The sequence below is a fragment of the Prionailurus viverrinus genome, chromosome D1, assembly GCF_022837055.1.
Source record: "Prionailurus viverrinus isolate Anna chromosome D1, UM_Priviv_1.0, whole genome shotgun sequence".
Lineage (NCBI taxonomy): Eukaryota > Metazoa > Chordata > Mammalia > Carnivora > Felidae > Prionailurus > Prionailurus viverrinus.
In genome coordinates this window covers 13,273,031-13,849,746 of record NC_062570.1, presented here as the reverse complement: position 1 = coordinate 13,849,746, position 576,716 = coordinate 13,273,031, and the positions used below count along the sequence as shown (strand labels likewise).

Here is a 576,716-nt window from a genome sequence, read left to right as displayed (position 1 = left end):
AGAGCATCCCCTAGCATGGACAGGGCAGATCAAGAGCTGAATTAGGAGTCTCTCCTGCTCTCTCACCAGAACCCACAGGAGGCTCAGAAAGCGGGCATGATTACTCCAGGCATCTCGCCACCCTTGTGCCCCTCACCCTGCTTGTGTGACCCAGCATCTCCCTATGCCAAAGTCTTGCAGAAATAACGATAGCTTTGCAAACGCAACCACAAGTCTACCAACCCGCAGAATTTGTATCTCTACCTGTAATATGAGTCTCGCCTCTTCCCACACCTTGAGAGGCTCAGAAGCCATGAGAACAGCAGGACGAGAGGGACTGAGGTTGTAGAAGGGGAACTTGTCATTTAATTGAAGTTTCTTTTCCTTTTCTTTCTTTTTTTTTTTTTTGACTTAGACTTGATTTTTTTTTTCTTTTCCCTGAAGGCTTGGGCCCTTTAAGGCCCAGCCTAAGCTTCCTAAATTTTTGTCTCTAAGTAAACTCCCCAGCTTCCAGAGTCCCAACCTATCTGAGCCTCAGATTCTTCTTCAGAAAAACAGGGACAATAACAGCCCGCTATTCAATAAGGGGCTATAATTAAATGCATTGAACACAGTGCTTTGCACATAGGAGGGGCTCAATAAACACATATCAGTTATATCTCTTTCGGTTACATGTTACAAGTGATCAAATCCCCAGCGCAAGTGCCTAAATAAAGAGGGAATTTATTCGATTATGTAACTGACAAATCCAGAGCTAAGCCAGGCTTTAGATATCTAGAGCGTGACTCAGGGAACTGTCCCCAGGACAGAGTTTCTCTCTCATCATCCTTTGGCAAGCCTTCCTCTGCCTCTGCTCCAACTCATCCAGGACCTGGTGGCAGCAAATGGCAGCAGCTGCTTCAGGACCACATTCTCACTATCCCCTGCCCAACAGAGAAGGAGCTACTTTTCCTCTGCACAAAATTCACCTAAGTCCTGAGCTGGACACTCACTGGATGACCTGGGTCATCCTGGCACCAATCACCATGCCTCTGGTTGGAAATGTGATCAATCAATGGTTTAACCCTGAGTCTCAAACACCACCTGGAGGGAGAAAATAAGCGGGGAAGGAGGGATGCATGACTTAACTCGAGGCACTGACAATTGCAGGAAAGATGTTTCCCCAAAAGGAATTTATAGTACCATCCCCACCCCCCAAAAAAGGTGGGCATAGAGGATGCTAGGTGCCTAAACTTAGAACCATCCACTGCAGATAATTTCCCATCCTACCCCATATGCAATGATCATTTGATAGTAATGTGTACTATGGGAAGTCTCCCCCAAAACTCAGCAAAATGCCCTCCTTTCCATATATTAGTAACATACTGATTGTGCCCGCTATAGCACCTTTTCTTCCTCCACCTCCTGTTAGAATTCTTTCCTCTAGGTCTCTGTCACCTCCCTATGCCACATAGGACCAAGTACATGAAGGGAAGTCCATTGACCCTGGAGGTGCTTTCAGACCCACACTGGCTCCCTGTGTCCAGCTCAGTTCTGCTCTTCACTTCTCTGCCCCTGACCATCCCTCTGCTTGGGGGTAGACTGGCAGAGACCAGCACACCTGGTGAGCTCTAAGGCAGGATATTCCCAGAAGCTCCCTCTTCTGCTAGAATCTGCCTCTGTGATCACTTCTCTTATGGTGTATCTCCGATGGTTTTCCTGGTTTCCCACCACCAAGAAAATCTCTGGGAGCAGACAGAACCCTATCTTTTCATCTTTGTTATCCTTGGTACTTAGAACAATATCTGGCTCAAAGAAAGCACCCATCAGGTGGTGTAGCTACCCTCAATCTAACTCACAGTCACCCTCAGGTCCTCAAAAAAGAGCCTCATCTGTCAGGGCTGCGGGAAGGGCAGGTACTCACCCAGGAGAGGGGTAGAAAGCTAGAGGGTCATATGCAAACCACATGAGTAGAGAAAGAAAGGTAGAACTCACTGTGGTTCCTGGTTCTCTATCAAGCTGGAGCAGACATAGAAATGGCACAGGGCACCTGACAGAGTATAGGAGGTAGATTGAGCTAGTGAGCATGGGGGCAGGGAGACTTCGGCTTGATTTCAGGGTGTGGTTGGTACCCATGAAGAAGGGGGGCGGGAATTAGTGGGAAGCTGGCAGCAGAGACCCTCAAACGTCGATAGACAGTACAGCTGTGGTTCTGGATGGTCAGCCCGGTCAGAGCATGATCCCAGTGGCATTGGGCATCCAAGAGGAACTGATTCAGCTCCCTGGGATGGGGGTGGGGAGGGGCCGGAGAGGAGGTAGGTACCAACAGGGTAGCCAGGTGTGACAGGGGCTCTGGGGCAGGCAACTAAGCAGAACCCCAGGGGTGTGATTAAAGGAGGGGAGTTTGCCCCCAGCATGCTGGATGCTGAATGTATGGGCAGACACCCGAGCACAGCACGGCCCCTACCAGCAAGATGGAGGAACTGGTGCCCACCTAGCTTGGTCAAGGCAGGCTCTGAAACTGGGTGGGGCTGAGCCTGTAGGAAAAGGCCCTGGTGGCTGTGCCCTGCAGGGCTGGGGAAGGCAGGACTGCCAGGCTGGGCGTCCGAGAGAGGCTTCCTGGCAGACTCTCAGACTGAGTGTGTGTCTGGGGCCAGGGGCTGAGGAACTGCCAGCACCGTCTGACCTCACGGATCCCCTAGTCAACAAGCAGCAAGAACAGGAGACTCCTGGGGCTCCCTCAGCTTTGGAGAGAGCTCTGCAAACAAAACTCAGCTTTTAGGGGTTAATCTCAAGCCCCAGGAGGGCCCAGAGGGCCTCCTCCGAAGGGCAGAGCCAGCGAATGGGCTGAGACTAAAAGGAAAGGCATGGACTGCCGGCCTGGGATTAGTCTGGCAGCAGCTGCAAAGAGCCGCCCTTCAATCGCCTGTCTTGTGTGAGCCCTCAAAAGCACTGGCTGTCTGCCACCAGCCAGCTAATGGGGATGGGCTGCCAGGGCCACGACCTCTGTCTTCCCGGCCCCCTGCAGCTCTGAATCTCACCTCCCCAGCAACCATGGGGACCAAGGACTCCGCTTGGTTTGTGTTTTCTCATCACCTACTAAGTGCTCGGCCTCACACCGCCTGGCACCTGCCTCCTGCTACTCCCAGCGGCCTGCGGGGGGCATAAGCGATCAGCCCTTTGGCCAGGCGGTGATTTGGGCTACACTTCTTTGCCTGGTGGGGGTGTCCGGGAGTAGGTGTCCAATGAGAGGAGACAGCAGGAGGGAGGGACTAGGCCTGCCCTTTCTTCAAAGTCCTGAGTCCCGAGTCCGTGTCTCTGCAACCGAGGGAGCATGGAATCGGAGCCATGCCCATCTGGGAGATCACACACTCAGAGCCGACTCCCGGGGAGGAAACTCGGATTGAAATGCACGACTTGCTCATGAGCGGGGCTGGGCCCTGGTTTCTCTGCGTTCTGAATTTCTAGAACGCTAAGCGTCTCCACGGCCAGGCGGCGTCCCAGTGCCCTCCATCTGGGTCACGCCAGCCTCTCCCCATCGCCCCCCGGGGAGGGCCTCTGCGAGTCTCCGCAAGGCCCGGGAGCCGGGCCGGGTGGTGTGGACCGGAGGCTTGCAGGCTGCGCGGGCGGCGGCCGGCGCGGGGGCGCGAGGGTCAGCAGGGAGTGCTGGCGGGGGCCGTCTCTGCGGACCTCGCCCGGGGAGGGAAAGATGCGCTGGGAAAAGGAAGGGGAGAAGGAGCGGGAGCGAGGAGCGGAGCTTGGGGCTCCTCTGTCCCCCTCGGCTGGCGCTTCCGATCACTGGGCCTCCGCTGCGGAAGGCGGTCCCCGCAGCCACTCTCCGGGACCCGTCAGCCGGCCCCGCCGCCGCGCCCATTGGCTGCTTCCCGCAGGAGGGAGCACTCCCCCCGCGCCGCCTCCAGCGCTCGTGCCTGCGGTGGAAGGTGAAGGGCGGGGGAGCCCCCTGACCCGCCTGCTCCCTCCTCCCGCCTGCTGGACCCGCCTTCAGCCCCGAGAGGGGGCCTGTGCGCCCTCTGGCCTTCCCTCGGGGTCTGCGCCCCCCTCCACACGCGTGCGCGCGCGCGCGCGCACACAAACACACACACACACACACACACGCGCGCGCGCGCACACACACACACACATATACACACACACACACACCTGCTCCCCGGATGAGCACCTAGGGGCAGGGAGCGGTGCAGCAGGAGCCCTGGAGCGCAGGCAGGAGGCCAGCTGGAGAAAGGGACTCCCAGAATACCCAGGGAGTGGGCAGGAGCTGAACCCCAGCCCCCCCCCCCCACTTCCCGACAACTGCACAGGTGTCCTCGCCTGTTTCTGGTCCCCAAAGAGACAGCAGATCATCGCCCCAGAATGGAAGGCCCCGCTGACCTCGCCTCGCCTCCCCATTCCAGGCTCCACCGGCTTGCGTAGGTGGGCCCCCAAGACGCTGGGAACCCCTGCCTCCGCGGCCTCTTTTGCCTTCACCAATGAGAACCACCTCTGAAATTCCTAAGACTTGTTTTCTCAGTGCTCGCAGCTCCCTGGAGAGAGAGAGAGAGATCCGTGATACGCGGCCAGGGTGCTCAGCTACCCCTCAGGATAAGGATAGGCAGATGTTTTCTCAAGCTTGTGCAGAGCACAGCTTCTAAGTCAACATACTCTGACTGTCTTCTCACCAGACTGTCTGGCCTCAGCTCCACTGAGGAAATACAAATAGCACTGGGACCACCATTAACCCAATCTCCTGTGCCCTTGAGAAAGGACCCTGGGCACCCCCACCATTAACCCCACTACCTTATGTTTGGGGTCAGTTACCCCACCTCAGCAACTACAGCACCTGGAGGATTTACCTGGTGGCTCCAGCCCACACTGACTCTCCTCCACACAGAATCTGTGCACTTAAAATCTGCTAGACGCAATCCCATGCTTGCTAAGAGTCTGGCTTTGTTCTCCAGTAGTTTCAAGGGCCTCTGTTTGACTCTCCAAGGAAGGTAAAGTCATCACAAGCAGTATCTATTGCTTTTCTTGTTTTGATTCCCACAGAGCTGAGCTGAGATTGATGTAGCAGAAGCACTCAATAAATGCCCATGGACTTGGCTAATGAATGGACAGACTTGCAGGGGACACCGCCCCATCAGGAAAGAAAGGCGGCCTTACTCGCCTCCTCCCCAGCAAGAGAAACCCAAGGTCCTGTGTCCTGGAGCAGCAGAAGCCAGCTCTCCTCCCCATCCCTGCTTGCCTCCAGCCCCCTTGGCCTTCTGGATCCCTGTGGGTTTGGAGAGGCCAATGCTGTGGCTCTTACCAACATCAATTTGCAGCCACCAGGATGCAACTTCACCCTATGCTGCGTTCATAAATTAATCTCCTGGGATTAGATTCCGTGTTTTAGTAACACTCCCGAGGCATTGTATTTACACATTACTAATAAAAGAAAAAAGTGAGACAAGTTCTGACAACTTTCAATAACATTCAGAAGTAAAGTGTGAGGTGCAGAAGTGTCCAAAGTTAATTAAGACCATTTGGTGCTGACGGGGGTGGGGAGTGGTGCCTGCCGTTCCCCGACAGGTGCTATTTCTGAAACCCAATTTCCCTGCCTGTGATGTACCTGATGCCTGCAGAACAGGAGATACTGAAATAAACTGAACTAGCAGCATGAGCTCAAACTTTCTTCCTCTTCTTTTGTTTTACAACACCATGGACCCTTGGCCAGAATGTGTGGAGGGTCCATAAGGGGGAAAAAAACCCAAAACCCTTTGGCCCTTCCCTATGGATAGCAGATGATGTGTCCAGGCTATTCACACCTGCTCTGTGCAAGGGGGGTCCTGGGGGAAGTTAAAGGGTCCCCTATTCCTTGGGGAGGGGCCGGGAGCTCACCTTTTCACTTACAGCTGTAAGAGCCTCCTAGACATTTACCAGACAAGAACTTTATCCCAGAACGTGAAGGAAAACAGCTCTGGAACCAAAAAAGGGGGACACTGGGCATACTCCTAGGACAGGGGATGGAATGAAGCTGGGCTCCCTCGCCCAATAACTAGTATGATTTATTGCACAAATTCCTATTTTTTAAGCTTACGCATGTGTATGCATTTTTGTATTTTCTTCACTTCCATTTTGGTTTCTCTCAATTTTAGAATTGTCGGGTTTTATTTTATTTTTAATGCAAAGCCTTTCTGGAAGGAATAAGAAAAAGAGAAATAAGGGATTCTCATTTGTTGTTTTCTTGAGTTCCTGTGGACCACTGGGTTTGGGGCAGTCCTGCCCCACACGGTATCTTCTAGATGCGGTGTTTTGTGTTTTGTTCATTTAAGGAACAAATGAATCCCTTCCTGGGGAAATCCATGGGATTTCCCTTGATTTTCACACTGAGAGTAGACATGAAGCCAGCAGTGCCAGCCTCCTCTGCCACTCCCCGTCCCCCCCCCCACACCCTGGACCTAATCCCAGCTCATCACTCTCAATCCTTGATGGAGCCTGTGTTCATCCTAAAGAGAGAAGACATAAGGGTGAATGCAAATGGGGGTTTGGAAGGAGAATGACCATCCGTGTTGCCAACACAGCCTGGGATTTCCAACCCGATTAAGATTTTCAGTGGGTGACCCTAGGTCTTGTCTTCTGCTTTGGACCTCTTGCCCTTGGCTCCAGAAAGGGTTTCTCGGTAGCCAGTAGATTTTTGCCCCACTTGTGAAACATGAAAAGTCATGTTTTGTCATGGAAAATTATATTTCCTTTAAAAAAGTAAGGATTGGACCTAGCCAGATATTTTCGCTGCAGCCATCATCCCAACCCTCTAAACAGGAAGAAAATTCAAAATAAAAAGAATAGGCAAAACCTCTCAGGATCCATGAGGTCCCTCCACATGGCCTCATAGGGAATGACCTGTCTCTCAAGTCTTATGTTTGCCCTCATTGCATGGCCGTTTGCTCTAGATCAAAGGAAAGTCATCTGACCTTCATCTGAAGGTCAGACTGGGAGATGCTGGTACTCCATGGCTGTATTGCTGGAGAAAGGATAAGCAATTGGGAAATGCAGGATGGGGGTGCAAAGAAAGATCCTTCAGCTGAGCTACACCAGGAGTGTGTCTGCCCAGGGGGCTGGCCTGGAGAAAAACCTGATGGGAAGGAACTTTGTTTCTCTCTGCACCCAAGTAGAAACGATGACCACCTTGCATGCCTGGAATGAACCCTGGTGGAATTGAGAAGGCAGACCTGGGTATTAAGCCAGACAAAGTCCTATGTTATGACTAAGCGGTGCACCTATAAACTGACTCATAGTTGAAACTGGACCAAGTAGTTTGTTTGTTCACTCCAAACAGCTCACAGTAAGCGTCAATATTCTGTGATCCACTATGGAGTGAGGTTTCTGGAAAGAATAGAGGCAGTGCTACAGGCCCAAGGTTGTTGTTTAAAGAGTTTGCTGCAACACGCACTTTCTTTTACCTCTTGAGCCGTGAATGCAGATACCATGGCTCCATCTGTTTCTTGGGGACCGGGAAGGCTGATGGTGGAGATTCAGAAGTAGAAGCTGCCATGTAGCCAAGAACTACTGCGCGATGGGACCCGGGGAGCCCTGTTTCGTGGCCAGGCTCGCCTGCCGTCCTGCCACCTTCCGCCAATGTGGCTAGCCCCTCCGAGGCTCACTTCTTAGACATCAGAATAATCATCCCCACAATATCTCCACCTTCGGTGACCCCTCACGGGGCCTGTACGTTTGCCTAGCAGGACGGGAAGACAGAGTCGATCCCACTGAGTTCTAGAAGCCAGAATTTAGAGGATTTTTAAACCACTTCTATAAGACAGCCCTTCAGAACCTGTAGGTTTTCTCATTGTGTTCAGTATGATACAGACATTAAGCATGAAGGCCTGGAGTAGACTGTCTGGATTTGACTCTTGGTTCGAACACTTACTGGTTATGTGACCTTGGGCAAGTGGCTTAACCTCCAAGCTCTGCGTCAGTTTCCTTATCTGTAAAGTGTGGTTAATAATAACTGACCTCCCAGGGGTATGGCGAGGTTATTGTGGTAATTAAATTAGTTGATTCATATAAAATATTTAGAAGAGTGCCTGGCATTATTATTAATAGTAATAAGTATAGTTTAAGTCCTGCCAGCTGATAAGGACCTGGACCGAATGAATGACTACTTAAGATTCCACTTCTTGACCTTGTCTTTTCTGAACTAGGTGATGCTTAGTCTTTCTTTACCCCTGCAAAATTTATCCCAGCCTGGCAAGGAGCAGAAAGTGTATGCATGCATGCACATGTGTATACACACACACACACACACACACACACACACACACACACACCCTTTCCCCTCCACGCAGAACTGACAGAACTACTAGGCCATCTAGCACATGACCTACAAGAGAGAGGAAATGGTGTCACCACACTTTATGGGTATATATTCACAAAGCTCCTGATCCTATCACTGTGAGCCCCTGCCACTCCCAGCCCACGCACCTGTAGGTACTGAAAACCTTCACCTGCAGACTCCAACCTGCCCTGTCCCTCAGCCTGTCCTGACTGAGCCCAGACGTTTATTAGGGGTCCAGTCCCACCTGCAGTTGAGGGTCTGTAATGAATGGGTCTTGCTTCCTCAAGCTGGGCACCCAGTGGGCGCACAACTAAACCCCATGAAGCTTTACAAGGCCCGCTGAGATGAATCTTCTCCACCGCTGCTCACCCTGTCTTCCTGGTGAGCATGGCTGGATTCTGTCCAATTCTAAATCTGCACTCTGGTCCCCTTCTGGAACTATCACCCTGCCCTAAATCTCTATTTTCGAATTTTTCAGCTTATCTGTCCTACACCAGTCCTTTTTTCAAATAAACTGAATTTTACCTTAACACCCACCCTCCCCCTAGTCCTTGGCCCAGATGGTAGCTGCAATGTCCAGAGTGCTATTGCCACCTGCACCAGGAGAAACAATGTGTCACCACTAATCTTACTATGACCATCACCTTGTCTGGAGTCTCCCCGTGCTGAGCTGAATCGACCAGCTTATCCTTATCCTCTGGGATGCTGATTTGGACCATGGGACATCATCACTTGAGAGCCAGCCTTACCACTGGTGTGGGCTCCACTGGTATAGTCCCCACCCTGCCTGTAGTTAGCTTTCTTCTCTTTCCCTATTGACCCATGGCTTGAGTTACTACATGCCCAGTGGCTAACTCCTGGGGGTCATGACAACTACCAAGCAAGTATTCCACATGCAGTCTGTCTGAGGCCACTGCCCACTGGATATCTCCACTATGATGCTTGGAAGACACATCGAATTCAGTAGTACAAGACCAAACTCATGATCTTCTTCCCAAAATCATACCCCACTTCCACGCTAGTGCCCCTCTAATTGGTTTTCCACACTGCAACCAAAGTGATCTTTTCAAAATGCAAATCTGCTCATCACACACATACACACTCAAAACCCTTCATTAGCTTCTCATTGTTCTGAGGACGAAGGCCCGTATCCTTAACAGGTGCTACCAGGCCTGCAGGTCTGGCCCTGGCTGCCTTTCTAGCCTTACCCGGTCGCACTTTTCCCCTCCCTTGCTGTGGTCCAGCCACCATGGTCGTATTAGCGTTCGGGGTGCCTTGCAGGGAATTAGATAAAGGTGCCCCTTCTGGGCAGCCCAGTTGGGAAAAGGGGCCCTTACCTCTGTGCTGATGCAGCTTCTCATCCGGGTTCTAGCATGGCAAATGCAGCAGGGCTGGATTTCTGCTCCTGACTCACACATTGTTGGCCCAACTGTATACGTTCTTCCACACCACGGCCTGCACGGTGGCCACACCAATCGTCCTTGCCTTCTTGGAGCTCCCCAAGGTACGCCATGCTGCCTCCCACCACTAGGCTTGTTCATACCACTCGCTCTACTTGGGATTCCTTTGCCTCTCTCTTTACCCAACGATCTCCTGCTTTATCCTATCACATCCTCAGGGAAGCCCCCCTGAGCTCTCCACCTCTCCACCTGCTTAGGACAAGTGTTGAAGGGTATGAGCTTTCATCAGAGAGCACTCCCATTTCTCCTGATACTATTATCTTGTAAGCATGCAATCATTTGAATAACTAATATCTGACACTCGCATTGTATTGTGAGCACCATGATAGTAGGAACCATGTCTTTTCCCCCTCTCTCCTTTGTATCTCCAGACCTTAACACAGTGTCAGCCATATAATAGCTGATCATTAAATATTTAGTGAGGACCTACTGAGTGCAGGCTACTACATTGTAGATAGTAGTGTCTGGACTTTATAATTGGAACAACTTAAGCTTCCCAGAGGCGTGATTAAGCACATCAAAGAAGAAAATATTCTGTCCCGCTTAATTATGCATTTTTATTTAAAAATAGAAGTCTTTATTAAAACAACAAAGCATAAATATTAAAGAATGTATTTAAATAACTTGTGCAATTTAGTGCAAACTTTAAAGGTGCATAAACACTGAAATGCAATCTGATGCCTTTTAAAACCATTTTTCAGCATTATCTCCACTATATCTCACCTTGTGTCTTACTTAACCTGGGTTGGAAAAGAAGCAATTCATTCTGACTTTCCTCATTTTGTCTTGAAGCCTGCTAAGGCTTGTCCACAAGTCAGGCATGTTTCTGGCCTCCCGGGCTTTAGATCAGATTGTAGCAAAGCCTTTACAAAGTTTGCCTCTTTGCTGCACTGTGGGAGAGCTCCTACAGTTTTTCAGGGAAAGAGTCCTTCTTCTATGAGTATTTGGGATATATATACACATGATCTTTGCCTGGTTAGCTCATCCTGGTTCCACAGAGAAGATCAGCTGACTCAGCAATACAAGGGCATGGCTTCCACCCAAGACCCAGGGGTGGTCGCCTATCCCAGGAGGGCTTTCCCCAGACCCGGCTTCTGAACTTGCCTTTTCTTCGGGAGGAGAAATGCTTTGTGTGCAACTCTGCTTCTCCACGGCCAGGATTTCATCAATAGCCTGATCAGATACCAGTTAGACACCTTCCTCACAGTGACAGCCCCCTCAGAACTTAATGTTGCAAACAGAACTGAGCTGAGACCGGGAGGGTCATAAAGGAGCTCCAGCGGTGCCCCACACAAGATGCAGCCATCGGGGACAAATGGCTCGCATGCCACCCAGCTCGCTCTGTTTCCGGGCTTCCACTTCTCTGCCATGTTTTCCCACGGCCGTGTGTTTCCAGGTGCACGGAGAGGGAAGCCTCCATGGTGGTAAGAGCTGCGAAATAAGTCCACCCATTGACAGAGCTGCAAAGAGGCCATTAATGCTAAGCTTCGGCAGTGGAACACAGAAAACGGCATTAAAGGATTTACTTTTCATGACCATAATTCACAGTTAATGTACATTTGATGTTTAATGTATGAACCAGAGGTGACTTCAAACTTGTGGGCCTTTTCTAAATAGTGTTTTAATCTAGTTTTTTTTTTTTTTTTTTTTAAATAGAGGTTCATACACTCAGTCTGTCAGACGAGAGGGAGGGAGGGGCAAAGGCAAAGCTAGGTGTGAGAATCCGATGTGGGAGCAGGCTTTTGTTCAGTCTTTTATTGAGGTTTTACCTCTAATCTCTCCCTTTTTGATGCAATTTAAGATTAAGGAAATGAAAGGCAAAGGCTGACTGTGAATGGTTTTACAAACAGGACAGCCAAGGGGCCCTCAGAAGACAGTTTTGTAAGAGGCTTTGGGCTTCAATCCCTCGGAAGGACGGAAGGACGGGGTCCCAAGGATCGGCAGTGCCTCTGTGTGCCCGGGAGTGTGGCACCAGGAAAGGCCCGTCTGCCGCCAGGGATACTGGTCTTCTGGGTTCCCAACAGGAGGCGACCATGGTCACAGCTCAGGTCGCCATGAGCCAGAGTCGGGCTAGGGAGGCCACAAAGCATAATCATGAGAGCAGGACTCTCATGCTCTGGCAGGAAGAGCAGAGTCAACATTCCGGACCCGGGTCTGTTGCGTGACCTCAGGCAAACCATCTGACCTCTCTGGACCTCTGTCCCCTCACCTCGACAACAAGTGTCTTAGGCTAACTCAGTGATTTCAAAAGGACTCTGCTGGAGCCCTAAGGCATGAGAGCAGCTTCGGAGGTAGTGGAGGTAGCCGTGCAGGGCCCCCGAGGGAGTATCCTGGCCCTCAGCACCTTTTCAGCAAGGGTGGCTCCATCTCATCTGTTATAAGTAGTGGTTCTATGGAAAAGGAAGGTTTCACACTGAAGGGTAAAAACATCAGCCAGTCCCTAAGATGCTACCCAGCCCAAGTCTAGAGAGTGGCTGGGCAGAAAAGTCACCCACGTGGATGTCCGCAAGAAAATAACCCTCCAAAGTAGGCACCAGAAATAAAGCAGCCCCTGACAGGACCTAGGGATCCCCAAACCCACACTGCGGGAGATCAATGCTGGGCGGGATCAGGGGTGACTCCCTTGGAGGCCCATTGATCTATTTCAAGGGGAGGCAGATTTTCTCAGGCAACGCTGAGCTGCTTCCGAGAAGGTGTACAGCAAGCAAACTGTTGGGGTTTTCCAGGTGAGCGCGGTGGAGGGAGATAGGAACAGGGAGTTAAGGATGCGAGAGAATTGCTTTGTAGAGCTGGGTTACAGAAGGAAAGGAAGAGTGAGGGAATTTGATGCGTGAGGATGAAGGAAGAAAGCCTTCTTTCTTCAATAAACCATGGGTGATCTCTAAAGTTCTCTTGAGCCCTAACTCTTTTATGTTTTTATGATTTTTTTTCCTGTTGCATTTTTGTGAAATGCCCCTTCCGCTTCCTCCTCCGTACTAGGCACTGTGGACAAAGGATCGTGAGAAACACATGTGTGGACTCGGCCCCCAAAGCCTAGGGGGAAGTCAGAAGCTGAACAAGTGGTTGTCCGTGTGATGCATGTTATAGGGGGCGGGGATCCAGGTCACTCTGGGGGATGCGAACAAGGGGAACCAGCTCAGTCGGAAAGTACAGAGCCTTCTCCTCCTGATGACCTGCCCAGGTCCCAGGTCAGCATGAGAAGGTTCAGAATGACTCCCAGAGTCCTCTCCCCGAAGCTGCCCTCCCACTCACCCCTGCGGCCCCACCCCAGCTCTGGTCTCCCTGCTCATCCAAGAGGAAGAAGTGCTCCTACCGCCCGCACAGCCTGCTTCCTCCCCGTGCAACCAAAAGAGGGCTTCAGCTACTGCCATTTGACGTTGGCCCGTACTTTCTAATTGATTAGATTCTTCTTTCCACTTCATCTCTTAAGGGCAAAGCCTCCTCTGATGGGAACTGAAACTACCCCTCGAGCCGCAAAGACCACCCTGACGCCAGCAAGACCTCGCCCGACCGACCCCAAGACAATGACCTACTTGACCTTCACTGCCCACCTGCATGTACCCACCAACCTTGTCCCACATTTTCCTTCTCTGAACCTGGAAGTATTTTCAGCACTTTTAGACGGTCTTCGAGACCCTAGTCTTCTGCCTTCCCGGCGTTGGACTCGCTGAGATAAATCCCTTTCTTGTTTCACCATTGCTGGTTTCTCTGCCTGTGGATGTTGTCAGCGGCAAGTGGCCGAACCTACGTGGGACCCCCGGAGCCACCTGCTCTTGCACCCCTGCTCCCCGGCCACGAAATGCTCACCAGCCTCGTGGGACATCGTGTTTCTCTGTGGGCTTTTCAGTCTACTCTTCAGGAGGGATGGCAAAGTCTTCTACCAACTGTACTCTCTTTTAAAAAAATTCCCTTTCTGAGGTTGCATCAATAAAACAATATTTTTTGGAAGAAAGGAGATAGACCTGCTCCACCCTGTGGTGGTCAAACGAGACAAGTATCCTCTGCAATTCTCAGGTTCAGAATTATGTGAAACAAACCTTGATCAAAGGGGGTGACTAGGGTGGCAAGGGGACATGGAAGGGTCTTGGAGCTCAGGAAGAACATGAAGAAACTGGATGCTTATCCAAGAAGGCACAGTGGGGGGCAAGGTTTTTCCAAAGCCTGAAGGACAGTCCTAAGGAAGAAAAACCACCCAAATCAGTACCCAAAAATGGGAACAAAGGTCAACAGGCAAAAGTCATAGAATGCATTTTTTTTTATTAAAGTTTATTTATTTTGAGAGGAAGAGAAAGAATCTCAAGCAGGCTCCATGCTGTCAGCTCAGAGCCCAACGTGGGGCTCCATCGAATGAACCGTGAGATCATGACCTGAGCCCAAATCAAGAGGTGGATGCTTAACGGACTGAGCCACGCAGATGCCTGCATATTTTAATCTCAATTAAATATATATATGTATATATATATGTATATGTATATGTATATATGTATATATATGTATGCCCGCACATATACATACACACATATACATATATATGGTTGAAAATGGAGTGGAAGCCTTAGGAGATTGAGTGAGGTCCCCATGGAGAAGTGTAAGCAGGGGCGAGGTGACCATTTAGCAAGGATATTTTTAAAGGAATAGAGAAATGAGGTGAAGGGCTAGACACTATCTAGACTTGATAGGGTCTTTCTGTGCTGGTCATACTAATCTGTCTACCTTCCCCAGTCTTCAGCCCTTGTCATTCCTCTTTCTGTGGTGGCCCCAACCCAGCCCTCCGGAGGCCCCTCAAGACTCAGGAGGAGAGGAAATCCTCCCTGGGAGGACTCTGAACCTCCCTGTTCCTTTCTCCACAGAACATGCTTCATGAAGGTGTTGGGTTCTCCACGCTGGAGCCACCCACCACACCTCTCCCTGGCACAGGGGCCATCTCCCCCATTGGGCGGTATGAGATTGTGATTCATAATAAGAAAGGGTCTTTCTAGCACAGAGCTCCTAAACCCCTTGGGGGTTTTGTTAAGTTAATGAGGTGACTTTTGCTCAGCCCCAGAGTCACCTAAGGATGGGGGCTGGTTCCCAGGGGAAAGAGCCAGAAGATCAGAGGGTTGGAACTTTCAGTTTCTCTTCCCCCCATACACCCACCCACATACCTCCAGGGAGGGGGGAGGGCTGGAGATTGAGTTCAGTTGCCAATAGCCAGTGATTTCATCGATCAAGCCTATGAAATGAAGCCTTCATAGAAACCCCAAAGGCTGGGTTCAGAGAGCTTACAAGTTTGTGAACACGTGAAATCTGGGGAGAGGAGGTGCTCAGAGTGACTGGAAGCTTCATGGCCTTTCCCCATGCCTTGTCCTAGGTATCTCTTCCATCTGGCTGTTCCTGAATTATATTCTTCTATAATAAACCAGTTTCTCGGAGCTCTGTGAGTCACTCTAGCAAATTAATCAAACCCAAGGAGGGGGTCATTGGAATCTCCAATCTGTGGCTGGTCTGTCAGAGTCACAGGTGACAACCTGGACTTGGAATTGGCATCTGAAGGGGTGGGGGAGGGGGGACATCTTGTGGGACAGAGCCCCAAACCTGTGGGATCTGATGCTCCCTCCAGGTAGGTAGGTCAGGACTGAGTTAACTTCTTGGAGGTGTGGGAAGACACCTCCCTGCCTCCCCCTCCCCACCACACACACACACACACACACACACACACACACACACACACTGGAATTGGGCATGAGAACTCCTCCACTCTAAGTGCAGAAAGGAAAAAGGGCCTGGTCTCTCCATACCTCCTCTCACTAGTTTGCATGGGGATCTGCATTTCATGTCCTCTCAAACTTCTGCTTTCCAAGGCTTTTGCCTCCAGAAACCACTGACCTACCTCATCCACGCACAGGTCTGTCAGCCCCGGGAGCTCGTCATTCACCCCATCGCCTCAACCACTGCCCCCTCACGAGTTGTAGCATGTGCTACCTTTCTACACAGCAAACTTTTTCAGAAAGGCAGAGAGCAAAATGGATCCCATCCAGGAGAACTAATCCCGAAAAATCAAAATCCTCCACGTGGGGGTGATGATAAACAGATGCCTGTCATCCCGACGAATGAAAGGTCACTCACGGACAGTACAGAGTAATTATTAAATAACTTCCCCCATTTGTTCAGGATCAGTAGCGGCCTCATTACCTGGATCCGAAGACAATATCTCTAAGTCCTGGGCATGGATCCAAAAAGGTCATTAATAACAGGAGAGTCCCCAAATTTGCAGGAAAAGAAAGGCCAGCTCTAATTAAGGAAGCAAGACATTCCAGACCAGCCCCTTTATATCAACTGTTTGCAGGGTAATAACAATTTGCATTTTCAGGTGCCGACTTTCACAGCCTCTCAACAAACAGCAGCCTGGTTAATGGAGCCTTTTCCCCAGCAAACTGGACCGGCCTGTATGTTACAGGTGGTGTACTGAGCCGACTGGAGGGTGATTTTCTTACTGTCGCTTCTCGTGACTTCAGATCAGAGTTCAAGGACTGGACCCAGAGGCTCAGATTCCTGGCTCTTTGCCCAGACAGCCGAACTTGAAGAAGAGCCAGGTGTCTATGGGTCACCTCGTGGCAAAGATCTGCACTGAGTCCCGACCCGGGTTCCCCAGGCCTCTGCATTGAGAACAAGGCTACCCTGGGGCTGGGAGTTAAAAGGGCAGCCCCTCTTCTTCGACGGCCCTGCGTTAACCAGGCGTCTTTGAACTGCTTCCTCAAGCTGGGTGCCCCTGACCCACCACGAGGAGCCCCTCAGCCCCTAAAGACAAATTAGATTGTACTATCAGAGGAGAGCCAGCGTCCCCACAATCTCCCCTCCCACCTCGTTTCCCTGCCTTTCCTCTTCTCCACCAGCCCTGAGTCTGAGAAGCCAGTACAAAACGCCATCGGCCACTTAGTGGCTGCAAGGACTCAGGCAAAGCTCTGAGGCCTCAGCACCTCACCTACAAAACCTGGGGAGTACTTGCTGTCCCTATGAGGAAGGGCCCTCCCGAGAGTGAAAAAAGGAGCACCCTTCACAACTACTCGGGGACAACAGGCATAAATCAGAATGCTCCTGGACAAACCATGATGCATGGTTACCCCGCTGAGTAGGGTAATTGTGCAGATCAAACAAAAGGAGACGCGAAACATGCTTATCGCGATGTTTGATGCATTGCAACTATCAGAAACCAGCATTGCCTTATTATCACTCCCCGACCTTCCCAAACTCCCAGACTGCCAAAAGGTAAAGAGTGGTAAAAACACAGGGAGTCGTCCGTGTCCTCGGCCCCACCGGGCCTCCCGAGGGCCTGTCACCACCCTCACTCGGAACCCAGCGGCGCCGGCCCGTGTGAGTTGCTGCGGGATCCATGAGCGCGCACCCCAAGTCTCATCAAACACAACTGTTTGGAGTCATGGACTGTCCTTGGGAAGTGGGCCGGCGTCCCCCATGGTAAGCCTGAAGGATCATCACACAGCCCATCTCAGGGTTATTATGGCAAATGGATTCGACTAATCGAATTAAGCGCCGAACATCCCGTTTCCTCCTCACTCCGGCCAGTGCTGGGGGGCACACCGGGGCTAGATCCAGGGTGGCCCCCAAATGTGCCCGATAATTAAAACAGTTTCTGCCCTGGCTGATTGCTTTGCCCATTACTCTCTCCCATTACTGGAGATGCAAACAATAAATAATGGAATAACCCAGGTTGAGTAGAATCGGGTTCCAAAACAAAGTGTTTTAATTCTCCAGCGTGCCTGCTTTCAGCATTACTGTAATTCCATTTCCCTTCACTTGACTGGGCCTTTTGCTGCTTTTTAGGCTTCTCGTATTTCTCCCCAAGTTTTCCCCATGGGGCCCTGACAGCTGCATTATAGCAGGGCCGGGCAGCCGGCATGACATCACTCACTCCTCAAGTCCGAGCAAGGCAGTGTGCATCACGGTCTCATTAACCCTAGCAATCTGCCCTCTTCTTGAGGTGCAAATCTGTGTGTGTGCGTGGCTGCAGGCAGGGCACCTGGCACCCCCTTTTCCTACTACCCTCTCGTTCTGTTGCCCTGCCTCCCCACGATCTTGGTCCCGCCCTGGCTAAGAGGAAAAGACTGGGAGTGGGGGGTCAGCACTGGAGGGGGTGATAGGGCCCTAGCCTCTACCCTCCCCCTGCCCTGTGGGGGGGGGGGGGGTCTGAACCTCACCAGATTCCCATCCTGGCTCTGAAGGAAAGATCTCCCGAACCCCCGGCTTTAGCCCAAGACTAGGAGACCCCCCCCCCCCCAACCTCAAAGAGAGATTCGATTTTGCTACCTGTCAAAGGAGAGGCAGAACCACAATTCCCAGTCTGGCCTAGGAAAATCTCCCTGCTCTGTTCCCCCACCCTCTGCAGCCACACGGTCCTCCCCTCCTGCCCTGCAGCAGCCAGAATATGCTGACGTGCACGCTGGGGAGTCTGGTGCCCTTGCCTGAAGCCAGGGGGCCCGGGGAGCAGCAGCTGTGGGGAGGAGCAGGGGTAAAAGAAACGCACCAATGGAGCTTTCGTTTAAATAAAGAGCAGGGAAGCATTGTGCTCCATTGATTACAATTTTTTTTTTTTTCTGAGTGTTGTGACATTTGCAGGAAGGCTAATTTATTCAAGCATGGAAATCTTTAAAAACTTAATTAAGTTATTTCTGTGATTTTCCATGCCTTATTGTTTCGGGTTCACATTTACTTTCATCTTCGTTAATAAAAAATAAAAAAGTGGGGGAGGGGGTGGGGAAAGAAGAAAAAGAGAAAAATGATCTCACGGAAAGAACCTCCCAGGACTGTTTCTAGATGCTCCGTGCGCCCCGCAAGAGGCCTCAGAGCACAGAGTGTACCGAGTGGAAGGAGAGACCCTCCCGCGTCAGGATCCAAGTCAGGGCCCCATCTCTATGGAGATGGCGTGGGATTAAAGCCTGGCCTCCTCCTCCGGGCGCTCAGGCATCTATAGCAAGCATAGGTGAGCGTAAGCTTGGCATGATCTTCATAGAAAACACTTTCGCTTGAATCAAGTTTGATGATGCTCCTCCGAGGGAAGCTTGCTACTGCCCTTTGCAGGGTGTCATGGCAGGAGGGGTAAAGATGGCAAGGTTGGAATTCAGAGAGCCAGGCCCAGTGCCAGAGCCAGATAGCTGGGCTGCTTTGCCAATACAAGTATGGGCTTCATCAAGGCCTGGGTGTTCTCCAGCAGGGGCCCCAAATCCCTAGAGGCTGTGTTCACCCATTTCTCCCGAACAGAATAGGGAGGATGCCCCCATACCGTCGCTTAGTTACACATCGGCTAACGGCCCTTCCTGAGTCACTAGTTTGTGGGTGGTTAAGATGCCAGGGCAAAGGTGGAACAGAGCCAAGAGTAGACCGAGGCAAGAAACACAGAGGCGAGTATTCCCATTAGAAAAGCCAAGCCCATGGGGTGGCTCTGTGGCTCAGTCAGTTAAGCGTCTGACTTCAGCTCAGGTCATGATCTCACGGTTTGTGAGTTGGAGCCCCACATCGGGCTCTGTGCTGACAGCTCAGAGCCTGGAGCCTGCTTCAGATTCTGTGTCACCCTCTCTCTCTGCCCCTCCCCTGCTCTCACGGTCTCTCTCTCTCTCTCTCTCTCAAAAATAAATAAACATTAAAAAAATTATTAAAAAAGAAAAATCAAGCCCATGCTGGCAGGAAGAATGTATAGACGCTATTGTGTAGTTAACCTTAATTTCTACAAAGACACAAATAGTAGGACTCTGCTGTTAAGTTGGTTCCTGCCTGGGGATGAGCACTGCAGTGGCTCGGCTGGAGGGTGAGTGGGAAGGAGGGAGGCCCTGGATGCGGTGTTAGGACAGGCAGGGGTGGGGGGCGGTGAGGGGAAGTGACTGCCTCTTGCTGCTAATATAGGGAGGCCGAGCAGGTGGCCTTTAAAGGACTGCCTGAATGATAAAGAATAGGTGATTTGATCAATGAACTTATTTATTGAGAAGGAAGAAAAAAACAGTCAAAAAAGACAGGCAGAGAAGATAGTCTTCAGAGCCTGGTCGAAGGCTTCCAAAGTAGATGAAGAGGCCACAGAGAATGAAGCTGGAGAAAGAGAAGGAGATAGATCTTCCCCCAGAAGAAGCGAAGCAGGGAAGCCAAGACTCAGCAGGTGTCCAGATGTGCTCAGTGCCTTCCTCCCTGGGTTTTGCCTGCTTGGAACCTTTCCTGCAGATGATCCCAACTCAGAGCAGATGGGAACCAGAACCCTCCCCTGGGGGGTCTCCCTGAGTTTCCCTTCCTGGTGCCTTAGCCTTAATCTCAAAACTGTCTCGCAGAGGAAATACAGTCCCTATAGGTGTCTCTGGAGTACCTGTTTTTGTTTAAAAATAGAACATTGCCATGCATACAAGACATGATGCATCCTGCCCCACCTCCTAAATGAATGCTCTGCTTTGTGCAAGACCTCAGACCGGCGTTCCCCGCTGGGGCTACCACCCAGGTCATCTGTATTCTGATGACATTTGCACATATTATTTTTAAGTCATTAGTCTCTGCCTGATACTGTGAGTCAAGAACTTTAATAGGAGAAATTTATGGCTTGTCTCCTCCAATCAACACAATAATTCATGGTTGTGTTGAGTGTGCTACGCTAATGGATATTGCTTTCAACTGGGTGTTGTGTGTGTGTGTGTGTGTGTGTGTGTGTGTGTGTGTTTCCCTCCTCAAATTCATTAGCTAGTTCCTCCTGATCTATTAACAGGAACAGCAGCCATTTCCCTCCACCCGTGCTGTCTGCTAACACAGTGGGTCTCCAAGTGTGGTCCTTAAGAGGCCTCCGGGTGGTCTGCCAGCTAATCCAAAGGGAAAGGCACATAAAAATGCCTTTTCTTACAGTAAAATCTCCAGAGCAGATTTGAATCTATATTAAAACGGCCCAATATGAACATTTTCAAAACTGTAGGTACAGTAATGATTATTTACCCAGGCAACAGTCTCCCTGGATCATTATAAGGTTTGTGTAGAAATAAGTACAAGAGACTTCGTGAAGCCTGTGCCTTCTCTGCTGCTGAGGTCTGGGATGGTGGGGGGTCCTGCCTTGTCTAGGAGTGCAGCTCAGTTGGGCACCAGCCGTAAATAAGACAACTCAAATGCCAGGGTTCAGAGAGAAATGTCTCCAGTTCTCAGCCCATCCATCTCTTTCCAATACAAGAGTGAACAAGGAAGTAAAATAAAAATAAAATAAAATCAACCCATTATGTAGAAACAGAGACCAAGACTGAGGCCACGTGGCCCACCTTCCTACCCAGCTCAGGCTTCTCCTGCCCTTGTCAGCACCTGAGCCCTGTGTTCAAGGGCACGTGACTCTGTACAGAGGAACTACAGTCACTCGGCCCCTGATTCTTAAGAGCTTCCCATCTAGGGGAGGAAGAATCAGAGCCTCCCTTGGTGAGCAAAGACGAAAAGGTCATCCAAACAAAAGGCTCTCTGGGCATGCTAGCCATTGGTTGCATTCCTGCCATGGTAACAAGGAAATGAGAGTGGGCACCACTCCCTAAGTCCACTGGAGCCCTAGTTCTCTGCAGCATCCCTTCCCCGGGTGCCTCCCGCGTGCACCCATGCTCTTCTACAAGTTGATGGAAACTTGACAGGTAGAGTTCCAACAACATTAAGACCAGTCACGGGCCCTTAACAGGCTGTTTTGTTTCTGGGTTGGCCCCCGAGCCTTCTGCTGGCTGCTCTGCCTTCCTCCATGTCCCACCTTGCTCCAGGAATGACTGACGCTAGCTCACCACACTGTCTCCCTCTCCTCTTATGACCCTCCATGATCCCCATGCGCCGTGCACTTTTCCAGTAGAATAAAACTGTTGTTTTTTGTCTTTTCTCCCATGACACTTGAATTTGAGCGAGACCTCTACATACTCCTGATCTCACCTCCTCATTCTCGCCATCCCTCTGCACCAGTGGTTCTCAACCTCCAGCATGCATCAGAATCACCTGGAGGGCTTGCTGAACACACAATGTTAGACTGGGCCACAGAATTTCTGATTCAGAGGGTCTGATGTAGGGCCTGAAGTTTGCATTACTAACCCGTTCCCAGGCAATGTAGTTGCCGCTGGCCCAGGAACCCCACCTTGGGAACCAGCGTTCTACATCCACGCGTCTTCTCTATTCCTCTCCAAGCAGCCTTGGGCATGCAGGAAGCAAAGCTTCTTTTTCTATCGGATGCATCCCACCCGTGGGTTGCCCCCAGGGGCCACGCCCCCCTCACCTGCCCACTCACAGAGACCAACGGGGCTCCCGTCTCCCTCTCTGAATTGCGGCTTCCCGGTCTCATGGCCACCCCAGAGCTTCCCTCTCCACCCATGCATGTGGCTTTTTGCCTTTTGCTTTTCTCTCACTCCCCGTGTTTCTTCACATCCGTCTCTGTCTGCCAGATTCTCACACCCAGCCTTCCTCTGGCATCTCTCCATCGCCCTCATCCATCTAACTGTGCAGATATTTACATTTCTAAAGCCCAGTGTGTTTTTATGATTCCTCCTACTTCAGCCAAACAGGGATTTTCCTCTCAAATCTACTCACAGTTAGACCGGGGGGTGGGGGGAGGGTGGACACTACTCATTCGAGGCTCTCTGGAAGCTGTTTATTCATCAAGAACACAGAGTGATGTCAGCAGGGACAGACAGCAGACAAATCAGTGCCATACCTTGGACCACCTGTCCCACTCAGGGACAGTCAAGAGAACAAATAGACTATTTGGTTGGGCCCTATTGATCCTTTTTAATCATATGGAGCTGACTTGAAAGCCCCTCCCGGAGGCCTTGTCATGAGTATTTATTTGCAATACTGAAGGACCAAGAAAAAGAAAATTATATATTCTTTCCTGGAGTAGAAACCCTTAATCCCCGGGAAGCAGAATAACAGAAGGAAGTGGTTGAGGGCATGTACTCTGGCCTTGCTTGGTTTGAATCCCAGCTCTGGCCCTGAATAAGCACAATCATGACCAAATACCATGCCTCTCTAAACCTCAGTGTCCCCATCTGCAGCACAGGTATGATACCTCGGGGCAATATGTAGAGAATTAATCGGGGTGACGTGCCTAGCACTGAATACCTCTGGCTCACACATAGAAGGGCTTAGCAAACGCTACTAATGTTATTACCCTGTAGGGCACATCATACCTTGGAGCCTCAGAATCTGGGTACAAAGACTGAGCAAAACCACCGATAGGTCACCTTGTGCCTGAGACAGATTCCACGCTAGACTAGCAAACCCGGAGTTTCTCAGTGAGATAATAGTCATTCCCCATTTTTCCCTGAACAGTCAATCCCCCAGCACTTTACTTAAAAGCTCTGTGCTTTGGTTTTTGTCTTGTTTTGTTTTTTAAATAGAAAAAAAAAAATCCTATTCTTGTCTGTCCAGTGTTTTTCCAGCAAAAGAGCAAGTCAGCAGGAAGAATTCTTCTTGGTCAGCAGAACGTACGTTGCAGTGGGACAACTGGGGGAGTCTGAGGAGGCCCTAATGAGCCGGGAAGTTAGGGGTGGATGGGCACTAGCCAGTTTTCCGGGCCTCCCAGAGAGTCCTTAGGAGTAACTCCTTCTGGTTCCTTCTACATCTACTTCATTCCCTATTTCCCATGGAATGCATGCGTAAGGCAAGCCGGAGGTCTCAAGTCAGGTGCAGATAAAGCAATTCTCCCAGCACAGCCTGGAGTCTGATGACCAGAAAGCTGTAGCCCTGCCATGGACATGGGGCCATGTCTTTGAGGGCCTGTCTTCCGGGGATTCTGTGTGTGTGGCTTTCCACAGCAGGAAAATATAGGTCATAACAACAGCCACCCACCCATCACCAAGGCGCTCTCTGGCAATGTCCTGCCCCCCAGCGGCCCTGGCTCACCAGCCACAAGAAGGACATGTTAAAGCCCGTTGGCCATATTCACCCTCAGGATGCCCATCTTCTGGTCACCACTAGCAATGTGTGGCAGACAGAATGAAAAGGCCATTGACTTCTATCAGGCGGGCCAGCGAGTCCTCAGAAGGGCTCCAAGGCCTCGTCTCCCAGGCTCCTGGACTGCCAGGGCTCCCCGCCCCATCTCCACTCCTGGAGATCAAGCCCTGCTCAGGCATAGCCATGGAAAGAACACAGGCAGGGGACCACATAGGCCCGATTTAAGATCCAGGCTCTGCCACTCTGATGCATTAGGCAAGTCACTTCATCTCGTGGTGCATCCATTTTCTCACCTGGGACACAGGCATGGCTTCTCCTCCACAGAGCTGTTCCGGTGACGAAATGAGTCGCACAAAAGCGAGTAGCTTGAGTGTAGAGTAGGCACTGGGCTTGCCCAATAAATTACGGCTCTTGTGATTATTTAAAATACGTTGCAGTACCGATAAGTTTATCTGTTCCTGGAGTCAGGAAAATGGTCCAATTCGGCACCCCCCAAGTACCTTCAGCTAACACTGACCTAAGGTGCTGGAAAGCAAGTCCAAAGTTATCTGCTGCTGCCCTTGCTCTCCCCAGCTAATCTCCAAGTGCATTTGTATTCCTTTGCCGCCAGCCGGCCTGTACATATGGAATACATTTTCTTTGGATGTCTCACCATTAACGTTTTCATTTCTGCTTAGCGTCAGGGGCTTTGCACATCGCTGGCCTTCCAGAGCACTAAGCCCGCCTTTGTGTTGGCGTGCTTTGTTCTCTCATTTCCTCATCAGCCAGGGAGCGTTCCTGGGCAGGAGCTCTGGGAGGAAGGGTTTTGCACGGCAGTTCAATACACTTCATGTTTTGGAGAAGGATGGAGCAAGTCTCACCCCATCCACGGGTCCCCCCTCTCCCTCCCTAGCACCCATGGCTGCCTGAGGATCAGCTTCAGCCTCTGTCTTCTTAGGTTTTCTGACTCTCCCCACTCGTGGGTTGACTGAGCTCTGCCCACAAACACAAAGAAGTTAGCTTCCATGCTTGGGGTTCGTGCTGTCAGTAAGCTGAGCATGCTTCTGGAAAGATGACCTTCCACTTAAAAGAATATAATAACTCATACTTATTGGCAAATGGGCAGTAAAACGGGCACTGTCATAGCCACTGATGAATGGGAATGCAAATTGGTATAGCATTCCAGGTGGGGGGTGTTAGCCAATGTGTAACAAGAGCCCTTGAAGCACGGATTCCACTTCTGGGAAAGTGACCTAAGGAAATCATCAGGATCGTGGCCAAGTATCATGACGATGAAAAGATATTCGTTTGTAGTAGTGTTCACAGTGGTACAAATTACCAAACAATTTGAACATCCAACCGTAATTGATTAACTATATGTACGCACACACACAGAATTAAATACGCTATGAAAGTTTTTCAGAACATATTATGGAAAAATGTTTAACAGCATGGGAATAGGCTCTTGATATAATCTTACATGACAAAGGATTATAAGAATGTAAATATAACTCCAATTGCATTTTAAACTGTGTGTACATGGGGGGGAAAAAGCCTGGAAGGAAATTCCCTGATATATTAATAGTAACAATCTTTGGTGGTGTGCCCGTGAATGACATCCTACTTTCTTCTATAGATTTTCTGTATTTCTGATAACAGACGTGTATTGTAAGTCATAAAAGAATGACATCCATGGAAACAAAAGCATTGTTTTCCTCTCTAGTGTCCGTGACTGCAGAATAGGCAGGCTTGCTCCCTGGAACCATCTTCCACCCTGAACTTGAGGATAGGATGCGGCACAGGGGAGACGCTGCCTGGTCCCAGGTGGCCTGGTTCTACCCTGACAACCACGTGACCAAAGCTGCCCAGGCCTGGTTGTCTGAGTGGACAGAGCTGCCTGGTCATGATCTCCCGCGGCCCTGTACATCCTGGGAGCCTTTTCTAAGCCTCCTGTTAGCAGGCTTTCCTCCTGTCTATTAGGTCACTGCAGATTGATTCATCTCACTTCACTGTGGTTTACAATTTGCAGTTCTTGACCCTTACATTCTCCCCTGGTGCTGGAGCCATGTTTCTGCAATACCAACAGACCAATGGCAGCAAGCAGGGGATCAGCTGCGAGCCTTGCATCCTGTTGGACTCCTCCGCAGGCTCCTTGCCCTCTCCCTTCCGCTCTGTCCCCATCCAGCATCCACATACACAAGGCTGCTTCTTTAAGGAGCCCTATGGGGTCCTCCCTGAGATACGTGGGGAAAGCTGAGACCTGGCCAACAGGAATTCAATTCTGTGCAGCCAAAGTCCTTATGCCTGGCTGAGCTGCAAAACAAGGGGACTCCAGGGACCCCTGGGTGGCTCAGTCAGTTAAGCGTCCGGCTCTTGATTTCGGCTCAGGTCATGACCTCATGGTTGGTGAGATGGCGTCCCCACATCGGGTTCTGTGCTGACAGCAGAGCCTGCTTGGGATTCTCTCTCTCCCTCTCTCTCCTCTCACTCACACATGTGCATGCTCTCTCTCTCAAAATAAATAAACATTAAAAAATATTTAAAAAAACAAACAAACAAGAGACTCCATGTGCAGAGCACTCAAGGTCTCGGATTCGATGCCTTACCTTCCAGTGTGGAACATGGAGTACAAAATTTCTGACCCAGATTAACATCCTGGGTGAACTCTAAAAGCCAACAGTTTTTGATTTAAGGTGGAGTCTTTGCAGAATAATCCATTTTACAAATAATATCAGCAGAAGAAAGCCCTGGAAGATAGCTAGAGGGAGTCTATCCTCCAGGTCCTTATTGCCAATCATGGCGGGGGGAGGGGGCTGGAACATCCAGATTTAGTCCACTCAGCCTTCAAGGTCTTGGGTCACATGACCCCCATCACCTTATTCTCCAATTTCTCGCTTCTGCTCAATATGAATGCTGGTCTGTAAAATCCTCTCTCCCTGCTCCGTCCCTCTGACACCTTTTTCAGTTGGTTCTTCCCCCAATTATAAGAGTAACTAGACACAGAATGGGGGCACCTGGATTCTGATCCTGACTCTCTTGTTCATTGTCTTAGATCCTCAAGCCAATCATTAGCCTTCCCGAGTCTCAGCTTTTTGTCTGAAAATATGTGGGTTGGACTGAATATCTAGACACCTTTCCAGTCCTCACATCCCGTAGGGTTTCTTGTGGCCAGCTCAGAAGCCTCATCTGAGTGAACCTGCCCCAACTCTGATGACCAGACGCAGTTACATTCTCAGAGGAGAGGAATTTACATGGACTTGTACATTTCCTTTGTCAACGTGTGCAAGGCTTGTGTGTGTTTGTCTTCTCCTGTCCACGTACAAAGTACCTTTGGAGCAATGGCCGTGTTTCCTCGTGAGCTCCTACTCCGGGGTGCAGAACACAGGAAACAGTCAGGCGAGGTTGTTAGTTCTCTGACTAATGCCTACCCCTCAGGCGGACTTGGAAAGGGACTCATTTAAATTTGGTTTCCCTGCCAGAATTGTCAGGCCTCAGTAGCCTTGGGAAATCACCAAGGAGGAAAATCACCATTTATCCTAAAATCTCTGCAATCTGCACTGGCTGTCACCAACTCCAAACCTCTGCCTGGCCCTCACAAAGCAGCATGAGCTGCCCCATCCCAGCCTTTTCCAGGGTCATGGTCACTCCTGGAGAAGAGCAAGCCTATGCTCCCTGCCAAGGTGTATCATTCAGCGATTGCCAGACTCATCAAAACCCCGGGCCTATATTCTCCAGCAGAGATGAGCTGGAGAGGTGCCGACCCACACATCGGATGCAGATGTGAGAAGCGTTACACTCTTGAAATCTGCAACTGTCTCTGCTGTGTGACCCTGAAGGGTTCACTTGACGTCTCTGGGCCCCATACTCCATTGCCTTAGAACAGACTTCATAACCCTTACATTACAAGGTTACTATGCTATGAGGTGGAATGTGATCAATTATGTGTGCATGCTTTTAAAAATGTGAATATTTTGCACTCTTGATATGTTGCTTTAGTGGCATCCAGAAGTATCTGGCCCAATATCACCCTTCTTTCCCTCCCCTAAAAGTCCCCTTCCCACAGGGCCACTGTCGGAAAAGCTGTATGAATAAGGTAGAAGCATTCATACGGATACACGGAATTGGAACTCACAGTGTATTTTCCCAGTGAATTGCTGGTGAATGTGGCATTTAGGTGCTGGGGACAGAAATGGTCATATTTAGTACTTGAGTTATGTGTGAGTTAATAGATTTTCACGGAGTTCCCTGAAAACCTCCCCCTACATTTAACACTTTTTCTGTGAGACAAAAAACATTCCCACCTCATGGTAACCAACTTCCAAGCAAATCTTTGGAACCCTGCCCACCCGTAAGTAGGGTTCTACCTGTGTTAAATCACCTTCAGATGCAGCTGTTCCGTGCCAACCCGGTGGGCTAATGACACATTTGCGGATCCCAGCATGTCTGTGATATTACAAACACAGGTGTGGTCTCCTGCCTTCCCCTGCAGAGGAAAGAAGGGGTAAAAGGAAAGAAAGCACAGTAAATTCCTCGGCCCTCTGATCTCACAGAAGGGGAACTTTCTGCATGGGATCTTCAGCAGCTTAGAGCTCTTTTCTGCTAAAGGGACTTCTGCAAAAGACAAATGCATGTTGACAATCCCAGGTGAAGAGTCATCTCAGAAAAGACCCCTATTTCTCAGCCAGACACAGAACGCAGCTCCATCCCAAAGGCAGGCTTGAGGAGGCAAGAGGTAGGGGTTCAGGAACCCCAACACCAGCGGAGGATTACCCAGTGGCTCAGGGGAAAGAAAGCCAAGAGTCTTCAGAAAGGGATTTGCACCTGCTTCCAAAAGCCACCAGGTTCTCAGTTCCACTCCTCTCCAAGAGAGGAGGCCCAGTAGGCCAACCCACCCACTTTTCTTCTCTCCCAAGGAGCTAAGACCAAAGGGGTAACTTGCCTAGTTGTATGTTCTAGACTGAACTGGGTTTCCTCCCCTCCCCCAATTTCATATGTTGAAGTCTTAACCCTCCAGTAGCTCAGAATGTGACTGTATTTAGAGATTTGGGTCTTTAAAGAGGTAATTGAAGGTTAAATGAGGTCGCTGGGGTGGACGGTAATCCAATATGGCTGGTGTCCTTATCAAAAGAGATTAGGACACAGACGTGCACAGAGAGGAGGCCGCCTGCAGACACAGGGAGAAGACAGCCATCTGCAAGCCAAGGAGAGAAGCCTCAGAAGAAATAACCCTACTGACACCTTGATCTCAGACTCCAGCCTCCAAGATGAGGCAAAAATAAATTTCTGCAACTGAAGCCGCCCAGCCTCTGGTAGTTTGTTATGGCAGCCCCAGCAGATAAATCACAGAACAACGGCGGAGGCAAAGCAGAAAGGAAATGAGACGCAGACCCTAGGAGTCTGGCCACCCAGTCAAGATACCAGCCAGATTTGCATGGAGATGGTTGACGTGTTCTCAGCTACCTCGCCCTCACGCACAGGCCCGGGGCTCCTGCGTTCAACCCAGCTGGCCCGCCCTGTCCCGGGTCTCGGGCCTTGGGACAGTGTCGCCTCTCTCAGGAGCCACCATCTCCCCCACAGAGGGAGTTCTGTGAAAACCAGAGGGATGAGGAAGAGCTGGGAAAAAGATGAAGCCCAGGAAGTTCCTGTTCAGGCCTCACTGTCTGATCTCCCAGGCAGCCACTGTCCTGTCCTGGCTTTGGAGGACACCTTGGGTTTTCGGAATCTGCTCCGTGAGAAGCCTCTCCCCCCACTCTTTGCCTGCCAGGCAAGCAGATTCTGGTGCTTAAGGGCCATGAAGGGTCTAACTGAAAAGGGTGTTTGTGTTTGTTTTGTCTGTGAATTCTATTAAGAATTTATTTCTTTTTAAGTTTACTTATTTATTTTGAGAGAGAGAGAGAGCACAAGCAGGGGAGAGGCAGACAGAGAGGGAGAGAGAATCCCACACAGACTCCGAGCTATCAGTGTGGAGCCTGACTCAGGGCTCGAATCCATGAACTGTGAGATCATGACCTGAGCCGATACCAAAAGTCAGCGCTCAACTGACTGAGGCACCCAGGGGCCCCGAGACTTTATTTTTTAGGGTGGTTTTAGGTTCACGGCAAAATTGAGGGGAAAGTATAGAGAGTTCCCTTATACCTCTTGCCCTTACACAGGCACAGCCCTGCTCCGGCGTTATTTAGATCCCCGCGAGAGAGGGACGTATGTTACAATTGAGGTGTTTGTTTTTCAACCCAATTTCCTTCTAGTGGCTGAAGCTCCATGGGCCTTTTCCCTTCTTTCCGTTGTCCACTCTGCCCGCAGTTTCCTGTGTTTTCAATCAAATGCATTTCTCCACCAGGCACAGCACCTTTTCTTAATCATACGCTCAGAAAATCTAGAACAGTACCGCTTTTAGGATGCCCACCGTGTGCATCCTAGGACGTCATTACTCACATGACTTCTAATTCTCCCAAACCCCCTTGGAAGCAGGAAAGACCATCCCCTTCTTAAAGAGGAGGAAGCCGAGACCAGCCTGGTGAAGGAGCCTGCGTATAATCGGGCCGCTGGATTGAGGCGAGAGCAAGGTCGGAGAGCAGACTCCCTTGTTTTGCCTTTCTACTGCACCTGCTCCCTCCCCACCCCCCATGAGAAATACATCCATGAGCCTCATTTGCAGTGTGGGATGCTATATGATGAAAAGTGGGTTTTTTTTCAATTTTTTATTGTTAATAACTGGAAGAGAAAAAAATACAGAGAGAGAGAGGGATATCTCAACACGAGAAATCCCATGACTTCCGAAACAGAGATCTCCACCTTAAAAACTTTCTATGTCTTCGTGTTGCCTGAGCAAAGTCCAGATTCCTCTGGAGGCTGCTGTCAGGGCACCTGCACGTGGCATTCACACCACCCAGCACAATCTGGAGTTCTAGATCTGTCTGCTTTCTGCGCTAGGCTGAAGCTCTCTAGACAGAATGACCACACAATGTGTGTTTCTGAAAGTAAAGGGAGGCTTTAGTAGTAATTATTCCAGGACAAGAAGGAAATGGGGACATATGGCCATCCTATGTAGGAGACAGAGATCGACTCTGGTATGCTTGCCATTATAGTCCCAGTGACAGATTCCGTACTTGGCACATAGCAGATGTTCAATAAATAAATCTGTTGATTGATTCAACAACATGTCTTTCAAAGCTTTCTCACAATTTTGTCCCACCGTATCTTTCAGACCTTATCTGTTGCAACTGCTCATATATCCCGCCCCTAGACACACTGGGCTCTCCATTAGGCCCATCATGGATACACCATACGCTCTCATGCCCCCCAAACGTCTATGAAACCATGGCCTCTGCTCAGTGTCCCCACCACATCCCACCTACCCGAATCCTCCCATCCTTAAAAGTCTCCGCAGCCCCAATACTGCCTCCTCCCTACACCTTCCTCCCATTTCCCAGAACACTTGAATATACGGGATTATATTACCGTATTGTAATCATTTGTACATGAATATTTTGGGGTTGTGGAACGAATCGTCTGAGTTTCCATTATTTCTTATGGGGAAATTCGCTTTGATATGCAAGTGCTTTGGATTACAAGCATGTTTCCGGAAGGAATTATGCTCTCAAACCAGGGTTTTACTGTACTCTCTAATGACCCACATCCCACTGCATCAGAGTCAATACGTGCCCTGTTCCTCACTAGACTGTGGATTCCTCCAGGAGTCCCAAGTTCCATGTGTCTCTGCAGGGCCCATCCTTCTAGCAAACCTGGAGCAGGCATGGAATAAATGCTCATTGAAGGAATCAGAGGGGGTTGGGGGTCCTCTTGGGTATTGGCAGTCTAGAAAGATAGAGAGGAGTGAGACTGCATTCTGAAACAACCTTTCCCACTAGGAAAAGCACGTTTACGCCGCTGAGGCGAGGCTGCTTGATCCCTTCCTGCATCACACGGTGTTGGGCACCCCGTCAATCAATATCATCACCACCATCAGCAGCAAAATCAGTCTTTCCTGCTGACGTGTCCATTCATCTCTGTCCTTCCTGTCTTCCGTAGCTCCCCTGCCAGGCACCCACTGTTCCCTCTGTCTCTGTTCCCCACTTATTTTCTGTTGGAACCAACCTTCTCCCCTGCCTTCTGTCAGCCTGGACCTATTTGAGGAGTCCTTCCTTGACAAGACGTCCCGGCACTTCATCACACCATATCCCGCAAAGTGCCTCCAACACGGTGGCTGCCGTGGGACTCCTTGGATCCTCCACCTTCCCCTCGGCCAGGCTGTTTGTATTCTTTAAAGACCTTTCACGTAATGCCTGTGCTAATATTTACATCCCTGCTTAACTAGGCTGGCCTCTGCTGCCCTGGGCATTTCTTAGACTCAAGCAGGATGGAGTTGCAATCTTTCCAAGCTATTCGATAGCTGTTTCCCCTCACAGCACGAAGCACGCTAAGAGCTGGAAGCTGCTTAGTGTGCAGGCTGCCTGGGGGGTTGGGATACCTCCAGGGAAAGCTGTGCTCGGTCTGCCTAGTCCTGTATAACTATGGGCTCCACCTGGAGCCGGGCTTAGCCGCACATCAGCTGTGTGACCACTCAGTGATTTCATCTGTCCAGAGCCTTACTTTCCACATCTATACAATGGAAGTAGTAATATTTTGTAGGGTTGCTATGACGATCCATCGTGATCATGAAAAGAGGCAGGCACGTAGTAATTGCTCACTAAATGGCACCTAGTATTATAAAAAACCAACCAAGATGTATTGCACCTACATATATCAGGTGTGTTTGGTGTGGAGCTCTGGGCTTGAAGCAGGGGAGATGTAAAGACGAGGTAAGCCATAGCCCCTGCCCTCCTCAATTTCAAACTCAGAACTCAAAGCTGGCCGCGGGGATAGCCCTACCAGGTACAGACATCCACGGTGGGAGCGAAAGGGTGGTGCCCAGGATGGGGCAAAGTTGGAGTCTGGGCCGGGCCCAGAAGACTGAGAAGAGCCTTGGCTTGCAGGTGTGATGGGAGAAAATTCTACACAAGCAATTATTCCTGCAAAATGCCAGAGAGTGGGTGGAGCATCACAATAGCAATAACGGGGATTTTCATTGGGTGCTTCTGACCAGGCAGGTGCTGTACCAAATGTTTTACATCTCTTCATTTGCCCTTCTCAACAACCAGGCAAGATGGCGTCCTTGTGCCATGATCCCCATTCTGCAGATAACTCCGCCACCCCAGAAGGTAAAGGGACTTGCTCAGGATTGCAGGCCTTGAGTTCAGGTTCGTCTGACCCCAAAGACCCTCAAGAGCCAGAGCTCTTGATCCCACACGGGGCATGCTGGGTGTGGACATGTGGACACTGTGCAGGGAAGACTTGCGTTGATAGTGTAGGTGGGCGTGGACAAACACGTGTGTGGGTGTGTGGCGTGGGCGGGTGCGTGTGCACGCACGTGCAGGGGTTTACTACAGGGGACATCGACAGAGAAGGCTTGCAGCAGAGAAAGAAAGAAAACTACTAAAGACGATTCTGGAGTCCAGGCTGAGGGCTTACTCTCTTTTTGAGGCCAGCTTCAGTTCCTGATGCCACTTAACCCCAAGGAGCCCCAAGGGTCATGAATAACAGCGATGGTCTTGCGGATATTGACGGTGGGGACAGCTCCGGGGAGGGAGGGAGGCACACCTGGGCATGCGCACTACTTTCTACAGGAGGAAAAGGTCTCCGACTCCCATTCTGGGGACTTCGGGGCCAGGCCCAGGCCTCCAAATTGACTTTAACTTCACAGAGGAGCTCAGCAAATGCTGCAAAAGCAAAATACCTGGGGGAATATCTCTCCTTCTCTGGAGTTTTGGCAAACTTATTATCCCAATCAATATCCGAGTAATTACAATCCCCTGTGATCAAAGGGGGGTGGTTTTCCCTTTCTTTGGCCTCTTTACAGGCCTCTCTTATCTGGAAAAAGATTTCTTAATCTACTTTCCCTAAATGCCCTGAAGGTGTGCGCGCCACTGAGGCCCAAGAACTCCCAGATTGCTTTTCATTCCCTCCCTGCCCCCTGACCCAGCTCCCAGGCAGTGCAGGTAAGGATCTGCTTTTAGCCCAGCCACCCACAGAGCGCCCCCAGGGGAAGGGGTGGGGGGCTGAGCCCAGGAGAAGGAAGGAGGGTCCCTCTTCTCTCTGCACCTAAGAGGAGCTGGGGAAGGGTTGTAGGGCAGGGCCGGAGGACCTACTGGGAAAAGCAGGCAGGCCAGCCTGGCCTGATCCCTCCTCCTGTCCACACTCTGCACCCCGCTGTAGCCCGCCAGGCTCTCAACCACTCTCGAGACCCACATGCCCGCGGGGGTGGGGAAAGGGACTTTGGGGAACTGGAAGGAAGTAGGTGGGAAGTTCTCTTTTCCATCCTTGACAAAAGAAATTGTTCAGACATCCCAGCCCTCCGTCTGGGACCATGAACCCCTCACCAGTGTGCCCTCCAGACAAAAATCCATCCATCTGGTCTGTGGGGCCCCACCCTGGGCACGAGACCAACACTCTGCCTCAGCCTCCCTGTGCCTCTCCTCTCGGCAACAGCTGTTTTCTCATGCGGGTCAGGGTGGGTCCCCACAGGGATACCCGTAGCACACCTACAGGAAAGCGGGGCTCCTGGTGGCCAATAGCCCACTGACGAGGGGGAAGGCAGGGGCAGTGGGGGGAGCGCCGGGGCCCAGCCTGGCCCAATGTAGGATTTACAGACCAAATCCTCTCTGACTCTTGATGACTTCAGAGGTTTGTGCACTCCAGAAACCTAATTACCCCCAAAGATTTCTGTTAAGTCTTCTCGGCTTTGCTTCTGAAGAGCCCTTTCCAAGAATGCCACTGGGTTACAGTCATTATTCTGCGGACCCCTGGCAGGGCTGTTTGTTGTATTTTTATGAGGGGAATGCTGTGTAGCCCTAATGCATTTCCCAGGAAAGACTCTGCAGAGGGGGCTCCCTGCACCATGGCTGCTAGCTGGGGAGGGTCGGATCAACACTGATGGGCGTGCATGCGAGTGTCTCCACACGAGGAGGGAGTGTGTGCCCAGAGAACACAAATAACTGAAGCCAGGGCGTGCACACTTAGGAGACAGATAAGCCAGCTGAATACTCACCACCTGGGACATTTTGATAAGCATTCCAGAGGCCATCCTGTCCAGCCCCCTGCCTCCAGGCAGATCTGTTCCAATTTACCCCAGACAGCATGGGTTTCTGCCTCTCTGAGGCAGGCAATTTCACCGCTCCTGTGGTAGAATTTTCTAGTGTTTAACAGCCCTCCTCCCATGAAGCATTTTCCTTCTGGAATTATAAATGTTTCTACTGTCAGGGGACTTGGAAATCATATAGACCACGCTTCTTGTTTTAGGCATTTGATGGTGGAATCCGAAGGTCTCCATTCTCGGAGAAATCTCTCTGCCCTATGGCACAGACACTTCTGGTCTAGGAGGGGATCTAAACACCCTGCAGACTCCTTCAGCTTAGCTCAGAACCAAGGGGGTGGCCCTCTGATCAAGTCCAGGTCCCGGGTAGGCGCATCGATTTTCATAAGAGAATGACAACCCTCCCCTAGGGCTGGCAGATTCCAACTGCTCGTGTGTTTGTAAGGCATATGGGGCCGTATTTAATTGGCAGCCCGAGAGCTGCACTTCAGGTATTTGGCAGGGAATATAGTCTCGAACTCACTGCCGTGCAGTGTCCATCAGAAACCCAGCTGAGAGAAGGAAAGCGTACGCACAGTTGCCTGAAGGGTATGCAGTCCATCCGTCCCTCCAGAAATATTAACAGTCACGGGATTAAGGCAGAGCCCCCAGAGAGCCGGCTACTGGACCAAGTCCTTCTGGTTCCATTTTCCTGAGTTGAAGTGTGGTCTGTGTTGAGGGACATTGCTACTGGGGGCGGCCTAAAGACGTGAGGAGTTGCGGCTACCGGAAAGGTACTGTTGAGCATGTTGCCCCTCCCCGGTTACATACAGTAAGGTGCCCAGGAAAGCCCCGTGCCCACAGGGCACTGGGAGAGTTGGGTTTCTCCTAAAACAATATTCTTTCCTGGGACGTCTGGGTGGCTCCGTCGGTTAAGCATCCGATTCCTGATTTTGGTTCAGGTCATGGTGTCACAGTTCATGAGTTCAAACCCCAAGTCGACCTCTACCCTGACAATGCAGAGCCTGCTTGGGATTCTCTCTCTCTCTCTGCCCCTCCCCTACTCTCCCTCTCTCTGTCTCTCTCTCTCTCTCTCTCTCCCTCAAAATAAATAAACTTAAAAGAAACTTCTTTCTTTCCCCTCCCATCCTTCCTACTATCCCTCCTTTTCTCCTTCCCTCTCTCCCTCCTTTTTTTCCTCCTTCCTTCCTTCCTTCCTTCCTTCCTTCCTTCCTTTTTTATCCCATCGTGCAGGCACTATGAATTGTGAGACTGATCTATTTACTTTGCTCACATTGGCTTCCAGATACCCTAGATTTGAAGCCAGCCGTACGTGTTTAGGGCTGGGAGCTCTGCGTCCGTCTACTAGCCTCATTCCTGATCCCCAGGGATATTCCTTTGTTTTTTTTTATCTCCCGTTCCCACTGGCTTCTCCTGTATATCATCTCATTCCATTTTTCATATCCGTGTAAGCCACCACAAGTCCGCTCTGGCACAAGGCAGATATAAGTAAGTACATTAATAAATTAATTAATACGTCTCAAACTGTGCAGCACACACAGATTATATTTACAAAAGAGTGCGTTTACCAAGCTGGTACTGGAAGGCCTCCCAGGCCACATGGGCCTTGAGCTGAGTGTTGAAAGATGTATAAGATCCAGAGGAGCAGGAAGAAATGGGGAAGTCGTCCTTTTAAATTCTGTCCCTCGCGCTGAAATCTTCTGCTTCTTCTCTCAGGACCAGTGTGGAGCCTGTCTCCAGGAACTTGGCCCCGGTCTAACATCCCTTCATGAATCTGAAGGTGCAGAATAAGAAAATAAATAAATAAGAATCATAAAATCATAAAGGTAAGCACCTGACGGGACCTGAGAAATCATCTCCTCGGAGCCCTCCTGTTAGCATAAAGGAAATGAAGGGCCAGAGCGGGTGGGTCTAGTTGCTGGATCAGGTGGCCACTTTGAGCAAATTCCAGATGGAGAACCCGGTGCCCCTAACTCCCTGTGAATCTGTGCCCTTTGCGGAACCCCATGAGGTTAAGTAACTGGAGTGCCTGTTCGCCAGCCTGAGCTCCATACTTGCATGGTGCGCACCGATCGCCTGCAAAACAGAGAAGCGGTGGATGGGACCTTGGCTTATATAATCTAACCGTTTCAGGGGGGATTCTGTACAAGTAGGACTTTGGGCACGACTTAACCTCACTGTGCCTTTGTTTCCGCATCTGTAAAATGGGATGATAAGAATATTTCCCTCAGGCTGTTGTGAGAATTGAAGCAGAAAATGCATATAAAGGGGAGCCGGGGTGGCTCAGTCGGTTGAGTGTCTGACTCTTAATTTTGGCTCAGGTCATGATCTCAGAATCGTGGGATTGAGCCCCGCGCCGGGCTCTGTACTGAGCGTGCAGCCTGCTTGAGATTCTCTCTCTCTCTCTTTCTCTCTCTCCCTCTCTCTCTCTCTCTCTCAAATAATAATAATAATAATAATAATAATAATTAATAAAATGCATACAAAGAACCTTACAAACAGTAGGCACTCACAAAAATTAGTTATGGTGGCAGTGGTTTACTTCCCCTGTTTTACAAAGAAGCAGCAGCAGCCCAGGACAATGCTAGCATTTGACCAAGGAAACAGCAGAACCCCTGAGCTGCCCCAGAGCGTGTACTTGAACTATTTCAGATCGCTGGGGTGTTAAAGAGCGGAAGCACTTGGATTTCCCATTTCTCATTCGCACCATGCCCATCAGGTCTCTTCCTGATTCCACAGCCTGCCTCTGCTGACCAGCTAGCACCCTCCTTTATAGATACCGTCTGCCCAGAGACCAGAACCAATACCAAAGTGCCTAAGTCAAGGTTAATGCTGGAGATAATAACCAAGGGAGATTGCACTATCTCTTTTGGGCTCTCCTACCCTGGACCACTTATGTGAGTTTCTGGTCAGAGGCAGGAGGCTGGGGACAAAGTGATTTTCTAGGAATCTCTTCAGGCTGAGGGCTCCCATGATTCTATTTTCTTCCATCCCAAGTTTAGGCATCTAAACTTGGTGTCTTGAGTAGAAACATGAACATATGGGGCCCTTGCTGAGTTCACACTTCAAGGCCTTGGAGCTTTGTCTCGCACACCAGCCTGAACTACTTTGTTCATTTCCTCTGTTCCCCTGCTTGAGATACTGGCACACAGGAATGGAAAGGGGCAAGCTGGTGAGATAGGTGGACAGAACCGAGGGGATAGTGGACCACACCCATTTTCTCGGGTGCCCTAGGACTGGCTTTTGTCTTTATGATCAGCAAAGGGGAGAGTGAAAACTGGCGACTGCCAAGAGGCTCTTGTGTTTGCTCCCATTGGCCCACATTTTGTCAGAGATCTGATTACATTCAACTCCCCTACCCTACCATCCACCTCGCAGAACCTCAGTGTTGGTTGATCAGCAGCTCTCTACAGATGGGTTTTAACCAGGGGCCCAGGGCCCAAGGACAGCTGAATTGTCCTGCTTCTTGCCAGTATATACCATGACCAACCATCAGTCAAGGCTCTAATCCATGAGTTATATAGGACTAGGAAGGCCCAGAACATCTTTCACTGGACGTATCCCAACCCCCAGGCAGCCTGCACACTAAGCAGCTTCCAGCTCTTAGCGTGCTTTATGCTGTGAGGGGAAAACAGCTATCGAATAGCTTGGAAAGATTGTAACTCCATCCTGCTTGAGTCTAAGAAATGCCCAGGGCAGCAGAGGCCAGCCTAGTTAAGCAGGGATGTAAATATTAGCACAGGCATTACGTGAAAGGTCTTTAAAGAATACAAACACCCTGGCCGAGGGGAAGGTGAAGGATCCAAGAAGTCCAAGAGGCCTTGGAAGTGTGAGAGGCCTTGACCTTACCTCACACCATATACAAAATGCAACCCAAAAAGGAACGTAGACCTATATGCAAAACCTACATCTATGAAACCTTTAGAAGAAATTATGAGAGAAAACTATTTTGACTCTAGGTAACACCAAAGTCATTATGCATAGAAGAAAAATTGGCAAACTGGATTTTATCCACGCTAAAAGCTTCTCTTTCGAAGACACTATCAAGAAACTTAAAAGACAAGTCACAGACTAGGAGAAAATATTTCCAAAACGCATATCTGACACAGGACTTCAATCTAGAATACATAAAGAACGTTTAAAACTCAACAATAAGAAAACAAATCACCCATTAAAAAAATGAGCAACAGACATTTCACCGAAAAAGATACACAGATGGCAGACGATCACATGAAAAAAATATTCAATATTTTTAGTCATTGGAGAAACACGAATTAAAATACAATGAGATACCACTTAAGACCTATTAGAATGGCTGAAATTAGAACTAAATAAATAAACACCTGGCAATACCAAGCCCTGTGGAGGATGTGGGACCCCCAGAACTCTCTTTTTTGTGGGTGGGAATGTGACACGATATGGCCATTTTGGAAAACAGCACGGCTGTTTCCTATCAAGTTAAATATGTACTTGTCATATGACCTAGCAATTCCAGTGTAAGTATTTACCATATGAAAAGAACTTATGTGCACACAAAACCTGTATGTGAATGTTATAGAAACGTTTTTCATAATCACCCAAAACCAGAAACAATGCCAGTGTTCTTCCTCTAGTGAACAGATATACAAACTGTAGTTTATATGCAATGGAATCCTACTCAGCAATAAAAAAGAATGAATTACGTGAACAACACGGATGAATCTCAAATATATTATGCTAAGTGAAGAAGCCAGACTCAAAAGGCTATATGTGATATAATTATATTTATAAGTTATTCCAGGAAGGCAAATTGTCAGAACAAAAAACAGATCAGCAGTTCCCGGGGGCTGCAGGTGGGGAGTGGTTAAATGACAAGGGACATGGGAATTTGGGGGGTGGGGGTGGGGTTGATGGAATTGTTCAATATCTTTACTGTGGGAGTGGTTACATGGCTTTATGCATTTGTCAAAGCTCATAAATCTATACTGGAAAGGGTTCATTGCACTGATGTAAATTATACCTCAATCAAAAAAAAAAAATCAAAGGACTCATTATTCTTGACAAACATAACCTAAAAGATATGTACTAAAAATTAGTATTCCTATTTTACAGTTGAGGAAATAAAGGAATAAAGAGACTGACCGACTTGTCCAAGGTCACAGAGCAAGTAATGGCTACCACCCTGATTGGCATCCAGGTTCTGGAGCTCTAGGTGGCCATGCTCGTGGCCACCAGTCCACGCCATCTCTCACATTTGGGACTTTTCTTTATTCTTAAGTATATTTTAACTCACCCATTGGATTGTATCCAACTTGAAGCTACCATCTAAATCATAAGCATTTTATTTGTATTTCACATACATGAGAATTACTTAGGTATGTTGTATCCTTAAGGACATTCAAACAACAGAAGAATCCAGAGAGCAGAGTAAAAGGCCCCTTCCATTACTCCTGCCCCTGTCCACAGCCCTACTCTAGGGGTAGTCTGTTGACAGATGTTGGTTAGCCTTACACCATGGAAATACAGACTCATGTGTGCACATCACATGCATTTCCAGCACCCTGCTCAGTCTCCAGTTATGGAAGCCTGGTTGACGTTCAACCAAACAAAAGCCATAATAGATTCGTACCCTTGCTTTGTCATAGACCAGCTGTATGACCCAACAGAAGCTAGGTCATCTCTGTGTACCGGTTTTCTCATTTCTAAAATATAAATATCCATTTTTAATAAAGGCAGATCCCTCATCACATAGTTACAGTTCAGTAAATGCCATTTAATCCAAATGTGTAGACAACTGAATGGCAGCAGACAACAGCTAAGACGGGGGGACTTCACTGAACAAAGGTGACTCAGTCTCGAGTGTATCTGAATTCACCTATTTTTTTTTTTTTTTTTTTAACAATCCACTACCCAATCCAAACAAGCCATCTGGGTCCTATGTCACTCCAGGTATGACTGTAGGAATTGAAGGGACAGGAAATACTTAGCCAAGAGAAGCAGAGGCTCTTCGGGGATGTGAGCCTTGGTTTAAAATATTTGAAGAGCTGTCATACAGGAAGAGAAGGCATATTTGTTCTCGGCTGCTCCAGGGCAGAGCTGGAATTAATCTGGATGCAGATTTTGTATTACGGAATAAAACTGTCCGGCAAAAGAGGAGCTGCCCACGAGGCAGTGGGCTTCCTACCACTTTCAGGTAATCAAGCTGACGCCGTGCGATCATCTGCCAGAAAAGCGAAAGAAAAGCTCCAGCAAGCAGATTTGGGGATCTCGTGCTTCTCAGTCCAGAGGTGCCCGCCCTCAGAACATATGGAGGTGTTGGTGAATGCTGGGAGAGGCCAGCGCGCGCCCTGCCCGTCTTCTCATCCTCCCTATTAGCCGAGAGGCAATAATGGGGGTGAGGAAAATGCTCGCACACGGGAACCGAGGCAATACGTAGAGAGATGGTTTCATCAGCTGGTCTTGCATTTACTAAGGGGAGCAGAGGAGAGCATGTCCTGCCCTCCAAAAATGCAGACCTATTTGGATCCTATCTGAGGTCCCTTGGCAGCTGACAACACGCCCATCTGCCATGCTGGCATGGTGCCCCCAGCAAGGGGAGCAAGGGAGCTCTGCTTCCTGCTGGTGGGCATAGGTTCCAGGTGGTTGCATATGCCTGCGGAGGGGGGACCTTTGTCCCAAACAGCACAGGGTACTTGCAACTCCCATGCTCACCCTCTGCCCTGCTTACCCCCTCCCAGCCCCACCAGGGGCACGGAGGTACCCAGGAGTTGCGGAGAGTGGGAAGAGAGGACCCAGGCACTGGAGGGTTGGGGGCTGCCAACTGAACAGGCCTTGCCGCATTGAGCACATCGTGAAGCCAAGACCACCCAAGGAACAACCAAATGGACGCTTGGAAGGCAAGGCCAAGGCGCAAAGGATACCAACGCAAAGGGCATCACGAGGGGCATGGGCCCTTGAGAGGGAGACGAGCTGCTATACGATGGCTTTGGCTCTGTCATTCTCCAAGAGCGAGGAGGAAGAGCTCTGGAGGGAGGATATTCATGGTTTTCTACATCTGGCCCAGGTAGAGGAGTTCATCCTCCTCTGCTGTGGGATGGCAGCATCTGAGCCCAGGGTCATGCCTGCCTAGCCGCATGGGAGTGTGTCCACCCCACATTGGCGTGTGTGTGTGTGTGCGTGTGTGTGTGTGTGTGTGTGCGCGTGCATGCATGCCCACGTCTGTCTGAGGGTTGCAGCAATTGCATATTGCTGATGCTGCAAAAGCACATAAAGGCTGGACAGCTAATCCAATCATTCATGCTTCCCTTGTTCCGACTCTGGGATCTGATAGATAAAAATACCCAGGCAAATGACCAGTTTCATGGACTGTTTCCTCTTTTGTCAATACAAGGAATTGTGAGCTGTCATCTTGTCCCTCCTCTCCAGAGAGAGAACTCAAATATTTATGACCAGCTTTTATAACATTAATTGTATTTCTAATTGTTTTTCCCTCTCAGCAGGCATTGCTTGCCTCACCCTGGTGACGATGGGCAGTTCTGGGGTTTATGAAGAGTGGTTTGCCACAAATGAAATTCAGGAGAGGTTGTGAACGAGGCGGCCACATTTCCTGCTTAGTGGCCCTCCTCGGTTCTGAAGCATGGGCTCTGGCTGGGTGCCAAACACGACGTGTCCACCGGGCCCTGCAGAAAGGATGGGATTGGTGCAGGCCGCTTCCTCCCCGGGGATCAGGAAGTCAGGGAAGCATCAAGGGCACCTCCTCTGCTGGGCGTCCTTCCACCACAGCACCAAGCGAGGCCCCTGCCTTGGTTTCTTCACCTGGAAAGTCTCTCCTCGTCCCCCTCCCACACGGCTTCTCATGTTTGCTCCCGACGGAGGGGGCCCACCCGTGTTTTTTTCTTAAGGCTGAAAACTGCTTTTTAGATTTTCCAATCAATGAACGTGCAGGGATGAGATAGGTATATGGGAAGGCATGTTTGACTAGGAATCAGGAAAGCTGAGATCTGGTTGTTCAATTATTCATTCATTCATTTATACATCAAACATTTATGGGAGCCTCCTGCGTGAGAAGCCTGGCCCTACATCCTGGGAGTAGAACCCAATGCCTCCTGCAGTCCCAAGACCCTTCACCTCACAGGCCACAGCCGGTTCTTTCATGAAATAGAGGTGGACCACCAGGACACCACGGTCCCCAAGAATGTTGCATTCCAAGAGTCACCTTTATAGAATGTCTCAAAGGACAGCTTGACGAATCAAGGAAAGCTCCAGACCAAGAGTTGGGAAGGCTCTGCTCCACTTTGTTCTAATTCATGACCTCGGACGAGTCACTTGGACTTTCTAAGTTCTGACTTCTCCAACTGTAGTGTAGGAATCAAGGTAATCTCACACCCCTGATTGCAAGGAGTAGACGAGGTGGCGTGGGGGAACGCTATCTCTAAACTGTGCAACAATCTACAGAAGTAAGAAATCACTCTTAATAGTAATCAGAGAAGAGCACCTAGGTGGCTCAGTCCAACTCTTGATTTCCGCTCAGGTCATGATCCCAGGGTCTTGGGCTGGAGCCCTGTGTCAGGTTCCATGCTGAGTGTGGAGCCTGCTTAAGATTCCCTCTTTCTCCCTCTGCCCCTCTCACCTGCGCGCACGCTCTCTCTCTTTCTCTCTCTATAAAATAAGAAAATTACACATATTTAAATAATAATCAGAGAGCCCTAGCTAACTCTTCTGGTGTCCCTGAGCAAGGCACAAAATGGACAGAAAAAAAATGGTGTTGGAGAAGGAGCTATGTATTGACCGCCCCTCTTTCCAAAGGAGGGAGAGAAATCTTCTCTCCTAAATCGTGGAGTCCGTCTCCCCTGAGACTTGGATCGAACTAGTCACCACTCCACAGGTAACTCAAGGGACTCAAGCTCAGGAGTAGCTAAAATAGAAATAGTCAGAGTTTAACTCTATGGTGAACTCACCCCGGGAAGCGGTCTTTGGCTGCTGGTGAAATATGTAACCCCAGCCTTGGGGGGGGGGGGGGGCTAATAAAGGTCACACAGCCCTGGGATCTGATGGCCAGCAAAGGCTCCAGGGAGCTGGTAGTTGAGCTCTATGACCATCTCTGCAGGTGGTCCCCTAAAGGGACTGCTGTGGGAATGGCTGCTCCTGAAGGACCGTCCCCAGACCAGGAAAGAATATTCCTCAGCTGGGGATGGTGGGAGGGGGGCAGCAGAAAAGCATGATGGAGAGAATGTGACCACTCTCAGGGCCACCCCAAGCCCAGCCTCTCCATGTCTGCTCCCCACGTCTCTTTGGTCTGGCACTGGACTTTGATCTAGGACGATGGTGGTATGGAAGAAAGGAATTCTCTAAGAGGGTGGGATGGGGAAAGAACACTCAAGTATGACAGCATGGTTCACCTGGAAAAGACATTAGATGCCAGCTCTTCCAAATTCCTCCCCTGAACAAGCCGTGGTTGGGACTGGGACAATCTATGGGCCTTGGACCAGTCTCTTACTTCTTGAACCTTGGGATTTTACTTCTTAATTGGTGAATAGGTAGTAACAATAGCAACTATCTCACGCAGTTATGCGGATCATAGGAAGCAATAGAAGGTCCTTCAACAAAAGTGGTGGGGCCTAGAGGAAAGTGTATGGGGCTAGAAGTCACAGGACTTGAAATGAAGACCCCAGTGTGCTACCTGCATCATTTAATTTCTTTTTTTTTATTATTATTTTTTAATGTTTATTTGTTTTTGAGAGAGAGACAGAGACAGAGCACAAGCAGCGGTCTGGGTGGCTCAGTCAATTGAGCATCCGACTTCGGCTCGGGTCATGATCTCATGATTCGTCAAGTGTTTTAATTTCTTTTTTTTTTTTAATGTTTATTTATATTTGAGAGAGAGAGACAGAGTGTGAGTGGGGGAAGGGCCGAGAAAGAGGGGCACACAGAATCCGAAGCAGGTGGCAGGCTCTGAGCTGTCAGCACAGAGCCCTACGCGTGGCTCGAACTCACAAGCGGTGAGGTCATGACCTGAGCTGAAGGCAGCCACTTAACCGACTGAGCCACCCAGGGGCCCCAGAAGTCTTTGAATTTCTGAGTCGCATTTTCTTTTTCTGTGAAATGGAAATAATGATAAGGATCCCCACCTCAAAAGGTGATGAGTATCAAGTAAGAAAATAAAAGCCTTTGATGAGCTATTAAGTGCATCTCGGTATTAGTGATTGCCCTTCTGAAGAAGAGACTGAGGGCCAGAGAGGCCAACTGATTTGCCCAAGGCCCACAGCTACTGTGGAACTTAGACCCGTTCACAAGGCAGCCAGACCCTGAGGTCCTGGAGGCCCTCTGTTCACTCCTGTCCTCCAGAGAGGAGTCTGCCTCCCCTTCACAGCCCAAGCCTGCCACACAGGCCTGCAGGCAGCCACCCTAACCAAATGCAGTGGGGTTGGGGGTGGGGTGGGGGGGCGTTACATCGATTTGAATGCTGCTGTTTATATTTTGCCTTCCCTCAGGAGTTAACTAGAGTCCTTCTAACATTGATTAGCTCTATCTGGTTTCCTAATGGAGTAAACACAGGGCCCCTTGGATATCGACTAGAATTTAACAAATATACCCCTTACAACACCAAAATCGGCCACAGGAAACAGCACTTACACGCACAGGCCACTTCTGCCTGAACCCCCAGATGGGAATGCCCTGTCACTTCCCCTTGGGCAGCTGCTGAGCTGCCCAGGGCGGGACTCATGAATCAGTGGGACCGCTGGCAGTTTTTCCCTTTAAATTTTGAGGCACGGCTGATTAATTTGAGTCTCGTTGAGTCTGGAGGCCAATATGTGTTGATAACGGCAAGACAAAAGAGGGGCTGAGTTCCTGCCAGCTCTGGGCCTCCCAGCGCTTCTCTGAACCTGTTGGCCTCCGTCTGGGGGCCTCTCCCCACCCCCATGCCAAGGGTCACTCTGAGCAGAGGTCTTGAAGCTGCACCGCAAGCCGACCCCTGGGGCTAGGACTGAGCCTTCTATCCCTCCCTACACCTAAACTTGACTCTCCCCCTCTGCAGGACAGTCTCGGGCCTTGTCTCCAGCAGACCTCCTTCCCCTGTGCCTCCCGCCCAACCTCCCCTAGCTCAGCCCTGGCCTAGCTTACAGCTACTTTGCTCCAGGCGGTGCCTGCCGGCTCCAGCCCTGCTCTCAGAAGGATAGGAGCCAGGACGAGGAGGGCTGAAGGCCGTGCATCAGTCAGGTGAGCTGGAGTGGTCTCCGCTCTGGGCTTCCTGGCTTTCCTTCGCCCTGCCGAGAAATTCCAGATTAGGTTTGGGGCCTATGCTCTGATCTCCCCAGCTTTCTGAAACTAATCATTTTTTCATTAGGCTTTTGAGTTGCTGGTGTGCATGTGCGTGCGTGCGTGCGTGTGTGTGTGTGTGTGTGTGTCAAGATAGCAGCAACATAAAGTGGGGGGAGGGGGAAGCCTCAGCATCAGTGGGTTGGGAAGAGCCTCTGGCTTGACCTCTGGGTGAAGGGGGGCTGATGTGGGAGAAAGTACCCCTTAGCAGGCCGCTGCACCCATCCGTTCTAAGCAAACACTCCCTTCCAGGGGCCTCCCCACCTCACTGGAGCCCAGCTTCTCAGCCTGTGCTGGTAACCCGGCCTCCTGAAAAGTCACACAGCCAGGAAGCTGGTGGGGGGGCGGCAGGTGGTGGGGGAGGGAGAGGCACCGACCTCTCTGCCTGTGCCTCCCGCAGTAGGGGCCTCCTGCCTTGCATGGTTCTTGGTCCCCAGGATCCCCAGGCCGAATCCACCCCCATGGCTTCCCTCAGAGCCGCACAATGGCTGTATTGAGCTGAGCTGTAAATTTCAGCAAGGCCAACCCTGGGAGGAGGCAATTCCCTGCTAAGGAGGCTCCCTCTGGACTGTCTCCAGCACAAGGGGCCCTTCATACCTGCTCCTTGCTGGGCCATGGGTTACAGGGTGGTCCGGGCAGTGGAGGGTGCTGAGCACGCCCCGGCCCCCCCATCTCCCCGCTAGCAACCCCCGCCCCCAAGAGGGCAGTGGTCACACGAACAAACACTTATGCTTGGAAAGAGACTCTCCGGATGGCTGCTTCTTTGTTTCCCCCAAGTTTTGGCCTCAGCCCAAGATCGAGTTGAGGGAAGGATGGACAGGAATAAATAACTGTATCATGCAGGCCTGTTTTAAGTTATGACCCACCAGGAGAAGTGGAGAGGGAAGAGGTGGAGAAGAGGGGAGGGAGGAGAGGCCCTTTTCCTCCTTACTGGGGGGGAAATTGCAACATTGTCTAATAACAAGTAACTAAAAAAACAGCTGAACCTGAAAACTTCAAACTTCAATCAAAGTCACTCTTAGGAGGAGGTGGTTTGCAAAGGCTAGGAAATAAGGTGAAAAAAGAGAACAATTGGTCTGGAATTAATCAAGATATTAATATTAGAAAAGGTAGCAGGACAGGCTGTCCCCAGGCTGCTGTGATGTAAAGGACCTCCCCCCCCCCCCCCCCCCCCCCCCCCCCCCCCCCCGTCTGTTCTGAGGCACCAGCCCCTCCCCTTCCCTTTGGAAAGGCACCAGCATCAAGGACAAGACCTTGAATGGCCAGAGGTCGAAACCGTGTTCAACACTCCCCTCCCAACAGCCAGCCACTTTAGCCTTCTTCCCACACACGCCTCTTCTCCACAGTGACAGGCCAGCAGTGTGGGTGGGGACATCTGTCCCCAGGGCCAGGTACCCATGGGGCAGTGTTGACTGACAGCTCTGACTTATAGAGGGACTTGTTTGCTGGGGAACAGACGCTTGGGCTCCCCACGGCTGTCAAGCCATTTCCTAGCTCTCAACTCATTTAAACTAAAAACCCAAGTATATTTATTCCCTGGTAGACCTGATACACTCCAGCGCTCCTGCCAACTTGCTTTGCAACTTTGTACACATCAGATCAATGTGTGCAATTTAGCAACAGAGAAATGAAGACTTTGGTGAGTTTCAGGGGGTAAGGTGGGGGCAGCCAGGCAGGGGGCGCGTTCCTACTCAGGGCCCCCCACCATTCCCTCCTGCGAAAACTCACTCGCCCCCACCCACCCCTCCGTGATGCCTGAGCCTTTAGAAGGGGAAGAAAGTTTTTCAGCCGTGGACATGAAGGACAGCTCTTGCACGTTAACCTTGGCAAGGCAAGTAACTGGCACCTCTTTTTTCATGTGCCTCGCGTATAGAACGTGACCGTGACCATACGTTCCTATAAAATCCCATCTGCATGTCCTGCCCTGAAGGGCATCACCTAAACTCAGGTCCCCACCCCCTCTTACCCCAAAGCTCCCAATTCCTCAGCAGACACAGGAAACCTGGGGACAGGTGACATCATGTTGAACAAATACAGATGCTATTTACTTTCCATCCATTTTCCTGACTATTCTTAGAGGAGTATTTAAAAAAAAAAAAAAAAGTTGAACTCAGTTCTGTTGTAAAGGAGATTGTAGGACCCGCTGTGTTTGAGGGAGTGATTCCAACATGTGCGGGGGGCTCCTTCTTCACATTCCCACCCTCTCCTTCAAGGAGAGAAAATGGACTCCGCTCAGCCAGCTGGTGTCAGAGCAGTAAATGGAAAACGTATTTACCTAAGTTCTGCCTATAAACTCCCCCAACACCAGAGCAGGGCCTGTTGCCCACTTCCGCACACACCCTTGGGCTGCACATTGCTCCTTTCCCCCCACCAAACCCGCCCTTGATGATCATTTTCATCAGACTTCACTAGAATGGCAACACCAGGGAGAGGGGCATGGTGAATTTTGCTTTGAGCTCCACACCCCTGCTGGGAAGGGCACACATGCCTTGCAAGGTCTAGAAGAAGCAGTAAATATCCTGCAGGTGCTGAATCCAGGGCTCTGTTAGTGCTTTTATGTTCACTACCCCAGCCCTGCCCCAGCACCACCTTCTCCACCCCTGCACCGGCCCCCTGCAACTCCCCAAACTACAGATGAAAACATCAGGAACTGGCTAGATTCGGTGATTCACTCAAGGTCATACACTGGGGGAGTGACTGCTAGGATTCAAAACCAGGTTCCCAGACTCCAACATGAGAGCTCATTCCTTGAAAGCACCAGGATGCCGAGGAAAGGAGATGGAGCTCTGGGCATAGACATACCTGGATTCGAACCCTAGGTTAAATCTGGTTCCAGCACTTATTGATGACATGACCTTGGGCAATTACCCTTCCTGTATCTCAGGCTTCTCATTGGCAAAACAGAGGACATAACACCCAAGGGCTAGGATGATTGGGAGGTTACCCGAGTTAGTGCCAGTGAAATCTGGCATGATGGCGGGCCTGAAAGAGGTACAGACAGTTGTTACTTACTTTCTCCTCACCTCTCTTCATTTTGTAAGAGAACAATTGACGATGGTTTATTGTAATTGAACATAAACGTACAAGTCAATGAATCTTCACTGAATGTACACATCTACGTGCTCAGACGCTGGACCGAAAAACAGAATGCTTCCCTCCCCCCACACACTTCCCCGGCGGGTCCCCTTCACCCCTTTCCAGTCACTATCCCCCTTCAAGGGTAACCACTATCCTGCATTGTCACACTGTAGATGAGTTTTACCTGCTTCTGGCTCTTATATAAATGGAATCGTACAATACGTTCCCTGTGGTGTCTGGTTTCTTTCATTCGCCGTTGTGTTTGTGAGATTCATCCGTGCTGTGCACTGACTACCCTTCATTCTCTCCCTTCTGTGTAGGATCCCAGAGTGTGCAGATACTGGATTTATTCATCCATTCCATTGTTCATAAATACTTGGATTGTTTTCAGCACTTAGACGCCCTGCTCTAAACCGTTTGTGTGTGTCTTTGGGGAAACGCACATAAGTCTTCCAGCTAGCCAGAAGATAACGTAACTTCTGTGTTAGTAGGTCCTACCAAACTGTTTTCCAAAGTGATTCCTGTTCACTCGCCTGCCAGTAGTGTTTGAGAGTTCTGACGGTTCCACATCCTCCCCAATACTTGCTATTGTCTGTCTTTTTTGTTTGGTTGTTTGTTATAAGCATTCTGCTGAAAGTGTAGTGCTGTTTCCCTGTGGTTTGAACTCACATGCCCCGATGACCAAAAGAGTTGAACACCTTTCCTTTTTTTAAATTTTTATTTATTTGATTTTTTTGTTCATTTTATTTTTTTAATTTACATCCAAATTAGTTAGCATATAGTGCAACAGTGATTTCAGGAGTAGATTCCTTAATGCCCTTTACCCATTTAGCCCATCTCCCCTCCCACAACCCCTCCCATAATCCTCTGTTTGTTCTCCATATTTAAGAGTCTCTTATGTTTTGTCCCCATCCCTGTTTTTATATTATTTTTGCTTCCCTTCTCATGTGTTCATTTGTTCTGTGTCTTAAAGTCCTCCTATGAATGAAGTCATATGATATTTGTCTTTCTCTGAATGACTAATTTCACTTAACATAATAGTCTCTAATCCCATCCACATAGTTGCAAATGGCAAGATTTCATTCTTTTTGATTGCCGAGTAACACTCCATTGTATCTATATACCACATCTTCTTTATCCATTCATCCGTCAATGGGCATTTGGGCCCTTTCCATACTTTGGCTATTGCTGATAGCGCTGCTATAAACACTGGGGTGCATGTGCCCCTTCAATGGATGCTGTATCCCTTGGATAAATACCTAGCAGTGCCATTGCTGGGTCGTAGGGTAGTTCTATTTTTGATTTTTTGAGGAACCTCCATACTGCTTTCCAGAGTGGCTGTACCAGCTTGCATTCCCAGCAACAATTCAAAAGAGATCCTCTTTGTCCACATCCTCACCCACATCTGTTGTTGCCTGAGTTGTTCATGTTAGCCATTCTGACAGGTGTAAGGTGGTATCTCAGTGTGGTTTTGGTTTGTATTTCCCCGATGATGAGTGATATGGAGCATGTTTTCATGTGTCGGCCATCTGGATGTCTTCTTTGGAGAAGTGTCTATTCATGTCTTTTGCCCATTTCTTCACTGGATGATTTGTTTTTTGGGTGTTGAGTTTGATAAGTTCTTTACAGATTCTGGATACTAACCCTTTATCTGATATGTCATTTGCAAATATCATCTCCCATTCTGTCGGTTGCCTTTTAGTTTTGCTGATTGTTTCCTTCACTGTGCAGAAGCTTTTTATTTTGATGAGTTCATTAGTTCAATTTTGCTTTTGTTTCCCTTGCCTCCAGAGACATGTTGAGTAAGAAGTCGCTGAGGCCAAGACCAAAGAAGTTTTTTCCTGCTTTCTCCTTGAGGATTTTGAAGGCTTCCCATCTAACAGTTAGGTCTTTCATCCATTTCGAGTTTCTTTTTGTGTATGGTGTAAGAAAGTGGTCTGGGTTCATTCTTCTGTATGTCGCTGTCCAGTTTTCCCAGCACCACTTGCTGAAGAGACTGTCTTTATTCCATTGGATATTCTTTCTTGCTTTGTCAAAGATTAGGTGACCGTATGTTTGTGGGTCCATTTCTGGGTTCTCTATTCTGTTCCACTGATCTGAGTGTCTGTTTTTGTGCCAGTACCATACTGTCTTGATGATTACAGCTTTGTAGTATAGCTTGATGTCCGGGATTGTGATGCCTCCTGCTTTTGTTTTCTTTTTCAAGATTGCTTTGGCTATCTTTGGACTTTTTTAGTTCCATACAAATTTTAGGATTGTATGTTCTAGCTCTGTGAAGAATGCTGGTGTTACTTTGATAGGGATTGCATTGAATATGTAGATTGCTTTGGGTAATATTGACATTTTAACAATATTTGTTCTTCCTATCCAGGAGCATGGAATCTTTTTCCATTTTTTTGTGTCTTCTTCAATTTCTTTCATAAGCTTTCTATAGTTTTCAGTGTATAGATTTTTCACCCGTTTGATTAGATTTATTCCTCCATATTTTATGGGTTTTGGTGCAATTGTCAATGGCATTGATTCCTTGATTTCTCTTTCTGTTGCTTCATTGTTGGTGTATAGGAATGCAACTGATTTCTGTGCGTTGATTTTATATCCTGCCACTTTGCTGAATTCATGAATCAGTTCTAGCAGTTTTTTGGTGGAATCTTTTGGGTTTTCCATATAGAGAATCATGTGAAGAGTGAGAGTTTGAACTCCTCCTGGACGATTTGGATGCCTTTTGTTTCTTTGTGTTGTCTGATTGCTGAGACTAAGACTTCCAATACTATGTTGAATAACAGTGGCAATAGTGGACATTCCTGTCTTGTTCCTGACCTTAGGGGGAAAGCTCTCAGTTTTTCCCCACTGAGGATGATATTAGTGTTGGGTTGTTCATATATGGCTTTTATGATCTTGAGGTATGATCCTTCTATCCCTACTTTCTTGAAGGTTTTTATAAAGAAAGCATGCTGTATTTTGCTCAATGCTTTCTCTGCATCTATTGAGAGGATCATATGGTTCTTGTCCTTTCTTTTATTGATGTGATGAATCACATTGATTGTTTCATGGATATTTAATAGCCCTGCATCCCAGGTATAAATCCAACTTGGTGAATAATTTTTTTACTGTATTGTTGGATCTGGTTGGCTAATATCTCGTTGAGGATTTTCACATCTATGTTCATCAGGGAAATTGGTCTATGGTTCTCCTTTTTAGTGGGTCTCTGTCTGGTTTTGGAATGAAGGTAATGCTGGCTTCATAGAAAGAGTTTGGAAGTTTTCCTTCCATTTCTAATTTTTGGGACAGCTTCAAGAGAATCGGTGTTAACTCTTCCTTAAATGTTTGGAAGAATTTCCCTGGAAAGTCATCTGGCCCTGGACTCTTGTTTATTGGGAGATTTTTGATTACTAATTTGATTTCCTTACTGGCTATGGGTCTGTTCAAATTTTCTATTTCTTCCTGTTTCAGTTTTGGTAGTGTATATGTTTCTAGCAATTTGTCCATTTCTTCCAGATTGCCCATTTTATTGGCATATAATTGCTGATAATGTTCTCTTATTATTGTTTTTATTTCTGCTGTGTTGGTTGTGATCTCTCCTCTTTCATTCTTGATTTTATTTCTTTGGGTCCTTTCCTTTTTCATTTTGATCCAACTGGCTAGTGGTTTATCTGTTTTGTTAATTCTTTCAAAGACCCGGCTTCTGGTTTCATTGATCTGTTCTACTGGGGTTTTTTTTTGTTTCGTTTTTTTTCGATAGCATTAATTTCTGGTCTAATCTTTATTATTTCCTGTCTTCTGCTGGTTTTGGGTTTATTTGATGTTCTTTTTCCAGCTCTTTAAGGCATAAGGTTCGGTTGTGTATCTAAGATCTTTCTTCCTTCTTTAAGAAGACCTGGATTGCTATATACATTCCTCTTATGACCGCCTTTCCTGCATCCCAGAGGTTTTGGGTTGTGGTGTTATCATTTTCATTGGCTTCCATGAACTTTTAAATTTCCTCTTTAACTTCTTGGCTAGCCCATTCATTCTGTCATAAGATGTTCTTTAGTCTCCAGGTATTTGTTACCTTTCCAAATTGTTCCTTGTAGTTTCATAGTGTTGTGGTCTAAAACTTTGCACGATATGATCTCAATTTTTTTGTACTTGTTGACGGATGATTTGTGTCCCAGTATGTAGTCTATTCTAGAGAACATTCCATGTGCACTGGAGAAGAATGTATATTCCGCTGCTTTAGGATGAAATGTTCTGAATATATCTGTTAAGTCCATCTGATCCTGTGTGTCATTCAAAGCCATTGTTTCCTTGTTGATTTCTTGATTAGTTGATCTGTCCATTGCTTTAAGTGGGGTGTTGAAATCTCCTACTATTATGGTATTACTATCAATGAGTTTCTTTATGATTAACTGATTTATATATTTGGGTGCTATCACATTTGGCACATAAATGTTTACAATTGTTAGGTCTTCTTGGTGGATAGACCCTTTAATTATGATATAATGCCCTTCTTCATCCTTGCTATAGTCTTTATTTTAAAGTCTAGATTGTTTGATATTAGTATGGCTACTCTGGCTTTATTTGTTGACCATTAACATGATCGATGGTTCTCCATCACCTACTTTCAATCTGAAGGTGTCTTTACGTTTAAAGTGGGTCTCTTGTAAACAGCATATAGATGGATCTTGTTTTCTTATCCATTATGTTATCCTATGTCTTTTGATTGGAGCATTGAGTCCATTGACGTTTAGAGTGAGTACTGAAAGATATGAATTTATTGCCATTATGTTGCTTGTAGAGTTGGAGTTTCTGGTGGTGTTCTCTGGTCCTTTCTAGTCTTTGTTGCCTTTGGTATTTATTTATTTATTTATTTATTTATTTATTTATTTATTTATTTCATCTTTTCTCCCCCCAGAGCGTCTCCTTAAAATTTCTTGTAGGGCTGGTTTAGTGGTCACAAGATCCTTTAATTTTTGTTTGTCTGGGAAACTTTTTATCCCTCCATTTTGAATGGCAGCATTGCTGGATAAAGAATTCTTGGCCCATATTTTTGTGACTCAGCACATTGAATATATCCTGCCACTCCTTTCTGGCCTGTCAAATTTCTGTGGATATAGGTCTGCTGCAAACCTGGCCTTGTAGGTAAAGCACTTTTTTTGCTTGCTACTTTCATGACTCTCCCCTTGCCTGAGTATTTTGTGAATTTGACTATGATGTGCCTTGTTGATGGTTGGTTTTTGTTGAATCTAATGGGAGTTCCTCTGTGCTTCCTGGATTTTGATGTCTGTGTCTTTCCCCAGGTTAGGACAGTTTTCTGCTATGATTTGCTGACATAATACTTCTACCTCTATTTCTCTCTCTTCTTCTTCTGGGACCCCTATGATTCTGATGTTGTTCCTTTTTAATGAGTCACTGATTTCTCTAATTCTTAAATCGTGCTCTTTTGCCTTAACCTCCCTCTTTTTTTCCTGCTTCATTATTCTCCATAAGTTTGTCCGCCATATTACTGATTCTCTGTTCTGCCTCATCCATCCTTGTAGCCATAGCCTCCATTCAAGATTGCAGCTCAGTTATATCATTTTTTATTTCATCTTGACTAACTTTTACTTCTTTTATCTTTGAAGAAAGGGATTCTAATCTGTTTTTGACTCCAGCTAGTATTCTTATTTTCATGATTTTAAATTCTGGTTCAGACATCTTGCTTGTATCTGCGTTGGTTAAGTCCCTGGCTGTCGTTTCTTCCTGCTCTTTCTTTTGGGGTGAATTCCTTCATTTTGTCATTTTGAAGGAAGAAAAGGAATTAATGAGGTAGAAAAAATTAAAATTAAAAATTGAAATAAAAAAAATATCAAAATTAAAAACAAGCACACACCAGGAAATCAAATAAATGATGCTAGATCCTAGGTGTGTTTTGGTCTGGGTGTTGAAAGGGGCTTGATAGATTAGAGAAGAAAGAGGAGAGAAAAAAAAGGAAATCGTTTGAAAATTTCAAAATATGGATATACTAAAGTAGACTAACATGAAATGATGGAAGTAAAATAGAATTTGAAAAAAATTGACAGTAGAGTAAAAACTATAGTAGAAAAAAATAAATAAAAATAGTTTTAATAAAAATTGAAGATAAAAATGATTTTTTTTCTTTCTGTATTCAAGAAAAAGAAAAGAAACAAAAAAGAGGAAAAAAGAAAAAAGGAAAAAGAAAGAAAGAAAACTGAATAGGTGGACTGGTGAACAGACTGAAATATGAAATTACTTCGTTTTCCCCTGAAGTCAAAGTATGAATCGCTTTATAGTCCATAAACTAAGCACGCGGAGGGATTTGTGTTCCTGAAGAAGGAGGTTGGCCCAGTTGGGCGGGGCTTAGTGTAACGACTCCATTCTCCACTAGATGGCGCTGGTGAGTTTACTGGGGTGGATTGTTGTGGCGCTTATAGGTGCTTATGCGCATGCGTGGGAGCAGTGAAGATGGCATCACCCAGCTACCCAGTCTCTAGTATCAGAACTCTATTCTCCCCCACCAGCAATTGCCCACCTGTCCTTCGGCTTCCGTCCGCTCCCCACTTCCACACTGTCCATGACTGAGCCCCAGGCAGCATCTCTCTCCCAAGTTCCTTCTCAGATGCGGCTGTTTTCCCCAACCCCTTACTTCTGAGGGACTGCGGCTTTGACCTGTTCTGCCCTTCTAATGGACGATCTCACTGAGCACTGACCGGGTGCCGGCCACATTCAGGAATGTTTGCAGGACCGGGCTGCTGCCGATGCCCAGAGACTGCGGCCAGGTGCCAGCCTGCCCCAGAAAAAGTTGACACTATTGTGTAGCAGCAGTGTTTCCGGAATTATGGAAAATCACAACACACACCTGGCACCAGGCTTCACCCTTAACGACCTTGTTCCAGCACCAGCGAATGTGGTTCTCCCTGGTCCACTGGGGCCTTGCCTTTGGAGGACCCACACAGCCTCTACCTGATGTCCTCCCAGTGGGGGAACTGCCTCTCTCCGTGTGGCCTGAAGAACCCTGGACTCCGCTCTGCTCCTGGGGATTCGCCCTTCCCACCAGAGCACCACCAGGTATCGAGCTGCGCCGTTTCAGCCTCTGCGCTCCCTGTTTTTAGTCCTAATGGAATTTAAACCCTCTCCTTTCTCCCTTTTTGGTTCAGTCCCTGCGGCTGTTTCCACTTTTCCACTTTGTCTCCAGCTGCTTTTGTGGGGGTGCTTTTCCCGTATACCGCGCCCCCCCCCCCCAGTCTCCGTCCTCTCTCTGCAAACAGAAACAGCTTCCTGCCCTCTGCGGCTTCTGTTCTCCCTCAGTTCATCTCTCCGTGCCACATACCTGCTGAGTTCTGTGGTTCAGGTTGTGCAGATTGTTGTGTTAATCCTCAGATCAGTTTTCTAGATGTGCAGGATGGTTTAGTTTTGGTGTGGCTGTATTTCATGGACACGAGACATAGAAAAAAACTTCCATGCTGTTCCCAAACACCTTTTCTTATGTTTATTGGTCCCTTGGAAAGCTTCTTTTCAGAAAGTCCATTTCAAGTCTTTTGCCCATTTTTTTAAATTGAGTTGTCTGCCTTTTTTTATTGATTGGCAGGGTTCTTCACATATTCCAGATATGAGTCCTTTGATAGATATATGTTTTGCAAATATCTTTTCCAATTCTGTGGCTTGCCTTTTTGCTTTCTTGACTTGTGTTTTGATTAATTGAAGTAATTAATTTTAATGCAGTTCAATTAATCAATCCCTCCCCCCCCCCCCCCCCCCGCTTATGCTTAGGGTTTTTATGTCCTGTCTAAGAAATCTTTATCAAGCCTGCCTCCTGAAGATGCCCTCCTATGGCTTTTTTTCCAAAAGCTTTTATCACTTTACCTTTTTCATTTGGAACTAAAATGTGTCTGTTTCACATAAGTTAGGAATTAAAATTCCTTCCCCCTCTTATCCCCCCAAGTAAGAATATCCTGTTGACTTAGCACCACTTAATGAGGAAGGCCATCCTTTCCCCTATGACATTGCAAGATTATCTTTATCATAAATAGGTGATTGGATATGTGTGGGGGGTGATTGAATATGTGATTCTAGCCTGTACTATGTTTAGTTGGTGGATCTGTAAAACACTATCTTCATTATTGTACTTTTATGTAAATCTCGAAGATACATTTTTTTTAAACTAACACCAATATCTCCCCATTCTAGGAGTTGAGAAAATGCACACCCCCTTCCTGGCCTCAGGTAGATTGTGCTGGTGCGAAACCATCTGTCCAGTTAGCTGGGTGCGAGGAAGGGACAGAGGAGGAAGAGAGTAGAAAAATATATTGTGAAAGTTTCACCTTCCGACTAAGATTAGGGTGAGTTGTGTCCTTCATGGTGGGAAGAACCCAAAGATATAAGTTCACAAAGCAATGGGAAGGGCTTGGGCTAAGAGTCAGTACTGCACAATTCTAGGTAGGCTCCATCATGTCTTTCCCTAGCTGTGTGACCCATGAACAGCCTGGTTCCTCTGTGTAAGCCTCTTTTCTTTCTTCTGTAGATAGAGGGGATGAAATTAGATGTTCTCCAGCATCCTTTCTATCTCTGAGAGTCTACAGTAACTTTTCACCAAGGAAAAGAGCCATCGATTTAGGACATGATCCTCCAAAACTGTAAAAGTGTTTTCCATTAGAGCAATGAAACCATTGCTATTCTTACGTATCCCCCCATGCAATCTCTCTCAGAGGGTGTGGACTCAGCAGGTCTGGATGTCTCCTTTGCATTCAAGACAGAGTTGTTGATGCTTCCCCCCCCCCCCCACCACCACCACCACAGCCTCCCCTAACCCTAGGCTAGGATTTGGTCTAGCAGGAGACATGTGTGGTTATGGAGCCAGACAGACCCAGGTTCAAATCTTGACTCTACAACTCAACTTGCTATGTGACTTTGGGTCCATCACTCCACCTCTCTTAACCTCAGTTGCTTCACACGTAAAATGGAGGCTAAGAATATTTACCTCCCTTATGTCCTTCTGCCACCTTGGAAAAAAAAAAACCTTATAAGGACAAACCAGTGTTGATGAACTACATAGTGTCGCTATGGTTTCGAAAGTCCTTGTCAGGTATCTCCTCACCTTTCACCCTGTTTGGTTGCTTTACTGCTTTTCATCTGCACCTGCCCTGAACCAACCAGTATCAGCAGCAATAAAGTGGTCATTCACCTGGAGCCAACCCACGGTAAGACACCTGCTCAGAGATTGCCTGGGTTTCTTTTTGGTAAGAAAGAGGTCCCAGATACTTCATTCCGGGGGAATGTGGTTATGAGTATATGTGAGGTCAGAGGAGGCCTGTGTCAACACTAGGAGCTCCTGGAGGAGGAGGGGGTGTGATCGCGTTCACCAAGTATTTAGCACAGTGCCTGGTGCGTGGCAGACATAATCTGCTGGTGTTTCTATGATTCTTATTACACTTGTTCTGCAAAAGGTTTCCATAGTATTCCAGCCCTACCCCACCCCCACCATGAAGCCAATTGGTGTTTGGTTTAAACAAAACTGCTGTAGGTTATTTTCTTGGCAGGAGGTAGAGAAAAGAAAGAACAGATGGACTGGTTGGGAAGCTATCTTCTTCCCTCTGTGCTCTTGGGAGCTCTTCTTTGCCCCATAGAAAGCAGGGGTCTCTTGTAGCCCGGCTCTCCACTCCTAGACTGTCAAAGGCCCTGTGGCCAGAGAGCAGGCCTCTGGCCACCAGCCCCTTTGTTTCCACTGGTCAAGAAAGGGCCTTTTTTTTATCTTCCTCACCCGGTCAGTGTAGGCTGCAAAGAGGACTGCCTACCACTCCATGATGTGTCTGTGCTGGAATTGTCCCCGAGACCCAGGCCAGCTGCAGTGGGGGCCCTATCAGAGATTTAAGACAGGTCCTCCCTGCTCTGACTCTGTCTTCCTGGGTGGCTGGAGGGGAGCAGGCCAGGCACACAGGCCCTCAGCAGGGTAGAATAGCAGATCTGTGCATTGCGTGTGGTTCCCAGCACATTTGTTTGATCCGCGTCCAGGTTCTCTTAGACATTTGCTTCTAAGCCGACAGCTGAACATAAAAGCAGTCCCAAGTGGCTGTTTTCAGGTCTTCAACACTGGTTAGCCGCAGTTGGGAAAGCTTCTTCCCGGTGCCCCTAAGTGAATTATCACATGTTATCAAGTCAGAGCTTCGGGGTGGCCAAGCCGTAGCTCTGCTTCTCCTCCTCTGATGATCCATCACCCACTGAGTGGGTTATTAAGACATCCTTTGCCTGGGAGTGTGCATCAATCTGTGGCTCTTCTGTCTTTCCAAGGGGGGGTACGGTGGAGGGGCCCCTGGCGTATCTGTCCCCTGGATGTCTGAGCCACACACGCTGCACCACTCCCTCTGCGGACCGGGGATCCCGTGTCTGATCCCCAGTCTCACCTCCAGCCCACACTTCCTCCCTGCCATTGTGCCTGCACCCACGCAAGCCATTCGAGGGACGACCTCTTCCAACCCTGGCCCTCCCAGGGCGCGTGACGCCTGGTCCGACCCACGGCACTCACGCTCGGGGACCGATTCACCAGCCCCTCCTCGCCCCTGTGCAACCGGGTCATCCCTGATGCCCTCAGCCTCTGGGCCGTGTGGAGGATTAGATTGCACATGAATAAGCAATATTCACTTGGCTCTGAAAACCCAGAGTAAATCCCTTGAGCTGCTGTACGGGAGCAGTGTGATATTTCCCATCTCCTCCTCCCTCCATTGCTTCCCCCTCGGCTCCTGTTTCATTTGAAGGCCTTCCCCCCCGCCCCCCTCCCCGGTATGTTTTTGGAGGTGGGTGACTATATTAGAACAACACCGTCGAAACACAGCATTTAGAGCAGAAAAACAGATCCCTGTGAGCAGTTACTTGATTAACAGTGAGAAAAGCTACTTGAGGAGTATATCCGCCCCCGTCTTACTTCTTCTTCCACCGGAAGGAGGAGGGTCATTCCTTTGCTTCCACCCACACTTCCTGGCCTGTTGGTCACAAACCCCACCTGTGGAAGGAAAAAGCCACCCAGGGACTTCACAGGAGCCACCCATTCTGCGAAGAGCTTACCCTTTCGAAAGATCTGGAGAGGCGAGGCACCCCTGAAGCAGGACTTCTTAGCTCGGTCTACTCTAACACAATACCACAGACTGGGGGGCCCAACCAACAGACGTTAATGTCTCATAATTTTGGAGGCTGGGAGTCTAAGATCGAGGTGTAGGTAGATTTGGTTCCTAGTGAGAATCCGCTTCTTGGCTTATAAAAGGCTTCCTTCTCTCTGTGTGGTCACATGGCCTTTCTCTGGTGCATGTGGTGGACAGAGCAAGATCTCTCCATCTTTGTCTTCTCACAAAGGCAGGAATCCCATCAGGAGGGGCTCACCCTCTTGACCTCATCTCAACCTAATCACCTCCCAAAGGCCCCTTCTCTAAATAGCATCACACTTGGGGGTTAGAGCTTCAACAGGTGGATTTCTCAGGGCACACAAACACCAACCTGTAACACAGGGAAGGTGATTGCCACCTTTTATCCAACTTACAGTGGGTATTTAACACACACGGTAGGGGTGAAATCCTGCCCCTCCCCCCCACCACATCACAACTGGGTTTCCTTAGGCAGTTTACTTCATCCATCCGGGCCCCATTCTCCTCGCCTGTCATAGGGGAAAGAATGCTCTTAAGTGAGATGCTAGTCACAGATGTTTGGACGTGTGCCTGCCCCATGCTTCACGCTTAAGAAGCATGAAGGTTTACCCTCATTTCATTCTGCCTCCTATGCTCCCCACGCCATGGTTATGCCAGGTGTGGCAAAAGGGGATGTTTTCCATGAAGAAGTACCTGCCATCCCTCTCAGTGGTTCTTCCTCAGGCCTAGGAAATGCCCAGGAAGCTCATTTGCCTGCAGCACATTACAGGTGCTCAAGCTACTTCAAGAGAAGAATGGGATGGGAAAAGGAGGGGATAAAGGGAAGAAAGAGAAGAGAAAGAGAGAGAAGGAAGGATGAGGAGAAGTAAGGAGGGAGAGACAGGAGAAGAACCCACGACAGACTGGGTCGGAACAAAGCTGAGCTCACTGTCCCCCGCCCCCGCCCCCCACCAGCATGGCTCACTTCCCCTCCTCACTTCTCTGTTTCTATCAGTGCTATTATCATTTTCTATTGTCTGAGGCTAAAACCTCGGGGCCATTTCAACTCTTCCGTTCCTTTGGTTCCCTTTGTGCAGCCAACCACTGACTCATTGTAACTCTCCCTGTTTCTCAGACATATTGTTTTCCTTCCCTGGCTACTCTCGTGTCCACTAGCTTCATTCACCACCTCCTCTCCCCATAATCTTCCTGCCTCTCGTCTGTGTCCCCACAACCCATTCTGCTCAGTGTTTCCACGTTAATTTTCTTAATTCCCATGATTCCCATTCATTCCCATGATATTGTATCCAAAATTGACAATGGTTTCCCATTCCCATAGGCCCCCATGCCGGTCCAGTCTCATTCTCTAAGTTCTCTTCTGTACGGAGATCCCCCTTCACCCTGATCTGTCTTCTCTGGGTCCAGAATGCGTTAAGTGCATTTGTATCACAGAGAATTTCAGTGAGAGATGCTAGGCATGCACTGCCCAAAGCAGTAGCCACCAGTCACACGTGGCAATCGTGCACTTAAAATGTGGCCAATACTGAATTTTTAAAATATTATCTAATTTAAAATAAAAAGCAGAAGCAATGTAAAATATTTTTGCATTAGATAGGCATTTATTTATTTATTTATTTATTTATTTATTTATTTATTTGAACCACATTCACTTTAACCACCCGTAAAGTATTATTGTTGTACTGTGGTATACGTATTGGAAAAATGCATCAATTCTAAAATTAACACACCTCTGATCATGTAGGTATCAGTGGATTGATTCAGTCTGAAGGATTTTTCCTGTCTGTGTCCCTATAAACCACTGTAATGTGATTATTTAAATATTTCGTGCAAACAGCATGAATTACAGTGGTACCTCTTCCTTTTTCTTTTTTTAAACGTGCCTGCTAAAAAATGTGAAATGCATATGTGGCTCCCATGACAGTGCCATTGGATTGCTCAGTGTTAACTCTGGATGGTAACACACTTCTGGAAACTAATAGTAAGGGAGACATAAAATGGGTCTTCCAGGAGATGGTTATGGCAACCTCCAGAATGCATTGGCATCTAGAAACTCGAAGCTCTAGGCACACCGGGAACCGTTAGGAAACATTGCAGAAGCTCGTGAAAATTGTCAAGCTTGGGGAGTCAGATAGGCCTGGGAATCAAACCAAGGCTGAATTTGAATCCCAGGTCTGCCTACTTGGTGAATGACTCTGGGCCTCAGTTTTTCCATCTGCTAAACTGGACTGTTAAACATTGCTGAAGTCAGAGAGCTGTTGGGAGGGTCACATAAAATAATGCCCTTAGCGTCGCATTTGCAGATCATAAGTGCTCAATAATTGTTAGCTACTAGGCAATTGGGTTTAATGGAACAGAGGCAAGAGGTGTCTAAAATTACTTCTGGAGGCCTGTCGATTCCTCTTTCCTCTGATTCACAGCCACGTGATAGCTACGGAGGATGACCTTCTGACTCACAGAGATGAGGTTCATTGCAGCAATAAAATCAGCTCATAGAGAAGTATTTTTTACCCATCGACTCAGCACAAAATGCATTCTCAAATGTCCATCAACTAACCACAATGACCTGCCCTTGCAAATCCCGTGACCAGCTCTGAGCTCCACCTCCAGTCTCCCCGAGATAGGATGTAGCGGGTGGGGTGAGGTGGGCCCTGTTTCTAGTTAGTCACTGGCTTAAAAAATAATAATCATATTCAGGAGGCCTAGAGTCCTCCCTTAGCACACCTCCAGGCTCTTTCAAAGTCAACTGAACCCCCAGGCCACCAGAACCGTGGTATACCGTGAGTCTCCAGAGAAATGCCAACGAAAGCCTCCCCCACCGCCGCCGCCTTATTCCCACCTTGCTCTTTGCCAAACTGAGAGGGTGTGCTGAGCCCTTGCGTTACCAGGCAGACTGACGACCCAGAGGCCTCTCCTGGGCTCCTGCCAGGCAGGAGGAGAGGAAGCAGTTTATTGGTTGAGTCACTGGAGCTCAAGTTCTGTTCCAGCACTTCTGCATGGAGAAGGGAAGCAGAAGTGATTTCTGACAACACTGGAAGAAACGAGGAGGCAGAAACCAATTCCCACTTCTTTGCAATGTTCCGGGACCCAGAGCCAAGGAGAGAGCCAGAGAGTCTTGGAATTAGGACCTACAGAAGCAGAGAGTAGCTCCAAGGACAAAGGACAAAGCACCACAATGTTTGGCAAATGACCCCACACAGGAGTGCTCTAATTAAAGTAACCAATAGGCCTCCAAGGTCTGTGAGCGTCCCCCCCACCCCAGGTCTAGGGTGACACTGTGGGCACCCTGAGGGCTCAGAAAAACATCACTGAGAACCAGTCAAGTCCATTTCCCAGATCCACCGAGGCGGGGAGCTATGAAGTGGTCTTAAAGGAGAGGAATTTCAGGACCCTTACAGTTGTGACTGACACTTTTTTAATAAAAGGAAGAAAAGAAGGAATTTATTAAAAGGATCCTGAATATTTCCTATAATCAGAGCTAAGATTGAATAATCAAACCGTGAGAAATGCAGCAATGCTACAACAGACCGACTTCGTCCATGTGATGAATTACTCCAAGGGGCAGAGATTACCAGTCGCGTAGCCCGACATACATTTTCCCTTTCTTCCCTGGTGACAGAACCACAGTCTTATTGGGCAGCGTCGGATCCCAGCTAAAAGACTACCTTTCCCAGCTATGTTTGCAGCTAGGCTTTGGCCATGTGACTAAGTTCTGGCCAATGAGCCGTAAGCAGAAGAGTTAGTTCTAAAAAGGGAGGGGCAGCTTTTTTCCCCTCCCTTTAGTCTTTCCTACTGCCTGGTATGCAAATAAGATCATTAAAATCCCTGCACCTTTATTGGCATCAGAGATGATTTGGAGGAGGGACACTGTGATGAGGGCAGAGAAGCAGAAAGATGGGAGGAGCCTGACCTTGGAGATCTCTGGCTGGCCCTGTACTGCCTACCTCTGAACTTCTTTACATAAGAGGGGTATATATGTTTGTTTTAGTTACCCACTGTTTTTTGTTTAGTTTTTTTCACCGTGGCATGGATATGGGGTGGGGAGGTTCAGTTAAATGCAGCAAAGTCTAATCTCAACAGATAGACTGCAGTTAGGATGTTCCTATTTATAGCATCTTTTCTTTTTAAATGTTTATTTTAGAGAGGGAGGGATAGGGACAGAGAGAGAGAGACAATCTTAGGCGGGCTCCATGCTCAACGGTTCAATGGAGCTCCATCCCACAACCCCGGGATCATGACCTGAGCCTAAGTCAAGAGTCGGATACTTGACCAACTGAGCCATCCAGGCGCCCCTGTTTGCAGCATCTTTAAGCAGAGATGGCTGACTAGTTTCCTCAGTTCTTGCTGTTCTCAGATTGGCCCAGCCTGGGTCAAGTACTATCCCTGGACCAAGCAGCTGTGGTCACAGGAGCATGTCCTGAGAAAGGCCAGGAGCTGGTGGGGGGTGGGGCACCAGAGTGGCTCCCACACCCGCACGGCCTGTAGAGGGAGGGGTAGCAGGTCTCAGACATAAAGTAGACAATGCCCACGAATGTAGTGTAAGAAGAGATGGGTTTACATTACCTTAATGTCCCCGTTTCTGGCACATGTCATTGCCATCTATGACGATATTTCTATTTTGCCTAATGCTTTATACTTGTGTGGCAAATTACAATCTACAAATCATTTTCACAGTTATTACCTCCTTGGATCTTTCCAACCATTCTGTAAGGTAGTTATGTAGTATCCCCATTGTACAGAAGCAAAACTGAGAGTGACAGAGGGTAAGTAACTCACCCAGCAGTCATAGTTAGGGAGCATCAGAGCTGCACCTCAAGTCTGGTTTCTACCACACCAACTAACATGGTAGTGAAGCAGCTACTCAGCTTCCCTTCCAGAGAGAACCCGATCACCGACGACACCCGATCTCCTCCCCTGTCCTTACCTCAGCCCCCTAAAAAGAGCTCTGTAGCTCTATAGTCACGATGCTTAGAATCCAGCTGGCCAGGGGGATGGGGCAACAGTGGAACTATTTACAATTATAAAGGGGCACCTGGGTGGCTCAGTTGGTTGAGGGGTCATGATCCCAGGGTGGTGGGATTGAGCCCTGCATTGGGCTCTCCCTCTCCCTCTGCCCCTCCTACACACATTCTCTCTCTCTCTCTCTCTCTCTCCCTCCCTCCCTCCGTCCCTCCCTCTCTCAAAATAAATAAATTAACATTAAAAAAAATTACAAAGCAGAAGAGTGACTGTAAATTAAATAATGCCTCTAGGAAGGATGTGTAAAGACTGCCCGAGGGTGAAGTTAGGAGGGGTCAGAGCCATACTGCTGACCTCCAGGAAAGTTGGCCATGGTCCTGGGGTTAGCCCAGAAGTCTTTGAATTTGGCAGGAGAGCTGTGAGAGCAACACTATCGTTACTGGGACTTTTTTTTTTTCTTTCAATGTTTTTATTTATTTTTGGGACAGAGAGAGACAGAGCATGAACGGGGGAGGGGCAGAGAGAGAGGGAGACACAGAATCGGAAACAGTCTCCAGGCTCCGAGCCATCAGAGCCATCAGCCCAGAGCCCGACGCGGGGCTCGAACTCCCGGACCGTGAGATCGTGACCTGGCTGAAGTCGGACGCTTCACCGACTGCGCAACCCAGGCGCCCCTACTGGGACTTTTTTAAAAAAGAGCTTTTGATTAGGCTGAAACATTAGTGTGACTTATTTTCTCAGCTCCGGTAAATATTTAATTATCAAAAATAATGGTGGTTTTTTTTTTTTTTTTTTTTTGCTTTGTTTTTTTACCTTTTTGAATCTAAATCACAGTGAGAATTTTATTAAGGCTCTCTTGGCAGTGAATGACATCCTAGTGTGGCATCTTTTAACTGACATCCCTATAATTAGAAGGAATTGTCTTTTCATACTGCAAATTTGAACTGGCTAATTACTCAATGAATATTTAGCTTGTTAGGTAGGCAAATATTGTGTGAAGAGAAGAACTTTATTGAATAAGTATTCAACCCAGAAAACTTTCTGGGAGCCAGCTGTGGTCTGTTCTATTTGAGGTCTTCTCCACCCCCCATTACCCCAACTGTCACCCCTTGTCACCGTCTCAGACTCACACACATGCACTCACACGCCCCACATTCTGGCACTTCTGGGGAAAGCCCAAAGGATCCCTGGCTGTTGTTTGGATTTTCACATTTTTATTTCTTAGTAACACATTTCTTAAAATATTTCAAACGTTCAAAAATGTTAAAGAATAGTATGATAAATACCCTTGTGCCTACCTCCTAGCCTAATAAATAAAACATGATCAGTATAACTGGATACCCCTGTACCATATCCCCTTCCTCACAACCCTCGTTCTCACCCCATATTCCCACTCTCTTGAATTTGGCCATCTTGAATTTGGTGTTTGTATTCCTATGTATTATTCATAAACCGTACATAGTACGGTTTCGCATAGTTTACAGCTTTTATAAGTGGTATCACAGCGTATATTTTCCTATGCAGCTTGCTTTTTTAGCTCTGTGGTGTTTTATAGGATCATCCGTGTTGATACATGTAGCTCTCCTTCATTTACTTTTACTACTGGAAAGAATTCCATCGGATGAATATTCTACAATGTATTCATTTTCCCTTTGGTGGAAATTTAGGTTGTTTCTTTCTTTCCTTCCCCCCCCCCCATCATAAACAGTGCTGCTATGATTCCTCTGGTATATGTCTCTTTACACACTTATAGAAGTTTCTCCAGAGCACATGCCTAGAGTGGAGCTGGATTGTAGGGAAATGTATCTTCAATTTTACCAAATATTGCCAAACTTTTGCTGCTCAGGGAACAGATAAACCACTCAAGAAACACTGATGTTTTTAACTGGCCTCAGGGTCTTTGATCTGAAGGACTGTGTAGGCATTCCTTTCTAATACTGTTGCCCAGGGCTCCAGTCACTTTCCAGAAGTTTCTGTGGTGTTCTCAAAGGATGCTGGTCTGGGTGAGCTGCCAGTCCAAGGCGCTAGGCCACGGCCCCGATGAGGAGGCTGAGTGGTCTTCCCTGCTTCGTTTCCAAGCTGCTGTCTGAGCTCTCAGAGGCTTGCAGCAGCCAGAGAAGCGTGACAAGCAATCCTGCCTGGCGCCCGCTGCCGCCGTGGATCCGGAGGCTCCGTGACTTGTACCTCAGCTTCCGAGGGATTCAGCAGGAAACCACAAGGCCTCAGGAAACTCAAAACCGGCTCCAAGGGAGGAATACTGTGGTTCTACTATCCAAAGGCGGGAGCTGAGAAGTCAAGGATTTAGCCTGTCCGGGGCCTTCCGGATCAAAGGAATGGACGAACCGCTTCTGAAGGACGAGCAAGCCCTGTGCACCGTGAAGACGGAAATAGGGAAATGATGCAGGGGGGCACAGGTTGGCCTGGTTCCCCAGGAATCACCTTCTGTGAGAAGCTGCCGAGTCAGTCCTTCATCAAACTCTCAAGTGTGGGGGGTTGGGTGGGGGAATAGATTCCTGTGCTTGAGAGATGGCCCCTCGTCTTCCCAGGCCTCCGGGAGGCAGTGCGGCCGCTGAGTCCCAGGCCTGGGCAGCTCTTCTGGGACGACTGGTTCTTCCCCTCAAGCACATCACACAGGTCCACGTCTACCAAAGGACTCGCCCAGTCCGCCAGGGCTTGAGGGGCCTGAATACCAACCCTGAATCAGCCTGCACTGCCTACAACACTCCAGGCCAAGGAGGAAACACCCAGGGCCGACTGTGGCCTCTCAGATGAGGTCTCCAGGTAGCTTTGCAGCCCTGAGATGCTCCCTCCATGTCTCCCGCCACGTTACCACCCAGCACATCACAGGACCTCGTCCCTCATCCTGCGGCTGGTCTCTTTATGGACCTGGGGGCCTCACCCGAAGCTGCCTCTTTGGAAACCTAGCAAGGCCAAGGCACAGCCCTCAGTCAGTGAGAACTTAACTTCTACCCTGAGCTCTTTCCTCACCATGTTCTCCCACTGGACCTATCCCTTCTGACAGGCCCAAGGAGGCTCAAAACACAATCCAGTTCCCAAGCCACGCAGCCAGTCCCAGAGTTGGAATTTGCCATCGGAGCCCCGTCTTCAGAGAGAGGAAGGTGCCAAGGTACTGGGGACTAAACGGCAGGGGGACAAGGGGAGCCTGTCGCTGGCCCCTGGCTGTGCACCCCCACCCCCACTCAGCTCCACAACAATGCCTGAGCTCATTTCATCCAGTCCTACTTTAAAAAAGAAAACCCGGGAAATAATTACTTCAGTCAGACATTATTTACTTAAGTAATTCTTTACTCAAACGTCTTTAGGCTTTATTTTACTAATACTACATAATTACGTAATTGTGTAATTAGGAAGAAATTAAATGACAAATGTTTGCTGAGAACAAATGGAAAAAAAATAGATCCTTTATTTCCCTGAGTGTGCTTGGCTCAATACATTACATCTTCTTCCCCCCTCCTGCCAGGGCGCCCCCTGCTTTCCCCTGCCCCCCCCCCCCCATACCGCGTGGCAGCCCCAGACGGGGGTCTAGCGGGCAGAGTTCCTGGACAGGAAGCAAGGTGGGTGGGGACCCGAGTCAAGCCTCCTCCTCTGCTTCTCCCTTACTATCTCTGGGCCTGGGAGCTCAATGAGGCTCCAACACTTGGGAGCCCGAGAGAAGCCAGCCCAGCTGGCCCCGAGGATTATCCTCCTTAAGTAGAGTCCAATTCACCTCCTCCTTCAGGCCTGCTCCCTGGGAGGCCAGCTTCCCAGGCTGAAGGGGAGGAATGGCCCGCCCACTGGGAGAGGGAGGTAGGAACACATCTGCCCCGGCACCGTCACAGACACCCACTGTGTCTGCCTCAAAAATCTACCCAAGTACCCCAGGACTGCGCTGCCCACATGGGGGACCCATTCACACGGACCACCACGCCTCCTCCCTCCCTCCCTTTTCCAACCTCAGCAGCTATGGAAGCCAGTGGAGATTCCTGCAGGTAAAAAAAAAAAAAAAAATTCAATCAATCAACCACCCACCCAACACCCATGGAGCGTGTCTTTTGTTCAAATTCTGAGGGGGGCACAAAAGAGCAGGCAGGACACGGCTATACTCATTAGTACGTCACTCAGCTCCTTGGAACGTGAGCGTGTGGTGCACTGCTATTCATAGTAGAAAGTTTCCTAGGCCAGCTTGCCAAAAAAAAAAAAAAAATTGCTCCTAAATGTCCGCAGCATCCAGTACCAAGAAGGAGGAGTCTGAGCTGTGCACAAGGTTCTGGAGGCTCCTGCACCGTCTTCAGCATTACCAAGCCGTGCCCCCGGCCGAGGGGCTGATCTTGCCAGGCCTCCAGTCGCCCATCAGTAAAATGGGCACCCTGCGCGCCCTACAGATTAATGTGAGGAGTAAACGAATCGATAGCAAGAAGGCACTCAGAACAGCACCGAGTGTTCAATAAGCCATAACCAAAGCCATCAAGGGCAAGCAGAACAGGAGGGCGCTGTGGGGAAGTACCCAGCCTGATGGCCTCTCCCCGTCCTCACCAGCTCTGGGCCAACGATGACTCATGATCTCAGGGCAGGGCCAGCAGGGCAAGAGGCTGGGAGATGACAAGAGAAGTAGTAAAGGGACTTGGGTCCCAGAGGACAGGGCCTGGAGCCCCGAGAGAGAGACTCCTGAGGACTGAATTCCCAGACACTCTCCTGCCTGGGACCTCTCGCCTTGGCGGCCAATTGTAGAGAAGGACCCAGTGCTCCATTCTGATATCCGTGCAGAAGATGCTTTCTGAGATGCTGAAACCTTTTTTCCCCCAAAACAAGGGGGACCAAGGGATGAAAGTGACTCCCTCCAACGTCTGTATTCATTCGTTTCATAAGAAACAGACAAAAGCCACGTATGATCACCATTGGTGGGTCTTTGGGTACCCATTGAGGGACAGTACTTTGCACCAAGGCGAAAAACCGGGCTCTGGCCATCGCAGGCTGGAGGTGGGACTGAAGGCAGAAGTGAGGGGATAATCGATGTGGGCTGGGCCCCCTAAGACCCTTCGGACAGCAGGAGAGGGAGCCGGCACTGAGCCTTCCCTGCTCCCTAGTTCTCTCCGCAGTAGAAAGGACACGTGCTCCAGTCTCCGGCCCAGCTCAGCACCTTGCCACCTGAGTGACCTTGAGCCAGTTGTGCAAACTCTCTGAGCCTCAGTTTCCCTATTCATATCTCAGATCTTTATGAAATTATTAAATCATCCTTCATGAGATTGTTAGGATTACAAGAAATCATGCATTTTAAAGCACTTAGTTCCAGGCCCTGGCATATATTAAGAACCTAATAATTTTCGTTCATTCATTCATTCATTCATTCATTTTTATCATTATTAGTTAATGGAACTGCTACAAGTCCTGCTACCATAGAGCAGATACTGGAGATAAAGTCAGGTTCAGAAGCCAAGAGAAGAGGTGGGTTCCTGGCCACTGCAGCAGCAGTGAGGTCTGCAGAGAAGGGTGGGCTGCCCATGGAGAGGGGGGATTAAGGAAAATTCTAAGCAGTTGCAGAAGACGAGGTAGTTCAGAACCCCGTGTGTGGTTGCTGTCCCCGTGCACCGTCCAGCCATAAGAGGCAGTTAGACAAGGTGATTTCTGCAGAAGACCAGCTTCCACCCAACCCTTTTCTGCAGCATCCTCCATAAAGCTTCTTAAATTTCTAGGAGCCCCTTTGAGGTCTTTAAGCTATAATCCATGGGGGTAAGATTCACTCACTCTCTGTCAGAGGCTAGCCTCAGAGAACTGCATTTTTCAGATTTGCCTGTACCGATGTTTGGCAAGCCTACCTGCTCACACCCCACCCCCGCTGCTCAGTCTTTTGGGCTTCTGTCCACGGGGCCTGGGCTGGTCATGTTCTGTGTGAGGCTAACCAGGGCTCTTGCTCTGGCCATGATCCAGCCCTGAATTTGCGTGAAGGCTGGGTTTGGTGTCCTGTCCATGTTCTCCCGGCCCCTGGCTCCCAGCCTGGCCTATCTTTTGCCTTGGCTGCTGCCCCTCATGGTGAGCCAGCTGGCTCCCCGAGGCCTCGCCCACCCCCTAGCTGAGGTAGGCCCTCCCACGTCACCCTGTGTTCTCCTCCTTTCCAGCCAGCTACAGGCTCAAGCGTCGAGCAGCAAAGGAGCCAGGGAAGCCAGAGTGAGGACAGTCTCATCCCTTCCTTCTAGGTACAAATTCGAGTTCAATTCAGTGCAATGGATATTTATAGGGTGTCTGACACGGGAGGGCTCAGAACCAAGTGTGCGTGAGTCTGAGGGTGTGAGTGTGTGTGTTGAAGTGTGTGTATGTGTGTCGTGGTGGGGAGTCTACTGATGGAATCAATGGAGAGTCATCTTTGTTGGCTCATCTCATAGCTTTCAAAAAATGAAATTCAGCTCCACTTTGAACGTTCCGTGGAACACATGCCAGCCAGTCCATGCTGACCGACACACGAACTGAGTTTGTGAATCCGGGGTTTTCTCACCAGTTGGGTCCCCAGGGTCCAGAGGAAAGCCTACCCCACCAGCCTCGAGATGCTCCCAGTCTCCCCGCTAAGCCTTGCTTGGCTTTGCCTCCTGCGGCTTGCTGGCTGAGAGCTGGTAGTAATCAGGATAAGTCTGCAATTAACAAGGGCTCCCTCCTCGTCTAACCTTAACAAGGACAGAGACAGCCGGCACACAGCCTGCCCTCGCCTCCTCCTCCGTGCTGTTTGTTAGCCTCGCAGATTATTATTAGAGGCTCCGTGGAGCTAATCACCTCCCTGGTGGACACCCCGCCTCCCCTCGGCTCTTGCTCCTGCATCGTCTGCGTTTGACCTGACTTCCCAGGGCTCCCGGGCTGTCTGCTGGCGGCTCCCAGGGAGGAGCAGAGGTGAGCCCACCTAGGCAGGACTGGGGGGACTGTCTCCCCCAGGAGGGTGACCTGTGCCCTGAGCCCCCAAGGGCTGGGACTGGTGAGGTAGAGGAGAGGGGAGGAGAGGAAAACGGGATAGGAGAGGGAGGAGGAATTTTGGAGAAGCGCTGTAAGCTAACGCTGCTTGGCGCTTATTCATCTCTGGTTAAGCCCTTGTTAGTACATCCAGAGGGATGCACACAGGGAAAGGAAGACGAGGCGGTGGCCGAGCCTGCCTCCCACAAATCAATGCTGGGTAATGGAGGAGAGTCATTAGCATTTCTCTCCTTCCCCCAAAGACTGCAGAGGAGAAAACAAACTCAAATTCCAGCGGAAGGAATTGGAGTAGCCGAGAGGAAGAACTTACGCACGGGCAAGGAGGCTCTGCTTCCTCGGATGTTCTCCACGTGCACTTCTGCAGCCCAGCCGGTCCTCACCAGCCCTCACCTTGCTCGGCCCTGCTCAGGCCCTCTCAGTGGCCTCCACCCGGCTGGAGGAGGTGCAAACACAGGGGCCTGACATTCAGGCCATGCCTCCCACTTCTGGGAACTCTCTCAGCCTGTCAGGGCCCCCTCTTCCAGCAAAGCCAGCTTAGGGCAGCTGCAGCCGCAAGCTAAAGCTGCACTCCTCACTCTGGCCTCGCCTCACCCTGGCATCCTGGCCTGTTTCAGGCGCAGGGCCCCCACCTTCCATATCTCCAAGCCTCCTCACTCCCAAGTGCAGTATCACATACAGAAAGTGCTCGGCAGGTGTGCCTAATACAAGGGACAATGTAAGTCCTGGCGTGGCCACTTGCAGGATGCCATCATTAGAGTTTTAGAATAACAAGGAAGAAAAGCAAGAGAGGGGATCATGAGTTACTGGGACTTATTACCTCATTTCTTCCCAGTGACCACCCCATCGGGTAGGTGTTCTGAATCCCACTTTGTATATTTGCAAACTGAGGCTGAGAGAGGTAAATTGCCCCGGGGCCGTATAGCCTGGTAAGAGGCAGAGCTCTGGGATGTGAATCGAGGTCTAGCCCCCAAGCTTAAATTCCCTTCACCTTTGCCAACACTCCCTTTGGTATGAGCTCAATTTGACCTAGGCTTCTAACAAAGAACTTGCACGGGATTTACAAAAAGGTATATAGCAAGCGAGACATCACATTTCGTATCCCATCCATAGCCTCACGGCCCTTGTGGAAGAATCTTATTTCATTTAGTGATTTCTGGGAGTGAAAGGCACTCATGAATCCAACAAGTGCTCAATAAGTAAACTGAGCACATACTATGTGCCAGGTTCTGTTTTAGGTGCCAGGAGTACAGCAGTCAACAGACAGACAAAATGCCCTGCCCTCTCGACAACAACAACAAAATCATCCGATTAAAAAATGGGCAAAGAATTTGAACAGATATTTCTTCAAAGAGGATATACAAATGGCCGATAAGCACATGAAAAGATGCTCAACATCACTAATTAGGGAAACGCAAATTAAAACCATAATGAGATACCACCTCAGACGCATTTGGATGGCTATTATTCAAAACAAACAAAAAACCAGAAAATAAGAATTGGTGAGGACGTGGAAAAATTGGAACCCTTGTGCCCTGCTGGTGGGAAAGGAAAATGGTGCTACTTCTGCAGAAAATGGTATGGCTGTTCCTCACAACTTAAACATAGAAGGACCATAGGATCCAGCGACTCTATTTCTGCATATATCCCCAGAAGAATTGAACGCAGGATCTCGAAGAGATACTTGCACCTGCGTGCTCACAGCAGCATTAACACAACATCCAAGAGGTGGAAACAGCTCAAGTGTCCATTTACCTACAGATGAATGGATGACCAAGATGTGGTCTATATGTACACACAATGGAATATTATTCGGTCTTAAAAAGGAAGGAGATTCTCATCCACGTGACACTGTGGATGAGCCTTGAGGACATTACACTGAGGGGAATAAGCCGGTCACAGAAAGACAAGTACGGTACAGTTGAAGGTATGTGAGGTACCTAGAGTCGTCAACTTCATGTCAAAGAAACTAGAACAGGGCCAGCCCAGGGGCCGGGGAAAGGGGCACGGGGAGTGGTTGTTTAATGCATAAGAGTGTCAGTTTTGCACGATGAGAAGCCCTGGAGATTGGCTGCCCAACAGCGTGAGTATATCAAACACTACAAAACTATACGCTCGGAAATGGTTGCGACGGTACCTTTTCTGATATTTTCTGTGCGTCTTTAACCACGGTTAAAAATAAAAATTAAAAAATAAAGGAGATTGCCTACTCTTGTAGAGCTTACATTCCGGCACTCTGAAATGACGGTGAGTTTATGCCCTGTTGGCTTTCTCCCCCTGGGCCCCTCGGGGTTCATCCCCCTGCTTTGCACACTCAGACCTGCCACCCCTGCATCTCTCTGTGCATCTCTGCGAGCTGAGACCCTCCGGCCCGCTGCCCTTCTCCTGGTTTGCGGTAGTTTCCCTGGCTGTCAGTAGCGCCCCTTGGAGGAATGTCACCATGGCACTCAAAACACAGCCCTGCTGGAGGCTCCCTGAGGGCACAATCAGGTCTCACCCCAGGGACATCAGAGGCCCCCTCTTCTTTCGTTCCCCGGATCCTCCCGGGCAAGGACTTTGTTGGCTTGTCCCAGATCACCGTTGCAGGTGCACATGTGAGTGCGTGTACTTGTGTGTGAGCACCTGCACGGGGCTGGAGGGCTAGGAAAGTGCACACGGGAGGTGTCCTTCCCATAGGACCGCTAGATTTAGCCTGCTGCCTGCGGGCCATCACACAGCCCGGCCTCTCCCCAGAGAGCCCACCTGGCGCTAATTGTATGTTGTTTTGCTGCAGATGCAGCTTCTCCACCAAAGTCCTCTCTGTCCAGATGTTGTCATCGGCCAACCCCATCAGGCAGGGCCGGCCTGGGGTCTGGCTCTCGCCTGTCAGTCCTGACATCTTCAGTGGATAATGGAACGCGAGGATGTGAGAGGCAGAGCAGGTGCATGCTAATGAGGAGATCAATTTTAATTATGATTTTAATTAAACACCCGATCCAGTAGGAAATATGACAAGAAGTAGGCTGGGGCTGTGCGACCCGGGAGGTGGGAGGGGTACAGGGGAGGGAAGGTGCCTCCAGGCCTCCGCAGGATTTAAAAGAAGTAAAGGGCAACGCTGTTGGGAAATCCAGAAAAACCTGTGCAACCTGAAATTTGCATGTAGTAAGCTTTTTCCCCTAAAGAGCTCTCAGACATCGAGACCCCTGAAAGAGGGCATCTTAGCGACCGGGGAGGCCTCAAAGATCAACAGGCCCTGCCCCTCCATTCACATGGGGAAGCTGAGGCCCGGGAGGGTGTGACTTCCTCTCCTCTGCCCCCATCATACACTGTCCATCCCGCCAGTCGAGTACCGGTCACACTACACAAGCCTCCTACTTGCTTATATCAAGTATTTATACAGTCAGAGACTTGTTTGTGCAATGCCAGCCCTTCAAGGGCAAGGCCACCTCTGCAGAGCTCTCTTTGCACAGCTAGCATGTAGACAACAAAGGGGATCACTGATGCTCATGGTGATGGTGCCTCCTGTAACGCCAAAGGCATTGTATGTAATAAAGCATCCTCCCCAAACTCCGCACTCCACTCGTGCTCCAAACAATGCCTGGCACGTAGTGGACATTCAGGAAATGTATATACAGTGAATGACCGTATAAAGTCCGTAACATTTAACGGAAAGTCAGGAGCAAACCCCAATTAGTCAGTTTGTACTTAAGTCAGGCTATCAGATTTTTTCAACACTGCCCTGATAGAAGAGAGCGATGTGGGTGTGCATGTGTGTGCATGTGTGTTGTGTATGTGGTGGCAGATGATGGCAGCTGGTGAGAAAGGAAACTCGGGGAGGCAAAGGAGCTAATTCTGCAGGCCTCTTGATAACAGACAAGTACAGACTAACGCAATGGCAGAATAGACACCTTAGACATGAGCGCTGCCCAATAGAAACGTTTGCAATGACGGAGATGTTCTATATCTATGCTATCGGATACAGTAGCCAGTAGTGACATGGGACTTTTGAGCATTTGAAAAGTGGCTAATGTGACTGAGGCTGAATTTTTAATTTAATTTTACTTCCATTAATTTAAATCCGAATAGCCACGCGATGCTAGTGGCTGCCCTGTCAGACAGTACAGCGGTAGATCATCCAATGAAATCCTCTCTTTGTTCAGCACAGGCAACTGAGGCCCAGACAAGTAGCCTTTGGACATCACCCAAGCTTCTATGTTGGCTTTCGTAGGCAGCCCATTAAGACTCAATGCTATTACGACTTTCTGGTACATAAACAGTGTTTGTAAAAGGGTTCCACTTCCAGAAACATTAAGAGTCCCTATACAAGGCCCGAGGACAAAGGACCAAGATTCTCCCCAGTCCACCCACATAAGCTTAAATTAGGAAGAGCTGGCGGCCAGGGCAAGACCTTGGGTAATAACCCAACGACTGCTTCTGCCCGTTCCACCACCACCACCACCACCACAAATGCCCCAGCATGCAGGGCCCATCTGGTTCTTCCCACCTAGGTAATGGGAGGTCTTCCCAGCCTCTTTGCCTGCAGCTAACGTCTTGTCATTGGTGTGAACAGAGAAGCTGAGATTAAAGATGGTGGCAGAAGTTAATTGGGATTAGATATGCATGTTGCATGGTTAACAGAAGCACAGATGCTCCAGAGCCACTTCTGAAGCCAGATCCTTTTCTAAATACTCTCCCTCCTTCCTCTCCGCTTCCTCCCCACCCCACCCCCAGCAGTCCACCACCCCAGGTGCTCCAGAGAGGTATCGATTGGGCCGTTTCTTCTTGCATGTTATAACTCAATATCAGTTAAACCTTTTCCATAATGAATGAGGTCATTTGTGGGAGGAACAGAGAAAACAGGCACTCCTGGCCTCGCTCTGACACACCCATCTACCTTCCTTTCCTTCACTCTCATGTCTCCTCTGCTGTAGGCTTTATTCTTTAGGCTGCTGATGGAATAGGGGAGTCGGGGAACCCACAAAGCACCCCTGATAGTCAGAATACCAAGAATGCCCATCGTCAAAACACATTTCTAGCTCCCAGACCAGCAGGGGGAGAAAATCAAGGAAAAGCCTGGGCTGTGAATCCCCAGAGAATTTCCCCAACCCACCCCAAGGCCCCTCACCATGGAGAGGGGCAGCTGAATCCCAAGCTTCCAGTGAACTCTGGTTCTCAGACTCTGGGAGCTAGTTCACCAGGAGCACCCTCTCAGAAAAGTTGAGTTCAGAAGTCTCTGTTCCTTTCAAGTATGTGAAGGATCAGGACAGAAACATAAGCAATTTCCATCTGTGATTTAAATGCACTTTCCTCCTCATCCCAAATATGAGTGGTTCCCTACCAGCCACGCCCCGTGACTGTCCCCACTGTCCCCAGAGCTGATTCTAATTTATGCATTCCTGACCCTCTGAGGAGGACACGGCGGTCTTCCTGGGAGGCAGAGACCCTGCTTGTCCAAGGCCTGTTAGCTGAAACAGACAAAAATGTAAGAGACAGCCTGCTGACCTACTGGGGCACAGGGGGAGCCGGGAGCTTGCGGGGTGGGAAGGCGGCCTCGTGGAGAGGCAGGCTATGAAGCCATCAGCGGGGGAATGGGCCAGGAAGAGACAGGGCCGGTAACCTTGCTGAGCTGGCCCTTCTCACTCCAAGTGGGGTCTCAGCTGGAGAAAAATTCTCTTTGAATGAACTGACAGGGGAGTTTTGCAATTCCCAATCAGTAATTCCTTTGGCTCTTTTCTTAAGGAACCGCCTCCAGACAGCAAGCGTCCAGCACCACTCTCATTGGAGCCCACACCTTGTGCCCTTTCCAATTCAGTTCAGCAAAGTCACTGAGCACCTACTCTGTGCTTTCTTCCTCTTTCTCCTCACCATTGAGGACCTCTTCCCTTGCTACGGCAATTCCTATTTCTCTTTTAACAGGATTCCACCTCTGGAGAACAATGGCTCTGGGTAGCGAGGAAGGAGGAGGGTGGCAATGGCTAGGGCAGAAATTTAAGCAAAGGGGAGGTGTGATGGACATGATGTCTCTTAGTCAGTATTCAGCTTCTTGCCTGACTTGGTTGTGTCCCTAGCATTAGCCTGTCTCCCGCAGTGCTGCTTGCATCGGGTGACCTTGAGGTTCTCTCAAGGTGAGGGCTGAGCTAGGGAAGAGCCAGATAGCTCCCCCCCAGCTCACTTGCCTCTTCCTATTCAACTGGAGATGACTCCAGGCCCCAGACAAGCTCCAGGTGGACATGCTTGCTACATATTTCCAGGGCACTGCATTCAAAGTTGAACAAACCCAAGACACTGGGTGTTATTTTAAACCGCACGCCCACACAGCGCTTCTAGGGAGCATCGAGGATGGGAAACCAGCAGAGAGGAGGAGAGCTCAGCCTGACAGCTCAGGGGACCCACGTCCTGCTGCTGACTCTGCACAAACATGTTTCTTCTCTGCCTCGATCTGCCTGCCCATTACCGTTCTTTGCTGGCACTTAGCAAGCCCTGACCAACACGCTAGAACGTATTAGCACTGAGAGAACCTCTCTCATCACCCCAGGCCTTTCTGCCCAAGGTCACCATGGATCCTGGAGACAAGAGTCCTCTCCTAGCCCACTCCTCTGGGGTGGGGGAGGTGTGGATGGAGTTGCTCCTGTCTCCAGTGGATGATGCTGCAGTCCAGGCTCAGAGCTTAAGGAAAATGCTGCCATTTAGAGGACAAATCCAGGTGAAGCCTTGGCAGCCTCGCCTTTGAGTTTCTGTCACACCTGCAGACTGTAGCAGATCCGTCGAGCAGTATTTAGTGAACCACATTATGGAAGAGACATCACAGAAGACTCACAGATGTGTGAGGCAAGATTCCCGTCCTCCATACTTTTTGGAGGAGACACATCCAGGGCATGGCAGTGGCTAATGGGGTGCGAACTGAACAACTCCAGGGCATCTGTTCGTGTGGAGCAAGCACGTAGCCCTGGGGGTGATGCCCATGACTGTTACACCTGGAGGAGATAGACTCACTATAGAAATCGGGGGTGGGGAAGTGTTGCTGTGGGATGAAGGGATGGAGAGGCTTCACTAAAGTCATGGGACTTGAGTTTAGCTTAGAAGGATCTGGGTTTAGCTGAGAGGAGATGGGCACAGAAGACATTCCAAAACCCCATGAGGCACGAGGTCTGGTCAGAAAGGCCCAGAAAAGAGCTCAGGAGATGCTGAACAGAATCGCTGGGTGGGGAAGGAGAGCTGGTATGGAGCAGAAGTGGGAGACCTGTTTAAAAATGTAAACTGAGGACCAAACACCACGGAAGAGCCCCAGATCGAACAGTGTCCTATCAGAGACCATGTCTGAGTTCTTCCTACTGATGAGAGAAAGATCTCGGGTTTGAGTTCCTGGATAAGGTTCAGACCCAGATTTTTGGCAAGCACTTCCAAGTGGAAGCCCACCTTACATGGGCTGCAGAGCTCCTGTTCCACCTTCCTCCTGAGGACCACTCCCCACTTCTCATCTGGAGCCTCCCACCCACCATGCAAGCGCTGTAGGAGCAAGGATTCTCAACTAGTGAGCGTCTACTCCTTCCAGAAGAGTCCTGCCCTTCTTCCTCCCTCCAAACCCCACACCTCCCCTGCACCTGCACCCATCCTCCCCACCTCCCTCCCATCCCAGTGGAGGGAGAGGCCAGTCCTTCTACCTGTGCTATGAGCTCCCAACCCTTCGAGTGCTCACTGCATTGACTCTGTCCCCTCACTGTCAGATTTTCAACTTCCCCTTTCAACTTGCCCATCACTATTCCACTATGCTCTAGAATCTCTCATCTTAAAATCAAAACCCTCACAGGCCCTACACCCACCTCCACCCCCCATCTCTCTGCTTAGTCTCTTCCCAATCAAGATGCCCCCAAAGGCTTGTATACAGAAGCATTTTCCATTTTCTTCCATCAGCCTGCTCCACTGCGTCTTCCACAGCCCACCGCCACACACACCCTACCCATTTCTAAAGCTGCTCTTGCTAAGACCACCAATGACCTCCAGGTCAACTAAATCTCATGCACACCCTCTGGTGTCTTCATCCTTCTTGACTCTCTTTGGTAGCATCGACCAGTTGACCCCTCCCGCTCTCTGAAGGCACTCTCCTTTTCGTCTGTGTGACGTCACATTCTCCTGGTCCTGGTCTACATTTTCCCTAACCCTCTTGCTGCTCCTTTTGCAGCTTCCTCCTTCTTGAATGAACATTATTGATTCCTTATTATTTATACAATTCTAAGCGCTTTGTATCGTTAACTGCTTTAATTCTCAAAACAGTCCTACGATGCAGATGCTATTTTCCCTATATTCTAGATGAGAAGACAAAGGCCCATTGAGCAACCCTCCCCCTAGCTTACTTAGCTAGACATCTTGGCGAAAGACAAGATTCAGACTGACATTTTGGGTCGTGATCTATGCTGCTAGTCACTACATTATGCTGTGTCTTTACCTGACTGTATTAATAAGAGTAGGATAGAATAAGCTGCAATAATAAACAAGCTCAAGATCTCAGCAGCTTAGTATAACAAGCCATTATTTCCTTCTTGTACTGTGTATCCGAGACATCTCTGCAGGGAACCAGCTCCCCACCGTCACTCAGAGACCCAGACCATAAAAGGCCCCGCCATCTTGTAGCTGCAGGAAGGAAAGGGAAAGACAGAACAATCATACATGGGCGTTCCCTCATCATTTCCACAGAAATGGAAATGCGGCCCCTCCTAACTGCAAGGGGGAAGGGAGATACTGGGGAGCAAATGGCATCTTTGCTGAGATAGCTATGTATGCAATAGTGCCCTTGAAATGTTGGAGCTTCTCCAGCCTCAGTCTTAGTCTTTCATCTGGTTGCACGCCCTACCCATCCGTTCCCACGGCTTTAGTATCTGCGCACGGAGACTTCCCAAATGTATCTCTTCAGCCCAGACCTCGTCCTCATTTTTGAGCTCCAATCTTGTCTAGGTAACTGCTCACTTGACATCTTTCGAAAGGTTATCAACAGCTTCTTAAATTTAACATATTCAAAACAAAACCCTTGGAGTTCTCTTCACAACCTCTCGCCTCCCCCAACCTGTCTCATTTCAACAAGTTCTACCTCCATCCTTTTAGCCACTTCTGCCAGAAATCTGGGAATGATTCCTGCCCCCTCCCTTTACTTCCATATCCAACCTGTCACCAGGTCTAAACGAGTCTATCTTCAAAATAACGTCAGATCTACCCAGCTATCACTGGCCTGGGCCACTCTTGCCAAAGACACTGCCATCTCTTGCCTAGATGACTGCCATGGCCCCCTTCCGTTCTCCAGATTGCCTCTCTTATCGTCTTCTAGAACATTCTCCAAAATGCAAATCAGATCATGCCATTCCTCACCCCCTCCCTCAATACCCACTGCTCAGTGTTTGTCCCCCTTGCTGAGGGTTGTGTCCAAGGTCCTAAGAGGGGCCACAAAAATGCCCACTACAACCTAGCCCCTGCCTGCCTCTCCATCAACCTCCTGTTCCATGCCCCGCCCCCCTCATGTACATATTCTAGCTACACAGGTCTTCTTTGAGGTCCTTGAAGGTGCTTGCTCTTACCAGATGCAGGCCTTCAAACATACTGTGCCCATTCCCTGAAATGCCCCTTTCATACTCTTCACCCCAGAAAAGTCCTTCTTATGTGTGGCTCTCAGCCTAAATGCCACCTCCCAGGAGATCGTTCAGGAAGCCCCCAATCTAAATGAGGGCCTCTTGTGTATTGTCTCATCACGCCCTACTCTTTTGTTTTGCAGCACTCACAACAATTTATAATTATATATCTATTTTGACGTTTTGTTGAATATCTGACTCCCACAGAGCCATAAGCTCCATGACAACTATGGTGGAGTATTTGCTTGCTCACCGCTGTATCTCCTACACACAGTATCTGGTATATAACATGTCACCAGTCAATAATCATTAAAGCCAAAAAAACCCCAATAATAATTGTTAATGAAAATAATGAAAAGATGACCCTTTGCCCATATGCCTTCACTGAGCAGCAGATAAAGCCTCTGCAAAAGGACTGGTTTACCATCTCTCCATCCCCTTGCTCCTTGCCAATGTGGATAGGACCAAGTGACAATGCTCTTTTGCTTGTTCTACAAAGTTTGTTCTACATAGAATATACAATCTTGACAACCTAGAATGGGCTGACTGTGCCCACTTCTGAGGGCTCTTGGGTAGCATCTCTTAAGGCTGAACCACTCTGGGTCCCAGACAGACTCAGCAGAATTGAGGTCTCCTTATTCTTTTTTTTTTTAATTTTTTTTTTTACACTTATTTTTGAGAAACAGGGTGAGACAAAGCGTGAATGGGGGAGAGGCAGAGAGAGTAGGAGACACAGAATCTGAAGCAGGCTCCAGGCTCTGAGCAAGCGGTCAGCACAGAGCCTGATGCGGGGCTCGAACCCACGAACTGTGAGATCATGACCTGAGCCGAAGTTGGACGCTCAACCGACTGAGCCACCCAGGCGTCCCTCCTTATTCATTTTTTAAAAACGTTTATTTATTTATTTTGAGAGAGAGAGAGTCCACATGAGTAGGGAAGGAGCAGAGAGAGAGGGAAAGAGAGAATCCCAAGAAGGATCCTCACTGTCAGTACAAAACCTGACATGGGACTCGATCTCATGAATCCTGAGATCATGACCTGAGCCGAAATCAAGAGTCAGACGCTTAACCGACTGAGCCACCCAGGTGCAGCAGCCTTATTCGTTTTGGATTAATCAATTAACTGAACCCAGTGAGTCCAGTGTGCAGGGCCTTCCTAGGGCTGACCCACTCCGCTTCCCGACTCCACTGCTACTAAAACCAGTTGCCCCAAATGTCGTGGCTTAAAACAACACAAATTTATTATCTTACAGTTCGGAGTTCAGAAGTCCAAAATGAGTCTCGCTAGTCTAAAATCAAGATGTTGGAGAGCTACATTGCTCGCTGGAAGTTTTAAGGGAGAATCTATTTCCTAGCCTTTTCCAGCTTCTAGAGGACACCTGATTATTTGGTCCATGGCCCCATTTCCCCATCCTCAAAGCCAGCTACATCAGTTGAATCCTTCTCAAACTGCTTCCTCACTAGTTTTTTTCTTCTGCTTCCCCTTTGCACTTATAAGGACCCTTATAATTTCACCGGGCCCATCTAGACAAACCAAGGGCATTTCTCATCTCAGGGTCAACTGATCAGCAACCGTCATTCCACACGTAACCCTTTTGCCATGTAACCTTGTATACGCACAGGTTCCAGGGATTGGGATGAGGGTACCTTTGGAGGACCGTTATCCTGCCCACCACCAAGCTCACCTCCTTCCACCTCTCACCCCACACTTTATGTTTTAACCACAAGGAAGGCGAGGCTCCGAGGCATTGTTGTGAAGGGCCAGGCTTGTGGGCCCGAGGACCAGTAGGAAACCACAAGTTACCTCCAAAAGATTCCCCGATACATGCTGCCTCTTTTACCTCTTCACACTGCAGATCCCTAACTATCTTGCAGCCCCAATTTTCTCACCAGAAAATGAGGAGAAGGATGCCTGTTCCTCGGGGTCATGGTGAGGATTAAACTGGTGACATTTGTACAATGTGTAGGGAGTCAGGATGACGCATGAAAAAGAGCTTCTGCTCTGTCTTCAGAAGTCTGGGTTCAAAGTTGATTCCCAACACTTAAAACCTCGTGTGGTCCCAGCAGCGTATTTAATCTCTGTAAATTCCCTCAAAATCTCCATTTCCTCGGCTATAAAGTGGGGGTATCAATAACACCTATCATAGGGTTGCTGCAAGGATTAAATGAGATAAATTATACAAAGTGTTTTGGCATATAGTAATTGCTCTGTAAGATTAGGTATTATGATTATTACACTAGAATCCCTAATACATGTAGCAGTTCTTTGTTGGGATGCTTTCGTTCATTTTCTTTTTTTTTTTTTTTTTTTATCTGACAAACTCTGAAATCTCAGCTTTAGTATTACACCTTCAGAAAAGCCTTCCCCTTCTCTTCCAACCGCAGGTTGTTTGTTCTTTTCTGCCATGCCTGCCTGTTTAACACCTAGCCCACATTTCTATTACGATGGATCGAACTCAGTGTCGGTGCCTGTCCCCCACTCCCACCACCATACACACCGGACTGTCTAAGGTCCTTGAGGGCAGGTTCCATGCCCTGTACATCCAGCACCAACTTCAGGGACTAGGCAGTAGAGTGGTTAAGAAATGTCTGTTTACGTTCTAAGTTACTACTTAGAAATTGCCGTAATGTAGACAATTAACCAATTGTAACCAATGTAGACAATGGTTAATTGTCTACATGCACATAATATCACTCTGTTTTCAGTCCATATTCAGGTCAGTAAGGTACACGCTTTGTTCTCTGGGAACAACGTTCCACAACTGGTCCCCCAGGAGAGCCAGAGCCAGAAGGTAGGGTTCCTTCATGCCCAACCCCACTCTTAGAGGACACGTCTGTGGTGACCCTCGGACCACAGCTCCCCACCTGCAGCTTAGTGGCTCCTGTGCCCTGCTTCAGCAATGAGGCCCCGAAGAAAAAGTCTGCCCCAAGCAGAACCGGGCTGAAAATCATATTTTCACGGGATGTCAAACCTTCTCTCCTACCTTAAATGAAAGGTATTATTTTTGAGAAGAGAATGTCACACTCTACCACCAAAATTCTGCTTCCTCGGCAGAAACCCTGGCAGTTTCTCTGCACGGCTGGCAGCTCTCCACCCAAGGCCAATGCTGGGAAATTCACCAGGCCCAACGCAAATCACGAGAGCACAAGCTCCTCCGTGATTAAAACAAGGGAAAGCAAACTCCAGGAGCATTGAGAGGGGGTAGGCGTAGGAAGTATAGTCCACCCCGGGACCCACGGCAGGACTTTCACTCTTTTGGGGAGATTCACCCATCACTTTCCCAAATAAATAAATTATCCCCAGCTCAGCAACCTCTGGGCCCTTCCTGTATTAGATGATATCCTTTTGGCTTCATCTCTGGTCTATATAAAAATGCACCCTTCTTAGCTGCCAACAACCCATCAGTCCCTCGTCTCTAAGCAATTCATGCTTCACACCGAGACCTCTTTCTGATTCACCCACACCGAACCTGCCCTGGGATAAAAAGCTTTGTACAGAGCTGGGAGGGTGGGGAAGGTGTCAGGCAGTGAGCAGATTCACATAAATGGGAAACTGTCTGTACTTTTTAATGAGTGAGAAGGCGCTAGGGAGAACAGGTCAGGAGCCGCTTTCTGTCCCCTGAGTTTCCCGTTGTGTCAACTTCTGTGTGTGTGGCCTGGGGGCTGATCATACTCTAAGTCCCCGGGAGTCCCAGAAGCACTGGCTGCTTACCTAGCTGCCAGGTCTAAGTATGGACACGTGGCTACCGTGGCCACATTTTCCCTGATCTGGAGGATTCGGACCTCACTTATCCTCTCTGGCCACTCCCAGAGGCTCCTGCTTCCTGACAGAGGTGGGAGTCAGCCCTGAGCATAACCCGATGATTGACCCAGGGGTTCTGTGTCTTCTGTGTGCCCTGTGGCTGGACTCAGGTGCTGACCTGTTCCATTCGAGTGCCCCCCGTGTCAAGGAACCGGCTATTTGGAGTCCAGGAGGCCAGGATGGTTTTGCCAAGATGGATTCCGGTACACAGCTGCTGACCTATGTGTGGCTTGCAAGCTCTCTTGGCAAGGGACCCCCTATCCAGATGTTCCCCCGCGTAAGCACCTGAGCCAGTGAGGTGTGCCAGGCCCTGGTGGGATGCTTTCCTAGGGTGCTCATCTGTTCTGGAAACTCCCATTGACTACAAGTGTCCTCCTCACCAAGGACTCTCCACTCAGAGATTCCTGGCCTCTTCCTCCAGCACCTCACTCCACTGCGTGACCGGGGCTGTATGCAAACATTTGCTTTGATTTGTAAAATGATCCATATAATTAGGGAAAAGAGTTAAATAAAGGGACTGATTTCAGAGAGCAGGCTCTTAATGACACTAATACCTGACAAAAGGGGTCATTATGATGGGCTAATGGGCCTTGCCTGGCGTTCAGCTCTCTCAGGACACAATCCAACACACTCAATTATCTGCTAATCAGGGCCATTTTGTCAGAGGTTATTGCCCTGAAGTATCAATTATAGGAACATTATTAATACTTTATGGAGAAACCACTTGCATGAAAGTGTTAAACTCATGAGGCGAGCCCATCAACCCCTCTCCCAACTGGGACCCATAATGTACCATCCCTTTTTGTCCCCATTTAACTCCCCAAGTGGGGCTTTCCATGACCATTGGGTCTACTGGGAGGGAGCCAGGGCCATGATGATGTTCCCAATCTTGTCACCTGTGACCGAACTGGCACTCCCAACTCTTAATGCCACCAGCTGGCAACAGTGGCTTAGCCCAAAGCCAAGGCATCACTGACTCGAGATGCGGGAGGGAAGCAGGGGGCCACAGGGCTTCAGGCACAAGCCTGCATGTGTGTACGTGTGCGAGCCCACACGCATACGCACGCCCCTGTACGTGTGTGCACACTTGTGCGTGCGTGTGTTTCCCTCTCTCTCTTTTCTCTTCTTCCCCTCCTCTTTCTTCCTATCTTCTCCCTTTCCCTGTGTCCCCCTCTCTCTCTGTCTCCCTCCCTTCCTCTTCCCTCTCCTCCTCCCCCTTCTTTTCCTCTCCATCTTTCTCTCTGTGTGTCTTTCTCTTTCTCTTCCTCCCTCCCTTCCTTCTCCCCCTTCTTCCCCTCCCCTCCCCATCTCTCCTCTCTGCCCTCTCTCTCTCTTCCTCTCACTCTCTCTAATGCGATCCGTCTGAGGCAACAGGAAAGAGACGGACAAGAGATCTTACTTCAGGATATGACCTTTTCAGGATGCAATCCACACTGCTCCCTGGAGCCCACTTCTCCTCCATGCTGGACGCATGGACTTTTCACCTCTAAGGAGGCACCATCCAACCCAGAAACTGGAGGGACAACCCTTAAAAATGGTGTGAGGTAGAGGTCAAAATATGAAAAGAGCTTTAAAGTCAGAGCAATGAGAATTCAAGTCTCTGTCCATCACTCCCTGGCTGGGGTGGGGGGGTCTCAGGCAAGTCACTTAACCTCTCCCACCTGTGGTTTCCGAAGGAGATAGTGTGATTTAGAGCGCCCGCCGTGCCGCTCGCTAGTCGTGCGAACTTGAGTCAGCTATTTCACCTCCCTGAACCTCAATTTTTCACATGGAGAGTCAGGTCTGTATGCTAGAGCACAGTAAAGGCTAAATACATTAGCACTAGCACAGCGCCTGACGTATTCCATCCGCGGGGAGCATGATACCTACGTCACAGTGGGGCTACGCGTTAGAAATATTTTATCGCTAAATAACAAACGTAAGTGAGCAATAGAAGTAAGTTCTGTCCGCTCCTCCAACCCTGAATAACTAGACAAGGTGAGCAGCAGTTAGGGACCCTTTGGAACTCCTTCTGGTGTTCTGGCATCATGCATGGGGAGGTGCCAGCGTGCTCTGGAGAAGCTGCCTTTCAGGAATGCATGGAACTCTCCACTTGTATGGCCCAGCAGGCCTAGACCTGCCCCTCACAATCAGGGCTACACTTGTGTGGCACCTCGCCATCAGGGAAGAGGTTCAGCACCGCGTCGGAATCTCCTACAATTTGGCTTAGAGGCAGAGTTCAGTCTCATGAGGAAAAGGTAGGAAGAAGGGACAGGGGAGTTTGCTCTGGCACTTAATGGTCCATCTCATTGCTGCCAACCCTACTCTGTGGGTGAGAAAAGAACAATTAGAAACTTGGTTGTGTTCGTGCACCGGCCAGTCATTGTTAAGGTCCTCCCGTGGGCTGGGCAGGCGATCCCAGTCTGAGACAGGGAGGCCAAGTCCAGAACAGATCCGTTCTGTTAGAGTTTGGTCTATGTCTTGGTACAAGTTTCTATCTACATATGTCCAGAGCTTCCTGTAATTCCTGGTCAAGCTCAAGGGCCATGAGTTATTCTATCTGCGGAAGGGAGGTCCAAGGACAGGATTGCATAAAAGCGCTAGTGTTAGAAGACGTGTCAAAAATTGGTGGCCGTGCCCTGCTCGACTGAGTACCACCTTCAAAGAAATGACCTTCGCTGCTGACTGTGAGGTTCTGGATTAAGAGGGTTAACCCGGAAGTAGTTAAAAATGCAGGAACAAGCCTGCCTTCCCTGGAGACCAGAGAGGATCTGGTCTTCCCTGGAGACCAGAGAGGAGTCAAGGCATTTGGCTGACTGAGGGAGGGTCTACTCCGGTGGAGAGACACGGCCAGTGCTCCGTTCTCTGGCCGGGAGAGAGGCTGGACACTTACAAGCAAAAGGCCTCCACATCTTGCTCCGGGCAGCCTGACCTAAGGCTCAGTGGTGAGGAGGCTTGGCTGAGGGACAGAAGGTACTGAGAACCCAGCCTCCTGATCCTTGGTAAATAAATAAACAGTGTTAAATCTGCTGTTCGGTGGGCCTGGGTAATTAGCATCTGCGTTAAGCAGTTACGGGGTTAAGTGCTACCAGGGGTTTGATCTGGGCTGACAGAGTCTGAGCTACGGAGTGGGGTGGTTGCCTAGCAACAACACCTGTAGCACATTAAGCAGCCAGTCAGCTTTGTCAACTTCTAGCAGGGGAACTTGTAGAGCGGAAGATGGGGGCGGAGGCTGGATTAGGGGGCACAGAGGTGGAAAGCTGGACAGTGGGTCTCTGGATGGAAGAGGGGGGCAGTCACATGCTTCTGTGTACCCCTAGAACGGCTTGATGTCTACTTCCTCATGCAGGAAGCAGGTGGGCAGCTCCGGGTGTGAGTCCAGGCAGGGGAGGGATCCTGCCATGGTTCCTGTCTCTGCCTAAGACCCTCATGACAGCAACCAGGAGAAGTAGGAATCCCCTTAGTGGAGTCCTCTCTCAAATAAGGCATCTCAGGATGTGGGGATGGGGGAAAGCAGGGAGAGGAGGTGCTTTTGTGGTTTTGTTTTCAGGTCCAGGAGGAACACGGGGCTCTTTCCGCTGGCTTGTCTTTCAGGAAGCGACCACAGAGAACAAAAGCAAAGACCCTGAGAAGACAAAGTCCTTCTCACCACCTTCCTTTCGCATCTTCCCGCACATCACTCTGGACTTCTCTCATGCACGCCTGAGATAGAGCTAGAAAAAAGAAAAGATTGAGGAAGGCCAGAGAGCTTAATAACATTGTTGCTGCTGTCTTTGTAGAATTCATGGTCTAGCGAGCCAGCCCCTTGACTTTCTTCAGGATCCCCACACTGTCTTTGAGGGGGCGGGGTGCGGGACGAAGAGTGATGTGCCTCATTTGAAACGTAGCGCCGGCGATCAGAACACCTGGGGTCAACTCCACTTCTGTCGCTTGGAAGCCCTGTGGCCTTTGGCTCATACCTGTGCTGTGCTGAGACTCAGTTTTCTCATCTGTAAAGTGGAGGGTAATCCTATCCACCCTGCTTGCCTTATGGGGACCGAAGGAAGCAGTTACAAATGCTGTGGGTCTGCCCACACAGATGAGGCATTCGGACTACAAAGGAGATGCCCATCAATCTGCTCCCTGGGACCGGCCTGAGCTATCTGCTGTTGGGCCCGACGCAGAGCAAGGAGGAGTGGCCACGTGGCCATGTTACTGGGTAACTGCTGGTAGCACGGCCCCGAGAGGGGGGCCCGTTCGACTTTTCTATTCTAGGTTCACTGGTTCAAATCCAGCCCTGGGCCAACAATTACTGCAATCATTGGGTTTGGAATTCAGAGAGTCTGATTTTTCAGAAGGCCTTGTGCTTATCTATCCTCCCCTGAGCTCTCACCGAACACTTCTGCGTGCGGTTACGAGAGAAACCAAGGGAGGCTGGAGAACCTGGCGCCGGGTCCCAGACATACACGTGCCCCACCTCCCCTCCTTCTGGATGATCTTACGAGGCAGTCCAGCGCCGGAGGGCGGGGAGGCGCACATTGTCTCCCCTCTGGCTTAGCAGCGGCAGGCTGAGCCCCAGCTGATGCTGCCTGGGGGTCCCACTCACACCTTGGTCCTCCCTGCGTGTCTGACAAAGTTGGCAAGTCTCCCTTTCCACACGCAGCTAAGACTGGTCCTCCCCACCCTTGTCTGGTTCCTCCCCACGTCATGTCTGATTAGAAAAAAGAGAGTATGTCCAGCAACCAACAGAGCTAAGGCCCAGCCAGGCTAACGGAGCTGTTCCCCAGCCCAGAATGCACTGAGCCCCGTGCGTGCTTTTGTGGGCTGTCTGCCTGAGTGGCCATGGGTTCCGTGGACGCCCCGCCACCCCCCGGGGTGACAGAAAGTGTGACTGTGCGTGAGCCGCTCCCTCCGTGGCTTCTCCGAGCCCGGTGTTGTGCCATTATTTTCATGCTCGGGGTTATATTTAACTCAAGTCATAATATTTGGGGGGTTGGAAACCTGCTGTTTCACCAAGAAAGGCATTTGAATATTCTCAGTTGCAGAGAATTCCAAGGGCTCTGGGAAGAGAGTGAGGCGGTTGCCCCAGATTTGTCTGACACATCGTGGTCACGTGGACTCCATTAGTGGATGACTGAGGCATTGAGCAGGCAGCCTAAAGGAATGTTGTAGAAATGATGAAGAGGAGCCAGTGAGTGATGTCAGCGGGAGGCTGATGCCTCTGGGGGTCCCAGGGCACTCGCCCCACACATCCCCACAGGGAGGGAAACTCTAATTGGCAATATCGCCTGCCTTGTCACCACCCCACCTCTTATACCTAGTGTCAATCGGAGGGGGGTGCAGAACGAGAGTCCCATGTGACGTGAGGAGAGGCACAATTCAGCTCATCCCCGACTGAGGCTCTCGGTCCTGATGCCTCTGGTAAGAAAAGAAAGCATCCAAAGGGAGGACCATCCTTATACTGGGAGGCAGTGTCCCCCCCCTGCCCCCCCCCCAAAGAAGCCCCAGCAAAGTCAGCAGGGGGCAAAGTACAGGTTGTCCATAAAATGTGGAAAAACGGATGGTGCTATTTTATTCCTCAGAGTACAAAGACATCCTTGAGGACATAGATAGATTCAGCTGTTTCCAGATTTTATGGACACTCTACACGCTGCTTTCAAATGCTGAGTCTCTGAGCAGTTTTCCTGAAAGTTCTTTCTTTGTGGTATTATATACAGTCAATCTCCCTGGGAAAGTCAGACTTAGTCCTTTTGCACTACTTTACTTCCCTGAGCCACGAAGGGCAGTTTGGGCAGAATCCAAAATACACTGAGTGGGGTCCATGAGTAGGTGGAGAGTGAGGACAGGCGGGGCGGCCACATGGTTTTTATTATGGTGTCTAGACGCAGGCAGGTCTGAAAACTCCAGGAGAGAAGGAGAAGTGTCGCTCCTGGGGCAGCAAACACTCTGCAGGCTGAGCAGACTCCGCTCCCCTCGCCAGCCAGAGCGGCCGGCACGAGGCCCGCGGAGTATCCTTGAGGATAGGTCCTACCGATGCCTCCAAGGGCCTTCCCGGGCGGAGGGGGCCTGGAGCCAGTCACTCGGGCAGCGGGCACGAAGGGGACCTTGGCAATCAGGGGCTACCGTGATCCCCGTCTGTTGAGGCCACTATCTCATCTCCAGCCTGAACTAAGCACTCAAACCAGCATTTACTTCACATTCATGGGAACTGACATATGGTATAATTTTTTCTAAAATCTTCCAAGTTCCCTAGGCAGCTTTGACGTGAATATTAATACTAACATAATTTCATGATGATTAGAGAACACAATTAGGGGCTATTAATAATGACACAAATAATGACATTTAAGGCCTCATTTTAATTTGAGTAATATTCTGTCTGGTGGTATTTAAACAGCTCTGTCTAGCACAATTAGTGTGGTGCCAGGGTGCAGACACTGCTCCCAGAATCTACCAGTCCCACCTCACGACCCACCTCCAGAGCAGGGGGAGGGGTGGGGGGCACCGGCCCACACCTAAGATGCACGCCGAGGGAGCCTCCTGTGCCGGCTATGGCTCAGTCGTCAGGGGTAGCGTCCTCAGGCAGAGAGCCCTGTGAAGAGGTTGCAAGAGGAGTCCACACTGGGAAAGCTCTCTGGGGACAGGACTGGAGTCAGTCAGTCGCTTCCATCCGTAGGTACCACTGCTCCCTAAACAGCTGGAGGGACACTTAAGGTTTCCATGTCTCCTCAACTAAATCCTACTTGACGTGCACGACGTGACTTCCCGTTCAGGCCCACAAGCCCCTCCGGCCCCTCTTCTTCAGCCACATTATTCTACCTCCGTCTTAGCAGGTAGGGTGTTCTGTTGTGATTACCCGTGTGCTTCCGGACCGCTCCCTTATGGAGGGCCTGGGCTGCGTCTTTTTTGCTTTTAAACCCTCAGCTCCCAGGCACACAGTAGCCCCTCCATGTTCACTGAATGACTTAATGACCCAATGACTGAGGGCTCTGCTTTCCTGCCATTGGGCACACGTTTGAAGCTGAAATCCCATTACCACATTATACCTGCTGAGCCCTCTACTGGATCTGTTGAATGTTTCCGGCCAATAGTGAACACCTTGGAGATGATTGGGCTGATTTGGGGCGGCGGGAGGGGGGTGGTGGGGTGGGGGGGCTGGTGTGCAGAGAGGAAATGTCGTGAAATATGAAACTTTGTTGGTAAAGCGATAACCCAAAGTCCTCGACCTGTGCATTAACCAACTGGGGGAAACATGGCCTAACGCCATGATATGTTTTGGAGCTGTAGACTAAATTCTGCATGGAGATATTTGATAGATAAGGCGAGACTAGAAGCTGGGTGTTCTATCAATTCAGGTTTCTATAGCAGAAAGGAGGAACCGAACAGTCAACTTCCTAATAAGGGAGGATCTTAAATAAATAAATAGGAAAAGGAGAAGGGGGAAGCGGAGGAGGAGAGAGAAAGAGGAGAGAGGAGGGGCGGTGGGGGAGGGGGGGAAGAATATTAACTGAACATTTATCCTGTGCCGGGCACTTCAGGTACTTAATACCCAGTGTCTTCTTAGATCCCATGACAGATACGTTCTTATCAGTACTTTCATTTAACAGACGGTGACACTGAAGTCCAAATCATCATGCCAGGTCACACAGCACTATGTGGCTCATCCAGGCTCCAAACCCATGTCTAGCTGACTCCAGAGTCCGGATCGTAACCACCCACTGTACCGGGACAGGTGACCAGGGAGGATGAGGACATCTGGGAGGCTTGCAAGAGGGAGGAAAGTGGACATGGACAGGAGGCAGGCTCTCGACGTCCCTTCCACTCGCGATCCCACGTGGCCTGCAGGGCAGACATGGAAGTCCACGGGGCCAGGACCAGAACAGGCATCCCCAGAGCTGACGAGGGGCAGAGTCCGGCCCCCCGGAATTGGCGGCACCAGGCATGTCTGAGATCGGGGCTGTCAGGCGCCTGGCTCCAGCACAGGCCGATGGAGCTTCGGCCGAGGCCGGTGGGGCTGTAGAGGCCTGGGCAGGGTCTGCAAACAGCAGGGGAAGTTAAGTGGAACCTTTCCGGGTAATTGACTCTGCCTGTCCACGAGACCCCCTGCCAAGCCCAGGCCGGCCCCGGCCTGACGCACGGCAGCCTGTCTGGAGTCTGCTGTTCAGAGGCAGAGCGCCTGGTTGACAGCAGGTTGGTAATGTTGCTAGAAGACTCCCCCTTTCACTTGCAAGCCTCGTTTTGTCCGAGTGCCTGATGCGTAAGGCAGGGAACCATTCGGATCCACGGCGATCGTGGTGGCGGGAGCATGGGATCGAACGGAAGATGTGGGGCTGGCGGAGGGGCTCCGGCAGAGCCACCCGGCCTCCCTCAGCACCCTATCCAGGCAGTGAGCTGGTACCCGCCACCCCTCACGATGCCACGTGGACGTTATCAGCCAGGCGTGGCGCGGGGAAGGGGGGGGGGGCAGGGGGGACACTGGGTGCACATTGAGGGATTCTCATGGCTGCAGGAAGCCTGTAAAAGCTGGAAAGCTGGTCACTCACTGATTTCCTCGTCCCGTGGCACACTTGCTCTCTACAGCTACCTACTACCATCCCCCAATCCTTCCCTCTGCCTCCTAGCCACACACCCTGGGGATTCTGCCCGCCCATCCCTCACAGCCAGTCACCCCAAGGCAGCAGAGGAAACATGGCCTGCTCAGACAGGGACCCAGGATCCCCCTGCCCTCAGTGTCCGGGGAAGCAGCAGTAGAGGGCATGTGGGGAGCTCAGGAAGGGCTCGGAAGAGACAGGAACACAGGAGTCAAGAGCAGCACGGGGACAGGCATTCCCAGGACCCAGGGATGCACAGGGGCAGAATTGCCAGGTGGAATGGAGCCCGGGGCAAGGGCAGACTGCCCCCCCAGGCTACCACAGGATTAGGCCAAATTTCTCATCTTTCCGGCATCTGGCCGGCATCTCCTCCAGGGCCCTGCCTTGTGCCCTGGCACTGCTATTCTCCCCGCTGCCGAGAGCGCCTCAAGCAGAGTGAGGCTGACCAGCCCCCACCCCACCCTCCTGTTTCTCTCCCCGCTGCAGCTCCATTCCGTACCCTCAAGGTGAAACCCGTAGACTCTCTTACCTGGACTATTGCAATGGCCTCCTAGCTAAAATCCGACCCTACTGTCTCTCCCCTCTCCCCACCCTCCTCTACAAGTCATTATCAGAATTATATTCCCAAAGGGTGAAAATCATATCTAACATTCACAAAGAGCTTCCCGTGTGCCAGGCATTATTCCAAGCACTTGGCACAGTCTACCTCTTTGAGCCTTACAACAATTCCGTCTTTCCAGTAACTACTATGTAGCATTCCCATGTTACAGATGAGGGAACAGAGGCACAGAGAGATTAGGTAATCTGCCCAAATTACATAGCTAGGAAATGATAGCACCAGGATTTGAAATCTCCACTGTTAATCTTAAATCAAGGGTAGCAATACACAGCATACTCCCTCTCTCTTCAGAAACTTTTAGGGACTTCCCACCATCTATCCCACCAAAACTCCTAACCCCTTAGCTTCCACGCCTTCAAAGGTCTGCGCCAGCCCACCTCCCAACTCTGTCCCTCCTACTGCATTCCAGCCCAAGGTGTTAATTCTCCACCCCCCACCCCTCCGCCCCAGCACTGTCCAGCCTGAGTATCAATCAGCACATCTCTCTCAGCCATTTCTGCCTGCCTGAATCCCTCCCTGCCTGTGCCCCACCCCAGCCTAAAGCCACTCTGCCTTTTTGGACCCCCCTCTTAAGAAAAGCATCAGCCTAGGACATCCCAGGTTAAAAAAACACTCGTTGTCATCATTGGCTCTGTCACTGCAGTAAGAAAGCGAGTGCACCCCTCTGAGCATCAGTTTCCTTGTCTGTAAAAAGAGAGTGATGCGAATAGTCCTCACTTTCAAACACTGTTGTAATGATTCAAAAAAGTCACCTGGGGCAAGTGCCTGACTCCTAATGGAGTCTCAGTCAAGGTTACGGTTCTTCCCCTCTGCTTCCTGACCTCACGGCTTTTACCATGTCTCCCTGCCATTTGGGCTGTTTGGATCCTTGGGAAACTGTGTGTGGCTTTAGGGCAAGTACTACCTGTCAGTCTCAGAAACTCCCCACACGCCTTGCCAAGTGTCAGTCATTGTTGGTGTTCAATATATGTTATTTTGTGTCAGTTACTTCAAATGAGTGACTGGTATCAGGATGTCATAGAGGGGACATCCTCTATGGATGTCTACCAAAAGAAGATCCATACGGTTCCTGAGTTCCCTTCACCTTGAGATTCTAGGACTCAAGGAGCCTCTTTCTTCACGGAACTTTATGCAAAACTCAGAATTCTTTCCTATCGGATGCTTACTGTTGCCGAGGATGTCAGCTTGAGGTCCCAGGGACTCTTCAAACCCACTTCTAGCCCACTCACGTCGTTCCCCTCCAAATCATTTTTTCCAGGGGTCTGGCATTTCCAGTCCACACCAGGAAGCTGAAGTTTTCTGGCGGCCCCACAGCACAGCTACCACTGGTGGAAAAGTCAAACCAGCAAATGGAAATGTCACTCAATCATTTCTCTGTGCTTTCCTCTCATTGGCCTTCCCTGCCGCCTATAATGAGAAATTCTTTTGGCCCAAATATTGTTTGAATTTCAAATACACAATTTCCCCGGGGGGTGACCAGATGAAAAGAGAAATCTGGTTTGCAACATAAGACCTCCATGTGGAAGTTGCATTGAGCGAGCGAACACCGAAACTAAATTTTTATTGAGCTCCTTGAAATGACAGAAACACATCAAGGCAACCAGGCTCCCTTCCCACTGTGGTGTGCTTAAATTATTTTAAGTGAACACCAAGGAAGCACCCCTCAAGGGGTGAGGAAAGAAGGAAAGGATTTTAAACACAGTGGGCAAAATAATAAATCTGCTCATGGTGTATAACCCACTCCCTGTGACTGTCCCAGCGTGTGCCTTCCTATGCATCTTTCTGTACAAGCATCGACTGTCCACAGCCAGGGTTCTTAATCTGAGGAAGGGGGTCTCAGGCAATGATACTCAATCCTGGCAGCATCAGCATATCCTAGAGTGTTTTAGAAAAAAATACTAATGCCCAGACCCCACCCTGGACCACTTAAGTCAGAGTCTCTGTGTGTATGGCCCAGACCTCACAATTTTTATAAAAAAGTTTCCCGATGATTCAAATGTGTGCAGCCAGGGCGGGATGTATACGTAGATTCGGAGGATATGCACCCCCCAAAATGGCAGGCAAATTTTTGCATGCGCGAGTGTTCTATTTGTTTTGCTGGGGTGAGGGATCACCACTTTCAGACGATCCCTTAAAAGATCTGCCAGCTCCAAACAGGTCTGCCACTTGGCGGCCCAGGTTCCTTCCAGCTGGAAAATGACAGGTGCCTCAGGTGTGGTCGCCAGCGGGCAAACAAAAGTCAGGTCTCTGGTTTCTTGAGAAATAAACTTGTGGCTCTAGATCCCAAACAGCAAGAAGCTGTCACTGATCGGGGGCGGGGGGGTGGGGGGATCCACTGAAAACCAGAGGGAGGCATCTGTGGTGAGGGGTGGGGGGAGGATCCACTGGAAACCCGTGGCTGGCATCCTTGCAGGAAAAACCTGGGCGCACAGTGGAATTTACCATTAAGGCCTCCCTGCCCGTGACTCAGCTGACAGCTGTCCCCAGCGTGGCCTCTGAATCTGGACATCAGAAGCCAAGTCCATGGAGAGGGACAGGTGCCCGGGAGCTCTCATCTGGGGAGCTCCACGCTCCTGGCTGAGCAATGCACTCCATAAAACCGTCCTGAGAACCAGTTCGTTCACGTGTACTGGAGGCTGAGAGGGAGGCAGCTGGGGATCTGTCAATAAAGAGAAGGGCCCAAGCCCCTGAACGGGGCCCACAAGACTAAAGAGGCCCCCGGGAGCCCTCAGCGGCATCGGAATGTGATTTCAATAAATCCAGAAGGGAGCTTAAGGCTTGTGTGCAACTATCTAAATGGGGCTAAAAGGGCACATGAGACAAGGGGGAATGTGGGGTGTCCTCCAGGCACTGAGGCTGTTCTTTTAGGAACCTCACTTCCCATCCCCTCCTCCCACCCCAGGGCTTGGTTGGATCTCGGCGTTTGGGCTCTGCCAGGGGACAGCCAGGCCTGCCCATGGCACTCCCATTGCCAAAAGGCAAGAGGGTTAGTCCTGGGGTTTCCCAGCCCCAAGTCAGCTGCCTAAGTGCTCGGCCCTGCTCATGAAAGGGCCCCCTCTTCCTCTCCTTTCAGCCCTGAGCTCTAATTTATCCTCCCCTTTGATAACCAACTCCAAACACGTTCGGCCGAGGCCGGGCCATCAGTGCACAAAGGCCTGTGCTCTCCCGGCTGAATGAAGCACTTCACTCTTGGGGGCATTTCTATAGAAGGCAAAATCCACCAAACAAGCTATTACACTTAAATCAGACAATGCCCGAGGTGACGGCGAGGAGACCAGCGTTAATGACTCAGCTAGCAGCGGGCTTCTCTATTTGGAAGCTCTACCGCAGCATGGGAGGGCAACCTGCTGCCCTTCCCAGCTCTCAGCCCTGTCCCTCTCCTTCTGCTCCCAGACTAGAAAGTCGACCCTCTGTCTGCTGGTTCTGTGAATCCTGAGGGCTGAGTCCCCTAGGCCCGCGTAGACTGACTCTTGGCTCCCTCTTTGCCCGGGAAAAGGAACGGAGAAGTTAAGTCTGGTCTGCCCCCTTCCTCTCTCCTTTATTCCGAAGATGACAAAACCACAGTAATTGTGGAAAGTCACACGGTCGGCTGGCGGCAGAGCCCGAATTAGAACCCTTGTCTCTTGCCTCATACAATTCATACAAAAAGCGACGTAATTAGAGGATAGGCAGAAAGCCCTTAGCATAGTTTCTGGCACATGAAAGCACTCACTAGATATTAGCCGCTGTTATTTGTTATCATAGTAGTGGCATCATTTTTACAGATGTCGTTCAGCTACTCAAGAGTACCCGCCCTGAGCCAGGCCGTCTTCAGGGTGCTGGGCCTAATCCCTGACCATGGCACAGTCCCCCACGTTCTAATGGGAGATGCAAACTGCGATCCCAATACAGGGTAGTAAGTGATGGCATGGGGGGGGGGGGGAGTAAGGTGAGCTTTAGGGGCTCATAGGAAAGCACCTGCTAGAGACTGGGGGGCTCAGTGAAGAGCTCAAGCCTGAAGGATATTCTGGAGCTGGCCAGGTGAAGGGAGGTGACAATGGGGGGCTGGGGAAGTAGGGAGGTGTGTCCCTCTGGGAGGAGGGGATCATTGAATGTGCAAAGGCAAACGGGGGCTGCAAAGGTGAGGGAAGGCAGGATGCACTTAAGGAAGTGAAGACATGTCCGTGTGAGGGGACACCCGGGTGTGAGGTGCAGAGACAAGGCAGTGCAGGCGAGAAGGCGAACGTGGCGAGATGCTGCTCAAGTCAGGTCAGGAGTCCCAGGGGGAGCCGTGGGAAGGAGCCCGGACTGCAGCGAGGGGTAAGGGGACGATGCCAGCCCCACGCGTGGCGGAGATCACAGGACGTATTGTGGGGAGCAGGTGGGAGGGGAGCTGGCAGCAGGAAGACCAGTTAGCAGGCCAAGCCCCAGTTTAGCTTTGCTCCGTGTTCCATGTCAACACACTACACAGGCGTGATCTTGGGTCGCCAAATAAGCCCCCCCTAAAGAGGACTCGCGGAAGGGCAAATGATCCGAAAGAAGTGAGCTATGGCCACGGGAGCAGAGAAATTGGACAATGGCTTTCCCTGGCCACTTGGCTCATTACCCAACAAGCCTGGAGCACCACACAGTGACAGCGAGTTCTCCACCAACCAGATGTGTGACCTTGGGCAACCTCCATCTCCCCATCTGTACAGTGAGGACATTTACTAAGTAATTGGTAAACTGCCTTGCAGTTCTCCCATTCTGTGGGTCTATTATTTGAAATACATATCATATATTTTTATTCTCAGATGCCTTGCTTTGCATTTTAATGTTTATGAAAACAAGACAAAATGATTTGCATTTTATAATAGAGGTAACACAGCTCATCAAAATCAAGTGTCCTGCATAGTGATCTCAGACATTTCCTCTTCTGGGTTCTCATCACTGAGCCCAAGAAAGGCCCAGCTTTGATGCTAGCCAGGGAAAGCTGGGTGGGAGCCGTGCTCCTGAGGCATGGCCTTTCCTTGCAGCCCCAAGAACCGACCGCCTTCTTCAGAAAATCCTCTGCCCCGGGGCCCTTTGGCCTGGGGAGTGAGGTTCTGCAAAGAAGCCATAATGCTCTTTCCCTGCCCAATAGCTCTGGCAGCTGCTAAGCTAAAGGACAAAGCTCCAAGGATTTTGGGCAAGTGAACAAAAAAACAAATTCAGGCTGGGGTGGGAGAAGAAAAGGCCACCTCAGAGCTGTTTTTTGGCGGAAAAGTGTTCCCCATCCTATAGCTTCAGGACACAAACAGCATAGCATCCAGAGGTGCACAGTGGCATGGAACAATTGAAAAATTGCCTTGTTGGACTACAACGTGCCAATTTTTCAAATCTAGAGCCATTTTCACTATTACAGTCTGTGCAGCCTAAGCCAGGAGAATTTTCTTCTGGGAGGGAAAATTGATTCCGAGGTTACCATTAACCCCCATTAGCACAGCATGCCCCATTCTAAAACTATTCTTGGGATCCAAGGGGGCCAGAGGAAGCTATAGAGGCCCATGGTGAGGTTGGTGCCCAACATCACAGGTGCTAACAGCCAAAGTCCATTAGCCCCATGTCTCAGAAGGGCAAGAGAGTGAGTGAGCTGGAGAGAGGCAGGGAGAGAGGGAGCATAGAAAGATCTGGGTGTGCGTTTCCCCCGGGAATTCCTAGGCTTTGGAAGTTAGCCTGCACACCTCATTTAACTGGGGTGGATTGGGAACTTGCATGAGCTGAATAGCAGGAGCTAAGGCTCACTGCCTAGACCCTCCTGATTTTGTCCTGCAGCCCTCACCTGTCACTGCCCTTTGTGACAGGGGCCAGAGCCTGGGAAGAGGAGTGTTCTCCAGGGAGCCAGCTGGGAGGTACCCATCCCATCCCCATTCCTTGTGCCCAGCCGCTCAGGGCACGGGTCTTTGCAGACACACCACTATAAGGCAGCTGGCTCTGTCTGCCCGAGGTGCCCCATATGGAAAATCACTCCAAGCCGGTCAAGAGCCTCAGTCACGGGGTGTGCTGTGTATCCATCTTTCCAAACATAGAGCAAAACCTACCAGCCCAGCAGAGAAAGCGGTGGTGCAGAGGCTGCTGCAAAGCCAAGAGACAAAGACAACTGTGTACGGACAAAGGGGAACAGCAGGAGAGTAGCACATTCACTGATCTCGCGCGTGTCATTTGTTTCACATGCTGATGGGCAGTGGGCACTGGTGCTGGATCCAGCTCTGCCACTTGACCTTGGATAAGTTACTTGCGTGCTCTGGGTCTCTTGTTTCTTCTTCTATAGCCTGGAAGTAAAAATAACCGCCTGGCCAAGTTGTGAGTGTTGAATCCGACAATACAGGAAAGGAGTGGTTCTAGAACAGGTGCTCCACAAAAATACCTATGCATATAGATGTATGTCTAGGCAACAAATGAGTGTATACACATACATACATGTATGTGTGTATAAAGAACTAAGGAAGCCCACCATCCATTCTAAAACATCTCTGTTCTCAGAATGGCATCACTTTATTCTTCTCAGAAGAGTTTGCTTCAGAGTTTTGTGGCTACATGGCTTACCAGCTTTGTACTTCAGAAGTTTCTTTCTTTCCTCCCGCCCCCATCCCTGCCCCTCCTCCACTACTACCATTAAGCCATCCCTCCTCCCCCATCCCTCTGTACAGATGCCATCTGCTCATATCACTGTCCTCTCCTCCCTGGAGTGACCAGTCTATGGGAAGAGCCTTGCCAGGGAGGGCCTCGTTGGCGCTGGCCATACTGGAGAGAGGAAAGCGCTCCCTGACGTCATGGCTTCCTCCATTCCCCAAACACCGGGAGCATCTACCACGGGGTAGGCTCTGTGCCAGGCGCTGGGGATACCAGATGCGCGAGATCCAGTACAGTCCTGGCCCTCCAGGGTATCCGGGAAGATGAGGCACCAGACCCATAGGCAGCTCATCACCACCCTACCACAGTGAGTGCAGGACAGGTGCACAGGGAGGAGGGGTGGACGGGACAGAGAGGCATCACACACAAGGAGGACCCAGGAGGGTGTCCCCAGGGGTGGGCACCCGCCCTGTGGTTGCTTCTGTTCCCTGCAGACCCCGGGGGAGTTGACCTCTCTTGGTCATCTGGTGATTTGTGAGGGAGGGGAGGGGAGCACTCCGGGCTAAGTGCTGACGGGACGTCCCTGTCAACACAATGTTCCGCCTGGCCGGGCCTTCATATATAAAGATATTTAATGAATTAGTTAATTAATGAGAGGCGTTTGATTGATAGATCATATGGCGCTCGCAGCAGGGTGAGTCTGACCCTCGATATCGCTGCCTGGGCTGCAATCCGTCCCCCTCATTGGTCGGGAGAGCGCGGTCGCTCTGGCAATTTGCATGCATTTAATGTAGCTCTTTAATAGGATGTAATGTTAGCGAAAGCCAAAAGCGCAGCAGCTGTAACTTAAAAGACAGCCCCATTACTGCAAGCCTTATAATTAGGGTAAGAGGGAGACTCGGTCTGCCATATGTTAAACTCTTTTGAGGTTAATAGCTCTGTAAGATTTTTGCAATTTAAAAAAATTACACTTGAAGGATGATGACAAGGCTCATCAATGAGGCGCCTCTCCACCGGAGGCAAGGGACAGGAGGATCCCATGTCCCCCCAAGGCCTCTTCCTCGGGGCCGTGGCGAGGTGGCCCCTCTCCTGCCCCAAGTCGCTCCTGTCCCCACCAGCTTCTCCCAGCCGGGCCCCAGTAACGCAAAGCTGCCGTCTCGGCTCCGCGCAGCCCGAGCTCGCCGGACCTGGCCGCGCAGGGCGCCCCGCAGACACCCCCGCTCTCGCAGGCCCAGCATCCTGCCGGCCGGGGACGTTTGGGGGCCCGCGCGCGGTGCGCACCCAGGGCCGGGAGGCGCGCGCGGCGAGGGCTTACCTTGCGCAGTCCGGGGCAACTCCAGAGCAATTACGCGGCCCCGCAGGTTACCTGCGCTGGTGGCGCAGCCTGGGCCCGAATCAGGGAACGCGCAGCAGGCACTGCCGCGGGGGAGGGGAGGAGATCGCCCGGAATTTGCTTGGTAATTACCTGGCACAAGGCCTCAGGGGTGTCTGCCTCCTCTGTGCCCCGACCCTCGAGGAGGGAGGGGGGCTGGGGGGGACGGACCGCTGGGCCCTGGAGCGCTGCCGGCTGCACCCCGGCAGCAACGTGGAACGGGACGGCCTCCCTCCCGCTCAAGAGTCCCGCGTAAGCCCGGCCGCACCCTCCCAGCCTCCGGAGTCTGCCCCAGAGTCCTTTCCCAGCCGCCCGGGGGGCATCGCGTGGGGGAGGGGGGCGCGCAGGCATGGGGACTAGAGACCAGAGACGGCCTCTGCGGACCGCAGTAGCCTCCTCCCGCTGGATGCCCTCCGACAGCCTGTGCCCGGCGGGGAGCCGAGGAGAGCTGCCCCCACCGCGGAATCTCTCCCCCAGGCGGTCTGCCTCCCGCATCTCTCCCCTCTCCCTGGCTTCCTCGCTGAGCGCGTGGGTGTCTGACCAAATTCCTGATGACAGACCCTCCAGACAAAACAACACGAGGTGGGGGCGGGGAGGGGGGAGGAAGAAATCCCTTTTATTTTTTTTAGAGGGGGCTCTTGTTAAAAGGAAATTACAGGAGCGATAAAATTACTGCTAATTGCACGATTATCTGATTATCTCTGGTACCAAAAATACATGAAATCCTTTTCCTTTCCCAGCCACTTAAAGAATTCTCAGGGACATCCCTTGGGGAGGGACACAGATATCTCTGTTGCCAAAACCTGGAAAGCCCAAAGAGAAAAGGGGTCATGTGGATGGTGGGGGGAGCACAGAGAAGATTCTGGAAGGCAAAAGTCCATCCCCAGAGAGGAGGAGAAAAAGTTTAGGGCAGGATGGGGAAGAAATGGAGGGGTGGGGAGACGTCACAGAAGATAACAAGAGTGTGCCTTCCAGTGAATTATGTCAGAGCTAACAACGCTTAAGAAAGATGAGACCCATAGAGATTAGGTCCCTTGTCCAAGGTCTTGGAGCTGGCAGGTGTGGAGGGATGGCTGCGGGTGGGCACCTGCAGGGGAGTGGGGAGCTAGCTCTCCAAACCCTTGAGACCCTCATTGCCTTTTTGGGACAGAAATTACTGGCGGGTTTCAGTGACTCAGGCAGAAAATTGTTGTTTGTACTATAAATCTTGATTGGAAATGCTTCTCATTGGTACCTGCTAAAAGTGAACACAGCGGCAATAGCTAACTTTCACGAGTGCTTTATGGTTTACAAAGCGTTTCCCCATCTGCTTCCTCACATAATTCTCTCACCTACCCTGTTCTGTGGGAATCCCCATTTTCAAATGGGCTAACCAAGACTCAGACAACGTAGAGAACTCCCCAGAAGCCTCACAAGCTGTCATTGGAACACCTAAGGCCCCAGGCCACTGTCTTCACACCGAATCTTCCAGCCTTTCTTGGGGACACCAAGTCCTCCTGGGACTGAGGACATGTAAATAAGGTGTTGAAGCTAGGTTTCATTTCTTCTTTGCATTCCCTTTTTTTTTTTTTTTTTTTTTTTTTTGGTGTCAGACCAGGAACCTGTAAATCAGGAAAAGGAAACAGCCTCGCGACATTGTGGATACACACAACATAAGTAGAAGGTGTTGTAATTTTTTTCTTTTAATCTTTTTTTTTTAATTGCAGTATAGTTGACACACAATGTAACATTAGTTTCAGGTGTACGACATAGCGATTCGGATACCCTCACTGTGTTTTCAAGTCAATGGCGCAGGTACTCTCTCCACTTGGATGGCGCCCAGTCATCCGGAGCTATTTTCCCACGGGAAGGGACTAGACTTGGCACACCAGCCTGAAATATCACTGTCAGGTCACCAACAGTGTCCCCGCTCCTTGATGGGAAAAGGCACTGGCAGATCGTGGACGGAGAGCCCACTTCTTGTGACCTTCCCCGCCTCCACCTTGTCAACCAGTCCGGAGAAGGAGGGAGACCCTTCCTCTTGTTCCCCAGCCTCTCTGCTGCCCCGAGCCGGGGAAGAGGTTCGGAGGTCCCCAAGAACCCTGGGAGTGCCATGCAGAGCTGAGGGCCACTGCAAGTTCCCCGAGACTCTTTGGCAGTCACGGCCATCCCTCCGTAATCACCCCATCCTCACCACTCGCTCCCCCACGGAGCACGGATGGCTGCTTCAGAATTACCATCCACAGATCAATCTCAGGGCAATTACTAGGCCTTGCATCAGCCAGCAGGGCCTCGCTCTGGAGGCGCGTGGGGATGCATGCGGAAACGTAGGTTCCCTTTATTAGGGTGACCGGGCTCCAAGTGAGACCGGAGCAAGGCTGGGGATTCCTGGGACTGGGGGCTGGCAGGTGTTCACAGAGGCATGGCTTTGAACTGAGGAAGAGTGCGGAAGAGAAGAGATGAAGAGGGCCTCTCTGAGGCTGACCCCGGGCCACCCATGCAACCAGCTCCCAGGATCCTCTCCCCCTACGCACAGCCCATTTGAGAAAAGTGAATGAAAAGCAAACAAACTGAGTTTTTCCCATCAACTGCCTTTCGATAGAAGGGCCCGGGGGCTGAGGGGTCAGTCTGCAGTCAAGCAGGCTTGGGAGACCAGAACATGCAAAGGACTCAAGCGTCGGCTGACTCTTATAAAGCCCTGGTCTGTAAGGAAGCCCCTTTCCCCTGAGACCAAACCCTCCGTTTATTCGTCAAGCGTGGTCCCTAAGATACGGATGCTGAGGAGTAAAGATGAGTTGGACTTACCCTGCTAGCAGTTTAAGGTCTTGTGGGAGAGGCACAGAGCTGCTCCACTTGGAGAACATCAGATGTCTCCACATTCAACAGCCTCAAACCATAGCGGAGAGGACTCGGAGGCTGAGAGTGAACTGCCTTGACTGAGGTTTCACAGCTTGCTGGTGGTGGGGTCACGGCTGGAACCTGGTGTCCTGACGCCTGGTCCTGACTCCTCCTCCTCCAAGGCAGAATTAAGTGGGAGCCAGCTGTGCGCCTTAGCTCTGCCAGAGTGGCTCACCTTCCTCACTTTCGCCCAGCACCTGCCACCTCCCCTGGCCACCCTCCTCACCTGCTTCATTCTCCTAGCTTAAGATGCATGACTGAGCAACTACTTGTCCGTCCTTCCTGCCCAACCAAAGGTTGGGTGTTTCACTGCTACCCAGCCAAGAAGTTGATCGTGTCTAAGTGACTCCATTTAAAAAGAAATTTCCTCAACACCATCTGTTCTCAGGCAGGAGAGCCTTGGCCAGGACAGGACACAGAGGGACTAGGGACAGGAGGAATGGGGGACACAGGTTGGGACGAAGGGTGGTGGACCACAGCTGGAATTGTCTCCTGGTCAACTAAGGGGATGCATTTTGTATTCTTTTTCTTTTTTTTAATTTTTTTTTAATCTTTATATATTGTTGAGGGAGAGACAGAGTGTGAGCAGGGAGGAGCAGAGAGAGAGGGAGACACAGAATCTGAAGCAGGCTCCAGGCCCAGAGCTGTCAGCACAGAACCCGACACGGGGCTCGAACCCACAAACTGCGAGATCATGACCTGAGCCGAAGTCGGACGCTTAACTGACTGAGCCACCCAGGTGCCCCTGTTCTCTTTTGCAGCGAGGATGGGGCTGTTCTTCTGCCATGCCAGACAGTCTCCTGTCCCAGGGCCTTTGCACCGGCCTGGACTTTCCCAGATATGAACACAACTCACTCCTTCACTTGCTTTAAGTTTTTGCCCCAAAGGGGTCATGTCAACGGAGACCTCCCCTGACCCCCCCCCACTTGGCACTGTAATACCCCCTCCAGCATTTTCGCCATCCCCTCACCCCCCTCCTCAGTTCTCCTTAGCGCTTAATGACGTCTAGCTTATTGTATAACCTGGTTATTCATCACATTCTGTGTGGGCTTCACCTCTGCTGGCAATAGACAGCAAGTGTCAAAGGGGCAAGGATTTCCCGTGTTTTGTTCACAGTAACTAGGACGCTACTTAGCACATGGGAGACGGCTCGATACGTAATGGGCAAAGGAGGGACTTAAGGAAAACATCAAGAGTCTTCAAACAGGCAAGCTGAGAGAGGCCTTGAAGTCCAATTCATCCCAGACCATCCATTTGTGGGTGAGGAAGACGGAACCTGCAGCAGGTGAAGGGTTTCAAGCAGGTGATTTAGGCTACGCCTTTTTTCCTTTTTTCTCGTGTTCCTCTATTTCAGCGGTTCTGTTTTGTGCCTGTGCTTATTCATTCTTCACTTATCTGTTCCAAAAAGATTTATTGGACACTCACTACTTGCTAAACACTGTGCGAAAAATAATAATATTTGACACATATCGATCCCTCTGGGCCACTTATCTCAACTGAACAACCCTCAAAGCTTCTTACTGTCATTATCCCCATTGGACAGATGACAAAATTAAGGATGAGACAGGTTAAGTGACCTGCCCGGTCATACACTAGAAAATGGAGGAGGTGAGACACATACCCGTTTGACTCCAAATTTTTGTGTTGTGCCACTCTCTTTCCCACCCGTGCCCCCCCACCCCTTTTTCTTTTTTCTTCCTCTCTTGGGCTAGACTGAATGGCCCAACCAAGGTGGCAGGAGACTCCTCCAAGGTCACGCAGAGCTGGGGCCCATGTGAGGCAGCACATTCCTGCTGCTCCAAATACCCCCCGAAGCCACTTGTCCCCGCACCATCTGCACACCCTCCTCTTGCTGGCCCCACACTCTGAGCCCCACGTGCAGGCTCCGGTGTGATTCACAGCACCGAGATCGGTCCCTGGGAAGGAAAGAGGGCTCATAAAACCTTACGGCAGTTTTATAACGTATTCTTAGCTTTTACAGGCGAGCTGGGCGGCCAAGGCTGGCGAACAGCAAAGTGTCTTTGGGCAGATGGGCGGGCCCCATGGACCCAGAACTGGTGAGAACAGCTGCAAGTTTTCTGTGAAGACAGCATCATCTTTTAGCTGCCTGGATGGGGAAGGGCGGTGCAGGAAGTGGCCATTTAAGCAGCCATTTCTTCAGCTCTGTCTAGTTTTAAAGCGCACTGGGACATTTAATGCCCACCCAGTAAAGCAGGTATCACTTGAGACTCACAGATGAGGAGCCCTGGACGCAGAGGTTGCATAGACCATTTGGTGGCAGGGCTAGGACTCTTACTCCAGCTTCCCTTCCTGAATCCGGATCTGATTCTCTGCTCCTGGGATCACCTGGCATGGCAGTAAGCCTCTGTGCTACTTCTGCCCGCAGAGACAGGTCCCAGACAGTCACCTGTCATGAGGTCTGAGCCCAGCTCCATCAGCAGGATATCCGTGAGCAAACCTCCAGTAAATTTCTGCTGCCGACAGCCACGCGTTGGGGATTTCTCAGCCATGTCTGTGCCCCCGGAGCATTCCTTCGTGTCTCTCCCTCTTCTGCTCTGCAAGCCACCCCCTGCCCATCATTTCTAGCATGGTGTCAGCACCAGACCAGGGGGCTCAAAGTGTGGGAGTGCCCCCTCACACATGGAATCACCTGCACCCTCATTTATTTGGGATCGTTCCTGTATTTTTACTGCAAAATAAGCCAAGGGGATGCTGTGTCTCTTTTACAGATGGGCAAACAGGTTCCGAAAAATCAAGCAATTTTTTCCAGGCCACACAGCTGGTGATTAGAAAAACCAGGATCTGAAATCAGGTCTCCTTCCCTTCCCTTAGATGAGTTTCAGATAGTCCCAGCTTGCTCCTAATCGTTGAGTTTGGTGATGTTTGAGACTCAGTGGGGTCCCTGCTTCCCCTTAGGTAAGTGTTAGAGTTCACTTCCTTAGCTACTTTGGCCTCAAGTGTCTGGACATTTTTTTTTTAATGTTTTCATTTATTTTTTTGAGACAGAGACAGACAGAGCATGAGCAGGGGAGGGGCAGAGAGAGAGGGAGACACAGAATCTGAAAGGGGCTCCAGGCTCTGAGCTGTCAGCACAGAGCCTGATGCAGGGCTTGAACTCACGGACTGTGAGATCATGACCTGAGCCTCAGTCGGATGCTCAACCGACTGAGCCACCCAGGCGCCCCTTTTGAGCTTGTGGTTTTTGGAGCATGTGGATACTCTAGCGGTTGAGAGCCGATACCAGCCCCCACTGAATATCACTAGGACCTCTGACATCTCCTCCCGTGGACCCAAGCTGGGGACCCAGTTAATTCTCCCTGGGCCACGGATCCTGCATCTTTGAATCACCAAGTTCAAGAGGTATAATAACCTTGGCAATCATCTTGCCCGACACCCTACCTCCTGAAACAGCATGCTGTCCCATGTAGAACACCGAACACGGACTAAACTCCTCCTTTCCCGAAAGCTTCCCGGTGAGGCTTTTCCAGGCTCACCTCTTTTATAACACCCTAAAGCCCTTTGTATGGTGAACAAGACCCCATACTGCCCCCTCCTGCCCCCGAAGCCCTATCTCTGCGCCTTCTTCCCCTGCCCAGCTCCCACCCCCCAGTCACTGGCACCTCCTGCAACCGGAGGCCCCACGCTCTCCCACCCATTCACCCCATGCCGCTCCCTCGCCCATGGGCTGCCCCCCACCTGCAGTGTCCTCCCAGCCTCTCCGCCTGCCTATCACCTACTCATCCTTCAAGACACAGCTAGAAGGTTGCCTCCTCTGTGAAGCCTTTCCTGATACACAATCCTGCCTCTCCCACCAGGGAAACCAACCCCTCCTCGTCCAGGCAGCCCTCCCTGTGCCCTTCTTAAAGAGCTAGCTGCTTGCTAAATCTGTGACCATTTGGAGAGCAGGCACAGTGTTCGACTTCTCAAAATCTACAGGGCTTGTCAACGATCCTGGTGCACTGTAGATGTTCCACAAGTGCCTCTGCTGAATGCATAAACACGTGAGTGGATGGGCGATGCCTGCACGCGTGCATGTGGAAGGAGAAGAAAACTACGCTATCGTGGTGCTTAAAACCTCACCTGTCTGTCCATCAACAGATTCATGGAAAACAGAGAGAGACAGAGTGTGCGTGGGGGAGGGGCGGAAAGCGGGGAAGGCACAGAATCTGAAGCAGGCTCCAGGGTCTGACCTGCCAGCACAGAGCCCGACGCGGGGCTCCAACTCACGAACCACGAGATCATGACCTGACCCAGAGTCGGGATGCTTAACCCCTGAGCCACCCAGGTGCCCCAGCAGCCTTTGTTCTTTGGTATAGAAGAGGCTGTGGCCATGGGCTGATACCTCTCCCCAGGCAGGGAGCTGGGGCTACCCCAAACCTTGGAATGTTAAGGAAAGAGGGTATTAACGCCCCGGTCACTCTAGAAAACAAGATACAGGCTGGGAAGAAACAAAGTCAGACTTCAGGATCAGATAGGTCTGGGTCCCATCTTGGCTCTTCCACTTACTGTGTGGCCTTGGGAAAGTTACTTAACCTCTCTGAACCTTAGATTTTTCATCTGTAATATGAGGGTGACGATCAGACCTGGGGCAGAGTAAGCCCTCAGTCAATGATAGTTGGTATAATTATGAGTGTCCCTAGCTAAGATTTGCTTGGTTGCTCCTTTGGGCCACTGATTGATGTATTTGGTTTCCAGGTAGGCATATAGCCCCCGAAGTTTCCCACGCTATTGGGAGATGCCTTATTTCTGAGCTTGGAACTTTGGTAAAGATGCCCTATGGTCCCACGTTGCTACTGATAATTGGCACAAGGTTGTCGTGAGCATTAAATGAGCTTCCATAAGTAAAGAGCATCTAGCAGCGCCTGGTACAGAGTAAGTGACAGCGTGGTGTAGACGTGAACAACACAGACTCTGGGAGCAAACTTTGGGGTCTGAACCCCCGCACCACTAGCTCCTGGAGGTGTGATCCTGGCCAAGTTACCTAAGCTCTCTGCGACTTGGTTTCCTCATCTGGGAACTGAGGCTAGTAATCACAGCGCGCATCTCGTAGCGTCGTGGGGATTCAACAAGATGAGACATACGGTGCGTGTGCAGAAGTCTCTGGCACCCGCTAAGGGCTATGTGAGTGTTGGCTATCGTTGTTTTGAAGTCCCGTATGCGTCTTCGCCACCGCTGCTACTGTGGCCAGGTTCGATTCTACCCTCGACAATAAACAGCCACCTAACAGCAGGCAGGTGACTTAATCTCTGAATCTGTTGTCTTGTCTCAAAACTGGGGACGATGACGCCTATCCCACTCACTTTGATGGATTAATGTGACAATAAAGGTGCTTTGAACACTGTAAAGCAATAAAACAGAATAGACAAATGGAAAAATAAAGTTGTGCTACACTGTTAAAGTATTCTTTTTAATTTGTGGAAAAGAGGGAAATATGTAGATAAACATGCTTGTTTATCTTGCAGGGGAAATCTCTCAAAAAATAACTAGTGGGACCTAGGAGATGAAAGAGTGGGCTTGGGGACTTTTACTTTTTACTTTAAACCCTTCTGTACTATTTGAATTTTTTTTTTTTAAACCAAGCATAATTTCCTTGCATAACTTAAAGCGAAAGCAACATTTTCCTGAACGTTCTGGATTGTTAGTGGATTGCCTGGAACTTCAGAACACTTTGGGTTCTTGCCTCGGCTCTGAAGTAGAAAGGAACAGGTACCCAGCCGCTTCACTCATGGCCTCAGTTTTTCCTTCTGTAAAATGGGCTTGGCCATTAGCCTTTCACCTCCCAGCTTTGCAAAGCTACAGGGAAGATCAACAAGTGATCCCTATTAAAAATAAAAATGAAGACAAACACAAAACCTGTTTGGAAACTAACTTATTACCACAGACTTAAAATCCTGAGCTTCTGGGCCTGCTTCAGGCACAGACAAGGCTCCCCACCACAGCCTGAGGGAAGGGGAAAGTAACTACTGTTTTTGCCCCGAGGCTCTCCATTAGTGATCACAGTGCCTGTTTGACCCCTCACAGAGCCTGAGCAGGTGTAGGCCCCCACCCTCCCTTCCAGACCGCAGAAGAACCGACCTGGTAAACACAGACCCAGGAGTTGAAGGATCCAGAGCTCCTAAGGAGCAAGACTCTTCCAGAAGACCAATCGCAGCACTTTCCGCCTACACAAGACGCTGCTACTCCGCAGGGGAGGAGAGAGGAAGCCAGGCTGGGAGAGTGAGTTGAGCCCCCAGCCCTCAGCCCCCACCCCAGCCCCATTTCTTCCCTCTCCTCTCTCAGGGGCCCCCAGAAGCTGGCTGCACTCTCGGAAGGCCCGCTTCTCCCCCCCCTCCACTGGGGCGGTGGCTGCTTGGTATTCAAGCTGTGTCATCCTTTGCCCCGTCTCCATTTGGAAAAGTCTCTTTCTGACCTCTCTGTATCTCTCCCTTGCCTTTGTGGGGGGAGGGAGTGGAGGGGAAGGGAGAGAGAGATCATCTCAGCATTTACTCAATTAGTGGTAATTAGAAGGCAAGGCCCGGGCGCTCTCCTCACAGCTGCTCCGAAGGACAGGGATGGCTCCAGAGTAGCGGCTAAATGGGCATTGGACACAGTGTGTCTGAGACAGGTCTCACCAGCCGACTCCTGTCCCCCGGCTCCTCACTGCAGGCCCCGTGCAGCATACACGCTGCCCTCTCTCCCCACAGCCGCTTCTCCTATGCGCCATTTCTGGGGTTTGCCCTTGTTCTCAGCCCCCAAAACAGCAGCCTTGGGCTGTATCGGCCAAGACGCGCCCCGGCGCCTTTGCGCGGCTGTGGGCCTGCTTCCCAGGCTACCCCAAGCCCCACCCCAGAAGAGCACGGCTCTCCCAAGTGGCATGGTGCTCTTCTGGGGAACCCACTGCTTCGGTCCCCAGTTACCCTTGACGCCCCACGGTCTGGCACAGAGACCCCTCCCTGAAAGGCTGGGCAGCTGAGTCCTGACCCCAGGCTCTCAGATGGGTCACAATTCCTCTTCTACCCCCTTGAGCCCAGACAGCAGGTTTAGAGCTGTAATAGACCCTCCAACCTGAAGACATCTCAAGAGGTCAGCACATCTATCCCTCCTCAGCAGCTGATCTCAGTAGGGGGAGGGGGCAGAACTGAGAAGCCATTTTTACCAGGAGCGTGGCCTGCCCTGACCCCGACATTAGCCACCAGCTGTTTGGTACCGTCCATCCTGTCAATGCTTATTAATGATTCTGATTAACCTCTATGGAGATCCATTATCTCTATGCCAGGGAATATACTATTAATTCCCATCTGTACCGGATTACTTACAGTTAGTGGTTGGTACTTTTCCATGGTCTCACAACACATCTTAATCAGATGGTGAGTGGGTTTAATTAGCCGAAGTATAGGTTTTATTTTTTTTTTATTCATATAACTACTTAATCTAATGGAAGCCTATTATCTGTGGCTTTTTTCCCCATGCATAATTATTGCTGTTTTTAATTGATGGTGCATCAGGGGTTGCGGCTACAATATGGCAGCTGGAGCGCAAAGTTGCCTTTCCCCAGAATGAAGGTTGAGAAAATGAGTTGTCAGTGAGGCATCAGATTTCTTGTTTTCAACCGAGATGTGAGCTCCCTTGTGGAAGCTGCTGGCTCCTGCCAAAAGAAAGGAAATGTGGTTCTCAGCTGGACGACCCCTGGGCTTTACTGCTGCACAAAGCCCTTCAGGAGCCCCGGGGCTGGAGCCAAATCAGGAACAGCTGGGAAAGATAGCTATTTGTCAATCCAACCAGATCATAAGCAACCCCAGGGCAGGGACCGGGTCTTTCTCTTGTTCTGCTTCCTCCTCCATCCCACGGGCCCTGGGAATGGCTCACGCGCCCTGTGTATGCCCTCCATACGCATGCGGTGAGTTAAACTCAGCGCTCAGACGGTGTGGGGAAACCTGGACTCTCGCGGAGAGTCATTTGTCCTGGATAGAAGGTGCGCCTCCAGTCCTCTCTTCCGACGGAGAGGGATCCACATTCAAATTTGTTATCCAAGCCGTAGAAGATCCTAGCTGTTCCCACTTAGAAAGAAGACCCTCATCTTCCACGGGATGAATGGTCAAAGTTCCAGTGACCGTTCGGGACAGAGCGGGAGGGATCCCTAGGAACAAAACCGTGTTCCATTTACCCAGATTATAGGAGAGAGAAGGGTGCCATGGCCCGGTCAAACGTAGGAATCCATTTATTTTCTAATAACACTTGGGTTTTCTAGAAATAAGCTATCTCCAGGGATTGGTGGGGACCCTGACAGCCAGATTGCGAAGCTCCCAGATGACCCCAAATGAAAGGATTCCAGGGTCTTTGATCCATTTTTAAAGTACCTTGGGCTGAGAGGGACAGGGAGCCCTATGCACCACCAGAGAGGCTGAGCTAGTCACAAGGCAGAGACTAGCGTCCCTCTTGCCCTTCCTGGCATGCGTCCCCCTTCCAACCTACCCCTTGCCGTCAGCTCTCCCCAGACTGTTAGCTCCAGTCAGAGGAAATCTGCATAGCTAGGTTCAAAGACTTATTTCCCCTCCTGGTTGTCTCTTCCTGTTAACTAATGTGACGCCCAAAGGAGGCCACGGGAAGGAACGGTGCCGGAGCTTTCTGGTTGAGCTGTCTTTTCCAGGAGAGTCTGAGTTACTGGGGCAGGAGGCATGGACGTTCTCTCCCAGCCCACAGCCATGGTGGCTATTGTTGTTGGTGGCATTGGGTTTATTCCTTCCTTCCCATTTTGCAAAAATATTTGTACAGAGACTTCTGTGCCTGACCCACAGTCAGCAGCAGACAGGAGCCACGGATTTCTCTTGCAGCGTTTTACAGGGTGACGGATCAGATAATGTACACTTAGCGAGTGCACAAATAATGTGAATCAGGGTTGGCATAGTGCAGTGAGGTGTAAAAAAAGCAATTTGAATTGTTCTAGGGAAACGCCAGAGCTGCTCTGACATGCTTGCTTGCCAGAATGCTGCCCTGTGCCCCTCCAGAGGTCTGAGCTCTAGGCTCTGGCCAGAATGGCAACGAGGCTGCCCGGAGGGAAGCTCCCCCGGAGACGGGAGCGGCTCTGTGTCCACACAGAGAAGGGAGAGGGCACGAGTGGCCGAACGAAACAGAGCTCCAGTTCATACTGGAGGGGATGGTTTGACCCACTGATCTGTGGAGGCTGTCTTCGGAAGGAGGGGGGCGGAGGGAGAAACACTAAGTGTATCTGTTGGCATAAGGCCACCCGTGGGCAGGCAGGATGACGCCGTGCACTTGGGTCGATCTATCCGGAGTCTCCTTGGACTCTGAAAAGTCACCCGCTCCATCCCCCTGCCTCCAGACAGAGCTGTGCCTCCTCTCCCACACAACAAATGGGTGCGGAGTTTGTTTCGAAGGTTCTCCAAAGGAAGTGTTTTCCCATCTATCCCCGTCTTTCGTCATCTGTGCCGGTGTCTCATAACGCCCACCCTCTGGAAACTTTCACATTCAGCCTAAATCAAATCCCCCAGGCGGTCTTCAGCAGACACGTCTTCATGAGGGTCTGGCCATGCTCGGGAAGTTGATGGCACGTGGGCTGGCGTGTGCCTAAGCCAAGACCTGGCCATCATGCGCCGTCTTCGCGGTCTCAGTGAGAGCTAGGGATGTGAGCAGGGAGCCGCCCGCTTGCTCATCCCTCAGGCCACCCCTTTCCCTCCCGCCGTCCTTTCCAGTGCTGGCTGCCCGGAGCCTGCTTCCTCAGGCTCCCATTGCTCCCCGGCTGCAGAGCCAGACTACCCGCTGACGTTCTGCCCGGTTGACCAGGCTGATCCTCCTCTCGTGCTGTCCTGGCCAGCCTCTGTCCTCACAGCCCCTCCTCCCAGCACACTGCGTCCATGAGGTTTCCTGTCCCAGGCAGGAGACAGGCTGTTTATCACTGTGACACCTGCTGGACAGCCTCACCTTGCACAGCCACTGAGTCTCCCACAGCCTGCCCGACCCTCACCTCTCCTAGCCTCCACATCGGTTCCCAGCTCTCCGGGGGAACCGAAGCTGTGAGCACAGAAGATGGTCCATAAAACGGTTTGGATTTATTTTTCAATAATAACAAGCAGACATTGCCAACCTCTTCCATTAAAGTCCCTTAGCCAAGCCAGGCTCCAAACCTGAAACTCAGCATCTGGGTGTTTTATGAGACCTGGTCATAGGGGAAAGTGGTAGGAAATCTCTTGATTGTTTCAAATGAAAGCCGATTACAGGGAGTGAGGGAGTTTTCTGGTGGCTTGGGAAGCTGAGAGGTTTTGGGATAATGGCTGGCCAGGCCGCCGCCTGCCCACCTGTATTACTGACCTCAGAGTGGCCAGGCGGGGAGCCCAGCGCAGATTAAAAACCCAAACAAAAGGGAAGATAGGACAGGCCTGGGGACAGGCAGACTGCTGAGGGACTGGCTGAGGCCTCCAGATTTTTTTCCCAGGAAATCTGGGGACGCATTTCCATGTTGTCTTTGCATAAATTTGTGTGCTGATTTGCATACATTTGCATTTTTGCCTTCAAAACACCCAAACTCCCAGAATATAAAATAAAATGCAATTAATTAATTAATTAATTGGTATGATGGATGGCAAATGCAGCCAGCCATACTAAAAATACAGGGGAGGTGAGGCACCCTCACCAAGGGACAGACTTTCTAGCTCACCACCCTAAGCCAGGATGGATCTGGGAATATGCTACAACCGGTTCCGGAGTTTTCTGTCTTCCCCACTACCAGAAGGCCTTTGGGAACTGGAGCATACAGAACTCTTTGATCCTTATATCCCTGGGCCCCAGCACAGGGCTTGTCACATGTGAGATTATTAATAACTGTTTGTAGAAAATGTGAACCAATGGCTAAGTGAATGCATGACTCCCTGTAAACTTATGACCAGCCGATGGGGTCAGAAAGAACCGATAGTCAACCATCCTAGGAACGAACTGGACAGGGTTCAGAGGAGCCCTTGGAAGGAGCTTTGGGGAAGAAGTTGATCAGGGACAGGGGGCTGGGCAGACCCCCTGGGGAGGAGCTCCAGTAAGCTTGGAGTGAGTACAGAGCTTGTGGGGCGGTCCCAGCACAGGGGCGGTGCTCTTGGACCTGAGCAAATGTGGACAAAGGTCCAGACCACACGTCAGGGCAAACGAGATGACAACGCAAAAACGGTGGCCTCCATCCTGGTTGTGCAAACAATGAGTCTTTATGATCTCCTGAACCTGGAAAGGAGGTGACCTTCCAGAGAGCCTTCAACAAATACCGACCAACCCATTGATTGATTGATTGATTGATTGATTGATTCTCTGGCCACCTTTCAGCAGTCCTTCATCCTCTCTCTAGCCCAACTTCTCACTCACTAAACACCTCCATGCTGGGAGGCACACGGTTTTTGCAGACCCCGAGAGAGCCACCATTTGCTGTGAGGTGGTCCCATGCATACAATTGTGTTGGCCCTGCTGTGGATTCTTTGAAACAGGTAGTCCTGCCTGATGCCTCAGCTAACCCTGCTTAGTACAACAAAGGCCTGCTCTTTCTGATCCCAAATTTGGAAAGCATCAAGAATAATTGCTTTCCATCGTACACACATATTCCCTATGTTGAGCCGCTATGAAAAATAGCCAAGAGAATGGGCTTTGGACCTGGCTGCCCGGTTAGAATCTTGGCTCCACCCTCTGTAGCCTGAGGCCTCAGACAGGTTGTTTAACTTCTTCCCGTCATCTATAAAATGGGGATGATAATAGTAGCTAGTCCATGGGGTTGCCGTGAGGGTTGAAAGAGATCATACACGTAGAGTCCTTGGAACAGTGCTTCGCACACAGTAAGTGCCACTCGAGCGTTGGCCATTCTTAACATTTTTCAGTGCGGCCTCTCACGCTCGCTTTAGGGAAAAAGAGAAAGCAAAAATGGCTGACAAGGTGATGAGGAGGTGGGAGCAGTGTTTCACAGAAATGACTGCTCAGGATGCGGAGTGGAGATTTAACAGTTTTCTCCTCTCTGTGCCTCTCTCAAAATATAAACCCTGAAGCCAGTGCCTGGAGAGAAGCCAGGATGCTGTTTGGGCAAAGAGGCAAGGGGTTCTCAGAAGCTGACCCAGACATCTTCGGAAGGCCGGGACAGGTGGCCCAATCAGGGACACTGGTAGAGCCAGGGATTTGAGGATATGCCCCCAGGCTTTGGGGATCAGGCTGATGTGAGGCCTGGGAAAGAAGCTGCCGAGGAAGCAAGCCTGCCCGGGGATTAGTATCCAGGCCATCACCAGGCTTTGGGTGCTGGGGAAGATGAATGAGAAAAACCCAAAATCAGAAGACACTGGAAAATGCCAGAAAGGAATACTGGTGCCCATGCTGTTTCTCCTCCCCTTGTCCCAGATCTAAATGCAGCTTGGACACATGACCAAGAGAGAGGTGAATTTGAAGAAACAACTGACTTACCCATCAGTTCCAAGGAAAACAGCAAGTAGGGCCTCCAGGGGTGCAAAGTTTTCCCGAGTTGACCTGGGAGCCATCAACACAGAGCTGGACCGGCAGTCCAGTCCTCATTGAGTTCCTCCTCTCGGGCCACATGCTCTTTTGCGGACTTAATCTAGTCTCTGCAACAACTCGGTGATGTTGGTGGTACTGTTCCCATTTTACAGACGAGAGCAAGAGAGATTACAGATTTGCTGACGCTCAAACAACAGATGAATAGAGAAGAGGCTGGATTAGAGTACAGATCTACCCAACCCCAAAGCCCCTGTTCTTTTTACTACTTTGAAGGAAGAAGAGCACAAATTGGGAAGCAAAACTTGGGGGACAGAGGTATTGAGAAAACAATGAGATGAAGGAGCTTGGTTGGGGGTTGGAGAGGAGAAGAGGAAGGAGCTGGGAAGTGTGTGCATATGACATTAAATGAATAGTATGCAAATGAGATGCAAACCACACGCAAATGAGTCAGTGGAAGGTTTTTTTTTTTAAGCCAACCACTCAACTCCATTTGGCACAATTGCAGCACAAAGCGTACCTGCCCAAAGCTAGCAGTACCCACACTTCCAGCAGAAATAGCGTCTGGGTTAGGAAGGCCCCTTTCTCATTCTTACTGGGGTCTCCTTCCTCCAACCTGCGGCTCTTGTCCTTTGTCCCTCACCCCACCTCCCCATCCCGAGACTGCGGCCAATCACACATGCGTCCATCCCTCCAGACACTCCAGAAGGCAGCTGGCCTCTAAGCCTCCTAATAAGGTGACCCCTCACCCCTTGATCTATCTCCGCTTCTGTTTACTTTCACTGCGAGGTTTTCTGGCCACCTGAGATCAACAACTGCCATTTTCCTGACCCTTCTTGTCAAATGAATCTCCCAGCCCAGTGCCTTCCTTTACCAAATGGCAGCAGAAGAGAAAAGTAGTCTTTTCAGGGACCGCTTCTGACCCTGACCACATTCAGTAGCTTCTTAAGCATGACAGCTGCTTCCCAGCCTAGTTTCTAGTGGAACCTGGAAGAAGTCTTACAAGGTGATCTTATGATGCACCTGTATTCAGTAGACGGTAGTTGGTAGCCTCTTCCATTCTTGGAGATGCCTGGAAAAGAATCTAGGGCTGGCCCTGGCTAGCCATTCCAATTTTAATGCCTTCTCTTCTATTTGGAAGTTCTTGCCAACATCTACCTTAGATCCTTGCTTTCAGCCTGTTCTCTACTATTTTGTCCTTAGTGGGGATGGCAAATCTCTGCCCTCTCACCTTTTGATGTAAGAAAGGAATGGGGAATTGGAGAGAATAAGCTTAGCAATACAGAGTTGAGACACTTATTGACAAAATACTGGACTTTTATTTTCTCCCGCCTGCTTAGGAACCATAGCTCATGTCCAGGGCTCAGTACCAATGGCCCATGAGACCTCCTGGCTCTTGCTATGGGCAAATCATGGAATCTGAGGAAGGCGGGATCTCTTCACTGTGTTTTTTATGTTTCCAAAAGGGGCTCAAGATAATCATTTCATTTTTAAAGTCAACATCAAAAGATCTATTTTCAAGATGGACTGTCCATGAGGGGAATCATTGAAAGACAGCATCCTCTTGGCCAAAATATTCTGAAGAGTTTATATAGTCCAGCTTAGAGGCCACCTTCTTGGAGAAGACTTTGTTTCCTCTCTAGGGTTCAGGTTCAGATTCAAGCAACAGATACTAAGTATGTATTAGGAACCAACCACTGTGTTAGGTGACTTCATATACATTATCTCTTTCAATCCCATCATCACAAATGTCTTCAAGCTAGGTACTCTTATCCCAGGTTAACAGAAGAAACCAAGCGTCATGGCTAATTTAATGAGTCCTCAGTCTCTTTTGGGACCTTCATAATAGGAAGTCCTATCACATGTCAACCTAAATGCCTTCGTAATGCTAGTTTTCTCTCACTGTCTTCTATTCCGGTGACAGAAAGCAAATGATTAGTAAGCTGGAACTACCTTCTGTGGTCTGAGGTTGGAGATGGCTGCCAATCCCATTCCTCAACCCCACCACCACCACACCATCCAACCCACACATCCATCGATCCCTGATGGAAAGGAGGCAGCTCCTCAGAAAGTGAGTAGTGGTGAAAAGACCCTCTGGCAGGGTCACAGGCAAGTGGCAATCCCTTCCAGCCGTCCGGCTTCACTCTAGAATGACTCACGATTCCAACTTCAGGCACTCTCTCTTTTGATGTTGCTGTTCCTGGCATCTTTAGCAAAGAGGCTGGGGAAGCAGGCTAGAATATTAAGGGGACACACGTAGGCTGGTGACTACATTAAATGCTATAACTTGGCATCTCAGCGGGCTGCTGTTTTGATAAATGGCATTTTCATCATCCAAACCTTTTGGTCACTGTGATTCTGCTGATTTAGTGTTGGGCTGAACTGCATATGAAACAGACATGATCCTGCCCACTGGAGCTGAGGTCTGACCCCCTCCTCAAGGTAGGTAACTTCCATCAATTGAGCGAACCTCCCCCAAACGCCATGCAGTTTGAAAGGTTCCAAGAAATCAAAGATGTTAAACTTGGGCAAGGCAAAAATTAAAAGGCTTCCTCCAAGCCATTAGAAAATTTCCCCATTTTCCCTGAAAATTGTCCCACACTAACTCTTCTCTGTATGCAGGGGTTTCAGGAGCTACAACAGTGTGGGGCACAGAGTAGGCAATGAATATATTAGATGGCTATAAGATGAATGGATAAATAAAATTCAAACAAGAGATAGAGTGGAGAAAGACTTCTCTGATTCCCTAAAACTCACCATCCACCCTTGGGCCAAATGACCTTGTCTTATTGTCTCTCCCCCCATCCACACTCTGCCTATACCAGCCCCTAGGGAGCTTGGATGTGCCTTGTTCATCTCTCTGCAGGAAGGCACTTTAGACACCTCATTCTGCCTGGGGAAGCTTCTCGCTAAGCCCAGGGACAGCTGGGATTACGCCTGGCCCCGAGTTCTTTATAAGGAAGCTTTAGACAATGGAGGCTGGCTCTTCGGAAGCCAAGAAGCTTTGTTAAAAAGACAGCTAGTTAGAGAGTGGACAGTATTTTTAAACGCATGAGTGTGCTGAATAATTAAGCAAAAACTTTTGTTTTCATGGAAAAATTTCCTCCAAATGCTGCATCAAGCAGGGTACTGAATTTGCCACAGGCAGTTGTTGGCAAGATAGTGAGACTGTGTTTCTTCCAGTCCAGGGAAAGGGAATTCGGATCAGACCTCCAGGCTACAGCCCTCAGTTCAAACAGCGGCTGTTCTTTCTGACGCAGAACAGTCACTCTGGGCAAATCAGACAAGGTCTTCCGAAGGTCATTAAGCTTTTCCCCTGCCTTTGTACGGAAATCACCCGCGCTCTTCCCCCTGTCCAGAATTTCACGGGATCATAACACTTTGGAGCAACCAGTCCAATCCTCCATGTTACAGAGGAAAATGTGGGAGACCAGAGAGGTTAAGAGATTTGCCAGAAGTCTCACGGCAAGCGGGTGGCAGAGCTGGCTACCTAAAATTACCCTTTACGCCTCTTCTCTGCCGACCCCAGTACAGCTCATCCTTAAATACCCTGCCCAAGTCTCCCCTGCTTCTCAAACACTTCTCTGGATCCACCCCCCTACAAAGATCTCTCTCTCTCTCTCCTTCTCTGAATTCTTAAAAACCCTTACTTCTTGGAATTTTTTTTCCTCTGCATCACCCACGATATCTTTAGCTCCTGGGAGGTTGTATTGTTAGTTAACTATCATCTGTCAATTTCTTTTTGAGAAATAGATTCCAGGGGCTCCAAGGGTGGGAGCTCTCTCTTATGCCTCTTTTATATCTCCCTCAGGATGTAGCTGGATAGTCGTTGAAAATGTAGATCAATGGGTAGATGGATAGATAGACTGAGTGATGAATGATTGTGTTTAATAGGGACTTAATGAATGGGAATAAATACACTGATAAATTAATAGAATTATTCCAAGCAATTTGGTGTCAGTGTTTGCTTAAAGACGCAGCAGCAGTTTACAGCCTATATATATATTTATAGATACACAGTGCTTGAGCATAACAGTCCTCGGGCCATTGCGTTTCATATTCATTTTACAGATGATAAAACTGAGGCACAGGGAGCAAAGAGAGGCCTGGAAAAGACACGGAAGGAAATCACAAGCCCGTTTGGAGATACACAGTGTGCCGTCCACCTTGATGACTTTTTGTTCCTTTCAATGAGGGATAAATTAGAATAACCTAAAACACCTTCCAGTGGGTTCTCTCAGGAAGCTGTGAGCAAATAATTCTGCCCTTCAGAAAAAGAAAAAAAAAAACAACATAGTTAATGTTTCTTCTTCATACCCCAAATTACAGGTGTGACTTGTGGGTTATTAATTACAAAACTGTCTTATTAAGCTCTAATGGAGACATTGCGTGTTGTGTTGGGTTTTTTTTGTTTTGTTTTGTTTTAATTCTCTAAGTACTCGTAGCAAATTTTGGCATTAAAAATTACTTGAGTCAAAAGTATTTACCAGTATGGTAATTCTTTCCTAGACAACTCTGGGGCTTGAAGTCATTTTCCTTACCAATACCACCGGGTAGAGTAATTGGCCGCAATTAGCGATGACTTTGTCATCCGTCTCAGAATCTGGCTTCAGCATCCGTGAAACGCGCAGATCTTTTCTCTCTCCCAATGGGGACTCGGAGCTTCTGCGAACGTTGTTCTCCATTCATGGAGGGAAAAAAAGGAAGGTGTTCCCCTGAGGAATGCATCACAGGCTTCCGCGGAGATGGAAGGAGCCTGCCATCGCTTGGCCCAGAGCCCCTCAGAGCGAGGTGCAAAAGGCGATACGAGGTGATCCGCAGATGAGCCTCGAAGAGAATTCATAGTTAAGTCTATTGTGATGTACAGTAGGAAACAAATATGAGTTGCACGCCAAACCCACATCTTGAGCATGGTCTGTCTAGAGTGAGGGCACCTTTTTCAAGCAAGCCGATTGAAAGAAAAATACCTGAAGAGCTGACAAAACTCATGAAAATAGTACTTGAATAAAGTGGAGCGTGGGAAGCACCGATAGCCACACGCCCTCATTTTATGGGAACAGAAACAGAAGCTCAGAGAGGCAGCTCCGGGACCAGAACCCAGCTCGGGCAACCCCCCAGCCTGTGGGTCCTTTCCTCCAGACCGTGCCACATCTCCCTCCCCACAGAGCACTGTCAGGAACGGTGTGAGATTAGTCAAGCTCCTTTTGCATCCAGGAAGCCACGTTTCAAGACTGCCCCTCCCTGCCCCCAAGCCTTCTTCCATTCTTCCCCTCCTGACCCCACAGTAACACAACTTATGTTCAGAAGATGTCCACATCCACCATCTTGCCCCTCACTAGCAACTCAGAGAGAGAGAGAGAGAGAGAGAGCTCCGTTCCCTCATGGCCCCATTGCAAACCAGTCGTACAAGTGGTTTATTACGCTTGTCCTGGCTCCTTGCACATGTACATTTTTAGAAGTACTTCCTGGGGCAAGAGAATGGTTCTTTTTTTTATTTTTTTAAATTTTTTTTTCAACATTTATTTATTTTTGGGACAGAGAGAGACAGAGCATGAACGGGGGAGGGGCAGAGAGAGAGGGAGACACAGAATCGGAAACAGGCTCCAGGCTCAGAGCCATCAGCCCAGAGCCCGACGCGGGGCTCCAACTCACGGACCGCGAGATCGTGACCTGGCTGAGGTCGGACGCTTAACCGACTGCGCCACCCAGGCGCCCCCAAGAGAATGGTTCTAATGGCAGTATGGCAGGACGAGGAGAGAGGAGGGCCTCATCACCTTTCACACGTCAACTGGAAGATGTTATCTCAGCTAACTAGGTTTTGGGTTCAGGTACCCAATCCTAGGCAACAGTTGTCTGATGAACACTGCTCTGTAACCAGTCTCCAGCCAGGAGACCATCATCCTTCCTGCCCTCTGGCCCTATCTGCACAAAGACTATGCTGACAATGTTTTGTAAGGTTCCTATGCATGATACTGAGCGCAGTAACATGGGCGACCAGGTCACTGGTCCCCCAGGCCAGGACCTTCCAAGGAATCGCAAGACAGACAGCACTGGCTGGTCAGCCACTTATGGACACCCCTCTGAGGAGTCGAGGTCTCAGGGGCACTTGCCTCTGTTGGAGTTTGGGTTTCTAGGCGTGTTAATCTTGTGAGTGCTCCTTCTTTATCCAGAACCCTCTGGCCATTGCCAGCCTCCCTAAGCTCCTTCTTTACCCCCAGTTTGAGGCTTACACAAGGTTCCCCCTTCCCTGGCCTCCCTCCACTGATCCCCACATGACTTGCGTGTGTCCCTCCAGAAGGTGAAGCAGAGCGCCCTGGAGCTGTCGCTAGATCAGCACGCCTTCAGCTGCTGAGCCAAGTGAAGGCAGAGGCCAGATCTGCCCCCCTCCCAGGCCTCAGTTTTCCTTGACTACACCAAGAAGGGACCTGATTTAGAGAAAGTCTGAGCTGCCCGTCCAACGGCCCTTGATCTCTTCACACATTTTCCTCCTGCAGTTTTCTCTCTGGGCCTCATCACCTGCATTCCTCACGAACGATAAAAGAGCCCAGGGCTTGTCCGTTGGATGCCTACAAAAGAGCTCTTCAGAGTGCCTTCTTGGCCTTGACAAAGGCTTTAAAGCTGGAAGAGTAACAGAAGTTCTTCCTGGTGAAGGCCTGGGTGTTAGCGATCGCGGGGCCTGAAGGAAGACGCACATGCTGGGAGCACAGGCCGTGGAGTCTGGCGGATCTGGGTGCGGAACCCAGTTCTGCCATTGCTGCCCAAGTGACGTGAGCGAGTTCCTCAGTGTTTCTGAGCCTCAGCTGCCTCACGGGTAAAATCGAGAAGCAATGGCAGCTAGGCTCCAGGGTTGTCCTGAGCAATAAATGAGATCATGTATGTGGCTGGCACAGGGGAGGCGCTCAGTAAGTGCCAACGGTTGGGTCTGAATAATCCTTTTCTGAGAACAGAACGGATCCCCTGAAAATCAGTCGGCTTCCATTAATGACTTTCTCCTAAACCCCAGATGAAATCTATGTGTTGAGTTTTACCATCCCAAAGTAAAAGAGAGGAGAGAAGGACCGACTCGGGTACAGAACAGCCCAAAATAACAGTCACTCTTGCCCCAACCCGCATGGCGAGGGACGGAGCGGGTCCCTGAAGTCTGGGTCCCTCATTTCAGAGTCGCCACTTAAACCTGGATCCTTATGCCTACCACTGTCTCCCCATCCCCTTCCATCCCTTCTCTTTACAATCAAACACTTCAAAGAGAAGCCGGGGGAAGAGAACCGTGAATTCTCTGCTCACTGGTTTCTATGAGAGGAAACCAAAGAGTGTTTCTTTTTGAGACCGCGTCTGCTCATCCAAACCAGTTTTACTGGCGGAGGCGGGGTAGGGGTGGTGGGGGGCGGACTTGAGCTCCAAGGCAGGCTCGGGGGGCGCTGATGAAATTCAGACGGGAGGCAACCCCATGAGGAAAATGACAGGAGCCAGGCTGGGCAAGGGCCTGGCAGCGGGAGGGAGGAGACACACAGAGGGACAAGAAGGGGAAGGGCGCCAAGGAAGGCTGAAGAGAGGAGACAAAGCCCGAGAACACATTTTATTTTTCTTCCTTAAAGAACAAAAAAAACAAACAAACTGTTTGAACTGACGGGAAACGTGCGTCCGCCGAAGGCATTATTAGGACGGGAGATAAGGAAGCGAGGAGATAGGAAATAATTATTTTGTATCTGTCTTTATAAATGAAAATGAAGGGTATTAACTTAAATAGGATTTAGATTTTCGGGGGACAGAAGGGAATGAATTAGGGAATATTGTGATAACATAGGAAATGTTTATTAAAAGGTCAGGGGGCTCTTGAAACTGACAAGGCCTAGTGGGCCAGATAAAACCCCACCAAGCTGCCGAGGGGACCCACCGGGGCCAGAGCTGCGGGGTCAGCGGCCACCGCCTGTGCAAGATTACTCAAATCAGGCCAGGGGGTGGATGGAAAAGGTGACTGACCCCTTGGCCCGCCTTGGGAGCCAGTGACCTAACTCAACAGGTGCGAGTCAGGCTGCTTTGGTACCCTGGGTGCAGAGGTACCCTGGGCCAGACTCCGTCCCTGGCAAGGCTTTCTCATCCTCACTTCCCTCCCCCAGCTCAAGGGAGGGGCTGGGGCAGGAGAAACAGTGTCCAGGAGGGAGGGAGGGAGCCACATCAACGAGAGTCGCCACACTCTTTGGAGATTGGCAAACCCACAACGTCCCCACCCCCACCCCTTTGCCTCCTGGGTGCGTGTCCAGCCCCACCAGTGAGAGCCGTCTCCAGCATTTGTTAATAGGAATCAGGGGGGCGGCTGGAAAGCCCCAGAGTGCAGACTTCGGCATCAAAACACCTGGCTCTAAATTCTGGCTTTATCCCTTTCTAGCTGTGGACCTCGGATACCTGATTTAACTTACCTGAACCTCAGCTTTCTCCGCCATAAAATGGGAAACTCATGATCATACCTCTGTCATCGGGTAGTTGGCGGGATTAAATGAGATAATACAAGAACGTTCTTAAAATGGTAAGTAAAGTAAATAATAAACGTGGTTATTGTCTCACAAGTATAGAAGGCATGTGAGGATTACCTTCAGGACCAAGAAAGTTCTTTATGGCTAAGGTTACTCCCTCCTTCTGCCACTTGAGCCTCTCCCGAGCAGAAAGAACAGGCATTTCTGGCCATCTTCTGCCCCGGACCCTGAGCTCTGTCACAGAAATGGCTCTTCCTCATCTCCGTCCTGGTCAACCATTCAGTCACCCCTTCAACAGCCCCCAGCCAAGCTACAGGTGGAAACTTTTTGACAGCTGAAACCAGTATCAGACCGAAGGCGTTAATGGTTCTCATAGAAGAAAGAATCTCCCTCTCATTCCCAGGAGGGACGGAAGCCACAGATGCCCGTCACCTCATCTCTAGGAACACGGGAAGCTCAGAAGACATTTTGGCACTTCTGCCCCCACGTCCACATGGATACGGTAAGTACCGAGAAGGCTTTCCAGGGGCAGAGCTCCACGCGAGGACCCCACTGCAGGTGTCTAAGCTTAGTGTTTCCCTGAGGAAATCTGGGGGCTGGTTTTTTGGACTCGCTGAAAGCTCTCTGCTGACAGAATCAGATAATCAGCTAATACCCGACCCTGCAGCGTCCTGAGCCTTGGGACGGATACATAACAATGTCATCAGGCCTGCCTTCTAAGAGCCTTAGCCAGCTTACTGCCTCTTTGAGCGAGTCTGCCCTGGGTAATTATTCCTAACTCGTGCCCGTGAAGAGGGCTAAGTGTCGTGTCACTATAATCCTCTGGAAAGATCTCTCATTGGCTCCATCAAAGGGGTTGCACATACAGCCTCTTCTCTACACTTAGCTTTCCTGAAGTTCTGTGCTGGCTCTTAGAGACAGTGGCTTACTCCTGCCAAAAGAATAGTTCCATAGATGCGTTCCAGAGGAAAAGGGTAAAATATTGGCCCTAGCGTCCACAGGGGGCGAGGGCAGGGGAGGCACCAATAGCACCTCTGTTCCAGGAACCCCACGCTGGAGTCAACCCTTCCCGGCCCTCCTTGCAAACAGAAACTGGCCCACTCCTTCAGGTGCATGGAAAAACGGTACAAATGGAATAGCCAAGATCCCCAGGGCATCTAACTGTCTCCCATCCAGGGGCTTTCTGGGGAAGGGAGACTATTTGAGACGTGGCAAATCAACATTTAGCTTTGTGTTCAAAGCGAGGAGAGTAGCCTGCTCCTCAGTCTGGAATGGGTACCTGCAGAGAGGTCAGGAAGAGCAAGATAGTTATGAGGATGATAATAGGAATGCTAGCAGCACCTTATGATCGTAAGAGCGGGGCCTCTGGAGACGGATCTGGGTTGGAATCCCGGCTCTGCCACGCATGAGCTGTGGACTTCCCTTAACCTCCCTGAGCCCCCGTCTTGGTAAGCAAGGGGATAAAAGAGCGTTATCAGCCTCCCCGGGATGTCTGTGAAGATTAAATGAGCAAGCACACACAACATAATGGCCAGCACATCATACATACCCAGTACAATTAAAAGCCCTCCGGGGCGCCTGGGTGGCTCAGTCGGTTAAGCGTCCGACTTCAGCCAGGTCACGATCTCGCCGTCCGTGAGTTCGAGCCCCGCGTCAGGCTCTGGGCTGATGGCTCAGAGCCTGGAGCCTGTTTCCGATTCTGTGTCTCCCTCTCTCTCTGCCCCTCCCCCATTCATGCTCTGTCTCTCTCTGTCCCAAAAATAAGTAAACGTTGAAAAAGAAAAAAAATTAAAAGCCCTCCTTAACTGCTTTGATGTTGATTCAGCATTTTACAGTTTACAAAGCACTTTTACATGTAGGAGCTAGTTCAGTTCTGCCTCGTCCCCTTAAGGAAGCCACTGTGAGCTCCATGTCTTAAGTGTGAGACCCTGAAGCTCAGAGCAGTCTAATGACTTGCCCAAGGTCAACGATTCCCATTTTAAAACGATCGAATAGAAGCCAGTAGCTCGAGTAGGATTTTGAGCATTTGGTTCTGGTATCGAGCACTCGACACAGAGCGGGAATCATGACCCACTGCTTGTAGTGTCTTGTCAAAGGAATATGATTGGTGTTTCAGGCTCATCTGGCCCACAGCTGTACCTGAGCCAGACCAGAGCGCAGCCCTGCCTGGGCCATCTGCAGGCTCGGGGATAGGTCAATGTCAGAGTGCACAGCAGTTCAAAGACACTAGGATTCTGGGCTCCGGTGTAGCTCAGCGGAGAGTGTAGAGAACAGGGTGACAGTGTAGCACAATGAACATTGCACAGAGGGTGCTAAGCTTCCGTTTCAGCAAGATCCAAATGCTCATTTCATCTTGGATTTTCCCTTCCGGCAGTGCCATTCCCTACGGCCGCTGATCCTGGGGACTTTGCTGGAGCCGTATGGCCGCCCGCTAAATTGGCTGTTCTTGATGGTGAGTAGAGAGAGGAAGGGGGGGGTGCTGGGGGCAGAGGGAAAAAGAAAGATAAGTCGAGGGGAGGGGATTAGGGAAGATGAAAGAGGGAGATGAGAGAAGGAAGATCTTTCGCTGGACTGCTCTTACACAGACTGCCACGGACCCTGAGAACTTGGTGAGGTTTTGTTCCAGGAGAACTTTCCTGGTCTTCTCACTGTGTGGTTGCCACCGACTGAACTGTCTTCTCCCCAAGAAGTGGGAGTAGTGAGGGCCAGGCCCTGGGCCGAGGGGGAGACCAGAAGAAGGGGCCTGCCACGGATTGCAGGAGAATAAGAGGAGGGCACAATCCTCCCCCGTTCCTCCCCCTCCCTGTCCCCGGGATGGCAGGAGTCGCTCAGCAGGACCCCAAGTCGGGGGGGGGGGGGGGGGAGCTGAGCACAAATATAGGGACACCAGCAGCGTGGAGCTGGGGTGTTCTGTAGGCACCTTCCGTCCCAGCTGTGAATCTGGAAACAAACAGAGGTTATACGGAACCGACCCCGTTACAGGCACCAAAACGGCACGTGTCACCCTCACCACCGCCTGGGCGGTTAAAACTCCCCCTGGGTCTGGGAAAGCAGCGAGGCCTCTGTGAGGTCAGAGGGCCAGAAGGTCAGAGCCTGCAGCAGCATCGAGGGAAGGGCAGGAGGAGGGGAGGACACGGAAAGGCTTACGAGGGGGCAGGTCACAACTTTGCGGGGGAGGAAGGGGCTCTGCTTCACAGAGCTGCTCTAATTTCAAACCCGACAGAGACGGGCTGTGACAATCACAACTACAGATCCTTCCAGTTGTGCTCTCCTTAAAAACCAGCAGGTTAGACTACTCCGGGATAAATTGCCAGTGGCTTTGTTTTCTTTGGGGCAGCCAGCCGGAGCGGCTGCGGCTGATTTTAATGAGACGTAATAATATTCTCTCAGTTCCGCGAGCGGTAGACTGAGCCCACCGAGGACACCTGCTCAGCCCCCAAAATGATCAGTCTTGTCAAAATATGATCATTTTGTTCCTTATTATAAATGAAAAGAAGATATGATTTAAGTGTCATCCTCTGGGCGTGTGAGCTGGATTCCTATAAATCAATCATCCAAAATAAACTCTTTGGAGTGATTTCGCTACAAATATGCTGGAAACAATTTCTTTAAACAAAGCATAAAAGTATTCCTGTATCTCTCCAACATCAAGATGGCTTTAGACGTGCATTATAGGGTTGCTGGGGTGTTCTTTGCTTAAATACCTTATTTATGGTGTTGTGCCTGACAGGCAAAGTCAAGGCTCTATGCCTGCCGGAAAGTCGCTTGCTGTCGTGTCGGGCACCCACAGTGACACGGTGGGAAGAGGAGGGTGCTGGGGCTAGAGAGAGGTCCAAGGGCCTGGGTGGGGTCCTCAGCTTTTACGGATGTGACCCGCTCCAGAGTGCGTGCCACTGCACCCAAGAGTGGTAAGCACAGAGGTGCCCAGGCACAGCCCGCTTGGATGGGATTCCTGGACGTGTTACTTATTAGCCATGAGATTTGGGCAAATCTTTCCTTCAGTTGTGTTGCTTAAAAATGGAGGTAATGATGGGGCGCCTGGGTGGTTCTTGATTTTGTCTCAGATCATGACCTCACGGTTCACAGGATCAAGCCCCGCCATCGGGTTCCGCACTGAGTGTGCAGCCTACTTAAGATTCTTTCTTTCTCCCTCTGCCCCTCTCCTTCACTCACACTCTCTCTTCCCTTCTCTAAAACTAAAAAAAAAGGAGTAATGCTGATAACAATTTCATCTAACTCAGACAGCTGTTGTGGAAAGCCAAGACAGGTTAATGTGGGAGAGCGCTTAGACCAGCGTCTGCCATGGGGTGGCCCATGAGTGTCAGCCGTTATTTCTCTCCCCTGTTATGAGTAGGAAGCCAGCAGTCTCCTGTCCAAGCAAAGCTGGGCTTGTACTTCTCCACGGACAGTTCTGTGTCTTAACATGGATGTTTTCACTTTATTCTATCCGGAGAATCAGACTCACAGAGGATAAGTGGCCCCATGCCATATAGCTCTGAGACCCCATCTTGCCCTGAGGTGCCTACATCAGTCGGTGTTAGAAAGAAGACAGTGGGGAAGGGGGGTGATGTTCTAAGAGGTTTTCCACTAAGTACGACTTGCCCGCTGAGCCCCACGTCTCACTCCTTCCCTCCCCTCTCCGCTCACCTGGAGAGGCGTTTCTCCCATGCCACATTTTGTAGGGCTCCAATCTGTCGGCATTTTAACAACCTTGTACCTCAGTTGAGATAGAGTCTGAAAAGTTTAATATCATGTCAAATGAGAGAGCCAATAAAACTTGACATTATTAATATGATGTCAAGGGTTTTTTCCAACTGCTTAGGGAAAAAAACATTGTGTCCCATTAAGTATAGCTCCTTGCGCTGAAAAATATTAAGTGACTTTTCAATGACTACCAGCTGGAACTATTAGTTTTTCTTCATAAGCGTTGATGTCGTCAATGCTGAGAGGCCAGTTGAGGACCTTTTATGAAGATGCTGGATGAGGCCGTGCAATCAGAAAAGCTTTTAGGTTTCCCTGGGATCTCTCTTTAAGTGGGGCTGTGTATGGAAATGGGGATATGAATTATTAAAGGACTTAACTACATTTGGCCAAGTGAGCCTGAGCTTCTGGACTCCCTCTGTCCATTTATCCCCAAAGGACAGCAGGAGCCTCTCAGGACAATTTGGTGTGAACTTAAAAACAAGGCTGCAGCACCAGGAAGAGGGAAAAACAGGGCCTCGTGTGCCTGCCCTTTCCCCCAGCCCTCAGCGGCCTCTCAATGGGCACAAGAGCTGTGGCCCTGCACGTCCCAGTGTTCCTGCCCCCGTGAGGGCGTGGGTGTCAGTGTGGACAGCTGTTCCTGGCCTGCGCTCACACTGGGCTTCTGGGAAGGAGCTTGTCGGGAGCTGTAGGGGGGCTCTGTTTCCCTTGGCCTGGGTCCATGGTCGCCTTCCAGCACGTGGCTTTCCATGCCGGATTCCCTTCTCGGGAAGGGGTCAGGCCTTAAAATAAGCTGGCGTGACTCATGTCTGAGTTGGGAGATGCTTCTCCCAAGTGCTGGCTTTTCAGGAATGTGCAGCTGGAGCAACTGAAAAGAAAGCTTCAGGGGCTCAGACCTGTGCTTCCAGAGAGTCTTGTGGCTGCTCGTGCCCAAATAAGACTGCCTCCTCTGCTCCCACCTAGACTGCCTAGAAGCCGCCATTTTCCCTAAGCTTTCCTATCCCCAGAGAAGCAGATTCGGGAATATTTGCCTCCATTGTCTACCCCACCCCAACCCCACTTAGCTGCTCACACCATTGCTTCCCTGGGGGATGTCCTGTAGAGTTCCCAGCTGTGGCCCCTTTTCAGGGAATGTACCTGTGTTTTCAGTCTCAGGGATCCAGGGGGCTGGCAGAAGAGGCCTTAGAAGGCTGGAGCTTATCTACGTCAGGCTGGAGTGTTTACTGTAGGGTTGCGGTCCTTTCAGGAGATCAAAAGAAAGGCATGGACAGCCAACAGAACAGTTCATATTTATACTCTTCTGATGTTCCAGTCGACATACTTCCCCTTGCCCTTTGCCCCCACCCGCCCTGCACCATCTGGGGACACCAGACCACTGAGCTGGCAGATGGAAGACAGCTTGTGCTTCTTAAATTTCAGCCAACACTTGTGAGACCCCTGGGGAGAAAGCCCTTGGGATGATGCTCACAGCACCTTGAGCACTCACACCCCAGCAGTGGCCACCATTAGAGGTGAGGAGAAAAATCCCTCTCTGTGGATTCCTCTGCTCCCTGTGGAAGCTCTCCGGATTGGGAGCTTTGGCCAAGGGCAAAGGAGGCTGAGCGAGAAGTCTGTCTATCTCTTACAGCACAAATGACAATAGCAGCTCCTCTCTGTTGCCACTGATCTCGGGACAAAAGGGGAGAAAATGATGATTGTGGAAGAGACTTAGACCAGATGCTGGAGGGCATCTCCTGACTTACAAAATGGCGGCCTTGATGAGGCTGTGGAATCTTTTCAAGTGCAATGGGCCCCTTTGCTCTGAGCTCTTCTCTTCATCTCAGCTCATACCTGACAGTTCCTAACCAGCCCCTTTCCTTTCCTAAGACGTGATCTAAGAGGTTCAAAATAGCTGATAACACCAAGAAGAAAGGAAAGAGCTAAGGGAATCTTGGATAAGGAATTAAATATAAACAGGTCTGCAAACCTGGATTACCATGGAGGCAGTGGGGCATAGAAAGGATGGGAGACTGGAAACAAGAGCCTCGACACAATGGGTCAGGAGCAAATTCATTCTGCCCCCTAGGCTCTGGTGTCACTGTCAGTGAAATGGAGAAAATAAGACCTACATGGACTTGCATTAGAGCTGTTGTTATGATTGAGTAAGATAATGGGGGGCGGGGGGGGAGGTAAATTACTTCTAAAAATATGGAGGATTACTCTTCTTCTCAGCCTACCTTTCCACCGCGAGATGGAACTAAGATTGCCCTCCAATGCTGGGAGGTAGAGCCAGATGATATTTAAGATCCCTTCCGGCTCTGAGAGTCTGTGAAGATATTCTCATCTTCCCCCAGTGGCCTCCCTTAACCCACTCTTCCTCTGAGGCAGGACAAGGAAGCAGTGTATGAGCTGACGATGCTCAGCGTACTTACTTAGAAGACAAGTTGCCATTAGGGACATGTGCTACAGCATGGGTGAACCTTGAAGGCACTATGCGAAGTGAATTAAGCTGGTCACAAAGGAGAAATGGTCACAACGATGCCCCTGGTCTAGGTACCTAGAATAGTCAAATTCTAGAGGCAGAAAACAGAATGGTAGTTGCCAGGGGCTGGGTGGGGAGAGGTGAATGGGGAGTTAGTGTTTAACAGAGAGTTTCAGTTTGGGAACAGGAAAGAGTTCTGAAAACGGATGGTGGGGATGGTCGCACAACATTGTACAAAGAGTTGAGGCCACTGAGCCATACGCTTGAAATGGTAAATTTTATGTTATGTATATTTCACCACAATAAAAACAAAAACAAAAACCGTCATACAGCTATCAAGTAATACATTCCAGTTCAAAGCTAGGACCAGGGCTTAGCCACTAAAACGTACTGCAACAACATGACCCGCCATGGTCCCTGTGTTAGTTGAGAAACCCGTCCTATTTGCCATCCCGTCGGTGAGGGCAGGAAGGCAGGGTTCAGTACTGGCGTGCGCGTGCGTAAGTACCCCTACGTACTCAGTGCTGTGCATTCCACAGAATCTGAGGTTCTGGGAAAGCACTGAGGCTGCATCCTTGCAGCTGGGCTGGCCCAGCACCTTTTGGGGGCTGGCAGTTGGAGACTTTGTCCCAGGCGAATGGAGAATGGAAGGAATTGTTTCTCACTCCCCTTTGCTGCAGCTCAACCTTCCTTCACCTTCCTGCTTTAATGTCTTAATCAAGTGGCAGATGAGAGGAACTGATCCATGCAAAGGACAGAAGGTTCGACAAGATGTGCAGAACCCACTGCCGCTCTCATCCCCCACCCTGGAGTCACCGCCCCACCAAAGAGAAAGACAGGGGAGACAGAAAAAGAGAGAGAAAAAGGCGAGAGAGATTTTGTACCCTTAAGCCTCCACTGCCGCAGTTCAAAAGACCAATCTTTACTGAAAATAAATTTAAAGGAGAATTTTTGATGTATATTATGGTCTCTGGTGGTAGACAAGAGGGCTGCCGGCGGTATATGGAGTTATGCAAAGCCAAAGTGGGATTACTTAAAAGTGTCTGTAGTGCTTTGATTAACTGGTGTGTATTTTATTTTTTATATGACACAATCACAGGCCTACACTGATAATATCTTGCTATTATTGTTTGACACTTGAATCTCTCTTTTTTTCCAATGCCTTGGAAGTGGGCTTTGTTTGGTCTGGGGTAAGGGGCAAAGGATCAAGATAATCCTAAAAGAGATAAGATGAAGACATGCCCACCCCAGGTTTGTTGGGTTTTTTTTGTTTTTGTTTTTGTTTTTTCTAATACAATGTATAAAGTCCCTAGGACCTATCAGTGAAATCTAATAACTGGGAGATCAGACGTGGTGACTCATGGCCCATGTGCCATGGCCGTGCACATGGGCAATAGGAGAGTCCAAACTACCTTCTGCAGTTCCTTGTGTCTGTCTGGAAAATCTTCCTCCGTTAATATATCCCCTGGGAATAAGGCTCCATGCCAGTTATTAAGCTCCAAAGTCACCTCTTTATGTTTTGCTTAGTGATGCCGAGTTGGGACTCTGCGACTTGGCGTTTCTCCTAGGCCAGCCGGCTCCTGTCTGGTCCTTCCAGTAGGGGGAGCTAGACGGAGACTGGAGAGCTGGGGAAGGGGAGGGGAAGTTTGCTCCTACCCATTCACTTGCTATTTCTGTCACTGTGGCCTGATAACTCAAGCTTGTTTCTAGTCTCCAGCTTTTTTCGGCCCTCCCAGAACCAGGCTCACCACACCCCCTCCAAGACCCCAGGCCTGCTAGGCAGTGCCCCGGAGTCCCAGCTCTGTAGAGCCCCTTCTCTCAACTCCAGACACCAACAGCAGTGGGTCACAACCTTAACTCAGGGCTCTGGGCCTTGGGGCCCCTCCATCAAGCTCTATGTGTATCAGCAACACCCCCTCCTTTAAGGTCTAGATCCCAGCTCTGCAGGGCCCCTCCTGGGAACTTCTAGGTTCTGTTGGCCCTAAGCTCTTCCCTTTGTTCACCCAGACCTGGATAACCTGCTTCCATTGAACCTGTCTCCTGAGTACAACCATTTCTGTTGAAGTGCCTAGCATGGTTTCTGTCTCCCTAACTGGATCCCAACAACGGAAGCTCCTTGAAGCAAAGTCATCCTGAGCACAGAGTGCCGTTCTCCTTAGTCCCTGAGGCCAAGATGACACAGGCCAGGGCTGGGGCGTGCCGGGGCTGCATTTCCCAGGCTCACAACACCCAAGATGGAGCCACATCAGAGAATAATTCTGAGGGGGGTAGGGGCCTTGGCTCTCCCCACCCCACCTGGGAAGAAGTGAAGGAATAACAGCACCTTTAAGAGGAGGCGAGGAAAAAGTCCACTGGGTATGCTGCTTTTGGAGCCCTTTCCGACAGTGAGACGGGCCTCTGGAATGGATCTTCTCCACACGCAGAATGCGCAGAGCAGCTGTTTTCCTGGCTGGCTTTCCCCTGGCTGGCTGATGTCTCCTGCCTTTCCTGCATGGAGCTCACAGGGCCAAACTCAGAGACATTTTTCTTCCTGATTTCTAGCGATCTCTCAAGTACCAGTCTGACTCTCTCTCTCTCCCCTCATTGCTGACATCCCTGTTTTATAGCCTTGGAGCTCACATACTCACCATGGGGACTGGTCTGAAGCCTGGGCAGAGCATTTCATTGTTGGTCCCATCACCTTCATCTGCTGGTGTCTAAAAGTAGGAGCAGAGTCACCATCATCCCTGTGCTACCAGAGTAAATGTTCGAAGGCATGAGTACCACTCCATGTTCGTGGCCATGGCCTTTCCGCCTTCCCAGCTATCCTGGAATGAACTTGGGGCTCTCGGGGGTCATTTCATTTTCCCCAGCCAGATTCTTTCTAAATTTCATTCAAACTTCTTAAGGAGGCCTCTGTTCCTAAACCCGTGGTGTTCCTTTAGTGCCGAGCTGCCTAGTGTTCTCGTTCGCTCAGGTAGATCTCCTTCTGCGCAGTGAACTTGGAAGACAGGCTTCCTAACTGGCCGTGCAACTTTTGGCAAATGAATTCCTCTGAGTTCCACCCTCCTCCCTTGCAAATCCAGGTGAAGGCTGCCTATTTCGCAGGATTGTTGTGAGGGTCAAATATGATAATATATGGCAAAGCATTTTGTGCACAGTAAAGTCCTGCGCAAATGGGAGGTAATATTATTGCAACAGTTGCTGCCCAAGCCACTCACTACATTATTATTATCCTAGTCCTCCTTCTGGTACTTTAAACTCATTTCTTTTTGCTCTGTCTGGTTGGGTAATGGCTGTAGATTTCTCCCTGGGGCTCCAGCTGCACAGACAGAAGAAGGCCGAGGCAGCCATGTGTCTCCATTTCCCGATTCTCAGAACCCCCTCCAGGCCTCTGGCCCTCCCAGCTCCCTAGAGCGTGGCCCGGGCAGTCCCTGGGGGGCCATATTTTCAGGCCTATCCAGTTCCAACTGTGGAGCCTCCTCAGGCCAGGCTGGCAGGAGCCCAGCCAGCGTCTGCATGAATCATAACTGCCTATGGCCCATTATGCAGGTCAGGGTGGCCTGCCAGAGGAGGCCAGGGCCCTGACCTCACAGGTCCCTGGATTATTTATTGCCTTTGGCTTCATGGGCTCATTTGGGCCTCTGCCCAGCCCTGGGGAAATGGCTTCATCCCCCTTCGTCCCCAAGGCCTGGGTGAATTCCACTCTTCATTGTCTACCTCATAGGAATAACCGATAGAAAGAAAATAATTAAGCGCCCCAATGTGCTGTGTCCTGTAGTAAAATCTGCAAAACAACAGCCACCTATTCAAGAGGGGACTCCAGCCTTCAAGGAGCTCATAAGGAGCATGAAAATCATCGCCCAAGAGAACATGCTGGATCTTTACTGTCAACCCAGGGCAGCATACATACAGGGACACTACCAGGCAGAAGGGCCACCAGACCTGGGGCTAACTGGGGAGGTAAGAGTAATTAGCACTATTTCTCAGAGAATGCCCATTTTTCTTTCTTTTCAAACATGTGCTTTAGAGAAAATTGGAAAATGGAGAAGTCAAAAGATGAAAAAAAAAATCACCCATAACCCCCACGTGAAGATAACCACTGTCTAACAGGTTGATATATGTCCTTCTAGACATTTTTTGATGCATATATTTATACTCATACAATTTTAATAAAAATCAAATTATTCTGGGTGTACTATTTCATAACCTACTTTTTTCACTTAATTTCCTATGTCAATAGATATATATATCTTCATTACTTTTAATGACTACTAAGTATTCTCTTGTATGAATATAAAAGAGAATGTGTAATTTTTTTTTAACAGTCCTCCACTACTGGCTATTCCAGGAATTTTCAGTTTTGTGCCCCCTTAAACAATGCTGCAGTGAACATCCTGGTACTTACCTCTTTATGGACATGTGTGGCTGTTTCTTTAGGATAAATTTCTAAAAGTAAAATTCTAAAGTCAAAAGAATTAACAGATTTCATGGCATTTACAATACTCTGTCAAATCCCCCCTTAAGTTTTGCACTAAGGTTAACTCATAACCAGCAGAAGAATGTCTAGTTTTTACATTTGGCTTTGAAGGTAGGGAGACATGTGGATTGAATAGCTATGGAGACAGATTCAGTGTGGAGGAAACAGGTAAAAAGACAGAGCGACCGGGTCTAACCAAGTCACTCCCTTTATGTGACAAATATTTATTTAACCCTGACTGGGCCAGGCAATACATGCAGATGAGGAACAAAGACAAAAAGACCTTTGAGAAAGTCACAAGAATGGGAATTAGAAGGAATATGGGTTTGGTTAAGCACAACCTCTGCGTTGGGAAAATGGAAAGTGATGGAGAGGTGCTTGGCGGTGAGGGGCTTTGAAAACCCTGCTGAGCGGGAGGGTGAGGGCCTGGTTTTGAAGGTCCATGGAGGGATGTTCAGGGGCTAAGAGTGAGGCCTCAAGTCACAGATACCTGGAGTGCAATGGTGGTTCAGCCACCATCTGGCCATAAGACCCAAACAGGCAATTTAACCTTGAAGGTCTCATTTCCTCAACTATAATATGGGGACAATAATCGCTACCTCATTTGGCTGTTGTGAAGGTCAGATAAACTAAGCCTGTTAAGGGCTTCACATGAAGGAAGTGCTCGGTAACCATCAGCCATCATTCCTGTGTTGAAAGCAGTGGGGAGTAGATATGTGCAGGTCTGAGAAGTTATAATGGGTCCCGGCCAACCCACATTCTCTGTGCAGCCTGTGGGTTCCCTTCATGGGGACCTCATAAGGGTTGATGTGGGGTGTCCAGCCAGTCTCTGAGAAGGCAAAAGAGCAAAAAGAAATGAAGCTGAAGAAAAAAAATAAGGACGTCCCCACCCTAAACAACCCATGAGGTCCCGAGGTAAGGTCACTGTGTTGTGAAACGCTGCTCGTGCCCACCTGCCACCACGGGCCTGCTGGCCAAGCCCTACAGAGGCATCTCCAGGGTCTTGCCTCAAGTTTTTCATGCAACAGGGGCTGCCAGGCATTCCTGTGAGCCTGTGATCTGCCTATTTGTCCAGTGACTACCTGTCAATCTCCCTCAGTGTCACTTTCGATAAACAACTTGGAGAGAGTGACACCTTGATGCATCAATTCCATCCAAGGTTCCACTGACAGGCCTCCTGGCTCCTGAATCAGTGGGGGTGATTCATGGCCAAACGTAAGCACTGATGGGCCCTTCCTACCTGGCTGGGCTCCCTGTCAGCCTCACACTGTCAAAGTCAACTCCAGGCTTCTCCTCAGACCAGGCTAGTTTTAACATCTCTTGGTACTTCCCAGCAGTGGGTGAGTGTATTTGTTCATCCATCCATCCATCCATCCATCCATACACTCAGCAAATGCATGTAGGTCAAATCCAGTGTCAGTGGGAGGCACAGAGAGGAGGGAAAGTGTCTGAAGTCAGTGTCACAAGACTTAGCTTCCAGAACTGGCTCTCCACAGGTTTTCCTGTGGCTCTTAGAAAGTCACTTAAACTATTCTATATATATATATTTTAAAGCTACTCTTTTTTTTAATGTTTATTTACTTTTGAGAGAGAGACAGACAGAGCGTGAGTGGAAGAGGGGCAGAGAGAGAGGGTGACACAGAATCTGAACCAGGCTCCAAGCTCCGAGCTGTCAGCACAGAGCCCAATGCGGGGCTCAAACCCATGAACCGTGAGATCATGACCTGAGCTGAAGTTGGATGCTTAACTGACTGAGCCACTCAGGTGCCCCCACTTAACCTCTTCTAGATGGTATTATTTCAAACTTCTCTGCTCCACGGGTAAGGCAGTACATTAAACACTCCGAGAACATTAACCTAAAGGGAGAGATCTAGAGTGTCAAGTTTACCTGTATTTATATTCATCCATTGAACAAATATTTATTGAGTATTCATTATGCACCAAGTGCTATTCTAGTGTTGGGAACCTGTCAGTGAACCAGCAGAAAGAATGCCCTGCACTCATGGGGCTTACAGTCTAATGGAAAGAGACAGAGAGTAAACGAAATAAATAGACACAACAGCATATATTTGGTAGTGGTAAGTGTGAGGGAGAAAAATAGAACACAGAAAAAGGAATGGGGGGTATTCGGGTTTAATTCTAAATGGAGTAGTCAGGCTGACTCCAAGGAGGAGGTGTCTGAACACTGAGGAGGTAGCATTTGTGTTTTGTTGGGTTTTTTAATGTTTATTTACTATTTTGAGAGAGAGAGAGACAGAGACAGAGAGAGACAGAGCACAAGCTGGGTAAGAGCAGAGACAAGGAGACACAGAATCTGAGGAGGCTCCGGGCTCTGAGCTGTCAGCACAGAGCCCGATGCGGGGCTCCCACACAGGGACCGCGAGATCGTGATCTGAGCCGAAGTCAGATGAGGAATGAACTCACGTGTGCTGGAAATCGCAGGTTCCATGTGGCGGGCGTGGAACACCAACAGGAGAGGAGAAGGAGGTCAGCTCACACGGGGCCTCATATGAAGGGACTTTGGATTTTCTCCTGAAGGAGATAACTGGAAAGGTTTGACCAGAGGACTGAAGCCGCCTGATGTACACCGTGATCCTTCTGTTGCTGTGTTAAGAACAACGGAAACAGTAATAGCCAATACTTACGTGGCACTTTTCTTCTTAGTAGTCCCGTGTCAAGTTCTTTGTGCCTCTTAACTCAGCCAGGCTTCACAGCAACCCTAGGAGGTAGAGCCTAGTGCTGCTCCCATTTGGCAGACAGGGAGCAAAAGGTAGAGAGCGTTCTAGGTAACTTGCTGGGCCCCCGGAGCCCGGCTTTGGCTCCAGAGTCTGTGTTTCTGCCCCCGTTCTGCCACTGACCCCGGCAAGGGTGAAAGCAGAGTACTGCCTGCAGTGGTGGAGAGAACAGATCCCGGTCCGGCTGTAGGTGAAGGTGAAGCCAACAGGTGTCCGCTCAGACGCGGGGTGGAAGCGAAAGCGAGGAGTCACATTTGTGTTTTCTTCAACCTGAGCAACTGGACGGATAGCACTGCTTTTCACTGAGGTGGAGGAAAGGGAGGAAGGGGAGGAGCGGGAGCCGGGATGTCTAAGCGGTAGGAGATGTGAGCCTGGAGAAAACCCGGGACCAGAGGGTCTCAAGTATGTGCTCAGTGCCATAGAGCTGGTTCAAGCCTTCAAGTCTGAGCCTCCCCCGTTCTTTGTGCTTCTAAACAGCTTTCCATTCGCAAGGGGGAAGCAAATCTACCATGACACATCATTAGTCGATCAAAGTGGAGATCAGGTGCTGGAGGAACCGTGTCCATAGCTCCTCTCCCCGCGCTTGGGTGCGGTCTGGAGCGGGATGGGATGCAGAGGGGACAGGTGACCCAGGTAACTCTCTCCCCAACAGGTGAGGGAGAGATGGCTCTGGATGCTTACGGAATTCTGCGAGTTCTCCCTCCTCAGAGGGAGGGAGCCCCAAGACCTACTGCAGTGGAGCGGGGAGGGGGATCTGGGCTCCACAGCAACACACCCCCAGGGGCCCGGGAGAGGGGTGAGCCCGCCGTCGCGTGGCAGCCGCGGGAGCTGGAGAGAGCTGCGGTGTTTATTTGGGTGGTGAGCTGCTATTTAAAATCAGGCTTTGTTTCTGAAAATGAGACAGCTGGGGCTACATTTGGTGGATAAAGACATTTTGTTGAACTTTCAAAATGGGGTATTATTTTCCATTTACACTTATTTCACGGAGAATTGTGAGAAAATGAGATTGTAGACGTGTCTGTGATATGCAGTAATGAGTGATGGATCTTTGAAGGTAAAAATATCTCTAGGATATTCTTTTTCTTTTTCTTTTTTCTTTTTTTTTTTTTTTCCTCTCTCCTCTCTCTTTCCTCCGGGCCTCAGGTTGGATGGGTTTAGGTTTTGTTTTGTTTTGTTTTTTTTTAATATCGAAATGGTGAGTGTCTCTTGTGGGAGTATAGAGTGTTCTCTGCCCAATGTTTGTCTTAATAAAGGTTAAAAGAAATGAAATAATATTAAAAAGGCTCTCAGGAGACAGGAGCACCAGCTGCCTCTAACTCCCTGGATTGTTGGGGAAGGAGACAGGATGGCGGGTCTGAGGGACCCACAGGGCACACTCATCCCACCAGGCCACCCACCCCAAGGCCGAAAACCTTGGGGAACAAAGGATCGAGGGAAGAGCAAGAGGGCTAGAAAAGACGAAGACTAAGGGAAGGAGAGGAAGCCAGCTCCCGAGAAGACTCTGCAGTCTCTCTCCTTGGTCAAGGCCCCCTCTGTCCCTAGGGACCGGCGTTGTAAAGGGTGTGTGTCCTAGAGGAGTCCAATTCGACATCTTTCCCCCTCGATGCTCTCGACCTCCTCTTAATTGCTCTGGAAGGAAACCAAGAAAAGAGAAACTAGGAAGAAGAAAAACATTCGGCTTGATTTTCTTGGATAAGAACTTAGATAAGGAAATCCATTGGTGTTTATTGAATAAATAAATGAATTAATCATTAGCCTATCAGCCACTATATCAAAGAACCAATACTTGAATCAGGAAATGAATTAGGAAATCAGTGAATTTAGCATGAACTCAGATTTCTTAACCTCCTGCTCCTGAACACAAACCTCTTTATCTTTGTCTATTGACAAGGTATCCTTAAAAAAAGGTGGGGGGGAGGGGTTTTTGTTGTTTTTTTGTTTTGTTTTGTTTTTTTTACTATCAAGGGCCTGACTCACGAAAGGTCTGCATTGAGCTAGGCCCTCATAAAAATACTGGAAAGACCCCTACCCTTTGTGCATGAATACTATGTAGCAGAAACAAAAATTTTAAACAAGGGAAAGAAATATTTTCCAATATATTGAGTTCAAAGCCGACACTGCATAACCCAGCCACAGGGCAGGGTTAAATTTTAGAGCATTGCAACTTTTGAAGGTTCTTTCAACTGTGCTTTCCTCCTCAGTGTGTTTCAGATAAAACTACCTTCCAGCACATCACTTCTGACAGATGTCACGGGGTGTGCCCTTCTATGAGGTTGAGCTCCCCTGGGGACTTGTCTATGTCTTCTTCCTCTTGGTATTTCCCACCATCTCCAGTATCCAGGACCTTGGTGGCAACATGGTGGCCATCAGTATACATTTCTTGAATTGAATTCAACCTAGTTATGTCCAGAGCTCTCGCTTTTCTCCCAAAGACCGTGCTTCATTAAGCTACAGCAAATGTCAATCGATGGTCATTTGTAAATAGCAACTTTGTTGTTTAAGGCCAAATACCCTGGAGTCATCCTAGACTTCTCCCTGGGATATGATTCATAAATTCCACTGGCACTGGTAAACCAGCCTAAAAGACACGGCTACTTGCCAATTAACTGTTCCTAATAACTTGAGGGAGCTGAGAACTCGATACCTAAGATCCCATTAAGAGACAGTGTCCTGCATTTTGATACGAGGGCAGTAAGAATATAAAGAACAAGAAAGGAAGAAATATTTGTCTCTGAGAGCATAATTTATATTCAACAAATTGAGAAGGGCCACCTGGGGGTCAAATATGAGTAGGAAGCCAAAAGATATTCCCTGGCCTGGGAAGAAAGGACGCGTGAAAGCAGAAAATGAGCCAGAGGTCCTGAATGGCCCAGAGCGAGTTTTATTGGGCAGAGGATAGGGTAACATCCTTCAAGACTCCATTTGTGTCTAACAGGGAGACAGGGAGACAGGGAGGGGGAAGAGCGGGAGACCAAGGTGGGAGAGAGAGCAACAGGCTACGTGTGAGTGACACCTAGGGTGCCCGCACTCTTTTCCCTGCCTGGAAGCAGACGACTTCCTTCCGTGACATCACACCATGTGGGGGCAGAGGGAAGAAGTTTGGCCTGAAGACTAGAGAAAATCGAGTGTCAGAGAGGGAAAGGGTCTGAGCGACCATCTTGCCCCGCCCCCCCCACCTTACAGATGAGGAGACTCATCCCAGGGAAGGGAGAGGAGCGGCCCTGCCTGACGTCACCCCGTCTTCTGCCCACCCCCACCCCCACCCAGAGGAGCGGACGGATGTTCCAACAAAGCACACTGCATCTCCGTTCGTGTTTTCATTCTCTTTCCTACTGCCTTTCAAACAAGTCCTGGATTTTGAAAATACAGTCTCCCACTCTGACAAGTCTGAACTGGAAGAATGAGGGGAGGGGCCAGGGATGAAGAGCCCTCCCCGACGACGTAAGGGGTCGGCCCCACCCTACGTAGAAAGGAAGCCGGAAGGCAAGCCCCGTGCAGGGTTCCCAGATACCAGCCACCTAAGGAGCGCCTGGAGAGCGTGTTCATAAGACCCATAGCCTTGCCGCACTCCGGAAGACTCCAACTCCAAACATCCAGTGTGCAAATCCGTGTTTTTTAACCCGCACCTGATGTGGTCCCTATCCACTGTGTTTGGGAGCCCTGCCTTAGAAGAGAGCACCCAGGTAAACCCGGGGAACCTTGGCCTCTCACCTGGTATCCGGATGCGAGCGGCTGGCTTCTTTTGCCCATCCGTGGGTCCCCACTCACCGCTCCTGACCTCCCCAGTTGAGTCAGTGAAGACAAAAGACGAAACCAATGGATCAGGAGAGATACTGGACTCCTCTGAAGATGCTCTGTCTATCTGAGGTATGCTTGGTTCCAATTTTAATTATTATCGGTTCTGCCCTTCAGTCCCTGAGGGAAGGCCGACCTGAAACAGCGCCATGCATGCCCCAGAGTGACTCGTCAGCCCCCGGTTCCACCTTTTGCCAGCCTGTGCAGGACATGTACCTCAGCAACTGACCCCCATTCTGGACCAGCCCTTGATTTAAGGCCACAGGGGAAGTAATTAAAGATAATTGAGGCTGCAGCTTCTAAATGAAGACATACTGCCACCCCGGTGGTAATTAATCACCTCCTCCCCCCTTCCCATCATCCCCTCTGCCTCAACCAGCATTTGGTTCAGACCAAACTGGGCCTTATATCCACACGCCCAGGCAGCCTTCCGATCGCCCCGCAAACCTCGTCATGGCTGCCATGCTTTAATTACCACCGCAGCTCGTCCACAACGTTTCCCACTGAACTTTTTTTTTGTATGTGCACTGAATGCAACAGAAGGCACCCATGGTTTCTGACCATCTCACTTCCCCAAGTCTACCGTGGAACATTCCAAAAAAAAGATAAAAAGCAACGCTCCCCAGTTGGTAAATGTCAACCATCTAGGTTTTCGGCACCAGCCTTGGGTTTTACGTGCCCCACGCTATTCTAAGCTGATAACATAGATAACCCATCTGGTCATGGCCTGCCTTCCCTCCCAGGGTGGGCAAGGGATTACAGCTGTTTTAACGCCGGGAGGCTCAAAGTCTGTAAAGAGCCTTGTGCTCTGAACAGGGGGACAGTTATGTAAGTCCACTGAGCTCTGGCACTGCGGGGCATTGGGCTCCAAGTGGCATCTAATTACAGGGAGGCTGATGGCCACAGTTGAAGATACTGTCACAGGACCCAAGCCTCGGCCTGCTGATGTCCCGCCAGCAGTTGCACTAAAACGGAAATTAAGTGCGGTGTCATGGCCATTTAGGGCATTAGGAACGGAAGGCGCCCGGGAGCTACTTCCTGGCCCCTTGCCCACCTTATTAACAAGGTGCAAACAAGGACCAGTGCTGGGAGAGGGAAACAGCTGGAGAAAAGAGACCTTCTCTGCAGGCAGAGATATGAGGAGAGGAAGGGGGTGCACGGAGGCTGTGTCCCAAATCACCTTGGCTGAGAAGGCAATTGGCTTGATAAATGAGGAAAAATGCTCAACCTCTGGATGAAGCTGTTTAAGGAATATTTGCTAGGTTGCAAGCACTCTCCGGGTCTTGGATTTCCACTTGAAACACCCCGTCCCCCAACACATGCACAGACACACCCCAGGGGGCAGGGGGCGGGGTGCTGGGGAAAGGCATGGGAACCCTTGAGCATTCTTCGACACCCCCTTCTCGTCAGTTGTCACTTGCTTGACACCTTCAGGCTAGTGGGTCCCTGCAAGGCTTCGCCAGCCTGCCAAGTTAAGTTCTCTCCCTCTGAACCTGGGGAAATCCTGGCCTTGGCCACCAGCCAGCCCTGGATAGAGGGCTATTTGCTAAATAAAGACCACAGGTCCCAGCGCTGGAGGATCCACTGAGAGCTTACCTGCCACCCCCCTCCCCCCCCACACACACACCCTGCTTTCCTCTCCTCGGTCATCCTGACCTTTGTTTCTGGGCATTATCCCTGCCAAATGACCGAAAGTCTCCTCCTAGAAAATGTAAAGCCAAGACCAGGTCTGAGCAAGGCAGCAAAGAGAATGAATACCATGGCCTCTTCTTCATGTCAACACCACTGAAACACCCCCATGTACTTCAGGGGGGCTTTAACTCACCTCCAGCCAAACCAAGCTGGGGGTGGCAGGATCCCAGGAATCCCGAAACAGCCAGCCCACACCTTCCATTCACTGCCCTGCTTTCTTTTTTCTTTGCCAACAGCTGTAGCAGAGGTGAACTGGGACATGGGAAACACCAGCTCCCTTTGGATAGGGGGGAAAAAATTAAAAAGCCCGTTTTTCTGTCCTGTCAGGTCTGTTTAAGTATTTAATGAGGTGAGATAGTACCAATAAATTTAACATGGCACAATAACTCTGATGATGTGGGCCACAGACTAATAAGCTTCTATCCCAGGGACAGAAGAGTGATCTTGCCTTCGCTAGATCTTATCGGGTTTGATTGCTTTGTTCAGATATTAAAAAGGTTGAGCAAGGACTTTCGGGCACTGCCACAAATCTATGCGCAGCCTACCGGCCAAGATAGATTGAAGCCAGGCCTCGGAATACAAGGCTGTTTATTTTAATTGACAATTGAGAGGGTGGAATAGGTGGAGGGTGGGTGGGAGCCACCGGGCGGGGGGCAGGGGGGGCGGGGACCAGGTGGCTGGATTGTGTGTGGGTTTTCTCTTTCTCTTCAAAGCCTGTGGCAAATCTTCAAACCTGAGGGTCTATCCAATTGAGTGTCTGCTGCTGAGGCTTCAAAGGGTCTCTTCCCCACTTGTCTTGAGCAAGGAGACAGGCCATTGACCCGTGTGTCACCAGTGATTTTTGTCCTTGCCTTCCATGGGGTGAGGGTCGCCGCAGACTATTTGTGTCCAGCCCAGGATGTTGCTCCCATCTGCACTGAGTCTGTCCTCTCCTCCTGCAGATTTATGGGGCTCGTCGCTCAAGCTCTCTGAGGTCAGAGACCACATGCTCCACTTCTAATTCCCCCAAAGCATGCAGCCAGGATCAGAACTCCTAAAGTGTGGTATGCACACTTGGGGGGTAAGCGCGATAATTTTACACTTGGCATGTGAGCAAACATTTCTCGGTTAACATTTACACGTTAATATGAATGTGCATTGTGTGTCTTATGAAAGATAGAACGGATACGTCACACATCTTTCACAGATATTACTTGGGATGAGGCGAATGTAGACTATACGTTTTAAAAGTGGGTCATGTTCAGGTAAATTAAATAAATAATAGTGCAGGGAGTATCCAAATGAATAAAGTTGGGGACGCACTGCATCATGAGCTGACATCAGTTAATTGAGTAGTTGGTTGGCGGGGGGGGGGGAGGGGGTCTTTGCGATTGATAGATTTTTCTTCCCTCTAAGATTTTATTATGAAAATTTTCAAACCTAGCAGAAGAGCTGACAGAATTACATCGTGAACACCCATATACCCACCACTTAGACACTACAATTAACATTTTGCTGTTTTTTCGTCATGTACCTGTCTGTCTAGCCACCTCTTGTATCTTCCATCAATCTAGCGGATGTTTCTGGATGCATTTCAAAGTAAATTGCAGACATCAGTGCACTTCACCCTTAAACACCTCAGCATGTATATCGTTAGAGTTCAATATTTGTTTATGGTTCTTTTCTGACGAAGTAAAATTTACCTACCACGAAATGCACAAATCTTAAGTGCATAATTCCATGAGTTTTGGTAAATGCATACACCTGTCTAGCCCCAAACCCTATCTGAACAGAACATAACCATCACCCCAGAAAGTTTCCTCATGCCCCTCCCAATGAAGCCCCCCACCCATCCTACCACTGTTATGCTCTTTTCATTGTCTTTTTAAATTAATTAATAAATTTATTTATTTATTTTTAATTTAAATCCCAGTTAGTTAGCATACAGTGCAACAATGATTTCAGGAGTAGATTCCTTAATGCCCCTTACCCTTTTAGCCCAACCCCCTCCCACAATCCCTCCAGTAGCCCTCTGTTTGTTCTCCATAGTTAAGAGTCTCTTCTGTTTTGTCCCCCTTCCTGTTTTTATATTATTTTTGCTTCCCTTCCCATGTGTTCATCTGTTCTGTGTCTTAAAGTCCTCATATGAGTGAAATCATATGATATTTGTCTTTCTCTGACTGACTAATTTAGCTTAGCATAATACCCTCTCGTTCTATCCATGTAGTTGCAAATGGCAAGATTTCATTCTTCTTGATTGCTGAGTAATACCCCATTGTGTATATATACCACACCTTGTTTATCCATTCATCCATAGAAGGACATTTGGGCCTTTTCCATACTTTGGCTATTGTTGATAGTGTTGCTATAAAACATGGGGGTGCACGTGTCCCTTCAAAACAGCATACCTGTATCCCTTAGGATAAATACCTAGTAGTGCAATTGCTGGGTCATAGGGTAGTTCTATTTTTGATTTTTTGAGGAACCTCCATACTGTTTTCCAGAGTGGCTGCACCAGTTTGCATTCCCACCACCAGTGCAAAAGAGATTCTCTTTCTCTGCATCCTTGCCAACATCTGCTGTTGCCTGAGTTGTTAATGTTAGCCATTCTGAGAGGTGTGAGGTTGTATCTCATTATGGTTTTGATTTGTATAACCCTGATGATGAGTGATGTTGAGCATGTTTTCATGTGTCAGTTGGCCATCTGGATGTCTTCTTTGGAAAAGCATCTATTCATGTCTTTTGCCCATTTCTTCACTGGATTATTTGGGTTTTTTTGGGGTGTTGGGTTTGATGAGTTCTTTATAGATTCTGGATACTAACCCTTTATCTGATATGTCATTTGCAAATATCATCTCCCATTCTGTCAGTTTTCTTTTAGCTTTGCTGATTGTTTCCTTCGCTGTGCAGAAGCTTTTTATTTTGATGAGTTCATTAATTCAGTTTTGCTTTTGTTTCCCTTGCCTCCAGAGACATGTTGAGTAAGAAGTTGCTGTGGCCAAGGTCAAAGAGGTTGTAGCCTGCTTTCTCCTCTAGGATTTTGATGGCTTCCTGTCTTACATTTAGGTCTTTCATCCATATTGAGTTTATTTTTGTGTATGGTGAAAGAAAGTGGTCCAGGTTCATTCTTCTGCATATCACTGTCCAGTTTTCCCAGCACCACTTGCTGAAGAGACTGTCTTTATTCCATTGGATATTCTTTTCTGCTTTGTTAAAGATTAATTGGCCATAGGTTTGTGGGTCCATTTCTGGGTTCTCTGTTCTGTTCCATTGATCTGAGTGTCTGTTTTTGTGCCAGTACCATACTGTCTTGATGATTACAGCTTTGTAGTATAGCTTGAAGTCTGGGATTGTGATGCCTCCTGCTTTTATTTTCTTTTTCAAGATTGCTTTGGCTATTTTGGGTCTTTTCTGGTTCCATACAAATTTTAGGATTGTTTGTTCTAGCTCTGTGAAGAATGCTGGTGTTATCCCTATCAAAATAACATAGGGATTGCATTGAATATGTAGATTGCTTTGCGTTGAATATGTAGTATTGACATTTTAACAATATTTGTTCTTCCTATCCATGAACATGGAATATTTTTCCATGTTTTTGTGTCTTCTTCATTTTCTTTCATAAGCTTTCTATAATTTTCAGTATATAGATTTTTCACCTCTTTGGTTAGACTTATTCCTAGGTATTTTATGTTTTTTGATGCAATTGTCAATGATATCAATTCCTTGATTGCTCTTTCTGTTACTTCACTGTTGGTGTATAGGAATGCAACGGATTTCTGTGTGTTGATTTAATATCCTGCCACTTTGCTGAACTCATGGAACAGTTCTAGCAGTTTTTGGTAGAATACTTTGGGTTTTCCATAAAGAGTATCATGTCATCTGCGAAGAGGGAAAGTTTGACCTCCTCCTGGCTGATTTGGATGCCTTTTATTTCTTTGTTTTGCCTGATTGCTCAGGCTAAGATTTCCAATTCTGTGTTGAATAACAGTGGCGAGAGTGGACATCCCTGTCTTGTTCCTGACCTTAGGAGGAAAGCTCTCAGTTTTTCCCCATTGAGGATGATATTAGCGTTGGGTCGTTCATATATGGCTTTTATGATCTCGAGGTATGATCCTTCTATCCCTACTTTCTTGAGGGTTTTTATCAAGAAAGGATGCTATATTGTGTCCAGTGCTTTCTCTGCATCTATCGAGAGGTTCATGTGGTTATTGTCCTTTCTTTTATTGATGTGATGAATCACATTGATTGTTTTGCGGATATTGAACCAGCCCTGCATCCCAGGTATAGATCTGACTGACTTGGTTGTGGTGAATAATTTTTTTAATGTATTGTTGGATCCGGTTGGCTAGTATCTTGTTGAGGTTTTTGCATCTGTGTTCATCAGGGAAATTGGTCTATGGTTCTCCTTTTTAGTGGGGTCTCTGTCTGGTTTTGGAATCAAGGTAATGCTGGCTTCATAGAAAGAGTTTGGGACTTTTCCTTCCATTTCTATTTTTTGGAACAGCCTCAAGAGAATTGGTGTTAACTCTTCCTTAAATATTTGGTAGAATTCCCCTGGAAAGCCATCTGGCCCTGGACTCGGTTTTTGGGAGATTTTTGATTACTAATTCGATTTCCTTACAGTTTATGGGTCTGTTCAAGTTTTCTATTTCTTCCTGTTTCAGTTATGGTAGTATATATGTTTCTAGGAATTTTTCCATTTCTTCCAGATTGCCCATTTATTGGTGTATAATTGCTCATAATATTCTCTTATTACTGTTTTTATTTCTTCAGTGTTGGTTGTGATCTGTCCTCTTTAATTCTTGATTTTATTTCTTTGGGTCCTTTCCCTTTTCTTTTTGATCCAACTGGCTAGGGGTTTATCAATTTTGTTAATTCTTGCAAAGAACTGGCTTCTGGTTTCATTGATCTGTTCTACTTTTGTTTGTTTGTTTGTTTTGATAGCATTGATTTCTGATCGAATCTTTATTATTTCCTGTATTCTGCTGGTTTGGGTTTTATTTTTTATTCTTTTCCAGCTCTTTAAGGTGTAAGGTTAGGTTGTGTATCTGAGCCCTTTCTTCCTTCTTTAGGAAAGCCTGGAATGCTATATACTTTCATGACTGCCTTTCTGTGTCCCAGAAGTTTTGGGTTGTGGTGTTATCATTTTCATTGGCTTCCATGTACTCTTTAATTTCTTCTTTTTTTTTTTTAATTTTTTTTCTAACGTTTATTTATTTTTGAGACAGAGACAGAGCATGAACGGGGGAGGGTCAGAGAGAGGGAGACACAGAATCTGAAACAGGCTCCAGGCTCTGAGCTGTCAGCACAGAGCAGGATGCGGGGCTCGAACTCACAGACCGCGAGATCATGACCTGAGCCGAAGTCGGCCGCCTAACCAACTGAGCCACCCAGGCGCCCCTTTAATTTCTTCTTTAACTTCTTGGTTAGCCCATTCATTCTTTAGTAGGATGTTCTTAGTCTTCAAGTATTTGTTACCTTTCCAAAATTTTTCTTGTGGTTGCTTTCAAGTTTCATAGCATTGTGGTCTGAAAATATGCACTGTATGGTCTTGATCTTTTTGTATTTGTTGAGGGCTGATTTGTGTCCCAGTATGTGATCTGTTCTGGAGAACATTCCATGTGCACTGGAAAAGAATGTATATTCCACTGCTTTAGGATGAAGTGTTATGACTCTATCTGTTAAGTCCTTCTGGTCCAGTGTGTCACTTAAAGCCAGTTTCCTTATTGATTTTCCATTTAGTTGATGTGCCCATTGCTGTGAGTGGGATGTTGAAGTCCCCTACTCTTATGGTATTATTATCAATGAGTTTCTTTATGTTTGTGATTAATTGATTTATATATTTGGGTACGATCACATTTGGAGCATAAATGTTTACAATTGTTAGGTCTTCTTGGTGGATAGACCCTTTAATTATGATATAATGCCCTTCTTCATCTCTTGATATAGTCTTTTTTTTAAAGTCTAGATTGTCTGATATAAGTATGGCTACTCCAGCTTTCTTTTATCGACCATTAGCACGATAGATGGTTCTCCATTGCCTTACTTTCAATCTGAAGCTGTCTTTAGGTCTAAAGTGGGTCTCTTGTAAACAGCATATAGATGGATCTTGTTTTCTTTTTTAAAAAAAAATTTTTTTTTAACGTTTATTTATTTTTGGGACAGAGAGAGACAGAGCATGAACGGGGGAGGGGCAGAGAGAGAGGGAGACACAGAATCGGAAACAGGCTCCAGGCTCTGAGCCATCAGCCCAGAGCCCGATGCGGGGCTCGAACTCACGGACCGCGAGATCGTGACCTGGCTGAAGTCGGACACTTAACCGACTGCGCCACCCAGGCGCCCCATAGATGGATCTTGTTTTCTAATCCATTCTGTTACCCTATGTCTTTTGATTGGAGCATTGAGTCCATTGATGTTTAGAGTGAGTACTGAAAGATATGAATTTATTGCCATTATGTTGCTTGTAGAGTTGGAGTTTCTGGTGATGTTGCCTGGTCTTTTCTAGTCTTTGTTGCTTTGGTCTTTACTTATTTATTTATTTCGTCTTTTCTCTCCCTCAGAGAGTCCCCCTTAAAATGTCTTGCAGGGCTGGTTTAGTGATCACAAACTCCTTTAATTTTTGTTTGTCTGGGAAACTTTTAATCTCTCCTTCTATTTTGAATGACTGCCTTGCTGTATAAAGAATTCTTGGCCCATATTTTTGTGATTCAGCACATTGAATATATCCTGCCACTCCTTTCTGGCCTGCCAAGTTTCTGTGGATAGGTCTGCTGCAAACCTGATCTGTCTTCCCTTATAGGTAAAGGACTTTTTTTTCCCCTTGCTGCTTTCATGACTCTCTCCTTGCCTGAGTATTTTGTGAATTTGACCATGATATGCCTTGTTGATGGTCGATCTTTGTTGAATGTAATGGGAGTCCTCTGTGCTTCCTGGATTTTGATGTCTGTGTCTTTCCCCAGGTTAAGAAGGTTTTCTGCTATGATTTGCTGACATAACCCTTCTACCCCTATTTCTCTCTCTTCCTCTTCTGGGACCCCTATGATTCTGATGGTGTTCCTTTTTAATGAGTCACTGATTTCTCTAATTCTTAAATCGTGCTCTTTTGCCTTAACCTCCCTCTTTTTTTCCTGCTTCATTATTCTCCATAAGTTTGTCCTCTATACTGCTGATTCTGTGTTCTGCCTCATCCATCCTTGCAGCCATGGAATCCATTTGAGATTGCAGCTCAGTTATATCACTTTTTATTTCATCTTGACTAGCTTTTACTTCTTTTGTCTCCGCAGGAAAGGATTCCAATCTATTTTCAGCTCCAGCTAGTATTCTTATTATCCTGATTCTAAATTCTGGTTCAGACATCTTGCTTATATCTGTGTTGGTTAAGTCCTTGGCTGTCATTTCTTCCTGCTCTTTCTTTCGGGGTGAATTACTTTGTTTCATCATTTTGAAGGGAGAAAAGGAATTAATGATGTAAAAAGTTAAAATTAAAAAAACTAAAATTAAAAAATTAAAAGCAAACACACACGCACAAATCCACACAAATCGAATAAATGATGCTAGATCCTAGGTGTGTTTTAGTATGGGTGTTGAAAGGGGCTTCATAGGTTAGAGAAAAAAGGGGGAAAAGGAAAAAAAAGGAAAACTTTTGAAAATTTGAAAAAATGAATACAATGAAATAGAATAAAATGAAATGATGGAGGTCAAATAGAATTTGAAAATTTTACAAAACAGTAAAAAATGTAGTAGAAAAAAATTAAAGAAAAATGTTTTAATAAAAATCAAAAATAATAATGAATTTTTCTCTTTCTGTAATCAAGAAAAAGAAAAGAAAAAGAAAAAAAAGAAAATTGAATAAATGGACCAGCAAGCAGACTGAAATATGATTGAAATTATATCGTTTTCCCCTAGCAGTCAACCTATGAAGCAGTTTATAGTCTGTCAACTAACCAGGCAGAGAGACTTGTGCTCCTGAAGATCGAGGTTGGCCCGTTTGGGCGGGGCTTATTGTCATGGTTCCGTCCTCCACTAGATGGCGCTACTCAGCTTACAGGGGTACATTGTTGTGCTGGTAGGTGCGTATGCGCATGCGCAGGAATGTTGAAAATGGTGTCACCCAGCTACCCGGTCTCTGGTATCTGAATTCTGTTCCCTCCGATCAGCAGTTGCACACCCGTCCTTTGTCTCCAGCTTCCATCCACTCCCCGCTTTTATACTGTCCGCGACCAAGCCGTCAGGTTGCCAGGCGGCTCCTGCCTCCTGAGTTTTATTTCAGATGCGGCTGTGTTTCCGACCCCTCGCTTCTGAGGGACTACGGCTTTGACCCGTTATGCCCCTCTGCTGGAGGGTCTCATCGAGCTCTGGCCGGGTGCCGGCCGCACCCGGGATCGTTTGCAGGCCTGCACTGCTGCTGCTGCCGCCCAGAGACTGCGGCCGGGTGCCAGCCCCCCCCCCCCCCCCCAGAAAAAGTTGACGCGATCGTGTAGCAGCATCATTTCAGGGTTTCTGGAAAATCACAACACCCATCCGGCACAAGGCTTCACCCACAACGACCTTGTTCCAGCACCAACGAATGTGGTTGTTCTCCAGGATCCACTGGACCTTTGCCTGTGGGGAGTCCTCCCAGCAGGGGAACTACCTGTCTCCATGTGGCCCGAACACGCCCGGACTTCACTCTGCTCCTGGGGATTCGCCCGTCTCACCAGAGCACCACCAGGTATGGAGCCGCGGCGTTTCAGACTCTGCACTCCCCCTGTTTATAGAGTCTTAACGGAATTTAAACCCTCTCCTTTCTCCCTTTTTAGTTCAGTCCCTGCAGCTCTTTCTACTTTTCCACTTTCTCTCCAGCTGCTTTTTTGGGGGTGCTTTTCCCATATTCTCCCCACCATCCCGTCCTCTCTCCGCAAACAGAAACAGCTCCCTGCCCTCTGCGGCTTCTGTTCTCCCCCAATTCACCTCTCCGTGCCATGTATCTGCTGGCGTCTGTGGTTCAGGTTGTGCAGATTGTTGTGTTAATCCTCGGATCAGTTTTCTAGGTGTGCAGGGTAGTTTAGTGTTGATCTGACTGTATTTCATGGATGCAAGACACAAAAAAACCACTTCCATGCTGTTTAACCCTCTTGGCTCCTCGCTTTTCATTGTGTATTAGTTTTGCCTATTAACGCAGTTCATATGGGGGCACCTGGGTGGCTCAGGCAGTTAAGTGTCCAACTTTGGCTCACGTCATGATCTCACTGTTCATGGGTTTGAGCCCCACGTCAGGTTCTGCACGGACAGCTCAGAGCCCGGAGCATGCTTCAGATTCTGTGTCTCCCTTTCTCTCAGCCCCTAACCTGCTCGTACTCTCTCTCTCTCTCTCTCTCTCTCTCTCTCTCTCTCAAAACTAAATAAACACTAAAAATATATTTTTTTAATTCATATGGATGGAATAACACACAGTGTATTCTTATGGAATGTTTCTTTCACAATGTAAGGCAAGGTATTTTTGAGATTCATCTGTGTTGATGCATGTATCAGTAATTGGTTCCTTTTCATTGCTGCGTCGTCTCCTCCCGATGTATCCACCCTCCTGTTGATGGACATCTGGGCTTGCTCTGTCTCCAGCTTGGGGGCTGTAATCAATAACGGTGCTATGAATGTTCTTCTACAAGTCTCTGTAGATACACATTTTTATTTCTTGTGGATAGATAACTAGGAGTTGCATTGCTGGTCATAAGGTAAGCGTAGGTTTAATTTTAGAGAGAAAAAAAAAACCCTGCAAACTCTTTTTTTCCACGTGGTTGTATGCTGCCACCATCAATGTGTGGGAATTAGAGTTGCTTCTCATCTTTGATGACCTGTGATGTTGGTCTTTCTAATTTTAGACATTCCAGTGGGTGTAGTGGCATCTCATTGCTGACCTTTTTTTATCCGTGTGCTTATTGGCCTTTTGTAAATTGTTTTTAGTCAAGTATCTGTTCAAGTCTTTTGCCCATTTTTTTGATTATGTTGTTTGTCTTTTCATTGTTGTAGCAGTTCTTTATATATCTGGAATACTCGTTTTTTGTCAGATATATTTTGCAAATATTTCCTCTCAGTCTGTGGTTTGCATATTTGTTTTCTAAATAGTGTCTTTTGGTGAGCAACAGTTTTCTATTTTGATAAAATCTAATTTAAAATTTTTTTGTTTTATGGCTGTTCCTGTCTGTATCCTGAGATAACTTTACCTACTCCCAAGTCACGAAGATTTTTTTTTTTTAACGTTTATTTATTATTGAAAGACAGAGAGAGACAGAGCGTGAGCAGGGGAGGGGCAGAGAGAGAGGGAGACACAGAATCGGAAGCAGGCTCTAGGCTCTGAGCTGTCAGCAGCCCGACGCGGGGCTCGAACTCACAAACCGCGACACGATGACCTGAGCCGAAGTCGGACGCTTAACCGACTGAGCCACCGAGGCGCCCCAAGTCATGAAGATTTCTTAAGTTTTTTTCTAGAAGCTTTACAGTGTTAACTTTTACATTCAGGTCTATGATCTAGCTTGAATTAATTTCGGTATGTGGTATGAGGCAATGGTCAGGGTAAACTTTTTTCATATCAATAACCAGTTTATTCAGTAAATATTATTGAAAGACTTTCTTTTCTGTTAGATGGCTTTTGTACTTCTGTCAAAAATCAAATGACTACATAAGTGTAGTTCTGTTTTTGGGCTCTCTGTTCTGCTCCATGGATTGATGGCTTTTTTAAGAACAAATTCTTAGAATGTCAGAGCCAGAAGGAAACCCTGTAATTCTTTGATCTATTGGTTTGTAAATTTTCTTGGATCCCAGACCCCATTAATAATCTGATGAATATTTTGGATTATCTCTAAAGAAATTGCACATAGATATGAAAGTTTGTATATAATTTTAGGGGGCTCTTTGTCTTTTGACAAAAGAGGAAGTTGAGGCCCAGAGATGTAATTTCAAAAGGCTGCAGAGTTTAGCCAATGACAGAGCTCAGGCTAGAACACAGAGCCTTTAACTGCTATATTGCCCCCCTCAAAAATGAGTAAGTCATCGTCTCTGTTATCCAAGAGCTGACATTATAGTGGGGAAGCCATACAGTTCACAACTATAATAGAAAGCATTGTCAGACAAGAACCAAACTAGAAGTATGTGCCTCTGGAATATGGAGAGCCTGGGTAGTCAGGGAAGGCTCTGTGGAAAAGGAGGCATTTGAGCTGGACCAGTGAGATATGGAGAGAGGATTCTCTGGTCTGGAGTATTCCAGGATGAGCAAAGCTCTGGAGTGGAAAGGATGAAGTTCCTCAAAACTAAAATCGTGTCTATGTAGGTATGAAGCAATAGACATCAACATATTAATAAAGGTATTTTGATGGTCATAATAATACTGCTCACATTCCTGCTGATGAAAGAAGAGTCAGCGGCTGGGGAGGACTTCCTCTAGGCTGGTACTGTTTTTACATTCCGTCCCTGAAGCTATCACTATTATGGATTGAAAACTCTGTATTTCTGAGTGTCGTTAGCAAAGCAGGCTGAACCTTCCTTGTAGTAAAAAAGGGGGAAGTAGGGAAAGGAAGAAGTTGAGCAGAAAGCAGTCATAGGTTGGCATCAGCAGCCCCCAAACTGGAACCTGTTTCTAAAATTTACTAATTGTGTGACCTTACATAAATCAAGGAGCCCTTCTGACCTCCCGTTTCCTCATTTGGAAAATGGGCCTGATCATAACACCGGCCACACTGTGTTATTGCAATGTGCCAGGGATATAAAATATGTGGGAGCGCGTCACCCTGGGCAGAGAACTGTGCAAAAGGGGAGAGTCTTCATTGTTGTAAAGAATTGCCTTGGGCCTCAGCTCTAGGAGCCCAGATTGCTGGTACTGAGCAGTGACTCAGGGAGTGGTGGGTGCCAGGGGAATCACGGGTACCACACTCAGAGCCATTCCGTGAACAATGCCTTCCCTCCCCAGAGGCTAAGAGTTAGGTGGAAACTCCAACTTTATAACATTGGTAGGCTTCACGTGTGATGTTTCCGTTCAAGGCCATCCTTGAAGTTTATTTAACTGTATCTCTACTGTGTCTTAGATTGTTCCTCTTTCTCTAAGCACACTGCTGACAACGAAAACAGGGGAGTCCCTCTGTCTGTAGTCCCCTAATCACATGTGTGCCAAGATGAGAGAGCTAGAACATGCCAGAAGCTCCACCCCATCATAGTTCCATTTGGTCGGGTGCCCAAAGCAAATCCCAATATGGAACCTGGCCTGCTCTGACCATGACAAAGAGAAGACTGGTCTGAATAGTTCAATGACTCGGGATGTTTTGCCCTGAACACAAAACAAAACGAAAATGAAAACAAAAACCTAAGAGTGGCTTAATAGATGTTGGTTGATGACCAGATGTTCACTAAATCCACTGAGGATAAAAAAGACAGCACTTAAGATTCAGCTTGGGGGAATCTCAATTAGGAAGTAAGAAGAATTTCTTAACAGTAAGGAGTATTAAATATCTCTGACTAATGAGGGGTGATGGAGTCTTTCTTTGAGTGTAGGGTCCCTATTCAGTTGTTTACCCATCTCTATATTTAGCCCCTCACCTCACTCATTCTTTCGGCAATCATGTATTAGCCAAGCACTGCGCCCGATACTAGAAATACAAATAAGAGTGGAAATAATTTCTGTCCTTGAAACTCTCTCCCTGGAATCTTTTTGCAAGATGTAAAATTTCTCTGAAAGGTATACAACAACTCCTAACACCTTAATGGAAATGCATTTTTACGTTTCTCAGGTTATCAGACTTGGTGTCTACTGCAGGGGATGGTGGAGGCTGAAGAGAACGGGAGGGACCTTTTTATGGTTTGGGATTCCGTTGGTTTCCTCTTGCAGCTCTAACAAATTGCCACAAACTTAGTGGCTTAAAACAACACATGTTTATTCTCTTGCTGTCCTGAAGGCCAGAAGTCTGAAATCAGTTTCATTGGGCTAAAGTCAAGATGTGAGCAGGACTGGCTCCTTTCGTCAGGTCTGAGGGGAGAATCCTTTTCCCTGACATTTTCAGATTCCAGTGGCTGCCCCTGTGGCCTGTGGCTTCTTCCTCTGTGTTGAAAGCTCATCATTTCAGTTCTTCTGTCCTGCCTCTGATTTGGACTCCTCTTGCTTCCCTCCTATGAGGAGTATTGTGATTACATTGAGCCCATGAATCTAATCCAAGATAATCTCTCCATCTCAAAATCCTTAATTTAATCACATCTGCAGAGTCCCTTTTGCCATATAAGCTAACATTCACATGTCCCAGGGATTAGAACATGGTCATATTGTGGGGGGGGGGGGGGAGTGCAGGGGGTGCTATTATTGAGCCTTCTACAAGGACAAAAATACTAATGTAGCAACTTGGCCGTTGTATCCAGGATTACCCCTGCCATCATACATTGCTGAGGTCAGTATGGGCTATGGGGTAGCATCTTGGCCAATGTCACAACCAGCTGATGCTGACAGAGCCACTGGTACCTTGTGATATGGCCAGCCCTGTCAGGGAATGTAAGTATTGTACTGGCTAAAGGCAAGATAATGGACAAAATAACTCTTTCATATCCATTCCACTGCTATAATAATGGCTAACACTTCTTAAGAATTTATTATGTACCAAGTACAATGATAATTATCCTTTAAAGTCATTTATCCAAGTAATCTATGTACATAATTACAAATATATATATATATATCACTATATATAGTGATATCACGAGATATATATATATATATATATATATATATATATATATATATACATACATATATATATATATATATGTATCACTGGAAGACTCAATGATACAATAACAGTCTTCTGATCTATTCCTTCTCACCCCCTCCGTCCCATAGAGGCAACCTCTCTCAACTCTTAGTAATTTCTACTGGCATTTATCTCCAGCTTTTAAACAACATATTTATATTGCTATTTCCTGACTTACCCATTTTAGACAGTTCCTAGCTACTAAATTCCTTTTATTGCAGGTGAGGTGTTTGCTCTCTAATATTCCATCACCTTCTTCCTACTATCTCCCCCCATCCTTCTTTTATAATTATATCACAATTTGGGGTTAAATTAATGCTCTGTGTTTATACTTTTATGACTACATAAGTATTATTCACTGCTGAGACAGGCAGTTTGCCATAATTATGTGTCATTTCTCATACATTGTTTTTCCTGGAGTTTGTAATTGCTTGATTTTTTTTTAATTTGGTGTTTTGCGTGAACCACTTTCTCTTTTCTCTACCCAAATGCTCCAACTGATCACCTAGCAATAATTTTCAAAACATTTATATCCAACTGCGTACATCGTTGTAAAAAATAAATAGTACTTTAAGACTCAATCAGACAGTTGATTCTTTTTTTCCCCACAGTCCTCCATTCTCCCATTTCAGTCTGGACCTTTCCTCTTGAGCTAAGGACAGGACTGTTTCTCCAGGACTTTGCTTTTGCCATTTTCCTGCCCTAGATACCCAAAGGCCCTTCCTCAGATGAGTGAGTTTGAGCTCAACTTTGTCTGCATCAAAAAACTCATTCCCTTATCTACCATTTTATATAGCTTCTAAGAAGTCAAGTATTCTAAAGAGTGGCTGCAGTGTTTAAGCAGGAGGTAGATGCCACATGGATGTAGTTACCATTGGCGGTTGTATCGTTTTTTTTTTTTTTAATTTTTTTTTTCAACATTTATTTATTTTTGGGACAGAGAGAGACAGAGCATGAACGGGGGAGGGGCAGAGAGAGAGGGAGACACAGAATCGGAAACAGGCTCCAGGCTCTGAGCCATCAGCCCAGAGCCTGACGCGGGGCTCGAACTCACAGACCGCGAGATCGTGACCTGGCTGAAGTCGGACGCTTAACCGACTGCGCCACCCAGGCGCCCCAACATCGTTTTTGAACTGTACACTTGCAAACACTTTCAAAACAGACAATGGTTCTCCAAGTGTTGGTATTTGCTCTTCACACCTGGAATAAACAGCATGCAAACAGAGATTTTTTTTTTCCTTAACCTCGCAGACATTTCCATGTGAGTTTGTTGCCACTTTGGGAATCCTTCTTTCCTACTGTAAGGCTTTGTTCAGAAGCAACATCTGGTGTCTGTGGGTTTTTTTTTTTTCTCCCTGATTTATTTATTTTCTCTACCTTTCCCTCGAGGTCTGGAAAGACTTCCATTGGGCATATAGACTGCCCAACCGCAGGGGTAATGTAGCTTCTATCTGAACCACACACCCTTCTGCCCACCCACCCCCACACCCTGTTCTCTCTCTCTCTCTCTCTCTCTCTCTCTCTCTCTCTCTCTCTCTCTCAAATACACACACACACACACACACACACACACACACACACACAGACTCCCTGAGCACTTGGACACAACCCTATTGAAGATAAGAGAAGGGTCTGATCAGTGTCAAAAGATGTGAGTCCTACTCACCTGTCTGGACTGGAATCATGAGGGTGAGGGGCACAGGAGGGGAGAGATGGGGAGAAATGAGGGGATTAGAAGCTACCCCACATATTCCTCAAGGCCATTTTGTACCTTCTCTTCTCCATGCTCCCAATTTCTGCTCAAGCAGAGATATATACCACGGAGAAGCCAAAAATTACCATCAGATTCTATCAACTACCTAGGTGAAACCATAGAATCCGCAAAGGGCATAAATCCTTTCAGAAGCAAAGCCCTACAGATGCAATGCCACTGAAGTGGTCCTGTAGCATAGCTCTCTCTTCTACTTTCTCCCTTGCTCTGTTTTCCCTTTTCTTCTCCCTCCATTTTTCTCTCACTCCCTCCCCTTGTTTTTCTCTAGTGCTCCTTCTTTAAAAAAAAAAAAAAAAAAGAAAGAAAAAGAAAAAAAAATGAAACAAACCAGCCACCCTCTTGTTTATCTGTTTGTGCTCTGTGCACGGAGCTCGGGGACCTCCCCAGAATAGTTTATTATGGCTTTTCTGTTTAGCTCGACTGCAGTATAGCAGAGGTAATACAATCATGTCTCAGCTCCATATGGTCTCGGAGGCTGACAAGCAGAACAACCCCTGCTTTGTTTGTGTTTTACTTACGGTATTATGTGAGCCACGTGGGGCTGCTGTGCTAGGTTCCTCCCGCAGGACAGATCAGAGAAGGAGCCAGGCTCCGTGTCGTCTCTCCCCAACCCCTTCCACTAACACACACACACACACACACACACACGCATACACACACACACGCACACACACACACACACACACACGCACATTCTGCAACAGCCCAGGGCATGGTGCAGGTGAGGGGGTGATGATCAAGCCCAGAGCTTATCAGGGAGGTGCACTGGGATGGCCAGGTTGTGGGGGCAAGAAGAGGAAGGTGAAGCAAAATTCATTGAAAGTATGCACATATTTTCCTATGTGTGTAATGCTCATACAACTCTTTGGAATATGTATCTTTGCCCCATGCTCTCTCAGAGAAAATGGAGGGCAGTATTCCCACTTGGCCTTTTTTCTATTGAGTGGTAGTCCTGGAACCAAACCTTTGTCTGAACTCCAAAGGCATTCAGTCTACTACAATGTCTCTGTCTACAACAGGTGGGTGGCTGGGGTTCTTAAGAACTCTTCTCTTCTCTTCTCAGCAAAGAGCCTATTTCTATTGGAAGTGATGCAGGGTCAGTCATCACCCTCCTCAACTTGAAACAGAACATGGTAATGTAAGGTCACAAGGGCTTAACATCATCTTCAGACACACTCCAAGCAGCCATGGGCCTCTAGCCATTGGAGCCAGTGGGGTACCATATCTCAAAAACATTTTGAAGATGGTGAGATTTCAGGGCAGCATACTTACAAGGTGGTGTTGTCATTGCTGCCGTGACAATCAGATTTTACCTAAAACTGGAGAGAGAATGACTCTGTGGGGAGGAGTTAAGAAAATATTAGAGATAGAACAATGGAAGAGCCAAGCCACAAATAATTACTGGGTATCTTCAAGGTGCTAGGTTAAAAAAAAAAGCATGTTGTGGACAGGTCCACTAGGTATACAGTTCAGAATTTTTTTTTTAACAAAAAAGAACCAATGACAGGTACTGGAGTTCCACAATTTTGGCATCTAAACCATAAGAAATAATAATGCTAGCTAATATTTTTCCATGTGCTCTATAAGCAGACTCTGTTCTGAGTGTTATTCGTTCACTATCTCATCGAAGCCTTACAATTACCCATGAAGTAGATGCTATTATTAGTAGTACCTGGCACACAGAGGTGACCAATAAATATTTGTTGAATGAATCATCATCCCTGTTTTCAAGGCGAGGAACCTAACCCACAGTGATACTTCACATTGCCCAGCTGGTGAGGGGTTGAGTGGGAGATGTGGACCCAGACGGCATAACTCTGCCACCTGCCTGCTAAGCCACAGTTCAGCACAGTCTGCATTTTTTTTAATGTTTATTTATTTTGAGAGTGAGAGTGAGCAGGGGAGGGGCAGAGAGAAGGAGAGTCACTAGCAGGCTCCAAGCTGTCAGCATGGTGCCCAGCGTGGGTCTCGAACTCACTAACCATGAGATCACGACCTGAGCTGAAATCAAGAGTCGGGCATCTAACTGACTGAGCCACCCAGGCACCCCCACCGTCTGCATTTTTAAGCATCTCATTCTACTGCCTCTCCTTGAGGCATTTACATTGAGTTTTCCACCTGATAGTAACCCCAGATCTTTCATCATATTATGTGACCCAATATCTAGTTTGAAATAAATGACCACCCTATGTGCAAAAAGTGGCAAAGGGACCCTATGTGGTCGAAGTTGCAAGGGGACCCTACTGTAGAGGAAACAGGAGAGTGGTGAGCGTTGTATCTAAGGAGAAGCCAACAGTTTTACTGGAGAAGAGTGAGAGAAGCCCAGGCTGCGGGCACCCCCAGCGAGGGACACCAAGACTGGCTCCTGTCTAGTCTGGACCTGAAGAAGGGCTTGATAGGGAATCTGTTATTGGGAGGCGGTCCCAGCCATGAGCAGTAACCATCTCCTCCTTCCGTCTTCGTCTTCAGACCTCAGGCCTCAATCACAGAGGCTGATCCCACACTCGTATTTGTACCTAGAAGCAGTCATCAGTTGTAGCCATAGTAGCTGTGGCCATGGTGGTCTTGGTTAGCATTCATGTGAGCACACTGTATATGCTAGTGACTTTACATACATTTGCTCATTTACTCTTCTCATCCCCTTCGTGGGATCAATTTTATGAACCCCAATTTGCAAAAGAGGAAATTTATATCCTAAAGGTTAATACCAAGGTTACACAAGATAGCGTCCAAGTAGGAAAAAATAATTGTTACGGGTAGCCTTGAAGAATAAAAGGCATCTTTAAAAATCATGCTTGGGGGCTTAATTGTGGGAGAAAGTAAAGGAGAGTTCCGTTCTTTCCCTTGGAAACAGTAGAGGGTTATGGGGTGGGTGCTATGTATTTGAGCATCTGTATTTTTTAGTACAAGCTAATTGAACCACCTGATTCTCCTCCACCATCTGTCTCCGAGACTGACTATCATACTCCCCACCCACCCCCCATCAGCCAGTCACTATAGCAGCCTGGAGCCCAGAATAGTCCCTAATTTCAGCAGAGCTGAGAAGAGATGGCTTTGCATTATATGCACCCACGACCCGGCGCCTCTGAAAAAGAGGGTGCCTCGCATCGTTTCCTTCTGCAAATATTTACTGCCTACTGTGTACCAGGCACATTTCTAGAAATGGAACAGACCAGTGAACAGAGCAGACTGAAAATACAAACCAAAACCAAAACAAGAAAAAGAAAAGAAAAACCTGCCTTCATGGAGATTACGTTTTGCCAAAGAGGCTCGCAGTGTTCAGAACCATCAGTCCACTCACCTTCCTCAAAGGCAAGTCAGTTCACAGGATCCCAGACATAATGACGGAGCTTCACAGTGCTAAGCTCCTCAAACGGGACCTCTTGTGACATCCTCCCAGCACCTGCCCTTCCTTGATGAGCCTTTTGTGCCAACAGGGTAAGACAAACGGGGGCGAGTGCCCAAGTCTCCCTAAGTCAAATCCCGCCCTGTCAGCAACTGTGACTCGTCCCCTCTCCAGACCCTGCACTCTAAGCCCTTGCCTCTTCATTGGTTTGCATCATAAATGTGTAATGCCAGTCTAAGAAAAGCACCCAGCCCAACCCGCTCTGCCTTGCATCCATAACAACCTTATCAAAGGGTTTTTTTCTGAGCACGGAGAACAGAGAGCCCTCCAGGTTTTGATTCATAGCAGGTGAAGGCTGGATGTGCTGAAAGCTGATTGAAATCAGCGAGGTCAACAAAATACAGCAGAGAGTGCACAATAATTGGGAGAGAAGCATCGCTTCCTTGTTTTTTTGTGTGATCCCCTGCACTTTCTAGCTCCTGCTTTTAGAGGGAAGTCTTTGTCTTACACACTTTATTGCATTGGTGTGTGCTTTATTTGTATAAACTTTGGGTTTTGCTGACCCACAATTTCCTCCCCCTTTGTCCTGTAGCCGACTAGACATTTTGGTGGTGGGGGGGGGGGGTCAAGGGGGGCTTGAAGGGAGGGGACTTGAGACTCTCTGGATTTTCATGTCTGGAGGAAACACACGCACACACACACACACACACACACACACACACACATGCTGTTCCGTTTTGTTTTAGAGCAAAGTTGACTCTCGACCCATAACCATCTGATGCTAATAGGAGTTACTGCTTATCAAGAGTGTCATTCTGACCAACTCAAAGGCAAGTAATTGTACTGTATTCAAAGTCTGCGTCTGCACATCCTCACGCACGCACACACACACACGGTCCCTTTGTAGAGGTTCTGTCTAGACTGAAAGTTCTCTGAAGGCAAGAACTTTGTCTTGTTCAGTATACCTGAATACTCAGGGCAGAGCTCAGCACATGGCCCAGGATAGATAAATGTCAGTGGAATGAATGAATTCTCAGCTGAGATTTCATGATGCTGCGAAGGGTCTCCAGGGCCTCTGCCACACAATGAGACATGAATCTGTAGGTGAGCTTTACCTGTCCCAGGAAAAGAGAAAAGTGTTACATGGCCACTGCACAGAGGAGAGGCTGAGACTAACTCAGAGCCTTGGAGAACATTGGTAGTGGATACTTAAATGGAAAGTGACATTCATCAGGCTCTCGGGTCCGGAAGTGCCTTTGTTAGCCAAGCGTCGTGTGTTCAAAGGTTGTGTTGGTTTGGAGTCTCTTCTAGACTGGCCCAGGGAATTTTACCCACTGGATTCCATCCCATCAGAAGGAACTCAATGTCCTGCTCTCCAAACGGTTGATCATTATTACCTCATCTCACTACCTGTTCCAAAAAGTTTGCTGTCTATCTTGACCCCCTCCCTGTGAAGACAAAGCATGGTGCCTCAATCCCTGGTCCCATAGCTGAACTAGGAATGTTCTGGAGACCATCTTTTAACCTGTGAGGCTCACCAGTAAACACCAGAAATATTATTCTTCTCAGGTGGAAAGCCTTTGCTGCTGGTTTACAAGAGACCCTAAGGCATATGCTGCCACCCATGTAAGGGACGTGAAGGTGTCTTCAACACAATAGAATGCTCATCTTCCCATCTGTCATTCAGAAGACACTGAGTCAGGAAGTTCAAGGCAGTAACAGCCAGATAAGCAGCCAATTCTGCCATCATCTCTCTTGGGGGGCACTGTGAAACCCTTCTAATGGATCTCTCCCTGTGACCTTTTTCAAACTGCTGTTTTGGAAAAGGTTCAAAACAGTAAATATAGAGTTGTCCTGTGCCCCAGAAATTCCGCTCTTAGGGATATGGCCAAGAAGAATGAAGACATATGTCCACACTCAAACTTGTATGTGAATGTGCCTAGCAGTGTGGTTCACAATAGTCAAAGGTTGGAAACAACTCGAATGTCTATCGGCTGACAAATGAATAACTAAAATGCAGTCTATCCATCCATAAGAACGTTCTTCAGCAGCATGGAAAGGATTCTTGAAAACATTACAGTAACGAAAGAAGCCAGTTACAAAAGGCTACGTATTATAGGACCAGGCAGAGCTCTAAAGACAAAAAGTAGATTGGTGTTGCCTAGGGCTGGGAGGAGATTGAGGGTATGTCGAGGGTAGGGTGGATGTTTGTGCCAAAGGGTACGAGGTTTCCACTGGGGTGATGAAAATGTTCTAAAATGGATTGTGGTGATGGTTGTACACTATAAATAGGTAAATTGCATGGTATGTGAATTATATCTCAATAGAACTGTTACCAAAAAAAAAAAAAAAAAAAAGAAGAAAAATAGAGGAAAAAAAGACTAAATCTGCTCATTTCCCTACCAAAGACTTCCCTGGCACGCCATCAACCAAAAATAAAACCCAAGTCCCTTGGCCTCAAAAACAGTCCCTTGACAATCCTACCCTATGTTTCAGCCTCGTCTTCCACTCCCTTTGACAAGTACCTAAACCCTGAGTCTCCGGGTCTCTCCTCTTCTGGAACACACCATGCTAATGCTGCCACGGGAGCCCCAGCCTTTGCCAGGTGTTATCGCAATGCCTTCCCCTTGCTGTCCACCTGACAAATACCGGTTTGTTCTTCAGGACGCGAGATGAACATCACCTCTTCTGTGAAGCCTTTCCCAGCTTTTCCAGGGATGGCTTCTCTCACTTCTGGGCCAGCACAGCATTCTGTTTATAGTCTGTTCTGGTGCTTATCACATTTTATTTTAATTACCTGTCTACATAGTGCCTTCCCCACTAGCCTGGACCTTGGGCACTTCAAGGACAGAATTGTTGCCTTATTTATCTTCGAACGCTTCTCTCCACCCTGCCTCCACCACACGTCACTAAACAAATGCTCACACACACGCAGAGACATGCACAGTTAGGATTATGCACAGCGACCCATTAGAAGTAGTTACCAGGGACGCCTGGTGGTTCAGTCGGTTAAGCGTCCGACTTTACCTCAGGTCATGATCTCATGGCTCATGAGTTCGAGCCCCACATCAGGTTCTGTGCGGACAGCTCAGAGCTTGGAGCCTGCTTCGGATTCTGTGTCTCCCTCTCTCTCTGCCCCTCCCCTGCTCATGCTCTGTCTCTGTCTCTCTCAAAAATAAATAAACATTAAAAGAATTTTTTTTAAGTAGTTAACAAATGTGAGAGGGAACATTCGATGTCCCCAAATGTTAAAGGCAGAGGAGGAAGGAAAACAAAGAAGACTGGCTCTGTCACAGGGAAGAATGAGCTTTGAATCTCATCTCCCCTCCATTGGAACTGAGCAACCTTGCTTAGCGACTTAACTCAGGTTTTGTCCCTCACAAAAGATACCACATAGCCAGGTGGTCTGATAATCATTTTAATAACAATAGCCGAGTGGTTACCCTGCGGTGGTCACTGGTGTTCCCTATATATGTCATTAATCCCTGCAGCAGCCCTTTGAGAGAGGCACGGCCAAGCACATTTCACAGGTGCAGGAGCTCAAGGCATTGGGAGATGGGTCTCTCTGACCCCATAGCCAGGTTCTCACCATCTCAAAAATCTGCATGTGGAAACTGGTGGTTGTTCCTGATTACTTCACTTTCTTCTAACTTTCAGAGGACCCTGGAGTAAATGGCACCCAGGGCCTCTCGAAACACACCTTCCTGGCTTGAACCGTGTTTGGTTCAGTTGCCTTTCAAAATCAGTTTCCAAAAAACGGATTTCACCTTGGGGCGGATGGACACGTGCTTCCCTGGGCTCTGCCCTGCCTGGCCTCGCTTGTTTTAGGGCTCAGTTCCAACCCGGCCTCCTTTAAGACATCATCGTAGACGGCCTTTTTCTGTATCTTTGAGGCCTTACAGGCTGGACTGCTTATTTTAACCACATACCTCTAAATGTCACCTTCCATTCACAGGCAGAATCGTCACTCTGTACCCCTCCTTCCCTCTCCTTTTCGCCCACAGATCTGTGCCGTCTTGCAATACAGATTCTGTCCCCCCCACTCAGAACTGCATCTGCTGCTGCTACCTACAGCCCTACCTGAATGCCAGGTCACATTCTTCAGAGCGCTGCTCCCTGGCCTACAGCACTAACTCTGCCCCCTGGACACTGTCTCCTTCCGCCTGGGACCTCCTCAGCAGTGCACTGCTCCTTCCCTGGTCACCTTCCCCCCTTCCCCTCTCACCTCCCTACCTGGGCCTACCTGCGGCCAGGTATAGCCCTGGACTCTCCTTGGAGTGTGGTGTTTCCTGTATTTCAAGCTCCAACCCTGACCTCTTTCCTTAGCTCCACTTGAGTGTCTCCAACTGCCTTCTGGACATTTGTATTTGGACAACCTCAGTGTCACTTAGCATTCAATCTGTCTAGACCCTGTGAGTGCTGCTTTTGTGTAATACGAGCTGTGAGTATCTTGAGAAACCGCAAATACCGCTTGCGTTTGTCCACACCTCCACATTAACCTGGTCTCAGTGTCGCATAAGCTTGTTTATGCTACTGGAGGAGTCAGCAGAGATGGGGTGTATACTTTTTTGATGAGCTCTCTGTACTATACCTACGTCGAGATCTAGGTATCCAGACTGCATTTTGTACCAGGACTCTTCCTACAAACGGTCAAGAAATCATCCTCGGGTGCCTCCTCTGTGCCTGGCAGTGTGCCAGATAGCTCTTGAGATGCAATGATGGTTGCTACGTAAAACCTATCATCAAGCAGATGACAGCATGTCCCATCTCAAAAATAGCATAGCATAAAACCAGACTCATTATCTTCCCCTGTGGCTGGCAGTCATTTCAGTCATTCACGTTTGTAGCTTCAGAATTTCTACCTGTTGCTTCTTCATGTTGCCCCAAACCTGATCAGTCCCCAACCCTGTCAGTCCCCCCTTCCTCAGCCTCCCTAGTCTCCATCTCGGCACATACATTTAGGCCCTCGTTACTTTGTGACAAGGTATCGGCCCTGAGATCTCACCTCTGCAAGCCTTCCCAAAACCTCTTCCTCCTCTAGAGGACCTCTCAGGCCCTTCCAGATGGATCCTCCTCAAACACTGGGGCTCACTCCCTGTTCAAAATGGTCATCACCTACAGCAGCTTTCACAAAACGACGGAATCCTAAAGTCCGGAAAAACCATGAAAAACCATGCGGGTCTTGGAGTCAATACTCCTACCTTGGTCTTCCTCCCTCTCTCAAGTTCATCCAGGAATGAGGAACTCACTCCATCCCTATCAGTCCACTCCATTGTTCCCCTGATTGGTACAAGATCCTTGTCACGTTGACCTGACTATCTCCTGATCTCCACCCATTAGTTCAAGCCATCCAGTTTCACTCACTACTGTTTCCTCCATCACTTGTCTCTGGTTCCCTAACAGTCCAGAGACTTTCTCTGTTCTCAAACTCAACTCCACCTGGTACCCTCCCCCACCTCCATCAACCTGAGCCTTCCCAGTCTCCTTCTTCTGGAAAAAGAGAGGAAAAGGGAAGGAGACTGATTGTAAAAGGAGCATTAGTCTCTGTAATGCCCCGAAGGAATGCCTCTCTCCTCTCCTCTCTCTGTCTCACACTCCTGTCCAATGTTTGATGTGCACACACATGTCTTCTGTATTCCTATGTGTCTCAGATCAGCTGGGTTTGGCTTTCTGTGTTCACCCTGTGCTTCCAAGGACAAAATCACACAGAAGCAATGCAATTTTTGCATTATGTTTAAATTGGTCACTCATACACCAACCGCATTGTAACAGATCCACTTTATTTTTTTTTAATGTTTATTTATTTTTGAGAGAGAGAGTACACACGCACAAGTGAGGGAGGGGCAGAGATAGAGGGGGACAGATGATCCAAATCAGGCTCTGTGCTGACAACAGAGAGTCTGATGTGGGGGTCAAACGCACGAACCATGAGATCATGATCTGAGCCAAAGTTGGCTGCTTAACCCATTGAGCCATCCAGGTGCTCCCAGATCCACTTTACATCAGGAAAGACTCTCCTAGTCATGTACTGCTACACACATTCACAGAGAGAATGCTTAAGAGCAAATTTTAAAAATAAACACACAGGTTAACACTAAAGTAATGGAAGAGTTGAGCTGGTGTTTACGTCACAGATTATTATAGGTGAATCTGCGATACTCTGGACCAGTGGGTGTTCACTGGGGGCAATTACGTCCACCCCAGGGGACATCTGGCAATATCTAGAGACATTTTTGGTCATCACGACTGTGGGGGGTGCTCTGGGCATCTAATGGTCAGGGAGATGGCTCAACATCCTACGGCACTCAGGACAGTCTCATCTCCAGAACGAACAATAATCTGGCCCAAATTAGAGGAGGTTGAGAAACCCTGATGTATAGCCCCTGGGCTACTGTTTTCCCCTCTGGCCTTCCTAGACTTACAATGCCTTGTTGGTGGGGACCAGTGATGGGGCTGGGAGGCTGCCAAGGGAAAGCCCACTCCCAGTGGACCTGGAGGTCTGGGGTTTGACCTCTCATATGTGCCCTGACCTCCTGTGCCCCAGGCAAACCCATTGAGATAATTAGGTCAGAAAAGCAGGCACTTGGCAGAATACCAGCTGCTGTGTCCTGCTGAGTCTCCCCCTCCCCCCACCCCCCTCCCGGTAGTGGAGGCAGGGGGAGGAGAGAAAACAGAGGCTCAGAGGCCCGGGAAGGGGAAGCTACAGGGTAGGGAGATGGAGGGCGGGTGAGGAGGGGGAGACATCTGGCAAGGCAGTGAGGGTTGCATTGTTATGGCCAGCCAGGAGATTCCTTACCTTCCATCAGCTAATGATAAAACGTGCCCTCCGGCTTAGCAAAGCCTTAGAGTGTGCATTTGTCACCCCATTGATTCTTACAACCAACCGGTGATGGGGGTGCGGCGGGCCATCACAACTGGCCTGTTTGTAGACGGGGACATCGAGTATCAGGGAGGCTCCAGACCCCAGAGGGAGCTCGACACTTGGAAGGCTCTCGAGAAATATTTGCAAGAGGGAGAAAGGGAGGGACAGAGGGTGACACAGAGAGAGAAAAGAAACGAGGCACTGAACGTGGAGTCGGGACACAGAAAGTCTTTGAACGTGATAGATGCTCCAGGAATGCTTCTGTGGCCTCTCATTTGCCTTTAAGAAGATGCAATCTGTGTGAGGAAAATGAGGGCATTACTTTCACATGGTGCAGCGGAAAGAACTCTAAATCAGGACCCCAGGACCCCAGGGTGTACCCCTAGCTGACGGGGCTGCCTGGCCGTGCTGGACCAGGCTGGCTCCCATGGAAAGGGGGAGGTTGGGGCTTTTCCTCTCTGGGGCTCCTTTCGATTCTGGTATCTCTTCACCTGGCTGCAGCCTGTAGCAGCTGGGCAAAGACTGAAGGTTTGTGGCTGCTGTTCTAGCTCATTCCTGCACACCGCACCCGCAACATTCCCAAGTGCTGCCTGCGGGCGCTGCCCTTTGATCTTCCCTGAGACTGAGGAACTTGGGACAAGGAACTTCCCTCCCTGGGAAGACAGGGCACGTAATCTCACAAAGAGCGTTGGATGAGGAATCAAGAGATGCGTGCTCTCCTCCAGGATGGCCCATTCCCTGGCTCTGGGTTCTTGCCCATGTGGAGCATTCCAGGGGCTACTGTTGGCGATTGGAATAACAATCCAATCGTCACCTGGACCCAGGGGGTTCCTGTGACCCAGACCCCACCCATCATTCTGACTCTATTACTCCCTGCTTTGTGCCTCACTCCAGAGACATTGGCTTGCTTTCTGTTCCTTGAACACACGAGCCATACTCTGCATCTTGAGTGCTCTTTCCCCAAATACTCACGTGGTAGCTCTTTCCCATACTTGGATCCCTGGTCAAATGTCACCTCAGAGAACCTTTCCTAACCACACTGGTGGAAGTAATCCCAGTGTGCCCGCCTCCCCATCCCTTACTTTCCAGCCTCTGATTTTGTACTTTTTCTTTATAGATTTAGGAGGGAACACTGCTGGTGTGTCCTTCCACGTGGATGATCCTTCCATTGGGCAGGATGACAGGGCCAGTCTCTCCCCAGCCTCTACTCACTTCTCTGCAAGGCGGGTGTGCCTTATCTGATTGTTTGGAGAAGTTGCCGAGACTACACGGCTCAGCTACTACCTTTTCAGGGGGGATCTGCATCATGCAGGGGGGTGGGGGGTGGGTGCTAAACGCCAGTCTTCCCTGGACTCAGTGGTAAAGGCTTTGACCCAGTGTGGGGAGGCCTGTGATTGACCATCGCTGCTGGGGCTGGGCGTGTGAGTCTGTCTAATCCCGGCGTCTAGCACCATGAAGCCCATTGTTGCTATGGTCCTGAGCCACATCCTCCAACCTCCCTTTGATGAGCCATAAAGCTGGTGTTGGGCCTCCACGTCTGACTCATACGTCTGCTCTCAGTGGTGCAGAACTCAGGCTAGGATGACTATGTCATTAATGGGCTCCACTAAAACACAACATTTACCTCTTCCTGAAATCATCATACTCATTGGTTGATTCATTTGTTTACATGGCTGCTGTCTGTCCCCCTACACACACACACACACACACACACACACACACACACACCCCTCCCTCTACCTGCCATCCCCTACAGAATGTAAACTCCTTGAAAGCAAGAATCCTACCCCCTTTGCCCATATATTCTGTGCCCGGAACAGTACTTGGTTCGAGTGAAAGTCAAAAGGTATGTGTCAAATGACGGAATTTCCAACTTGCCCGGTAGAATGGGAAGTCAGAATTGGATTCAAGTTGATTTCAAGAAATATTTAGAGCATTTCTCACAAACCTAAGATGTAGATGAGCTTCGTATCTATGAAATACGATTTCTCTCAGGTGAGGAAACTGAGGCATAGCAAGGGCAGTGATTTTCTGAGGATTTCTCGGTCACCCCCGGCCAGTAGCCAAGCCCTGGATTGCTGCTGCTTTACATCGTACCCTTCTTCTCCCCCTGCAGAGGCACACTGGGTCCCTGCCATTTCTTCATTCGGAGAACCACTGAGTGTTGATTATCCCTGTCTTGGTCTTTCTCCGGGTCTGCCAGGTCCTGCCAGGTTTCAGTTCCATACAGTTATAGGCCCTGAGGACCTTTAATGTGCAGGCTGACTCTGCTCGGCTCTGAGTGGAAGCTGGCTCCTGTGTGGGGCACGTGAGAGCTCCATTCATACCAGCAGGCACAAGTCTAACTTTTGCTGTCCTAAACCCAGTATCTGGTGGGCCTGGGTCTGCTGTGTGCTCCCCAAGCTTTAGCTCGCCCTACTGGTGATGGCCCAGGCGGCGCAATGGGCTCCTGGCCTGGTTTCCTGGTTACTCTGCACCCTTGTCCACTTGGTCAAGTTCCCATCATCTTACCCAGCCCTAGCTGGCTCTCTCTGGCCCTCTCAGGGACTGTTCCCCTCCCTATACCTGAGCCACTGCAGAAGGTTCTATGGCAAACTACAGAAACCTTCCTGAAGCAGAGCTCGGCCTCCTGACAGATTTCTAGAATCTCTACTGCCTGCAAAGTCCTGTTTGGACATCAGGGCCGGCCTGGTGCCAGTCTGAATTCACCCCTTGGGATGTGGGCCCAGGATTACCGCCTCCACCTTTTCTCAGAGGTCATCCTTTAGACCTACCCAGCCCACCTGCGAGGCTCCTCCTGACCTTCCCCTCCTGCCTGTCAGCCCCTGCACCAGACCTTCCACGGAGCCACTCCCCGTCAGGTCCTGTGCTGCCAGAGGAGCGGCCCCTCCCTCCGGGGTGGCCTTCTCCCTCTGTGCCGGCTGGCCATTCTCCAAGAAGTCCCTTTTCCTGAGCCTTCCAGCTATCTGCCTCAACTTCGTTCTCCTCCCTCAGGCCCTTCCTGTAAATTTCACATTTGAAGCAAATATTGATTTCCATACTAATGCCCCTCGCCAGGGTTGTAAGACACACACACACACACACACACACACACACACAGAAAACAAAATGCATGGTCCTGCTACCACTTCTGGAAATGAATGAGGTGAAACAGAGAAAGCACAAAAGGAAAAAAAAAAAAAGATGTGGCTTCTGGGCAAAACACAGCAGCTGCTATTGTTTTCAGAGTCTCTCCCTGACCCTGGCACTGAGTTAAGAGCTCAGGTGATGTGGTGAGTGTTAACTGGGAATGAGAGACCCAAGACGGCTGTTTTCCCATTAATAATAATAATAATAATAATAATAATAATAATAATAATAAAGGTGTTCTAACTTTTCCATCCTGTTATCAGAAATGGGAGTGAAAGACCAGGATCCACCCGGATTCTGTGGTTGCAGGACTCCCAGCCTCACCCCCGCTCCCACCCCCTCCCCCAACTCCCTTTTCCCTCGGCTAATAAGTAATCCCCGGGAAGGCTTGTGCACTTTGCTTATTGTGTTTGGCTCAGAAATACATTTTCTTTATCACCCCAAACCTCAGGCACATGCGTTCTGATATCCATTTGTATGCCTGAGCTTGGAGCCAGCTGGGTTTAATGTCATTTTCTGGGGAGATGAAGGAAGCAGAAGGTCACTGGGCACAGTGAGAACCTGCCTCCTCCGGGGGAGTAGACACCCAAGGTCCGGTCAGTCCCTGTCTGAGTCTCAGCCTCCTTCTCCCGGCTACCGTGGCTGGTCTCTGGGACGCCTAACGAGTTGCACGTCTTCATCCTGCTCCCCTCCCTCAATCCACCAAAGACCATGTTCAATCCCGTGGAATTTGCATACAGCAGGGCAGTTTATTAAGGCTTTAATGGAGCAGAATAACCGTCTCAGAAATTACCTACGTCTTGTTCTCTGCAGTAGGCTCAACATAAAGGCACGAAAGGTATTTCCTTCCCTCCTCTCCACCCCTCTTTCTATCCCTTCCACAGGCCTTTGTGTACGTGTGGTCTAAATTTCTTCCCTTGGTTAATATGGTTTACCTCTGTTTCATAGCACAAAGGCAGGTGCCATCTTTTCTGTTAAAACTCGGGGACAATCAAGTGATTAAATAGGATTTATCTTATAGGGGAGGATCTTGGTGGCTTTACGGTTCAGGGTTTGTAAAGGAGAGGGCTGGCCAAGCAGGAGGGCCTGCCTCTGACCCTGGAGTGGATGACTGGATCCTCAGGAAGGGAAAGGAAGAGAAGGAGGGGGCTTATGGTTTCCAGAGTGGCAGACACCTGAGCCCCAGGGAACACAGCACCTCTGAGGAGGGAGATGTTGGGTGGGGAGAGCTGCCTGGGTGCCTGTGAGGACTGAGCACCCTGGTCATGGCTTTGGGAGCCTCCATGAAGGCCTCCCGTGACTAAGCCAGCACAGACAGCATCAGCTCACCTGTGTCGCCTGGGCTAGGATCACAGAGGGCATGTGAGGACCAGACTGAGGGTACCTCACCTCCACCTCTTGAAACCAGAAAAGCCCAGGTGATTTTTTTTAAACCAAATATGAGGGTGCCCTAAAAACGTGGCAGACACTGGCAACCTCGGGGGTCTGTCCTGAGCATGTGTTTATATCACGCGCTCACCAACCCACTGGTAGATGGCAGGTTGTTTGCCTCCAGAGAACTTAGCAGCAGTGATTACCCTCTGTGGGCAGGGGTAAGATGGGCTTTCAACAGCTCATACGGGTTCCCAGGAGCTGCTTAAGACTGTCTGCAGCAGGAGCCAGCAGGCATGTAACTGGATCCCTTATTAGTCTGATGGGCCTCATCCGATTATTGGACCTCTCTGTACGGATTCCCTGACTCTCTGTATTCTGTTCCTTTCTCTGCTTTGCTGTTCTCTCATTTTTGGCTCACGTCTGTGTCTGTGATCCTGTTACCTTCCAGTCAAATCTTAGTGTTTTCCCTATTAATCTCTGGATTCAACCTACTTGCCTTTAGGATTGAATATATGCTTTTGGTCCTTCCTGTATTATATTTTAGCTGCTCTTGTTTTCGGCCTTTTGGAGCCTAGCCTCACGTTGGAACAGATAGCTGTGTTCAACTGTCCTCCTCTCTGAGCACATCCAACCGCACTACCTTCTTCCCAATGCAACCATTTCCTGACCTCAATCACTCTCACGGATTCCTGTAGATCTTTGACCCCTGGCTCATAAATCTTCTCCCCACCTGAATCTGTGTCGTCATCCCAAATGGCTTTAGTGTTCGAGTGGATGACTCATCCAGTAACTTAACCTCAAAGTTTTGTGATTTCCTTTTCCTTCAACAGATTTAGCCTCCATTCCATTTAAGTGACCCACCACCGGGGCAACACTCCAGAACTTGTCATCACGGAAAACTGTTCCATTGCCAAATTCAAAAAGCCCACTTTCCAAACCCAACTTCTTCTCTTTCCATCTCCTTTAGCATAGATCCTACCCTCCTCAAGACCTCCACTCTTAACATTCTTCCCGTCTTTTCCTGACCAGGGTTTCCTTTCTTTACCCCTCCAGATTCAGCCCTGGAGATATTTCTCTACTAAGACTAGCAAGTACATGGGGTTACCTATGCTAGGCCCTACTGAAAGCTCTGTATGTGTACTAACTTTCTTCATTTTTTTAAATCAGTTTATAGATAAAGAAAATGAAGTTGAGTGACTTGCCCAAGACCTCCCAGCCACAGCCACCTACATAATTTGCAGGGCCCAGTGCAAAACAAAAATGCACGGCCCCTTGTTCAAACATTGGGTGTGGGGATGGGGGAGATATCTGTAAAGGTACAAATAGATGAAGCTTTTCTCTTTAAAAGTATGTTATTACTGAGGTACCTACCTGGATGGCTCAGTCGGTTAAGCATCTGACTCTTGATATCTGCTCAGGTCATGATCTTACAGTTGGTGAGATCAAGCCCCCTGTCAGGCTCTGCGCTTACAGCGTGGAGACTGCTTGGGATTCTCTCTCTCCCTCTTTCTCTCTGTGCCCCCCTCCTCTCTCTTTTATAAATAAATAAATAAACTTTACAAAAAGATTAAAAATATTTTGTTACTTGTGACACATAATAGGAGAAATCATCCTTCTAAGTAAGGTTAAATTTTTAAATTAATTAACATAAGTTTTACAGCCAATCTTTATATTGTGCAATGCCAGTCTTTATTTTTAAAAAAATTTTTAATGTCTTTTTATTTTTGAGAGAGAGACAGAGACAGAGTGCAAGCAGGGGAGGGGCAGAGAGACAGAGAGACACAGCGTCTGAAGCAGGCTCCAGGCACTGAGCTGTCAGCACAGAGCCTGACGCGGGGTTCAGACTTACAAACTGTGAGATCATGATGTGAGCCAAAGTCAGACGCTTAACTGACTGAGCCACCCAGGCACCCCGAAGTGCCAGTCTTAAATGCAAATATAAGAGCATTTAACTCATATACAGAACTATGGTACTTCATGGCTTGGATATGCATTTGTACTTTTACTAGAGCAGTGGAAATGCAATACGCACACATCGTGTTATGCACGCTTTCTATCAGTGCTCACCCTCAGCTTAATAGTGAGTGAGGAAAGACAGAGGAAAGGGAACTCTGTGTTGCCCTATCTTTCCCCTTCCTCGGATGGCAGGATTTGCAGCAGAAGTGGTTGACTAATGCAGGAAAGTAAGGGTGTGAGAAAGGATATGATAGCCCTCCTTGGTTGGCTTTCTTAGAACGCCATTGCCCCTGTGTCCAGAGCAAGTTCTTGGTAAAGGGCAAAGGTGGCCTGGTTGGTGCCGTCAGTGCCCTACTTGCCCAGTCATATACAAGTTGCTATGAAACATGAGCATGGAAGTCGGTGGGTCCCTGATGCACGAGAGTCCAACAAGACTCAGAGTGAGTACAAATTAAGCATGCTATAAAAGCCACACAGCTTCCTGAATGCTACCTGCAAATGAGGCAAGGACTGAGGGCCAGGCACAGGTGCAGATTTCCTCTGCTCACATGCAGAGTCCGTTGTCCCATCAGATTTAACAAAACATAATTTGCAGATAAAATTATTAAGAATTTCAAGACAGTGTCAGCAGAGCTTTTAACCAGGTGTAGGACCTCTTGAGTGCAGGACCCTACCAACAGCACCTGTCATCCACCCAAGACGCCAGCCCTGCCCTGAATTCTTAAGTGGTCACATCAGGATTTGAACCCATGACTTCGATTCCAGAGTCTAGGCTGTGAATCACCTCAACTACACAATCTCTCTTGAACAGGACTGCTTTTCTTACCATATTAATTTAGCTTTGTCTTCTTCACCACTGCTTCCATGTCAACATTATTGGGAAGAATCACATAACTAGCTGATTGGAACCATCAGGCTATTTGCATTCCTTTTATCATGCTCCAGTAAGCTCCCTTTCCTGTTTCCATGGTGGCTCTTGTGAACCATTTTGCAAACCTCTTCCCGGGATTTGAGTCTCCTTATTCCAACTAAGCCACAATTTTTCTATGTCGATACGCTGCATTCTTAATAATCATGTATTTTGTCCAAATGTATCAGCATTTACTCAGCCATTCACTTAATTGCTGCATACTTGTTATTTTTAATTTTCCCTTTAACACTACAACATTGCAATGAATAACATTCATTCCTTACTCTTAAGAAATGACCTTGCCTCCAATTTTAAAGAAGAAAATTGAACATGACAGGTATGAAATTTTTCTTTCCCAAATTGATATACACCCCCATTTAAGTTTACACTCTCTGTCACTGGCTGGGCTCCCTGGGAAGTACACTCTGAGAAGGAGCTCAACATTCAGATTGTTCATTAGGGGGTGCTCTCTGGAATGATACCTGCGTGGGGAGGGGTGTGATCAAGATTGAGCACAGGGAGAAATGGGGCTGTGGTGCAGTCACGACAAGGTCTCAGCTGACCCCGGAGAGAGCTCTGGAGCAGAAATGGCCCTCAGCACTGTTTGGGTTGGAAGGATGGAGCTGGACCTTCACGGTATGTGGGAGGCCCCCCAAAACAGGCTGTAGCCTTGGATGAGGCAAGTGTTTTCAATTGAGGCCATTCTCAGAGCAGGAGGGATGCTCAGCACTGGGAAGGATAAAGCCTACAGACCTGAAGAGCAGATGTGGGCAGCTCAGCCCAGTATCAGGTCGCCTTCCCTCCCACCCCAAGGAGAGAGATGATCTTCCTCTCTTCAGGACAGACCCCCCATCAGCCCAAGGCCAGTCCAACCACACGTGCTCTTTACTCCTTCCTCTTGTATTTCCTTCACATTAGTTCTCCCCACTTTTCTTCATCTCTTCAATTTCTTCTCCAGTAACAGCTTCTTTAACTCAGCCTGAAAACATGCCCAAGTCTCCTCTAATTATTTGGCTCGGCTTCCCTCAGATCTACTGTCTTCTTACCCACAAGACTTCTCTTGTCTTCCTACCCACTAAAGTCCCCCGGAGAGCCATCCCCACACGTCTTCTCTATTCCCTGCTGTGCATTCACCACCCAGCCTGGAACCATTGGCCTCTGCCTCCTCGCCTCTCCTGAACGTCACGCGTCGAGATCTCTCGGACCAGCTCATTTTTATGCCCAGGAACCACTCCTCAGCCCATCAGCTGCCTGAATTCTGTGCTGCACGTAACCAAATTGCTACTTCTTTCTTTAAAGCACCTCTCTCACTTGGCTCTTTGTCACAGGACACTACTGACTGGTGCTGCCATAGTTTCTCCATCACCCCGTATCAGGCTCCTTCACGGACTCCAAAAAGGTCGTCATTTTCCAGAACTCTTTGTGTATCTACCTGCTCTTCCTGGTTGATTTCATCCACCGTCACTAGCGAGCCGGTGACTCCTGATTTCTTTTCCTCACTACTCACCTCTGCCTAACCTTCAGATCCATTCATTTTGTAAATATAATCTCCATCATCCAATACTTCAGATCTTCAGTTACTTTTTGAAATTGCACAAAGAACACGCGGTTTCTGCAGAAGATTAGGAAATGCAGGTATGGGAAAAGAAGACAACATGGAAAAACCTGAAATTCAAACTTCCAGAGATAATCACTACTGATATTCTGACATATACCTATCTCCATTGACTTTTTCTGTGCAAAATACTCCACTTTGGGTGTAAAGTGTATCTTTTCCAAAAATTGTGATTACACTTTACATAATGACTTGCTAATTCTCTTTGTTTAATTTTTGTTTGTAATGGGGCACCTGAGTGACTCAGTCAGTTAAGCCTCTGACTTCGGCTCAGGTCATGATCTCTCAGTTCATGAGTTCAAGTCCCGTTTCGGGCTCTGTGCTGATAGCTCAGAGCCTGGAGCCTGCTTCAGATTCTGTGTCTGCCTCTCTCTCTGTCCCTCTCCTTTTCACACTCTGTATCTCTCAAAAATAAATAAGCATTAAAAATAAAAGTAAAATCATTATAATTCTACATTATTGAATGGCTGTACAGCCTTCCACAGTACAACTGTATTACATTTTTTCAAACTTTTCTTCCAGTCTCTTCCATTAGCCTTGTTTCAACATTTTTCACTACCAGAAAGAACACAGCAATGTAGCATCCTTGTGGCTAAAGTTCTGGGAAAAACATACAAATATCTTTAAGGCTGTTCAAAGATATTATCAAGGTACCCTCAAATAAGATTGTACCAACGTATATTCCCACCAGCAGAGGGTGAGAGTATGTTTCCCCAAACCCTTGCCAAGAATAGATAAACACCATTGTTTTTAATCTCGCCTATTTTTTTCTCATCATTTCGAGAGTGTTTCTTTATTTTTCTATTTGTTTATTGTCTCCTTGCATATCTTATTTTTTGGAAAATTACATTTTTGTTGTCTTTGTACATTTTACTCTATAAAGATGTCCTCTTTGTTATTGATTTATAAGAAACACTATTTCTAAGTACCTATAGGGTGGCTACAACTAGATTTCCCCAGAGCACTTCAAGAGCAAAATTTCCAGAACCAAACTGATTATCTCCCTCATAAAAACCGGTTACCCCTGTAATCCCTCTCTCAGTTAATAGTGTCACCATCTCCCAAGTTAGCCAAGACAGAAACTTCAGGAATGAGCACATCCTCTCTTTCTCTCTGTCTCTTCAAACCCAGTTACAAAGTCTTGTCCACTTGTCCTCAAATAGCCCTCCGGTCTGTCCCATCTTCTCTATTCTCCTTGCCACTGTCTTAGCTTGGCAATGGCCACAACCTCATGTCTTCGTCTTTTATTTGAACCATTGCAAAAGCTTCCTGAGAGCAGCCAGCTCTCTCTCCTACTTCATCCCTCATACCGACACATGAATAATTGCAGATTCTGGTGCAGACCAGGAGCGAACCGCCACAATGGTGCCCGTCCCCTTCTTTCAACCCTACGGCAGACCCACACTGCTTTCCGTGCTCCGTGGTCATTCCTTCACGTTGAGTGGGAGGCCCTGCACACACTGGGGTTCCGAGTCACTTTCATACTCATCTACATTATTCTAGCCTTTGCACCTGCAGCCATTCCTACAGAGCACTGTTGCCCCCAAATGCCATGCTCTTACACAACTTTATGTCTCAGCTTTTTTGCCTAAAGCCTCCTGATCACCACTGAAGACTTAAAACAGCTTGCCCCTGAAAACCGCTAAGAAATAAGTCAAACATACAAGCTTTGGACAAACTTCAGCTAGCTGGGAACTGGGATGAAAAGCTGTCCCCTTATAGCTGGAAGCCTCGCTCAAGAAATTGCTGAAGGAGTTCTCCTTAGTACAGCATAATACCTAAAAGATACACTACCTGAGTTCAAGTCCCCGCTCTGCGTATACTGGTTCTGTGATTCATGGCAAGGTACTTAACGCTCTGTGTCTTAGTTTTCTCATCTTTGAATTGGTCATCACAGTTATGACTCCTTATAGGTTCTCATAAATTAATATATGTAAGCACTCAGGAAAGTGCCTGTCATGAATTAGAGTTAGCCATTATTCAATGTTACTTGAATAGATACTATATTTAGGGTAACTAATGTTGGTGCCATCTGGCTGTGTATGTAAGTGGTTAATTGGAAGAAATGCTATAATGTAGATGCAAGGCAAGGTCTTTGAAAAATTTAAAGCACTATGGAATTGTCTGGTGTTGCTATCTTGATTTCAAGCAAGGTTAAGTCTGTCTACTTCCCAAGAAGTGAATATTGTGATCTAACTCTTAAGATTATTAAAAGAATCAAGGAAGATTTTTTTTTTTAATTATTTATACCCATCTCATTCCAAAATGGTTTTTGAGCAGTTGAATTCAAGCCTAAAATGGATACAAAAGTAAGAGCACGGAAGAGTGAGACATCCTGGGGCCACCTGGGTAGCTCAATTGGTTGAACGTCTGCCTCTTGGTTTCGGCTCAGGTTGTGATCTCAGTTTGTGAGTTCGAGCCCCATGTTGGGCTATGTGCTGACAGCACTCAGAGCCTGCTTGGGATTTTGTCTCCCTCTCTCTTCCCCTCCCCGACTCGTGTTCTCTCCCCTACCCTCAAAAATCAATAAATAAACATTGAAAAAAAAGGAAGAGTCATCCTGGGGTGTAAATCCAGATCCTCCACTTATTAATACAGTGACTCTTACAAGACCTAAAGATACTTGTCAGGCACTGGGCATTCAGAAATGATCATTACCGTCATTTGGTTGAAAGACGACCACATCAAGTTATTCTTGGCAGGAGGAATAAAGCAGATATTCAGAGGAAGGAATTGAATGTTGAGTGATACTGAGTTCATTCAGAACAAACAGAGGCCAATGGCCACACTTCCCAGGTAGCCAGACCTCAGCTGAGACTCAACCTGAATTTCCAGGCCCAAGTCATTTCAGATGCTGCTCTTTCGGCCTTATTTCATTCAGCCTTCTATCATAGTTAATTATTTTTATGTCTGTGTCCCACATTAAACCGTATCTTCCTTGATGTCAGGGACCTCATCTTTGTAAATGCGGTACCTGCACAGTCGTTGGACAGTCTGAACCACCCATACGTGCTTGCTGATGAATGCAAGGAAAAAAAAACAAAAACAAAAACAAACATCTGCCCGGTGAACTTTTAGACACACGTTAAGACCCAGTTCTCACTAAATAAACTGAATTGAGACAAGAATAGAGTATTCTTTCAGAGAGAAGGTACAGAATCCTGATCGCGGAGAAATATTTTCCAGAATCATGGAGATTTAGAAAAGCTGTCAAACCGGACTCCTGAGACCTCAGACAACAGCGGAGACCAGCCACGCTGTGGTTACACAAGGGGCTGACTCTGCCATCCAGGGGAGCTTGGTGGTGCTGACCAAGGTCCCTGCCGCTGTCCCCCAGCCCAGCCCCAGCATTGCGCATTAGTTTGGCGGTTCACTCTTCCTGATAATAGTCACAATCTCAAACCCACTGGCTGAGTCTCGGCTTCCTAGAGTTTCCAAGAGGTTTTTGTTGCTGTGTTCTGACTTCAGCATATTCCCCTTCCTTCGTTTTTATACCAAACCTGTTAGCCTAACAGTTGACCTTACGGGAGCTGGTGAGTTCTCAGAGGCACAGTTGCCGATGAAAAATACAAAACACAGCATCTGAAGGTTTCAAAAGGCTTGCACCTCCAGGAATGATAAGGGCCCCTTTGCTCATTCCACAACAGCATTCCTCACTGCCTGTGGGGCTCTTGACCCACTGTTAGTCTGGACTTGGGAGGGGTTAACCCTCCTCTCTAGGATTAGGTCTAGATCTAGAATGTAAGGGTCTTCTCAGGGGTTCCCAGTGGTTTCTACAAGTTGCATCTGACCAGGAGTCTTGGTGAAGTTGAGACTGGGTGTTGGCATGTGTGTGCAGGAAACAGCCAGCGAATGGCTGCTGGCCTGGGCAGGGCAGAACGGCGTCCAAACCCACGCATCTGTGTGTGTCTTCCTTCCCCTTTTCTTCTTTGTTCCCTTTCTCCAAGTGACTGTTTTCTTTCCGGGACCTGGGGAGTCAGAGAAACCCGGCAAATTGTTGTTTCCTTCTGTATTGTAGCAACCTGTGCTCAGATTAGCCCTGCTGGTTCTAATTGGACACATTTGCAATTCCTGAAGCTGTCCGGTCCTTGCAATGCCAGCCCCGGATCACATCTCTGTGGGCTGCTGGTCTTGTCCCTTTGGAGCGTGTCAGGGCTGGGCGGGGGCAGGGAGCGGCCACAGAGGGTGAGCAGGAGGAGGGAGTCACACACAGGAGGGGCCTTTGTCTCCAGGGCTCTGCGCTAAAGCAAGCACAACCCGAAATCCAAGAAGAGATGGAAGAGGGTGGGAGGCTGTACTGGGTCCCAGTGTGAAGAAAACAGCCTGCTCGAAGTTATCAGAGTCTCAGAATACAATGTAATTTCTTCTCGGGCAGTGTTCTGATAGCCTGACCAGCAGGAAGGCTGGAAGCCCAGCAAACCCCGTGGACGGAGAAGGCACAATGAGCTTGATATTGCGGGTCCAGGCCTGAGGCTCAGGTTTCTTCTGGCTCCCGTTTGGGGCACAGACAGTGCCCGGCGCCTTTGCTCTGGACTTGGACCCAACCTCCAGCCAGCCTTTTCCAACAACAGTCCTACCTGTCACCCCTGCCTTGCTCTTAAGTCCCAGCGGCACTTGGTCTCTTTCGTCAAGACCATAGAGAGTCCACAAGTCACAGAGGTGACTCGAGCACCAGAAGTGAAATGAAAATTTCTGCCAAGAATTCCGAAATACACAGGGGCCGGAGAGCACAGGAAGTATCCAGACAATTCCCTGGTCGGTGAGTGAGCCTCCACTCAAACCCCCCAGGATGTGCGCCACCCCCCTTTAAAGTCTTCACAGAAAGTTCCATCCACGTCCCTCCACACCCCCTTCTGATACCTCTCAACCCCCACATAACCTTCCCACTTCAACCTGAGCCCCTTTCTTGCCTTTCTGGCCCCAGAGGGCAAGAGCTGCCACTCTTGAGTGAGATCTTCCCTGCCCATACACCTGCCTCTTTCAGCAGGGCCCAGAAATCTGGAGAATTCAGAAGAAATGAGACTCACGTGGGTGGGGCAGCAATGTCTTATGTTCTGAGAAACAGATGAGGGTGACTCAGGTAATCCAGGCACACACAAGGTGTCATTTCAGTTATGTGGGTCATTGTGGCCAGGAGGCCCTGGCCACAGAAAGTGCCCTTTCCTTCCCTGCCAAGTCATGAGGGAGAAAACGTTGCTGGTGGAGTCTCTAGGTTTCTCAGGGTGGACAGCAGGGAAGGACTGGCTCGAGCCCCCTGGAGGCCTGAGGCTTTGCAGAGGGGCCAGCATAGGCCTATGACTCCTCCTGTACCTCAGCAGGAAGACAGGTACGGAACTCTTTCTAGGGGTAGTGGGAGGGAGTGATGTCATTATTCCTTGTCTTTGTCCCCTGCAAGCTCTTGGTGGGGAAATGGCCCCAATGTGGGGTGAAGGACTGTGGGGCTGAGCTGACAAGGAACTACGGGTTGGCTGTGGGCAGCCCACAATTTTTCTTAATTAGCTGTGGCATCTTGCCCATCATCGAAATAAATAACAGGTGTCCCCTAAGGACACCACATGAGAGGCGCCATTTATCGCCGTTCTGAAAGGAAACTGACAACATGACGGGTGACATAGCAGAAATAATGAAGAAAAATGGCAGCAGGCAAGGAGAGGCCCCATCGGAGGAACCTCGCCATCCGTCCCCAGAGGGAAGCCCCTGCCCGGCACTCCCTTTGGGAGAGCAGTGCCTCCCAGGGTAGGCCTCTCCTCCTGGAAAGATTTACATCTTCCATTAGCACGAGGCAGGTGCCATGCGGTAGCATTTCAGGGTCACCTGCCCTCCCTCCTGCCCCATTTCAGGGTCACTGCCAATGTGGGTCAGAGCCCGTGACATGCCACTTGGAGAGTTTCATTATTTTAGAGATTTCAAGTTCAGGCAACTCTAATTTGTCTGTGTGGATTATCTCTGCCAAATGTTCGATTGTAGGCCACCGGTGCACCACCTGACGTCCTCCTGGCCATGCTCCTTGTCTAATAGTTGGTTGCTAGATCCAATCCAAAGGCACAGAGGGTCCCTCTCCTGTCGAAGGATTATCTCCCCACCTGTGCTCAGCAGTCTGTGTCCTGCTGCCTCATCAGGAATTTCTCTCCATCCCTTTCCCCCTCTCTAACCATTACCTTTAACATTATATTTGACTGCCTCGGTCCACTCCCCTCAAGAGTCAAAACTACTCAAGCCTCTTCCATTAAAAAGAAAATCAAGCCAGCCCGCCCTGCAGTCTGCGTTCCTCTTTGGCTACCATGGTCACACCTCCTGCCTTCTGGGTCAGCTTTTCCAAAGCATCCTCACTTCTTACCCCTCATTCACTCCACAGCCCACTTCAGTTGGCTTTTGCCCCAAGATCCCTGAAACCGCTCTTTCAAGAATCGCCAGGGCCGTCCCATGACTAAACCCCATAGTCACTTTTCGGCCATACCTTACTGACCATTCCTCTTTCTTAGAATTCTCTTCCGTCTTGGCTTTGGGGAAGCCCCTCTTCTCAAATTCTATTTCTGTGTTCCCAGCTACTTCTCAAATCCCACGGCAGCTCCTTTCCTGCTGCCTAGCCCATGAACACCAGGCATCTTCAGACCTCGGGCCTCAGCTCCCATCCACTCTCATCCTTCGTGATCTTCCCGGCAGACACGTGGATGCAGTGATCTCACGTGTCTTGCTGATTCCAGGTCTGAGTCTGCAGTCCAGACTTCTCCCTTGAATTCTCCCTTCTTACTTCAGGTGTCTACTAGAAACCTGTCTGTGAATGTTCTCTAAGCACCTCACTTCCAGTGCGTCAAGAACTGAATCGCCCTCTCTTTCTTTCCCGCTCGCGTGTGTGCACACACATGCATACTCGGCCAGACCTCCTGCCCAGGAAAGGCACCATAACCTATCCTATAAGGGAATGGTGGGGCTCCTAGCCACTCAGCTTTTACACTGCTTCAGGGAGTTGCCGGTGCTCTGAGAGCAGCTGGCTGGTCCTTGCTGGCTGGGACCTTGGGGAGGACCCAAAGAGTCTAGTGTGCATATATATGTCTGTTCACACAAAACCAGGCCAAAGCAGATGAATTTCTGAGGGATTCTAGAGACCAGAGATTGAGTGAGGCCAAAGGGAAGGGATAAAGCACGCACATCTATAGGGAGCAAGGTTCTTGCATTGAGCAGAGGAATGTGGAGGGGTGGAACCAGACGCAGGAAAGAAGGCAAATAAGATTCCATCCTAGAGATTCCATCCTTGTTGAATTTTCAAGGCAGTAGTCCCAACTGCAAGGGATTTAAAGGTCGTGCCAGACAGGCAGCCCAGAAAATGACAGATTGAGAAAAAATTCCAGAGCAGCGCCTCGGAGCAGAAGTGTTGGCCTGTGGACAAGTAGTAGAAGCACAGGAAATGCTCTGATTCGCCAGCTTCTGGGTACCCTGGGGGTCATCCAGGCACAATCCTGGACCTAAGAGAGCATGATTTAGTTCCCGTCTCTTGGATGCAAGGTCCTGCCTCCGTGAAGACCACCTTAGAAACTGAGAAGGCTCGTGTTTCCCTGAAGATCCCTTTGAAAGATGGAGGGATGGAAGAACACTAAGGCCGGATAACAAGTTAGGGAGACTGCCAGCCTGCATTCTATACAATGCCTCATTTGTATGCATTTCGCACTGTGGCATCTGGGGGTCACTTGTCTGTGACTGGGTGCAATTTGGTTTGGTGTTGCATGTTTGAGGGATGAGTAGACCAGGGTGGCTGAGGGGGCTTTCTATGGAGCGGCAACAGTAGGGTGTTGTCCTGCCAGGGTTTCGGCCTCGAGCTCACTGATGGGCCAGAAGGGGCTTTCTAGCGTTTCAATTGAGCCCTGTTGAAGACAACAGCCGGAAAAAATAGCCTTGGTGATGTAATACATGTGCGAGCAGAATGCCTGCTAAGTATAGACACAGCATGGACCTTTGTGTGTTGATTGAGAATGTCTTTTGTTTGGGGATGAGGCTACACTCTAGCCCCCAAGCCTGCCTTCTGATGGTAACACGAGTGGGAGTCCAGAGAAGCCTGGGATGGGACAAATAAGGAATAAGGAAGGAAGGAGAGAAGTAATAGTTTTCTTTCCTTTACATTTACTAGGTTGTTACTGGGTATCAGGTTACTGGTAGGTGCCAGAGGAAGAGTCCTGCCCTCACAGAATTCAAAGGTTTGAGGAAACGCATATGGAAATAAAACATTCTAGTATTACAATACCGCATAGCAAATACAATAGTAGGAGTAATGATGATACCTGATGTGGACCGAGTGCTTATTCCGTACCGTTATATTGGTGCGAAACGCTCTAAATGCATTATATTGTTTAATCCTCCTATCAGGCCTATGAGGAAGATACTACTATTATTTCCAGGTTACAGATAAGGAAGCTGGGGCTTCCAAAGGTCAAGGTCAGGTAACTCATCTGAGATCACTTAGCTACAAGTTGAAGAGCTGAAATTCACATCTGTGGTATGTGAGCCTAGAGCCCATTCGGTAACCCCTCCACCTGCTGCTGCTTCCCCAGGTAAAGGCAGAAGCAAGCCAGGACAGAATGACCAAGTCTTCCCAGAAAGCTCAGGGATGGCTACAAGGAGGTGATGATCGGAGTGGCATCTCGATAAATTAGTAGGCCTTCAGGAGGTGTGGGAGGAGACAAGGACATTCCAGGACGAGAGAGGAGCATGTACAAAGGTAAAGTCCACTTGGAGAACTGCTAAGTATTTAACCCCAACACACACATCCGCATCCACACGCGCACACACAGCCACATATGTGTGCACATTCACCTGTGCGTGTGCACGTACACACATGTGCACATATCCTCCCACATTCTTACACACACCTGTACACTTGCTCTCACACATACATATGCACAGAGCCAGACGTGTGTGCACACACACACACGTGTGCACACACGCTTTCCCTGGTCTGGGAGACATCAGCCTGAAGGATAGATTCATTCCCATTCTTCTCTCCTTCCCAGGCTTCGGCTTCAATGGTCCAATCATAGGAATAATTACCATTCATTGAGTGCCTCTATGCTCCAGGAACTATGCTCCGTGTTCTCTGTGCACTATGTTAAAGCTCACAAAGAATGAACAAGGCGGGTATTGTGATCCAGATGTGGTAACAGGGCCTCAGATCGGCTAAAGATCTCCCCTGGGGGCCACATGGGAGAGGAAGCTTTTAAAAGCAAGTCTCTCTGTTTCCAGAGCCTGAGCTATTCAAGCTACCAAACTGCCTCTCCAAATATAAAAGCCCCCGAGGCAGACTTTGCCCCAGAAGGGATGGTCAAGCACATGCCTGGAGAGCATTGGGCTAGAGCTGACATCCAAAGGGATGGACCCCACCTTTTTCCTCCAAGCCATGGCGCCCGTCAACCATTGCCAGGATGTGGCAGAGTCACGAGAAAAATGTGTGGTGTTACATATCACAGTGGTGGTACATAGCTTCGTCACGCAAGTTTGGAGTTCAAACTGATCTTGAAGAGAGAACAGAGCTGTTGGCCAAGGGTTAGTGGATTGGTATCCAGAGACTCAGACAATCAGAAACAGGCTGGCTTCCAGGCCCATGCTCTTCCCACTGGCCCTCCTGCCTCCCTGTACTTAGAGCGCTGTTTAGAAATCTTCACCATGGGTACTTTTTATTAATTAACTTGCATGAGCAAATACGTAAGGTTTGAATAATTTGCACGTACGAATTTGTTTTGTTTCTCCGCACATGCTCTAGTTCCCAGGAATGCACAATGCTGAGTGAGGGCATGGTGAGATCCCACCTTAACAGATGGCCTCGTTGTAGCCCAGAGAGATTAGCTGAAGCGAGAAGCTTAGAATAACATCTTGAAGACCAGATTCTAGATCTCCTTTGTCCCAGATCTGGCCCTGCCACGTTGGTGCACTTTTTTCTCTTCGTGTTATTTCCTCAAAAGATCAGCCCCCCTTCCTGCCCTGACTTTGCAGGCCTCGCATCAGGTCTATCTCCTTTCTGAGTAGCTTTTTTCCTCCTTACCCTATCCCTTCCTTGATTCTCCCACTCAGTCCTGAGCTGATTTATAGGCCAGAGTCGTCCCCTGGGCTGGGCAGAAAAGCAGCAAGGAGACAGATTGATGATCCCTTCAGCATCGCCCAGGAAAATGCCAGCACAGGAGCGAGGCTGTGGCCCAGCAGGAGCTGGGAGCCCCGCATCCGTGTCCTGTGTGTGACCACACAGAGCAGGAGCACACTCGGCTCATGCCAAGACCTGGTGTTGGGGGACAGGCCGAAAAGCCCTGGGACGGCTCTTCCCACTTACTGCAAGTGCCCCATTCCTTTCATTATGAAGGTAGAACAGAGGACCTGGGGAGGGGCAAGGTGAGGACGGGAAACGGGAGAGTACAAAGAGAGTCGCTAGAGAATGTGGACTCCCCAAGTTGACGCGGATTGTGGTTTCCAACAACACAAACCCCCTTGCTGCATGGCTCCCCCATCCGAAGGAGAGGCACAGCACGCCGTAAATCCACACCACAGTCGTACACATCTTTCTGCACACACTCACACACACTTTTCCACACGCGTATCTCCACGCGGAGCCATGGATTTCTGGCACTGCACCCTCCTTGACCTTCCGCAGGGCCCTCCTGTGTTGACAGGTACCGTGGGTAGAAAAGAAGAAAGCCAATGAAACCTCTGCAGCCCCAGGTCCCCAGCACGCAGTCCCAGCTCCCTCAAAAGCCCTGATGGGCTCCGATGGCTCCCCTCCTTCCTCCTTTTCTAATTATGACAGGCCCCAGGGGGCCAGAGCAAAGAGAGGGAAAGCCGAGCAGGACTGCAAGTGGGAAAGGAGGACACAGGAGGGAGGGAGGAGAGAGGGAAGCCGTGGAAACAGACATTTTGTTCTGGGGAGAAACAGGCACGTGGCCAGACGCAGAGAGTGGTCATACTTCACCTTTCTTGCACCCCCCGGGGAGGTGAGCCCACGGCGAGCCCATGGCCGTGCTCACCGCAGGACTGGTGAAATGCGAAAGGGGGGAACCCTCAGGTCTGGGTTTCGACAGTGGACTGATTTGCCTTGGAAACACGGTCAGGTTTAATGTCATCTGTTCCGTGAAGATGGGAGACACGAAGGTTCTTCATCGTTACTTACAGGACAGGAGCCTAGGATGCTCCGAGCCCAAAGCGCACTTCACAGCTATGCCTTCTGGGAGCGGGGCTGGCCCTCTCTTCTCTTCTGGGGGTTGGCGTATATGAATGACAGCCTGTTACAAGTGAACAAACAGAGATATGCAAAATAATCCCCCACCATTTATTAAATGAATTCGCAGTCGTTTGATCTAATTGAACAAATTTTTACTAAGAGTTATACTCTCTGCCACGTGCCTTGCCGAGCGCTGGGAGTGAAGGTCTGGATGGGCCCAATCTGACCTGACGGGGTTCACAGTCTAGTAGAGGAGGCTACGTGGAGGGAGGGCTATTTCATGCACCGTCCCGTGAGGCCAAGGACCAGGGGGAGGAGAAAGCCTGCTCACTCGTCAGCTGAAAAGAGAAAGTCAGTCCTGGGGGGGAGGAATTCTCCGTCACATCTCCTTCTGTCTTTCTCCACAGCTTTCTGTCGGTCAGGTTCCCAGGGCCCCTTCTCTTCCCCGAGACTCAGAATTAAGTGGACATGTCAGGTCTTCTCCAGACCGTAGAATTTCTTCTCTTCTCAGGTCTGTTTTGTTGTGGTCATGAAGACTGCCCAGCCAAAGATTCTGAAATAGCAACTATTCCAATTATGTAAAATGTGATTAAAGGAAGTGTCACGGCCCTTCACGGGCGCCTTTCACTTAGTTCTTGCCTTGCAACCCTTGCTTGGGCTGACAAGCATAACAGATCTACTTGATACATCTCGCGCTAAAGTAAAATGTCTAGTCAAAAGTGCTTAGAATCCCTCAAGGCTGGAGTTGGCTAATGATGTCATTACTCCACAGGGCCTGGCGTTATTTTTAGGATGGCCATTTCCTCCCACATTAAGGCTCATTAGGACTTTTTTTTCCTTCGCTGTAGTACTCTACCCACACAATAGAGGTCACACACAGAGAGGAGGCCTGGTCTGAGCCTGAGGCAGGTCGCTTACCCTTTCGGGACAGCTGAGTTCCAAGTAAAGCCTCTCGAAGCTGAAGGAAGCTTTTCCTCAAGTGTAGGAAACCCGACCAAGGTCAATGGCTGTCTGGGCTGGGCGAGCATTCGTGTAGCCTGCTTGCCAATTCTAAAACAGCCGCATCTGTGCCATCCACACTCCCTTCACCCCTCTTCCCTTCATACCTCTCAGCCACTAGCCGACTTAAGACACTTCCAGCCTGGCTCAAATACCCTTGCAAATACTCCATCATCTGTAAGACAAATTCTCCGGACTCCAGGGTAAGGCCACCTCTACCATGCAAGGAAAACATTCATTCACGTGGGCTCTGCAATCTGCTGGTCTTAGGTTCAGATTCTAGAGTTGTCATTTCCGGGCTGTGTGACCTGGGGCAAGTTTCTTAGTATCTCTGAGCCTTACTCTCCTCATCGCTAAAAGGAAGATAATGAAACCAACTGCGCAGGACTGTCATTAGAGAACAAAATAAGAAAATATGCATAAGGCACTTGGAGTCCCTGGCACAAGAAAAACACTTATTAAATGCAACTGTTGTTATTACTTATCATCTCCTCTAGTATTATTATAAATCAGCAATCTGCAGTTTTGAAATCCAAAAAGCTCTGACTACTGAAAGATTTTTCATAACTCGCTTGGCAGTAAAACCTGACCCGGACTGCCCTGGGTTTCTTTGTAGACCTCATTTATCCCACTTAGGATGAGTATTTGCTGCACAAATCTGAATGGTTTTTCCTTACCAGTGACTGCCCCAGAGTCTGCTGGGGGTGTTACATAACATATTGTCACTGTACCCTATTGCTTTTCTAAAAACCTAAAAAATTCTGAATTTGGAAATGTATCTGGCCCCAAGGGGTTTTGATAAGGGATGGTGGCCAGTGGTCTTTTTTCAAGCCAGATAAATCTCACACGCAGGACCCAAGCCACCACTATCCCCCTCTAACTAGAAAAATATAGAAAGGCTTATTTCTTTACCTACAGCAAGGCAGTCAGGCATCCCCCTGACAAATCACAGGGAGCCCCAGGGAGGAAAATCTGCCCTCCTTGCCACTCACAGATCAAATGTGTCACTCACCTCGACTGTCGATCCTTGGCACATCTGGACAGAGAGGGCTAGCCACATTGCTCTGAAACTATTTATCCCATATAAGTAGCCCTCGTGTTTACTGAACACCTACTGTGTGCCGCGCTCTTTACACCCTGGAAACCTCACAATAAGAACACAGAAGGTATTATCACCCCCACTTTACCACTTGTAAATGGGGCACATGGGGATGTAGAGATGGTGGGAATGCAGACAAATTCCAATCCAATTTCAAAACCACTATTTTTTCTCTATAGCATTGCTCACTGACTCTCACAGAACATAGGAAAGGAGAGAAATTGTATTTTAAATTTAGTTCCATTACTAGTATATTTTAAGTGTGTAGCGTTATTTTAAGCCCCAGGCTCTAGGGGCACCTGTGTGGCTCAGTCAGTTAAGCATCCGACTTCAGCTCAGGTCATGATCTTTGTGAGTTTGAGCTCTGCGTCGGGCTCTGTGCTGACAGCTCAGAGCCTGGAGCCTTCTTCAGATTCCGTGTCGCCCTCTCTCTCTGCCCCGCCCCTACTCTCTCTCTCTCTCTCTCAACAATAAATAAACATTCAAAAAAAAAAAAGATTTTTTTTTAAGACCCAAGCTCTAAATAGGGGGGTTAATTTGCAAGTTTGAGAAATAGTGAGTTTTTCTAATGCTAAGTGATGTCTAAAGACCAGTGTTCTCAGAAAATGACATTGACCTCTATTACGCAACCTTTTCCTTTAATCTGTCTCCAGTCTCCTGCAACTCTACTTGGGCAAGGGGAGGTTAGGAATGTGGTGGTAGTGGAGGAGGTTATGTTTTGGGGAGGGGGGGAGTGTTTTGCAGTTCTGTTCCTTGTTTGATCGGATGAGATCATTTGAGCATGAAGGCCAAGAAGGGAGATGTGATAACCTTGGCCGTGAACCCATTGGTAAGCGTTCAGAGTTACACTCCTCCATCACACAGCATGCTAAACAAGGCACAAGGCTCTATCCATGACAACCCGTCCTCCCTGGAGCCAAAAGTAAAAATCAAAGGCAGCAAAAAAGATTAAAAAGCAAGTGTCCAAAACCAGCGAGAACTCCTCACCCTCCCTCGTGACACCAGAGGAGACAAAGACCACAAAGTGAAGGTGTCATGCAGCCCGCAGATTAATCTACACTATGCAGAAGTGGTCAGAGCCCTCCTTTCCCCCATAATAGGATGCCCAGGAAGCCTTGCAGTGAATGCTTCTGTCAACAAGATAGCGAGAACTCAGGCGGGCCGGGTGCATTGTTTCTCGGCTACCTAGGGCTTTGGATTATGAAAAGGTGTCTGAAAGAGACTTTGTTATCTCATTGTGCTTCTGCAAGTGACCACTCAGTTCTGTGAGCCACACCGCTCCTCCTAGAATTCCTGACTTTTGATTTAAGGATGCGATTGTTCCTTAGGCTGACAAGAGTAGGCTGGAAGCCCAAGGGTAGCCGCCAGGCCTGTGGGCACCTGCAAAATGGAGGTGCGGCTGGGGCTTCCGACAGGCCCCGGTGACTTCCAGGCAGCCTGCCAGGTGGCCTGGCTGTCAGTGATCCATGAGGTCACCAAGGTATGAATCAACGTTGGCGGCATCCGTGGTTGCATCCGTAATATAGATGGTTCATGTAGCATGTCACAGGCCAATGAGAAAGTGACTTGTCTTGAAGGTTTTTTTTTTTTTTAAATCCCAGTAGCAGAGAAAGCAATCATCCAAGAAATGGAGAGTGTGAAACAGAGAGCCCTATCCAGGTGGGATACTCCTGTGGCTCTGACATGTGGCCTTGGAAGTGGCATAAATTCGGGCCACTGTGCCCCAAATTGTTAAAAACAAAACAAACCCCAACAAAAAAACGCCGATCCCCTTTCTTCTCCACCACAGAGAGCTAAGGCCATTCCCCTGTTCGACCTTCTCACAAGCTCCTCAAAGGCTCACGAAAGATCTTGTCTAAGAACCACAGTTTACAGATGGGGTTGCAGAGGAAAGTGACTTTTCCAAGGGCACAGAGCACACTATGACGAAGCAAGAGGGAAGGCATCTCTCCTGATTCCCGGGCTAGCACTCAGAAACACTCAGGAACAAAGACCTTCAGGCTTTCTAACCACAAAAAAAGAAGTACATGAGCAAGAGGATGGTGTCGCTTGAGAAAAAAACCTGCTGTAGAATGTACATGACAACAAATGATGACGAGCGACGAGTATACGGATAGCTTGACATTAACAAAACCAAGTGTTGCCGTGTGAGTAAGTGTGATGTTAACAGACAATTCTCCGTAATATATTTTTCATGAGCAAATGAGAGGACATGAAATATATATTACAGAAGATGGTATTAACATCATGTTTATTTACTCTGCAGCAATCTGATATTCTTTGATATTTATATGTTTTCTAGGCCTGAAGTTGGTAAAATTCTGTGAGCCTTGATGTGGGCTCCAAACTTTTCACAAATGCTGTTGGGTGTCTGTCCCCACACCCTTTGCTCCCCCACCTCACCCCATCACACACACACCCATTGAAGGTTGTTGAAGATATACACACATATGTGTATTTTTAACAAACTAGTGACTGTTAAAGAACTCCTTGCCCCCCATCATGTGCCAACATCTAAGTCGCCATTTTGATCTGGCATCCTTCCCAAAGGACTGCCTTTCCCCGCCCGCCATGACATCATTCATACATGCTAGTCACTCAGTGGCTTTTAAAGCCTGCACCCGGCACTGCTCCGTGTGGAACACCAGCGCAGAAACTATCAGGGGTCCCACGTACCTCTCAACTCGGGTGGAAGGAGAGGCCAGCTTCCATTCCTGAGGCGAAGCCCTATGGACCCCCTCTGAGGCCTTCGGCAGACATGGTGGCCACTCCCTCCTAAGGCATGCCCTCCGCGTCTGGCACCAAGGAAGGCGAAGTCAGACTGACAACAACACTAACAAAGATTAATTCCTGTGTCTGATGAGAGTTAATTTCTCTGATTAGAGGACTCTCAAAGATGTGCAGTGACTAAATCCTGACTGGAAATATTCAAATGGCAGAACGACAGGGCAAAGAGCCCCAGTCACATGCCAGCGGCTCACAGACCTTCCTAAGACCCGGCGCGGGAAGAGTCAAACAAACACCCGGGATAAACATACAAGGGCAGGCGGCTCTGGCCAATGAGATATTTGTCTATTTACCTCTGTCATTCCACCTATGTATGTATTATTTATTTCCCTTCCCAGGGCCATCTTGGAAGGTCTTGCCTGAAACCACATGCATTCAGAAAGAGGTGAGAGGTGTGGTGGGCAGACCCATCCAGAGAAACACTGTCTGGTCGGGTAGAAGCTGGTGGCTAACAGGGAAGCTGCATGGGGCCACCCACCCGATTCCCCAGGAACTGACTTTGGACTGTGGAGGAGGAAGATGTTGATGGACAACGAGCTTAGCAGGCAGCCTGATTTTGGATTTGAATTCTGGCTCCGTCATTTACATCTGTGTGAATCTGGACAAGGCACGGAACTTCTGAGAGGCTCAGCGACCTCACCCAGAAGCAAGATCACCCTGTCAATGTTAGTTCCTTGGCACACACAACCTGTAAAAGAGCCTGGCAACGAGGGCCACCTCCTGTCCCCATGCCACTTCCCACCTTTGAGGCTTAACAAGAGAAAGGTCCTCTGGCTTCACTCCAGGGTGACATGGAGGCTGTGGGGTCTGCTACTTACAGAGAAGTTTGGTGACTCCTGGCTGAGAGAGAAATAGAGTTTAGGAACTGGCAGGTGGAGGACATGGGAAAGAGCCACTTTTCCTTATCTTTCACACTGTCTCTTCTCTTCCCCCTTCCCCCACCTGTCATTCATCCAGCTCATAAACATACTGAGAGTTCACCGAGGGCCAATGCCATGCCTGAAGCTGTCCACAATGTGACGCTCCAAGTCCCTTTAGCAGAAGACACCCCCCCCCCCCAACACACACACAAAGACATTTAGCAATTCCTAAGGGTTTATTGAGAGTCTGTTTTGTGCCAGGCACCATACTGGGCCCCCGAGATAGTGAGAAACTTCTCTACTCTAAGTAGCTCACAGCCTATTGATGGAAAAGGAGCTTGCCTTTGGTCTGAAGGCAGTTCATTCATTAGGGTTTGGGATATGAGTGTCCAAAGCTCCCCTCCTGAACTGGGCTAGTACAGATGTAAAGCTGCAGTCAGCACACTGCTAATGGGGCTTTGAAAGTCTCTGCTTTATTAGGGCATCCAGGAAAGCCGATTTCAGCTGCAAATGCCTTCATTGCCTCCCCAGCAGAAATGGCTAATACCTGCTTTCTGGGACGCGCTCATCAAAAGGAGACTCTCAAAGCCCCATTAGCAGTGTGCTGACGCTGGCTGTACATCCTGAAAGGGCAAAGTCCAGCGGAGTTAAAGGAATCCAGCCTATTTGTCAACACTAGCATGAGTCAGATCTTCCCCCTCCGCCCCCCCCTTTACTTCCTCCCTCTTACCTGGGAGCCTAAGGGACTTCAGTTTCTCAGCAGGGGGCTCTGCAGTCCTACAACCCACACACTTCCCCCCTCCTTCCTTGGGCTCACCATCCTCCGCCCTGCCAGTCTCAATCCTATAACCCGGTGGAAGCCTAAACATCCAGCATAGTCCCATCTACCAAGGACTCCCTGCTCTGCCATCATCTGCCTCCACCCAGAGAAGTTCTTGGGCTCTGTTCTCCCGATCACCTTCTATGGTTGCCTTGGCTCCCAGAATCTTGAAGATGGAAGGTGCCTAGAAAGTCAACTAGCCCAACCTGCCACCCGATAGAGGAATTTCTCCCTCAGCAGCATCAACGTGTGGTCTCCCAGGAGCAAAGACAGCTATCACCAGAGAGTGTTGGAGGCTACAGACCACAAGACAGCACACAAGCTGTAGGACCTTGCTAGGGCATATCCGGCTAAGAGCAAGAGCTGTTCTCACTGCCTGGCGATGCTATGCACACCGAGAAGATGATCTTGCCTGAGGTTTTCACCGGCCAGCTCTCCCAGACCGCAGACCTACTATGACCTCATCTTAACTTCTACAATGACCCAAGTTCCTGTGAAAAGGATGCCCAGAACTCAGAAAGACTGGCCTCGCCCTTCCCTTAGGGCCTTCAAGAAGAAAGGGCAGGAGAGGGGTGGAGATCCTCTTGCCTTTGTTTTTGTTGTTGGTGGTGTTTTTAATATTTATTTAAGTAATCTCTACACCCAACGTGGGGCTCAAACTCACACCCCCGAGATCAAGAGCCATCCGGTCCTCTGACTGAGCCAACCAGGCACCCCTCTGGCCTTTGTTTATTGTCCCATTATTCAGTAGACAAGCAGGGTGATGTGGCCCACCAAGGAACAGGAGTCATTAGACAGTCTAGCAAGAAAAACAATATTTCAACAGCACTGAGCAAGCCCTCCTATGCTGGAGGCATGTGCTAGCCCCTGGGTATACAAGGCTGCATAATAAACTCAGTCCTTTACGTTAAGGACTCTCGGCTTAGTGGGTGAAGGCAGATGTGAGTAAGAATTATATGTAGCCTGAAACATGCTTGATTGGCCATCTGAACAAATGGCTTGGATTTATCCCTTATCTTATTCGGTACTGCTATGGCATTGGTCATTGTTGACCACCACACCTTTCTTGAAATTCTCTGCTTTGGGCTTCTGATTTGACTTTCTCCTGGGTCGTCTTTACTTCTGAGGCCACTCCCCAGTCTCTTTCACCACATCCTCTTCCTCTGTTCACCCCTAAGTAACGATACTCCCTAAAGATCCATTGTTTCCCTCTTCGCCATTCGTGCTGCAGTTTACCCTCTCCCTGGAAAGTATCTTTTGCTCCTAGGCCCTGAAAACCCCTACATACTGACAGCTCCCAAATGTACGTCTTCTACCCAGACTTTTCTTGAGTGATACCTCCAGAACATGTATTCGTTGACCACAATTTCTTTAAAATGTCATATACCAATAATATTTTAAGTGCTTTACAAATATGAATTCATTTTAATTCTCCTAGAGACACAGTAACCCTCTGAAGTAGATACTGTTATTATGCCCATCTTAAGGATTAGGAAACCAAAGCACAGAGAAGTTAAGTGACTTGTTCAAGATCACACAGCTGGTGAACGCTGGGGCTGAGTTCCCAATACACATGGTCTAGTTCAAGAGGATGCCGTGTAGTGCTGTGTTTTCACCTCTGCATATGACTGGCACATGGCACATATTATATATAAATTTGGTTATTAAGAAAGTTTCTGGAACAAAATAAAATGAACTTGTTTTTTGTGGGGGGGACTTGGTTATCTCTTCTCCAAGTTTACCCTTCCATTTCCTTAACCAAACCTACTTTTGTTAATGGTATCCTCACGTGTTGACTCTTAAAAAAGGAAACTCGCTGCTTAACTCATCAAAAATGTTCCGTGAAGGCTTCTGAATTATACTGAATTGAACTGTTCTAAACTGAATTGCATTGAAGCATGCAGGGAACTCAGACTGTGAACTTCCACCAGAGACTTGAGGAGGATATGAGAGAAGAGGTGACATTTGAGCTGAGCGGGATATAGCACGTTATACAGAGCTCTACATATTTGCACCGTGAGGGGCTAGCGATCAGACAGCTCCGTATTCTCATTTTACAAATGGTGGTTCTCAGGTAGCTAAGAGGAATCACGGGAACAAGTTGAGAACCCTGCGGGAGAGGAATCTCAGACCCTTACTACTCAAAGCATGGTCCACAGCCTGGTAGGATCTGTGGGATTGGCATCACATAGAGGCTTGTTTCCACCAACCTGCTCGATCAGAATCTGCGTGTTAACAAGATCTCCAGGGGGTGTGTAAACCTTCAAGTTGGGGAGCATTGATCCAGGATTGTTTTACACTGGCTAAGGGAACCAGATTATTTAGCCAGACCTCAGAATCCTCATGATTTCATTCTGTCTGGAACCCCTCTAAGTTTTGGTAATTACATCTCTCCTCTGGCTCGCACCCTGGGACCCGCCAGCCTCGTGGAGATTGAGATGAATATGACTGCATACATAGCTCCACTGTGTAGAGAAGCCTTCACTCTCAGCAGCTCAAAGGAGGCAAAGCTGGGAACGATGTTGGTAAATGTTGGGCAGTTGGTTTTCGCAAAAGGAGGGACAGAAGGAGAGAGGATGGTTTGGTTCATGGTGTTAACCCAGCCCCAAGCACTTGTGGTTCATGGAGAGAGACTGGCTGTGCTACCAGTGGGACATAAATGCCAAGAAGGGAGTGAAGGGATACAGTTAGAGCCAACTCTCTGGGTTGGGTGGTCCTGGGGGTGTTACTTATAATCCTGGAACTTGGAAGTATTGGGATGATCTTGGCCTCAGAGTATTGATGAGAGATGGATGGAGAGGCCACAGTGATCCAGGCTATAGCATGTAGCTGAGGCTTTCCGCAGAAAAGAAACCGAAGTCCAAAGCCCTGGGTCAAATCGTCACAATGGAAGACACACGATGGAAGACATTGTACCGGTGATAGAATGAACAATGGAGGGCAGTGAATAAGATCAGGGATCAGGGGAAGGTATAAAAGCATAGGCTACACATAATGAGAAGGAAATAGTAGCCAATTAAAAGAAAACAACCCTTAAAATGAAAATAAAACAACCTTCAGCCCCAGCTTCTGTGGCTGAAGGTCATGTGATGGCTGGACACAGGATGTGACCACAGAGGGAAGAGCTGCTAATGAAGGGGGTTAACCTTCCAAGCAGCTTTTCACCCAACACTTGCTCTTTTCCTGCCTAAACTCATGGAAGATGTAAAACCCCTTCTTCAACAGCTGGGAGAGACTTCCACAGACATTTTGCAGACATGTTTTGGTGCAGAAGGCATTCGTGGAACAGGCTTACGTTGGAAGAGAATTGCACCTCCTGAAATTCCTGCATTTGCATGAATATGCATGGTAGGAAATAGAAGCAGAAATAGCTTAAGGAGGAGAATGCAGGGAGACATCTGTATACTCTGGAGCGAACAGTTGGAGGCCAACCACAATTCCGTGGTTGGCTTATCAGCTTTGCTACAAGGAAGGGACGGGTCCAGATTCCACTGACAGGAGAGGCCGAGGGAGAAGAACCTGTGGCCAGTGCTGATCCAGCAGGACCAGAGAAGAGGGCTCTGAGAGGACCAGGACAAAATGTCTAAGGGCATGTGGCACAGGAATGAAACACAGTTCCACTGGTATACCAGGTAGAGCAGTTTATAAATAGACCATATTGCTCGTTCTACACAGTAAGTCCTGACCTGACTGTCCTTGGTGCTACTCTTAACAACGTTTAAGAGTAAAGAACCCCCTTCGGGTATTAACAGCGGTGGATTTGATCTCAGATCTCGGAGAGACGGTCAGGGAGGCAGACCCCCTCAGAGATAGTGGATATTTGGCCAGCCCCTTTTCTTCTCCCCCAATCCTGCACAAGTCTCCAGGCTTTCTCCCCCCACCCCCAGCCCCATCTTTTCTCCTCTTGGCCTTCTTCTAACCCTCCTGGCTATAAAATAAAACCAGAATTTATATTTTCTTATTTATTACAGGGTATTTTATGTTTCTTGGTCTTGGTTTAGAAAATGCACAAGTGAAATTGCTTTATTTATCTGCACATTTAAATAGACTAAATTCACTTGATTTTTTATGTTAGCTGTATCGACCCTTCCCACCCTTTGCCCTAAAAGATGGCACCTGCTATGCCAAAATGGCATCTACCCAGGTCTGCAACTAACACAGCATTTGTAAAGTGTTTACAGAGACCAGTGTTGTAGATGCCTCTGAGTTTGCTCAGTAATCCCAGCCCTTCAAAGGGTAATGTGAAACCTCTTATCTAACACAATGAGCTGAGGATAGGGCCAGGACATAAAGACAGACAAGTCAGGTAGCGATTAGACGGTGTCCACTGATTCTGGGGATATCTCTGCTTGAAGGTCACAAAATTCCTACTTGCTCATCTCTTAAATCATCTGCTTCTGTCTGCAGGTGGTGACAGAGACTCCAAAAAAAAGCTAAAATAGTCATCTTTCAAGGTTAACAAGGAGCTGCTTAGAAGCCCCAGCATGACTGTCAACAGCCAATCAAAGAGAGATGTCAGTCGGCTCCCCCGAGAAAGGGTTTCAGTTAATGCGGTGTCAGGCTGGGGAGGCCACATATGGAGAAGAACCAGCTGCTTGCCTTCCTATGTGGGGGCCCAAAGCTGAAGGCAAAGGGGACGGGCTTTGCCATTCCCCCAAGCGGAACAGACCAGAATGGTCCCGGTGGGATGTCTGCAACCAGGGAAAACTTGCTACAATCTGGGGCTCATTCAGTGAAATCCATTGTCCTCTCCCCATGAGAAAGGTTCTCAATTAAATTTCTCCTGAGGTCCTTTTCCTCCCCTAGTGATCCGTTTCTTGCAAGACTTCTTTTTTTCTTTTTTCTCAGATACCACAAGGTTGACTCACATGAATGGTACAATTCCAGTTTGGGATCAGATTTATGCAATGCCCTTTGCCGAACATAAACCTCAGTTTCCTTATTTGTAAAATGAAGGAGCAGGCAAATACAGAAGGGCAACACAGCATCTCATTCCTGCAAGAATACTATCAGGAGTTTTTCTTTAAGGGAGTTATTGAGACTAATGAAAATTAAAAGAGCTTTCCTCCAGACTCCTCCATAATCCTCCCCCTGCATGCTCAGTGCAAGAGAAAGGGAAGGGCGAGCGACAACTCTGGGCAGATGACTCCAGAGTAAGAGACAACAGAGAGAGAGCACTTATCAACTCTTTTTAACTTCCGCCTTCTCCACCAAGGAGACTAACTCCTGTTTGGGAAGGGCAGCGTGAACTCAAGTAGAGTTCAGATGGATAGACGGATAGTAAACAGGTGCCCGTGGACAAGTTCAAGTCTGAACAAATTGCCTCCAGGACAGGTGGGACTGGGGCAGTACAGTCTGTAATCTTGGATAAAGAGCGAGGAAGAAGAGGTGCCAAGTGACCGCAGATAAGCATGTTCATCCCAAATTTCAGAGAGAGGTCAGAGCTGCATTCTGGAAACCATAACTGCTGAACTTCATATCACCACCCACCCCTTGCCCCACCCTCCCCACATTCTAGATCCCACTATTAAAGAGAACATTGGGGAGTGCCTGGGTGGCTCAGTCGGTTGAGCGTCTGACTTTGGCTTAGGTCATGATCTCTCGGTCCATGGGTTCGAGCCCCACTTCGGGCTCTGGGCTGATGGCTCGGAGCCTGGAGCCTGCTTCAGATTCTGTGTCTCCTTCTCTCTCTGCCCCTCCCCCACTTGTGCTCTGTCTCTCTCCGTCTCTCAAAAATAGATAAATGTAAAAAAAAAAATTAATAATAAAAAAAGAACATTAGTAACATTTATAAGGAAAACAAAAATCATCAGAAACTCGCTTGGGTCCATTAACACAAAGTAATTCCAGCTATAGCTGCTATTCCAATACAATGTCAACTTGGGAGAAAAAAAAAAGGATATTTTTGAAAGCATCTTTTAACAAAGATCGTGTTTAAATATCATTTATTTACTCATTCATTTGTTGATAAACCTCTACTAGAATGTAAGCTTCACGTAGACAAGGATTCTTGCAGGGAGGGGATTTGCTCCTTTGTCTACTGCTATCCTTAGAACAATGTTTGGCACATGGAAGGTGCCCGATAAATATTCTTGAATAGATCCATCTATGTGCATAATAAAAGGCTGGAAGGATACATAGCAGAAGTTAACCAAGATTATCGCTGGGTGGTTAGATGTTGGAGGCCTCTAATTTTATTTATTCACTTATTTATTTTTGAGAGATAGAGTGCAAGCAGGGGAAGGGTAGAGAGAGAGGGAGAAAGAGATTCCTAAGCAGTCTCCACACCCAGCATAGAACCCAATGCAGGGCCCTGAGCCGAAGTCGAGAGTCCTCACAACCAACTGAGCTACCCAGGCTTTCCAATTTTATTTTTAATACTAGGGTTTTTTTCTCTATTTTCTAACATGATCCTAGGTTACTTTTATAATCACAAAAATTAAAAATGCTATCCTCTTTGAAAGAGTTGCTTGTGATAAATTAGCCTTATTCCTTTTGGAAGTATTAGCAGACTGGTAGGCCAGGGGAATTTGGATTTCCGTAGAGTGTTTCCCAAAGCCCCTCATGTTATCCTTTGACTCAGATGGAGGGTCGTGGGCTCAGTGGTGGCTGAAGTAGGTGGATTTAAACCCAAATAGTGTTGACTCAAAGATCAGAGCCAATTCTGAGGCAAGTCTCCAGTGGTGTGATACAGGGATCTGTCTCATTCAGCATGTTCTTCAGAAGATTGGAGGGAGGCCTTCCTACTTAAGTTGTAGACACCAGATAGCTGGGAAAACTAACTGATACGTTGGAGGACAGCCTTCAGATTTAAAAAGATCTCAACAGTCTTTAACCATGAGCCAAAACCCGCAAAGCTAAACTTGATAGGTCCTATGCTCAGCTTCCAAAAATAGCGATAGCCCAGATTCTGAAGGGGAAAAACCTGCTTAAGGATGGTTGTGTGAGAAACAACCCAAAGCAATTTAGCCAGCCTCCAGCTTGTGATGAGTCAACAGAGTGATGTGGTTGCTCAGAGAGTGAATGCAACCTTGGGTCACATGAGTAGAGTTCTTATGTCTAGATCGAATGTTGATTCCAGATTTAGCACTCTGAGATCTGTGACAGCATTTTCCAAAGCATCTTCTGGAAGATTCTGCATGTTAAACGGGAGCTTGGTGGTCATATGTATTTGGGAATCACTTTATACTGGGTTCGCCCTCTCGAGACGCACAGTCCGTGTCAGCATATGATAGGTGCAGAGAAGTGTTGTAGTAATAGGCCTTCCTAAAGTATTTTACCAGGAAATGTCTTGTGTTTTGTTCTTGTGTGATGCCCGTTAACAGTGAGAGTATGCTTCAGGAAAGGCTGATCAACCATCAACTACTCTTGGCACGAAATGTATCTGTATATCTTTGTCCCCAGAAAATAACCCAGGGCGGGACACACAATAGGTATGCAGTGCATTCCTGTCGAATGAATGAAAAGGAGCATACCAGACACTACAGTAGCCAAACTCTTCAAATCACGTCTTGTAAAAGGTGCACAGGCACCTGGCACATGTCCAAAGGAGAGCTCACAGGCTGGTGGATTTGAAACCTCGGTTCTCTACAGGAGGCTTTGCCTGGAAACAACAAGAGTTGGCCAGAACAAAGCTCAGGTAGGAGGAAGATGGGCTAGACTGAGCCTGGCTGGGATCTGAAAGTGAAAGAGACCTGTCAGGAGACAGTCGGTTCATCACAAGTAAGTAGCCAAGTCCCAGCATCAAGCCCTGGTAGGGAAGTACCGCTAAGAGTCTCAGGGTCCCGGGGTACAAATCTGGGTGAGAGACACTGGCAAGATCATTTGGTGCAGTGATTCTCAACTCTGGTTGCACTTATTAAACCCCTGCCTCGCTATGGTTGTTTTCTTAAATACCAATATTTATCCTGGTTCTCTTCCTGGACCAAATAGATCAGAATTTCTGGGGGTTGGCCTTGGTACAGGACAGGAACTAGGATGAGGTAATCCAGAGTCCTGGGACACAAAATGTGAGCAGAGATGACTCTCAGGGTCATGCAAGTGGTGGCGGACCCCCGTGTGTGATCCTTTCTTACACTTTACATCCTAGGAGCCTGGCTTGCTTCATCCAGGTGTTTATCCTGGGTAGTGGTGCTCTGTAAATTTCCCCCATGTGTTTCCAAGAGGTGGCCAGTTTGTATAACCACCAATATACTCCAATTCATTCAATTCACAGGCTTGGAAACAAGGAAACAGAGGTCGTGAAACAAGTTAATGTCAATGGCAGGGCCAGAAAGGACCAGCAGAGTCTGGCAGCAGGCAAGGGGCCAAGGACAAGCACTTGGCATCAAATACTGGAGACTCATCCATAGGGACTGGGGTTTGGCTCCAGTCCTAGGAAGGCTTTGTGAGGGAAGACAAGGTCCCAGTCCATGGTATTGGGTCCCGGGAAGGAAGCTGAAGCAGAAATCTAGGCGTTAGAGAAGAAACACGACCCCAGTCACAGGAGCTGGACCAGAGGGCTGAGTCTGTCCCTGTAAGCAGTCATGACCTAGTGATGGGGCTTTGAGGGCAGCATAGGAGCCACAGTGTGTAGTTCCGGGGCCCTCTGAGTGTTTTCCTGCAGTCCCAGTGCCTGAGAAGAGCTGAGCCAGAAGGGTATAGTTCCAGAAGACAGTGGGAAATATGATCATTTGAGTGGAAGTCTTTGGGAAAAGGAATCAGATGTATTCCAAGAGATCTCAGAAGGCATGACCCAGAGCAATAGGAGAAATTACAGTTTTGCCCCGATATTAGGCATTTCTATCAATTGGATATTTCTGATAACCAAAAAAGCAGTGCATGTAATCTGACTGGAAGTATTGAGAAATGTATAAAGAGAGTGGTCTCCACGGGGGAGGGCCCACTTTGTGTTAAATGAGTGCTGTTGCCTTTCTTTTTCTTTTTTTTTTTTAATGTTTATTTATTTTTGAGAGAGAGAGAGAGAGAGAGAGAAAGTAAGTGGGGGAGGGCCAGAGAGATAGAGGGAGAGAGAGAATCCCAAGCAGGCTGCTCTCTGTCTGCACAGAGCCCGATGTGGGGCTCGAACCTACGGAATGTGAGATGGTGACCTGAGCCAAAATCGAGAGTCTGATGCTCAACCGACTGAGCCACCCAGGTGTCCCATTGCTGCTGCCTTTCACCTCAAAACTATCAAATCTCTTGCCTTTATTATTGTCTTACCTCAAAGAGCTCTGCTTGGCTTCTCCAGGATGCTCTATGCATCCAGGCACACAAGATGGCAAGGAAGACCACAGCGGCATCTACGTAGGATTAAATTATGTAAGACTGAGATTTGAATACATTGTCCAGTCTATTCATAGATAATTTTCAAGTTTAAATTAGATAACTTCTCCCCTCACAGTCATCTTCCTTGGCTTCCTCTCTTCTGTTTCTCTTCCTCTCCCTGTTTACACTGACCCAGATCGTATCTAATCCAATAAGCCAACACTTGTGCTATGCTTTCCGGGAGCCGGGCACGGCACTAGGCGCAGGGCCTCACCTCAGGAGCATGTGGCAGAGAGAAGGTTGGGCCCACGGAGTCAGGGATGAGGGGGCTTGAAGAAAGCCTTGGAGAGACTCCCTGAGGCTGCAAACCCTCACTCTCATCCAGTTCAGCCCAGTGTGCAGAATGAAGATGTGGAATCCTCTAAATGCATTTCCTACAACTCATTCTAACCCCCTCAGAGCCAAAGTCAAGACGGGGAGGAATCCCAGGAGTTCCAGAATGTACCCACAGGGCTCCCTCGACACAGGGCAAAAGAGATGGTTCTCGAGCCAAGGAAGCCAGGCGGCTGGTGCCTGGGCAGACAGTATGGGAAATGCTAAGCCAAGAGGAAAGATGCCCTCTGTCCGTGCTCTTGCACTGAGCCTAAAACGCTCTTGATGCCCTCCCTGTCTCCCCACGCCTGACTCCCACCCCAGAGCCTCTTCCCTTGCTTGCAAAGTCTCTTCTTACAGAAAGCATTCTCAACCCACCAGATGAGGTTGGTCATGTCTCCATCAAGTTTTCAAGTTTCTCTGGGAAACATTTACCACAACTGTATCCAGTAACCGTGTGTGTCACTGTCTTCTTTCTAGACTGTAAGGTCCTTGGGAATAAGGATTTAGAATGAATGCTGTAAGACAGGAAAAAGAGAAAGGAAAAGAAAACAAACAAACAAACAAAACAGCAACAGCTAGCTGGAAGCAGGCAAAATGAGGCACCTAAGCTGGAGGCATGCCTGGAACAAATAGGAAACCAGGAGGGCAAAACCTGGGGCCAGGCATATCAAGTGAAGAAGGAGGAAGAGTTACCATGTCAGGACTATGAAGACAAGGCTGGCAAATGCTGGATTTCAACAGTGTCCCTTGGAGGGAAGGTTTGGGACTCCTCTCCTGGGCACGGGGAGGGATTTAGAGAGGAGAATCCCACCGGGCACCCTTGCTTCCAGCATAAGCAAGATAACCTTCCCATGGCAGAACCAACCATCCAATATAAATTAGGCTGCACATGGGTTTATGGGACATCTGTCCTCAGACCACAGGGATTTGAGATCCCTACTTAGCAAGGCTGCCGTGTCTCGCCTACAGCTGCCCTGGCCTTCTGTTGAATTTTTTTTCAACTATAGCTAAAAGGACTCCATCAACCCCTCTCTCTGCACCCTGGCTATCTGATGCCCTGATTACCCCTTGATTACCCAACTGAGACCTCTTGGAGGAAACTAAAAGATGGAAGAAGGATGGTGTGTCCCAAGGGGAAGGCAGAGTCATATCTTAGAACACAGCTGGACACGGACTGATTAACTGCATTTGGACGGGAAAGACAGCAGGGGTTCTGAGATCTAGGATTAGGCTCATCTGCACAGGTGGGGCAACACTATGGGGGGTACTGAACGGCCAATCCAGTAGAGGGAACACAGAATTTGATAGATACAGTAAAAGACCACATGAAAGTAAAACAAAAAGTTAGCTTTGGGGAATCCATGGGAAATATTGTGTGACACCTGCTGGGTGGATGGGCACAGACATGCACATAGGAAAGAAGTCAAATACAGGCAGCACTCAGAAGTCCCAGGAGGCAGGAAGCCACCTCCGGGGAGGTCTGTTGGCAGGTACCAAGGTCAAAGGGCAAGGCACAGTTCTCAGGGGGACAGGAAGACTTAAGCAAGGCCAGGACACTTAAGCAAGGACTATCCTCAACCTCTGAGGGCCTGAGTGCCAGCAAAATAACCAAGGCCAGGGACCTAGGGGCAGAGGTGTATGTCAGACTATCCACTTGTCAGAAGGAGTCACAAGATTAGGGACAACAAGCAAGCAGCCAGGGTGACAAGAGTGAATCAACATTCAGATGACAGCAGCTTGAATTCTTCCAGCCCGAAGTCAGAATTGATCTCGGGGCCTGGGTAGAGCCGAGCCCGCCAATCTGGCAGCCAAGTGCATTGGGCTCAGGGAGGGGACGGGTGTGAAGTGTGGGCACAGGTAATGCCCGCCAGACAGAACACAAGTGATGCCCGGTTCTGCCCCACTGTTTCTGGGCTGCCTTCTTGCTCGCAGGTTCAGGAAGGGTGAGGAACGACCTGACACGGGCCTGCGAGAGCAGCTACAGATTCTTGCCAGGAGTAGGAGAGGGAGATGCATGGGAATGTGGAGCTGTCAGAGTATCTGGATGCCCTTAGAGGGTGAGGGGGCCTCATCAACAGCGAGAAGAGGTATCACTGGACCCAGAACAGGACCGTGTGTTCTTCCTCTGCAGCCAGAATATGGCTTCTCCATGAAGACCGAGAAAGCACTTCTCACTATCTGCAATAGTTCCAGATATCGTTTTCTTATTTTTCTTTTCTGTGTTATTTCTTTAGCTTCTCTCTTCCTCGTTGGAAGACAGCAAGGGTTTTTCCTGTCTTGTTCTCCTCTGTAACCTCGGGGTCTGGAACACGTAGGCCCAACCAGTACTGAACGAATGAACGAATGAATGGGTGTGTGTGGGAAGGAATCAGTGCAGTGACCCACGGATCTGCAGTCATAGTGCAGTTTCTTTCTTTCATGAAAGAAAACCCTGTTCCATGTCTCCCGGAGATCCTGGGCCCCAGCAAGCCTGATGGATCAGGAATGCTCATCCCTGCGAAGGACCCCCTCCCTACTCCTATTAAGTGAGGGCTGCCTCCTTCCTGGCAGGTTGCAGTTTGGACTGGCCAGGTATGTTTGTGAGGACCTACAGAAGCTGGGGACAGAAGCCCTGACTCACCGGGAAGAACTGCCTTGTCGCGCATCCCCGTGGCCAGTCACCGTGTGGCTTGTACCAGCACGTGGAGTCCTGAGCGAGAGGCCCAGGAACAGCTCATCATGCCAGGCCACTCTGGGCTGAGGGGGGCGGTGGCCACTTGACGTGTGATGTTTCAGGAAAAGCAAAAATAAGAACAAAAAGCAGCAACGATGACAGAACAGAAAATCTGGGTTAGTGATGGAAATTCACTGATTTCCCCGTGGGTATAAATTACAGGTGCGGCAGGCACAATGACGGGCACTTAGAGATGCAACTGTGGAGGCTCGGCCCTAGCCGCGCTTCACCTTCTGCCTGAGCCTCTCCCGTGGGCCAGGCGCTGCAGCAGGTGCTGAGGAGCAAGGTGGGAACTGTGCTTGGAGACACAGATAGGAAAAAGGCAAACACTAAGAACTGTCACCGGGAAAATACGGGTTCCTAGAAGGAGCACCTCTCTCAGACTTGTGGAGGGGGGCAAGGTCATGGCAGGCTTCCCAGAAGAAATGACCTCCAGGTTCAGACCTAAATCAGAAAAGGATCCAGCCGGCACCGGGAGAAAGCCCAGGGGAAGGAACAGAGGGGTGTGCTCGATGCCCTGAATGAAGAGGAAGCAGTTGCCTCCTGGGAGCGATGGGGATGCAGGCTGGCTGGAGTGTTCAGGAGAGAGGAGGGAGGGATGTAAGTGAGCAGAGGCCAGATCAGGAAGGATCCCATCCATTAGCTTTGGAAATTTAGATTTTTCATTTTGTCAGTAGTAGAGTGGGAAGGTGGGCAGGTGGATGGAAAATGCCAATTGAAGGGTTGTAAGAAGGGGAGTGTATTCTGGAAAAATCTCTCTTTCACTACTGGCTTTTCTCTTTTTTCTTAATGTTTTATTTATTTTTGAGAGAGAGAGAGAGAGAACATGAGCAGGGGAGGGGCGGAGAGCAAGGGAGACAGAGGACCCAAAGCAGGGTCGACGCTGACAGCAGCGAGATTCACGAACCATGAGATCATGACCCGAGCCGAAGTTGGACGCTCAACTGACTGAGCCACCCAGGTGCCCCTCGCTACTGGCTCTTCTTAGGAAACCTCCCTGGTAATGTTTTAGGAGGAGGTGTTTTCCATTTTCACCAAGTTGTTTCTAAAGCCTCCCATTCAGGGACACGGTTTCTCACCTCTACACCTCTTGGCACAGCGCCTAGCACATAACAGATACTCTTGAGGAGCATGGTAAGATTTAAGCGGCAGAGGGGACGTGTTCACTGCTATCCTGTCCTTACTGCAGAGAAATTGGAAGCAGGGGCATGCATATGGGCAACCGGGGGGAAGCAGTGAAAGCCAAGGGGCTGCCCCAGCCTGTGACAGAGACTGCTGTATCTACTCATCAAGTCGCAATTCCTTTCACCCCTAGGCACATTTCCCAGACTCCCTGAGAGGGAGGTATCACCAGAGGAATGACTTCGAAACACAGACGTGTAGGCTGCAGAGAGGTTCTGTACTTACAGGTCTGGCCCATAGGTCTTCTCCCCCATAATCCCCGACCTCTGTTCCCTTCTTACAGTTGAGTGAGGACAAGTGTGAAAATCTAAAGATGGGTGGACCACAAGATGGAAGGAAGCTTAGTCCCCCATGGTCACGTAGAAAGCCACTGGGCTAGGAACAGCTTCACTGAAGTATAGTGTGAGTCATAAGCCTCTGTTTGGTGACCCTCTGACATCTGGGGGGTTTTCTATTATAGCGGCAAGTCTTACTTATCCAAGCTAATACATAGCCTACTTAGCGCTACCATCACCAAAGCCATTCCACAGGATCCCGAGAAGAGGCTCAGTGTACACCAGACTGAGTCTCATTTCGGATGACAAAAAGGCAGCACGAGGCAGAAAATGTCCATTTCTCTCTGTGAACAAAGTTTTCCAACTGGCGGAATGCAGCCCTACCACTTAAGAGAGTCTAAATGCCTCTTCTGGAACATTTGGACTGCTTGTTCTGATGCCCAGTTTATGGAATTAAAAATAAAATCTCCAATTGGAATGAGCAACTGACTCATTTAATGCTGTGTTCTTCCTGCACATAAATGTTGACATGTTCACATGGCTGTGAAGATGACATTGTTCAGTAAAAAGCACCTGGACATGAAGTAACACGAAGTATAATACATGGTCAACGAGTTCTATATGGTGGGGAAAACTTGCCTGGTTATTACTAACACGAGGAGTTACTCCTTTACTACTCCATCCCCACCTCCCAAAAATGTCAGGAAGCATAAAACTCCCGCCAGTGCCTCACATTAACTCAGCACAAAAAGCAGAGACAGACTAAAGCTATGGTCTATAAAAAGATAATGTTCTTGGGGTTATAGGTAGTTTCACAGAAAATTCAGAGGATGAATACACAAATCGTTCAGTATTGCATAGACCTATGTAGTAGCTATTATAAACAGCAGTAGCTAGGGCTACAGAAATACAGTTAATGGGGATTCTGTATTCAGAGGAAAAAACTTTAAGAAATCCCTGCCAGAGAAGCGGAGAATTTTTTTTTTTTTTTTACAATTAGTATAAAAGAAAGAAACCATTCAAAATTTCCATAGACTGGTGAACTGTCTGTAGTAGCAGGGGACATAGTCAAAGATGCAGAACCAAGAAGATGAAAACAGAATTCAAGCAGGAAGAGAAACTGTTTGGCCAAAGAGAGCCACATTAAGTATGATGTGTTGTTTGAGGTGCGTCTGTAGTTAAATCCACCAGATACTCTTCAAGCTAGATACCTGAACCAAGAGGCCCCGACTAAAACTTGCGATCAAGTTTTGTGGAATTCTAGTTTTGTGCTCGAGCAACAAATGTGGTTTCGGCCGTAAGGTCAGTGGGTGTTTCCCAGGCAAAGCTGTCTCTCGGTTCTCCGTCCCCCCGCCTCGTTCTCCTTTCTTTCCCCAACTGCAACTCTCATCCCTCTTTCCTCCCCATCCTCCTCTCTAGCACAAGTCCTTGGCTCTCCTGATCTAGAGCATCGAGAGGCTTCCAGTCTGTTCCCACAGGGAGTATGTCTCTGCCTACCTGCCCAGACTGAACAGGAACACCTTTCTGCTATGAAGGACCCTGACCTTCTGCTGCAAATGATACCTATCTATGATGTCCCCTCCTCTCTGTTGAGCCCTCAGCAACTACCAGCACACGTTTGCCTCAAAGGGTCCCTTGTGAATACCAGCGGTTCAGCCGAGCCCCCAGTGGCACTAAGGGAATTTGGCTTCTATCCTAAGAGAAAGAGCTGAGGGGGGGGGGGGGGGGGCGGGCAAGAGAAAACAGCAGGGAGAAGACCCAGAGACAGAGAGTTGAGGGAAGGGGCCCTTGCAGCAGAACCTTCTAGAAGAAGCCACCTGAAATGAGCTGCCTATCTGAGCAGAGAGAAACCCTCCCTCTGGGTTGATAATGCACTGGCCATCCCTCAGAAGGAGAATTACTTCAACACTCTTTCCCAGGTTTCAAAGCATCCCTTCCACTAATTATTATGGAAATATGTCTTTAATTGGTAAGCGGCAACAGCTTCTTAATATTTGCTCTATTGCTAGCTAGAAAAACAGCTCTGAGGAGAAAATCCAGTTGTGTCCGAGGTGATTGGGGTGGTGGGTAGGCAAGGTTGAAAGGGGCTGATGGTAACTCTCAGAGCCTTAGCAAAGCAGACAAAACAAGATGTTAGGAACAGAACTGGCAGGAAGGTCATTACCACCACCAGTATGAAAAAAGTACTTTTCAAATTTCACCCCTTTTCCCTGTGGTACCTCCACCCTTTCCACTCCTAAAAACTAAGTCTCCTAAGTGAGATAAGCCAAATACTATGTGATTCCATTTACATAAAATATGTAGAATAAGCAAATTCATACAGACAGAGAGTAGATTCGAGGTTATATCGGGGGCTGGCGGTGATTACTTAATGGTTATAGAGTTTCTGTTTGGGGTGATGAAATATTTTGAAAATGGATGGGGGTGATGGATTGTACATCGTGAATGTAATTAATGCCCCTGACGCGTGCACATAAATGGTTAAAATGACACATTTTATGTTATCTATATTTTACCACAATTTTAAAAATTAATGATGTAATATACCTAAACCCATCGAATTGTACACTTCAAATGGATGAAGTCTATGGGGTGGTGAATTATATATCAACAAAGCCGTTTCAAGAAAAAAAATCAACAACTAGGTCTACTAATAACGCTAACCTGCTTGCAGAATCAAGCCTGTTCTAGCTTCTTCCATTCTCATTCACTGAAAACCTCTTATTTGCCAGGTGATCTGCTAGGCATCCATGGACAGAATCGACATGGTAGGAATTGTTTAAGTAGCTTACATCTTCTCCTTCCAGCCATCTGATGACTTTGGCGCTGGGTGTCCCTTTATGTTATGACTCAGGTTCTCGTTCCCTAACGCCAACCACAGAGCCATATGCTTCCAGCTGTCTCTGTGAGTTTCAGCTCCCTAGAAGCACCTTATTCTGTTACGGAGGTCTCTGTTTTCATCTCCACCCTGAGTTCCTAGCCCACCAGCCTCACCAATCTCCTGTTGTTCTAGAAGGCTCTGCTTTCTGATTTGTGCAACTCGGTTCCTCTCTAACCACACAAGGTCCGTGATTCTGACTTAAACTCCATCCCATTTTCTGGGGCCCTGATACTCTGTAGAGAGACCTTACTGATGCTCACTGGCAATCTGTCTGAACTTCTAAACACACCCACCCCAATTCACTTTTGCCGCATTCTTTTCCCTCCTGGTGGGTAGCTTCATAACTTTTCCACAGATGTCTGGTGTTGACCTCATGTCCGCACTGCAATTGAAAAGACCATTATTCAGGAATTCTCACAAGTGGGTCAGCTCCCCCATCGCACGTTCTAAAGGAGTAGGTCCTGGTACCATCTCATCTCCTTCATCCCATTCTGAGTAATGAGCCATGGCCACAGAATCTCGGGGTATGACAGTTCTATCCAATGCCATATCTGAAACACAAACATAGTCCCAGCAAAGCCAGATCAGCTACAAACAAACGTGGATAGAGTGGTAGTTCTCTATCCTTGCTCGCACTGGAGTCACCTGGAGCTTTAAAAAAAAAAAAAAAATACAGATTCTGAGGAATTCTCCGGAAGACTGCCTTCGGACTTCATCTGCACCATCAGCTCTCCTGGCCCACGCTGCTGATTTTGAATTTGCCATTCTCCACAATCACACGAGCCTTATGTACTGACTCCTAGACCGTATCTCCACAGATCCTGACTTAAATGGTCTGGGATGGGATCCAGATATGGAAGATTTTTAAAATGACTAGGATAATTCTAATGCATATCCAGGGTTAGGAGCTACAGATCTAAGGAGACCAGACACTCTAGGATTATATTCCTTCCTTCCTTCAACAAGTATTTGCTGAGCACCTATTATGTGCCAGCCATAGAGTCCAAGGTGCAGTGAACTAATCAGCAAAGTGTCTTGTTCTCAAGGGAGTTTCCAATGGTTGGTGGGGAATAAGAAAGAAAACAAAGAAGTATAATTGTATGACTAGAGATACAGAGCAACTGTAAAATTTGTGAAGTGGATTTTTAGCATACGTACACAAGTCTCAGGAACCCTGGTTGTAGGTTTTCAGAGCATATGAACAGATTACTAGCATCAGGGGAGTGGAGATCAATCAGGATCTCACTAGTCTTCAGAGTTAGGCATGAAGTAGGGAAGTACCCGTTCCGAGAGAGTCAGAAACTCTTCCCCTGTCTCTTGCTGAGCTTTAAACCATTCATAAAACCAGGGTGGTAGTTGAAAGACACAGTAACTCTGTTTTCATGGCGGAAAGAGCCAGGGACGGAGATCTCCTTGGTACAGGGCTTTTAAAAGCAAAACAAGATAAACAGGTTTGATGGCAGCCTGTGGGAGGCAGGGGGATTGAGCCTTCTACCTCCTTCTTTCTACAATTGACATTTTCTTTTTCTCTCACTTCCAGCTGTTAAGAAGGAAACAGTGTGGAGGGGACAGGGTTTCTCAGCTCATTCTGTCTGCCCTGAACTCAGCGGGGCTCTGATTGGAGATCCCTGGAGAATCAAAGCTCACCAGATCCTATGAGTCCTTACTGGGATCCATACACTTCATATGTCTGGTGGAAGCAACGCAAAAACGAAGAGGCAGTTAGTTGGTCCACTGTCAAACATGGGACCCGTGTCCCGCACCGCCATTGCTGCTTAGAGGAAGTCCCTGTTCTCTGGGATTTCTGACACTCTGGTGGGGGACTCGGACAATATGGTGCTAAACGAATGGAACACAGTATATTCAGGAAAGTGGGCAGAAAGCTAAGTAGGGTAGTACCTTACGTGGTGTTTTCGAGGAAGCTGTTTCTAGGAAATGACATCTGAGAAGAAGCCTGAATGGAATCAAAGAATAGACTCTAAATTCCTAATGAATAGGAAGCCTCCCACCAATATAGGGGCACTTCCTTTTATCCATCCAATTGAAAAAAAAAAATCTGCCCTCTCCTGAGCAGCCCTGATGGAACTCTCTTCCCTAGAAATGGCCCTCCAGTGGTTCTGGGATGAGTCACCTCGAGCTACAATCTTGCTCCATGCCTCCATCAGTAAATGTCTTCATTTAAACCATGTCTGTGGTCCATAACTCCTGCTGCTGAGTTCAGCGTTCCTTATAAACTTGTAATTCCCCAAACTGAGGCCCTCTAAAACCTCCAGCCAGCTCTTACTCATGTTCAGATATGAAGCTGGAGACCCCTTCCTGCATGCTTAGTCTCATCATAGGTCCTATATTATCTAGGGGTGGGGGGTGGCTGCCTAAAGGTGATCACAGACACCAAGCCATCAACCTTGAAACTCACCACAAGCCCTATTGGCTAGAAATAGGAGGACAGTGGGGCCTCCTGAGACCACCTCCTTTTCCCAGAGCCCAGGCAGACGAGGCCACGGTCTCTTCTGCTCCCCAAGGAGTGGTCATTGGGAAGTTCTTCCATGGACTTAACTTCATCCAATCTCTTTTATTCTTACATCACCTCTTCTATTGCCTTTATGAGCCAGACAGGGAAGGGGCAGGTCTCACCCAGCCCAAATTTCCGCCCCCCCACCCCCAAACCTCTGCTTCTTCTGTTGGTGAGGAATAGACCTGAGCACGTGCTGGGGGGAGAAGAGGAGGGTGGATGCAAGCCCTTCCAGCCACTCTTCCTGCAGTGATGGAGTTCAGGGCCGGTGGGCATGTCACAGCCCGAAGGATGATGTAGACAAATTGGATAAAACTCAGGAAAGAGCAACACACCAAAAAAAAAAAAAAAGAAAGAAAAGAAAAAAAAAAGATGATGAAGAGGCTGGAGGGATTGAATGATGAGGAGAGATTAAAAGAACTAAATACGGACAGACCAGCTAAACGCCGATTAAAAGCAGCGATCAGAACTGTCTGCGGGTATCTGAACGCCAGCAGGGAAGAGGGGCCGCACTAGCAGGTGTGGGGTCAGGCAGGGGGGAAGTGAGGTGGACTGAGAATAAATGAAGGGAAAGTGTGAATGCAAACTGCTGGGTGGTGAAAGAGTCTCTATTAAGGGAAGAGGCGGGGGGTGGGAAAGATAGAAGGGTAGTGGGCATTCAACGTACAAGTCTCCCTTTAAAACTTCTAGATATATCCAGTGGTGTCCAGCAAACCCTGGGGGGACAGAGGGCACACCCCAGGAGACCCTAGGTGTGTCCCAAGGCTGTGTCCTCATCTAACATCTAAAGTGATAATGATGAGCCCCCTCAGGCTTGGATCCAGGTTGGTCAGAGGCCATGAAGAGCAATACCATCAGTCAGAGCCCTGGGACAACACAAAGATCAGACCATGTGACTGTCCAGCTGACACTGACCTTTTAAGCCCCTTTTTGTTTTAAAAGTAAAATCCTGAACCAGAAATATTCCCCCTTCTGCAGAGAAAGAGGCAGCTGGTCAGCTTGACAGGCGGAAACTGCAGCTTTCTCGTTAATGTGCAATCCTGAAACGGTGATGTATGGCTGGTGATAGATCATGTTGGGTTTCCGGAGAGCAGGGAAGGCTAAAGCCGGAGCCTAATTCATGATGCATGAACGCATTGATCTTCCTGGCTCTGAAAATACAGTGTAATGAACCCCCGCTAACACATCATTTTTATTCCACTGCACCTCGCTAATATCTAATGATTTCACCTTCTACTGTGATCAAACATAATTGTATGGGAGTTTCAACTTTGTTCTTTGATACAGGAACACCGCTGCCCTGCACTGTTTTGCTCTTTACTATTGGAGAACAAGTCTGAAACTTACATGTATTAAGATCCTATAGATGAGCTATCCTGTGGCCAGTTGAGGAGCCCTGTGTGTTCACATGTGCATACGTGTGCGTGGGGGGGGGGGTTAGGTAAGTGCGAGAATGTGTTTTATGCATATGTTGAACCAAAAGCTAATTGAAGGTAGGAAAGATATTCAGAAGCAGGTGCATCTGCCCTGGGATGGCTAAACCCTTTTCTACCAACTGGCTCTTGGGAAATGGCAATTGCGTACTTAGAATGGAGATTACCTTGTAAATGTTATTGTTTGCGGAATCCCATCTGCTGATTGAAATCACTATAATAATTTGTTTTGAAGTCCATGAGGCTTCCTGAGGGCCTCCTGCCAGCCTGTCCTTGACAGCATCGTATCCCATGTGCATCTCATGTTTCTTGGACAGACCTTTCATTGTGCTATTCCGGTTTCCATTTTAAAAAGAGGTTTTGGGGGAAAAAATAGTATTAATTTTATAACTCTAGCCATCTGGCTGAAGGTGCATCCTTTTCGATGAAGGAACATATATTTACAGCCATTCTGTGGATGAGGTGAGCTCTCTGTTGCCAGCACTGTACTTATAGGCAGGGTACCGGGGATGGGGCTGCTTCTGACACTCACTAGATGCATGACCTTGGGTAAGTCATTTGACCAGTTACCTAACCTGGATCCCAGTTTCCTCCCAATAGGAGAAAATTCCCATGTTTTTCCTTATCTAAATGCAGATGGCTGAACCAGATGATTTTCTAATGTCTCTTACAGCTCAAGGGTTTCTGGTCTATGACACCTTAACACCCTCTCTTGCTTCCCTCCCTCCTGAAACCTCCTTTCTTCCTTACACGGGAGAGTCTGCACCCCTTAGAAGCCCTCCCGCAACGTGAGCTGGATGTGAGCAAATCCTAACCTCACAAGTTGGATCAAGACAGGAATCTGCACTTCTGCTGGCTCCTCCTCCCCTCCCCAGTCTTTTTTTAAAAAAGAGGAATGACAAAACAAGAGTGAATTAAGCAAAATGGTTACCCAATTATTTAAATTCTTTAAAGAATCTGTAGCAATATTAAGTTAATGCAAAACTCAGTATTCAAGGTCAAGCTCCCACACAGCTTAATAGGTAAAACTTTGACCCCTGTCGAGGCCTTTGATTTTGGCCTGTGCTCTGTTCCATGGGGAGCTGGTGGAAGGTTAATACATAAAAAGCTAGTATTCCAGAGAAATACAGTCCAGAGCTTGTGATGCGGGTCAGGGTACAGTATCTGACTGCAGTCAATATGCACTTAAATGTTTGGATCATCTAAACCTCCACTTGGCACAAGGGATCTCCAGAGAGACCTTTCTTAGGAGCAGAAAAATTACCATTCCACAGCCGACTGTGGGTCTTCTTGGCCCATTAGTGTTTCAAGGGAGATGCTAGTGAAAGGGGCCAGGGAGGTCCCTCTGGGCTGAATTGGCTGAAAAGTAAATAGTCTGGGGGGTGCGCACAAGCCTTGACTCTAATTCCAGCCACCACGGCTGAGAACAGCTTGGCCCGATGCCTAATTATTGTCTCTCACTCACTGCCTCTGCAATGGGGGTAATTATTCAGATGTGTTAACAAGGTGTGTTGAGACCATTGGATAGAAGGCAAATATCATTGTTTACATTCCCAGACTTGACAGGGCTAGAAGAGGAAAAGCTTTGAACTTCCAGCCACCCATTGTTCTAGCACCAAAACTGCGGGAGAATGGAAAGTGTCATCTATTTATTTTCATCTGTGTTCTCCCAAACCCTATTAATTCCCTGACCAGAATTGGGGTTCAAATTCTTTATTTTAGTTTTCAATGAATCACAGACCGCAGCTGGATTAGAGCTAGAATCTTTTTATTACTTTGCCAATTTCTTGAGAGACGTAAGGAATGGAAAGTGGAAAGAGAAGTAGATAGATCCCAAGAAGGTTGGAATTGTGGCAAGACTCAGGGTTGGAGGAGGGGAGCCACGCTGGCTTCCGCTTTGGTGGGGAATTGACAGAACGGCAAGATGGAGGCATACTGCACATACTACGCGCAGGGGCCGATCTACACATTTCCAAAATGATATCACGGGAAAGATCTTTGGTTGGCAGTGAAACTTAATTATGGGCAATGTCCTAGATCAGAACAATGTGGGTGGTGGGCGTTTTTGAAGGACTGGGGGTAAACACAAAGGACAGGTTAGAGGCAAGATCTTAAATCGTAAGGCAAGTGCTCGGAAAGACATGTGAATGTATTGGTCTTGCTCAGAGACAGAATACTAGAAAAAGCAATTGAAAGAGCTAGATGGGGCACCTGGGTGGTTCCGTCGGCCGAGCGTCTGATGCTTGGTTTCCGCTCAGGTCACGGTCTCACAGTCGACAGATTGACCCTCAACTCCGCATCGGTCTCTGCACTGAGCGTGGAGCCTGCTTCAGATTCTCTCTCTCCCGCTCCCTCTGCCCCTCCTCTGCTCATGTTCTCCCTCTCTCTCTCAAAATAAATAAATAAATAAAAATAAATAAATAAATAATAAAAGAAAAAAAAAAAAAAGAAAGAAAGGGGTGCCTGGTGGCTCAGTCAGTTAAGCATCTGACTTTGGCTCAGGTCAGGATCTCCAGTTTGTGAGTCCGAGCCTTGCATCGGGCTCTGTGCTGACCGCTCAGAGCCTGGATCCTACTTCAGATTCTGTGTCTCCCTCTCTTTCTGCCCCTCTCCCACTCATGCTCTGTCTTGCTTTCTCTCAAAAATAAACATGAAGAAAAAAGAATAAACTCGAAAATCTCCTTGCATGAAAAATTTGTAACTGTGACACCCTTTCCTGAATGGCGTGTGTGTGCTTCTACTTAGGGACTTGGTGAGGTTCCTTACAGGTCTGGAAGTGAATGACAGCGAGCTCTGGTGTATAAATCAGTGAATTCTTTTGGTAGATTCCTCTTCTCCCGTCCATTCATTATTTGACTTTTTAAGGTACTTTCACTGCATATGAGTATTAAATATGTTTTTAAAACACACTTCAATGTTGACGCAAAACCTGGGCGGAGGGGGCAGGGGTATCAAATACATGCGCAGTGCTCTGAAGGCACGATGTTTCCGCTAAAGAATTTGACCCCAGTAATCTAATTTGCTTTAAATTTGAAATGATCCCTCATTCCCTTATTATAAGGCTCCATGTCGTTGGCTCATAAAGATTACAATTTCTCTTCTTCCAATTGTAATAAATCCAATTCAAGAACGCTCTTGATTTGAAATTCGTCACAACAACACACACAGAGGGCACTGCTCCCCCGACGTGCCTCCTGGGGAGGGCCTACTTGTCTCTTCTGCCCAAGAGGGATGATGATGCATGGCTATAAAGTGAGTCTCTCTCCTTTCCCCTTCCTCTCCCCCACCCTCTAAACCTCAATATAATCTGTGAAAAGAATACTGTGTCTAAATTATAGCTGATTCCTCATTATCCGGCAGTAAAAAGGTTAGGCGAGCCAGAAAGCCAGACTGACTGCAGCTTTACATTTTATCTTTCCGCCTGGGAACAGTTCAGTTTCTCAAATCCATTTGAAAACACTTCAGCTCATTCCATCCAATCTTGGGATTTTAACCTTTTTCTTCCTCTCTTTTCCTTTTCTTTTTTTCCCCCTAAACTGGCAGCTTAGAATTATAACTGACCAACCTATAGCCTGCGTATCTATCTGCCTATCGATCAGTCATGGGTCTAGTGTCTTACAACAGAACTTGACTTTTGGATAACATTTGGTATTGATTCTGAGCTAAATTGGATGGCTCTTTGAAGGACTTGGTTGTACTATTGAGGGTTTTTTGAGTGATAAATCATCCTAATAATTACAGCACTTGGTATGAACTTAGTAATCATAAGGCCTCTGGCGTCTGAAGATATCATTTTGCCAACCAGTAACTATCCTGATGTAGATGGGAAATTTGAACTCTCAACTACCACAATTTGTTACATTAATTAATATGAACGGAAGGAAGCCAGTCGTTGTGGTGGGGCCTGAAGGCAGGCAGCAAGTCGCTAAGAAGGCTCTAGAAAAACAGTAGCCGTCACCCAGACCACATGCTTTGGTCTACAGGCATAACCATTATTAACAAAAAAGACCCATCTCAATGACGAACTTCTCTGTCGTAAACATTATGACCAGATAGAGAAATATGGAGGGAATAGAAGGATGTGTGCCAGGATGCAGGAAAACAAAGATCCAAAACAATAGTAAATACTAACTAAAATACAGAATCGTAACTAAAATAACAAAGCGTGTGTCAGAAAACCTACAGTGTGCTGACTGAGGCAAAGGGAAGGAAGAGGAAGAACCAGCTTTAACGTTGTGGGGAGGATTGGGGGAAGGGAGAGGAGAGACGGACCCACCTGAGCGGTTCTCAACATTGGCTCTGCCTCGCCAACATCAGAGGAGCTTTTAATACATTTTCCTTCCCAGAGATGCCAAGTGAGAAGATCCGGGGTGGGGTCCGGGGAAAGCTCCTTCCACCAGTGATGCAAATCAGGATTGAGAACCACCTAACTAGATCAGCTATCTCAGGAAGAGAACACTGCCTTGCCCGTCACTGTGTTTCCAGGGGCCGGCTTAGTTCCTGGCTCATAGTAGATGCCCATATGTGTATTTTAATGGCCAAGCAAATGACAGATTGGCAAACGAAATGAATAGGCATTTATTAAGTGTCCACCAGCTGGAGGCTCTGTCCTAGGAGCCTTATCTACAGTATCCCCCGTCACTCAGACTGTTCCCAATGAAGGAGTCCTTATTTCTACTTCAAAAGTGAGGCACCTAAGACTCAGGAAAGCTAAGTAATTTGTTCCAAGCTGGAGGCAGGAGCCTAATCCGTGGTTAGGTGTGAAAAACAGGGGAGGGGCACCTGGGTGCGTTAAGCGTCCTACTTTGACTCTGGTCATGATCTCACAGTTGGTGAGTTCAAGCCCCGCATCAGGCTCTGTGCTGAAGGCACAGATTCAGATTCTCTGTCTCCCTCTCTCTGCCCTTCCCTCACTCATGCTCTCTCTCTCTTTCTCAGATTTAAAAAAAAAAAAAATTAAAAAAAAACAAGGGAGGGATGTGGCAGAGAGAGAGTCTGGGACAGTGACCGTTTCAGAATTTCTGTGAAGAAATATAGGGATGGCAATATTTCAAGAGAGAGAGAGCGTGTATGCACACATGCACACATAAATGGGGGAGGGACAGAGAGAGTGAGAGAGAATCCCAAGAAGGCTCCGCACCGTCAGCACGGAGCCCAACACAGGGTTCCATCATGACCTCAGCTGAAATCAGAGGTTGGACGCTTAACCGACTAAGCACCCAGGTGCCGCACCCCCCCCCCCCAAACTGCTATTACCGATGTGTTTACTTGGGGAACTTGGTGGGGCGTGGGTGATGGGCACGGGAGATTCGGGAGGCTCCCACTGCACCCCTCCTATCCCACTCCCAGCAAGCTGCCGGGGGAGAGAGTTTGACTGTTCCCAGCACACACTTCTCTTTAGGGTCCCAGGGAAACAGAAGATATCCCAGGGCTCTCTTCCCTCATTTCTCTCCGTCTGCCAGCTAACGCCTGAAATTTAGGTTCGTGACGAAAAGTTTTGATTCCCATAGTTAAATATGAAAGACTCGAACTATAAATGTGATTGTGTATTACAACTTACTCACGCTGAAGTCCATCTGCCAATAAGACTAAGTGACTGATAGCAGGCCCTTGCCTATTTTGAGAAGGAAAAGGAGGACAGAGAATGCCTGACATTTGCCACGGAGGCGGAATAAAGGAATCTTCGCCTTTACAGATTTGCCCAGGATGAGCCCTATTTACATTCACCCAGGAAGGGACAAACAGAAGCTGGGCTCAGAGGTATTTTTGTCGTGGGCAGCTGTGAATACACGCAGCTTTTCTTCAAATGATTTATGAAGCGTTTTTTGTTTGCTTTTAAAATGCGGAATAAAAGGACTCCATTCCCCGAGGCTTCATTAACCGAGGTACTACCGTCCCCAAAGCTGCCTGCAGAATCTGCAACGTGCTGAGATCACCTAAACGGGAATCTGCACCTGGCAATCCAGAGGCTCAGCTCTGCCCCCAGCAGGTTGGGGTCCCTCGGCAAGTCCCTTATGCTTCTAGTACCTGAGCCGTGGGACCGGAACGATGGCACCTGTGTTCACGGACCATTTGTCAAGTGTCAAGTGCGTGAAGCGCCTCTCCTGTGTTATCTCAGTCCTCACGACGACACCACGAAGTACACACTCATCTTTTTCAATTTTAGAGATGAGTCTTAGCTCACTGTGGGTTGCCCAAAGTAGCACAGCTAGTAATTGGAAGATTGGGTATTTGAACTAAGGCCTGTCCAGACTTAGAGTCCACTGTCTTAGACACACGGGGTTATGTTACTTCTTGGGAAAGTCATGTGGCTGAAAAGAAGTGATCTGAACGAACATGCTTTGGACAGTTGTATATACATGTATCTGTTTACACACACATGCACACACACACACACACACACACACACACACACACACATATATATACTGTGAGATTATTTATGTATATATCCGTTTAGCACTGTCCCATGAAATCCGAATTGATTATAATGTTATTTCGTTCTAAAATGGGTGTATTAGGGGCACCTGGGTGGCTCAGCTGGTTAAGCATCTGACTTCAGTTCAGGTCATGATCTCACAGTTCCTGAGTTGGAGCCCTGCCTCAGGCTCCGTGCTCACAGCTCAGAGCCTGGAGCCTGCTTCAGATTCTGTGTCTTCCGCTCTCTCTCTGCCCCTCCCCCGCTCATGGTCTGTCTCTCTCTGTCTCAGAAATAAATAAACATTTAAAAAAAATTGTTACTAGTTTTATTAATCCATTTCTTGACCCCGGTGGTCTTCTTTTTCTTTTAAAATGTTTTATTTATTTTTAGGAGAGAGAGACAGAGACAGAGCGTGAGCAGGGGAGGGGCAGAGAGCAAGGGAGACACAGACTCCGAAGCAGGCTCCAGGCTCTGAGCTGTCAGCACAGAGCCCGACCCGGGGCTTGAACTCATGAACCGTGAGATCATGATCTGAGACAAAATCAGATGCTTAACCGACTGAACCACCCAGGTGCCTGGACCCCAGTGGCTTTCAATATGTGGCACCCAGTTCAGCATCAGCAGCGTCTGGGAACTTGTTAGATATGTAGATTCTAGAGCCCCACCCGAGGCTACCGAATCAGCTACTCTGAGTGGCTCAGTCGGTCAAGCATTCTACTCTTGATCTCAGCTCAGGTCTTGATCTCAGGATCTTGATCTCAGGGTCCTAAGTTCAAGCCTGGCATTGGGCCCCACGCTGGGCATGAAGCCTACTTAAAAAAAAAGATAAAGAAAAAAGAACCTCTGGGTGGGGTCCAGTAATCTGTGTTTTAACAAGCCCTCCAGGTGATTCTGATGCCTGTTTAAAACTGAGAGCCACTAAGTACTATTGAGCTAACTCAGGGAGGGCATACTCTCAACCAATGAGTCTAAAGGCACCAAACTACAGTACATTCATTCACTGGGCTCTTCACTGCCCTATGGAGAAAGATACAGCTTGGCTCCTTGCATTTATTTTGTATTCTCATGTTGACCCTTACTGACTGAGAAAAAATTGTGAATTTGCCTTGAGGAAAGAGAGAATGAGTATTATACTGAGCGTTAAAATAAAGCCTCATGGAGGATAAAGGTGTGTTAAGAAGAACAGTCCAGGAAACAAAGAATTACAGGTGAGTAGCTATTTTTTATATTATGGAGGGCATGATAAGCGCCACCGTCTCCAGGGACAATTGACCAACGTTTCGAGAAAGAGTAGCAGAAAGAAATTGAAGGCGTGACATCAGGGATCTGAAGACAACCAAAGAGCTATAAGAATGGTGCTAACGAGGGTACATGTATGTGTGTGCACCTGTGTGTGTGTACATCCATATTATTTACCATATATTTGACAATGTAATATGGACTTCAGGATTAGACATATTTAGGTCCAAGTTCCCAACTGATTTCTAACTGCTCCAACACTTACTAACGGTTACCTTGGGTTAACTACTTAATATCTCCAACCCACAGTTTTCTTATCTGTAGGTAAAGAAATGCAGATAAGAAGAGTAGCTCCCTCTTCCAGAGAACATTCCATTCCATACAGCACTTAGCATCAACCCTTGTGTGTATCTGGCTAACTGTTCCACAAATTTGAATTATTATCACTTTCAATAGACATAATGGCAATATTTATCTTGTTTCCTTACACTTGGAAGATTCTTAGAAACGATCAGATTTTCGTTGAGTCCCCAAGGAGAGAAGAGTGGTACCTAATAAGATCCAGTAACAGACCCCAGAAGTTTCTACCCGAGCTTGTTCATGGTTGGTTACAGTTTTCTTTGTGAGAGGACATGCTTTTTACTCATTTCTTTTTCTCCTATTCTGTGGATTGCTGAGCGCGGCTCCTCCTTCCCAACCCTTCACGCAGTCTTGACTTGACCTCCGGTGTCTCCACCTTCCTCCCTTTCAGAAGCTTCCTCATTGCATTTGATTTTGTTTTGCCTCGACTCTTCCACCTTCAGGGTTGGTAGTTCCCGGTCACTTGGTCAGTAGGGTTGACCTGTCTCCTGGTTGTTTGGCTTTGTTCTGTCACAGTTTGGAGGACGCTTTCCTTGGCATCCAGATGCGTCGGCTTCGGCAGGAAGCTATCCTCTGAAAGGCGTGCTGTGCTTCTCCTGCGGGAAAAACGAGGTGCGTTCTCCTCACAGCCCTTTGCTGCTCGCTTGTTGCCCTCTCTGTGCAGTTTGTCTGGCTCACTGGTACATCACATTGTATACTGTAAGTGCTTGGTGAATGTTTCCAGTGTGAATAGGCCATCTAGAAGTTTACATTCTAATAGAAAGGAAAGAAGAAAACAGAAGGCGGCCCCTTAAACTCCAAAGCGAGTTTGCAAAGAAGGTGGGACACAGAAGAGGGGAAGGGAGGCAAGAGGAAAGAGACAGAGGGCCTTTCTTGCTATTTTTTCTGACATCACAGATGATGAGCTGAAGAGGGGACAACGCGGGAGTCAGAATCCCGCGTCCAGGACGGATCTCACTTAAGGCCTCACAACCGGTGTACGGGCTGGGACTTGTTATTTGACAGCTCCCCACGTGCAATCCCCCTGGGGAAGAAGTGTTGCAATAGGGCACACCTCCCAGGCTGGGGAGGGAAGGCGACAGCTCTTCAGTCTTCTGCCAGTGGTGTCTGGGCAGCTGGCATCCCCTCCCACCATGCTGTGTATTTACCCAACTTCAAAGACCAGGGCAGCCATCAAAGGAAGGAAGAGGAAACAGAGACAAAATTAACTCCCTCCCTCCCCACGTCAGCCCCTCTTCTCTATTACAAAGCCCCCTTTGCTGAAACGTTAGCTAGCAGCACACTGTCACCATCAGATACGTGTGTTTGCAACAGTAGTGGGGCAGGGGGAGGGGGATTCTTTTCAGTCTGGGGCCAAGATGCGCCTCTCCCAGCCAGGTAGGGGCTAAGCTGTAAAGGCCGGTTCCACAGGGTGACTCCCAGACCCAAATCACTGGCAGGCTCCACAGCAAAAAGGCAACGAGTGTTGTGTTGTGTTGTGTTGTGTTGTGTTGTGTTTTGTTCGAAACGAATGTCAGGATGTGAGTGTGCGCGTTGGATTAAAACAGAAACTGCAAAGCAGACAAAAGCAAAAGAAATCTACATGTGTGCACGTTGAAGCTTGTTACATTTCATACCAGGCTGGGTTATCGTAGCCTGATGCAGGAATGACTGCCAATCAAAGGAAAAGAAAGGCACTGAGAAAATATGGCCTCGCAGAGAGTGTGTGGGCTTCAATCCGCTAGATCTGTGAGCATTACTTCACCTTTCTGAGCTGCAATTTTCTCAGCCATATAATCATAATGATACTCAGTCTTCGCAAGAATTAGATGAGATGTCTTATGTGGAGTAACTGGCCCATGGTAACACTCAAATAAACATTAGTGTCTGTATTAGTTTCTCCAGGCTGCTGTATCAAATCACCACCCAACTTAGAACAAGAGAAATGTATTCTCCCACAGTTGTGGAAGCCAGAAGTCCAAAATCGGTATCACTGGGCCCAATTAAGGTGTTGGTAGAGCTGCAGTGCCTCCACAAGCTCCCGGGAGAATGCGCTCCTTGCCTCTTCCCACTTCTGGTTGATGCTGCCGGTCCGTGGCTCACAGTAGCATTACTCTGATCTTCAAGGCTGGCATCTTTAAACCTCCCTCCGTTCCTTCTTCACATCGCCTCTTCTGTGTGTATGTCAGATCCTCCTCTAGCTCGATCTTATGAAGGTAATTGTGACTGCAGTTAAGGCCCACCTGGATAATCTCCCATCTCAAGGCCCTTGCCTTAATTCGTCTGCAGCGAAGACCACTTTTCCATATAAGGAACTTTCACAACTTCTGGAGACTGGATGGACTTGGCTATTTGGGGGGCCATTAATCGGCCTACTACCGTGTCCTTCAGGCTCTTGAGTGGCAACAAAGAAGTGAGAACAGAGCAGGAAGGGAGAAGGAGCCTTGTTATAGGAACTGAAATTATATGCAAATTTTGCATCCAGTTTCTGATTATGTTCCCCCCTCAGTTTGGCAAGTCAGGGGAACAGCACCAATATTAGCAGGCGTATCATTTGGATGTGTAAATGTACTAACGCTTTTTGAAATTTGGTTGTATTTATAGTCAATTATGTTATATAAACTCTTTTAGTTTTACTTGCATAAGGGACACAAACTGATTCTCGAAGTACCTATATCTGTACAATAAGGAATGATTTAACAGATTTTAATATATTTGCCTAGCTTCCCCCCCTACGTATTAGATGCTTCCCACATACTGCCTTGAGCTACTAGTTAACTTTTCACAGATCTTGCCTTTTTAACTCAATTATAAATTCTTTGAGACAAGAGATCATGTCTTGTATGGCTTTGTATCTTTCTTAGTGCCGAACATAGTATATTGGTCAATAAATATTTGCTTGACTGATTAATTTTAAAATACCCAGGAAAGCAATTGTAAAGGAAGATGAAGGCAGGTCCATTCAACATTTGAGCTTCCTGGAGAGAGATATTAGGAAAAACTATCTTAAACCTTGAGGGAAATATTGATGCTTCTCTTTTATTCCATACTTCTCAGCTCTGATTAAAATTTGTATACCTTTGTCAAAATGCATTTTTTTTTTTACAAAAATAACTGGCATACAATATCCTATTAGTTTCAGGTGTACATCCTAGTGATTCGATATGTTTATACATTATAAAATGATCCTCATGATAAGTCTAGTTACCATCTGCAACCACACAAAGTTATTACCATCTTATCGACCACATTCCCTATGCTTACATTGCCTACCCATGATTTATTTATTTTATAATTGGAGCTTGTACCTCTTAATCCCCTTCACGTATTTCACCCACCCACTCCCATCCTTCCTCCTTCTTGTAATCCACAGTTTATTTCCCGTATCTATGTGTCAGTTTCTATTTCGTTTTGTGTGTTCATTTTGTTTTTTAGATTCCACACGTAAGTGAAATCATACGGTATTTGTCTTTCTCTGTCTGACTTATTTCACTCAGCATAATACCCTCTGGGTTCATCCATGTTGTCACCAATGGCAAGATTTCATTCTTTTTTTATAACTGAGTAATATTCCATTGTATACACATGCCACCTCTTCTTTATCCATTCATCTGTTGATGGACACTTAGGTTGCTTCCATATCTTGACTATTGCAAATAATGCTACGATGAATGTAAGGGTGCTTTTATCTCTTTGAATTGGCGCTTTTATTTTCTTTGGATAAATAGCCAGATGTGCAATCGCTGGGTCATATGGTAGTTCTAGTTTTAATTTTTTGAGGAGTCTCCATACTGGTTTGCCACAGTGGCCGCACCAATTTACGTTCCCACCAACAGTACATGAGGGTTCCCTTTTCTCCACATCCTTGCTAACGCTTGTTTTTTTTTTTTTGTCTTTTTGATACTAGCCAATCTGATAGGTGTGAGGTGCTATCTCGTTGTGATTTTGATTTGCATTTCCCTGATGATGAGTGAGCTTGAGCATCTTTTCATGTGTCTGTTGGCCATCTGTATGGCTTCTTTGGAGAAATGTCTACCCAAGTCCTCTGCCCATTTTTTTAATTGTTTTGTTGTTGTTGTTGTTCAGTCATATAAATGCTTTATATATTTTCCATATTCACCCTTTACTGGAGTATAATTAGCAAATATCTTCTCCCGTCCGGTAGGTTGCCTTTTCATTTTATTGATGGTTTCCAAAATGCATTTCAAATGTACCAAAGAAAAATAGTAATAAAGCATTTGAATACAGATTTTCTCTGTAGTATTCCTGTTACCAGTGAAGTAATTTGACGATCTGATCACCTCAGCAAAAATTTAAATAATGTCCCCTTAGCCCTTTTTAGGATCAAAATAAGTCTATTTCAGTTTTTTTCTGCCAGAAGGGCCTTTGTGTGATATGCTTATCCGTGGAGGGGGGAAAAAAAGGAGAGCTTCTAAAAAAGAAGACATTTGCATGGAAAGCAAACTAGCCCAATCCTGGCACATAGTGCCTCCTGTTCTCCCTTTTGCCTTTTGACCTTAATAAACAAACGTCAACAGGATGGGCAACTCACCTTCAGGAAAATGACACTTCCTTCAAGAGTAGAGGGTTTAACTGAAATACAAAGTGTCTGAAAATGATACATGTTACGGGGGGGTAAGAGCCCTAAAAATTCCTGTAAATACCTTAAATAGAAAGACTATTTAGCAGTGAGTAGAGTTTCCCTAATGTGGCTTCTAGGTTGTTGTCCCCATGTCCTTTCAGTGATTCTGAGTTTGGGGCTTTGTGGAAACACCAGGGAGCAAGAGCGCTACCGTATCCTTAAGGTTGAGCTTTTTCCAGGGAGAAGGTGAGTTTTCTCTTCTCTTTTTCGTGTTTATTTGCGATGCCTTTCGGAGCAGAGGAGCAATCTTTTGAAAATAATGAGAATATGGAATTGGCCATTGTAACCTGATTCAGCAAACCAGTTCCATTTGGGTGATTTTTTAGCCTGCTTCTGAGAAACAGAAATGGGTAGGTTGGAGTCTCCCCAGACCCCAGATAATTGAGTTGAGCTACTTTTGTATACTCGATGTTTGTGCATTAGCTACAGCCCTCTTGCCCTCTGCAAAACAGATCTCTTTTCTCAATTATTCAAAATAAATAAATCAATGACATAGTTAAAAAACAAGAAGGAGGAAACACTAGAAAAAACCTCCCCTCTGCTTCCACCTGGAAAGTGCAGCCTAAACCTCAGTGATTTTAAAGACAGGTTTAGTGAGAGGAGAGAGCCCATCTGTATGGTTCGGCAAATTAATTTTGAACATTTGAAGATAAAAAGGCTGAGTTCCTAGGAACTGGCTTTAAAAGTCACAATCCATAGCAATCTGAGATATTCACGGACTAGGAGCTCTTCTGTTTTTTCCAAATACCCCCGTATCATTGGTTTTGAGAGAATATGGCTCTCTGTCAGGGATGCCAATTGGGAGAAGAATCAGATAATGAAGAAGTGATGGTACCGTGATGACATGTCCTTAGGTCCTCAATAGGATTTGTTCTAAATCAAAAGACTGTTTTATTAGCGCAAGACTTTTTATTTTTTTCTCTGTCATCTTCCTAACAGAACACATATTGAGTAAAAGCCCCTGGATGAGCCACAGTGCAAACCCAGAGGGTGGAAGAGATCATTTTGTAAATTGTAAATCAGAAATTCTCTTTGCAGTAGATGCTGAGCATATGTCATGTACCCGCATAACATGGCTTCCCCGAATACAAGGGTGATGGTTGCCTTGTAAATTTGAGAAGAGGGGACAGAGTACTTTAAGTATCAGGTATGAGGTTTCTAGGGTCTCTGGAGTGTTAGCTGTCTTGAGAGATCCTTTGGGAGCAGAACATGGACCCACCGGCATTGCCTGGAGATGGAGGGCTGGGCAAAGGACTGGGGACCCTCCCTTCTCTGGGCTTGTTTCATGTCCACCCAAGAATGGAATCAGATGAAGTGAGTTGGTGGCATCTGAGGTGAAGATGCTCTTGATTTCCACAGTGCCCCTGCAGGAGACTAATATGCCAGAGACCTTGCGAACTTGGACCTGGTATCCTTTCCTAAGTTTGGATTGACTTCATGAGATTTTCTCCTCCTCTGCGTTAGCCAGCAAAATGTTCTCCTCAGGTTGGCTCTATGAACTGAGAAGCCGGGTAATTGACTTCGGTGGGAGGGCGCGAGTGGATAGCACAGCAGAACAAGATCAATCCATAGTCCCATGGAGTAGCTCTTCAAGAGAAGTAGTAGGCTCAAGGGTCCTGATCTTCTGTTTCTCCTCCTCATCCTATCGGGGCGAGCTGTGGCTGTATGCTTTCCCCACCGGCAATGCTATTTCTGGGCCAAAGCTGACACCGACAAGAGGAACACTTTAGATGAAAGATAAATAACAATTATTAGAAATCATAAGGGCTTTTTTTTTTTTTGTAATTGAAGTCATGAACTGTACTAATTGCCTCTGAAACTATATGCTATTTACTGCATTTTATTAACTGCAGCGCAGGAAGAGTTTGCCGCTCTGTGTATTGGCATCTTGTGGATATATTGAGATTTTTGCATAAATGTGTTATTCATCACAGACCAAGCCACATAAATAAAATATATAGAGAGATATTAGTACTGTAACGAAAGTCTTAGAGAAATAGCTTAGCGAGTGACAATGCTGTCAACGAACATGAAAGACTGAAATTAAGCCTCGCTTTTCTTCAAAACACGGTCTTTAAACAAACTGAACTTGAGTTCTTCACAGTCTAGGGACAGGTAAAAGAAGATATTCAAAGCCCCACGTGGGGTTCCTGCTAGCTGACAGAAGGGTATTCTTGGAGAGCTGAAACAACTTTTAAAAAAGAAAAATAAATAAACCCATATAAATCTGCAAAAGAGTAGAATAAATATTCCTCTTCTGGAACCCTTTGACAAACCCCTGCATTTTCAAAGAGCTAAATGGGATTTAGGCAGGCGTTGACTTTAATGTGAGGTACATTGCTAAACTACATGTGTTTCTTTGGAAATTTAGGGTTTGGTGTTTGCTATCAGTCACACAATGGGTTGACTTAAGTTGAGAGTTTGAAGAATGAATAAACGTGGGCCTGTTGGCTAACTAGATCTCTAGCTAGCCCTCCAGCTTCTAAGTTTCCCTCTTTTCCCAAAAAGAGAAGAAAACAAATGTAGAATATCCAATTCAAAACATGGGTGAGGAATTGGAGTATCGTTTGAAACCCTAAGGACAAACATGAACACTCAGTCAGGGCCCTCATAAGACCCTGAGGATGGGCTTTTGGGACCATCCTCCCCAAATTTACACCTGTTTGGGACTGCAAGATGGATTTTCAAGACAATTTCTATTCAGGACTTGTCCTGTTTACAACCCATATTACAAAAAGTTATATTACCATTGTCATCTTTTAGCAACGCAAGTGATACAATCTCATATTCATAATATGGCTATTTTATATTTGCAGCCTTATGAAAATCTATAGATATCAATATCTGTTTTTTAATGGATCTTGCTCAAATCCTGCTGCCTGGGAAGTTGTGCTGTACGGCTATGGAATTATCACAAAGCTAGATCTGACAATTACGATATCATATCAGGAAAATATGACTTTTAAAGTGTGGGAAAAACTTTTACAGCTTCATGACCAATCATATTTTAGTTCAAAAATAAAAACTAAGGTCTGTATGTGATAATTAGTTGAGTTGCCTCTGTCGCAACAATCCCTCTATCCAACCTAAGGCTGTCTGTCAGTGTCAATGAAATTGAATGTCAAATGGAAAAACTCTAAAGCTGTTTCTTCCATATTAGAAAATCACTAGCAAATCACATCTTCCTGCCCTACTGGCAAGATAAGCAAAATTAGCACATGTCTTTTTCCTTGTTTTGTCAAACTTGAATCAGACCATTTATACTCAGTTAGAGGCCAGGCACATTCTGGTCCTCAGCATTTTATCTCGAATGGCAAGTCGTCATAGTTTTTATTTATTTTTATTTTAAAAAATTTTTTAATGTTTGTTTATTTTTGAGAAAGAGTGTGTGTGTGTGTGTGTGTGTGTGTGTGTGTGAGAGAGAGAGAGAGAGAGAGAGAGAGAGAGCAGGAGAGGGGCAGAGAGAGAAGGAGACAGAATCCAAAGCAGGTTCCAGGCTTTGAGCTGTCAGCACAGAACCCAACCAACATGGGGCTCGATCTCATGGACCGCGAAATCGTGACCTGAGCTGAAATCGGATGCTTAACCAACTGAACCACCCAGGTGCCCCTTCATAGTTTTTATGAAATGTATTTATTTGACCTCTTTGTAGCAATTGACATGGTGAATCGCTGTCTCTTCCCTGTTGAGCTCTCCTCTTTTTCTTCTGTCCCTATCCCCATGTCCCTCCTTTTCAAGCTCTACCAACTTCTTAAATAATTCGTGTTCATCATAGTTGTACTCCTGGCTTATTTTCATTTTATTTTATTTTTTTATCTCTACCTTCACACCATTTCCAGAAATTCTATTAATTCTTAAATGTTTGGGGTCTCTCCAAAACAACGAGGTTGCTTCCCAGTTTTTCTTATTGTGTGTTCAGGGAGCTACTTTCTCAGATCTAGGGCTGAGGTTTGGTTAGGCTTAGGGTTAGGGGTTAGGGTACATGTGTGGTATTTTTCCTGGCTTATTTTTAAAATGTCCTTCAATATATTCTCTCTAGGTGCCCACCTCCCCTCCCTCTGCTACCAAGTCCATGACTTCAACTTCCATCTATGTGCTCTCTTAACTCCCAGCTCTGATCAGCATTTTTGATGGTTTTTTATTGCCTGGCCGAATATTTCATAGACACCTCCGAAGTGAGATCATCATCTTCTTCCCATTGCCCATCCCAGAAATAACAGTAAACACTCAGATAGGCCCATTCCATTCCCCGATATCTGTCTTGCAGGAACGGTACCAACATCTTCTCACATGCTGAAAGTACGAACCTAGGAGTCATTTTAAGATTTCTCTACCATGATACCACTAGAATAATCTTTCTAGTATGTATCCTGACCATGAATTCTTACTAGTTGAATTGGTTCCCGTTACCTAGAATCAGCAACTGAAACTTTTTTAGCATGTCAGTCAAGGCATTCCCTGGTTGTACATTGTTTCCAGCTTTTTCTCTTGGCACTTATTGGTCAGTAGCCTGGGAACCAGCCATTCTGTTTGTCATTTCCCAAATATACGCCATGCTCTCCTAAGCTTCTAGGCCTTGCAAATCACCTTTCCCCTACTCATACCTTCCCTGGCCCTCAATAGTTTCCCTGTCCATCCTGTAGAGTCTCGTTCAACTTCCAAGACTCAGTTCCTGAGCATTCCTCTGCATGAATTGTCCCCTGCTCTATAGATATTCACAACTGCCCCTTGGGGATAGTTAGGTGCCTCCCTTATCTGTTCACACAGGACCGCGTGTGCCTAATTATAAAAACACTTATCACGTATAACATATATGACAAATCCGTCTTCCGTCTTCCCTAATATACTCTGAGTTCCTTGCCAGTAGGTAGTTTGTCATTAACCTTTATATTCCCAGAACTTGGCAAGGGCTGTCCCAGGGCACCTGAGTGGCTCACTTAGTTAGGTATCCAACTTCGGCTCTGATCAAGATCTCATAGTTTGTGAGTTCCAGCCCTGCAACCAGCTCTGCGCTGACAGTGCAGGGCCTGCTTCGGACCCTCTGTCTCCATCTCTCTTCCCTTCCTCAGCCTCAGCCTGTGTGTTCTGTCTCAAAAATAAATACACATTAAAACATAAAAAAAAAAAAAATGACTGTTCCATCGGGGTGCTCTATACACTTTTTTCTTTTATTGAATATATATTTGGATCCACCACAAATACCCAGATATATTCTTAGATATCTGATTGCAGCTGTGACTTGGGTCTCCAAGGCAAATTTCCCTTCTGCTTGCATTGGGGCTGCTCCTTGACCCAGTTTATGTGGAGTTTATAAGTCCACATATCTTTCCTTCAAACTGATACTCTACTCTCGATATGCAAGTTTACTGTCAACTCTACGATTCTAGAAGAATAAACCTGTGGGTAAAGTGGTTAATTACTCATTTAGGAGTATGGATTTAGGGGGCTTTATATTTCATAAAGATTCATAGACTGATGCCCCCAAAGATGAGCCGCTTAGTCTTAATCTAAGTACAGATGAGCTGCTTACTAGATAGACCAAGACTCTATCCAGTCCAATATTCTAACATTAATTTATGGAAGACTTTCTATTAAAAGCTGACATTTATTGTAATTTTAATATACCTTTTGACAATGGAAGCTGAGGCTTAGGGATTATTTTAGTCTGCTCTGGCTGCTATAACAAAATACCAGAGACCGGCTGGCTTAAATAACAGACATTTATTTTCTCACAGTTCTGGAGGCTGGAAGTTCAAGATCAGTGCCAGTATTGTTAGGTTCCAGTGAGAGCCCTCTTCCTGGTTTGCAGGTAGCTAGTTGCCTTCTTGATGTGTGCTCACATGGTCTTTCCTTCGTGCCTGTATGTGGAGAGAGAGCTCTGGTATCGACTCCTAAAACATGAGGATGGGATCCATCTAACCCAAACCTCATCTAGACCTAATTACCTCCCAAAGACTCTGCCTACAAATATTATCATAGTAAGGGTTAGGGTTTCAACATATGAATTTGACCTGGTGTGGAGGGAATGAGGAAACAGACACAAAAACATTCATTCCATAAACTGATTAAGCGACTTTCCTGTGGATACTCAAATAATCCAGTCGCAGGGCAAATGCTGACTCTAAACATTGTTTTAGTTTTCCTAATAATTTGCCTTTATTGCTTTTTCTACGTGGATACTCAAACAATTAGCATTTTAAAAAGCAAAACGTCACTAGTCCTTACTGATTATTCCACAGCACATGAGTCTCCCACTAATGTTTATTTTTCATATATGCTTTTCCATATTTCTCAACTGTTTTAGTGAAGGCAAATGATATCGGGTCTCGTTCCCTCTCGCTCTTTAAAGTTTTTTCAGAAAAAAAAAAAAAAGGACTAGGCTCTCGGTGCTTCTGGCAATTTTATTCTAACACAAGAAGTCCCCAGATTGTAATTCTGATAAGTATTTCAGTTCTTTCTTGAAAAATTAAATTCACAAAACAATTGATTATCAGTTATAAATGGCAAAAACACCATCTGGCTTTCAAAATTGGTTAAATCCATGTAGCAAGGGGAAAAAACGTTGGAACTTGTAGTTGGCGAGGAGTTCTGGTCCACGAAGCAGAAAATGACGAGTTTTACTATGAGAAAGCCAGAGTAGTCATAACTTCTACTTAGCGGCTGCGGGAATTTGATACGTTCTTCACATGTTCCATATGTTAAATCGCTTGGCGAGATCTTCAGTGTGAAAGAGCTGAGGGGGGGAGAGGAGTGTGGCTAGTGTTTAGGGTAGCAACAGCCTCATCCCAAATTTTCAGCTCTGGTTCTTTCCAGGCAGACCAGTGCTTAAAGACGTCCGATGACCTGGGAAGTTGGACGTACAAGTTCCTTAAACTTGTGACACAGGTGGCGTTTTTTGGGTGGAATTTCTAAAGCTATTTGCATTTCTCTGGTGAGGTAAGTCACACAGCATTAGCATTTCCTACAGAAATGTCCCATATTGTTCTTTGCCAATTGGAAATTTGAGTAGGTGTTCATTTGATGTGCCAAGAGAATGAAGGGAGATGAAAACACTGCACATCTTCCAATGTCCCCATACTGTGTTCCTAGTGTGGGAGGCTTGGGGCCTAACTAGATTCTCTTGGAGATTCAGCCTCATAAGGAATGCTTTTCCTTAGGAGTGTAATGCAATCTTGTTATTTAAAAAAAATGCTTCTCAGTTGCTGGCATATTTTTGCCTTATGTTAAAAATGTAGCTATCCTATGCTTATTATTCATGCATTGTGATGTGATGTTTATTCATTCACTTAACAAATATTTATTGAGCACAGTATAGCATAGTGGTTAATTGCATAAGCTCTGTCTGCACCTTAGAGATTTTGACCTTGGGGCAATTGCTCCATCTTTCTCACTATGTTTTAAAAAATATAAAATGGGAGATAATACTATGTGCCATGGGGATCATTCTAAGTATTAAATGAGATTATGTATGCAAACTACTTAATAAAAACTCACTAATTTCAAGAGTAGTTGTAGTAGTAATAATAATAATAATAATGATAATAATAATAGTGGCAAATATAAATATTACTCTGAGCTAGGGGGCTAGAGTTCCTGGCATAGAGGATCTTACTTTATAATTTACACATCACTTTAACATATACATAGCCTCAAATTTTTTTTCCTGATTTTGGTGGGACTCTGCCTTTGGTCTGTTCAGGTAGCTGTACCTCTGGAAGTGATAAGAATAGGTAGGACTTCGCAGACTGGGCATTATCCTGGTGACCATGTGGTGATGGTTTCCTGCCTCAGGTAGCACTATTTGTCTGCTGGAGCTTTGCTGACTTCCTGAGAACTGCCTGTAGTTCATGCATCGGAGCCTGTAATTACTGAGCAGAATATCCAGGGCTGTGAAGACAGGGTAGTCTTGAAATTAGTTTATGCATAATGGATAATGGGAGGCTGTTTTTAAGTGTAACTTATTTGGTGGGCTGGCAGATCTTGACTTCCTTTTTGATATGTAATATTTATTTATTTATTTATTTATTTATTTATTTATTTATTTATTATTATTTTTTAGAAAGATGAGGACAGAGGGCCAGGCAAGTCATTTCGCGCAGCTCCTCTGGACTACAGCTCAGACTTAGCAATTTACATTCAGTAATCTCTTGGTCATTTAGCCACAGATAATTTGTCATGGTTTGTTTTAGCTGTTGTGATATTGATATTTATTATGCAAATTGTATTTCCTACATCTTATTGTTCTGCATTCTATGAATACTTAAATTATTATAAACCTTTACACTTAATATGGCTCGTCCTTCAATTTGATGCTTGAGCAACAGAGGGTCAGAGCGCATACGATCTTCTAGAGGGGAAGAAAATAAGTAATTAAAAAGCAGACAAACAAGAGAGCCGGCTGCCTGGTTGAAAAGAAAGCAGAGGCAATTTCGGGGAGAGAGAGCGAGTCCGGAGAAGCAAATCCTTTCAGCCGGGAGAGCCTCTCCCAGAGACACGGGAAGCTCGGAGCACCTGTTGGTCCCCAGCCGCCTTAGCAGGGACTGGGGGCATAGAGGAGGGAGTGGGTTTGAGCCTCGAAGGAGGAAGATGGCAGACCCTATCCTCACACCCCCCGCCTCCGCCCTCCACCCCGAAGCCTTGACAGAAAAGATTTTTTTGTTGAATGTGTACAGTCGTAAATATATATTATTGCATATGTGTCAAATGTATTAAATATGCTAAGTATAAAAGCCAGGAAGGAGACCTTCAGCAAGCTGGGGAGCCTGAGGCGGCCCTCCTCGACCCACCTTTCCTGAAAATCTACCGCAAAGATACCGAGTCGAAAATCCCAGAGCCCGACTAGGGCTCCTTTCTCCCAACTATGCCCTAGTCTACCGCTAGGTTGTTGAGCGGGCTCTCCCGCTCCGCCGGACGTGCAAAGCACGCATGCACTTCTCCCAGATTGTTTTGTCAATCCGGGGACCTGCATTCTCACTCTCCACTCCCGAACAGCCCCCGTTTCCCAAAGATCTATTCCTTCGGTGCAAGGTGAGTGACGGAAATTTGCAACGTGTGGTTTCCAGGCCAGATGCACTCGGTGTACCGCGCAGGGGAGCCTCCTAGGGAGATTCTCCAGTCGTCGGTCGGCTACAGCCATTGCTGTATACGTTCCTAATATAGGTGTACGGGAAGCGAGACCCGCCCCCTGGAGCCCGAGCCCCCACACGCCGGGCGCCCAGGAGAACACTTTTTCCTTGATCCCGGGGAAGCGAAAACGAATTTTAACATAAACATATTTGCATACGCCCCTCCCCTTGGCCCCGCCCCTAGGTGGCGCGGGCGCGCCGCCGAACGCCAGCGCCAGGGGGCGGGATGGGGGAGGGGGCGAGTCCTCCGAGAGCCGGGTTGGGCTAGCGGCGCTGTGATTGGTCGGTCCGGACTCCGCCCCCGGTGCATGTCATTAGCATCTCATTAGTTGTCCGCTCGGGCTCCGGAGGAAGCCACCGCCGCCAGTCTGAGGCAGGTGCCCGACATGGCGAGTGCTGTGCTGCCGAGCGGATCCCAGTGTGCGGCGGCGGTGGCGGCGGTGGCGGCGGCGGCGGCGCCTCCCGGGCTCCGACTCCGGCTTCTGCTGTTGCTCCTCTCCGCCGCGGCACTGATCCCCACAGGTAGGTGTGGGCACCGGCCGGTTGGCCCTCTAAATCTCCTAAGGCACCCCAGTAGCCATAGCCGTGGAAGGGGGAAACGTTTCCATGACAACCTTCCCCCACTTCCTAAATCCGAATCCGAGGGAGTGTGGAGAGGAAACTCAGGGCTGAGATGGAAGGGGCAGAGGGGATCGGTGATCCCCTTCTCCCTTGCCCAGCTGGGTGGGAATTGGAGCCCTCAGGGATGGCTGCACCCACACCTTTTCTCCCCGGCTTGGCGCGGGGTGCGGAGTGGAGTGAGAATGGGGGGCCCGGGGGCCAGAGAATGTGGGAGAAGGGGATGGATGGAAGGTACCCCCCAACCTTCCGGACCCTCCCAAACTCGTTGTTGTCCCCGTAACTTGCAGGTCCTCCCGTCCCATAGCTGCCCATTCGCCCCCACCTTTCCAGCGGGCCTCCTAATTCTCTATCCCCTAGACCTCCCCATGGCTGACTAGCAGCCGCCTCCGGCGTGATTTCTCACCGATCTACAGGACATCCCCAGACTTGTCTGGTCACTCCTGCTGTCCCCGCGCTCTGCCTTTCTCCACCGTCCTCCGAACCGCGCGCCCCTCGTGTCTCCCTCCAGCCAGATCGCTGCCCTCCGCCCCCCCTCCCCCCGCTCCCGCCGCCCGGCTGCGGGGCTCCCGGGCCCAGCTCCAGGCAGGGAAAGTTCCTCAGGCCCGGCCCCGCGGAGCGGGGCGGGGGGAGGTTGCTGTCGCCGCCTCTGCGGGAAGGAGCCGGGAGCCCGCAGCCGGCCTGGGCCACGGCGTCCTCCGCCGCGAGTGGGGACGCCGGGTTCCCATGCTGCCGGTCCTTTTCGGCAGCCCTGGGGTGGTGGAGGGAGGTTCGCGGCCTCTGCGGCCAGGCGGGCACCCTGCGGGCCTCCGGGCGCCCCCTGCGTGCGGAGCTGTCTTGGGAATTTGCCCAGGGGCGGCTCTGCACGCCCGACGCCTTCCCCGAAGACGCCGAGCACTCGACAGGAGCACGATGTGTGACTGCCCGTGTGCCGGGCGCGTTGGCGCGGTCGGGAAAGAAGAGGGCAGTGTTTGCTTTTGCTAACAAAAGGGAGCCGGAGCTCTTCCCCAGCGGAAAGGCTGGCCGCGCTGCACCCTGCCTCCCCTTCCCGCCACCGCCGCGCTCGACTGCCGCGCGGCGTCCCCGCGCCCCCGGTCGCGGGCTGCGGGCTCCGGGCTGTGAGCGGGACCGAGAGGCACGGGGCCGAGGCGGGGGGCTGGGGTGCGGGAGGGGATGCAGCAGGGCTCCGCGCCTGCAAAGCCCCTCCTTGCAGCTTGGGAGCTGCAGGACCCGCGAGCAACAAGTGGCGGAGGACACCGAGAGCTCAGCCCCCACCTGCGGAGCCCCCGGCCGCGGCGGGCGCAGCGCTGGGGCCACCGTGCCTTTCCCGGGCGCCTCTCCGCTTGGGCTGTGCCTTTTGTTTACACGCTAGAGGACACACAGTTACGTAAACACCGCAGGAGACACGCTGTAGGAAATGGGGATGTCTGGGGTGCTGGCTTTGCATTTGGGGATGCCGGGTTGGTTGCTTTCCCCCGAAACAGGCTCGCAAGGGCGCTGGGCTTGGGGAACCTATCGGGGATGTATACGGGTGGGAATCTGGCAGCTGCTCGGTTCCAGAGCTGAGGATTTTTGCTTCCATGCCTCTGCTTGTCTCCGGATGTTGTTTATGTGTTTTTCCTCTGTGAATTCTTAATTTATGAGTTACGAGATAATTGGGTTCAGCCTATGCCGGTGTGGTTACAACTTCATTTCGGGCGATGTCTCTGACTGGATGGGTTCAATAAAATGTTCCTGAAAGAGATCCCTCGTGCTGCTGCATTGTAAAAAGCGCCAGTGTCAGTTAAACGTGAGCGTGAGTAAAGGCTCGGTAACTGGCGCATAATAGAGGCAACAATAGACTCGTATTGGCTGCAAAAAAGGAGGGGGGGGAAGCGCTGGTCGGGGATATTGCCATTTAACTAAAAATGGGAGCCGTGCAATGCCGCTCGGCAGCGGAGTAGGATTAGATTATACCTCCTGTCCCCAGCCTGCTCATTGACCGTACCGGGTAGTAGCGACAGTACTATATTTGTAACTATCTCGCGGTAAGAAGTTGCCTTCCCAGCGAGGGATGTCTGCAGACTCAGAAAGGAGCGGTCTGGAACTCAACCGTGCATGTCAAAGCTACAAGAAAATTCTGTTGCCAGTTACCATGGAAGCAGCTTCTTGCTCTTGTGTGCATCCCTGTTTGTACGCTGGTTATCAGATTGTGTTCAAATTAGAAAGTAATTGGGTTTGATTTGTAGTGAGGGGATGAGATGACTTTCTTTCAATCTGCTTTTCCTCTTACGCCTTTTTCGGTGATGGGTTTGGGAAGGGGTCTTGGCCCAGCCCCCAGGTCCTGGGCATCCAGAGCAGACTTTAGGTGGGCACTGGGGACTTTGCTTCCTTAGTCCTCTCCCGTTAAGCTTTCTCAGAGGCCTGCAGGTACCACTGTCAGGTTAGAGAAACCTGTTGGTGTTGCCTTGTAACTTCATTAGGCGTGTTTCATTTACACCCTCGCTGGGAGAGCTATCGGGGGCCATTGGGCAGTAGTAGATCCTGGTTCTGTCTTCCCCTGCAACTGGATCCATCTATCCCCTGGAAAAGATCTCCCATCTCTCCTGTGATGTTTGGAGTCAATGGATGTTAATGAAATGCAGCTAAAATGGGGTTGTGGAAACTCACTCCTCAGTGTAAATCACGCCTGTTACGTTTTAGGTGCATGCATGCTGCTGCTTCTCGTCCCAAGTGAACCAGTGGCTGACTACCCTCCTCTTACCTTTTTTTAGCATTAGAGAGGATGGCTGATGGGTGGAGGTTTGTGATGGTGCCGGAAGCCCAGGGGCTGAGTTTTGCCTGTCCTGGCCTGTTGGGGCTTGTATACCGGGGATGGGGACTTTACAGAAGTGCCGCCCTGCTATTGTTGCCTTTCCCTGCATCAAATTGAATAGCCACAGGAGGGACTTGCACTTGTCTGTGATAGCTTTGATAAAATATCCCTCATTAATGCCACTTTATATTTACAGTGTGTCACTGGAGACGCACAAGGCTTCATTTAGTGACTTGTGTGACGAGACAAGCTTGCATTATTTGCCTGGGACATTTTGGAGGAACAAGAGGCCCATTGAGCAATCTTTTGAAATGAACAAATACGGAAAAAGGGGGGAATAAAAGAGCAGGCAGTTCCCTGGAACAAAGAGCTTTATTCATATGGATGTTGTACATGCTTTATGCAGTTTTCCCCAATGGCCCTCCTGGTGAAGGGGAGTGGGACAGGGAAGAAGCCTTACAAGCAGGACACTTTCGCTTCCTCCCTCACTTCCTGACTTCATATTCTTACCGAGTTGGGCCTGGACTCCCTGACTGCTCGTGTTGCTCCACTCCCTCTAAAAGCCCGGAAGGTAACAGGTTCCCGGGTCTAAAAGAGAGATTTTGAAATGCTTTTTCCCAGCTCTGAATTTCCGCAGAAGATTGTGCTAGCTACCTGTTGAGACTCCTGGTCATTGGAGGACTTACTGGTTGAAGGGAAAGAGGTGTCACTTTTTTTTTGACATGTGTCAAGAAGTGGTTTGAGAGAGAAGTCAGATCGGTAAGGTATCTTGCAAACTCTAATGTTAGTCTTGACTATTTATTTTTAAAGAAATGCCGTAAACATTGAAATCCCCAGTCGTCAATATCATTAATGGTGCTCTTGGAGTTTTTGGTGGCTTTTGCCCGCACCCGGGCATTTTCGCCTCGTACCTACGTGAATTTTTATAATTCCTTGGCCTGCATTGCTAAATGATTTTCAGGCTTTAAAAACTGGATAATATTGCTGTGAATATAAACTGTCTCATTCTCTGGGTTTTTGTAAGTGACATTTTAATACCTAATTGGCCGCTTAGCTTTTACATTTTAAAAATGGGTGTGTGTGTGCGTGTATGCGTGTGTGTGTGTGTGTGTGTGTGTGTGTGTGTGTTTGACAAAAGGCCTGTTTTTATGTGGGGAGATCTCTTAAATTGGGCCAAACTAATCTATGGTGTCATTGAAATTTACCAGCATGTGAAGAAAATTTATAAGAAATAAATCCTAAGGATTCAAATGCTGTATCTCTTTCTTGTGAAGAATAGTACTGACCATTACGCTGGGCATTTTTCACTGAAAATCCAGCACAGAAAGGAGAAATCACACAGCGACATCTGTTGCAGAATTGAAAATTTGCTGCTTTGAGTTGGGAGCAATTAGTCCCATATAAGCGCCTAATGGTATCAGTCAGTGTGTATGCACACTCATACAGATATGTATATCTATACATGCATGTGTACGTATATATGCATGTATACAGACACTCACCCAATACAATATTCATGTTCACCTTGCCATGTATTTAATAGAAAATGGAACATAACACCAAAGCTGCTTTTTCTTATTACCTGTTGAGGAACTAGAGATTCTTATAATCATGGAATTTTTGCAAAGGGAAGGATGTTAAAAATCGTCTGGTGAAATCTCATAATTTTACAGCGAGGCAGCCAAAGCCCACAGAGAAGGACCCTGCTGACCGTGGAACTGAGGATAAGTCAGTTACCCAGCCCGGCCCCCTGGGAGCAGGCCCCTTGATGTCAAGTCAGCAAACCTTCTGTTCCACCTCCCAGCAGGGATACCCCAGTGAGGGATGTGGATCATGGGTAGAACTGTATCTTGGCTAAGGCTAGTTTATATTGAGAAGACAGCAAGATTAATTGTTGTTCTAGGTAATAAACCCCTGGATCAGAGGAGTGACCTCTGAGATAAAAGGACCAGTTCTTGGTAAGGTTGTCTTTGGTATTGACAAATGATTCTGAAATCTGTGGACTTTATTTGGCAGTTACAACATGAATGTCGTCCAAAGCACCTTCATAGGGGAGAGCTCCTGGATTTGTGTCACTGCAGTAAGTCAGATATGTGAGAACTGGGCTTCAGAAGCCGCAGCTTTTGATTTTTAAACTCTTGATTTGTCTTTTCAAGGATTAATAGTAACAGTAGAACTGGTTCCATGTAACGAAGGAAAAAAGGAAGGATCCTTAAGTCAAGAACAAGAACACTGCTTGATTTTCTTACCGGGTATTTGTCCCTTTTCTTTTAAGCAGAGAGAGAGCTGAGGACAACTTTTTTTTAACATTTTTTTTTTAAATTAAAAAAAATTTTTTTTGTTAGTTTTCTTTATTTTTGAGAGGCAGAGACAGAGCGTGAGTGGGGGAGGGGCAGAGAGAGAGGGAGACACAGAATCCGAAGCAGGCTCCAGTCTCTGAGCTATCAGCACAGAGCCCGACACAGGGCTCAAACCCACGAACCGTGAGATCACGACCCGAGCTGAAGTTGGACGCTCAACCGACTGAGCCACCCAGGTGCCCCAGGACAACTTTTTTTAAAGCAAAGCAAAAAACAAAAAAAACCAAAAAAAACTGTGTTTGCAAGATGACTTTTTTTTTTTTACGTTGCTCATGTTTTGTTTATTTTTCCATTTTATTATGGAGATTTCCAAATACATGCAAGAGTAGAGAGAATGCCATAATTAACCCCGTGTGGAAGTCACCCAGTTCAGTAAATTATCCACCAGTGGTCAGTCTGTCCTCTGTACGCTTCTTCCTCCACTCCCCAGAGTCGTTTAAACAAATCTTGGACATCCTATCATTTCTTCCATCATTTACTTTAGAAAGATTATCCTAAGATACAGTCACCTTTTCCCCAGCTCTCATAATCACAGTCTCATGAACTGAATGTACAGCTTCTCAACTGGTATACAGAATTTTGGCCCTGCCCGTGCTTTGCCAAGGTAGAGGGAAGGCTTATACTAGTGGGAAAAGCTGAGGCAGAAACAAGAGAAGCCAGAGCGCAGATTACTGTCTGCAAGGAGACCTTTTCGTGTGGTTTGGTTTATTTTGAGCAAGGTTTTGTTTGGATCGGATAAGATGAGTTTTATTGTTGTGTAAATACGGTTGTGTAAATATGCCATAATTGTAGCTAATCTCTCGACTGTGGCAGGCTATGGAAAGCACCCATGGAGAGATTGGCCATTTCCAGTTGTTCTCATAATGAATACTCTCCATCCGAGGGCTTCTGTAGGCAGGGCTATTTTAGTTTGATGGCTGTGAGATACCTCATTCATGTATTTATCTTTAAATGCCTCCGTGGTAGAAATGCCTTTGCATTTTGTGAATATATGACTTAAAAGAAAAAAAAAATGTCTTTTCTCATCTTGAACTGGCTAAATGCTAATTTCAGCCTGTGTTCTGTAACCAAAGTGATCACAAAATGCCTTCTTTGGTGTGGGAAACGCAGACAGCAAGCTGTAAGTACCTTGTTTTTGCAGGATGGGGGTAGGAGAGAAAAGGTTACTATTTGTCCTTCTCAATATTTGCCCCGTTGATTTAAAATAGGAATTTCGTAATTTCAGCTACAACTGTTGGAACGCTTTAGTGTTAATTTATGAACTTCTTTGGTTTAGGGGAAAATAGGTTGGTTCCGTTTTCCAAGGTTCGTGAAATGTGAGGGCGTGTGTGCGTGTTAAGAGGTTCTTGCTCAAATGTATTTAATGTGGACTATAAATCTGAAGCATTTGGTTTTTTGGTTTCCAGCCAAACAAGTAATTACACATGAGATGGTTTTGAGGGGTCTGAGCATTCCTGGCCAGGTGAAACCCGCCTCCCACGCCCCTCTTCTGAGTTGGCCACCGCACAAGAAAAGCTCAAAGGAATGCCTACATTCGCGGATTGGGGAGCGCCACCAAAATTGAATAAAAAGCCTTTGTTTGGAAACCATCAATGAAGGAAGGGACCCACTGGAATGTTTGTAATTACAAGTGGCACCTCCTTGTTTAAATTTCAGAAGCCACAGTTTCTTTTTCAGAGATTTAAATTGCAGGCTCTAGCCAGCAGCTGCTGTTGTGGTTAATGGGCAGTTTCTCTTTGAAGCTCTTCCAGTGCTGGTTCTCAAAAGCTTTGGTGCAGTTGGCCTTGAACTAGGGTTAGAAGAAAGGGAGCTGGAGGTATTTATATACATGCCCGGCAAAAGTGACGTGTGGCCTTTATTATTACTCAAAAGAGCACCTTGGCGGCAAGGTTGAGAGGAAGCAGCACTAAGAAAAGTCTGCTATGACTGGCAGGTGTCTTGAATGGGGTGATTATCTTAAGAGAGATGTGGGGTGGGTGGGGAAAATTTGTTCTCTTAGTAGATATCTTGCTGGAATATAGTCATTTGACCCAACATTTTGATCTAGATATTTCAGCAATGTTAAATAGTCTTGAAATGAAAGTACCGTGATATATAGTTAAATGCTATTTGGTGTTTGAAGATGGTATACCAGTGACATGGGCTTTTAAAAATGCCTAGAATAAGTATCTTGCCCTTGGCAGTCTTCCTTGGTAAGGTAGGCGCTCGCTCTCCAGCCATCCAGTCCTGGACCGCAGTGTCAAATTGGAATTAAGTTGTGAGGTTCCCGGAAGGGGGGCAGGGAGGAATCTGCCTAAAAAGGGTTCACCCGCCCCATCTCTCCCATTGTCTGTATCGTACCGCTCGCCACTTGGCTAGGACGAACGTAGAAGTTACCATGTCAGAAGCGGAACCTTTCATCTTTCCTGTCGTAGGTATCAACTTTTCTCAAAGTGTCCATTATTGCAAATGACACCACAGCCGTCCTGGTCTCCAGGGCCCTGAAATTTGGAGTCTTTTTTTTTTTTTTTTCTCTCCCCCCCTCCTTGGTTTTCACTCTTGGACTGAAATAAAATGGGGCTGATTGTTCCTCCACGACATTCTTTCTCCGGAAGCCTCCACGTCCTCTCTAAACCATGTTTTATCAGCAGAAGCTTCCCAGCCAATTCCCCTGACTCCAGCCTCTGCCAGTCAGGACATCAGTCCACCTACCCGTGTTGTGATTCTTTTCTGGACATGGTCATGACACTGCCCTTCCAGAAAACCTAATCTCAAATTCTTGCTTCTCACGTCGGATTCACAATCCACCTTGTTCTGTCTTTCTCTTTCTTGTTCCTTCCTTAACTGCTTTCTCAGTCCTCTAATTGCCCTCATTTCTTGTTACTTTTCTAGCCCTTTCCTGATGGGACTGGAAGACAGGTGCTTCTCTGTTGAACCAAGGAAGAAAGTGTGGTTTTGCTGCCAGCCTTCAGCTAGTTGTCTTTGCATGAAACTGTGCTCTTACCTGCTTTTCACTCAACTGTTTTGATTTACAGGTGTGGGCTCTGCTGATTCTCCTCGCCTCTCTTGCTTATAAACATCTTCCCTTCGCAGCTTCTGGTTTAACTAACATGTGCTTATCTGTACCCCGACACAGTCCTTTCTTTTTCTGCTTTGTAGGTATATATGTGAGTACGTTTCTCTACCGTAAGCTGAGGTGTGCAGATACTTTGGCCATTATCTGAGCGACAATTTTAAACAACGGTGTGCTGACGGTGCATTGAGCCGGTTTGGTGATTCACGTTCGAATATGGGCACTTACTAACAGCACGAAAATGGTGTAATTGACCTAACAAATTACACGCTGGCAAAGTAAGACTTTCAGACAAAAAGTCCAGTCTTTAGGAGTGGGAAGACTTCAGAAGGGTCAGAGTGCCAGGGAGCAGTGCACTTGGCATCAATGAAATGTACCCCTCTGAAGATGATCCAAGAGATATACCACCTTAGAAGAGTGTTTGGTGCTCATGTTCACAATGTCTGGTTACTAAGAAGTACCTACCTGGGGAGCCAGAAGGACAGTGTGCTAAAACCCGGGCCTTTTAAATAGCTTTGACTTTGGGGGCAGTCCTGCCTATCTAAGCTCTGTCATCTCTAGCATCAGAATGGTCGCATTTTAGTTGATCACATAGACCTGTACGCTGTCACTCGCTTAAGAAAAAAAATGAAACCTTTGTTTTTCAATCTAACTGCTAATCTCATTATATATTATATTTAAAAACATTTCTATTATATCTTATTTTTTAGAGAGAGAGAGAGAGAGGGAGAGAGACAGAGGGAGCATGCATAAACCGGGGAGGGGGCAGAAGGAGAGAGAAAGAGAATCCCAGGCAGGCTCCACTCTCAGCATGGAACCTAATGTGGGGCTCGATCCCCCAACCCTGGGATCGTGACCTGAGCTGAAATCAAGAGTCGCATGCTCAACTGAATGAGCCAGTCAGGAGCTGCTAATCTCATTATCTTAAGGATTTTTTTCAAAGCCTTTATCTGGTAATATTATCTGCCACTGTTTTTCCCTGATTTTTTTTTTCCTTGTCCGGCATCCTTCCTTTGCAGCGTTCAGAGGTTGCTGGTAGAAGGTTCTATACCATGATAATTCAGTGATATGAAAACACTTGTTTATCATGGAGTGTTTGCGGATAGTGTTGGGAAAAGGTTGTATGTCCAAATGTGCTCTGTGTTTGGCTCTTTGCTGAATATGCCTGTGATAAGCCAAGCTACCCAGCCGAGAAGTCACCAGCTTGATTCACTCTTCTGAATAGCAAAGGAGCATGGCTTCATTCCTCTTACAGAAACCTTTCCTTAAACAGTGAAAACTTAAGAGATAGGAAGAAAAAAAACCCCAAGTTAATTTAGTACTAAATTACCGCTCAAATGGTTTTATCTCTTAAAAGGTTCAAGTACAGATTAGCTTAAATGACACTGAACTTCACTTTTCCTTGTGTGTATCTTGTGTGAGCACACATCATTGTGAAGAGACCTCTGTCTGCTTTCTTTTCGTTTTGTTAGTAATCACATGAATGTTAGTCGCTGCTTTTTTTCCTTTTCTGAAGCAAATCTCTCCCATCTCTGGGCCAGATTGGCAAACAGTGTACCCAGTTTAGGTTACAGAATACTAAAACCTAGTGCTTTAGTCATGAGTGAAAAACAGCAAAAGCAGCCTAGTTTATAGGGTGTTAAAAAATAAAATAACCTGTATATGAATGCACCTGAGAAAGACGTATTTTATACATATGACTTTTTAAAGAAATATTTACTTATTTTGAGAGAATGAGCGAGCAGGAGAGGTGCGGAGGGAGGGAAAGAGAGAGAATCCCAAGCAGGCTCCACGCTGACAGCACAGAGTCCGACTCAGGGCTGGAACCTGTGAATGGTGAGATCGTGACCTGAGCCGAAACCAAGAGTTGGACGCTTAACCAACTGAGCCACCCAGGCGCCCCCATGTCTGGCTTTTATTAAAACAGTCACTACTCATGGATAGGGGCTAGGGGTTATGTCTGGCTACGGCTACTACTGTAAATCCCTTACGTGTTTGGCAATACTGAAAAATACCAGGCTGAAAGAATTGATTCAGGATGTACTCAACTCTCTTTAAGGTGAAACTGAAGAACGAAGTGGCAGCAAGGTCCCATCTGGAGCCGAACGTTCTTTGGAAGTAAATGGAATCATCCAGTCTCCTTGGAGAAACTGGCAGTGATTATAATCTCAAAAAAAATTTTTTTTTTTAATTTGCGTGCATGTGCAGGCACGCGCACAAGAGAGCACCCAGGGGAAGGGGGGCAGAGGGAGGGAGCGAGGGAGAGAGACAGAGAGAGAGAGAGAGAGAGAGAGAGAGAATCTTCAGCAGGTGCTACACTCAGCCTGACGCAGGGCTCAATCCCACAACTCTGGGATCATGATCTGAGCGGGAATTAAGAGTAGGACGCTTAACTGACTGAACCATACAGGAGCCCCTCAAATTTTGGGGCTTTTAAACACAGACAGGAATTTTTAATTTTACTCAGCCTCTTATATTTTATATTCTACATTTAAATCAATAACTTGGTATTTTCTGTAACTAACGCATAAGTCATTTGGTAGAAAAATGGGAATTTAAACATTCTTTTTAAAATAAGTATCTGCTTTTATTTGTTTATTAAAATTTGTTTTTAAATGTTTATTTATTTGTGTGAGAGAGAGAACACAAGCAGGGGAGAGACAGGGAGAGAGGGAGACACAGAATCCGAAGCAAGCTCCGGGCTCCCAGCTGTCAGCACAGAGCCCGTCGTGGGGCTTGAACTCACAAACCCCAAGATCATGACCTGAGCCGAAGTCGGATGCTTAACTGACTGAACCACCCAGGTGGCCTGAGTTACCTGCTTTTATACCAAGCATTGTGTTAGGCACATTTATAGTTGAGTATGCTGGTCCCTGTCTTCCAGAGGGTTGTAGTTTATTTTTTCTTAACTTTCATTTTGGAAAAATGTTAAAACCACAGGAAAGTTAAAAGGAAAGTATCATGAATGCTTGTAAACCCCTTACCTAGATTCATCAAGTGTTAACATTTTGTCTGTTTGCTTTACCTAGCTCTCTGAATTGTGCATACTCACCTATCTCTTTTCCTGTTTTTTTCTGAACTGATACTTCAGCATGGAGCTCCAACTCCCGAGAATAAAGGCATTTTCCTATGTAGCTTCAGTGCCTTATTACGCTCAAGGAATTTAACACTGATTCCATAATATTATGTAATACCTAGTCTATATTCAAATTTCCCCATTTGTTCCATTGATAGTCTACATATGCGTTTCTTTGTCTTTAGAATCTAAGGCATCTTTTGCCTTCCACCTTTTTAGGGTTTTTTTTTTTTTTTTTAAGGAGTTGGGGGTGGGTGTGTGTGTCTCTGATGGCATTGGTATTTTGTTCATTCCAGAGCTGATGTTTTGTAGAATGTCTCACAGTTCCACAGATGGATCATTTCCTCATTGTCTGATTCAGATTATAGTCACAGTCAAGAACACTGCATAGCTGATGGTGACACGTTCTTATAGCCCTGCCTCAGTTTGTCCTATATGTGGTGATGGTAAGTTTGATCCCTTGGTTGATGATAGCAGTTTAGTTACTTAGTTTAGGTGGACTTAGAGATTTCTCCATTTTTATCCCTTGGTAGTAAGTAATTTGGGGGATATTTTGAGACTGAAAATCCTGAAAATCTCGAACAATACTTCACTTAGTGGTTTTGGCAGAAGTGATAAACCTTGTCTGAATCAAATATCACGTTGGTGGTTACAAAATGGTAATTTTTCTAATTCTGTCATTTCTCTGTATCAAGTAGAAGCATTCTTGTTTAAAGAAGAACTTACGTTCCCCCACCTCTCCTCTTTTTTGAAAATCACAGTGGACTCATAGATTTAAAAAAGAAAATTCAGTGTAGTATATTTCATTACCCTCACATTTGGCGGGTGGGAACCCCCTCAGTCTGGCTGTTTCCTTTCGATATATCTCCTTTAATTTTTAAGTGCTTTTTTAATTTTATGTTGTAAGAAAATGTCTAAGCTCATGTTGTATTTTCCCTGCCCTTGGCCTGGAATCAGCTATTTCTCCAAGAAGTCTTGGCTCCTTTTAGCAGAGGAGTGGTATTTCAGTTCCAAGGCGGTGGGCTAGTTTCTCTTGACTTCACGCTTCAGTGGATAGAACTAGGATATATATGTGTATATTTTTATAGTATATAAAGTAGTATGTAAAATAGCATATATAGTATGTAAAAATAAATAATACATTTATTATCTATTATAATATACATTTAATAATTTAAATAATATTAAAAACATTTACTTATATTAAGTATATTTTATTTATATTAATTTATATTGAATAAATATAAGTATATTCCACAATAAGTATATACTTATTTATAACTTTATACTATATATATATATATATATGTACACACACACATTATCTATTTGTCTATATCAATTCGAGTATAGTACCCCAATGTTCTTTTTCTCCTTGTCCTGTTCCTTACTTGTATCTTTCTTTTCCCGTGGTGAGAACCTTGGTTCCCAGCCATGCCAGTGTCTTAGAATTAATACAAAAAAGTTTTGAAATGACTCTGTCAAGACCACTGTAGACAACAAACCTACCAAATAAAGTTCAATAATATTTGCCATTCTTTTTGCCTTTAATATAAATCCCACAGAGGATAGACAAAGTACTGTATCTACAAGGTCACAAATTAGTTCCTTCTGTGTGTGTGTGTGTGTGTGTGTGTGTGTGTGTGTGTCTGTGCACGCGCGCGTGTGCGTGTGTGATCAATTAGATCTATAAATATATACTTAGGGTCATTTGTTTCTGTTTATATTCAATTTCAGGTGTTTTTTTTTTCTAAACCTGTTGATTGAATGATATATTTTGAACATGTGAATCATTAACATGGCTCAAAAATCAAAACTGTGTAAGCCTTACTCCCTTGCATGTATTTTCTGGCCCATTCCCACTTACCTTCCCGTAAGAGCCAATTTCATTCTTTTTTCATAGATCCTTCCAGGTTTTCCTTTTGCAAAAATAATAGGTAGAGTTGTCTTTTGAAAATACCTTTCCACGGTCTTTGTTAACATCTGCCTATACCCTTTTTCCTTATTAGGAAAATCCTCGGCTCTCATGTTTATTTTGATGATTTCCCGCCATTTGGCTTTATGTTACTTAGAAGCCTTTTTTTGTTTTTTTTAAACCTTATTTTCATGTCTCTTCCATTTCATCCTTCCAGGGTAATAGTTCTTCTTGGGTCGTTGGGAGAATTCTGTACCTGTTTTTTCATTTAATTCACCAGATTACTTGCAGGAAAATAGGGACTGCCCCTTTCCCTATAATGCAGTGCGTGTCTGTGATGTTTAATAACCTGGCTTCTCATCAGTCTTTCTTGACTCTTCTTTTCATCCAGTAAATTGGCAAATCTGTATCTCAAGCCTCGATGCCCTCTCCTTATTCCCACCCTGTTTTGTCTTGTTTTGTTTTTCCAGTTGTGGCATACGTACTGTAAAATTCATAGGCTTTCGCACCGCAACCTCAGCCCGTGTTCTAAAACTGCCTACTGGACGTCTCAGTCCACAGATACTTAGCTCAAAAAATATTAATGACAAACAGAAGCTGTCATTCATTTAGTGTTTCCACCCTAGGAGTAGTTCTGTCTCTTGCCGCATTTTACAGATGAGGAGCAGAGAGGATGATAGGTCCCTTGTCCAAGAGGCTTAAGTGATAAAGTGGTAGAACCAGTTGTGTCTTCAAAACCTGTACTTTTGAACACTTAACTATTTTTTTTTTTTAATTCAAGATGTCTAACACTGAGCTCAGCTTCTTTCCTCCCCGAACCTCCCTCTGTCCTGTATTCCCTGTCTTGACGCAGGGTACCGCCATCTACCCAATGGGTTAAATAAATCTGGAAGACCTCTTAGAGTAGTCCCTCCTTTGCTGTCCCCTGCCTGTCTGTAACTTACCAAGTCTTGCTTCTCTCTTGCATGCCCTCTGTTTCACCACCAGTGTCTGACTTTACCCTCATCCTTGTTTGACAGACGAGGAAGTAGTTATACGCTGATGGAAGAGCCCCTTAACTGGCCCATTTACCCCTAGTCTCGTCCCTTGTAGTGCATCCCTAACACTGGTGTTTAGGCAGATCTTGGTAAAACACACCTTAGATGATCACTTTCATGCTTAAAATCATGCTTTAAATGTCTTCTTGGTACCTTGGCGATAAAGCTGATGCTCTTACAGCCTGGCCTACAGTGCCTTTCTTCACTTTCTGTCTTTCTCTCCAGCTCATTTTGTGTCAGCCTCACTCACCGCGTTCGTCTCGCTAGGTCTTGCTCAAGGTGCTACCCCCCATGTCGTTTACTTTAGCGAAGTAAACGTGTCCCGGATGTGCCATGCTGTCAGGCCTTTCCCTTTTTTATGTCTTCTGCCATCTACCGAAACACTCTTGTCTATACGGCTGATTCTGACATGGCTGTTGAGAGCCACTTCGAGCACCGATTCCTCAAGGAAACTTAACTGCGACCTTTCAGGTGGATTATGTGCCTTTTCTGTGTGTCCTTCTTCAGCCCTTCCCTAAAGGGCTTTACCTGACTTAGCTTCTTCCTTCCTGTTAAACGTGTTTCTCGAATTGCCCCGAATTCTCTCTCTACATACACCTGTGCATTTTGTATTTGTCCAGTGGTTTCCACCAACAGAAATGTTCCACTCTCTGGGCTTCCATGTCAGCGCGAAGATCCAATCCAGTGTTTCTTTTCAAATCTTACGCGATTTCCAGCCTGAATGTAATTTTTTTTTTTCAGCTTCCTTTACAACTTCTCTAGCCATGCTGTGACATTGAACACTTCCTACCTTATTATAAGTTGACATGTGCCCGGGGGTATGTGTTTTTCTGTACTTCCGTAGGAGGGACTACTTCTTATTCATCTTCACATCCTCAACAGCATGGAGCACAATGCCTTACCTGTATGTACTATGTGCTCAATAAACATTTGTTGAGGCTGTGAATGGGTTGGAAATTAGGTATGCATGGTCTGTTAAACCATTTCTAGCTCTTTCAGCATAAATGTGAACAGAGAATATGATATTAATTCAGTCTTGGAGACCAGTATAAAGATGTTCACTCCACAGGTTTTTTGTTCATGTACTTTTTTTCTTCCTCTACTATGTGATTTCCAATATATATACAGCTTATCTTTCCTCCTTTGTTATGGATACTGGTAGCTGGAGTATATAATTTGCACTAAGGCCTTTGGGTTAACGAATGTAGTTTAGTGGTTACCTTATTATCAGCTTTGAGAAGGAGAATTCTTACAAGTTGTTTGTTCTCTCATAATGGATGAAGAGCTATCAACATGCCTGACTTTTTCATAGCCTGAAGGACTGACTTCTAGTGTGTTTGTTCATACCTGGTTGTTGGGCAATTGTTGGAGAGGTTTAGATAGACTACCAGTCCAGATAAGAGAACCTCTTTCCATTTATTGAATCACTTCACAGTCCGGGGATGGCTGGACTTTGAGTCATTGTGCTGCCATACTGGCACTTTATAGTTGAGGCCACGAACCAAGAAACTTACCTCTGAGGCCTTCTGCTTCTCCTCACCTCAGTTTTCATGAGAGTCTTGTCTTAAAAGTGAGATATATTCTCAGGAGAGGCATGGCGAACTTAGGGAAATTTAAACCTCAGGGCAACAGTTTTTCTTGTACAGTAATAAAGATATATGTGGAGTCAGTGGCTCCAGGATCAAAAAATAGATCTCAGTAGTCGGATCAAGCGTGAGAAATGGCTTGTTGCTGGGTTTCACAAAAAATGGGTTGGGTGAGGCCGTCTGTCTTTTGAAGATGCTTCCGCTGTTGGCGTGGCTCTGTCGTTGGTGCTAACGTGTGGCAAAATTAAGCGTATTTGCCTATGATAGATCTAGTTTTAAACAGAAAGGTTTCCTGTGGGCCTCACATGGAAGATGGGAGAGATTTCATATGCAGGCCGAGGAGGAGAGAGTGTGCTAACATCACCTTTTAATTTAAGAGAAGTTTGGAGTTTGTTCTTTCCTGTGAACATAGAGGTGGAACCCACTCTAACCAGAGTTTATTGCTGTAATATTTTTTAAATGCATTTATGACACTGATCTATCTGTGACCTTGTAAAGGCGTTTTTAGTGGGAGGGGGTAGCCAGCCTTTTTTCTCAGTGTCATAAGTGATGTCTGTTCAATAACTCTAACTTCCTGACAGTCCTGGGAGGGGGCGGAGGACCCATCATAACTTGTTTTTTATGGCCTATTTCTAAAGTGTTCCTTCATATTCACATCCATTCATTTAGACTTCTTTTCTCCCCGCCTGAGGCAGGCATCCAGCCTAGTCTGTGTTTGGTGCTTTAAATGCTTTGAGTTATGGAGAATCATAGCATTTTATCGATGCTACCCTTGTAGCTGTATAGCTCTGTGTTGTCTCAGGTTACACGGCTGGCATTTCTGAGGCATTGTGGGTGGACCATTGCAATTAGTTGAGGTTTCGACCGGGATCACCTATCTGCCTTGATTTCTAGCATGTGACATTCTTCTCCCCCCCCCCCCCCCCCCCCGCCTTTTTGGGTAGACATCTTTTCAGGGATTGCCTTCTTAAGGAATCCTTCAAGTTGCTGTCATTAAACCCTTCCTTTCCACCATTAATCTTGGTAAATATATCTTTATCAGCATGACCTAGTGTCAAGTGAATGATTTGATAACAATATTCAAGAAAAATTATATCTTTGAAATACAAATTTTGTCGGTGCGTTAACGTATAGTATATGATTGGTATTAACTCACGAAAAAGAAGAGATTAGTTAATCAATTTCTTCTAGAATTAGGTGGTTAATGCTTCAAGCATCCTCTATTTAAAAGCAATTGCTTCTAGGTCCTGTTGGCAGGATTGCTTATTTCATTATTCTGGTCATTTGCATGAAAACAAGTTGATGATTCTTTCAATAACTATCCCGTTCAGTTTTCTTTTCCTCTTGAAATGTTATTCCTCAAGCGTTCCATTCCATTCATGCTGCTGTATGAATCAGGCCTAGAAAGTTAGAATTTCAGGCTAAAGTAGTAGTAGAATTTCCCTTCACCTCTTTTTTAACCAAAATTGATCTCCCATTTTCATATTAATTTACCCATGATTATATCTTTTTATCCCTGTTTCATAAGGTGAACACATACAGAGTTCTGCTTTAATAGAATATTTTTCAAGGTTTTAGGATTTTTTTTTTTAAATGAGGTCATCACCTTGAAGATTGTGACCTGAACTTTTCGTGAACTAAAGGAGAAAGAAAAGGATAGACTTAAAAAAAAAAAATGAATATATAATCTCCTTATAATGGAATAAGTGATCAGAGCTGATTCATTTCATAATACTTACCTGGTGCTAGCTCCCAAAGCACTCTACCATTTCAGTGAGAGAAGTTCCACATTTATGCTTTGGATCACCAAAGGATTCTCTTTGAAATGGTGCTTTTCGAAAAAGATTTGGAGACCACTAGCCTAAACAGAATGAGTCCTTTTGGTTCAAAACAAGGCTGGAGAGAATGACACCCAGTTGACTGGAGAGCCCATCAGGGGTGGGGCCAAAGCCATGGGCATTAACAAGGAATGCTCGGTTGTCTCCTCTTTCCTCTCTTCCTAGTCTTTGTGGGGCCCCAGAAGGTGTGAGGGTGGCCACAGCAGAGAACTGGATAAGGACCTGAGATTTCAGACCCCCGTCCTCTCGTCCTCTCTGTCTTTCCATCGGGGTACATAATGGAGGGAGCTGGCAGGGGGTTGGAGTGCAGTTCTGAAACCAAGTGCTGAAAACTTGGGGACAAAAGAGGTGAGAGGAAAGGAGATTCCGGCTTGAGGGAGAATCACGTGAATCAAGGTTTACAGGTAGGAAAGCTAAAACGGAGTGTGAGGTGGGCTTAAGGAAAGAGAGCTGGTGATAGATTGTGGAAGAACTTTGAATGGCAAATTTAGATTTAATTCAGGGGGTCATTTGGAACTGTTGAAGCGTTTTTGGGGAGTGAAGTAACATCAAATTGATGCTCTAGGAATGTGAATCTGGCAATGGTCTGTGCTTAGATTGGAAATGAGAGGTGGGGAGGAGGTGTGCCTGGGTGGCTCATTCGGCTAAGCATCCAACTTCAGCTCAGGTCACAATCTCATGGCTTGAGAGCCACACATGTGCTTTGGGTCCTCTGTCTCCCTTTCTTTCTGCCCCTCCCTTGCTCATTTTCTCTCTCTCTCTCTCTCTCTCTCTCTCTCTCTCTCTCTCAGATATAAATAAACAAACATTAAAAAAAAAAGAAATGAGAGATCACTTAGTGGTGTAATAGTTCAAGTAAGACTTAATGAAAACTTGAACTAGGGCAGTCAAGGAGGAATGGAGGTGGGATTGACTGGATTCGATGGCTGGCTAGAAATGGGGGTGAGAGAAAATAAAAACTAGAAGTGAAGATGTGCTTTGATTTCGAACTTGAGTAGCTTAAGGGAACAGCTATTCCAATACACAGAAATAAAAATGTCATATGATGGGTTTAATGAGGGAAGACAGTGAGCTTGGTCTGGGGATATATTAAACTTGAGCTACTAAAAGAACATGGAAATACTTACAAGGTAGTTTGAAATGTGATCCTCGGGTTTAGAAGAGAAATTGAGAGCAGAGCTAGAGATACAGATTTGAAAGTCATCTGTAAAGAGTTGGTAACTGACGTTCTACATTGTGCGTCGATGCACTTACTTAGGTGACACACCCATATTGCAGTACTGATGTTTGCCTGACAGTGAGTGAGGTTCCGGAGACGAGCGAATGGCAGATCCTAGAGGTAGAACCTTAATAAGAAGGTGTGTTTTTCAGGGACAGGATAAGGAAGTGTGATGAACCCCGGGAAAGACTAGTCAGAGGGCAGGAGAATATTGTAGGTGTGAGATAGGCAGGGTTGATGTGGGGTGGAAGTCTGTTATCTAAATAGCTGAAGATCATGAAGGGGGGAGAGGGAAGGTTCATTGGAAGGGAATGAGCTCTGGGGAGGAGGTTACATAAGAATGAAATTAGGTAATAACTTAGCCAGTCACACAGCTAGGATGTGGCCACACTGGAGCCAGGTTCCATGTTTTGGACTAGAATGTACTACAGTGAGTTCAGTTCTCAGTGTACAATTTGTAGTACAGCAAATTGTGCCTTTAATCACGGTATAGGGAACTGTGGAGAGCCTGTTCAGCCTGTCCATATTACTTAAAATGTTTAATTAAGATTCTTGAGGTTGTGGTGTTGAATAAAGAGCAAATTAATGAACTTCACAACTGTCCTTGCATTTCACGTAGTGAGTGACAGCTTTGGCAGGCGGGAGCAGGGAGGGCTAGAGGGATGCTGTTTTTCTGGAAGTGTGCTTCTTTAACAATCAGACCCAGACAACAAAAACAAATCCTAGTGCAGCACAGGGAGCACTTCCAGGATGGCAGGAAGAATCTAGGTCAGCTTAACGGCAGCTCCTTTTCTTTAGGTAGATTAATGTTTGCCACCCTCGTTTTCAACACGCTGTGTAAAGTCCAGAAAGACTGTGCGTGGTTCCTTAGCACATATTAGCCAGCAGGGGGTCACAAATTAAATTGATGTGTGGGAGCATTTTGATTTGCAGTTGAGTAGAGAGAGTGTAGCTCCGGCCTAATATGGCAGCCTGCTGAGTTGTGGTCTGTAGTGCCTGAACTCTTCTGTGTGAAAGATCCATCCTTGTGGAAGTTTTTTGCATATTACCTCGAGGAGATGACTCCTCTTGTCCTATCTGTAGTTTAGCCGGGGAGCTCTGAGACTGGAGCTGGCTAGCTTAGCATCTGAAGATCTTTCCTCTAGCCATGCTCTCCAGTGCTGCTCGATAGAACTTTCTGGGACTATGAAAATATCGTCTGTTGCGCTGTCCAGTGTAGCTGGATGCCACGTGTGACTCTTGAGCACTGAAATGTGGCTACTGCACCTGAAGAGCTGGGTTTTTAACCATATTTCATTTGAATTAATTCAAATCGAAATAGCCTCCTGTGAGTAGTAGCTACCATTTTGGACAGCAGAGCTCTAGACTCAGAATTAGAAAGCTGAATTCTTATGCTCACCCATAGTGGTAAGAGAGGGCATTAGAAGGGGCATTGTAAGACATTGACATTCACCCCAAAGTCAACAGGTTCGTATTGAGTCTTGGACTCAGCTATTGTGGGCATCCAAAGTGCACATTTTTTCTCGACTTTTCTCTTGCTGTTCATGTCTGAAAGCTTCTGGAATATCCTAATTGTCCTTTCTTTATTTGAGGAATTATCCCTTTTGTCCTCAGAGGGGTAGAGCTCATCTGGTCCACAGATTAATAGCTCTATCTTTGTCCTTAGGACTCTAAATCTTGAAGGTTACTCTTACATGACTGTATTGCTGTATGCCAATTCACACTGTTATCTTTTTTTTTCTTTTTCTTTTTTCTTTTTTTTTTTTTTTTTGGATGCTGAAAATGAGTGAAATGTGAAAAAAACATTATTCATTTTAAATAGTTTTGACTGCCAGGTTAATGCGACTCTTAAGCGGAGCTTCATGAGGTCTGGCCATAGTAACTGCTTTTAACTTGATTTAAAGTTCTTAAACATTCTGAATTGCTTCACCTAATCTTTTTATACTGAACGTACAATTTTCAGGCTCTTTTTTATTTTCAAATCCATAACTGACAGCTGCTCAACACCTCATTCAAACAGTTCTAAGAGTTTGAGAGAAAAGTTCGGACAGACTGGATTTACTGACATCAGTTGGATGGAGATATTGTGGATTTAAAGATGATAGAGAAGGGGAAAGAAAAATGTGAAATAATTATTGCATGTTCACCGCTTGCCCAATGACAGTGATTTGAAGCTTAATAACTAACAAAACTGAGAAGAAGCAGAAGGACATTTGAGTTAACTTTCAAAACTTAACATGAGGAATGACCATTCCATTTGAAAACAAAATTTTCATGTGTGGTCCTATTTGTTTTACTACATTTTAAAAGGATATTGATGCCCAGGAATGCCCTTAAACCAGCACCTCACCACAGACTTCTTGAAATATATTCTGTAGATTCTATAGGACTGTAAACTCCTCGAAAGAGCCCTTTGGAAGAGTCTGTGATGTCTGGTGCCTAGCAAATGTTTCTTATAAAATGATCACTTTATAAGAGAAACCAAGGTCGTAAGGTCTTCCTCCCTCTACTTCTAGTGGCAAATGAAATTGCCCTGGTACTCAACTCAGGAAGACTCTCTGTGCCACAGTGAATATAGAGAACCTTGTCAGGGCGTATTTATCCAAGATTAAAATTAATGTGACTATAAATTTTGTCCTTGGTTTTTTAATATCTTTTGAGTAAACATTGCATGCATATCTGTGTGTGTGTGTGTGTTGTGTGTGTGTGACCTACTCTGTGCTAGGTCTCCCTATCACCTATCACCTATCACCTGTGCTAGGTCTCTGTGATAAGTGCTCGATTTACAAAGATGAATTGTGTAGTGTCTCTTCCCTGCAGGGACTTCTATTTTAGATTCAGATGAAGGATACCATAAAAATAACAATGCTGTATGCTAAGACCAACAACAGACATAGTTTGGGAATGCTACAGAAAGCATAGAAGAGTGCCTAATGCAGTATGGAGACTTGGAGTCAGAAAAGACTTTCAGGGGCCCTTGAGATGGGTCTGAAAGATAGGTACGAGAGAGCCATGGAGATGGTATTAGGAGTTTGTCCAGGTAGAGAGATAATATACGGACAGGTACAGAAGCATAAAAAGCATGGGGAATTCTGGGGATAGCTTGGCATGGCTTGGGGAAAAAACCCTTGAGGGAGCAGCTGGAGAAGGTACGTGGGAGTCGGAAGGAGGAGGACCAACTTGGTAGTGAGGAGTTTGGGCTTTATCCCAGGGTGAGTTGCCTGGAGTAGGTGGAGGGAGAGGTGGGGTGGTGAGGATGAGATAGGCTGGGTGTGGAATGCAGTGGCAGGGGGTTACAGAGAGGAGACGGTTAGGAAGGAGCCGTGGAAGAAGCTGAAAGCTGAGGTTTATAAGGGCCTCGAATCAGGGACTTGCTAAGCAGTTTGGGAGGAAGTACGCTTCAGGATATATTGATGCGGATAGAATTTCATGACTGAATGTGGGACTGAGAAGGAGGAATCTAGGTTAATGATCAAGTTCTGGCTGGGTCATCTAAGTGGTGATAAGCCCACTAACCAAGCCAGGGAGTTGAGACTCCCAGGCAGTGCTGGGGTGAAGGTCAACTGCTCAGCTTTGGAGCGGTCTGTGGCATACCCGTGTGCAGATGTCTGGCTGAGCTCTCCGGCATTCATTTGGAGCCATGGTCACGGACAAGCTGTCCTAAGAAGAACGTATATACACTGGGAACAAGGAGGAGAGGGGCTAAGGACAGAACTTCAGGGAACGTCGACAGTTATAGGAAGGCAGAAGATGAATCAGTGAAAGGAACGAAGAAGGAACTGTCAGCTTTTGAGGAAAACCAGGAAGGCTTTGTCTTGGCATCCAAGAGAGAAGAGCCTTCTAAGAAAGGGAGGAGAAGCACTGTCAAAAGCTAGAGGGACGTAAGATTAGATAAAGGAGGCCATTCACGGACCTAGCTCTTAGGCATTTGCAGGGGAGCCCAGTGCAGTGGTGAGTGGAAACCAGATGGCAGTGGGTGGAGTGAGCCGTGGGGAGTGCAGGCTCGGAGGCAGGAGTCCCGACAAGTGTTTTAAGAGACTTAGCTGGTGAAGGTAGGGCAAGGCAGAAGGAAGTGGAAATAAGGAGATGTAGGATTGAGGGGGATTAAAAAGATATATATATTTAAAACAGAGAGACTTGAAAATATTTATCTATATCAAGAAGAAGAGTTAATGCCGAGGGAGACAGACGATAAAGAAGCAAGAGCTGATGGTTGAGGAAGCAGGCGCCATGATGAAGGCCAGGAGTAGGCATTTGCTTGTTGCGGGGAGGGAGAAGAGACCACGTTTTCTTCTGAGATCGAGGAATGGGAGCAAGGGTGGGTGTAAGTTAGATGGTGTGTGGGAGCATCTCCCTGGGAAAGCTGCGGCCCAGGCTGTGCCTGCCAAGGGTGGATGGAGATGGGGGGGGGGGGTGTTGAAATGCCTCGGCCAAGGTGACTGCAGTCCTCTCGGTTGCCCACTGGCCTTGCTCGGGGCTGAGTGCTCCTCTTTCCAAGGTAGATGCTTTGCCACTGAGGTGTCCTTGATATCTTTTTCCCTTTTAGAGGGAAGGCAGGTGAGTATGTCACGGACATTTAGAGCTAAAGGGACTTGAGAGGTCACACAGACTAACCTTCTTATCTTGTAAACGAGGAAACTGAGGCTCAGAAAATTGAAGTGATGTACTCAATAAATCCACGGCCAGGACCAAGCTCCAGGCCTCTGACTTGCAGCCCAGGGCTCTCTTTCCTGTACCCTGCTGCCTCCTTGATAAAGGATTATGAATAAATCCAGTTCATTATAAATGCTCTTAATATCCTATTTTGGACACTAGGAATTCTATACTATTTTCTTTTTCTGCCAGCTTTCTTTCCCTTCTTTCTGTCAGGTTCAGGCAGGTATGACCATATGCTAGGATGCTAAAAAAAAAATAGGTTTTGTTTGTTTGTTTTGTTTTTTTTTCCTTTTCTAAATGGAGATGCTATTTGGTTGATGAGAATATTTGGGGCTTCTAAAAAGGCAGATCCTAAATGGTGAAATGCTTGGATTTCTAGTCTTTTAAACTAATTTGAAAGATAGGTGATGTATTCAGTCCTTCACTCTAAATTTCATTTAGTCCATATTTTGAGAGTAAGTACCTACTAAGTGCCAGGCGTTGTGATATAGCACAGAATTCCCTTATGTGTCCACATGTCTGCTGAGAACTGACTCTCCTGTTCTTTCCATGTAGAATATCAAGTTTAATATCAGTACCTTGTGAATGCCTTTTTGGGACCTGCCGTCTCCATCCTTAGGCTAGACAAGAACTCGAAAGTGATAACAGCACGTCTGTTGGGTAAACACAGATTTGGCAGGAGTGATTTATTGTGGAGCCGGGGACCCTTAATTAATTATCATTGTTTATAATGCATTTTTCCCCTTTGTTTTCAAGAATGGGAATAATTCAGCAATACTATTGATAAATAAAACATAAAAGGTCAGTGATGGTTGCCTTGGCAACTGTATTTCTCAGCAAGTATTTTGTTTGCCATGAAATGTGTCCTGGGTGATTTACTGGAAATCAGACTCTGAATGTCATGACTTCTTGTATTTGAGCTTCTTATGCACTCATTTAGGAGTGACAGTTTTGTAGGTTTTGGGGGTTGGATTTCAAAGCTGCATGTGTGATGGGGATCCTTGCATTTTTTTTCCTTCTTTTGGAAGACTAACAGGAAACAGAAACCTGTGATTACAGTGAATCTATTTGAGTCCAAGAACTTCCAGGTTCTAATGTGGGATTTAAGAGTTTCTGAATGATTTTTGGGATACATGAAATTTCTTAAAACTGGAATATTTTTAGGCAGAGTATGGACAATGCATATATTCTTTGTTTTTAATTTTTATTTTAGAGAGAGAGAGAGAGAGTGCAAGTGTGAAGAGGGGCAGAGGGAGAGAGAGAATCTTAGTAAGTAGGCTCCACGCTGAACATGGGCCCCGGGGGCTCGATCCCAGGGCTCTGGGATCATCACCTGAGCCTAAATCAAGAGTCTCGGACACTCAACCAACTGAGCCACTCAGGCACCCAGACAATGCATATTTTCCAATAAGTGATCAGACATGTGTTAAAGCATACCTTTTGATTTAATACCTATGCAATTAATTTTGAGTAGAATAAATTATTTTCAAAAAACGTATTAAAGATGAAAATCAAAATAATTAAGCAATTACAGCAACTGCTACCTTGAAGATTGTTGGTAGTATGAATTAAAGTTAAGTGGATAATTGAAAAAAAAAAAAAGCTTAGTTTATTCTATGACCCCAAACAAAGGCCTGTTTTATGGAATTCAGCTTACAGAAATACTTTAAACATATACACAGAAGGGATGTAACCGCTGCATTGTTTTTAACAGCAAAACAATTGGAAACAACCCAAAAGTCTATCTGTGAGAGACTGGTGACATAAATTATGGTCTGTGCATATAATAAATACTTTGTAGCCATTAAAAAGAGTGATGTAGATCTAGGTCTGCTGACAGGAGAAGATTTTCAAGATATATATCAGGAAGTTGAAGAAATGCAACTTGCAGAATCCTGTATATGTAAAACAATCCTCTTTCTGTTAAAAAACTTACATTCTATTAGCAGGGCCCCTGGGTGGCTCAGTCAGTTAAGCGTCCGACTTCGGCTCAGGTCGTGATCTCACGGTGTGTGGGTTCGAGCCCTGCATCAGGCTCTGTGCTGACGGCTGGGAGCCTGGAGCCTGCTTTGGATTCTGTGTCTCCCTCTCTCTCTGCCCCTCCCCCACTCATGCTGTCTCTCTCATAAATAAATAAACTTAAGAAAAATTTTTAAAAAACATTACATTTTATGTATAATATATCTGTAATGCATATCATCTAGTTAGTATATTCATTCCAAATTTGAAGAATACACAAAGCAATTAACAATGGTTATCTCTGGAGAGCGGGATTGTGAAGGACTTTTACTTTCTAAGTTATATTTGTATATGGTTTGAAACTTACATAATGAATATGGGTTACCTTTGTAATTACAGAAAAAGAAAAGATACAAAGCCTGCCATTTGAAAGGTCTAAAGAAAATCAGTTGCAGTGGGTAGTGCATTAAAAAAAGAGCAAGAAATAGACGTTGCATGTAAATATATTAGTCTTTGGAGAAACTCTGTATTTACTGTTTATTTTTGTGTAGATACCCTGGACTTTGAAGAAGTGTTTATGTCTCTCAAACCCTTTATACTGACAGGTTTTTTTGTTTTTTTTTTTTTTTTAATTTTTTTTTTTTCAACGTTTATTTATTTTTGCGACAGAGAGAGACAGAGCATGAACGGGGGAGGGGCAGAGAGAGAGGGAGACACAGAATCGGAAACAGGCTCCAGGCTCTGAGCCATCAGCCCAGAGCCCGATGCTGGGCTCGAACTCACGGACCGCGAGATCGTGACCTGGCTGAAGTCGGACGCTTAACCGACTGCGCCACCCAGGCGCCCCTATACTGACAGGTTTTTAACTCTTTCCTGGATATCTACCAGCCATTTTATTTTCCCACAGTTCAGTTGTTTTCCAGCATACCTTTTTGTTTCGATTATCGCTTTGCAAGGTAACCTGTTTGTTTCAGCTACTCATTTGCTACGAATTATGCTTCGATGGATATTTTGCTCTTTGTTAAAAGAATTTTTGGTGGCCCCAATACTGGATTTCTCTTATTTTAAAAATTATATAAACACTTCATACGAGGAAATTTAGGAATGGAATTTGTGGTCCTAAGGATTTCATCTGGTTGTGATTTGCTAGATCCTTACTCTTGTATCGAATGTGTACGGTGTGTGTGTGTGTGTGTGTGTGTGTGTATGGAGAGGCGGTGTCCCAGTCCCCCCGAAACCAACCGCAACAGCTAGCAATCTGGAGAAGAGGCTCAGCGGCCTGAAGAAGTACAGTCAGTTTGTCTTTTTAGAGAGGAGTCATCAATGCAAATAGGATTACGAAGACCATACACATGGGCCCGCTGTTTATGGCCATTTTCAGTGTATAAGCTTAGTTTGTTAGCACACAGAGCGGAGCAGAAAAGAGTCACGATTTCAGACCCTTGCCTTGAGGTTGACTGTTTCAATACAGAGGTGATATCTGCCAAAGCTATATAGTGAGGTTGATCTTAGGTCACAGTCCTGGCACTGTGGATGTACTTTATGCATCTGGTGACTTAGTACAAATTCAGAAAACAGGCTTACATTTTTTGTTTTCTCTCCTGCCTTGGTTACAAAAGCTAGACAGGGAATTCCTTTTTTTGGAAGTAACCATTGGATTCTTATCCTTGGGAACAGTATGAAAACATGCTTTTGAAGAGGTTTTATTAAAAAGAATTTTTTTTTAATGTTTATTTATTTTTGAGAAAGAGAGACAGGGCGTGAGCATGGGAGGGGCAGAGAGAGAGACACACACAGAATCCAAAGCAGGATCCAGGCTCCGAGCTGTCAGCACAGAGCCCGATGTGGGGCTCAAACTCATGAACTGCGAGATCATGACCTGAGCCGAAGTCGGACACTTAACCGACTGAGCCACCCAGGCACCCCAGAAGAGGTTTTAGATAAGAGGGTTGCATGCGTTAAGATTCAAGGCAGTCTTTTTCAAAATATTATTTGCCCATGACTTATGCACAATAAATTAGTATGTTTAGTATGCCTTTATTTATTTGTTTGGTTTTCTGCAGTATGCTTTCATATTTTCCTTCCTTTCCCTTTTCTATCAACCCAAACCCACCCTCTGTATCCTGTGCATCTTAATGTATCCATTCATTTTTGTCTCTAATCCTACTCTATTGTATCCTATACCATTCAGTCCTTTCATTTCCAGTCTTTCATTTAAAGAAATGCTGGGCGGGGCCCCTTAAATTTACTTTAAAACCCGCCATTTGAAAATCATTGATAGAAATGATGGCAGATTAAGACTGCCAAAAGGCTTGGATGTTATATTTATTTTTAGAGTGTCGCCTGTCATTTTCTGTAGAAGTGAGCGTGTTAACTTTTAGTTGTGGTGTATGTGCCGTGGTTCACCAGCATAGTAGGATGCCCAAGTGAAGCTACCGCAATATGAGGTATATACAATTGTTGATTTTTAAAAAATGTTTGTTTATTTGTTTTTGAGAGAGACAGCGTGCAAGTGAGCAAGTGGGGTAGGGGCAGAGAGAGAGGGAGGTAGAGAATCCCAAGCAGGCTCCACGCTGTCAGCACAGAGCCCGATGTGCGGCTCGAACTCTTGACTTGTGAGATCACGACCTGAGCCGAAACCAAGAGTCGGATACTCAACCCACTGAGCCACTCAGGTGCCCCCAGTTGTTGATTTCTAAGCCCTCTTACTTCCAGGGGAATTTTAAACCAGGAAGTCTTTATCATCCTGACTCTTTTATCGTGTAAATGTTGAGTAGTCTGAGTATTCAGTGGTGCTAATAAAGTCTGCATTTACTCTGTGTGGATCATGCCCACAGAGTGTTTAATTCTAGGGTTAGGGTGCCTTCTATCACCCAGCCTGCCCCTGGCCATCCCCCCCCCCTCCCCCCCCCCATGACTGCAATCTACTGATGCATGCCTAGAGATTAGGAATCCATTGTAATGTTGGCCTCAGGCTCTCTGGCCAAGCCTCAAAGGTGAGGTTATTCTGCCTCTGTGAAAAGGAAAGGCAAACAAATCACTGGTCAGCCAGTACACTTAAAAACTACATGGAAATGATCTTGGATTATCTGGCCTTGGTCATCTTTTATTGTTGATAGTTTAGTGTTGACTTTGTCCCTAAGTAATTTTAACTGAATTTTAAACTTGCTTTTTAGATTGTGTGACCAGTACATAAGTTACCTTCTTGAGGCTCTTGAGAGTGTGGACATAAATATACGTCTTTATTTACTACAGAAGCCAGCTCTGTGCCAGGACAGAATTGATCCTTGATAAATGAATTGATGTGATTTGAATGTGAATTGCATACTGAATACTGTGACCATGGCAATACCATAATAATTTTAAGATGTACCGAGTGCTTACTCTGAGCACATTAAATCCATCATCTTGGTAAGTTCTCACAACTATTCTATGAATAGGTAGTGTTTCTAGGGATACTTTGTTTAATTGACGCTTTTAGGAATTTGTTGTCAAATTTACATAAGCTAAAATTTGCTCTTTTTTTATTATTATTATTTTTAATGTTTATTTTTGAGACAGAGAGAGACAGAGCGTGAATGGGGGAGGGTCAGAGAGAGGGAGACACAGAATCTGAAGCAGGCTCCAGGCTCTGAGCTGTCAGCACAGAGCCTGATGCGGGGCTTGAACTCACAGAGTGTGAGATCTGACCTGAGCTGAAGTCAGACGCTTAACCGACGGGCCACCCAGGCGCCCCCTAAAATTTGCTCTTTTGAGGGTACGGTTCTATAACTTCTGATGAATGCATAGTCGTGTCACTACTCCATGGTGTATGACTGCCACTCAGGATACCGTTCCCTCACTTGCCTACACCCACTCATGCTGACCTTTTGTAGCCAAACCTTTCCTCTGCTCTTAAAAATATTTTCATGGTTGGGGCACCTGGGTGGCTCAGTTGGTTAAGGGTCTGACTTCGGCTCAGGTCGTGATCTCAGGGTTCTTGAGTCAGGCCCAGCATCGGGCTGTGTGCTGTTAACGCACATCCTCTGTCCTCCTCTCTCTCTACTCCTCCCCTGCTTGTGCATGTGCTCTCTCTTTCTCTCTCTCTCTCAAAAATAAACATTTAAAAATATTGATGGTTTAATTTGACTTTAAGGGAGATGTATGGAATTCAATTAAATAATTTGTAAAATAAACCTTTCATTTTGAAGGTAAATATAAAATTTTGCAGGGACACAAAGGGAGAATGTAAAGGATTTGTTATTAAAAATTCACATGTTTACAGGGCGTCTGGCTGGCTCAGGTGGAAGAGCCTGTGACTCTTGATCTGGGGGTCGTGAGTTCCAACCCCCTTTGGGTGTAAAGTTTATTTAATTTGATTTTTAAAAAATATTTATTTTTGAGAGACAGAGCATGAGTGGGGGAGAGGCTGAGAGAGAGGGAGACACAGAATCCAAAGCAGGCTTTAGTCTGTGAGCTGTCAGCACAGAGCCCAACGTGGGGCTTGAACTCACGGACCGCGAGATCGTGACCTGAGCTGAAGTCAGCTGCTTAACCGAGTGAGCCACCCAGGCACCCCAGGATTATTTAAAAAAGAGAGGGAGACAAATTCAACATTTTATATCCAGAAGACTTGGCTGCTTAAAAAAGTCATATGGCTTGCTTTTATTTTGTTCTTTATGCACAGGGTTTAGTACATTTGCCAAGATTATGGTGAAAAAAAAATTTTTAAGTATTCTTTGACATCTTTTGAGTTGATTCTTGGAGTTCTGTGATTTATTATGCTGTATGTCTGCATTTCTTCTTAGGAGGATAGGACGTCTACTTCCTTTAGCGTTATATTCATTTATTTGTTTCTTTTTAAAGCTTATTATTTATTTTGAGAGAGACAGAAACAGCATGAGAGAGGGAGGGGCAGAGAGAGGGAGAGAGAGAATCCCAAGCAGGTTCCGTGCTGTCAGAGCCTGATGCGAGGCTGGAACTCATGAACCCTGAGGTCATGACCTGAGCTGAACCTGTGAGTTTGACGCTCAACCGACTGGGCCACCCAGGCACCCCTAGCGTTACATTTGTTCATCTAAGCCCTTTAGTGTAAGCTTAGGGAATGGACTTTAGTCTACCTAACTTTTAATTCACAAAAGTCCGAAACAAGTAGCTACCGGTCTGTCCTCCATTCCTGTGGTTTTGTATCTTTTTTACCATGTCGTAGATGGAATCGTACTGGACGCAATCTTTTGAATCTGGCTTCTTTCATTTAACACATTGTATCTGGAATTCATCAATGTCATCATGTGTGTTGGTAGGTCATCTCTTTGTATTGTGTGGATATACCAGTTTATCCATTCATCTGTCAAAGGACCTTAAGGCTCTTTCTAGTTTGGAGCAATCTGAGAAACGTGGCTATAAATATTTGCGTGCAAGTGTTTTTTTGTGAACATCTGTTTTCATTTCTCTTGAATATGATGCCTAGAGGTAGGATTGCCAGTCATACAGGATGTACCTGTTTAACTCTTAGACTGCCAAACTCATTTCTGGAGTGGGGGTACCATTTTTCATTCCTGCCGCAGTGCATAAGAATACCGTTTGCTCTGTAGCCTTGTCAGCACTTAATATTGTCCGTGCGTGTGTGCTTAATTTTAGCCCTAAATGTGTATAGTATACAGCTACATATCTTATAGATGTATGGTGGTATTTCATGATGGCTGTAGGAGGGCTGACACTACTGACCCTACCTTTGGCCCTCCGTCTTGTTCTTGCCCCACAATGACCTCCCTCGGGGCTGTGTGTTCCAGGTCCCACAGAGGTTAACGTATGCTCTGACTGGAATGCGGGAAGGCTTGTTCTGATCTTCCCTAAGGTGGTGCCCAGAAGGCCCCCACTTTCGATAACTACCCTGTGACCTCACCACCATGCCCCTTGCTCCATAAAAGCTGGGGACTAAGGTTCAGACTGGGCCGAGAATACCTGCAGAGAATGGCTGCCCGTCTGCCTGGATCCATCCTCCGGCGCTAAGTTACCCTGAAAGAGACTCTGTAAAGGGAATGGAGAGGCATGCTTTGCTTTTCGGTCTTAGAGTGCTTTCCCAGGCTGGAGGATGCCTTACTGACCGTCCTGCACCTTCTAACAGTGGCTTTATTTTGTATGTCCCTAATGACTAGTGTTGTGCACCTTTTCGTGTGCTTATATGCTGTCTGGGTGTCTTAAGTAAAGTGTTTTCTGTTCGTATATTTTGTCCCTTTAAAAAAATGGTTTTCTTCCCCACTCTTGAGTGCTACGAGTCCTGGGGCTGAGGATAAGCCTTTGTCTGATGTGTGCTTTGCATTGTCTCTCCCGTTCCTAGCTTGTCTTTGCTCTCTTAATAGCGGCCTTCCCTGAGTTTTTAATTCTTGTAAAGTCTATTAATTTAGCCTCTGATGGAATATGCTTTTCAATGAAGTAAGTGAGAAATTACTGCCTGACTCAAGGTAATGAAGATTCTGGCTGGTTTTCTTCTACAAGTTTTATAGTTTGGGGGACATGGGTGTCTCAGCTGGTTAAGCGTTGGACTTCGGCTCAGGTTATGTTCTCACGGTTCATGGGTTCGAGCCCCGCGTCGGGCTCTGTGTGGACTCTGTGCTGTTAGCGAGGAGCCTGCTTCGGTTTCTTTGTCTCCCTCCCTCTCTACTCCTCCCGTGTGTGTGCGCTCTCTTTCTCAAAAATAAACATTAAAAAAAAGTTTGATAGCTTTGCATCTTGCATGTAGGTCTGTGATTCATTCTGAGTGAACTCTGTAGAAGGTAGCTGGCATACAGTTTATCCCTGTTGCATAGGAATGTTTTAGAGCCATTTATTGAAGGGACTATCCTCTCTCTCTGGAATTACCTCAGTACCTTTGTCGAACATCAATTGGCCATGTTTGCGTGGCTCTATTTTTGGACTTCTTTCTGTTTAATTGGTCTTTTTGGTCAGCTGAGGTAGATTCGTTTTAAACCTCAGATGACTGATGAGGAAACTGAGTCGTAATCAAATTAAGCACCTTGCCTGAGGTAATTCAGCCAGCACCCGATTGATGGAGCACTCAGACCAGTGCTCTCTCTGATGCTCAAACCCACGTGACACTTAGTGCTAACATGTCCTCATGTTAGTTATTTCTCTTGAAAATGTTCGTGGAAATGTCTTTGGAAGGTGTGACAAGTGGATCTCATAGAGTTATCTGAAATCTGAAATCAGAGTCCCCCCCCCCCCCCCCCCGCCACTGCCGGGCCCCCTGCCCCATCCCCACCCCTGCACTCAGGCTATTAATTATCAGACAATGTTATCAGTATCTTTAACAAGGTACAACAATCTTTTCTGCTCCAGGATAGCTGTAGGTCGTGTTCCTTTATTTTAAAGAGAGCAATAGCACTAGAAATGTGTTCCTTATATGGTAAGAAAAGAATGTTTAGGATTTGTGAATGTGAGAACACAGACTTGCATCCAGATGGCTTCTGCGGGGAACTTGGTGAGAGGTGAGAGAGTGACACTAATGTGGCAGCGAATAATCAATGAACACTCCAATATTGGCAAACTGGGGGATTTTGAAGAATGCCATATTTAACTTCTGACTTTTAAAAACTAAGCTTGTACTTCGATAGGTTCATAACTAGGCATACACATGTACCTAGATGTATTTAGTGATGGAAGCATTTACTTTGAGAGTCCTCTCTAATGACTGTAGCGTAGGCACTCAGTTCCCTTTTTTTAACTGAGGTAAAATTGATCTCTCACCTTATTAGTTCCGAGTGTACGACATAATGATTTGATATTGGTATGCATTGTGACATCTTGGTAAATCTGTCACCGTGCATGGCTACGACACTTTTTTTTTTCTTGTGATGACTTTTGTTTTTTATGTTTATTTATTTTTGAGGGAGCGATAAGAGACAGAGCGTGAGCAGGGGAGGGGCAGAGAGCGAGGGAGACAGAATCTGAAGCAGGCTCCAGGCTCTGAGCTCTCAGCACAGAGCCGGATGCAAGGCTCAAAACCACAAATTGTGATATCATGAACTGTGAGATCATAACCGACCGAGCCACCCAGGCGTCCGTCCCTCTTGTGATGACTTTTAAGGTGGCACTCTATTCTTATATATGCTTTTCCTTCTGAGAACCCATGTATTTATTCCCCTTCTTCTAAAGACCAAGGACTCTAAAACCCAGATCTACTGGAAAGTTCTGTTATACTTCCTTTCCCTCTGTGGGCTCTGCTGTCTACGTAACCCTAGGATTACAGCTTCCAGGATGGCCTTTTGATACTAGAAACTTAGACACAAACTGTTTCTCCTCACCCTTACAAATCAGCGGCCGTTCTCAATTTCCCCTCCATCCTCTGTAAGATAGACTTACTCTTTGGAACTCAGAGTCATTTTTGACCTCTTTCTCCCTGGCCAGTCCATAGCCAATTTCTGCTGATTGTTTTCTATGTAGTTGGTTTGGACCCAGCTCCTCTCCTCACTGTGCCTTCCATGGCCCCTTGTTCTCTCTTCCTCTTTCCTTGATTTACAGCCATCTGCTTAGCTCAGTGCCTTACCAGCTCCTGTACGTGCACCCCCTGCACGCCAGGCCAAATCTTGTTTCATTACCCGGTTCACTACTCATTCCGTGCAGAATGCTCCCCATCTCAGCCAGGACCTCTGCAGATCCTAAGCCAGGGCATGCATGACTCAGTGGCCATTGCTCTTTGCAGCCCTCCAGCACACTGCAAGCGGGCATGCTCTCTCCTCCCTCTGATCCCCCGGAAACACAGCCAGCCTGGTGCCCAGGCCAGCAGCAGCAGCATCGCTGGAGAATGCTCAGAAATGGAAATCCTCAGGCCCCACTCCAGACCTGGGGAATTGGGAACTTTTGGTGGGGTCGGGGAAGGGCAGTGATGTGCGTTTAACAAGTCCTTCAGGTGCTTTCTTGCTTGGCAGTCGCTGCCCTACGGACACCCAGGTCTACATACCCATTCCGAAATGCTGGGTAGCCTTACCGGGTTTCTTCGCTCCCTCAATTTCTTTGCATCTGTCATTTTTTTCCCCTTCGATTTGAATGCCTGTTTCTCTTTTATAGCCATTTCTAATTCTTCGCTTGAAGTATCAGGTTCAAAATTCTCTTCCTTGAGAAAGGCTCAGTTTACTCTCTGAGTAACAGGTGTTCATCTTATACTGTGCTCCTGTCTCTTTGTTGATCAGGCCCCTCTGTAAGGGGTTTGGTTGATTTGCCATATGTGCGTTCCATCTTTTCAACCGGTAGGATGGTGTAATGCATTCCCTGACACTAGCATAGGATCTACTTGGTCCCAGTTTTGGGTATGTCCATTTCACTAGAAGATTTGAGGACAAAACTTAAAAATAAAGCCCATAAATTACCCCATAGAACAGAATGTAAAACGGGCGTAAAATTCTTCGGGCTAGCCACGCTCTGTACTCTGGCTGGGTCTCAAGATACCTGGTGCATGAATTCCCTCTCCACTGGGTGTTAGAGGTGTTCTGGTTAAAGTCTGAGACACTTTGGATGATGTGAGGAAAGGGAGCTTGCACTGCAGACAGTGAGGCCGCTTTGGACGTCTGGGTCCTTTACTTCCTGACAGTAATCCATGCACATGTTTGGCCTTACATTTGAAAAATTAGGAGCCTATTGCCTATTGTTGGATCTCAGGGATTAAGGTTTGGTAGGTAATATCCTTGCACAATCCCTGCCCTACATTAGGGGCTCTCTAAATGGTACCTTTTATTATTAACTCTACTAGCACAGGGCTTTTGTTTTTTAAACACTGCATCGGAGCAGTTCCAGTGTCTGCATATTAGGCACCTAGTAAATGTATTGAGTGATATATAGTATTTCACGGTTCTTTTCTGTGCGGGCACCCTAATTTGTACAGGCTTTGAAGTTTTAGTGCTTTATAATTGTTAATGAATGGCAAGAAATATTACTTGACTTTTTGACAAATGTATTGCATTTCTTAAAATTTTCCCATTCAACTGTACTTTTAATGGACGAGAGCTTACTTTCTAATAGTATCTGTAAGGTTTTTATGGTTTTTTTTTTCCAGTGGAATAAATTAGGCCAGCTAAATGGGCTTTTTGACACAATGCCCTACCAAGAATGTTGTTTCATTGTCAATGGCTAGTTTAATCAGTACTACTTGAAGACAATTTCAAACTACTCTGGCACTTGGTTCTTTATTTAGTTTTTATTCTTAACACATCTAATTAATGGACCTGTCCAGTGGTCTAATGTGGAGGCGAGAAGATGACATTATGAAAAGTTTAATTGTTATAATGGCAGCTAACATTTCAGACAAATGCTGGAGTTTACAAAGTGCCTTAACTCGCATTGTATCGTATCTCCCAGTATCCTATGAAGCAGCATTATGAAATTTTGCTGATTGGGAAATAGATGGGCAGACTGGTAACTTATCCAAAGTTACAGAATCGGAAGGTAAAACAGAAGCTCTGGAAATCGAGGATAATACGGTCGTGATTAACAGCTCCACTTACAGGGTTAAGAGACGACTTGGTTTCAAGCCATGTCTACCACACCTGACTTCAGCCCACTTGGGGTTCCAGTCCTGGCCCTGCTACGTCCTTTGTGACCTCAGGCAAGTCATTGACCTTGTCTGGGCCTCAGTACCCAGTTTATAAAACAGGATAGTAGCGTCCACCGTATAGAATTGTTGAATTAAAATTGGTTAGTATATATAAAATCACTAGGATAGTCCCCAGGACATAGGAAGAAGCACTGTGTAAGTGTTAGCTATTATTATTATAATGGAGTGGTCGAGGTGCCTTGTAGGAAAGGTAGGTGATTGTAGTTAGACATAACTCTGATTATGGAAATGGAAATCTGAGCTTACGTAAGCGTTTGTTCTGGCAGAACTGTTTAACTCTTAAGCCAGCCTCTAATAGGGTAGAATCTGTATTTTGCATTTCAGGTAGATGTCATGCCCTTGTCTGGATTTTCCTGTAGACTTAGGTTTATTTACTAACCCTGGGATAAATGAAAATTTGGAGCATCTGACTTCTTTTTAAAAATTCAAAATCCAAAACCCACAAGAGAACTATAATGAGGAGTCTACCACCCCACCCCCTGCCACCGGCAGATTCTTTTTTGCCTTTCTGAAAGAGCCACACACTGCTAAGACATAAGGTACGTTGGCCATTTCCAGGACAACTAAGTTATTACTTGCTTTCTTTAGAAATTTTAGTCTTTTCACGAGTGAAACAGATATCCTCTCATGAAGTTTTATCTGTTCTTCTGGATTTGGCAAATCACCTGTTCTGGGCGAACCCTCGTTATTGTAGCGAAAGCCCTCCATCTGGCTGTCCCAGAGCCTTTCTTTCTCAGTCCCGTCCCATCTCACATAATGTGGTGCTTTACAGTCTTATTTGGAATTTTCTTTTCTTTTTTTTTTTTTTTTTTAATTTTTTTTTTTCAACATTTATTTATTTTTGGGACAGAGAGAGACAGAGCATGAACGGGGGTGGGGCAGAGAGAGAGGGAGACACAGAATCGGAAACAGGCTCCAGGCTCCGAGCCATCAGCCCAGAGCCTGACGCGAGGCTCGAACTCACGGACCGCGAGATCGTGACCTGGCTGAAGTCGGACGCTTAACCGACTGCGCCACCCAGGCGCCCCTGGAATTTTATTTTCTTGTGTTTTAGCTTAATTTTTTTTTTTCAGTGAGCATGCACCCGTTTTGCCGTACTTGGAAAAATGGTGAATTCTGGTAAATATTGGAAGTAGTGAATTTTGCGGGTTGCAAATTCTTAGTTTCTACTTTCTTATGGATACCATATGCAGAATGCTCTTAATGAGTCTCTTTGTATATGAAACCCACAGGCTGAGTGTAGCACCTGGTTATGAAATGAAATACTTATAGAAATATATTCACTTTTAATTTATTAATGGCTATAATCAAGATGAAAAGCTTTTCTTAATAATTAATGTCAAGAAGAGAAGTGTAAACTTAAGTTTATGATTTCTCTCCAGAGGATGCATAGATGTGACTTGGTTTGTGATTTAAAGAAAAATTTTTTTCCCCTTTTGTTTAAGGGTCCTGATGTTTTAGCCTCGGCTTGCTGCAGAGTTAGAAGCAAACCCTACCATGCCTGTAAACACATTCACTCTTGAACAAATGAGAATATCTTAGCTTGCTTTCATCATTTTGAAAAAAGCTTTAAGATTACAATGGTATTGATCCAACTGGCCCTATTAATGGCTCCTTTTTTTCCATGCCTCACAGCCTTTGAGGAGGGGCTTGGGGACAAGTTCCCCATTTTAGAGTGTTTCCCTTTATGCCTTGATATGCTTAGTAAAACTCATCATGGCAAGGTCCTAGCAAGTTGAGTGGCCTGGGGAACATTTAGGAAACACTTTGTGGACCTGGGCATCTTTGGTACTGGTTCCGGTGCTTCCATCCATCATTTTGGGGTCATGGCTCTCCGAAGGAAAGCGCAGGCCTGTGTGTCCTCCAGCCTTTCTACCTTCAATCAGTTGGGTTTGCGCCTTCCACCACATTCCATTCCGTGATCGGCAGCCTTTGTGTTAGGTACCCACTCTGAAGTGTTCCATATCGTTTAGAAGGTCGAAGTAGTCATCAGTGACTGAGGCCTAATTTAGATTCTGAAATCGAAATCATTGTTGAAGAAGACTGCTCTTTGACTACAGACGTCTTCCGCGTATCACGAGTGTGTTCATCAGAGAGCAAGCTCTCACCCGGTCTCTCATAATATAAAAGCGTTTTTAATCCCTCTTAACAGGTGCTGCCGCAGTTTATTTATAACCAATGCATTAAAATGAAAAATACTGAAAGAGTCCTAAGTGGAAGGTGGCTATTGAAATATTGCCATATTTAAATTATAGAATTTTGTCAGGCTGATTTGTGGAAAGGACGAGTCAATGTTGGCTGCTAAGTGATGTACTTACTCCCCGGCTTCCTGTAAGTTTGGAAGGTGCATTCTTTCTGCGGTGTTGTAGAAGTGAGTCGTGCAAAATCGGGGTCTTGCGATTGAATTGATTGCTCCTTTGCATATTCATAATCACATTCCTCTTTGGTCAGCTTTCACGCTCTTTGACATTTCTGATCTTTATGAAGCATGACATATGTTAGAACTCCTCTGGCTTTCTAGACTTACTGCAGCACAAAGCCTTGAGCTCCTGAGTAAAAGAACTGTCAAGAATGTTTCATTTAACCCCTTTCTTCCCAGTCCCAGTTGGATCTCACGCGTAGGGGAGGCAAATGCACACTTGAATATTGGTGCAGCGTGCTGGCATGAAGGCGTGCTAAGCATTGGAAATTCTTGTTGATTTACATCTTTACCGCGTTTTGTCTTTCCTTAAAAAATCTCGCCGGAGACTGAAGTAGTCGGGCTGTATTAATGGATGTTTATGTTGTCCTGTGACAGCTGGTTTTGCTAATTTGTTTTTACAGGGCAGTTTATAGTAAATGAATGGCATGCTGAATATTTTACCGAGATTTCAGATTATCTAAAGAATATTTTCCGGTTTACTAATTGGTAGATAATGCTGAGTACATTGATGTTGACATGAGCAAATGGATTTAAAATGATTTGAAGTGAGCTTCATTAAAAGATGTTCTAATCACAGCCAGCAGGAAATGTCAAACTAGCTCTGCCTTCGTTCACTCTGGTGGACCAAGAACCTTTGTAGACCTAGGGTGCTTGGAGGCCTTGCGGGTGCTAGGGTGGCCCAAGGTGGGGGAAGTGCTGGAGGCTTTTCCATAGCATTTGTAGCTCTAAGTGTTTTGACCAGAAAGTAAATAACCTATCAATTATTAATTACCTGTATGGTTAAGTGAACATCTCTGAAAATCCTGGTTGTATTGCTGGAGTCCCATAATGCATTATGGATTGGGTACATGGAAATCAGGTTTGCTGCCCACTCTGAACTGGGAGGCAGTAAATTACTTGGTACCCATTCCAGCAGAAATCTATTCTGGAATTAATGCTAATGTGCTCATCAAAACACCAAGGACAACCCAGGCAAATGCATTTTAAATTCACCCCTTGAAACGTAAACAACATCAGTTCTACTTTTCTTTCCTATAAAATGTTATAGAGACTGTTTGATCAAAATTGACCACTTGGGTGGGGCGGCGGGGTGGGGGGGGGGGAATCTAAGGACTTCAAATTCAGAGAGTAGATTCTAGAATAAGACCCTTCAGGATTAAGATTTAGCTTTTTCCATACCAGCTGTGTGACTTTGTGCAGGTAACTTAACCTGTCTGAGCCCTAGTTTTCTTATCTGTTAGACATCATTCTAATCTGCAGAGATTCTGTTCTAATCTCTCCCTTGTGAGGGTGTGAGAATAATATCTCTGTCTGTTTATATCTGTAAAATGCTTATTGCAGTATAAGACACTTGGTAAGGGCTCTGTCAATGTTAGCTGTTGTAACCAAAGTAAATTTATTTCCTCCTTGAGATCCCTATGGGAAGTCTGTGGGCTTCATATGCCAAGGCATTAACCAGACCTCTTCTTTCCGCTGATTTTAAGTTTTATAAATACCTCTCCTGTCATTCAGAATATAGCTGTCTAGAACCACTAAAAGGTACTCGCTTAAGGGTAGGATGAGACTACCGCCAGATTCAAACAGTAGATTATTGTGGAAGCTTGCCATAGGAATCTTATTTTTCTCTTTGAACCCCATCAAAATGCCTTTTTCCTTCAGGCCTTGACACCGTGGGCTGGGGTGGTCGTGTTCCCAGACAGACAGAGATCAAGGGCTGTAATCATTTCACAGTAAAAAAAAAAATAGTATGACGCAGGGGTTTGTATAATGCTAATGAAATCTGGCTACATGGCAAAAATCACCGGTTCTTTTCCATTTCCTCATTAGCGTTGGATTTGCCCTGCTAAGCAGTTGTACAGTTTGTGGAGCTCTTAAAGAGCATTTCCATGGGGCAGCCCGATGTTGTAACATTGTAAACTCCGCGCTAGATAGACAGGAGTGCCTCCCGGTAATCACTTTAAAGCATCATACTAGATTAGGAGATTGATAAAGTATGCTGATACTCGCACAGAATGTGCCTGACCACACCAACGACATCCCCAAGTGACCTGGTGTTGCTTCTAAGCTTCTAGCTGTATCACGCTCGGATTTGGCCTGTGTGCTTGAGTAGAAATTGTCTAACTCATCTATTCAGGGTTCTGTGGGACAGCTCCGAGTTTTTGTGTTTTTTCCCTCTGCCACTTAATGCCACAGTGTTTTAGAGGCGGGGGGCGGGGGCGGGGGCGGGGGGGGGGGGGAGAGACCAAAATCATTTCTCCCTAGAATGACCCTATTAGCTTTTCAGTGTTTCCTGTAAACTGTTCTGGAAATGTAATAATCTGGGATGATTTTGAGTGCAGGTCAGCAGCCTCTGTTGACAACACCGAATGTGGAAAAAGGCACACCAGAGTGCAGATGTGGTTTGTGGGTTCGTGTGGACTTCCCTCATCAATGGGGAAATGGGGTTTAAGTCAGGCTTAGAAAACGAGAAAAATGCTTCAGGGACGTGACTAATGTCTCCAATGTGCACTACGCTACATAAACCCATTATGCGCTTTAATTTAATGTTCTCTATAAAGATTCAGGACCTGTCAGGAAAAGGAAAGAAACAAGCAATCCATCTTCAGTGAATTGTGAATAGATTTTTATATATTTTAAAATACACATTCACCAAAAACATGCTTTTCCCTTCATTCGATTTTCTCCACGTCCGGTCCATTCCCTATCTTGTGCTGCCACTACCCAGGCTGCTTGCGCCTTGTTTTGTTCAGTGAAATAAGACTAATGTGTTAAATATTTAACATTGCTAATTGATTCAACATAAAGGAAAAGGGGGTAGATGCAGAGTGCCTCCCCCGTCCCCATCAGCAGACCCCGGCAAACAAGGCTGCAGAAAGTCTGAATGGAAGAGGATTCATCTCCGAAGATAAGGCAGCATTTCTTACAAGTGGTAATGGGCCCGAGGGGAAAGAATTAACGCGCACCTGGGAGCTGGAAAATTGAGTATTTCTGTAGAAAATTTGGCTTCCCCCCCCTGAAAGCTTTTTGTTTTCAAGCTTCAGGTGTAGATTGGTAAATGACCAGGTGGACGTGGCCTTTCAACGATGTCCTCTCCTGTTGTAGGCTGGGAGCATTAAAACACTTACCTGTACTTCACTAAAGCAAGCTGAAATTTGCTGATGATTTTAATTGATGAGTGAGGAAGTAGAAACCCCAGTGGGTCAGTGAGAATTTTTCCATTATAAAAACATAACCTTTCAGAGAACACCCAATGGCAGCGAAATGTCAGGTGCCTGGAATTTTACAAAGGAAGGGAAGCAGATCTGTATTAACTTTCCTATAATAGGATTCTGAAACATGAATGTACACATATACCCCATTCTCTTTTAAAGTTTGGCCGCTGTGTGTAGGTGAAAAGTAATTCTGACACGGGCATCAGTTTTGGCTTGGAATTTTTTTTGTTTTTTTATTTGGAGATGGCTAATGACATGTGAAGTGATTACCTGAGACCAGAAAATACAAATATTGTAGCTAATGTGGATATTGGGAGTTAGCCTCTGCTATTTTTTCCTGTAGGAGAGGTGATAGTGAATGGAGGTAGGAATACACTTATTCCAGTGGTTGTGGTCAGAAGTTGTAGGAACTAGAAAAACAAGCTGGTGAGATAAAGCAGAGGGGCTAACCACACAGAGTCTGTGATCTCCCCTGGGGAGACCCATGGATCGCCTTCAGTCAGGTTTGTGAGTCTCCCAAATTGCATGCCGTGTTCTGTGTGCATTTTTCTGGAAGGATCCATGTTTTAATAAGTCTTACAGGGTTAGCGCTCTGAAATCTACTCCTGCCCGCTGTCTTAAGTGCCTATCTTACAGGTTACCTTGGGCTTTTGTAGGTCAGGTCATATCTCACTACCCCCCACCCCGCCCCGCTGCAGAGCAGAGTGATGTCCCTGCCTCTTTCCCCTTCCTCATTTCTGCCCTTTTTATCCTTTACCCCACTGCCTCTTACGTGTGAACCCTTGAAAAAAGGTCGATATAGGTGCTAGTTCTGTTGACCGATATACAACCTTGAAGGGCCTTACTTAAGCCTTTCCTGCCTTCAAGTCCAGCAAATAGACTCCCAGGCTGTGCTGGGACAGAACAATTAAGTCTTGTTAGATTACACCCCTTACCTTGTTGATACTCAGCTATTTCCCACCATAATGATGGTTTTCTGACTTCCTTTCTTTCCTCCCTCCTCCTCCTCCACACCAAAAAGAAATTGTAGAATATTTAATAGGCTCCCGGGTCTCTGCTCTGGTGTTCTGCGTTTTCATTCAGTAGTAGATGAGACGCAGCGGATCAGCAGAGGCCGCGGATGGCGCCAGCCCACCTTGCTCAGCGCTGGTCGCTGGGGCGCGCAGACCTAAATCCCGGGAGCGCAGCGGTGCGGGTGACGGGGCGCGGAGCAGGACGGCTGGCGGATAACCCGAGGGGCCCACGTTTGGCTGCTGGATGTCACGCAAGGTCACGTGCGAGGCCGTTGCTCTCCAGTGAGTGTAACTTCTGCCTGCCTTGCTGCTCTCCTGCCGCGGATTTGCCCCGCTGAAGCGATCTACCGTTGGGGATCAGACCCTCAATTTCGCCCCCTGTCCCCGTGCTGCGCGGAGGTACTCCTCAAGGTCACCGAGCAACACCACCGGGGCCCTTGGTTAAGCGTGCTCTTTACCGTCTGTGGCACCATTAACTTGTTTCCTTTTAAAAACTCCATTGCTTCTGCAGCACTGCTCCTGCCTTTTAGTGGGGGGTGGCTTTTTTTGGGTGGCACTCGTGCAGGCTCTTTTTCGGTTAAATGTTTCCCCCGTGTCTTGTCCTCAGATGCTTTCTTCTCTCATTTCCATGGGCGCCTGCTTTGGCATTCTTGACCTCATTCACTCCCACGGCTTCAAGGGCTGCTCTTTCCTGCTGCCCCCCCCCCCTTTTTTTTTAAGCCTGAACTACATTGCCAACTGCCTGCTGTTATTGCCACCCCTTAGAGTCCCACTATTCCCCAAACCTTCTCTTGTCTGAGACAGGACTTTCTCTCCCGATTCCCCATCTCTGTTCTCAAACAGATAATACATATACACCAAAAAAGACAGAACCCCTAATTAGAAAGGCTGTGCCTGCAACCAGCACCCACGCCAGGTCCTAAGCCGGGTTTATCCTTGTCCACGCCCTCTTTCCTTTCCTAGCAGTCCATCCTTATAGGCAGCCCCACGCCTGAGTGTCCGCAGACCTCTTCATCTTCCTTCCGTGCCTCAGGCGTCACTTGTCCCCAGGTTCTCTTGACCTTTCTGATAAAACCTTTCTTACATCGGACTTCCCATTGCCACGGTTCAGGGTCAGCTATTTATTCCCTTGTGGCTTTTGTCCATACAGACCCTGTCTGTCCCATGTACTGCAGACCGATTTATCTTCCTTAATACTGGTCTTGTCCCTACCTGGCTCCAGATCTTCAGTGCTCTAAAAGCACATTTCTTTGGCCTGCTGGGCTCACCAACTGCTCCCCCTGCCAGTCTTTGTCTCACTTTGCCATCCGTGGCTGGCAGCTGCTTACCCCTAAGAATATTTATCATTTATCTTTCCTTGTATTGAGATACTGTTCACCCTTTACATTTCTATGTGAAGATGATGCCTTCCTCCATCCCCTTGGCTTCATCTGAACTCCTTATTCTTTAGATGTATAATATTCCATTTTGATTAGTTACTTGTTTCCATTTCATCGTACCAAACTATAAATATGGCCAGAATAGGAGCTTTATTATATATATGTAGCTACATTAATTTTATATGCCACCTAGCACTGTGCCGTTTACATGTTAGGGGTCCGATAAATATTTATTGAATGAATTAATGAACTCCCACACTGAAATCCTCTTTTAGGTTAGCAGTCTCTAACCCAGAGTTACTAAAGATCTGTTCCTACTAAAGATCTCTTGTCTAATTGTGTTCGGAGCGTTTCTACTTAGCCATGCAAATTAGCCTAAATTCATAGGCTTGGAACCTGAAATAAATTAATCCACATACTTGAAAGCTACCAGACTGTGGCTGTATAAGGGTTTCGGTGAAAGAAAAATGGGGAATAGCCAGTGACCAAATGTCGATAGAAGTGATGTGCTCTTTTTCTTTCTGGTGTGTGGGCAGTATCCGGTGGCTTTCCCCTTCAGTCATCCTGGCCAGAAACACAGCAGCAGTGTTGAAAGAGCAGAGACGGGAGAGGATGGGACGAAGCCTGACCATGTTAATTACTCAAACAGTTTCATTACTGCTGTTACCATTCTGTGCTCACCGTTTATTGTCCCTTTAAAAAAGACTGCGTGTAGTGCATCTGAAGATCTTTAGGGGGAACTCTGAAAACCCAGTGCCAAGTTAATGCGTGGCTTGCAGACCCTGAGACGTGTTTCCTACAGCACTTGGTTCCTTGTGGGAGAGGATTTTGTCAAACTTCCCAGTCAAGCTGCGTGCGGCAGAGTCGTGTTGTTTCGGGCTATTTGTAAATATCGTATTGTGTGACACACTTGCTGCACCTGCAAAGCCTGGCCTTTGGGACTGATCTTAAGAGCCGTTTACAGTTGTGACAAACCAATACCCGTGGCCAACGGGAAGAGGTTTGCACTGGGGAGTGCGCCTCGATGAAAAGAACAGGAGCGGGTGTGTGGCCTTCTTAACCCTGTGCAGACTGGCTGGGCCCTAGCGTTTGGTGCCAGGAGATAAGATTGAGATGCTTAAAAAGCCCGAGCTTTGCTGGGAGCTTTCTCTAGAAACAGAATCTTCTTTGTGAGCCTACCTGCCAACGGGAGGGGAGGAAAAAAGGTGCCAGTGGTTCGGGTGCTGCTTTGCAGGTACCAAAGCATCTAAGTACATGTACGGTTCCAAAATTTAAATCCTATTTGTGGGAAATCAGTAGAGGGTTTAATAGAAGGTTAAACAAATTATACACATACACACAGAAAGTCTGGCCTGAGTGTGGAAAGGCCAGGAAGTCTGACTGTTATGGTGAAGTACTGGGAGGTAATTTATTTCTAAAATTTATTGAACCCACTGAAGCATAAGCGTGAGGATAAGAGAAACCGTATGCACATATGGTCCAGAATGAAATTCTTCAGATTTCCGAGATGGTTGCAACCAGTGACTAAGCCATTCTGAATTAACTTTGTGTGTGAAAGTCTTTCCAATTTAGTCTCTTCAGGTTCACAGCTGGTCTACGCCCCCCATTCCACTGGACTTTCCAGGAGGGAAGACCCTGCCTGCTCAGCCTGCCTCTCGCTGTTGGGGATGGTGAGGGTGGGTGGGGAGGAGAGCTCTGTGTCTCTTTTGGGGAGAGAAAGGCGGGTCTGAAAATCTTATTCCTAGCTTTTGGTTTTACTAGGGAAAATGTTAATTGCGACCTGGTAGTTACAAATGTTTTAGAAAATACAAAACTGTGACCAGACAACATACTTATTTTGGGGGAGGGAGGTGCTTAAATTTCTCTGTTAAAGCTAAACTTTATGTTGGGTGGGGAGTGGGGGGAGTCAACGCAATAGATAGATTTGTAGTAGAGAGTAATCTGCAGTAAGATCTAATCAGAGGAAGAATCTAAAGGGATCAGACCAGAGACAAATTGCCGACTGGGATACAGACGTGCATTGTGCAGCAATAACACTCCTTTCCATTCATTATTGCAGTTATAATTATGGAACCCAACATATTTAATTGGCGCGGTGTGCTCTTCTCTACTGAATAGATTGCATTGTTCCTGTTGAAAAAAAACCCTCTGCATCCTGAATCCATGCACATGTTGCTCTTTGGCTCTCGAGAGGTTTCTTTGTTTACATGATGAGTGATTAACTGAATTGTGGAGTCTTGCTATGCGTCATCAGCGAAGATGAAGTTGAAAGGGGGGCTGGTATCTGCTCTGCCTTAACTTTGAAGGGCTTTGATTAATTAAAAAAAATCTATTAGATCTTTGAGTACGTAGGCCTTAACTTAGAAATCTGTAAATGTGGAAATAGCAATTGAGTTTGATATCTGGGCTGGCCTTTCATCTTCTTCCGGAGGATCTGGTAAAGGGAGAGATGTCTGGTGGGATGTTCCTGAGGTTGTGAGTTTCAGAAGCAGTGTTCCTGAAGACGTGTGGGTTTACCAAACCCCTATAAATGAGAGCAGTGCTAAGTGCGGATGGGGACAAAAGGGACCTTATGTGGGATTGGAGGCGAAGGCTAGGGACTGGTTTTCTAACTTGCAAGAAATGCGTGCGCGGACAGGGCAGGGTGTATCATCATGTGGTTGTTAGAGCTGACATTTGTGAACACACCCTGTCTGCCAGGTGTTTTACATATTCACTGTCTCGAGGAATTCCACAACCTGACTTGTGTCTGTGATTATCCCCATTTCACTGATGAGGAAAGCGAGTCTTGGATGGATTACTTTATTTTCGGGTCTGGAGATCACACAGGTAACAAAGCTGGGCCTTGATCCCGGTTGCGTCTCACTGTGAAGGCCTTGCCCCTTTTTGCTCTTTGCTGTAGGACATACTGGAAAGGCATCGCACACTGTTCTAATGCCCTTAATTTTAGTCCTGTTGTTACTCACTGCACATAAGCGTTTATGCTTTTGAAGATTGGAGCTTGACGTGGTTTGGAGGCTCTCCGGAGACTCGGAAGGGGTGCGGTTAGTGCCCCCCGAACACCGGATTGTGGCTTTCTCGGCTAAGACTTCGAGGGGAATTGGAATGTGCGCCCAGAACTATTCTCTGCGAGTGCCACAGGTAGTCCTGCTGTTCTTGGATGCAGAAGGTCTCTAGTTCAATTTCTTGCTGGAATGGATTCTTCACAAATAAGGATAATCCTTCATTTGATGTTTCTTCACATGGATTCCTTCTGTATTCTGCACTGTCCACACTGGGCTTTGCAGTTTTTATATATTCTTGCCAGAATGCGCTTATTCATTAGCTGTTTTTATTAGTGTTACGGTTGAGATGACATTTTCCATTCTAAACTCCAATATTCTGTGGCTTTTAATTTTACAAAACAATTACCTATCAGGCTGAAACTCCTTAGGCTGGTTTTCGTCTCAGAGAGGAGATTTGGGGGGGAGGTTTTTAAAGTCTGTTCCACTTTCCTGGCAGCCTAGACATTTAGATTCATGTAAGTGCTCTTTAAATAAAGTTGCAATTGCTTAATTATTTAAACAAACGGGAGCTGAATTATTTAAGGATTTTTCTGGCAAGACCAAAGGTTCCAGATTTCTTCTCCTACCTCTTTACTCAGAAATTTTGGAATTTCTCCATTGTGTTTTGATCTGTCTGCAAATCCTAGACACTTTTTTTGTGGAGCTCCTGTGTAGGTGAAGCCTGTGGATTTTAGAAGTCTAGTTTGAAATTTTAGTTTACACGCAAATGCTTATTTCAAGTTACATCTTTTTAATGTAACATTATGGTTAAAATGAAGACTTCTATCAAATTCAATTTGTTGAGCACCTACAATGTGAAGAGGAGAGCAGCAGAGAGGAAAGAACAGTTGGGGACTGAAAGACCAGGGCTTAGATGCTGATCCTGGCATGTACGTGCCTCTGCCTTGAACTTTGTAGAGTTACTTGACCTCTCTGAGCGGATTTCCTCTTCTGCAGCCCACCTCGTAGGATCGAGGAGGGGGTTAGGGAAATGTATGCAAAAGCCCTTTTAGTAGCTTGCATTAGTAGACACTGAGTATGTGTGAGTAGACAATGAAGTCTGTGCGAGGCACTGTGCCAACTTTGAGAAAATTCCGAGGTGGATAAGACCGAGGTTCCTGTCCTTACAGGGCGGCAAAGTGTTTTAAGCAGAGGGAACAGTAGGAGAAGAGCAGTAGATTTGGAAACGTGCAAGTCCTTTGGTTGTTTGGCTAACTGATGTTCCAGTGTGCCTAATTTTAACATGACTGTAATTGGAAATAGTAAATTGATGGGGTGTTTTTGAGGTTTAAAACACACGTGACGCGTGTTATTTCATTTGATCCTTGCAAAAAACCCTGTGAGGCAGACTGGGATTACCATCCCTACTTTATAAGGGATTTGAGTGATTTACCCAAAATCATAGATAGAGAAAGGACCAGGATCAAAGCTCAGGTTTTTGCGTTTCCTGTGCATTGCTCTTCCCACTGTAACATGCAGTGGATCGTATGTCTTATCTATATACACAAGGGCTAAGCCTTTAATGGTAGTTTAATGAGACCTTAAGAATTTTCTTTTTGCTTAAACATTTTCGCTCAAACTCCTCTGATTTAAGATAAACTTACACGAAGTCAAATTGAGGTTATGCCTTGGCCTCTGTATGTATAATATGGCTTGTGACCTTGTAATTAAAAAAAAAAAAAGTGTAGTTGTGTCCCTCCTGCCATAACATTGAAGAGTCAAATTTTCACCTCCTGATTTTAAGTGAAGGTTCCATTTTGCATCAATATGTTTTGTACTATCTTACAGAATGGGCAGATCCCCGCTTGCACAGATTTGCCACCCAGTTCCAACTATGCATCTTTGGGGGGAAGTGTTCTCTCTAAGGGCCCACATCTGCTTCACTAGACTTGACTCAAACGTGTTAGGTTTTTGCTGAAACTGTTAGGACTGTAGCTCTTCTGCCAGCATTGATTTTTAAATTTTTTTTTTAACGTTTTATTTATTTTTGAGACAGAGAGAGACAGAGCATGAATGGGGGAGGGGCAGAGAGAGAGGGAGACACAGAATCGGAAGCAGGCTCCAGGCTCTGAGCCATCAGCCCAGAGCCCAACGCGGGGCTCGAACTCGCGGGCTGCGAGATGGTGACCTGAGCTGAAGTCGGGCGCTTAACCGACTGAGCCACCCAGGCGCCCCTGCCAGCATTGATTTTTAAAAGCGAATGCATGACCAAGAAACCACCCCTCCCCTCCCCAACCACCTTCGTTCTGTTTGCTGTCCAGGAAGTGTGCCACTGTTCCATCTACAGGACGTTCGACACGAAAGGCAGAAGCGTGGCTCCGCTTCTTACCGAATACTTAGCCTGAACCCTGAGGTTGCTTTTGGACCCTGCCAGTTATTGGCATTTCCAAATAAGCATGCAGAGTGTGAATGCTGTGTCAACTTGATCTTTGGATACGGAGTTGCTGTGAATGGAGAGAAATGCTAATGCGTTAGCGATCTGTAAAATATTTCACCATGTTGGGCACACAACAAATTAACAGGTTCTTTCCTCTCAGGAGGAAGAGCATTTGAAAAGACGGTTTTCTTTTGGTTTTGCAGGGAAGATAATTTAAAGTTGTTCTCTTCAGTTAAGGAAGAGGCTGCTTTGGTAGGAGCGTTGGCCGTGCTGGTCACAGAACCAATGTGGCTTTCCTTGAATACTGAAAGGTTTTCTTAAGGTTCTGGACTCTGTTGGAACCTTTTCCACAGTTGAGTCATTGAACATTCCAGGGCTTTTGCTCATATTTTCAGATCTTAGAGTACATGTGGGAGTTTCCCCCAGTCCCCGTCTTGATATTTTGTTTTTTTCCCCCCAGTTTTTTCTTTGAAGTGCTTCTGTTAGAAATACTCCTCCCTTCCTGCATACACCTTCCTCCCCCCACCCCCCGTATTTTCAAAATGCATTAAAGATTAGGAAAGAAATGATTGAATTTTTCATGGGCGGTTGCTCATGAGTTTTGGAGCTTTGTGTATGAATGAGACTTTCTGAATTTGTGTTTTGATTTTGCAATTGTGAAAAAAATGAAAGAACCTAGAGTTGGTAGCTGATGAGGTACAGGAGGGATATTAATAAAGAGTCTGAAAAAGGAAGCGTGGAAAGAGCTGACTTCTCCTCCCTTCTGGAGCCCTTTCCATTCTTGGCCAGTTGGAGAAGTTATGCCAGCTCCATGGGATGGAAGGAAGGTCTGAAACTCTCTCCACTTCAACTCTAAGGAGTTGAAAGTTTTTGTTTTGCGTGCCTTCTTAAAGGATGAGCCAGCAAGAAAGCTGGGAGGGGCAGGGAAATGGTTTCTTCCTGAAATACTAGAAGATAGGGTGTAAGACTTGTCCCTCCGAAGGCGGCGGGGTGGGCAGACATACAATTTAAGTACCATAAGAGGCGCATCTTTAGGAGATTTGCTTAAAGGAATGGTCTCTGACCGTCTCCTGCGGTGCCCAACCTGAAATAAACTTGAGGAAGGATCCAGCCTTCTCAGCCTCACAGGGAGGAGGTGTGGCCTCGACAGTGGGCAACTAGATCCCCACCGACCTCGGATCCGGAATGGCAGGCGTGCACCATGCGTCCCATCTCCTCCTGGACTGTAATGTGCTTTTTGGTTTGTCATTTTGCCAGGAGCTTTCAAGGAATTTGAAAGGGGCTATGATGTAGTGTCTTTCCATTTTATGAGGTTACACTGCAACTCTTTCCCTTGACCCTGTGGCAAAACTAGCTTCTTAGGGTTTGAAAATATTTTTTAAAATATAGCCCAGAAGTGAACATGAAACACTGAAGAGAAATGTCAGCCTGGCAGATTGGTCTGCTGCTGCAGGAGGGGCAGTCTGCTTCCACCTTGATTTACCTGGCAGGAAAGTATCTCTTGCACACACGGCTGAAGTTTTTCTTAAATTCCTCTGCTTTGATTTGTGTCTCTGGGAGCCATTCATCTTTGTCACCTGCTTTACTTCTGCTATTTTTAGCCAGGTGCCAAAGACCTTACAGCTTCCTCAAGTGAAGGATAAAGAATTAAGATCTGTTGTAAACAAAGGCTCATCGCGCAGGTTTGTTTTGTTTTGTTTGCTTTCCTGGTGGTTTTTTTGTTTTGTTTTGTTTTTGTTTGTTTTCTGTGAGAGCTTCCTTCAGGTTTTCCTTTGAGTTAACTTTAATTGCTTAGAACTGGAAGACTTGGACTCTAGGAGAGACACCTGGGTCAGTTTTGTTTCCAAGTCCCTGGAGACACAAGGTCTTTTTTTTTCTTAAAGAGCATTCTAGAAGTGACCAATAAAGGACACCTACTTCTGTTCCATCTTCATTTTCCTATCAAAATGCTAAGCTTACGTAGTCATTTAAAGAAATAAAAGTTGGGTGGAGTGCCTTTTAGATCTAGGAGGCTATCTAAGGTGATCCGTTTTGGAATATGCCTGTATTTGTTTAGCTCAATTGGTTAATCTTGGGGCTAAGGAATTCTAGTGTTTAAACTTCATCTTTTAGGCTGCAGCTTGGGAGGAGTGGATACTTATTTTAATGGTCATGAGAGCTTGCCTCTTTGACTTAGATCCTTGAGAAGAAAGTAAGTTTTTGGTGTAACTCCTCATCACCTCTGGGAAGAAACCGTTCAAAGCCTGTACCCCACGATGAGTGCCTCTTCCTCTAATTACCAAGTAATTAGATAAAATTAATCCAACTAATTAATGTGATTTTATCATTCAAATGTTAGATGCTTATAGGTTTGGGGTTTTTTTTTTGTTTGTTTTTTTTTTTTACCTTTAAGAAGGTGAGGCTACCTCCTGAATCCTTACTTCTATCTCCATGTTCATCCCTCCCATCTTCCTCCCCCTTAAAAATTATTTTGGAGGGGCACCTGGGTGTCTCAGTTGGTTTAGCGTCTGACTTCAGCTCAGGTCGTGATCTCACGGTTCGTGAGTTCGAGCCCACATCGGGCTTTGTGCTGACAGCTCGGAGCTTGGAGCCTGCTTCGGATTCTATTTCTCCCTCTCTCTCTGCCCCTCCCCTGCTTATGGTCTCTCTCTCTCTCTCTCTCTCTCTCTCAAAAATAAATAAACATTAAAATTTTTTAAAAATTAATTTGGAGACTGAAGTATAATATTTCCCAGTAGGGCTATTTCTTTACCATATAAACTTACACTTTGCATTTTTCTTGATCTTTTGGAAGATCCAGTGAAAGATTACATATGCACCGAGCCCAGAAATTGTTTTTCATTCTATTGTTTGTCCAAGTTGAGTTTTGCACCGATCTTCTTTTTATCTCTCCATCTATGTTTGCAGGGCTCTCTGTTTCCCCCAAGTGTTAATGTAAACACATTTTATTTTGAGACAGATCAGTTCACTTCCCTCTGGAAATCCATTCCTATAATGTGGTAAACCTCAATATAACTCTCTGGTCCGAATGACATTTCATAACTGTGTACAAATCAAACATACTGTTGATATTAAATGACAACATGTAATGCTTATGTCAACAATTCACTTAAGTCTCCTTTCATTAAAATGCTCCTGATCTGGAGGGAAGCTGCTCATCTGAGCAGATAAAGCACTTGACTTTCACCTCTAGTTTCCAGGTTAGAGTACAGTTCGTGAGAGCTAGAATTCAGCTGGATTTCCTAGCTTCTGGCCAAGGGGATTAGAAGGGAAATCTGGCTCACGTAATTGGAGGAAACCTTGGGTCACCTAGACAAGACAGCATCAAAAGCCGAGCTTTTCGCTCTATTCCCTGTGTAAGTCAGCTTGTCTTTGGGGAGGATTTTCCCCAGAAAACCTTTGAACCTCAAAAGTTACATAAGAAATTAACAGGGTTAAGAAAGTTGACACCTTTCACTATTGGAAGTATTCCCCCCCCCCCCCCCCCTTCACAACCGGCTTCCTGCCTTGAGGCTATTTTGGGAAACTTTTTGTTCTCTTCTAGCACTGGATGCACTCCTGTCCTCTCTTCCCAGGACTCTCTTGAGGGGACTGGCTTTTAATGTTTTCCAGACTGTAACCCGACGACGTACTGGTCCTTTGTTCACGTGTACTCCTCTGACTGTTTCCCTGTAGTTAGGAAAGAAGTGCCCCCTGCCTCCAGTTAGGAACCCCTGTCTTCTGCCTAAATCATCCAGGACCTGGGTGCTTCCTGCACTTTCAGGGTCAAGGTATGGCCCTTTCAAGAAGAGCCTCTTTGTTGGGATTGCTGGTGTCTTAAGCTGAATCCAGTGGATATTTCATAACGGTCAGTGGTCTGTAGGGGACATTTGAATAAATAATAGTTATTGCTGCTCTATGAATAATCCGATAATGTTTTCGTTTTCATATAACTCACTGCAGTTGAGGGTTTGGCTGCAAATCAGCATTTAAATCCCAACACAGACTGCACCTCCGGTGGACCCTCAGCAAATGCAGGGCAGTAGGGAGGGGAACTGGAGCCGTGTGGCTGTGAGTAACTGACCTCTCTCTCTAACTGGCTGCAAGTGGTGAAAGCCTGGGATTGTGCTGAATTTTTACATACCTGTGTGAATGCACAAAGGCGCAGAGATAAATTACCACCCTTTCTGTAGTGGAACGGCCATAATGTGAAATAAGCGGCTGTTAGTGTTCTCTTAGGTCTTGATAACTTAGGGAAGGCAGATAATTAATACAAGTGAGATGACAGGGGGACATAATTGGCTGTGTATTACGAAGTTTAGACATTGTCCTCCCTTCTATCTCTGGGAGAAAGAAATTGCTCCGGCATATGTGTGCAGAAGACATAAAACTTGCTACAGCAGTATTTTTATTTCCAAATTATTCTTAAAGCTATTTAAAAGTCACCACAGAACGTGCTTTACAGAAGCAATTTCATGGCTCCTTTCGGTTTTTGTGTAAATCCAGATAACTGAAATGTTAGCCCTGATTCATTATTGAAAAGGAAGGAAGCACACCAGAGCTGCTGGTGAAGGCTGGGTGCGGCACAAAGGAGCTGGTGTGGGGAGGAGAGGCAGCGGCCGGGGGGGGGGGGGGGGGGGGGGGGGGGGGGCGGGGGGGAGGACAGGGGGGTGGGAAGCACCTCGTCAGCCTGTTTAGGTCCATCAAAGAATTTCTGTTGTGATTGGTAATGTCAGGGGCATTTGAAAGATGATCATTACTTGAGAAATTTTTCTGAACTGGAAACTTGCTAGCTTTGAGTCCCGTTAATACGCACTGGCAATGATGGCCATTTTCCATTCCATGAGATCAATTTGGAACTTGAGCATAATTTTATTTCTGCTTCACAGTTCTTAAAATCCTGTTTGGAAATGTCATTAGGAGGATAAGGGATGTAATGAAAAATACGTTTTCTCATGTACCAAATCAAAGTGTATAGTTATGGGGCTGGCTATCTATACTGAACAACAGTTAGCAAAATGAATCGTCTGCTTTCTGCATTTGGAGTTGTATAGTGTAAAATTCAATGAGACATTCAGTAACTGGAAAGATCACATCAACATCAAAGATGCATTTAGCCGGTTACCTCCTCCCGTATTACTAGAGTGGAAGCACAGTCTAGAACCAGGAATAAAAAACTCTGGATGGTTAAGAATTGTGGGCGGCATATTGGCGGGATGGAGTGTGCCTGGGAACCCAAACTTGAATATGGGTAGAAAGAAACAGACAGAAAGATGGGCCTTTGGGGACCGGTATTTTATTGGAATGGTACTCTTGGCAGCATCTTCCATTAAGGCCTGAAAGTTATCTTTTGAAACTGGCACCTGTCAGACCCCTCCTTAGGGCAGAGGACCATAATTTTTGGTGGTTGAATTTGCTAGGTCCAAAAAGAGTGACAGCGCCGGATTCCCACGTAGTGTGGAAACACACAGGGTGGGGGTAAAAAGGGCTTCCTTTCTACCCAGAGTTTTTAACAGCTTTTCAGAGTGGGAGGTTATTCCATAAACAAATGAGTTGAATGAATGAATGAATGGACGAGTGAAAAAAAGGGCCAAGGTTTGTTCGTTTTCTGAACAGGTTTTGTTTTGCTCTAGAGAGATCTGGCAGAATCATGTTCTCCCTGGTATAAGATGAAAAAAATCCAACACAATGCACACTTCAGGGGTTGTGTGTATGTGTTCGTTTCACTGTAATATACAAGATTGTTGAACTCACTAGAATGTTCAGAACTATAAAGTTAAGCCGTTTTGAAATATTGCTCTGTTACACCATGGCTTAGGGAAATACATGTTTTCGTCTAAAACAGCGAGAACATTAAGTGATGACATTGCCAGGAAATGCACTTGGCCATCTCAGGCAGTGGTTGCAACTTTTAAGAATGCAAATACGAGAGACTGACAGTGGAAAATTACACGAAGCACACCTAATCTTGAATTTTCTTCCATCTGAGTTTTAAGTAGGGGCTGTTTCTGATTAGGGCTTTTCCAGGGGGATGAAACAGTTTTACAAGACTGACCTTAAGTGCAAAATGGATAGTAATTCAATGCCCTGAGGGGGCTTAAGAAATGAAGGTAACTTATTGGTTTTGGGAGGGAAGGGGTTGGCTGGTAAGACCATCGAGCCCCCTGAACTGAAAACGCTGACCAGCTGAGCAGAAAGCATGTCCGCTGTACCCAAGCATAATCATTATTTTCATTGGCAGGCTGCGTTGCTCACAGTTTTGGGTAGTCTGTCCGTTTTGTCAGTAATTTAATCTAGGTCAGAAGAGGCATGGGGTATGTAACTGCTTTTGTTGAGCATCCCTGCAGGCATCCCTGGCAGGGTCCGTTCCAACTTTTAATGAGGAGCCTTGCTTTATGTTGGGGTCCTGTGGTGGCTCACAGTATCTATTTTGGGGTGTTTTAAGATGGGGGTTGGCTCTTGAAATTGGACAAGGTGCCTGCCTAACAGATGAGATTTTTTTTTTTTTTTTTTTTTTTTTTTTTTGCTTCCTTGGTCTCTGCTCCTTGTTAAATTGATAATTAGGTGAGACTTTGAGACAGCAGTAAAAATACAGATGACATGGGATTGTGTCAGCTTTCCTTTTAGAGGAAGAATAATTGTGAGGATTGGAAATAAAGAATTTGAAGACAGGAACTTAATACATCTGAGATCTTCTATATTTTTGTTATAATTTTATTTCACGATATGTGCCAACAATACATGACATCTTGAATAATGCGTTTTTATATTCCTTACCCAAGGATTAAGCAGGTACATTTACAAAGTGAGGAAATACATGTTGGCTTTGTAATGTTGCTACTCAACTCACTGTGTTTCATTCTTTCCCTGGGAGTGGTGATCTCACCCTTGTCCCCAAAATAATCCTCAGTTAGTCTAGGATAGGTAACCTTCCCCATGTTCTAGGATTTTTTTCCCCCCTGAAAATATTATGGTTTACTTACTTGAGAAATGAGGAAATAAAATGGCTACTAACATTTTTTTTAAGTTTCATATGCTAATGCATTTGATTCTTTCAATCATTTGGGGAATATCCTTGGCAAGTAAAAAGAAGGCATTTTCACACTTTGTCACATTGTTTTTAGGTCAATCAAGGAAGTTGCAGAAAGAATTTTGTAAGCTGCACGCTGAACAAGAGGATGCTTAATTGTGCGGCAGCCTTCATTGTCTCTAATCAGAAATTTGGTGGAAACTGTTGGGGCATTCTTTTCTTATTCATTACTCCACTTACATTATATAGGGATTTTTGCAGTGCAGTAAGTTCATGTTCTGGTCAAAGCAGAATGAGAAAGGGAAGGAAAGGATTGTCTTTTAAGAATGGGGCTGAGAAGAACCCAGCGTTTACAGTTAGGATATGCAGTGCTGTATATCCAACACTAGTCGAGGAAACTCTATTAATCTGGGTCCAGTCAAGAGAGAAGCCACACGGTAGTTTGAACAGGAAAGCTCATTTATTCACCTTAACGGGGGTTTGGGGCAACAAGGGATTTGCTAGTGAGAAGCAAAGTGAAACGTAAAGAATATAGGAAGAGCAGTTAAAGAATATAAGCAGCAGCCAGGGCACTGGGGTGGCTCAGCTAGGGCATCCAAAGGACAGCCCCCCTCCTCCTACCCCAGGCTGAGATCCGGACTGAGATCCAGATCCCTCTAGGATGCTGGGGAAAACCATTCAGGGGAAGGTGTCTCCTTGGGGCGTTCTGACACAACATTGCCTGGGGAGGGTGTTGGCGAAGCTTCAAGCCTGTGCAGGACCAAGTCGCCTTGGTCTGTAGGACCTGGGAACTGGGGAATCCCCGCACTTCAGGGGACGGTTGTTGGAGCAGCTCTGTTCCTTCTGCAGTGTCCCTCTAGCGCCCTCTACTGACAAAGCCAGACATTATGCCCTTGGGTTAAGGGGAAAATATTTAAAGGGTCCAGATCCATTTTCACAGAGCAGGCATCAAGGGTGAATTTGAAATTGAGAGGCAATAAACCACTAACCAGCAAGAGAATTTAGTTCTCTTATTCAGTCCTGGAGAGACCAGAACTGGGGATTGTTTCTCTTTTTACAGGTGAAGAAAGTGACTTAAGCTCAGAGATTAAATGACTTGTTTAGGGCCAGATAGCTAATAAATGACAGATCCACATTTCAAAATCAGATTTGTAGGTTTTAAGGCCCCCATGCTTTCCACTGGCCTCTTTGAAATATAGACACCAACAGTCCAGCTAGAAACTAACACTGGCACCGAATACCCTTGTCCAGACCTTGTAACCTAGATCACAGTGTAGTCGTCCTATAGTATACTTTCCACTGGTCCTAAGAATAAGAGGAGCTATGTGGATAACGACCTGTTTGGCTTTACCATACTTACCTGATTTTGAGACTTAACGGAATAGATCGTACCTATTTTGGTGGAGTCCCCAAAGCCTCTTTGTACCTATATCTGAGTTGAGCCGTTTATCGGAGTTCTAGCTCTATACCCCTTTGGCCGGTTGACACATCCCAGGGGTCTCCACCTGGGCTTTCTGGAGGGTAGGGGCAGAGGTTGATGATGGCTCTTTGATTCTGATTTGAGTGTTTCCTCCCCCCCCCCCCCCCCCCCCTCCGCAAGACTTCCTTTCCAGGACACCCTGCTCTTGGCTGCTTCTTGGTTGAGTCTGGATTTCCAGCCCGACTCTTTTGGAGCCTCTGGGGTCCTGTTAGGCTTCTCCCGTTTACCTCATTTTGGATAGTAGTTTGACAAGTTACAGCGTACCAGTACGAAAGTGACACCTCTTTTACAAAAATCTGAGTCATGAAACTCTGTTTTGACTTCGGGTGAGTTACTTAGCCTCTCTGGGGCTTAGTTCTTTCATCCATCCCTTAATCTACAAAGGGGGATGGCCTTTCCAAAGCTCCTCTCATCTCAGGAACACTCGGTGACTGTTTCTAGTTTAACATCTTTTGGCACCAGTTCCAAACATGTGAGCTTTCACTTGCCTGACCCCGTCCCCAGCAAGTAGTTGATGAATTACAAGTAAACGGAAGACCGTGTGATGTGCTAGCGGGAATCGGGCTTTGAAGTCAGACCCACAAGGGTTAACATTCTTGGCGTCAAATCTCAGCTGTTTCATAACAGCGTAGCCGGTAACTCATTTTCCTGTGTCCTAGCTTTTGACTTTGTGGGATGGGAAGGACAAGGGCTGGCTCCTTGCATCAAGAGCAGTAAAGCACGTGGTGCATTTTGCACAGCCACCGGCACATAGTAGGTGCTCTGTAAACGGTATAAAGTTGTAAGTTCCTTGAGGGCAGGGGTGCTCTCTTGGTCAGTCTTGAACCGCTTGTGGTTCTTGATCTCTGACAGGCATTCGGTAGTCGCACCATTTTGAACTGAAATGCTTACCACCACGAGGAGTGCTTTCTAAGCTGAGTCTTTATAAAGTGAATACTTTCATATGAATAATCACCCTGGAGTTTTCTAAGCTTGATTGCACATGTTCTTCTGTCTGGAAGCAGTACCTTTACAATTTTATTAAATTTCTGGTTAGTATTTCTGTGTCCGACTACATGGTTCTTTTTTTTTTTTTTTTTTTAACTGCAATTACACGGCCTCATAGTAATAGTAGTAACATTACTAGGGATTCGCTATGCACGAGTCATTATTCCAGACGATTTACGCATTCCTTGAATATTCCTAATCCTGTTATAATCTCCAATGTTTGCACGAGAAACTGAGACACTGGCAGGCTGAATTACTTGCTGGGATGTCACGCAGCCATTGAGAGGAGCAGTCGCCGAGGTCCGGCTCTAAAGCTAGTGCTCTTTTACTCCTATTTGGTCTTACTTGGTTCCACTCTCGTTTTGAATCGTGTCCTCAGAGGTCGCTGTCGAAGATCCAATCAAACTCAAACCAGCCCCTTTGAGAATGAAAGGGAAGGTGTAGAGTTCAAGGCAGTGGGACATAAATCTATTTTTAAGCTTTTAAATACATTTGTGAGAGACTGCCTTCCTCTTTCCAAATAAGCTCTGAGATCAGAATGAGCAAAGGCCAAACTCATGTAACTTCGTGTTTTAAGATTAGAAGTGTCTTTGTCACGCTGATCTCTTGTAGTCCCCCGTGGTCCTCTACCATGCCTCATACTTAGACCCCTCTCCCCCTCCACATCCCTGTCCCCCAAAACATAACCCCAGTGACAACACTTGGCTCCATGGACTCCCTCCTTCCTTAATAGGATCCAGGGTGAGTGTCTCCCTCCGGGGCCCTAATCTGCTTACTGGCCCTATCTTTGCCATTTAAGCAGCCTTTTACGTAGGAGGAAGATGAAGAGGAGTTGATTTTCTACTGACAATGTGAAATAGTAGTAATTGCATAGTATTGATAAGTTAAAACAATGGAACCCATCAATGGCTTATTCTCAGATCATGTTAATGGGACCCCAGAAGTTGTCATCTGGCTTCCCCCTTGAAACTCTTTGGAGGTAGAGACCCAAGAAGTAGGGAACCTGAATGAAATGTGTGTTCAGATGCCAACAGCTTATTCCATTTCTCCCTTTATTTTAGTAACAGCATTATTTTCACTGCTGGGGAAAAGATTGGCTTGGTAGACTTTAGGAACCACTTTAGGCAGCGTGGATAAATGAAAAAACACAAGTGATCAGCTTTCATCATGACAAATGGAAACTGTCATTTAATTTTTATCCCCAATTATACAGCTCCGGGACCAATTTTTCAGGTGGAATGTTGGAGCCATTAAAAAGAAATAAGTAAACTATACCATATTCCATCATTTTTCTGGCAGCTAACCAATGATCTGTAGCCTTATTACATGTATGTTTTTATAGAGATATTTTTCTCTTAAGTTTGTAGAAGGCTGTATTAACTCTTTACTGATTTCTTCTTGAATGCATTTTTGCAAATGAATTTTGTTTTTATCATGAAGTGTTGGTTGGGATTTATGTTTGATTTTGGCTGGCAGCTATACTCATTTTCATCTTTTATGTTTTTCATTACTGGAATTGCACGGAGCAATGTTTCTTTAATTCCACCTGGAGTTATGTTAATGGACCCAGTGTTGGCTACCAACTGTGTTCATTTGGATATTAGAATGTGACTTGTAAGAAAGAGAATACGTATGTAAAACCCAGCCAACTACCGCGTCTCATACCTAGATATGATACAGAAAAATTGGTACTCCCTTCTGTGCTCCTATAACATTCTGTCTATTCTTTTACTGTAGCGCAGAATAGGGCGGAATAGGTTATAACTTAATGGATCTCATGACCATGTTCCCCAGTAATCTGAAATGTAGGGACTCTGGGCATATTATGATTTGGCTATTTTATCGTGGCTTCCACAAGCTTAGCACAATGCTTGGTACATACTACATGCAAAAATATATTTTTTAAAAGCCTGATTAAATGCTTCCCCCCCCCCTTTGGGGATATTTATAATTCTTCAGTATTGAGATATATTATCTTCTGAGGACACTAAAACCCTTTATAACCACGTGTTTAATCATTTTTATTCCATCTAGAAAAATTTTGCATGTGGCACGTGTAATCGTTGAATTTTACAGGTGAGAGAAATTGAGATCGAAGGTTACTGATGATTTGCCAGATAGTAAGAACTCCAGAGAGAGAGGCATAGCTGGGACCAGAACCATTGCCTGGTAGCTTCCAAACCCAAAGGGCTTTGGAGAAGATTCCAAGTTACGCTGCTTTGGGGCTTTGTGCTCAGGTTGCACAATTATCAAAACCTCAATTATTTTTGATGCATAATTAATATAATAAGTGGCGGTGGGGGCGATGGTCAGAAGGCCACGGTGTTGGGCTTTTGGAGAAGCTGGTTAGTGGATGAGGCCTATTAAATGCATCTCTACATGCAGATTTGTTCTTTCTCTTGGTCTTCAAATCTCTTCCCTTCATTCACCTAATTAGTAAATCCTGGGAGCCTTTGGCTCTGAGCCAGAGAATGTTTTATCTACTTGACTTTGGCATCAGAGTAGTTAAACTTGGTTCTCAGTAAAAGAGGTCCTGGAGTGTACAAGGAACAATAAGGCAACATTTTCTTCGGATGTATGCCTTGGCATATGCTTGGAGGAGAAATGATCCCCTCTTGTATCTGCTTCTGAAACTGTCATCTGGTACTGTTAGCATTAGAATATGCAAGTAAGCGTATAAACATGCTGATGAAAGTACTCTTTTGGCTTGGAACCTTGTTAAGTAAAAGGTGTTAGATCATGTATCCTGTCCTCAGGGGTGCTGGACTAAACAGCTGCACTTATCCTTGTTAATGCCAGTAGCCTCCTGCTTCAGAAGAAGCAAATGGCCTTTTGTAAGAGCTGCTGTGATATGAAGTTACTTTTAGACAAGCCTGTTTATTGGGAATATTAGCATCTTAGTGTAGATTGGCAAACGGCAAAGCAGGTAGCAGTTTGAAAGTGTTCTCCTACTTTCTTTTTTTCCCTGCTAGTTCTAGGAGGAGTAAATCCAATGAAACAAATATGCGTGATTGCTGATCTGTCATAAATCATTGCCTGTGGTAGGTGCCTGTTGTTAAGGCTACATTAGCTCTTCCAGTGGGAAGGGGAGCTCTTGGATTTGACTAATGTACCTGCACTGATGGAGACGTGGTCATATTCTATCTAGTCTCTTGTATGTAACTGAACTTATCTTGTGGCTTTTTTTTGGGGGGGGGGTGTGCAGGGTGCTGGGATTTGGAATTAGTGACTCACAGAATTTCAGGGTTGGAAGACCACAGACTGTGTTCAACACATAGCTGAGAAGTAGGCCTTTTTGCTTTTAAGTAGCTGTAACGGAATGATTTGTCATATATCATCCTCTGTGATGTCCACTCATGGGTCCCTTGACTTAGACCCCAGAGTCTAATCCTTGCTCGTCACTGTCTATTTAGTGTGGCATCCACAACTGCAATCTTGTTTTGGCTTCCCTTATATATCAAATGCTTTAACATCTCTATGCCTTTGTCCTCTGCTCTGCCCTGACTCTCCTTTGACATCCTAATTACCGAATCATTCAGTTCAGAAGTCAGTTGCTCTGTCGGACCATTCCTGACCTTGCTCCTCCACCTGGTCCCAGGTAGGCTTCTGTGATCTCTCCATGTTGTGCGCCACTCCCCACCCACCTTGCACCTCCTCTCCTCTCCCTCCCCACTTAGCACATGCCTCTCACCTGCCTGTATTTCCCATACCCTTTGTTATAGTTTCCTGCCTGTTCACCTGGCTTCATGTGGATTGAATTCTGTGAAGGCAGGGTTCGGATCCTAATGTATCACAGAATTTGGGGTTCCTAGTGCCATGCCCAACTCTTAGGAACAATACACATTCAGTAACCTATTACCATCAGCTTAGGGTAGAGGGAACGATCACGTTTCTTGTTTGTTCCTATAGGTGTGGCTTTTTAGGCGCTCGATTATAAGTTGTTCATTGAACTTAAGATCAGTTGAAACTCTCAGGACTTCCAGAGTTGCCACATGTGGTTTTACATAATTTGGGGATTATAAAATAACGAGAGGGATGCTGAAGGTGACCTAGCAGGGCTTTTCATTGATTTCAGAGCCCGTATTTCTTTCTGAAAATATTAGCCTGTAGCATCCAGGTGGTTGGTGTGAATGAGGGTCTGTATCTTGCTCACTTCATGTAAAATTTGATCATGTGAAGAAATTTCATACCAAAACGAGCAATTTCTCTCACTCAAAAAAAAAAAAAAAAAAAAAAATCCCCCGCCTGCTCTTGAATGTCCTGATGCAAATCCACCCACTGTTCCCAAGCAGTGAGCTTAACTGTCTCTCTAGTGTTCTTGCAGTTCCATGTAGGAGTCAAAATGATTAAATGTTGTGGTAGAAATCAGACAGCTTTCTCGCTTTTTTGATGTTGTTTTTGTCTAAGGGCATATTCCACATCTCTAAACTTTATCCATTTTTATAGTTGGTGGTCAAACCTTCAAGGCACCGAGGCACATGCCCTTACTTTGATTGGTGTGTTCTATCCTTCTGGGAGGTATGACACATCCTACCCTCCTCCTGCAATGGGAGATACCCTCAGCCAGCATGTATGTACGTGAGTTAAGCCTACAGGGACGGAACCGAGAAAGCGGCAACTAAATTCCCTGGAGGCCTAGCCGTTTGTTTGATTCTTCTCTTTCCAGAAGAGAAGACAGGTCTGCTCCTATTCCACATTTTTAAGAACAGTGACTGCCAAAATCCTGAATCCCAAAATCCTGTAAACCTGACTTGTTATTATACTAGAAGAGTGAAAGCCAAAGGGACTTAGTGTCCACAGTTTTCTCAGAAGCTCTGGAGGAAGACTTCTAGAACCCGAGTCAATAGGGTCGTCATTCAAATTGTGACCTCCCGGTCCCTCTGAACTTAGTGCTGTCTCTGGAGTGGGTGGCGTTTCCTCCAGATTCCCCTTTGCCATCTGCATAGCGTCAGATACATGGATCCTCGGGTGTGAGGAGGCACAGTTCATGTTTCTGCAGTAGTAAAGGATCCCATTGCACTTCTTATCTTGAGATTTTCCTGGGTGGAGGGTATAATTTCTTTGTATTTGATTTATTTTTCATTCACGATTTTAGCAAGTATTTGTTGAGCACCTGTCATGTGCTAGGCACCACTGGGAACTGATGGTTAACAAGACAGATCGAATCCCTGCCCTCCAAGAGCTGAGGGTCTATGAGAATATAGGTAAACAATGAGCGTGTATTATGTGTGGTAGGAAAGGGAGAAGCTCTGTCAGGAGGTGAAGTGTTTGCTGCTTAGCATATTGGTACAGTGACTACATATTCTGAACCAAAATTAGAGCACAAGAGATTATGGGGAAGAGAAAAAAGTTCATGCTGACATTATTTTGCCGAGACCACGTGTCGATGGGAATCTTGAAAATATAGCTTGGACATTAAAATGGGTGGAGTTCTGAGACATTTCCATGATTTATGGGTTCCAAAGGGGTAGAGTATTTGAAATCAGACCCGCCTTGGCAAAACCAGGATACATAGTCGCTGTATTTCCTAGCTTTTGCCACTTGTGCAGCTGAATTTGTGGAGCTGTTAACAGAGGGAACAGATTTTTTTTTTTAAATTACTAGCCTGTAATAAAGGCATAACAGAATTTATTAAAAGTGTGATTTGCTTTAGAAATTCAGAACCCTACTCCCGTGGTTTGATGGGAAGAAATAAACCGGGAAAAAATGAGCAATTGTTCATGTTCTCAGTGCAGATATTATTAAAAGACCTTCTGTGCTACTGGAGTGTTATGGATTCCCCCTCTCAAAACACCACTTGGCTGTGCTTTGTCACTAAAGTTGATCTGACAATTTCCCCTAGATAACTCTGAAATGAGTGTACATTCGTGACTTTGCATAATAATCGTATGCCTTTAATATTGCTGAGGTCAGCACGTGGACATCTCTGCAAAACTTAAAAGAATTGGGCCTTTCAAGCTGCAGTCTGTCAGCCTACCACATCCTCGGAGACCACGAATAGAGATGTGTAGTGCCTCTCAGTGTATTCATCTACGCGGATCCGTGATCCACGGGCCAGTAAGGGTAGGACGGAGGAGGCAAAGACGTTTGAAGTAATGAGCAGTTTCTAGAAGAGAGCAGCTATCCGGTCCACCTCTAGACTACCTAAACCATCCTAGATGAGCTGCTGTAAAATGGCCATGGCACCAAACCTTTGGGAACGTGGTCTTCCTTGAGCCCCCAGTATATATATATCTTCCATCTCGTTCCTTTACCTCTTGGCCAGTTTCCTCTTTAGTGGCAATGAACACCCGGTTAACCTTTCATTATGAAATCCTTTTACTGGGTCCCCTGCTGGAAGGGCTGGGGGCTCATAGAGGATGGGTTTGAGAAGTCTTTTTCATCGCTGCTGTGCAGGGCAGGTAGAAGGTCCACGGATAACTCCCTGGATGCCTCTCGGAGTAGGTGCTCTGATGATAATGCTTCACCTTTAATACTGCTTGACAGGATTTAACCACACATGCAACAAATCAATGCCGTCCAGAGCACAGGTGCACTTGATCTATATTATTTGTCTTCTTTTGACTGATGCAGGTAAAAGAAACCATCAGATAGCTTCTTGGTTAATACAGCTCTGTTCTAAAAAGAAGGCAGTGATGTATTTTGGGGGTGCATATGGCCCAGGCTTGAAACGAGGAGGGGGTTTACCAGTCTGGACAACAAATAGTCAGCATCCAGCTAAACCAGGCTGTAAAAGGAGTGTGGTGCCTTGGAACAAACTCTAATGGTGTCGTAGCATCATTGAAAAATATAGCCCACTGGGGGCGCCTGGGTGGCTCAGTCGGTTAAGCGTCCGACTTCAGCTCAGGTCACGATCTCACGGTCTGTGAGTTCGAGCCCCGCGTCGGGCTCCGGGCTGATGGCTCGGAGCCTGGAGCCTGTTTCCGATTCTGTGTCTCCCTCTCTCTCTGCCCCTCCCCCGTTCATGCTCTGTCTCTCTCTGTCTCAAAAATAAATAAAACAGGGGCGCCTGGGTGGCGCAGTCGGTTAAGCGTCCGACTTCAGCCAGGTCACGATCTTGCGGTCCGTGAGTTCGAGCCCCGCGTCGGGCTCTGGGCTGACGGCTCGGAGCCTGGAGCCTGTTTCCGATTCTGTGTCTCCCTCTCTCTCTGCCCCTCCCCCGTTCATGCTCTGTCTCTCTCTGTCCCAAAAATAAAATAAACGTTGAAAAAAAATTTTTTTAATAAAATAAATAAATAAATAAAACATTAAAAAAAATTAAAAAAAAAAAAGAAAAATATAGCTCACTGAAAATCCTCAATGATCATTTTAATGAAACTAGTGTCACTTGTGAGTGGCACTGATCTATAATTTTTTTTTTAGAGCCGTGAAAATATATTAGACATAAGGCAGATGGTTTGTTTTTCTTCTGTGTTTTTTTTTTTTTTTTTTACCCCTCCCAAACCTCCACAAACAGTTCTATCTGATTTGTTTCATCGTTGTTTTTATTTTTTTTCCCCCTACTGCCTGTAGAACAGATGTTGGAAAATAATGCTTGTCCTGTCAGTTTCTAGAATCCACAACAAACTGAAGTGTGTGCTCAAGGTAGATGTCAGCATTATGCTGTTGCTGCCACCGGGCTACTGAAAGACAGGATTAATCCTGTACTGGTAGAATTCCTGTACTGGTAAATCCTGTACTGGTGTTAAAAAAAAAAAAAAAAAAAAAAAAGTCTGGACCCCTCTATTTAGGAATAGGAAGCTCATCCTAAAATGGACCAAGCAGAACACCAGCAAAGAGGTGATTTTGGACCAAAGGCACAAATAAAGGATGATTATTGCCTGTTATTTAGTGTATGATGCTTTGTTCTGAGACTAGGTTATACTGTTTTGCTGGGAGCTCACAACAGATCAATAGTAATTTTGTTATGGGCCAGATGTCAAAACAGAAATGTGCTCTGCCAATCCCTCTGACTTTCTAGGACAACTAATATGCTAAATGCATTTGCTCAGGGTCCAGGCACACTCCCCGCCCCCACCCCGCCATCACCCAGCCCCCGATGTTCTGTAGTCCTGTTTTCTTTCACATGGAGCCTGGGGGCTGTGCATTTAGTCGAGATTCTTCTGGTTTTTCCTTTCTGTGACATATTTCTTCTGATGGGGAGTAGGGAAATTGCCCCAAACGCCCTCCTTTTCTTTGCCCTGATGATGAGTTGGGTGTACTGTCTACAAGTAACTTCTGGTTACAAGTATTGTCTTTATGGTAAGAGATAAAATCCGTGGCAGGAAAATGGTTTTGAGGAAAAGCAAGCTGGCAAAAAGCGTGTTCTTTTTTTTTTTTTTTTTTAAGCTCCTCTGTGTTCCAACTCTGAAGTTTTTATTTGGGTCTGATTAGGATTTGGGACTTAAATATTTTCTGGTGAAGAGGGATTCCAGGGATGTGGAATTGCAGTATTGCTATGTTCCTGTTTCCTCCACTTGTCTCTTCCACGAAACTGCTGGTTATCCACCAGTTTTTGGACGCAGTTAGGACAGCATTCTGTAGTCAAGATTTGTTTTTGCAGAAATATTCAGAAGAAGCCAGAGGACGAAAAACTGGCAGATTTTGGCAGACGTGGCGTGACCGTGGAATTTAACATGGTGTTAGCATCTTAAGTCCGGAGAGCATTGGGCCTCCCCCTCAGGCTTGCCTATCTGAACCTAGCTTTCTTCCTCCGGTTCCCCCCAAACAGGAAAGGGACAAAGGAAAAGGCTTTCCTTCTCAAGTCATGAACAGATTGAACAAGGTCAGAATGGTGGTTTGACAGCGTGCCGGAGTTTTCCATCGTACCTCTGGGGCAGGTCTTGGGTGTCTTAAGCATTACCCTGTCTTGTGGGGTAGAACTCTCCACCTGGGAAGAAACATTCCATCTGAGGTTGTCAGTTCTTCTAGAACTTACTACTGTGCCAGGTTTTGTGGTGTATTAGGACATAGAATTCTCCGTGCTGCCCAGCAGCTTTCTCCAACGGACCTTTTTCTCCCTTGCCAGAAGAATAACTTGGATTCCATTGTTCTTTCATATCTTTGATGCCCGTGCTATTCAGAGCATTGAAGCTGATAGTAAAGTGAAGAGAACAAAGGTCAGATCGGACTCAGGTACCTTTTATAACGGCTCTTTAATTTATTGAGTGACCACTGAAAGAGGGCCTTTCTTCCCTCCTCAGAAATCAAGTGTGCTGCCATCGCATTCCACGCTGTACCGTAGCGGCAGAAGGGATCGCGTGACGAGTCAGCTGATCCCTCTGTTCCGGAACCTTAATAATCAAGTCCTCCTACAGAGAGGCACTGGCTCTCCCACCACTGGGGTGCACAGGAAGATGGCTATGTGTGCATGGTTATCAGAAGAGCCAGCTAAGAAAATGAGGATCCAAGAGCATAAAGTGCCAACTCATGGGACAGAGAAGCTAAAGGGTCCAACTGAGAATCAAGTCCAAGCCTTGGGCTCCCCGGGCAGAGCTAACCAATTACATTCATTGTCATGGTTATTACCTCAGCTGTAGTTAAGCCCCCTACGAGTCCCTGAGTACTTGACCAAGGAACTTGAGACTTGGAGCCAGAGAGTTAAGACAAGAAAGCCAGTTGGGTCGCCGCCCCTCCCCGAAACAAAATTCAACAAATGGGTGGGGAGTGAGTATGAAAAGCGCAATTATTACCTGAGAGCAAAGCAGCAATGAAGCTCAAGAAGGTGACTTATGATGCAAGGAGCATTTTTGGAAGAAGCTGTAGCGAAATCTACCCAAATTAAAAGCTATGCGGGATTTCAGAATCAGGAGAAACAAATGTAGGACTGTCTTGCCCGCTTTGTATCGTCTCACGCGCACAAAGTGAGCATTTCTATAGGAGTGTGTACATACGTATAAACTTTTTTCTAACTTAATGGGTGGAGAGGGTCAGTGAGTCAGATGAACAGTAGAACATTCCTTTGTCAAGTTCAGAGCCCCCATGACCATGGTAGAGGTTAGTCTAAGCCCTGTCTTGGAGCATCTTTGTGGAGATACTCAAGCAGTACCAGGTATGGTTTTCAGAAGGTTCTGCAGATTTCTTAAATGTTCACCACTTCTGTACAGGATCAGATGGTATGTCCCACAGGCCTAAAGCATGTATTATTTCTGCCACAACTCTACTCTGCTGTTGTAATGTGAAAACAGGTATGGGAAATACACGAGGTAGAGAGTATGGCTGTGTTCCAATAAACCTTTATTATGGAAACTGAAAATCTGTATTTCAGACACTTTTCATATGTCTTGAAATATTACTCTTTCGTCAACCATTGAAAAATGTAAAACCATTCTTAGCTCTCTGGCTCGATTTGGCCCACAGGCCACAGTTTGCCAGCCCCTGCTCCAGACCCTTGGCTGTGGGTGCCTCCCAGCCCAGGTTATTCGTTAACCGGAAGCTTTACCATATTACGATGGAGTTTGGTAGCAACTATGAAAAAGTGAAACATCCATGACCATTCTCTAATCAGAGCTCACCTTTTTAGAAAATCTCTTACAGAGTGTGGTTCAGTCCATTAAAGTTGGGACTGGGGTAGGGATTTGGTGGCTTCAAGTGGGAATGTGGGTGAAAACCAGTAACAGTAAGGGATAATAGCGAGCGAATCCTTGCTGTACATCAACACTATTCAGTGTTGTTGACAGATATCTCACTTAATCCTCCTAAGATTTCTGTGACCGGAGAACTATTCTCTCCATTTGGCAGATGAGAAAACCAGGCTTGGACGGTTCAGAAACTTGTGGGAGGTAGCAGGAAATAGTGGAGCTTGGATCCCAACCCAGGCTGGGCAGAGTAGAGAAATGCAAATCACTTGGCTGATTTTAGAGCGCTTAATCCAGGATCTTGCATGTGGTAGGTCCTCTATGCGGTTAATGATTTATCTGCAGCAGAGGAGGGACGGGTGGGGTGAAAGGGGAAGTCATAATAAGGCATTAGGGACTAAAGAATAGGGTACTTTTGTCACAGGTTCACTTGAACCTTGCAATCAACCAATATCTTGTCAAGCCAGAGTATGATTTTTGGAAATCAAAGAGGAGTCATAAAAAATAAAAGTTCAGAGAAACTCATGTATTTAAAAATGTGGCAAATCATAGACGTGGAGAACCCAGTGTGAAGGTCCTTACTACTGAGTTCATGAACTTCCATTTGATAGCTGGAGTGTTGTGTTTTAGAAAGCTGGAGGAAATTTTTTTGACTCACTGCCAGTCATTTACTTAAACTTAAAAGATCCTAGCATTAAAATTACTTATTTGAAGTGCTGGCAGGCTAATAAATTCAGGGGGCTATTTTAAACATTGTCAATCTAAAATGTAATCCTATTAAAATAATTGAGTATTTTCTGAGTGGAGAATTCCCTTGTCCTCCTGTCCACGGCTCGTGAGACAACAACATAAAAGGCATCCTAGAATGTCCTCTGAACATCATTGAACCAAGCAGCGTGTTTGCGTAGCGTAGCTCTGGTCGGCTAAGGATTTCAGCCAGACCCCTCTCAAAGGCAAAACCCCCACCGTAATGACAGGTTTTTTTCTATAACGGGGAACGGGGATTGTGTTTGGAATGATACCTTACAGGGCCTGGGAAACCTTCTTGGTTTGTTAATTTGTGCTCATTTCGCGGCATGACTGAAGGTTCTGTAATTTGAAACGTTTGCGTTTTCTTCCTTCTGTTCATTTCCTGGGCTCCTTTTCATCCAGCAGCTTGGGTTACCTTGAATTAAATTGGTTTATGGCATGCCGTTTTCGGTAAAACTCTGCAAAAGAAATGGTCACATAACTCAGAAAGGTTTGCCCTTGGAGTGATTTAGTCCTGCTGGATGATAGCTGAGGAGGCTTATTGACTTTGAGCTCCCTTTGGAACCAGATTCAGAAAGCTGTGCACTTCTGTGGCACCTGTGAGACACTCACTTGAATAGAGCTACTGAGAAAAGCATTTCAGTTATTGGCATTTTTCCTAATGCATTTTGTATGTGTCTATACCACAGGGAGAAATGTGTGGTTATTGTTGAAATATTATCTACATGGCTTTGCAAAAGAAGAAAAGCCCCCGTACGGCAGTCAACAGATGAGTCTCCTGGTGTTGCAATGGTTTGGGGTCTGTGCTTCTGTCTCCCCCAAACACCCGGACAGATAGATGGCTGCATTATCTGAATACACCTATTGGACTTAGAGAACCCTTTAAAGGGACCTTGAACTTGGCAGGCTGGAGGTTGGTAACCGTGACTGGGAATGTTGTTTGTCCTTTCTGTTCCCCTGTTTTGGACCAGGAAGCTGTGCCTTGACCATTTGAGGAACTGCGCTGTGGGGCTCCCAGGTAGGGAATCCGACTCTCACGAGTGCACAGGTGTTGATTGCTTTCTCCTCCTGAACAGATAGACTCCTGCTTAAATAAAAATTTGCATGGACAGATTTTCACTTGTGATGGGTGAGCTGAGCATGTTGCATTTGTCTAAAGGGAGCACTTTTAAGTAGGTGGATGTGTAATACCCTCAGGCTGTCAGGGCCACCTTACTCGTGTCAGCAGAATCCCTTCTCCCGGAACAACATCACAGGAAGTTTGGGTAATTGATTCTCTTGAGCAATACAGATATTGGAATTCTTGATCATTGGACAGAGCTACTCCTTTATATTTTAAAAACATCTGTTTGCTATTCTCAGGCATTCATTAAACACTTATTGATCGACAGTCTACCATGTGCCAGGCTCTAGGCTAGTTGCTGAGGATGCCAAGAGGGAAAAAGGCAGTATCTCTCTGACCTCACAGTCCACTAAGGAAGGCAGATCCCAAATGGATAATTATAATGCATGCATCCATTAATTCAAGATTCTCTAAAAATTTAATTACCATGTGCCAGGTCCTGGTGTGGGACGGGAAGGGGACAGCGGTGAGCGCAAAAGCAGACTTGGCCTCTGCTCTCATGCCCCTTCCAGGCAAGGAGCAATTACTAAATATATTTAAAATAATTATGTATTAACCAAGCGATCGCATAAATGTGCATTTATAACATGGTCCAAGTGTCATGGAGGAGAAAACTGTAGGGTGCAGCGAAATCCTATACTAAGAGATACCAGGAGAATCAGATCTCCTCTGGATGGCCAGGGAAAGCTTCACCGAGGAAGTGATTATTGAACTGTGCTCTGAAGGGTTGGTGTCAAGTTAACCAGGCTATAAAGGGCGGGAAGAGCTTTCCAGAGGGAAGCAGGTGCATTGAAGAAATTGAAGGAACGCCATTATGGCTGGACACAGAAAGGAGCTGGGTAGCCGCCGGCCTGTCTAGGGCCCTGCAGGCTCTGGGAGGGATTGGGCTTTACTTACGAGGTATGGGAAGCCTTTGAGGGGTTCCGAACAGGTAGTGAGGGATAACATCCTAACTTTCTGGAAAAGACCAAGGTAGCTACAATGCAGAGGAGTATGAGTGGTTGCAAGTGGGTACAGATAGTTGAGGAGGCTACTGTCTGGACAAGAGGTGGTGGCGGCTTGTATTCGCGTGGTGTAGGGGCAAGAAAGGAAGTGGGCAGGCTTGAGTAGTATTTTGGGAGGTCACATCTATAGGCTGGATGATGGATTGGATGTGGGCCGTGAGGAAGAAGGATGGTCCAAGGATGACAGAATCAGAGGCCATGTAGTGATACATTAAACAATACGAAATGAATCCTTATTTTACTTCCAGATAAAACTTGTAGTTTTCAGTTGACAACAGTAGTTGTCAATCTGTTTTCCCAGTTTTCGGGTGCTTGTTTGTGTCTTTGAGAAGGGAAATTGCAGTTCTTACCCCTCCTTTCCCTTTTCATATAATTAAGGTGGCGGAAATACTCAGTTATGATTCCAAAAGGAAGTGCAAAAAGAGGCAGACCCAAGCCAGAAGACAATGTCAAAGGAAAATATTTCCAGCAACGTCAACAAATCGTAAAGACACCGTCAGCTACAAACATTTACTGCCTCCTGCCTTCCCTACCGATTCTAATTCAGAAAATTTAAATGATTTTTCTTCGATCAAAAATGAGTTAAAATACTAGGGAGTCTTTTCTTCATAAACTGAAGTCGGGAGTAATTTATTTTATCTAGAGGAGAGTATTAAATTAGCTGTCAACTGTGCTACACAGGTGGATGGTAACTTTTGAATGAAATGACCACATCTCCGCTCCTGAGGCATTCATTTTCATCTCTGCTTTCCATTGAAATAGGCAAAACATGAAATGTTGAGATAATAGTGCTAAAATTCCAAGTAATTGCTTTTGTTAGCTCAACTCCTGTTTACTCATATTAATTACTGAAATTTGATAACCCCTTTGTTTTCTGCTTAGCATGACTCTGAAAGCAAGGGACAGAGCTATAAATCAGGTAGGCGGTTCTCCACCAAAGGCTCCAGTCCTTTGCTTTGATGTTGGTTGGCAGTTTAAGGCTAATTCCCTTGGCTTGATAGGTTTATAATTCAAGAAGATGTGATTTAATGTTGATGGAATTTATTTTTGAAACACATTATAGGAAGAAAGCCTTTCAAAGTAAATGAAGTTTTGAGGTAAGTCTTCAGTAAACAAAGACTGTCAGGGTCTCTAAATGCCCAACTTTGGAGATCTCTATAGGATAGGTGTGCCTGTGTAGTCAGTCCATCGTCAGCCATCAGCAGGAGAGGAATGATGGCGTGAAAAGCAGTGTGGGAGCTCTGGAGGCTTATGAATAAGTCGTGCAATTAAAGACGTCAACTTGGGGCACCTGGCTGACTCAGTGGGTGGAGCTTGCAACTCTTGATCTCGGGGTTGTGAGTTCGAGCCTCACGTTGGGGGTAGATGTTACTTAAAAATTAAACCTTTCTGTTTGTGTGTTTGTTTTTAAAAAGACATCAACTTATTTCTTCTTTCTAAATTTGTTTTGTATTACCTTCTTCTTCATGGCATTTCATTAATCATGCTCTTTAGAAGTTATAAAGGTGACCCTGATAGGTATGCGTGGGTGTTTCTGGTTTTGATTTTAATTTATTTTGTACTAAAGGCTTGTGACTTTAGAGAAATCGTGAGTCCGTTTTTCCCCCCAACCTGCTGATTTCATAAACTTCTCCAAGCTCTCAGCTCATTCATACATTCATCCTCTCAGGAAATACAGAGTGCCAGGCATTGCTAGGCATTGGGGATTGAGCAGGGAAGAAGCCATATCAAGTCCTTGCCCTCATGGATATCCTTGTTTCGGACACTGTTTAGAATAATCAAAAATCACTTTTTTTTGGTAATCTCATGGCGTGATTAACTGAGTAGAGCTCAACAAACTTAGTGCATTCCATTTGATGAAAATTGTTTCAAAATATAATACATGATTCTCTGCTTTTTAAAAAACCTAGTATATTGAGGGGTGCCTGGGTGGCTCAGGCAGTTAAGTGTCTGACTCTTGATTTTGGCTCGGATCATGATTTCACAGTGCATGGGATCAGCCCCTGCATCGGGCTCTGTGCTGTCAGCACAGAGCTTGCTTGGGATTCTCTGTCTCCTCTCTCTGCTCTTCCTCTGCTCATGTGCAAGCCCTTGCTCTCTCTGTCTGTCTCTCTCAAATTAAATAAACAGTAAAAAAAAAAAAACCCTAATATATTGAATTCCATTTTGCATAAATAAGTGACTTGGGATCTTTTAGAATACAAACATATTTTGCTTCAAGACCATTAATATGGATTGATGGTTTTACCTATTCCACACTTGAAGAAATTGCTCTGCTTTTTGAGTTCTAAATTTTTAAAAACTTTTTCAAATTTAAATTTCAAATAAAAAATTTTAATATTTCTTGTCCCCTTTGGCTCGCACCACTTTTTTCCTTTTTGATACATGTTTTGATCCTGTTTTAGGCTGGAAAACAAGGTAAGATTAGACATGTATGAAAAGTATATTAGAGTAAATGGTGATGGCCCTTTGTCCTCCATTTAATAGTTAAATGTCATCCATAAGTGGGACTTAAGTGGGTCTGTGACATTTCAGTGACTTAGATGCTCCCCTGTGGGTTCTCTGACACTCTGGAGAGTTGGGTTTGCTGAATACCTGGGCTCAGAGATGAGATATTACTCAAACTGCCTTGTCCAAGACCTGTTCCTGTGAAATCCTTTGAGGCAGTAACCTCTTAATTGCAATGTTTTATGATCTTCTCCTTCCTGGCTTTCCACTCGTGCCCTCACACACTCTTCTGTCTGTGTTTGTTTTTCTTCCACAGCTCAGCTTTGGTGAGAGGAGTGTCTAAAATGACATCTCTACATTCTGTCTGTTGTATATTAAGAATCATAATGAAGAAAGAAATAGTGAAAATAAGAATTTAGGAGCTTAGAAACAATTGCAAAGCTTCTAGACTGGATACTAGATTACATGAACACACAACATATTGATTTGGGGAATAAGAGCTATATATAGTTCAGATTCAGGCTATGACAGATGGGGGTTCACTAGCAACAAATCTGATGACTTCCAGGCACAATTCCAAACTATTAAAAAAAATTCACCAGATGCAAGGACTCTTGCCATTCTTAATGGATTCACTGTTACATAAATGAGTCCCATTTATATATTTTCTCCCATGGCCAATTATCCTGAAGGCGTTACAAGAATTATTTTATTTTTTTCCATTTAATGGATGTATTGCCATGTGGCAGTAGGCTAGTTATATTGGTAAGTTGGCTCTTTTCTAAAGGAATCCATAAATACCTAGATATTTAGCTGAAATAAAAGACTAAATACCTAGATATTTAAAATTTACGTGAAGTCACAATCCACTGAGAACTGTTTTTTTTTTTTTCCCCCTGTAAGTATTTGCACACTTGTCTTGGAATGCTTTCCAAAACTGACTCCTTCAGAGGGCATAGGACAAGTACATCTGCTAGTCCTTTGATAATATTTGGACAGCTCTGACGTATTTCCTTCAGTCCTTGACATTATCACCTTTAATTGAGCTTCCAGTTTGCTATATATAAATGTACTTTTTTTGTTTAATGTGTAATTAGACAAGTAATACTTAATATGAATGTATATCAAATATATATTTAGGAATATATTTCCTATTAAAGAATGTTTTAGAAAGGGGTGAAATCATCACTGATGGCTCTCATCCGTCCTAGCTAACTTCTGTCCTTTTTCAGCTACCCATCTATCTACTTATCCAGTCGAAGATGTAAACAGAAAATCCTTAGAAACTCAATGGGATAGCACATGTGGTGTTATACTCTATTCGTCTTTGACCGGCAGTGTCCTAGAAGCCTGGCCATTTTAGCCATTCCCCTAGATAGTGTGGGGCATTTACAGAGTTTTTTTTTTAACTGTAAATCATACTTCAATGAAGATGACTCTACATGCCTCCGTGTGCGCATTTCCTAGAGTTTCTTTAGGATATGTGCCAAAGAATGGCATTGCTGGACCATTGAGTATGCATGCTTTGAATTTTAATTGATACCTCTTCCATCTGGCTACTGGTCATTTTAAACTTGGAGTCACTAAGTGATTTTTTTTTTTTTTTATGTGAACCGGGCAGACCAAGTAACATTCTTATGTGGAAAAGAACTCAAGATGGTCTCATTATGCCCTCAGGTGTTCCCATGCCCTCTGCCCGCAGCCTTCATGGACTTCCAGAACAGATTAAGTGAAGTTTGTTAAGATACATGTCTTGGGAGACACAGCAGTGTTTTCCTGGCTCTTGGCTTATGCGTTGGATTTCTCTTCTGGTTTCATCTTAATCTGTCTCTGTGAATGTAAGTGACCTAGTCCTGCCATTCCGACTCAAAGAACTAAAATTGGCCAAACCACGCACGTAAGCTGTGGAGAGACCCAGAGGGAGCCGAAGGAAAAAGGTGGGGGGAGGTGAGAGAAGGGGTGTCCTGGGGTGAAACTAAACCCGGTGCAGCAGAGCCTGCCAGGACCTCGTCCTCACCGACGTAGAGTAAAGGGGTGATACTTCTGCCAGATGCTTCCTCACCAGGTGCACCTGGGGAGGACCTGGAGGCAAAACTCCTTGAACACCTGCTTCTCAGAGTACAGGGGTGAAAACAAGAAGGGAAAAAGGATTGCTTAGCAAGCCAAGCTTCATGGTGGAGCTGCCCTGAGTCCCACCTCCCCACTGCCTCTGAAGAGAGCAGGCAGCCGTACTTTGGGGGCGTTGAAACTGTAGCCAACAAGGGTCTGGTTCAGAAAGAGGCTGGAGGTCAGAATCTGGCTCTGTGTCTTGGGGTACTGCTCCTAATTGACAAGCACACCTCAGAGGTCCTGTGGGGGTGGTTCCAGACCACCGCAGTAAGGCGAGTCATAGGAAGTTTTGGGTTTCCTGGTGCATGTAAAAGTTAAGTCTACACTATAGTAAGCACAGCAGCATGGTTTAGAACGTACATACTTAATACCAGTGACTGTCACCTGTGCCTTTAGCAAGTCCTAGTCACTGATCACACATCACCCTAACAAATAACACTAGTGGTGAAAAAGTTCGGAATGTTATGAGACTCACCAAAATGTGACACACACGAAGTGAGCAAATGCCATTGGGAAAATGGTGCCCATAGACTTGCTCAACGCAGGGTTCAATTTGTAAACAAAACACAACAATACACGCACATGAGCACGCACACACACACACACACACACACACGCACACATACAGTATTTGCGAACATGATAAAGCGAAGAAGAGAGGAATGCCAATAGCTTCCTTCAATTTTATATCCTGGGTGAGAGGGACCATTTGGGCCCCTTGGTAAGTTGAGGTGATCTAACCTTTTTCTGGCCTCCACTAATCATGTAGGATCAAATATTCCTGAAGCTCCAAGGAAAATTCATGGTTGGAAGTGCCGTGTGCTGCTCGCTAAGATTTATTTTCTTTTTAAAATGTCAGTGTCTGTTGCCTTTCCTGCAGGTGGCCTTCCTGCCTCCTTGTTGCCGGAGTCCTTCAGTGTCTTAGGTCGGGCCGCATCTGTTCCCGCAGAGCCTCCCCTTTCTCCGGCAGAAAGCTGGTTTGTTTGGCTGACAGATGGGGTTCCCGCTTTGGCCTAGATGCGCCTAGTTAAAGGTTTCTGTTTGAAGCCCGCAGGTGAAGCCTGGGTCCACGCAGACCCCTGCTTACAAAGTTCCCTTCATGGTCGCGTAAAGCAGTAAGGAAGTTTTTAATTGACATTGTCTACTGTTAAGAGGGCATCGTATGGACATCTTTTGAGAGGGTTTACTTGATCTATGAAGTGTCAGGCTTTCCATTCATTGGGCAATGCAGCGCATTTGCTCTGGGGAAGAGAGGAACGTATTATTGTAGTATATCTTTTAGGATCTCTGCACGTCCAAACCCCCTTAGGAGCACCAACCCCCCAAGCCTATGTTGCCATCCAAGCCAGAGCTTAAACTGTTTGAGTGATAGGTGTGGTTAAAATAAGAGTATTTAATGCCCAGAGCACATCAGATTTGGGCAAAGAGGATGCATTCTGCATAATGCCGAGAGATGTCTCGTTATGGTGTGGTTACCTAGCAACAAGTGGAAACTGTATGAAAATGAGGTGCTTATCTGTTGTTGAAGTGGGTGCAATGAAACTTATTACGCTAGCCTGTTTTGCTTGGCATGTTATTAAAATCACAGCTAATGTGGAAAGAACGGGCGCCTGTTCCCATTTGATACAGAAGCACTGTTAAATTCAGCTACTGTAAAATGCCAATACTTTGGTCAGGAAAATAGAAACTTGCAGTGTCCTTAAGCACCCAACATTGAGATGTTAGAATTTGATTTATATTAGCGAAGATCTGTTAATAATAAAAGAGCAAACAGTGTGTAGGGTGAATTAAGCAGCTGGTTGTTTAGATTTCTGGGGAAAAAAAAATCCAGAGAGCCATTTATAGTTTGGTCTATAATAGCTTGGTGCAGCTAGGTTTCTCGTAGCCAAATTGTATTTAACTGTCTGCTAAGCTTATCCATGAGTCCTAGCCGCAGCCTTCTTAAGTTTAATTTACAGAGCTGTGATGCACTGTCACGATTCCGAAAGGTTCTATTTTTATTTAATCACTTTAAAACAAGCTGCGGGTCTTTTGTACTACATACTGTGAAATAATGTGGTGGAAATAGAAGATCCTCTTTAGCGTATCACTGGGCTTTTGCCGTCGTTGGTCTGCGTTTTAGAAAAGCTGGTTTTACCATTGGCCCGTCCTACCAGCTCTTGGCGTACCTTTCAGGTTAGCTTCCTGCTGAAGTTTTATTTCACACGCGTTTAAAAAGAAACAAAAAACAAAACAGACTGAGAAGGCCTGCTAGAACATAACTCTTCTGAGTGGCCCACGATCCTAACATGATACGGCGCCAGTTATCCCAGAGATGAAGAGAAGTTCAAGTACTTTTGGTGTTCGTCAAACAGCTGCGGGGACGTACAGAAACCTGGCGTACAGGGCCCAACTCTGTGAGTTGTATTCTGACATTACTTCGGGGGCTCTGGAACGTGTTTATGTGTAGCAGATGGAGCTATTAGTTAGCTGTGCTATCTTGAAGAATTGCTTTCCCAGGTAATCAGATCTGCTCATTTAGGATGTCGTTTCCCCACCTCGATATGTCAGCTCAAGAAGCAGGAATGATTAATCGCCGCGACCGGACAGTGCGCTAGAATAACTCTGTAAGGGGAGCCGTCCCCTGGTGCTCCCCTGCAGCAGAGTTGAGAGCGTTCAGATGCAAAGCAAACAAGATGGGAACGATGACCGGGATGCTTCCTGAAGCTTACCTGTCGGTATATAGAGTTGCTGTGGCAACCTGAAGATTTTGCAATTCATATGAAGGGTAGAGCGAGACAAAACCTTAAGTCATGGCTGTCATTACAGTGGAATGGGTGCCACCAACACCTGGCAACCTCTATTACTTCAACTTGTTTCTTTTCACGCTTGGAGGAATAAAATGCATAAAAGATTAATATGCATAGTAAACCTTTTGGTAAAATATGTATGTGTTCTGCATTTCAGATGAGTAAAAATTTCAAGAGGTCCCCTTCACTTAAATCAGTATTAGTTAATAATGTTCAAAGTGAGCTTGCTGTCATACTCTGGGTAGAATAAGAACTGATACAAAGATAAAGATTCTCTTTCTAATTAAAAAAAAAAAAGGATAGATGGCTGTGTGTTTTTAAAAATCATTTCCCCTCTTGGAAATGCTCATAATGTATTAATCGAAATGATGTGCCCTCTCGCCCCTTACCCCTCTTTGTTGCATAGCAACAAGAAAATAAAGTTCTGATTTTTGTTAGTGTGCTTTTTTCTATTCCTTCTGAAGTGATGGGTATTTAAATTTTTATCCAGGTGCAAGTGGAGTCCCTAAAGAGGAGCGTTAAAGCACACAACGGAGGGTTTTCTTTCAGGGTGGGGTGTGGGGACTGGAGTTTACACATGTGGTCGTATCATTTATGCATATTCTGTAATTTCACCATTTAATGGAAATGTAGGCTTCCCAGCATCAAGCTGATGTTCCAGTTGCCCTCCTTTGGGGTTCCCTTGAATGTTGGAGATGGATGGCTACGTAAATCCAAACATAGTTAACTCTGCCCCATTGTCACTGAGGCTTGGCTTTCATCTTTGCCATTGTGGAAGTGAGCAGATATGAAAACAAAAGTGCTTGTAGCATTTCCTAGGTTTATGTTTTAGTGTGTTTAGAAACCTGTTTTCAGTCTTTGGCTCCGGAAGAAAATGTTTTTCCAAGTGTGCGTCTCAAAAATGGTTAAACTGAACTTTGCCTGGAATTTTCCGGGGTACAGAATCTTTAGAAAATCTGTTTCTGAATGTCAGAAAAATGTATCGTTGCAATAAAACCGTAGCAGTCAGTTTCCTGACAGGTGCATTAAGTCTGGAATCAAATCTAAAGGCTGTGTTAAAAACACATTAAATATTTAATATTAAAGATCAGCCTATGGTTTTGCTCTCATCTCCTGGAAGGGCAAAGCGAACTCTCAGTGCTGTTCTGAGGAGTTGCACTTGTAAAAGGGTCTATTCAGTTTCCACCAGGATCCAGAAATCTAGGTTATGGCTAAGAGGGTGAGAAGGCGAATAGATGTGTTCAGCTTCTACACCTGACGGCCTAGCTTAGCTGCCATGTTGTCCCCGTTGGGAGGGGAGAGCCTTTTGATTGGTATATTGCAACTCTTGGCCGCACCGGGCAGGTCTTCAAACCAGTATAGTTTCATAATTGGAGATCGTCTTCAAGAAGATGGAGCCTTTTATTTTTGTGGCTTTCTGGGGAGTTGTAATGCCTGCCTGCTTTTCCTTTTAATCAGGTGTTTGAGAGCCGCAGCTTTGGGTCAAACGAGCATATTCGCTCCTGATTTTTACGGGGTTTTCAGTAACTTGAATATTACGTTTGAATGGAAAAGTCTCCTGAATGGTTCCCTTTGAGGAAATAAGCCTGCCCAAGAGCGGCGTTTTCTGGCATTTGGTGGAATTGAGAGGTGGCACTGAACGCCTGTAATTTGTAACCCAGTTAAAATAGTTTATCTTTTGCCTGGACACACTTTGTGGACAGGGGGGAAACACTGTTTAAGTTGAGCTGTGTGATCTTACTTGCATGCCCAGATGTCCTTTAATTCATCTTCTAGGGAACTAACGACAGTAGCAAGATTTTAAAGTTAATTGCCAGATTCCAGGAAGGATTCCCGTGAACGGGTGGCAGAATACCCTTAGGGCACAAGCCCGTGTGTGGATGTGTGACAAAGCGCTAATTTTGAGTTCACCTAATCACTGCACAGAAATATTTAAGATGGGGATCTATCAAGTCTTATCTGTTGAGACACGATCCCTTTTGTATCTGGCAGGCCTCATGCAACAAATTTTCTTTCTTTTAAGTGATCTCTGAAGCTGTCAAGTTCATTTGAGTGAACCGTGCTTGAGGGAAACATGTACAATTTTCTCTGGCAATGGCATTGCTGCTGATGACATATTTTTAGAATTAGCTTTTTCTCTCCCCCACCCTTCTAGAAACTGAACTTTTATTTAAGCTCCCTGCTGTTAACATTGGAAAGAAAGTTTCCTGTGCCAATGTTTGCCCAAATGAAAGAAAATGTTTGCATTTTGTATGCAGTGTTCATAAACTTGATGAGTCTAACAGTTTGGCACCGCTGGTGAGCACGTCTGCTTCTCGTGAAGGGCAGGCAGAAACAGCGTGGAAGTTCTGTCTGCAGTCACTGTGGAAAAGGTGTGGCCGAGACGCTCCTCTTGGAGGTGTAGAGGTTGGAGGGCAGGAATTCCCCCTTCCCTTTTCCTGCTGCTTTGAAGGTCATCGCTCAGGACAGAGATCTCCGGTTTTGTCATCAGGTGTGAGCAAAGGAATCCTTTCTTCCCTTGTTCATGTGGTTGAGGCTAGCTGAGACAGTGGATTGATGTGATTTGCACAGGCAGGATTGTTTTAGTAAAGCCGTTTGACTCTCTTTCTAGGTTTCCGGTTTCAGTTGCAAAGATCTTGCCAAACTTCGCCAGGGAGGATGCATTAAGGTCTTTGGACCCTTTGCTCTGGAAGTTGGCGTCACCATATGAAGTATCTGTAACACGTTATAGGCACACTGTGAAAAAATCCCTGCAGTGTGATTTAACAAAACCAGTTTTTTGTGTGTGCGTGCAGTGCAAAATTCAGCGAACACGGGATTTTTAAACATTTCTGCACAAGTTGAGTCATTTGCATAGAAAATGTGCCGTGGTTGATAAAGACTGTGAAGAGCAGAGGCGGATTAACTGGTAAGTGTATGGCAAATGACCTAGACAAGGATCCAAGGCAAGAATGACTTGTTCCAAGAACCCGTGTAAGACAATTTAGGAAGATGCGCTTTTCTTTGGCCCCCATCCTACAGCAACATTGAATCAGGTAAATGAAACTGCTTTGGCTTTGCTCATCATCGGTAAGCCAAGAAGAACACGGCATGGGTCATTAAGATTTACAGCTCAAATGTAAATAATTCAGGACCCACAAACAATAATTAAAAAACCAACTGTGGCACCGTTTGGAGTCCGGTCCTCTGGGCCTCCTGTGAGGGGGAACCTCTCCCGTTTTGGCTTGGAGACCTGTCCATCTGGGTACAGATGGTTGTAAGAGCTTTTTAATGACCTTTCCTAATGCTGGTGAATGTGTCTTTGGACACCATCGTAACCAATGGATGAGGAGGGTGGAAACAGCAGGACGGTGGCAGCTGAGGAATTAAATGTCCTGAATTTGTCAGACATCTGCAGAAACATGCAATTCGTTGGGCAGGAAATTGTAAACAAAACAGACTGAGTCAATTATCAATACACCTGTGACACCCCAGGATGCCAGCTCTAGTGGTATAATGGCAACTTTCGAAGTCCATACCCCCTGGAGCCACCTGTTGACTATTCCAGAGGACTGCCAGGTCTGTTGGATGTTTCCTTTGCCCATGGGGCGAGAGCCTGGCTGACAGCCTTCAACCAGCAGAGGAGCAGGGGATGGTCCCAACCATCCGAGTTCTCTGCCCTGGCTTGTCTCCTTGTTTACGTGGTGATCTTGTGTGGCCGTGCCTTTCCCTGTTCTCTTATACCCATTGTCTAAATTCCAAGTCAGTGGTGCCTAACCAATGGTAGATACCAATGGTAGGTAGATCTTTCAGAGGAGCTTAAAGAGCTAAGGAGCTTATACAGTGTACCTGCTTAGGGGCTTCTCCCTGGAGAATCTTAAGTCAGTAGTTGTATGGGACCTTAGGCATTTTTTTTTTAAGTTCCGGTGATTTTGATACACACACACACACACACACACACACACACACACACACACACACCTGTTGAAAAATACTCTCAACAGTATCCCAAAGTAACACTGGAGAGGGGGAGAATTTCTGGACAAGGTCACGGGAAGTCTCAAACTGAATTCATTGATCAAGAAGACAACTCATTAGGCAGATAAACATCATTTGGGGCTTGGGCACATTTGAGATGAAAGTGGCTAAGGACAAAAATGTGTTCCTTTGACTAATCTCTACAGAAGAGCCAAGTGACTGACTTTGGATTTGGATAGAAGCCACTGCCTGATTCTAGCATCTGTTCCCAGATCTGGATCTTCCCACTCAAGGTCCATTCTGTCCATGTATTCACCCAGTTTAACTAATCAGATTATTGAATCTCAGGGGCTCATTTTCAGGTTGATGGTCAAAGAGTTCTTAATTCTCTTGAGGCTTCGGTGAATTTCCTACTTTAAAAGACCAGATGGGGTATTGCCTTTATGAACCTGAAAACATAGCTTTCATTAACTGGGAGATTTTTGGAAACTGGGAAACTCTGACGATTATAACTTGTAATAATTATTACAGATAGTCCTGAGTTTTGAAAATTCAAAAGGACTAGGTCTGTTTATGGTGGTGTTTCTTAAAGGCAAGGTGGTAAGGATCAGAGCGAGTCCCCGGCACACATTGTACCTTACACTGGGATTGGGGAAAGGATAGAAATGCGGTTTAAAATTGCTTGAGTGCCTCTGTATTTTCGAGGGATTGGACACTTGTGAGCAAAGAGAGCGGGAGATCAAAACGGGGATGGTCTGTGAGGGAAGAGGAGAATGGTTGGAAATTATTTAGGAACGGGAGAAGAGCGAAAGGTGAGTGAGTGTGACCTTCTAAGGATGGAATAAAAGGGGGAGGGAATTCTAAGTATAAAAACTTCAAAGAGGTCTGTCTGGGAAGCGGAATATGCTGTCAGGAACAGACCATAGCAAAATTAGAGACCCATTTTGCTTTTTGTTAATACATTTACATTTTCACCCCTTATTGATCTTGTCTCTTGACTTCAAAAGAATCTTCCTTGTGCATTCATTTAGAAGACCAGTTAACAGTGCAGTCTCCTTTTCTTCCTTTCTGTAATATTTATATTCTAGATTGTGATTTAATAGGCTTCTGAATCTTTTATCTTTAGTAGATTATGATGTTGTATAGTTTATGTAAATATTTGTCTTGAGGTGCTTTAAGTACTTGCTCCTGTGAAGTCTCACATTGGAATTGTTTTATTGTAGTCACTCTGTTTAAATTAAGCCCTAATCTCTTCAGTCCTATTGTCAAGGCCTCACTCTTGGCTTGGGTTTAATGGAGATAGAATTTGGTTGGTTGCTTAATGTGGTATGCTTAATTTAATTTTGCAGGTAGTGATAAACATGGGGGTTTGGGCTATAAGGCTCTTGGACATTAGTATGTATCAACTCTGATCTCGAATATGGAACAATTTAAAGTGTTGCACCGAATGCAATTTGCTCCAGGATTTTTTTAAGTATATAATATGGAATAATAATTCTGGTTCAGATTCTGCTGTGGATTTTAGCTAAAGCAAACTCCCAATGGCTCGTGCTTTCCGGAGGCTAATAGAATTTTTTGGGGGCCCGGAAGGGGAGTAGTTTGATATTCATCTCTCAGTTCTCATGGACTGTAGAGTTTTTCTAAATATAGCCATCTTGACTGTAAATAGATCACATGAAGCAGCGGACTGCCCCTTCTTGTTAAGGCTAATAATATAAACCACTGGAGTCTTCCAGTCCTCTTATGCCCTTGAGCTATATTACTAAGGAAGTTTCGTTTTCTTCTGTGTGTTACTAGGATACACAGAGCACAACCATTGGGCCACAAGTGACCTTTGCATTCCAGGATGGGTAAGGGGGAATGTTTTTCTTAGTTTCCTCATTCAGTCTTACTTTGTTGAAGGCAGACTTTTTTTTTTTTTTCTTTTAACATGGGAAGGCTAGGAGAGGATGGGGAGCACATTCTTCTTCACATCAAGTTGAATTCCTCCACCTCTCTTCAATATTGCTTCTTACCCACTTCTTTTTTTAAATTTTTTTAATGTTTATTTTTGAGGTAGGGAGGGAAGCGAATGGGGGAGGGACAGAGAGAGAGGGAGACTGAAATTGAAGCAGGCTCCAGGCTCTGTCAGCACCGAGCCCAGCACGGGGCTGGAACCCATGGACCTGACCTGAGCCGAAGTCGGATGCTTAACTGACGGAGCTACCCAGGTGCCTTGCTTCTTACCCACTTCTGAACTAGGTGTGAAAGCGTCAGATCCCTGCTATAATTTGAGGTCGGTAAGTATGAATGCAGCAACTTTTCATGACAGGCGCCCTCTGCTTTAAGACTTGCTGCGTGAAACATCAGAGTTCGGTCTGTGGGGGGTGAGGTGGTTACTCCAGCCCAGTAATGAATTACTTCGCAAGTTTCTCATAAACAGTGGGCTGGCGTAGTCATGTATTGCATGATTCAATTAAAAATGTTTTGATTTGCATTTAACTTTGTAGGAATTGACTGTCAAGGTGATGTAACAGTTTAATGAGTTAACTGGGGGGAAATTGTGTAGTTTCCAGCCAGACGGTTTTCAAGTGAGTTGAAATCTATTTTCCCCTGGATGGCTAAAGAAAGACATGTATTGGACCACATTTCCCCTTAAACGTTTCCTTCTCTCCTGTGTTTCTATAAATGTACCTACACTTACATATCAAATTAACATAAAATCTGTTTATATTGAATAAATGTCCATCTCAAAAGCCTCTCAATTCACGGAAAATGCTTTTGCTCTATTTTAGAAACTTTCTCCCTTCTCCTCTCTGCTTTCATGCTCAGCTGAAGGCCCAGTGTTTGATAAGACTCAGTCTAGGCAGTAATTATTTGAATAGTTTGGTAAAAGCCAGAATATTATATAGAACGGTTCAAAATTTCTTTGGTTTTAGCTGGTCCCACCCATCACGATGTTTGCCTGAGTTGTTAAGACAGCAAGTACAAAATCTACTAGTGTTTTTTTTTTTTTTTCCTGTGGGTGTCTGTGATCCTTATAATTAACCAGCGTAAAGGGGGGGGGGCAGTGACTGCGGTCTCTGACAGGAGACCCAACAAGTTAGTACTGTGGCCGTATGTTGAATCTGAAAATACGCATCTAGGTTTGTATAGGACAGAATACCAGGATACCAGAGCACCAGCTGAATTTAAACAGTGTGGTGTGCTTTATCTGTGGTGGTTGGTTCTGTCTCTGCTGCTTAAATACTGATAAGGAGAGTCTACAAGAATGTTAGATGTGATTTGTGCTACTTGAGTTTACTGTTACCCAGCAGATTTATTCCTTCCATGTTTACAATCTGAGCAGTTCTCTTCATATCAGGGTTTAGCGCTTCTGATGGGCAAAAATAGAAATACATTGTTTTGTATTTTTTCACTCGGGAGATTTAATACAGGAAAGCCGAGGACAATTGGCCAAAGATGCGCAGCTTTGAATATGATTCCTGCTTTTCACGAAAATGTGTCTTTGATTATCTCTTCATAAACGCATGACCTGGAGCTAAAATTTTCTGTCCGTGTCTTCAGTGGAGTTGTGTATTAATGGTGTGACTTGGCATTATCAGCCGAAGAGCGATGCTCCTGCACTGTTTTGAGCTGCACGAGAGGCCTGGCGGGTGGTGCAGGAGATAATAATGAATTGAAGGTCTTCATGAGCCCCATACTGCTCTGTCGCCAGCATGTGTGTTTTGGGGCGGGGGGTCCCTTCACAGGGACACAAAAGGAGTGGGAGGAAGCAAATGTAAGGAGGTGGATGTAAGGTCTCTTAAACCCAAGATCACCCAGCCTTATCTATCTTTCTTGCTGCTTCTTCCAGCAAGCTTCCCCTAATTATGCTAGTTGGGCGCAAATTCTTAGGACGTTTCCATTGCTTCTTGTTTTTACAACTCTAATGTCATGTTGCTTCTTTGCCTTGTGTGCTGATTTTTCCCCCCCACGTGTCTTCTCTTGAAACCTCTGAAAATTCATAACTCCAGCCGACTTGAGCTACTTTCCACAGCATCCAACAGGTATGATCAAGACTCAATCGATACGTAACATATGAATGATGAATGCTTGGTGCAGTCAACTGTCAAAGCATGGAAGAGGGGGGATGAATGGAAGAGTAACTAACATTTGCTTAGTTGTTTACAGATTAAAAATTGCTCTCACCGTGCGGTCTCGGTTTTTCTTCCGCGCCCCGTAAGGCAGGGAATATTCCACTCTCCAGTGGGAATACTGTCTGAGACAGGTTAAGAGGGTTTCCCCAGACTCGCTGCAGCCACTGTGCAATTGAACCCGGATTTGAAACCGGTTTTTCAGACTCAAAACTTCACCCTCATTTAGACCACTTTGCTAGAAGATAGGCGAGTTCTACTTCATCCAAGTCTGAAACGGAGTTCCTTTTAAAATGCAGCTGTCGTTCGGGAAATCCTCCTTATTAGAGGGTAATTGATGCCTGGAAAAGGTCACTGAAATGAATTCACTTAAAGCAGGTATCAGAATTTTATAGTAAATAGAGATAAAGAGCTTTGATTGAAATTTATCCTAGTAAGTGCAACCAAAAATTAGGAATAGTTTATTTTACATTTAACAACGTTTAAGCTATAATTGCAACTCTGAAATTGTGAGAATGAACAGAAAATCAAGTGCTGATTGTTTTGTTGTTGTTGTTTTCGCCATGTGGTTTTTTATGAGAAAGTTGCAGAATGCCACAATGTCCTTCCTTCCACTTAAATTCCTATTTCATCCTTGCCTTTTCCCTCCTGGCTGTGATTGGGTCTAACTTTGCCACATGCTCATTGGCTCGTGATTTTGCTTGTGATTCAAGCAGTCTTTATTGTCCCTTTCATTGCCTTCCTGAACTTCTGCATCTTTGGTAAGAGTTACCATTTTATGTTGCAGCGTCTTTGTATATGCAGTGTAGAATCTTCCAGAGACCTAGAATTATATGGCTAGAGAGAGACTCGTGTTTATTGGGTAGAGACTGATTTTATAAGTGGTTGATTTGATTTTTTTTTCTTTTATGATGACTTTTCCCTTCTTCCTAATTATGGGGGTTCAAATGATGAATATTAAGATAACCAGATCTCCCCGAAATAATAAAAACCTTATACTGTTAAATATCATAAAGATGCCCTTTGCACAGAAGTGTTGAGTGTTTTCATTTTCTGTTCCCTATAGTCACATACTATCATGAAGAAAAAAGTCCCATCAGGTTAAGTATAATCAAGGTCCCCCCCCACCAAATAAGCAAATGGTTCTAGATGAGGACTTCATTTCTTTTTTCATTTTTATTTATTTATTTTTTAATTTTTTTTTTTTAATGTTTATTTGTTTTTGAGAGAGACAGAGACAGAATGTGAGTGGGTTAGGGGCAGAGAGAGAGGAGACACAGAATCCAAAGCAGGCTCCAGGCTCTGAGCTGTCAGCACAGAGCCCGACGTGGGGCTTGAACTCACGAACCATGAGATCGTGACCTGAGCCGAAGTCGGGCACTCAACAGACTGAGCCACCCAGACGCCCTCTTCATTTCTTTTTTTAAAAGTTTATTTATTTTGAGAGAGAGAGAGAAAGCATGCATGGGAGGGCCAGAGAGAGAGGGAATCCCAAGCCGGCTCCACACTGTCCATGCAGAGCCCGACGCGGGGCTCGAACCCACAAAACGTTGTGATCATGACTTGAGCCGAAATCAAGAGACGCTTAACCGACTGAGCCATCCAGGCGCCCTGAAGATTTCATTTCAATGCCGCATTATGTAATGGATTAACAGCTCTATACTGTGTGCGCATGTGTGTGTAGTATTTCCATACAGGATCACTCCTGAGTGTGATAGGATAATGATGGTGGATGTCAGCTTGAGATGAATTTTGGCTTAGTGGGTGATAGCTGAGTTCTGGAGCCAGACCGCCTGGGATCCTGTGGCGGCTCTGCCATTTGCTAGCCATGTGATCATGTTCGGGTTATGTGATCTCACTGTGCCACACATTCCCTGTCTGGATAGTGGAGATACATAATTATAGCATCTTCCTCTTTGAGCTGTTTTGAGAATCGCATGGTTGATAACGGCAAAGTGTCTAGAAGAGGACCTGGCCCGTAGTAAGCGCTCAGTAAATGTGACCAGTTGTGATTTGCTCATTTAGATGATTAAGATTAGAGGGTCTTGGCAGAGGAGGAAACCTGACAAAAATTGGTTTAAGTTGGGCTGAGATTGGAGGTCTCATGTTTTGTTATTTGCAAAGTAATAATTCCCTAAATATTTTGCTGAAAGAAAAATTTACTGTCGAATGATAATGCTTTCGGCAAACATTCGGTGTTGCCTGCGCACATGCGGTCTTTCCACTGCTGTCCTCTCAACCCCCACCCTGTCCCACCATGGGCCACTCAACCCAGGCATTTCTTTAGTTTTTTACCGAGAAACCTTAAAGCGACAAGAAGTGAATAGCTGAATGAGATGGTAGTTTTTAATTTCTTTCTTTCTTTTTTTATTAAGAGGGGGTGATTACTGCTTTTAAAAAAATTTCTATTTATTTATTTTGAGGGAGAGAGCACGCGTGCACACGAGAGAGAGAGGGTGAGAGTGAAAGAGAGAGAGAGAGGGAGGGAAGGGCAGAGAGAGAGAGAGGGAGAGAGAATCCCAAACAGGCTCCACTCCGCCATGGCAGAGCCTGATGCAGGACTCAAACTCCCAAACCTGTGAGATCATGACCTGAGCCGAAATCAAGGGCTGGATGCTTAACCTACTGAGCCACCCAGGCAACCCAGTAGTTTTTAATTTCTTGTGTGTTAACACAGTGGAAGTTCAGGGAGAATTTATCGTTTGTTGATTACTTGCTTCGGGTTTTAGGAGCGATGGTGACAGATGAGCAGTAATTGAGGTGTGAATAAAATTTTGGAAAAGATAAATGATAGCATTTCTGGTGGAAAACATTGCCTTCTTCCATTATGGTGCATGGCTGTTTATTAGCCATTTCTAATGGGTAAGGACTCTCGCTGCTTGTAAAATACCTACAGTTTCGAATCGGCTCTGAATACGTTCGTGGTAAACGCTGTTGTGCAGGTGGGAACCTCACCTACTGGCAGTCAGTTTGCGCTAAAGGCCAGCCCTGATGCAAGATGAATTTCAGCAACTAGATTTTGCTTCTCTTTTCGTGACAGCTAATGACTCACAGGAGGTCTGTGTCCCTGGCATGCTGACTGCCTCACTGTAGAATCCGTTGGAAGACCGCATTATTCTCCTTGTGCAGACCTGAGATTGTGAGTCACTTTTCGAAAAGCAGCTTCACTATGATTTTCTAAAACAGTGAAGTTTGCTTCATAAAGCTGTTTATGAAAGCAGAACAGCATTATGTTTTTTAAAAAGGGAAGCTAGAATATTTCCACGCTTTACATTAAAAAAAAAATGTTGAAGTCTGTCATGTAGCTCACAAAAACTTTTTCAGTCTGGTAAGGAAGTGCCTCATAAAAATCAGACAATGTTGAGAATGAAGAGATTTAATTACAGTCTTAAGTTGTTATTTTAGTTCAGAGCATTTGCTATGTTTTAATTGACTTTGTGATTTTTGTTTTGTTTTGTTTTTAATCAGACTCTGGTTCTATTTAGAGAACTAAAACTTCAACCGAAGAAGGGCTGGTTTGCCAGTGAGGGTCTATATAAAATTCCAGGCGACAAGTGACTGATGGTTAACTTTCCTTCTGTAAAGCACTTTTTTCTAAACTAGAATTTCTACCGTCTTTACTTCCTTTGACCGGAAGGCGTTGCAGTTTTTCCTAATTGTTTATCTTAAGGGTGAAATTAATTCAGACTGTAAGGGGCCACCATGGGTAGGATTGGTTTGCTGTTTAAATATCACATGGGAGATGGGAGTGAGACTCTCCTCATTCTTAGCCTACTCAGTTTTTATTGGGTTTCAAATGTAAGCATTTCCTATCATTCCATAACTAAATATAGTAATGAAATTTTATCTGAAGTCAGGAACATTATCCAAATCTGATTTGATGTCTGTAGGACACTGCACATTCATTGAGTGGTACAGATTGTGTTAAATGGGCCTGAAATAATGTTCAGGAAGGAGAATCACTTTCTATTCTTCTTGACACAGTTTGTCACAGATACGCATTCCTATCCCCATCTCGTTAGGGTAGCCCTTCTATTTTTCATTTCCAGTCTTATGCAAATATTCTGGTTTTCCTTTATTAGGTTTACATGACTGCATTGTAATTATAAACCAGGTGATATTAATATGTACGATTAAACGTGTAATTAATGTGTAATTACACAGTGAGAGGTATGCCAGGGCTGGGCTCTATGCTGATTTATTGTATATGTGCCGCATGCACAGAGCCACAGTTAGGATTTTATGCTTAGCATTTACTCCCATTGTAAATCTGCAGTGGTTTGTCGTCAGGGTATATGCTTTTTCATTTGAGTACGGGAGAAGCATGTTTATGGTCATGGGAACACCTGGATTGTCTTTTACTGTGGCTCAGCTCTTCTACCCGGAGAACTCGCGGAAGAAAGGTTTGCTGTGGCGTAACTGTCCTGAGCGTGCGAACACTGTGCTATGCCAGCCACACTTGGGAATGCACAGATTTTATATATACTTGTAATTTTAATTGGTCAAACATTTTAGGCTTCCTGTTAAGCTCCTCTTTTCTTTATTTAAAGACTTTAAGTAATCTCTATACCCAGCGTGAGGCTCCAACTCACAACCCCGAGATCAAGAGTCACGAGCCAGGCGCCCCTAACCTCTTTTAAATACCCTTTTCCTCTCCCATCTTTTCTATGTCTTGGTTACTTTCCCTCTTGGCCAAATTTTAGCCTTAACCCATTTTAAGCATCAAAGAACACCTTTCTGCTTTATTGGCTCCCCTCTGTGCCCATCATATTCTCACCCGTGTCCTGGTCATTACAGGTTTTTGTGATACTCCGAAAACAGGCAGCATGTGGTCTGTGCTTCCTGGTCAGCATTTCTTCTGTTGCTCTTGCCCGTGCTCCTCCCTACCTCCGTTACTACTTGGCTGTGTTTTTCTTTCTTAGAGAGGAATTTTGAATTAAACTGCCAGAAAAATGGCGAGGACAGAGCATCATAAAGGACTAAAGGGGGCTGGCAGAAACAAGCGAGAGTACTGAAATCTGGATACGAGGAAAGCAACTAGGCTAACGGAGGTTGATTCTGGGACGTACCCTGTCCTCAGATAATTCTGCTGGACACAGACCTCATCAGAGACAAGCGAAGGAGCACAGTTTCTAAGAGGCTTAAAATGGCAACAGAAGGCATGCTTCTGCATGGTGTCCTTAATGAGCAAAGTAGTCCAGGTCGCAGTTGATTGGAGTCCGCTCAAAACCTTGTGTGGCATGTTATTCTCAGTGTTTCGGTTAGAATGTTGGGGGATGGCCCAGGGGCTCGGTAACTACTAGCATATCATTTTGATTCGAGTGCTTTACGTAGATATGCTCTCCTGAAAACAACAAAACACATAAAACAAAACACATGAGCATTAAAAGTTGACTTGGATCCCGCATTCGGCAGGTTTCCAAGGGGGACCTGGGAACAGATGTGTTGTCTGCTCTGAATGCACTGGGATCCATCCATGTTTTGCTTACAGACCCCCTTCTGTCTGGTGCACTCTGCCCTCTAAAAGCTTCCTGAATTGCTTTGTAAACAAGGCGGCTACTACAGCTGCAACTGTTGGAGTTGGACTTTTGCCAGCTTGAAATTTATCCCTGCCCTAACGCTATAGATCTGGGAGCCGGCAAAGTGGATCTTTTTTTTTTTTTTTTAAGCATATGGAAGCATTCCCCCCCCCCCCCCAGGAAGACTGTGCCTGAGGGGTGAAGGAGGTGGGTTCCCTAAGACCGTGCGCATTTTGCGTGGATTTATGTTGCCACCGGGTCCGTTTCCGGCACCTCTTGCTTACTCTTCCCCAGTTACTTAGTCGGGCTGCTGCTTCATTAAAAACCCATAATTCCACGGCCCTTTATCTTGGTGGGCCCCTTGGGTTCAAGAGGACTTGATGCAGTGAGTGAATGAAGATGGTTTTTCAAGATTCGTTTCTTTGGTATGCTAATATTTAACCATGAAAGAAGAGAAAGACCAAACAAGAGGAAAACCCCCCAAAAAACAAAAAAAGGGATAAAGCGGAGAATACGATTTCTTAGGAAATCTCGTTTTGGGGATTAGCCCTACCTGGTAGTTGGCTCCAGTGACTACCTGCTGTGCGGATTTCAGGATTTCACATTTCCTTTGTGTACAAAGAGGGGATACGGCACCGGCTTTGAGTGCCGAGATGCCAGTATTCCTGCAGAAATTGAAGTTTAGTTTTGCTTTATTATATTCTTGGCTTGTTGATGAGTTTTCCACGTAAGCCTCTTGCTTTGTCCTTCCTTATCTAGCCTTTGAAGCCTCCTGCTCAGGTGAACTCCTTTATGCCTGTTCACTAGATCAGGATTTTTTTTTTTTTTTAAATGTTTGTTGTTCATCTCTTCATACACTTTACAACTTCCTGGGCCACCTTTTGCCCCCTTTGAACTGACAGTGTGTGATGCTGTGCATCTAGAGTTCATATTTGCCGGTCTGTCTGCTTTTGGTTTGTTTCATGTTACTGGATTAGAACTAAAATCTATTTCTTTTTTTTTTTAATTCTTTTTTTATAATGTTTATTTATTTTTGACACAGAGAGAGACAGAGCGTGAGCGGGGGAGGGGCAGAGAGAGAGAGAGAGAGAGAGAGAGGGAGAGGGAGACACAGAATCCAAAGCAGACTCCAGGCTCTGAGCTGTCAGCACAGAGCCCGATGCGGGGCTCGAACCCACAGACCGCAAGATGATGACCGGAGCCAAAGTCAGACGCTCAACCGACTGAGCCATCCAGGCGCCCCTAAAATCTATTTCATTTTAGGAGCAGCAGACAGCACAAAATCTTGAGGTTCCTGCCAGTGTTGTCTTTCTGGAACGGCATCAAGATGGAACTTTTCTGTTGGAATAAGTATTTTGTGGCCAGCATCGCCCCCTGCCCCCCAGCCTCTGGGTGATGAAGTAACATAGACTTCTTGTATGTCAGGGTTGTGACTCTTTAGGAACCCTTCCAGGCAAGAGCGATGTCTTAACTAATTTCCTTGGAGTCGAGTTGGTTCTGAATGCTGTGTGCTGGAAGGAGGAGCTGTATGGCACCTTTGTGATGCAATATGGCATAGTAAAAGGATTAAAGGAGGTTTCCTAGGATTAGATGGGGGCAGAGACTTGCTCTGTACTGTAATTTTAGATCACGGACCAATGCAGTTGTGAACTTCCCCACAGCTTTTGGCTGCTCCTCATCTTAAAAGAGTGCTGGCCTGCCTCGTAGGATCGGAATCCAGGCCTTCATTGATTTATTCCTTTTGGTTTCAGTCCCAGAGCTTGAGCTGTGTGGGGATTTCAGCTGATCAGGGACAGCTAGCTAGCTGTAGTAGAAAGAAATGAGCTGTTGTGCTGGGGAAAAATATCTCTTGTTTAAGGAACTAAAATTGACACAGTTTCTCCAGGCAGAGGAAAGTTAGTACCAGATCGGACTGTTGTTATAATTTTTTTAAGGAGATGTCATTGCTTCATGCTTATTCCCATTGAACAGTGTGGCTTTTGTTTATAAGGTGTCAATACCAACGTTTACCACCTTCTTCCAAGTTTTTTTCAAGGGCTCTGTTTGAAAATGGACTTCAGGCTGAAACTTCTCATTCAGTTTCTGAACCCACAGGCAAGTTATCCCCATCCCCCCCCCCCCCCCCCCCCCAGCCCTCAGAGCCGGGAGAACACTACATTTCTAGAAATTTGATAGTTAAGAGGCCTGTTTACCATTTAAAGTTGCTGATGGTTATTTAATATACAAAAACTAACACTCTGGCTTTAGACTACAGCCGGTCACTTGAAATAAACGTTACGGCCTTGGGATGGGTTTTTGAAACTGACATTGGGATAATATTGACCGTCAGATTTTTTGGGTGGGGCACACGTAGCCATTTAGGCAGCCTTGAGTGAAATTGAATGCTCCAGCCTTTCTACGCTGAGGTGTGGCTGGCCTGTGCCTGATACCTGTCCTTTCTCCTTACAGTGGCCACAGATTGTCATTGAGCCACTGCGTGCTGTGACTTGAAAGTCAGTAAGCCAAGGTTGGGGAGCCATCGAACTGAAGTTTTTCCCTTCGTGAAATTAGTATGTGGGAGAAATGAAGTTAGGTTCCTGTCCTTGTTGTTAACATTATTAGCCAGTGGAGCTCATCTTCTTGGAAAAGTGAAGCAAATAGGTGAACCTGGTCTTTTTAGCCTGCATCCAAACCTCTGCAGCATTTCTAAGGCTAGCGTGTGTTGACCTTGGAGGTGGGGACACATTAAGGTTGCTTGTGGGGGGACTCAGGAGCCATAGCACTTAATACTGAGTGTGATGTGGGAAAATGCCTTTCTTGTATATAAACCCGACACTAGATTATTAAATTTTTATCATGCTTCCTCAACTGTGCGGTATTTCACCATTATATATCACTTTCAACATACAAATAGCATAGTAATGTATAACCTGACATTTATTATGGAAAATGCAATTTTATTTGGTTATTTAATCTTCATTAAAGCATCATAAATGATCTGTTGTTTTTGTTTTTTTTTAAAATCAGACCTCTTTAAATATCTTAACATCTTAAATATATTCTAGGGGTTAGCATACTCCAGAGGGACTTGGTTAAAATTTTTCCGACTAGAAATACTTAAGGAAACAACTGAATACATGAATAATGAGGGGAGGTAGTATTTGGGTATTTTTAAGGAAATAGAAGGCAGCCTTATTCTTAGAATGTGGAATCTAAAGATACCCAGTGTGTTTTTATACCACTATAACAATCCAGAAAAAAGAAATACCTTAGTGAAAAAAACTGCAAAAACTCTTCAAAGTTCAGCAAAATCCACCTGAAGAATCACTTGATAGTAAAGATCTGTATTTTATTACGCATATTCTTTTTGAAGTTAATGCATTTTGCATTCATGGAAAAGCTTGTAGAAAATACCACAGGAAACAACCACACCTAGTTTTGCCACGTTGTCTGATCACATCGTAGAGCTTTATTATATGCACAAACTGTTACTTGCTTCTCCCTCCCATCATTTGCTGTGCTCCTTCCAAGGGTTAAACCAGAATCCTGAATTCAGTGTTTATCACCTCCATATCTGCTGTAGTCCTTTTCCTATAAATACGTGTCCCTAAGTAACGTGCGGTAGTTTTGCATGGTTTTAATAAATTATTAAGCGTAATGATACAGATATCATCATGTTGCCACATTCTGAAATTTGCTTTTTACCTTCACCCTGTATTTGTAGGATTCAGTCATTTCGACGCTGGTGGCTGTAGTTACTACTGTGTATTACTCTATTGGGTTGGTGGCTATACCACTGTCGATTGATTTATTCGCCTTCTGACGAGCTTGTAGGTCATTTTCAGCATTTGACTCTGATCCTCAGTGCTCCCACCACTATTCCTGTCCATATCTACGTCTTCTGCTTTTGAACTCGTGGAGGAATTTCTCTAGGGTCATTACCAGAAGTGGAGGTGCTTTGGACATCTCCCCCGCCGACGATTGTGACTGCACCCGCGGACGCTCTCATAGGCGCTTTGTGCACGCTCCAGTAGCTTCCTGTCTCCCACACTGGTGGTGCCAGACAACGAAATTTTTGCCAATTTGATGGCAGCGAAAAGATATCTTCTTGGTTTCATTTGTATTTCCCTCACTCGTGAGGTTGAGAATCATTTTATATTTATTGGCCATTTGGGTTTTCTTCTGTCAGTCGCCTGATCAGATCTTTTGTCCGTTTTTCTATTGGATTGTTTTGTCTTTCTTTTTGATATGCAGAAATTCTTTATATTCTGAATACTAATCTTTTGCCTTGTCGGATATGTGCATTTCAAGTATATGCCTTGCCTTTTTTGCTTTATGCTATCTTTTGTACAAAAGTTGTTAATTTTAATGTAGGTGGGCTCAAGGTCATGCAAATTTTTTTTCAAAGTTTCAGAGTTTCATTTTTTACTTTTAGTTAACTTACCAAATTTTTGTGTATGGCATGAAGTGAGGGTCTCGTTTTCGTTTTTTTCCATGTGGATATCTCATTGTCTCAACGCCGTTATTTATTTATTTATTTATTTATTTATTTATTTATTTATTTATTATTTTTTTTTTTTCCAACGTTTATTTATTTTTGGGGCAGAGAGAGACAGAGCATGAACGGGGGAGGGGCAGAGAGAGAGGGAGACACAGAAACAGAAACAGGCTCCAGGCTCTGAGCCATCAGCCCAGAGCCTGACGCGGGGCTCGAACTCCCGGACCGCAAGATCGTGACCTGGCTGGAGTCGGACGCTTAACCGACTGCGCCACCCAGGCGCCCCTCAACACCGTTTTAAAAAGAGAACATTTCTTTTTAAGAAATGTTTGTTATTGAATTTTTTTTTTTTTTTTTTTACAGTAAGCTCTATGCCCAACATGGGGCTTCAGCTCATGATCCCGAGATCCAGAGTCACACACTCCATCGATTGAGCCAGCCAGGCACCCCTGCTTTTTATTTAGTTTTTGAAAGCAATGTAAACTTTAAAAATTTCAGAATTACAGAACACTTGCCAAGATAAATTCCCATAGACCTTTCATCCAGTTTCCCCAGATGTTAACATCTACCACAGGAGGCTAAGGTGGTATGTACCACATTTGTCCACGTTGAAATTACTGTTTCCCTTTGTAATGTTAGCCTCCTTTCTTGTTTTTGGTGTTTGCCACGTGATTTCCGGTTTCCATCGCTCTTCCTACGTTTATTTTCTGGAATTCCATCGGTACCATTTATTGAAGAGTCCATTTTTTTTTCCCCTTCACTGATTTTCTTCTTCTGCCTCTATACTGATTCACAAATCTGCATCTCTGCTAGAATCTACCAAATCCCCTTCATAAGGGGTTCGTACCATGTGCCTTCCCACAGCAGCACACAAAGGTGCTGTTTCCCCTTGGCCTCACAAATGGAGTATGTTGTCAAACGTCTGGATTTTTGCCAGTCTGATCAGTGAGAAATGAATGCATGTCTCTTATTAGGAGTAATGTTGAACATCTGTTCACATGTTTGGAGCCATTTTCACTTATTCTGTGTATATTCTCTGCTCTTTTACCTGTTTTTCTTTGGGGATGTTGCTCTTTTGGTAGAATTTTTTTTTTTTTTTTAAAGGAGCCCTTTGTATCTAAAGCATATTATTTCTTTGTAATCCATTGCAAATATCTTTTTCAAGCAGGTCATTTGTCTTTTGCTGATGGCACTTTTTCCTATGCAAAATATTTTTACTTTTAAATAAGTTTTTACGTAGACAAATTCAGTTTTTCTTTCTGGAAAACTGCCTTTCCTCACTCTCCTTTTACAATGGGATTCGTTCACTCAAATTCTTATATTCTATTTCCAATAATTGTGATTTTATTTTTCAATTTAGAAATAGGATCCACTTGGAGTGCATATAATGTGGGATATGGATGCAGTTTAATTTTTTCCATGGGCATCCAGTTCCAAACAACCATTTATTAAAAAAATTCATCTTTTTTTCCATGGATTTGAGATGTTAACTTATCATGTAGTAATTTTCCAAGTGTACTTGGGTGAGTTTCTCAGCTTTTTGTTTTGTTCCATTTGTTTGTTTATGTATGCAACAAAACCACACTATTTTTATCGAAGGTTTCTAACATGTTATCTGTTAGAGCTCCCCACCGCAACATACAACATACACACATACGCGCACGCACACACACACACACACACACACACACACACGGACAGATATCCTCACCTTTTTATAGGTTTTCCTGGTAATTCTTTGGTTTGTTTGGTTTTTAATTTATTTAAAGTTTGAATTTTATAACACATCTAGTTAGCATCCAAGTAGTTGTCATTTCTTTGCTACAGACTTCTTTTTGCCACCTGATCTTGCCCAATTTTTTTTTTTTTATTTACTTATTTTTGAGAGAGAGAGAGAGAGACAGAGCATGATTGGGGGAGGGGCAGAGAGAGGGAGACACAGAATCTGAAGCAGGCTCCAGTCTCTGAGCTGTCAGCACAGAGCCTGACTCAGGGCTTGAACTCACAAACCACAAGATCATGACCTGAGCCAAAGCCGGACACTCAATTGACTGAGCCACCCAGGTGCCCCTGCCCAATTTTTTTTATGTGTCATGTATGTTAAAGAATATACCTTTTGTATTTGCCTTTTGTATTTGTGTTTGTTTTGTACATATATCACGTACAGTTTTAGGAATTTACTTATTTTATTATTTATTTATTTTTGAGAGAGAGAGAGAACAGGAGAGGGGGGAGAGAGAGAGAATCCCAAGCAGGCTCTGCACCAACGTGGGGCTCGAACTCATGAGCCACGAGATCATGACCAGAGCCAAAACCAAGAGTCGGAAGCTTAACCGACCGAGCCACCCAGGCACCCCACGTTTTCAGGAGTTTAGAATTTATGGGGGATTCTGAAGCCATTTGATGCATGTTTAAGATCAAGGGCTCTTCCACAGTCCAGTCTTCTATCAGATGTTTGTCACACAGGGTCAGTGGGGTAAACTGCAAGAGGACTTTGAACCCACTGAAGCTATTATATGAAAGAGGTGTCTCTACTTCACTTCCTGAAGAAGAGGACTCACCAGCCTTTCAAAGATGTTAGAGCATCTCAAAAAACCAAGTCTTCTAGGGTAAAGTGGGAAAAAGACCGAACTTTAAATCATCGGTAACAAAAAACGCAAGATAGCCTTGAAAAATTAAGAGATGTGAAGAGATCGCTCTTCTTATACTTCTGTGCTCAAAATACGTTGATTACAAAATGAAAGTCTATTTTAATATTTCTGTAGATAAAGTGTCTAAGAGGTGTCTATTTACAATGTTTTCTCTCCTCTTGCTTTTAGGTAAGTGATCATCTTATGCTTGGATACATCACCTTCAGAATGGATGGATGTTTAAGGCTCCATCCCTCGTCTCTGATGCTGTGGTAGTAAGTTATGGTTGACTTGTGCTCTCTGGTTTGGGGTGAGCAAGAGGGTTACCTTTTGACAAAAGACACTAGGCGGTTTCCTGTAGATGCTCTTCTAAAGGTTTTGTCAAGAGCTCTTTGTGTGTGTCACCTCTGAGGTCGCACAGAAGACCAAAAGACATGGTTCCTGTTTGGGGGAAGACTGGATTTCCGTGTAGTCAAAAATAACTTGGGTTTTGGGGTTGTGTTGGGTTTGGATTCCACTCTCCCATTCCTAATTGTTGGAGATCTCTGTTTCTTTATTTCTTAAGTGAGTACAATAATACCCCCTTCCTCAGATTGCTGGGAAGATTCATTCAGGGAGTTCTGTGCTTTATCAGACCATTCCAACATCTAGACCTTCCCCTCATTTCATCTTTTCAACTGAAACTCTTTAACCAGAAAGAAACAGCAAGGTCTAGAAAGCAACACCATAGACACCTGCTCTCCGCCTCTTATCTGGTGTCTTTGGCTGAGATTCAGGAAATCTTGGAGATCAGGCGCCAAAGGATTTTGTGAAGAAACCTGTAGTGGGGTCTAAGAAGGCCCTTTTCCACAGCAGCAGATCCCCCCTTGAACTTCATAGTCACGGTAGCAAATCCTAGTTAAGTGCAACTTGGGTGTTGGTTCACAAGTGGCTTTAGTAGAATCTCCATGAATACGTTGGTACATTATGTTGGGAAAATACTCCTTGGTTTAATCTAAAGTGGAATTCAAACAGATGACTAAAAAATGTAAGCTGAGGTCCTTTGATCTCATGTGATTTTTAAATAATTGTCACGTTGTTGTGTGCAAAATCATCTGGCTATCTAGCCTCGTAAACAGATGAGCAGTGCTCACCAAGAAGGGGAAGTATACACACAGTCTGGTTTGGCAAGTGGAAGGGAATGGGGCCCGAGCTGGAAAAACATAAATCAGAAAGGCAGAGGGAAATGCAGGCATGGGCAGTGTAGTTCGCACGGCTTAGGTGCCTCTTACCCAGTGGCAAAGTCCTAACTAGAAATGTCCGTCTCTAAGGAGAGGCTGGGGCCAAGGGAGACTACAGTTCATTGCACATTCAGAGATTAAAATATCTCTAAATTAGTTCCAGTGAATCATTTTAAATTATTTTAAAAGCTCTTTATATTTTAATCAGAGCCTATTCACGACCAGTTGATTTGGATGGCACGTTCTAAAATTACTTTCCCCCAATGATGTGTCGTGCCATTGCCTTAGAATGCAGAAGCCTCATGGAAGAGGGGAGCTGAGGAGTCTCAAAGTTCCAAGGAGCCATCAAATGTCCACTGGTTGAAGAATAGATGAAGATTTTGGACTTGCCACCTGATTTAGATGGGGTAATGTGAAAATTGCCACTCTTCCTAGAGTGAGCTGGATTCCACAGGATGCCAGGGGTCTGGCAGTATTGAGGGGAGACTAAATGCCAGGGCACTGCTCTCGTACATGCTTTTATATCTGAGTGCAGTCTTTGGTTCAGAGGAGACCTGCTTTAGCAGTCTTTTGATATCTCAAAATATATATTCACCATCTTGCTTACCTTTCCTAGTTAGTAAAGTTGCGGGCTTTGCTAAGAAGAGTTCTAACTGTATGAAATGCTTAGTCATTGTGGTAAAAGTAATAAGAGTACAGAGTCCCTTACTGTCACTTTAGAAGAAAGACTTCAAGCCTTGTGCTCAACAGGACCATTCTACGGCAACCATCTGAACACGGAGACGTTCCATGGTGGGAGAGGGTAACACTGTCTTCCTGGAAACAGTTCCTTTTGCAGTTCACTAAGGCAGAGGAGCCGGTGATGTTCAGTATCGTCGTGCTTTTCCCCCAGAAATGCTGGCTCGAGGTACCAGAATCCATCTTGGGATGTTGTGTATTACCCACCGGTTCCCAGTCTTCTGCAGGGCAAGAATTAAAACAGAAGTAAGGGACGGACAGGATGAGTTTTTAAAATCACAACACTGAGTAGCAACTGCTAGTCAAGGATTTTTTTGGCAGTTTGTTAGAATCTCATTTTAAAGCAATAACACACTCGGAGTTGTATTCAAACACTGAGATAAATGCACCAACCTAAATTCATGGTTTTGTTTTTTTCCATGTAGCTGCTAATTATTGAACGTAACGAGGCTTATTCATAATTTCTTTTCTCCTGCTTGATAGCCGTAATCCTGCATTTGTGCTGCTGTCATTCCCATGGTAACAGACTAATGTCTGAAGCCCGAGATTATTAAATACAGAACAGTACATTAAAATAATGCTAAGGTTCTGACTTACAGAGGGACTTTCACACTGGGGCAAACTTCAAAAAAGAGAACACTTCTACAAAAAGCAATTTGCTTGGCCAGTAATGTTTAGTGTTCCCATAGCGATTATGGAAGAGATTTGTTTGAATTATAGCTTCTTCCTTCCCAGCCCATCATCTCCTTTGGCTTTTGCAGCCAAGTCTTAATATGGTGTTTATGATGTCAGTGTGTTACCATGGGAGTTTTTCTGTCACAGATGTATCATGACTTCACGGCAGGATAGAGACAGAGGAAAACTTAGGATGAAAGAGAGCAACTCAGGTTCATCTCTAGCATATCTGTTCTGCAAAGAAGTATTCCCTTCACCTTTATGTGCTATTAAAAAGGAAGGAAGGAAGGAAGGAAGGAAGGAAGGAAGGAAGGAAGGAAGAAAGAAAGAAAGAAAGAAAGAAAGAAAGAAAGAAAGAAAGAAAGAAGAAAAGAAAGAAGAAAAAAAAAGACAAGAAAGAAGTTAAGAGGAATACTTTGTCGAAGGCTGGCCCTTTGTAAATGTCGCAGAAATCACCAAAATGCCAAGAGCCGGCACTCGGGAAAAAAATGTTACGCAGCTGGACCTTTAGGTCTTTGAAGAGTGGTCAAGATTTGTGTTTTTAATCCTATGCTACGGTGGCGGAGCACAACCGCGTTTGTAGCATGTCAGTCGAGACGCTCATTTTCCTGGTCTTCTCCTAAGAGAATTTCTCGTCTCTTAAATCCGATGCTGTCACATGTGCAAGGACATGCTTCTTGCCTTCCGCCCTTCTCTTCCACCACACTGGTAGCGACTATGTCTTTACTATTCACGGAGCTAGCTGGAAGCATTGCCAAACGGAGAGGCGGCTTGGAAGCCAAATTTTGTAGTGCTCGTAAGCGTGTTAGCGTTATGGTCCCTCTGGGGCCCCTTCATCATCTGCTATCTGGGACATTCTCCCATTTGGATGGCATAAAAATAATCTATACTCTTTCCTGGGGATGAAAGATTTCCACAGATTTAAACTAAGTACACAGGTGGTGCTCTGTACACGATGAACTCTTTGGATCGCGTGAACCAATAGTGCAAACAGAACACATGTAACTTCAACTTTTTTTTTTTTTTTTTTTAAAGATACAGGGGATAGAAGGAGCTTGGGGAAAGCAAATGTTATGCAATGAGTAAAACCTTCTAGACTGTGTTGAACCTGTGCAAGGAGTCTTTTTTTTTTTTTAATTTTTACTGGAATTGCAGGGTTTAGGATTTTCTTCTTTCCCTCCTTCTCCCTCTTTGAATTTAACAGAGGCTTTTAATCTCTCCGATTAGGAGAAAAACTAAGGTAGGCCAGGCCCAGCAAGTTCACATTCTTCAGACATCTCTTTCTAATTGTTGCCAATTTGTCACTAGGAAGCTGGGGTAGTCACCTTGGAATCTGTGTAGCCTCTCTTTGAGTTTGTGATAAGCCTCTCTCCCTTCTGCTGTCACCCAGATCTGCATCCTTACAGGAATGAGGCTGTGCAGTATAAACCCGTGTCAGCATAACATGCCATGTACCTTGGTAATGATTTTCTCAGTGCTGTGTTGAGCCAGCTTCAGGGGCAACAGTGAGTATGTGTGCAAATGATTTTCTTTAAAAAAAAAAAAAGAGATTAATGCATTGGTGTTGTGTTCCTTCCTTTTTCCCTTCCTTCCTTCCTTCCTTCCTTCCCTTCTTTTTTTTTTTTTTTAATAAATTTCCTGGAATCACATCTATGGTAAATCTCAAAGGGGAGGTAGAAGGATTTATCTTATTTCTATACTTGGAGTCCGTGGTTCCCAAACCTAAGGAGCTTCAAAACCTCTGGTTCCTGGTTTCGTTTTCTGATTGTTTGGGGTGTGGCCTGGGCTTTGGGATTTTTGAAAGTTCTCCAGATGATTCTAATACCTATTTGGGGGAGTTTGGCAACCTACTGCTTTATCTGTAGCGATGGCTGATAAATGGAAGAGCAAGGGCAGGTCCAAATATCACAGATGTGTTTGGTTTTTATAGACCTGCTTTGCCGCTCCCGATTTTATGCCGAATCTCCCTGGTACTGTCTCGCTTCCTCTTGCACAAGCACGCACTGTTAAAAGAATCCCAAACTTCTGACCCACTGTTTTTTCCCTTTCTTCCAGAATAAGAACAGCGGATGATCACTAATTGCCTCTGATGTTTTCTTTGCCATGCTACTTTTGTGTTTTCTTTTCTGAGGTTTACTTATTTTTGAGAGAGGGAGAGAGAGAGAGGGAGAGAGAGAGAGAGAGAGATTGAGAGAACGAACCTGGAGGGGCAGAGAAAGAGAGAAAGAGGGGAACAGAGGATCCAAAGCAGGCTCCTTGTTGACAGCATCGAGCCCATTGTGGGGCTCGAACTCATGAACCGTGAGATGATGACCTGAGCTGAAGTTGGATGCTCAACTGACTGAGCCACCCAGGTGCCCTGATACTTCTGTCTTTTAAAAAACAAAAAGGATTCAAATTTTACAAGTGCTGAATCAAGACTATGAAACTAAAAAAGAAACAAACAAAAAAACCAAATTCACGTAGCTAGTAGGGAAAAGAACAGAGTTCCCATTTTAGATCCTTGATTAGCACTGGAAATTGAACTTTAGTTTTTGACATTGGGTTCCACACGATGCACTCTCGTGCTCAGCCTGCATGCAAATTGTTTTCCTTTAGCTCTTTCTAAACGATGAGATGACATTAAAAGAATAGTTTAATCATGTTTTTGCTTTTTCAATATGTAACGCTAGAGAGGAGGAAAAGTAGATTTCTTCATCTCATAAAACAAAGTACCTTTGCAATAAAGTTCTGACTAACACCTAACCCGGCATTTTTTTCATTTATCTTGGTTATTGCTTTTCACGTGTCTCGTGGTTCTTGTAAACACGATTTTCCCTCTGGATCTAGATACAAAGCAAAGGTTATAAAGTAAAGTGTTGGTATCCAAGCATCTTGCTTGTGATGTTTAGCCTTGAGAAATATATTTGAGCTTAAAAGAAAAGTAATAGGTTTGCTTGAATTTCCTTACCTTTCCTTCACATTCTTTTTTACTGCATCTATGGATAGCCCCGAAACTTGGTTTGGACAGAGATCTGATGTAATTTCATGAAGCAGTGCTGTCAGATAACTGCAAAGGATGTTCTTATTTCTTTTGACACAGTCTTGTAGATTTCCAAAGAGCACGTGCAGATGTTAGGTCTGTAGATCTGTATCTGTGAGCACATAAGCACAATTGTCATCTCTGTTTTAAATGTTTGAATTTGCTTTAAAATAGTCTAAATGCTTACTCCACCTGTATAGATTAAGAAAAAAGGGCTTCTATAACAGCCTGGGTAGTAATTCTTTCCTTCTGACCATCCATAAAGATAGAGGTGGTGGGTTTTTTTTTTTTTTTCCTTTGGTAAGTTTCACCTCTGCCTAGCAGATGATTTATCACTGTGATCAGAGAGTCTGTATTTGGCTGATTTACTGAAAACTCCATTTATTATCAATAATTTTAGTTTATATTCATGGCAGAGGATGGTGCAAATGCCATAGATACCTTGTGTTTTCTCTTTTCGGGCTTGTTCCTCTTTCGTAGCTGTTTGAGTTAGGAAATAAAACTTCCTAAGTTCCCTGTCAAATTTCATTTGAATTTTAGAAGAAAAATCTTCAGAATATAATTTTGGGAGGCGCCTTGGTGGCTCAATCGGGAAGAGTCCGACTTTGGCTCAGGCCATAATCTCACAGTTCGTGGGTTCTAGCCCTGTGTCTGTCAGGCTCTATGTTGACAGCTCAGAGCCTGGACACTGCTTCAGAGTCTGTGTCTCCCTCTCTCTCTGCCCCTCCCCCAGTTGCTCGCGCACTCTCTTTCTCTCACAAAAATAAATGAACATTAAAAGAAAAAGAATATAATTTTGGGATGAAAGGACCTTATAGAGGTTATTCCGAGCTGTGGTTTGCTCTTTGCTGTTTTTTATTTAAAAGGGTTTAGGGGTGTTCGATTTCTTAAAAATGCTAGTTCTGTGTCTTTTCAAATACCGCTAACGTCTGCCCCCTTTTTTTCTTAAGACTTTATTCTTCTTCCTGCTAATAATGACAACTCTTGAAAGCATATTTTATCCCAACTCTTCCACGAACCTTTCTTCCATTAAATTTTTTTCTGCTATAAAGTTAGAACATGTTTATTTTAATAAATAAGAAAATCCATAAAAGTATAGTTCGGAGAACAAAATTCACCTATAATCCTACCACACAGAGATAAATACTTTTGATACTATCTTCTGCCTGCCTTTTATATTGCCCTGCATGGTTCAGAAAAGATTTAGCTTGCTTTCATTTATTTGACATTGTATTTATTCACTCTTGAGTCTTTCTAACAATTCTTCAAGCATACATTTTAAAGACTGTATGGTAGTTGGTTTAGTGGATGTACCATAATTGACTGATTGGTTTCTCCATTGTGAATCCTCTAGACTGTTTCCAGAATTTTGCTGTTATAAATAATGCTTTGATGAATATCTTTGATCTTTGTCTATACTTAAGTATTTCTTTGGAATGAGGTTTCGCAGTTAAAATGCCTGGGTCAGAGATATGGACATTTTTTAGTTTTAAAGTCCTATTTCCAAATTGCTGTCTGGAATGGTTGTTTTCATCTCACTGCTGCCGTCTGGGAATGACCACTTTACTGCACTGTCATTGTGTTGGGGAATCGTAGTTTTAAGAATCTTTGCTGGTTACTCAGAAGAAAACATACTGTTTTGTGTTAGTGTTTGATGTTGGTGAATTTTTCTCCAAATGTTTATTAACCCTTTACTGTTCTTTTTAGTGGTTACTGTTTAGATTCCTTACTGGTTTCTGAGTCAGCACTTAAGAATGTGTGTGTGCTCTTTAACCAGTGTAAATAGGCTTTTTATAGTAAACATAATAACCCTTTATCTGTCTGATTATAACCCTTTAAAGATTCCCTGCCTAATTTTTGCCTTTTCTGCTTGAATAAGAAGAGCTTTAAGAAATCATTTAGCTTAATGAAGGATTCATCCATGTAATGGGCATTTATTGAATGTCTTTTATGTGTCATGTGCCAGGCACTGGGGGTATTAGTGAACTAAACTAAACAGACAAATACGCCACCCTCCGTAGAACTTTTCAAGCAAAAACTTTCATAGTGTTTTGAGGGTGAGAACAACTATGGAGAAAACCTAGCAGGGCGAGAGAGGTGGGGGCTGCTAGAGAGAGCCATCCGTTTCAAATGGAGGATGGTCAGGATTGGGCATTGGAGCAAGACTTAGATTAATGCTTTTTTGCAGAAATATTCTTAGCAGTGACATTGTCACTGGGTCCGTTTGGTCTTTTTAAATAAATCAGGTTGAATTCTGTGACGTGCAGATTCTGTCTGTTTTGGGGATAGCCAACAGAAATCACCAGGGTCAGGAACTCTCCATTTACATGGCTGGAGGATTTGGGAAGTAAGTCTTCCTGCCTGCATGCATCAGTAGGAGTTCAGCCTGAAGTCAGGCCCCTCCAGCCCCCGCACCAGGGCTCTGACTTCATGACCTGAGTCAGATGTGCACATCTGACCAGAAGTTCTGTTAATGTGAGTTGAGGGTAGAAGAGGCAAGAGGTAAAACTGGAATGATATTTGTTCACCGCTAGGTAGAAATAATGTAATCGATTCTATACTAAGCCCTGCTGTTCAGTGTTGTGGGGGAAGACCTGGAGGAAAGTCCCAGGAGTGAGTGAGTTTCCACTTCTCATCGTTTATATGTTGAAACTATGTATGTATATATGTATGCATTTATTTATATGTTGAAATTGTCCCTCTCCCCATAATTCTCTCTCTCTCTCTCTCTCTCTCTCTCTCTCTCTCTCTCTTTCTCTTTCTCTCTCTCTCTCTCTCTCTCTCTCTCTCTTTTGGCTTCTTCTCTACTTATTTCTCCCACCTTCTTGTTCTTTATTTTAGAATTTGATAATGTTGCTGGGTGTTATTTATGCCCTGGCATAACCACTGCAGTTGCTTTGTGGAGCTATGCTCCAAGGCCACTCATATTTTTGAATGTTTTGTTATTCATCACTCATGTCTGAAAAGGCCGTTGTAACTTTTGCGGATAAAGAAGATGCCTGCAGAGACGATGAAACAGTGGTAAACCAGTCAGCCCTCTTCGGGAGTGGCTCTGTCTTGCAAAGGAACCTGGAGAGCATAGAGAAGTTCTATATTTTGGTTCATTCCAACTGATGGAGTCTTTAAATTGTAGGTCTACTTGTACTCATTTTTTATGGTTTAGTGCAGATAGGTTTGCGATTCTAGAAACTAATGAACATTGATTTCTTTCACAAGTTTGGAGACAATTCATAAAACATGACCGGAACTTGGGGTAATCGTCCATTGTAGAACTGATTTTCTTTTTTTGCATTTCTATTGCTTTGCGATGGGCAGTCATTACATTGATTCGATTTGAAATCTGAAGGAGCAATGAGTGTTTTCTTTGGAATGTGCCTCACATAGGTTTTAAATGAAGTGTTTTGACTTTTTCATCCAAATCAAGTTGGAAAAAATTTTTTTGAATTATTTCATTGGCTGAATTATGAGATCTGGTTGAAGTTTAAGGTGACTCAAACCTGGTTATACTGAGAAGTAAACACAGTTAAATGCTTGCACATGTGTAAATCTTAAACAGGAAGTGAGCTGTAATTGTTTAATCAAGGGACTTCCTCTTTGTTGCCATATGCAGTGCTCTTAATAACCCCTTTAAAAAAATAGCCTGACGTTTTGGCAGTGACTGTGGGAGCCGCACATGCTGTTAGAAAATGAATTGGGGTGCTGCTTCAGTTTTCCTTCCAACCTTTCTTTGAGTTACCCAAACATTTAGATCTCGTCATTGTCACCTACTTCTAAAAACTCTGTCACCTGCCCCACTTCCTTCCTTCTCCCTCTGCCCCACCCTCCCCTCTCTCTTTATGATTACTACAGTGAACCGTATATGCAGAGACCAGTTCTCTAGACAGGGTTCTCGGGCTGGTCCAGTCCCACCTGTAGAATACTAGTCACTGACTGGGGCTGAACTGCAGGATTTCAGCCTGAATATCTGCTCCCCGGCACCCGAGTGGGAGTGGGAAGCAGCGTGACTTTTGAGCCCAACAGAGCCCAGTGCTGAGAGATGAAACCCCCATCACACTCCGTCCTTGTCAGTGTCTTGCTCTTCTTTTCCCTTCCTTCGAGGTGGGGTGAGGCAAGGTGCGGAGGGATGGTTATTAAGTGATCTCCCCATCCTCAGATGGCTCAGAATAATGAGGAAGGGGGCACCAATGGCTCATGAATGTGTGGATTTACAACTTTAAATAAGTTCTACCAAAGACAGTCTTATAGCATGACTTCCCCTCTCTCTTTTTCATTTCCCATCTTTGGGACCAGAAGTAGTTCAAATTAGATTTGGATAGCTGAGCATCCGCAGTAAGTATCATTTTCTTTATACAGCAGGTGTCCCTGAAGATCTTATGTCAGTTAAATTTATTTCTATGCACTTCTATTAAGTTGTTATTCTAAGAATAAAGCTTACTTTTATCATGACACTGTTGCATAAGCATTATATATTTGAAGTGTACAGAAAGCGGAAGGGAAAGAAATTATCTATTGAGCCATCTCTAGGGGACAGATGACCAGTGTTGGCATTTTCTTGGATTTGTTTCTAGTCTTTTTTTCTGTGTTTGTTTTTCCTTTTTATCTGCCTCTTTGACCAACATGTGATCATCCTGTGTATATCTTTAATTCTGTTTTCACTTAATATGTGTTTTCAATTGTTATTATAAACTTGTATGTACACGTTTAAAGGTTGCATAGTGTTCTTGTGAATTTATATACCCTAATTTAATCAGTATCCTTTTTTTTTTTTTTGGCAGAAGTACATGCGCTTTAAAATTAAAATTGTTTGGTTTTGGGGGGCACCTGGGTGGCTTAGTCCGTTAAGCATCTGACTTTAGCTCAGGTCATGATCTTGTGGTTCGTGAGTTCGAGCCCCATATTGGGCTCTATGCCGACAGCTCAGAGGCTGGAGCCTGCTTCAGATTCTGTGTCTCCCTCCCTCTCTATCCCCCTCCCTCCCTCCCTCCCCCTCTCTCTCTCTGTCTCAAAAATGAATACATGTTAAAAAATTGTTTTTAAATTGTTTGTTTTTATAAGTAGTGCTGTGACACGTCTTTGTATAACACTTTCTCCACATGCAGGTGATATTAACAGAAATAGGGTTATGAGATTAGAAACTATCATTTTCAATTTACTGGGTTGTGTGGGAGAGAGCAACTCTCTTATTTCTTTCACTTTTTGAAAAAGTTTCTGATTTTCTGAAAAGTTGCAGGAATACTACAAAGACACCCATATGCCTTTTTATAGAGATTCACCTCTTAGTGACCTTTTGCTCCACTTATTTAAATGACATTTTATCATGTATGTTTATGAACACTTTTTTGCCCCTTGTTCTCCATCTTTCTGTCTGCATTTTTTCCTTGAACCATTTGAGAGTAAATTACATACATCCTGTTGGTGTGTTCTTTGTGTCCAGATACTTAAGAGTATTATTTCCAAAGAATAAGAACATTTTCTTAAATAACTATGATACATTTGCTAACTTCAGAAAATTTAACATTGCTGTAAGGCTTTAATCTTTGATTCATACTTTTGTTTTGTGAGTCGATTCAAGAATATCCTTTTGAACCTCCCCTGCAAGACAAACATCCATTCTAGGACCACATACTGCATTTAGGTTTTATGTCATCTTTAATGGGGGAACAGTTTTTCAGACTGTCTTTCTTAGAGGACATTGACATAAAAAAAAAAAATATATATATATATATGTATATGTATATCCCTCCTCCCCTTTTTTTTTTTTTTTTTTTTAAATAAAAGGTCCTCATTTGGGTTTGATGTTTCTTCCTGATGAGACTAAGGTTTTATATTCTTAGCTGGAATAGTACTTAAGTGACATGGCTCTTTTCAAGGAATTATGTCCAGAGGCCCTCAGTGCCCTGCCCTTCATTGGTGATGGATGGTTTACTTATCTGTTCAAGGTGTTGTCTGATTTTTTTTTTCAATGTTTAGTTACTATTTTTCCCGTGAAACCAATAAGCAGTCTGTGGGGACAGACACACTTTAAGATCATGCATGCAAATCTCTTTTCAAAAATTTCTCCTTGGGTCACCTGAGTGTCTTAGTCAGGTAAGCATATGATTCTTGATTTTGGCTCAGGTCATGATCTCATCGTTCATGGGATCGAGCCCCACATCGGGCTCTGCACTGACAGCACGGGGCCTGCGTGGGATTCTCTCTCTCTCTCCCTCTCTCTCTCTCTCTCTGCCCCTCTCCTCTTACATGCTCTCTCTCTCTCAAAATAAATAAACTTAAAAAAAATTCTCCTTGGATTTCACTTCTATTGCCCCTTCTTTCACGAAGCCAGTTTTTTCTATGATTTTGCAACCATAGCATCAACATTTACCCATCAGTAGTTTATATTTCCGTGTAAAGGGGAACACTTCCTTCCATCCATCTGTCCATCCATCGTCTATCTTTCTATCAATGGTATTGACTCAGACTGGTTTTAATGTTTTATTACTTACTACTTTTCTTAAATATTTTTATGCTCCAATTCCCCTAGATTTAACCAGTGGGAGCCCCTTTGAAATTGTCTTCCATGTTCTTTTGACATGCTCTCATTTTTCTGAGCACCAGCTTTTTTTCTGCTAATACTTTCTGGGCTTGTTTCGTACCTTCTCTGCTTTATCCCTATAATCAACCATTTCTGTAGCAGTTTCTGGCTTCTTTCAGAGCATGGTTTTAGAAACCCGCATTGGGGTGCTCCGTGTGCCACTTACCAATGGAGCAGATTCACTTGCGTGCCATTGTAGGAATTGGGAAAAACCCTATACACAGGCGTGCACACATGCTGTAGTTTAGAAATCCTGGATTCCCACTGGTACTTCCAAGGCCACACCATTCCCACTGGGTGCTTATCTCCATTCTATATTTAATTTTCCTTCTACAGTGAAAATCTTGGCTTCTAACACATTTACTCATTTACTCAGTCTTAGAACACATCTAAAAATAGCTTCAGAATTGTCTCACCCACATGACTACAGAAAACCTAAAAAAGGTTCCGGACGTGTTTGCTGTTTTCCCTCTATGCCTTTTTAGCATAGAGAGGATATACTAAAATCCCGAGGTCATACTTGTATTATCCTTTTTCTCCTTTCCCTTCACCGTGGTTGTGTGATTAATTTGAAGTGCATTTGTCTTAATTTGCTTCAGTGTGCTTTTGATTTTTAGGTCTTTATTTTTTTCTCCACTCTTGTTTGTTTAATATTAATTTTTAAATACATAAGGCACGAACATGCTTCTCCAATTCCAAACTCTACATAAAGGTGTAGTGGGTGTGTATCCATACAGGAAGTTGGTCCTTGAATTAAAGGAAGTGTGGTTAATTCTCTTAAAGTTTAAGAGCGTTTATTCTTACTTTTTTTTTTTTTTTTTGAATTACATCTACTTTTCAGGAATTCAAAGAGAACAAAAGCCCCTCTTGATTCTTGCAGGCAGCCTGAGTGGTTTGTATAGCAGAAAATAAGAAACACTTGGTTCACAGAAGGGGCAAGTGCCAGATATTTTGTGACATTTTCTTAGCCCCTTTGTCTGTGTATCTTGGGGATGAAGTTCTCTGATTCCATACACTAGTGCTACCTGCTTGGCTTTTTTCTTCTTCTGACTCCTTTGTAAGCCTACTCATGCTACTTTTCACTAGTTCTTAATTTCCCTTGAACTCCGGACACATCTTCAGGTGGTGAGCATATTAAGCCATGCACGTTTTTCAAGAGTTAGGCTCCTGACTGAATGTGTCTTCATTAAAACAAGAAGGCCTAAATATATATTTAATATGTATAGTGGACATATACTCCAGCTCCACATGGGATATTAGCGTGTTCCTCCCACATTGGGTGATGAAATTTATGGGCTTTCTTCAAATCTTTGGAGTTTGCAGACGTTGCCTGTGAGATACTCTTTTATCTTCGTGTTCAAACTTATAGTTAGGTTTTGTGGAATGACAGATGCCCAACAGTTAATCCTGCATGGCTTAGTGAACTGCCACACGGCTTCAGGGGATATGGTGTTCCAGGACAGACCTTGATTTGTAGAATTAGGGGCACGACAGACTTGTCAATTGCTCTTTCCATTCCAGCAGGTAATTCTGTTGGAGGTAACCATGTAATCTTAATATCTGCATGTGTCTGCTTCTATATCCTGTTCTTAAGTAGGAAAAATCCCAGTGCACAGAAATAAAGCAGCTTAGGGGCGCCTGGGTGGCTCATTTGGTTAACCGTCCAACTTTGGTTCAGGTCATGATCTCGTGGTTCGTGGATTTGAGCCCCGTGTTGAGCTCTGTGCTGACAGATCGGAGCCTAGAGCCTGCTTCATATTCTGTGTCTCTCTCTCTCTGCCTCTCCCCCACTTGTGCTCTGTCTCTCTGTCTCTGTCTCTCTCTCTCTCTCTCTCTCAAAAATAAATGAACATTAAAAAAAAAGCAGCTTGGATACCAAAGGTGCTTTAGAATTAGTGTCTGGGGCAAGGGGGTGGTACTCTCAGCAAACTTCATTTGTAGTTTTGACACTGACCTGTTACTGTACTTGTAAGTCAGAGTGTAGAAGTAGGTCTGAAAGGAGAGGGTCTTTGTTTAGCTTCTTAACTGCTCTGAGAAGCCAGTTTGAATGTTGACGTTAAGGCTTTTATCTGTGTGTGTTTGGGAAGGATTTTCTGAGGAACAGATGTGAAATCTTTTTTTTTTTAACATTTATTTTTGAGAGAGAGAGAGAGAGAGAGAGAGAGAGAACGTGCATGCGAGAGTGAATCCCAGGCAGGCTCCACGCGGTCAGTGCAGGGTCCATCGCAGGGCTCGAGCCCATGAAGCATGAGATCATGGCCTGACCCAAAATCAAGAGTGGGACACCTAACTGACTGAGTCCCCCGGGCCACCCAGATGTGAAATCTTCCTGATTCAGACTGCTCCTAATCTGATGTGTACCAAGCTGACGTTGTGTGGCGTTTATTTTTCCTTAAGTTCATCAAATTTTCCTAGATATAAGTGGTAAAAACAATTTGGCTTCATGTTAGATAGACCTCCCTATGCATTCCAAGTCAAACTTAGAAACCATTATTCTGAGTTGAGGTGACCGTTGGAGGGGTGTTTCCCTAGTAGAGTCCCATTAAGGGTACTGCATAGTGAGATGGAAGTATTTCTTTAAGCCTGTTTCCACTCTAAGAGAAATTAATAGATGGGGACCGGTGTTAAAGGGACTCACATGTAGGGAAAGCTTTGCAGAATCTTTATCGTTGTGCTCAGGAGCAACAAGTCTTATTTCCACATTTAATATTTTTTAAATTGTCTGGTGGAGCTTCCCCCCCACCCCCCAGCTTCATTTACTTGTGTCTGTTGTTTTTATTTTTTTTTTCTTTTTCAAATTATTTAATTGAAAACCTATCTGTTCCTTTAAAAACACATTTTTGAAAATAAACATATGCTGTTCAGCTGGGTGGTAAAAACGAAAATGAGTATGAATGTATGTTTTCTGTAAGTGTTCTGAAAGCAATAATGAGATCTCTTTAAGCTCTACTGTATAGGGAGGCGAGTGATCCATCAAAAGCACAGTCTTGGATTTGGGTCTTCTATTTAGATTAGGAATGTTAAGAAAGATGGATGGTAAATGTCTTTTAGTTGCATTGTCCCCCAAACCTGAAATGAAATCTAAAGACTCTCAAAGAAGGTTTCAATTACACTAGCAAATGACTTGAACAAGGATTGGGTAAGGAGAGGTCATGGGCCAATGGAATATGCCAGTTGTGGATTTATATTGTTTAAAATGAAAACATTATTTCCATTAACCCCTTTCCACTGCCACCTCTACCAGAGTTATTTCCCGATTGTACGTTTGTAGGTGTTAGTCATATTTGATAGACGTCCCTTATCAGTAGTGTGAATTGCACAGCCTGTCCATGGGTGTATTTTTTCCCCCTGCCCAATACACAATCCGAGGTTTCATTTGGCTAATCCTCTGGAGAGATACTGGCATGCCTGTGTTCTCCAGACTTGATTTAAAAATGTAAGAGTAAGCTACCCAGTTGCAAAGAAGCGTTTGTAAATGTTTTAATTAAAAAGTGAAGATACGGATTCTGTGTTGTGGTTTCCCACGATAACAGCTAGCCAACTGCCAAATCACACCGTGTACTTGAGTTTAGGGAGCGACGAATCTGGGTTTCAGGGTGACTCGCAAAAGATTTGCCCTTAACTGTTGAGGTGGGTTTCAGTGTGGTTTTTGCCCTCTCACTGCAAAGGGGGAAAAGAGTCGGCGAGCAGAAGCTGAAGCATCCTTTTTAATGAGTTGGCTATAGTGTGCTATAGCACACGCTCAGGGCAGACACTTTAAAAGAGCACCATTAATTTGAATAAAACAGGAGAAGGTAGGTACTTTGTACATCCATAAAGCACTGAAGGGGATAAATCCAATTATCTGTTCAATATTTAATGGCCATAAAGTTAAAAATTTTAAAGGCAGTACCTCGGAGACTGCTTAGTCAATTCTGTCCATATTATTTTTGACATTCAAAAGTCAAGGTAGAATAGCCATATTGACGGCAGCACTCATCACGCTGGTCTGCCGATTTAGTGGCAATGACCCTGGGATTTGTGTTTCTCTACACAGATGAAGATCAGTTGCATTTTTTTTTTCCAAGAACTCTCTAGAATCCTTGGAGTCCGTTGAGCTCCTGATTTCTTTTCAGTTTCTTGCTGTTTGTTCTTAGTATTGAAAGGTGATCAAGGATGGTTAACTGAAATAGCAGAAAACAGAAGAGCCAGAATAAAGATTAGCTGTTTGAACTGAAATACTGCTTTCAAAAGAAACAATTCCTTTCTTTAAAAAAAAATTTTATTTAACGTTTATTTATTTTTGAGAGACAGAGACAGAGCATGAGTAGGGGAGGGACAGAGGGAGAGGGAGCTGTCAGCACAGAGCCCGACGTGGAACTCGAACTCGAGAACCTCGAGATCATGACCTGAGCTAAAGTCGGACGCTTAACCGACTGAGCCACCCAGGTGCCCCTAAAGGAAGCAGTTCTTACAAATATATTTCAGAACTTCTTATCTAAGAAATTCTATCCAATCCCAAACCTAGTTTTATAGCCTTTTTTTTTTTACAGTATGTATACTTACAAGCAAGTTGTGAAGAAACATAATTTGTTAATTTCACCACCTCTGTCTGTTCTTCTGTGCGGCTGTACTTAGCCAGAGATGCAGGTGGGCACTGCTGTAGCCATGGTTCCAAGACCGCTGGATCATAAAGCTTCTAAGAAAATCCATGCATTAGCGACAGGTAGAATGAATGTCAATATGACAGAGCGATTTTGTGATATGCGGTAGCTTTATTCTTCTTGCCTGTTAGCTAATATAGGGTCCTAATTAGTCATTAACATGCTCTCACCTTGTATGGTCCAAACTATAGAAGCAAATCTTCTATTTCAGAGAATGTCACTGCTAGCTGTCTTTTTTTTACTTATTCTGTTTTATGTGTTTCCTCCTGCATGGAATATTCCCCTTTTGTACATTTCCACCATAGAACTATATCCTCCCTGGGTATTAGATCCCTTTCAGCATGGCTTCAGTTGCCTGTAGCTTTTTATTTTTTTATTAACCACTGCCCACCTCCCCCACCCCCGCCTTTTTTTTTTTTTTCACGCTAATACTGTGTGTAGATAAGTTTTGACATGGAGGTTTACTGTTAAAATGTTGTAGAGGAATCTTGCAGGAAGACCACTTCAGTAGAGATTAAGAAGCAAAAGTTATTATATCACATGCACTATGAGATGATGATAAGACAGTTTGTTCTGTTTGGTTTGAAGATTGGTGAGAATTTCAAGGTCCTGCCTGTTGTGTGAGCTTTTCAGGAACCTGTGGTTCTCCTTGGGAATACTCATAAAGTCCCTTTCTTTTTCTTATTTTGCTACCCTTTTTCCTTGAAAAGGACCCTTGGTGTGTTTCACTGTTTTCAAATGCAAATTTAGCTTACTCCTATAGCATGTATGGTCTCTAAGGATGATACTTGCTGAAATCCAAACCTGTTTGGTGTTCTCGGATCTTACAGTTCTAAGTAGATTGTTCCCTGTGTTGTTCCAAGGGTGTTGAGCGATTTGGCTGTTTAAACCAGCAGAAACCTTTGTTTTTCTCAGTGTTCTGTAGAGAAAATAGAGGTGAGAAAATAATGATTTCCCGGATAATTCAAAGAGAAGATTTAACATACAAATCCCCAACATGCTACTGTACAAGGACTTCCAAATCAGCTTATGTTGCAACACAGCATGACAATTGTTCAACTCATTTATTTTTAAAGAGCTTTTATATGTGATACATGTTAAAAGAGCCAAGAAGAGAGGGACTTTCAACACCATTCTTTTTGAATAACTCTGAACTTGAAATATGTGGGGTACTTAATTGGTTACCTCATGTGTGATCCCGCCCAGTCCTCACATCGTACACTTGTTGAAGACAGAAATCCTTTCTTTTTTTTAAAAAAATTTTTTTTTTTTCAACGTTTATTTATTTTGGGGACAGAGAGAGACAGAGCATGAACGGGGGAGGGGCAGAGAGAGAGGGAGACACAGAATCGGAAACAGGCTCCAGGCTCCGAGCCATCAACCCAGAGCCTGACGCGGGGCTCGAACTCACCGACCACGAGATCGTGACCTGGCTGAAGTCGGACGCTTAACCGACTGCGCCACCCAGGCGCCCCCAGAAATCCTTTCTAATGTATATATATATTTCAAAAACAGTGTTTGTTTCTTGTATGACTTTTTGTCATATCTTTATGTTGCCATTATTATTATTGACATTATATTTCCAAGTTGATTTTTTTTTTTTAAGCCCAACCTCATCCAGATTGGTATTTGCCGTGAAATTAAGGCTTGTTGGGCTGTATTTTCTTTTAATATGCTTAGGTTAAAATCTCAAACATTAGAACTGAAACTATTTTATTTATGTACCACTTAAAATCATTTCATGGATCACACTTGAGAGACAGTGTCTTAGCGTTGCTTTGCACGTTCTCAGATTCAGTGAATATTGAATTGTGTAGGGGAGGAAATGGGCCAAGTACTGTTTTCAATAGTTTATGTAGGTTTTCCCACTGCATCTTTTTAACAACCCAATGAGTAAGATGTCCCCATTTTGCAAATAAGAAGACAGGCTCAGTGACATTCCCAAGATCAAATAGCTTCGTGAAAATTAGAACCGAGATAGGAAGCAGGTCCATCAGATTCCAAAGTCTGATTTTAGTACATGGTGCAGATTCCATGAACCTTGTGTCTCCTCAGCTTTCCCATTGTTACTCCTCTGTGGGTTAAAAGAGTTAGTTCTGAATGATATTTATAGTTTGTGATTTTCCCCTGGAATTGTATTTTGCATGGTTTTGAAAGTTATTACCTGTCTTCTAAAAGGGCTTGTGTGAAAGGGAAACATCTCTGCCCTTCTGAGGGGTATGTGCTCATTTGTGGTTCTTTTAAAAGTATCATTAAAGTTTAAGGCAAATAGTAAGCTCCTCGTTGAAGTCCGAGCTAGTGTCTCTGTAGTCGTTATTTTATGTGGCCTGAATGAATCACTTTGGAGCTAAAGCTTGGACACAGTCCGATCCAGTTCCCCATCCTTATCCAAGGCGGATGCTTGAATCCCTTTGTCGGCACACATGTGTGATTCTGTAACCTTTGCTTAATTACTGCCAATTATGCAATCTCACTCTCTGTTAACTCTGATAAAAACTGGGAGGGTTTAGGCAACCAAAGTCTTCCAAGACTCATCTAAATGCTTGCTTACTTATTTTGGTGGTGGAAAGTAGAAAAAAAGCTTTAAAATTACTATTTGCCTTTTGATAAACTCAGAAAATATTTTAGATTTCCCTTTAAATCATTTGGTTCCCATTTCAGATAATCATTAGGGTTTTCTTTTCACTCAGCTGGATGGCATACCCAGAGATTGTTTAATGGGATCACTTACACTGATGGATGGTTTAATATTTTGAAGAGAGCCCTTTTAAGAGAATCATCAGGACTGGCATGTGCGGGTTGCGAGTTGCTGGAGATCAACGTCAGCGCTGGTGTAGTTTTGTGAAACTTCTCTTTGGCTGTGAACCAAGCATTTTGTACTTTTTTTTCCCCCCCTCTCGGATGGTACTCTTCTTGGCTCTTGTCTGATTTATTTAGTATATCCAGTTTATGGATGGTAAGTTAGGGGAAATGGGGAAATAGAGGAACTGCGTGTTTGCCTTTCTGGGGATAGTCTGGCTGCTCTGGTTTTGAATGGGAGGGTGCTGCTGAGACATGGGAATCCATGTCTTGACGGTTGGAACTAGTGCATCTTCCTAGCTGACTTCAAATACACTGTTTTCAGCCCATTGATTTGGCCTCTATCTGTTTGTCTAGATATATGGAAGGGGGAGGAAGGGGCTGCCGTTTTCTTATTGCCTCGTAAAATTAATTGGTACCTAAAACAAATACTATTAAAGATAACGTGTTTTATGACATACCGAGATGATTGATAGTTTCAGTCTAGAGTTGATTTCTGTGTGTTGATGTCAATAAACTCGTGAAATCAAGAAAATGAAATGAGTCGTAACTTTTATTTTGGTCTCACGAAGGAAAGTTGATCAGAGGTGGTGACCGCATTTTTCCCCCAGGGACTCAAACAAGCAGATCCTGTAACATGCCCGCATACGGGGTTTGCTCATTTTAGGAAGCTGGATCACCACCCGCTCCCTACTCCACGTAGAGAATTTTAGCTTCATTGAAGCCAAAAATCTAGTGCAGCATTTTGTCGGAGAATATTTTAAGCTTCTGTGTTTTGCCTGTTGTTCCCCGCTCCACCCCCCCCCCCCCCCCAAAATGTGTGAGCTGTTGGTATCACAAGAAAGCGAGGCTATTTTTGATCTTCTAAAATGTAACTCCCCCGTCCCCATGCCGGACTGAATTCTTTATAATGTGCTATTTTCTTCAACCTAACCTTTCTGGAGGGAGGAGTAATAAGTTTATTGTCCGTATTGTGGATATTTTAATTGAGGATAAACGAGTTTTCTTTTTAAATGTCTTCAATATTACATATCTGCAGTTTTATTATCCTAATTTCAGTAGATTGGCAAAGCCAGATAAGCTTAACAACCCTAACCTGATTCAGCGTTCATTACTGCTGCTAAATCAAATAAGACCTGGCTAATAGAAACATGGCTTGTGCAGCCATTCCTCAATTTAATTAGAATATTGTACATTGTATTGCACTCATATGTGTGTACCAGAGACAGAACTTTATCATCAATTTGGAGACACTCCTGCTGTACCCTCTAGCTGGAGATATTTATCATTCATTGTAAAATCTCCTCTTTGAGGGAAAATCTGTAAATTATTAAACATCAGGATTGCTCGAAGGAATGGGGATCGGGCTAGCTTGCTTGATACACCATCAAAGATTGGTTAGGATTTTCGGTTCCATTTCATTATAACGGAGGTTGGCAAAGTTTTTCTGTAAAGGGCAAGTTAGTAAATATGTCAGGCGTCGCGGGCCATACGGTATCTTTCACAACCCCTCAACTCTGCCGTTGTAGCGTGAAAGCTGCCACACACGATATGTAAACGAACAAACATGGCTGTGTTCCAATAAAACTTTATTTATGGACACCGAAATGTGAATTTCATAGAACTTTCATGAGTTGTGATATATTATTCTTTAAAAAAAAATTTTTTTTTTACCCCCACCGCTTAAAAATGTGAAAACGAGGGGCAATAGAGTGTGCAACTCTTGATCTCAGGGTCATGAGTTCAAGCCCCATGGTGGGCGTAGAGCTTACTTTAAAAAAGAAAAACAGAGAGTGAAACGATTCTTAGCTCAGGGGTCACAGAAGAGCAGGCAGCGGACTGGATTTTATTCGTGAGCCTTAGTTTGCTGACCCCTGTGCCATCCGGCCCCATTTCCTAGTGTATTTGTAGTTTAGTTAAATGTTGGAATGTGTATTCACTTAGGCGATTTGCTCTGTATCTTTGCTCAGTTTTCCATAATGCGGGGAATGTGGGTAGAATGGGTTCTTCCTTTCGTGCTTTTGCCAACCTCTGCTTGATGTGGCAGAAAAGAATCAGGTGCACCAGCCTCCAACGAGAATGATTCCTGTTATTGCTTGGTCGTTGCTGTTTAATTCTCAAGGTGCAGACAGTACAGCAGAATTGACTTTCCTCATTTTCACATTCTGGGAGATGATCTTTGAGTCCTGATGTCGCTGTCAGTTTTCTGCTGTTACTCTCCCTGCACGGTCATTAACAACAGCCGAGTCCACAAATTGATCCTGGGCTTGAGTTATAAGTTGTTGGCCCCGTAAACTTGGTGGACAAACTTACTGTCAGTGTTTGTGTTGATGGAAATAGCCTGAGCTTGGCTTCGTGTCTGTGCCCTAACCATCTAAAACCTGTGTCAGATTTTCAGGTTGTGTTGTAGGTGGATTCTTGTTCCAGAAATTTGCTATCAGACCCGTTCACCCCAGATTTTTACGAGACAACGAATCATTCGAACTTGAGGTTGGCATGGTCTTTTTAAAATGGTTTTCAGGAAGGACTGGATTAATTTATAAGATCCCCATTTTGAGAAATTCTTTTCTCTTCCAGTGAAAGTTCAATTTGCTAATAAATCAGTGAGAACTCTGTCGTTTGACATTACGGATGCTTGTCTCTTTATAAATATAGAATTAGTCATTTTATTCTAGATGCCATTGGCATCTTTTGCAGGAATGGACATCATCTTATCTCTAAATCACCTTCTGGATTCTTGTGGAAAAAATAAAGTAGGACGAATAGTTTCTCTCTTGAATGGAGCAACTTGAGGGATAGAGGTAGGTATCGGAATTCTTGTCGCCCATTGTGATTGAGGACCGTTGAGCTTTGAAGATTGCAAACAGCTTATTTATAGAGTTACTTATTATATAAGAAACTTAACGAGCTGTCCCATTCATAAGTTCAACTGAATCCTGAGCAGATTGCCCTGTGGTTTTCTGCAAAAACTTGCAGTCACTGTTTGCATCCTCATGGACAAAAAGTTAAAATGATGAGTGCTTGCTCTTTCCACTGCAAATTTATTATTATTATTATTATTATTATTATTATTATTATTATTATTATTTTGTTCCATGGCCTCTATAAAGAGAACGGAATAGACCACACCTCTCCAAAAATGTTTGGCGCTCTCCGTCCCCTCAATAAGCAAATTATTTGCAAATGACTTGGAAAGTAATTCTGAGTATCAGAGAGCTTTCTTAGCAACCTCTGCTGGCAGTTTTTTAGGTGTACACAAAGTTCTGTAGGTCAGCTTGAAATCATAATGCTTGCAAGGAAAAAAAAAATTAAAATTGACTTCAAAGGACAACTCTGACACGGTCAATTAATAATTAAAACAGTTTTTTAATGAGCTATGCAATTACCTGTATGTCCCTGGAGATGATGGTTTATGGTATTATTGCGGTGCCCTTTCTTTAGTCGTGGCGCATGACATTTGTAATTTAAAGCCGGCTAGACATTAAAGTGACAGAACTTTCATTAACCTTGTCTAAAGTTTGCTGATGACAAATGACTTATAAAACATGCTGTTGTCAAAATATACCACACATTTAAGGACCTTAAAAGTCCTGTGGGCTATGAGAGACTCTGGAGCCTCGGAGGGAGACCAGGGCCACCAGTGTCATCGGGGATGACCCGACGGGACCCCTAGCGACTAGGACGATTTCCTGACACCCAGCTAAGTGGTACCTGCTTCAGACAAGAGCCAATGTACTTTTCATGGCTATCTGGTTCAGGTGGGTTTCCCATGGGGTTTTGTACCGCCTGACCTGATTCTCTCAACCAGTGGTTTAGGGTTGTTGAATAATTTCTTCTAAGTCTGCCTTGGCTTGTAAACTTTCAAGTCTGAAAGCGGTTGTATTTTTTTTTTTTTTTCCCAGCTTGAAACCATTACAACAATTAGGTTTTGATTTTTAACTTACCCAGCATCTTGCTTTTGAATTCTTAGCCATCCGGTTGTTCTGTGTCATAGACCCCTTTCATTTTTTTGTCTTAGTTGAAATAAAATGGTTTTTTTCCTCCCAGAAACCTTATCAGCAGCATTCTCTATTTTATCGTTTCTTCATCCTGTTTCTTTTTAAATTTTTTTTTAACGTTTATTTATTTATCGTTGAGACAGAGAGAGACAGAGCATGAACGGGGGAGGGTCAGAGAAAGGGAGTCACAGAATCTGAAATAGGCTCCAGGCTCTGAGCTGTCAGCACAGAGCCCGACGCAGGGCTCGAACTCACGGAACGCGAGATCATGACCTGAGCCGAAGTCGGACGCTCAACCGACTGAGCCACCCAGGCGCCTCCCTTAAAGGGAGCATTTTGAAAGTACCAAAGGAGAGGTAGATTCTTTTATCGTTTTACAGGACGGATCCTTTTAAAATTATAATAGTCATAACTACATGGTAATATTTAATGAGCAGGCACCGTATGCCGGGCACTGAGCTAAGAGTTCTATCTCATTTAATCCTCAGGGTAGCCGGAAGTGATAATACTGCTACTGTGTTTACAAATGAGGAAACTGAGGCACCAAAAGAGAGTGTATTTGCTATCATAGAACTGGTCAGGTGAGCAAGGATTTCTGACTGACCGATACCAAAGATCTTGCTTTGCAACCATTCAGAAACTTGGCCTCTCAACTCACTTTGGCTTTTTCAAAGTAAATTACATGTTTATTTACTTTGCTTTCATCTCTATGTACAAGACCGTAATTTCATCTTTATACCATATAGTATACCAATAAACGTATACTGGCTAGTCGATCCGTAAAAATGAATTTAACATGATGAGTGAAAGTTGAAAGACTATCTTATTTGAAAGAATAGTTAAGAGAATTTACAAACACCTTTTAACTCAACTAATACAATAGATGCTTCGTAAGTATTTGCTATTAGCATATTCTCTGCATTTAATATGTATGTCCTGATTCTGTTATGGGTCTGAGTCTTATGATGAGTTCCCATAAGATTAAAGGCTACAACACAACATTCACAACACATTGTCATTTTCTTTTTGATCAATGTCCATAAATTTCTCAAACACTATGTATTATGCATTACAAGGTATTAAATACTTCCGTCCTGTCGAGTACATTTCCTGTGTTTGTGTAGTCTAGGTTTCTTCAGACTAATCTTAACTTTTGTTTTGTTTTAAGTAGAACACCAGAAAGTAGCACAAGGCATAAATGCACAATTCAGTAATTATCACAAAATAAACACCTGAGTAACCATTACTTAGGTCGAGAGAGAGAATTTTGCCAATACCCAGAATCTCCCTCATGCCCTGTCAACATTCTCTCTTCCTCAGAGATGACCCAGATGTGAACTTTAATGCCATAATCTTGTATTTTTTGTTTTTGCTTGTGACAGTTTTAAACTTATATGGAAAATGTCAAACACACAGAAGCAGAGGGAAGAGTGTATTGGACCTCATGTTCCCATCACTCAATTTCAGTAACTAACTCATGGCCAGTGTTATTTCATCTGTAACCTCACCCATTCCTCTCCCCCTCACCCCCACCAGTGGATCATTTTAAAGCAAATTGTCAACATTGTATCATCTCGTTCGTGAAGAGTTCAGTGTAGTTCTCTAAAAGGTAGGACTTTTTTTTTTTTTAAGATGCTATTTTCATAGTCTATTTATCTAATATACATACATTTATTTATTTATATAATACTTTTTTATTTCCATAAATAAATTAACTGTAATTCTTTACCCAGCCAGTATTCAAAGTCTATAATTGTCTTATTTTTACCAAACTTTTTGTTTGCTTGACTCAAGAGCCAAACTTTTTTGTCTGTTTGACTCAAGAGCTGAATAAAGTCACCTTGATTCTGGATGATAAATAGGTCAAGTCTCTGTTAACCTAGAGCTTCTCCTTCCCCCCTTCTTGTTTCTCCCTTCAAGTTTGTTGAAGAACCTGGACCATATGTTCTGTAGAGTTTCCTACAGTCTGATCTGGCTTATTATAGCCTTATGGTGGTGGTTAACGTGTTTCTTTATCTCTTGCTCTCCTGTAAATCAAACTAGAAGTCTGTCTGATACAGGTGTGACTTTCTTTTTTTGGGGGGGGGGGGTGGGGGGAGGATGGTTGCCTGAAAGGCAAGAATGCCTCATAGGTTGGCACATGATGTCTGTACCTTCCTGTGTGTGTGAGGTTAGTGACTATTTGAAGATCATTGCTTCTATTGAGCCTTTTTTAATTTTATTTATTTATTTTGAAAGACAGAGGGAGAGAGAGTGCATGTGAGAGTGGGGGAGGGTCAGAGAGAGAGGGAGAGAATCCTAAGCAGGCTCCACACTCATCTTGGAGCCTGAGGACACAGGGCTTGATCTCAGGACCGGGAGATGGTGACCTCAGCCGAGATCAAGAGTCATACACTCAATGGACTGATTCACCCAGGCGCCCCTATTCTTTTAAATAAGGGCTGCAAAGTGGTGATGATCCTAGTCTCCCATTCCTTCATAAAGAGAAACTTCCCCTCGTTGTTTACCCCAAGATGCAGTAGATACAGGAAGGGCAAAATAATAGGATTGATTCTTTACCTCTATTTACTAACTTTCAGAATAGTTGCTTCTCTGGCACCCTTAAAAAGCCATCATGGAGGTTTTATTTTCTTTTAGTATTGTGAGATCATAGCTTTGAACATAGTTACCCTTCAGTCCTTTACAATTATTTATTATTCTGTTGTTGCTCATGTGATCCTGTTTTTGCCACAAGAGCCTCTTCATGTTGGTTCTTGGCACCTTTTAACATGATTCTGGAATCTTTATTAACATCCTTCTTTCCTGGTGTCAGATTTTCCAGGTTTGTTTTATAACATTTGTTTTTCTTTCTCAGACCTAGAATAAACTGTTTCTCCTAGGAGCTTGTTCCTTTTAATGGGAAATGTTATTTAGAAACCATAATCTGGTCACTAGGGGATGCTTACTGCTTTTGGATAGATCATTGTTTTTAGATCTTTTTAACGTACAGAGCTCGGAGATACAATTTTGTTGTCTTAAAAGATAAAATGCATAATGACTTCATCTTGTCTCTTCCAATTCAAACTCAGTGTATGTAATCTTTACTTTAAATCCAGCCTTTACTTAAGTCATGCAGTTGTATTTTCGTTCATTTTTGTGCCCAAAATTCTGGTTCCTAATGACACTAATATTGGGAGTTCTCAAAGTGGGATTATGTCAGAGACGCACTGGTATAGTCGCTGGTAGATATCTGCATTTTTAAGTTCCAGAGGTGATTAGGATGCTCACCAAAAGTGTGAAACCACTCATCTATTTTCTGAACTATTTTCTTGCAGACACTCAGCTCTACCCCCTTGTCTTTTCGGGTTGACCATATTCTTGACGAGCTACCTATGTACCATCTGAATTCTTTTGTTGTTGTTGTTGTGTAGCTCACTGCTCTCTACTCAGGAAAAGACTAGTTCTTTCGCCCCTGTGAGAGCTAGGCTGTGGGTTCCTTTGACCACTTGGAATGCTAAAATTCAGGTGAATCTCACAACTAAGGCTCTGCCCGAGGCCAGAGGGAGAATCCTCACAGCTTCGAGCAGAATGCCTGGTACCGGAGTAGATTTGCTTAAGGGCAATTCTGCATTTGATAAAATATCAGAGCAATTTATGTCCTTGTACCCATGTTCCTTTTCTTTCCTCTTATGCAGAAATGTTAATTGACAATCAAAGGAGTAACACACACATACCTGAATTCACAAGCCTTTGGGGGCCCATCTTTAATACTTCTGCAGATCCAGGCCTGGTTTGGGTGATGCCTTTTATCATCCATGCTCACTTGAGAGTGAGTGCCAGTGTTTCCCTTGTTCTTGCTTCTGCATTCAGAGTTCTGGAATCTAACTCTGGCAGTTCAATTTATTGCTCTCTTACAACAGACTTTAGTTCTACATAGGTCCATCTAACTTTTTTTTTTTTTTTTTTTTTTTTTTTACTTTTAGCAAATGGATGGCAGAAAGAGAGACAGAGCATGAGCAGAGGAGGGGCAGAGAGAGTAGGAGGCACAGAATCTGAAGCAGGCTCCAGTCAGCACAGAGCCTGATGCGGGGCTCGAAGTCATGAGCCATGAGATCATGACCTGAGCCAAAGTCGGACGCTTAACTGACTGAGCTACACAGGTGCCCCGCCCCATAGGTGCATCTAAGTGTTCATGGATTTTTGTTAACTTGAAAATGATCAAGTTTTCATTAAAAAAATTAATCCACATCAATTTTTATAATCCTTTAACTTTAATACTAACTTAACCTTATTTTATGTTTTTAAGTTTGTATACTACACATTTTTTTAAATATTGAGAGGGAAGCAAAGTAACCACTGTTATTCTCACTTTGTAGTATAAAATGGAACTTAGGAGCAGTTACTCAACCTCTCTGATTTAAATTCACACATCTTATATGCGGTAGGGCAAACACTCATGTTTGATTCCTGATATTCTTTCTGTTATAAAAGACAACTCTTAAAAATATTCAAAATAGCTTCTAATATTACAGTGCAAGTGAAATAATTTTAGGAGAGGTCAAAAACCAATGAGAAGAAGGGAGTGTGGACCCTGTTAAGTGACCGGGATGGATTTATTTTTAGAGTTTGGCAATAGGTTGAGCATTGAGCTCTGACTGTTAGCCAAGACATAAAGGAAAACTTTGGCTCATATAATACTTATCTGATTAAAGAAAGCGCATGAATTCACATTGAATGCAGACGTTTTCCTGGCACTGATTTCTGTGAAAAATGTATGATCCTACTAAGACATTTGTAACAATGAATTATATGTTCACTGATGATTTTGTAAAACATATAAAACTAAACTTGAAGCAAACAGTTTTCATACTTTTCTTGTCTAATATCATCTGGATTCATTGGCAGAGTTTTACACTTGATGTATATCAGACTTTAGAAGAACAATGCTAATGGGAAGTATTTATACTAGGTTTAATGTTGGCATGGTATCTATTTTTCTGTCTTTTTACTTTTAATTTATTTGTGTCTTTATATTCAAAGTGCTTCTCTTGTGGAAGTGTATAATTAGGGCTTGGCTTTTCAAATTTATCCTATCTGGCAATCTCTGCCTTTTAATTGGGTTGTTTAGACCATTTACTTTTAATATGGTTATTGACATGCTTAGGTCGATTCATCTTCCTGTTTGTTTTGTCACATCTGTTTTTCTTTTTCTGCCCTTTGTGTGAGTTAAGTACTTTGTATATTTCCAGTTTGTCTCCTCTGTTGGTTTATTAGTTACAATTCTTTTTAAAAACATTTTTATGATTGTTTTAGGGTTTATAGCATACATCTTTAACTTGTCAAAGTTACTCTGCAAGTGATATTATACCACTTCATGTGGAGTATAAAGTCCTCCCATCCTATGCTTCTCTTTTTCTTTCCTAGCCTATGTGCTACTTTTGTCATACATCTGATTTTTACATATGTTATAAACTCCACATTTATTTTTCTTTGGTTGACTCATTAGCTTTTATTTTTTATTATTTTTTAAAATTTATTTTGAGGAAGGGAGGCGGGGAGAGAGAGAGAGAGAGAGAAAGAAAGAGAGAGAATCCCAAGCAAGCTCTGTGCTTTGAGAGCACAGAGCCTGACGTGGGGCTTGATCTCACAAACCATGAGATCACGATCTCAGCCGAAATCAAGAGTCAGTTGCTCAATGACTGACTCACCCAGATGCCTCAGCTTTTAGAAACAATTTAAATAAATATTTAAAGATATCGTTTAAATAATAGAATATTCTTACACATTTGCCTGTGTAGTTACCACTTTTGGTGTACTTTCTTTAGACCTATATTTCCATCTAATGTCCTTTTCCTTTTCTCTGGCAACTTTTTAAACATTTCTTATAATGCAGATTTATTAGATGAATTCTTTCAGCTTTTGTAGGCCAAAATTTTTTTTTTCACATATTTATCTTAGTTTGCTTTTATTTTTAAAAGTGAGTTTCACTGGATATTTAATTCTAGGTTGACATATATTTTATTTATAAGCTTTAAAGATGTTTTTCCAATGCCTTTTTGCTTGCAGTATTGCTAACAAGAAATCCTATGCTATCCTTATCTTTTTTCTCTCATTAGAACATATTTTTCTCTGGCCTCTTTTAAGTTTTTCTCTTTATCTAGTTTTGAACAATTTTATAATGCTATGATTGGATGTAGTTTTCTTTATGTTTTTATGGTTAGAATTCACTGACCTCGCATCTCTGGTTGCCCCACAGCTTAACGATTTTGTTTTTATTTCCATTTTTGTCTCTGTTTCATTTTGGGCTGTTTTGTCTTCAAAGGAAATCTTTTCTTCTGGAATGTCCAGTCAGCTGTTAAATCTTATTCAGTGTATTTTTCATTTCACATGTTGAAGTCTACCTCTAGACGTTCCATTTGGGCTTTAAAAAATAGATCTTCCATATTTCTATTTTGAATATGTAGAATACAGTTATGTTCTTTTAATCTTTTTGTTAATTCTATCATTTGTGTCAGTCTGTGTGAGTTTTGATTTTTTTTCTTAATATGGGTCTTATTTTTTTTTCTGCTTCTTTGCATGCCTACTAATCTTTGATTAGATGCTACACATTGTGAAATTCTTCTTTGGAGTTTGATACTTTTGTACATATTCTTGAGGTTTGTTCTGGTATGAAGTCCTGTTAGTTGGAAATAGTTTGATACTTTTGGTTCTGCTTTTAAGATTTGTTGGGTAGTGTTGGAACAGTGTTTTGTCTAGGGCTGACTATTCCCACTACCAAAGAAATACCTTTCTGAGTAATCTCTGGAAATTATGAGGTTTTCATTCTGTCTGGTGGGAATAGACACTATTCGTAGCATGGTGTGTATTACTCATTGCTTCCTTTAACATTTCAGATGGTGTCTTCTTCCCCCAGTCCCAGGTAGTTGTTGACACTTATGTATGAATTAATGCTCTGTTGAATGCTTGAGATGGGCCCTCTGCAGATATATAGGGTACTCCTATATATACCTCTCTCCTCCTTGGTTCTTGGTCCTGAAAACTCTAGGTGCCTTGGTCTCTCTGGGTTCCACCTGTTTCTCCTCCCCAGGCTGTGTCTTGGAAACTGTCCAAAAAGTAGGTTCGGGGCAGTAGTAGGCCTCACCTCATCTGTTTCACGACTCTTAGGAATTGCTATCCTTTGTTGCCTCACATCCAGTGCTGTGAAATCCCTGGTTTCTCTTACTTTGTTTCCGTTTTTGTTGTTTCACGTGGTAGGGTGAATCTGATCCTGGTTACTCCACATTGGCAAGTAGTGGAAATCTTTATTATTTATTTGTTTATTCATTCATTCATTTATTTATTTATAATATTTATTTATTTATTTATTTTTTATAATTTTGTTTTTTTAACGTTTACTTATTTTCGAGAGATAGAAACAGCATGAGCGGGGAAGGGGCAGAGAGACAGGGAGACACAGAATCTGAAGCAGGCTCCACGCTCTGAGCTTGGCACAGAGCCCAATGCAGGACTCAAACTCACAGACTGTGAGATCATGACCTGAGCTGAAGTCCGATGCTTAATTGACTGAGCCACCCAGGTGCCCCTAGAAATATTTATTTTAAGTGTAGATTAAATAGCCAGTACTTTTGAATTCCTTAATGGCCGCATTGTGGTGACACTGGGCATTCGCTCTGGTGTTTCCGGCTCTTGCTTTCATAGGTGGGTATAGAGGGCTCAGGGCTGCCAACTACAAAATCGAACTCAGAGGTGCAGCTCTATTAGTCAGCGTGGGCTGCTGGAACCATATACCACAGACTGTGGGGGCTTAAAAATCAGAAATTTATTTCTCACAATTCTGGAGTCCGGGAAGTCCAGGGTGAAGGTGCCAGCGATGTAGCCTTCGTTCTGAGACCTCTTCTCTTGGCTTGTAGGTGGGTGCCCTCCCGCAGTGTGTTCACATGACCTCTTTGTGCCCAGAGAGAGGACGAGCTCTCTGATGTCTCTTATTAAGGGCACTAATTGCCTCATGAGATTCTCACCCTTATTGACATCGCTAACCCTTGTTACCTCCCCAAAGCCCCATCTTGAAATATTCTTCCAGTGAGGGATTAGGGTTTCGACGCGTGGATTTTGTGGGAGATAACAAACATGTGGTCAGCAGCAGCAGCCCTCCGTGAAGTGTAGTGTTCTGTGAGCCTGAATCGTGCTCTGTATAACGTGTGCAGTTTGTGATTGAGGCCCCTGCACCACACATCTGCTCTGATGTCTTCCTTACTACTCGAGGAGGCTCCATGGCAACCTGAGGAACACTTTCCCCATGAATAAATAGACTAGAATCTTACCTGTACTTTTCTGGTGAGAGAATTTTTGTTCCTATAATTTCTTTTTGAAGCACCGAGAACTTATTCAGTTCCACTGGATTAAAGAGAGCAAAATTATCTGCTCGAATCAGGCGCAACTTGTAGGAAGAGATCAGGGCTACGAAGCCTGCTGGAAGATCTGCATTTTTAGGGAGACGACTTCAGCAAGGATAAGTCATATCTTAACATCTTAGTCTTAAATGACAGATTTGTTGCAAAGAAAATGGAAGTGGATGGAATCAGCACTGTGCCTTTTTTCCTGTGGCAGCATTTCAGAATAATGTATTGTGGCTCGATTTTTGCTTGTGCTTTTGGCTTCAATTAATATTGGAGTCAGAAGCCTGATCAGACACAGTGCTGTTTTTTCCTGGCTAATCAATGCTTGCGGACAGGTGAAATCTGTAAGGATATTAATGAAATCAAAAATCTTCCGTGAGCGAGGCGGTTTGATTTTATTTCAGTTGTTAATGTTGTATAAATGCAAATGTACCTTTTTTGTCAGAGATGCCAGGATGCCAGGATGCCATTAAATTTGTTCAGAATTTTATGTGGCGCCGGGATGTTATGTTTTAATTTACTCTGTGACTTAACTGTCTTTTCTCCGAACATCTGAGAGTGATTTCTTTCTTCCCAGTTTTAAAGATTAATTGAAAAATAAAATTGTGACTCTGTGTTAACTAATGCATCTTCTGCCAGGTTTCCTGTAGCAAGTGGGGTTATAAAATCTTACGTGTCCGGGTTGTATTACTTGCTCCGAACAACTAGTGAACCACTCCCATAGAATACTAGAGCAGTTGAAGAATAAAATAATAGCCTCTCTAACGTTTTGCAGGTTTGCCCAAGGGTTGCAAAGGTGCCATAGGAAATACATGCTTGAACGGTGGAAATTATCTTTTAGTGGCAGCTTTGCAGGGAGACTGGGTTATTGGAGGCCTTTACAAAGGACAGTCTGCTCCTTGTGGGGATCGCCTGATCCCCTTATTAAGGAAGAGAGGCCTTCCTTCTTAGGATTCATTTTAACACATTATGACTGCTTCCCCCACACAAAGTAAACACCAGGTTTTGCTCACTCTTCTAGGTGCCCGGGAGCTGGAAGGAAGGCCTGGCGCAGCCCTCTGGTGCTGCTGGCAAACCGGGGAGCCCCCAGCCACCTGCGGCTACTGAAACTTAACAGAAGCTAGGGGCGCCTGGATGGCTCTGTCGGTTAAGTGTCTGACTTCGGTCAGGTCATAATCTCCAGTTTGTGAGTTCAAGCCCCGCATCGGGCTGTGTGCTGACAGCTCAGAGCTTGGAGCCTGCTTCCGGTTCTGTGTCTCCTTCTCTTTCTGCCCTTCCCTCACTCGTGCTCTGTCTCTCTCTGTCCCTCAAAAATGAATAAATGTTAAAAAAAATGTTTTTTTAAAAAAGAAAGTTAACGGAAGCTAAAAATGCAGGTCTTCAGTTGCATTTGCCACAGCACCAGGGCTCAACAGCCACGTGTGGCCATTGGCCACAATATTGGAGAGAGTGGATAAGAGCATTTCCATCACTGCAGAGAGTTCTGTTGGAAAGCACTGTATTAAAGGTCATTCTACAGATTTGTTTACACCCGAATGTGGTTTTTATAGCATTTGCAGTCTTAGTGCCACGGTAACCAAGGGACAGACAGGAAAACAAAAACACCAACAAGCCCATGTCACTATATGTGCCCCTGATATTAGGACTTCTTCCTCCCCAAATTATCTTTCAAATGCATGATTCAGTATATTCAAAATCTTACAAAGGCTCTCCTATTTCATACAGATCAACCTCTCGACTGCTTTGAACATCAGAATGGCCTTCATGAATGCTTGCTTACGAGGCTTCAAAAAGTCACTTGGCAGAGTCAGGAAAAAAAAAATCTCAGAGATTTAGTAATGTAGGGATGACCTCACGATTGCAAGTGCTGGATCTTATTGTAAATAAGCCTTTTAAAGAGCAGCTAAAACAGTGTCACACGTGTCTTCATTATGGGGGTCCCCAGTACATGCCTGTAGGATGTGTAAGAGCTGTCCCACTTGCTTCGTGAATCGGTTTTCATGGCAGCTGTGTCCTATATGAATGTTAAGTGCCGGGTTGGAAGTAATCTCCCAGGGAACGTGATTCGCTCAGGTATCCCTACAAAACTGGCTCCGGTTATAATGAAGACACTCAGGTGCCTGGGGAGCGCTTAATGAAATGTGAGAGGAAACAAAGCACTTTTCCAAATTAAACATGCTCTGTAACAGTCCGTGTGCTTTTGAACATGTACATATCAGTAATTGAAGGAAATACACCTAGGCGCTTAGCCATCTCTGCGTCAGTCCAGAATAGGGGCAAATTGTGTTTAAAACAACAACAACAACAACAAAAATCCAAACATGGGCCCCTGGGTGGCTCAGTCGGTTAAGCATCAGACTTCAGCTCAGGTCACGATCTCGTGGTTCACAAGTTCGAGCCCCACATCAAGCTCTGTGCTGACAGCTCAGAGCCTGGAGCCTGCTTCGTGGATTCTGTCTGCCTCTCTCCCCGCCTGCTCCCCGCCACCGCTCGTACTCTGTCTCTGTCTGTCTCTGAAAAATAAATAAAACATTAAAAAAAATTAAAAAAACAAATGGCAGAGCCTTGTTGTTTGAAGGGATCATCTCGTGGAAAATGGGAGACTTTCCTTTATTTAGGAGTCACTTAAATTTGGACACAGGAAATCTTTACTTCTAGAGATGATCTTACAGTTAGTTTTTTTTGAAGACACTCTTAGAGTTCCCAGAGGAGGATTCCCTTAAATTTACTGAAGTGATGAAAATAAAATCCAAAGGCTGCTGAATAACCCCCTTAAAATAATGTTAAAAATATAAAACGCGTGCATATATTGATGTACTAAAACGGCACAGAAAAATAACAATAATGTGGAATGAAGGAAAATGTTAGCAGTGATTGACTCTGGGCAGTGGGATTCCTGTGAACCCTTTTCTCCTTAATTCTTTCCTCTTTCATTTTCTGTGCTGAATATGCATTAGTTTCATAATTAGAATGAAGAGAAAACTGAAATTGTCACTTAAACAGAACATACTGAAGAGGGCTCTTGATTTATAGGTCCGTACTTTGTACATTAACTTTGCTCCGTGTGGGGACCGGATGCTTTTCTCAAGGAAGACGTATTGTCTAGCCAGCAACTCTTGTCTGTCAGCTTTCATCTTTAACGGTATTCAGAATGTCATGTGCAAAATACCTCTTAACAGCCCTGAGGCATGTTGTTGACTTTTGCTTTCTGCAGCATATAGAGGAGCGTGGCATGGCCCACCCAAGGTGTGAGGTTTCCCAAATTTCACCTGCCTGGATGCTAGCTAACTCGGAGGAAGGATTGACTGCATGTAAAATAGTTTGAAAGTGCTCAGCTCTTTTCAGACCATTTCACATTAATTCCTGGTGAAATAATGTAGAAAGATTACTTTGGAGGTGAAGGCAATTTAGGTCTACCTTTTTTGTGTGTCATTGTCTTACTGTGACCTTGGGTAAGTCAAATTATATATTTCTAATTTCCTCTGTGTTACTCATCGGATACCTTAAGGAAGCTTTTTCTTTCTTCATTTTTCGCTTTTTTGTAAATTATTTTGACCTATTTGGAAGACAGCGCGTGTTCTAAGAAATCTGGGCGTAAATCGTTTCTTGGGATGCTAGTTCTCCTTATCGACTCCATTGCCAGTTGTTTACATCACACGGACTTGGTAACAAAAAGGCTGATTTCTTTGCCTGTCGTCATGAGTGGAAGGAAGAAAGTGATTAGAAACTAGCTGCATATAGAAAGGGACTTTTTTCAAGATGTCCCAGGGGATGTGAACTCCTAGGGACCAGAAGACTAAGCCTCTTTACTGCCTTACAAAATGTGGTACAGAAGACCTGCATGTAAAATGCACTGCCTGTTGCTTTGGACATCACTTGACAGTAAAAAGTTATGCATTTTGTATTTTTGCATGTCGGAATCCTAGCCAGAGGAATTAAAAATAAATATTTAAGTAGGTTCCTGACTTTTCCTATCAAGGAGGCACTGAGACAGGCAATTTGCTTAGCAAGTCTTTTTGTTCGCCTGTTTTTATGCTGCAGAGAAATGTGATGTTTGCTTCTGATGATTCCAAATGCGCATGCATTACATGATCAGTGCAGGGTGTAGAATATGCTGGTGCTATCTGTGGAGGGCTATGTGATAACATGTGACCCTAGTGACAGAAATAAATGTGCCCTAGCAAAAAGGAGCCATTAATCTGGATGAAAATAGGACCACACAGTGTGTGGATTAATCCTGCTGCTTGGCCCGTAGCGGCCCTCCTGGATAAACCAGTATTCTCACAAATGCCAGATGAGTAGATGGCTGTGCCCATGCTAACTGTGACTGTGGGTGGGGCACTTGGGTGAGATCCTCTATTACTGAGACTGAATTTCTAAATACGCAAGTCCTCGAAATTGCTTCTGGGTTTAAGCAAGATTAGCAACATGAGCATGTTAGCATTTTTGGTTGGATATTTTGAAAATATGCATAAACCGGGGTCCCCAAAACAAAACAAACTATGGTTTTTTGTTTTTGTTTTTGTTTTTTTTTTGGCTGTATTCAGGGCACCTGAGCTTATAGGAGGTGATGAAAAGTTACAGAAAGCTTCCTGTCCAGTTTGGCACTAGTAGTTGACTAATCAGACTTCTAATTGTAATACATACTTTGAACTCTTAATTTTAACAGTTATATCTGCATCTGTCACCTACATATTTTTTCCTTTGCCCATATCTGATGTTAGGTCAAGGCATTTTCTTTTCTAGTTATACCCACCACACAACCTGTGTGATTTGCCAATCCATGTCTGTTTAAATTGGAGGAAGAATTAAAGACATTGTCCTGCCATCTCCATGTAGAACCTTTCTCAACTTTTACTAAAAACTACCCCATCCCGCTCCCCCTCCCCCTCACCCCCACTCAAACTCTTCAGTTAATCAACCTACCTCTGATTCAGTGATCATTTTCATTGATTGATTGATTTGTGTATTTGTTTATTTATTTATTTTGACAGAGAAAGCGAGTGGGGAAGGGGCAGAGAGAGAGGGAGACAGAGAATCCCAAGCAGGCTCTACACTGTCAGCACAGAGCCCGACGTAGGGCTCGATCTCACGAACTATGAGATCATGACTTGAGCCAAGATCAAGAGTTGGACACTTAACCGACCGAGCCACCGAGGCACCCCCCCCCCCCCCAGTTCAGTGGTAATTTTTAAACGACTCATCTTTATGAAGTCCTTTCAAACATTCTGCTGAATTTCAGTAGAAACGATAAATCGCTTTCTTTTTTGTACTCCCACTTCATTGACTTACGTGGTATCTTCTGTTTACATACTGTTTCATTACATTTTGAAACTGCACTAATACATAAAACTGGAATGAACAGGTTTGGGAACAAACCCAAGAAACACTTGGTAAGCATGCAACCCAGTTGGTGAGACCAGTGCTGCATGGGCATACTGGAGACGTCCGCATGTATGACTATTCAGAATATCCTGACCATGCCAGCGTGTCTTACAGAGGGAATGGAGATCAAGCCCACCAAGTTTTTCTGTAACCATCTACAAATTGCTTTAGCTGAAAACTGATAAAGAATTTATGTTTTACCATTGTATGCCTTTCTCTTTTCCAAAGTAGAGGCCGGATATAGTGAAGTAAATACTAATGAAACTGTTATTAAGTGTAGTACTGACTGATCTAGGAGCATCGTAGATGCCCGTGAACTGTGCCAGGGGTGGGATATTACCAGGGTGGATCTGGCTCCTACCAGACAGATTAAGTAAAAAGGTTTTTTGTTCATTTGTTTGTTTTTCCCCCTCCTCCGCATTGCTTTGTATTCTGCTCTGCCGTGAAAAATGCATGGGGGACTTTTTAAATAGTGACATTTATGGCCGTGATAGATGTCTGCTTCTACCAGACCAAGTCCAGGTATTTCCATTGGGAATACAAGGAAGGAGTTGATTTAAGCAAATGTTTGCTTAGAAAGGAAAAGAACGAGTAAAGGGAGGATCCAAGAACGTATGCTAATTGGGAGGATTTCAAGTATAAACGAGACTTAATGGTGGATATAATGTAAATGTTAGGAACACTTTTGAAAGGAAAACTTGGCCTTCGAAAAAGAGTTTATAAGAAGCAAATATTTCGGGAGCTGTAGATTTTGAGGCTGAGAGACACTCACTGCCAGAATAAGAATGAACGTCTCTGAAATTTCACTGAGAAGGATCATGGGTATATTCAAATTTATAAGAAGCAATCCCAAGATCATTTGGTTCAGGCTCCAGTGAAAGCACTGGGACCGAATAGTCCAGCAATCTTAGCCTTTCCCATTAGGGAACAAAGTACATTCTTCAGCCTTTCCTAGTTGAACTGATGCAATGATCAGTGGACCTTGAATCTAAGGAAACAAATTTCTGTTTATCTTAAACCTCCTCTATTGTGCTTTTGCATGCATTCATCTTATTCTTAACTTAGTCATCCAGATTGCTGCTTAAAAGGGAAAATTGCCCTATAACAGACTTGGCAAATAAACAAATCTATCACTGTCCTGGGTTTCTGAATCCCTCTTACCACATTTCACACAAGAATTTTTTTTTCTTCCTTTTTTTTTAAAACATGGGAATGTCATTACCTGCAGCACCCCTAATCAACCTTGGCCCACAAGTTGAACAATTCAGTAGAATTTAGTGGGTTCTAGCTGACATTCGGAGAACAGCAGCCAACTGTCAAAAAAACGGTGGGAGATGGTAATAATGACCTCCATTTAAGGTCACTGGTGCTTGAATGCATGCGGTATTTTGGCACAGCTAGGCCATATCCTGCTGATCATGGAACGGCTGCCAGGTTTGCTCTGTGGGGCCAAGGGAACTTAGAGTGTAGTGACAAGAGGCAAAAGGGTCAGCCGGAGGCTTGTACGATTAATCCTTAAGGGAAGATGTATCTGGATGGGACGCGCCTGTCCGATTTTTCTCTTGGTAGGGACTTGAAGAAACCCGTGAATGAGATAAACATGAAGTTCAGATGCCTTAACACATCATGACAGCTTTACCCCTGCGTGTGTCACCTAACACCGAGTAGGTGCTTGACTGCAGAGTGAAAGAACAGCTGGACTCCATTTTCTGGGTAAAAAAAAACTGTGTAGACATCTAATAAAAGCAGTATCTGCGTTGGCTTTGCAAAAGTGATGTTACTGGGGGTACACGTTTGAAACAATGAGGAGTACTTCCTTTGGGGTTATAAACATAAAAATACTCCATGACCTCATAGCTTTGTTGACGTCTCTTTGTGAAGGATTAAGTAGTGTCTTGCCTCTTTTCCTTGGCTTTTAATCATTCATTGTTAAATAGAGGCTTAGGCCATCTGTCTCTGCCAAGATCTGCCTAGATATGGAAGACTGTATTAGAGAGATATTTTTTTCAAAAAATCCTAATAATCTGTTTACACGATTATTCTCCAGGCATTTCCCTGAAACGGTTTTAAGTAAATTTCCTACCCACGAAACCACACATTTATCTGTTAATTAAAACTATTTTTGTTGACTAGGTCTCCGTGCTCTTGAGTCCTGTGGGAATTGTGCTTAGCTCTTTTTTCTCCTGAAGATAAGATAGAAAACAGCAAACCTTGTCAGGTTGAAAAGGCAAAATACAAAACCTGTCAGTTTTCTGCTATCAAGGTGCATTCTTTGGAGCCTCAACATTCGAAATGGCTCATCTAGTTAATTCTCAGTGGTACAAGACAGGGCAAAGGGGACTGGCCGTGTGTTGGCACTTGACTGTATTCTATTTTATACCGAGTGCTTCTTGGGCAATTCTCCCTCATCAGTATGCCATAGGTGTAGGCATCATTAACCTCAGTGAAGAGTTTGTTACAAGCCATTGTTGGAACTTGTTTTTGAATAATATTACTCCACGATTTAAATGAGACAAACTACCTACACCTACACCGAAACAGCAGAGTTTTTAAAATTGTTCAGAATATAGAGGGATGAGGTTTGGGTGTCTGACTTGGGGCAGAGTTGCTGTCTTGTGAGTGCGTGTGTGGGTACGGGTGCATGTAAGCCCACACACGTGTGCAATCTGAAGGTACGGTGTGAATTTTCCTTGACGTCAGTTCGGTTCTCTGAATTGTTTCCCTCTCCGTCAGATGCAAAATAAGGCAAAGAATCATAAGCAATCATAAATGATGGCTACATACACCATTTGGGGTCCACTTCAACGAGGCACCACACCTGCCACTCAATGTATTCAGAGGCAGTAGTGTTCGGATCTACTCTGGGATTCTTAAAACGTTTCAAGTGAGAGCCGGGGTTGTCATCGGTAGAATCTGGGTTATACGTTTTGGTTTCCTTTGTGGGCTGCCGATTCACTGCAACACTACCGGTTCATTTTAATCCTCCTGACTTACCTCTGGCAAGAGAATTACCGAGATACCCAGCATCGAACGTCCAAAAACCTGGCAGTAGAGTAGCTGTAGTGTAAAAAGGATTATTTGTTAATGAGATTGCAGAGGCAGCGAGTAGGTATTAATGGTGGCTCAGTGTTGTGTGCCGTGTGAAGGTTTCACTCGCTCAGGTGCCTTTTTGTTTCCTGTGTCGTGAGCAGATTCTCACCCCAGCCCCACCACACCTTTTTAGCAGAATTCAAGATCCACGAAGCAGGGCGTTCTCAGTTCTGTGTAGACCCTTTAGATGTTCTAGGGATTCGGGAGTCGAAACGTAAGTTACAGGTTACGACGTAGTTTGAGTACTTTGAATGCCGAGTACATTTGTACCCAGTAAATATTAGTGATCTCCAGGAGGACCGCAGATGTATCAAGGCAGCTTCATCTTACTGCAGAATCGCGATCTTAAAAAAATAAATTCGTGTTGGATCTTTTGAGGAGGCTGCAGGGGCCCCGTAAGACTTTAAAGTAAGAGCACCTCTAGGAGGGGCTCAAGGTCACAGTCCTCAGCTTTCTTTGAAAACGTGTGAATTGCCTCCCAGACGCTTTCATTTTGCCTGAAGACTGCAACTGTGCCCGTCTGGGGCCTCTGCTGACAACACCGGTCTTTCTGTGCGTCAGCACAATTGGAGACCGCCGCGCGCCTCCGCAGCCTTTAGGATTTAGTCATGGAATGTAAGGAATTTTCAACAGGAAATGTATCTGGCTTTGAAATGTTTTCATTCTGCTGCAGCCGCTTAACCTGCGTGCCTTTTGGGTGTCAGCATTTGCTTCTAGAATGTCGTCTGGAATGTGCGTGTTTATGGTTTTCTCTCAAGTCCCCCTTTTGATGCTATTCAGGTACAGTCCCTGTTGCCATTAATGGTCACGTAAGCAGCGTTAGCAGGTTTTGGCAAATGCTCCATTTCATCTACACCTAAGAACGTAAACCTTTTATCGGCGATCTAATTTTGTTTCGCTGTACGTTGTTGGTTAGGGTGCAGCCACACAGTCAGCACGAAGTACGCGTTGTTTTCAAGTGGCTCGCTTGTATTGTGGTTGTGCTTACATGATTTGCCTGCTTTTGAGTCTTCAGTAACAAATACACTATCAGTGTCAGCTTTTAGATACGTGACTTAAGCAAAAGTCAGAATAACAGGTATATTTTGTTGCCAGAGAAAGGCTTATTTATGCCCTCGTTTATGTGATTAATATTCTTAGACAGTTGCCTGTAGAATTTGACATAGCAGTGCCTGGCACACAGTAGGTGCACAATGAATGCCTGGTGGCCGTTACTGTGGTTGTTATTCAAGGCTCTCAAAATTGGTTTGAGTGAAGGACCCCTAGGAATTGATCTATCAAGGCTCTTGTGAGGACAGTTGAGGGACGTTGGGTGAAGCTTGTGTAATGTCACATTTTCCTGTTCACCTTATTTTCAAGGGTCTCAAATGTAACCCTACGAGGAGATGAATTTGGAACAGTACGAAGCCTCTGTGTGTGTGTGTGTGTGTGTGTGTGTGTGTGTGTGTGTGTCTGCATGTACCATTTTTATAGTTAAACTAAAGAAACTTAGAGCCTTCAACAAAGACAGAGTCAGGTCCATCTCATCCTTAAAAGAGTCATGTTCAGTACTTGGTACATATAGTAAACAGTTAAGTGTTTGTTAGCCAACGAGCCTGGGCCTCAATACATAGGAGATGGGCAGTTTTGATGAATGACTGAAAATGTTAGATTCACTGTAGTCAAGGACAGGCACGTTTCTTTAAGAAGTTGATGATGTGACCATGTCGTATATGTGTCTTGGGCTGGTCCTCTACCGGGCATGCTATTCCAATGGCTGTGCTTTGTTGAGTACCTACTATGTGCCAGCCTTTGTCCTTGGTGCTTGATATCTGTTGTCTCCTCTTGAGCTACTGTACTAGTTAGAAATAGAAGAAATTTGATATTGAAATGAGAGCGTTTTTAATCCAATTTTCATATCCTGAAGTTACCTAATAGTGTGGTAAAGGGAATTGCTTGCTTGCCATCTGCACTGGGTCTCTACCAGAAGCTCATGCCTTTGAGCAGTGTACTTGACCACTCAGCTGGAAAATTGTCAGTCTTCATAGGAACACTATTTTAGATGCTGGAACATCTGTAGAACAGTTTCTCAAAAATTCCCACCATCTTATCACAAGCCACACAGATGCGCCTCTCATTTTGTAGTATTTTAAAAAAATGGTAATGCATATATGTATACAAAGCTATCCCGAGAGTCTGCTTTGATGATAGATTCAAGATTACTCATCTTAGTTTTGTTTGCTTGATGTGAGAAGCACAAAACATTTATCTTTCTGTACTGACAATAATAATAGTGGTCAGTATGAAATATTCAAAGGGTATGTGAAGCATTGACTAACGGGGAAATGGGACTTAGCATGCTGCATTTGGGAAGCAGACTCTTAGAAAAGTGGCTAATTCTAGATTTATTTGTACTTAGAGTTTGTTAGTGGGAGGGATGGTAATTGAAGCAAAGGGTACAGGTTCGTGTGTTGGGCTAGATGAGATGATGCTATTGTCCAGTGTGTTTTAAAATTATTGACGTAACAGGAAGGAATCTGAGTGAATTCTGAGTGAAATAAGACAGATAAAAAGAATACCTACTGTATGCTTCCTTTTGTGTAGAATTCTAGAAAAATGCAAAATAAACTACAGTGAGAAAAAGTGGATCAGTGACTGAGAGTGGTGGGAGGTGGGGAGACAGGAGGGGGAGGGATCACAGATGGGCACAAGGAAATCTGGCGGATGGTGGATACGCTTGTTATCTTGGTTGTGGTGGTGGCATCAGGGCATTATATACCTGTCAGATCTTACTAGGCTGTGCCCTTCATATATAGTTTATTGTGGGTTGATTATATCCCAATAAAGCTGCTAGAGAAAAATAGAAATTTTTGCAACCCTTACCCACATGACGAGCAAGTAATTGTTTAGAATCTGTTATACCAGCCCGCAAGCTCCAAGGAAACCCGGCTCTTTCTGTTTGGTTCTTGAGTTCTTCATGCCTAACCCGTGAGAGATCTCTGCTAAGTACTCACTGAAGTAGGAAGAATGAATGCGTAGACCTTTATGTCGTGTTAACCACGGACAGCTATCACTTAGCATATGCTCTGTGATCAGCCCTATCTAAAAATACATTATTTTATTAAGCTTCGCAACATCTGTTTTTGAGAGAGACCATCCTATTACCCCATTTTATGCAACAGGTAATGGAGTGTAGAACAGGTAAGTCACATGCCTTAGACCACTGACTAATGAGAGAGAGCTAAAGTCAAAGCCGTCTGATTTAAAGTCCGTGATCACCTCTGCGCTTGGACCCTTTGGCATTTCTTTATGGTTTATGTGGATTTTTATGAAGCCGTGGTGGGGAAATTGGCAAGAATAGAAGACTCAGTTCCTAGCACCTCACCTTTAACACAGCAGGAACTCGGTAAACATTTATAAATGAGGGAATGAACTCAGTGCTGAAAGGTCTTCTTACAGGAAAATCCTTTTTCTTTTGTTTATTTTCGCAGTATTAATAGAGCAAAGTTGTCGTATTACACGTGGCTATGTTTGTCCTGTCTGCAACCCGAATGCAATGTGGGATAGGCAAGCAGAAGAAAACCCCTTCGGGGGAGCTTGGGTTTTCTGCTGGCGAATCTAGCCGGGGTTCCCGGAGGGCTCGAGGAACACTCCTTCATTGTCACCTGTGAGACTCTGTGCCAGGAGGGGAGGAAGAGAGCACACATTGAAGTTTTCTTCCTAGTTGTGTTATTAGATTCCTCTAAAAGCCAGTTGATTTTTGTGGGCTGGCATGAAAATTCCAAAAAGGGATTATAAAAATGTTTGCGTTGTACTTTGACAACAGAGTTGGAATACCCTTTGCCCCGTTTTGTAAGAATTGTAGAAATACAAGGAATGGTTGCATTTCTGAAAATACATACCTTGAAGATAATTGAGGTATTTTTTTAAAGCTGTTACCACATTTATCTTCAGGTGTGTGTGTGTGTGTGTGTGTGTGTGTGTGTGTGTATGAGTGTTTTAATGATAGTGCATTAAACTTAAAAAAAACAAAAACAACTCTGCCAGATTTCTATAACTAAGTAGAACTGATTCCCGAATGGTGGTGTTATTTCTCATAAGCTACCAGGTAGAGGCCACACTGGGATTTATGCAGACTACTCCTTGCCCTGTAAGTGCTACTTAAAACACCATCCCCCGCACACCACCCCCCCCCCCAAAAAAAAAACCTTGGGATGTTTTATAGCCCCATTAAAAAAAAATCTCTTGTAGGGAAATGGAAAATACAGTGAGGTCACCAGACTCCTCATCCACTGACATTCCCTTATTCGTTTGTTTATTCATTTGAAAGCAATTCATCAAGCCCACATTACGTGCCAGGGCCTGTGTTAGGCGTTGAAAGTAAGTGGGTAACATGAATAAATGCTTTCTACATTGGTGAAGGGGATTTGTCCTCTCTGCCTCTGGTTTTGCATTTGGGGATCTCAGAAGTACCAGAATCATTAATACTTTGATATTTGTCAACTCTGCCAAAATCATAGGTTATTTGGGTCAAGTTGGTTGACCCTATGCTCTTGTTTCTTATTTCATGAAAGGGGCATAGTAAGTACTTCTCCCATGTGAGTTACAGAACTCAGGAAAAGAGTTTTAAAAAACCCATAAAGTATAAGAGATTAATTTAGCGATCAACCTGTTTTCTGAGTGTGTGGGTGCTCGTGTGTGCGAGATTTGATGTTGAACGAAATCTATCTAGTTCTTGATTTCTAGGTAGTTTCTCTATAACTTGATTTCTCTCGAGATGACTTTGAAATTATTTCCTTATCTTTGTGTTTTGGATTGAAAATGTGGAAAGTTTTTGGGTTTTGGAGTTGGATCATTTGCATTAGTGTCATTCTAGCAAATTAAATTTCTGTAAGATGTATAGGAGTGCTTTTGTTCAACTACAGGGGAAATGGGCACAGATAGAATTTCCCTTAACTGGCATTGGTGGATACATTAGAGATGTTGAGGGAAATCTTCCCTACAGTGTATTGGTGGTGCATAAAAGGAATGCATAATATCTTATAATTAAGCTAATGATCACTAATTTGTGGAGAGTCCTTCTTTGTAATGATATCAAGGAACCCTCTGGAGACTCTGAGGTGGTTATCCTTAATTTCAGTATTACTTGAAAACTTCCAGTTATTGTAGTCCAACAGTTTCCAGGGAAATTTTGTATGCACATAAACTTGCTTTATCTCGTGACCTCCCAGTGGTATTTAGGGCTTAAGTTATTTTATGTTGTGATTTTTCTGGCTACTTGCAAATCTCTTAAAGGCAGAGATGATGTCACATTGAAATTTTTGTCTCCAGTACTTTGACACACTTGGCTTTAGAAATTGTTGGGTCACTTAAAAGGGTCCATCCCCAAGGCTCAGAAACCTCCCCGTATTTCTTGTGCTTGCCCTGCTTCATCAGTTGATTTCCCGGTCTTGGCAATCGGTCTTGTGTGGGTGGAAAGAGCTTGCTTGGTCCTTGACCACAGACAGATTCGAGCTTGCCTGTCTCTTACCAGCCATGTGACCTTGGCTAAGTTACACATTCTCTGTGCCTTGTAACTTAATTTGAAAGCAGGAATGATCATGCTTAATTTATGGAATCGAGAAGCCTAATTCCAATGACTAGCATAATGATGGCACATGGTGGGTCCTCAGTGAATGATAAACTTCTTTTATCTTTTTACCAGCTAACCCTCTTCAATATTTTTTAAAATTCTTCTTAAATTTCCTTAAATACAGCCAACAAACTGAGGGTTGACAGGGGAAGCGGGGGGGGGGGGAGGGGGAAGGGGTGATGGGCATTGAGGGGGGCACTTGTTGGGATGAGCCCTGGATGTTGTATGTAAGCAATGAATCATGGGCATCTACTCCCAAAGACAAGAGCACGCTGTATACACTGTATGTTAGCTAACTTGACAATAAATTATATTTAAAAAAAATAAATATGTTTTTCTTCACACTAGATTATGGTAATAGCCTCTTCACTGTTTTCCCTGACATTTTTCATTCTTTGTGTTGCTTCCGGGTCAGCTTGGATATTGCTGCTGGATTAAATACTTAGTAATTATTTACTCTGTTAGACACTAGGCTTTTTCTGTTGTGTCTGTGGTTTAAAACAAGCAAAACCCACCACTGCTTTGGATCTAAAGAGTAAAATTGACTTAGGTTGGTAATCCATGTCACCTGGACCTGGTTTTTTCCAGCTGGCTCTCCCATTTCCCTTCATGTACTCTATATGCTTACAAATCGAATACTCTGTTCTTCTTAGTTATTAGGACTTGGAATGAGATCTGCAAGGACTTCAGGCTAACCTGCCAATCACCTCTCCCCACTTAGGACCCTCTCTTCCCAGCGTAGGCAAGAATAGGCCACCCAAGGCCAGCATTTGAGACTGCAATGTGCAGCACAGACCTCTCATGGAAACTGGATCGGACCTTGGCTTTTAGGCCTGAACCCAAGGGATGCTTTCAATTCTATCTGTCCTAAATCTTGGGACCTTAGTGCCTTTTGGCCAACCATACTAAGGACTGAAACTGAGAAGCAAAAATTTGAGAGTGCTAAGAACAGGTGCTGAACTTCCAGCGCTCAGTGGTCCTGCCCACTTGTAACCCCCCAGTTGCCGTGGACTCTGTGCCCTCATGATAGGTCAAAATGGTACCTTTCTTGGAGATGAGTCGGGTGGTATCTGGGAAGGCAGTGGGCAAAGGTGATGGCATGGAGAGAATGGGGTAAAAGTTCCATTCTCCCGACTCCTGCTACAGTACCTGAGCTGATAATTGATAATGTTTGTGATAATTCTCTTAAAATTTACTATCACTCGTATGCCCCTCAGAATATCTTCCAAATTCACTCTTGCCCACCTGAAAGAGTTGAGTTGTGTGTATTCATTTTTATCATTGATACATAATCCATTTGTATTATATGGTAAACATAACTTGCAAACTTCTGTCTTTAGTTCTCTTTTTTTCTTATATTTTAGTTAGTTCAGTAAGCATCTATTCAATACCTAATGCCTATGCAGTACTGTACTCAGTGCTGGAGATATACAGTGTAAGGCTTAAAAAAATTCAAGTCTGAAAACATATAAACAGCACACTTAAAGGAATTTATTGTTTCCAAAAAAAAAAAAAAAAGTGCAGGTGACTGATGAGGCCATAAAGATTGTTACTGGCCAAGGTGTTGTAACCTTGGTGGTGTACCCTAGTGAGGAATTTGTGTTTTATCTACTAAGAGGAACAACACACTATAGGATTTTAACCAGAAGGGTGCCCAGTTCAGATTTGCATTTTAGGAAAGTCACCCTGGGAATTTTGTGGAAGGTGGATCATAATGAGGCAATGCTGGAAGAAGAGAGATCAGCACTGAGACTGTTAAGAGGTCCAAAGGCAATGGGCCCCCATTGGAGCAGATCATAAGGACCAAGAGTGTATGGAGAAGGGTCTGAGGAACAGAGAGGAGGCAAAAGCGACGTGGTTCAAAGACTTGAAGGTTTCGGTTTGAGTGGATGCTACTGATAGAGGAAACCTGAGGCAGGCTTGTGAGGGGGAAATGATAAAGTTTTACTGGGTCTTTTCTGGATTCTAAATATCTGGAGAATAAGGCCTCGGCATTTGTCTATTGGTCTGTCCATCCATTCATCCATCTATCCCACATTTATTGGGTATATACTACCTATAAAAGCGTTGTATGTAGCGAATGTGTTTTTGTAGTACTGTATCTGTGTATTGTCACTCTAGTAGATGTCCGGTAATACTTGTTGAGTGAATTATGTGAAAGGTTCCTTGCAGATTATTTGAGAACGATGACTTTGAAGGAGAATATGAGAATACCTCCTATTGCCCCCGTCCTCCCTCACCACCTCCCGCATACGTATGCCCACGGGGAACTGTGGACAAGATGAGGTTTACAAGTTGCAAAACCCTCAGAATACTTTCATCACCCATATGACGCATTGAGTAGGTACCGACCTTTGACTTGTGAACTGATAGAAAATTATTGGGAGTTGATTTCACAAAGAAGATACATAACAGACTTGGCATTCCCTTAGCTGAACAAATGGTCTATTATAGAATTAAACTTAAGTATAAATAGCAGCATGTGGCTGTTTACATTTAAACCTAATTAGTAAAATTAAAACTTCAGTTTTACAATCGCAGTCGCATTCCAAATGCTCAGTAGCTACATGTGGCTAGTGGTTTCGATTTTGGACATGTTTCATATAAAGCATTCATTCAGTCGTTCATTCAACCAGTGTGCGGGGGGGTTGCTTCTGAAGTGCAGGGCGCTGTATTTGCAAGAGAGCCTCTTGCACTGACGGGGAGCCTCAGTCAGTGCTGGGGAGCCCAATACTGTAGGGATGGCTACTCTTTGTATAGAGCTGGGACAGCCTTTCCTTCACAGGTTTGCTGTGAGACTGTCCGCTGGGATGTTGCACTGGATTCTCGTTAGCAGATTTATATTATTTTGGAAATTTTGTTATGGTAACTTGGGGGGCATGCATTTGTTTTCATTAGATTGTTTCTTAGCCTCTTAAGGCAGTGGCCTTTTCATCACTGCATATGAACAGTTTGTTGTTGATGTTCAAGGGAATTCCTGATGTAAAGCATTCTAGGACTTTTGGGAGTATTAATAAAGCCTCTTAAAGTACTTGTTCAATTAGATTCCCTGACCCGCTGTCCAGAGGCTGAGCTATCGTGAACCAAGGACGCTTTGTATGGTTTAAGTGATGGTGGGGAAGCCTTGGTCTTTCTTCCTCTTTGTGTTGCCTGTCACTGCCTGTTTCCCTGAGGTCCCTGGCCCTGAGCTGCACAGGAGTGTTTATGCCCTAGAGAATCAGAGAGAGAGCTGATTAGGTTTTATATTACTCTTGCACCTACTTTTGATTTAAAAAAAAGTTCGCTGTATCTGAAGTTTTGGGGAGATTAACGATTTGTTTCTCTTTGGGGGAGAATTGCTTCTCTCTGCCTCAAGCATCAGGATCAGAGTGCCATATTTTGTTTGCAGGAAATCGTGCCATATTTTGTTTGTGGGAAGTTGGAAGTGTTTTCTTTTAGGTCTTATAGGAATGAATTCAAAAACTTTAATTGTTCACTGGTTTCCATCTTACAGATACTGAGCCTTTAGAGCCGCGTGTCCAGGATAGAAAAGCCGTTCTTTTTCTTTTTTTTTTTTTATGTTTATTTATTTTTGAGAGAGAGAGTGAGACAGAGTGTGAGTGGGAGAGGTCCAGAGAGAGGGAGACAGAGAATCGGAAGCAGACTCCAGGCTCTGAGCTGTCAGAACAGAGCCTCACGCGGGGCTCAAACTCATGGACCGCGACCTGAGCTGAAGTCGGACGCCCAACCGACTGAGTCACCCAGGTGCCCCAAGAAAAGCCGTTCTGTAATGACACCTAATACTGTCTGAGTCCCACTGTGGGACTCCCAAATGGCCATGAAAGACTTGGGTTTGATGTTGGCCCTTCATACCATCAACCACCAATCTGTTGTGAAGTACTTCTGTTGTCAGATTTGTAGTTTCCTTTTCAGATAATAGACCTTCTGATTTAGAGCATGAAGGCACATCTTCCTAAGTTTCTGTGACGGAAAGCTATTGAAGAAGAGGGAGAAAAGCCAAATCCCAGAGACCAGACAAGCTGGCAGGAAATTGCAAACATGGTGGGATTTCCAGTGCTTTCCCTTTTTTGTCGAAGTCATGGATAATTTAAACAGTACTCGCTTTTACTTTTGTTTGTTTCTTTGCTTCCAACCACGTCTATCTGCCAACCTTTCTAAAATGTCATGATGTAATTATTTTAACAGGCACTGTATGCTCCTTTATTTGGGGGATATTAACCTTTCTAAACAAAAGGAATGTTAATATCCACTGGAGACACAACTAATGGGATTTCATTTTTCTTGTTAGGCAAGAAGCTTGATTTTTTTTTTTTTAACTTCTCGTAAAAGAATTCGGCAAGTAAAATAATTGCCTTAAGCTAATCCATGATAGCGATTTTAAACGTGACTTTCCAGATCACTTTTATATGGCTTAGAAAGAATAATGTGATTTTCTTGTTTTTGTTTGCCTTAGCTAAACAGTGTTGAAGGATGATATAAATTCAATGAATTCAAAACAAAGAAAATGCTAATTGGTAATATGCTGAGTTCTTTTAAGGCATGAAATATAGTGTTTAATTCATAAAGCATTGTTTAATTTTATATAGATTTAGTTAATTTTTTGAAAGTTAGTGTAGGACAGACGCAGAATAAATTAGCTAGCTAGCCATTTTCTTAATCGCTGTGTGTTCCTGTTTGATGTTTAAATATATATGACCCGAATGTGTTGTCCTTTTCCATAAAAAGACAGTGGTCATAGGCTCTCTGACATTAAGACAATGTGCTTCTAAGATTTTTACAAGGCTCCTTTCAGCCTGGTTTTCTCCCTCCTTCTCTCCCTCCTTCCCCTCTTCTTTCTCTCCCTTCCTTCCTTGCTGGGTATCCACTGAATCATTTTCGGGCACTTCCTCTATCACCCTCTGACCAATAGCATACATTTGTGGTGGGATCCCTAACCTTAGAGCTGGTGAGACAGTGAAACGGATTAAAACTAATTGGTCCACGTGGGTGTCAGGCGCATGACCTTGGCCTTATAATGGAGGAATCTCAGTCCCCCAACTGCCCAGCTCCACAGTTCCACAGACAAGTACAGTCTGGATGAAATAAGCATCATTCGTCCCTTTGCTGGTGGGGGGATCTAGAACAGCGAGCGGGGTGGGTGGGGGAGGGGGCAGAGAAGGCCGTGGAATTGAACTGTGATCTTCTCTGCCAAGCCCTCAAACAGCTTTCCCTTTAAGCAACAAAGATGACAAGTTTTTGCTATTTTGGATTAGTGAGACAGTATGAAATGGTTTCCCTTTCCTTCCAGGCAAAAAATACCAACAGAATCTGCCTTTGGAATGAAAGTGCTAATTTCATTTGGTGACTTTCAGACTTGAAATATGGGCTCGAAAGGGAGTTGTGCATTAGTCAGCGGAGGCAGCGGGGGTTATTTTTACAGTGCTAATTATTATTTCATGACAGTGATTTACTTTATGTTGTCTGCCGTTTACACCCCCAAACTAGCCATTGTTTTGGGAACAGAATCGGTTGGGTCGTCGTGTTCTTTTTCGAAGACAGATCTTGCTATTTTATGGGTATAGGTGCTTTTCTGCAATAAAGTAGAGCTCTATGGAAGAGAGTCTTGCATATGAAATGTAATCTGGATAAATATTCAAAACTAATAGGTTTATATTTTAGTCTTGATTTTTAAAGTATATTTTTCTGACACCCTAATCGTCTTGCTTTATCTGCATTACGCTTAATCTGTTTTACCAGGATGCAGCTAGATTTCTGTTGCTCACATGGAACTTAGGAAGGAGCGACACACATAGTTAACAAATAAATACAAAATGAAATTTAATATAACCCCTTGATGCGTAAAGGAAGATGAGTGGAAGACAGAGTTGATTGCATGTCTGGAAGCATATCTGCCTGATTTATGCTCTAATTTTAGTACTGAGTTTCCTTTGTAATAGTAAAATGTCACATTAGCATGTCCCTTTTAATAATCTAATATGCTACCAGTGACAATAAATACATGCATTGAGTCTAGCTCAGGGTTTCTCAAACTTCAGAGGCCTGTGACCCTTCCTGGTGTAGTTAAATTGCCCAGATGACCCTCCTGTCATATATTTTTAATTGTAAAGCACTTGAAATTAATCATGTTTTATTTCTTTTTAAATAAGCACCTCAAGAGCAGTGGTGAGCGGTTTTGCTCACGGCACTTATCCACTCTTAAAGAAAATTAAAGATTGGAAGGGGCCCTCAGCCTCAGTGGCAGCAAAGCCATCTACGTGGGGAAAAAACAGAATAGGTGAGAACTGTGTTTAGCGCTTCTCTCCACAGTCTCTTGCCTGCGCACTCAGTGAAAACTGGCATCAGCGAATATAACAAAGCAAAAGCATTTTGAGTTATTACCACAAACCTTCAAGTGGTCATAACCTGAGATTTCAAGCGTCTCCGTGAAGGCTAAGGTTTGCTACAATTTTTATGGTAACTGAGTGCCTTTAATTTAAACTACACTGAGCTAATCTTTAGGAGAATTGGAATCTGCCTCTGAACTAATTATGATTTACAGAAATTGATAATTTGTCTTCTGCATGTGTCTGCAGGAAGAAATTACTATTAAATTTGATTAACAAATGACAAGATTTCAGCCCAGTAATTTACCATCTTTATTAGCAAACTTAGAAAACTTTTAATAGTAATCTTTTCACTCTTACCAACTTTATTCTGGTAGAGTTTACCTACCAGGCATGACAGACACATGTGGTTTTAGAATGACCTACCTTACCCTTAACGAATAAATCTCGGTGTGGTTTGTTTTTTCTATCCTCAAGCACACCCTAAGTGCTGGAACTGATTTCCCATGATAGTTGGAACTTAATAATATGTAATTAACTTCCGAAAATGAATGCTCCATTCTTCTTGAATACATTCCTGAAGAATCTCCTCAAAAATACATATAATTGCGTAAAAGGAAGCAGAGCATTATATTAACCTTATTTTTTCATGCACCACTTTGTCAAATGTTTTCCTGTCTCTTCAAACAGGCCAGAGTTGTGTGTAATGGACGATACTGGGGGCGAGAGCTGAGCTGTGATATATGGTTGGCAGCAGCATGAATTATTCTAAAATCCACTTTGGATGTGCAGAACAGAGATGTGAAACTGCTATACCAAGGCAGTGAAGTGAGGGCATTATATTTTCTTTACATGAGGAACATGGTGTGGTTTTAAATATTTTATTGTACGTGTTTTTATATAGTTGAAAAAAAATAATCTGCTGTACTCAGCAGCCTAGGAGAATTGCCCTTTCGTATTTTCATGTCAGGAGAATCTTATCATCTTGCATGTCAAAAAGGGAAGTTGAACTATTAGCCTTTTAAAGACCCAGAGGTAAAGTTTAATTTTATAATGACATGAAATAAATGTTCTAGTATCTAAGTAATAGTTCGCCAAAAAGTCTGAAATGGTCTCCTTTCTCAAGGATGCAGTGTGTGTGTGTGTGTGTGTGTGTGTGTGTGTGTGTGTGTGTGCGCGCGCGCGCGCGCGCGCGATGCTGATGTTAAAATGGACCTGCCAGACTGAGTGACGGGAGGTGCTAATAACTCCAGGTCGGGAGATGACAACAACGTTGTGCACACCTGCTCTCCTCTTCGGGTCGGTCTCTTGAAGTTATTGAATGGGTGAGCGTAATGGGGAGGAAGTGCACTGAGATGGACAGCAAGAAGGACAGTGCGGGGCTAGGGACCTGCCACACGATGAGTAAGCTGGACATCCTTTGCATAGGAAGTCTGTCACTGAGGTTAATCCTGACCTTTGACTTGACAATGCAAAAGAAGTTTCCGTCGTTAATAGCAGTCTGTCCTGGGCAGTTGTACTGGCAGTGAGGATCATTTTATTCCGCTGTATCCTTGTCCTAGTTCATTGGTGTTCCATGGAAGAGGTATGTTTGTATGCTCATTTTGTCCATTTCATTCTGTCTTTGACTTAAAAAAAGTTTTTTTAATGTTTATTTGTTTTGAGAGAGAGACACACACACAGTGTGAGCTGGGGAGGGGCAGAGAGAGAGGGAGACACAGAATCCGAAGCAGGCTCCAGACTCTGAGCTGTCAGCACAGAGCCTGACATGGCTCGAACTCACGAGCCGTGAGATCATGACCTGAGCCGAAGTCAGACGCCTAGCGCACTGAGCCACCCAGTCGCCCCATCTTTGACTTTTTAAATAAATCAATAGATGTTTCTTTCTTGACAATGTATGGTATTATTCTTTAGTGGGGCTATACTTAATCTGATTGGGTAGAAATTAAATCAGGCAGTTTGTTAGCAGTTGGGGGCTAGTAATGGTCCCTGTTCGAAACTGGCACCATTTAACAACAAACACAACAAAAAGCTAATGACTGAAGTATGGGGCAAGCTCTCACACATCCCGTGTATTCTGGGGCCGCCCATCTCTGTTTGGCCCAGTCTAGTCTCTCCCTGACATATACTTATCCCAAAGAACCCAGGGAAAAGTTGAGTTCCAAAAAGAATGCTGGTCAGTTCTCTATTATTCACCTTAACAGAAAAACAGCTTTATGAAACGTCTCCCAACAATAGGTTCCTAAAATTATCTAGAGTTGGTTTTGTAATGTATTATAAAATTTTACCCCTGTAGGTTAATCTAATTTTGTTTTGCTTATTCTCATGTCGACATTCATTCACACCCCCTAAGCCCATAACTTTTAAATACAAGTCAAGCCATGTAGCAGGTGGCAAAGTATGTCAATGTGGGATGAAAAGGCTGTCAGGATACTGCTAAACCACACGTGGATATTTGATGAGGACTACGTCTGACGTGCCCCGTACAGCTTGCAAACTGAGGATCTCTGGCAAGTGCAACTTAAAAAAAAAAAAAAAAACCAAAAAAAACAGGATTCACATGAACAGAAGGGTCCATCAGAGGTTGTCTGGTTTCAATGGCAACGATCAGCAGATGATCTAACTGAGTGGTTAGGCATACGTGATACAAGAAGAGACATCCGGAAAACCTAGTGAAGATGATTTCAGCTTGTGTTTTCAGAGAAACCGTTAGCTGCGTGCACATTTTCCTTTTGAACTTAGAATTAAAAAAAAGCAAACATCAAATTGAAATGCAAACAAAAATACTCGAGTAAAGAAATGCTCGAACATCTGGGGGGGAGCAAGAGGGTTGGTGGTTGGGTAAGGGGCTCCATGGTTAGGCTCTGACAAAATGGCACCGGGCCCCTGGCCTCCATCAGCAAAAGTGCTTCCTGGAAACGAACAATAAAACATGCAGGATGTAAACATCAGCAACTTAAGTACTTGCCCGCTCAGTTGTTAGGAAGGGAGGTAGAGCTAAAAGATTAAAGACAGCTTGACAAAATCCTACACACCGTCCAGCTGGGCCTTCCACGCTATGAAACGTGGTAGGACAGAATGAGGGTGTTTAAAAAAATTATTGCTATTATGCAGCTGGAGGGCAATGGGCTGAGTTGGGAATATGCCAGGCGAACTCGTGTTGCTTGTGTAGATAAACTCGCAGGCCTTCAGCTTTCAACTCCATCCAGTCCTTTCTGTCAGATTCTGTTAACCTTGTCCTGTCCCTTGCTGAGCACTGACATTTTCAGAGCAGAGGAAAATCATGTTAAATTTATGTATGAGGAAGGGGGATGTCTGTGTGTATCGCGGGACCCTGGATTTAAGTGTTTGGGCTCTTTTGATTAGTTCTTCCCCTGGTTGGTTTTGTAGTCTCCAAAAAGCTTATAACCCATTGCTGGTCAGGGATCGGATTTCGATTCCTATGTTCTGTGGTATGCACGGTGGCCGTGGGTCCTTCCCTGTGATTCTACAGAAGCGCCTCAGCCCCTACTGAGGAGCCAGGGGCCCCAGAGTAGAGGATACTGCAGCTGACCCTCCTGAGCCTGTTTCCACCCAGATGGTGCTGTTTGTGTCAGCTTAATTTATTGGGATTTTGTCTAAGATTTTGTGACAATTTTGTCTAAGATTTTGGTGAAAGAATGCTAAACTGAAAAATACCTGAAAAGCTGTGCGGAAGGATTGTGAGAGGACTGGACAGGAAGATGCGGGCCAAATTGTAGAGGCTCTTATACCCCTGACAAAGGGGCATACATTTTTTTTTAACCTGCAGACGCGTAATGGGAAACCATTGAGGGTGACTGAGCTGGAGAGAGGCCGTGCAAAGGGTGGAATAGAGAGATCCGGTTGTCATATGAGAAATGGTTTGTGTCAGAGTGGCTGGAGAAGTCGTGGTTAACAAAATGTGACAACAGTGGTGGGGTTTGGTTTCCTCTTACACCCCAACTCTGGACAGTGGGGTGGGGGGGCGAGGTGGAGCTGGAAGACTGGGACGAGCAGGATTGTCAAGTCGTGTCTAGGTTCAGCGGGAGGCATCCTGTGGTCACTTAGTGGTGTCTCTCACGCATGAAAGGATGGAGGACAGTGGCACCTGTTCTGTGCATATGTGGCCCCTGTAGTCGTAATCTACAATGCGATTGGAGACGTACTAGGAATTAGTGACAAACTAAAGTCAGACAGTCAGGGTGTTGGATGAGTATGTGATACATAAGCCTGGCTGAACTGACTCAGAAAAGTTAACTAGTGAAGGAGAAATGCCCAGTAAACAGAGCCATGGTATTGAAGTTTGGGATTGAGATCAATGCTAGAGATTGGACCGGAGAGGATTTACGTACATGTGATAGTTGGTTTTGCTCTTGCAGTTTGGTTGGGGTTGGAAGCAGGAGAAGACCTGGGGGGAGGACTGGGGGTCCCTTAGTAGAGATCAGCTTGAGTGGATCCATGAGTGTGGATGTGTTTACATCTTGAGCCACCTTGCCAGAAGGAGACCAAGAAGTGAATTTGGCATGGTAAACATTCGGAAGCAGGTGAGTATTTAGGGTGCTTTGATCTGGACAGCATTTAAATTTTATCAAAACTCCACTGAAGCTTTTTGCTTATTTTATTTTATTTTATTTTATTTTATTTTATTTCATTTCATTTCATTTCATTTTTATTTTTATTTATTTATTTTTAAATCTTTAATCTTTATTTATTTTTGAGAGAGATACAGTGTGTGAGCATGGGAGAAGCAGAGAGAGAAAGATGGAGACACAGAATCTGAAGCAGGCTCTAGGCTCCGAGCTGTCAGCACAGAGCCGGGCGCCGGGCGCAAACTCACGAACCGCGAGATCATGACCTGAGCCAAAGTTGGACGTTTAACCAACCGAGCCACCCAGGCAGCCCTTGTGACTTTTCTTCTAAGTGGTTTCTTTGTTATTCTACGCTAGCTTCTTTAGAATATATAGGATACAGATGTGAACTTTATGTATAAAAATAAAGGATAATTGATGTGCATAATCTGATGGAATAATTTGGAGAAATGGAGACACTGACAGTTCCCAGCTTTTTGCCCTTTTCATTTTGCTGCCTCGACCACATATTCATAAATATATTTAAACCAGTCTTGAATATTTAGGTCATTTCTAGTCGTTTTCTCTTTAAGAAGGGGGAAAAAAAAAAAAACAGTCAAAGGTAGCCTGACTGCCTCGGTTTAAATCCAAGGTTTACCATTTCTTACTTAGGGGATTTTTGGTCCGTTTCTTAACCTCTGTGTCCCAGTTTCCTTCTCTGTAAAATGGGGATGACCGGGGTGCTTACCTCAGAGGGTTCCTATGCAGGTTACCTGGGGCTGGGAAGGTGAAGTGTTTAGGGCAAGCTTTGGTACATGGCAAGTTCCATCTAAGAGCATAGACTTTGGAGCCAGACCTTTTGGGTTCACATTCTAGCCCCATCTTCTACTAGTTGTTTGACCTTGGAATGATCTTCCTTTCTCTGAGCTTAGATAATAGTATCTACCTTCCAGGGCAGCTCTGAGAAGTAAGTAAGGTAAGACAAAGTGCTTTCATAGTGCTTGACTTAAAGTAGGGACACAACATATGATAATTGTTTTTATCATTACCATCATAATCATTATAGTTATGCATAAAGCCATAAAGAACATCCATACACACAAGCCTTTGTGTGTCTTTGGGAATGTTTCCTTAGGGTAAATTCTTAGAAGTGGAATTACTGTGCCTCCTCTTAACTTGCTGAAATGTCTTTAATGAAAGTCTTTAATAAAGTTTTCCTTACTTAAAAAAATGACGCTTTCATGGAGCTCACTGTAGGTACAATTTACCAGCCTAGGCATAGCAGGTTATATTCAAGGATGGATATTCTCTATCTGTAATGACCTTATAATCTAGTGTGAGAATTAAGAGGAGAATTAATATTGAGGATGCCTACTATTTTGAGAGGCAGGGATAGGGAAGGTTATTCTTAGCATAGGAAGGCCTGCCATGTGGTCATTTCTGTCTTCGGGCCTGTAGGGGTTGAGCACGTGTACTAGCCATTGGCTAGAAGACTTAGACACTAGTAAGGAGCTTATCTCCTCTCTACTCACTTTTCTTCACCTAGATTCTCTTTATCTTCCCTTAGTCTCCTTCAGGAGACAGAGAATTTTTTGGATTTCCTAGATTCTCTTAGAAACATGATACTACATCATGTATTACTTAAGACTGATTCAGGCCAGAATACACACGCAACCGTCTCGTGCATCAAATTGGAACTCTGTTTCTAGGTTCTGTATGATTACTGTAATCTGACTTCTCTGAAGAAATGTTAATCTCTTATTATAGTTTGATATTAAGGCTTTGCCAGTATAGACATTTGAACGTAGTCACAATTCTTAAGGTGAGTTAAAGCCTTTCGGTTGTTACTTAGTTTTCAGTGACAGTTATGACAAATGGCTGGCATAATTTATTTTTGCTTTGTAGATGGGTATAACTGGGGATCTTATATATTGGCTATGCCTTTTTTTATGAATTCATAAAATTTCAGTCTAGAACATTGGATTAGATATTAAGGCATTTATGTTGACAAGCAAGAAGCAAATCGTATTCTGATCCAGTTTGTATCATAACGTGCAACCCAATTTACTAAGTTTGTGTTGGTAATTTTGCGTTGCTGTGAGACTTAAGTTACATATATAAGAGTTGACAGTCATTTCGGCAGGTGTCAGACTTGAACTTCAGAAGGTAAAGGAGTTCTGCTACTTAATTTCTATTCAAAATAAGTCAAAAATAGTGGGAAGAAAGGCTCCTCCTAGAATTCTCTGCCTCACACTGGTAAATACAGTCGTACCGAATCCACCACTAACTATTGCTGTGAGCTACTTAGGTTGCTTGTTCCCTTAAAGCGTTCATGTGACAAATTTATAATTTCATGTTATTTCTAGGTCAACAGTTAGATTAATGTTTTATCTCCTGAGCAAAAAGCACAGTGTTTCTTTGTAAACTTTGTTATCTTACTCAAACTGAAAATTGCAAAACAAAGAATTTTCTAGTTCTCACATTCCTCGGTGGAGAGCTTTGTTTATATAGAGGTTATCTTGCCGGTTTATTTTATATTCTCCTTAACTCTAAATCTTCCGCAGGTGGAATAAATACCCCATTTCAGGCTTTCAGAGCTTATTAATTAAAGCTAGTTGGTTGTCATTACTGATCATTTACTAGCTTTTATTTATTTTTGCTTTGTGATAGCTCAGCAGGAGGCCTCTTAATTGATCAGAATATGAGCCTGTCCTGCTCACTAAAATAAACCTGGTGCCTAGCCACAAATACTCAAGAAATATTTGTTGAGTGAGTAAATGATTATGACTTTGACCAAGGAGGGTATACATCTAGAAAGTACTTGGGAATCTGTGGATGTCTCCACCAGTTCTAGAGCTGATAACTTTGGGCTTTTCTTTTTCTATTTGAGCTAGTGTTATTATTTTTTTTCTTGAAAGTACTGATATGTTATCAGTTCTTAAGTAGGCATGGCGACTCACATTAATGTCAATTTTGAAATAAATTACATTTTACAGACTTTATACCACTGTTTTCTTCTATTGGCATGGACTACAATTTTATTTTGTTCTGTGACTTTCAGACTATGGGAAATTTGATTTTCAATAGATCCCAAGATACTATATGTATTATAATTTTTTTCCATTCCACAACTCCATCCTAAAATCCTATTACATTTGAACAACTATATTAGCCTCATCATTAAAAACTCTTTTTAGTACAGCCAATTGTAGGTGTTCAAGAGTTCCTAGAAAGACGTATCATAAAAGGGATTGTCAGAACAGTGGGGCTTACATTTGTGACCAAAGATACAATAAGATAATCGTAGACATGACCCAGATGCCATTAAAGCAGAATTGCAACCATAGGCCTATATGTTCTTTTGTCTTTGTTTTTATTTAATAAACATTTCAGGTAGGTCAGATATGAATCTTAAGTAGTCACTATGCTCAGAAGAATTGTTCAGTCATGGAGGAGGGAGAAAGATCCCATCTGAGTGGACCCAGGGAAGAATCATGTGTGAAGTCAGCCAGCATTCAGCAGGCACACTGGAACGGGACTTTTTTATGGCAGCTGGGTAACTTGGAATCCGATTTTTATCAGTTGGATGCCCTGGTTTGGGATGGTAGAACAGACCTAGTAGGCTGATCTTTAAATGTGATCTTAGGTAGTTTGGTGATCTTGTTGGGAATACAGATACAACTTAAAATACTGGGATCAGCACTTTTTTCTGTACTTCTTTTTAATTTAATTAAAATATTATGTCTCTTGTTAGATTGGAGAGGTAGCGGACTAAAGAGGACTCAGTGTCTGAGCTCTCCAATAAAAGCTTTGATGCACCTATTCTGTGTGGTAGATTGAAAGGAAATTCGTTCTCTTAGTTGATGGTTAAGAGACTTGCCAAATGAAAGTTGCCCAACTAGTAATTAACTTTGGGTCTAATGTTCTTTCCTTCATGTCCTTGTATTCTGGTATTAGATGGCTGCTTGTATGGCCATACGTCACCGAATAATTGGACAGTGTTAAAAATGAAAACTAAATTCCGAAGGAAAATTAGGGAAGAGGCAAAAAGGTAAGGGCAGCCTTGGTGAAGCAGGTGTGACAAAGGGCATGATTAGGTCTGTTTGCTCTTTTAATCACAGCCTCCTGAGATGGTCAGAAAGATGGAACAAACCACCTGAAAATAGAAGGTCCAGGATTTTATGAAGCGTATATCACTTCCCCCTCTGTCAGTTTTATGCCAGAAAAGATTGGGGAGTCAGGATATTTGGAGAGGAAGCAGAGTGAGATGTAACTGAGTTGAGCCATGCCATAGACCAGCGTTGGGATGCTGGGACCGATTATGGCAGCAGGCGGAGAGCGTGGTTCCTGCCCAGTATGGTTCCTGCTCGTGAGCAGCTGCCACTGGTCCCTGGGAGCCCTCACAGGCTTAAGTGATTAGGATAGTTGAAAGCATGTTGGGTTCAAGGATTTATAACATTCGTTAAAAGGACAGTACATTCAAAGTTAAATAGAGTACACATGTGTGTGCCTAGATCTTAGCGGTTCTTTAAATCTTTCTCCAAATGGTAATTTCTCTAAAATTTGAGACATAAACATTAGGTAATTGAGTGTTAGGCAAATATTTAACTAGTTTGAATGAATTTATTGCGTCTGAGCTCTACTACTTACTAGCTGTGTGACCTTAGGCAATTGCTTAAATTTTTCTGTGACTTAATTTTCTCATCTATAAAATGCAGTTAACGGTGGCTCCTACCTCTTAGGGTTTTTGTGAGTGTGGAATGAATTAACCTACATCTACATCAAGTGCTTAGAATAGCATCTGGCTAATAGTAACACTGTACGTGTGTTGGCGGCAGTGATGGTGGTGTTCGTGTTCTTCTTCCTCTTTCTCTTCCTCCTCCCCCCTCCAGCATTTGCACAAGTGTGAGCTTTCTCCCAATGTAGTCATATGCTACTTGAGAAGAACCGTTCTTCCAGACCTGTGTTTTATACCCCGAGATACTACAGTCCCCTCGTGGCCAGTGGGTATGCCATCAGCTGTGTGCTTAGGTTATTCCCAGCCAGTCTCTTGAAGCGGGACTCTCTCAAGTTCAACCTCAGTTCAGTAATGGTAATTATTTTTTCTCTGGTTATCCCTGAGCTGATTTATTACTGGAAGCACCAGTATGACCCTCTTATAACATGTTTATCTGTAACAAGTTCCTTAAGAAATAGATTTTTAATAAATCGTTATCCCAACTCCATAGAGTGTTTTGAACAACATTTGTGGGCATTTAATTTATATGGACTGTTTTGATACAAGTTGTGGGGAATACAAAGAAGGCAAAAAAAATTACCGCTTAGTTGGGGGGATATACTGAATGCATAGGAAAGGCTAAGCCGCGTTAAGAAAGAACAGTAGAAAAGACCCAAGGGAGCTGAGAATAAGGAGACAGAGCACCCGCCTCCAGTCCTGCGGGAAGACTTCTCAGTAGAGGCGTGAAAGGTAGGACCTCAGAAGAGAGTCGGTGTTGAGAAGTAATTGAATAGCAAACTGGTAAGCTAGAAAGATAAACAATTATATGGAAGGACTGAAATTCGTTAGCTGTGAGGTTTAATGTCCACAGCGCACCAAATTAACTTATGTATTAAGGACTGATGCTACCAACTAAGTCTCAGTAGGAAGGTAACTGACTGCAGGACACCATCAAGGGTATAGGTGCAGGTGCATTTCAAAGCGGCTGGCCCTGGAAACCCCTGAAAAAAGGCAGGAGCTAAGAGCTTCCACGTGGAGCCAGCCGAGTTTTAGACAGCCTTGGTTTTACACTTAGCCACTGACTAGGTGTATTAGTGGACATGTTAATTAATTCTCCGAACCTCAACTGCCTCATCTGTAAAATGGTGATAACGTGAAGGTGGCACGTTGAAATTTTGAGGATGAAGTGAGATGGAAAATATATGTAAACCCCTTAGAGATTCAAACACGTGGGCTGCCTGGCAGGCTCAGTCGGAGGAGCGTGCGACTCTTGATCTCGGGGTCGTGAGTTCAAGCCCCACGTTGGGTCTAGACATTTCTTCTAAAAAAATAAAATAAAAAATAAAAACCTAAAAAAGAAATTCAAGCATGTAGTGAATCCCTAAGGGTAATAATAATAGCAACACAGTGCTCCAACCGGGTAGAAGAACTTCCCATTTTTTTCCCCATATTGAGATGCCATGTAAAATGTTAACTGTTGGGTGCCCCATTTATTTTTATTTTTATTTTTGAGAGAGAGAGAGAGCAGGGGAGCGGCAGACAGAGGGGGACAGAGGATCCGAAGTGGGCTGTGTGATGACAGCAGTGAGTGCTCCGCTTCTTAAGAGAAAGTTGGAAAAATCCTCCGACCCCGATTTTTAACCTTACTCCTGTGAAATGGTAGTGCTTCTAATTATGGTTTGGAGATCTCTAGTAGTCCTGCTATATAAAAGGACTAAATTGTGAACAGACACATCAGGAAAGGACTTCAGTTGGGTGTCTGCTGAGTTCATGTTTTGGTTCCTTTTGGTCCCAATGACTGTATTTTAAATTTTTGAGAAGGACAGAAGCCAAAAAACTATGTAAAATTGAAGAGTTAATGAGAAAATTAAATAGGGCCTTACCCCCAAGTGTTTTAGTGATGAAGGTTTTTCTGTACCAGGAATCCCGTCTTCGCCTTTTCCTCCAAATTTGCCACTCAGTTTTATTTTTAAATGCTGACATAAACCCATTTCAATTTTCTGTGCGATGTAATATAGTGGAAAAAATACAGACTGAACAAAAAACCCCAAGGTGAATTTCCTCTGTGCCATTTTCTGGCTTGTGTGATCTTGGGTAAATAATTTCATATTCTGGGGTGTTGCTTTCTATAAGATGGGGCTAGTCAGGATGCTTAACCGACATATTTTCCAGGTACTTAGGACTGAATAAAATATATTGGGAAGTCTTATATAAACTCTGAAATGTTATTCTCAAACTGCTGTCCATGGGTCCCTGGGGATCTCCTAAGATCCTTTCAGGAAATCCATGAAACGGAAACTCTTCTCATTAGTACTAATGTCATTTGCCTTTTTCAGTGTGTTGTTTCCGCTGAAAGCAGTGGGTAAAATTCCTGGCACCTTAGCCTGAATCAAGTTGGTTGGCACCAAGCTGCCCTGGAAATCGTATTCCACGTACTTGGAAAAGGCCCTGATGGAGCAGTAGAAGTTATTACATTTATTCAGTCTTGAGCTGAGTACACGCCATTTGAATAGTCTGTGTGATGAGAGGGGAGGTACATATAGAGTACTTCCCTGCTAACCAGAGTATGACGGTCTCAAAGAAGAGTCCCTGTGACATTGAGTTACAAGCAGAACTGTTTGAACGTTTCACGGAACGGCATTTTTACGTGACAGAATGATTAACAAACTGCCTATTGAGACTTGGGAGGTAAGCATTTTTTTTTTTGAAAATCAAAGTGAGCGTGTCATTTTAAGAGAGACACAGGACAGTGTTTGTTTTTAATTATCAAACTATTTAATTAAAAAAAATTTTAATGTTTATTTTTGAGAGAGAGGGAAACAGAGTGTGAACAGGGGAGGGACAGAGAGATAGGGGACGGAGGATCCAAAGCAGGCTCCAGGCTCTGAGCTGTCAGCACAGAGCCCGATGTGGGGCTCGAACTCACCAACCGCGAGAGCATGAACTGAGCGAAAGTCGGACACTTCACCGACGGAGCCCCCCGGGCACCTCTAAGATCAAATTATTTTAAGTGAAAAGAAGGATTTTAGAAAACGTGGCCTCCACTGTGAACTTAACAGCTTCCTTGATACTTAAAGGTTTTTCTGATGAGGTTTGTGGTGATACTAATGAATGTAATTTATTTACTTTTGTCATAATGAGATGTGTCCACATGTGGAAGATCTCCACATTGAACTGTTTCCAAACAGTTTTGGACAGATTGAACTGTTTTCCAAATGACCAATGCATGATGTCAAAAAAGCAAAGAAAACTTAGGCATGGGTAAAAATGCATTCCAACCGCAAGATAGATCAGTGGATTTTCACATAGCAGAGTATGAAGGTTTTTTTATATGGCTTCCAATTCCACTTTCTAACTTAGCATAAAGAAACCACATCTTGTTGAGTTTTGGTATAGTATCAAAGAAGAATATCCATAGTTATCTGAGAAGACTCTTAAAAGACTATTTTCCCTTTCCAACTACACGTCTGCATGAGGCTGGATTTTCTTCATGTACTTCAATCAGAACAATGTTGTCACGACAGATTGAATGAAGAAGCAGAAGAATCCAGGGGTCTTTTGTTAAGCCAGACATTGAAGAGATTTGTAGAAATCTCTCTCTAATCTTTTTGCTTTGGAAAATGTAGTTTTTTCGCAAAAATATGCTATTTAGGTTAACATGTAATGGATTTATTATTAGTTTAAGTGGATTACCTAAAATATTAAAGATTTTCTATTTTAATTTAGAATATAAAAATTGACAGATGTAACCCATGTAAACAGAACCTCTTTGGGGTCCTCATTAATCTTAAGAATTTTAAAGGGTCCATGGGGCATCTGGGTGGCTCAGTCGGTTAAGCATCTGGGTTTTGATCTCGGCTTAGGTCATGATCTCACCATTGGTGAAATGGAGCCCCACTTAGGACTCTGTGCTGACAGTGGGGAGCCTGCTTGGGATTTTCTCTCTCTCTCTCTCTCTCTCTCTCTCTGTCTCTCTATTTCTCTCTCTCAAAAATAAGCATTAAAGAAAAAAGTTTTAAAAGGTCCTGACATCATGAAGTTTGAGCACTTCACTTCCAAAGGGATACATTAAGACTTAATGATTTTATGGTTTACCAGTGCGTGATATTGCCATCTCGTGACAAAATAGGGAAATGCAGGTGTTTTTGAAGAGCTCAGCTTTAAGGCCCTTGGACTGATTTAGAATGACTGCTTTTTGGAAATGCGTCAAAAGAAAAGACCTAAGTTCCTGTTTCCAAGGGATGTTTTAAGATATGTGTGCCCAAACACTAATTTTCACAAGGTAAGCAAAGAACAGCCAACAATGTGGTTATTTTTAAAGGCTACCATTGGTTTTAGGCTTACGTTCTTACAGTAAGAACACATTTCGTTTTTGTGGTCACAATGTATGTTTCCTCGTACACAGAGCCCCCTTGTATGTGATGTTGTAGGCTGTGGAGTAGGTGTTTACTATTCTAAATGCCGGTAAATGTGTATGGTGGTATTTATACTTCAGTGGCACACCCTCATCACCTGTAATTAAGGTCCCATTATTGGTCAGTAAAATGGAGAAGATTTTAGTCCCACACTATGGTGACGAATTTGGATTTGCTGCCCTTAGATGCGACATCCTGGCGAGATTCTGTGTGATGTGTTCTTTGCAAATGTGCGGAGTAAGCATCGTTCCCTACATCCCAGCTCCCCGAGAACTAAAATACATACTGTAAATATGCACAAACATGTAGAAAGACATATAGACAAATAGAGCCTAAGCCGGTTGGTGAAAGATGCAGCTGCAGAAAACAGACTCATGAATAATGGACATTTATACTATGGAATAGCTTCAGCGGGTCTGTTTTTGCATCGATGAACTATGTGAAAAGGAAGGAACCTTGCTTCATTTTCATTCAGTTAGAGGAATGCCCACTGGCCAGTTTGTGGTTGTTGTTTTAACTCAATTCAGCTGATTGTTTTCAAAATAACCTGTTCTTTTCAAACAGTTGTGTGTGGAGGGACAGCTGCGCTCAGATGAAATGACTGAGCCCTGTACTCTAACTACTGTACTAATTTTCTGCCTATATTCACGAGGTGCCCAGTGACCCTGATGATGAATATTTTAGACATCTGCATGAATAATCAGACTGCCCACAGGAGAGCCACTTGCTTGTTTGTGAGGCTGGAAATGCTATCTAGATGATGCTGACTCTCGTTCTGTGTACCGACGTGAAAATAATAAATACCTAAGTAAATTCTTAATCTGGATTGTCATTGAGCATCATGGATGCTCTGAAACTGGTTGCCAAATATTGCATGTAGGGAGATGTGTGTGTTTGTGTTTTGGAGAAAACTCTAGAGCTTTTATCAGACTCTCGAAAGGGACTGTGACCCCATAAAGGCTAAGAAGCACGGATGCTGCTTTATAGTCTTCAGAGTGCTTCTATATACGTTTTTATTTGGCTCTCCTAATAGTTTGGAGGGAGGCATGGCAGGTATTATCTTTCTGTCTTGCTTGCTCACTTGCTCTCTTTTTATTTTTATTTATTTTTATTTTTATTTTTTAAAGAAGAGCATGACTTGGAGCTGAAGTCCTTCTGAGTTTCATTCTGTAAGCACAGGGAGCCATTGAAGGTTTTAGCTCAGGAAGTGATGTGATCAGATCATTACTTAGACTGCCCTGGTGATAGCAGAGGGGATGTTTCAGGGGAGTGGGAGTCTAGGTAGGAGGCCATTTGGAGGATCAGATGAGAAAAGATGGTCTAAGTTTATGGCAGTCAGCTTGGGGAAGAGCCAGTGGAATTTCAAAAGGAGTTGAAATTCTTTGGATTTGGTTACCAGTTGGTGTTGGAGGGAGGAGGGAGGGGGAAGGTAAGGGAGAAAAAAGTAAGTTTTTGAAGATGACTTACTGGCTTGGTTGACTAAGTGTATAGAAAAGCAGGGGGAAGCAGGGACATTATAAACATGGTGTTAGCCACGTTAATTTGGAAACACTAGTGGGACATCCAGAGGTAAAGACCAGTAAGCAATCTGAAGTGGGTGCTAGTCCGGGACTGGTGAGGTGAGTGACAGTGCTCAGTGTGCAGGATGACACGTGGAGAGGGTGATGGGGTTCACCCTGGAGTGTGCCGCTTTGACATGTGGATATTTGACAGTTGGGGATCTGGGGGGGGGACCCACAGGGAGCTTCTTGCCCCACTTTTAATTGCTTCTCAGAATTCCATACAGTGCCTGGTGCAGGAAGAAAGGCATCAGCAAAGACAACTACAAAGACTGGGGGCCGGGTGTGGTGAGCTGGGGGTGCCGCGTGGCCATTTGTACAGAGCCCTCGCGTGTCCCTGTCTCTGCAGCAGTGAACAGCTTTTGTTTACCAAACATTTGCTCTTCCTACATTCCTGTGAATGGTCTCCCTCCCTGATGGAGCCCCAGACCCCTCTCCCCTTCCCCTCTGTCCTTAGCTCAGAATGGCATATATACCTCAATTTCCTGTGAAGAAGTTTCATGTCTTTGGGGCTCCATTAGGTATGAAATTAAAATTCTCTCCTGTAAACCTGCTTTACGTCAGCTGAATTATTAGGCCAGCCAAAAGAACCCAGCCAGGTACGAAGGAAAAAGTTTTCTTTCTCTACGAGTGCTAGGTACAGAACGGTGAGAAGATGTCAGCCAGTGTTTGGCTACCTAGAATGATGGTCTTTGGGAGCCCAGGGAAATCCCAGAATGGCCAAGGAACATCACTTACTAAAAAATTCTCTCCGTTCCTGAGAAGTAGGGGTTAAATATATTTCTTGACTTTGATTACACTCAGATGACTCCCATTATTTCGGGATGACCTTCAATTCATGAAATCTATACAAATCAGATGCCACTACAGTCTACCTTCAAATCAGCGGGGGCATCAGGCCAAGGATGGCTTGAAGGTGCTCCCTAACTGGCTGTCTAGTCTCTCCCATTCTTAGATGTGGACACTGACACTTTACCAAGCATGTGTAAAGGCCAACTCAACTTTAAGTCCCTCTCCATTGTCCCGGCCCCACCTCACCTCCACAGTAACCATTCCAGAGCCACAGTTGCCTCAAGAGAAGTCTCATGTTTTCCTCCACGATTCAACACAGGGTCTTACTGAAGTATAAGACTTTGCTTCAGTCTTTTTGATGACTTTGCTAATATCCGGATCTCACAGTTCTCCTCCCTCAAGTAAGATGACCTTCATCTTCACTCCACTTCAGCCATGCACACGCTTGCCACACCTAATAGATCTGCTCCACTTTCAATATTTCAAACTCTATTAGTCTCCTCTTTGAAATCTTAACTTCTCCTGCCCCTCTCTGCCTTTTCTCCGGAGCCTGCTGTTTTCTCTCTTTTTTGGTGCCATCCCTTGTTCTGTTCTTGTTTTCCTTTGTGGGGAGATGGGGAGAGAGGAGGCTGGTCCTCCCTTGTATATCCTGCTTGTGTACCCAGCTCAGGAATAATAAGGTGGCTCAGAAATACCAATTTCCTATAGATTTCCTCCTGGTGTTCTTTGGTAATTTCCAGCCAGGTTCTTTCCCTGTCATCTGTTTCTCCCCTCCTGTTTTCAGGCAGCTGGGCATTGTTAGAAAACTTTACAAAAACTGGGGAAATTAGATCAGTAAATGCATATAGAATAAAGGAATCTATCAAATAACGCCCCCCCCCCACCCCTCCCACGGGGAACCTTACCACTGTGCTGAGGAAAAATAGATTGGTATTTCTTTTTGGTTTCATCATATCATTTTAGCTAGCTTTGCCTGTGTGAATATTTGTGTACCAACCGTGTAGCTCAGATATTGGGTGGCACTTCCTAACTTTGCGTGCTTTGATTGGAAAACCAGCCTTTGCACCCCAGTTTTTTCCTTACAGGTTACAGACTTGATAAAAATCTTGATGAGAATTTCCCCCAGATATTTACTCTCTGTGAGTTAGGAATTGGACTATGCAAATGCTCTTTCTTTTAAGCTGTGAGTGATATTTATTTATTTTTGTCAGTTGGTTCCATGGTTCATGAATTCTTTATTGTAGTAGGAGTCATCAGTTGGATGGAGAACCGTTGAAATCACAAGTTTAGGACATTAGTTGGAATAACCTAAACAATGTGCGTACCTTTTGGGCCCTTAATTTAATTTCAAATTAAATGAGTCTTATGATGGCAAGCTTCACAGATACGCCCGCAGGGCTTTCGGGATGGAAATGTGTGTCTGTGTGTTGTAGGGGAGGCTCTTTTGTTTAGTTGGATGGGCTTGGAAATCTTGCCTAAAAACACCCATTGTTTAGAGTGCATAAATAACTGAACATAATGCTAGTGAGAACGTTCATTTGAGATTGAACCACGGACTTCCAAGAATGTAGCAAAGTGACTGGAAGTGCTGTGAACAATGTCTTCCTTATTTCCTTTAAAATACCCATGAAATTTTCTGAAAAGGAAACAAATCCCCAGAAGTAACGACAATGAATATCAGGCATTGAGCCCATTGTAGTTTTTGGAAGGAATTTTTATTTTTCCCTGTGGTTGAAACCAGATTAAGAGTTGCCCCTTCTTCAACGACCCCCATCCTGACATGATGCCCCCCACAAAAAAACTTCCCCACTCCCCACCTCCCCCTACCCAGCCATTTTCTGCCTCTAGTGGAGGAATCTTGCTCTCCTTTTACTGGCCTGTTTGCCCTTTTGTTCCTCTCCAGTGCTGCTAATCTCTTTTGTTGATTTGGCAAATACCTGCTCCTCCCCTGATTTATTCAGAGTTTTTGTTGTTGTCGTTTTGTGTGTGTTTGTGGTGCAGGGTGGTGGATGGGGTCTGCTCTCACCGAACAGGTTCCTCGCTCCCACCCAGGTTCTGGCTTGGTCTGTGACGTTGGCTGCTTAGAAGCCAGGCACCAGGATCTGGGCCTGCTACCAATCATCCTTTGGCCCCCTTTCTTGTCATTAGTGTGGGTTGTGTTTGTCTCCCCCAATAGGAAGTTCCACAGAAGAGTTGGGGTGGAGGTGGATTCCTTTTCATTGAATCACCAGCATCTCGTGCAATTGCTAGTACATGGTAAGCAAGGAAGAGATTTGTCAAATCGTTAATGAGACTCAATTACTGGTAAGGGCTTTAAAGCAGACCTCAAGTGTGGTAAGCATGGAAGACCAAGGTCAACAAACCAAGCTCAAGGGTGTGAAAAAGGAACCAAACCACCTATTATAGATGCATAATGAGGACAGAATCAACCGTGCTGAGGCAAAGAAGTTGTAGGAATCTGCAGCAAAATCCTAAACAGATTTGCTTTATGAAACCAACTGTAAGCAGAGCTCTGCTTTGTAAACTCAATGAGATACAGAAAGAGGTTGCATGAAGCAAATGAGAATTTTAGAACGGGTGTAATGAAATGAAAACTATAATAAGTAAAATAAATCGTCATTGTAAATAATAAAAGCAGACTTTACTTAGAAAACCCAGCCAGTGATAGAGAATAAATTTCAGGAAAATGCCCAAAACACAACATAGAAGCCTAGAAAGATACTGATCCAACCCAGAAATGAGATTATTGAGGCAGACAGAACGAAACAGATGGACCAAGTGTGATAATTATTGGAGGGACATTTTTCGGATCTGAGATTCCTGATCTTAGGTGTTGGTATACCATACAACATTCCAGGCAGAGTTTTTATTTACAAATCAACACCAAACAATTTTCTGATTTTTTTTTCTTCTTTAATTTGCTAAAAAGAAAACCATAGCCCCCAAGACTTAATATGTAACCTAACTATAGTTCCAACCTCCCAGAAATGTAACCTGTATCAGTCAACATGAGAATTTCTTGGCCAGCTGTAGGAAATTTACTGATAAACCCCTTCAGTTTGACCTTGCCTAAAACAATGGATTCTTTGCTAATAATTTCTCTTGTTTCCCACTGTCTGTCTACCTTTAAAAACCTTTGCTTTTCTGCAGCCCTTTGGAGCTCCTCTCTACTTTCTAGGCAGGATGCTGCCCAGTTCATGAACTGATTAATCAAAGCCAGTGAGATCTTTAAAATTTACTCATTTGAATTTTTTTTTTAATTTAACAAAGTGGAAAACTGGTAGATAAAACAGGGGAAGCAAAACTGCCAATTTATTAGTTTTTCATTAAAAGGAGACTAATCTTTTGAGGTTGCACTGAGGGTAGATACAGAGTATTTTTAGATTAAAAGTTTAGTAGAAGAAACAGGATGCCTGTGAAAATCAGTACAGAAAAAAGAATTTAAAAAAATCATAATCCCATAATTTCCTCTGAAACTAATCATAATCTATGTAGCTATAGGGGAAAAAAAAAAGCAGTAGTTCCATATTTCTTTCCTTTGTGTGTAGATTCCATTTATCTCATTTTCTGGAGAGATTTATTTTAGAAATGGAAATATATATATTTCTAAATAATACCTAATTAATTTGGCTCTTAAGAATCTTAACTATTCCTTTCAGACAACTTGTGTGCCGTTGGTGAACAACAGAACCTGGCACCTAAATTAGTATCCTTTTGTCATTGCAAAGACCTAATATGGTCCAGAGAAATATTTCTTGAAAGGGTGAATGAAAACCTATAAAAATTAACTAAGTATATAGTTGGAAAGTGTAATTTCATGCAGACAACAACTTTAGAAGTAATTGCACTGTTTCTCCCTCACAATAAGAGAGGGAGATTAAAAAAAAAAAAGTGTACTCTGAAATCTGGACAAAACATCTGTCATAAAGTAAGACACGGAAGAAGTGTTGAGATTAGCATGCAGTAATGAACATGTTGATAAGTGCTGGGGAAGGCAGAAATCAGAATTTAAATAAGTCCTAATTTTTAGGCTCTCAAAAGGTTAATTCAGATTGTTCTAGATGTCATCATATCAGAAAGATTCGGCCAATCTGGTAGAAAATCAGAGGTCAACAGAAGTGATTAAGCAGCTAGAAAAATCAGCCCCAAAAGAAGATCTTAGTATATAATTTTGAAAAAGAATTTGAATCTCGCTAAGCCCAGGGAAACAGAAGGATAATTTAGAATGATTTGGAGAGCCGTGGAGCTGATGGCATAAAATTGAGTAGAAAAAAAATACTCACCGAGTGGAAGACAGTTCTTAATAGATAAATTAAACGGCCATGTAGCATTCAAGGCAAGTGGTAAAGATATTTTGATAAAATCTGACACCCCAAAGAAAGACAACAGCTGACTTTTATTGAGTACTGTATGTCCGACACCCTATATGTGCCATTTCATTTCATCTCCTCTGTGATCTGTGAACTAGGTCCTGACATCTTCCTTTTACAGAATGGGATATTAAGAATATTAAGGCTTCGTCACATGGCTGGGAGTAGGTAGCACTGTGAACCCTGGCTGCACAGTCCAGTTCTAGTCACCATTACATTCCCGCCTTCCAGTCTAGGAACAGGTCAGGTACGTTGTGTAGACATTTGACAGAGTAAACTAGCTGGCTTTCCATATGCTAAATCAAGTGGTCCTAACAATCCGTTTCTCATTAAATTAATAATCTCTTCTGTTTTCCAGTCAAAGGTGCAGTTTTGTTTAGTCTTCTGGATGAATGAATTCTTGCAGAAACAAGATTTGTATATGAGAAGGCTTTCTTAACACCCATGTAAAATAAGTAGGTATTAAAGCCCTGGTCCCAGTAGAACGAGCAGTGTCTAGCAAATGCCAGCCCTTCCGGAGGCTTTATATGCCAGAGAATGGGCTGCAGAGTAGTGTAGAGGGGATTGGCCATAGACCTGGATTGGGGTTCCTGTTCTAACTTTGATGTGCTGATGCTTCATAGGGGAGGAAAACTTTTCCTTTCTTCCCTTTTCTGTTCTTTGGCCTGATAATTAATTGACCCAAGACAGATTAACAGGAGGAACAACAACAACAACAACAACAACAACAACAACAAAAACCTCAATTTTAATTTTGTTTCTATGGGAACTCATGGAAATAGGGCTCTCAAAGAAGTGACCACAGCAGGCAGCTTTTATACCTTTTAAACAAAGCAACAATGAACTTGGGAAGAATTCACCAAAGAGGTTTGGGCCTGGAGTAGTAAATTAGTAGACTAACAGGGTTTATTTATATAGCTTTTCCAGCCCTGAATTTACTATCTCTGGTGATAAGGATGTCTTTTTACCTTTTGTATAGAGAGGGTACCTTTAATACACGAGATTCATTTCCTGCTTTCAGGAGGACAGAGGAGGGTCAGAGTATCCTTCGTGAACTGGCTGTTTCTTAAGTAACTTCAATGCAAAGTAATCAGTATGCCAAAGTGGCATATTTGGGGACAGCCTGCCCTGATCCCCATCACTTTCCTCTGAAGCTTCCCTGGAAGTTTCATATATTAAAAGCTGAGCTGATGGCTGTGGAGAATAGAATCAGGCTAGTAGCTGAACAGTAGATTGCTTCATATGTCATTGAACCTATCTCTTAGTCCTGAGAACAGTTGTGACTCGTTTCAGGTGGCAGTAATCCAGGTAGTCTCCCAAAGTTAGGCCTATATTGCATAAACACCTAGGTATTAAATAGGAGGCATTTTTTTTTTCAATATATGAAGTTTATTGTCAAATTGGTTTCCATACAACACCCAGTGCTCATCCCAAAAGGTGCCCTCCTCAATACCCATCACCCACCCTCCCCTCCCTCCCACCCCCCATCAACCCTCAGTTTGTTCCCAGTTTTTAAGAGTCTCTTATGCTTTGGCTCTCTTCCACTCTCACCTCTTTTTTTTTTTTTTTCCCCTTCCCCTCCCCCATGGGTTTCTGTTAAGTTTCTCAGGATCCACATAAGAGTGAAACCATATGGTATCTGTCTTTCTCTGTATGGCTTATTTCACTTAGCATCACACTCTCCAGTTCCATCCATGTTGCTACAAAGGGCCATATTTCGTTCTTTCTCATTGCCACGTAGTATTCCATTGTGTGTATAAACCACAATTTATTTTTCCATTCATCAGTTGATGGACATTTAGGCTCTTTCCATAATTTGGCTATTGTTGAGAGTGCTGCTATAAACATTGGGGTACAAGTGCCCCTATGCATCAGTACTCCTGTATCCCCTGGGTAAATTCCTAGCAGTGCTATTTCTGGGTCATAGGATAGGTCTATTTTTAATTTTTTGAGGAACCTCCACACTGTTTTCCAGAGCGGCTGCACCAATTTGCATTCCCACCAACAATGCAAGAGGGTTCCCGTTTCTCCACGTCCTCTCCAGCATCTGTAGTCTCCTGATTTGTTCACTTTGGCCACTCTGACTGGCGTGAGGTGATGATATCTGAGTGTGGTTTTGATTTGTATTTCCCTGATGAGGAGCGACGTTGAGCATCTTTTCATGTGCCTGTTGGCCATCCGGATGTCTTCTTTAGAGAAGTGTCTATTCATGTTTTCTGCCCATTTCTTCACTGGGTTGTTTTTCGGGTGTGGAGTTTGGTGAGCTCTTTATAGATTTTGGATACTAGCCCTTTGTCCGATATGTCATTTGCAAATATGTTTTCCCATTCCGTTGGTTGCCTTTTAGTTTTGTTGGTTGTTTCCTTTGCTGTGCAGAAGCTTTTTATCTTCATAAGGTCCCAGTAGTTCATTTTTGCTTTTAATTCCCTTGCCTTTGGGGATGTGTCAAGTAAGAAATTGCTGCAGCTGAGGTCAGAGAGGTCTTTTCCTGCTTTCTCCTCTAGGGTTTTGATGGTTAAATAGGAGGCATTTCTAGGGAAACAAAAGAAAAACAATGGTAATGAATGGAGCAAACTGTAAACAGCTTGAGTTCTGAGATTTGTGTAGATGTTTAGCTCAAAGCGTCTTCAGGTAGAATGAGGGCAGGTGCTGGCATTCGGATGGATTTTCCTGGTTTGCAGTGTGAATGTCTCTGGTGATCTTTCTGAGTGGCGGGTACAGCAAGTCATGAAGACTGATTGACTATGAGTGGTTGTGGTGATTCTCATGAAGTTTATATTAAGTTTAACTGCAGCTTGCGTGGCTTTGGGAAAAAGGTAGTTTTCATTTTCAGTGATTCCAAGTCAGAAAGGTGGGAGAAAAACGGGAAGTGTTAGTTTGGAGAGTTCTCACCAGATGCTGGACGAAACTAGAATTCAGGAATCTAGTTCAGTGTACAAGTAGAAAACACAACCTGCAAGACAATGAACAGGACTAAAATCTGATAGCCACAAAGGCAGGTTGCAGATTTTTTGCTTCATACAGTTACCCCCATTTTTACCAGAGGTAATCAGAGTAAGACAAATTTGTTTGCAAAATAAGTCTAGTCTCCGTAAACAAGACTAGTGAGTGGCCATATAGAATCTTTTAATCTACTTTGCTGAAACTTTTTATAAGGGGTCTCTGATTGGACTTTTAAAAGCATTTCAAGGCTAGGAAGCCAAGTCTGGTTCCTCACCTTTAATACTTATATGTTTGAGTTAATTCTTTTTTTCTTGGGGTCTCCAATATATCCTGGGGTTCTTGTGCCTGCCAGGTAGTGACCATCTTTACTCACCTGGTAATGCCGCTGGGAACCAGGTACCAGGCCTATTTTTCCAAGGCTCTTTTTTGGCTTCATCAAGTCAACCTTCGTTCCTTAAAGCTGTATGGTCATATCTGAGTCTTTGTACATCTCTAAACTATGACATACTAGTCAGAGCCTTGGTATTATAAGCAGTGTTTTCAATTGTATCCTGTTACAAGGAGAACAGATTCTTAGTTATGTAAATACCTCTATTGCCATGAAAATAAGAATACACATTGAGAGTTTCTGAATTCTAGAGGGATCAGGCAGGGAGAGAAAGATAAAGGTTCCATCTTTGTTTACAAAGGCATATTTTACCAAATTTCTCTAAGTCATAGGTAGTTTAAGAGAACAGAGAAAAAGGCTTCCTTAAATCTGGAAAAACAAAACATTAAAAAAATTAATGTTTTTAAAAAAATCATGAAACAATCATAATCATCCTCCGTTTATTCAGTTCCGTGTAATTAATACTGGTTTTACTTGAATCTAGCTTTTCCGTTAGTTCAGAAAGTTCTTACCCAGTTCAGTGGGAGGTTTTTGTTTTTTTTTTTTATTTTAAAATTAACAGGAACCTGTATTTTATAGTACTTTCCATGAGTCTGGTGGAAGATGAAATGCTTTTGCTGACACACTCACAAAGCATCCATAGAACAATAATGATTTACAAATGAAGAAAATCTTAAAAATGGCCATGATGAAAGATCTGATGGGAGTTCATTACAGTGCAGTTAACAAGGAAATTTGCTTGTTTCTGGGACACATTTTGCGATAATAACTAGAATTCTGACTGATAACATTATATGAGGATGTATTCGATTTCTAGGGATTTCATGCAACTTGTGGAATACTTACAACGTATGCCTCAGTACAACACAAAGAAGGCTTAGTATGACCTTTCATCTGACAATATTTTCCATGTAATTGAACTCCTCAAATAAGCCTAATTAGTTTAACATCTTTTTGTTTTAAGGAGAGAGAACACATCTTTTGAGATGGTCCAGGGACCCTCTGGAAAATCCCAAAGTTCATTTTAAGGTCAAAAAGCCTATTTAGAATTTGGTTTGGGGAACTTTATCAGAAACCTGAAAGAGGTTTTAAAATCCTTGATCAGATAGGATCATAGGTCACTGTGAAACAATACTTGGTTATCTATTTAACCACAGTGATAGAGAGTTTGCAGGCAAATATAGAAGGGTAAATAGTTACTTAAGAAAAACAGAACAAAAAAACTTGGTGCTTTTAATAAAGAAAACTCGGTTTTTTCTTAAGTAATCCAAGACCTGATGAAGACGGAATCATTTTGACAAGACACAAATTCTTTGTTTTTATAGGCAGGTTACTTTAAAACATAAAGATAAACCTTTTATAATCTCTTATCAAGAGCAGACCGATGGTTCAAGAAAATTTTGTCCTAAATTTTAACAGAAAACGTTCTAATTTTACACCAGCTTATTTTTGATATTAAAATTCATTTAACTTAGATTTATTCTAATCTTAGCTAGCTTGACTACACATTAAAATTCCTTTCCAAAGATTCCTTTTCCACAAACCTACAACTTCATTTTTTACATTCAGATTTTTTCCCATGTGGTTCCCCCCCCCCCCCCCCCCCACTTTCCCCCTTTTGAAATAATTAGCCTCTCTTCAGGGCAAACTTATTTTTTTCCCCATTAAGCACTTTCTTATCTCATTCCTTTATTTTTCCCCCACTAAAAGCCTACATCCTGCTTTCCTTGCATTTGGAGATGTGTCCCTTATTTCTTGTTGCTTTAATTCCATGCATTTGAATTTTTAGTGAAAAATAAAAATACTAATTTTTAGTGAAAATAATGGCGTAAGCAGTTATGAACGGTCTTTTACGTTAGCCTTCTTGTGGCTTGGCCAATTTAGAAATAACTTCTAGAAAAATATGTTTCCTCGTAATAAGTTTTGCAGGATGGCAAGTAAATCTTCCAGCCTCCCTGGGGATAACAATAGCTTACCTCATGGGGTAGAAAATTTGATGTCGTGTGTATGTGAAGAGAGCGTGTGTGCATACAAATAGAATTGTACGTGTAAAAGATGGCATGCAGATCAAATAGCATGTATTTAAAAATAGCACGGACGCACGTGTGTCAAATGCTTAGCTCGGTGCCCACACAGAATGCTTGCTCAATTAATACTTGCTGGCATTATTAGTCATTGTTCAGATGCAGTCCTCAAGTAAATATTTTAGAAAGTATAGCCAAGTGGTACTGGAGGGTGGTAAGTTTTAAAAAAAGATTTTAATTTTATGCATTCCTCTCAAGCTGATGCATTTAATAATAAAATTTCACCCTCTGCGTACCCTTTTCACAATTTGGGAATTTACAGAATGCTTTGGTGTTTTAAAGGCAGTAGTTTGTTCACTGAAAACATAGCTTATGACAAATTCAATGGTTGCCAAGTTCTAATATGTTAGCGGGCAGAAGCATGCTTTTAATATTCATCATCTTTAAGTGCTACCAACTGACATTCAGTACTAAATGTGCAGATATGGGTGCTGAGCAAAACAGAGCTAGGAGGAGGACTTGCTAATTTGTATTCTAGATGGAAATCTTAAATTAGTTTCCAAGATTTTTAAATGGATTTTTAAATGCTGAGCACATAGGAGATTGAGTTCATATTAATATTTATAAGGTTTGAGAAGATATTTAGTGAAATATTTGTATAATTTAATTTTGGTCATAATCAAGTAGGAAACCATAACAAGAAGGACATTGTCCTTTAGTTTGGTGACTATTGCATGGCTCATAGTTAGGAATATCCTTCTGGAAAAGCCCCAGACGACATATACATGCTTAAAAAGTTCTTCTTTATTACAACCCAAAAGTGTGAGGATATTTGTATATGAATTTCCTGGGTTGGCTTGTTTTAGGTTAATTTCATTTATGTTAATTAATTTAGAAATAAGTATCGATAATGCTCTTTTAAAAGCATTTATTGACAGTGCTGCGGAACTCTAATCTAGCAGCTTTTATATTCTTTATTATATACAACAGCTCTGTTGGTTCACAGAAAACCTGCTTCCTGTAGTTTTGCTTAGGGCTAATTGAGTTTAATGTAGTTTTGTGTGCAGAAGGTATTGACTTGTGCATAGTATTTAATTTGTGTAAATATGTGTATATGTAATGTTTTGCCCCTCTGAGTTTTATTTTAAATGTAACCCTTAAAACTGGGATAATAGAAATTCTTAGCTCAGGCCTGCTAGCAATTGCAGGTGCCAACGGTTTAAACTGCTGTAGAAATACAATTATGAGCAGCCAAGAGCAAATCTTGTTTTAAGGTCCATGTGTAATGAATGCCTGTTAGTATCATAGAATACAATTAAAAAGAGGTTTACCTCTCCTAAGCTGTGATTGGTTCTTTCTGATGGAAGTGTGGAGTCCCATGAGTAGAATGTGTATTCAGCTCTCGGTGATTTAGACACCAGTGAGCCTGGCATACTGCAGGCTTGGATAAATTCAGGGCAGTTATAGTCAAGCAGAGATGGGAAAAGACTGAAAGATTAATGAGGGAGCTTAAAACAAAGCTCCAAAAATGAGAGCAATGCACTGCTTGGTCTTATGTAATTGTGCCGAATGGAAGTCAGTCTTGGCTGCCGTTGTTTAAAAATTTCAGAAGGTTGGCAGGAAATGTTAGAAAAATCGGGTCTTGAGAATGATGGTGAAAACCTGGGACAAAATCTCTAATTCTCACTTGCTTGTGTCTTCCTTCAGAGACACACCCTTCCGTTCATCCTCCTTTTATTCCAATTTGACCGACCCGCTGGGCTCCCCACGTCCCCCCTCCCCCACACCCTTCCTCCCCTCCAGGACCCTGCTGCTTTTTGGCAGGGACCCTTATGGAGGACTCTGATCTGATCTGATCCAAGACTGCCTCCCAGAGCAGGGCCACCAGGAGATGCACGTCTGAGATGTGTTCCTGTAAGAGTCCCTCTTTGGCCCCAAAGCCTGAGAGATCCGGAGCATGTAGGTGTGTGAGAGATTTCTGAGAAGGTAATCCAAGTTATTGTCGGTTACCTGTGGCTGTTGTGGGCACCAGAAACCATGTTCTTTCTGGTTGATGGTTGTAAATAACAGTTCTGTAACAGTTCTTCCTGTCGATCTTAAGGGGTCCTAATGGCCTTAAAATGCTATTTTACCTTTGAAAATCCTTTTAATAGATGCTGTAACGAACCTTCCATTCCAGCAGTGATGGACACAGTTGAGCTGAGCAGTGAAGCTGGTCATACTGTTAATGTGAGGCTGGGCACTTAGAGGGAAAGAAAAGAAGCTCATAAATAGCGTGGTACAGGTGAATCACTTCTGAAATTTAAAGCTTGCCGATACCAATGCGGAAAAGCTGCCTCGAATGAGAAATTGCCAGCTCAGGAGCGAATTCTTCAGCGCTTCCTTGTAGTCACACACCAGCCTTTTAACTTTGCTTTCTGTTTCCTCTTCAAGGAGTTTGGTGCCACCTACAGGAAGCAGGAAGCGCGGAAACCGGTTCAGCCTCTCCGTAGCACCTGTGTTCTCCCATTGGTCATTCCTCATCTTTAGTTTTTATAAATTTGATCACTTGTTCATCATAGAGTATTTATCAACCTTTTTCTTGGCCATGAAATGAAGCTAAGCTCTGTGGGGGAAGCAGGTTACATCTGTACTTGCCGTTTGGCAGGAAACTCCTCACCCTTAATTGCTTTTTAAGGTCTCCGTCTATTTCTGCTGTCATGCACCTTCTCCACAGACACACCAACGAGAGAGAACAGAGTTATCGATTGAGGGCCTGGAGTATATCGTATGCGAGAGTGCTAGTGACTCCTTCCCCGTTTTGCCTTCTTCTGTTTCGTGTAGACACCATGGCATCCGAATCAACATCTTTATTGTTGGTGTTGTTCATTTATTTTGGTTTTAGTCGCCTTATTTGGAGAGAAACGTTAGGAAGTTAAAAAAAAAAAACAAAACAAAAAACAAACCCAGAGCGAAGAAAGTTGAGAGTGCATGATTCAGTTCAGAGAAGCCTGAAGGGAGACACGTGATCACTTGTACAGGTGCAGTAAGGAAGATGAGATATTTTCATTCATCAGCATCTCATAACTATATCACTGAATTAAGTTCTCAATTGTTTCAAACTAGAGTGAGTCGGCTCAAAAGGCGTTAAGAACAATGTAGAGCTTTTCTCTTTACCATATGAACGGACTGTGGCTCTTTCTTCTCCCGTGACATCTCTAATCCCGACCTTCTCCCGAGTTCCGTGTTTGTGCATTCTGCTGGGTTCTCTGCATGGCTCCCTACTCCCTGTCCTGGAACACTAACTCCCAAGTCACTTACTTTCTTCAGAAATTCTTATTAGCTGACTTCCAGTAGATGTGGGAAATGGGCTAGAACGAACGAACTAGTCAAGGGAGATTTTCTCTCCTCACTCACCACTCGACCCAACTCCCCAGGAAAATTACGCTATAGAATCATCAAGACTGTCTGTGTTGGGACATTTGTGCTGGTGTTTGGATTTCAACATCAGAGAGACCTTAGAGAAAATATATTAGTGGTTTGGAAAATGTCACACATAGGTGCTGGAAGATTGCAAATAGAGCACTTCATGTATTTCTACCAAATGGCTGATTCAGAGTTGCCCAGAACATAGAGTGCCTCTTTCCAAATGGCCACTAAAGCACATGAAAAGATGCTCAACTTCATTAGAGAAATTCAACTGAAAACCACAGTAAGATACTACTACTACACATCCGTGAGAATGACTAAAGTAAAAAACAGACAATAATAAGTGTTGACAAAGATATGGAGAAGTTGGAATCTTCGTACCTTGCTTGTGATAACGTATTAGCCCAACCGACAGTGCAAAAGCGTGCATCCTGGCAGTTTCTCCAAAAGTTAAACATAGAGCTACATCTGACACAGCAGTTCCCCTCCTGGCTGTATACCCAAGAGAATTAAATCCACACACAGACATGTCCGTGAATGTTTATAGCAGCATTACTCATAATAACCAGAAAATGGAAACGACTCAAATGTCCATTAGCTGAAAAATCATGCAGTGTATCCCCACTCTACAATACTTGATTCAGCAAAAAAGGATGAGGCACTGATACATGCTGTGACATAAACACTGAAACCATGCTAAGTAGAAGCAGCTCAAAGGCCGCGTGTTATTTGATTCCGTTTATATGAAATGTCCAGTAGAGGCAAAACTAGAGAGACAGAAAGTAGATCAGTGGTCTGCCAGCAGCTGGGGGATGAGAACAGGAGTGGCTACTAATGGGTATGAAATTTCTTTTGGAATGAAGACAGTGTTCTGAAATTAGGTAGTGGTGATATTTGTACAACTCAGTGGAGATACTAAAAAGCAATTGAATTGCACACTTTAAAGTGGGTGAATTGCATGATATATGAATTTTATCTCAATAAAACTATTATATACACACTATACACACACACACACACACACACACACACACACACACACACCCAGTGGGATCATCAGGAGCTATACGTACTTAAAATTTGTGTCTGATTCATCTTTGCATCTTCCAGAATACTAAGCAAAATGTCTTGCATGCGGAAACCCTTGATAAATTGTTGAAGACATGAATGAGTGATCCATCAGACAAACCCGTGAGTGGTCTTATTGTAACGTATGGAAGAATTTTTTTGGCAAGTGCTATAGGAGAGAGGTAAAGAACAAAGACCAAAATCTGAACCTTCTATTCCCTCAGGCTGACAGTTCAGCTGTACTGTCACTGATCTGCTATCAGAGTGATGGGATCTTGCCATGCTTGGGCGTCAGCTAGATGGTGTATTTCTTTTTTCTTTTGAGTGACAGGTTGGCAAAATATACTTTAGCAACTGTATGTTATGCGGATGATGCATGATGCTAATACTCTGTTGTGACCTTTATTTTTATGAGCTGTGAGAATTAAGAACCTACCAGTTTTCGTTTAATTAAGCAGTAAGCCACAGCAGATGGTGCATTTGTGGGTGATGATTGCATTCCTCTGGCTCCCTCAAGCAGTGCTCTAACCCTATGGAATGCTTTGCCTGGAGTGTCACACCTCTGTTGCGAAATTACTAGGAAGACAAACATGTGGTGCTAACGTAGTCAGGAAATCGTGGAGGACGATTTACTGTAGGACCTGAATACCACAGCAAGTTTTGGTAGTTAGCAGCTATTGGAACTAGGGTATTAGGAAGAAGAATCCACGGCGTTATGGTGGTAGTAGTTTACTGCCTGTCTTTACCCTTGAACATTTGCAACCAGAGCGCATGAAGATTTTTATTGCCCTGGCATTCTTTTGTGTAATCTGGGTCAAACATTAAGCATGCATTGGAATATGATTTGCATGTTTTAAAGTGCTCCGAGAAGAATAGGTAAATGGAGAAGCACAGGATTTATGGCAGATTGTTTTATTATGTTTGCTTTTAGTCACCACGGAGAGCCCAGAGAGTGTCCTACACAGTATACATTTTCTCCCGCGTGCTGTGTGCTTCTTGCGAGCGTATTTACTCCAGAGGATGTTAAAAACATATATAAGCAGAGAGAGTATGGAATTAATCCAGTGCTTCTCACTGATCACACAGCTCTTCAGGGAGAAAACCAAGATTGTTAAGTTGAATTACTTTCTCCCATTGTTAAGGAGAGGCTGTCTGTCTAGCTCAGATTCTTTTCCTTTTACTATCTTTGAAAAACTAAATTACTTGAAAGCTGGCATAAAACTTGTAATTACACAGTATTTTAGATCCTAAGATAATATGCCTCAATCTTTCTCATTAATGCAATATATGAAATCATCAAAATGAAATACATTCACTTACTGGCTGTACTGTTGTTAAAAGCATGAACTATGTGGGTATTTTAAAATATGGCTTGAGATAGAATAATCCATTTGTCTCTTCTCTTTGCCACAAAGACTAGATTTGGAATTCTAGTGAAATCATGAACCTCAAAAGTAATAATTAAACAAGGGAATATAATTTCTCTCTGGGAATGCCTATATTTTATGTTGAAGGTTTTTTCCTAAGTTAGGTAAAGAAACGATTTCCTTTGACTTGGAAGGGTATTGTCATCACAAATCCCTAACTACATCATCCTTTCAGATACTCTGTTGGGGAAGGTGCAAACGCTAATTTTGCAATTCTTCACCAATGTGTAATAGAGGGAAATATCTATAAACATCTGCCTGTGCCGGAAATGTAACATAATAACTGATCGTAGCCTATAAATTATTAATGATTTTGAGAGGAGAAATTGCAGATTATTTTTATGTGGAAACCTAACCTTGTTGCAAAATCATTGGTGTTTTGTTTCTTTACAGAAGTTGATGTTCATCTAATTAAAGTTTAGAAAATAAGGAACTAGATTATTTCTTACTTACTCAGTACATAGGTAACTTGCCAATTATTTATATTTATTTACTTATTTGTTTATTTATTTTTAAGGGAGCTGGCGGGGTAGAGGGATAGCGGGAGAGATAGCGAGAACCTCAAGCAGCCTCCATGCTTGGCACAGAGCCCAACACGGGGCTTGATCCCACAACCCTGGAATCAAGACCTGAGCCGAAATCGCGAGTTGGAGGCTCAACCAACTGAGCCACCCAGGCGCCCCATCAATTCTTCCGTAGCACTGTCTAATAAAAATATTCCACGGGACCCCAAAATGCGACCCCAACGGAAAGATAAAATTGTGCCTGATGATTTGAGGGATGTTAGAATTATTTATTTTAATTCTCTGAAACTGGTAAGGTGTTAATTCCCTATCATCAGATTATTTACCTAATGATAGAACTTTCATTTTACAATGATGCTGAGTATTTTGCCTTTTTTGTCTTAGCCGAAGTAACGGAACTGTCGAGATGTGCGTGCACCCATAATTGACAGTCTGCACTTGTAGCCTCAACCTCTCCTGATCCATCTAGCCCTTTTGTTAGGAGGATAAAAATTGGAATCAGGATGAAGGCTTTCAAATCCTGACTCCTCCTTATTACCTGTGTGACTGTATCGTTTAGGAATTCCATTTGACTCTAAAAGAGCCCCCCTGCCTCAAAATAGTGGTTTAAACACTAGCTTATTTTTACCTCCAAGAAGTCCCAGAGACAGGCAGTCCATTCAGAGCCTCCATCCAAATCTTCAGGAACTTAGCCTGCATCTTTATTTCTGCTTCACTGTCTCCAGTTGGTGACTTTTGCCCTGGAGGTCATAGTGCAAGATGACTGCTGGAGGTTTAGCTAGTGCAGCTGCCTCTTGGACACCAGGAAAGACAAGAGCTCCTCTCAGCAGAACCGGTTGTTGTTGTTGTTGTTGTTGTTTCCATCCCACACAACACTTCCAGTTATAGCACATGACCTGGATGTGAAGGAGGTAGGAAATGTTATCTTTACCATGGACAGCTGGGGCGGGGGGGGGGGGGGGGAGGATTCTGTCACAAAAGGCAAAGGGAAGAGTGAATATTCGCTAAGTAACTAGCATTTTCTGCCATAATGACCCCGGGCGGTTTTTCATACCATTGAGCCTCAGTTTCCTTGTCTTTAAAAATGGTTGTAGGGGCGCCTGGGTGGCGCAGTCGGTTGAGCGTCCGACTTCAGCCAGGTCACGATCTCGCAGTCTGTGAGTTCGAGCCCCGCGTCAGGCTCTGGGCTGATGGCTCAGAGCCTGGAGCCTGTTTCCGATTCTGTGTCTCCCTCTCTCTCTGCCCCTCCCCCGTTCATGCTCTGTCTCTCTCTGTCCCAAAAATAAATAAACGTTGAAAAAAAAATAAAAAATAAAAATGGTTGTAAAAATAGGATGTAATCCATAGATCTTACTGTTTTGAGTGTCACTTGAGCTTATATATCTAATGCATTTAGCACCATGCCTAGCCTATAAAAACTAAGCCAATAAATGTTAACTATTCTTTCTAGCTCCTTCCCTAAATATTTCTAGGTAATATCCTATAGATGATTGAAACTTAAAATGTTCAAATGTATTACAGATCTCCATTGCATTCCCTAGCTCATCATCTACCTATTCTTCCAAGCTGGAAACCTCAGAGTAATCTATGAGTAGTTCTTTTACTATTGTCTGTACCCAACAGTCACCAAGTATAATTCTATCTGCAACACTGTGAGTTTCTCAACCCTGTTGCTCTATATGCATTGCCACTCTTTGAATTCAGTCAGTCTTCATCCTTTGCCTCCCAGAGGTCTTTGCTATCTACCAGATAACACTCAGACTCCTTAGAATAGTATTCAAGTTTTCATGTCGTCTGACTGCAGTATTAACAGTTGTATCTTGATTCAACCACATCTCCCTCATCACTCCAAATCACACATTTCTTGTTCAGTGACGTCCTGGAAAACTCCAAATAGGACACTGTGACTTCGGTTTCTTCTTCGGGATAAATGCCGAAGAAGTCTCAAGTTGGAACACAGGGAAACCAAGCAGAGATGTATTTCAGTCTGTAATCTTGATGATCCAGGTGTGATTTCTGGAAACCTGCCTGTGCCTTGTTTTCTAAAGCCAACAGATAGGTATACCAGCACTCCTTCTCATAGCTGGGTATCTAAGTGTATAAATATGAAAGAACAAAAGGCTCTTACATGAAAGGAATGGGTGTTGGGTGGGGGGTTGGCGATGATGTCCCTAATGGATGGGTTAGTGTGTTCAGCAATTCTCAAAGTATAGGTGTAGATCTACAAATTCCTTATTTTTAGTTTGCTAGACAATAGCATTAGTTTAGGTACTTCCTGTGAATGTTATAAATGCATTTTGCTTTCAAACTACAAAGTAGAGAAGGGTAGCTTTATTTGTGAGAGTGTGTGTGTGGAGTGCGTAATGGGATGTGTAATACAATTTCAAAGCCCTCTGATGCAATATTTTGAAACTAAGTTTGTAGTACAATTAAAACATATCTTTGGTCATAGATTACTTGGCCTTTTGCCATTTTCATAGGCAGTGTCCTACTTAAATAGCCTGGATTGGCTGAGAAAAATAATTGCTGCTATGAAATAATTTTGCAATTACCACTGTAATTAAGGGCAGTTTGTTAATGAAAGTGCTTGGTGAATAATGACCGCAGGGCACTCCATCTTGCAGCTTCATGCCAGATGATTGGTTCATGTTGTGGAGGCAGTTAGGGAATTAGTGACACAGCTGTCATGGTTACAGGATGGATGTAAATATCCTTTGCGGTTGATGATGAAGAACAGTCATTAGCCTCCTGCCCCTTGGGAACTGGTCAGAGGAACAAAAATAAACTTAACATGTGATGGTGAAAGCCATTCCTTATGTCTCCTTTTCTTCAGTTTGAACAATTAACATTCTAATGGAAACTGCAGAGAGCATGTGGATGAACCCTTTCCACTTTACAGGCATGTTAGTGTGATAAATGTTCCTCCTGGTAGGGCACTGGTTGTTCACAGTTTATATCCACTCTTATTAGCTTATGGGCCAGTTAGAAACTGCTCTTTAGAGACCCACGGGCCCCATTTAAATTTTTCTTGTTCATCTCCAGGTGTTGTGTATTCACTTGGACCCTTTGAAGAGTGCCCACGGATGGATTTCCGCGTGCTGTCTGCATGGCTGCAGGGGCAATTGAAGATCAATTTTCTGTGGTTGGGCTTATTGGCCTGTGTAAAATATATATTGTTATGAAGACAACCCGGACGCTTATTTGATCTTGCTTTTGTAGCTTGAAAAAGTCATTGTTGAAGGTTGAGGATCTTTTTTTTTTTTCCTCCTTAAAATAAGACATCCTAGGTGTTTAAGTGTGTTTCATGTTTATATTCATTCCACCTCCTTGGTGTTTTGATGTTGTTTTTCATTGTAAATTTGCTTAAGCAATCTTTTGTAGAGTAATTTCATAACATGCACACACTGTGGTTTTACATCGAGGTGCTCGTGATCTGCAACTCATTAACTTTGCTGCCTGGGAAGTCGGTACAGCATGTGGCATTTTCTTGTGCTTTATCTTGCCATACAGTCAGTTTTGTTCTTGTAAACGATGTTAGTATGATACTTCCACGGAACCTTCGGCATGGCTTTTCTTCATGTCCAGTATGCTAAATCTTCTCTTCCAGGGCCCTAAGCTAGATATTGGAGTTCGTGTCGTTTTATCAAGGCCAACCAGGTATCCTCACTAACGGGACATGGCAGTTCTCTGGGTGTCAGCTCAAAATGGCCGTTCTTGGCAGCATAAAGCACTTTCATGATGAGTCTGTGGTTCCACCTGTCTGGGTAAGATCCTCCTCATTTGCTCAATGCTCTTCTTGATGCCTGTGTCTCCTCTTGGCTCTAGCAAGAGAAGGTGCCAGGCGGAAGGGATGGGCATTCTATCTCAGAATGAGGACACACCGTGGTCCAAACCTCTGCCTCTTCCTTCTTCCCTCCTTGGCTGTCAAGGGAATCTCAGTCCAGTAAATGATGAGTTCCTTTGGGAGATTAAGGTTATTCTCAGGCATGGCCACAGTTGGCAAAATTATTCGGGTTCTGGTGGGAGGTGACTTTCCAGGCATTCTCTTTATGAATGCCTACGTGCCGGAGGAGCTGGTAATGGCTTTGCATTAAATCAATATTGGGAAGCAGGTGAAGAGAGACGTGCTAGAAAACATCCTCCAAACCTAGTGAAAATCGCATGACGTTGTATTATTACTTATTCTGCTTTTAGCTAGAGTGTTATAGGCTTTTATGGTAGGTCAAGATACCTAAGATAGGAAAGAAAAAAAACAATCGTCTTTAATTGGAGTGGCTCGAGGTAGGGAACTGGGGAACTTTTTCCTCCTTCAGGAGAGAGGTGACACATCGCAACGTTTAGACGCCCGATGTATGTTCCCATTTTTGTTTGGTGGTGTTTTGATTTAGTATTTATTTTTTTGGCTAAACATGAGCCTTGAGTTTAATTGAGTTTCCAAGCCAACTCTCCAGGCCCTTGTCGTAAAGTATATTCAGAGATGCCCTACAGAGTCTAAGGAGAGGTAGCCACGTGAATTTGACCGTCTGCAAGGAGAGAAGGTGTGAAGACATTTTCTGAGTTTGGGTGAGTAGGTGAAATTCCCAAGCAAAAGAGAATCCATTCTCGTGCGCTTTTCTGGGCGAGTTTGGACACAAGTTGGAGTCTTACTTTGTTACGTAACAACTCTTGGGGGTTTCCCTCCTTTCCCCAGGACACATCAAAAACTTGGGGGTTCTCAGCACAAATGGATCGTGTCCCATCCTGTCCTATCACCAGCCTTTCTACCAAAGCAACACTAATTATAAAAATCGAACATAAATTTGGAATGTTTAATAGATTTGGGTTTAATTTTGTCTCAGTGGGAAGACATTCGATTAAGAGAATGCTTGTCTCCCCCCTCCCTCTCCCCCCTTTTTCTTTGGGTAGAACTGTTAGTAAAGGCAGAAGAAATTGATTTTAGTGTCACAAAGGACAATTCTGACAGGAATGTACTCTGAAATGATTCAGGGCATCTGTTTCTCTCACATATGCCCAGCACTGCTGAGAGCCGTACCCAAATTAAACTGTTGAACGTGTCAGCTAAGAACCTGGTCACAATTTACATCCCAGTGGCTTGCTTGGAGTTTTTGAACGTTTCGTGAACTTCCTCCCCTAATTTACAAAACAAGTTCTCACTCAAAGTGACCATTTGCTCTAGATACCAATATGTCACGGTCACAATTGATTTGGCTGGAGAGTTATTTGTTTCTGTATGGTCACTTTGTCTATGAGACGAACTCCTCTTGACAATCTGTGTTTTGGCGATTCTGGCAGGATCTGTGGGTGACTGCTTGGTGGGCGTTTACGGTACGGTTCCTCTTCGCCTGGCCCTGTGTCTGCCGTACAAGCTGGCTCCAGGAATTCTGTCAGTGGTTCCCGAGCACAGGAATTATGTGCCCTGAGTTTACTATCATATCTGTGGCATCCAGCAGGGTACCTGAGAGGCGCTTAAAAGAAATCTTTCATTAATGAGTGGGGAACGAACACGTTCCACATGATCATACTATAGTCTTCGACTCTTCATTCTGAGTACTTACTTGTCTACCCAGTTCATGTTTCTTAGAAATTAGTAAGGCTCACTTACATCAATTATAGTGAGGCATGTCCTTTGAAGTTGAAGGGCAGGGGCAATTATTTTGTGTGTGTGAACTTTTTACATTCACAGAAGAAATAATTTACTGGGGATGAGAAGGAGAAGTGACTACGTTGATGCATAATAGGGATCTGGGCTCATTAGCTTAATTACTTAGTGGTTCCTGACCATTCTTTCCTCCCCAGTGTTCATCCACTTACCTTTACACAGTATTTACCAGTGAGTTTTGATTAGGGAATCCCGAGGAGAATGGCGCCTACTCCTGCCCTTCCCCATGCTTACAAGTCCAAGATCAACTGAGGTAGTGGTGGTATTTGTACAGGGGTATCCTGGGTCCAGTGGACTCACTTGGTTGACCGGCCAGATGAACTGGACACTCCACGATGGGTCCATTGAGAACATTATGTGTAGTATTGTTACCGATACTCTTGCATCTTTATTAGCAATTCTCTGAGACTGTGTAGGTGAGGATAGAAAGCTTAAAATTTGCAATGAGTTGCATAGTTAGAAATTCCTCCTACTTAATAGTCTAGGGTGGATGTTCCAGGTCTGTGGATAGCCTGGCTCCACCCAGCCATCCAGGGACATAGGCTAATGGTGGCTCTGCTACTTTCCACGTGGAGCTTCTGGAGTCATGGTGGTCCTGTGATTTCAGCCTCTTGGGAGGCGGAAAGAGAAAGCATGGAGGAGGAGCAGCCTGATCTTCGGGCCCCAGGCTAGAAATGGCACATGTTAACCTCTCACACTGGAAAGAGCTTAGTCATCTGCTCGACTAGGTGTAGGAAGGGGTTGGAGATGCAGAGTGGCAGGCCAGCCTGGTGCCCGGTGCCCGGCTGCATGGAAGAAGTTCACAGTCTGTGACATCATAGGCTTTCCCTAACCAATCAGCTGCCTATCACCTTTGTTTTGCAAAGTCCCACAGTTAACCTTAGACTTTAGACAATAGCCAATACCATCTACAATGATCATTTCCCCCTTTAGTGTCTTAATGCCCAAGCTGTTTTTAAAGATGATTGTAATAACTAGCAGAACATCTAGCTCACCTCCTTATGGTGATATCAAGAGCTCAGTAGTTTGTACACATGTGTTTTTATACTTTGAAATCATAATGTAAATCTGACAAATACTTGTTGTTTTCCAACATTTGGAAATGCTTGCTTTATTTCCTCTTTCTTTCTTTCTTTCTTTCTTTCTTTGTTTTTTTTTTTTTTTTGTCTCTGGGAAGCATGGTAGCATAGGGACATTTTGGTAGGTTTGTAATTCCCTTTTGTTCGTTTGGGAAGCTATTGTCCATACTGCTGACATGCTAATCATTATTCAGGAAAACCGAGAAAGCATAATCACTATTGTCTGCAAATATTATTGTATACATGGTCACTGCTTAATGTAAAATTGGGTTTCCATTCAGGATCTTTGTTCAGAGACCGTTCTTGCGTTGACATGAGAAATTGCGGCCAATATTATTTCTTTTGGCTTCTCTAGTCTATTTCCTCCAAGGACCTACATACTTTCCCCTACCTTGATTCAATTTTAGAGGCAATGTCTGATTTTCTGCTCACACTGTTTAGAGAAATTATACTCCCAACATTTCCTGATGCTTTAGGAAGAGCGATGTCAAGATCTTTGAGACATCTGAACCCGTGTGGAGGTTGGGTTTATCTCCTTGCTACTTCACCACAAGCAAGAGCATGTCAGAGTTCTTATTGCACAGTTAGTGTTGTTATTAAGATAGGATTTAGGCAACAGTCATCAGACTTTGTGAGTATTAGCACAGCCAAGCAATTTTGGTTTTGTGCAGACACAAATTACCTTTGGTTTGACTTCTGGTGAGGGAGGGGCAAGAAATAAATTAGATGTAGTCTAAGCCAGGGTCAGTGTATGCTCTTTATTTTATGTAGAGGGCAGTTTTGTTTTAAATACACTATTCATTGATAAATCTTGTTACTCTAGTATTGGTATGGAAAAAGGAGGAGTAGATATTTTTTGAAGTGTTTTCTGAATGTGATTGACTGTAATCTCACAGTCCTATGATTTCAACTATTTTGAGGCTACTCTTAATGGATTAGTACATTTCAGCAGTATATTTATGTAGCATCCTACCCTCCAGTGATCAAAACATGAGATGCTTGAGTGTAGAATTACTTGCTAAAGATGGTGGGGAGCAAACACACCTACCAAGAAGTGCTGTTAATCTGTCGTCAATGTCTTATGAGTGCACTTAATGTCTAGGGCATTTTAAATTGGACTTAGCCAAAAGCCAGAGTCTTAACATTTAAATGAAGCAGCATCGGAGAAAGAAACAAATCCATATATTTTTTCCTGATAGTTAACCAATCACCACCTTGCCTAGCTCACTTGTCACAGCCCCTCACGGGGCTGTCACTGTTTTGTCGCATCGTTGTATAATTCAGTGTTTACATTTCTGTCCTCCATTCTAGACCATGAGGTTCTTGCAGGTAGGGAACATGTTCGATTGAAGTTTGCACGGCACATCTGCATCAATGGTTGATGAACGAATTAAAGGACGGAAAAGTATCTTAAAGCAGGAAAATATTTTCCCTGTGCCCGCAGGTGGAAACTAATCTGAAGACCTTCCGTCGAGTTTGGGAAAACTGTTATGTTTTCTGGATATAGGGCATCTTTCCGTTGGCCTTTCTCTGCCCATCTGATTACTTAATCTCTTCTCAGCAAGCAAGAGAAGGGGCACCTGGGTGGCTCAGTTGGTTAAACATCTGACTCTTGATTTCGGCTCAGGTCATGGTCTCACAGTTCGTGAGTTTGAGCCCCACGTCCAGCTCTGTGCTGATAGCCAGGAGCCTGCTTGGGATTCTCTGTCTCCCTCTCTCTCTGCCCTACCCTTGCTTTCTTTCTCTTTCTCTCCCTCTCTCAAAAATGAATAAATGAACTTTGTTTTTTTAAAAAAGCAAGAGGGGCTCCTGGGTGGCTCAGTCGGTTAAGCGTCCGACTTCAGCTCAGGTCACGATCTCACGGTCCGTGAGTTCAAGCCCCGTGTTGGGCTCTGGGCTGATGGCCCAGAGCCTGGAGCCTGCTTCCGATTCTGTGTCTTCCTCTCTCTCTGCCCCTCCCCCGTTCATGCTCTGTCTCTCTCTGTCTCAAAAATAAATAAACGTTAAAAAAAAAAATTTAAAAAAGCAAGAGAAAATATACACCAAGGATATGGGTCTAAAATGATGAAGCTGTTTTGTTTACCTCACCGTAAACAAAAAAGCTTTTCGTGAGCGAAGGTGGGGTTTTCTCCTGTGAGACGGTTCTGACCTCACCAGCCGTCTTTGCTCATCTGGGGAAGCCAAGTAGAATGGGACTGTCCTCGCCAGCGCCACCGTGAGGGCAGAACAAGAGGCGTTAGCCCATTGGCTCATGGACAGTAAGGTCCCCACAAATGTTAGCGTTGAGGGTCATGATGACGATTATGGTTTGTTCTTTTCCTCAGAGGTCCTCCTTGATTAAATATTTAAAATGTCTATTACCTCTTTGTTGTTGTTTTACCTCAACTAGGCTTTTAAATAAAACTGGTGCCACGGAAGTCATTGGGCGGTATCCTCCCATCACCTGAACAGGGCTTGGGGAAAGTTAGGTGTAGTTCTACACAGCCCTGGAAAACAGGCTATAATAAGATCATCTTTCTCCCTGCTTTATAGAGGTGTCATATCATGAATTGGTTCAACTATGTAAAGTGGCACTTGTTTGTTTTTCCAGCGTATAATGCTTGTAACTAATAGAATCCCCTATCAGATGGTTCTGAAAGCTTGCTCAAAGCACAGTGAAATGATAAGATGCCGCAGACTTTTGTGTTACCTACAGTATTCCTTTTCTTTCATTTTAAAGAGTGGATTTCTGGGTCAGAAACTGAAATGTGTTCAAGGAATCTCCCTTCCCCTCTTTTATTGAAGGGAGTGTTGTCTCTTTTTTCTAGGATCTGGTGATGTGGCCGCCACAGTGCCACCTCACTTATCTGGGGACCGTGTAGCAGACCTCAGCTATCTAAAACATACCTGAAGGCTACGAGAAAGGCCTCTCGAGCTGCTACAAAATACGTCAAAGTATTTGCTTTAAAATTGAGGCAGATTGCTCAAAAGCCCCCAGGGTTTTACCATAACCAAATTGCTTCTTAATTCTATAGTCCTGTGGAACTCGTACAAAATTTTTTCTTCGTTATTTGTTCTCCACACCTCCCCCCGCCCAACACACACACACTGGAGACAGAAAACTTGAAGTTTGAGAGGTACAGAGTGGGGGTGGGGTAGGGGTGGGGCGGATCAGAGAAATGGAATCAAGTAGCCTCAAGCAGCTTATCATTGATCAAGTACTTCATTGAGAACATTGAGAAGGATGCCAGTGTGACCTGAATCAGCAATAAAGGTAAAATTCTTTTCATTTTACCCTGTTTAAGAGGGAAGGTACTCTAACACTTTTAGAACACTGTCATCAGTGTAATTTAAGAAAGAAACTGTGATCATATGGAAAGCTTCATTATGGGTCCAGATACATTGGGATTTCCCCCTTTTGTCTTGGCGTTTTCGGCTGGCCGTGGATTTCCTGCGGCATAAATCTTGGCTTTTTCATTTCGAATCTCTCCTCTTTTGTCTTTCCCCTGTGTGCGCATATGATTCTCCTCTCTTATTTTTCTCCTTAAAGGAATTTAAAATAAACAGTTAGGGGCGCCTGGGTGGCTCATTCGGTTAAGCGTCCCAACTCTTGATTTCAGTTCTGGTCATGAGATCGAGCCCTGCGTTGGAGTTGCGCTGGCATCTCAGGTGCTGCTTCAGATACACTTAAAATTTTTTTTTAAATAAACTTTTAGGTAGTCAAGAAATGTAAGGTGTCTCAAGGATTGAATCGATCAGTGTGGGGTGTTATTGTTTTGTTTTAAGCATCCCATCCTCCATTAATGCTGTCACCACAAAAAGCAAGTGTATCGGCCTCTATTTCCCTTCTTTAACTATACGTATAAATTTACAGCCAGGGATGATTCTCCACAGTATCATTAGAACTGAGCGCCACACCATGGGCCGAGAAAGCCTCAGTAAACCTCAAAGCAATAATTGGAGGTAGATACCGTCTTTATCCCCATTTACAGATGAGAATAGGGAAGTACAGAGAGACTGAGGGGCTGGCCTCACGTCACACTTCGGTGGGGAGAGCCAGCTTCGGCCCGTGGTCCGCGGTGCCTGCTCTGTTGGCTGCATGGCTCACGGCCGCACTTCAAGGGGAGTTTGCAATTCCTGACCTGCCATTTCACTTCTACATAATTTATAAGCACCGAATTCCTGTTTCTTAATTGACGAAAAGTAAAAAAAAAAAAAAAAAAAAGGACTGATTGAAGTTCTTTATTAAACTTCTCTGGTTGATTAAATTGGCATAACTGTCTAGCTCAAAGAAAATGAACTGTTTCAAAAGCACCGTGATTTCATGATGCCCCCGCATTCACCTACTCTCTTCTTTTCTTTTCTTTTATATTTTTTCAGTTGACAGAATTCTTAGGTTGTATACTGAAAAGCTTATGGGTTAAAGCTAATCTATTAGTATGTTTACAATGATGTATTGACAGTCCTTCTTTCGGTTTTCCTTTTTTAACTTTTTAGAGGGTTGACAACTTTAAAAGAAATGGCATGTTTCTTTAACCCCGAGAACATTTTATTTAAATTTAGTCACTGGTGTAGAGAAAGAATAAACAGAACGTTCACTTAAATGTTCTCATGTCTTAGAAGAATGAATGGGTAGTGATACGATTTATAGCTGGTGTAAGAATAAAGAAGATAAAAGAAAATTGAAACCCAAAATTACTGGTTTCAGCAGAGTATTTCTGATTTAATTCTGAATTCTGAATACAGTTTACGCCTTGCTTAAACGTTTCTTGCCAGGTTGTGGAAGCAAATCTCTACCTTTTATGTAACATGTAGCTTAATTGAATGCTCATTGTCTATATAGATAAAGTGAAGAGTGAGGGTAAATCGTATTTATATCTGGCACAGCGCCTCAGTATCTATTGATTGAATAAATAGAAGAATGAATGAATATATGAAATTCATTCAAAAAGGAAGACTTTGATGTGTTAGCATTTATGTTATGTGTAGTAGTTCTAGTTTATGAGAGTTAGTAAAATAAAAAAAAAAAAAAGCGCAAACTACGAAAAAGCTTTTGGGGCCGTGGACAGCAGCACTTTGCTATAAGAAAATCCAGGCATGAAAAGTGGAATAGATTAGGTTAGTGAATTCACCCTAAGAATCTAATGTTTTCCATAGGAGCCCCAAAGGTCAGCTTTGTATTGAATGCAAATTACCTTTCGTGGTCCTCATTTCTTTGTAATATGTTTAGTAAGTGAAAACACAGATTTAGAATGAACGGTGGTTACGCTTCCCGTATATAAAGAGTGCATCGACTGTTGTCTATGACTTTAACCCTTCTTATATCTGAATTTCAACCCCAGGTTTCCCAAAAGTTACTTCTAGAGCAGAGAGTTGGATTTCTTCAGCTGATAATATAATGTTTTGCTCCAGAGTATTGAAACCTTGTGATACTTAAAACTTTTACCCGTTAAGAATAAAAACCTTATCGTAGGTTTAAAAATACACGCGCACACACGCGCACACACACACACACACTTTGTGTTTTTTGCAGTGATCACTTTAGAATGTCACACAGACGTATTTCGTTAAGGTTGCCATTGAGTAAAACCTTTTTTCTATTTCTGTGAATTTTATTTGGATTATTTGAATCTTCTCAGCAGTAGCAGGTCTTTATCCTTTGGGATGATTTATTTGAAACCAGCCCAAAGTCATTTGGAATCACATTATTAAGGTGAGCCTAGTTAAGGCTTTTGAAAAAGGAAAACAGAGGTGTAGCTATAAAACCCTAGAGAGCGTGACCTAATGGCTGTCATGGAAAGGAACGGTCAAAGGAGTGGTTCAGACTGTGTGGAAGTGACAGCAGCATTTCTTGAAGAAGTATGTGGCCTTTCAAGACAACTATTTTTGAAGGGTAATCTACATTTAAAATTTTAAATCTATAAATTCCAGTGGTTTTTCTTGGAAGTTTTCACCTCCGAGATTAAAGGCTCACCTTACACTTGAAGACTTGGGTGTGGCACTTAGAACAGGAAGAACCTGGGTGCTTAGCACCTCCTTGATCTTAAGTTGTTGACGAACACGAAGGTCAATAGGTCATTGAAGGTCAACAGGTCAGTGTCAACCTTGGCATTAGGTGATGTGAGTAATTGGGCCTCAGCATTTTTTTTTTTTTTTTTGGCTTGAATAGTTGAAAACCCACTTAAAAATGTTTTTCAGACCTTATTCTTTGTTTATATTTTCTCGTCGTCTTGTCTCATTGGAAACAGAGCAACTGCTTTTTTGGTCTTCCTACTGATAGAAGGTAGGGCCATATGAGGAACTTATTTTCTGATTTGCAGAATCTGGCCACCTGGGACATCTTCCCTTTTTAAGTTGCTTTTTGCAAAGAAAATTACGTTCTCAAAAAATTATTTAGGCTCTAGTTATCATACGTGCTTACTTCTGCTTGATGTTTTTAACAAGCACGCATGACCAGCAAAACACTTTAAATGGGTTGGAGGCGTACCTATAACAAATATGTCTGCAGTGTGGGAAATTAAATTTGTCCTCAAGTATGAAAATCCAGATTAACAGAAATGAGAGCATTTAAAATACATGTTATAAATAATCTTCTAATGAGTGTTTGGCCTGAATACTTTAGCTGTCTTAATCCAACAGCATGATGCCAGCTCTCACATTCTGACTCTCTGTCATTCACTCAGGGCATCTTGGGTGCTATTCTACATGATGTACTGATGGACAACTTAAATACTTCTCCTTTTGAAGAGTGAAGCATGAGTAATTAAGTGCTGCATCCATAAGTTGGATAGCAGGTTTTACTGAGGCCCAGTAATGAATAAAAAGTGCATTACCCAAATTAAAACTCTTGCTTGTCTGTATATTGGCTATTGATTCATCTTTGTGAATTTCATTACAGTACAGTAGAGTTGTACTCATCAAAGAGCTTCCCAGAAATGTCTCCTGTTTTAAAGCTTTGGTTTAGGGGCGCCTGGGTGGCTCAGTCTGTAAAGCGTCCGACTTCGGCACAGGTCATGATCTTGTGGTTCGTGAGTTCGAGCCCTGCATCGGGCTCTCCAGAGCCTGGAGCCTGCTTCGGATTCTGTGTCTCCCTCTCTCTCTGCCCCTCCCCCACTCATGGCTCTGTCTCTCTCCGTCCCAAAAATAAATAAATATTAAAAATAATAAAGTTTTGGTTTACTTCTAAATTGGTTAGGGAAGATAATCCTGTGGTGGTTCCTCTTGCTCGATAATTTATTTAAGATAATCTTAATTCTCAATGACTTGGAAGTCTAGAAAACGTACGACAGTTCAGTTCTTCGGAACTGTATTCAGTACACAAATGTTTTCCTAGTGTCTGTTCTATCTCCGTGACTCTGGGAATCTTTTAAAATGGTGTACTGCTAAAGCAAGTGGATAACTATTGATCTCAGTAGGTGATGTATATGTGTATGTATGTGTCTCTGTTTTCCCCCCTCCCCAATATATCGTAAAGTTGTGAGGTTAAATATTGCTTGAAGTGGTTTGATACATAGAAAACTGCATCAGAATTGTATATAATTGAAATCAGATATTACACTGCCTGAAAGTTTCCGTTGCATATACTTTAATTTTTTTTTTTTTTGTAACAGAATTTGATCAGAACTGAATATCCTGATATGAATGACCAGTCTGTTTCCAGCTCTAACATGAGTCACTAATAAACTACTAAGGTCACCCTCAATGCTTCACCTCTTTGTAAGCTTTAGAATTGGGTTGTTGCCCATCCTAAAAAAAAAAAAAAATCTGCAGTCAAGGTACCAGGTCCCTATTAGCTGCAGAAAATACAAAAGGGAGGGGAGCCAGGGGTGGTGGAAGGAAGTAAAACCTAGGTTTTACTAAAACTTGATAGAATCCCTCTCCTATTGTGGCCAGCCAATGCGCTATTTATCCTTTATCTCATTGTGCTGTGACTCTCCGAGCTAGAGAGGAGAGAAAAGATTGAGAATCAAAGTGTGGATAAGAAGCAGACACCAAAAGGACAAAAAAGCAAAAGCTGACTGGAGGAAGCAGAGGGCTGCAAACACAGAATGAGTGGAATTTCGAGGACAGGATTGGAATGACATACGTTGAAACCAGTAAGAGGAAAAGTGCGTTCTGATCATGCAAACCTGGATTGAGGTCTGTATCCATAATCAGAGACTTGTCTGAGCTGGAAGGAACCCGTGAGGGGGAGTCTAGATAATCTTCTGGCCCTTCTGGGGGTTGGATGGCAGGTGAGGCGAGGATCTAATTTTTGTCTATCTCGACATCATCTCCATTAAGCGTTTGTCAAGCGGTGACTTGAGGGCTGCGAGCGATTTGGATCCCAGTGCGTCTCTCAGAAGTTGGCTTCTCAGTTAGTTGAATGAGTTCTCATGTCACCATCTGAGCTTCGGCGGCTCCTCTCTACGTGTCTGTGTCTTGCGTGGTGAGACACAGGGCCCTGCAGCTCCAGATTGCAGCACTGAGTAACAGGAGTGGTTATTCCTTTCCTCTCCGTCTCAGAGCGGAGACGGCGGGTTGGTGGGTTTTTCCCACCACGTGCGTAATTATTGTGCACAGTCGTAAACAAAAAGGCAGGCATCTCCCATGGCCACGTAACTGGACTACTGGCAAAAACAAGGACAAAAGCGGACTGGGGAAGATAGGGACTTAGTAAGGTGAAGCTTGTCACTTGTTTCGTTTTCCTTATTTGAGTTGTGAATTTAAATATATTTGTTTGTTATCCGTTTTATTAATATTTATATGTGCATGTAGCAAGGTTTTATCTTAGGCGGTTTTAATTCTTGGTCTGTCTGAATACCTGTTTGAAGTATGATATCCAATCAGATCTTTTCTTTGATAATTCAGAGATGAAATGCCTCGGTAGTCGATGTGTCATCTTTAGCACAATGTCTCTGTTTAAGTTGTCTTTGAAGCCTAGAAGTTTGGACATAAGCTGTTTATTATGCCATAGTTCTATCTCCTCCTGAAGAAAACCGCCATTGAATTAACTTTTGCATAGTGTATTTCTATCAAAGCATTTGATCCTTGTTTCTGCAAGATAATCCTAAGAACTTTTTATTTTGAGAATAGAAAACCATGATGGATTTAATTCATAAAGGGAAGCTGCTGCAAGAAATGTAAATGTAAGCGCTTGATAAGGTAGGATTTCCTAGTTGCTATGGCAACCTGTGGGTCATGAGCCTGAGAAAATATAAAGTAAGTCCTGAAGCTGTGAAGACGATTATAAAATTTAACTGTCATTCTTCATTTAGAGTTGATGGCAAACATTATTTACTTAAGTTTATCTCAAAGCAAGCGAGGATCCGTTTTCAGAAATCCAAGAGTCCGATCACAAACGAATCCATGTTGCACACGCCTAACGTTATAAAGCACATGCAGCGTTTATTATTCTAACCGGACTATTTGTACATAATATCCCTGTAGATTTGGTCACCTTCCTATGGAAGCCGACGGTTTTCGTCTCTTGAATTCTTAATGAAAACCATAGAATTCAGCCGTATACATTGAGTAATTTTGCAAAAATGTGTGTGCTTCCCATGCCAAAAAGAAGGCCTAGGGGACTGTGTAGGAAGGCCTTTGTGCCTTCTTCTCAGGTTCAAATATAAATAGTAAACTGCTTAGGGTGGATGAGTGCCAGGCAGGGATGTTAATATGGGTGTATATTTTCAAAATATACCACGACCTAGAGATTAAAGAGGTGGGTTAAAATCTCTTGGAAGAATGCTTCCCCCTTTCCCCACCAAGGGGTGGCAGTGGAGAAATCCATTTTTTTTTCTACCGTGGAAGAATGAATACAGGTGTCACATTCCTAAATTGAAATACGATGCTCAACTGTACAGTATGACAAAGTATCCGTTTTTCTTGCTTTATCTTCTGCAGAATGCTGTTAATTTGCACTAATGACCTATGAGACCCATTGCAAATTACCCAATCTTGCAAATTAGTGAGTATGTGAACAAACACTATAAAACTATCAGATACCACATCAGACAAATGTAGTTTATTGCAGGAAGAAAAACAGACTTGCATATTGAGAGGGAAACATATTTTTACAGCCAGATAAGTGCTTTCCTTTCCTGTGCTTGCCCATCGGGGAGCGTCAACACATAATATGGTCTGTGGCGTCCAATGTCTTACTGGCTCTTGAGCAAAAACATCATTTTTTAAAACGCAAGCATAGAAAATCTCAGTGTTGACATGTATACTGGTATCTGATATTGAGTTTTTTCCGTATCTTTTGCCTCCTTAAAAAAAAGAAATTCTCTTTCCAACTTTGTATGCGGAGCCTTTACACTGAAAAGGAGAACGGAACTTAAGATTATTAAGAATAGAACGTATACTTGGCTGGCTTTTCTGTACCACGTCCATTTGCGTCTGAACCTGCGGGATTATTCATCCCCTCCCTTTTGGAGGATGAGGTAGAAACCAGCCCACACACCCAGCAGATATATTCCACTCATCAAAGCACTTTTCTCAGTTGGTTTGTTTTCATGTCTAGCAGCAGAAATAGCTGCTCTTTTTTTTTTTTTTTTCTTTTCTCTTCTTTTTTCTTCTGGCATCTTGTAATTGCAACTGGTAATGTGTCTTCTTGCTAACCTGGGAGCAGCATTCCCCCACTCACCCAGCTGGCTCCCAGCTGGAACCCAGTGACGGATTGGCAGGGTGCCATTTCCTCCCTGTTGGACCTTCCATCCATCTGCCTTCCCAGGAGAACCCCACTTGGGTCTCCCAGTGGCCCCCCGGCTCTTGCCACCTTGGTTACATGTCTTCCACCCGCCTTGCTAACAACTACAGCCACAAAATCCACCTCGGTAATGAGCATTATAAAGTGCTTATGCTGTGCTAGGCACTGCCTTGTTTTTGTGTTTACTGAATTCTTTCCCCAGTGCAATTGAAACACATACATACATAAATATTTTTAATTTTGTTTAAAAATTATCATACAGTAAAACTTCCCTTTTGCTTTTTGTCCACAGTTCTGTAAGCTTTAACAAATGAATTAATGTAGTCAAGACCTAAGAGTTCCATCACCTACCTCCCACTCCCTCCCCCCAAAAAGCCCCTCATGTGTGATAACCATTTTGAATGCATTTATGACTTAATCCTTTAATGTTATGGGATATGTACTAATATTTTTTTTTTCTGATGAGGAAAGTGAGTAACTTTCAAAAGTAACTTGGGGCGCCTGGGTGGTTCCGTCGGTTAAGCGTCCGACTTCAGCTTAGGTCATGATCTCACATTTCATGGGTTCAAGCCCCGCATCAGGCTGTGTGCTGACAGCTCAGAGCCTGGAGGCTGCTTCGGATTCTGTGTCTTCCTCTCTCTCTGACCCTCCCCTACTCTCACCCTGTCTCTTTGTCTCAAAAAACAAATAAACATTAAAAAAAATTTTTTTTTAAATAAATTAAGTAACTTGGTCAAGGTTGTGCACCTAATTAGCAGTGAGGCCAGGAGTGGGTTAGTTCTAGAATTTGAGATTTTATGCACTCTTCTATATCACCACTCACAAAAAGTGGCTTGGGGCTATAGTCTCAGTAAGCACAAAGGTCTACATGTGACTTTCAAATGATAACGGGATGTTGGGTCTTGGAAAGGATCACATACATTTTCATGTGACGCACTCTTGAAAGACCCCAATAGAGAGGAGGGTTTTCGTTCGTTTGTTGGTTTCACTTTGTTTTGACTTCAGTAAGCCTGGTAAGATGATTGAGTTGAACATCTTGGTTCAGCCAGAAACCATTAACACTTTCTGGACTAAACTTCCCAACACCCACATTTCATTATTGTTGGTCCCCCTGTCCCTCCCCACCCCCCCCACCCCCAGGCTGTGTCCTACAGCTACACATAGAAACCACATCTGGGCTTTTCCATTAGCCACGGTCAGCTCACGCTATCCTATTTCTCTTTTCAAAACTAAAACCCTTTTCGGTGGCTTTGGGCTCTTCTGTGAGGGTGAGTCAGCTTTGGGAATAATAACCAGAATCTTTCATCCATGCTTTTGCTCTAATGTGCTGATGCTGAAATCATCCTAAATATCAATACAGAATTTTGCTTTAGACTGGGGATTCTGCTGCCATCATTCACTGTAAATCCCTTGAAGTGCAAAAGAAAACCATGAGCGATAAAGGAAATGCTAAAGGTCTGTGTGGAGGTGGGGGGTGGGGAGGGCAAAAGGCTTTGTTCAGGGGGAAGCTAAGGCTTCAGAGATGGATAGAGAGGCTCCCCTCCCAAAACTTATACAGTCTGGGACATGCCACCTTCCATTGAGCTCGATGAGGATGAATGTGATTTCATGACCAGAGCCTACACGCATGCTTAACGGTTTTAAATAATGTATTCACCTTTTCAGGATGACCGTGATCAATGATGATCATGAGAAACTGAGGAGGCCACTATATGTGTTCTCCTTCCTTATTCCCTTCCCTTCTCATAGTTTTGTTTCCAGCGTAATCTTAGTAGATCTAGGCTGTTGAGATAAATTGTAAAAGATAGGAGCATTCCCTTTATACACGTTCAGGAATGTGACTTGTGAAAATTCTGTTTCAAGAGTTCTTTCTCAGGGCAGAATTTAGATAGCACTTCCTCTGTGTGCTGTACTTACATGTGCTTAAGAATCCACCTTGAATTGTTATGGAAAAAAAAAAGGGAAGGAAGCCAGATATTAACATGAAATCCTATCTTGGATTGTTTGATCCCTTAACTTGATCCTTCTCAGAACAGCATCTTAGACCTTCCTCCATGTCGGAGAAGGCATTCCTGTCTGAGGACAGATGACAGGGTCCATTTTCAAAGTGAGGATATGAGTATTAAAAGCCTAAAAGCCAGAAAAATATTTTCTTCTGTCAGTAACTGCATTGTTGATAAAGAAGGTAGGAGTTATTGCCACGCTTTAGCTTAGCTGAGGGAGCCCCGCCCCCTGAAAATTCTTATGTTGCAACAACTTGTCTCTAGGCATATTATCCATGATTATCATTGAGCAGCTAATAGTACTATGAGTTGTATGTATTTAGGTAGGTCCTCTTAAAATTACTTTAATATTTTTCTTCCATATATGTAGCCTTATTTAGACCGGGGCAAGTGAAAAATCTTGCATTTGCCTTTTATGATGCATTTAGAGTAGCTAATCTGAAATCACAGTTTTCAATCAGAAAGGAATATTGGATGCCTTCATGGAAAGATTACTACAAACTAAGTTTTCTTTCCTTTTTTTCTGATTTAGATTCCTTGAGTGTACTTTGTTAATGTTTGAACATTGAATCAAATAGTGTATTTCTCCCAATTTTAAACATTGCAAATTCAAGGCAGGGGCCTCTGCTTCTGTCTTCAAATGAACGAGAATACCATTTTAAGGGAAAATGGCGGCTGCAGTGTCAGTGCTCCGTATCACCTCTATCAAAGAGACTGATTACAATGTTGATGGTGATTTTCAGGGCCATCTCTGTCTTGCTTCTGCTTCTTAAGAATGTATAATGCAGTCCAACCTTAAGACAAATAGGTCAAACTGTAAAACTCTGCAGGAATGTAAGGATGAATTTCAAAATAATAAAGCAGTCCAACTTGGAGATTCTATATACTGTATAAATATCTCCTAACTTAGAGGAAATACCTTTTAAACACTTTTCCATGATGATACATACTGGTGTCTCGGCTTGCCATTCTCCCTTGTTTTCAGCTATTGTTTCTGGAATTCATTAACAGTTACTGGTGTTTAATTTTTCATGATGGTTGAAGGCTGGAGGGGAGAGTACATAGACATAGTGGTCACCAATTTTTGCTGCTAATGACCCCTGCGGGGATGGAAATTGTTCTCCTGTGGGGCAGGAAAAAAATATGTATTTTTGAGAATATCCCATCTGCAGATAAAGTAAGTGGCCATTTGTGGACCTGTCAAAGGTAAAAATAAATGCAGTGTTCAACTGTATTAAATACCGTACTTGAGCATAAGGGAGAGTGCATTTGTCTTATTTCATTTGTCTTCCCAGCCTGTGCCCATTTAGCACTGCAATAGCAGTGAACTTCACGGGCAGTCAAGCCTACTCTTTCATGTTTCCTTCCAGTTCTAAATTGAAAATATTTTTTTGAAAAGAACTATGACAAAAGCAATTTGAGTTAGTGATATCTTGAAAGAGAACCCAATTTAAGATTACCTTTACGGTTGATCATTGTTACCTACAGTAGGCAGATGTCATGGTGATCTTCTTAATATTAGTATTCTGAGAGAGTCTGACCTGACAGTGTTCAGGTAACATCACAGATCGGGTCCTAATACTGAGATTTCAAGTGGTGGTGCAAAAGGCTGCCAGGGGCCACCTAGTGCCCAGGGGGCCTCTGACTGAGGAGCGCACCTGAGCACCAATGAAAGTGTGTTGAGAATGGGCTTGGTAACCGTAAAATGAAGAGAAGGAAATGGGAAAGCACGCACGTGTGAGCTGATTTTCCAACCTGTAACTTAAAACGTTGGCTTTCCATTTTGTCCTCAAAGACCCCACCATGCTGGTAGAGTGCAATCAGGTCTTTCGGAGTTGTAACAGCATCAGTGATCCGCGGGTGCGTGGAGCTCAAGTCGTGTTTGGGATGGGGTGATGGCTCTGGAAGGGAAAGTGTGGTTACAGGGGACCATCTGTCTTTGAAAGTATGATTTACTGGGGCATCCACCTTCTCTCCGAGCCATAAAAGGAGGTCTAGTGGCTGGATCTCTTCCTCGCCTGTGCTTTCTCTGCCTTGTTCCCTTCCCCCCGCCCCCACCCTCTAACTCCGGAGCCCGAATCAGTCCAGTCCACAGATTATGTGAGAAATGATGCTATCACGAGCCATGCATATAGTTTCTTCTAAAGAGAGGAGAGCAATACCCTGGCATCTTATACTCCTAAAATCCGTCCCCCACAAGTCACGAGTGTTACGAATGTCTCCGGGTGGCAGGAGGAACCCAAGACAAGGGGAGAATTGGTATGCCTAACGCAGAAGGGTGTCAGTAGCAGGGCTGAGATCTGTGCTCAAGTCTCTACTATGCGGATTATTCACAGCAACTATTACTCCCCAGAGAATCCCTAATTACCACCTACATCCCTGTCAGCTGGTGTGTGATCAGGGAATCTACTCTCATTTTAAACTATGCAGAAATGAAATGAGAAGCCAGCCTTACTTCTAAGGTACCATGCAGTGCATTCCAGAGGCAAATATGAATGACATTTAGCTCTGCCACTTTGGCCGATCCACATTAGTGCAGCTCTCCATTCTTCTAAATAGCCAAGACCTAGTTATTCTTAAGCCCCAGTGTCCTGCCTGCTTGTTCACAATTTACCTTCATTTTCCAAATTTACCATTCTATAGTTTGTTTGACTTTTAAATCCATTTCGGTGCTTACCGTTTGTGTCATGTTCTGGCCCTTGGGGATGTTTTGGATCGCATAGGGATACTCTATTGAATATATATTAGTTCCTTGATCTCAGCAGAGTAACGGATGCTGAAATATTTCAGAAAGACGTGTTCTATAAAGATTCGCGAACTGCCTGCGCTGCCCGTGTTCGAAGCGCAACACGTACGATTTTATTTGTGGCTTAATCAACAGGAAAAAAATGCCAAGCAGCTTTGACTAGCTGGCAGTGGACCTGTTTGTGTTTGCCTTATTTTTTCTATAAGACACCTGCTGGAGATGAGAGCCGGCAGAAACACCGAGTAGGTATCCAGGGCTTCATTACAGCAGTATCTCTAATGATCAAAGAAGCCTTTTTATACAATCTTGTTCCTGATCATGCAGCTGAACATCTGTCTACCTGTCTGTCCACCTTTTAATTGCATCATCCGGGTCTCTCTGATCCCAGGCAGTTCTGTCAATGCAGCTCTGCTTTCTACTTCTTCTGATCACAGTTAACAGAAAATTTTCTGCAAAGCAAACCAGGAAAACTGAGAGCCTTCTAATAAACTTGGACTAAACCATTTTATGAGAAGTTAATTTTCTGTTGCATATCCCGTGAAGCCCTTGTGCTAATTTATTCTTCAAAGCCAAATACTATATGGCAAGGAGGGGAGGATGCTTCAGGAGTACTCGAAGCATCGTATCCATTGGGTACAAAAGGAGTGTGCTCTACCTAGACGCTGCAATCTGCTAAACACTTGATTTGCTCCAAAAAAATTGGCAGTAGGAAGTCAGGAATTTAATTCACTGATTTATTCATTAATTCATCTGTCAAATACTTATTAAGACAAACCCATTATGTGTAGGGTTGGGTGTGTGATTCACTAGTGAGCTCCTGTTCCTCCTCTAAAAAGAGATGAGCTATGTATAGATTAATTGTAAGAAAAACACATAGCGATCTCTATAAGAAAATTCTCAGAAAGTAGTACGATACTCCAGCGGAGGAAGAACTCACTTGTAGGTGGGCTGATCGAAACTGGCTTTATGAAAAGATGCCCTTAAACTGGGCATTGGCAAACGGAAAAGAGTTGTGATAGGTAAGAATATAATAGTCAAAGGTGGGACCGGCATGAGACAAAGCATGGGAGCAGGAAACGCCAGGTCATGTTGAGAATGGAGTGTTGTAGGCTAGTTTGAAACCTGGGAGAGTAATCATGATATGGAAGAATGGATTATAGTCGATCCTTCAGAGATTTCAGTATCCCATTAGGGACTTTGCATTGTCTTCGGTAGAGAGCAACCAACTCATTGAAGACGTTTCAGAAGGGGAAAGAGTGGAAGTACGAATGGATTGCAGAAAGGAGGGACTGAAGACATGAGATTGCAGTGCAGAGACAATGTATAAGGGGGCATTGAGAGTTTTAACCGGGGCAGACACAGTGGGGAATTGATAGACCGCTGGGATGTAGAACGTGCAAAGTCAGGGCAATTGATGGCAAATGAGAGGAGGCAAAATGACTACGGAAGATGCCTGTAACAGTGACAGAGGGCCAGGAGGAGGGGCAGCTGCATGGATCGGTGTGATCTGTTTTGTTGTGGACTTATTGAATGTTCATTGATCCAGGTGGAAATGTCCCGGACTCTGTTGTCAGTATGGACATCAAGTAGAAGTGTGTTTGAATGTTGGAGAGCGATTTGGGAGTTTCTGTGTACAATTAACAGTTGGATTGGTAGCAAATTTTCAATAAAATGCATCTAAGCAAATTATTAGGTAACAAGCATTATGTCTCATTAAGGTGGTAAAATTCTATGCAGGAGTTGGGAGCTTTATCACAAGTTTTATTCAAAGTTCTACAACCACCTGAGACACCACCCCCCCCCCCCACCCCCCGCTCTCCACTTTATTACTTACAAGCACCTTCAGAGGAATAACCACATTTAGTGGGCAGGAAGAGAAATTGGAGGCAGGGTACAAGAGCCAGAAACGTTGGCCAGGATAATGGGGGCTTCCCAAGTTGAAGGGGAGAGTTTGGGGGTGACAGTGAGGTCAGCACATTGTCAAACACCGGAGGAGCTGGAGGTAGATGAGAGCGGGCTGTTGGATAGAGTGTCTAAGAAGTTGTTTCAAGAGAGTAGCTTCTGTAGTTTGGTTGCAGTAAAACCAGAAGAGCTGAAGGAAGGAGCATTTGGGGAGGTGGTGGAAGCAGTGAGGGTTGCTAACCCCAATGGAGAGATGGATGGATTTCCCTGCGGGTACAGCCGAGGCCCCCTCTTCTTGCAGCTGTGTGACTTGAGAGGGCAGTTCGGATTCCCCCTCAGAAGCCTTCCATGGGATAGATGGGGGCCACCTAGACGTTTCATCAGAAGAGGCAGGCTGGCTCTGATCATGGTCCTTGCCACAGGCCATTATGAGCACTGTCCTGTTATGACCTGTTCTGCCAGGACACTCCTCTCCACCTGGTACTCTGAACCACGGCGGACATTGGGAAACCCTTGCCACTTTCGATACTTGGATCTCTCCTTGGTGCTTGTGAAGTCACTTAAGATGTGCTATCTTGATTTCCTTACTTCCCTCTCTTCATCCTAGGGTCTCATCTGAAACATTAATTTCTGAAGAACGACTGGTCTAATGGTTTAGAAGAGAGGAGGTCTGCTTTTCGTTCTGTTCTACTGCCTGAAATTAGGTCTTAAATTACAATATGTTGATTACGAATCAAAATCTGCAAAATCCTGGGCTGTTTCTTAGCTTAAGCAGCATGATAACAGAATTAATCGTAGCCAGTAATAATATTATTAAGCAACAAAAAAGACAAAGACGAGGATGGTTGTCTCATTCAGCCACACTGCCTCCAGAGCGGTACACTGTAACGTTTATTTGTTTGTTGCAAGGGAATGGGTCTGGAGTAGATGAGACTATCGAGTGGAAACTTCAGGTACAAGTCCGTTTTTGTCGCTGTGGAATAAGAAACCCTGAGATCTTTATAGGATTGTGTCGGGTCTCTGTAGGACAGCGTACTTGTCGTTTACCTTTTAGCTCTCAAGAAGTCACTGAAATTTTTGGTTTTCTGCTTATTTTTCTTTTTAAATGTTATTTCTTTGCTGTTGTTTAAATGACAGCTAATTGTTCTGCAGCATTTGGTAAATGTCATGTATCCTACTTTTCTAAAAGCTGTGAAGTAGGGTAAACATGTGCCCGCTTTTTTCAAAAGATCTATCCAGTAATTATCCCAAAGGCTATTACAATATGCAAATAGCAAGGGGTGTCCTTTCCTCTCCTCAATTGGAATATCAATATTGACTCAACATGTACAAAAAGAAAACAATATTTCTGATCAAATGTTAATCCCGTTTCAGGATAGTGGAAGTGACACTGGATGTCGAGATCGGACCGGGGTTTGAGTTCTAGCTGCCCCGTTGTGACATTTGCTGAGCCGCGGCCCGGTTTCATTTTCCTCATCTACCAAATGGACACTGTAACGTCTTTCCTGCCTAACACAGAGGTTCCTGGGAGGATCAAATGTGCTAATGTACTCAGTACACCATAATGCGCTATACAAGTGTAGATTATTATTATTTCAGAAGAAACTTTGTCGTCTCTGAATTATTAATTATTACTAATATAAAATGTATTAAGCATCTGATTTGTTCTGGCTTCCACACAGAATTTAAATTGGCCTTGGACGGGGCTGTGATGTCGTCCTGATCTTTCATGTTAGGGAAACGGAGGCATGCAGAAATGAAATTGACTGCTTTTTGGTTCCCATTATCCCTTGCATATTATTAAGGAACTTCATACACTTAATTGTAATTAAATTTAGATTGCTTGAAATTACTGCATGAAGTGACAAAAAGGATTTCTTCTGAAAATTATACAGTCCCACAGTCGCCGGCCATTTTCTGTAAACAGGACAGCCTGCGTTCTGTTCGGGTACTCTGGCTTTGGTGTGCACGCGTGTATTTGGAATCTTTGGACTTCAGACTAGAGCGAGGCTGTCAGCGACTGTCGGGAAATAAGTGTGTTTGCCATCACACCGGGTCACCGACCCCGCCAGCTGTTGTTTCAGCGGGTGGTAAGGAACGAAGACAAGCCCCTGGTCCTAATGGCCCTCAGACGGGAAATTCTTCTCCTGGTGTGTTTTCCATAGGTTCCCCGTCTACCAGTCGCTTTCTCGTGTCCCTCAGATGCCTGTATTCTCGGAGATGCCAAGGAAAGGCTGCCCCGTAGGCTCTTAGAATTATTTTCCCAGCTATATTTGTCAGGCCAAATTTAAAGAGGAACGTGCAATCAAATATTCATTTTTAATTTGTTTTATTCACTCACTGCTGCAGATCACAGGTTTTAGAAGACTACTTGGGACTCTGTAGTGCTGTATATACTCAACTGTTGTTCCCCCCACAACTGCTTTGTATTATTAATTAATATTCCCTTTCGGGCCCAAGTGATGGTGAGAGAGATTTGGCTGGGCGTTCTGGCTAAGTGATGCTAATTTATAGGTCCTTTCAGTGGAATATTATGGAAGTGTGTAATGATAATATCAAAACTGCATTTAATTCCTGAAGAGGAAGGAAGGATAGCACATGAGAGACAGAAATCTGCTGTTCTCTTTGTAAGTGAAAGGTCATGCTACTGAGCGCTGCAGGGTGGATTGGTGAGAAATGAGCTCCCGTTTGCTAGGAATTAGAATGAGTCTATCTGATTTTCCTTCACTTGTGACCTTTAAAGATGCAGCTTTTAGATTGATAAGCAGGTGGATGCTTTTAGTAACCCAATGCAGAATTTGTTTCATATAAAAAGACTATCTTTCAGACACCAAAGATATTGCTTCCACAAAGGGTTTTTTCCTACAAAGCCTCTGGAGAAAGAAATTCAATGATTATATCTTATCTGTCACACAAAAAGAAAATTCGGAATTACTGTACGTTCAATTAGAACATTTTTTTTTTTTTTTCTCAAAGCATTAATCATTTTCTGGAACACACATCCTCCAGTTAAGAATCTCTAGGAAGGTTTGAGAGTGGGCACTCCTCACGGCTCTCCCCTTTGGATCTTCCTGCCCGGCTCTGCAGAACCTCTTCCATTCAGATAAAAAGAGCTTCCCAGGTTGCTATAGCGATCCTTTCCTGTTGGGCCCCATGCTATCTTGAAGGCAGCTGGAGGAGAACAAGGAGTGGGGGGAAAGTACGGTGAATGTCAGGCTGCTGAAGGCGATCCGAGCTGGTTTGGGTTGCTGAAGACAGGACACCAGTCAGTGCAAACCCTCAACCTACCGTGGACCCAATTTGAGGTTTGGATATTTAAATATAGAGTTGTTTTTAGGATCTGTGTGGAATCTAAACATACCTCACTTTGTATTTTTTAAAAAGGCTGAAATGGCTCACTTTCCAGAGCCAGCAAGCTCAAATTTCTCGTCCTCTCTGCTTGTTTTCAGTTCTTAATTACATCATCCATCTTATTTGTTCTAATTTCCTCTTTTTATTTTCCTTATCCCCTCCGCCATCAATAGCACCAGCCCATCAGCGTCTGTTTTATTTTGTCAAATGCTGGTGTTTTATTGGGCTTCTGTGCTGTTTCTGTTTCTCATTTGATATTCCTACCTGATAATAAATTCCTCATAAAGCACCCTGATCAAATACATCAGGCCTTCTTTCTTTTCCTGTGTACAGGTTTTAATTTCCTACTCAAAATCACAAATGAAGTGGAAAAAATTCATTCCTCCTGCACAGTGTGCCCAACTTCTGAAACGTTTTAGAGAAAGCAGGGGAATTAGCTGAGTGACTTCTTAGCACATCGGACTTCTAGTATAAAGTGCTGCTCCCGGAGGGTTCTAGTACACAGGGCTGCTCCCGGAGGGTTCTAGTATACAGGTGGTGCTCCTGGAGGGTTCTAGCATACAGTGCTGCTCAGGTAAACAGTTACTGAGGAGGCAAATATGTAAAAAAGGAATACTTTTATCTCTCATCTCCAGAAATGTTTCACCTTCTTCAGATTTCTCCATTCTTCCCTGAGAACAGCCAGCCCCAAAAGACATTTTTAAGCACAGGAGGCAGATTGTTCATCCTGAGCCGGGGGTGGTGTGAGATAAACAGGCCCAGGCCCCACAGGGAGGGAGGCCAGTGGGGTCGAGCCTGTCTGAGCCATCAACCTCCAGAGTGCAGTTCCAGAATAAGGTCAAGATGGGGAAGCCGAGTGCCTATCCAACTTTTCATTCCTCCATTCCACAAACTTCTTGGGCAGTGAGAGGCCATTGTAGTGAAGTAAATAAAGCCCTTTTTATCTCAAGAGGAAGGAGACAAGTGTCAGACGCTGACAGGGCAGCATGATGAGTGCCATGATCCAGGAACGCATGAGAGTGTGCGGGAACTCAGGGGACATCGCACCCAACTTCCTGAGGAGAGTGGGGGTAGCGGGAGGGAAATGGAGGAAGGTACGTCAGGGAGGGGTCACAAGTTACACCCCAGCGTAATTCTTACTTGTTTTGTCTTTAGTGTGCTCTTTTAGCATAAACTAGCTCAAAACTCTAGGTTATATAGAAACAGGTTTCTGATTGTCAATTATATAAAACAAACCATCATCAAATTCTTCAAGTAGCAAAACCAGTAAGTAGTTCATCTGAAATATTTGCTGTAAAATGTAAATTTTCTCCTGGTATTCTGGAAGGGGGAGGTATTGTTCGATTTGGTCCTAAGTGTGAATTCCCGGAAGCCGAGCCTTGCTCTGTCTGTCTGTTGTCATCTCTTACCTCTGACCAAGCTGACTTCCCTCGCTGTTTCTGGAATGCTCCAAGCCCATTCTCCCTGGAGAGCCCGTTTTATTGCTCCGTTTGCCAGGAGCCAACAGACACATCCTCCCAGATCCCCATTTCACACTCTCCGCCATGCGCTCCACATTCTGATCGTGTCCCTTCATCACACAGGGTTTGCGGACCACTCTGCATAAAACACCGGCCTCCCGCGCACGGTACTTTCCACCTGCCCCCAACCTCTGTTGTGTTTTTCAAAGTGCCGATCATCACCTGACATGTGTTACTATGTTTTTATAACCTGACTCCCCTCTTTAGAATGTAAGCTCCGTGAAGACAGGGATCTGGATGTGTCCACTGCCATCCCTTGTTGGGGTCTCAGTAAATACATATTGAGCGACTAAATCTGCCTTGATAGATGTCATAGACCCCAAGAGGAATGGTTAGATCACCCATTCTCCAGATTGTTTCTTTAATCGACCTACGAAGATCATTGAGATTTGTGTTTGGTAGCAATTTGTAATTCAGCATCTCTCTGTAGCCAAATCCGAGAGGCCACTCCCGGTGTCCCTGCACTCCACAACCGTCTTCGCTGTCCCACACACGGCCAGGCTGGCTCTAGCGCGACATCGTTTCAGTACAGTTCTCTGTGTTTGAACACTTCTCCCGGGCGTGTGACCAGACATCTCCAGTGCTGCGCAGTGTATCTGTGTGGTCAGATCACGGAATCTCAAAGGACCACCCTGTTTTTCTGATTTTAAACCAGGCACCTGGACTTGCCTTTTTCCTTCTCCCTTCCTTCCTTCCATCATACCTTTCAGTGGGAAAACAGCAACTAATAATCTAACAAACCCTATGGAGGCAGGTGTTAGTCACATCTCCTAGAACCTTGTTATCAGCGCTGGAGATTATCAGTGTAGAAACTTCAGGAGAAAAACTTGGCTGCAATATGTGTGAGGCCCTTTCCTTGTATAGCATGCCATTCTTAATTGAGAGAACGCAACGTGTTCTTGCTTCTCTTTAGATGCTTGGCCCTAAATCTAAACAGGAGAGAAAAGGAAAGGCATTGTTTCAAACAGGAGACGGTGAGGATAAGGGGTCGTCAGAGAACTACTTCTCTTTTATTGATTTTGCGAAATTGTTTGGAGAATGATTCAGCATTTTGGGGCATAAAAATAACAGCTTCGAGTTGCTTTTCAATTAGGCGAGCGTACTTTCGTACTTTCGCTGAAAGGTTCTGTTGTTCTTGAAATGCACTTTCCTTCTGTTCTTTCAGAGTCTCTTTAATCAGTAGTGATGTGACAGGAGGTACCGTGACCTCCCTGACCCCACTGCGTCTTCCCCTTCCTCTCTCCTTTGTGAGGCTCAGTCGCCAGGAAAACTGATTGGCAAAATTGTTCCTTAATTGGGGAGAAAGGTAGTTCTATAAAGACAGGCGCTATCCAGAACATGCAACAAATTGAACTACCAGAATGTATGTTTTACCCCGGTTAGGTTTCGTTTCAAACTAGAAATCCTAAGCAGCCACAGACTGGGTTTGAAGCGGCATTTATCTTAACATTAAAATATTCCTGAGGTTTAATTTTTTTTTTTTTTGTATTATTTAGAGCATGGTAATGAGAGTCTTGTTTCATTATTGTGTCCATTGTCAGGTCAGTGCATTTAAATTCCTTTTAAAATGCATACAGTAATGAGTTTAGTATATAAGCTGAATGCCCTGGGCTTTAACAAAATGGTTAATAGGTGTTTAGTGGCCTAAAGAAAATGAAACTCTCTTTGTTTCTCTGTGTGTGTGTGTGCGCATGTGTGTGTGCGTGTGTGTGTGTGTGTGTGTGTGTGTGTGTGAAAAGGAGGATTATCAGGTGGCATTATGTTACCCTTGTTGAATATCAATTACATACAATAGGTGATACATGTTTGCCCTACATGCAACATAAACTTCAGTGGGCATAGGGCTAGTAGCAATTTTCGGGTCACTAGTTTAAAAAACAAACCTACATTCTACACGTCTCAAATACCACTGCCTTTAGAAGAACTGAGAGCTGATTGTGCCCATTACTGTCTGTGCTTTTACAACTTAGGTCTGTCTGTGGCTTTAGAGGGTTCATGATGCTTTCTTAGGAATCGTTTCAGTAACTATGGAAGGTGATGGAGGTGTTGATTAACTTGACTGTGGTCATTGTTTGACAGTGTATAGGTACATGAAATCACGGTCTACACCTTTTCACGGAATTGCATGGTACACCCTAAATACATACAATATGTATTCGTCAGTCATACCTCCCTAAACCTGGGCGGAAAAAAAAAAGTTTATTTCCTTTTCTCCTCACAACAACCATGTCTTTGATAATTTTATAGATGAAAACACTAAGTGAAAGCACATACTGAGTGTCAAGGTTTCAGGCTCCAGGCTGGCCCTGGGGACTCACGGTCCCCCCAGGAAGGCAGCTCCAGGGCGCTCTGCCATGGCCTCCCACGGGCTCTCGGACAAATTACCAGGTTATCTCTGCTTCCTCGTCTATCAAAATGAGGCTCCCAATACCCACTTTGTATTCTTTTCAGGATTGAGTGAAATATGTAGAAACACAATAGTTCTTTAATGAGTGTTAATTTTTCTTCAAAGTTCCAGTCCAAATCTACCGATTCCCTTCACTATACTGCCTTACGTCCCAGACACTGTACCTGCCAACCTCTATCAAAGGTGCCAGGCTTTGACACTTAACTAGTTGGGTGACCTTGGACAAGTTAGTAAACTCTTTGCCTCAGTTTCCTCATTTGTAAAATTGGGATAAGCATACTCCTTCAGTGAGTTTTTGCCAACGACGTATGAGTTAATGCATCTGAAGTACTTTGAACGGTTTCTGTCGGAGTAAGTGCCCAACAAATGTTAGATATCCTGAGCTATAATAGCCTTTCTCCTTTCAGTTATAAATCGCATTCACAAATGTTTTCACTGTGAGTGCATCTATTAAAACAGTTTAGTAAATTCTAAGGAGTTTGATCTGATTTTAAACCTGAGTCTTTGGACTGTATAAATCAGGGAGTTGGCACTTTGGTTTCTGATTCCTTGGCATTGACTGATCAACATTTGGTTCATTGGTGAGCATTTAAGAACCACCAGTGAGAGCGTAAGAAATTAGCAATCCTTCATACTGTCAGGAAGCATTGAGTGAGATTGAGCTGTCAGAGGCTGAGGGTGAATGCTTCATTGGACTGAGCCACTGAACCAGTTGGATTCTTGGTCTTCCATGGCATTCTTGGAAAGAGTCCATTTAACTAGGAAGTAAAGACTGGCCAGTTCATTTAATAGGAACAAGCTTAGAAAAATCCTGTGTTAGCCACTTCAACATTGGAAAGAGGAGAGTGGTGGTTATTGAGCTAAATGCCTTTAAAAAGAAACAGGAAAACACTAAAGCAGGAAGTAATACATAACCTTGACTTTAATATACCACCTAAACCTACCTTAAAAACACTAGAAAATTTTTCTTTTCATTTCTTTCCTTTCCTTTTCTTTCCTTTTCTTTTTTTTCTTTTCTTTTCTTTTCTTTTCTTTTCTTTTTCTTCTTAAGTCTGTCAGAGTGACCATGTGTTTTGGATGTTGGGGTGTAGTAATGGTAAGGAGGAGATAGGAGAAAACTGAGCATTTAGAATTGTGGTTGGTGGCAGATTCTAAACTTGCATGAATGTGCTTTATTCTTTTTGAACACTATCTACCCACCCACCCCCCACCCCCCGCCTTTTTTTAAACAAACCTTGTCTGACTGACTATAACCTTTAAATAATTGGTAAACTGGAACAGTGAAACTGACATTAAAATCTAATGAAGAGAAATGGAGGGAGGGAGCATTATTCTAGCAAAGGACTGGCCAGCTATTGTCCCCCTCTGTGGTGCTGGAAACGGGACTGGTTTCTTCTGGCAATGGCCAACACTGGCAGTAGTGGTATTAAAATACGACACATTTGGGGCACCTGGGTGGCTCTGTTGACTGAGCGTCTGACTTCAGCTCAGGGCATGACTTCATGATTCGTGGCTTTGAGCCCCACATGGGGCTTTGCACTGACAGTGCGGAGCCTGCTTCAGATTCTCTGCCCCCCCCCTCTGCCCCTCCCCCCCCCTTTCTCTCTCTCTTTCTCAGAAATAAATTTAAAATTTTTTAAATACTTCACATCTGTTTCTGTTAGTAACAGTATCATAAGAAATCCTCTCTGGGCCATAAATGACCCATTTCTAGGAGCAGAAAGTCCTCACACTAAAGTGCTCACCCGTCCAGCCATGGTCTTCTTTACCTTTTCTTCATGCGTGCTACATACACACAGCAGGAGGCTTGTAAGCCTCCACCCTGGTTCCTGCGGGTCCCCCTGCCTGAAATGCCTCTTTAAGTCTCAATAATTTCATCATCCTAAGACCCAAGCCCCTTAGGACTTTTCCTCACTCTTTCTCCCTGGATTGCATTCAGTCCAATTCCAGAGGTATCGATTGAGCACGCCATATTGGAGATGCCACACAGATCAAGGTAGGCATGGCCTCTGCTCTCAAAGACCTTACACAGCAGGGGATGAAGGCAAGGTCAGGTCTTTTCAGCAGCCTGGTAGGTGCTAAGACTGGGGTGCCCGGTGCCCTGGGAGCTCAGACAGGGCGCCTGGCCCAGATCTTGCCCACTTGTCCTCACAGATCTCACCTTGCCCAAAATATCCATAGTGTAGCTGTAGTCGCTTCTGGAGAAATTGGCATTTAATTTTATACTGCTTTGAATTCTTCTCTGTTCTTTTATCTCCCTAGCTGGATGGTAACTACCTTGAGGGAAACGGCCTTTATTTTCTTTTTTATGCTGCCTTTTAAAACTCTATAGGGTCTCGCACAACACTCAGTTGATGGCAAATACTCAGTAAACACTTGCTGATTTGCTTAGAACCTCTTCCTTTCCCCCTCCCCTTTTGGCTTTGTGCAGGAATGGTTTCTTGTGTCTGCATTCTGGCACACGGATTTGGGAAATGGTTGGCTTGCTTGTTTGCTTCTGGGTAGTGAGCTCCAGCTGACCACAGTCACTGTCTTCTGCCACTCGGTTCCTGGGTAGCAACACGTCTTCTGTCTACCACCCACCTCTGTGCCTCAGCGCCCATCTAGTTATTCCTACTTCAGGCTGTCCTTGCACAGGTCCACCATTGCCTCTGAGATGGTTTCCTTTTTCTGGGACGTTTTTCCTAATGAGGGTGGAGTATAATTTAGAGGCTTAATTTTAGAAAACTATAGGAAGCAGCAGACCCATAAAATGTTATGATTCACGACCACTTGTTTTGTTCTCATAATGCAACCTAAACTAAAAAGCCATTTATCAAAGCTATAAAAGCTGTTCATGGCTGTCTTTAGTATATCGTGTGGAGTATAATTCAGCCCACAGAGCAGCAAAAGATGAATTCATGGGGCCATTTGCCTCAGTGTGCGTTAAAGGCCAGTAATTTCTGAGCTCTGTGGAAGACCTTATGTTACTCTAAGCCCTGGATTCTTCTTTCTTACCCCCACATAGTTTCACTTGCCATTTTAGTATCAGTGGATCCTCATCTGTAGACCCTTCTTTCCCCCTGTAAATCATTGCCAACCCCCGATGTCCCCTCATCCATAGCCCTCTTGTCTCTGCTACCTTTACCTGTTGAGGAGATTGGTGTACGAAGATATGTTGGCCAGAAACCCAAAGGCAGCCTCCATGGAGAGTTACCTTGGTCATTTGTCAGCTGTAACAATCCCTAGGAGAACCCTTGGTCTTCCCCTCACAACTCCCAAGAGGGCAAATAACCAACATTTTCCTAGAAATGAATGAGAGAACAAAGCCCATGGGCATTCTAAGCTATGTTTTTCCCAGTGTTATAATAGGAGCTCAGTGGTGATTGTTAACCCAGATTGCTAACGACAGCGCCCTCAGTAGAACCTAAGACGCCTCTGGCATCGTGATTCGTATTTGAACACTGAGGTTAAGTTCTGAAGTCTCTTCATGGTCATGTATCCAGGTCATCACACTTGAGAAAGTACATATGAAATAAGATGCTGGAACGTAAGGGTTCCAGCCATCCAGTACATGGCACTGGGTTTGCACCCTTGCTTAAGCACCAATCAGGCTGTGCTCCTTAGACAGGTTACCTAACCTCTCAGTGTCCTCCTGTGTAAAATGAGGTTAATCACTGAACCTTCCCATAGGAATACTGTGAGGGTAGCTTGAGAGAATAAACGATCCAGTAGTACTTGGTGCACAATAACCAGCAACAGCTTCTTCATCAATTCTTATTTTTACTAAGAGCCTACCAAAACACGAGAGTTAGGAGAAGAACTAGAAGGAACTTCCTGGATCCAGATACACTACACAGTTTCAGTAAAACTCCCAGACAGATGATCTGTATGTCTTTGATACACACAGTACTTTGTAAAGCCCGTTCGCAATGTATGGTAAATAGAAGTACACCTGGAAAGTGAACCAGTTCTTTAACTCTATGATTAAATGTCAGTGACGGGTTTTTTTTTCCCCCTCTTCAGTTAGCTATTACATACGGCATTATAACTTTTCACTTCCCTTTTGCACATCAGTTGTTTAGCTGAAAAGCAAATTCTTTTTTTTATAGTAGGACGTAAGCTTTTTTTTTCATTGAAAACTGCTGTAGTTTTAGGCAGCTTATGTATTTCCACTTAAGGTGTACCTTGTACTGCCTATCGGCTCTTGATCTGAAGATCCATCTTTTTTTTAGCAGACTCATTTTGAACTCTCATAGAACTAAATAACTTCCTTGAAGAACAAGTTTCATTATTTGACAGATGAAACTGGCAGTGGCTATCAGTATCTTAAGCTGGATAACAGTGATTTTCAAGAGCTCCAATGACTTCGAAGTAAGTTTATGCATAATTTATAATAGAAAATTGGGAAAAAAATTGAGAATTGTTTTGAAAATATCTTTGCCCCCCTTTAAAAAAAAAAACCATTTCCCTCTGAGAGGTAAAAATAGCGTTTCTCTTGATATGCTCTTTAAGCTCAGATCTTGAGGGGAATAATTCCCTAGAGCCAAACTCTCAATGTTAGCTAAATTAATGCTCCTGTTATTTATTTATTTTTATTAGGAGTTCTTGGACCTTCCCTGTACTTCGAGAAAGCCTGGCCCCTGTGCTCTGCAGAGATTTGGTAGGCCTCTTTGGAATGGCTTGGCATAACTGTGGTCAAGCATCTTCCGTGACCCATGGCTTTAGGGAGGCTCAGGCAAAAAGACCCAGCCTGGTTCTCTCTCAGCCCTTTTCCCTAATGGAGAAAAATACATTCTGTGTTGTACTTGGGTGGCCTTCCCAGTCTTCTGGGAGTCCGATCCATTTATAGCTAACATTAGGTCGAGGCCAGAGAGGCCATGGCCCTCACAGTTGTCATTAGTGAGCTCTTATTTCTATTCCGTTGAGGAGCTGAAATTGACAAACTGTCTCGGGAGATGTGCGGCTCTTTGCTGCCTGTTTTTGAGCAGGACACATTAAGGATAAGTTACTTGTCATGGTAGAATTCCCCATCATTAATCACTGAGAGACCACATTCCTAGGCAGATCAGCAAACTTGTTGATAAAGCCACATCTTGATAGAAAATGTACCTTTCTGACGTCCTCTCGTCTGCTGGCCTGGTCACCGGTGTTGCCACACACCCGGAGCCAACGGCCTTGCCTCACTCTGATGATGGCGGTACACTATGGATCCGCGAAGAACTCAGCCATGGCTGCCGTGTGAGGCCTGCTTTGATTTGTATACAGTATGAATAACTGTGTATTAGGCATGCTATAATTTTTTCATCTTCTGTGCCTACAGGGACTATCTTACCTTATCAGAGTAAAGTTCATTCTGTAGGACTGATAATTAATCCCCTGTTCTTTTTCGTTCCCTGCTTTCTTATCTGGTGGCCATGTTATATATACATTTCAGCATTTTTCATCACTATGCCGAATAAAGCAATTTGGAGATGCAAGCAATAAAAAGCTTATTTTTATAACCCCTCTAGAAAGAAAACTGCACGGATTCCATTTTAGTGGGGGGGAAAAAGGCCATTCTATTATGTGGCTACATTTACATCTACTACCCACAGCAAGCCCTGGAAGAATGCAACAGCCGGCTGCAAACGAGGAGTCTCTGGTCTTCTGACAGCCCCCCGGGAAAGGTGGTGTATTCGTCTGGGATAATCCCACTACTGGTGCCTCCCCTGCATACACCACACTGTCTGTGCTCCTTCTCACTTGATAACTTTTAAAACACAGAAATAAGATCGCCTAAGAGGTTGTTAACTCAGGATTCACATCCTTAACTGGATAGCAAATGTCTTACTAATTGAGGCTTCTGTTTAACTGGATTAAATCCAGTGGCCTGATATCAGCACGCAGTGCGGCCAAGTCTGTTGCCCTTTTAGGAGAAGGGGGCTTAGTTTTGCGTGGCTGCGCAGTTATGCAAGTCAACATCCTCGTCCTAGGGTCCTGGCTTGTCATAATTTCATTTGGGGGCAGGGGAACATTGCAGCACAGTGAGCTGGGTAGGAGCTTAAATATTTCAGAAGTAGGAAGGAATATTGTCCTAATTAAACTGAATTTGGTGCCTGTGGCAAAATATGTGCTCAATATATTGGGATTGTGTGAAAAATTACATGTATTTTCATAAATTGGTTCCCTCCCCATTCTTGCCAAAGGGCTTTTGTTTGGGATAATGTTTACCATAGAGGAAAGATTTCATTACTGCTACTGGACAGAACAATAAAATCTGGAGAGTCATAACATTTACCCAGGCCCTTAAATGTTTCTCTTCTTTAAAAGCATAGGGAAGAGTTCAGTCTTCTCCTAGAAGTTGGAAAAAAAAAAAAAGCAAAATTCTTTCAGCATTATTTAATACAGAATCCCTGGTATAAATCCCTGGGCTCTTAACTGTTTTCATTTAGAAAGGAAAAGCAGTTTTAGCATAAAGTAGATCTCCCGACATTCAGGAGAAAATCAAGGCCAAACACGAGATTTTTCCATTTTTAGCCTGACACTTCTCAGTCAGGCAGTCTTTGTGAAATATTGACTTGAGGGATTAAAAACATTATATTTGTCTAATTTCACTTGATAACCCATTGGTGGGTATCAACTGCACCCAAACTCCGTTTTTTTTGCAACCTCGGAACATCTCTTTAAAGATACTGTCATTAGAAACAAGTGCTAATGCGTCTAATTTTCTGATTTTTGGTTCTTAAGAGTGTGCCCACAAGGACCTAGCGGGAGGCAGGTTTGGAAGGAACGACATTCTTAGACACTGCCTTGCCGGATCCTGGGACTTTGCCTCCTCTCTCTCCAGCGATCTCTGAGGGCCTGCTGCAGCTGTCTTCTGGATTCAGATGCTTCCACCTCTGCTGCTTTCTCTGCCCTTGAGCTGGCATTGAAAATGTCGAGCTCCCCATCATTCAGCTGTTTGAGTGCATCATCGGCTCTTCCCTGCCCACACCCTCTAGCCTTCTCTTTGTGGCGGAGTCCAGGTCCTCCAGGTTCACTCTTGGCATCTCCCTTCGTTCCTTCCACCCTTTCTCCACACCACCAGAGATGGGTCGGGGGGTACAAACTCCTCCTCCTTCTTTGTATTCTAGGATCTGATCTTTCCTACCTATGAGTGCTGTTCCTTCAGGCTCAGGCCAACATCACTTGCTTGGCAATGGTCTGGTAAGCCCTTCGCTGGTCCCTTCTCTTGTATGGTCCCCTTATCTCTCACCCCCATCATACACACACACACACACACACACACACACACACACACACACACACACATCATTCAATCCATTTTACAAACCTTCTGTAGAATTCTTCTTCCTGCTGTATAGTGTGGTACGTGATACCTCTTTACTCCGTTCCCTCCACACTCTAGACGGTCAGCCGCCTTCAATCTTTTCAGCATCCTGAGGCTAAAGTCCATATTTCTTTCCCTGACTTTCAGAGCCCTCCATAGTAATCTTGAAGTTAGGCTTTCCTTCTCCCATCTTAACCCCTACTCCTTTCTGAAACATTTGTATGATCTTTATCACATCCTATCCATTATCCTAGTTATATGAAGACCTGTCCTATCTATCCTACTAAATCCTGAGTCTGAAAGACAAACTCTTTTTCTTAAACTTGCTTATCTCTCCCACATATATTACACTGTGATCGATAATAAATATAGCTAACATTTACTGAGCATTTACTATGTGCTAGTTACTGTTCTAAGTGGTTTACATATTTTTCTGCATTTTAGCTCAGGAAGCAGATATTATTTTCATTTATAACTGTGCACCTGGAACTCAAAGAGGCAGAAAAGATCACTTCTGCACAACATAATCAGGCGAGGCTTCATGGCAATCCACAGGGCATGGTAGGGAGGGGTTTATCACGCAGACAAGTGGCTCTGGAATGGGGCACGAGCACATGACTGGGGAGGGTTGAGAATTGCAGGCTAGGTAGAGAGACAGGAGTGCTGTAAGCGTGCTAGCAGAGGAAAGAAACTGATGAAGGGAAGGAATACTGCGTTTGGCCAGCAAGAGGAAAGGGGGCTCCATGGAGCTTAGTGTCCATACCCTTCACTCAGTGGCTTTGTTCTCTGCTCCATTTTATTTGTCTATCCTGTCTCTACAGCTAAACCCTAAGGTCTTTGAGTAAGGGAAATGTAGTTTATTCTTTTTTGTAGTTTCAATATTTACTGCATTTGTCCGCAGCAAATGTACAATCCGTGTCATTTGACTATGGAGCAAAAAATTAAATGCCATTAATAGAAGCCTTCTCCCTGTGACCCAGGCATGGGGATGGTGTGTAAAACCCATTTGGAGCAGAGACTTTATGAAGTGTACAAGGGTCTCTGAGTCTCCCTTCTTTACCAATGTGACCCTGTGTAATTGTATCGCTTTAATTAATGTCTGTCATCAGAAGGGACGTAATGGGGTGACTATAACTAGCCTCCCTACTAGTTAAGTTCTGCTTCAGTCTTGACATTGTGGGGAATGGTCACCGTGATCCCAGCGGACCATGGGAACGTCGTTGCTGTTTCATTGCTAATGATGGTGTTCCGCGTTACTAAATTAAAGAAGAAAGCACACCTCAGTCTTTAGCATGCATTTCAGGGAGCTGTGCGCCAGGTGGATTTTGTCAGGCCAAGCTTTCATTGAGTCTCTGTAACAGCATTAGAGCCTGGTGGCTGAGTGGGAGCTTTCAGGGGGTCAGGGCTGTATACAATACTAAGAGGTAAAACAAAAACTTGTCACAGCAAAAGATATTTCTGTGGCCGACTTTGTGGTGGGCATGGTGTTGCTGGTCAGCAATATGTTCTTGTCTACTCAGGCCGGCTATTGGCTACCCCTGTGAGATGCTCCCTTGCTGACAAGCCTCCCCCATTCTGTACTTTGCCCTCAGGCTCGCAATTTACTGGATGCAATCTTGTTGAGAAAATGTGGTCTTTATTAGCGTTCGGCACAGATCGACTTTTCTTTGTCCGCTTCTGCAGAGCTCGTAGGATGCTTAGTGCAGGGAAGGAGCGGGACACAGATGACAGTATGGGGACAGGAGAATGGGAGAAGCAGAATGCTGGCTTAGTCTAGGGATGATTTGAGCATACAGGGTAGTAGTGGCTCGTTTGCACACACAGAGCTTTTTGCAGGATTCCAATCAACAACCAATTATGAAGGAAATATAGTTGTCAATAAAAATGGAGTCTGTTATTAGATGCATGAAAAAAATGAAATTTCCACGCAAAAGACAGTTCTTGCCCTCCAGATGTTTACGACGTAATGAGCACACAAAACTAACGTGTGTGTTGCTGCTCTCCATATCGCCGGGGCTGTGTATAACTTTATATGTAATACTTTATTTTTTCATCGTGTGGATGTATGTGCATATCCTCACGTATATTTTTCCGTCCGTCTCCACCAAGCCTCGTTGGCTTGGCTCTGGTTTAGCGGTCTAAGTGTGTTCTACAGTGACATAGGTGAGTGGCATATCATCGCTGAATATGCCCGCATATGCTGTCTCTAACAAATGCTTACACTGGTGACTTGTTTCCCTCCTAATCCTGATGGTGCCTATTGTTTTAAACAGTTCCTCGATTTATAGGTGGTACTGAGTAGTTTTTTAAGCACAAATACAAATGCTTTGCGAGTAGAAATTAAATGCCAGAGAGTCTGTTAAAAATATAAATCACAGTCATTTAAAATAGGCATTCTATAAAGAACTGTAGAAATGCGAAATTAATAAATACTAGCGTAAGCATTAAATATTCACTGCCTGCTACTTCTGAAATGGTACAACAGCATCATTTTTTAATGATGGGTAATGATAAAACACATCAATTTTAAATAACCTGTTTTCTCCTTCCCTCCTTCTGAAGCTATGAGTTGGCAAGCTTGAAATTAAATACAAATAATGGTCCTAACTAAGCTTCTGCGAACCTGAGTCATAGAATGGATACTTTTCTGGATGTTCTGTGGCTGTTTGAAAAGACTGGTAAATTGAAAATTGGTGATAATGGGATCAGCTTGAATTTAAAGAAAAAATACTTCTCTGTTAGTGGAAAACCAGAAATGTAGACCGTTAAAGAGTGAATGCACCACTGTCTTCTAATGCATTCTTACTTGTCTCCTTATTAAGGCTCCCCGAGTCCTCTTAAAAAGTTAACATGAACCTTTAACTAAAAGGCATTCTTACTCCTTCCGCTCCAACCCTCTCTGAAATCCCTTTAGAAACACCTTTATTTTCAGTTTTGCTTCACTCTTATTTAATAAGCTACTTGCAGAATACAAGAGTAGGATCAAGGAGCAAACAGTTATAATATCTTGAATCCATATGTCTCTTTGCTATCAGAGAACTGCGTATGCCTTTTATCTTCAGTCCTATATACTATACAAATTTGATTGACAGAGATTTTTCTATCTTATATAGAGGGGAAATGCCTAAAGCATCTGTTTCCTAAGGTCATGTTGTAAAGCAATTTAAGAGCTTATGCGTCCCGGGATGGGGAAGCACAGGATGCCGTGGGCTCCTGAAAGGGGTCCTGAGCCTCCCCGGAGACGGTGGAGTTGTCTCGGGCCTCATAAAGGATATGGTGTTTGAGCAGAGATCTGAAAAATGGGTTGGAATTAATCAGGCTGCGAAGGCTGAGCAGGAAGCGGGGGAGAGAGAAGGTTGCTCTTAAGGCACTTAGACGTCATCATATCTCTGCAACCATGTGGGGCTGATGTGGCAGCTGTTAGTGGACCTGGTTCTGGGCAGTGACACATGGTGGGAAAGGGCTATTGTGGAACTGAAAGAACCAGCTTTCCCCCAAGTGTTTTCCTGCTAATTCTTGATCCTCTTGAGCTGGTTTAGAGAATGGTGGGTGGAGACCATTTAGAATGGTTGGAATGTGATCTTGCCTGAAGGGGAAACAGTACCTCTGTTTGCTCAGCTGAAAAGGACGCTGGTGGGGAGGGGAGGTGGTACCTTGAGTCAAATTCTCCAGAGGGGGTTGCAGAGGAACAGGGCCTGTGGGAAGAGTCAAGACAGGTTCCGAATCCCAATATGGGAAGAAGACACAAGGTCTGTGCTCCTCCTACGCTTGCTGGGTCCCAGGGAAGCTCCCCACCCAGGAAATACTGCTCTTTACAGACGTCCGAAGCATCTAGCCCACAAGGAAAGGTATAATAACACCTTGAGGTCTACAGAAACCAAAATCTCCTCCCATGGATCTTCCTTCTTTATTACGTATTCAAGGGCTGGTTATTTTCCCTTCCAGCTTTTGTTGCTCTCGTCATTGTTCACTCCCCCAGTTTTTAGGCACCGAACTACAAAGGACGGGAGGGGCTCCAACAGAAACACTGCCAATGGCATTATTACCCTGGACCATTGTCAAGATTTTATATTAACAAGTTGTGTGAAACTGAAATGGGGACAGGAGAAGAAGTAGACTTTTTTAAGCCCAGCCATTTTGTTTTTCAAGGGACAAATCTCCCTGGGCGATAACTACCGGATTGATGGGGAGAGTGAAATGGCACTCAGAAAGGAGAACTGTTAACACAGTGTGCTGGCGCAGCCTGGTGTTCGTGCTTAAGCACCTGGGCCATTCCGCGATTCAGAGCAAGAAATATGAAACAAACCCCTGTTGTCTAAAGGGGACCTAGCAGGGATAGTCCCTGGGTTTCCATTTGAACAGGACTCCATTAAGAGATTACTAACTAAGAAGCACTAGGTTTGTGGTTGAATAAGCAATTGAAATCAAACCCTAAAGCTCATCTAGATGAATTCTCACGTTCCTCTACCTGCAGAAGTTGGCTAGAATTACCCACACCTTATGTCAACGTTCAGAAGCATGGGGTAGGGGTGTGATTTTCACAGAGGAAAATAGACCTCGAAACCCCACTGCAATGTATGGTGCTTGGGGGACTTTTCTGGAGAAAACAGAATTTCTATTACATGGACATGGAGATCGCCACTTTACTATGTCAGTGTGTGTTTGACTATGACACTTCTTTGTCGTGTATTTTCTAAGATGGCATTGAATTTGTCACTAGCTGTAGCCATCTCATTCTTTCTCCAGGCGATGTTTTGATAAATGTTGATGAGTTTATAACTGTAAAACCAAATGACATTTATAGTGTGATATACGCTTTACCCATTGCATAATTATATCTAATGGCTTTGCATGTAGAAAGGCATTCACCATTTACTTGTGTGTAAAATGACAATCTAAACCCCCAGGCCTAAATTTATTTTTTTACACAAAGATAAAGACTTAATTAAAAACCAAACACAGTTTATTTTTGTATCTGGCATTTAAGGTACCTAGTTCTTTGGGTAAGTATGTGATAAAAAATCATGATGCTTCTAGTAACAAAGATCAGTGGGTTTCATTTTTCCCTCCGTCTTTGAAACACTGGTGAACTCATTTAATTATCCAGCTGATATCTGGTATGACTTCTTGTTTCTCGTTTCTAGTTAAAAGAGCTATTGTGAAATTTAGCACAGAATTAAATCATATGCTCAGTTAATGAGGAACAATTTAAGAGACATTTCCAAACTCGCTGTGATAGCAAAATGGCGGACCACCACAGTGGTACAGACATACTTTATTTAGCCAGCGGTGACGCTCCAAGCTTGGTGGTTGTGGTCAAGCAAAGGTTTATTTGATTTTTGTTTGTTTTTTGATTCTGTACTTTTTTGTATTCTGACATGTAGCAAAGCGTTAGCCATTTAGACCTTTTCGAGTGCTCGTTCATGACGTAGGTGACTTGATAGAGCAAAACAGCTTCATTCTGTAGTCCTCATGTCAGAAACACAGCTTTTAGTCTCTTGCTAGGATACCTTCCGTGTTCATGAGTTGAAGACTGAGTAGCTTTCTAGGAAACCGGCCTGCTGTAGAAGTGGTTTATCTTTCCAGCTCTGTATTGACCCCGCCACCCTGACGTTGAAGGCCTCTGACCCGCTTACCAGTGAAGCAGAAGTTAAAATCGTTCTGTCTGCCCGTCCATCGTTTCTACTTTGTGATGTTGCTTTCTTTCGTCAGGAAATAAAGCAGAACGTTCTTGTTTTTGCGGCCCTATACTTGTGAAAAGTAATTATTGAGTTATTTGTGAACATCGTGAAGTCTGTCCTCTTCACACGGCTAGCATCGGATCCTTTTGAAAATGTAAGCTTCGCGAAACACTGGAGAGTCCAAAGATGTATACATTGTTTTAGTCTCAACTCCTAATGATCTAGTCCTTGTAGAAGTTCTATTTCATTCTAAGGGCTTTCGAAGTTAATTTGTGTTGTGTTTTTCCTGTATGTTAAAATATGAGCACCGTTTGTTTGTATGCACCCGGACAAATATGAAACCCAAGTAAACTATTTGATAAGAAGAAAAAAAAAAAAAGGTTTATAGTGAGTGAGCTTAAAAAGCTAATTGATTTCTGAGCGGATACAACAGTTGGAGAAATGTTGCGGCTGAACATAATCCTTTGGCTAGGAGGCTTAATAGAAATGAGAAACGCACGGTCTACAATTAAAATGCAAGTGCGAGGTTCACACTTGTGTCTCAGGTCAGGATTTTTAATAACGTATCTTTGAACTGCTTTCTTTTGCCTTTAACAAAATCACAGAGCAGTGGTCTTTGCAAGTTCCTTTAAAAAAAAATCTATAATAGAAGAAGTGATGTTAAACCAACATTTAAGACCTTCCACAGAGCCTTCAGAATTTCCTGGAAGAAGGAACAGAGTCCTGCTCTGGGAGAGAGTGGTCGGGAAGAACTATTTTCATGCTTTTAGTCTGGGACAGGTGGTATAGATTAATGTTGAATACATACAGAATCTATTGAGACTAATTAAAGATGCATACCCACATGGAATACCACATCCCAGCGGGTCTTTGGCAGCCAAGCCCACCCCCACATAGAGTGTTTCTACCAAGCCTGTTTCAAATACAGCCAAGAATGGTATTAGTGGAGCTTCTGAAAACTGCCTTGAAATTCCTTCATCTCTTTGTATGGTAGAGTCTCTCTTAAGAGTCTCCATCTCCAAGAAGTGCTTCTTAGAATAGGAAAGATTGTAACCCGTGTTCACCTATAACGGATACAAATACTCAGCAATGTAGAGTAAGGAGCTGACTGTACTTAGCCCAAAATCTTACATGCAGAAGAACGTCAATTTAATTATTTGGCAGCAGCTATAATAATATATCTTGGCCCTTGGCTTCCTGGGAGGGCGTCCATTTCCGACCTGATGCTTAGCCCAATGAAGACGAAACTGTACTAAGGACCCGTCTCTGGTGTGTTTAATCCAGGAGAGTGAATTAACACATCAGTCCCTAAGCCTCTATCCCTCATCCAGGTTGGCTTAATACCCTTTGGTGACTTGATCATTTCTCACAAATGCTAATGAACAGTTCACTTTGACACTGTAGACAAACACAATCTGGTGGTTGTGTTCAGATGTTTTTCGTACCTGCTAATGAATAAACTCCCAGTGGTTCACAGGTAGCTGAAGTAAGCAGTGACTTGAGTTGTATCCCAAAAATGATTTATTAACTATGACTTAAACCGAGCAAATAGGATTTTAGAGAAAGTGGGAGGTTTTGTTTTGTTACGATTTTTTTTTTTTTTGATTCAAGAGTCTGAGTAGGGAGGATTATGTCTTAAATAAGAGAATTTAATAATTTTAGCTAGTACTCCATACTGAAGTTTTTACTGCGAGTAGGGCTAAGAGCAGGGAGTATATACAGGCAGATAAGAGCGCCTGTTTTTATCAGTGGGTAAAAGAGGGTATGGACATATGTCCGTAAAGCTTTACTTTAATAAACACTGATTTGGAGCTTTGCTGGCCATCAGCTACCCGTCAGTAATGGGCTTCAAAGAGGCTACCCTTTTCAGTCCCTTTGAGATTTAAACCAATAAAGCAAATCCTGTAGATGGAGCAGGAAGAAGGGGGAAATGTTCTGGAAGGAAAGGGAGGGAGGCCCAGAACTTATGGCTAATAGATTAATATTTATAGACATCAGCATTGGTCTCTTACCAACGTTTATAACTCCAACAGTGGCAGATTGAGGGCTGAATCAACATTTTCTCCCCCTCTGTAAAATAATAAATATGTGAAAGTAGCTCTCCGAACTGCCTTTATCATAGGGATAAATCAGGACAGTTTGTGTTGCAGGAGAGACTTAAAACTTATAAATATGTTGCCCTTTAGGCTACTATTCATCAAAGTGTCTGATATGAAATCTAGACTAAAGGCTTTTGTTATTGCGTGTCTGCTTATTCTCTTTGAGAAGTATAAATTGGAAAGAGCACTGTCATTTTGGTCATGCCAGCCTGCCGTGCTGCTTAAATGCATGTCCCTTTTGGGGCGTATTTGAGGAGAAGGGAATAGTGGGAGTAGACTGCTTCACACTTTTACAAAAATTCTCCTCGTTGCCTAAACCTGCCTCACAGAAGGCATCATTTTCCAGCAGGAAAAATACAGCACATAACTGCTTGACAAATGACCTATTTTGGCACAGTCAACTTTCTAAGATACTGGAGCAGAGAAGTTGTTCCTTAGAAGCCTCATAAAATCCAGAGGGACCTAAATTTCCTTCTTGGGGCTCCTATCCAAATGTGCACCACTGGGCATGGCTCAGGGCAGGTCCACTTTTGCAGAGCGGAAAGGGAGCATGCTGGGCTGGTGACAGATCCTTCGTCACATGCCTTGATAGGTATTATCGTTTACAGAATCTCACGCCACTTTGCAATTCTGAATCTGAATTTCTTGGCTTCTTTGGTTTGGAGTCAGAGTTGAGGCCGCGGCTCTGCCCTCTACTCCCCTCGGTGCCTTTAGATGTTGGATCACATATGGTGTGTGGAACCACCTGCCGTTTGGAGGCCCCCACAGAGTATGTACTAAGCAATTTTCCTTTTTTAACGTGTAGTACAGCTCTTAGTTTTCAAGAACAACTAATTGGGAGCATAAACCTCACTTTGCCCTTGAATGGTTTGCAATTTAGGAGACCTGAATAACAGAAATGGAGGGCCTACAAAGAAGCCGTTGAAGCTTGCTGAAGTTTGACAATTTGCCCACTTGGCTTGGGTGAGCTGCTGGGGTAGGACTGCCCTGAGAAGCAACGGCAGGCTCTCCTCTCGGGTCTGTGCGTTGTTTCTGACCGTGGTCTGGGGGGAACTGAGAGAGTTGGGGAGCTCTCGTTGACCCCTTGGGGTCCGTAACCTGCCCTGTCTCATTGCACAGGAGCAAAGTGTGGGTCCCGGGGCTGGTTTGGATTTGCTCAAGCACCAGCATGTCAAAGGTACACAGTTGACACGCTAAAGTTGCACCAGATGTTCATACATGGAGACTCCAGTTCTAGAAGCCATTCTAGAATCGAGAGATGATTTGATCTGAGGAGTCCAACAGTGTCGGTCCTTGGGGCGCCTGGGTGGCTCAGTCGGATAAGTGGCTGGGGCGTCCGGCTTCGGCTCAGGTCATGATCTCACGGATCGTGAGTTTGAGCCCCGAGTCAGGCTCTGTGCTGACAGCTCGGAGCCTGGAGCCTGCCTAGGATTCTGTCTCCCTTCCTCTCTGCCCCTCCTCCCCCATAAATAAACAAACATTTAAAAATCAAAACAAAACGTTATAGGTCCCTACCTGACGCCTGAGCGTTTTTACCTCCGTTGCTCAGTGCGGCCAACCAGAACGAGGCAGCGTTGTGATGTCAGGTGGTCCCGTGTGAGGGACTGAAGGGTACGGCTCTGTGGTCTCACTTGCTCCGTCGAGGTGGTGGCAGTTTGACTTGCCAAGTCAAATTTCTCGTACTCCGTACAAGTCAGAATGCCCAACCTTATCACCGGTAACTGACTCTAAAGAGGGGCTCAGGACCGGGAGAGCACAGGTTTTCTCTTTATCAGATGCCTTTAAAGCCGCTTCGCAGCACATCCCTGTGATTGCTAACACCATTATGAAGATTGACAGTTTCATCAAGAAAGCAGAGAAGAAAATCTGCAGACAATAAATGGAGGCAGTGCTGGGCCCTGCTCTGGTTACCCTCAATAGCACTTCCAGAGCACTGAGCTGGGGGCCGGGGGTCCTTCCCTCCTTGCAGACCTGTGGCTTTTTTTTTTTTTTTTCTTTCTTTCTTTCTTTCTTTTCTTTTCTTTTCTTTTCTTTTCTTTTCTTTTCTTTTCTTTTCTTTTCTTTTCTTTTCTTTTCTTTTCTTTTCTTTTCTTTTCTTTTCTTTTCTTTTCTTTTTACTCAGCCTGGAGCCTCAGGTCTTCTGTGGCCCTTTTCCTACCTTTTATAGGAAACTATAGGACTCACCGAAGAGATTGCTCGAGAGAGCTCATAGAGAGCGGCTTGTGTTCCTGGTGGTAAGGATTTTTTTTATTTTTTCCTTTGCACGAAGAGGATGGACTGAGAATAAGCCTCCAGCATTTTCCAGCAACTTTTCCACCTCCCAAGCTGAAATACATATCCCCACATCTGCAAATATTTTAGTACAGTGGCCAGACCAGAGACGCTCGAGTGTAAAAATCAAGAATGTCTTCTAAGGACACGGAATGCCTCCAAATTGTTAACAGCCATCTCCAGCTAATAACTCCCGGTACAGCCTCTTCCCCCCGCTGCCCCGAACCAGCTGCCTCACAAACGTGTGGGCTGTCGCTGCAAGGCCAGTGGTGTGAATGATTCAATGCAAACCCATCAACACTACTGGAAAAACAATTCTTGGTAAAGACTTACTGAGATGATTCAGTGAAATCAGGAGCAGTAGGGAGCAGCTGTGTGAAACCACTTCTCTGAGTTTGGTATGTGTTAACGATATAGTCTCACAAGTAAATAATCCTTTTGCTAACAGGACCAACCTCACTTCGTTTTTGTTCCCCGGAGGTCTGAATTCAACCGGTTGACCGCGTCATAAATACGATCCTGACCTCCAGGGGGGCCTGTTCCCAGATCTTCCTCCGGTTGCAAGTGTCCTTCCCAAAGGTTAAACTTTCCCCCATAGCTCCATTGCCTTAGCGGCATCATATTCTTCAAAGGCAACAGAGGGGTTAATTGGTTTCTTCGGTAAGGAGACTTTTGCCGAAGAAAGCAATTTTAGGTTAGTTTGTGTAGTAGCCAGGGAAATGCACTGAAAGGGGTGGAACGTGTTTCTGTTGTGCAGATAACCTACATACTGCTTTAGAAATGTGTGATTTCCAGCGTGTGCTAAAATAGGAAGTGCTTGTTTGATTTATCTCCCACAATGGTATGGCATTCTCTTCTTAAGTGGCATTTCGTTCGCAAGCCAGGCACTGTAAATTTGAACTGAATATGTAAGTAAATATCCCTCAAGGAGATAGCAGGCTGGCTGGCCTCCTCGGAGACTGCACTGCTAAAAATGAAGCTTTTGGCTTTTGGAGAAGGCTCCGCACCTGAAATGCATCCGCTTCCAAAAGGGGGCATGATGTACTAGCCAGCCAAATGAGCTGAAAGTCGGTCTCGGCTGTAATTATGGAGAATCACCTACAAACAGAGAAATATTTGGGTTCTGTCTCCTACGTTCGCCCCCAAGCACGTAACCTTCCATTCAATCCGTTGGAACTTTGCTTGGAACTTTCTTCTTTGGGCACATTGCCTCAGTGCACAGCAGCTTGGTGCATCATAACTTTGACTGTACCATCTTTGCATGGCAGGGACAAAGACAGTGACAGCATTCTATCAAGTCCTAACAAGATTGCCTGTGTGCATAATTGTTAAACTAAAGGGCTGTCGATCCACTGATGTGGAACAGGCGAGAAGCTTAAAGAATGGAGGAAACCCATAATCACAGAGGAACTTGCATCCTGATTTATTATTTATCACATCATGGTTAAAACAATTTCCTACAGTTTTGTGTATTTTTAATATTATTTTGACATTGAATTTTCACCTAATGCAAAGGCAGGTTTCAGAAACTTTTTAAACATTTATATATTCAGGTAGTTGGGGGGGGGAATCCCTTTTTTATTAAGATACAGAATACATGTTTATCAAAATTCATCTCAGATTCCATTTAGAAATATAGATATCTTGGGTTTGAGAGAGCTTACCGAACTACAAAGAATGACAGATAGTATTACTGACAGAACAACGTTGTGAATGATAAAAGAACCCAGGAAATGTTTATACTCGTGTGGCTATAAATTAGCTGGTAATAAAAGAAGGAGCGAGCATTAAGTCAGTAAATAGAGAAAAGATGGCACACGGCGCATGTCTCGGCTTGCTCCTTGGGGAAGTAGCAAGCCTCTCCGTGGCCCAGTCCCGCGTGGCCGATGGGGGTGGGAGCCCACCACCCGCACCGGGGTTTCCGTGGCTGATGGGATACAGACCTAGCATTCACCGTGACCGGCTGCTTCTCGGCTCTCCTGGAGATCATCAGCGGAGGCCATAGGCAGCGTAGAGTAGCCCAGCGAGCCCTGTGCGGAGATCCCCGCTGATTACTAGAAAAATTGAGAGTTGTAAATGTTAGTTACGATGCGAAAACGTTCCATTTTGCTGCTGCTGCGAGCGGCCTCTGTCAAAGTCACTCTGAAGAATGGCTGCCTAATGCTGGGGCATAGCTGCCTCAATGTTACTTTGATGTAAAGTACAGCGACCGATTCACTGGAACAACTGGGGCGTGCCAGTCCCTCTGCAGATCCGACTGGCTGATGCTCACGGCACGCTGGAATGTTGGCTCCCCACCTGCCAAACTCATCTCAAACTTTGAGACGTCAGGTCCCCCTGTGAGTGTGTGGAAGCTGATTGCTGGACCCCAGCCCTAGAGTTACTGGTTCAGTAGGTCTGGAGGGGGGCCTGAGAATTTGCATTGCTAACAAGTGTTCCTCCTGATGGGACACTGCAGTCAAGAGACCATGATTTGAGGACCACCGTCTTACTAGTTTATATGCTCACCGAGAATCAACTTCATGGGTCCTCAGACCGCCTCAAAGAAAATGTTCCAACTTGACACCAAGAGATTAGCCAACGAATGTATAGCTAAATGTTTTCTTTTTTTTTTTAATTTTTTTTTTAACTTTTATTTATTTTTGAGACAGAGAGAGACAGAGCATGAACTGGGGAGGAGCAGAGAGAGAGGGAGACACAGAATCTGAAACAGGCTCCAGGCTCCGAGCTGTCAGCACAGAGCCTGACGCGGGGCTCAAACTCACGGACCGTGAGATCATGACCTGAGCCGAAGTCGGACGCCCAACCGACCGAGCCACCCAGGCGCCCCTAAATGTTTTCAATTAAAATGTTTACAGCACCTATTTTTTTGTTGTTGATGGTTCCCACTCTAAGTCATGTTTTTGACTGACCAAATACATCTGGAAAGGCAGGCTGCTGTAGGAGGCGTGTGTGTGCAAATGACACAGGTGGAGAATCCTTTCCCACCACGTTACAAAGTTATGAGTGCTGGGCCCTGTAAGAATACCCAAAATACATACAGAAAACCATTGTCTTGACAGAGACAGGGCTCGGGCAGCTGGGAGAAGCGATGAACATGCAGGAGTTTTAAAAAATACAACAGCAGGGATGTTCCAGCCAAGGTGCCCGGATTTGGCATGACCCACTTTATACCTAAGACACCAGAAGCCCAGGAAGATTGAGAGCCAGGCACTGTTCTGGGCCCTAGAAAAGAAACCATGAACAAAACACGCAGGTTCCTCCCCTCTTTGAGGTTAAACTCATTTTTCTTATGAGGAACCAGTCACTTTCAGTATCGGTGTTGAACTTTTAAAAACAGGAGGATGTGTGGCTTCCTTGGTTTTAATGGGTGAACACGGGTAGAAGCATACTCAGGAAGGGGGTGGGGAGTGGAGTGTGGCCGGCGGCATTATGCGTGTTTCAAGTGCAAACACGGTCGAATGAATGCCTGAAGTTTTCCTTAATGCTGACTGACTTTTCATTACTAACATAATGATTTGCATGCATGCATTTCCTTCCAAAGAGATGAAGAAATATGACCACTCACATACCCCCACGGTGTTTCGCTTTGGTGACTGCGAACACCCTACTTCCAGCTCATCCTCACTTTTAGGTGTGGAAACGAGGACAGTGAGAGGGCCTCATCGTCATTATCAGATACCGGCCAGTGTTTATCAAGTCAGGCCCAAGGCACATGTGTCCTTTTGTTTTTTGCTTTTCTTTTTGTTTGGTTTTTTTTTGTTTTTTTTTTTTTTTGCTTTTTTTTAAATGTTTGTTTATTTTTGAGAGAGACAGCAGAGACAGAGTGTGAGCAGGGGAGGGGCAGAGAGAGAGGGAGACACAGAATCCAAACAGGCTCCGGGCTCTGAGCTGTCAGTACAGAGCCTGATGCAGAGCTCGAACCTGTGAACCGTGAGATCATAACCTCAGCCGAAGTCGGATGCTTAACAGACTGAGCCACCCAGGAGCCCCTCGTTACTCTTTTTTTAAAAATATGTCCAGATCCTACCATTTTCTTCACTTACTACTCTGATTCAAACTATCATCTTGCATGTAGACCAATATTTTACCTTTCTAATTGCTGTAGTATCCTCACAGCAGAGGAAAAGCCCAAATTATGCCATGCTTCTTGCTTGAAACTTGTATTCCTTCTCATATTCAGGGGAAAGTCAAGCTGTAGTGTGTTCTACAAGGTCTTACATAATCCCGAATCTTCCTGTATCTCTGACTTCCTCTCCTACCACTCTCCACCTTGCTCACTCTTGTCTAGTCATTCTTTTTTTTTTTCTTTTTGAAAACAACAATCTTATTTCCACTTGCAGGCTTACTCTTTCTTCTACTTGGAATTCTTGCCTAGATCAATGACTGCTTTCACATCGTTTTAAAAAAATTTTTTTTAACCTTTATTTATCATTGAGAGACAGAGAGCCAGAGCACGAGTGTGGGAGGGGCAGAGAGAGGAGGAGACACAGAATCCAAAGCAGGCTCCAGGCTCTGAGCTGTCAGCACGGAGCCTCATGCAGGGCTCGAACCCATGAACTGTGAGATCATGACCTGAGCCGAAGTCAGACGCTTAACTGACTGACCCACCCAGGCGCCCCGTTTGGTTTAACCTTCATGTCAGTCTTCTGCAATGGGTTTTAATATTTCTACTTTTGTTGATGGCAAAGTGGAGGCTTAGGTTACATAATGTACTCAAGGTCACAGAGCTCGTACAAGTGGCAACAGGATTTGAGCCTCAGTCCTCCTGACCCTGCCATCATTACCATAGATATACTTCCTTGTGTTCCTGGAAAACTAGGTCTCTCACCTGCATTTTGCGCTGAGTGTGTTCCGTGGTCTTGAGGTCTACCTGTCCTTGGTCACTACGGTACATGACCGATGGCAGTGACTGTTCTAGAACTGAAGGTGCCATCTATTAGCTCATAGAAGGGAGCCATTTTTGAATGTTTGTTTTTTCTAATTGTGTGTGTTAAGTAAAGTGATTGGACAAACAGTCCTCTCCCGCCTGCTAATCTGCTATAAATCAACCTTCAGATGTTAATAAAACAAGTCAAGACTGACAAAGGAAGTTCCATTTGTATTTTAAACTCCCAATTCATCAGGGTCTCCTCCTTTAGATCTTCTGTGAGAGTGTCCTTGGTCTTAATGTAGCTGGAAGATAAAACACAGATAAAAGAGCCATTGTCTCAGAAGAGCATCAATAAAAAATGAATGTTGATCCTAATTGAGTAGTATTTAAACATACGGGGTGGAGGCAGCGGTCTGCAGGGAGCATCTAAGTCTGTTAGAATTTGACTCTGTATCTCATCTTGCCCCTCTTGCTACTGTGCCCTCACCACCCAGCTGCCTTAGGAGAATGTAAACTGTCACGCTGGGATTGGAAAAGAGATGTATAGACACAGACTAGAGCAGATCCCCAGATCTTCTGCTGTTCTTGTCCTTGCTTTGAAACAATGGACTTTCTCCCTCTTTATCTTTTTCGGAAATCTGTTTCTAAAATGTCATTCCATTGGCTCATTTTCTCTTCTGTCCTTTTCCTGGCTTGGCTGTTTCCATTGGTTCCTGATAGCTTCGTCTTAAGTTCCCCCTAACTGTCATGCTGGGGATAACAGAATGAGCGCCCAGTGGCCAAAGGTGAGGCAATTGGAACACTAATATTAATAACACTAGTATTGGATTATAAAGTGAAGAATAAAATAAACATCCATTTGAGTCCGTACTAATCTAAATAAATGGCGGAGGAAATAGGAGAAAAGGGAAAACTCTACACAGAAGAACTTCAATGAAAGGAGCGAGAGAAACAAAAAATTGCCACTTGAACACCACAGTAGTAATTACTGCAGGCAGGATCCACCAGTGAATGCTCAAGCGAATGAGTGAAAGTTTAAGGAGAAAAATAGGATGGTCACATGGCCTCAAAGTATCTTCCCACAAATATTTATTAATTGCTCTGCTGGTTTTAACATGCACGTGTGTTCACAAATTCTTTGACCCTCTCCCTCTGGGAGGTGCAGCTGAATACCCCTCTTTCCCGTGAGTGTGGGCTGGACCTGAGTGGCTCTGATCCTACCAAATGGAAGGGGAAAAGTAGTCATTTCCCGGTGGAGAAGCCCGGCCTGCATCACCTTTGCCACGGGCACAGGGTTTACATCACGTACCTCTGTATCCCCCGGTACTGATGGGAGGAGGAGGGCCCATCACCTCTGCCGTATTCTTCCCTAAAGCCATGATCTCAGCCCCTCAGGAGAGAACATGAAACCTGACCGGAGGGGCATTCTACTGGACCTTCTGACCAGTGCTTCCTGAGACTGTCCAGCAGATGCAGTAGTATATCAGTAGCGTCATACAATGTTAATTTCTTAGCTCTGATAAGTAAGGTGTTGACGTTAGGGGAAGTATATGAGAACTCACTGTATTATTGTTGCCACTTTTCTAGAAGTCTTAAAGCATGTCAAAACGTTACTTCAAACAAACAAACAAACATCTCAAGAGCACAGGGAAGCTTGAGGTAATGAAGTTGTAAGGTTAATTCTCTTATTACTCATTCATTCACTCCACAAATATTTGTTGCCAGATGCCAGATGTGGGGAATGCGGAGGATATAGTGGCAAAAGAGAGAAGTGGGCGCCCTTCCTTTGCCTAGCTTGGTACAGCGCCTGATTCCGAGGAAATAGTTGCTGATCACCTGCTTCTCTTAGTGGCACAGCTTCGTGGGGCATGTGGCAGTTGGCACGAGTGTGGAAATGAGCCGAGTGGGGTGCTAGGGAAGCACACGGGGCTGGCACATAACCCAGTCGTGAGACACCGTGAAGGTTCCCTGATGGCCCTTCGTAATAGGGGTACACCCATCGTTTAATCCTTCATTACAAGTGTGTTCAGTGTTTTCTATAGGAATCGCATACCCGTGACTTAAATTTTGAAGGTGATTTCATTATTTTAGATTCTGAATGCCTTAAAAGTAAGAATAAAATCATCTGTTTTATGTGCCTCAGATCCTAAGGGATGCCACAGAGTTTGTTAGGGGGTCAAAGGATCTTCAGATTCCTTTAGGTTGGAGTCATTATCTTGAGTTATGTTTAGCAACAAAAAATACGTAGCACGGAGTAGATAGATGGCTGGTTCTTTAAATTGAATAGTAAAAACATAGAAGTACATGAAATTTTTGATGTTATGAAGATGTGCTCAAAATACGCTGAAATCAGAACCAATATTTATGCAGAAGGATTTTCATTGAAGCATTTTTTTAAATCGTAAAACTTAGACATGTCACTTCATATATATTCAGATTGTTTCTAAACGACTTTTCTGGGCTGCATCTATGATGTACTCTAACACAGTAATTAAGAATTTTAGACACACACGTTCCATATAGAGCGAGAAAAAGGGACACACTAAAATATCAGTGATAATTATCTCAGAGTTATGGGATTTTCTTACTTACACTTTTTTGTTTTACTTTTACTTCCATCAGAATGTATGATTTAATAATTAGCATGAAAGTTAAAATTTGAGAAGGGTATTAATTCTTAAAATCGCTGGTGTAGAGGTCCCAGGACTCCTAATGCAGTCGTTGAATAACAAATGCTTTCAGTAAAATGAGAATCCTTCCAGAGCTCAGGAAAGCTAGGCAAAGGCAAAAATCATCACTTCGTAATAGCTTCATTTTTGTGCACTCTTTCTCAGTTTGCTTCTAAGTAACATATTCGGTGGTTTTTATGAAGGAGAAACCTCGTGCCCACGATAGGTACGACCTCGGGACCCTGGGCCCACCTGGTGGGTGCTCTCTCGCAGCTTACACATCCCTCTAAGTGCTGGAAACTACCTGGCCTGGGTAGCAAGTGGATGAATTGTACGTTGCCAGTTCCTACAAGATACCGATAGTGTCAATAAAAGCATTTGGCAATCTTTTTCTTAAAATTGATTTCAACGTGGGGGACGAGCACGGCCATCTGTCAGTGTCAGCCATCCTCATGCGGCCATTTGACCCGCTGTCAGCAACCGTAGCCATCGTCACCCTGAAAACGTAGGTCTGACCTAGGCCACCCAGGGGCCACGAGGCGCAAAGATGGAGACCCTCTGGCCGCATTGGCAGCTTCCTGAGACGGCGAGCTCAGGCTGCAAACCGGGGAAGGCAGAGTTGTTAGAGTGCTAAGCCCTGTTCGCCCAGGCTTCTTCTGTGCACGTGGGTCATTAGAGGCTGTGCTAAGACCGAGCCAGAGAAGTCAGTCCAAGCACTTTCAAAGAAGAGGGTAAAGACGAGCTGTCATCCTGAGGATGGGCCAGACTGATGGAGAAGCAAGTTAATTGACTAAGGTGCCAGAGCTTGAGGTAGGACTGAGCAAGTGGGAGTCTGGAACCAAGGTGAAATGAGGAGGAAAGGCGTCGAGCCAGGAGTGGGAGAGGGAGGTAACTGCGCAGAAGAGCAGCGGGGCCCTTGGCCTGGCAAAATCCCTGCCTGGAGCCCTTTGAGGAAACGCTCCTTTCCTCCACTTGGGCTGTACTCCATCTTAAAGGGGCAGGCCTCTAACAGGTTGGGGGTGGGGGGAGGAGGGGGGGCCCTAGGCCTGTTTTCTTCTGATAAAGCGCCTCTTCCCTTGGGAGGAAAAGAAAATCAGAAAGTTGACTTGCTTGTTCTTAAAGATTAAAAAGTAAAATAAAACCAAAACAGATTTCTAGGGCATCTATAACTATCATGTGGTTTTCTTATGTAGAGAGCTATCAGCATCTAAAAAATAAAAAAGATGTGGGGTGCCTGGGTGGCTCCGTCAGTTGAGCTCGGGGCACGATCTCGAGGTTTGTGGGTTCGAGCCCCGCGTTGGGCTCTGTGCTGATAGTGCAGAGGCTGCACTGGATTCTGTTTCCCTCTCTCTCTGCCCCTCCCCAACTGTCTCTTAAAAATAAATAAAATAACTTAAGAAATAAAAAAAAGATGCGCCTTTTTACCTTCATTTTCCCCCAAGCTGGGACCTTGCCTATTGAAAGATGGATGGAGGCAACAAAAAAGTATAAGGGAACCTACGATACCTCCTTGGATTCATTGAGCCCTTGCCTCCAGAGAGCTCAGATATCTCACTGATCTTGGTGGCATGTGTAACAAAAGTAGAGTTGTGGCCTCTTGGCCTCGTGTCCCAGTGTCCGTGACGAGCCAGGCTAAAACCAGGGCTGGTTTTGGACCCAGGGCCTGGTTCTGAGCACCGCCATGTTACATGACCCAAATCTTAAACAGAGAGTTGAGATCCAAAGCCAGCTTGCGGAGAGGCTGTAGGGCAACGAAGCTGGTGAGGCGGTGCACCTCCGAGTTGTCTCTTTGACCTGTTCACAGGCCTTTCATTGAACCTTGTTTACCATGCTTTTCTTGTGGTTTGTGACAGATAAGAACCGTATTGATCCCTAGCATCTGCTGGCAGTAACCTTTGAAAGGGCAGGCAATACATCACCACAGAATTGTATCTATCAATATCGGAGTAATAGAAAGACAGGCATGACGTGTAATCACAACACTGCTGGCAGATCACAGATCGGAGGCGATACAGCACTAGGAATGGGCAGCAGAAAGGGGACACGGGTTAACGTTCGGATAAAGTCGGGGGGCTGACACGTAGATGGAAAGGACAAGATGTGGCCACGAGGAAAGTTCTCATGGGAATGGTCATCCCCCTAGAGACCTGGAGAAGTTCAGTATCTTGTCCACATCTATACAGCTAGCAAGCGGTGTAGCACCTCTCTCTGAGCCTCAGTTTCCTCATCTGTGAAAGGGCCCTGGGGGAAGGATTCAGCGAGATTATGTGTGCCAGTCCTCAGAGTGTGGTCCTTGGATCAGCAGCATCGGGCACCTGTGAACTTGAAAGAAATGCAAATTCTCGGGCCCTACCCCAGCCCTGCCAAATTAGAAACCCTGGGGGGTGGGGGAGGGCAGCAAGTGAGCCCTCTGGGTAATTCTGATGCGTTCCAAAAAAAGTTGAGCAGATGTGTGCAAAACCACCACCACAGTGGGGTGCCTGGGTGGCTCAGTCAGTTTAGCGTCTGACTTCCGCTCAGGTCATGATTTAGCGGTTTGTGGGTTCGAGCCCCACGTCGGGCTCTGTGCTGACAGCTCAGAGCCTGGAGCCTGCTTCAGATTCTGTGTGTCTCTCTCTGTCCCTCCTCCATTCACATTCTCTCTCTCTCTCTCTCTCTCTCTCTCTCTCTCTCTCTCTGAAAATAAAGGAATAAAATATTAAAATAACAAAATAAAAACCTTTCCTTTAAAAACACAAAACCAAAAAACTACCACCACAGTGCCTGGCACAGAGCTAGGGTTCAAAGCAGCAGCATTTCATTGGTGCTTTTATTGTTTGCATTATTTAGTCGTACCATGTATACGAATCATTCTGTTTATGAACTCTACAACCCTCATCGTTTTTTTAATCATTAGTATTCATAGGGAAATTAGTGGTAAAAAGAATCAGTTTTTTGACCGATAAACATTTGTGACCTGTAACTGATGTCCTAGAACAGGAGATAGAATTCCCGCAGTCCTGATTTATAAGGCAAGAGGACACCAGCATTCTAAAGGTTAATGTTCTCATATGTGCTTTGGACATATTAGTGCTTTTGACATGTCGGGAAGCTTCCAGCCTGGACAGTGAATAGTGCTACAATTTAATAACATAAATGGAGTCTGTCTGATTCTGTAAAGAAACGGCCTTCCTTGGGGCCCAGAATATATAGTCCCTTCTGCAGTTACACTCACAGTATTTTTAATCATTTCATGTTTTTATTATATCCCAAGTACAAGGTGCTACAAAGCGTCCCTGGTGCTGGCAGTCACTCAAAAATTGACAAATCTAAAAAGTGAACAGAACAGCAAGTAGCCCATTAGGGGTTTTCTTTTTTTCTTTTTCTTTATTTAAAAAAAAAAAACTTTTTTAAAAAGAAAAACTACCTTATAATGTTGAGAGGGTTGATTTTGGCATCTTATCCATGAAAAGTAGTAGTAATAAAGTTGCCCGATTGTTGGTCTTTTCTCTGCAGAAATTATGGCTGCGCACAACTGTGGGGGTTTAACTGTGTTTCCATGAAGTACGTAATTCACACTCTAAATGTGACAAGCATGACTGCCCATAAACCTAACGACTTTTTTAAGAGCCCCAAATTCAGAACATTATTCTCTCTGAAACTGCACTTTAGTAACCCAGCAGAAAACCGTTCAGAGATCTGCTTCCACCGCAGTAAAGGCATCTGGGCGCGCCGGTGGTAAAAATGCCGAAAGCCTTCAGACGAGAACAAATCTGTCGGGGGAATGAAGTGCCAGCCAGTTGCGATTGCCCTATGTTAAGAAATAGAAAGAACAGAAGCTATAAGACGTGGCAAGGACCATTGTGCTGCCCCACCCTCCTTCCCCCAACCAAAAAAAAAAAAAAAAAAAAAAATTATAAAGGCTTATTTGGAAACCTACACACGGGTTGAAATTCTGGGTACATAAAGCCTCAGAATGTTAGGAAGCAACTCCCCCAAGCTTTTCAAGGTGAGTGTTCGGAGCAGCTGCTAAGGATGCCATCAGCCTGGTCCGGGTGGCAGGGCGCATTCCGGGCTGATGCGTGGATGTTCATTAAGAGGCCACGGGGAAGTGACACTTGCTTACCTCTTCTTCCCCTGAGCGTTCTACGAGGCTCTTTCTGCGCCCGCTTCTTTTCCGCCTCCAGCTTAAGGCTCTTACTGTTTCTCTTAAGCTTCTGTTTATGTCATTACCTGTATTTTTGCAGCAAATTTTGTCTACAGACGCAGAGTGAAAAGGCCCGCCGTAATGGGTAGGAGAGCTTTTTTCTCCCCTCCCTTCCAATCACGTAGTTGGATTTCATCACTTTTGTCGCAACCTCAGCAGCCTCTTTGCGGTTTTCATTGTGGACCACTTGCTTTATTTCCCTATTTGTTGTTTTGTCACCACCGGCTCAACACGCACTGGCACAGAACGTACAGTAACAGTAAAACCGGAGAAGTGAAAATGAAGCAGGTCCCGCGTGTGAACTGACAGACCCACTAGGTGGGAGCTTGCCGGCTACAACAGTTTTTGCAGCGGAATGCACGATAATGTGTTGGCTTTGGTTGCAGTCGGGTAGCTGTTGTGGGAGAGGATTTTTCGTTTGTGTAACGGTTCCTCTGTGAAACTCGAGGAAGAATACTAGATTCTAGTTCCCGTTGACTTTGAGAATGATCCGCATCAATTTATCTTTGCGCGAACTTGAACGTTTCAAAATCTGTTTTTAAATACGAAGTTGCTGAGGAGCCCCTGGGTGGCTCAGTCGGTTGAGCATCCGACTTCAGCTCAGGTTGTGATCTCGCGGTTCATGAGTTCGAGCCCCGCATTGGGCTCTATGCTGATGGCTCACAGCCTGGAGCCTGCTTCGGATTCTGCGTCTCCCTCCCTCTCTGCCCCTCCCCTGCTCACACTCTGTCTCTCTTTCTCTTAAAAGTAAATAAACATTAAAAACAAAACAAAAAGGGGTGCCTGGGTAGCTCAGTCGGTTAAGTGTCCGACTTCAGCTCAGGTCATGACCTTACAGTTTGTGGGTTCAATCCCCACGTCGGGCTCTGTGCCGACAGCTCGGGGCCTGGAGCCTGCTTCGGATTCTGTGTCTCCCTCTCTCTCTGCCCCTCCCATGCTCATGCTCTGTCTCTCTCTGTCTCAAAAATAAATGAACATTAAAAAAAAAAAGTTGCTGAAGCCACATTTGTCCCTGGAGAATCACTTGGTAGTGCTTCATGACCTTCTTTATCCCATGACTCACTGATGCACCAGTTTCCTTGAAACAGGTTGTTAGAGGAACACACCCTGTTCTAAGGTCTTCCTTGGGTAAGCCAGCAGTCTCCTGTTTGTGCACACGATGTCAGGGAGCAATTAGAATTCCTGGGCTCTAGGCCCAAGCTCCTCAGACCCTGCATATGAACGATCGGAGTCTGTTGTTAAAATGCAGATTCTGACCCAGGAGGTCCGATATGACTTTGAGATTCTGTATTTTAATAACATCCCTGAGATTTACAAAACTGCCGCTGTTCCCACGCTGAATAGCGGGGCTCTAATGGGGGTGGGAGTGCGGGACACAGGTTCCCTGATTATGTTTCTGGTACCAGTGAGTGCTACCAAAACCCATCTCAGCAGCGAATAGCAGAAGTCATGAGAATGTGTGTGCACTTGCCTTCTAACTCCTTTATAAAGTTAGCTCGCTGCTGGTCTTTCCTGACCACGCACTGGGGTTCCGTTGAGGTGACAAAGGAAGAGTCATTCCCCTCTGCAGAATGGAAAACGTGCTGATGCGAAAGCCCATGTGCCTCACTCACCTCGAACATTCTCATCTCCTTGCTCTTTCTCCTCCACCCTGGGCTCTGCTGTCCTCTCCCGTACTTCCTGACGGGCTCTTATCAGCTGTGAGCACTCTGGCAGGAGTCTCTTAACTGATCTTGGCTCAGGCCCTTTCCCTACCTGCAGTCTTCCCTCCCTCTCCTCCTAGACATTATCTTTCAAAACGCAGGTGTGATCATATCACCTCCTGGATTAAAATTGCTTACTAGCCCCCTATTAATTACAAGATAAAGTGCAAATTCCCTGGCCTGGCATACCATGCCCTTCAATACCTGGACCTAATGACCTTCCCAGAGGAAGCGTCCCTTCCTCTCACGTTTCAGAGCGCGCTACACTCTTCCCTTTCTTCTAAACATGTCATGGTCCTTCTTTGAAATGTCTCCTCTTGCCCACTCGAGGACCCGTACCCCCACCCCGAAGGAGTCGTCCCCCCTCGGCCTCCTCCAGGCTCCCACAGCACGTTAGAATACCACTTCGTGTTGTCATTGTGTGTACATGTGTCTGTCTCCCTCAACATCGGGAACTTCTTGAAGCCGGGTTCTTTCTCCGTCGAGCACTAGAGACACAATACTAGGGCCCATGTCTTTCCAAGAGCCTTGTGAAAACGTTTGAGCCGTGCCAAAGAGAACTGTTGGCTTCAGAACGAAATATGCAGTTGGAATTACCATTCCAAAAGCACAATGACAGAAATCACTTGCAATTTTTTATTCAAAACTATACTTAAGGTGGGGCATGGTACACCTTAATCTTTTTTTATTTCTCTCCTAAAATGAGAGTGTCCGTGACCTGTGAAGGTCTTAAAACAGCCCTTCCACTTAGGAGCTTCATTCGAAAGCTTGCACCAAACGATCGCTGTGTAAGCCGACACTGTGTGATGCTTTGGAAACACAAAGGTGAAGAAGGAACCTAGGCTGGGGGGCACACGGCCCGTGTGCCAAGTCTCCTGCAGCACAAACAGGCTGCTGGTCTCATCTGGTTCTCAGAATAACCTAGGGAGAGAGATACTTGTATGCCTGTACTACATGTGAGAAACCTGAGGTTTAGGGGGCTAAAGGAGCCTCTCCAGAGTCTGGCACCAACATTTGAACCCAGATCAGCATCAAAAAGAGGAGACAGCCCACAGAGTCTCAGCGTAGTGAGTGCGGAGACCAGGGCAAGTACAAGGCACCATGAGCCAGAAGCCTAGAAACCTGGGGAGACATCGGGGTTCCACAGAGAAAGCTAATGACTTTGAGCTGGATCCTGCAGGACGGGTAGGGATTCCTCCACGGTCAGCTTCCCTGCTTTTATAAATAGAATAGTAATGGGTAGTTTGGATCAAGTAATGATAATATAAGAAATTAATGTCAATACCTAGTGTCAGTCCCCAATTTCTTTATTGATTTGCTTCTTACATCCAAAGGTCTATTTTTCCCTAAGAACGTCTATTAGTGTCAAAGTGTAATTGTCGAACTAAACCAAATATTATTTTGTCTATGCACTTTTCTTTCCTCCAGTGTCACACGAAGGGGGAAAAAAATCACACCCCCTCACGCTTAGTAGCACAGCACTTAGTTGAAGGTTAGGTTTCTAAAGACCTCAGATACCCTGGACACACCCAGGGACTCATTAATAAGCAGGAAAGATCTCAACGCCAGTAGCTTTCGCAAAGCTCTTGCACTTAATGATAAAGGAAAGAATCGTCTGCGAGAAGTGACAGCCAGCACTGGAGGGAAGCGACAGAGGACACACACACAGGCCTCAGTGGCTGAGATTATTCAGAGAAAGGCCTGGTAATCCTACACATTCCGTTAACTCCTGGGGTCTTCCCTGGATGGAAGCACAGGACAAGAAAGTGGGGAGGTCAACAAGCTCTGTGGAAATTGCTTTTGTTCCATTTTGTTTGTTTTTAATATTTTTATGCTTATTTTTGAGAGAGAGAGAGAGAGAGAGAGAGAGAGCGTGCAGGGGAGGGACAGAGAGAGGGAGAGAGAATCCCAGGCAGGCCCCACTCTGTTAGCGCGAAGCCTGACGCAAGGCTCACACCCACAAACCAGGAGATCATGCCCTGAGCCAAAGTCGGATGTTCAGCCGACAGAGTCACCCAGGCGTCCCTCATTTCACTTTAATTGTGGCATTTAGAGATCCAGTGCTACAGAAGGGTCACTTCTGTGCAATGTTCTAATCCCTCAGGATGGCAGCCAGGTTTCCCACTGAGGATGCTGTGTAACCTGACACCGGTGACCCTTCACATCCTGAGGACACAGGATTGTCCTCAGAACTACGAGCGCGGTCCTACAGTTAAATGGGGGAAACCCAGATACAAGTCATGTGTTTAATGCTGTAAACTGAACCTAATTTCAGATATCCAGCCCTCTGCCTGCACGTGCTGTCTGCCTTATACTTTTCTTGGGACAGCTTTACTTTGCCCTTTAACGTAAGTGATGAAGATGTTTTTAATTTGCTCTGTGTTGTTTTTTTTTTTTTTAAGTTAGCCTTAAAATGAAAAGAATAATCGCTAGAGCTCTGACATGGGAAAAATTGCAGTGAATTCTGGACAATTGTCAGAATTGTTGGAAGGTCCTGGATATATAGACAGAGGGTTAGGGTTAGGGTTAGGGTTAGTTAGTGATGATGCTAATGAAGAAGTTGGTGAAGAAGATTCTGTCACTTACTTAGCATTTTTTGGAGCTTACAAAAAAAATAACCGTGACATGTGTTTCCTCCCTCGATTCTTCCAACAACCCCGGAGAAAGATACTGTTTACCCTTTCTAAATCTAAAAACAGATTTAGACTTTCAGAGTTGCTCCCAGTTGTCCCGCCAGTAGGCTTCAAACCACAGCACAAACTCCTGTTCTCCAAGTCCTGATGGTCTCATTTCTCCTCCAGTACCCACTTACGAGGGAAAGACCAGGCACGTGTCCTTGTCACTTGTCTCTAATTTCAGCGATTAACCAGCAACCCACACTCAGATGATGCTCATCAAGTCATTTTTTATGATGGCACCAGTGTAGATGGTTACAGTGCGTATCTGACACAGGCTTTGCGGGGTGGGGGGAGGAGGGTCTCAACAGTCACGAAAAGTAGAATCTGGAATTCCTTTGGCCACTCTCCATAGACAGTCCGTTCTTCAGACCCTGACATCACAGGAGCTTTCTCACTCGCATGCCCCCTCCAGACTCAGCTGCGACCAGCAACTCAAGAGCCCAGAGGTGAAAAACACCACCACTTGCTTTATGACTGACAGAGGATACAGGGAATAACTTACCAATAAGGGCCTTAGTCACGGACCCCGATTTTCCAGCTAAGAAATTGTCAGTTCATATAATAGTCCGAAGCTACTTGGCTTCCTGGTAGGAGATGTGAGTAAGTTGAATGTCGCAGCATTATTCAGCACGATGATTATCATGGGTTTACAGCTGTTTCTTGCACAAACCATATTACACACACTCGGGGTACTCTCTAGAATGAGAATATGAAACCTCCATCGCCTCCCATGTCCTCGTTTTCTGTTTCTGTAGTAATGTCAGTTGAAGCTGACATTCACTCTAAGTCCATATCTGATGTGTTCCAACTGATATCCTCACTCGCTTGTCCTGTCGGCTCTAAGCTTTAAATTTGGAAGATTTTCAATGGCTCTTGTTGGCAGGGAAAATGAACGAGGAGATGTAGAGAGAGGCTTGCTGTTGCAGCCAAATTTCAGTCACGTAGCTTGTCAATACTAATGAACACCCTCGAAGCAGATACTGTAAATGCTTGAAGGTGCAGTTGAGCTGTCTTTGAATTCGGACCCTTTGGCAGAACAGGCATCTTTCCGCTAAATACCGAAGGGCCAGTGTTTTTAGGCTGTGGGTATAGAGCACGTAGAGCTCATTTTATGAGTGTTGTGATATTAGAACGCACTGATTGCTGCTAAGCTTTCCTTATGTGCTTAGAGTATTACTTTAGTTTTATTCCTAAATCACAGAAATGAGATACAGTAGATTCTTCCAGTAGTTCCCCTCTGTTCTTTTGGCATCATAAAGCCTCACTAATATCGTGTAATTGTTAATAGCACCAGATCTAGAGTTAAATAGGCACGGGTTCGGATATCGGTTCCAACCACTCAATTAACCTCCCGAAATCTGTTTCCTCGTCTGTATAATGGGGAGGATGCTAAAATAAAATGAACCCCATATCGATTATTGCGAGGGATAAATGAGAAAATGTAAAGAAGCATAGCGCCTGGCACATAGAAAACATTTAAAAAATATATTAGGTATTGTTACCAGGCCGATGATTAAAATAATACCCCCTCAGGAAATAGTGGGAGCTTTCAGGATATTAAAAATTTTTTTAAATAATAATGAACACTGTGGAAAAGAAATAATTTGTTTCTCTTGCCTCTAGACTTGGAGGAAAGCCGTCACTTCCCTCTTCTTCCCTGTGTATAATAATTATTGTTACATGTTATAGCCTTGTGATTTTAAATATCTTATACTTATTGTTAGTCTTCTGACGTCCTGGAGGCAAATGTGAAGAAAAAAAGAAGAATCCGCTTTTAGTGAGTTCAAGCAAAAAATGACCCAAGTTTAATCATGGTACCTCTTATCAAAGGGAAAATGATATTAAATTAGGTGCTTAAAATCAGAGCATAAAAAATAAGCGAAGTACGTGGGCCCTCTTCATTGAGACTTGAGGTTGGAGTCCTAAGGAAATTCAATTTAAAGTACTTTACAGAGGAGCAGTTAGTAACCGCAACTGTCACAGACAGGCTGCATCTCTAATCAGCTTGTGACTTAGGGGCATTGACAAATATCACTTACGTAAAAGTAACCACAGTAGAGTAGGCCATCCACATGGCCTTGAAATGCTAGATTTTTCCTTTGGTTAGAAAAAGAGGCAACATCGTATTTCCTTGCAGGGTGAGAGCTCACTGGAGGCCGTTGCAGTGTATGTTACAAATGGTTGGGCTGTTAATAGGTCTTCTGGGGTAAGAGAGAAGTCCAAGTTGCCTTGAGTCTTTTTAGGAATAATATAACCTAATGTTTACATCTTCCTTTGTGGGTTTCCAAAAATTTCAGTATGTATTTTGAGTTTTAATCATGTAAATCTTCACCTTTAGTTATGAGTAGCCTGTGGTTTGGGAAAAGTAGATAGCTCTGTATGTGAGTTAAGATTGTTGATTCCCGTCATCCCAGGCCTGAGCTGGTGTGGACCCAAGACCACCCTGTTGGAGGGTGTGAGAACCTGCGTTTTGTCAGCTACCAGCTTCTGTCTCCAGGATCTCTCCCTGGTGGAATATGATTTTCTTCCCCAATAGCCCATGCGCACAGACAGCAGAATTTCGCACGCCCAGCTCTCCCTCTGCAAAGTCGCCATTTGATCTATCCCAGGGAATAGAATATCATATTATCAGTTCATTAGCAGAGCGGTTGAGGCACAAGATCAACAGTTAGCCTTCACATTTTGTCTAAGAGAAATAATCTGTTTTGAAATGCTGGAACACCACCCAGCTTTGAATTGCTGTGGAGCAGCTCAGTCTAAAACTGTTCATTTTTTTTCTTCTTTTGCCATAAACGAGCATCACAGAATCAAATCCATTGAGAAGAAACTACTTGCTTTGCCAACACAATTAGTTTTGTAAGAAGCCTCTGTCTTCAGATCGTTCTCCTCCAAAGTCCAAGTTGGATGGCGGTCGTTATTTTTTCATGAACATTTTTAAGAGCCCCCTTTCTCCCAAGAGCCTCTAAGCAGATTTAGCAGGCTTAGAAGGCCTCTTCCCACAGGGTGACTTCATTGCCGTCCTAACCAGGAAATAAAAGTGACTTTTCGACGTCGAGGGTTCTTCTTTTAATTCTCGTAAAACCTGTCCGCCGGTGGGGGGGGGGGGGAGTTTTTCTTCAGGGTTGGGCTCTCCTCCCTCCAAAAACAGATGCCTTCAGCCAAAAGCTACAAAACCTGCCCGGCTATGAAAAGGAAGTTGTGGCGAAAACAAGTCTAGGATTTTCACCTTTCAGTGTAAAGAGCCAAACAATTCAGTGATCATTACTCTGTTTTATAGTTTATTTGTACGTTCATTTCTTTGATTGCCCTTCGTTTCCTTGATAAGCGAAATTTAGTGAGAAAGCTGGTTCTAGTCCTTAGTGGATGGCTAGGACTGCCGATAAACATCATCATAGAGGGGATTGCACCTCTCCATTTTATGGGATACGGCAGCTTAGACCTTAAGAGTCATCATTGCTTGGCCCCTTTAGTGCTGGGGGCTCTGATTAAAAAGTCCTATTGAGCTCAGAGTCTTTTAGCAGGAAGGCAGCTAATGTGATGGTTACAATTGAAATAGCACAGGCACAGACACTGTAAGTACTTTCTTTTGTCCCTGTCTTCCTTGGAAAGAGTTTTCACACCTCTAATCAATGTTTCCTTTCACACAAGAGATTCTCCTCCTATATGTAAATACCAGTTGGACTGTGCTTGACCTCAGCTCTTCAGCCCTAATGTTGAAAACCAATAGACACAAAGGTAAAAACAGCTTGATTTAAAGTTAAGACTCGGGGCGCCTTTGGTTCCGCATGGATCGGGGATCGCTCTCTTGGAAGCAAAGAGCAGAAACAGCAACTCTTGCAAATGAGGTAGTACAAGATTAAAGGATTTCATGGGGACAGGGGGAACTTAACGTAATGCTTTAAAATAACGTTTTGTCCTCTTTTAAAACCCGATGGCTCCGGTTTCTAAGTTGATGGCGGAATTATCCAAAATCTTTTTACCAGGTAAATTTTGTTGGCCTTGGATCCATCAAAAATTAGCCTTGGGAACCGTGGAGGTAAAATCTGGCTGTGCTGTTTCATAGCTACCCCTTCCAAAAGCAGCTTCAAAATACAAGGGATTTGCAGAACTGGACCTTTGTATAACTTGGTGTGGTTGATGTTTAGTTAGACCCTGAGCTGAACGCGTTGTGGCCAGCCATGGCCACCAGCATCAATATTCTTGGCTGATCTCCCATTATGTGCATTTTGGAGTTAAAGGTGAAATTCCATCTTTAACCCCCTTGTGGTTTTCTGAACAGTGATTGATGAACCAGATGTGATTCCCTGCAGACCTTTCAAAGGGTGGATGAAGGATGGAATTTCAGCCTTTTTTTTTTTTTTTAAACCAGGCCTTTTGCTTAATACAGCTTTTTAAATTAATGTCCTTTTTTGAATGCCAAGAAAACAAAGGGAATTTCTCAGAGTGCATGCAGCCTGACACAATAGGCCTTAATTGGTGTCAAGGAGATGTTACGATGAATGGGGAAATGCCCATTTAGCTGATAAGACTGAAAAGTGGAGCCTTGTTATGAGCTGTCATCTCAACGTGTATTTAAACTATAGCAAAACTGAAACATATTTGCCATATAGATCATAATGACTCCAAAGGAGCCATTATACTCTATTATGTAATTACATAATCAAAGCATGCATAGTAATCAGCTTTCGGAATTCAATGCTAATCAAACATACCTATAGTATGTGTTTAAGCTAAAATAGAGAGCGTTAATTTGCCATTAGTCAACTAAACAAGAATGTGTATACAGAATATTCATGAATAGCTTAATGTGGTGTCAGATGATATTTTTTTGTTTTGTATTCAGGGGAAATCAACAATTTTAATTGAAGAAAAAACCAGCACTGAGGAAGATTACTCTTTAGCTTGCCGTTCAAAAATTTGCCTCACCTTTTTTTAACTGATTATAAAAGGAGATTAGATTAAATTTGGTGTATTTTTCCTTCCAGAAGCTCAAGTGACATGACACTAATTCTATTGTAGGAGATTTTTAATGAGATCCTGACCATCTCCATACCATAGGATATATAGCATTCTAGATGCTACCTGTAAAACAAAGCTTAAAAAAACAAAACAAACAAACAAAAAACCTTGAGCACCTATCACTTCTATAATTAGAAACAAATCCATAAATGTTATTCGGAAATAGCCAAGAACAGAAATACCTCGGTGACCCGTTAGGAGATGTGGCCTCTGCTTTTGGCCGGGCCTCAGTATCTTCATCCATGAAATGAGAGCGTCGATCCCCCTGTTCCTTTCAGTTCTGTTGACCTTTGATTTCATAAGCATTCTGTGAAGAAGAAGGGGACACAAATGAAATGTTTTGGTCGATGTTGCAGTTATTTGTGGACTCGGTTTATTCGAACTCCAGGCTTATGAGCCGTGCAGTTCGCATTCGTAATTACTTTGACCAGGAGTAGCAGTCCTTGGAACAGACAATCGACATATTTCAACTTCACTGTTTGGGATAGCAGAACATGGACGGGGATCAAAAAGGTTAAGAGAAGCTTTGTAAACAGCAGACAGATTGAATGCTTTTGATTTTAAATAAATATTCAAGTATCCACAAAGGTTGAAGTATCACCTCTCTCTGAAATAAAGAATTATATTTATGTTGAAGTGGTCTTGCCCTTAACCTTGGTGCATGCTGATGGACTCCTCCTTTTGGACACTGGTTCTCACTGTCTCTCGTCTACACTTTGGATGACTGAAAACGTTCCTGTAATGTTTAAATGGGACTAAACGCTTTCATCAAGAGCCTTCGTGGCTTGAACTTCAAATAATTTATTTTCAAATTACTTTTACTGTAATTCTTATTAATTCAAATAGGTTTCTGATTTGATATAAAACGCTGTAAATGCAAGGAACAGTTTAATGAATTGAAAGATAGGATTGAGTCTTTTAAAGGAAATGTACAAAATATGCTGACAATAATTGCTTAGATAGAAATCAAATCTTAATGGCTTTGTTAATGATTTGTCGTGAACACTGTGTTTACGTTGACTTGGGGGAACATACGCATTTGGAAAGATTTTTTTTTTCCCTCTGGGTTTCAACAGAATCTTAATTTTCTTTTCCTGAAATGTACTGATTTCTAGTGCTAGCTCTCAGAAGCGTCCCACGAATCACCAGGCCTCTGTTGGTGATGGTTTTGTTTGGGTAGAGGTAAGGGTTGCGCACATACTTTAACATGGTTATAAAAATGGGGATCTCATAGAAAGGAGAATGGAGGAAAGCCATTTGAAACTTTAAGGCACAGAGGGCTCCAGATGCCTGGGTGGCTCAGTCAGTTGAGCGTCCAACTTCGGCTCAGGTCATGATCTCGTGGTTCGTGAGTTCGAGCCCCGCGTTGGACTCTGTGCTGACAGCTCAGAGCCTAGAGTCTGCTTCAGATTCTGTGTCTCTCTCTGCCCCTCCCCTGCTCACGCTGTGTGTGTATGTGTGTGTGTCTCTCTCTCTCAAAAATAAAATAAACATTGGGAAAAAAATGTTTTAAAGACACAGAGGGCTCACAGACTAATAAAATATAAAGTTCTCATAAACAAGTTTTTTGACTCTTTGGAAAGTCTAAACTTAGATACCTCTTAGAGGAGAAGAATTCATCGTCCTGAGCCTTTAATTAGTGCAAAATTTCCAGAACTGTGATGGCTCCTTGAAGTTAACGGCTACGTTGATCATTGGCAGGACTTTTTTTTTTTTTAAACAATCTGTATTTTTGGTTTGACTTTTGCCTATTTTGATAGACAACCTGACTGTGCTGATTTAATGTGAGGTTCAGTCTAACATATAGCAGAGGTGGGGGGATTAAAAAGGTTTCCCTGATACGATTTTGCTACTGAAGGAGTCGGTCAGGGGACTCTATTTGCTCTTTCTCTGGGCAAACTATCTTCCCACCTAAGAGTGCTCGGCGTTCCTCAGTGTCAGTAAGAGTTTACATAGTTGCCATAGTATAAACCAAATTCTGTTCTAACTATGACTTGCCCTTTTATTATAGACTTGACTGGAGAGACTCCCCCGGTGTAAATGAAGTGCTTTCTTGATCAACAGCCAGGCCGCGGGGGCGAGCTCTCGGTGCTGGCCAATGCCCGCCACGCACCGGTAATAAAGGCATTCTCCAGGGGCAAAGTGTGCTGAGTGCTGAAAAGAGAGAAGCGGTAGTAAACAAGGTGTTTTACATTCAGGACAGTTTCTCTCTCATCTTGAAGTGTGTAATTGTGTTCTGGGTAAATTATGGAAATAAAAAAAAATATATCAGAAGTTGCTCGTAGGGAAATAACCCTCTTTAAAAACAAGTAAATTTTCCAAGGCTGAGCCAGTAGAACCTTGGCAGCCGATCCCGATGTTGGCTGGCTAAAAACTACAAACCGTATGGGTCCAGAGAAGCTGACGGAACTGGGTTCAAACACCGGCTCTGACACTTAGCTGAATTACGCTAGGAGACTTGTTTGAATGTTTCTGGGTCTCAGGTTCTTAGTCTCTGGCGTGGGGGTATTGAGAACTCCAGGAGTTTGAGAGGGAAACGTGTGCAGAGCGACCAGCACAGTGCCTAGCACTGTGTAGACGTGTGCTCCCTTCCCCGTTTCTCATCTGGGCTTCTGGCTTTGAGATTTGCTCCGTCACCCCCTTCAGGTGGCCATATTGTGGATGGAGTAGAATCCAGTCGATGCTAGTGTGTGGTGTAACACCATTTAAATAGAGCTTCTAGCAAAATGAGGTTTCAGGAAAGAATCCATGAGTTAAGCCACTTGAATAAGGGATTTATAAGCCAACGGCACCCCCACCCTCCCTCCAGCCCTAACCAACCCTGCTGAAATGGTCTTTACTAATCAAAAAAATTTTTTTTCTTTTCTTAGACAATGTGCTTTGTCTGTCTTGTAAATAAATGTCCTAGCAACTTCTAGTTTACTACGGGAAACTTGCTCGTGAGTGAACAGGCTTCTCCAGTGCCAGTGTTGTGTTTTTAGAAATTAGGGGTGGGGGGGGGTGGGGGTAGCAAATAGAGAAGTTATAGGGAATACTATTATTGGTATAAATGAAAATCCACTTTGATTCTGTCTCCTAAACCTCACCCGTGTACACGAATTAGCAGTCAAAAATGTCTATACATGTCAGACATTGTTCCGCCCTTAAAATAAATTACCTTGCTGTTAACACCCTTATTTAATGGCGACAGTATTTTGTACTTACTTGATTTCTTTTGCCCAGAACATGTGCTGTTTCTGCCTTGACAGTACATCTGCTAATTGAGTTTTAGAAAATCAGCAAGGTTTTTTTTTTTTTTAAGTGGATTATTTTAAGAAAGGCACCTATGTTGCCTGCGTGTACCCTTCTACTCCAGATCAAGTTGTGTTTTGCAACAACCTAATTGTCATGATATCTGTTTCAAGGGGAAATTTATCAAGTCACAGTGCACCCTTCTGTTTGGAAGAAATATCTGAGGCTGTGAGCAGAAATTATTTTTACATAAAGGCTTCAGGCAGTTAAGAGTACTGACATACATATATTCTCATCACTGCCATTCACTTTCTTTGCCTCAAATAAATAGGTCATTATTACCCCGTTGCGGCCATCTTACGGCACCTCAAAGTATGGAGTTCTATTTAATATAACTGCTGTCCAGCTGATCCGTACAATTTATTGGTGATTTTTGCAGTGACGTTCTTGGGCACCGTCAGCCAAGGCGCTTTGATCTCTTTGAGCAAAATATTTCACTATCGCTTGTAATTTTTTAACATTAGTGTTATGACCATGTTAACATAGCTAGGATCCGTCATTTTCGGAGACATTGGATTTTAGGTTGGCTTTAGCAGTTACAAAAAATAACACAGTAATGATGATGGTACCACCGTGGATTTGCAGAGCACATTCTCTGCCCGCACACACAAGGGCAAAAACTCTACCTGAATGATTTACTCAGTGACAACACAGTAAAGGGATCTGTCTTAACTCTGAGTAATAATTAAGAATGTTCAGGCTTTTTGGGGAGCCTGGGTGGCTCAGTGGGTTAAGCGACTGACTCTTGATTTCGGCTCAGGTCACTGTCTTCATGGTTTGTGAGTTGGAGCCCCACGCCCCTCGCGGAGCCTGCTTGGGATTCTCTCTCTCCCTCTCTGCCCCCCCTCCCCTTTCTCAAATAAATAGATAAATAAAAGTTAAAAAGAAAAAAAAAGAACGTTCAGACTTTTTAACAGACAAAACTCCTCTGATTCCGTTTTATGACCTTAATTGCTTAACACACAACATCATGGTCAACTTCTCTTTGTCCCCGTCTCCTGTGCAAATGTTTGAGAGCCTTAACGTGGATGTAGACGCTGTTCAGAAAGCATATACTAGCATGCCAAGGAAAGACTGAAATTAAATGGTATAGTTAGTTCCACAGTAACTGTTTTATTAGGGTCCAGTGGAACTGCCACTGACTTTAATAAATTCCAGTACCTACAAGGTAGTGGTGAGGAAGTGTAAGGCCTTGATTTATGTTGAGGGGATTAAGGCCTATCACCAGCTAGCCTTTCTTTAGGTTCCTCCTATAAAGTGAAGATTCTTATTTATGTTAGCAATAGATTTCTTTAGGTAGAGGAAATCTCTGCCCATGGCCCAGTAGACCCCAGTGGACCCCATTTGGTATTCTAATCTCCTCAAGGCAACTCCCATGACTTAAGACCGACACAGCTTTGGAATTGTGCGGTTTCACGTCTCCTTAATTTTCTTACTGGATTGGGTTACCCCGAGGAAATTAGCATGTTGTCCTTTCTGTACATACTCTTTCCAGGGCCAGTAAAGCCACCTTGAAAAGCTTGCTTGATTGGCAGGAATTCCCTTTTCCTTGTTCTTTTCTCAAATCTGGGACTACACCGCTCCCTCCAGCTGGCTTCTGAATTCCGTGTCTGTCCCAGTAATCCACAGAGGAAAAAATAAGCGTTCCTTTGTGGTTTGGGTTTTGGTTTTTTTGATCACGTCTTCTTTTTGTTGTTACTCTATAACATTGTTCAGCCCACTAAGCTTTCAGTGCTGGATCAAGCTAGGGAATATTTACCCTCTCCGCTCACTGCCAGCCCTGGGGGCCTGCGTTCGCACACCTGGGTTAATTCGGTTTACTCCTCGAGCACCAAGAATTTTTGTTTTATCTGCGACTCTAATAATTTTGTCCTTAACCCCTAGTCCTCTCCTTTCTAATCCTCTGTCAGAGGCTGGTCTGCTTCTAGGTGGATTTGGCTTAATGCCATCTCACACCCTTCTCACACTTCCTCGCTGTGTCCTGGCAAACAAGGATCCTTCAGCAGAAATACGATAGCAGGTGGATATCCTCCATTTACAACGATTGCATCTCTACTTATGCGCGCTCTCGCGCCCTCTCTCTCTCTCTTTTGCAATAGGATTTATTTTGACCTTTGTCTCTAAATGTGACAAAGTTGTTTTGGGGTTGTTGTTTTGTTTTGTTTTGTATTTTGGCGGGAGGAGTGAATAAACCACCCTGATCTGTAATTACCTAGAGAGCTTGAGAGGAGGGAGTGTGAGCCTTCGTTCTTGCACGCACACTACCCCCCAGCATGTGGAGTCGCCTAATAAATGTTTGGATTTGACAACTACAGAAATGATGGTGATGAGGAGGGCAGCTCTCATTCATTCAGCTTTATAAGAAGCTAGACACAGTGCTAAACGCTTTATATTTACTACCTTCCTCAATCCTTCCAACGGCTCTGGGAGAGGGCTTTGATTTACTGTCCCCATTTTGCAGATGAGACACTGGCTCGGGGACTTGAAATAACTTACTTGAGATCATCCAGCCAAAAAGCAATCTTCCCGACCGACCTTTGTACATACCCATTGCCCATTCTGCATTTTTTGTTCCGTAAGTGAAGATTAGGTATCCATTGCCCCCCCCCCCCCCCAGCTGACATTGCAGCCTCTGAAAGGCTGGGACGGGGTCCTGTATTTCTATATCCTCTGTTATTCCAGGTGCAGAATTGGACATTCAACAGTTGCTTCATCTTTTGCTATTGAATTGAATTCTGCTCTCCTCCTACCTGTGCTGTGGATCCTGTGGGACATTCATGAGGCACGCTGGCCACTGTCACTAATCTTAGAAGCAACAAACTAGAGCAGATCTGGAGAGAAGCCCGTATCAGTGGATCTGTAACCCTTAACTTTTTGATGTGTTCTGAAAGAGATGTTCTGAGTGGCTAGATGGGCAAGCTGCAGAAGGGGCATGGTTTGGGACTGCCTGGGGCTTTCGGTGAGTCTGCAAGGTGTTAGTTTCCGAGAGCAGAGAACAGACTGAACTCTAAGCTCTCCCAGGATTTGCTGGAGATTCCAGAGAGTCCTAGCTGGGTAGGTCCTCACTCCCACTCAGTAAACAACTGACCTGCCTACACCTTGGGAATGTCGACAGCCACTAACAAGAGAAAGTTATTTACTGAGCCCTCCTCCCCTACTTCTATTAAGTGGTCCCTTGAGTTTTCTGTGAGGCAACCAAAGAGCTTAGCTCAAGGGCGTGTGAGCTGAGGTTGAGTATATGTTTCTCCCCCACTCCATTTGTGACAGCTGCAGCTTCTTAGAGAAGTGAATTCTCTGACCTTTCTGTACCTCTCCAACACACTCCTTAACTGGTATAACATAGCGGAAGCTGGAACGTTGGCATCCCCACTTTTGAGAGCGCGTTGACTCCAGGCTTAGTTGCATTTGGCCCCTGGATCTCTCTGGGATGAGTGAGGGAGCCACACCAGTGTTGCTTCTGGAGTCCATTTTCTAACACACTTCTTGCTTCTCGTTTTAACTGAGCCATGAGCCAAATTTTAATCGATGGAAATTCTTTTCTCCTTTTTTTTTTTTTAAGGCGATGGACAGAATTTGTTTACGAAAGACGTGACAGTGATCGAGGGAGAAGTTGCGACCATCAGCTGCCAAGTCAATAAGAGTGACGACTCTGTGATCCAGCTGCTGAATCCCAACAGGCAGACCATTTATTTCAGGGACTTCAGGCGTAAGTTTCCATCTCAATAGTATTAGATGGCAACTTTTTTTTTCCTACATGTTGTCTTGATAAAGAGATTGCCAAGGCCTCCTTTTCTAAATTTAATGTTAGATGCTTAAAGTTTAGTCAATTCTTCAGAGGGAAGAAGAGACATGCAATCATAATCTTTCTACTTAATAGAAACCTTGAATGGTCCCTTTTAAAAGTAAAGCGGTCTTACTTTGCAATAGGAATTGATTGTAGTAATTCAAGGTGAATTGCAATTGAGTCCCGGACACAACAACTCAAATAGGGTAAGGCAAAGAAAATATAGCATTCTGAAGGGCAATCTGTTTGGTTTGAAGATTGAAGTTTCCAAGGCAATCTGTGCCTATGGAGACAAAACCAAACTCTCCTATCACCATAGCCTCTGGTAGATGGAGGTTACCATGTGCTGGAACCTTACCGAATATGATATCACAGAAGCTAATCATTGAAACTCAATTGTATATCCTAGAAATGGTTCAGATGGATGTCTGAGCTTAGCAAGACCAAGAGTCAGGTCTTTCAAAAAGCTGCTCTTTGAGAACATCGGTACCTCATCAAAGCACATGTAGAGGAACGTCCCTTCCCATCTACTTGTCCTCCTCCTCCCCAACGCCCCAGAACATTCAGGAAGTGTGGAAAGAGTTGATAAACCCAAGGAGCATCTAAGAGGGTGAAGGAAGGTCAAAGGAGAGGAGCTACTCATTCTTAAAGTGAACTTTGGTCATTATAAATGAATCCAGCCTTTGCCAAAATTAGTAGAAGGACTTTAAAGGTGAATGTTTGAAATGAATGAAAAGCCCACAAACGTTACTTTTGTGGTGACTCTGATTTCCTACTTTATCCTCCTCTGTTTGCTGTTGTGAAGCTGAAGCTGAAGCTGGAAAACTGCAGGCGGGGCCTGAGGCTTTGGGAGGCCCTGGGTCGTGGGCTTCGGGAAGCTTCACCTCCAACCATACCAGATACAAAGATGCATCCAAGTTAAATGCAAATGGGATTGTTTTGTTGTCAAATGTTTTTAAATTGCTTCCATGTTGTTTTTCAAATTACTAATAATGATTTTTGGGGGGTTTCATAATTTGGAAGCACTCTTTTTCAAGGGGAGTACATCCTAGTCCCTGGACGTCCAGAGGATCCTCACAGCCTGCCCTTCCTTCTGTTTTCATTTTGCCGAACTCCAATGGAAAATCTGATACGATTTATGAGCACGTGCTAAAACTGACAGCAAGGAGCACATGTGCGTGTGCGTGGGTGTGGGCGCGTGCCCGCATGTCCGTGTGTTTGCGCGTGCTCTTACACCCGCAGGCCCCATGTGTGTCACTTTCCTTTCGGACAAGGTTATTTGTCTACGTGCAGTTATCGTTGAAGCCCAAAACAGTAATTCAGGAAGCATGAAGAAGTACCCAACAGGTGCACAAAGACTTACTCGATTTTTCTACTCTGTAGCGGCCTTTCCAGTCACCTGACTTCCTCCTCCCCGAGGTAAGGAAAATGGATGGTCCGTCCGCTTCCTCCTAATCACTGCCTCTGTGTTTTGTCTCGCAGCTCTGAAGGACAGCAGGTTTCAGTTGCTGAATTTTTCTAGCAGTGAACTGAAAGTGTCGCTGACAAATGTCTCGATTTCGGATGAAGGAAGATACTTTTGCCAGCTCTACACTGACCCCCCCCAGGAAAGTTACACCACAATCACAGTGCTGGGTAAGAGACGCGTGGGGCGCGTCCCGGGAAACCGAGTGGGGTGGCCCTTACTACCGATGGCTTCCAGCAACAAGGAAAAGGTTAATGGTTAATGTTGTTGCTGTTCAAGCCTGTTTTAGGAAGAATCACCACCCATCTTGCTGACTTTAAAAAACAGCCTCTTTTACCAAACACTCTAAGGAATGGCAATCAGCGGTCTTTATAGATTCCATGTGTTCTTGGGCTTGAACCCTCAAGCTTCAGAAGCAAAGATCAAGAGAATTTAGAGCCCTCCGATGAGTCACTCACCACATGAAATGTCGTTGCTTCTAACTACCGGGATTTTTTTTTTTCTTCTGTTCAGGGAAGGAGGAGATGGGCTACCACATCTCTACCCCGTGGCAGAGCGCGGTTATAAAACCCGCTTAATGATTCTTTCTTCTGACTTACATCTCATTTAGTATTGTTGATCTCCTTATCTTTGGCTTTCCTCACTGCCTTGTGTATTGCTTATGCTCTAGATTATGCTGTAAAAATCATACCCCATGAACACACACTTTGCCACAAATTGCAACCGTTGGACATAAAAGAATTAAGAGTTTCTAGGGAGAGAAGGCTGATAATAAGCAAGGACTGTTGACAGGCTGCTAAGAACACCTCTAGTGAGTTGAATGTCTTCAGTTATGATCACCAGATTGTGACTTTCTGGAAATTCCCAGTAGCTACGTTTCCCTATTTATATTTTGATACAGTCAGCAGATATCCCTGTGTTGAAGATGGCCTGAGTTAGTCACCTTTTTTAGACAAAGCTGTATACCAGGGCATAATACCAGCTGATGTGGATTTTTGAAACTGAGTTTTCAAGGACGTTCGCTCTAACATGAGGCAAGATCTCTGATTTACACCTTCAGAAAGATCATGAATCAAAGTCTATTTGAGGCGGCAGAGTGCAGGTTTTCGGTGTAATGATATGAAGATTAGAAGGAAAGATAAACATGAAGGACGTTTTTGCTTGGTGTGTGTGAACATATATGTATTTATGGATTTACGCGTGGAGCTGCTGCCCCGTTACTTTGTTTAAACACAGCTGTAGACGGGAAAATACATTTTTTTTTTTTATCCATTAAACTAAAACATGTTCCTAGCACTTACATACATGTTCTCGGTAAGAGGAACACTGATTTCAGGAAGTCACGTTTCATGTCAGGTCATGCAGTTTCTAACGTGGTCTGTGTTTAACGGTGGATGGCTTTAACGGCTTTCAGAGGTACATGTCTGTCTTTAATTCTAGCCTTAACCCGTATGAGACCTGTAGAAATAAGCATGGAAGGATGACTGTTTTCGTATTGTGCAAAATCACATACATGCACTTGAAGTTTTCTGTCCACCTCATTGTTCAGAAGTATTTGAAAACACTGTTGGCTTTTTGGAGTAAGTCATTGGCTGCACAGACTCCAAACTGACCATCCGCCCATCGACCCGTCATCGTTTCTGGCCTTTCCACAAGAGTAACAGCAACAGAAGGGAATGAACTTGCAGCATTTTGAGTTTTCAGGATATTTTTCTACGTATACCTTTAAACACGACTATCTCACAGAGAGAAATGATAATAACAGAGACTAGCCATCTTGCCCCACTCACAAAGCACACGGGTAAGAATCTAGAATCACAGACCTTGAAACAGACCCCACTGTTCTGGCTCACATCCTTTGTGCCTTCTGGCCTAGGTTGTTCTTAATAAAATCCCAAATGCTGCCGTTTCAAGATTTTTCCCCAAAGGTGCACATCTTTTGTTTTCAGGAGCATAGCTGGCCACAGGCAAGCAGTGACTGCCTGTCAGTTTCCAGTATCTAGTACATTTGTTCTCAGACCCACTGGATCAGGCCCGTTTGACTGAATATGCCCAGTGGTTCGGAGTCAGCACAACGGCACTAGACTTTTGAGAGGCATTTATGTCTATAATCCTTCTGGAGGTCTGATTATTCTAGAGGTAATAGGTTCCTGCTTATATTGTGTGGAAGCATTAACTTAAACATACTTGAAAGTAACACTAGTTGATGCTCTCGCTGCAGATATTATGTGTTCATTTAATATTCTTACCATTGAATTGACTGTAGGATTCTTTGACGGAGTGAAATTGTTGTCATCAGTGTTTGAGTCTTTCATATTCCAAAATCTGACAATTTTCACTGGTACTCATCTATTCAAACCTTTTTTCTAAGGTTTAGAATTTTCAGATATTCGAATGAATGAAGAGTGATCTATTAGCGTCTTTGTTTCTATCCATGCTTCTCTGAAAAGGACTCCATATAGGTACTCACACGGCTGTCTACCTTCTCGTTGAGTGGAAGACACTGCTTTTAGTGCATGTGCCTATTAGTTGTTGGAAGCATTCAGGAAAACCTTCAGCATAATTCTAAGAGCTCAGAGGTGGTTATTTGTTGGTTACTATGATGCATATTTATGTTATCCGTGTAAAAACTGAAAACCCTCCAATGATACTCTGCATGCATTTGGGTGCCTTGTAGGATATCCACTCACTTCTTACACTTGTGTGAGTTGGTTCCTTTCGTAGTACAGGACTCTCTTTATACCAGTATTCAGGGAAACAGTGGCCCGAGAAATAGAATACACCGCTTTAAGATAAATATAGTTACTGATAATAGTAGCTAATATTATTACAGTCCTGTCCTTTTAAGATTAGTGTTCACTCTTAAGATTCCAGGAACAGAAGAACCTAATTATTTAAAAGGGTTTGGGAGTGAGATTTCACATACTGATCAGCTTTAAGACTCCTCTTTTGTTGTAATTAACGTGTGACTCATCTTGATATTGCGGATTTTTTTTTTTAATGTTGTAGGCGTTGATGTTTATAATGAGCACTCTTATAGATTTGAGGTTAGCTAAGAAGAACCTTGACATTTCTTTGCTATTTTCTAGTATTTCCCTTCTGTGATTTTCATTCAGGTTTTCATCTGTATGCACCTCCTTACATACATCTTTGGTTATTTTCATTAATGGCTGCAGGCAGTTTTTACTAAATGTGTCTGTTTAGCGGAGCATGTATAAGTGTATTCTCTGGTTAGTAGCAGTTTTAATTCATTTTTTGTATAAATGGATTTTTATACTTTACTAACCACTTTTGTATTAGAGTAGACGTTATGGAGTTAAAGGGAGAACAGGGGACAATTAACAGACCAAAATAAACTTTAAGTTTTTCTTGCCCTGCACCATTTTTTCAGAAACCCTTAAATTGCCTCATTTATATTTCCCAAAGCTTTCTTGCTTTTGAAAAAAAAAATCAGAGAGAAGTCACCTCTGTTACTGATATCAATAAACCATTAGGACTCATATGATCATATTTGATTTTATGTTTGTAAACCACACGACTCCCACTGTACTTGACTGTTTTCTTCTTCTCATATTCGTAAAGTCAGAAATCCTGGCCACAATCTTAAGAACATTGTGGACTTGGAAAAAAAAATCACTCCACTCTCTCAGGATGCTCTTCTCCACACTAAACGAGTCCTTTATTCTTCTGCACTGGTCCTGTTTTCCCAGACTTGGGAAATTTTCCATATGTGTACCTTAGCCACAAAGTTAGGTGACGTCAGCTCTTCAGGAAGATAACCCTAGGAGACAGCGCTGCATCACCCTGAAGGGTTAGGGAACTTCACGGTATATCTGCTGCGGAAGAGGAAGAGTTAGCAGGGACCATGTCAAACACTAGTAATCCAGATGAGGGTCTCTTTGCTGCTGGTCAGACTCTCAACCTCCAAAGAAAATCTAAGAGGCATTGGTAAGTATTCCTCTGGCCTCATTTATACCTGCCCTTTTCCATCTCCTTCTTTTGAACCAGCAGACATTACTGGTAATGTGGAAAGAGCACGCCATCGTCTCCATGACCGTCTCCATCTTGCAGAGAGAATACCGCTGAAGAACACCTAGTGATGGTTAGGAGAAGCCTGTGATGAGCGGAGCTAAAGCCGTCTTCAGGCTCAGCATGAACAAGGAGAGTGTGGAGGAAAGATACTCAGGAACACACAGAAAGCAAATACCCGACAAAGCCTGTGTTGGAGGCTGGGTGTCATTGAGACTTGACAGCAGTACGTGCCGCAGCCTTTTTAACTACTCCTGGGTCTCTTCCCATCAAGATCCCCAGGTTACCACAGAGCGAGCCTTAAGGGTTTCCTCCACAAAGTTGTGCACACAAGCTGGAATGCAGCTGACTCCATTCTGTAGTAACTTCTAGGAAAGAGAACGCTATCTATCCGCCCTCTTTGTCGTGGCCGAAGAGAACCGCTTTCCTTGAGTCTCCGCTACTCAGTTTGAATTTCCTTAAACTGAAGAATATCTCTTCAGTTAGTTTCTCATTGGGAATCATCACGTATGGCAACATCAGAAATCACTTTTAGTTTTGTCTGAACCTTGACAAGAATTCTCATTCGACTTTGATTCCTCCATCTGTAGGGGGACATTCCCGCGTCTTTTACTCTTTGGCGTTTTATCTTAGCGCCTCTTACCTTTGTTCCTCCTAGCTCACCGAGATCTTATTTTCTCTAGGCTTGGGCAGCCTTCTCCTCTGACATTTGCTCTAACAATAGCATTTTGTTTCAATATCCCTATGATACTGCACTTAGAATTGGATAGTATTTGTTGGTCCTAAACATCCAGTCTCTCTGTATATTCTCTATCAACCATCTAGGTGCGTGATGAAAATCCATTAACTGTCCTGATTGTCATCTGGCAAGAATATCTCTGTTAAGGAAATAGCTAGCTGAAATCGTCCCATTTACTTTTGTAACTGCTTTTCTGTGTTTCTTAAAATGCTGGCAGATGTGCAATTCCAAATTGGATGTTAGACTCTCTCTCTTTCTGCTTATTATTTATTTATTTATGTATTTACATATTTATTTATGTATTTATTTATTAGCGTAAGCAAGGGTAGTTTTTGGCCACGTTTAACTACCCACTTGGGCCATATCACTTGGGCGACACATCCAGTTGAGCAAATGTGTTCTTTTCCTTTTACACGGGGAACAAAGAAGAGGCCTGGTTTTGCTCTAATAGTTACCCCTCCACACACACCCCCTACACACTGTCTTGCTGAGAAACATACGCAACATGTCTGTTTCCTTTTCTGTCGTTCTCGGTAGGAATTTTAAGGGCTTCAGTTCAGTGTAAAAGTCTTCCCGTACACAGAATTTTACATTGGGCTGGAACAGTTGGAAATCCCAAATACGTGGTTTAATCCCATAATTTATGGAAGCGGTATCAGAGATTTATTATTCAACTTGATCATCGGGATGGCATGTTTATACATATTTAATTTCTTGTTTCTCTTCTGAGTTGAGAAACTTATTAATCATAAGTCTCAGAACTGTCTTTGCTTATTCATGGTGGTCAGGGCCCATAGTCTTAGATTCACTCTCCTGAATTCAGTATTCTTACTGATTTTTATTTCAAGAAGCTCAGTCTTGAGGTAAGGTTGCACCTTATGCAAAGTTTCACTGCCAACTCAGCTCCAAACAAGATAACGTAGTTTCTTCACCATCCCCATCATCTTACATACTCTGGACTTGATATTCAGCATTGTAGCCCTAAAATATTTTATCCTGACCATCTTATTCCATATGCTCTAGTGTGTTTTAAAAAGAGTGGCTTTAATTCTCATGTATAAAGTTGACTTGTAAGCACTTAATAGTCTTGTTCACCTCTGCTGTCTAAAATCTGGAGCATGAGATTTCAGAACGTGGGAAAATGACGTGGGAAAATGCAAATTAACTGGCATTTCCTATATTACTGCATCTTCATAGCCACTGGTTTTTTACCATGCCATCCATTGGAGGTCATGATTGCATTCTGGTGCTCTATGAATATTTTTAACTGAATGCAACTGGGTCCGAGGCACAACTTTTCTACGTATATTTATGGTGAGTGATTGTTTTAAGGGACTCCAGGTCTTTGATTCCAAAGCTGGTTGTCTTTGGAATCTTTTATATGAAGATTGAAATCCAAGGGTTCAGTTCAAGGAGAAGCAGTCCTTTCACATCCTTCCAGATAAGGATGATAATTTCAATAGAGTTTACTCATCTTACGTTTGTATCTACTTCCTGTTCAATTTTCTAATAACCGATTGACAGCTCATCTGATACCTACATTGTTACAGCTTGGTCATTGAAAAGTTAGGGGAATGGGAGAATGGGCATTTTTTATAAGGTGACTTTAGGAGAGAAATTCTAAACTCACAACTCGTGCATGATATGATTCACCTTGTTTGATAATGGCTTTGTACTTCTTTTTTCCCCTCTGGTAGTGGTTTGTTTTAAATTCCCATCAGGAACGTCCGTTATTTGTCTCCTCTTTTTGATAGCAGTGGTGCTAGTTTCTAATGAAAAGAAGGCCATGTGCAGAAATGGATTCTGTGTTTAAAAAGCGCACATGTTTAATTTGTAGTCCCACCACGCAATCTGATGATCGATATCCAGAAAGACACCGCGGTGGAAGGCGAGGAGATCGAAGTCAACTGCACCGCCATGGCCAGCAAACCAGCCACGACTATCAGGTGGTTCAAAGGGAACAAGGAGCTAAAAGGTGAGGCGCGGGCTGCCCCCGTTAGTGGGCACCTGATTCCTGCAAGGGCATCTACCTTTGTGGAAATGCAAGATAAATGCAAAACATGCCCCTAAAACAGAAATATCCATATAAGTGTGGTTTATAATCAATTGCTAAATGCATCTGAAGCCAAAGCCTAAGGGCACTTTATTGAATCTAATGCATATCCTCCTTACGTGGTTTGAGGGTTTGTGGTGATACGTGTTCCTGGATATTTACTCCAACGCTCAGAAAGAACTAGACTTATACACCAGAACTCTTTAGACCGGGAAGAGGTGTTAGAGGGGTCACTGAACTCAGGTTCTCATTTACCCTGTGACCCAGGGTGGGTCAGAACCCCAATTTCTCATGTTACACATTAAAAAAAAAAAAAGTCTAACAGCCTTCATGCTGAACTCCAGGTCATTCTAACATGCCTCACCGCACTGTCCGCTCACGGACCATGTGCTTTCCTGCAGGGACGGCTCTGCCAAGTGGACTAAGAATTTTATCTTCACTGTGAATCTGCAGGCCCCCCTTCTCTCATGGCACCTGTGCTTCAGTTGCCCGTTTCACCAGCCCGTTCTTTTGCCAAGTTCCCAGTTTGTGACAGCAGCACAGGCAGATCCTGCAAACATCTGCCACCTTCGTCATCGCCGTGGCCACAGCCCGTCCCCTATTTGACCCTTAAGTGTCAGTCATCCTGAGTTGTAGGTACATGTCGGCATTCTTATCCCTTTCCAAGTAGTCCCCGGAGGCTAACCTCCTCTGGTCATTGGACAGAAATGCTAGCTGTGTGCCGCAGTTTCTGCTAAAATGGGGATATTAATATTACAGATTTTATGGGATTCTTAGGAAGATGAAATGAGTGAATGTTTGTAAAGCTTGTAGCTGGTATCTGGGGCAAGGTAAGTGCTCTGTATGTGCTTGTTAAATAAATCAGGAGTGCCAGGAAGAAAAGAATAAGCCCTTTTAGAAAGGGGATATAAAAATCTGTATCTAGAAAGAGATAAATCTATATATAACGGCTTAAGTTTCAAAAAGCTTGCTCTGTTTTAATCTCCTATTTCCTAGGTATGGTTTTGGAAGGAAGGAGTTTCTCATTTCCCCTCTGCTTTTCTAAGTGAATTGAGCCATTAAATGTGTACCAATAAATACAAAACATTAAAAGAAAGTTAATGGTGCGCTATGTCCCGGGGAGTGCTGAGTTCAGGAAAGGGGCCACGTTGGCCTATTCATCCCATCCGGAAGCCTCCTCCCTCCTTTTCTGGGTGTTCTTGGACATGTCTCCCATCTGGCCCGAAGCCTGTATCTGACTTTGCTCTACCCACCGCCACTACATTTTCTGTGGTCTTCCAAAAGTCTCAGAGTTGAAACATTTCAATTACAATTTCAATTATGTAAATCCATTTAGTTACTTTCCCTCCTAATTGTTGCTGATGGGGTGGGCAGAGGGGCTTGTTTATATCTCTATTCCTGATTGAATTACTTAGGAGATTTGGATGATGTCCTGGAATTTTTAAACCGCACGACAGCCTACTAGACGTTTCAAGTTCAGATGGTTGTAGGGGTGAAAAGCGCTTCTCTTTTCCTCCTCCAAAACGCCGTCAGCAGTCAGATGGCATGGTGGTTCAACTTTCAGCTGCCTTTTGGTGGGAGGTGTTAAGCTAGAAGACGCATATGTGATACAGTTAAATTAAAATAGTATGTATTATGTGGGGTTGCAATACATCTTACCTACTATCCTGCAAGGTTGAAAAGTAGGAAGTTATCATTTTATCCGTGATCTACCCACAGCTTACCCTGCCCCAGGTGACTTCCATCACCTTTGTTAAAACGGCGATGGTGGGGCAGGCGAGCAGTGGGGAATATATAAAATCGGGGTGATAGAAATTCACTCGACTGAGGTCTCGGTGTATCCTGTGTCCCCCAGGCAAATCGGAGGTGGAGGAGTGGTCAGACATGTACACTGTGACGAGCCAGCTGATGCTGAAGGTTCACAAGGAGGATGATGGGGTCCCAGTGATCTGCCAGGTAGAGCACCCTGCCGTGACCGGAAACTTGCAGACGCAGCGGTACCTGGAAGTACAGTGTGAGTACCTGCCAGTGCGCTCGGGGCTGCCTTAACCAGGTACCAGAGACGGCGTGCCTTATAAGCAGCAGTGATTTCTCTCTCACAGCCCTGGAGGCCTGAAAGTCCAAGATGAAGGCCAACCAGCATGGTTCTGTTCAGGAGAAAGCCCTTTTCCTGGCTCTCAGCCACCGCCTTCTCGCTGCGTCCTCGTGGGGCGGAAGCGGCTAGAGCCCTCGCTGGGGGCTGCTTTCCAAGGCCCGAGGGCACTGATCCCGTGCGTGAGGCTCCACCCTCAGGACCTGAGCGCGCACGCGCGTCCCAAAGGCCCCGCCTCCTCAGAGCCTCAACAGTGGGCATTGCGACTTCGACAGCCGGATTTGGGGAGGGCGGGACACGCAGGTTCAAACCGCAGCGGTACCCGAGTATTTTATACCGAGAACGCAGAGGAGCAGTTGCCTGGAAACATTTCAGAAGCCATTTATTGAATACATATGTTTTATATAGTGTAGAGTTTATATCTTGTTGTCTTAGTAGTAAAATAATCAAAGGATTATTTTCCTGAAACGCTGCCATATTATCGAGTGCCAATGAGGATTTTCAAAATACTGCGTTTAACACAAATGCAAAACTTTAAGATGATCCCAATCTGTTCTACCACATGACTTAATTAATTGCCTTTTGTGAATATTGACTGTAATCATTCCTTTGTGAACTTTACAGCCTAAGGTGATCCCTCCCACTTTCTTGGCCCCATCAGAAGTACTGAATTTTCTTTTTTTTTTTTTTTTTTTTTTTATAGAGGGGCTTTTATTCCCATTCTGCATCAGCATGTCGTTTTACATTGCACATTCTCTTCCATTTTCAGCTTAAAGTGTAGCAATGAGTTTAAAAGTGGAACTCTTTGAGATCAGTGCCACCATCTCAGTAGCTTCGTCAATAGCAGCTAGATCGTGGTGAGTGGGGTTGTCTCCTCACCGTGCCCGATGAACTCCGGATGCTCCCCTTGTTTTCCCTCTGGACTCTTCCGCTTGCCAAAATGTTTTCTGCACAAAACCATCCTTGCAGCAAAGTTGCGACCAAGTGGCCAACTTCTCACTTTTTTTTTTTTTTTATCAGGGAGCTTCTGTAACTGAGAGGCCTGTGAAAAACTTGCAGGTGATATGTGAATGTACATCGTGGAAATGCTGTTAAGAGTTTGGTTGGAAACGGAGTGACGGGGGGGGGGGGGGGGGGGGGGGGTGGTCTGATAGACGCAAAGCATTACCACCTGTGAATCCATCCGTTCGTTTGCTAGAGCCACTCTAATAAATTACCGCAAACTTGGTGGCTTAGAACAACACATCTATTTTCTCATGGTTCTAGAGGGCAGGTATCTAAAATCGAACGGTTGACAGGGCCACACTCCCTCAAAAGGCTCCAGGAGAAAAGGCTTCCTTGTCTTTTCTGGTTTCTGGGGGCCCCAATATTCCCTGATCTGTGGCTGCCTCTTTCCAGTCTCTTGCATTGCCTCGACACAGCCTTCTCTTCTCTGCATGTCTCTTGTAAGGACACTTGCTGTGGGAGTTAGTGCCCACCCTGCTAATCCAGAATGGTCCCATCTCACGATCCTGAACTTGATTACATCCGCAAAGACCTCTTTTTCCAAGTAAGGTCGCATTCACAGGCTCCGGGGTTAGGACCTGGGCCTATCTTTTGGGGGCCACAGTTCAGCCCACTATGGTCTCCATCACATGTTTGAATTGCCCGAGCCAAACAGGGGCCGGGAAAAGGTATAAAAAGTTGCTCCTAAGACACCGATCTCATTCTCAACCTTTTCCTGCTCTGTGAGTTGGGCTCAATTTAACATTACATAATGCAGGTTTTTCTTGTTAATTCATCTCATCTCCTTCATTATGTAGCTTCATTATGGGCATCATGCTTATAATTTTCATATCACTAAAACTATTGTGGTGTAATGTCCCTATAATGGGAAAACAGAAATGATCAGATATTATCTAAATTGGCAGATAGTAGATATCTTGTGACTTTGTTAATATGTAATTCATTTAAGCAAACTTAATATCCATTAACTTTCCTTGTAGGGGCCCATTAGCTTTAATAATACATTAACTCCTTTGTGAAACCTGACTAGAAGTTCACCCAGTCCCCACCCCTAAACTCTTTCCGGGTCCCCAGAGTGTCTTTGTCTTCCGTGTCCTGTAGATTCAAGAGAGGTTTGTCCTTCTAGGAAAAGGAATAGAGCTCCCTCTGTGAATCCATTTGACTGACTTCAGTCTTACAGAGTACCGCAGGCCCTCCACCAGAGGGAAGTGACCAGTGCCTTCCAAAAATGAAGACACGCCTGTCTATCGCTTGTGAATTCTAACATGGCACCCTCGTATAGGAGGCTGGGTTTATTATTATTATTATTATTATTATTGTTATTATTATTATCCAAAGTGAACCACACAGGCATTTTACTGTTGATACTTCCCTTTACAGAATGTATATAAAGAGAAAGGCTTTTTGCATAAAAGAAGGTTAAGAGTTACCAACCATTCTATTGATCTGAATGGGAATTTAGACTCTGGTTTGGCATCTTAAATAAGACTCTGTGCTCAAGAAAGTCACCTGACAGTTCACTACCCTCCATTCCTGGAGCGTTACTGACTACTTGGCAGAGTCAGCTAGGAATTCCTTAAGTAGCTCCTTCAAACACGACTGGAATTCTCTACCTCATTTCCTACCAGCTTTCCTCTCCTGAACACCAGCAGCTGTGCGATAACGCAAAAGCCTCCTGCCTCAAATGCCTAAGGCACTCAGTCATTGGGCGCTAAAGCTCTGTCAGTCATTGGCCAGCACTTGGTGGTTTAACCCCATCTCTCTCTGCAGACAGGCAGCCCCGTGTCTTGATGGCAGTGAGAAAAGAAGAGATACTTAAGTACATGAGATTCAGCAGCCAGTCTGCATGCATGTGGAATTATTTGAGATCTTCTATGAGGAGTTACATTAGACCCTCACTTTTTAATTGGCCCAAACCCTTAAAGTCAGCAGCTCTTAACCTTCTTAAAAGCCCTTTAAAGGTCCCCTAAACCTTGGGGCGTCTGGGAGGCCCAGTAGGTTAAGTGGCCAACTGCAGCTCAGGTCATGATCTCATGGTCCGTGAGCTTGAGCCCTGCATCAGGCTCTGTGCTGACAGCTCAGAGCCTGGAGCCTGCTTCGGATTCTCTGTCTCCCTCTCTCTCTGCCTCTCCCCCCTCTCAAAAATAAATAAACATTAAAATAATAAATAAATAAATAAATAAATACAAATACAAATCCCGTAGACCTGGAAAAGAGGAACAAAATTACATATTCACCACGTTTTGCTTACAATTTAAGGAGTCCATTTATCCTAAAGACTTATCCTAACTTCATTGATTCAAGGACCAGTTTTCTTCCCATATCCACAGGTCATCTGTGCCTTTACCTCATTTAGAATTTGTCTTTAAGGGGCAACTGCGTGGCTCAGTTGGTTAAGCGTCTGACTTTGGCTCAGATCATGATCTCACTGTTTGTGAATGCCAGCCCTGCGTCAGGCTGTGCGCTGACTGCTCAGAGCCTGCTTCAGGTACTCTGTCCCTCTCGCTCTTTGCCCCTCCCATGCACTCGCTCGCTCTCTCTCTAAAAAATAAGCATTTAAAAATTAATAAAAAAATGGGATGCCTGGGTGGCTCAGTCGGTTGAGCATCCGACTTTGGCTTAGGTCATGATCTCCCAGTTCGTGGGTTCAAGTCCTGCATCAGGCTCTGTGCTGACAGCTCAGAGCCTGGAGCCTGCTTCAGCTTCTGTGTCTCCCTCGCTCTCTGCCCCTCCCTTCAGGCTCTGTGCTGACAGCTCAGAGCCTGGAGCCTGCTTCAGCTTCTGTGTCTCCCTCGCTCTCTGCCCCTCCCTTGCTCATGCTCTTTCTCTCTCTGTCTCTCAAAAATAAATAAATGTTAAATTTAAAAAAAGAAAAAATAAACAAATAATAAATAATAATAATAATAATAATAATAATAAAGAATTTGCCTTTAAGTCACTCTATCACTTTTCCCTAACAAAGACCTGTGTAAAAATATCTATCAAGTTAGGATTTTTATTTGCTGTATGTATTTTGTTTAATAAACATCACAGCAAATATATAGCTATTATTTTTTAATGTCCTTTTCTTTGCTACCTAAAACAATTCCTGATGATAACAGTTATAAGCATTAGGTTATTACCATGAAATACTGAGCTTGTCCATGAACCTCAGATTAAGCATTGCTGTTTTCTGGGTAAATAGGACTACCTTGCTGGGGAAATGTGACTTAATGGAGTTGGTATTAAATATACCCACTTGGTTCAGTCCTGACCCATTTTGTTACATGAAGCCTTATGGAAACCTTTTCTACCTCATCAAAGACAAATGGGTATTAGTCAGGATATGAACAGGGTTAAATGGCAGATAATGGATTTGAATTCTATATAAATTATGTTCTTTTAAGAAATTACTCTTAGGGGCACCTGGGTGGCTCAGTCGGTTAAGCGTCCGACTCCGGCTCAGGTCATGATCTCGCAGTCCGTGGGTTCGAGCCCCGCGTCGAGCTCTGTGCTGACAGCTCAGAGCCTGGAGCCTGCTTCGGATTCTGTGTCTCCCTCTCTCTCTGACCCTCACCCGTTCATGCTCTCTCTCTGTCTCAAAAATAAATAAACGTTAAAAAAAAAACACAAATTACTTTTAAAAAAGGAAATAATGAACACCTACATTGTATGTCACTAGATAGCTTACCCTAAGTATGGTGGGGAAAGGAGGAGGGGTGAGATAGAGTGCTACCATATTGTACAGAAGACCAGGCTCGAGCTGCAACTTGGAATCGCTTTCGTCTTGTGGATTTAAGTCCTAATTAATTGAACACAGAGTCTTGCAGTGTTTGTTTGTTAGGACCCTTATTTGTGGTACCAGGAGAAATTGGTGTGCCCAATTATGTGAAAAATCAGCCAGATGTGTATGCTGTCATACTTTTAATAATCTTTAAGTTTGTGGTGAGTACAGATATTAATTGTGTAGTATGCATTGAAGTGATTAACATCAATGTAATTTATCATCTGGAGATTTCTGAACATAAATAAATGAGTTGTTTTGTTCAGCAAGGTGTTGACCCCTTCAGAATTAGTGAATTAAAGCCCCCCCCCTCTTTTTTATTATAAATATGAAAGGCACCACAATCAGCCAAGTGTTCAGTTATTTGATTTTCTGGGGCATTAGCCACTCTTGTTTGTGACATTTCCCTGTTGGGTGCTCGTTTGCAAGCTCATTAGTAAGGTTTTCTCATAGGAACGTTGCCGGGAATGACGAACATACAGTAGGGCTCTTAGTTTTGTAGCTTTCATTGTGAGCCTCAGCAAGGATACAGCAGCAGCACGCAGTTAAATGTTTAAAACAGAAAATAATTATGCACGGAAGCTGGCATTCAAAGCTCTCCTGCCTTAGATGTGAGGCAGAGAACAGTTTTGCCTTTTAATGTTCTGAGCTATATGACCCTAAATTCTTTCTGCGCGTTTTTTTTCCTTCCGCATGTCTGTGTACGTAGCGTTGCTCAAATGTACAACACGGTTGATTATAGCGGAGCATGGCACAATTGTGGCACGGTTAGTGGAGCTTCAGATCTGCAGGAACGTACTCTTGTCAAATAAAAGCCTGTTTAAAGGAGAACAGTTCACTGTCTGAGCGTTAAAAGAAAACTGTTTAAATAGCATCAAGGTGGCAACACATAGCGACGTAAGCTGGCAATTCAAAGAGGATCTGTGACCCTCGGTATGGAATTCAGATTGCCGTGCAAAGCGGGAAAAGCCTCACTCTGGACTGAGGTGAATCCGCTCTCTTGAATCGCTGCCGTGTGTCCTTTGCTTTCTCCCATCACAGCCTTGCTCTTTAAAATGTTTTGCAAAAATCCTCATCTTGTGAGGGTTTTGTGTGTGTACATATTTTAAAAAAAGAAGAAGAAGAAGAGAGAGAGAGAAATTGAGATGAGTTTTGAAAGGGAGAATGAAAACAAAGACTATAGAAATGGATGTTTGAATAACTTCCCTCCTCTGATTATCATCTGATGGTTCATCGGGTACGTAGGCATCATTTTCAAAATGAGTTTTATTGACTCCCTATAGGCAGATAGTTTGTAAATCCATATTCCTGTTCATCCAAGATCCAGGGAAGGCTAGATTTCTTCTTTCATTCCCTTGATTGGGGGAAAATTGGGCATTGAGGGGATGATCAAAACCTGTTCTTTATCTGTGCCAAAATAAATGTTTCTCTGGTATCGACAGTGCCCTGCAGTGAAGGAGGGAGAAAAACCTGGAAATAGGAGAATCTTTCCTGCTCGGAGTGGAGAATAAGACATAGTTTCCAAGAGCGGCTCCTGTATCGGTCCTCCCCCCCTCATTTCTGTTCCCAGATTGTATTCTTCACGGCCTAATAGCTGGCATTTCCCGATTGGGCCGGTTTCTCTCTGATCTCCAGTCTCCTCTTTTAACAGAATACCTTCTTCCTCCCACTCTCCCTTTCTTTTATTTTTTTTTTTTTTTTAAAGCAGTGAATTGAGTTTCAGGGAAGTTATTCTGGTATTTATTATTCCTCACAGAGACCCCCCTGATTCAAACAAATGTTTAAGCTGTCATTTTTTGCATTGTCACAGAGCGGTGGCGGGGCCAAATTCCCGTTATTATTAACTCTGTAGCTTGTTCACGGAGCGTTCTGCGGCACCAGAGGGGGCAGGAGACTGAGGGACCAACATTAAAAAAAAAGAGTAAATGTCAGGCCAAATGCATTATGAGCAAGACTTGGATGACATGATCCTTCAAGGAAGAAAGCCATCACCCCTACCTTCTTCTGAAGGCACGCTCGGTAGGCAGAGGCCTCCTACAAAGGACTGTCCTCCACCATCTCTCTGTCTGACCTGACGTATTTGGGGGAAGACGTGTCCCTGGGGCTTGTGGGCATCGAACACTTACACAGTGAAAGTAGTCATCTAATGTGTGCTCCTAATGGTTTTTAACTCAAGGTCAAATTTCGATTCTGGGGAAGGATAAATGGTTGTGGAGTTAAAACTCTGAAAATCTAAAGCCAGTGGTCAAACAGCATCCTTTATGATTTCCCTTAAGATACCAACTTGAGCTATGCCAGAAATGCTAAATATATGTGTAGTGAAATGGAGGCAGCAAATCAGAACACCTGAGCTGAATCTCACATTTGGGGAGCTGGATTGACCTTCGAAAGAATAATACAATAATAATTTGTGCTGAGGGCTGTCGAAGTGATTAAACAAGACTGGGGTGGCTCTAATGCCTTGGGTAGCCTATGGGGTCAACCCTAAACTAGAGCCAAAGTCCCCATACTCCAAAGAAATGAAACTGAAGCCACAACCATTCAGGAACCGCTAACTAGGCTTTCCCCAAATAAGGCAACTGCTTAAGCCACGAACAATCAAATAATGTCCTTTGCTTTGTTTCCCTGTCTTCTCTGTAAAAAACCTTCTCCCTAGGCTCTGTGGCTAGAGCATGTTTAGTTTGGTGTTGCCCTATTCGAATCAACGTATGCTCACATAAGCCCTCAAAAATTTTAATGGGCCCAGTTTATCTTGTAACAGGGTTAGCATGTATTCACAAATTGATTTTCTCTTTTTAGTGAGTAGCAGAGCTTGGACTAGGAGTTCATGCTGCGTGGTAGATTTCTCCACGTTCTTATTCTTCCATCAGCTTGGTAAACAAGTATCGAATGCCTACTGCTCTGGCAACGTACTAGGTACCAGGGATACAAAAGAGCGAACGAACACTTTTCTTCTTACGGAGCTGACCTTCTTTGGGAGAAAATCACGCTCCAAGACTTTTCTTGCTCAGGGTTCACTTCCAAAATTTTAAAGATTTCTCCAAGACGGGGAGGAGTACTGTGCGAGTGTGCAGCCCGCTTTGCAAGCTCTGGACACCACCTTCTGTCGCAAACGTCGCCGTATAAAATTTGATTCTGTTGGGTAAACAGTAATTTCGGTATCCACAGAACGACTTGCAAGTTGCAACGGGAAGGAACCGCATTCCTGCCGCGGTGGGGGGGGGGGGGGGGCGCGTGCTCTCCGGTCCCGCCCCCCACCAGGTTTGACTCTGTCAGACCATGGCTCTGTCCTCCGCAGGTGCAGTTGCGGCGCCCCGATTCTACTACAGATGTAGCAGCGGGAGGCCCTTCACCTTTTGCAAACAGACCAAATAAATGGCAGTGAAAATTATTCATGAACGTATCATGACATTAGAAAGCAAACCTTTTGCAAGATGCGAGGTCCTCTGAAAGCTCGCTGTGACTGTTCCCTAACCAGGCCCGATCACCTCACGCTACCAGAAGCTGTCTTCCTTCAGGGCTAAGCCGCCCTCTTGCAGCCATCCAAGCAGCCCTACCGTGGGGGCCGAGTCTCGCCTTGAGCTCAAAAAACCCCTAATACTCACCAAATCTCAGGTTAATCTTTGCATCGCCGTGCTCCTCCAAACTGCGGTAATCCTCCATGATTGACAAAGACTCTTGGGTTGATGCTTCCCCAGCCGAACACGCAGGTGGTGACCCAAACTTCTGATACATCTGGGCCCTCACTGCCCTTGAGCTCTCTCTGCTAGGCCCTGGAACCATCCGCATTTGCTCCACAGGCATCCTCAGTCCCCCTCTGATGGATATTCAGAATATTGGACGAAAGCTAAGGAAGGGCCATGAGGGGCCTGTATCCTGAATGTAGTTGCAGGAGCAAATTTACACCCAAGCCCTGGGACCTGGTTGCAGTCAGAGCGCCCAAGGACATTGGATGCCCACATCACCTGAAGTAGAAATTCTTAGCGGGAGAGAGTGTCGGGAGCCCCGCGTGGTAATAAGTCTCATGCTGGGATATCAGGGGCGTCTTCCTCCCGCCTCAGCTCTACTCCTGACTGGTACATGGGAAGGATGACCTCCCAGGCAAAAGGAAACTGCAGAGTACCTTTTTTTTTTGTTAATTAATAAATTTCGAAACCCGATACACTGGTGTTGTGATATAGAGAGGAGACGAAGACTTTTCATTTACATAAGAAAGTGATATACAGGTTATAGAGTCTCGAGTTTCATCTTCTGGAAAGATCATAGAATGTGGTGCAAGGTCAGACTGGCATGAAATCAATTGTAATCTGCCAGCAAGCCGTTCTAACCTCTTTAAGAGTTTCCTTTTATATATTTTTTTCCCTTTATGGAGAGAGCAAAGCACATTTAAAGAAAGCCTCATCAAATTGGAATGTCTTTCTAATATTATTTTTTTAATTGGTTGCTACTGTAGTGTGACCTAAAGCCTCCTGGTATTTAACCCTCTGTGCAACTTTGACTAATGAACAAATCCTGCCTGCTGTAAGAGTCTTGCTAAATGTCTTTTATAGGGTTTTAAAAAATTACAGTGTATTATGAAAACCTCAGATCATTCGACCTAATTGATTGGCTGTTGGTGATGCCATCTCCATAACTCTAACGTTCCATAAGTGCACAGACCTAACTATTTTTCTTATTTTTATATAGCAGTTCCATTTTATAATGACATTAGGCCATTCTGCGCGATACATTTCTGGGTAGTTATTGCACTTGGGCAGAAAGTGTCGTCTGGCTGGTAGCCTTGTGCCTTAGAACACCAACCGAGGCGTAAAGTGATCACCCAGAAAACGTACTTGGCCTTACCTCATTACTTAAAAATAAATCTTGGAGTCTGGGTCTGTCTCAGAATAGGTTTGGTGGGTTATAACATTTGATTTATGAACATAATTAAAGTGTAAATGATGAGCTTTGGGCTAGTCAGTCAGCCATCTGGATTGTTCGGTATTTTGACATACTCACTTTATACTCTGGATCTTCCTGGGAAATTGTAGCATCCCTGAGTTCCAGAGGTACCAGTGGAATCCCAGGGTTTCCAGTGCAACTGTTGAGCACACCTGAGTTCCTCTTTCAGGGCAAAAGAAGGACACAGATCTTGGCTCACAGACTCTCTCTCTTTGGTACGTCGGCTGGGTGTGAAAGTAGTTCAGCTGCCCCACAGTCAGATAATATGCCTATAAATACTGCATGTGTCAACAGAGGACGACATTTTTTCTGTATAATACAAACAAGATAAATGTTTACCTTTTCAGCTAGCTGTTAAGGTAACTGTGGCAGCTGTCCCCATAAGTAGATGGTAGATGTTTCTCCAAACAACCTGAGGAGTAAATTGGGAAAATCAGTTATCAAAGTTGAAGGTGTATTTTCTATGGTTTAGTATGTTATTTAAAAAAATATATATATATAATATATATGATATGTATATTATATATATATAATATATATATAACATGTATATTATATATATATAATATATATATAGCATGTATATTATATATATATATATATATAATATATATATAAGTTCCAGGTATCGCAAATCCTTAGCTTGTTCTTCCTAATTTCTGTGAGTAGTAGGCAACTGGGAAACAGCCATAATAACATAAAAAAGCATTTAACTAAAAGTCAGTGGTACTGAAAAGAGGCAAAACTGCATTAGATTTTCAACACTCCCTTTATTATTAATGGAAGTTGAGCACATAAGACCCTTGGCGCACTGTGCAGAAAAACATACCCTCTCTGTTTGCTTGTAAATTACACAAGGGGAAAAAAACAAAAAACAAAAAAACCTTCCACATAGGCCAGCAGGCATCCTGCTTCTTAATTAATGGGTGGGAGTCAGCAGCGCGTGGAAAATGTAGTCCTTCCATAGATCAGAGATTAACCTATAAGCAAATGCTACATGTCAGCCCAGATTTGGGGCTTTAAATTTTTTTTTTTTAATGTTTATTTATTTTTGAGACAGAGAGAGACAGAGCATGAACGGGGGAGGGTCACAGAGAGAGGAAGACACAGAATCTGAAACAGGCTCCAGGCCCTGAGCTGTCAGCTCAGAGCCCAACGCGGGCTCAAAGTCACCAACCGCGAGATCATGACCTGAGCCGAAGTCGGATGCTTAACCGACTGAGCCACCCAGGCGCCCCCAGATTTGGGGCTTTAAATTTAGTCTTGCCCAGAATGTTTCTTGGGGAAGAATGACAAGAGGTTTCCTAACCAGGAACCCCATTAAGTGGTGCTGTTTCTGAATGTGAAATATAAGGAAGCAGGTCTTCAGCTGTCTGTGTTTCCCCCTTTATTTATTTATTTGTTTGTTTGTTTGTTTGTTTATTTATTTTTGTATTTTGTGTTTTCGATAAACTTCACCAGCCAGCTCTGTGTTTATGTGTTATGCCACCAAAAATAATAGGCCCACATATGTCACCCAATTGTTGTATTTAGTGTAAGCTGTAGTCTGTAGAACGGTGCCCAGGAGCTCTTGCCTTTGCCCAGCAGCCAGTCCCCATTCAAGGTCATCCTGTTTATCCTGAGTATTTCTGCCTTTCTCGAGTGACTGCTTTCCCAACCCAGTTACCAGTACCCCAGAAACCTCCACACCATTTTGCTCCCAAACATTGCCTTTGCCAACAAGTCCAAGGATACAGCCGTGTTACTTGTGAGGGTCTGCTGGAGCTTTGAGGGCTGCTAACTTCTATCCTCCGGCAGGTGACTTAGCTTCCCAGAGAGCATTACCAGTTCACAGCGTGCAGGGCGCAGTGGTATACAAGAAGCCTCTCTTAAAAGGTTTGCAATGCCACATGGGTTCCAGAGACATAAGAGAAAGATCTGTGATGGGAACGAGACTGTACAAATGCGTCTGGAAAGCAACCACCCCAGAGAGGATTCCCTCATGCAGCTTTGTTAGCTGCATATGGGCCCAGATCAGTTGAGCCCTGCCATATTTCTGATTTCTCTCTCAGTCCATAGGATGAATGTTAATGAGCTAAGCACTGCTTGTAAAAGGCCAAGGAGCTGTTGTTTAGGTGGTATGATTGTCTGAGAAAGTAAAGTTATGGAAATTGTTTTGACCTTTCAGCCAAGTGATGTCTTGCCCTCTCACATTTATTACTCTTGGGTACATTTCCAAAAATATACATTTACAAAGCCACAGAATTAAATGAGAAAACTGATTTAGGGATTAATAGCTTGTTAGTTCAGCACAGAAAAAAACAAAAACAAACAAACAAAAAAAAACAGCCTCCCGATTCCATTCAGGTTTTCTTGGTAAATATATCTGTGTAATATGTCTAAGTTAATCCCAACCCCTTTTGGTTCCCTCCCTGTGCCCCACAGCTCCTGTCATTCATGGCTCCTACCCATACCCCTACAAGGTCCAAACACAGTTTTTCAGTAGCTAATCGATATAAGAATACTTGTGTCACTTACTGGAGTCCTTGACTGCCTTAGGATGCTGTACTTGGTTTTAATTTTGGATGGCCATTGGGAAATGTAGTTTTGAACCAGCAATCCCAACATTCGCAGGGCTGTCTCTCGTTAAGTCATCCGTAGGACCCTGGTCTAGCTACTTCATCCTCTGGGTACCAGTGTTCTCATCCCTGAAACTGGCTTATTCCACCACCAATGATGGTTCCCACCATAGTAGGCTCTCAGCACCTGTCAGTTTCCTTCCTTCTCACATGTATACCTTGAGACATCAAAGAGTTTCCCTGGGACCACCAGAACCTCCCAGTTCTTCATTCTTAAGGGCGTTGGAGTGGAATTCAGAAGTTTTGCCTTTCCCATTTGAAATCAAGAGCATAGAAGAGGCAAACTTATTAATATGCATTGTCACAACATATTGTCACATAGTAATATGTGATATATGATAAAATGTATCAATTCTGAGCACCACAAATATCTGTGGCTTCACCTCAGCATGAAGGCAAATGAGTTTCCTTAGCTTGAGTGAGTTTGGAGATAAACTTCAATGTAACAAAATGTATTTCACAGGAAACGTTTGATGTGGCGCGGTTAGCTTATGAATCTCTTATCTACTCACGGTTCACTCCTTAGAGTTATTAGTCAATTTAATTTGAGCAAATGCCAGGATTACTAACTAATTAGGAGGATGTTAGTGAAGGCATGAGGATGGGGAGAGAGCGAGTGCTGGTGGTGTGGGGTTTGTGGCGGCTTGCAAGTCTGATTTTTTGCCTGATATCATTTGCTAAACATTATACTTTGTGTTGTTGTCACACAGATAAGCCTCAAGTGCATATTCAGATGACTTATCCTCTACAAGGCCTAACCCGGGAAGGGGATGCGCTCGAGTTAACATGTGAAGCCATCGGGAAGCCCCAGTAAGTTCTGAAGGCCAAGGTTGGCAAGAGGGTCATGAGCAGTAAATGTCACAACACGGAGATGTGCATTTGCAACTCACCAGCCTGTCACCTGTCTCTTGCTGTAAAGGATGGAAGTTTTTTGTTTTGTTTTGTTTTGTTTTATGAAATAAGGAATATTCAGTGAAAGGGGGAATAAATATCTGTGGTTGGTTCTTAATGGTCAGGATTGGGAGAAAAATGAAATGCCAGCTAAGATTGAAATCTCAGCTAATTCTATTTTATTATCATCAACACGATTGCCAGAACTATCTTCTCTCACAAGAAAATAATCCTAATAAATTTTTAGTATGCCCACAATCTAATGATATATCTGCTACCTTCTGTGTTAATGTCTAAGCTGCTGGAAAGACGGTTTTCAGACTTAAATTAAGCTGCTGTGATTAGGGCCAGCCGTTGGAAAATGAATTTGCCCTACCTTTAATTTTGCTTCTCCTTCTCTCAAATAAAAGTGACTCATGGGAATATTTTTGTTGGTAAGGAATTGTCCCAGAACTTTTCTCAAGGAACATATTACACACCATTGCGTAAAAGAAAGAATGTACTAACCCTCTTATTTGACTGAAATGTACAAGGAAGTTGCTTCCCTGCCAACTGCATGCAAGTGAATGAGAGGGACCACAGTAGCTCATCACAGCCATGCAGTGGGGCCACTTTAGACCTCGTTCAGTTTCGTCCGGGGAGAGGAGAGACTCTCATCTTTCCAGGAGAGTGAAGATTGTTTTGAGCTGTTTCTTAGGGGAAAAAAACAATCCATGGAATCATGAGCTGGAACAAGTCAATGTTGGGATTAGGAGCCCTCAAACTCTGAGTGGTCCCCAACAGTAAACTCTGTTTTGAGCTCCCTCTGCCGTCCCTGTGCTAGGATTCTTTTCCCCCTCAGAGTTTTGCTAACCAACATCAAGATCGCAGTCCTCATGCTCTGAGCGTCTCACCAAAGCTTCCCCCAGGATCTCTGGAAAGCACTGTCCCTGTGATGGCTAAGGAGTGATCCATGACAAGAGAACAGGGGAACCAGGGGGATGCTGGCTGCTGTCCGCCCTCTTCCCGCTTCAACCCTCCCTGTTTTGTGCTTCCCTCTCTCTGGACCAGAATCTACTTCTGTCTCCACTAACCCTTCGGGGTTTTAAAGATGACCTTTAGGAAATAGGAGGTGGTCCTGGCTCTGTTTCGCTTTTCCTCTGCCGTTTCAAAGTTACTTGCTCTGAAACACTTTAAGCTTTGGCAGAGTGGTCTTTGTCTCCTTTGAACTCTGCAGAAGATTCAGATTTTTCTTTTTGTAAACTGGATTATGCCTTAGTCCGTGGCCTGTCTTACCTCCAAAACAATCCGGTGGAGAAAAAGAGAATTCTCACAGGCCTCTTGCCACTGTATACAGCCACATTAACCACATTTACCGGAGATGGCTTTGCTAGCCTATACTTTGTTTCTGTATTTTTCCCCCCAGAAGAAGGTACTGCGTTCAATTGAATGTGCCGTGGGGACAGTAAATTACATGTTTCCTTCAGGACATTTATGCCAGAGAGGGTATTTGTCTGTTCCTCTTCTCAAATCGCAACGAGTGTGTGGTCGTATGAGCCAGCACCCGTGACTCTGCTATCCCTTCCAGCATATTACCTATTTATTTTCTCAAGAAATTGCATACAATAAAAATGGTAATTTAACTTGCCATTAAATGTTGTGAATATTCTCAGCACTTACCCCCACTGATTGTTTCAGCTGTCAAGCAGCAGGGCATTAGATCTGATGGCCGGGCAGACCCATTTTCCATTGCCTGCAAGGGGGGGGGACATATGCAGTGCTAATTTTTAAATAATTTACTGGGTTGTGATGACAAGCCCATGTGTAATTAAAGAAAAATTGTAACTTCACATCCCATTTGAAAATTGGAATGCTACTTGACAGGGCTAACTTGAGTGTTGGTTCATCATTAAGCTTGGGTCTTGTCATGTCACCGCTCGTGGAGGTAGCAGCAGGGACCGAAAGGAAGATACCACTGTTCTCGTGTCTCCAGTGCCCTTCCTTTAAAATGAAAGTTTCAGGGGCGCCTGGGTGGCTTCGTCGGTTAAGCGTCTGACTTCGGCTGAGATCATGATCTCGAGGTCTGTGAGTTCAAGCCCTGCGTCAGGCTCTGTGCTGACAGCTCAGAGCCTGGAGCCTGCTTCTGATACTGTATCTCCCTCTTTCTCTGCCCCTCCCCTGCTTGCTCTCTCTCTCAAAAATAAACATTATTATTTTTTTTAATTTAAAGAAAAACAAAATGAAAGTTTCAGGCACAGTCCTCCCTGTGGTCCCAATTTCACAGGAGGTTGAGGGAGCTGTCTTGAAGAATGGGAGTTTTAGAGTCAGTGAGTTTGAAAGGTACTCTGTGTGTGCAGTTTTGGCTCTGGAGCATTTTGTGAAATTTGCTTTTCCCTGATGGACACAAATGTGATACTTTATTTACTTATTTTTTAATGTTTATTTTTTTGAGAGAGAGTGTGTGTGGGGAAGGTGCAGAGAAAGAAAGACAGAGGATCCAAAGCAGGCAACACACTGAGAGCACAGAGCCCAATGCAGGGGCTCGAACTTATGAACCATGAGATCATGACCTGAACTGAGTCGGATGCTTAACCTACTGAGCCACCCAGGCCCCCCCAACATGGTACAACATGCCTCTGAAAAAGTGCCATAAGGAGCCCATGTGGAGATGTGCCCCTCAGTGACTGACCCGGAAGCCTCACCCTTGAGCCACAGGGCCTGCCGGTGCACCCAGAGGGGGGAGGGTAACAGTGTGTGGGGCTTGGAGAGCCAGCAAAGCAAGGCATTTTGCCAAGGAACACACAGAAAAGGTGGACTGGGTTGAAGGAGGCAGGTTATGAGCAAGGGTAACGGAGAAAGGAAGTGATTGCATCTTCTAGAATGAATAGAGGTGGTTTTTCCAATGCAGAGGACAAAAGAAAGCAGTGTTCAGATGTAAAAAAAAAAAAAAAAAAAAAAATCCATTTATTTTTGCAAAACTCCAAATCCATTTTTTTAAATTTTTTAATTTTTTTCAATATATGAAGTTTATTGTCAAATTGGTTTCCATACAACACCCAGTGCTCATCCCAAAAGGTGCCCTCCTCAATGCCCATCACCCACCCACCCCTCCCTCCCACCCCCCATCAACCCTCAGTTTGTTCTCCGTTTTTAAGAGTCTCTTATGCTTCCAAATCCATTTAAAGATCACAACTGGCTTCTAAGCAAGGGTCTTGGTATATTAGTAACCATCAGATTAATGGTTATATCACTAGCCAAGAATTTGATTTTTCCCCCTAATTAATGAGATGATTAACAACGGGTGAGCTCTGTCCTGTCTGAATTGGTGTGAAACCACACAGCAGGACATAAAAATAGGGCACATTGGTTTATTTGCTGATTTTTAAAGATGAACTGGAAATAATGAGGCTCCAGCTTGTGGTCCTATTGAAGGTTTTTCAACACCTGATAATGTTGACCAAAAAGTATATTCCACACAGATTTTGTTGAGGGGGAGGACTTCACAGCTGTAATTCTGTGAACTGAAAATATGTCCAGCAGGGCCCTCTCTAATCGTGTCACCCTGCATGTGACTCATTCAATGCGTGGGTGAGAAGCCGACGCAGACATCTTGGTGGGAGATGTTAAAGCCACCTGTCTTCTTCCTCTCTCCTCTGCAGGCCTGTGATGGTGACCTGGGTTAGAGTCGATGACGAAATGCCTCAACACGCCGTCCTGTCCGGGCCCAACCTGTTCATCAATAACCTAAACAAAACAGATAATGGTACATACCGCTGTGAAGCTTCCAACATAGTGGGGAAAGCTCACTCGGATTATATGCTGTATGTTTACGGTACGTGCAAAGATAAAACACTCCTTCTACCAGACTCATTCACATGTAGCCGCTGCTTGCAAATCACTCTCAGAGCTTTTGGTCAAGTTGAAACCGAAAGCCAGTGTGTTTTCTTCAAGAACTTAAAGAAGCCTGGCCTGAGGTGGACCCCAGTGTCTCCACCTGGGAGGGCAGTGACTTTTCTTCTCTCCCTCTAATCGCGGGGCTTTCCTGCTAGATCACAGTCCCTGGTCATGCTGAGTAGGAAAGCTGTGTCCTCAGGCACAAGCAATGGAGATGATGTTAGAAATAATGACTGCAAAATTCAGCCTTGCCAATTAATGGCTATTTAGCTCAGAAAGTTTATTCCCAGTGGTATTTCCCTGTGAAACCTCAGCTAGGCTTTCTCCTGCTTTGATGAACACAAGTATCCTGTTTTCAGCATGAAGCTATTACATTCCGGAAGATGTCACAAGCCAGTAAATACTTGGGAAAAAAATATATATATAAGGTCCTTGGTAGCTACATAAACCACCAATAGCTACTCCTTTAGATACGAATGCATTTTTTTTAAATTTGTCTGTTTTCTGAATATCTTTTTACAGGATTATTAAAGCATATTATCATGAATTACGTTCTCTAACCCAGCAAATATTCATTGAACATCTATGTGTCAGACATTTTAAACTTTTTCACATTTATAGTTTATTGTCCATTTTGTGTACGTTGAATATTCTCAACTTAGTTGAGGAATGCACTGCATTCCTCTAGTCTTAAGATGGCAAATTGAGTTTCTTCTGGCCAGTTGAAGTCTCTTGGTTGGTTTTATGCCAGGAAGCATGGTCATGAACTGACATGACCCGGAGTGAGTGACCATAGGCATGAAATTTTCAGTATCTTATAAATCTATGGATATGTGTGTATGTTTCCTTCTCCATGTTAGCACGGTAAATAATCCAAGTGTAAGTATATGGGAATCTACACCTATACGCACACAACTATACCCACAGAATATTTATACCTTTATGTCCTAGAACCTGGCCACCTTCCTTACCAAGAAAGTAGGAGTCACTCCTTTTGAAGGCATAGAAGCGTGCTTTATAACACATCGACACGGATGTGGCAATTTAATCCTTAACCTGTACTTGAGGTTTTGTTTGTTTGTTTGTTTTTCTCTTTCAACATAATGCAGAATTACAGGATCACATCCACTCACCTTATTTGTAGACTTCTGAGATTTCTTTTCTTTTGGACACTATACCCATGTTGTCTGTGGTCCGCACGTGTAATGGCGTCAGTCCTGCCATCCAACCCCTTAATCCAGGGGTTAAGAGAGCCGAGGAGAGGGGATGGCTGTTCCTTTAGGTGCGAGGGGGTGCCACGTGCCCTATTCTCAGTTGATGTTCCACGGAGCCACCTTGGTCCTCAGACTGTTCAGAGTCTGTTCGTGCAAAAGGGGAGTGGGAGGCATATCCCTCTCTTCTGCTTCCACACCCCTTCTGCTCTCTCTGCGTGAGGGTTTGAGCCTCCTGCAAGTCCCCTCCGATGCCACTCCCAGGTTTACAGTGAGCAAAACCAGTGGCACATTTCCCACTGGTCTATGGTTTGCTTCCTGGACTCAGAAGTCTAAGTTATTTGGGAAAGCAATTCTGATTTAATGTACCTGCTGTTCCCACATCTCAAGATAAGGAACATTTTGTGGATTTCATGGACCGCAGATATAGTTGAATAATTTTGGATACCAGCTTCTGGCTGGCATTTGTCGAGCACCCACTTTGTCCCACTGTTTCACGTGCATGACCACCTCTAATCTCCACAGTAACGTCAGGAGGTAACAAGATCCTCATCCTATTTTACAAATGGCAGATGAAGCTTAGAAAGATCACCTAAGCTGCCCAAGTTCCCAGGGTTGCTAACTATGTTTCAGAGCCACGATACTTCGACTGCCAAGTCTTCAGGGACATTTGTGTCTTTCTTCGTAGTTCCTCTTATTCTCACTGCTTCCCAGTAGAACGCTCCCCTCCAACATAAGACTGTTTTTGAGAATTTACTCTCTGGGCTAGAGTGCGTTACTGAAAGCCAGGAAACATAGCGACCTACCTGTTTAGGTGAGCACACACACACACACACACACACACACACACACCTCCCCGGCACGTTATGCTACCTGCGTCCCTCAGTCTAAGCTAGTAGCACTGCTCGGCATGGCGGGCTAGACTACCAACCTGAGGTGTTGCTAGTCTATTAATAAAATGTTCTAGCAATTTGGGAAGATTGCGAGTAGCTCTTCTTTTCAAAGGTGATTTCTCGTACTACCAGGGTAATTTTCAAAGTACCTTATGAACTAAGCATTAACGTGCCTTTAAAATGTTTAATTCTCTGGAAGTAGCTTCTATACTTGGAGAATCTAGCTGGTTAGTGCCTGAGTCCCATTTGGTTTGGTTCTTTTAGCCTCGATGTGTCAAACACAGCTCATTAGCTCCAACTCGGTATTTTCTTAAATAGTGGCCTCTCGTTGCTCTTATTGCTAGAAACGATCTGAGCAATGAGGTTCTCGCTGTTAACGGGTCACTTGAGCCAGATGTGAAGGACAACAGTTACCCCAGTAGTGATGAAAATAATTGGAAGTGTGTGATTTTCACAAAATGAAAGGGACCCGTGACCTTTTTTCTGAAGTCTCTGCCCTTGTTAGTCTGGCCCACCCCTCGTTCGTAATCGTATTTTCAAAATCATATTTCAAAACCGGGCCTCCGGGTCCCCTTTGATTGCATTGTGGATATCACACGTTCTGTGCCAATACTTGGAAAGGTAGGTACAGAAATAGCATTAGAGTGTATCAGGGGAAGTCTCTCGGGTACAGATGTTCCTTTTCAGGTGATAAGTACCGTAATTGAACCAGAACAGAAGAAGCGCATTAGCTGCCCCCATGCTGGGCAGCAGGCACGTCCCTGGGTACAGTTGAGGTGGGTAGGAGAAGGCACAGGATGTCTTCAGAGCTCGGCTCGGGGGCCAGCACACCTCGCTCATCTGTGTCTGTCCCAGTGCCTACAGCAAGGGGTGGGTGCGTCCAAAAGATCTGCTAGGTCACAGAATGCTTCCTTACCTGGGGCCTCCATAAGCAAGTGTCCAAGGAGCAAGACGACATTCTGCCTGTTTGTCTACAAGGGTGGTTTGAAACCACTAATTTCATCATCAGCCTGCTTCTTGGAGGAGGATGAGATTTGGTATTATTTATTTTTTAATGAATTCCTTTTTGGACTCGTGGGTGAGGCTGCTTTTACACTGCCCGTGTCCCCACCTTCAATGAGCAAAGTCTCCCATAGAACAGAACACTTTGCTGCTGAGCCCTCCCTAACACATTCCTACATTGCGTGTGCGTGAGAGAAGTTGACGAGGAAAATTAAAACCCCAGATTATTGATCAGTAGTAGGAATCATTTTAAGCAGACCTTACAACCAGGCACCAAGATAGTGTTTTCACAAACTTTCAGGAAGTTGTAGCAAAGCCAATAAAGGTGCAGTATATAATTAAAGTTTTGATGTATTAATTAGACAATCTGAGAGCTCACTTGGAGATAAAAGGACACCAGATGTGTCAGGGAGAAAAAGTTGACGTGCTTTAGATAAAATTTAAAATCAAAAGCCTTCAAATCATCTTATGCGCTATTATGGCAGAATGATTGCTTAGTTCAAAGTCTTGCTGACAATTTAACACATTCAGTTTGATCATTTGTGCTTAGGATTTTCTTTTTTCTCTTTCATATTTGCCCTTCCCCTGTCCCCCAAATAATTTTTGAGCTGATACAAGAATATACAGTGTAGCAAACATCTGACGGAGGATTCCCTATGGGATTCCTGGCTTTGAGGGTCAAGCCTCGTTTATACCTCGTTCCCTTGTTTACAAGATGGAAGACGGTCTTTTGGTTTTATCGCCACCTTCCGCTTTAGGTCAGGCTTTCAAAGGGAGCAAAGGCAACTAACGTATTAATATTTATAAGTTGTAAAATTTATTGACTTTTAAAAAATAAAATCTCGGTAAAATCTCACATGCCTGGAACTTGATATTTAGCGGTGACATTCTGTCTTCTTTGTATTTATTACAAGTGTGTAGAAGTAGTTTTCCTTCCTGCTGGGATGTATTGATGGGGAATAATGAAGTTAGCCGTCATGGAGAGCAGGGGAGCGGGAACACGCTCATCCTTGGCCGACGGGAGCCCTTTAGAACGGCACCACCCCTCCTCCTTTCTCCCATCTGCGAAAGTATAACACGAAATGACAGTCGCTGTACCCTCTCGGGGGCGGGGCTGGCTTAACCTCACCTTTGAAATCAGACTGGGGTGGGGGTGTCCTGGTTTGATTTCTCCTCCCTTCTCTCCACATCTCCTCATCCCTAGTTCGCTTCATTAATGCAAATCTCTTTTCTTCTTGTCTCAGTTTTTCCATTTAAGGTTTTGGGTTAGGATCACAGGACACAACTCTTTGGGGGAAGGCGGGGAAGGGAGGCTTGTGGCTGCAGAGGGGGAAGTCATCAGACAAACATCTCCGTGTCCTCATGCCTTCGTTTTGTCATTACTGATCATTGTTGTGTTCAGCACTGTGGGTTTGATTTTCCTTTTTTTTTTTTATCCAGATCCCCCCACAACTATCCCTCCCACCACCACCACCACCACCACCACCACCACCACCATCCTTACCATCATCACAGGTACGGTACCTTCATTACCACTGAAAATGTCCTGAATGTATATTGTCTTTCTGGTATGTATGCAAAGAAGGCTGACAGTTCCCTTTGAATCCTTGGAATTTAACCGTTCCTTTATTTGGGGACTTCAGAGGCGTTAGACACTTTATTCTTACGTTGACTCCTAAGGACCTCAGAAAATCTTCAACATCCAGGCCTTTAACAGTAGATGAGATATGTTGCAGCTCGTGCCTAAGAGGATTCTCTTTTCCAGCATCCCCGTTCAAAGCAAAACGCTAGGGAACATAGCAGCCTGGCTATTAGAGAACATGCCGGTAGCTTAGGCGTAGCCACGGTTGATGAAATGGTAAGTATTCTGGCTTTGGATCTTCTCCTTGTCTTCATTCCATCGTTCGTTCGTACGAAAGAAAATACACACCCTTTAACATGCCCCTGCGGGCTGTGTTCCTAAATGCATCGCCCTCCTTCCTGCCCCAGAGAGTATCTGCTGACAGTGTTCCTACCTGTTTGTGTTGCCTGGGTCAAGAGGTCAGAGGGGAGTCACTGTCTTCTCCGTGCTGGACACCCACGTACCCCTTGCTGCCCTCCGTTAACTGTTGGAGGGGCGGAAGAGGCGGCCACAGCTGCTGTAACTCTGTGGCTTTATCTTGGTGGACTGTCTGAAACTCTCCAAAATGAGTTTCACTGTCTCCTGTGTCTGCCGACCACCAAGGGAGAGGGTATGCGATGCATCCCTTTCTGATACCCAGCGGCTCTCCTCCTGCTTGAGGGGGCTCGTCTGGGAGCCTCGATGCTTCTCCCACCTGCTAAGTTGGGAAAAGTCATGGCTGCATCACGTCTACTAGATGTGTAGGATTTCCTTAGGTAAGGACTCCCCGAACCACTGTTTACAGGTACCTCCTCCAGAACACGTAAAAGTAGTTATTCTGCGAGGAAAAAATAATAATAATAATAACCTCTTTAGAAGACCGCTTTCCCGCTTCATTCCATTATCCGCAGACACTGCCAGGTCTCTGAGCCACGTGCCCCAGGATACAGGCGTATCACGGGACTTCTTCTAAACCACTGAATGTTGAAGTCATCGTTCTCCGTGTGTAGGCCCTCTTTACCACCCGAGATCGGGCAGCCATCCTTGACACTGACTTTCTGGAGATGTGTTTGGTTTTCGTGGGAGTCGGTGAGACAGGCGTGACAAAAATCCAGAGTGTTCCGTGGAAGAGGAGGTTCATGAAGTAGGACGATAGATCACCTGATCTCATTTTCTTCACTTTCTCTAACCTTCACAGTGGGACAAAGAGAACCTTTAAAAAAAAAGCCACTAGCGAGGGTTTTTCTGAAGGTTAATTATGAAAACATCAGTGCCTGCACTTCACTTAAAATCTTCTGAAAATCCATCAATTGGTTTTTGTGTCTCACTCTAAACTCCGCTCCACCCAGGCTGCTTCCTAAATTCCCTTCAGTGTCTATTTGTTTCCCTTCTTCCACGTCCTTCTTTCTGCCGCTTGGTCCTATGGCGCATAGACTCCTCCCACTTTCTGTCTCATTCCTAAACACAGCAAAGCTGCTCCTGCCTAACTGGTTCCAGGTCAGCCAGGCTATCAACTTCCCAGGAGCTAGGTTTTTACCTTTCGTGATCTCTTGCCCCTTATCCAGGTTGTAAACTGAATTGGGCTGGAGCTCTTAACGGCAGGTTTCCTTGAAATTTCCCGTGAACGGCCCTTTGGATGTCCGTGTGAATTACACCTCCACCCACCACTGTCCTTTGCAAGTAGTCTGTTCATCTTTGCAGAAGGGGCCCAGGGATCAGTCAGCCCTTATTACCTCTCGTTGTTGTAGAAGGTTCCGTCTAGGTGGCTAGCCAGGTCTGTAATGCAAGGCAGTGGAGGTCTGACTCTGTAGAAATACCCCATTTCTCCATTACATGGAACAATGCTTTTCATTTGTGGCTAGCCTCTCGCTAGCTTAGGCTGGTTTGGGTTTTTGGTTTGTTTTTGTTTTGTTTTTTAAGACCTTTCTTAGCACCCCTGAACTACTCCCCCCCCCACTCACAGCTTTAATTTTTCACCCCAGAGTAAAGCTAATCTTGTGTCCTTCAACAGCTGCAACTCTCTGTGATCACTGTTCCAACCACAGAGACTCTGGTTAAGAGGAAATTTTAAAAACAAACAATGCTGCATTTCTGTCCATATAGAAATTGCCTTTACATACGGGCTTGTCTTTGCTTCTGTCTCTCTCTGCTCCTGGCCTCGGGTCTCCCCGTGATGCATGATGATCTCGTAGATGTGCCTTAGCCTTTCAACGTTAGCGCTTGAACCCTCTCTGCACACAAAAGGCATCTGTGGCAATGAGCACCCAGATTCTTGCTGGCATACCCAAGAATAAAGTAAAATTGCCACTCATACAGCATTGTAGAATCCGTTGCCTTAACGGATGTGATCGTATGGGCTTCCTGCGTCTTAACAAGCAGTGTTACATATATTTATCTTGCCCAGAAAGTACACTTGTGGAATTTAACATTTGCTCCTTACTTCAAACAGACTAAAGGTTATGGAGCTGAATGATTGTGTGTCCCATTTTAAAGGTCCAGGCTATCCCTGAGATTAAGATTGGTTCCTAAAAAATCTTCCAGACTGGATCTTGACAAATGGATAGCTAAATTAATTTGCACTCTTCTCTCTTGCACTGTTTGCTGCATTACAGCCCCCATTAGCCTTAAAAGCTGCAACAGCTAAATCCAGTGACAGGAACGTACATAAAGCCTGAGCTTGAAAGAAAGAAAGAAAGAGAGAGAGAGAGAAAGAAAGAGAGAGAGAGAGAAGGAAAGAGAGAAAGAAAGAAAGAAAGAAAGAAAGAAAGAAAGAAAGAAAGAAAAAGAGGCAGCCCATAGCCATCCATTTCTTTCCTCCCACTCAGATGCAATAACTGAAACCCATTGCCCAGGTCAGAGTTTCATTACAAGAAAATGTACGAATGCAATAGAAAAATATTTTTCAACTCGAAGGGCATAGTTGATTTCTGATTTCTCTGAAAGGAAGTGTTCCTGTGTTACTTTGTACCTTCCATAAGCAGGATATCGAATTGCTCCCCTTGTCAGGGAGGCAGACTGCCACTGAGTCCCCCAGTCGCCCGACTCCCTCAAAAGCACATTAAAGCTTCATCCTGGGGACCCTTGAAAGCAAGAAATTGTGAGCCCAATCCGATGTGCTGGTGCCACCTAGAGTCCTAGACCCGGCGGGGTGGTGGAGGGGGAAGAGCTGGGCGTCTCTGTCCCGTGCATTCTGCGTGGAGTCGGTCTCCTGACCTTTGTGTGAAGGCTCACATCTAGCGGTAGCTTTCTCTCGGGAGGACTTTTTGAAGGCTCTAGAGTCCTGAAAGGAATATTTGATGTCAACTTGCCACATTGACCTTGTTGCAGCCTTACAACTATTAGGCCTTTAGTATCATTAGAATCCCTTTCTAAATAAAAAACCATTAGAGGGACCCAACTGAAATGGGAGCCATCCAGAGTCTCATTGTGGTTTGCCCTGAGTTTCTTCTCTGTCTCTTCCATCCCATGCACATTGACATTCCGACCATATACTTCTGTTTCAACTATTGCTATTGGTAAGCCCCCACATCCTTTTTTTTTCGTTTCCTTTTTTTTTTTTTTTTAATATCATGCCAAGTTGTCCACGTAGTTTAATTCATGAAGATATATGCTGTAATATTGAAGAGCAAACTGCATAATCTAACTTGTCCCTGGAGTCCTCTGTTAAAATACAGAGACAGCCAGACCATTACCCAGGGTCAGAGTCCTTCATGCAGATTTCCCTCCTAAATTAAAATCAAAGAAAAACCTACCACCCTCCTGGGGGGCTGAGGGGGGGGGTGGTTTGTTTTATTTTATTTTGTTGTGAATTTTCTTTGAAGTTAGTTGACTTTGTGTATGAGATGTACATAGAATTACCTATTCCTGGGGTGACACATTTTGCTCCTGTCCAACAGTTGGATCCAACTTTTCCCTATAGTCAACTTAGGAAAATATTTTGTGTTTCCCTCCCAAGATAATGTGGATGTTGTACTGTCTCTGCCCAGTTGCATCCGGAGTTAGTTGCTTAACGAGGAATGTACCTTAGACCGCACTCAGCACTGTTTTAAACACCCTTAGCAGCTTAAGTAGGAAATTCAGGCCCAGGGGGAGTTCAACATGCAGGTCATACTACACATGTGACTGTCATAAATTAAAATACTAAAATCACTTTAGAATAAGAGATGAATAGCTATAGGGCCAAATCCTGAAACACATTTAGAAATCCTTTCACGGGCATGAAATAGGTCATCTCTAAATGAGTATTTCTCTTTTTAAAAGTATGTATCCAATGAAGTGTTTTGTGTTTCTTGGAAAAGAAAACAGCAAGGTTTTTCTTACGGGTGTCTAAGCACTCAAAACCCAGTATACCTTGGAGAAAGTGGGTCCCAACCCCAGGCTCACGTTATTTTGCCTTTCCTAGTCTAATGTCGTCAGCCATTGTGTGCGTAAAGTGTATCCAGTCACAATAAGGAGAGTGCAGCCATAGTTCACAGAGTATGCCAAGCGAGGGAAGTCCAACACCATAGCACATGTTTTCCACGTCTTACATACAAAGGAAAGAAGTACACCTGTGCTTAAGACAGAATTACGGTCGAGAGCCTTGCATCATGTAACGCTGCTGTTCTCCAGGGTCTTGGTTTAATGATTCCTACTCTGTGCTAGGGGTATGTGGGTTATATATCTCACTCTGTGATATTTGCGTGGTGCGAGGGGTATATGCTTAGCTGCTTTTAGGCATTCATTCATCAAATACCAAGCCCCCGTAATGTGGACAGCTTCATGCTAGTGCCTGTGGAGACAGAAAATTCCTTGAACCCCTTAAAATATGGCACTGGGAATAGGTCGTACACACTAGAAGTCAATTACAGGAGGTACTGTGCAGTAAGGGCTGACTCGGTGGCATGGGCAGAGGAGCAAGGAGGGCATCACAGGACAATTAGTTCCGTCTGCCATCAGGGACTGGGTAGAATGTGGACAAGATAGGGTGGCATTTTAGAAATTAAGCACCAAGGCCCAACTTTACCTCAAGCATCTGTGTTCAGTGTGTGTGTGTGTGTACATTGTGTGTATTTATGTCCCGGGCATGTATCACACCACCATTGCTAGGAAATACACACTTTTCATTCTAGAATGTTTACTAACTTACCTTTTTTCTAGAGTTGGCATCTACTCCATTAAGACTGTTTGTCACTCCTCATTTATTGAATGCGTATTGAGTGTTACTGATAGGCCAGGATGCGTGGTAACAAGAATCTTTTTCTTTTTTTAATGCTTATTTATTTTTGAGAGAGAGAGAGACAGAGCAAGAGTGGGGGAGGGACAGAGAGAGAGGGGGAGACAGAATCCGAAGCAGGATCCAGGCCTGCTGTCAGCCCAGAGCCCAAAGCGGGGCTCGAACTCATGAGCCATGAGATCATGACCTGAGCCGAAGTCGGATGCGTAACCAACTCAGCCATCCAGGTGCCCAAATAAGAATCTTATTAGGTGCTACCAAATATGAAGGAGACATCTTTGTAATGAGCCATCTTGTCAAGTTTTTGCCCAAAATTGCGTGGCCATTTTTTTTTCATACTGTCTCCAGTGTGTAGATTTTTATTTTGCTGGCAAGTATAAGCCTATATTACAAATAGCATCATAGCCAGCCAATTTTGTCTTTTAATTTTTTTAATGTTTATTTACTTTTGAGAGAGAGAGAGAGCCAGAGAAAGAGGGAGACACAGAATCAGAGCTGTCAGCAAAGAGCCCAACACGGGGCTTGAACCCATGAACTACGAGATTACGACCTGAGCCGAAGTTGAATGCTTAACCTGCTGAGCCACCCAGGCGCCCCAGCCAGCCAGTTTTTGACCCACACTGATTTAGGAGGGAATAAAACGAGTTAGAATACTCTACTGATGAAGGTCACCTGATTCTGCCTTTTAAAAAAAAAAAGGCCTGAGAGATAGGAACTGAGGGTTATTTTTCTAAAGCTTCTATCATCATTTCCATACTTTCATGTTCCTTGTTTAAAAATAATCCAAGAGATTATTTATCCACAGTGCAGAAAACTAGCCTCAAACATATGGGTTTCTCAGGCTTAGAAAGTGATGGTTGGATCCGTCTTGGTTGGAAAGGTAGGACTTAGAAGGAACCAGCCCTCCAGCACGTAAGCAGAGAAGACTAGAAGTGACTATTCCTAGAGCCCCTTCCCTCTGCACCGTCACCTCCCTTGCAGTGCCCCTTCCGTCCCTCTCCTCACCTGTGCCTTCCCCCTCTCTGCCCCTCCTGCCCAGCCATCACCCACACCAGGGCAGAGGAGTTGTTTCCTTGTGAGAGGAAACCACTGTACAAGATCCTATGATTTTCAGAACATCTGGTTTGCAAATGAAAAGATCTCAGGGGAATAGCAGCAGTAGTGAACGATTCTGAACAAAACTTGAAATTGTTTAACAAAAAAACCAGTCCACTCCCCATCCAGCTGTTCTATGGAAGGAGCGGAGGGTGACTTTAAGAAGGAAGAGAGTTTTATCGTGACTCTCCTATCTGGACCTTTGTAGCTTCCAGTGTGTTCCTGTCCCCTTTCTCCCGGCCCTCAGAAATGGGAGTTTAATTGGGGCACCTGGGTGGCTCAGTCGGTTAAGTGTCCGACTTCGGCTCAGGTCACGATCTCGCGGTCCGTGAGTTCGAGCCCCGCGTCAGGCTCTGGGCTGATGGCTCAGAGCCTGGAGCCTGCTTCTGATTCTGTGTCTTCCTCTCTCTCTGCCCCTCCCCCGTTCATGCTCTGTCTCTCTCTGTCCCAAAAATAAATAAACGTTAAAAAAAATTTAAAAAAAAAAAAAAAAAGAAATGGGAGTTTAATTAAAGCCTAACATAGTTGGAAAGAAAATTGACCAGGAATCCGGTAGAAAATAAATTTCGAAGTTTAATTTTCCAGCACGTATTTTTGCTTTCAATAGATTTCAAATAAGTCAGGAATAAATAAAGAAATTTTTAAAAAACCCATATATTTAATATATATTGGCCAGCAGAACACAACTATGAAAATAAAATTGTCAGGGGAATTCTTTGCCTGCCCTAGTGTCTAGATTTAAAGCAGCCCCGTAACACAAACTGAAGGGGAATTCAATTAAGAAAACCCATTGGCTCCTTATTGACTTTAGTTAAGAAAATAAACTGGGGGAAAGTGTATTAAATATGTCTGGACTGCTTAGTATGCTTTCATTTAAGCTTATGACAATCAAAATGGGAAAATTTAAATTCTTTACAATTAAGCTCTGCTTTTGAGCAGATTGGGTTCTCTGGGTTATTACCCTGTGTATTTTTTAACGTATACCCGACTCACACACACACCCCAAAATGCAGTCTTGCAGGAAATCTGTGCATTGTAACGCAGGAGGACTACAGAGCAATTGGAGAAGAGAAAGTATTTAAGGTTGTGAATTTAATTTTGTTCTAGGATTTTCATTTTCATTTATGGCACCCGTTGTGTTTGAGACCATGGACTAATTTATGGATTAGTTTTAAACCCCCAGTCTGTCACACTCAATGAACAATTCTAAGTTGGAGAGAATCCATATGAAAGGATTAGAATGTGCCACAGTGGAGCTTACACATGACTGTTTCAACTAAATATTGCCCAGCTGCCTCTCATGCAGCAATTTTTTTTTTCTACTTGGTTAAATGGCTACTGTCTCTAATCTCACACATTGTCAGAGCCTTTCCATTTTGTAAGTATCTTACACTGCCACATGAAATATAGGTGATGTTTAATTTATTCAAGATAAGGTGCCATAAACTGTGTGTATGGCTGGGGGACCGAGAAGTCAATATTTAGTGAAATGCGCATCTTTCAAATAGCACAGGGCCTGCCCTTGGCCACCTTGTTTGATTATACTCATAAAGCAGCTAGAGAATGACTCTTAAGGCCGTACACACTTAGTGGGTTTGCAAAACCACGGGATTTGTCGTTGTTGTTGTTGTTGACCATTTAAAATAAGCGTCCAACACATTTGCCCTTCTTGTAATTAAAATTAACATAGGGCCAGAAGCTCAGCAAGGCCTTTTCAGGTTCATAACCCTATGCCACCGAGAGCCCAACTCAACTCTTTGTGACCTCTTTTTCCCCGGGGCCTAGCTCAGAGATTAGTTTCTTAAAGGCAAAATGAAGTTTAAAGAAGTCTTCGTTGGGACAATTAGGAGCTGTCATTTTTCAAGTGAAGCGCAGCATTGCTGACATGCGTTGGAAGGTTACCGCTCGCATTTTGCCCATACCCTCAGAATGCTGTCCGACGACAGAGTGACCCCACAAGCCGATTCACAGGGGCGGGCCCACACGTCTCAGCAGCCTTCTGATGGAGACGCCCCTAATAAATCCTACCTCACGGAGCCACACTTGCTTCAGAGCCAGGGTGTCTGTGGTTTCTGCACGAAGTCATAATGCAATTATGAAGGAGAATTAGATTCTGCGACAGTGCTCTCCTGCAGGGAGCACAAAGTCACTTCTGAAGAAGGGTTTGGTTTTTTTTTTTTGCTTTTTTTTTTTTCCTTCTTTACTCGAAACCGCCTCTGTTCACACAGCGCACCAGGTGCTCTCAGAGAATTAGAATCAGCGTGCCCCCCGACACACCCTCAAACCTTGCTCGAACTCTGTGGCCAGCCTGTGTGTCTGCTCTATTCTCCTGCTCCGTTGCTGACCATGACTTTGCCATTTCCAGCCGCAGTGACTGTGTGGTTTGACGTGAACGTGTGTTTGCTTTGAACTGTCCTCGAAGGTGTTCCTTCCCCCTCCCGGCATTCCTTTTTCCTCCCCGTTTGGGTGCAATTGATGGATTTCCCATCCCCAGAATGGGAAAGCAAGCTGCACTGTGGACTTTTCTCCTTTATTTTCTAGTACCCACAGAGAAGCCTACGCCCAGGTTCACTCAGATTAATTTCGTGATAAAGCGGACAGTGTTGGGATGTAGGAAACAGTAAATCGAGGAGTCACTGGTTAATGCTGAGATACGATTTTTAGGGCTCTAACCTTTAGGATTTACTCCACCTCCTTTCTTTCAGTCTATGCTAATTGTTCACCTGCTAAAAGATAAAGCGTATGAGAAAATGCTGCTATAAAAATAAGCCAAAGTGTTTATTGTTTTGTTTTGTTTTTTTAATTTTGAAAAGGAGCCAATGCCTGCCCATAAAATGTATTAACCTGCATATAAATGTTTCTGTACAAATGTGCATTTGATGTTGCCCCTGAAATTGAAAACACCTCAAACTAAAGCTTGACTTGAATGTTTCAAGTAAGGAGATGTGTCAGCTGCATCATGACAGTCTGGTATAGCGATGTTTCAACTGTACAATTCTTGGTATTGTTTTTTACTGCTATTTTATGCACACAGACTTGACTTGTAAGTAAGTATTGTGTTCTTATGCGGTGTATTTTATGTCTTTCTTTCCTTCATCTAATCTTCAGAAACTCAGCTATAAGTTATATTAAGCTGCAGTGGCTTCTCAGACTGCTGGTTAATTCTGGCTCCTTAGAAGGGCTGCAAGTTTTTGATGGTATAGGGTCCCAAGGAAAGCATGCAACTGAAGAGGAACACTGGTGTGAATTCACGGGTCAGATTTGCAAACTAGAAGCACCAGGCTCATATGACCAAAAAAAAAAAAAAAGTTGGCATCCCAGTGCATTTAAACATTGCCTGTGTCGTGTCTGGAAGAGTCTTTTGGAGTCTCTAGAATTCATAAAAATAATTACCAGCTTAAGTAGCTGCATTATATGAGAGAAAGAGGGAAAAAAAAAAGGACAGGTAACTAACTACCTGCAGTTTTAACCAAGAACGCCACCCCAGCTAGAGATGATGAGCTGCTGTGCCCGTATCACCGACCTTTTCAGGCCAGAAGGGGATAGTGGAAGGAAACATACTGGAGAGGTATAGAGCTGAACACGGAAGTGCGGCCAGATGGGTTGACTTTGGAATTGAGTTGGCCATGGGAGTGGTGTTTAAGAAAAAAAAAAAAAAAGAAAGAAAGAAAAAGACTGGAAAAAAATGTCATCGTGCATTTTGTTAGATATTTATCCCACTATCCCTCTAGCCAAAAATAAAAAGGAAATTTCTTGAGCCCCTTGAGCAGTTTTCCTGTGAAGAGGAGCCAGGACAGCCGGCCTGGTTTGAAGCCTAGCAGGAGGAGGAGGAAACTCGAACAGCATGGGAAATAGAAGAAGAGACAGACCACATCCTCTTCCCCAGCAAGTGCGTCTGGCAGCGAAAAAGTGAACGTGCCGTCTCGTGCTGCCGCCGTGAAGGCAGGGCTCCTGGCAGCTCACCACAACGATTGTGCTTCCGAACTGTGAACACGGGGACGGCTGGGTCCTTTAATTTGTGGAACGTCACATGATCACAAGTGGCGTTTGGCAAATGGTGTGGACGTGGCCATTTCCCTGACCGTCTTCTGCTCATAGGCTGTGCGACGGCAAGAGCTGCAGAGTGAAGAATGGATCCGTGGTGGGTCGTGGCGGCAGGGGGGGCGGGGTGTGTACCGAAACTTACCCGGAAACCTTTAATGTGTTCATTCGAATGGCCTCCCAGTTAACTGAACTTTCCCGCTGAACCCTGCTGGAATAACACACGGGATGGAAACCTTGAGCTCATGTGTTCGCCTACCGGCATCTACCAGCCTCACAAGGATCCTGAAAGTGTGATTGATGCGGTGATGCCTAATTGGCAGGCACGAAGCCGAGTGCCCGCGTGGGCTGGCTTAAAACAAAGGCAATGTTTGAATGTATGAATCCATTGTTCGGCCAGCCTTCCGACTGGGCTCTTCTGTCACAGTCCTGAGCCTTGATGCGTTAAGAGTTTGCACTGGTGTTTCTCCTCACTCTGCATGTTCCCCTGACTATTGACTAGCAAGTAGATGTGTCCCGGCAAGACCCCCAGAACCAAAGAATTGACTGTTTTCCTCACTGGCTCGCAGCTTTGAGCTGAAGGCATGTCTTAAAACAGTGCAACTCACTTCAAATGCTTTTTGCTTTTCATTTATTATTGCTTGTCACGCGATGTTCTTTGAAAGCTTGCTCATATATTATCTGTTCCATTTTTTTTCCATTTTCCCTTTTTTTGCATGCCGTTCCTCCTGTTTCCTCCCTTCCTCCAATCCTCTGTTCCCGTCTGTAGACACAGCAGCGACGACAGAGCCCGCAGTTCACGGTTGGTATCACATTACTGTTTATCTACTTTCTCAGCGCTGCTGAGAGGCAAGGCAAGCCTGGGAAAAAGAGAAATGCAGTCTTCAAGGGAAATCGTGTTTCAAGTAGACTGATCTCATAAATATACTATAATTTTTTAAGGCTTGAAAGGATGTCGGGTCTTGTCATTTCTGTTGTGAGTTCAGCAGCCAGTGGTGACAGAGGCGAGGTAGCCGCCTCACTGGCTGGGACGCAGGTCATGGCCCTTGTTGATAGAACTCCAGGCAGACACCAAAATACAAGGGACTCCAAAAACAAATACTTGCCTGAAAATCACAGCCTCTGGTTTAAAGACCCAATTGCTTTCTTCATTTATAGGCTAGAATCCCAGGTACACTTGGAAGAGGGGTCGTTCGGATCACTTACTAGTTGAGGCCGAAGGACAGGTGAGAACAGAAGAGTCCCATTTAAATTCACGAGGTCATCACTCTTCTCTTAATTATGTTCCCAATCCCGTTTGCCTCTGCAAACCAGTGCCAGTTGGCTCTCAATCTCTATGCGTGCGTGAAGGTTTACGCTATTTACACCAGCATTTGGCAGGATCCCTCTCCGGACCAAGAATGACACCATATATAAGTTTTAGCAGCATTAAGTAGGACTTGACAAAATCATTTGTGTACAGGCAGCTTGTAGGCAAAATAACTAGAAAGTTGGTTAAGGTTTTAACCAAAAAGTGGTTTAAAAAACAAAAAAGGCCACCGGGCTATCCTTTTCACAACTTCATCCTACCTTACAAGGTTGGAATAAGTTCGTTAACTTTTCTGTGTCTCTTCAGTCAGAAAATTAGAATTATGTTTCATCTGTATATGACTTTATTTCTTAACTCTCAACCCTGGTGATGTTGTGCTTAGAGAAAGATACGTTAGTTAAAAATTGGGCAGAATTTTAATAATTGAGTTCCAGGGAATTTTTTGGTAAAGGGCCTATTTAAATCACTTTGCATGTTGTACAGTGTTGGAATGCATCATTTAAGTGCCTAGAGGTGATCAGCCAACACTTTACTGTTCATGCACCTTTAGCAAAGCATCTCTTCCTAGCACAGACTGACTTCCTTAAAACAGACCTACGTTTGAGGACTTGTCAGTTGGAAATCTCTAAGCAAAACCTGTCCTGGGTGAGCTGTGCTTGAAGGTCAGGCCTTGACGCTTGGCACATCGCCCCCGTATTTGCGCTTTGTGACGAGGAATCCCAAGAAAGCAGAATGAACTTAGGTACGAAGAGCAGTAAATCCCTCCCCACTCCCTGCCCACCTCACCTGGCCCTTTCCTGTCGTTGGCACAAAGGGAAAAATTAAAGGGCCAGTTACACTGACAATCGGGAGAAGTCAGTTAGGTATAAAGCTCCCACTTTCTAAGGTAATGCCCCATGGTGCTTGCTACGGCTCAGGCACTGTGCTCCATTAAGCTTGGTTATTTGTAGGTTTCGTCATTAATTGAGCACTTCCTGACTGTTATCGATTAGTCTCAGAGCTTTAAGGCTATTTTAATGTCGTTCAAGAGATTTTGTTCTATTCTTTTTAAGATGCTTTAAGTTCTGAGCTTCCTATAATTGACTCCAGGGTCAAATGTAACCATAAGATTCTGGAATTGTGTGAGATCTTTGAAGAAATATTGATCATTTATCTCCTAAGACTCCAGAGTTCTATTTGCTAGGTCCCTTCAATAAAACCTGTGTACTTATGTGAATCTAATGGATGTAGGTCTTGGAGTCGGGTGAGGTATTCCAAGTAGGAAATCTGTTCCCTGACCTGAAAAATGAGAAGTTAGCTTAGGGGCCAGTCTTGGTCTAGGGCACGGTTTTTGATTAGATCTTTCTGTCTAGAAAGAAAGTGATGGTGATTTCTTTTTGTGGTGTAACAAAGAGACACTTGGAATAAGACTTTATAGCATTCCTGTGGCAGGAAACAGAAGCAACCACTGCCTTATTAGTTCAAGGACAGTGTTCAAGCCAGCAATACACCAGTAGGATGTTGTTCACTGGCTGGCAGTACATGGGAAACAACCTAGAGCCAAGAAATCTTGGGGAGAAAAAAAAAAAAAACAATGGCCACACACACACACACACACACACACACACACACAGTTCTTTAACGGCAGAAGGAGAGAAGTGATAGCCCAGGTTGGTGCCTGTTTGATACATTTATAAACACATTCTCCTGACTTGTCTAAAGTCCTGACAGCATCCTCACCAAGAGGTCCTACCACCATCTCGAACAGCATACCCTCCAGCCTACAGCAAGAAGCTGTAATGAAAGCAACAGTAATATCTAGAATTTTACTTGGCGGAGGGAAGACCCATCTTCAGGTTAGTCGTCAACGGGGGTAGAATACGATGGGAACTACAAAGCAGGGGACCAGGTTTCCAGAGAGATAAAGATCTGGAACTGATTGTAATTGAGTGCCTTGTGGCTAAAACCCAACTTCTTCAGCACAGCAACCATTTGATTTCGATTCACTTGAGAGTAACCTTGAGATGTTCACGATAGAGATCCGGGCCTAGAAAAATGTCATGGTCTGAGAACTTGGCAACTTAAATGACAAGACGTGTTAGGTCAGCCAGTCGTGGCCACTTGATTTGTCTTAAAAATCTCCATACTGGAGTTCTTTCTATATATTTCTCTTTTCTTTTATAAAAAGGGGGAAAAAATCATTTCCGAAAATCTTTCCCTTTGAAGACTCATTAAAATACTTTATTCAAGCTTGTGTTGCTAGAGTATGTATGAAGTACACCAGTTGTTTATGTATGTTGACCATTTGTTCTTACCAATATCTGACTGCAATAAGCATGTGTTGGAAGGTTAGAAGTGCATGGGCATGATTCAAAATCAAATGGATTTTCTCCAAAAAGAAACCAAACCACAATCAGTCACAATGTGTTTTTTAAGGATCTAATTGATGGTAAAGATAAAAGCGAGTGTAAGAATGGGATCTTTAGACTAGGGTGACCGAAGGGATTTTCTTTGAATAAGGATCTTGAGCATTTGTGTTTTTGGAGCTCATCCTTAAGGCCTGGACAGGAAGAATCCTGTGTTATGTGTGCATGTTAAGCAATGCAAAAAAAAAAAAAAAAAAAAGCAAACAAACAAAAAAAAACACACTCTGCCAAATCCTGGTACCACATGGTCTGAAATTGATGGCAGAAATGCATGAGTGACTTAAAGCACGGATGGTGTCGTCGTTCTTATGATTATTGATGTGTGGGTGCGTGTGATGGTTTTTGTTTGTTCAAATGTGGGCGCTTCTCTGTAAGTGTCTTGTGCCTTGTTCTTTTTCAGCCCTGCGTGTACCCTCTCCCTTCCCCCACCCACCTCCCCTGTGTGAGGTTCTGGGTGACAGCATGTCCATGGTCTGGAATAGCGCTTGTGCTTTTGCTGCACTGCAGTGAGCTGGCTTCCTCTGGGTTTGAGGTCCTCTCTCTCTCTCTCTCTCGCTCGCTCTCTCTCTCTTGCTCTCTCTCCTCTTTGTCTCTCTCCCTTTCTCTCTCCCCTCTCTCTCCTCCCTGTTTTATTATTTTCTAGTCTACCTGTCCTTTCACTTTCCACCTCTTGACATATCAGAGGCTGGTGATCTCATGAATTGATATATCCCAGATAAGTTTTTCAGCAGTCTTTAATTCAGTACGTAATTATGGCAAGACTCAAACCAGGAACCCCTCTGAAGTCATTTTTCACTTTCAGTTTTGGTTTCAAAATCTTTGGCCCGTGCTAGATACACATGCTCCTACCCTAGTCCGCTGCCCTCAGGAAAGCACCCCCTGAATCGCCCTTTCCCTGACTTATTTCTTTAGTAGTGCAAGCCTTGAGAGAATCCTAAAAGCACTTGAAACTCTCATATTGCTTTCTATTCAATTGTGGGGAAATTCCGAAGCCCGTTTTAAAGAAAAATAGCCAGCAGTGCGCATTATTACAACCTCTATGTCCACCATTTCTGTGTATGCACCTCTCTGCACATCTCTCTGTACGAGTACGCAACAGTGGCATTCAAAGGCTGTCATTCAGTCAAGGGACTCTGCAGACATTGTACGTTCTACTCAAGAACAAAGCTAAAGAGGTTTACGAATGGCTGCAGGACCTGAAGATTGTGTTTCAGCCTTGATATGCAGTTTGGAAACAATGTGCTACTGTTTAACGGCGTGAACCAAATTTCTGCCAATGGGAAGAAGGGACAAACTCTCCACAAAAGCTGACAAAGCAGGAAGAACAGGATGACTGAGCTTTTAGATTAAAACTACCGGGGGCGTCTGAACTCTTATGGCTGGTGATGGAAGTAACAGTTTCCATAATATGGCCAAGTGATCAGATGTCTGCCACTTAGGTAAGAAAGAGACCATCGCCTACTTTTTCATACTGGGAATGGTACTGGAGCCAGTGGGCTACGTTTTTGTTTCCTTCAGGTTTTCTTTGATCATTCTTTTATGACATTATCTGAAAAAAAAAAAAAAAAGAAAAAGAAACCCTAATGAACTGAACCCACAAGCATTTAAATTTTGCTTGACTCTGACCTTGACTTTATTTAAATATCTCCAGGATCTCTTGCTGTTTCTAATGTTTGAGGTTTTCCTTCACCTGGTTAAAGATTGCCACATTATACCACTTTTAGAAGCCAGTGATGTCTGCTAAAAAGGAGGAGTAAGGAACACGTGCAGAGGGACGCTAAGGAGGCTCGGGTATGTGCAGCACCTTATAGACCACGAAGAGGGAAAACACGTCTCCACAGAAGAGACCCCCATAGTGCAGACATGAAATTAGCATGTATGAATTACTCGGAATTAATGGCTCAAAAAAAAAATTCCATATAGATCAAAAGTTAAACCTTTCATTTGTTTAACAAAGTTTAAAGAAATGTATTGGATACATTTTAATTAGAAATGACAAGGTAAGGGCTTTAAAAACGATATGGGAGTTTAAAGAGAAAAACCCAAGAAGTGATTCCCCACATGTTGTTAATTTGTGAAGTTTCCTTTTGAAGAATATTGCCTGTTTCACGAAACGCATCGTCGTTTCTTTAAGAAGAGGTGTGTAATTTTTAACATGAAAGAGGACTGACTGCCTAAGTCAAAGCAATTTTAGGAGGTAAATTTTGCTCGTCCTCACGTATGTACTCAGTGCTTCAGTAAACTCTTCCAGTTATATTTATTCAAAAATTATCCAACTATGGCAGAGCACTATAGATTCATAAAATACAACAGTATTGCAAAAACAAATTTAACGCCACTAACCTAAATGGCTTCCCACTTTCGGATGTAATCTGAGCAGTGGATTCCAGATGATTTGGTATATTTTAAAATTTATGCCATTAAAAATGACAGTTTCATCTTTAATGAGGTGTATATCAACTGTCTGTTGCTTTTTAATGGGAAACTTTGCATATCAATGATATTTCATAAACATATTGGTCTTTATTTTTTAAAATTAGCTTTCTAATGCCCTCCCCAAGGAAGCAAGCATTCAGCAATAAAGCTGCCTACTTGAAACATCCTTGTTTAATATGGTTCAGTGGGTGCCAAGCACGTATATAGAAAGCTTTGATATTCGTTGGGCCACGTAGAAGTGAGGGATTAGCCTTCTGAGAACTGCAAATTCATAATTAACTACAGAGAAGTACTTTATGTTGCCCATTTATAACAATTATTCAAATAATTGTATTCATCAGTCTTTATACAATGGATAAAGCCAATTAGCAACAGGAACACTTTCAGCCAATCAGATTTCAGAACAAATGGATAGCATCCCTGCTCACTTGCCTCTATAATTGATTGCATTACTCACTGCTTTCCCTTCTGTTGCCCGAATCCATAGTTTGGGAACCATCCGTGGGCTCGAACCCTCCCATTTCTAATTGGCACCTGCCCTTGAATATTGGCACCCAAGGTTCATAATGGAAATTCTTCTTCAAGACCTGATATGATGGCTTCCTTTCATGGCACCAGCCTAGCCATCCATATTCATTTGACTGCTTTATAAAACAACCTACAAAATCCAAACTTTTACTGACCATTTCTACTTGATTGTTTCTGTTACTTCGGTTTTTTGTTTCCTGTTTTTTGTTCCTGGTTTCGTTTTGTTTTGTTTTTAAGTAGCACGATCAGTTTGACGTTGCCGGTTTCCAGAGCGTTTGTTTCATGCTCTGGCTGGTAGTTCACTGAGCATTACTCCCACGTCATTCATTCAGCAAATGCTTGCTGAGAGTATACTCTGTGCTTGGCTCTAAGAGAAGGGAAAGGTGAAAAATAAAGACCCACTGCTCTCCCCAAAGTCCTTGCAGCATTATAGGTTCACACAGAGTCTTGCAAAACGACAAATCCCATTAGACAAGTACTAGCAAAGTAGAGGATCCGCAGCGATCGGCCAGGACTTTGAACAGAACGTTAAGGAACAAGCAGAGGCCTCCTTGATTGTCTAACATTTGGTGGCGGTGAACATTTTATTAAAGGAGCATAAGTAAAGCATGAGAAAATGGAATCTGTCCCCCAGCTGAGCCTCCTGTTGTTTATCTACCTCCTTCTTCCCCTCCTTTAATTCAGATCAGAGCTGGCTGAGAGCTGTCACAGCCGGCCACCGCTGGTGGTGGCCTCGTAGAGGCCTTGCAAGCCCCCCGCCCGATTATCTCCTGACCTGACTGCTTTCTCAGCTTTGAGGGTTTTATTTTTCGGGAGAACCACTGATTTTTTTTTTTTAATTCTCCTTTTTAAGAAGTCATTTTGCGAAATCAGATTTTCTGATGAAGACACAACCTGCAATCTGTAGTCAGCAGATGCTGTACCATTTTGAAATAAGCGATCCAAGATTGTCATAAATTGATAACGAAATGTATTTGTCAGTATTGGCAAAGGATTTCAATTTATGGTAAAATGTGAAATCAAACTTACATACATCAGTATGTAACATCTAAATATATTTGTATTTTAAGAGCTGTGTCAGAGCATCGACAGCTAACAATCAGCCTTTATTTTTTCATTCTGCACGCTGTTATGAACGAGTGATTTTAAACATTCATCTTCATGTTTCATGTGCTTTGAAAGTGGAGACTGAGGAATCTTTCTGCCTTGATTGTGTATCAATAACAAAATGAAACGATTGGAGAAATGTACTTCTGGATTAATGCATTCAAGCTATCCAAAAAAAAAAAGAGAGAGAGAGAGAGAGAGAGAGAGCAAGAGATTTGGCTCATGTTTTTTAAGAAATTCATCCTCAGTTCTTAAGTGTTTTGTTTATGTCCCTTGAGGAATGGAAAGAAAAACGATTTGTTTTTACTTGTAAGGCCTTACTCAGTTGCCCAATTCCGCAGAAGAGCTGGACAGTGAGGACCTCTCAGGTAAGGGCTAGTCACTAGGTAAGGCGCTGCGGTGTCCAACCTGTGGGCGCTCTGTCCCAGCCTGCAAAATGCCCATTTGGTTTCCTGAGCACTTAATTAGCAATTGTGGATTTTGAGACGGAAGGAAAACAAATTTTTATTAACGCTTTCTTCCTCCCCACGTCCCGTTCTTCCCTGTGCTAGGGGCATCTATTTCGGATTGGGACTCAGGGCGTTAATGTAAGGAAGGTCAGGTCATCTTGGGGATCGCACTGAAGCCACTCTATGTTCAGTGGCTTAAAATAATTTTTCATGTTCTAGATGTAGAATGGTTCCAGAGAAATTTTTTTGCATCACAAAGCAGTTTCAGGATGTTGGATTATGAGAGAAGATCTTTATTTAAAAAAGAAAAAGCTCATGTTGACCATCTGCTTCTGTAGAATGGACTAGAAAAGCCATGTCATAGGTATCTTAGAAGCATGGGGTGGGGGGGGGCGGGAGGAAGGGGGGCAATTGTTTTGTCACACACCATGATGTAAACTAATTATCCACCTCAGACCTTTTTCACAGCACACTGAGCTCTTGCAAAAGTAGGTTTCATGCTTGATTCAGGGATTTAGGTGTTACTAATCCAGAATAAGAAGCATATCCTAAAAAGGAGGGGGGGTTGGTGGCAAGGAGATTCAAAATGGTCAGAGCTAAACAATTATATGAGGTGCCATGATGCTCTGGGATTTCAGTGCCCACCAGCTAGAGCTTCTTAAACATTTTGATCAGTCAATTCTTAATAAGTCAATAAGGAAGGCCGGTTCCTTATTACTGTGATAGAGGAACCAAGACGTAGGACTGTGTGTGGCCCCTTACTCCAGCCTTTGGGAGGGTTCCATAGTTCTCCTTCCTGAAGAGATTTCACTTGAGCGCCCTTGAATAGTTGGTTGTTAAGGTGGCAGCAGTCCTTGACGACAGGTTTCCCCCAGTGAGAAACTAAGATAGAGTCACTAGTCTCTCTCAAAATGCAGATTTATTGCCTCCTATGTGCTTCTGTCGAACTTTAAAAAGGGGAGGATGCCTTTATTTTTCTATGTACCATGTCCCAGTGTGAGCTTCGCTGTCGGGTTTTTCCACAGAATGGAAGCTCCGGGAGGCCGTTTTGGTTTTGTTCACTGCTGTATGCCTGTCGTGTAGTAGGCACTCGATTGATACTCGTTGGATGAATAAGTTCCCAGTCCCAATGAATTCAGATAAATAAGTAGAAGATTAGAAAGATAGCCAGCCCATCAAGGGAGTGTTTCATGTTTGCCTCTTATTGGCGGTGTATTTAGAGAAGTTGCAAAAACATTAGCCCGATTTTGAGAGCTAAGTCCTTCTCCTTACATAGAACGTAATGCTGGTCGTAAGCAATGCGCTCTCAGTTCATGTCCTGACCCTAAATAAAACAGCTCTCTGACACAGTGGCCCTGGCGATTGGAACTTCTCAAGGACCCTAAAAGAGGATGGAGTTCTCATTGGCCTGATCCCTCTTGGCCTGTTAGTCAGATGAAGGTCACTGAGATATACAGAAGTCATTTTTCTTCTCTTTAGGAAAATGGGACTAAATCCGCCATCTACCCCTTCCTCAGGCATCATCAATTGCAGAAATACTCTGGGTCTCTCTCAGCTCTGCACCAAGTCAGATGTGGCCTTGCTGCAGCTCTATCAATCACCCAGACTCAGGAGCAATAAACCAACAACTGTTTGTGCTCCTAATAATTTGGTCAAATTAATACTTACGTGCCCCCTCCCCCGCCCCCTCCAGGAACGCTGCAGTCCTGTGTTGCCCAGGACCCATAAGTCATGTAGAACACTGATGATCTATCAGGCCGGCTTGGGCTGCCTTTGCATCTGGTTTGATGAACTAATCAAAAACTGATTAGCACCTTTGTTCAAAGGGGATGCTGATTAATCAATTACTATTGATTGTGAGCTTGGCTTCCCTCGGCAGCAAAGAGACATCTGAAGGAAAAAAAAAAAAACAACCAATAAAAATTGAGCAGCTGTCATTGTGTTTAAATTTATTAAAACAAAATACATTATTTTTTATGAAGCTGTCTTGAAATGGGTCACTGAAGGGGAGCATATTGATTGAGAAAGGATGAACTTCTCAAATTTCTGTAGCCTAGAGACTGAATTCAATTATAATACAAGACAAACAGGTTAACACCCGTCTTAAACAGTCCATCAATAAATGAGAGTAGGTGTTGCGCATTTAATGCTAAACTGTGGTAATGAATAATATTACCACCCATCCCCTGTTCCATCTGGGGAGAAATTCCATCCTTGCCTTATTATGGATAAATGCTCTATCCTGCATTTCCTGAGAAATAATGATGGTCTGTCTTCTGCCCACCTCCCCCATCCACCACCGCTACCTCAACCAAGGACAATTTCCTGAGCAACATACCGCTTTCCATCCTCACCCAGCAGAGCAAGTTGCCCACCTGGTCCTCCTCTTTAACCTGCAGTAAAAAATTATGCCTGTGTGTAGCTCAGTGATTTAATTATTGGCAGACCTGGGGAGCTTATCCAGTCCCACCTTGAACCCTCTCATTTACTTTTTTGGGTGTTAACTTTACTGACGATGGATCCACACGAGTTTTCAATTGTTTTATCAATTACATCTGCTGTTTCCCGGTGACAGCTGGTGGTTATTGCCACCCATGTGGAATAGAATAGCTTTAAGCATATTGATCCTTCTATTTTATTTTAAAACTTTTTAAAAATGTCTGCGCGGCCTCCCTCCTTTCAGCACTGGAAGGGCCTTTGGGGACTGTTTAGTGGAGTGCATTGGTAGATAGACGGTGTTCCAGGGAATGACCCTCTGGCACTGTTAGAGCAATCCATCAGTCTTCTGCTTTTGAAGCAGAGGCCCCGACAAGAAATTCCAGAGCTGTCATGCTTCCCCAAAACATGTTTTCAACTCTTGCCCTACAAATGAGAAAGTGATCTAGAAAAATCCCACATCTCCCTCACGATCGGTAGAAAGTGTGGGTGCAAGGAAGTCTCTAAATGCCCTGATAATCCGTGCCAGGCATTATGGAAGACCCTAGGTGTCCCCTAAAAGGATTCTGAAGGAAACATGGGCTCAAAATACAGTCTAAATTTAGCTAATGGAAGCACCTAAAGGCCTTGAGTCCAGATGATCAGTTCTGAGCTAGGATACAGGACCATCTGGTCATTGTGAGTGTCCTCAAAGTTGGCTGAACTTGCTTGAAATGTGTGTGAAAAACTCAACAGACATAACATGGGCGGGGGGGGGGGGAGGTGTCTTTCCTTCCTTGCCTCCACCTAAGCTATGGCCCAGATTTGGCAAATAGGCGATTTCATCTCTGTGGTAGACTAGCAATAATGATGGTAAAGAAAAACTAGCTGGGCTATGTAGACAAATTCAAGGTATGGCCCCATAAATCTAAGGTGTAGTAGTTAGCCTGTATTTATCCAGTCCTTTCCAGCTCAGAAAACTTCCACATATCTCACCCGCTCTTTGTTCGGCACAACTGTTCGAGCTTCTCCGTCTTCTAGGCTCTGGGCAGGGCACCAGGCATGCAGTGGCAAACGAGACCAACCAGGAGCTGGAGCTGCTGGGGATCTCACAGCGCAGACCCCTGCTCTTACAGTGACATTCTAATGGGGCAGCCAGGCTCACAGCACAAGATGATGGCAGACAGTGACAAATGCTGTGGAAGAAATAAACGTGGGTACACTGGGAGTGAGTGACTGGGGCTAGGAGGAGGTGGAGGCTAGCTTAGAACATAAGCTCACCATGGAAGGCCATGGGGACAGAGAGAGTGAGCCAGCCATGAGAGGATTTTCAGGAGAATCCTAGGAGAATCGTCAAAGAAGGGTTGTTAGTCTCAGTTTGCAAACGAGGAAGCGAGAGCTCCGAAAGTTAAGTGATTTACTCAAGGGGCAGGGTCAGAATTTGAACAGATGGGTCTTCTGGCCTCTGCAGGAAATGGAGACTTTAGTTTTAGAGCAGCTCTCCTTCCCCTGTGAAATCCACCCTTCCCTTATTATGATGTCTTCATGACAGTCTTTTTCCTCTTGGACCCCTTTCAGTTTAATGCAGGGGTCCAGGGAACAAGGAGGGAAAAGTCGGGCTCTCTGTAGCCCATCAGGGGTAGAACCACATGCTGAGTGACCTGGAAAGATCTCTTCCAGCATCCAGTCAGGCTCTTTCTCCTTCAAAGAAGTCCTTAAACTCAGATGATTTCGGTGCCGATGTCGCATCGAGTGTCCAAAATTATGGGATCTATTTCCCACTGAGATGGTTCTCTAGGCCATAGGGAAGTTTTGGGTCACAAAGGTTAAAACATATAGAGCTCCTTATTTTTAAAATTGTGTTTAATACAAGGCAGGAGGCTGAAACAATCGTATTGGGTCTGTGGCAGCTTGTCCATGGCTTTCCCACAATGTAGGTTTGAAGGTCATCAGATTGCTGATCTTCCCATAATCCAACATGCTACTGTTTCCCTCATGGGGAGGAAGGAGGCCATCAAATAGGAACATTTTCTCCAAACTAGCCAGTCGCCAGGTTACAACACAAAATGTGAATTCCAGTTCTACAGGTTGGACACTGCTTTGGGGTGACTTCACCATATTCATTAATCCATCCTCCACACACCCCCAAATGCCTGAGGTCCACAGAAGCATGTTTCTCCAGAGAGAGATTCTAGTGGGAAATGTATGTTTTGAAATAGTTTATGACTGTCCTCTTTATCAGATGTATACTCTTTTAAGGAAAACTGTGGTTTCATCTTCTGTGCCTTCCTGTTGCTTAAAATGGAAAAGGCACTCATACTTCTAAGTGCTTATTATGAGATGAGCGGGGCAGACTCATGAGTGTGCCTCTTGGTCTCTGGGGACACTGGGTGTTTGGGGAGGATCCCCTCCTGTTCATTAAGGCATTTCTAGTGTTGGGTAAATTAACTAAATCAAGTTACTTGAGATGGGAGAAAAATCAACCTAAAAAATACTTGTTCTCATGTTTAGCTGACAGCAAATATTTAAAATCTTCATACTCCGATGGTACACCTGAATCATGGCCTGGCCCAGGTGGCCTTCAGCCTTGACCACACAGGGCAGCTAGGCCATCAGTCACACTGTGTGCCATTCTGCAAAAATGGAAGAGGGCTTAGTCAACTCAGCAAGTGTTTATGGGGCATCTTACCATCTGAGAGCAGTGCCGAGTGTGCCGACAGCCCTTCCCCCAAAGCCTTGATAAGTATTTGCCTTGAGTCAGTAATATTAAAAGAACTGGGATAACGCTCTCCTTGGGCTTCAATATAGCAGATTTAAATCTGACAGACGCTTGCTGAGTACCTATGATATGCCGAGCCCTGGCCCAGAGAGGCACTTTCATATTCAGCAATACACCGGCCTCTCAGAACAGCCCCGTGAAGTGTCTGGTTGTGCTCGATGGCTCATAGGGCCTGATCGACCCGCCTGAAATCACAGAGACAAGTAACAGAGCCCCACTTGTACCCCAGACCCAACAGCGGGCCCAGCGCACTCTCTAGTGGGCTGTGCAGGAGATGAGATCCTCACTCTTCTGCGTCTCCTGTGTGGGCCTGTTCCTGGAGGATCGTCTAGGCAGTGACAACCTAGGAGAGCCCGAGTCCTGATCACTGGGTAGTGACGATGTACAGCCAAAGCCTGGGAGCAGTACTTCTAATTTCAATGAACGCATCCTGAGCTCTGGGTGACAGGGGAGGACGCGGGCCACAGTTTTCCTTTAAGTAGCTTCACACCGTGCCTTTGAAATGTTAGTGCAGCTGCAGTTCCATTGCTAGAATTAAATGCAGGTGAAGGGTAGTACCGGCTGCCTGGGATGCGCTATGGGATCTTCACTGTTTTCTTGCCTTACACTGATTCCTCCCCTTCTGCTTTCTAAGAAGACAGAAAAGAAAGGTTATGTTGCATAGAGGCTAGTGTGCTCCAATATATATTAACATCTTAATGGGAAAGCTGTGCATGTACTGTATACATTTACTACTCTCTGACAAGAGGGAATTAAATGTCAGAAGGATTTGTAGCATCTATAATTGAATTGGTGCTGAGGAAAGCAAATCTTAAGGAAGAATAACATATTAGGATTAGCAAATAATGTGGCATTTTGTCAGCGCGTGCCATTCAGTTTGTTCCCCTTCAGTAATAAAGTTGTGCTCTTTCAAACGCACACTTAGTTTTGTTGCCACGAAGGGAGCTACCGTAGGTGATGGGAATGAGCGGCTCCATTTTTTCAGAAGGCACCAGGGTTGGGTTTGCTTTGCTTTGCTTTTGTCTGTGAGCTCAGATTTCGGTTTTGCCTCAGATTTGGAAAAGCCACCGTCAGGCTTTTTTTAAATGTCTTCCTGGCAGGAAGGAGCACATGACATCACGGTCACGAAGAGGCCTCTGAGGTAGACTAATCCCTAGGGTCCCGGGAAGCTGGAGGCGACGTTTCCGTTATAAACACGATTCCAAGTGTTTGTACTTAAACTGACTTGTCCGGGAAGACCTCAGCCCAGGAAAAAAAGTCTCAAACTAAACCACGTAACAGAACTGTTGTAAAAAGTCAAGAATCCTAACTTTTTCCCCCAGTCATTCATTAGATGGGGAAACGGGAGAAGGTCCAACATAGGAATTGTGCAATAGAAGCAGGAAGACCAGTATCATCAGAACCTCCTCCGTGTTTTAAACGTTAATTTCTAAGGTGAGCCCTAAGGTAGCTTGTGAGGTATGGGGAAGAATAAATACGTGCACTGAAGAGGCGTATTCCACACTCCCCAAGGTTTTAAATGTGCCAGCTAGCCTGAGCCGGGGATGTTAGGAAATGTGAAGGGATCGCCAACACCGGGTAGCGGTCCCCTGCCGTAGTATTAACTGTGTGTTACGTGTTAACTGGATCAGACTTCAGCTCGTCAGAGGGAGGAGCCTGGGTGTCCTTTTCGGCAAGGAGACCAGCCCCGGGCTGCAAGGTGAGCAGTGGTGCTGCAGCCAGCATTCTGCTCAGTGACGTCCTCTGCCAGAGTCCCCGTCTGCCAGGAGCTTGTCTAGGACATACTGGCCATTCCCTGGCTTTCCATGAATCCCCGCCCCTGGCAGCGGAGCCTTCTAGGCTTATCACCGATCCACGGTGAAGGCATTCTCTTGGCAGCTTCTGTGAGGCGTCCCATGCCAGGTGGCGAAGTAGCCATAGAAACCAAGATGTGTCACAGGGCCCTGTTTTAGCACAGGCAGCGTGACTCCCGGAGCGCTGCATTAAGGACAGCTCTGGCAAATAATTTAAGGAAGGAAAGCAAGTGGAGAAAAAGGAGTCCCCTAGAGCGCGGGGGGGTGGGGGGACTGAAATTCCTCGCTGGCAATCACTTTTCTCGGCAGACCACCGCCTTTAGAGCACTGCCTTTATGTTGCCCATGAGGAATGGAGCGGGCCAGGTCACCTGGCCCAAGGTAAAGAAATCCGAGCTCTTGGGGCATCACTCTTGGGAGTTTCTTTGAAATGTTTTTGTCCTCACGGTTTCTAAGATGCTAATGCGAGCCCAGGGTGGCCAACGCTGTGACCCAAGCAGTAGTGGCCGACTTAACATTCCGCAGGCAGCTTGTAAACTCTCACCTGGAGCCAAGTCGTCCCAGCTTTTTGCCAAAAGAAAAGCCAACTCACGAATACTAAACAGCTCATGACGGATCTGTCCTTAAAGAGACTCCTGTCACGCTTAGAGCCATAGACGGGCCTGCAGGAGGGGACAGTACAGGCCGGAAGGAGGGGGCCCGCAAAACCTCTTCTCTTCCCTGCATTGACAGGGCATACCTAAAATCCAGAGCTATGGGACGACTAGGCCAAAGTTACTTGGCCTCACACGTGAAAGGATTGGGGCGACATTCTTCCCCCGAACACACTCGGTTCAGGGCTGGAATAACCTTGACGCCAGGAGCATACACGAGTAGGAACGTGGCTCCTCCTCCAGGATGATGGGGACAAAGCTTAGTCCCGGAAATATGAGCGCTCTTAGTAACACCTGCTGCTTCGTTTCTTAAAAGAACAAGGAAACGTTACCTTCTAAGCCCAAGACCTGTCCATTCGCCCGAGTACCAGGCGTGTTTATAAGTGCTTTCCACACTCACGTTTCCTTTTCAGTGTAGGAGCTGGAGGCATCCGTGGAGTCTCGTTCTTTGATTTCCTTCTCTGCCCGATTCAGAAAAGGAACCGAAAATCTGGAGATGCACCCCCCCCACACCCCAGGAAAGCTCATAGAACCAGGGTGAAAAGATCTGCACCCCAAGAGGAGCAGGATCTTTGGATGATGGTGACAGATACTCTCCCAGGTGTTCCACTGAAAAGTCATTTCTCAGGCATAGGCAGAGCTGTTCCTTCAGGAGCAGGACAGGAAAGGCTGGGCGGCTGACGGACTTTGTTAGAGCTGTGATCCTTGTGGTGGTTGATGCTCCCTGCCCACGCCAGTCGTTCCTCCCTGCCACCCCCCCCCCCCACTCCCTCCATTTGCCCGCTACCTCTTTGTGTAACAACTCGTGCCCTTGCTCCCGGCCTTGAGCGAGGCACGGCACACAGGTGCAGGCAGTCCTGCCCTGGTAGAAGGTAACCAGCCTTCACCCTGCTCCCCCACCACCTCGAGCCAATCGACAGCACTATGAAAACCCTCCCGCCCACCCCACGCAGGGCAACGGGAGGTGGGAGTGTACGGAGGCAGGAAAGGGCTCCGCTCTTCACGGAGGACGCCAAGCCGTGGCAGGTGCCGGTGAACCCGGGGTGGGGTGGGGTGGAAGGAGGCCGTGAGGAGCTCACACACCTCAGTGGTCCCTGTAAATTAAACATCAGTTACCTTCTGTGTCCGTCTGCAGTAATTGAAGGCAGGAAAAATGTCTTGGTGATTAACTGGTGGTAGTAAACTTCCTTATCAAGTGAGTATCAGGAGATAGCTGGAGAGATTACCCTTATAAATAAGTATCTGTAAAATATGTATGTCCTTGAGGGTGGGCAAGATCGCTAGAACCCAGGTACTGAATGTGGGCAAAGTGCAGGGGGGAAGAAAAGCAGCCCTCAGCACATTTAGCTCTAAGTTCCTGGGCAGCAAAGGCCAGATGAATAGTTTTGGCGAAAGAAGTTAATCCCGCAGATACCTCCCCGTAAGGTTTTCTGTTTTTCTTTATCGCAGAGATTCTCTGTCTCTCTGGCTTCTAGAATGTTCCCGTGCCAGGGACGGAGGAGACAGCCTGTTAACGGTGGACGTGAGAGTGCCTTCCCCTACATGGGACGGCTTCTCTCTGCTCTCAGCCTCTCTTCACCTCTTACCCCTAACTCTCCCCTCTCAACGGCTAGCATCGCTTTGTTTTCCCCATGCAATTCCAAGACCTGTGGAATGAGTTGAAAGACTCTATTTTTCAATACGTCTGAAGCTCATGGCAATGGGAGGTTAGTTCGTTTTCACTCCCACAAGATCCCCTGTTTTGACAGCTCCCTAAGGAAAACACAGCTCCCAACTCTGGTCTTCCCATCAGCGACTCCGAACCTGTGCAGGTGGGCGAGAGAGTCTCCAGGGTGTGAAGCACTATATCCCCCAGCAGGTACCCTGTGTTGGAGGGGCACCCCGGGGAGGGGAGCGCTCCCCTTCGACAAGCTCTGTTGTCTCTAAAGGAAAAGAAAAAGTTTCCATGGCCAAGTTCTGCCTCGTTGAAATGATTTTCGAGACACAGAGGCTGTTGCATCCACAGTAGGTAACACTTGGGGCCGAGGAGGGCGATTCCTCTCCACCACGTTTCAAGTCGAGCTTATTAGACAGGTTGCTGGAGGGGCTCGCACATCACGGAGCGGGCTAATTGGCTGCAGTGCACTCTGCCTCCAACCCATCTCCCTTCTCCAATTAAACTCCCATCATCCCGTCGTCCTGGGCGACCGGCCGCTGCCGCCTCTGATTCGGCATTTCTGTTTGGGCTGGGGTTTTGGGGTTTTTTGGTAGTCCTTCGAAAGGTAACTTAATGAAACGCTTTAAATGCTTCATTTTTTTTCTGAATTTAAACTCTTTTAATTAAAGCATTTCTCGTGGAACCCTCAGTCACGAGTTCTTTCCCCCACATCCTTCAGTGCTTAATCTCAGAGCAGAATTGGAAATATCGATAGAAAGTGTAAATCATGCCCTCCTGCTGAAAGCGTTGTATCAGGTTTCGGCTCAAAAGAGCACCATTACCTTTAGCTGTCACGGATCTGTACACTTGATCGATAAACTTCAAATATTATTAGAGGTGGAGGCTTCAGAGATTTGCTCTGTTCTTTGGAGAGAGACAGAGATAAATCTTTCTTAAAAATTGACTTGAATTTGCACTCTCCGTCTTCCTGGTGAAATGCATTTCTCTCGGGCGTCCAGCAACTGCAAAGGGGACAGATTTATAGGCCATGTGCTTCTTGTACTGAAAGATTTAAATGGTAAATCCTTCACATATGACTTCACAAATCATGTAAAGTTAAAAGATTTTTACCGTTTCTGTTGCTGCTGTGCTTAAATTGTAAGGTACAGCCAGTAAATCATTTTAATGGAGGTGTCGTACTCGACTCAATAAAAAAAAAGACAATGGTTTAGCTTCCACTCCAAAATGTTAATGTATTAATCAACAGGAGAATAATTGTTTTTTACTACATTTATAAATCTCGGGTGCCATTAGGGTTTCGGCAAGGGGTGATGTAGCCACATTCCTAAATTAAAATTGTTTACACTGCCATACATCCATTCCGCATCGCCATAGCTCATTCTGGGTTCATTTTGGAGTTGTTCCCCGGCCAAACGTGTCGTCGCTCAGTCGCAAGAAGACATCCTGAGGGAGTGATGCTTATAAAGGAAAATTAATTGCACCGTGAAGTGTTAAATAAATAAAATAAAACCCGTCTGTGGCAATGGACAATTATTCCCGGCTGTCTTTTTTTGAGATAGGTTTTTAGGTTTTAGATTGAGGCTTACTCCCTCATACATCCTAAATGTAGCAAGCATGTCACTTGTCTTTAGTCTTCTAAGCCTTGTTTTATCTCCAGGCAGCTGTGGCTTGAGAGCTGGGTTGCCTGTGCCTGTGCCCAGCAGGGAGTAAGTCGCTGGGCACCTGCAGAAAGCTGCCTTAGCCTCCCCTCCGCAGCTCCTGTTGCCGCCCGAAGGTGCCATTCCGAGAACCCTTAAGTAGTTAGGTCGCCTCCTTACTAGGACCCGCAGCCGGACACAGAGAGGGCGAGCGCTGAGACCAGGCCAGGACTGGACGCAGACTGTTTCTTCTCTCCCTGGCCCCTAAGCGTGGTTCCACACGCACTAGCGCTTCTCTGCTGCTTACAGTGAACTCGCCCTGTGGGGAGCACAGATCGGTTCGGCACTGGACAGGTCAGTCTGTTCCCTTGGTGTGACTTGATCCATCTGGACGGTCTCTCTGCCTCCTCCAGTGTAAGGGAAGGTGACCTCTGACCTGGAGGCAGTGCGGCCAGGGCTGCTGGTGTCTTGCGATGAGCTCTACATCCCTGTTCCTTTTCTGATCCCGACAGATTCTCGAGCGGGTGAAGAAGGCGCCATCAGAGCGGTGGATCATGCCGTGATCGGCGGGGTCGTGGCCGTGGTGGTGTTCGCCATGCTGTGCTTGCTCATCATTCTGGGGCGCTACTTTGCCAGACATAAAGGTAAGCAAGGTGCTTTGGCAGGCAGGAGGCCTCCCGTCACCACAGCCCCTGCGTCTGGGGACTCGGCAAGGTTTTCCTTGCTAGGCAGTTTGGGTCACGTGGCCGCATAGGCTGTTCGGGTCCTGAAACTGGGAGAGAGGAGAAAAGAAAAAAAAAAAAAAAAAAAAAGAAAGAAAAGAAAAACAGAAATCTTAGCAGCTGCTGATTAGGACTCTGAGAGTTGATGAGTGGCACGTCTTGATTTCGATTTTCTCTAAAAGCTTTCTAGATTTGTTATTCTGCAATCCGTAATTGGGGATAGAGCAAAAATTGTAAAAATAGGGGCCGGTGGGCCAGGTGTGGTGTGAACCCCCAAACGACAAGCGCGCCAAGAACGTGCCCGGAACCGTCTGCTTTCTGGGCAGCAGCTGGACAGGGCTCTGGTCCCCCTGGCCCCAAACTTGGGGTGAGCTGGTCACAGCGGCTAGAATCCTGCCTTGGTTGGATGTGCCTTAAAAGCCACATAAATATGTATTTTTTAAATCATCGGTGCAATTGATTTAAATTGCCATTAATCATCAGACGTATCAACTGTGCAGCCTGGATGGGCAATCATCTTTTCCAACGCTCCTCCTCTGTGCCCCATGCTGCTCTAGCCCTCTCCCCCGCGCCTGGTAATTTATTCTGCCCTTTCTCTGTCGGCCCTTGTCTTCCTCCGGTGTTTTTCTCGAGCGCTGTGCTGTGAGCGTGTGGGGCCGCCCTAGAGCATCAACTCCAGGCACTTGCATAGTGAGCACAGGACTGGGGTTTGGGGAGGATTCCTTGAGCACAGCAGTGGATGTCCAAGGTACTGGAAACCACCTTCAGAACCCACAATGCCTGTCTCCAGCATAAACCGTTTGGGGACCCCCGGCGCTGTGCGTACTTCTGCCCGTGCCCCGGAGGCGGCCTGCTGGGCTGAGAACGCCCAGCCTCTTGGTGTTGAGCGGGGTAGAGCCAGGAGGGTAAGGCCAGAGGTGGGGGGAGCCAAGTCTCCTCAGCAGCTGTGGAGAACGAGGGGGCAAAGGGTGTCCTGTGCCGAGGGAGGAGGGATGCAGGCAGGGAACATCTGGCCACCTGTCTGCTCACACTGGTCACTCACGAAAACCTGAAAACACAACAAACGTTATCAGCCTTTTTTTTTCCCCCCCTTTAAGAATCTTGGAGGATATATGACGGGAGTAGGGGCTGTGTGGTTTAGGTGGGCAGCGTAAACTCTCCCCAGACGTCATACCGAGGTGCAGGCCTTGCCTTTCTCCATCAACTTTCCCGTAAAGGGTCGGGACTTGCCGATGAGAGCGTCTCCAGCTTTGGAACGTTCTGTGTGTTGTCATTGCAACGTGGCCTTGCCAATTAGCGAATCCATGAATCCGGGTCCAGGCTACACTCACACCACGAGCGAGAATCACGCGTCCCCTGAGACAGACCCCGAGCCTTGCTCACGCCTGTTGTCGTATCAAGTGATTTGGCGATCTGGACCCCTCACTCCGAAGGGGGGCGGGCAGGAGACGGTCCGACGTGCCTGTACACGCCCCGGCGAGGCCTCCCTGACGGACAGGCAGCGGTGACTCGCGCAGCCAGGAGACGGGGGCTCAAACAAACGATTTGAGACGACAGTAGAACATCGTCAGGGCCCTAATTCATTAATTGGCTAATTGCTCTTCCTTGCTTTGGTCCTTAACCATGTGCGCGCACATTGCCGGTCATTGGTCCTGGCCTTCACTGTTTATGCTAGTCAGCGGCTCTCCAGCTCTCTGCATTTCTAGCTCCCACTCACGTCTTCTTCTGCTGACATTCTCTGGTCATAATCACTGCTCTAATGTCTCATTTGCTGAATTATATCGCAGCGGTTCAGTTGGAGTGGTGCCTTTGGAACCCCCGGATCCCCATTTGTCTCATCCACCTCGCTCTCTTCTTCCAATTGTTTTTTCCCCTCTGCTGCCTGCACACCACTTCGGCTGATGATGGCCATAAAGCAAGTGGCCATCTCTGTACCACTTTACACAGAGGCCATCAGACAGTCACGGTGCTTTACCCCTTCATCTTTCAGGTACATACTTCACTCATGAAGCCAAAGGAGCCGATGACGCAGCAGACGCAGACACAGCTATAATCAATGCAGAAGGAGGACAGAACAACTCCGAAGAAAAGAAAGAGTACTTCATCTAGATCAGCCTTTTTGTTTCAATGAGGTGTCCAACTGGCCCTATTTAGATGATAAAGAGACAGTGATATTGGAACTTGCGAGAAATTCGTGTGTTTTTTTATGAATGGGTGGAAAGGTGCGAGACTGGGAAGGCTTGGGATTTGCTGTGTAAAAAAAAAAAAATGTTCTTTGAAAGTACACTCTGCTGTTTGACACCTCTTTTTTTTTTCTTTTTTTCTTTCTTTTTTTTTTTTTTTGGTTGGTTGGTTGGTTGGTTTTTTAAAATTTTCATTTCTTCCTACCAAGTCAAACTTGGATGCTTGGATTTAGTTTGGGTAGATTGCAGAAAATTCTGTGCCTTGTTTTTTTGTTTGTTCGTTGTGTTCCTCTTTTTAAATTTTTTTTCCTGCTGTTTCTTTCTTTCTGTTTTTTTCCTTTGTGCACATTTATTTTGCCCAAAAATTTTGGGATTTTTTTTTTTTTTCCCCAAAATCTCCCATTTTGGAATTTGCCTGCTGGGATTCCTTAGAATCTTTTTCCCCCGTATTTTGTTGTTGTTTTTCCTTTCCTTTTTTGTCTATTTTTTGAAGTAACTGCTTTCTGTTCAAGATTCAGTTTCATGAAAGGAGAACCAGCACAGTTTAGATTTCATAGTTCAGAATTTAGTGTGTCCATAATGCATTCTTACTCTGTTGTCGTAAAGATTTGGGTGAACAAACAACGAGGACTCTTTGCTGCTACCCATGTTTCAAATACGTAGAGCAGTGAAGACTAGAAACGTAGACTGTGATTCAGAAAATGTTCTGTTTGCTGTGGAACTACATTACTGTACAGGGTTACCTGCAAAGTGAGGCGTGTCACAATGAGATCGAATCTGTCTTTAATTCTGTGTCTGTAGACGGCTCAGCATAGAGACCCCGCACTGTCCGGAAAGGTTTGGGGCGGAAGGGGCTCCTCCTTTCTCAACGCCCCAAACAGACCTGGCAGGTGAGGTCTGTTCCTTTTATATAAGTGGACAAATTTGAGTTGCCACAGGAGGGGAAGTCGGGAGGGGGGGGGAACGATAGTCCTGCTCTGGTTATTTCTGTTTCAAACGATTCCATCCACCTTTCCCAATCGGCCATACTTCTCACTAATTTGTAGGAAAAAAGCAAGTCCGCGTGGTGTGTGAATGACTGGATGGGACAGGGTTTGGTTTTTCGGGGGTTTTTTTGGGTTTTTTTTTTTTTTTTGGTTTTTGTTTTTGTTTTGTTTTTCCTTTGTGTTTAGTGAGGAAGACAGTAGGATGTGGCCTGCATGTACTGTATATTACAGATATTTGTCATGCTGGGATTTCCAACTCGAATCCGTGTGAAACTTTCATTCCTTCAGATTTGGCTTGACAAAGGCAGGAGGTACAGAAGAAGGGCCGGTATTATTCTCACACTGGTCTGCTGTCGATCTAGTTCTCGAAAGGTCAGAGCAGAGGTGGAAAAACAGCATGTAGGGATTTTCAGTTACTTAATCAAAACTCAAATGTGAGTGTTTTTATCTTTTTACCTTTCATACACTAGCCTTGGCCTCTTTCCTCAGCCTTAAGAACCATCTGCCAAAAAATTACTGATCTTCGCATGATGGCAGCCATAGTGCATAGCTACTAAAATAAGTTACCTTGAACATATCTTAGATGGGGAGCCTTGGGAAAAGGTAGAGGAGTCAAGTTACCATTTACATTTTTTTTAAAGAAATGTGGGGATTTTCACTGAAACGTCTAGGAAATCTAGAAGTAGTCCCAAAGGACGAAAACTAAACTCTTACCATATGTGTTGGTAAGGCTCCAGACTCCAGAATACAGTCCCTATGGAAAGATGGCATCAAAAAAAGAGATCTATATATATATAAATATATATTATATAACATTTTCAGTGAGTAATTTTGGATTTTGCAAGGTGCATTTTTACTATTGTTACATTATGTGGAAAAACTTAACGCTGATTTATTTAAGGGGGAAAAAAAAAGTATCAACTCTTTGTTATTTGCAAGTGTGTTGATTTTTCTTGTCTTTGTTTTAAACTTTGATAGAACCATTGCAATATGGGGGCCTTTTGGGAACGGACCGGTATGTAAAAGAAAATCCATATTGAGCAGCATTTTGTTTCCCTCCCCACCCCACCCCCATCCCTAGGCACTTAACCAAGACAAAAAGCCACAACGAACATCCCTTTTTCGATGAATTTTATAACGTGCAGCTCTATCCCGAGCCCTTTAGTGCCCATTCTGACCATAGTATAACCACATCAAAGGGTGAGAACCATTTAGCATGTCGTTAAAAGGTTTTTTTCAGTTGTTCTTTTTAGGGGGGGGAGAAAAAGAAAACGACTACCATTGCTCACCAAATTGGCATCTCATTTTTGGGAACTTCCATCTTTGTTTTGAAAAGTGTATGGTAGTGCAGTGTTCCTGATGTAACTTTCTGGCTTTTACGATGTTGACATGTCTCAGGTTCATGTGTTCTGATTGGTGTTTTTCCGTCTCAGGTAGATTGCAAAGTGTAGGCCCCACGCATTGGAAAAAAAAAATAAAAAATAATAATAATAATAAAGCAAAAACAGGAAATTATGGATTTTAGTTGTATATTGGTTTATGTATTTTTTCTTAAGTATACAGTGCACTGTTTGAAATGTATTGTTGAGTATTACTTTGTACAGGTTGATCACTTTTTTTAGAGTGAAGAAAGAACAAACTTGTTTTCTGTGTTTTTTAAAGGAATATAAAATAATGAAGGATGTATCATTGATGCCAAATAAGCTTGTTCTTTAGTCACCCCGACGTATTATTTTTCCCTTTAGGCCAGTTCTGTTTTCGAGGTGTACATGAACAATGTTATGGTGTAAGAAATTTCATATCCATATGTTCCCATTCGCATTTTGTATTGGTTCATGTATACCATTTTTACAAAAAAAAAGAAAAAAAAAAAGAAGTACTATAAAATATCTGTCTTCTTAATAAAAAAAAATTAATGTTACCAAGTGATCCCTTCATCTCATTCTGGACTTCTTACCGCCGCCCGGGGCGGGCGCGGGCCGGCTTCCTCCCCAGGGTCGGGCGCAGCGACGCGAAAGAACGAACGCGGGCAGTAGGTGCTGGGAAATGCAGCCGCCCCGGCTCGGAACTGCTCGCGCGCTCTCGCTCTCTCTCGCTCTCTCTCCTCCGCTCACCCTCCCTGCCCTCGTTCTCTTCTCCCCGCGCAGCGGACAGGTGGGCCGGGTGCTCCAGGTGCTCCGGCAGCGCTGACTCAGCGATCTGTGCAGGTGTGCGGGATGCAGCGGCGGCGGGCCGGCCGGACGGCCCCTCCCCCCTTCACCCACCACCCCCACCCACGTCCCCGTGTTGGCTGCTCCACCTGTCTCTTATTTTGGGATTTCGTGTCTTAACAGTTCATTCTGCCTTCTTCATTTCAAGCTCTCTCTCTTTTAACAAAAAGATGGTGTGATCTGCGGAGGACTGGCTTGGCCGCCTGTGGGAGACCGGTCTCTGTCCCTGTTCAGGCCTCTGCGATCTCAGGGCGGGTGGACGGCAGGATCCGTGTGTGGTCCTCTTGCCTTGCAGGCCGTAGCGAGCAACGACCACACTTCATGGTGACTGATCTCATAAACGCACAGACGATACGTGAGCAGGCCCACACCGCCCTTTTCCCACCATCAGCCCAGCGAGGGGAGGGGTGGAGGGGGGGGGCGGGGTGGAGCTTCCTTCTCTCTCTCGGGCAGGTAATGGGGAAATGCTCAGCAGTGGAAGAAAAGGTAAGCTCCAGAAAAGCCAAAGGCCACGTCCCTCATGTCAGCCTCCTCCACCCGGGCCCGGTCCCTTGCCTGTCTCTGTAAAACATCAGCCAATCAGATACACGGTTACCTGGCATCTGCTGGGTGCTCAGTGTCATGATAAACGCAGAGAAGCGGAAGGTAGTCGCTGGAGACTAGCCAGGGCATCCGTTCCACCTGTGCGAATGCATGAAGTGGTCCTCAGACGTGGGGGCCTCGCTGAAGATGGTTAAGGAGCCCCAACAGTGCCGGGGGAGTTTGTTGGAGAAGGGAGATGGGCTGGAGAGCCAAACCAGCTTCCCTGAGGAGCCGGCCCCCGCTGGGCCCGAAAGCCTGGTTTAGCACCGAGGGCAGTAAGCCAGCCAGCCTGCTGGCCTGTGTGGCGAGAGCCAGATGAGTGAGACACGGAAGGCAGGGTCGGTCCTATGGCGCCCTCACAGCCCAGGCATGGGAGTCAAAATTTCCAGGGCCTGTCCGGGCCTCTGGGGGCCGGGGGGAGGCACGAGCTGTGGGATCTACTAATCCACCATAGATTTTTACAGAGGTGATAGAGGGCAGAGATCAGGAGTACGGGCCCCAGGCCCTGCTCTGCCACTTACCAGCTGTGAAACCTCGGGCAAGTTACCCAGCCTACCTGGCCTTGGTCTCCTGCTCTGGAAGGTAAGGCTCACCGTCAGTGCTGTTAGGAGACGTACACGAGATAAGCAGGAGGAGCTTAGCAGATAAGGCACCAAAGTCAGTCATACAGGAGAGAGGGAAATGGGGGAGTGAAAGGCTAGAAGGTTCCCCACGGCTACCAAGAGGTGGTCACTGCTCAACTGAAGGGAGCTATTGGGCTCCTCTGCGTGTGGACACCTCACATCCTCTTGACGCTTGCCTTGGAAGGTGTAACCACCTCTGTATCCTCACCATCCACTGGTTATTCCAGGCCATGTGGCACGTTCAGTGACCCCAGCCCCACCCCCTCGTCTGTAGCATGAGGCTCCCGATTCAGCTGTAACCTACAATGAAGGGACCCAAGAAGTCCATTGAACGGAGGTAGACGTGAGGTGGCCCCCCGCTGCACAGTTGCCGGTTGAGTTCCACAAGGTATGCAAATGAGAAGGTGCCAGAAGCAGTCCATGTGAGCAGGAGCCTGATAAGTAGCCGGGTCCTTCATTTGGTCTGGGAGTGAAAATGGCCCTCGTTTCCTCCAGAGGGTTTTCACAAATGCTTTGGCCTGCTTGCATTCTCCAAATACATCAACTAGAACCCCGAGGTGATATGCGGCTGTTAATTGGTGCAATCTTTCACTGTCCTCTGTCTGCTTGAAATGTAATTCTTGTACTGCCCGTGGACTTACTCCATGGAGAAATGTTCCTTTGATTCTGACATCCAGAACCTTAAAGCAACCATGCCGTTCGCCATGCTACAGGGAGAAAGAGCCCGCTTGAGTGAGAGCGTTTTGTTTCGTTATAAAATTCGCTTAAGACCTTTTTGGTCAGGATACCAAGTACACAGCCCTTAGTCATAAAAAACTGGCAGCCACATGCCTTGGGAGAGAAATGCGTACCCAACAGCCATACACGTATACTTTGGAAATCTTTCGAAAATGAAGCAGCTGGGTGTCCTCAGCCACTGTCCGGGCGAAGGAAGAGAGGGCTCCTGGCTGTCATCCGCAGACCTCGTAGGCCAATGGTCACACGGCGGTGGGCACACAGTAGGCACTCGGCAAGGAATAGTTTATTCCAGGGACGCCAGCCGAGCGCCCCGTTGCTGAGTCCCACTATACCTAGTCTGACAGGTCACCAATTCTGTATTTCAGACCTTGACATTGACAAGCACGTCAGCGTAGGCAGCTTGCCAGTGGCCGTGAAGAACGCACCGGCCAGCCCATCGTCCTCATGGTCTGCTGGGACGGAATATCTCTTCTCTCCCACAGGGAATGACATATTTGGTAATAGCTGAGCAAAGCCTCACTATTGTCAGCATATACCGAGAAGGGCCTTCAGAGTGACGTGACGTACGGCGTGTTAGAAAAATTCAAGCCACGTTCCTTGCCTTGTCCATGTTCATTTCAAAATTGTCCAATGTGCCTCCGATAAGAGCCGTATCATTCAATTCCCCCAAGTAACCCCCCAATCATTACACATGCCAGAAAGAGGGTGTTAGGCACAAGGATCATGTGAGCGCCCCAAAACTGAGACTTGAAAGCAAGAAGTTTCTTTTTGCAAGTCTTCCCATCCTCTGTTTCCAGGCTCTCCCCTACGTAGGAAATTTTCTTTTTTGTATTTTTCATTCCAAAGTCTACTGCCCCCGCTGGTCGGTGCCGGGAATTGCACTTCAGGTCTTGCATATACAACTAGGGAATTAATCCGGACAAGGAACCTGACTTCAAAGTCAGGTGCTTTCTCTCTCACGAGCACACCCACGGCCCATGCCCTTCCACTCCCTCCTAATCCTTCGAGGTGTTGAGCCGTGGGGCGGTGATTCCGGGGAAAGTGAGGAAACCTAGAGAGGGTCAGATCAGCACACACCCCAGGTCCAGGACTTCAGCTGCCCTCCAAACGTGGGTTGGCTCACAGTCATATTTCAGACATGATCGCCTTAAATCTTCCTTAAGTGCTATCTTCTCAGGTTAATTAATCACCAGGCTTAAACTTGCTGTTACCAGCAGGAAGTCCATCCTGAAGTCAGCAATGTGACGATTGCATCTTCTAATACTGTTTATCCTGCATTAGTGTTTACTTAGGGGGAAAATTGATCTGTAATTGATATTTCAGTCTTCCAGAGCTGGTGTTGGAAGAGCCTAATGCAAGCCTTTAATAGCAAGCAAATATTTAAATCCCTTAATGGTTGCTGAATATTGAAATGTGTGACTTTATTACTCTTTTTGGTTTGTTTTCTCTGTAGTTGTGTATTTCATCGTTTAAACTTGCAACGGATGCTGGCAGGCTCCAGTCTAGCTAATCCACAAAAGCTGTTTGCCCAGACACAGCAGACCTGATTAAAAAGTATTGCTGTGGAAGATAGTCTTCTGCACTAATCAGTCTCTGTTAGCTAGTGACGAAATTACTATCCATCTCTCTCTCTTTCTCTCCCTCTCTCTAGGCCTGTTTTCTCTAACCTCCTCTCCCAGAATAAAGTGATGGGGGCAGCTATAGTGTTGCAATTAGGAGCATGAATCTTTTATCGTTTGGACAAGGAAGGGAAAATGCCATTACTGTCAACTGAAATGTCCTACTTGGGTTTTTTTGCTCCCACTTTCCTGCCAAAGCCCATTGCTGCTGCTGAAAGTGTATAACATTCACAGCTGTTCTTGATGGCTTGATTCTTAACACAGCCAGAAATGTAGCCCGGGAGATGCTTAAGACAGTTTATGGAAAATAATAGATTTCCTTGCAGAGACACCAATGCATCGAGAAGGGTCTTGAGTCACGTTAGACCCAGCCAAGATCACGAATTTTCTCCCTTTTCTGGCTTCGGTTGCAAAAGCTGTTGCTTTAAAAAAAAAAAAAAAAAAATGCAGACCCTCTTGAATCCTCTGTTTTCCCGGTTGGTTTCTATCAGCACCCACAAGTCTCTGGCTATGGCGGCCACGGTCTCACCGCTCACCTCCAGCAGCTGTGAGATCCGACCAGAAGCCGTGCCGTCCGAAGTGGGACGAAAAGGATCCTGCAGAGCGGAGAAGAAGAATTCCCCAGAGAGCCAGCAGATGGGAGCTGAGACTAGGTCTTCCAGCCTGCAGGCTCCAGAGACAGAGGTGGTGGGTTAGTTTGCTAGCTCCCGCCGCACCGCCCGCCACCGCGCTGCCTCAGACCCAGCCCTTAGGTAGGAACTTCCAGGAACGAAGCTCCCTTTGGCCGGTCAAGAGGGAGTCGCTTCTGGTCACAAACGTTTCAAGGCTACAAGGACGAAACAGCAGACAGTGCATCACAAGGGGGCAGTTTTCAGACTTGTTTGTGCAAATGCATGTCAAAAGCCATGCGCTTCTTCGCCCTACAGTGCCTCCCCAGTCGTGCGGGGAAGGGAAGGTGGAGGGCACGGCCGGCAGGCACCGGCCGCGTCCCCTTTGCCCTTGCAATTGCACACTAGTTGTCACCGCGAACACCCCCAGCCGGGTTGCTGGCGCGCCCCCACTGTTCTCGTTCTCGGCTTCTCCTAAATGGAAACCATTAATCATACTAAATTGTGCAATGAGTCCGTGATAGGGAGAATGCTGATGGCAAAAATCATTCTCCTTTGTTGTGCCAGGCAGGCAAAAGGCAGAAGTATTAGCTCGTTGCCCTGCCTGGCTCCTTGCAAATGCTGACCATGTGTTTGCCCACGCAGCTGCCTCTGTGCACACAGCTTATTTCAGCACCGGTCTAAGGCGTTCCAACTCTTGACAGAATACGAGGCGCCCGGCCACCTCCTCCTTATTCCAAGGACAGCCAGTAAGACTCCTAACTGTGGGTACTCCCGAGAAGTCTTTCCCGTCTCGGGGGCCCCCAGCTCAGGGGGCCGGGGTGCCGTGAGACTCGCGGAAAACCCAAGGTGGTCTCAGATGGGCTGAGCTGGTGGGGACGAGCTGTGCCCCCCACAGACGTCTGCCAGCTGGATTTCAGAAGGAGCCAGGTGTGGGTACCAAGGAGGCTTTTCGCCTTTCAGAATTTGATGTCTGCTCCGCTTTTCGACAAGCCT

At 45.0% G+C, this 576,716-nt stretch overlaps 1 protein-coding gene and 1 long non-coding RNA gene across 7 annotated transcripts; one reads left to right on the top strand and one right to left on the bottom strand.

Moving 5' to 3' along the window:
- Positions 1-241,486: 241,486 nt before the first annotated feature.
- CADM1 (cell adhesion molecule 1) lies at positions 241,487-571,269 on the top strand. 6 transcript variants are annotated; one of them, XM_047879030.1, is made up of 12 exons: positions 241,487-241,646; positions 503,532-503,678; positions 505,239-505,391; positions 511,827-511,964; positions 513,898-514,056; positions 527,172-527,271; positions 530,991-531,163; positions 535,772-535,846; positions 547,052-547,084; positions 554,382-554,435; positions 565,962-566,093; positions 568,162-571,269. In XM_047879030.1, exons 1-12 carry the CDS (start codon positions 241,511-241,513, stop codon positions 568,278-568,280), a joined length of 1,419 nt encoding a protein of 472 aa, XP_047734986.1. In that variant the 5' UTR covers positions 241,487-241,510; the 3' UTR covers positions 568,281-571,269. The 6 variants fall into 6 exon arrangements, with proteins under 6 accessions (XP_047734986.1, XP_047734988.1, XP_047734987.1 ...); XM_047879032.1 differs by lacking the exon at positions 535,772-535,846; XM_047879031.1 differs by lacking the exon at positions 554,382-554,435.
- On the bottom strand, positions 427,129-433,324 carry LOC125177026 (uncharacterized). Its single transcript, XR_007156483.1, has 2 exons — positions 432,687-433,324; positions 427,129-427,771 (listed from the first exon to the last, which is right to left on the bottom strand). It is a non-coding gene; the product is annotated as an uncharacterized LOC125177026 (long non-coding RNA).
- Positions 571,270-576,716: the final 5,447 nt, after the last annotated feature.

Excerpts from the sequence above, each read along its gene's own strand:
- CADM1 (XM_047879030.1), top strand. The coding sequence starts at position 241,511 with ATGGCGAGTGCTGTGCTGCCGAGCGGATCCCAGTGTGCGGCGGCGGTG. Across the intron at positions 503,679-505,238 it reads TTATTTCAGGGACTTCAGGC|CTCTGAAGGACAGCAGGTTT; the intron begins GTAAGTTTCCAT and ends TTTGTCTCGCAG. Across the intron at positions 554,436-565,961 it reads GGACAGTGAGGACCTCTCAG|ATTCTCGAGCGGGTGAAGAA; the intron begins GTAAGGGCTAGT and ends TGATCCCGACAG.